The 465,020-nt window shown below is 38.9% G+C and overlaps 3 protein-coding genes across 4 annotated transcripts; 1 reads left to right on the forward strand and 2 right to left on the reverse strand.

Moving 5' to 3' along the window:
• Nucleotides 1-117,033: 117,033 nt before the first annotated feature.
• Nucleotides 117,034-122,064, reverse strand: mycn (MYCN proto-oncogene, bHLH transcription factor). Its single transcript, XM_056269323.1, has 3 exons — nucleotides 121,944-122,064; nucleotides 120,635-121,288; nucleotides 117,034-118,759 (listed from the first exon to the last, which is right to left on the reverse strand). Exons 2-3 carry the CDS (start codon nucleotides 121,281-121,283, stop codon nucleotides 118,044-118,046), a joined length of 1,365 nt encoding a protein of 454 aa, XP_056125298.1. The 5' UTR covers nucleotides 121,284-121,288; nucleotides 121,944-122,064; the 3' UTR covers nucleotides 117,034-118,043.
• Nucleotides 122,065-188,105: 66,041 nt separating this feature from the next.
• ddx1 (DEAD (Asp-Glu-Ala-Asp) box helicase 1) lies at nucleotides 188,106-195,072 on the reverse strand. The gene is made up of 26 exons (XM_056269322.1): nucleotides 195,000-195,072; nucleotides 194,863-194,914; nucleotides 194,665-194,728; nucleotides 194,479-194,508; nucleotides 194,237-194,333; nucleotides 193,904-193,951; nucleotides 193,691-193,774; nucleotides 193,525-193,608; nucleotides 193,354-193,430; nucleotides 193,209-193,281; nucleotides 192,474-192,550; nucleotides 192,237-192,351; nucleotides 192,007-192,145; nucleotides 191,851-191,911; nucleotides 191,291-191,389; nucleotides 191,059-191,148; nucleotides 190,780-190,968; nucleotides 190,645-190,696; nucleotides 190,371-190,517; nucleotides 190,197-190,288; nucleotides 190,032-190,104; nucleotides 188,851-188,923; nucleotides 188,724-188,766; nucleotides 188,531-188,626; nucleotides 188,334-188,454; nucleotides 188,106-188,244 (listed from the first exon to the last, which is right to left on the reverse strand). Exons 1-26 carry the CDS (start codon nucleotides 195,013-195,015, stop codon nucleotides 188,114-188,116), a joined length of 2,223 nt encoding a protein of 740 aa, XP_056125297.1. The 5' UTR covers nucleotides 195,016-195,072; the 3' UTR covers nucleotides 188,106-188,113.
• A 199-nt stretch (nucleotides 195,073-195,271) lies between these two features.
• nbas (NBAS subunit of NRZ tethering complex) lies at nucleotides 195,272-451,574 on the forward strand. Of its 2 annotated transcripts, none has more exons than XM_056269320.1 (52): nucleotides 195,272-195,425; nucleotides 195,806-195,857; nucleotides 196,773-196,809; nucleotides 197,287-197,364; nucleotides 198,973-199,020; nucleotides 199,743-199,786; nucleotides 203,670-203,803; nucleotides 204,523-204,656; nucleotides 211,705-211,803; nucleotides 212,250-212,388; nucleotides 218,898-218,963; nucleotides 219,110-219,238; nucleotides 220,102-220,165; nucleotides 220,571-220,764; nucleotides 222,641-222,901; nucleotides 225,573-225,698; nucleotides 225,893-226,044; nucleotides 226,118-226,255; nucleotides 230,832-230,910; nucleotides 232,491-232,595; nucleotides 232,940-233,076; nucleotides 238,123-238,209; nucleotides 238,290-238,443; nucleotides 241,170-241,355; nucleotides 242,504-242,677; nucleotides 244,168-244,301; nucleotides 247,664-247,726; nucleotides 254,864-254,986; nucleotides 255,073-255,175; nucleotides 257,765-257,994; nucleotides 264,222-264,334; nucleotides 268,676-268,789; nucleotides 272,838-272,951; nucleotides 275,035-275,192; nucleotides 275,779-275,850; nucleotides 281,562-281,735; nucleotides 282,232-282,345; nucleotides 287,766-287,889; nucleotides 297,277-297,353; nucleotides 353,377-353,514; nucleotides 369,698-369,930; nucleotides 370,965-371,075; nucleotides 376,130-376,383; nucleotides 379,516-379,850; nucleotides 381,673-381,882; nucleotides 386,314-386,516; nucleotides 391,996-392,085; nucleotides 394,151-394,346; nucleotides 425,544-425,683; nucleotides 434,462-434,606; nucleotides 434,730-434,858; nucleotides 450,675-451,574. In XM_056269320.1, the coding sequence occupies exons 1-52, from the start codon at nucleotides 195,333-195,335 to the stop codon at nucleotides 450,939-450,941; spliced, it is 7,074 nt and encodes a 2,357-aa protein (XP_056125295.1). In that variant the 5' UTR covers nucleotides 195,272-195,332; the 3' UTR covers nucleotides 450,942-451,574. The 2 variants fall into 2 exon arrangements, with proteins under 2 accessions (XP_056125295.1, XP_056125296.1); XM_056269321.1 differs by having other exon boundaries at nucleotides 281,565-281,735.
• Nucleotides 451,575-465,020: the final 13,446 nt, after the last annotated feature.

Below are 465,020 nucleotides of genomic sequence, written 5' to 3' on the forward strand. Positions count from 1 at the left end.
GTAATCTGCTCTTGTTAAGAAGTCTGAGTTAGTCAATTGTGTTGTTAAACAAATTCCATTCTTGGATTTAGTGCATACTTTAAAAATTGGACAATATACCTAAAATTAATTGCTCTTTATGACACATTTAGCTACACTACCATGCACAAGTTAGGGGGTCTGTATTTTTAGATTTAAAAAAAATGAGAGAAAATTATTAGGCCTACTTTAATTCACAAACTATGTATTAAATCTTAAAAGTAACAGTAAAGACAGTAGTACAAAATATTTATATTTCAAATAACTGCTGTTATTTTAAACTTTCTACTAATCAAGGAATCCTGTTTTTTTTTTATCATGGTTTCCACAAAGATTTTAAGCAGCACGACTGTTTTCAACATTGATAATAATAAGAAATGTATCTTGACAGCATATTAGAATCATGTGACTGAAGTTGGGATGTAATGGCTGCTGAAAATTCAGCTTTGACGTCACATGAATAAATTACATTAAAAAAACTGTTGTTTTAAATTGTAACAGTATTTTGTACTATTAGTGTTTTAATTGATAAAATCATTGTTACTAGTAACTAAAGAAATTGAGTTACTGTTAATCTGCCTCAACCTACAATGAAGTTCTTTTTTTTTCACTTATAAAACTTTATGGTAACTAAATAGAGTGAAATATTTGACAAGAAATCTGCGCTTCAAAAACGATATGTGCACTTGCATTGTTCAAACTAAATTTGAAGTAGGCCTAAATCAATAGCATTTTTTGAATGAAGCTGCTCACTGCAGAACAAATGGGTGGAGCTTACGTATAGCTCCTCCTCGCTAGACGTCCAGCTGAAGGAGGAGCGTATGTAATTTGGGTTTAATGGGTCTAGTTAGAATTTCCAACCACACCCCCTACTCACATCTCGGACTCTACCCCTACACCCCATTAGACGTCCAGAGGGGAGGAGCTGAAGGTGACTGCAAGTACCACTTGCATTTTTTACCGTCTATGCTTGCATTGCCTTTCTTCAAGTCACGTGCACTACCTCTAATCCACCTGTAGATGGCGTGCGAAGTCCACATCACCTCTTCCCCAATAGAGGCTTTTGTGACAGATTGTATAATCGTTTAGGGGCAGCAAAGTCTGCCGAACAGGAAATCCTCAGCGTCTCTCGTCGAGGTTGTCAAAACAGCCGCACAATGTGCACTTTCATGTGCACAACTGGACCCTGTCGCCCCTACCAACAATCGCTTGTGTTCGCTGCACAAAGTGGCCTCTGTGTCGGCCGGGCCGCCTCCTTATGGCCCGGCGGCCGCTGTGGAGGTGATCGGGGGGCATGTTCAGCATAGCGTGTCTGTTTGTGTGATTAATCACCGTGTAAAACTGCGGCGTATCCGTTTCGGTGGGAGCTAGGAGCCACGGGCGCCTCTCCGTTTATGCGTCACTGTGTCTAACGGTGCCCGGTAGCTGAGAGCAGAGGGCAAAAGTTTGAGCATATGGTTGAGATTAAGGCGCTAAAGAAACTGGCTGATTCACATGATTGGGATTTGTTTTATTTTGAGTTTGGCTGATTACTGAATAAACGTCTTAAAATTGATTGATCTTTGGGAGTACTCACTAAAGCCTTTTGTTCAGTGTAGCATGATCATAAACATCTATTCCAAATCCAAAGTATTGGTTGCTTCCTATAGACTATGTGTTTACATCTGTTCAGTTTGGTTTTAGGCTATTTGCATGCTGTCATCATGAAACTTTGATTTCTCTTTTAACATACTGGAAATCATGCTGCTTGGAATAACATTGCCATACCATTTCTGCAGTAGCAGGCTATGTAGTGTAACTAGCCTTGGCTATGCACATTTTCTGTATGTACAAAACATGCAAATGGCCTTCAAAATGTGCAGTATTTTACTTTTAGAATCTGTGGATTCCTCTCTCCTATTGTGGGATAGCAAAGTGTCCACTGGTGGCCCACTTCAGAATCTCAGTACACAGTTGGGTATTGTTTGCCTATACTGTTTCACAAATACTTTATATTCTTCATAAAATATACTTTTTTGGCATACTGCTTACTGATTTTTTGTTTCCAGTTTTGCTAATAACGAAGTTAGCAGTTTTGAGCTTTAGGTTCCATTGTTCCAAAGGCAATGGGTATTGGTTGAATGCCTGATATAAGGTCTGAGGTTGACACAAGCTCAAGATATTATTTATTTTATTCTACAGCATAAATTCAGGATTTTTAATCCCATTTAGGATTTTTAAAAAAGCTTTTACGTGTCTTGCTCACAATGGATTAAATTGGACTGAATACAGAGGCTGTCCGGGACATTAAATAAATGTCATCAAATAGGATTACTCATACTCAATTTTACAGCCTCGGTTGTGTTTATACTCCTGCTCTAGCAAACTATTCTAACTCAAACTTTTCAACTTGTAGATTTGAAATCAAAAGTTTTTGGAACTTCTTTTGAAAAAGTTATTACTTTGCATGTGAATGAGTGTAATTTCATCCGGATGTTCAACATTCGTCAAGTTGTCACTGTCATGTTACCTATACTAGCGCCAGTTGCGTCGCCATTCACAAATCCTCTCCCGTGGCCTCATTATTAGTGTAGTGTCCATTGGAAGTGCACTTTAGAATCTCATCAGAAGAAGTAGGTCATCTGGAAAGTTTTCGCCTAATGTTTTATGAATTCGCATACTTATTTTTACATACGGTTTTTCGCCTATACAGTAGGGAAGTATGCAATAACCTACATCATCCATACAGCACTCTAACCAGTGTGATGAATGATATGGAAGGTCTCTTTCTTGACGTATTAATTGATCACTACACATATTTGATTTACCAAAAAAATAATTGGATTATAAAAAGAAAGATATTACTAAAATATTGATTTCAAAGAAGATAACTGAATAAAACATGGTGAGGTCTACTGTCTACCCTACACTGTAAAAAAAAAAAGTTTTTTCACAGAAATATACTGTATTATTTTACAGATATTTTCTGTTTTTTTAACATTACGTGTAAATGTCATTAAAAAACAGAAAAAAACTTTTATTAAAAACATTAACCATAAAATAAAAGTAATAATCTGTAAATTCATATAAGGAGAAATTATAGTTTTTTTACAGGATTATTCTTTTGTTTAATTGGCTTGAATGTTAAATTACATTAAATTATATGTAAAAAGACAAAAAAAATCGCTTATTTAAAATTAAGACAACTATGTGTTTTTTTACTGTGAAACCGTAAATTTAAGGTAAATACATGTAAAAAAAACAATCGTAAAAAAACGGTAAAAAGTCTGGCAGCAAAGTTGCCAAACACTTACCGTCAAATTACAGTAAAAAAACCTTAAGTTATTCTACGGAATAATTCTGTTTTTTAAAATACAGATATTTACTGTAAACATTTTCTGTATTTTTACAGTTCCACTGCTGTAGAATGAAAAGAAAATCTCATTAAAAAAATGTCTATAGAACATTAAACAAATGAATAAATCTGCATATAAACTGGAAATTATTGCAGGAATACCTTACAATTATACAATTAAAGAAGTCTTCTGTTTTTACACAGTATTCTTTGGTAAATTCATAACATTATCAATTACATCCACAAGAACTCCCATCAAAGTACAGATTTTTAGATGTAAAACACGTACTTTTCACATTAATGTATAGGTTTACTTTGAATAAACTTACTTTTATAGTAATTACTATCCAATATATCTACATACTTTTAATTCAAGGAGTTCACTTTATATAAACATTGTTTTATAGTAAATAAAAGCAACTATCCGATATATCTACATTACTTTACCATTAATGTATAGGGTTAGGGTTAGGTTAGCACCTCACACCTATCAAATACAGGGTAAATGTAAAACTTCCAAGTCCCCTGCCACCAATGCAGATATTTTTCAGAAGCAAAGATAAACTTTGCTGGCCACATCAGCTTAAGATTCAACAAGTGCAGATACAAGAGTGATAAATAAAAAATATATACATACAATTAAAATAAAAAAACAGCTATGTAGGCTATACCTTTCATGCAGATATGCTGTAAATAAAAATTGAACATAATAATTACTGTGTGTTATACTACAGAAACAGATCTAAAAATATTGCCTTGAAAGATGGATGAATACAGTAGGAGATATTGTTGCACAGTGTAACTAAATATACAGTTATTGTACATGAAATAATTGCTGTTCTTCAGAATCAGGCCATTTTGAAGATATTTCTGTCACATGGAAAATTTCGTTTGCTCTGTGAATCTGAGCGCAGCTTTTTGCATTGTGTTCAATGAATGATTTCATGAGTGATGTTTTCTTCAGTGAATGGTAGCCAAGATTGAACCCTAGCCTCAGCCTCATGATCCGCCCACAGTCTTCTCTGGCTTGCATAAAGACTTAACGAACTCTGATTAGACAGAAAACTAATTTGAACAAGCTTTATTAAATTCACATAATTGGTCTCTGTGGACTAAACAGTGTGGTCTACGTAGTATAACAGGACAATCTACCATGTTAAATTTACCCTATATAATGTTACATAAATGGACTAGTGGGTGTTTTCATTCTCAATCAATAAACGCATTTGAGCAGGCATGAAGAGGGAATGGCTTTACCATGTGGAAACACACACACACACACACATGCACACACACATACACATTTGTAGTTCTTGTTATAGAGGGTAAATAACCTACAGCTGTGGATCTGTGCTGTTCTTGGCAGCGCCATTGGATTTTTAATGTTAAAATATCACTATTAAACTTTTACAGACTTTACTATTAATATATTTAAATTGGGGGTCTTTACAACTTCCTCATCTGGATGGTGTACACCGCTCAGCTGTTGGCCGTCAGCTGTGCAACTGTGTAAAGGGTCACGACTGTTGCCGTCTCTCTCTAAGAGTTGCCTGGGCGAGAGATAAAAGAAGCATGTCAGTCTCTGCTGATGTTCAGCATCTTTCTTTCTCTCTCCGCTGTCAATAGCCTGGGGGTCTCGGTTAGCCTGGGCATGAGATAAGAGAAGTGTATCAAACTGTACAGCTGTTTAGCACTGTAATACTTTGTTTCATGCTCTCTCTCTCTCTCTCTCTCTCTCTCTCTCTCTCTCTCTCTCTCTCTCTCTCTCTCTCTCTCTCTCTCTCTCTCTCTCTCTCTCTCTCTCTCTCTCTCTCTCTCTCTCTCTCTCTCTCTCTCTCTCTCTCTCTCTCTCTCTCTCTCTCTCTCTCTCTCTCTCTCTCTCTCCCACCACTTTAAACTGTTTCAGAGTTGAAAGTGGGTGGATTATCTGGTGACAAGTCCCAGACCAGCGCTCTCTTGTCTCATTAGCACATGTGGCGTGCCATCACATGGTATCTTTGAAATGCTTCTACATCAGAGGCCACTGTCAAACCGGCATGTTAAAGTCCTTCAACTGAGGTGTCAGAGCCCACGTGTTTGATTTATACTCACAGATGTGCACAAATTGCCACACGGCACGCTCCTTCTTTTAACCTAGCCCTGGGCATGGATGATTTTTTTTTATTAAATTTAATTAATTGCATAAAATAAATGTTTTTTTAAGACTGGTATGTAATGTCATCAACATCTGTTAAAGATCTATAAAATGTGTTTTTGCAGGCTGCTGTGTGTGAAGCACGGATCTATTCTCTCTCTCTCCCTCTGTTAATTTTAAGAGCTCCTTTGAGTGCATCATAAAAACAACAGCATGAAAGACCAGTGTTGCTCTCAGTCCTCTCATATCTGTCTCATAACCCTTAACACACACGCACACACACACACACACACACACACACACACACACACACACACACACACACACACACACACACACACACACACACACACACACACACACACACACACACACACACACACACACACACACACACACACACACACACACACACACACACACACACACACACACACACACACACACACACACACACACACAATGATGCTTAAAACAGGCTCTTAACATTGCTCAGGTCTTCCACCATCATTGATTGCATTGGGAATTTTTTTATGCAATTTATTAAATTATTTTTGGCATGCACTTTTTATTGCATGCTGTAAAATTGTATGCTGTCATATATATATATATATATGACAGGAATTTAGGTCATTCTGCATTTTTGCTGAATTTAGCATTTTTCAATTTGTCATTCACAAAAATTGCCAATGCTCTTTTCTTCATACAGTTTTTCTCAATTGCTAAAACACAATTTCTGAATCCTTGCTCCTTTTTCTGAAAACATTAAACACAAAACCTCATCTTCAAGCACTATTTACAAAACCTCTGACTCTTCTTGCAAAATGAAACTTTCGCCTCAAAACAGTTTTACTTGTGTTCAAAATCAAACACTGCTCTCAAATCATAGACAAAGTGATCAAAATGATATACACTATCAAGCAGTCAGTAAACAATACACCAAAAAATAGAAAACACATTGTTCAAAACATACAGTTCTCGAAAGATATCTACGGACGGCTATTCTGTTTGTAGACTTACCCGTGACACATTACTGTACCATCAAAATTTCAGGGAGAAGTACATTTTTAATCTTAAAACAAATTTCATATTTGTCCGTCATTGTCTTTTGATGAATGAAAACATCATAGTAGCGCAAAATTGATCAGAAATTACTACTCTGCTTTGCTCTTTGCAATTTTATTTGTTCTTCCTCCTCCTTGTACCCCTATTTTTACAGTACAGTGCCCTGCATCTCACAAACTTCTCCTTTGTCAGTTCTATTGTTTGATACTGTAATTCTTGTTCTTTGTTGATATGAACCTGCAAGTGCAACCAGTAAAATACTATATTGAGCATTCAGTACTGTAACAAATGGTACTGTTACAGTAACGATGTTCGGGACCATAATGTGTTCATTGTACAGTATACAGCCTACAATGCACTGTACTACAGTATACAATACTAAAAGGGACAAAAATCAAAGGAGTAAACGTGATCAGTGTGCTTCTTCTTGTCTTTGGGCATCATTTGAAACAGGTTAAATCAATTTTGAGTGGTTGTGTTCAATCAATGACATTTGTTCTCTATTTGTAGTTGATCATTGCCACTTGTGTTTACCAGTATGGATGACGTGTGCATTACAGTGCAGAATATGTTTTGAGAATGAGAATGTGTTTAGCGTTTTGCTGAAAAGTCTAAGTAAGATCTGCAAATTGTGTTTTGCCATGTGAAATAGTTTAAGGTATTGACAACAGACTGCACAATTAGCTAAATGAGTTCAGGCAACTGAGAACTTTGTTCAGCCAATGGGTTTTAGTGTTTTAGCAATTGAGAAAAACTGTAATAACAAATAATTTCTTTCACATTCAATGTTATCTTGAAATGAGTTTTTACAGAAAAAGTCAAAATAAACAAATAACATATAGACTCCTCAATAGTATTACAAAAGGAAAATTCTTTTCCATTTCCATAAACTTTTATGTATCTTTATTTGAAATGGAAAATGTGTAGGGCAACAGCCAGGCCTTTCAGCATTTTCCTATTTATAGAATTCCAATAAAATTTCCTTGGAATAAATTTCTTTTTTGTCTAATATCTTTTTGTCTGCATCTTTGTTGAAATATTTAGAGACCGTTGCTAAATTTGGAACATAAAAGATATGAGAAAAATAGTAAGAGTAGTAGGCTATGTTAGTATGCGGTTCCACAAAGTCATCGCTTCTTTGTTTGAAGACAGTGTGATTTTTTTTTTCTGTTAAAAATTGTTTAATCATTGACTTTCTTTCTTCTTTGGAAAGTAAAATATGATATTAAGAATTTTGTTTTGCCCATAAAATGAAAGTCAATGGGGTCCAGTGTTGTTTTGGACCCTATATTTACTTTGATTATATGGACAAAAACAGGCTTTAAATGGTCTTCTTTTGTGTTCCACAGAGGAAAGAAAGTTTGAAACGGCATAAGAGTGAGTGATGACAGAGTTTTTTGGGTGTAGGCTACTATCCTTTTAAAATGGACTATGGTACAATGCAGACTTTTCTCTCTCATCTGCATATGGGTTACATGACTTCTTTAAAAGTTCGGAAACACGGTTAATATGTGTCGATTTATGTGTTGAGGGAGAGAACAGAGTCATCTCTGTTAAAGTACATCAGGGGCATTGAGATCTCTCTCCTGCTGTCCATAAAGCCTACCGCTCAGATTGTAAAATGGCCTTTCACGAGATGACACAGGAAGCACTCCCTAGCTGAGGCACAGCCGTTCCCCACCGACCACAAATCACTGCGCACCATTCAGCTCCTCTGACAAACCCTCTCTGGGTCAGAACTGGTACAGTAACAGCTGGTTTTGAATTTAAAGGTGCAGTAATATATTCACAGATTTTATGGCTGGTTGAAGATCAGTGATTTGTTGAAATGTAATTGTCTACTGTCTCCGCCGGTGGTCACGGGCTAACAGGTCAGTGCTGGTCTCAGAGGAAGAGCACTGCTAACAATCAAATCCATTGTGCAGGTCTGCTTCAGTTCATGTGTCTCACTCTGTTAGAACTTTACGCTAATCAAAAACATGTTTAATCGCAGTCCCTTCTATGACCCGAGGCATAGGGCCACAGCATGAAAGACCTTTTCTTGTGCCTTTTACCTTCCTCTGTTGAAGTGACAGTTGCAGCAAAAATTGGGAAGTTGGGATTGTTTCTAAGTGGACATCTTTTGACTTTTTGAATTTATATAAGAGGCTGTTGTTGAGAGGACATTATACTGGTTCTATATTTGATCTACATACCTCTGCCATTTTAAAGTAATTTCTCTTTTGCTTAGCAAATGCATTTAGAATTTTCTGGAATCGACTTGATTCCGATCCCAGGTTTTTAGAATCAACAGAATTGATTACACTCTAGTTTTCTTGATTCTAAAAGTCACAAATGGATCAAAATGGAAAACTGTTTTTTTTTATGGAATACTGCAATATTTATTATTTATCTGTGCACATCATCAACATTTTTTTTTCGTATTAGTGATTGATTCATAGACTCACATAAAAAGACAACCACTTTTCGCCACCTACTGGTGCAATGCGAACCAGCTGTGCGAATCTTTTTAGTGAAACAAAAGATTCGATTCAATGGGATGAATCAAAATAATGGTTGTTATGGACACAGTTCCCGTTCAGCTTCAGTCAGTTCACTCGGTACAACAGTGGACACAGTATTCAACTCCCTCGTTTCCTGTGTCGTCGTGAATCGGTATATAATGAATTCAGACACTGGCAATGGACTTTGAAGAATCAATTTAACTGCGACACGGCCCGACTATGTTACCTGCCACGCATTACAACCATAGCCTTTTCATCAACAGTATTGCTGTAACGTTACGCGTCAGAATTGATATCGTTTGGTATAATTCGTTTTTATTTATTATCACTCTTCGTTGACATCATGGAATATGCATTTTCTACAAGACTGAAAGAACATAACGCCACCGGTGAGTTACCGACGCTCAACCAACGGTTCTTTTGGCTATGGGACCTGTTTTAGAAAAATAGAAAATTCTCTGGCCAGTGCACTGACTGACTAGTGAGCTAAGTTATTCAGTTCCCTTTTTGTGTCACACATGTCAGGCCCTTCAGAAGAGTTGATTCCCTTGAGTGGAACCGACTCTAAAGTTAAATACACAAAGTTTTCAACAAGCAGTCTCGTTTTATTGTGTGAGAAGTCGATGTTTGTTCTTTTCGGTCGACTTTGCCCATTTTTATATGGCTTGTGGTTGTTAACAGATTCGTGACAAAGGGCACAAGGGTCAGCGCAGCACTATAACATACCTACATGGCAGATAATTTCTGGGTAGAGAGAATATGAACATTTTGAGTCATGTCTCTCTGTCTGCACTTACTAAATCTAATACCAGCTGATTTTGTCAGTTTTCAGATGATGCTGCACAAAGCTTGTGCACAACATTGACAAAATGGATTTCGATGGCTGTTTGTTTGTGTTTGGAAGTTCATTTCTATATTTCTAGATATTTCATTTATGTCCTCGGTAGGCTACAGTGTGAAAATATCATTTGCACTGTCAAACCAAGTGTTCATAAAATCTGTCCAACATCAGTCCCATGCTGTGGCCATAAATCACCCCTTATAGTGCACTATTTCAGGGCAGCCATTTGAGGTGGTGTCAGAAACTGTAGTGGACATTAAGGAGTGCACTCATTTAATCCCACAATGCACTGCAAGAATGATTGTACAACCGATGTATACTCAGAGGGTAGCGAATACGCATTGTGCACTTTTGAGGGTCGGGGCGAATTAATTCCTGCGTCTCAACCTTTACAGTCTATGGTCTCAACAGTAAATGTCATTCACAGTGAATCCTAAAGGTTTTAATTGATTTTTAATTGTTAATTAAGGTTTATACAAACTATTTTCTATAATGTATTATACGATAAATCGTTTCATTAGTCCCGGAACTTGCCAGTTACCTAAGTGTCAAATGATTATTAAATAGAAAGCATGGCCTATCTCAAAAGTGTCAACCCTTCCAGTGTATTAAGTGTCCAGATTTGCTCACTTGTTTTTATCCATTCCTTTTAGTGGACTAGGCTATATAGTGGTCTAATGTAGGGATTAGTAAATGAGGGTATAGGGACCAATTTCAGATACCGCCCTAGTCTTTGTTTTCAGTTGACTATTTCTGCACTGGTTACTGTAAACTGCACTGTAATAAATAATGCAGCTTACTGTTCTTTAACTATTCTGGAAGGAATATCCCGAAAGCATCCTAAGCCTATGTAGAAACCATTGGCTCTAATTTGCTTAGAAATGTCTTATAATACTTTTGGGAAACGCAGTCTGTGATGTATGCTGTAACTGTAGTCACACAATGTCTTTAAGTTGTTGGCCTATGTTTAATTCAGTGAGTGAAGTTATCTCAAAAAGTATTCTTTTTTATTTTATATTTATTATGTTTAAAAAGTCTTAACTTTTAGTATTCTAATCAAATTTACCTTATTTTTCAGTGTGGCAGTTAGCTATTTCTTATGCATTTTTGAGAATCACGACTTCTTAGCCGCTGTAGGTAAAGGTAAATTACTAAAATAACAACAAATTGCAGGACACAGTAAAACTATTTGCACAACAAACCAGTGTGATTATGATTACAATAAGTCAGAAATATCAGTTGAGATTGCTTCTGGGTCATTTATCACAGTGAAAATGAGCCGTTAAGCGCATTGCATTTTGGAATACAGCATTCCAATTTTTTGTACATTTTTTTCCAAATGTAGAATGTTTGGGTGTTCCATGATACAAAAAAGCAGGAAATACGCCATTTTAACTGATGAAGCGTTGATCGATCTGATCAATACATCAGTGATGAGTGATGAGCTGTTTTCTCATAAGCGCCACTGACTGTTGTCATCTGATGCACAGTCCACTGACTGGATTAACCCAAACTCCATGGCCTTTCCTGAAGGTGAGAGGTCACTGGTATTATTGTACCTCTCTGCATTATTTTGGAACAGGAATGTCAGTGACCACAAAAGACTGCTTTGGCCAAATGATCAATGAAGTCCAAACGCAATCCGTTAAGGTCAGGGTTGAAATCCAAAAAATGAAGTTGTGGTGGATCCAGGTCAGAGGTGATCGTGAGGCCACATGCTGTCTGTTCAGTCATGTGTGACGTTTTGAGTCATGTTTCGGTCTGTTTAGTCACATTACAAAGAGATATGCTGGCTTGTGTCACACACGGAAAATAAAAACCCAGACAAGGTGATACAAGAGAAATGACCCTGTCACATAAAATTGTAAAAATTTTTTGCAATAATGTCTTGGCTGACTGTACATTGTGCATTATATTTAACTCAACTGCCATTTTGACTATTGTGAAATTCTTCTCATTTACTGTCTGATGCTCTGTCGATCCAATCACGAATGACTTCCGTTCTTCTGTAGAACACAAAAGAAAATATTTTGGAAAATGCCTTCATAAAACAGTCAATAGGATCCAATCTCAATGTTGTTTGTGACCCATTGACTTTCACTGTATGGACAAGACTTTTGGGGAAGACAAAATATCTTCTTTTGTGTTCCACAGAATGAGATAAAGGATGAGCAAATGATGACATTTTAATTTTCGGGTGAACTATCCCTTCAAAAGAGGGCATTTTAGGATTAGTGAAGTGTTTGAATGTGTGTATGTGTGAGTTTTCAGTGACAGAACTGTAGCAGGTGGTCATCAGTCAGGTCGGACAGATGTCCTCTGGCTTGTGGAGGTCAGAGAGAACAGACTGAGCCCCGACCTCCGGTGTGCTGAGAAGGCGAAATTCTAGCGCAGTCTCTATCCTCATTGATCGGCCACACTTGAGCACGCATTAGGTTGCATCCACACACAACAGCATGCTCTAATGAAATCAATCTGCTGTGGATATGCCTCGCTCGGGTACCAGAGACAGAAGGAGGATTTAGAAACCTGTTACTGCACCATCAACATCTATCCGTTGGGCTTTTCAGTTATATACTGAGCGTAAATAAATGTGTATGTGAATGTGATTTATGAGGAAGAGAGTTCACATCCTAAAGGGAAAAAGCATTAAGAGTAGAGCGGGAGCGCATGGTAATGTTCAGAATAGCATACTACCTTACTACTCATACTATCCCCCTCGCCCTCAAGAATGTAGTATATATTATGCATACTAGCATGCAGATATTTTCTTTATATGTAATGTCCAGAATGACCTTCTACATTAACAAAGTGCACTGCATGAGATCTTGACCTTCCATTTTAAGTGATGAAAGAACAGAAAAATGTTAACTATGGTTTTCTTTAACTACTACTAGTACTACTCAGGGCCGGTTCTAGATATTTGGAGGCCCTAGGCAATATTCATGTTGGAGGCCCCCCACCCCCAATAAAAAACTCTTGAAACAAATATGATTCCTAACCTTTTAATTTATACAACATTTAATTTTAAATGTTTTTACTTACACAGTACATAAGTTTGGACACATTACTATTTTTTATGTTTTTGAAAGAAGTCTCTTATGCTCATCAAGCCTGGATTTATTTGATAAAAAATACAGAAAAATAATATACAGTGAAATATTATTAAAATTTAAAATAATGGTTTTCCTATTTTACTATACTTTAAAATATATTTCTGTGATGCAAAGCTGAATTTAGTGTCATGTGATCCTTCAGAAAACTTGATAATATTCTGATTTATTATCAAATGTTAGAAATGGTGCTTAATATTTATTTTATAACCTGTGATACTTCTTTTCAGGATTTTTTTTATTTAAAAGTTGTTTTAAAAAAGTCTTCACTATCACTTTTTATATATTTAATACATCTTTGCTGAATATTCCTGTTTTTTTTTTTTTTTTTTTTTTTTATCAAATAAATGCAGGCTTGTAGAGCATAATAAAAAACTTATTTCAAAAACATTAAAAATAGTAATTGGTCCAGACTTTTTACCAGTAGGCTACTGTATGTACATATTAATCAAACTTCATCTAAGGTACTCTCTTTTTTGTTTAATGAAGATGTTATTGTTATTGTTATTTTGCTGTTTTATTCAATTTATTCACAGTTCCAGAATACCACTTCAGTGATATATTCTTTTATCATTCATCTTTTATCTATCATTTTATCATTTTTCATAGCTGGTATGGGCAGGAACCGGTTTTCCCCTCCCATTTAATCAATATTGACTGCAGATATTGTCATATTATTAATATAAGTATAATATGATATTATGGATTGCATTGCTAGCTTAAATATGCTATACACAAATCAAGTGGAAGAGAAAGACACGATCGCTACTGATTAGAAAAAAAATTCAAAACTGATATTATTGGCGTAAGTAGGCTGATGTCAGACAGGGTATAATCTAATCATCAGCAGAATTTAGAAGATAGACCCATGAGATCCTTTATTTGAAACATTTAAAAATGTTGTAGTGTGTTGGCTTTTTAACTTTGAATACAAACGTCTTGTCTTTTACTTTTGTAGCGTTTTTAGTCAGCTCCCGACGCGATGTTATTTATACGCGCAAATTCAAAGCGTCGCGTCTGGGCACGTTAATGACGCTCGCGCTCTTTTAAACTCGTAATAAAGCGGTGAATGATTTTTCCAGAAAGGACGCTGATCTACGGTACAAGTTTATATTTAGAATAGATTGCAATCACTCCAAAATAGATGACGACAACGCACACACCTGCATTACGAGCTGTGCTTCTTTGCGTGCCTATTTAGGCTTTTGCTTCGCAGCACCTGATGGGCTGGCGTTAATGTGACGTAATGTAACAGTCTATGGTTAAGATAAACATCGTCACTATTTTTAGGTAATTAATAAATATTGAAATAAATTGTAGATAGGACATTTGTAAAAAAAAAAAAATTCTTTTATTTTTGTCCCTCTGTCTGGGCCCCATCCCGCCAATCGGGCCCTAGGCACGTGCCTAGTTTGCCTTTGCGTTAATCCGGCTCTGGTACTACTACTACAATTGAAATAAAATATTTTTAACCAGCTTTGTATTGTTACAATGACGACAATAATTGTAACCGAACAATATGTATACTCTTTCTACCATGTTAACTGCACACAGATTTCCCAGTTTATTTGTCAGCTTAAAGGTGCTCTAAGCGATGTTGGGTGACGTCACTTCTTGTTGACGTTTGAAGTATTGTAGGACCCCACCCCCAAATCCTTCTTGTCGGTTGGCTGGACCACTGTTTGTTATGTTTCGTGGTGTGGGTTGGCCCAGTTTGTTTTTGTTGCTGTTTGTGGAGCCTGGGGTGTCTACAGAGACCGCGTTTTTTTTACAGAGTGTTCAGGGGACAGACAGCAAGCGGACTGTGAGGAGATGTTTGCTGTACGTGACAAAAAATGTTTTAGCCTAAAAAACGTGTGACATCGCTTAGAGCACCTTATAAGTCCTTTTAACAAATCTGACTTTTGTTACAACTCCAGTTCGTACTTCAGAGTTTTTGTATTCACGCCCATGGACAGTTGGGTTGAGCCCAGAGCATTATGGGTGTTGAAGTGTCCCTACTTTTTTGGCAAAAGTCCTTTTTCTCTGTCAGGAGTTTCTACTGCATAGAAGCCACGTTTTATTAAAAGCCCTTCTTTTCAGCTGTGAATTACCCCTTTTACCCTTAAGATCTGCCACATGGGTTACTGTTGCTAAACTTTACAGAATATATCATAGAAATAAACTGGAAATTTCTATGAAAAGTGTTTTTAGAATGAATTGTAAAATGTCAATAATTTTTATCTAAAGAAATTGTTAAATCATGATTTGTTTCATAAGCAGATGTCACACATGCTTAGTGAATGAGACCCGATGTGTTTTAAACTCTTTGATTGTTGCATACTGTTTCTCAAACATTTATGAGAACATTAGTGTTTTGTTCTGACAATATCCCATGTCTATTTTACCCCGTAGCACAGCTCAGTGACACACAATCTCCGCTCTAGACAAAGTAATAAATATCTCATCTGTGAGATAAAGGGAGAGTGTATGAGATGATTACCCTCAGATGTGCCATATGTGTGAGTTTACCCACAGTACACGCAGAGCCGAGAGGATGGAGGGAGTGGAACCTCCCCACACTTGTTCTTTTCATCCCTTTATTCTTGCAGGAAGAGGCACATGTATATTTTTGGGGGGGGGCTGTGAGTGGTGTGTTTTCTCTCAGTAGGGATAATGCTAGTCATTAATCATCGTGTCTCGTGCTGAAACGGCCTCCCGCTTGAAATGTCACTGGGATCCGCTGTGCCCAGCGCCCGCTACCGTTCATCCGCTCCGTTAACCGTTCCTGGGAGCCTCCCGCTGTTTCACACACCTGGAGTTGAGCCAGCCGACCAGGATATTTTTAATTCCGCTTCCCCTTTACCTCAATGCTCAGGAATGCTCTCCCACCTACGTGGCGTCTGCTCGCCATTACTTTTATTTGAAATTCAGATCTATATTTGCTCATCAGAAACACATGCTACGGCGGGTAAAATGCACACAAGAGCGCTCACAATGAGGAACATCTTGGAGCCCATAACTTAAGCTCTCTGTTAAATTGCCCCGAACCATGTGAATATGTGTATCTGTGTTACAGGAACACAGGAAATACCATCCTGTTATCCAGGTTTTTGATTTATATGTCTATACACAACCTCTTGTATATCGCGCTATGAAGATACGTTTAGAACAGAACCAAAGAGACTGAGAACCAGGACAGTTTAATTCAAGCTTACACTTTCATTTACAGTGAGTTACATACACTCTTGTGTGACTTTGAAGTGGATCCTTTATGTTGGAATGATGATGTGTGGCATCTGTGCACTTCATGCTCACCGGGGTCATGTTATTGTTGTAGTGGGAAGTTCTTCACATTATAAAAATGCCCCAGGGAAGCAAAATTTTGAGGAACTGAAACATGCTTTCGAGGTAACGCGTAATTTACACACCAAACTTCCCCTGGGGCAGATGCTTCGCTGACTGGCTGAAGGAGCAAATTGTGGACATAATGGCCGCAGGCTTGCTGCCTTTTCCCCCTTTTTGTTTAAAACCGGAATTTGAATCGCATAAATAGGACAAATCTGCTCGTTTTTTTTTCTCCTGGACCCCATCTTGGGAAGTTTGGGGGAAGTTTCTGTGATCAAAAGCACTGAAAAACGGTTCCAGGGCAGGATATTTTCTCGCCGTGTTCTCAGGTTTAGACTGAGAAAGAAGGAAAAAAAGGTTTACCTTTTTTCTGTGAACTTTTGAGGGGAGACCCCAAAGGTTTTTTTTTTTTTTTTTTTTTTTTCTGGTAACGCTACATTCCACTGCAGTCATGACAGTTGGGGTGGTCTCATGTATGTTTGCATGTCTTCATGCTTGTCTCTCCCTCACAGACCCAATGAAACATCTTCAATGAAAAGTTCAACCCTCATGTTTTGTTGAGATTAACTTTACTGTGAGTCTTTGGGGTTCCAGACATTTTGTAAAATGTCAAATCAAAACATAAATGATAATCATAGCCGAACTGATGATTAAAGGTCCCCTGACATGGGGTTATTTTAATATTTTATAAAGTTTCCTGAGTTGCCCTTATAATGTTGGTATGTTTTTTAGATCAAAAATAGTTATAATTTAGAAATAAAAGGCATTTTTCCTAGCCTGATTTTAGCCTCTGATTTGAACGCTCTGTTTGAAGGGGCGTGTCTGCTGTGGGATTCAGTGTAACCGGCCACTGCTGTGATTGGCTGACATGCTTGCATATGAAATAGCTACATATTACAAGGTGAAACTCTCTCGAATACTTTTACTACAGCTATTATACGTTTTTACTATTTCGGCTATCGAGATTAACGAATCGTGAGAAGTTTTTAAAGTATTTAGACCTATTCCCATCACATAAAATGTTGCCGTGATTAGCATTGAGCAAGCAGATGACAGTCTGTTGATGGCGGGAATGAAGATCTTATCATTGCAACGCAGTTTCTGCTCTCTCTCTAATGCTTTCACCAATTCAAACACGATGATGTACATACAGTAAGAGCTTCGTTGTGCAGTGTAACGTGCGTCATTGATTTCATAACGAGTTGTCCAGATAAACTCACGCTGTGTGGAAAGATTGTTCTCTGATCGCTTTCTATATATAATTTGTTCACAATTTAAATAAGATTATTTTTATCCTACTAAAAGAAACGATGTGATGTTGAAATTTTAGTCACTGGCTTGACTTACTGATGCATAAACAGTATTGAACGATTTTGAGAGAAAGATTACCTGTCTGAACTTGAACAATTAGGCTACAGATCAGAAATTGTTGCTTGGTAACGTTAGCTCGATCGATTTATTTTCAGACGTTCATCGAGGCCAGCTCTGTATTGGCCCAAGTTGAGGAAACAGTCGTCGGTGAAATGTTTGGACCATACAAAAATTTGTGAAGTTGTGTCGGCGCATTTCCAGAGAAAATAAAATTAACCCATTGTTTCTTCAGAGGCTCGGATGAAGGAACTAAAAAATACTTTTGTGTTCATTTGTACATCCGAACACTGATCAACTGCCATGCTTCGCTCGTTTGCAAGCCATGATATCTCTCGAGGAAAAACTCAAATCGCGCTCGCGCGTTCGTACTTCCTAGCTCGTTTTCTCATGGGCGAGCCAAATTCTCTGGCCGGGCAAAGCAGAGAAAGGGGAGGTAACCTTTCCTCCGTATGACGTCATAAGGAGGAGATTCAAGATCAGCCCGTCTGAGCTTTCATTTTCTCAAAGCCACAGAAAGATAGCCAAAAGCTCGGTTTACACCGATTGAAATTTCTAGCCACTGGTGGACCATATACAGGCTAGGGGAACTCATATTAATGTTAAAAAGCCAAACTGTTAAATTAACTTTCAAAAGAACAGCCTTCGTTTTAAATAGAAATCTTTTTGTAACAATGTAAAAGTCTTTCCTGTCACTTTTAATCAGTTTGATGTGCCCATACTAAATAGAAAGTATTAACATTTGTTTTACTTACAACAACAACTTTAAACAGTAGAGTAAATTACTGAAACCAGACTTCTGACATGGATTGACCCAATAGTAATTTCAAAATGTAAGTATTTTTTCCACCCTCTTAATAATTTTTATGTTCATCTGAATTAAGTAGCTTTAACCGGCATTTAGCGATGTTTTATGTCAGGGGTATCGGAGACCCCAAAAATCATTTTAGATATATCATAGCTTGATGCATGTTTTTAAATTTTATTTACAGTCAGTCCTTTTGGAAAAGTCATGAAGTATCAACCTGATTCAACATTTTCTGAGATGTTTAAAGGGCACTGGTGTCTCTGAGACCTCAAACAGAACTTGAAGGTGGCATTTCTATCCATTTTAAGTATGATCAATAATATGTAACTCTGAAACGCTTCTTGATTTCTTTGGTGCACCACCAATCGATCATCAAGAATATAAGTCGGCCCTTGATTGGCTGACAGCTCTCTTGCACTAATTAGGATTGCTTTAACAGAGTGCCCACTCCTCCCCCTGTTTTACATATGTACTCTTTATTTAAATTGGCCCTGTCATATGCAGATAAGCGGCCGCATTGTTGTGCGTGGGTCGGCGAGTTTCACACTCATGTTGAAGCAGATGAGGCTTCCTTTCCTCTGACTGCACAAAAACAAAACATGTTAAGCAAAGGGAGGAGGAAGCTGCCAATTAGAATCTACAGGCCTGTGGAGCTTTGGCTGCTGATTGGCTAATTGGGTGTCTGAACAGAAAGCTCTCTCGCAGTGACGCAGATCTCATGCCTCAAACATTAGTCTCACACTTTCGAGGTGTCTTTTGTGGCTTGATTTATGGATTGTTGTTTGTTTCTCTTTATCCAAATTTTTTCTCTCTTGCACAGAAATACTTGGATCATGTCCTGTGATGTCAGTGAGGTGATCTTATGCCTGGCAAATAGCCTACTTTCAGAACTATATTAGTTCTCTTTCTGTTTTTGTAAATCAGATGATCTTCAGAAGCATTTTTAATACTTTTTGACAAAATAATAGCTTAATAATTAGAGAACAACAATTAAAAAAAGAATTTTCATTATGAATATTTTAATAAAAACAACAGTTAAACAATTATTACTATTTTGTTTTGATATATAAATGGAAATATAGATTTTTTTATCATCCGGCTAGGCTGTGACTTTTTTCTCTTTTAGATTTTATCACATTTTAATATTAATTTGTTATTATTTTACAGGGGTAGTAATAACAGTGACTGGAATTATGGTGGGAACTATGGTAGGGAAATCCATGGTAAATGTTATATAACATGTTTGCATCAAATTTTATCAGAATATGTGAGCTCTACTTTGTAATTAGTCACCTTCTACATACATATTCTTTTATGTAATCAAATAATAGTAACTCTCCTGTAAAATGTGGATTATTGCAGGTGGAATATGATTATGGGATTGACGGAACACTAGGAGTATCTGCGGCAAAAAAAGTTAGGCTACATTATTATTAGATCAGGTCAGTGATACTGGTAGATTATATAAGATTTATGATGTCATCACTGAGAGGGAGTAAGGATGATCTGTCAATAGTTAACAGTGACAGTGGCTTCTCTCCGTCAGCATGCACTCACTCACCCCGATATAATACAAATGCACACTATTTTTATTCTGATGCATTATGTATGTCATCGTCTGTGACGTTCTGGTGAATGGTAAAAGTATTTGCTCATATAGCTGTGAGTGTTAGAAGCCTTTTTCAAGACTGTTGCTTTTTCAAATGAACGTTATAAGTGAATCAAACTCGCAGTGTTTACAGAGCCGTGCGCTTTAGCTGCGCATAAAAAATAATCGCAGCCTTTGCGATTTCATAATCGCGATAAGCCAAATCGGTTTAAGTGCGATTACATGTAAATTGCAATTAATCGTGCAGCCCCTAGTGCGTATGAAGAGATTCATGATCATTCTGATTCCTGAATAAATCATTTAGACCGTTTTTGTGAACTGGATCAAGTGATTCATTGAAAAGATTGTAAATCACCTCTTCTCTTGGACACAGTTGCCATTGTATGACTTCAGAAGACTTTGAATATAGTTCACCAATTTTATGATACTTTTATGGTTCTTCTTTGACATCGTAGAGCTTGACAGCCTCATTCTCATTTACTGGCATTATAAAAAGGATGACCAAATATTCTTCACATTTTTTTTGTGTCACTATGTTTGAAATACTATGAGCTTGAATTATTCCATTCAAACCTGAGCCATGGCTTATCCAATTCAGGCCAGTGGAAAGTATAAAAGTGTGAGGGGGGAAAAGAAGGAAGGACCAAAAGAAAACACCATTGAAGGAAAAATGAAAAGAAAGAGAAAAGATTAAAAAAGAGGGTAAAAATGGTGGAAAAATGCCGCTCTAAAGGATTTTGCTTGAGTTGTGTGCTTTATATTGAGATCTGATGGCTTTTGACAATAGTGAGCCCCCTTCTCCCCCTATCCAGATGCCTCTACCCCTGAGGGGGATCTCGGGGGCCCATGGCGCTCCGCTCCTGGGAACTACCGTGGGTGATTGGCCCCCCGCCTCACCCACCTATACGATGCTCGCCTGAACAGAGCGCCGTGTGTAGGACAGAGCGAGCGGGCCGACCTCAGGGCCTCCTAATAAGCAACAGCAGCCATGGAGCCGGACTGCTGAAGAGATCTAACAACAATGATTGTGTAATGATATGGAAATGACAGCAAAACTTGAGCTCGGCTACCGGCAGTGCCGTGATGGGAGACTTGTCCAAACTCATTAGGGTTTCTGTATGTGTCTCTATTCTTTTTTTGCGGGCATGCCCACTTCTGATCGGACTGTTTTTCTTTTAACACGTGTGCATGCAGTGGTTCAAACCCGGTGGGCTCCATGCTTGTGATGTGCGATTGGACGGTGAAACCACCCGAGCTCGGGCCCCTTATCATGTACAGCACACAAATTACGCAAAGCAGCATCCATCTGCCGCACAAATACAGCTCCAACTCGAACCGGCGCTCTGCCATTGTTCTGGCCGTTCGCCGCCCCACCCGGGGCAATTCATGTGCCCCGCTACTCTGCTCACCCGTCACTGGCTATTCACTTAAACCTGAAACATTTCCATGGGCACAAAGGCTTCAAACATGGCAGTGACAAAGGAAAGGATTTTTGCGTTTCTATTCTTTTCCTCCTCTGTCTTTCTCCTTTCTTCAAGACATTGTGTTGTTTAATTGGTTGTGCTTGGTAATTTTGTCTCTTGTCTTCTCCCATACTGAGTGATTGTGTGGGGACGGACGTTTGCTTTGACTGGATCGGACAGGAGTGGGCTTCCCTCCCGTATGCTGTGAGCCGTCTACCTTTGTTAGGTACGCGGAGTTCGGTTCGGGCTCCGTGTGTGGTAAGGTTAGGGAATCCTGCACGGATGTCGTGGGAATGCTAAGGAAACATCCCTCCTCATGCCGCTGAATGACTGTGATGACCCCTCCGTGACGTGCTCAATGAATTCATATCTCCGTTCTTGCTGGTGATTAATGATTCTTGGCGCTTTCGTGCCGGATCCATTGAAAAGCCCAGCAGTGAGCCTGTACAGTATATTTTCTTTGTTGCAGTGACTGTGTGTGTCCTAACATGCTTTTTTTGTGAATTCCATACTGTAGTGCTGGCTGAAAGAGTGTCAAGGTTAATGAAGAGAGTGGAAAAGCAGGAGAGGGCGAAAGAGAATAAGGGAAAATGAATTTGGCTTTGTCTGTACACAAGAGAAGGTGTGTGTATGTGTGCTTAAATGCATGCGTGTACATTTAGAGAGAGAGAGAGAGAGAGAGAGCAAAAAAAAAGAGGGTTCAGCGAGTTTATTACCTGGAGTCAGACAGCTCATCTCAGCCAATCCTGCAGCGTCTCTTTATTGTACAGCATGTGGTTGTGTAATACACTTTTCAGCCAGAGCTGGGATTCTTTGTTCACTGCACCTAGGATCCTGCAGGCTTTGTTCTACACATTCAGTATATGTCCTAGAACCTATAAAACACATAATTAAAGTAATATATTTCTTTGAAAAAAATCATAATATATTTCATTTTATTAATATATATATATATATCGTTTTATAATACTGCACGATTTGTGTGTGTTTGAATATCAAGTTGTGTGCTGCCTGGCCATTTAAATGTGTTTTTGTTTTGTTTTGTTTTTTAATCTTGTTATCTTGTGTTAAAGATTAGATAAACCGGAGAGATCAAAGTAGAGAGAAAATAGGAGAGAAAATAGTGACCCCCCTCGTATGCTAATAACTATTTGTTATGGTCTGCGTCAGCTTGACAACTAGATTCTTAAATGTACAAATTTATTTTTATTCAATAAAATGATTAATATATATAAAATTAAGGTATAGGGTATAATTAATAATAATAATAATATTTTTTAAATAATTGTTTCTGGAATATATGTACTTATAAAACAATTACTGTGACAATTACTGTGAATTAATGTTTTTTCTTTTTTACACAATAAATTAAATAAAAATTTGTGACATTTTAAAATGTACATTTATATATAATTTTGGGTGGGATAGTCTTTGTTTCATAGAGCCATTGTCTGTAACTTTAGCAGACTGCATGAGTGCTAGGAAAATCAATATTTATTTATATAGCATGAGCTGAATGTGCAAGTGTGAGAGCATATGAAGCATTCCAGACAGTACGTGTTTCATGTGTCCTTGGTAAGCCCTGCAGTACCATGTCTCCCCTGTCCTCTCCCCCACCCCCTCATCTGCCTCTCGCTTGCATAATGGCAGGAGCGAGCGTGTGTGCGAGGCTGGATGTATAGTGAAAAGGGATGATCTCATGTACGCTTCGTTGCTGAAAAGCAGCCAGGATTTCATCATCCCTCTCCTCTCTTTCTTTCTCTTCACCCCTATAGGATCTGTAATGCCACAGTCTGCCTCACTGGGGTGCCATAGACCTATGATCAAACCAGGGTACCCCACACACACATACACACGCGATACACACACTCTTGCTTTCTTGCAACCCACTAAGCCTTAAGCTCTGGTGCATACGGTGTGATTCCCCCCACAATTGACACATTTTGGTATCATAAAATATTTATTTGATTGTAGGGCAAAATTGTACATCACTTAGTTTGGAATGCTCACCGATAACTGATTAAATGGATGATTTGCAATAAATATTAGCCTTCAAACTGGTTTTGACGGCATCAGCTGTTGTGTGAATGAATCTATAATGCCTGTCTAATGAAGAACTAATAAACGTCTTCATGTTCCTTTCCTTTCATGTAATGACTACTTTTACCAAAGATCTCACCATGCTAAAATGTTACAGTCTGAATAAACAAGCAACAATCTTATAGGACAGAAACAATTCAGGCAAACACAGAGACCAAGGCACTGAGAGTAAGAGGGGGGGACCGCAGATATGATGACGGACAGCTAGAGACTGCAGAGAAGGGATGTGAGAAAGAGAGAGACGGAGAGAGAGGTGTGGTTAGGTGGACTGCATTGTTAGAAGCAGAATAAATCAGTCTGGTCAGTGTCTGCAGGGCTTTATCAGTGTAAATCTGCGCATAGCCATAGATGTGTGTCTATTTATGCTTTGCTTCAAGGTCATACTGCTCCCACAGCTTAAAGGTTCAATTATGTAACCCAGATATTAATGCCTTCAGTGTATCTCTCCCTTCATTTCTGGATTGTTGGGATACCATGATTGACAGTCATCTATGAGACAGTGTTGTTATCATTAATGGAACCTAGAACTATATAAAAAAAAAAATTTTTGTTAAAGGGGTCATATAATGGTACATGCACTTTTTCAAGTTGGTTGTACTGAAATGTGTGTTGGCAGTGCCTGTACACAACCATCATATAATGATAAAAATCCATCCAGTGTTTTTGTTTTAATCTCCTTATATGTTTTTCCCTGCCTCAAATCGAGCCGTTCGACCGTGTGACGTCACATGCTCGCACGCCCCTCCCGCGATTGTTGATTGACAGCAGCGTTTCAACACAGACCCGCCCTCGCTCGTGAGCCAGCTGTCAATCATAGTCTGTGCGGACCGGCGCGGTCATTGTTGATATGCTGGAGCACTGTCTATGAGCAGAATGGCGTCTAAGGGATTGTGGTGTTCTGTTCTTGGGTGCAATAAGGAACACAGCAGTCATTTTAATGTTCCCAAATCCGAACCGCTGAAGACGCAGTGGCTGAGTTTTGTTTTCGAAGGGAATATTCCCCACGAGCAACGTCGATGCTCTCATGTTTGCGCGAATCATTTCTCACCAGACTGCTTTATAATCCAGGGTCAGTATAAAGCTGGTTTTGCTAAGAAGCTTCCTGAATAAAGGATCGGTACCAGCTATTCGTGTTCCTGCTGAACCTCTAGAACAACTGAAGTGAGTGTAACGTTTTATTATCCTTTATATTAATATTTATATCTTTGCAAATCGCTTGCACGCTTCACGATGAATGAGTCTAAGGTTTACACTCAGGGTACATTACGGCATGTTTTCTATGTACGACGTTCTCAATATAATTCATAATCCCACGTTTATAATGAACAACTCGTTATGGTTATTGTGTTACAAACTTGTATGCACAGAACAGAGAGGCGGAGTGAGCAAAGCTCATGATCATTTAAAGTCATATGCACTGAAACGGCGTGCTGAAAACAGAGCTGTTTTTGACCAGGTAAAATAACTGTTTTCTTACAATACTAATGAGAATTTTTAATTAAAGTATATTACAAACTTTTAATTTAGACCCTAAAGAATCATATTAGCTTGTACAAAAATGGCATTATATGACCCCTTTAAAGCTGCAGTCCGTAGCTTTTTTTTGGTTAAAAATGATCCAAAATACACATTTGAGAAAATACATAACCAGCCAGTGTTCAAAACTATCTGCTTGCCTTAGCTCGATTCAAAGCGGTAAGCTTGTAATAATGTTTTTAATTCCAGTGGTACTGGTGGATTTCCGCGGGAGATTCGAGCATGTCTTTGCGTCATTACGTCACATCTGTACACATAAAGAAGGAGTCTCGGCTAGTAGGCTATATTGCGTGTGAGGATGTTGGAGGTGGAGATTTATAGCCTTTTCTCACAGCACTTGATAATTAAACTTATCAATTTGATGGCGGATCCAGAAAGGTTCAAACGACAATCACCAGTGACAACAGATTCACCCGCTGTAAAATGCAAAAGACTTCGTTCAGACTTCGGAGTGGCTACAGAAAAAAGGGACTGCAACCGGACCCATGCGAAAACAAGGTTACATATCGGAAGGACAATACATGTAGTCAGGCAATGCTGGTTTTGCGTGATATAAGCGATTTTTAGATTTAATCAGCGCGATTTACTGGAATGTCAGAACCAGAACAAAAGTGGATGTTACTTACTAGTTCAGATGACATTTTCCGGTGAAAATTCTTATGTTGGTCATATTTCCAAAAAGAATAATCTGTGATTCTGAATGCCAGTATCCACACCGGCGCTGTGATTGACAGCTGCACATTCTCCTCAAACATTGTGTTCATCCGCACTGTGCCGTGTCGAAGTACAACTCACGTTAAGTTGATAATTCCGCGATTAACTGCAATTGCAGATTTCTAACAGAGATGGCGACAAAGAGGAAAAACTGCAGACTGTAGCTTTAATTGAAATAATATATAGGGAACGTTGATGTTGTTTGAGCAGGTATCTACTAAGTATAATATTCCAAGAAAACACTTCTTTAAATATTTACAGATAAGGAGTTTTGTTCTCTATGCAGAACCAATCATTAAACTTGCCATCACTCTCTTCTTTGGAGGAATTAATTACCAAGAAATGCAATAATAAAGGATTAATATCAGTTTTTTACAACTGGCTTGCATCAGGGTCTACTGAATCATCAACCCCAAACTTGAATTATGGAAGTTGGGATTGAGAGAGGATATATCTGAGGATGAATGGAGACAAGTCTGTAAAAAACTGTCAGAAACAGTCAGGTAACGTTAGCTTAAAACTACTTCAATATAACTGGTTGATGCAGACTTACATAACTCCTGTCAAACTAAATAGGTTTAATAAAAATATCCCTGATACATGCTTTAAATGCAGAGAAGCTCAGGGATCATTTGTGCATTGTGTTTGGGAATGGAGTTTTATTAGAGACTTTTGGGTGGAAGTGATTAATATTACAAAGATAATTTTGTCCTTGAATATTCCTCTGGATGCAAAAATGATTTTGCTACACTTATATCCAACGAACTTTAAACAATCACCAGCAGCGTAAATTTATAGATTTTGCTATATTACAAGCTAAAAGAATGATAGCTCTTAGCTGGAAAAGGTCTGATCCACCAGTTATTGGAGCTTGGATTAACTCCATGGCACAGTGTATGGCCTTGGAAAAAATAACATACTTTATTAAAAACAAAATGGATGTATATGAAGAAATATGGAAGCCGTTTAATTACTACATTAACAACAATACTATTGGTCATTTATTACAGGAGGTGTAACTATGTATTAGTGTTCTTTTTTTTTTCCTTTTTTTTATTTTATTAATATGGTGTCTTGCTGGAAAATGTAACTTTTATGTGTGAAGATCAGTAATGTACACTTGGTTTCTGGGTACCTTGCAATATCTGTTTTGTATTTAGAATGACGCTTGTCTGATACCTTTTGTGTATTTCTGTATGGGAGAAGAGAGTGATGTGTTTTCTTGTTGGGGTGGGAAATAACTGATATTTGAAAAAGTGTTTCTCTGTTAACTGTCTTTTATAATCAAAAAATAATAAACACATTGTTAAAAAAATAAAAAAATAAAATATAGGATGAATTGAAAAAATGAAAGAGTTTTGAAATGTTGCTTTGGAAATTAACAGAAATAAGTTTGTTGATGTTCTAAAATTTATTAACAACTAAAACTGAAATTAAATAAAAATAATTTAGAAATGTAAAAAAAAAAAAAAAAAAAAAAAAATTACAAGCACATAACACTATCAAATTAAAGGGAAAACTGAAAATAGATAGATAGAATGGAAGTCAATAGAATGAAATGCATAGTGTTTGCCCTTTAAATCTGTTGCAATGAGGGAGTTAGTTGGTTCTGAAGGTGTGTGTCCTTGTGTGACAAACATGTGGTGTTTCCGCACAGATCTGAGGCCTTTTCTCCTCTTGACCTGGGTGTGCAACATTTTGACCTGTCAAAGTGTCTGGCAGGGGTGGCCCATAAACCAGCGGGGTGTCCGAGAAACCCTCATGTCTCTGCACACTTCAAGCCTTTATTAGAAAAACAGGAAAGAAACGAGGGATCAAGAGAGGAAAAGGGGAACCTTCGCTCTTTAGGAGGCCACAGATCCATTTTCAAGAATAAACGTCACACGCCTCAAAACCTAGTAAAGAAATCACAAAGGCTCTTAGTTGAACCCAGTGCTCTGCAATTACCTCCACACGTTCTCTCCGGCTCTCTCACACACACACCTGGTTCAGTGAGTGCAAACCTGGCTAATCTGTCTGCCAAACACTCCCCCACCTCTTCCTCTACACCCAGCAAACATCTCATCATCTCGACTGAAGTGTCATTGTGAAATCCCTGAAGTCATTAACAAATAATTAATTAGCAGCCCCCTGAGGGAATGGATTAAGACCTCTGCAACGATGTTTTGTTGCACTCTTGGGGAACTGGAAGAAGAGCTTTACAAATCAGGTTCATGATTCAAGTCATCACCTCACACATCAACCTGATTCAAGCTGAAATCTCATGCTATGATTTATTTGAGCTCCTTTAACTGTGTGTGTATATATATATATATAACACACAATAACACACAATAACAAACACACACGACCATGAGATGTGGTTCATTTTATTTAGTGTGTATTTAATGATGCGTTATTTTATCAACAGTCCATATTGAATATATATATATATACATATACACACAGTGTGTGTATATATATATATATATATATAGCTCAATGCTTGGGTTTCTGAGGGTTGAAGGACATAAATGTGTCTGTTGAGAAATATCTGTGGGTTAATATTTAAACAAATCCCTAATTAGACACATTATTGAAATGAGGCAGAAAAGCAGCAGTAAAGGATCATTAAAGTTTACAAGAGGACTTTTAAACGTCGTAAACGCACAGACACGCCAACAGGCTTTGCTTTAGGTTCACCCTTGACCTTAAGAAAACTCACGTTGATGAAGCCATCTCTCTGTCTCCGTCTCTCTCTCACAGACTGCTGAAGAAACTGCCCTCATCTGTCCCGTCTCGTACAAATGACCTTGTCCTGCTCGACCTTGACCCTTCCCACTCGTCTTGCCAGTGTGAGTGACATCATCACATGGTTGGATTACAAAGTTTCAGCAGCTGTCGCTCTTAAATCCTTTTTACCTCCTGTCATCCCTCTCTTCCTCTTCTTTCTTCCTTCTCTCTTCCTTTTGTTGGATTTTGATGGTGGAGATGGGGATGGATGAAGGACGGCCTCCCTAACTCGCCTATAAATCTTTTCTGTTGGGATGAGTTTGAAACACACACACACACACACACACACACTCTTGTACATCTATCTTTATGAGGACATTCATTGACACAATGCAATCTCTAGCCGCTTACCCTAACCTTACTCATCACAACTAAGTGCTTAACCCGAACCCTTACCCTAAACCTACCTTTAACCTAACTATAACCTTATCCCTAAAATCAAGTCTTGACCCTCAAACAGGCCTTTAAAGGGGTCTCAGAAAGTGAGGACCGGCCAAAATGTCCTCACTTTACTCTCTTTGTCCTCACTCCAATGGTCTAAAATTCAAACTGGTCCTCACAAAGATAGTCGTACAAGTACACACACACACACACACACACACACACACACACACACACACACACACACACACACACACACACACACACACACACACACACACACACACACACACACACACACACACACACACACACACACACACACTCTCTTTCTCCATTCAGATACAGGTGTGTGTGTGTCCTGTGGTGTGTCAGTCTCTCAGCTGTGATTACAATAAGGACTGACCCTGGTGTCGAGGTGATAGTAGTGCTCTAATGAACACTAATGAATCAGATGGCTGACAGTGTGAGCACCAGGAATCTTTTGTGTTCATGTCACCTCAGTCTTGATGAAGAGGTGTGTGTGTGTGTAGCCTAAAGCTATTCGGCCAAATCAATCTATCAGAAGATAAAAGAATTAACAGCACACAGGAGTCCAGGAATAGATGGAGATTTAGACGATAATTTGCTTGGCTACGCTAAACCTATGCTAATTCTCGGCACAGTAATTGCTCTGATGAATCAGTTGGGTTTTGTCTTTCATCTCTTTGTATGTGGCTCTGTTCTGCAATAGTTTTCTTTTGAGTATTGTGGTATCCCTTTGTTCAGCCTCAACATTCAGCATATGTCTCCATTAGTAATAGCACAGATTTTTACCTTATCGAAAGCAGCTTCTCAAATTAGCTACAGAAACAATGCCTTTTTTTGCACTTTCTTATGTACAATATGCAAAAACTGAGTTAACTAAGGATTATTTTCATGTTATGGCTAATAACTGATAAAAAGACAGACATTAAGATTCTATTCTATTTTGTCTACATAATTTTGTCTAAATAACATTGAAAATTAAAATAAATTGTTAAATTCTTCAGTGAATTTAGGAAACGCAACATAATTACAGAATGAACAATTGGATATTAATTTTGGAATCTGCTAAAGATTACATCTAACTGTGTTTTTAAAGATTAAGATTAAGTTAAATGATGGCAAAGGTAAAATATATATATGCTAAAACGGGAAATGAGGATGCACAATTAAATATATTGAGTGATGTATGTTCAGTGTCAACTGATAACAACTGTAATATGATATGATGGAACTGAATATGGTATGATAATTTGATAACTGTAATATGGACCAATAACTGATATGGTACCAATAAATTAATATAATAAATTACAAATAAAAGTTTAAAAACTAAAATCAGTCATCATAAATGCTACAGTGAATTTAAGCAACACAATTATAATGAGAAGAGGGTATTATTTCAAATTTAAATATGAAAATGGGGGAAATTAACAATGCACCTTTTGAACATCGTCCGATAGTGATAAAACAAATCTGTAATATATATGCCGAAAAAAACAATATAGTACCAATATATGCTGCATAAAATCATACCAATTGTGAAAAGACTTTTCAGCAATGAAAGTTATCAAATTTGTCATCTGTGATATTTACTTTAGTCACTGTATTTATAGCCATTTATTTATGCTATTGCAAGAATAGAAAAAGGGCTTGACTTCAGTTATTCATTCATACAGACAGTAATCGAGCTGCGATTGTCAGCTGTTGTATGAACAGAAAACAAATTGAGTGATTATAGTAAATGTTGTCAAACACGAGCTGAGCAGATGTACTTAGTTATGCTCTGAACGCAGCTATTTCAGAGGGAAATGGAGAAGTGTGTGTTTAAATAAAACCCTCATTTGAGTTGTGTAGAGATGTTCAAGGTTCGTGAAGCATATGAGGCCCGGAGGTTGACCTCGTTATGGTAAATGGATTCATTATTGCTAATGATGAGAGTGGCTTCATTTGCATCTTTGAACAGTTTCGACAGAGGAGCTGGTTAGTTCCTCTGGGTTCTTAAGGGAACACTTTGGTAATTGTTGCATCGTCAGATTCGGCATACAATAATCTGATCTGATTATTGTATCTATACGGGACAGATTTTGGGCATATGTGCTTTATTATTATGTAACCAGTAGCACAATGTTGTGTGATTAATTTCTCTATGTATGGCTTGTAGTTTAAGTCCAGCACACACACACACTAATTATGTCAGTGCACACCCACACACTCCCCTCACAGTATGACTTTCACATCTGATGCGTGCACCGTGACTCAACAGAGAAACAAAGAAATTAATAAACAAAGCATAAAGTAAATAACACTCATACTCTCATTGTGTGTTTGTGTAATTGTTTATTTAATGAGGTCAGAGTTATGTCAATGTTACTTTTGGATGGAAGGAAATTCGAACCACCAACATACATTTTCTTTAATACATTTACTTATTTATTTTTTGCAGTAAACCCCACAAAAATTGTAGAAAATTAGGGATGCAGTTTATCGGTACCAAGTTTATTTGTTGTGCACAAAACATCAGTGTATAAATATTACAAACATATTATATATTTTTTTACTATCACCTTTGAGGTTTAATTAATGTATCAATGAAAATATTAATTTCTTAAAAAAACTTAATTCCCACATTTTACATTTAGATTGCCATCATCTAATGCTCGCCTAAAGTTAATCTTTAATATAATAGAATCATATAATATCCATTTTTCACACTCCAGATTATAATGTTAGTGTTTTATTTTTTATTTACGACAAAATATAATATAATTCTAATATCTGCATTTAAAGGTTATTGGCCATAACATAAACATAAACACATAGTGATCAACTTATCAGTATTGATCCGAATTTTAATATCGGGGCATCCATACTTGCATTTGTGCGGTTGTGATGACTTTTGGCATGGCTGTGATTGCGCTCTTGTTTAAATAGATGCTGTTGCGGTGTGTGGTCTGTTGGCACTTGAGGTGGCAAACGCACTGGAGGCAAGTTGTATTTTAAGAGTTCTGTCAGAGTCACCTTGTACTTTAAGTGCCCCTCTGTGCTTTATACAGCAGCTGTTCCTTATAGATCTGCCTCCTTGCTACACACACACACACATCAACGAAACTGATCTGCCACCCTGGGCAATCAGCCAACACCATCCCCCCCAGTACCACCTCAGAAAACACACACGCACACACACTCACACACACTCAGACATCACAGCCCAAACCAACAGAACATTCCTCTGGGCCAATGTTTAGCTTTAATCCCATAATAAGACCCTCAGCTGTCCAGGAAAAGAAAGAGGACTTTCCGCTGTTGAAGTCAGACACTTCAGTCTTCTCCTCTCTTACGCTCTTCCTTTTCATTCTACCTTTGTTCTCCTCTCTTTGTTTTAATTTGGAGCATTTGGCTCTCTCGAGTTGGCTATTGTCCTCTTTTGGTTGAAGTCTCTTTCTTTCTTTGTTTCTTGTTCTTTCCTTTACTTCTCGTTTGCAGTGACTTATAGATAATCATGAATTTGTTCAAGACCACACACAGACATGGATGATAATATAAGCAAAGGCAGTCTTGCATCCTACATTAGCATTTAACATATAACCCTGGTCCCTAGCTCTCTGAATAGTCTTTATGCTGCTTACACTGAAGATGCAGCGTATACTGGGCGGCACAGCTCTATAAGCCTAGTGGTATTCTGTGTGCGGTTTCGTCATTGGGTCACTGTTTCATGACCTTTTTAAACTACGGGCACTAATACACCAGCATGACTGAAGAGCTGAACTAACAGTGCCATGTTATATGTGTAATCTTTAATATGATTACAATCTGCAAAGCTTAATGACTAAATTAGTAGCTCTAACTGTTGTGACAGTTTTGGAGAAATGTAGCTAAATAACACATTCAAAAAAAGAATGTGGTGGTGGCACATTGGTACAGTGATGGTCTCCGATTACTTTTACTTGCTTGCAGATTTCTTACTTTTGCATGACTTTTTCTTACCTGGGCTAGGCTTGCATGCTTGTTTTTTTAAATAATTATAATAATGAAAAAAACAAAAGTAATATTTTTGGCAAATGTAATAAATGTGAAAAAGCCTTGGGCTGAAGGAAATGCAAATTCACACCTGTACAATAGAGGGCGAAGCTCAAACAAGATTATCAGTTGTGCTGTCACTCTGGATTGTAGAAGAATAGGATGCAGTAGAAGAAAGATCAAAACTCTTATTTCAGCAATAAAAACAAAGGCTAAGCAAAACACTATTGGCTATTTTGAAAAAGGGGAAGGCCTTTTCTATGTCCCGGCCCGTCTTCCTGTTTCAGTGGAAATTACGTCAAAACATTGAAAAATGCTGCGCATTTCAAATTTGCCATCACAGGAATAAATGACAATATATTAAAATAGAAATTATTTAAAATTGTAATAATATTTCACAATATTACTGTTTTTACTGTATTTTTAATCAAATAAATGCCTTATTGGTGAGCATATACTTGCATTAAAAAAAATCTCACCAACCCCAAACTTAGTAGTGTCTAACTATAAAACTATAGTTGATTGTATTTACATTTAAGGGTAAAGTACACTTTTGTTATCTCATCTATGTCATTATAGTGTTTGTAGTGCAGCGTATGAATGAGCAGTAGTGCAGTTGTGGGTCTGAATGAGTACACATGACATGAGTGAGAGAGCGAAGAGAGAGCTGCTGTTAATAAACCTCACTGTCAAGACCTCCTCTGCCTGAAGATATGATTCCATCAATAGCGAGATCACATCTGGAGATTAACCACAACACACCTGTGCAGTTAACATATAGCTCTTAGCAGAAGAGAGACAGTTAATTGTTATACCCTAATGTGTGTACTTTAAAACGGTTGGCCATTGTGTTGTGTCTATTTGTCCAGGTGGTGATGGAGGGATTTAACAGGTTAGAGAATAATACAACACCAGATGGACCAGTCTACTGTCTGTAACCTAGATTCTACTTTACTAATCCACAGTCGCACACAGTCTCCGACACTCTCCGGAGGAATGTTAAACCGAAACATCGGAAATGTATAAAGTGCGACTGGACATTTTCCAGTGTCACTGCGTGCTGTTATCTCTTTGATTAAAATCATTGCATTAGCGCAGGGGTGGTTGGAGATTAAAGGAGTTTGGTCATGTTTAGAACATAGTGGAAATCCTATCGTGAGAGCTTTGGGTTGGTAACATGGCAAGTGTGAAAGCAGGTTATAGCTTGTGCTATGCCTTGCCCATGAAAGGAGTTGATGGGTTTGGTGAGGAATCGGCCTTTCAGAAATCAGTTAATTGGAAATCCCCTAGTTACACAGTGCAAATATTCCTCTAGAAGAGAGAGAGAGAGGGAGAGAGAGAGATTCAATTTGCAGGTCAAAACATTGCTGATTTCAAGTGTCGTGTTTAGCAATTAATTAAAGCTGAAATGTGGGATTTCTTCTCCTGGCGCTAAACAGAATTAGGCCTACAATATTAATGACTTTTCAAACAGGTTTCTCGAACACTCCACTTATCTTACATTGGCCGACCAAACAGGTAGCCCTGCCTAACACATGATAACACATGCCATTTGTTGGAATGTTTAAGTGTTATTTTAGCATTATTTATAAATATCATCATCATCTAATCAAACTTTATTACAGACTCTAGGTCCAAATTTAAAACAGACAATACATTAAATAAACAAAACACACACACACACACTCACACACAAAAGATACAAGTCAATGTGTTACAAAAAATACAATGATACCAGTGTCTCCACACTCATTTTTTTTTGTATTTTTGTTATGTGCTTTTGTGAAATTTATTAGATTTGTTTAATTTAAAAAATACAATTTAGGTTCAATTTATTTATATTTATATTTCAGATTAAGATTTAGTTTTCATTTATTTCCTGCTATTATTATTTTTGCTTCAACTTGTCTTAGTTAGGTGCCAAGGCAACATTTCTAAGTTTCAATTAGTTTAAGTTTTTCATCTTATCTATATATTTTATCTTTATTTTAATTAATTAATAAAAATGTAATAAAGATAATAACCCTATTAACTCGTATTGTTCTCTCCTTTTTTGTATTTAACTTTTGCTCTAGTTTGTGTACTAATCTAGCTAATACTTAAACTTGGTGATCTGTATTACAAATATTATTGGCTCTTTTGACAAATTGATTTGTTATTCATTTGTAAGTCGCTTTGGATAAAAAGTAAATACATGTAAGTATAAATGTTGTGGAAATCAGCCGAATGACTTCATTATAGTTGCTGATTACATAACCGGGATGTAGGAGAGTATTTAACAGTTTATTTAAAAACAAAGTTATACCAGCACACAGGAAATAAACAAGCAATAATTTCTCCTCTATTTGGCGAACTGTTGTCTGTCATGCGTTAATGGTTTGCTTCCCACCAAACTTAACTGACCGTGTTAATGGATTACTAGGCATTGAGAATAAGACGGAGTCAGTCAGACAGGCTTTGGGGGTCTAGAAGGTCAACCAGGACACCTCCGTCTATCGTACCGTGTGAGACCAAAAGGTCGTAACCTTGTCTCTTTCCCTTTGAACGTTAAAATATTCTCCATATTGAATCTGATGGCTTGAGAATGCAAGTTACCAGTATATGCAAAAGTAGTTGTCAAAATTCACTGCTAAAATTGCATGTTTTCTCCTTGTTATTCTTAGATGAGTATATGTAGGGGTTGTCCTCTACAGTAAGGCTGTGCGATTTATTCAATCAAATTCATTATTTTTTAAATCAATTTTGGCATCCAGTGATATGATAACAACATAATCGAGTTAAAAATATTGTATTGTCCTTTTGTCTGTAATTCAATTTTTTTCATCTTATTGTCCTCAATAATTGTTTGAGTTTTTTTTTTTTAACTTGCATTAGTTAACCTAGTATTACATTTTGCTGAACCAATAATCACATGAAATAATATGATTTGGCATTTTAATCGAGCAGCTGTAGGTGTGTTAGTTTATAAACGCTCTTATTCCAGTGAATCAGCCTGTAATTGTCTCTTTATTAGATACTCTGATGTGAACCAGAGAGTGAAAGAAAGGGTTTTGTGATGGGGAAACCCGTGCTGGGTAAATCAATAAGTGTAAGAGAGGCCCTGTGGTTGGAGAAGACCCTGGAGCAGAGCTATTAGAACATCTTCAAAGAACACAGCTAATAAGAGCTTAGGAAAAGATAACCAAGGCGACACCCAGACCGCTCTATTTCTGTAATCTAACACCCTCAACTCCACACAGCGATTCATGTATCTGTGTTTGGAGGTCACACAGCCTGCCATCTATTGCCACACACTGTAGTAGAAATTCCTACGCTTTATCAGTCTCTGTTTACTTCTTATCGTTAAAGTAAACACACACACACATCGATTTTTCTGATGCAGTCGAGGTGAAAAGGGGTTGAAGCTTCTCTTGTCTTTGTTTTGCAATGTGTCTGATTTTGACATTTGAAGGTCGAAGGTCACTCAGCCCCTCCTGTGCTCCGTGTCACACTGATTCTGAGAGCGCATGCACGCATACATGCCTGTCGCAACACACTTTGGTAGCTGTCACTTTCTCACGCAGTAGGACACACTTACTCATTCACACAAAAAACAAGAACATTTGCATTGAAGGATTTGTTAGGATTGTAATGATAAAATTACAAGTGATTTCCAATGTAGGACTGGGTATCAATAAACTGATGTGATAACCAATTCATCAGGGTGTATTTCTCTCGGAAATTGTCTCGGTTAATGCTGTAATTTATGCAGAGTAGTGTTTTACATTGATTCAAATCTGTAAATGGCTTTTTAGACTATTCGTTTAAAGAATTGGTTCATTTAAAGTCATTTGTTTGACTTGTTGAATCGAAATAAATTGTATATTTTCACTAATAGAACCTGCTCATAAGAGCATATTAGGTTCTATTTGTTTTCTGAAACTGTGTTTTGGGGACTACAATGGCCATGCTGTTTATTTTTGATTTACTAATAGAACCAGCTCAAAAGATAAATTTGTTTAGGAAATAACCTACTTTGGTCATGCTGTATATTGGCCGCGCTGTATGTTTTTGATTCACTTAAAAGAGTTGACTCATTTGAGCTATTTGTTTTTTTTTTCAGAAAAGTTTTAAAGTCGGCATGAAATCAAATTTGACAAATCTTCTTTTTATGTGTAATATTGTAGTGTTTATTATAAATGATTGATCTGTGCACTTCATTATTTTTTTTAAATTCATGTACCGTTATAATCTTTAATCAAATACATTACCCTTCCCTCCCCCCTCGAAACGACCACTCTTCTCTTTCGGTCACGTGCAATGGCGAAAGGCTGCGGCCAGAGCCGATGAGGGTGCGGCTATCGGTGCAACGCCTCTCAGAGAAGATCAAGATACATTCAAATCTGCCTCCATTTTATTTGCAACGCCCAACCTCCAACGATCCAATCAATTCCCGAAGGACGAAATCAAGCCCTACATTTTTTTCTAATTTCAGAAGCCGTTTCACTCGGATATACGTCACAACAAGGAAAAAATGACAATCTCAACTTCCGTTTCATGCCGACTTTAAAGTCCCTGTTAAGGCAATTCTAAAAAAAATTCTAAACCCATTATAAATGTTAGAAATGTATTGCTAAAACATATTACAAAGACTGTGAACTGTGAATTACTGAATTGTGGAGTTAGACCGTTAAACAGTTTTTCAGCATTGCTATTTTCCGGATTTTTTGGGCGGGGCTAAAACGGGGCTCGATGACGCACTGGAGCCCCTGAGCTCCTGGACACGCCCCTACTTGATGACGCACTGAGGCCACTCAATCGCGACTAATGCCGAGTTCAGCCTGCACGATTTTAGCCCCGATTTTGGCTCGCCGACAGGTTTTGAAAAATCGCCGACAAATGCCCGAAATCACAGGCAAATCGGTGCTCGTTCACGCGAGTGACAATCACGCAGTGTGAATGAGCAAAGACGCGATCTGAGAGAATTGCCGACGAGTCGCCGACGCCCGTGAGATATTTGGCATGCTAAATATCTGGACCTGTCGGCGATTCACAATCCTGCTGTGTGAATGTGTTCTGACTGAAAACTACATCGGCGATGACCGACAGCCAATGAGAGAGCAAGATACAGGGAGGAGGAGGAGGAGTTATAGACCAGAATATCAGTATTTTAATAGATAGGCCTATATTTACAATTATATCAAACAGAAACAAAGCACAAACATTTGCATGACCAGCAGCAACAGCAGGACATTTGCAAAATGATTTATTTACCCCCAACTCTCTTTGCAAAACACAGTCCTTGCTCCCCTCGTCTTCCCAACCATTTCCTGCATAAACAGTTTATTTTATTTTTTCATTTTCGCTACAAATCAGTGCACAGACAATTTGTAGGCTATCATTTTTAATAACAAATTCAGTGTCGCGCGAGAACTCCGGTCTCACGCACGCGTGATCTTCCGTTATTTCCTATCACTTCTCGCATTTGTTTGGTTGTGAAACGTAGTTTGCGGACCAGGCAGAAGTTGTCGGCGATTCTTTCTTTTGTAAAGTCATGCAGTGTGAAACCTCCTGTCGCCGATCCATCGTGCAGTGTGAACAGATCGTGTCTTTATTTAAATTTCCTAAAAACGATCACATCAAGAAGAGGTGGATTAATTTTGTGAAGAGCCAACCTTGATGGAGAGCTGAGGATCACCGCCAACACCCGCCTCTGTAGCGATCATTTTACACGGATAGTTTTAAAAACTTTCGTCTGAGACAACTGGGATTCACTGATAATCCGCTGTTACTGGTGAATGGGGCCGAACCGACTATCTCCCGCCTCGGCCTTCATCCTCCCGGTCCCGAAAGCAGTATCACCTAATATCAGCGTCGGCAGCTTTCCCGCGAGTGGGCGTGGTTTCAGCGCAGCCAGCGGACACGCCCCCAGCGTTTGAGAGCAGAGAATACTGCTCATTTTTTCAAGATTTTGATAGCTTATTTTATGTACTTGCCGGCTTTTTTTATCATTCAAATTTGTCTGGGTGGCTAATAACACATTTTTCTGTGGTGTGACAAACTCAGAACACATACTTAATTTTTACTTTACAGACACTTTAAAAGGATTAGTACTACACCTATTATGTTTTCACTAAAAAGAACCGGTTTATAAGTGTCTATAATTGTGATTTTAAGAATCAGTATTGGGATTGCCAAATTAATTATGTGATAAATCAGAAAATCGATTTACTTTATTTATTCACAGTCCTAACTGTTAAAGGTGTAGTATGTAATATTGGTTGAAATGGGTACTGCAGTCCAAATTCAAAATATTGGAGAGAGTTGTTTGCTCCACACTCTCCTCCTGAGACTGGATACTCAGGCGGGTTGCCAGATTGAGGACACACTACAGGAATGAGTGCAGTTGATGTGTTGATTTCTGCGTGTTTTAATATGCCTCTGGTCATAGAGCTTTTTAGATGGATGCCAAGGCTTTTTAGGTCAGGTAGAATCTGTGACCTCTTTGACCCAGTTTGTTTGTTGGCTTCAATGGCTGCAAGGTGCAGTGTTTTCTGCCAACTGGCTACTCGAGGTGTCGAAATACTATTGGTAAATTGGCAGTGGGTGGGATCACACGGACCAAAACAAAAACAGACGTTCCGATTAACATTCAGTAGAATAACTGACTGTAGAATTGTTTTTCAGTGAATCAAGAATGTGAATTAGCAAGATAACTGCGAACATAAGGTATTTTTTTTATAATTTTCTAGTCAAAAAATTACATAAAGCACATTTAAGATCATTACAGAAATGGTAAAGTGTTGGAAAAATAAGAAAAAGATGTATGTTTTATGTTTCTATTCTTCTTCTTTTGCAAAATATGTGCTAGAGACTTGAAAGACATGCATTAGTAGATCACCAGAATGCCCAGTAGCAGAGACCCAGTTAAAACTGGGACATACATCCAACATGTAATCTCTATGGGAAAGCTCACATGTATCAAAAATGGTCAGCGGTGGCTATATTTAGGACTGTGTGGTAAGTAGGTCTCACAGTCTTATCTCACTTTTTCTCTCCCTCTGTTTTTCTTTTTCACAGTCGGGAGGGTCAGTCGGTGCACATGGTTTCTGTGGTAATCATTAGGTGAATAAACGTCAGGGAACATGGCCTGCCATCAGAGGTTCCAGTGGATTGTGTGAAGGCCTGCAGGTGTGATCGCTCAAATTGCCCCAGGACTGGTCAGGTGATTCCACACATAATTAAACTGCTGTAATGTAGCCGATTCCAAATTTGAAGCAATTTCAGTTTTTAGTCATTTTCATAACTATAATATAACTCCATTATGTTGCTATAATTGCAGAAATCTATTTTCCTCAGTAGATTAAAGACTGAATGTGGGAGAAAAGGGAAGAATCAATGGCCCTACCTTGCTGATGTACTGCTGAAAGTAATTTTGTTGTTTTATTGGGTTAAGATGAGCAATCATATGAACTTTTTAGACATTTTCTATGCAGATTTTTGACACTTAGTGATAGCTAACAGTTTAATATTAAAAAAAAAGTCCTTTCTGTTGAGTTCTGCAGATTCCAGCTGGGCCTGGAAGTCCGACAGGTTCTAATTCCTCTGAATTTCACAAAGGACATTTAATTGTGTATGACAGTGTTGGGCTCATATACTGGGTATTTGTTATAGTTATAGTTTTTTAATATGACTAAAATATCCTTTAAGTTTAGTCAGTATTTCGTCATGTCATTTTCATTCATTTCAGTAAATTTTACTTTGACTAAAATGCAATCTACAGTGGAGAAAATAATTATTTGATCCCCTGATGGCAAGAAATGAAGGGTCTATCATTTTTTTTATGGTAGGTTTATTTTAACGTATAGAGACAGAATATCAACCAAAAAATCCAGCAAAAACACATCATATAAAGGTTATAAATTGATTAGCATTTGATCAAGTAAAATAAGTATTTGATCCCCTACCAACCAGCAAGCATTCTGCCTCCCACAGATTGGTTATGTGCTCATGTGTAACACAGATTAGTCCTGTCACTTTAGGAGAGTACTCCTAATGCCGGTTCATTATGTGTATAAAAGACACCTGTCCACAGAATCTGTATCTTCCATTCCAACCTCTCCACCACCATGGGCAAGACCAAAGAGCTGTCAAAGGACATCAGGGACAAGATTGTAGACCTGCACAAGGCTGGAATGGGCTACAAGACCATCAGCAAGAAGCTTGGTGAGAAGGAGACAACTGTTGGTGCCATTATTCGGAAATGTAAGAAATACAAAATGATCATCAATCACCCTCGGTCTGTACCTCCATGCAAGATCTCGGATGATCATGAGAAAGGTGAGGGATCAGCCCAGAAATACACGGGTGGAGCTTGTTAATGATCTCAAGGCAATTGGGACGACAGTCACCAAGTAAACCATTGGTTACGCACTACGCTGCAATGGATTGAAATCCCCTGCTCAAGAAGGCACATGTACAGAGGCCCGTCTGAAGTTTGCCAGTGAACATTTAAATGATTCCGAGAAGGCTTGGGAGAATGTGCTGTGGTCGGATTAGACCAAAATTGAGCTCTTAGGCATCAACTCAAATCGTCGTGTTTGGAGGAAGAGAAATGCTGACTATGACCCCAAAAACACCATCCCTAGGCTACAGTCAAGCACAGAGGTGGAAACATTATGCTCTGGGGCTGTTTCTCTGCTAAGGGTACAGGACGACTTCACCGTATTGAGGGGCAGATGGACCCAAATAATGATTTTCTCCACTGTAAATGTTGACCAAAATAACATTTTAGTTGAAGAGAAAGTGCAACATTTTTATATATATATCAAACACGATATGTGAAACCATGTCATTGTTGTAAAGAACTTGTATAATTCATATACAATTATTAATTAAATTAATAATTAATATAAATTATAATGACGTCACTATTCTAACAGTGCTGTGAATTCCTTAGGCTTTAGTTATTCATGTCTGTATTTAAGTGCTTTATTATGGGAAGTGCATATTCATAACGTGACATACTGTATGCATTGTATCTGACTAATCTCATAGTGTATGTATTGTGAGCAAAAGGTTTCAGTTTACCGGTGTTCACTGTTCAGCTCGCGAGGTTCAATGCCCAACATTATTGTTAGATTATTTGAAACAATAATATTAATTGTTAGTGCTTTAATATTTTGCAATGATATTTTTTAAAGGGTGTTAGTTTTGTATGGTTTAATTAAAATTAATTAATTATTGTCATGATGCACTTTTCCCGTTTTGTCTTCATTATCATTGTTGCCTAAAATAAAAATAAAAAAACCCCACTTAATTAACAAACATTTTTATCAGTAATCTTTGTTGATAAATTTAACGCTGCATCTACGAATCACAGCTTACTTTGTTCAGCAGCTAGGCAAAAATGGTAATGAGAACAGTTGGGTTCTGTACATTGAAAGTGGCAGGCATGTTTGCAAATGTGTCGTCGTCTCTTGAGTAAAGAGATGCCCAGGCTGGAGAGCAGAAATAGGATGTTAAAAAGAGGAAAATAATGAGAAACAATTTAGGGACTGATAAAGAGCACTGGGTATTCCTAGATGCAGACAGAGATAGCAGCTAAACATATCAACTGAACATCCATCTACCTGAACCTGCCTAATAACAGTAACACTGGCAGAAATGATTGAAGTGTTTTCACAATGATTGACACAGTGTAGTTAGATAATTCCTCTGGGGTGTGCAGATCAAAGCTGAAAGGATAAAAGCAAGGCAGTTTCCTTTAGTCATGTCAGTAATGTGAATGAGTTCCTCTAGGGGAAATTCAGTAAAAGCTAGATGCTAAAATCTTTTGGTGTAAGATTTATATGAGCGTTGAGCACAGATGTTAAGTTACCTGAAGCAATTTACACTCACTGATGCTGGTGAACGAACGCGTGTCAGTCACTGAGGCATTTCTTTGAAAAGTGGTATTACTGAAAAGTCAAAATAACGCAAAACCAAAGTGATGTTTTAGAGCTAATGGACTAGTCTAATGGGGAGAGAAGTGAAAAAGAAACCCCTTTTGAACAAGTTTATATAGTTTAATATCTCTCATTGTTAATATACACAGTCAAAATGAGCAGATGGTTAAGAATCAAGAACAAGAAATGAGATCAATACAAGACAATATGAACGATGTTGAAAAATAGAAGGTTCATGTCCGATTTGTGAAAGTCTCTTATGCTCACCAGTTTGTAGTGAAAAAACTTTAGAGACAAAATTGCTCATCTTTTGCTGCTAATTATGTATTATATTTGTATTATATGAATTATAATTACTTTTAATTAATAGAATATATTCATACAATTATTATATCATTGACAAGTAATATTAAACTTTGCTTTTAAATGAATAGAAATATAATACATGCATTCATATATAATGCTTTAAAAAAATGTGTATTCATTTGAGCTCTTTGTGAACCTATAATTATTAAGCCTATTTCTTTGATTCACATCATGCATTGATATATTTTCAGCTGCCTTTCTAAACTTTCGCTGCTGCAGCAGTGTTTATTCCTGCCTTGTAAATGCTTTTAGTTTCATGATTATTTTCCAAATGATCTCTTAATCTTCAGAAGAGAAGTGAATTGCTGACGCTCCATGTTCTGTGTGATTGGCTGTTTGCCGCATGTGTCACACTTTCAGGTGCTCACACTTTAATCACAACCTCTGGATTAAACCTGATTTGACCGAGAATGTTTATACCAAGCTTTGTGAGGCCGCTGAACCTGATCTAATTCTAAACCAGTTTGGATTTATCTGGATTTGTCAACTCAAAACCTACTTGCTTTTTCAGCTAGCTTCATGCAACAGGCCACTGGACTGCTTTTATTTAATCAAAAATACAGTAAAAACACTAATATTGTGAAATATTATTACAGTTCAAAATTATCTCAAGACTTTAACATATTTTAAAATGTATTATTAGTCAAAGCTGATTTATCAGCATCAGTACTCCAGTCTTTCAATGTCACATGATCCTTCAGACATCATTCTAATGTGCTGATTTGGTTCTCAAGACATATTTCTTATTATTATGCATATTGAAAACATTTGTACTGCTTAAAGTTATTTTTAATAATTTCCATAAAAATATTAAGTAGACAATTCAAAAGAACAGCACTTAGCACTAATATTAAATTCAATTGCGATCTTAAAATTATAAGTGTTTTTAATGTCACTTCTGATTAATTTATTGCATCCTTGCTGAAGTATTAATTTTTTTTAAAAAAAAAACTTTTAAATTATAGTGTAGAACAGGGTAGAATTTGATCCCATCTTCTTTCCCTAATAAATCATTAGCTAGAATCCTTATAAAAGGAGTATTGGCTTGGGAAGAGCATTTATTCATTTTTTTTTTTTTTTTTAAGAGCATTTATTCTTGATCACACCCCTCCTATGCTCTTTAAAATATGCATAATCTTTTACCGAAACTTGGTCCTTTTCCCACCTCCACCCACAGTGTTTAAGGGTTATTCACAATAAAGCTCAAGTGCAGACAGACAGGAGATGATCTTGCATGAGGCAGGAATGAGGATGTATAAGTTGTCCTAGCAGGGATGGAAAAAAAAGGCTGATGCCACGAGATGTCTATTGTTTAGCTGTTTCTTTTTCTCTAATTGCGGACTTTACAGGGATTTTGGCAGAATTCCATGGGAAATATTATTGCGTAACATTTAACCACTTTGTATCTGCACGTCAAAGAAAGACTGAAAGAACATTTGTAGATAGAAAGAATAGTATTGCGTAAATTAGATGTGCTCTGTAACTGACACTTTTACAGACTTCTCATCTCACTTTAGTATGTATTTGTATTTACATGCATTTGGTATCTTGCCAGTTGTTTTCTAATAGTAATTCTCTGGTAGTGACGTCAGTTTTGTTCACACCAGTTTGTAGAGAATATGTTATTGCTCTCAGATTTGAAGAAATGGAAGTTTGGGGTGTTTTTTTTTTATGTTTTTTTTTAAGTCTCATGATTGCCAAGGCTGTATTTATTTGATCAAAAGTACAGTAAAAACTGTAATATTGTGAAAAATCATTTTGTTAAAAGTTAATACTATTTTAATTTTAATTTCAAAATCTAATTTATTTGTGTGATCACAAAGCTGAATTTTCAGCATCATTACTCCAGTCTCCAGCCACAGGATCCCTCAGAAAGCATTCTAATATGCTGAACAGCTGCTTAATGTTTTTGTGGAAACAGTGATGCATGTTAAGACTCTTTGAAAAACAGAGTTTAAAAGAACAGCATTTATTTGAATTAGAAATCTTTAGTAGCATTATTTTAGTCTTTACTGTCATTTTTGATCCATTTAATGCATAATCCATCCTTGCTAAATAAAAGTATTAATTGCTATCACCCCAAAAAGTACTCCTTTTGAACGGTAATGTACATGTGTGTTTAGATTGTGCCTTGCATTGCTTAGCCTGCAGTTGCCCTGTCCTGGAAAGGAAGTTCTGCCTTTTGGTTAAATGACCCAGTCTCCTTTTTGGTTGATATATCATATTTTAATTAACCTAGAAAGCTTTTTGAATCGTTTGAAAGGTTGTCTTTCCCCGTTCGCTGTATGCCTATAATGCACGTAGAAAATAACTGCCTGGGGATGTTTCCAAGGTGGCCGTAAAGTGAAATGACTTGCATAAGAGAACTGTGTGCCATTTGACTTCATAATTGATTGACAGCACTTCAACCACCTTTCCCTGGGGCAGACAGTGGTGATCTTGTGCTTGCATGCTTTCACTAATTTTTCAGTGTCTGTTAACAAACTGGTTTATTTCAAAATAAGAACAATTGATCAAATCTTGTCTCCATCAAAGAATAGATCCAAAATGAACACAATTTTCCCATTCGGTTGGCAAAATTACAAGTAGCCAAAACAGAAGCAGTCCCACTCAATATCTTTGCACCAAAAAAAGCCTAATGAGCTGGTCAGGGTGACCCTTGTTCAACATCTGGTGTTGTAATTGGATGCCCAGAACTGACCCCTCCATCCTTTGATTAAAATGGGCCTTGATTTTACGGGCCAAGCTAACGGAATCCAGACCCCCAGCACTACGGCTCCCATCGTCGTGGGAATGGCAGGTTCCCTTAACGACATGCGGATTGGCCGCTATCAAGGGGGTCAGCGTGGGTAATAATAACCCAGCAAGCCCCAAACTACATTTTTGTCCAATTAGAGTGCAGCGCACTTCAAAAGGCCATACCTTCAGCACAGCAAGATGCACATGAGAGAGTAAGAATGGGATAGACAGGAGGGGGAAAAAAAGAAAGAAAACAAGAGAAGCCGCTTTTTTGAGGGTTAAGGACTCAGGAGGAGGGTCTATAGGGTCTTTATAATGGAGCCATGGCCTGAGTATGTGTGAGGCTGGGTTATTGTCAGAGCTCATATAGAGACTAATGGGGTTTTGAGGGTCGGAATTTGTAGTTGGTAATAACTGAGGTCAGGAAAGGTCTGTCTGTAGAAGTGAATGGGACAATGGGGAGTAGAATATGTTTTGTTTAAACACAAAGAATATGTTCCACAACTTCCATGATTTGTCATATCTGTTTTGTAGATGGACGAGCAAGGAAGGGGAAATGTTGAAGCCAAGTTGCCTGCATTGGTCAACTTTATGAATGGAAGAATTGGCTCTCTTTTAATGGGCTATATGCACGCATAACTTCCGCGTTTGACACAAGGATGCTCGTGCGCTTCCGGTTGGGGAGATTTAAAGTGGAGGAAAACCGAGGAAAACGGGATTATGGCAGAGTCTTCAAAATTTACTGTCCTCTCGTCTTTGAAACGAAACTTTAATACGTTTAGATGTAATTTTATATATAGTTATGTTTATTTAATATAATAAACACAGAAGCATAAACAAAATGAGGAGTGTCTGTTTTGTCTGTTTTTGTGACTAACGTTTCTTTAGTATAGCAATAGAGTATAAAAACCAATATAAATTCTCGGTATAGCATTGGACTCTACGATCGGCGGAAGTAATCCAGCATCCTTAGACCTTCACCGGAAATACCGCCGTGCATAGAGCCCATTCATGTGTGAAATTTGAATTTAATTGGCCACACCCCACAGGAAGATTAACTGTAAAGACAGGAAGATCAATTTACTTGATTGCGATTAAAGAAATCTATCCATCCGTCCATCAGCGATACACTTTGGGTTTAAGGGGTTAAAATTCACAAATTTATTCTGAAGTTGATTGGCTTTTTTTACTTCAATTCTGAATAGTGCACAATCCTGCAGTGATGCAAGTTTTTTTTTTAAATTTATTATTTTATTTTATTTTTTTTATACATGTTGGCTGATTAATTTAGGTTCAGGGTTTTACATCAAAATCACGTCCGCCGTATTCTTTAATCATCAGCATTTTCTGTAATATGCTGTCACACTCTCATTCACTCACCTGGAATCATCAGTGTGTCTTCTGGAAATGAAGGCAATCCTTGGGCCCTCACTCCTGCAGCCACTTCGGCAGATTACTAAAGGATTTCAGTCTGTTTACTATGCAGAGGATCATCCCATTAGTGCCTAATCTGAAGTTTTAAAGTGTTTAAAAATTTCACCTTTATTATGAAGTCATTTTTAATGAATATGAGCCACAACTATATGCTTATTTGACCAACAAATGTCTGTATTTTCAATTGCAGATGTGTTTAAGTCCAGGAACCACTGTCTGTGGTGATGCTGTGTTAACTGTGCTCTTGCAAAGCTCAGAGTTAAACTAGCTTTGAGGTATAGTTATCACAGATCTGGGGTCAGTTTGGGGTGCTCTGCTATATGCATTGAGGATTTAAGATGACGGGAGTTCATCTCCTGAAGTCTGCATGTTGGTAATACGCCCTCAAGCTTAACTGTGCCCTGTAGGTCACACACACACACACATACTGCAGATGCGCTCAGGGCCGTCCATGCTTCAGCGTATCAGCCCCCTGGTGTTCTCACTGACCCAATGACAGCACACATAGTCTTTTTCTTAATCCTCTGATAGGTCACCTATAGCCAATCCCCCCCCACCGGGGTGCTTTGACACCAGTCCATCCATCCGTCTGTCCGTCTCTTCATCCATCCACTATAATTTCCGTAACTACCGTTGTGACCCTGCCTTGTACCTTGATTACGTATTGCTTGATTAAACATGGATTTGGATTTAAATCCACCTCTACCCGAATTGTGTGCCATTTAGAATTGAGTTGAGAATGCTTTTTAAATTCCTGAATATGAATTGAGGTAGCAAACAAGTTGCAGAATTTCAATATGAATTTTCATTTCCAGAAGAATATTTCAAAGAAATTCATACGACTGCATTAATTTTTAACTAGAAAAGGAAGGGTTGTCAATACAAACTTGGCTTGCTGAAACCTTGTCTGAAAATGTAAAGAAGTATAATATATTTGTGATTAATTTAATTATACTTCTTATATTTAACAAATTTATGGATAATTTTGTAAACTCGCACTTGATTGGCCTAAAGTCCGGCGTCCGACCAGCACGGAAGGTCTTTACGTGTTACTGTCTTTTCTCGTGGCAAAGTATTTTGATTAAATGCAATACATTTTTTTCATATGTATTTTCTCGACTCCATAAATAAAAAGGTTTTAATGATATCCGTGCATCATTAAATGTGAGCGAATGTTTGACTTATTCCTTTTAACTCTAATGAAAATAATGTCGAAGTCAGTTAGAATAATCAAATGTAACAATTTATTATGTCAGGTAAATGTATCATGCGAATTTCATAATCAATGCAAAGATAATCAATACAAAACATCAAATGCTCTGGAATAAAGAGAAGAGATACGAACCCGACATTTAAGAAATACATGAAGCTGAGAGACTCGGCCGCTCTCAGCCTCACGGGCTCATCTGAAGTATAGAAGGCCCCGAACCCATTTCTTTATATAGATAGAAACTTCTTTCACATGGAAACATGTGCTAACAATGGATTTTTGCATTCAGAGGTTACACCTTTTGGGGGTAGGAGACCATTTGTCTAGAGACCACATTCCTTTTGTGTGTCAGTTATCTCTAAACTCTTAAAATTCTTATTACCTTTTGTTTTAGTTATTTGGAAATGAGACATTTGTACCAGTCGCACTGAGACATTTCAAATGATACCAAACATGTATAAAACTCGATGATAATCATTCACATTAAACCATTTAGATTCTTGGGTGAGTTTTTGGTGATCTTCGCATGGGGGAGAAGGAGTGGGGGATGAGGGAAAGAAATGTAGGTTAGGTGAGACTTTTGTCTCAAATGGTGAGTTCAAATGGTATTTTCCAGAGTGGTCGTTCCTCAACCAGTTCTTCCAGTTTTTCTAGTCTTACAATTTCAACTTAGTTGATTTTAGCTCAGAGTAGAAAAGGAGCAGATTCTTCAATTCAGAATTTTTCTTGTATGAAAAAAAAAAAAGAATTCTGAATTCACTTTTTTCCACTTTTTTATTTTATTTCTTTTTTATTTTATGGTTTTTAAAAATGTAAAAATAGTTTGTGGCACAATTCAATTCTAATAAAATAAATGCAAGTAATGAACATGCGAACCACTCAAATTAGTCGTCCAGGCTAAGGGTGAGAAAATCTGTGTTTTTGTTCTTTACATAAGCTTATATAGTAGTTCAAGTAATCGTACAGTTCACGATGAAAAGGCATAAATGACACAACTAGCCTTACCACATTCCACTAATGTTAGAAGTGTTGAAACACATACTAAATGCATGTGTTCATCGATAAAATCACATATTTGTTGCTCCCACACAAACCTGCATGTTATGTATGCACAAGAGGAGTCTGAAATCGACAGTCCACACCAGTTCATTATGGGAGTAATTATCAGGTCATTTTCCTCCAAATTTTCAGCAAATAGCTGAGATTTCAAAGGATGAGCCAACCATAATGCCTCTCTATGCGTTGCCATAGAGACAGATCATTTTTAGAGCTTGACCTGTGATCCTCACCTTTCACCCCCACTCAACCAGACCCCATAATACCTTCCTGTCTCCATTAGGGCAGTGCTGGGGTCACAGGCGTTAGAGGTCAAAGAGGAAAGTTCATCCTGCCACTCAGGTCACATCACTAAATAGGTGCATTGTGATATTTTTAAGTCAACTTTTGAAATGGGGGAAAAGAGGATAGAGCATGTTTTTGGGTGTGAGAAAGTGTGAGTTTGTACAAACAGTAAAATTTAGGGCATTTGACAATAGTTACAATTAATTGACCATCCAATCCACTGCAATTGAAGATTTAAAGCTTCCCTTCACAGACGACTGAGAAGAGAAGAGTGTGTTGAGGTTTAGTGAGACTGAGGTTCAGCCTGTGAAAGAGGGCTGAGGGCCGACAGCATTTATGTGTGAATTCTCATTAGTCATTTACCTTGTCAGTGCAATGGAGGTGGCCTGACAGACAGGAGATTAAACTGGTGTGAATATACCTACATCCGTACAGGTGAACTCTATATAGTACCTGCATTAACACATTCTTTAACAGCGTTCTATGACACACGCACACACACACACACACACTTACTTAGCTGTTTATATGGGGACATACCATTGACTTCCATTGTTTTTTTTTCATACTATGGAAGTTAATGGGGCCTATCAACTGTTTGGTTACAGACATTCTTCAAAATATCTTCTTTTGTGTTCAGCAGAAGAAAGAAATTCATACAGGTTTGGAACAACTTGGGTGAGTAAATGCTGACTTTTCAATTTTGGGTGAACTACCTCTTTAATCACCCCAGTCTGCAGGACTTGTCGATCAACAGTCAATACCACCAACATTTTCTCCCACCTCCGTCTCTGTTGTCTTGCAGATTTGGCCACTATACTGAGAGTAAGTTGCAATTATTTTGCTAGTCCTGAAACAGGAAATGTTACATTAACCTGTTAACTGCTGACACCCTTCTGTTGTATTATATTTACATCCCTCTGGGCTTTTAATTAAAAAGTGTGCTCATTCGGATGAAAACTTATGGATTATTGTATGTTTACTTCAAATATCTTTAGAGAGGAGTATTTTTTTCCTATTTTACCCAAAATAGGGCGATGTGAGCATTATGGAACACTAAACTCTCACATGAAATTTATGTTTCCTTCATACTCATAGTTGGAAGGTGCCCTTCCGCAGAAAGTTCACAAGTGAGACTCTGGAGTAATAAAACTTATGATGCCTAATATGGTCAAAGACATCCAGCTATCACTGTAGCTGGATAAAATGCAGATCGAGACATTTTGACTGATTAAACATGAAGAGAATTAACACTCCATTGCAACAGTATATGGTTTATCGGTGTTCTTCAAGTTCTTCAAGTTTATCGGTATTTTCATAAGGATAATGTATTTATAATGCAATGCCAATCGATAACCTTTATCACTGTATAGAATACTATAAAATAATATAATTTCTGCCTCATTCTGTGATAAGAAGCCAAATCAGTTCACAGAAGGAATTTATTTCAAACTGGCTGCCATGAATTGTTTCTTATGCAAAAAAAAAAACTTAAACGAAGCAAAGATGAATATGACAGATTTTTTTATATTTGTATTTATATTTGTATTTAGAGTTGTTTTTAGATTTATAGTAATGAGGACATCTCCAGATGTCCAGATTTTACTTTGAAAGTTGACTTTTCAGGTTTGACTCAATGTATGGGTGTAACCACCGACCTTATATTGCATACAAATAAAAAACAAATTAATACATACTATTTCTAAAAACTCTACAAGAAACACACAGCAAATCATATTTCCAGTTTGGCCTAAAAAATTACATCATGACGGAACAGCTCTAACTAGCAATAAAACTAGAGCTCATCTCTTTTCATCAGCGAAACTGTTTACAATGCCAAGTGCATGACACTGTCAACAAAGTCATGTTGAGCTTTGTCGCCAACATAGAAAACATTCATATCTCCATTTCCATCCCTTTCATTGTGTGATGTTTACCAGGTTTATTAAAATCCCCAAATTCAAATATTGGTCAAGAAAATGTCAGAATTCGGTTGTCACTCTGGTGGAACTGTGTGTAAATGTAATTTAAAACAGGACCGTATTCTGCCGCTGTGCAGATGTAACCAGTGTGGAATAAGCTTTTTGTGAACTTTCATGGATTTGTTGCTCTTCAGACAGAATGGGGGCTGTATTTCATTATCTCACACACAGCTACAGGGTATGTATGGTTCTTACTCCATATAAAGGTAATATTTATCTTACTGTGGCCTTAACAGTCTCCTAACCACCCACAGACTGTATCCACATCCATGCAATGAGGGCACTTAAGGACTGGCTGTGTGTGTGTGTGTGTTATACCCCTATATCTGCTATACACCAACTCATTTTATCTTAGACCTCAGTGTGTATTTCCCCATCATCTGTAATGCTGTGTTTCATCCTGTTCCTGCCCCTCACCGAAACACTTCAGAGATAAAAGCTCTTGCTCTTTCTGTGTATTATAAAAATGATTATTTAAAACTTGCCCACAGTGCTGTCTGCCTCCATAAAGATTCCTGTGTGATGACATGGCAGAACAGACTTGTAATACAGCCATCAGAGAGGGTGATTGATTGACCTGCGCTCACCCCAAACCAAACTCTTACATGCTGGATCTGTAGCGACTTGCCAGGGCTGAAAGAGGTATTAGGGTGTGTGTGAGAACCAGAGGAGGGAGATAAACAGAGTAGGAGGAAAGAGACTTTGAAGAGAGCGAAAAAATACCTGCAGCCAGGTGTAAAGTGGAACCTCTGTCTCTTTTTGTCTCTCTCTTTACTCATTTCTCATTTGGAGCTGGACTCAGGATTGTGCAGTCTTTCTTAACATAGCCATACACCCACCCCCTCTCTCCTGGGCTCTACTGCCTGGTGTGATTTATGTGTTCTGCATACAATAGCAGTGAGGCTAGAAATGGAGACAGAGCAAATTTAATTTACTGTTAGACCAGTTCACTGTGACAGTTTGCCCAAAACACTATAGGTGGAAAATCCTCTATCCTTCACCTAGTTATCCAAGGAAGGAAGGAAGGAAGGAAGGAAGGAAGGAAGGAAGGAAGGAAGGAAGGAAGGAAGGAAGGAAGGAAGGAAGGAAGGAAGGAAGGAAGGAAGGAAGGAAGGAAGGAAGGAAGGAAGGAAGGAAGGAAGGAAGGAAGGAAGGAAGGAAGGAAGGAAGGAAGGAAGGAAGGAAGGAAGGAAGGAAGGAAGGAAGGAAGGAAGGAAGGAAGGAAGGAAGGAAGGAAGGAAGGAAGGAAGGAAGGAAGGAAGGAAGGAAGGAAGGAAGGAAGGAAGGAAGGATTTGTGTCTTGTTCTTGTCTGTCATGTAATTCCCTGATTGTCATGTGATCCTGCCATGTGTCTTGTCATTTTTTAATCCTCTGATCATTGTTCACAGGTGTTCCTTGTCTTGTAATTAGTCTGTGTATTTAAGCCCTCATGTTTGCCCTGTCTTTGTCTGGTATCGATTGTTTGTTACAGGTTCTTGTTTCGAGTTTTGAATTCCATGCCTTGTCATGTTTTTGTTTTATGTTTAATCTTGTCTTGTTCATTAAAGCTGCATTTGGGTTCGCTTCAACTTGCCTCCAGGATTTAATCGTAATATCAGGTTTCTCGACAAGAAAGACTTCCGCATAGGATACACCTGTGCATCCTCACTCATAGCTCCTCTGGAAGCTTCCTCACTCCTCGTTCCCCTCCTCCTCGCGGTGCCATTAGACAATTGAGATGTCCTTCAAAGATTGGTCACTTGGAAGTTAGACAGGTAATTAGTTATACAAATAGTATGCAGGACGGAAATAGACAGAGGAAGTTAGAGACAGGTAGAAAGCAGAAAGAGAAGAAGGTAAACAGACAAACAGAAAGGAGGGAAATAAGGAAGGACGTTATAGGAAGGAATAAAGACAGACAAAAAGAATTGAAGAAGGTATGAAGACAGACAGAGGATTGAAGAGAGGATGTTAAACAAACCGGTAGAAAGGAAGGAAGTTAAACAGGAAGGAAGGCAAACAGTAAGAAGTCAGAAAAAAAGAAAGGAAGCTGGAAGTCAGACGGGAATGAAGTTATACAGGTAGTATACAGGAAATAAGATAGACTGAGAGGAAGTAAGTTAGACAGGTTGAATACAGAGAGGCAGACAGACAAAAAGAGGAAGGAAAACAGACAAACAGAAAGGAAGGAAATTAGAGAGGAAAGAAGACAGACAAACAGAATGGCAGAAGGAATGTAGACAAACTTACAGAGAGGAAGGAAGTTAGACATAGAAAGGAAATGAGATGGAAAGGAAAGAAGAAAGTCAGTCAAACAAACAAACAAACAAACAGACAACATGGAATATAGACTGACAGACAAAGGGAAAAAAATGAGTGGTAGACAGACACCAAGACATCAAAGAAAGAGAAGGCATGCAGAGAAACAGACAGGAAAGAAGAAAAATGTATTTTCTGGCATAAAGTATTTCATTTGCACAGGATTTTCTGTTTGGTTTTTAGTCTGGTTTGTTGAGCACTTGTGAGTGTTTATGAGAGTGTTTATGTCAGTGTTTATGCATATGTGTTTATGAGAGTCTATATTTGTGTGATTGATGATCTCGAGAGCTTCTTCTCCTGCTTGTAAATAGTTACTGATTGAATGAAAACCAGAAAAGAGCTAAACTTAAATCATTCTTCAAATGTCATACTGTCATACAACCAGACTCTGTTTCGACACTGATCTCTGTGTAAGGCCTCACGCAGTGACCCTGTGTTCACAAATTCACAATTAAAGAATTGGCTCCCTTTCGGTTCATAAAAGTGCATTTGAATAAAACTGGCCTCCGCACACAGCCCAGTCTCATCCCAAGACGTCATATGACTGACGCTTTTGACCATATGTCAACATCCAACGTTTTAGGGTACCCTTTAATGTCAGTTAGATGACGATCCTAGGGCGTCATCTAACTATGGAACGCGATCGGGGCCAATAGTCTTTTTACGAAACGCGTGAAATTTGGCCGCATCAACACGCACTGTTTGTTCGCGTTAACGCGGCAGAAAACACAGTAGCCAATGAAATTGCTGTATTTGAGACTATATTTGCATATGTGACGCGCTGGTACGTATGTCTCTCGTTGGTATTATATATATGTATACAAACATCAGAAGTCATGTTTATTAATGAAGGATATCGTAATAGTATACTGGTCTGCACGTATGCAAACATCAGACGTTGTAATTGTTCACGAGGGATAATGCATGGTATAGTGTGTGATGTCAGCCTTGTCATGATTTGTCATGGCCTTTTCAGTCTTTTTTAGGTTCATCTAGCGGCAATAATCATTAAATGCCATTTTATGTTATTTTCCCCCACAAAAGGAGACACTGCGTGATCTATTATATGTTTTAACTGGCCATTGCATGCATGTAACTGTTTTTTTGTATTTAAGTGAAATAATATGAAAAATATGTTTATTTACTATTAAAATGATTGATTAAATCCAGGAACTTAGGTAAATAAACTGCATTAATGTAATGATATCTATATTTTAAACATAATCAACTGATATAAGAGTTCTGGGGGAAAACGGGAAGTGTTTAAAGGTTAAATATTAACCCTCTACAGCACAGCCCTTAGCCCATGTTCAGTAAATTTTTCTTTAAATGATTGCAACCAATTAGAATGTTTGAAAAAGTCCAATAAGGTTTGGGAGTCACTATCAAGCACCATTTGAAGGTGGGACGTTCTTTTCTGACACATGGTCACAGGAGCATATGATGTGAGAAGAAAGCAAGATTATTTGCTTTAGTAATCTTATTTAAATTGACACGAACTGAAATTAATGTTGCATTTAAATGGCAGTGTTTCCCAAATTAAACACAAGAGCTGTTAGTTTTGAATGATGTGTGTAATGTGTTTAGAGTTTTGCAAAAAGTTTGAATGATTTCACCGAGTGAGCCTCAAATTCCACTTTTAGTGTCTTAGCAATTTGAAAAAACTGTAAAACAAACTGTGACAGAGGTAGCCTATGGAATGAACCAAGAAAATCTTAAAGTTCCCTGTAACTGAGAAGCATGAATGGAAGCAACAAAAAAGACTGCAATAAAAAAAAAAAACAAGAGACAATTATTTTAATGCAAGCAAATATATATATATATATATATATATATATATATATATATACACTCACCGGCCACTTTATTAGGTACACCTGTCCAACTGCTCGTTAACACTTAATTTCTAAGCAGCCAATCACATGGCGGCAACTCAGTGCATTTAGGCATGTAGACATGGTCAAGACAATCTCCTGCAGTTCAAACCGAGCATCAGTATGGGGAAGAAAGTTGATTTGAGTGACTTTGAACGTGGCATGATTGTTGGTGCCAGAAGGGCTGGTCTGAGTATTTCAGAAACTGCTAATCTACTGGGATTTTCACGCACAACCATCTCTAGGGTTTACAGAGAATGGTCCGAAAAAGAAAAAACATCCAGTGAGCGGCAGTTCTGTGGGCGGAAATGCCTTGTTGATGCCAGAGGTCAGAGGAGAATGGCCAGACTGGTTCGAGCTGATAGAAGGGCAACAGTGACTGAAATAACCACTCGTTACAACCGAGGTATGCAGCAAAGCATTTGTGAAGCCACAACACGCACAACCTTGAGGCGGATGGGCTACAACAGCAGAAGACTCCACCGGGTACCACTCATCTCCACTACAAATAGGAAAAAGAGGCTACAATTTGCAAGAGCTCACCAAAATTGAACAGTTGAAGACTGGAAAAATGTTGCCTGGTCTGATGAGTCTCGATTTCTGTTGAGACATTCAGATGTTAGAGTCAGAATTTGGCGTAAACAGAATGAGAACATGGAACCATCATGCCTTGTTACCACTGTGCAGGCTGGTGGTGGTGGTGGTGGTGGTGTGGGGGATGTTTTCCTGGCACACTTTAGGCCCCTTAGTGCCAATTGGGCATCGTTTAAATGCCACGGCCTACCTGAGCATTGTTTCTGACCATGTCCATCCCTTTATGGCCACCATGTACCCATCCTCTGATGGCTACTTCCACCATGTCACAAAGCTCTAATCATTTCAAATTGGTTTCTTGAACATGACAATGAGTTCACTGTACTAAAATGGCCTCCACCGTCACCAGATCTCAACCCAATAGAGCATCTTTGGGATGTGGTGGAACGGGAGATTCGCATCATGGATGTGCAGCCGACAAATCTGCGGCAACTGTGTGATGCCATCATGTCAATATGGACCAAACTCCCTGAGGAATGCTTCCAGCACCTTGTTGAATCTATGCCACGAAGAATTGAGGCAGTTCTGAAGGCAAAAGGGGGTCCAACCCGTTACTAGCATGGGGTACCTAATAAAGTGGCCGGTGAGTGTATATATATATATATATATATATAGGCCTATTGCACACATCAGCTTTGAAATAAAAGAAAATAAATCTGGAAATCTGTTTGTTAGTAATGTACTTAAAAAAAAAAAAAACATGGGTTCTTCGGGTCAAAAATGACCCGAAGCGTTTAAATAAAAAAATGTTAAAAATCGTAGCTTCATCGGAATGGTCCAAAACTTGGTGACTTTTTTGGTACTTGGTATATGAACACCCAAAAAAATTGGGGACAGGATTTGAAAAGTCTAAGTGGTCGTAAAAAAAATAGTCACACTCAGGGTCTTCGGGTCAAAAATGACCCGCATAGGAAATGAATGGGAAATTGGCAAAAATATGAAATATTTTTTTTGTGCATACAATCTACCAAAAAGCCAGGATGCAGAAAAAAAGCACACAACAGTGAAGGGGTGAATCTCTTAAAACAATGGGTGACAAAATACTTTCCATTTGTTCTCTTTATAATGCAATGTCCAGGTTTGAATGTATTATAAAGTAAAACTGCCACTTCAAATTACCATTTAAACCAACCAAAAAAAAAAAATTTTTTTTTTTAAAAATTTAAAAAAATGACAAAAATAGTCTTTGAGAATCTGTTATTATATATTCAAATCAACAACCTGAAAAAAATGAAACAATATGTGAAAAAATCACTAGAGTGTTTCTACCATAGGTTTCTACAGAGAGCTGTAAATCCACTCGTGGTAAAAATGTGCTATTGCGTGATAAAAATGCTCAGTGTGTCCACCAGATGGCTCCGATCTCATTTCAAAAATTGCTTTCATGAGGCCTAGACTTGACTCTAAAATGAAATACAGCTTTAATAAAAATTTTTTTTTTATTATATATATATATATATAAATTTTCTATTATATTCAATGGGAAAAATATGGGTCTTAATTATTGCATAAATATTAATTATAAATCATAAAATTATCTCAAAACACCAAAAAAGAAAAGAAAAAATATTATTGAACAAAAATATATATTATTGATTTTACTCAAATAAAATGTATCTTAATGCCGCCCTCCGGGTCATTTTTGACCCGAAGGTCCTGAGTGTGAGTCTAAAATGAAGAACCCCAGAGGCTTAAGTAGATTAAGGCCTACTCCTGTCTTAATATAAACCCTGTCTGGGAAACCGCCCCTAAAGGTTTAACAAAGTTATTCTTGCCACTATAACTTATGGCTTCCTAAAGACAAGTTTATGGGTAAATAAAATATCAATAATAAAAATATAATGAATATCAAAACATTTTTGATATAGCATTCTATTATAGCACTCATCAGCCTGCAGCAGCCAAGATTATGTTCAATACAGACAGAACAGCAGAAACAAACTATACAACCAAACACCAAATTACAAAACATTATTATGTGAAAGTGAATACATTTATGCATGTACGTGTGAGAGTGTGTGTGTAGTTACAAATATGTGCTGTGTAAGTTAGCCTATAATACTTTTGGAGATTATAACTTAAAACAAAAACAAATAATAACCCAAATAGATAAATTATAATAATTGTATTATATGGATAATTAGCACTTAATATACATTGTAACATTACTTTACTCTAGCACAGTAGTCAGTAAAGCAATGCTACAATAAACTAAAGGATTAATATGCAGGTACATCTAAATGTAAGTCTGCTTTTTAAAAATACACTTCAATACGTACAGAATGTGCGCGTTAAGAAACACGTTCAAATTGGTCGTCTCCACATGGTAAAACTGTGCGTCTTTACACGCACTAAAGTAACACGACGAAAACTGACGCCTTAACACGACCAGAATGAGCATGTCTACGCGTTCAAAAGAAACACGTACAAAATTGCCGCGTTAACGCGGACAAACAGTGCGTGTTGCCGCGGTCAAATTTCACGCGTTTCGTTTAAAGACTATTGGCCCCGATCGCGTTCCATATCTAATGGCGCTTTTCCACTGCATAGTACGGTACGGTTCGGTTCGGTATGGCACGCTTTGGCGCTTTTCCACTGCATGGTACGGTACGGTTCGGTTCGGTACGGCTCACTTGTGGTGCTTTTCCACTGCATGGTCCGGTACGGTACGGCTCGCTTTAAATGGTACCTGGTCTGTTGAGGTTCCAAGCGTACCGTACCGGTACTAAAATGTGACGTAAAAACACTGCAGATCACTGATTGGTCAGACAGAATCGTCACTACCAGCGTCATTGGACACTAAACCCGCTAGATAATAACCAGTAGACAACAGCCAACGCGGTAGCATCTGTTTTTTAAACTTTAAAAAGAAATGGCTGAATCGTGGTCAGTGGACGAGGTGCAGACGTTCCTCTCGTTGGTTGCCGAGGAGCGGATCCAGCGAGAGCTGGATGGGGCAAAACGGAATGAAAAAGTGTTCCAAGAAGTAGCTCAGCTCTTAGCCGCACACGGCTATCACCGGACCTACAACAGTGTAGGGACAAAATAACGATCAGTCCCACCCACTTTGAAGAGGTACTAACTGCGGTGGAAAAGCAACCGAGCTAAAGCGAACCGAACCGTGCCGTATCGAGTCGAGTCGTACCACGCAGTGGAAAAGCGAAGCGAGTCGAACCGTACCGAGCCGAACCGAGCCGTACCAGCAGTGGAAAAGCGCCATAACTGACGCTTTACCAGAGAAAGTACCTTTAGCGTCAGTTAGATGACGCGGGTAGGTTTAAGGTTAGGATTAGATAGCGTCATCTAACTGACGTTAAAGGGTACCCTAAAACGTCGGATGTTGACGTATGGTCAAAAGCGTCAGTCATATGACGTCTTGGGATGAGACTGTGTTACCGCACACAGTGAGTTGAATTGAAATTTGAATGGTGAAAGAGACATTGCAAAAATGTAATAGTCACACAACAAATCCTGTTGTTAGTTGAATTAGTTTAACATGACCAACTATTCAAAAATGAGCAAACACATATAACTTCTCACAGTTCCCATTAAAGCTCATTCATGTTTCTGGCTCTGAATTGAAGACCTTAGGTTTACCTCTTAGAGCATTCTGTAAAAAGATGTTTTCTTCTATCATGGTCAATAATATGTAAGTTTATTTGATATACAAAATATATTGCTGTAGGCTACTTTCAGAACTCCAGCTGCCTGTACTTGAAACAACATTTCTGCCATCTCTGTTTTGTAGAGCATGATTTGCTCACAATAGGAGTCAATACACAAAGAGCTCAGTGAATGAATGAGTGCTGAGAGCACTGAATCACAAATCAGATTTCCTCTGTGGATATTGAGTAATAGTGCTGGCCATGTGCAGTTCTGTGACTGAGTCAGACGAAAGCTTTGTTCACACTGGCAGCCCAAATCTAATTTCTGGTCCAGATTCAATTCTAATCTAATCATTTATAGTTTGAACAGCAGAAAAACACATTAAATTTGATTCTTACAGAGCTTGCAGGGCAATTCTATATTGATTCCACCAATTAATTTAGCTTAAATCATTTAGTTTTCAACTTTTAGACTTAGATGTGCCTATTTTCTGTCTTTATATACTTGCATAAATTACACTGCCCTTCAAATGTTCGGTCTTTATTGGTAATGGGATTTATAATGTTTTTGAGTCTCTTATGTTCACCAAGGCTGCATTTGGTGATCAGTTGTAACAACTGGATTTTAAAATCTGAATCATCTGCAGTTTGATCATAAATGCCTAAATGAGCGGACGGACCTAGAAACAAAGTGAGCGAGTTACAGTAAGACTTAAAATAACTACTTTTCACAGCCAACCACAGCACGCAACACTTGTGAAAATAACCCACTGCATAAAATCACACTCATTTGCAAGTTTCACTGATTATGTAAGCAAAAATCAGCAATTACTCCACTTCTCTAAATGCTTGTTCTCTGCGTGGCTCCTAGTTATTTCCAACAATGAATGTGAGCTCTTTCATTGTATTTGTGTATTATTCAATTGAGTCTGATGTATTGACACCCTGACTGCTGGCCTCTTTGGCTGCCTGGACATGTTGAATGGGTCTGCTGGACACTGTATGCATTTATAATGGGGCTCTAGATGTGTGGACAAAGGCACTCTCTCTGTCTCCATTGCCAATTACAACATTACAGTAATAATGATAGCGGCTGTAAGCGTGGTAACACAATTGGGGAGAGAGCAGTTATAGGTTCTTGATTAGATTTAAATGGTCAGAACTCCATTTAAGATGGTGGAGGGAATTCACTAAAGTAAAAATTGCACCCGCTGATGTTGCTATTTATTAGTATGCGCTGCCATTGTTGTTTTAGTACCCAGTTCACTAATGAACTGACTCTTTAAAATGCAGAAAGTGCACTATCGTTTGGAGTCAGTAAAAATGAAAGAAATTAATTCTTTAGTTCATCAAGGATGCATTAAATTGATCAGAAGTAACAGTAAAGACTTTTATATTGTCACAAAAGATTTCTATTTCAAATAAATGCCGTTTAGAACTTTCTATTTGACCTTTCATCAAAGAAACCCCCCCCAAAAAAGTAATGGCTCCTGAAAATTCAGCTTTGCCAGCACAGGAATAGATTACATTTTAAAATGTATTAAAATGGAAAACGGTTGAATTTAAATTGCAATAATATTTCACAATATCACTGTTTTTGCTGTATTGATCAAATAAATGCAGCCTTGGTGAGCATAAGAGACCTCTTTTAAAAAAAAATCTGGCTATATATATGCCTGATTATATTGCTCTTTTTTTAACATTTGATCATTTATTTGAGGATTTACTGCCTCCATGATGGATTAAAAATGTACATGAAGCTGCCACCCAATGCTTTCCAGAAGGTAATAATTTTGTGAATATGTAATTATACTTACATTTTTTTGCACTGAAAAGAATGACAGTGCATTCAGCACCTGGTTAAACTAGATTGCATTTTTAAACACGGAAAACACAAAAATGCTGCAGTTATTCATTGTTTTGAATAACTGTTTCGGATCAATGATTGTGAGTTTCTGTTTGTGTGTGTAAGTGACATTCAGTGTGGGTCACTAGGGAAAGGAGATGTATGGAAAATATCCCAACACAGTGTTTTTTTTTTTTTTTTTTTTTTCACTCCGCTCCGCAGTGAGCGAGAGAGCATGAGCTGACTATAGCAAAAGGGCAGAAACACACATGCAGGCTCAATTCTGCTGACACTTCGGCTTCTGGGATGTTAGTTGCTCTGACAAAAAAACCTGTCCTGAGTAAACTACATCTCTAGACACACACATATACACGCACTGAATGACCTCTAAATGCTTGCTAGAAGGATGGATCTATAAATCTCAGTTCACACTTTCTTTCCACATTTTATTCTTTAATCGCAGCTTTGGAATGATGTTGAGAGAGAGTCTGTTGCAGCGTTGCTCCCTCACCCAGCTTCATTTAAGCTTCCTTGATTAAAGGCCTCCAATTTTCCATTTAAAATATTTCAGGATCTTGTAAATTTGCGTGATGGAAAAGCAAGCCAGCTTTAGGGCACTTCAGTGTGTTGTGTGTGCGTGTTGGTACGAGTGTGTGTGTGTGTGGTGTCTCTCTCAGACCAGAGGTAAGGGAACTCTATTTAACTGTAGTTTTATATATAAATCAGTAATAATCAAAAAAGCATAATAGAGGCACTTTAATAAACAAAAAGGGTCCAAATGCTTTTTGTGTAAAAAATAATTTCATACATACCAATTTTTTTTTTTTTTTTTTTTTTTTTACTTGGAAAGTTTGCTGGTGCCGTTTAAAGCAACGGCATTCAGCCATTTTTTATTGTCTAAATACTTTTTGATGCCACTTTTACATGTTTTAATCTGTATTATTTCTCATCTAGGCAGAAAGGTTTCAGAATTGTTCTCAGCTTGTTGGGCTGATATAAAAGTTGTTTCCTGCCCCCTTAGTGTTTTTGGTCGTTGTTTATGACTGATGATTCAAATGAAGTGGTGAAAAGTCACTGCTTGTTTTGCATGCTTTAGGGCCTCTAAAGCAGGGGTCACTGGGGTCAGTCTCAATGTCAGCATGTCAGAAGGGTGTGTCGTTCAAATACTTCCCCTCCTTGAGAGAAAGAGCCCATAATCTTGTGTGCGATTAGCCTCTCCTCTATTTAGACAGACACACGCACACATAAGCTAACCTGTATGTTTTGACAGATACGTCCTGATATCGATCAAGGAGCATGTCTGACCCGTAGCTCTTTGCTATTCACAGAGGAAGTACAGCCTAATCTCTTTCTGCCTTGAGCAAAAGTTGCTCTGAACCGCACACAAACAAACACATTTCTATAGTGTCTCCTCCAGACAGCATTCATTTTGAATGAACAGAGACAGACTTTAGGCCTGGCTGCCAGTTCGTATTGTTCATGGCCAACTGTCGTGTGGCATCTGGTAAGAGAGGATCTGGCACAGCGATGAACCACCATCATCGCTGATCAAATGAACTGAACAGAATCAGCCCATCTGCAGTCCCTGTCTCTGATAAAACTCAATAATGAAATCAATTATCGGGACTCTATGTGGGATTCAGTTTAGTTATGGAGACAGTGACATGTAGAGAGAAACAAAAGGAGAGACTGAGAGAAAGCTGGATGCTGTCACATCACAGTTGACATCACAGTCTGATATCTCTCTCTCACACACACACACACAAATTCATAGACTCTGATTCAACACTCTCAGATTCAAGTATATACTTATGAATGGAACATTTCTTTCTATTTTTATTAATTGAAAGTTTGTTTTCCTCTGGCAAACTTGTGCAGCTTATCCAGATTTTCGCACTAAAAGTGAAAATATTATGGCCATGATCAGATGATCAATATTCCATGGTATTTAATCTCTAAAAAATGCTGGGTTGTTTACCCAACCGTTGGGTTTAAAAATGTAGTTAAAAAAATTAAACCAACAGTTGGGTTTTTCCATATTTGGAGATTGATGCATGTTTTCACATGTAACAGCTTGAAGTCATACCTTTAAATGAAGAATTGCCCATCTATATAATAAAATAACCGGAAAACTTTTATTTTTGTGTTTTATTTAGTCATGATGGCTGTCACACACACTGACTGATTGGTCACAATGACAGTTACAGACTGATCTCTTTTATTCAAAGACTAATTATGTTATTCCTCATTCACTCCTCTTTGTTTTTACATTAAATCCAAAATTGAGTTACTGTTCTCATTTATTCTTTCATGTGAATCCTTCACCTTTCTCTAGACGGGTTTACAAAGTGTGTGTGTGTGTGTGGTGGGAGGTTCACTGCGTTGTTCTCTGGCAGGGGAGGTTTTGAGGACTCCTGTGGTCTGAAAGAAAGAAGCTTATGCCCCTCTGATCTGTCAGGCAGAAAGACAGACACGGGGAAAGATAGAGAAATGGTATGGGAGAAAGAGAGGAAGATAAAAAGACAGAGAGCGAGGGGCAGAGTCAGACGAGTGGGAGGCTGAGGGAGAGAGGGAGTCATTTGGAGGTTGGGGGAGGGGTGATGAGAGAGATACAGTGTGAATGACAGTGAGAAAACGAGACGGGAAGAAAGAGATGAGAGGATGAGAGCGTTCTTAAGACACACTGACAGTGGAAGAGACGAGAGGAGGGAGAACAGCGGGAGAAGGGGATCAGGAGGGAGGAGAGCCGGCGCAGGGGGGAGGCACCACCCCGCGGATTGAGACGTATCCCACATTGCCCCTCTCTCTGGTGGCGCACGGGCCATGGTGTGCGGTGGTGTGAAGTTGACGTGGCGCTGGCCCTGGCACAAAGGAGCGGAGGAGGAGGGCGCCAGGCGCTGTGTGGCAGGGTTGCCCAGATACGGCCACTCAGGGTTGGCATGTTGTTTTTGTGTCTGTGATGCGCTTCCAGCCTGACACACACATGGCACGCTCGCATTTACATCCCCACTTTTTTTTTTTGCCATTTTTCCCCATCACTTTATGAAACGGTTTGCAGTAGGGATTGTATCAAATAACTGTTGTGTATGTATATATATAACTGTAATAATAACTGTTGATGTATGTGATACTGAGGAAACATGACCTGTGGTCAAGCATTTTGTCTGCGTGTTTTGTAATTAGGCAATTAACAATTCAGATTCTGGTTCAGATTCCTCTTAATGATTCGGTTCCTTGTGATTCCATTAAGGATTCTATAAATAACATAATATTTGATTAAAAAATATTAGAGAGAAGAATGCAATTCCAAATGAGGAGTTCATTTTGATTATACATTACGATTCAAAAGTTTGGGGTCAGTACTTTTTTTTTTTTTTTTTTTTTTTTTTAAAGATAACAATACTTTTATTCAGCAAGGACATTAATTTGATCAAAAGTGAAAGTTTATAATTTATAATGTTACAAAAGATTTCAACAAATAAGTTATTTTGAACTTTAATCAAAGAATCCCAAAAAGAATGTATCATGGTTTCCACCAAAAATATTAAAGGGTTAGTTCACCCAAAAATGAAAATTCTGTCAGTAATTACTCACCCTCATGTTGTTCCAACCCCGTAAGACTTTCGTTCATCTTCGGAACACAAATTAAGATATTTTTGATTAAATCTGAGAGCTGGATCACTCCTCCATAGGCTTCTTAAGGGATCGAAACTGACCGGCCCAAAAGTTATGAAAGACATCGTTAAAATAGTCCGAGTGACTACAGTGGCTCAGCCTTAAGTTTATCAAGCGACGAGAATACTTTTTGTGCGCAAAAAACAAACAAAAATAACAACTTTATTCAACTAATCATTTCCTTCTCTGTTCGGCCGTGATATTTCACGTAGTGTAACTATGCAAAGCTTCTAGGTTTTACGTCACACATCACACACATGACCAGCGTTGGCCAATAGTGAGCCTACGTGTGACGTGCAACCTAGAAGCTTTGCGCAATATCACTACGTGAAATATCACGGCCCACAGCGAAGGAAATGATTAGTTGAATAAAGTCGTTATTTTTGTTTGTTTTTTTGCGCACAAAAAGTATTCTCGTCGCTTGATAAACTTAAGATTGAGCCACTGTAGTCACTCGGACTATTTTAACGATGTCTTTCATAACTTTTGGGCCGGTCAGTTTCGATCCCTTAAGAAGCCTATGGAGGAGTGATCCAGCTCTCAGATTTAATAAAAAATATCTTAATTTGTGTTCCGAAGATGAACGAAAGTCTTGGAACAACATGAGGGTGAGTAATTACTGACAGAATTTTCATTTTTGGGTGAACTAACCCTTTAATATTAAGCACACTTGTTTTCAGTATTGATAATAATAAGAAATGTTTTTCTTCAGCATCAAATCAGCGTATTAGAATGATTTCTGAAGGATCATGTGACACTGAAGACTGATGCTGAAAATTCAGCTTTGCATCACAGGAAAAAGTAACATTTTGAAATAGGCTACTGTATATTAAGGCAAGGCACCCTAGGTGAATGGGGTAAAACAAAAACTAATAGAGATCACCATGATTCCCCAATTAATTGATTACATTAAGAATTCCGGAATTTTTCTATTACAAGTTTTCTAAATTGTTATATTTAAATACGCAAATGAGGCATTATCTAATTAAATATGCACTAATTTGCATACATGTCCAGAACAGAATTCTTAAGCCAGGTTTGTCATGTTAGAGTAAAATGTTTTTACAGAGAGGATTTTGGAGCCAAAATATATAACCTACTGCGTAAGGATTATATGTTCAGAATGAATAATCATATGTCCAACCAGTCAGTAACTACACAAGCTTTAAGTAGCCTATAACATAACAAAGGTTGTAAGTTTTGGGTTTGTGTGATTCACTCAAAATCTCATAAGAGAATTCTGTTCAGGAATCGGTTCGACTATAACGGTCATGCTGCAGGCTTTTGATTCACTAAAAAAAATCTTAAAAGTGATTTGTGAATCGGTTGGACTATACTGGTAACGTTATATGTTTTTGATTCTGTTGAAAGAACCGACTCATAAGAGTCATCCATTCAAGAATCGTTTGGACCACTTTGCTAATGTTATGTTTTTGATTCACTAAAAAGAACCGATTTATGAGTCATCCATTCGAGAATCTGTTGGATCACACTGGTCATGTTATGTTTTTGATTCACTATAAGGACTACTCATAAGAATCATCTGTTCAAGAATTAGTACTACATTGAGTCATTTCGTGTTTTTGATCCATTGAAAAGAACGGACTCATGAGAATCATCTGTTCAAGAATAGTTTCGTCTCTACACTGAGGCGTTGTTCATTTTTGATTCACTGAAAATAACTGATTCATAAGAGTCATCTCTTCAAGACTATACTGGTTACGTAATATGTTTTTGATTCGTTACAAAGAATTGACTTATAAAAATCATCTGTTCAATAATCGATTGGACTACACTGATCCTGCTAAATGTCTTTAATTCAATAAAAAGAACTGACTCATAACGGTTCTAGATTCCCAGTTTCATGTTGAAAATAAAACATCAAATCTTGTTCACATTTTTGTGATGTCACAACCAGCGCATTAATTTCCCACCACATTTTTTTGTGTTTTCAGCATGCGCTATGTGTTAGTTCTCCACGTGTGTTTTGTATTATAGTCTCGTCAGATGGGTTTGCTTATGCGGTCAGAATGATTAGTCTTCTGCGAGTGCGTTTGAGGCTGAAAATCTCATCTGTCGCTCACCAATGAGAAAGTCATTCTTGCCACAACCCCTTTCCTTTCCCAACATCTCTCTCTCTCTCTCTATTAACTGTTGCCCAGTGTAATCAGTGCATTGGTGCTGTCTGTTGACCTGATGTGTAATGATTACAATCCAAAGCTTGGGGAGATAAAAGGCAGTGCGGGGAGAAAAAAAATCAGACCTCCATCAAATTCAGTCCCATTTCCTGATGCCACAGACAGAGGGGTCTGAAACGGCTGGCTGATTGGCGACGGCGCTTTGAACGGCACTGTGTGAAGGAGGTTCCTCTTACTCCCGGTAACTTGATATGTTCTGGGCTTCAGACTGACACACGCCGGATCAAAAGAGACCAGGGAGAAAGCACAAACTCACTCGCGTAAACACACACATGCAAACTCATCCTCAGACTAGAGAGCACAAAACTCTTCAATTCAGATTAACACATAGTTCTTGTTTCTGTCAGTCTCTAGAAAGTCATGTTCATTTATAGCTCAATGAGAGACGGAGAGAGTTTTCTTGTTGATTTTCTGATTTGTATGCCTATGTAGCACAGATACTGTGAGATTTTAAAGGGTTAAGTTCATCCAAAAATATCAATTCTGTCATCAGTTACTCGCCCTCATGTTGTTCCAATCCCATAAGATTTTCGTTCATCTTCTAAATACAAATGAAGATATTTTTAATGAAATCTGAGAGATTTTTGTCCTCCATTGAAAGTCTATTCACCCAAAACTCTGACACATCAAAACGTTCTTAAAGAGATTAGGAATAAACGTAGTTCAACGTGACTCAGTTTACACCTCATATTAAGATCGTCTAATTTCATTTCAGACGGATGTAAATCTGGCCTAAAATGCTTTGTGACCCACACGTGACCTCATCACATTTGTAGTGTACACACTAATGCGTCCTGATAAACAGATAAGCAAATGCGTCCCAGACAACAGCAAGGGACCACCTACTTACCTGTCAATCAACATTCGCACTAAAACAGTTGTTTTAAACTTTGCCGGTCACATACATCTTTATAACATTTGGAAAAGCCTGACATCTGCAAATGGTAATAGTAATAGCAATGGTAATAAAATCTACAAAGATTGTGTGGCTAGTAGATCAGCTCAGCCATTTTGTCCAATTGTCAACTGTCCTTGTGTTTTTATTCATGCAAACCTTCAGTAAATCACAACCTTTGTGTGGATTTGAAATGTGACAACTTTCAGCCTGACTTTCAGCCAGTTTTTCTCTCAGCATGTTGATCGATGGGGTATTAAACCATTAACATTTAAAATCTAATTCAAATCAACCTAAATCACAATAATCAGCACCTCCTTCGCATCATTATCCTCGTCGTCTGCTTCCGTGTGTGTTCTTAGGGAGAGGGCGAGATGTCCCATCTCATCAGGAGAGTTGCCAAAGGACAGACACAGACAGACAGACAGACAGACAGACAGACAGGAGGTACATGAGCATTCATCCAAAAATAAAAGGATGAATAAATAATTAGGAGATGAAAGGCACAGTGGAGGGAGGCGTCATCTTCTTTTAAAGCATGCAGAGTCATTGACTCATCCAATTACCACATTACCACATTATCCACTCTCTCCATCCTGACTGCATCCCATCCAGAAGCCGTCTGTGTGTGTGTGTGTGTGTGTGTGTGTGTGTGTGTGTGTGTGTGTGTGTGTGTGTGTGTGTGTGTGTGTGCGTTTATGTACTTATGTATCTAAAGTTTGAGGAAAGATTTGTCCACGGAAGTTGTAAAAAACTCATTTTCAAGGACATTTGGAGACATGTTCACATTGTAAAAAAATTCCACCTAACTTAACTTAAATTCAGTTGCTGCCTTAAATGTTTAAGTATAATCAAATTGGTTGTAATTTCAACTTGAATTATATTAATTTTTATTTATTTCAATATGATTAACTGACTTAAAAGGGTACTGCAAAACTGCATTCCCCCCCCCCCCCCCCCCCCCGAAGCTGCTTATAATGTTAGTATGAGTTACATAAATTTTTTTTCGAAATTCGACCCTAATTTTAGCCCTCTGATTTGAACTCTCTATTGGCAGGGACGCGTGTCTGCTGTGAGGCTTCAGTGTAAACACCACTGCTATGATTAGCTAAAATCTTTGAAATAAGTATTACATGTGGAACTCTCTCGAAAACCTTGACTATATCTTTCCTATTACAGCTGTCAAGATTACCTTATCTGGACAAGTGTTGATTATAGCATTATATTTAGATCTACTCCTGTGGCATGAAAGGTTGCAGTGATGAGCATTGTTGCTGATGATAGACATGTCTGTTGAGCGCATGAATGCGTGATCTCGTTATTGCAACTCGATTTCTGCACTCTCACGAGTGCTTTCATCATAACTAACAGTGCAAACATGTTGTAAATAAGAGATTCATTGTGCACTGTAGACAACGTCATTGATTATAACGGGAGTTTTGTCAAAAGTCACTAATGAACTTGTGCTGTGTGATTGACAGTTCCAGTGATTTTAAAGCGGGGGTTCTTTGATCGCTTTCTGTAATTTAATCAAAATTTTAATTACAGATTTTTTTCATGCTACTAAGAGAAACAATGTGAAGTTGACCGTTTAGTCCATAGGTCGGCAACCCGCGGCTCTAGAGCCGCATGCGGCTCTTAAGTGCCGCCCTAGTGGCTCCCTGGAGCTTTTTCAAAAATTTGAAAATGGAAAAACTATTTTTTGTTTTAATATCATTTCTGTAGGAGGAAAAACATGACAAACATTCTTAAAGTTTTTCAACGTTGTAAAAATGTGTATAATAAATATTTAATTTCAACATTTCTGTCAACGAAGAATTTACGTCATAGACTGTGACACACGTGTCTGTCAGATCGGCGTGATGCCAGACCGGTGGCTGACTGACAAACAAACAAACAAACCGGCGGGTGTGTCATGGGCCATGGATCCCAAGGGGAAAAAGAGAAAGATAGCTGAGCACTCCCAACGCAATAGAGTGCGGCGTGGGACTAGATTTGATAGCCGAGTGCGAGCGCGGGCGCGTGCGGTAATGCACTCACTCTACTAAAACAAAATAAAAACGATTTACAGGCCAGAATTTCTATTCATAACATGTTTGCAGCGTTGAGCGATATAGCCAATCACAGACATATGTGTTGATTTCTTGAACGCAATGGCCAATCAGAAGCATTTAAGATAGACTCCCCTCACCGCTCAAAACTGACTTTTTTGTTCAGTGAGATGTGTGAGATCGCGATGAACTGTCAGCTTTTTAGGAATTATTAAGAGAGCGCACTTTGCGCGCATGCAGTCATGCCAAACCATGCACGCAGTAAACTGCTTGCTTTTATGTTAAATTAACAGGGGTTTGTGTTTTAATGCTTTAATAACAAATAATTTGTCAGGAGGATGTACGGTGGCAACACGTAGGCTAACTTGAAAGTATTTGGAGGTACAGAAAAAAGTCTATTTGCGGGCGGGAGAAAGAAAGTTGAGAACGTCAGTTGTAACGACCCACGCATTAAAAAATGGTCGGGTTAAAATCGGGCTCGGGCTTATAATTACGTTTAATGTGTCGGGCCGGGCCGGGCTTGATATTTTGGGCCCGATCTAAGCTCTAATTTGTAGCCTACTTATCATTTTGATACTAGGGGGCTAATAAAGCTAATATAACACTTACAGCATGTGTTGCCTTCATTATAAGGCTTATATAAAGCTTTTAATTTTTTGCGGCTCCAGACAGATTTTTTTTTTTTTTTTTGGGTCCAATATGGCTCTTTCAACATTTTGGGTTGCCGACCCCTGGTTTAGTCAATGGCTTGGAATACTGACGCATAAACGGCAATAAAACTATTTTGAGACAAAGAATGTCCGACTGCACCATTTCATATCAGAAATCACTGATCACAGATCAGGCGTTAGAATTAATAGTTACTTACATGTTGAGGCATTACTGTCGTCGGGTCCATATCTTACGGTAAAAGTCTGTTTGCAAAGCCTGCACTGAAATTGCGACTGATTTACCAAAGAATACACAGTAAAATGTACCGAACAAACAAATAATGCTCCTCTGAAACATTCCCATAGTTGAAAATCAATAACCACTTTCACCAATTTAGGTGGTTTGGCAACCCAGCGCTGTGTCAAAATTGGACAAACTCAGCATTGGGTTGTTTTTACCCAGCCTATTGGGTGAAATTTTTGACCCAACATGATGTTTTTTTTTTTTTTTGTAACTCAACTATTGATTTAAAAATTACTATTTTGCTGACTTAAAATTAACCCAAAATACGTTGAAAATTAAAATCACACACATAATTACTAGAGTAACAACACAGGCAAGAGTTTAAACAACGTGTATGTGTATGAGTAAAAAAGGGCAGAAAAGAATTGCAACTCAACAATTATACAGCTTATACAGTTAAACGAAATTGCTTTTTAAAAGTTAAATATATAACAACTTACATGTGAAAACAAATTTGACCATATTTCACATATTTTCACATGCCAACGAACAGAATAAAAGCACTGTCCAAAACTCGCTGCAGCCAGTTTTCAAAGTTCTCTCTCCTCTCCACTTCGTTTATTTTTCGTTTATTCTTCGTTTATAGCGCAGCAGTGTGTTGCCGAAATCTGAGCCGGCGATGGGCCGCTGTTCGGCAGGGCAGCTGCGGACCTCAGACAGTTGCTCTGCGTTTCCCATAACCAAAACATATTGTGACCGGCTCCTTATAACCTGCACATAAACAAACAAAACAGTACTTCTGAGAACATATTTAATATCCAAATTAATAATATTCAGTATTATTACGAATTCAAATAAATTAATTCAAGGAAAAACTATTGCTTCAACTGTCAGTGAGGTTTACCCAGCCACTAACCCAACGGCTGGGTAACACAAAAACTTTCCAACTATGTGTTGTGGTGAGACCTGTGCACAGGGTGGCATAGGAGTCTTGTGCTCATTAAGCTGACTTTCGCTGCAACACATTCTCATCCCAAGGCGTCATCTAACTCAGGGGTTTTCAAACTTTTTGTGTGTGTGGACCACTATTTGTAATTAAGAATTTTCGCGGACCACCTCATAATACACATAATAAAATATGTCTACACAGTCCTACCTGAATTAATCCACACCTCTAAATAGGCTAACTAGCACTAAAACTATAACTGGTCATCACATCAGTACAACAAGCTTGTTAAAGATAGTTTACTGCACACAACGGCTGCCTTTGGCGATTTTAGGGGATTATTAACGTAAGTCCTCAAAAAGTAGGCTTGAGTTTGTCCACTTAACAGCACATCCGCAAAACATTTCAGAAACACGAGATCAAGAAACTAACATTAACTGGAAATTAAAATAATAACAGGCCTTAAGGCCAATTTATACTTCTGCGTCGAGTGTACGCCGTAGTGTACGGCGTAGGCTACGCACGTAGGCGACGCCGTCATGAGTATTTATACTTCTGCGTTTAGGTCTGCGTTGCTCTGCAGTACAGCGCCGAAACGCTAGTTGGCGGCGGAGGGTTTTAATGTTCCACTGTGTTTAGATTCCTCGCGGCAAGAAGAAGAAGATTCGTCGCGGCTGTTTTGAGTTTAGGTTACTACAAGCAATGGCGACTGAAAGAGAGCAGATCATGTTGGAGTTGGAGCTTATCGAGGTGGAAAAGGTAAATTTTTTGTTTTTTTTAACAGTTTCGCTGTACTTAGAATTTAAAAATGGCGGGCGGTGCAGAAGAACACGCCGGAAATGCATAGGAGGAAACGCGATGCTACCAAGCCGACCAATCACAGATCTTGCGGTCCGCGTCGTCGCGACGTGTAGTTACATTTTTGAGGAGGTGCGCGTCAGGTTACGGCGAAGGGTACGGCGTATGGTATGCGTCTGTGCGTATGCTACGCCGTACCTACTGCGCGCACCCGACGCAGAAGTATAAATTGGCCTTTATTCATTCCATTTATAAACATTTCGTTTCATATAGGCCTAAACTGCCTATAAAGGCTATGGCATGTGATGTGATAATGAGAACATATTTGCCTCTGCCCTATACACATTTAATGAAAACAAAGTAGGCCTAACGTTAGTCCAGGTTAAAAATAAAAGAAAGTTGGCAAAAGGAAAAGCCATTGGAGTCTATTTGCCAGCCCAATATGAACGTAATATCCTCCTTTGTCACCCTCCACATCTTTTACTTCCTCTTTGTATTCTAATATAGGCCTATATTAAAAACAAACAACTAAATAAATGCTCACCTAACCTGTTGCTATTTATTCACCGATCCATGTTGTGGTTCTGACGACACTGAGCTTGAACGTCACGGCCGAGCGCCACTAGCCTATTTTAGTAATCACACAATAACTTGACAATTTAATTTACATTTTATATAAATATAGGCCTACATATTCTTTTTACTTTTTTTATGGGAATTTCCTGGTAAAATGAAGGTAAAAAAATATTATTTTATATTTTATTTTGCCTTTTCACGGACCACCTGCAGTACCCTTACGGACCACTAGTGGTCCGCGGACCACAGTTTGGGAATCGCTGATCTAACTGACACTTTTGACCATGCGTCAACATGACACTTCCGTTATGGGTAGGTTTAGGTCTAGGGTAGGGTTAGGGTTAAACCACTAGGAGGCGCGTCTCATATTGACGCTTAAGGGGTACCATGTGCGTCGGCATGTTGACACATGGTCAAAAGCGTCAGTTAGATGACGCCTTGGGATGAGAACGGGCTGTTCCCTGCCATAGGTAAGCCTCGGTCTCCTTTTCATGTTTGGCGTCTTCAATGTTTGTTTGTGTCAACCTGCTCCTACAGTCTTTTAATGTTTTTTAAGATTATTGCTTGAAGATTGAAATAAAGCTTTTGTACTTTTGGTATTCACGTCTCAGGCCCTCCTTTCGAAAACCACGATCCTGTGTGTTTTTTATAGGTGGTTAAATTCATGAGTATTTATATTTCCCTGGTAAACAGGGTGGCGTAGTCAGCTATATCGTAGAGGTTCATAACCCAACAAAATGACCCAACAGTTTCAACCCAACGTTTTTTTCGAGTTTAAAGTTATTTTATAGTCCAGTGATCCTGCATCTCATCTCACTGACGGCCCAGTTGGCGGGGCTAAAAATGCTATGATGTAGAAGTAGGTGTTGATTTTCTTTAGGAGAGGTGGTCTTTCTTCACACTATTATGTCATAATGTGACAAAATCTGAAACGAGTCGTTTTCTGAGCTTTTTTTGTTTTTGTTTTTAAGGCTGTTTTTGGACTAACAAGGAAGTTTTGAGTTCTAAAACTTACAGGATGTTTTCATAGTACAATGATCTTATACATTTCAAAAGATCAATTCAATTCATTTCAGATTCAATTCATGACCCCTTTAAAAAAATAGTCGAATCCTGTAAAAGTTGAAATTGCTTAAATGATTTTGATTTGCAGAAAAACATAAGTTGCCATGACTTACTTATCACATCATTATTTACAGTGCAATTGGAAAATATTTCAATAATAATTAATAATTATCATTATTATTAGAATGTTTTTTCAATTTAGGAAATCTCCAAATGTCCTTGGAAATAAGATATTTTTTAATAAACATACAGAAAACGTATCTTTAAAAAATTTAATTCAGAAAAAAATGTAGGGTTAGAGTTAGGTTATAGAAATTTGCATTAATAAAAACAAAAGAAGTCAAGGGAAAGTTCTGTTTGTCTATTTAACAAATATTTCAATTTATCACAGAAAGCACCATCATTTTTTCTCTCCCTGTTTTTGATCTAGTATATTGAATTAATCTGCTTTAAAGCTGGTCTCAGCTCAGTGTTACTCGATTTTCTTTGTCTGACCTTTTACAAGTAACTAAAATAGCCATGTTTACATACAGGATAAAGGCATCATTCTCCATTCTCCATTCACTGTGCGTGTATGTGTGTGTGCGTCCAAGCTACGTGTGAGTTTTAGACTCCCAAGCAGATTGTCTAGTTATGTAATGCTAGATTTGCATGTGAAGGGAAGGAACCCGTTTTTCATGCTGCACTGGATGTGAAGTGAAGCCCCCTTTTCTCTCCTACTCTTCTTTTTCAACCGGAACGAGGGACCGCTCCATCTCTGATGGAGGGATGCTGAGAGAGTGACAGGAGGAGAAAACATGAAAGGCTTTAAGTGTGAATTCATTAATAATGTGCACCAGTGTACAATGCATACTTTAAAAAAAAAACCTCTCAGAATATGCAATCGGGACAGGTTATTCTATAGGGACATGAAGCTAGGGATTTAACACGTAAATGCTTGGCACATTTCCCATAATTCTCACAGTGACATGCGAGAGTTATTATTTCTGGTATAATTTTATGAATCAATGAAACATCATTTTTATATAATTATATCATTTTTAATAAATAGTTAAATTATTTAAAAAATCTTAGGATTAGTCAGTCATAGAGAGGTTTGTGTGTCTTTCTAAGTTTAAATGTAAATTCTAGATATTTGCCATTTTATAATTACTATTTTTTTTTTATTAATTTGTTTATGGGGAAAAAACTAACAAATTTTTTTTTTTTGGAAAATTCCATAACAAATATACAAATAAGCAATTAACTCGCTATTTAACATAACAATCATGTATAATGCATTCGACATTTTCTCCTTGTCCTCTTTTCTTGTACTTGACTCAATAGCAAAGACAATGACAGATTCTGTCCTGTTTGAGCAACATCATTCATTTATTGAACTCCGCTTTGTGTCTCTCTGCCTCATAACGACAGTCACTTACAGATGCATTCCGATGCACATTCTTGAATTTCTTTTGCAGGTTGACTAGCTTTGCTGGGGGCAAGATGAGGGGGAGTTTAGATAACCCAACCCCGCATCACCCCCACACCCCACGGGGGTCACACAATGCATGTCACGCATATCATTAATCCTGGGGGTTGTTTCCCCCCAGGGGGCGCCCACTGACCCACGCATAAAGGATAAAAGTGTTCTGCTATGGGATGGGGCGTTTTTAACAGTACGGCCCAGGAGCCTACAACATCCTCTACAATGAACAAAACCACATACAGTGTTAGTGTAGGCTTGTAAGTTTCAAATGTGGAAGATTGTCGCAATTTCTGTGTGTTGATGGTTTTTGAATGTGCAGAGAAGAAGAGAGTTAAGGAAGAGAGGAGTTTTGTTTTGCTTTCCTTGTTTTGGTTTTTATGAAGAGGGTGAAAGATCAGGTTCTTTTCTAAGGTACCTGAAATGATGCATAAAAGACGTCGTATAGTCAAATTTGCTCGGTACTTTTTTGTCTTAGCTCCTATAAGCTTTATTTTTTATATACGTTATATATTTTACCGTTCAAAAAGTTTGGGGTATGTAAGATTTTCTATGTTTTGAAGGCTGCATTTGTGTGATCAAAACTACAATTTATATGAACTATTTTCTATTTTAATATATTTTAAAGTTTCATTTATTCCTGTGATGGCAAGCTGAATTTTTGTGCAGGATTCTTTGATGAATAGATGAGCATTTATTTTAAATCGAAAATCTTTTGCAACATTATCATTTTTGATCAATTTCATGCATCCGTGTTGAATAAATATATTCATTTTCTTCAAAAAAAAAAATCTTACTGACTCCAAATCTTTGGAATGGTAGAGTAGTACGTATAAAATGTTTTAAAATCCTATTAGATAGGCCTATTTTTTTTTTTTTACATATAATATGAGGTTCATATAAAAAGAAGCTTGTGTATTTTTCTTTTTTATTATTAAAAAAAATATTCTTAACTGTGTTTGTAGGTATTTCACATGGTGTTTTTTTAATTATGCAATATTTTTAGTATTTTTTATTTATTTTTACTATAAGCTGTCAAAATAATGAAAATAATTGTATGATATGCTGATGAATCAGTCTAATGAGATGCATCATAATATCATGTTGCGATCACCATTAGTATTAACTTTAACTGCACACTTAATGCTCTGCACATTTCAGAAATCTTTCTTAATTGTTTAATTAGCAGCTGTTTCTCGCAGGGTATTTAAAAAAAACCTCTTGCTGTTATTAAAGACTTAGTATGGTGTAGACCATTGTGTCAAGTACCTCCCATCATGCATTGTATATGTGATGTGAAGTGTATGAGATGAACACACACAGTCCTCCATCCTCTCCGTGTTCTTCCTACATTCCTTCTCTCCATCTCTCTCTCCTTACGGTGAGACCAGTCTAATCCTATTCAGTGAGGCCACTCTTTTCCTCTCCTCTTCTCATTATCCTCTTTTCTCCTCAACATTCCCCTTTTCCTCTCTGAATCCATTTCTCCAATTCTCCATTTCCCCAACAGACATTTACAAACCCTTGGGTCCCACCCTCACCATTCCTCTCTCTACCTCTCTCCTCTTTATTCTCTCTCTCTCCTCTTTATTCTCTCTCTCTCTCTCTCTCTCTCTCTCTCTCTCTCTCTCTCTCTCTCTCTCTCTCTCTCTCTCTCTCTCTCTCTCTCTCTCTCTCTCTCTCTCTCTCTCTCTCTCTCTCTCTCTCTCTCTCTCTCTCTCTCTCTCTCTCTCTCTGTTTCCGACTGGGCTTTGCTATTTAATCTTCTTGAAGCGTTCAAGATGTCACTTGCCCCTGAAGCCAGAGGGACAAAGGCCTAAATCCAGCCCTCTCTCAATGGGCCACGCCCCTCAGCTGCCGGTGTGCACTTTGAAGAAGAACGGGGTGGGGTGGGTTGGGGTGATTTCGAAGTCCCACAAAAACTCCCATGGTCCCCAATTCCTGCATTGGTGGCCCTTTTCTTTTACTTGATGTGTTGAGGGCTTTGTGAATCTCATGTGCACCTCAACCAAAGTAGGCCCCCTCCACACACACACACACACACACACACACACACACACACACACACACACACACACACACACACACACACACACACACACACACACACACACACACACACACACACACACACACACACACTCAAATGTAGGCACTGAGGTTAGGTTGCATGTAAGGTGAGGCCCATGTGTGCTAATTGAAGTAGGCAGAGTGTTTGTCCTCAGTTTAATTATGCTGTAGTTTATATTTTATGGGAAAAATATACAGTTCATGTTCTATGATCTAATCTGTATCCAGTGCTATCCAATTAATACGAAGTTATTGTTATTCTTTGTTGTTTTATATTCCTTATTTGTCTCTCTACAACATTCATGTTGTTAAATTACATTTAATTTAATTCAATTCAATTTAAAGTCTTTTTTTTTCTACCATCCATCCATCTATCCATCCATCCAAACCCCATCTTCTGTAGGGTTGTGGATTTATTTTTATTTGATTGTTAGTTGTGGTTTTACATGACCGTTTTTCCTTCTACAATTTAAATTATTTGTCTTGAATTTAATTAAAATTATATTTAATTCCATTCAGTTCAACTCAGTTTGACTTAAGAAGGTTCTTTTTCTTGTGTTTCCACAAAATGCTTTTCAGTGTTGTAAACATATAGGATACATCAGAAATATAAGACTACAACTATAAATTAAATGAAATCAAATCTACAACTGTATTTTTCCGATCTACATTACAGTGCTTTGATCATTCTGATCCATTCATTTCCTATATAACAGCAACACATCCTCTTTTTTTCACTTTGTTGAAGTTGAGCTCTACTTTTCAGGGTTTTTTTTATTTTTTTTTACGCCTCATTCTGAATAGCATTCCAAAATTTCCCTGAATAAGGGTAAAAAAGACCATCACTTCCAGGGTCTGCAACTGAGGATTGTGTTTCGACCACTGCTGGAAAAAGGATCTCACTTCAAAAGGATTACAAACCACAGTGGTATCAAGTCTCCCTAATGCGGTTATCCCACACATTCACTCTCTGTGCTCTAGGCTGATATCGTCTGGCCCACTGTCTTGGTATTTCCCTTTTAAATGCAGTGCTGGTTTTGCTTCAAGACATTGGATAGACCTGTTAGATAAGACCTGTTACCATTTGAAAGTATCAATGAACATCAGCATCAGATTGAGAAATTATAACTACCGGTAGTAGGAGGATGCACATGAGAATATTAAGTTTAAGGTTAATATGCCTAATTGATTAAATTGTATGAAAATTTAAAATTGCTTTTATTCATTTATTTTACGCAGTATACATTTTCATCTTAACATCTTTATCTGCCATGATATGGATGCGGTTGTATCCGCATGTTTTTGCGTGCATGTCTATAAACACACTTTTACACACAGTTTTATGCACCATATTGTACATGCTGTCTTAACAGATCGCTCGTGTGCTCTAACATATGACATTAGTATGTGTTCAATTGTGAGAACAAGCTGGTCCTCGCTCATAACAAAGGCTGTAAAAGTGTCCAAGAGGAAAATATATGACCGTCCTTCTGTTTTCCTGTGCAGGGGGAGAATAAGACTGGACCTCACTGATATTTCACCCCCACCTGCCAATGTGGGAGCTTTTTATGAGTGAACGACTCCGTCTCCACATTCACTATCTCTCATAACCTGCAGGACAAACAAAGAGCCAAGCATTTCCTTTAGTGCTTGCTTCAGTGAAGGTGTGTGTTCACTCCTAAGGCAATTTCTCCAGGTAGGCAGTTGCTCCTCCAAATTGCTGAATGTGAAAGCATTGAAATGTGACACTATTTTTTTTAACAGAATAGCATTCTAGTGCCTCCCTTGAGCTTGAGCGTGTTACTATGTTATGACTAATGCAGCAATAGAAGGTTACTTTTATAATCATTAATAGTAATATTATTTTTATATAGACTACGATCTTAAAGGGTTCTGTCAGGCCCTTCAAATATAGGACCTTTTAGGGGTTCCCATCATGGGATCATTGTATGGATTTACTGTAGTTTTTATTTGATTTTTTTTTGTTATGTTTTTGGCCTTTTTGTGCCTTTTCTTGGATAGGACAGTATGATTTTGACAGGAAAGCATGGGGTAAAGAGAGAGGGGAACAGGATCGGCCAAGGACCTCGAGCTGGGAAACGAACTCGGGTCGCCAGGATCAACTAAATGCTGTTTTTTTTAAAGTATGTGAAATTCGGCAGCTCCATTGTTGCAGTAAACTTTCTTGAATGAATCATTTATAGATGCACGCCTGTCTGTTATTGTAAGGACAGCGACTTTACATTTTCACGCACCTAAACATGTCGTGGAACAAAACAAACTGTGATTGGTTACGTTATGTCAGTCGAACGTCCTCTTGGGCGGTCTTTGACCAATGAAAGCTGCGATAGAGTCCAGACCTTCGGTCTGAAGGTCAGTCTACGCGAGACTAGGCAAAATAAGAGAAAATATTTTAGAATATCCAAGTTAAACTCTTTTGAAACAGTCCACAATGAGCAGGTGAATTGGTAAAAGGTGAGGGTATTGTGATTGGTTTTAAAAGGAGCTTCTCTGTCTTTGGCAAGCTCACCACTTTGTGCCAAATTTCATGAGAGAATTGTCAAACAATTTAAAAAAAATCACATTTCTCAATGCAAGATTGCAAAGAATTTGTCTTTCACCATCTACCATAATATTGTGTAAAGATTCAGGGAATCCAGAGAAGTCTCTGTCTGTACTTGACCTTTGAGCCCTCAGACGGCACTGCATGAGAAACCATCATGCTACTGTGTTAAATACAGCCACATGTGCTCAAGAGCACTTTGGAAAACCATTTTCACTTAGTGTGTCACAGTCTGATGCTGAATCAAGAAATGCAACTCAAACCTCTGTTTCACAAGGAGAAAGCTATACATCTGTTCAATGCAGAGATGCTGCTGAGTTCTCTGGGCCCGAGCTCATCTCAGATGGTCTAGAAGACAGTGGAAATGTGCGCTGTGTTCAGATGAGTCCATGTTTCAGATTGTTTTTGGACAAACCGGACCTTAAGTTCTCTGTCCCAAAGATGAAAGGGACAATTAAGACTTTCATCAGCGACAGGTGCAAAAGCAAACATCTGTCAAATGTGGGTGCATCAGTGCAAACGGCATGGGTGTCTTGCATATGTGTGAAGGTACCATTGAGATGGAGGCGTATATGGGATTGTAAAGAGACATAAACTGCCATCAATATGACATCTTTCCAAGACAATGCCAGGCCTCATTCTGCACGTGCTACAACAGAGTGGTTTCTAGACACTCTATAGAGTGGATGTGCCTGACTGCCTGCCTGCAGTCCAGATCCGTCTCTTATTGAAAATGTATGGCCCATCATGAAAAGCAGAATCATACAACGACGACACTGACTGTTGAGCAGCTGTCTTGTATCAGGCGAGATTAGGCAAAAATTCCACTTGCAAAACTGCAACAATTAGTATCCTCAATTCCCAAATGATTAAAAAGAGTAATTAAAAGAAAAGGTGATGTGACACAGTGGTAAACATGTCTCTGTCCCAACTGTTTTTGGAGTGTGTTGCAGCCATCAAATTCAATTTACAAAAGCTCAAAGAATACTTTGGAAATATTTTCTTTGTATATATTATCAGTTAAAAAAGGTTCAAGAGAATGAACAAATCACAGATTCTTGATTTTATTGCATTTTACAAAATGTCCCAACTTTTCTGGAAATGGGATTGTATTTTAAATGCTATTGCATATTTTACAGTATATTATTAATATATTATTATATAATATTGATAAATTATTAAATATGAATATAATTGTTTCTGTATTTGATCACATAAATGCAGCCTTGGTAAGAATGAGAGACTAATTAGATTCCAGTGGAAGGAATTTAGACTTACATAATAATAATATTTGTTTTCATATGAACAAAGCCTAAGATCATATAGTCAATATAAATATCAAATATAAAAAATAATGATGACATATTGGTATGTGATATGAAATATAATAGGCCCATTTGCAACAGTATATTGCATTGAGGCCTTTTTATTTATTTATTTATTTATTTTGACACAATATAACCATGAAATACAGATTTTTATATGACACTGCATTAATGGATAATATGTTTATACAAATATAGTGGTATTGGTTGCTTTTTTATAAGGCAAATGGTCTATATACAAGAACTTTACCTCCTCTTTTCAAAAGTCGGTCATCCATCCATGTAGACAATGCCTTAAGTGTACAATAAAAGCATGTTATGTGGTCTCAGTGTGCATTAAACCGTGCACATCCTTTTAGTGATGCGGTCCGTAAGATGTTGGGATCAAATTACAGGTATATCAAACAAACGGACTGTGCGTTTAATGTAATCAGCCTCACCAATTGTTCTTTTGTATAAGCATTCAAATATCTTTTTTCACTGAAATGCAAGACTGCAGTGAATGTCATTTCCAGGTGCTGTTTGGGAGAGTTCTGTGTATTTGGACTTGTGCCCTGTTTAAGCACAGCTAAAGGAAACAACAGAGACACTGGAACAAAAGTCCATCTGCAGATGCTTCCTCTTAAATGATGTAACTGGAGGATGTTTCTGGATTTGCTCTCTGGATAAGCTATGATGCCCGTTGGATTTGTCTCACCAGCTTTGCTACTGTAAAAATGCTCTTTACAAGATGTTCATCCATGTGCATGTAGTATTTTTACATTTTCTGGTAGGAAGCAGATGGGTCCGTATGAGCGTGAACCTGTTGACACTTTTTTTCTATGTGTGGTATTTGCAGATCAGAATTGATTGAAGCTTAAATAGAAATTGATTTATAAATAGATTTATATGGCTATAGAGCAGTGGTTCTCAACCTTTTTGACCACATTTATTTATAAAGTTATTTTATTTGCACATTTTATTTATATAGCACTTTACAGTACAAAACAGATTGTTTCAAAGCAGCTTCACTTTAATAAACAGGAAAATAACTGATAGTGTTGTAAAAGGAATCAGTATAAAACAAATCCAATTTCAGCAGTAAAGATGCTCTACAGAAGACAATAGTGTCATTATTAAATTGTGTCATAAATTGAATTCAGTGTTGTTTCAGTTCAGTGCAATAACCGTGTCAGTGTTACAAAGTTCAACCGTTATGAACAACAATATTCAAAGACCCTATGACTTTTTCCAGTTGCTTGTGATTTACTGCGCACGTATTAAGGATAAAGAGTTTCAAAAATATTTAATACTCTATATTCCTACCCATTAAAATACTCTCGAGTTTGGCATAACAAGATGTCTTGTCTTGTCCAGATATAGAAATCCAGGTTTTTTTTTATACAGTTGTTTTGCCAGGGAATTAAATAAGAAATGTTTAGTTGTTTTGGCATATTAATGCTTGTTTTGTCTTATTTTAAATAATTTAAAGTCATCTTGTGGGCCCCTGGTTGAGAACCACAACCACTGCTGTAGAGTAATGTTTATATACGGTATATTGATGCATTTGATGGATGAATTCTGATTTAATGGTGTTTTGGCTTTGTACACTAAAACCCTGAAGAACAGCACATGTGCTGCCCAAAAAATGTTCACACACATCACAAGTCTGACTACCATGCAAATCCACACCTCTCTTTTAATTTATCATCCCATGAGTGAAGCCATACACTCTTACAGCAACACATATGAATTCATTTCCATGCGTCTATACTTATGTCAGTGGAGCGCTTTCATTAGTCTCTTGCATTCGTTTCAGATGTTCTCGCTGGGCACTGGGCATAACCGGGGTATTTGAAGGCCCATCTAAACCTGTTATGTATACGAAATCAGTGTTAAATGCTAGCGACCTAATCTCTAATATTTGCATGAGGCGAGGGTGATAATTGCAGGCTGAAAGCACAATAACGGGACAGTGCACTCTGCGTTTCCCATATCAATCACCACGAGTGGGGGAGAGCCAAGCGGGGCGGCTAGTTAGCGCTGGTCGATTGTTTGCGGGCCCTGACCGCGGTGCTTTTCGGGCAGGCCTGGCGGGGGGTTGGCCGGTCCCTCGCAGACCTGAGCGCAGCCCCCGTGTTCATCCGTCCATTCGGATCTGTCACCCCAGGGCTAACACAGCCAATGGCTACCCTTTGTCCCTCTCCGCATTCTTCGGGTCCATTGTGTGGGCCAATACCGGTTAGGCTCATCCTTACAATTCCTTTTGTCAGGAGGACCCACAGCACAGAGTCCAGAGAGGGCGAGAGAACAAGCTATCAGATGGGGAGAGAGAGATACAGGGGGAAAAAGTTGCTATGTGGGAGAATGAAAGGACAGAAGAAAGAAAGGGATGTGATGGGCTGTTTTTTGATGCTCTTTTTCAAAGACTTGGAGTGGCCGCCATTCACAGTGTCAAGTGTCAATGTCTGATCATGTGGGGAGTCATGAAAGCCGTTCACTTAACTTTGTGGCACCAAACTGAGTTGAATATATTAAACTCTAAACACAACACCTGAACATGTATTAATCAAAAAACCAGTAGAGGTGTATCAGAGTGTTAACGGGATAGTTCACCCAAAAAGTCCTTTACTGACCTTCATGTCGTTCCAAACCTGTGTAACTTTTGTACTTCTGTGGCATGTAGAAGAAGATTCGTTGGAGAACTGTTGGGTTAAAATATTCCAAAATATCTCCCTTTTGTGTTCAACACAGAAGAAAAAAAGTGAAACAGGGTCGAGTAAATGAGGACAGAATGTCCCATTGTGATTTAACTGATCTCTCCCTTTCGCGCTCTCATATGTAGCAAAAAAAAGTGATTCAATTTAGTGAATTGGTCCGTCATAAAACGATTCATGATTCGCAATTTAAAATGGTTAATTTAGTTAAATGCTGCTGTTTATTGCTCAACTGAGTAACCTATGGTTAAAATATGGTTTACTATTTTGTTGTTGTTGTATTTAGTGTAAATGTACCTTAGATATGACATTCATTCCAAACCCCTAATTTTGTATCTGTCTTTTAAATGTTTTCTTCTTTTATTTTATCCATTGCTTAATTCTTTATCATTTATTTAGGCTATGTATCTACTTACTTGACTTAACTGGACTAGAAAATTTACATTTGAAAATATTGCCTTTTAAATAATTTTTTGTTATTAGTGTAGTTTGTAGTGTAGCTAACCTACAAAAGCTTGATTGTTATTAAAAGTCCCCCTTTAGTCAATCATTTTATCCACAATTGTATTATCAACAGCAATCGCTTTTCTCAAGAGCTAATTACCCTCCTCCATCCCCTCTCGTCCAGTCAGGATTTGGCATTCTGATTCCCCTTTGAATCAGACTAAATTCTCGTACTATGTTGTACATTACAATTTTGAAGAAATGATATCTGCAATATATTAATGTTGGTTCTGTTGGTTGCTGCTCTCCCTGCTCTTATCCATGCTAGGCTAGTTCTTGCCCACAACAAAACCATCCTGCTAATCCAAACTGTATGCTAATGGTCAATCGTATTTGACGATAGTGGTCCTGACAGAAAAGCGGTTCTATGAATAGGCAAATTAACCCCGCCTCCACTCACTCACACCAGCTCAGAGATCCACTCGTTGTTGATCACATGTTTACGTGATTGGTTACAAGGTAGAATGTGACGTCAGAAACACCTGCGATTTCAAACCGCGTTTTTGAGACTGTCTTTGGTTCACTGCAAGGAGAAAGGGGGACTTTTACCACAAGGGGACTTTTAACTAGGCCTACCTAAAATGAGTAGGTTAAAGCTGGTGAACTACAGTTAAAGAGTAGCTTCAACACTGATTATCATACTGTATTCTGCTCTTTTTCCTTACTGAATCTCTATAAATATCTGTAAATATCAACGTGTCCATGTGTGTGGTATTAAAGCACGGAAAACCTAAGTTCTGTGACCCAGCGGGAGGGTGTCTGGAATTTCAGCGTCAGCTGAATCAGTGGCAAGCATAACAAGATACGGCCCTCTCTTACTCAAAGCAAAACAGTCTGTTGGCTTCTACATTATTCCCAGCCAATTCCCATGTTGAATGATATGATGGCTTTTGAAGAATGTTATCTGCTGTTATTTCGTAATGTTTGGTCAATGCTCTGCACATTCCAATGACATCATTACTGACTCTGAGTATGCAGAAATCCCAGAGGAGGGATAAGTCGTGTTGAATCTGTAGGGTCACTAATCAAATCAATATGCAAACAGAGTGCACACAAACATAAGCAAAGAGTAAATCTATGGCAAGAGTTAATCTTACTTTTGTGCTCAGTGTAAATAGCACTTTCCCTTTCCCGTTAGTTCCCACAGCTCTCTGTCATAGTGTGCGTGTGCATTTTTTGTCACTATTTATCGCATCATGTCCCACTGACACGTTTAATTCATGCCTATTTCCTCGACACACTGCATAAAAACACATATGTGATTTATTGATTGATTAGTAATTGGTTGATTGATTGGTTTGCTACACGGTTGACCAGCCCAAGAATGCTCAAGGGTTCATAGCCTCTTGCTGGGCCCTTCAGCACTGTGTGTGTGTTCAGTAAGGGGTCTTCGCTCATTGCATATGAATGAGTCGGGCCTCACGGGATCTGATGCTTACAGGCTAATCCTCAGTGGTGCTGGAGATACTTAAGGCCACTTTATGACTCTTAAAACACATTGTTATCATCCTGAAGAGATTTATGACGTCTCACTGCTGCATTCCACTTCACTTCACTGTTGTAGAAGGTAAAACCCAGTGAGGACAATGGGACTGATTGAAGAGTATGAATGAGGTTATCTCATGGTGTGGCTTGATAAGTAATGAGAATCAGCAAGGGTTCTATGTGATTGCAGATTTTCACTTACTCTAATTTCATTAGATAAGAAATTGTGATTTTAAACCTGGGTAAAAATAGTCTTTCTGATTAATTACAAACTTCATTTGAATGATCTTTATTCTTAATATAGTTTTTTTGCAGCCACTGCTGAATTTACAGCACTATGTCAAGCCATAGAGTCATAACCAGTGTAGTCTGATTCACAAACAACTGACTCTTATGAACCAGTTTTTTTTTTAGTGAATCAAAAATATACAATACAACCAGTGTGTTCTGATTCATGAACTAATTACTATTTTGGGTCAGCCCTTTTAATGAATGATTCAAAAGGACTTCAGGAGTTAATGTTTGAATCAGTCTGATGAATCCCTCTTTAAATTCCTGTTTGAATTTGAGATACAAATTGGACCTTGTAACTGAAATGCACCCAAATGAATCTGAATGAAATCAAATTGCAAGTGAACTGAAATGAGAGTTTATGAATCGGAAAAGAGATCTCTTGAGAAAATGTGCAATGATACCCAGTTAAAGTGCTCAGAGAAATCATTCTTTTTGAGTTGGTGAAAGACCGGCCCAGATAGGATTTTTGTTGTACCGGTATATTCTTCTATGATTTTGGGAAAAGATCTGTGAAATTCTGCAGGAGCTGTGTGGATGTGGATTCTGTGTGGGCCTGTTGAAAGGTCACAGCTCCCACCACAGAGGTCAAAGGTGAAATGACACATACAATAGCAAATGGTGTTCTGGAAAGGAACAGGGCAATTGGGTTGTCTTGACGACAACCGATGAAATGTAAAGAGAGAAAGTACATTTTTTTGAAAATGTCAGGGGCAGGAAGTTAGTGAGTACTTGATCAGTTAGGACCGTTTATGAACATGCATTTAGTCTTTGAACTTAGACTTAAGTTATATAAGCTCAAACTGTATCTCTTATGTGTGAAAGCCGCCGTCTTTGACGTCTCCCTGAAAAGAGCAGAAGACCGTGAACTCAACACAAAGCTTACGATGACAGTAAAAGTTAAATGGACTCCAAAAGTTTCCAACCAGATCCATCTGGATCTGGGCTCACATAATTACACCAAGTGCACCCTATCTTCCAGGAAATAATGACATGTAGGACTGCACACATCTCGCCTGTCACCTCTTGACCCTGACATATCCTCGCCCCCCGTCGTGTCGAAGAGAACGCAGTTAAAACATTTGAAAAACGTTTAACCCGCACACCCCGGCCTCTGTTAACTGCGCTACTGCTGCTTTTCATTTACGGCCTCCCCCGTCATCCATCTCCCTCGCTCCCGTTAACCACAGGAAGTCACTCACTTCCTCATTATAGCACATCAAACACTAGCAGAGACCATAAACTCGCCCCGTCGCTGCACCAACACATGCCTCCAATTCTGCCGCTGCGCCCCGGCCGCAACCGTTTCAAAAAAGCCGCTGATTTAAACAAGAGCACTTTGTCTCAGTAAATCTCAAGTTATAGACACAAGCTTCATCCAATTCTTGTTTCATAGGCTCTTTTCCAGCTTTTTGTGCCTGAACCGCATCGCACGGTCATCAACAGGTACGTGTCAACAAAGTGAGGGAGTGATTCAGGGTTAGTGAGCGGAAGTGTGGTTTTATGGCTCGACTCTGTGTGAACCGCGATGACTGTGTGTGAGTCTGGGATTAGTTACTGTGTATGATCCACACTCAAGCCGTTCAGAGGTGCTGCTACAGATCAACGTAATAAACCATGTCATTGATCTCAAGTGGTTTTAATCATGAGCCACAAATCATTTTTCCCTTTAGACAGCCTTAATGTTTTCACAAATGTGCTACGACTCGAACAATAAGGCTGTGAAATTGAAGCATTTGCTGAAAAGTGTTTCGGTTGGGTCTTTTGGAGAGATTCAGTTCACGGTGGGATTCAAGATCAGAGAAGACGGCCTTTCAGAGGCATGTAATTAGAGTTAAACCAAACTGAATCATGTATCCAAAGCTCCAGCGCGAGAACCCTTTGAATGGGTTTCCAAATAAAAGGCCGCGTGCACATTTACATTTATTCATTTAGCAGTGGCTTTTATCCACAGCAAAGAGAGGAACAACATGCATGTACATTTGGATTCAAGACATGCATCTGATGTCTCTGCGAATGCACTGTTTAATTTTGTTATTTATAGAAACTGTCCACCATAAGAGGATGAATTAATCTCCATACTCTAATCAAAGAGACAAAGAGAGTGAAGATTTAGATTTACACAACAGCCGTTTTGGCTACATTGTAACTCTCATTTCTTTGACTATTATGGGATTGAACTGCTGGCCTTTTGAGTTCGGATGCAAATGTAGCCGAGTCGTTGCTAAAGTGAGCGCCCTACAATAAGCACTATGTGACCTGTGACTGTTGTGTGATTGAGATGAATTAACGGGGCATTTTGGGAAGAAGTTGAACAGTAACTTAGGCCAATTAAATGCACGTTAGGCAAATGAATAGCTTTGTATTCATAGAGACAATCTTTGGCATCAAAGAGTACCTATGGCTATTGAACGCCTCAAAAGACCAACAGAAACACTCCTCAGTTCACTCTAGAATAATGTGAGCAGATGTTGTTTTCTGATCAACACAAACATATGCATAGTGTACTCCCATACAGACTCATATAGGTTAGGTGCTACACATTTTTTTGTCCTACTAAAAAATACATTAAAATACAGTAACAATCGAATGCACCTCCTCAATGGGCATGTTTTTAATTTATTAATTCAAATTCATTTTGTTTATCAAAAATCAGAATGAAGGAAGAAAAAAAAAACCCTAGAGGAGTAAAATATAGGAATACATTGTTTTGCACATAAAACACTATTTACATAAATATAAATCTTCATATTCTTTGTATGTTCATTGTACCTCATGGTATACGTATATCGCCATGCCGTGAGCCAGGGATAAAATGTTGTGTGCTTAGACATATAAATTTATATGAATTATATTATATTATATTAATTATTAATGTATAATTTATCATGTTTGTAATATTTGCTTTTGACCATGATAAGTATATTTCAAAATGTATTGAAAATAGTGTTTTGGATTCACTTGTACATTCACATCTAATCTAGGAAATGTGTGATTACTTTCTGCTTACGCCACATGGCATTTCAATTTAAAAGTGAACTTCACACGTTCTGCACCAGACTTTAAACGATTACTCGTTTTCTTTTACAGGTTTGCTCTTATATGTCATTGTACCAACATTACAACAAAAAAAAATCCATAGGGCGTGTGAATGAATGAGTGAATGGAAAGGTGGATGAATGAGTGACTGCATGAATGAAAGGATTGGACATATAGAGGGAGGGAGAGATGAAGAGGAGGTATTTAGAAAGTTATATTGAATCAGGAAATTCCTAGAACTCTCCAGGAGGGAGGGGAAGGGGGCGTGGAGAGTTAAGCTGGACCCCCGTTCCTCTCCTGCCCCCCTGGTCAGGCTTAGAAGAGGACTCATTCTGTAGCCTTAGTCAGCATGCTCATAGGGGGCTCTCACAATGGAGCTATTCTGCAGACAAAGAGTAGAGTTAATGCTGCAATTCCACCACGCTAGGCTGCTGGGGGCTCCTCTCAGGGCCGGCGGTAGCGCTGGCTTGTGTTAGCCATGGCTAAAGGTAATTTTCCCCTCAAGCGTGGGTCAGAGGTTAAGGTAGATGACAGATCAGAAATTTGGGGTAGAGTAGCAACGAGGAGTAATATATATATATATATATATATATATATATATATATATATATATATATATATATATACACAGTATACACACACACACTCATCACCCACTTTATTAGGTACCTGTTCAATTGCTCAATGCAAATATGTAATCAGCCAATCACATGGCAGCAACTCATTTAGACGTAGTCAAAACAATCTGCTGAAATTCAAACTGAGCATTAGAATGGGGGAAGAAAGGTGATTTCAGTGACTTTGAATGTGGGCTTAAATAGCTCACCCTTTTACAGCAGATTTGGTTCTCAAACAACTGACTGTCATGACCGTAATATGATTTTCATTTACAATAATAAGTTCTAAAATTCTGCTTTAGTAACTTACTTTTCACGGCATCAGTCGCATGTGCACTTGTGTTGCGAGGACCTCCGTTCTTGGCTCATTTTGAGTCAGATTCAGTGAATTATTAACTAAAGACTCGCCCTTACTGGATCATTTGAATCAGTGAGTTGTTGTCTCGAAAGCAGATGTAATCTTATCAGTCCATTTCACGAATGAATCGTCGAGTGCAATTTGCAAAACGATTTAACAGAAAAAAATCAGGTCGTTCATGAATCAGACACCACTATCAAGTCTTGGAGGCGGTAAGGATTTCTTTAATTAGAAATAACAAGAAGTTAACCAAAATAAAAATACACTGATAAAGTAAAGATAGGCTTTGAAAAGTAACAAAGTAATACCCTTCCCCTTTTTGACAATCAACTGTAGCTCACATTCACATCTGCCTCCATCAGTCAACAAATGATGTTTTATAAACAAAGTTCGGGAGGAGCACGTTCAAATAATCATTCCAATCAACTGGTCATCAAACAATTACCATGTCTACCCTATCAGCACGAGAAGGAGCATATACATATTCACTCTGTCAACTCGCCTAACATTCCTTGACAGTTTTAGCATCTGGTCCCGCCCATTTGTTACAATGTCTGAGATCGAACTCTTCCCGTCCGACGACGACTCCTTCGTCGCCCAGGCTCCATCACAGCTTCCTACCGCTGCAACGAGCTCCCACGCTCAACAGGACACCGCATCTGAACTTCCAGCATCACCGCGCGGCCGCCGGTCTAGCCGAGCCGCTTCCCGTACTCCGAGGCGCCGGGGCTTGCCCTCACCTCCACCATCAAGACCTCCTCCACCATCTCCAGCTTCCTCCTACACCTCAGCACAACCCAATATTCCTGCAATTGAGAAGTGGACAGTGCTGGGGTTGAGACAAGCGCTAATCAGCGCTGATGTTCATTTTTCTAGGAGAATGAACAAAGCACAACTATACAACCTGTACGTTTCACTCCAGGCAGCTTTCCCTTCTCCAAAATCCACTCCACCTTCAAAATCCGCAAAAAAGGCAAGTAATTACAAGGCTCCAAACTCACGTTCCCAGAAATCACCTTCTCCCGCTCTTGCAGGGCCCAGTTTTCCGCGAGCGCCAGGCCGCAGCAGGCCTCCAGCTAGCCCCAGATTCCGCCGCCGTCAGGCCCCTCTCTTCTCTCCGCTCCGCTGAGCTACAGACCGCAGTCTTTTCCAGCACCGCACCTCAAGTAACAATGCCAGTTTCAAGCGAAACGGGCCGCTCTTTCAGCGTGAGTATGCCAACGGCACAAGCCCAACTACCACATACTTTTCCTGTCACCTTTTCCAACCCTTTCCCCTGTCCATGGCCTGCAGCCCCACCACCAGACTCTAGCGCGAGGCTGCTTCAGCTAGAGGCGCAGGCCCAGGCACCTTTTCTACCTCCCCAGCTCCCCTCCTTTCCCACTTTTCCAGTTCTTCCTCAAGCTTTAGGGGCCGACCCAAGTGTGAGGTTGCCTCCACAAACGGCCTCGGCCCCAGGGGGTTTTCTTCCTAACACCTTTCCCCAAAATCGGTCTCCTTTCACGCTGTTCTCCGCAACGCCGATGCCCATCCCGCCGAACGCTACAGCTATGGAACCGCCCCCTGTTGCCAGCAACATCAGAGCACAGATCCTCACAGGTGCGGACATCGATTTATCTTCCCTTCTTTCTTTACTCCCCCCCCTCTGTCTCAAATCGCCAAATCGACTGCGGCGATTTTGCAGTCACCCTCAAAAACCCAGTTAATAATTCATCCCGCATTCTGTCGTTTTCTGAATTTGCAATTGCTTTCAGCCGGTATAGCGAAATAATTTGTGCCGCACTTCCCCACAGGAGACGAGAGCTAAACGACTATCTCGCGATAATCGCAGAGCTCGCGTTATCATACGGAGGAACCCATTTTTATACTTACCACAAATTGTTCTCCGCAAAGTGCGCCGTCCGCGTAGCTCAGTGGAACCAGTGCCCTTACTGGGGCGCCCTAGACACAGAGCTACACAATAGAGTGTTCCTAGGCTGCCGTAACATTTCCTGCGCTGTTTGCAGATCCGTTTCGCACTCCACCACAGCGTGTCCCTTGATTAACCCTGCAAATCCTCCCCGCCCAGATTCACCAGCTGGGAAATCAACCAGTTATGTCCCGCGGCCAGCAAACATTAATTTCAACGACTCAGCCACAGATTCTAAAAGAAGAAAAACCTCCTTCCCATCCAACAACCAAGTCTGCAATAACTTAAATTCAGGACGTTGCTCACGGCAACGCTGCCGTTATTTACACATCTGCAGCTATTGCGGTGGCGCGCACGCTCGCACTATATGCCCTGTAAAAAGGTCCGTAAATAAAGATTCCAAAAATTACTTGCCGACTCCTGTGAATTTTTCTTGTCTGTCTTCTGAATTAGCTCACCACCCTAACACTAACTTTACTGACTATTTACTGTCTGGTCTCGAACACGGCTTCAAACCCGACGTTGAAAGCCTTCCCACTCAAAGTATCATATGTGACAATCTCCAGTCTGCTCTCGCTGAACCTGAAACAGTCGACATCCTGATTAAAAAAGAAATCGAATCAGGCTTCATGATTGGTCCGTTTAACATTTCTCCTTTCGAATGTTTCCGCGTCAGCCCCATTGGAGTGGCCACAAGAAAATTTTCAGGCAAAAAACGTTTAATAATCGATCTCTCAGCCCCGCATAATTCTCCGTTTCCAAGCATAAACAGCCTTATCTCGCTTGAACAATTTTCTCTTCATTACCACACCATTGACCAAGCCATAACCTTGATTAAAGACGCAGGCTACGGCGCTTGGCTCGCTAAAGTCGACATCACTTCTGCTTTTAAAGTGATGCCCATTCATCCAGATTCATGGCATTTGTTCGGCGTACGCTGGCAAGAGAAATTTTACTTTGCCGTCCGTTTAACTTTCGGCTGCAAAAGCAGCCCCAAGATTTTCGACATGCTATCAGAAGCCATTTGCTGGATTCTTTCCAATAACTACTCGATACCCTACTTAATCCACCTGCTAGATGATTTCCTAATTATCTCACCACCCGACACCATCCCAGCCGCGCATCTTCTCACAGTCCAAAAAGTCTTCGCTGAGCTCGGGATTCCAATCGCCCAAGAAAAAACCATGGGCCCAGCCACATCCATCAAATTTCTGGGCATTAATTTGGACACAGTCAATTTCCAGGCCTCACTGCCCAAGGAAAAAATCGACAGGATTATTCTGGTCGCATCCACCCTCCTAGAAAATCCAAATTGCTCTAAACGAGAGCTACTATCTCTGCTCGGCCACTTAAACTTTGCGATGCGCATCATCCCGCAAGGCCGCCCTTTCATCTCACATCTTCTCTTCCTCGCATCATCAATCCACGCGCTAGAGGACCAAATTTCCCTAACTACGTCATGTTGCAACGAGCTCAGTTTATGGATAACCTTCCTTAAACAATGGAACGGCCTGTCTTTTTTCTATAACAATCTGATTTCTCTCCCCGTGGATATCCAACTGTTCACTGATGCTGCTCCCTCTGTCGGTTTCGGGGGATTATACCAAGGCCGTTGGTTTGCTTCTACATGGCCCGCCGCAATCACAATCATCCTCAGCGCTGTTCGAATTGTATCCTTTAGTAGTAGCAGCCTTCCTGTGGGGTAAAGAATGGTCAACTAACAGCATCATGGTACACTGCGATAATGAAGCAACCGTGCACTGCATCAACAAAGGCCGCTCAAATTCCCCCGCACTAATGCCTCTCCTAAGACGCCTCATTTGGATCGCAGCTTGCGATCAATTCATCTTAACTGCAAAACATGTTCCCGGGTCCAGAAATCAAATAGCTGACTCTCTCTCTCGTTTTGCTTTCCAGAAATTCAGGCTGCTGGCACCAGATGCGGACCCTTTTCCAACCCCAGTACCTCACTATTCAGAGCTGATATTCCCATAAACCACCCACTGAAACCACTTCTCGATGCCTCTCTTAATTCCATCCTTCAAGCCGTTTCACCCAGCACCCTCCAATCCTACTTAACCGCATGGAAGTGTTTTAAGTCTTTTCACTCAACATACAACCTGCCTTTTCCCAACTTTTCTCTGCTTACCATCACTTCATTCATATCCTATCTCAACAGCATCAAGAACCTCAAAGCCTGCTCTATCAAGGGTTATCTAAGCGGAATCCAATTCTTCCACAAACTCCTTTTTGGTTCACCTTCCTCAGACATAACAAATTCTCAGACATCAATGCTCATCAAAGGCATCCAAAAAACCCAACCCACCCGCCCTGATGCCAGACAACCAATAACTTTAGACATACTCGCTAAATGCATCTTCACCCTCCGCCGAGGCTATCACTCCACCAACACAGCCCGTACACTGGACGCAATGTTCATATTGGCTCCATATCAAAGAAGCTCAACGAACCCTCATCAGTTAAAATTTCTCCAGTATCAACTTTCTCATACAACCAACCTTACAGGCCCACCACTCCCGCAGGAGCCCCGTCCCCCATCCCAACTCACTCCACGGCCACAGCAGTGCCTTCTCCGCTCCCGCAGGAGCCACCATATCCTGCTCCCGCAGGAGCTCAGCCCTCCTTCCAACTTTCCTTTCGGATAGCCAGAAAGCAATTTCAAAGCAAGTTCGGTTCCAATACAGCAGCAGCATCATCTCTTCCTTTCCAGCAGAAGCTCGTTCTCAATCCAACTGGCCCACCGGTTAGAAAGAACTACAACACAATCTTCTCCGCTCCCGCAGGAGCCCAGTCTTTAATCCAACTTTCCTACTGGACAGTCGAGTCCAGAAAGCAAGTTCGGCCCACCTCAGCAGCAGTATCATCTCTTCCACTCCCGCAGGAGTTCCATTTTCTTCTTCCAACTCGCTCCATTCCCATGGAATCATTATCTCTTCCGCTCCAGCAAGTGCCCAACTCTCCCCTCAACTCACCATGGGATACCTGGAAAGCAAGTCGAAAGCAAGTTTGTCCACTGTCGCAGCAGTGTCTTCTACTCCGCTCCCGCAGGAGCTCCATTACTCCGTCCAAACTTGCTCTAATGCCGCAGCAGCGTCATCCACTCCGCTCCCGCAGGAGCTCAAGTCTATGTCCAAAATTGTTTTGGATTCTCAAGCAAGATTGAAAGCAAGTCTGGTCCACTGCCGCAGCAGTGTCATCTACTCCGCTCCCGCAGGAGCTCCATTACTCCATCCAAACTTGCTCCATTGCCGCAGCAGCGTCATCCACTCCGCTCCCGCAGGAGCTCAAGTCTATGTCCAAAATAGTTTTGGATTCTCAAGCAAGATTGAAAGCAAGTCTGGTCCACTGCCGCAGCAGTGTCATCTACTCCGCTCCCGCAGGAGCTCCATTACTCCGTCCAAACTTGCTCCACTGCCGCAGCAGTGTCATCTACTCCGCTCCCGCAGGAGCTCCATTACTCCGTCCAAACTTGCTCCACTGCCGCAGTAGTGTCATCTACTCAGCTCCCGCAGGAGCCCCATTACTCCTTCCGAACTTGCTCCATCGCCGCAGCAGTGTCATCTCCTCCGCTTCCGCAGTAGACCTTCCCCAGCCTACTACCTGAGAAGCACACCTATCCAACCTCAAAGACAACCAACTCCCGTCCTATGGTAGAAGAAGCCTTCCAGCGACTAACCCCTTCCCACGGCTGATGTTTTAAGCTTTGCACTCCGCAAGTTTTGGGGGGTCATCAACATCATTTTGGCAGCTGTCCGGCATGTTATTTTGCAGCTTTTGGGGGAGTGCTCTGGGTTCGGGCCGAATACCTAACTCGGAGCCCTCTCCTCGGACAGCACGCCAAATACGCATTTATTCTATCTGACTTATTTGTAAGTGTGAACTCGTGAAATGATGTTTTATAAACAAAGTTCGGGAGGAGCACGTTCAAATAATCATTCCAATCAACTGGTCATCAAACAATTGCCATGTCTACCCTATCAGCACGAGAAGGAGCATATAAATATTCACTCTGTCAACTCAGCTAACATTCCTTGACAGTTTCAGCATCCCTCCACCACCCCGACTCCTCACTCTTGGCTTATCTTATTTATTTATTTCACAGCCAGGAATACGGGGGGAGTGCTCTGGGTTCGGGCCGAATACCTAACTCGGAGCCCTCTCCTGGGACAGCACGCCAAATACGCATTTATTCTATCTGACTTATTTGTAAGTGTGAACTCGTGAACTGTTGAACATATAGGCTGACCACATTTTTTGCTTTTCGAAACTATGTTTCACTCGGATGTATATGAAAATATGGCAGAAAATATCTGTTGCTATTTCAGTTACATGTTTCAGTTACATGACTTTAATGTAGAGACAAGTACATAACTGAAAGTGGACCGACATAGCAAAATTAGCTCAACCAATGGCTAGAGTTTGGGGTGGGACAACCTGTGTGATGATGGTATTCGGGGTTCATATTTGAGAAACCTGTTTGGAAACAATTCAAGGTTCATTTTGTGTTGCAAGTGGTGCAGAAAAACTTGGGCTTTAAAGCTGCAGTCTGCAGTTTTTCCTCTTTGTCGCCATCTCTGTGCGAAATCTGCAATTGCAGTTATTCGCGGAATTATCAACTTTACGTGAATTGTACCTCGGCACGGCACAGCGCGGATGAATCCAATGTTTTGAGGAGAATGTGCAGCTGTCAGTCACCGCGCCGGTGTGGATACTGTCATTCAGAATCACAGATTATTCTTTTTGGTAGTATGACCAACATAATAATTTTCACTGTAAAATGTCATCTGAACAAGTAAGTAACATCCACTTTTGTTCTGACCTACTAAGGGAAAAAAAGCATTGCAGTAAATCGCGCTGACTAAATCTGACGATCGATTATCATATCACGTCAAATCGTGCAAATTATACTTTGTTCTCAAATTGTTAATGTTAACAACATCAGCATTGCGTGACTACATTTAATGCCCTTCAGATATTATCCTTGTTTTCGCATGGGTTGGTTGCAGTCTCTTTTTCCAAACTCTCAGTCCAAAGTCTTTTGCATTTTACAACGGGTGAATCTCCAGCTGTCACTGGTGACTGTCGTTTGAACCTTTCTGGATCCGCCATCAAATTGATAAGTTTAATTATATCAAGTGCTGTGAGAAAAGACTATAAATCTCCACCTCCAGCATCCTCACACACAATATAGCCTACTAGCCGAGACTCCTTCTTTATGTGTACAGATGTGACGTAATGACGCAAAGGCATGCTCGAATCTCCCGCGGAAATCCACCAGTACCACTGGAATTAAAAACATTATTACAAGCTTACCGCTTTAAATCGAGCTAAGGCAAACCGATAGTTTTGAACACTGGCTGGTTATGTATTTTCTCAAAAATTTATTTTGGATAATTTTTAACCCAAAAAAGTTACAGACTTGAGCTTTAAGTGGTTAAAAGACATAACACATTGAACCTTGGCAGATCAAGTTTGCAACATTTTCCATCATAATTCCCTTTAATCTCTCTATTGTGCCTTCAAATCAAGAGGCCAAATATAGAATTAAAGTGGGTTGTTTGCTAAATTTATGTGTGTGCATGAGCATGCTTTTTATTTGTGGGTGTCACATACTTTTGTTAAATGATCTGAGCTTTTAATGTAAAGCACACCTAACCCTGACACCTAACCCTGCTCATGTCATTCCAAACTTTTTTTATTATCAGTGCAACACAAAAGTAATTTGAACATTTCTTTTGTTAAAAATGTGAATAATGTACTTGTTTTTTGTGCAATTGTAATGAATGAATTAAGCTTTCATGATTCAAAAAGCACAAAAACACTATAAAGTATCAAAGTGGTCCATGCGACTTTTGCGCTACAAGTTATCTGAAGCCCTACAGTAGGTTATTTTTGACAAACAGAAATCAGACCAATTGGTGAATGAATCATTCAAACCAGTTATGTGAACTGGTTCAAATGATTCTCTGAAATGATCAGAATCAAAATAATTATTCAGTCATGAATGTTTGAATCACTTCATTCTTGTGAATGTGCCAAGAAAAGTTAAGGCGTATGTCAGATTTGTCCAGTTTTCATGTAATGGCTTTAGAAGATTTGCAATATAATGCTTGAGTCATGTGTACTAACCATCATGCTCTTTTAGTCATTTTGGATCTTGACATACCCTTATAGTGAAAAGAGTGACCAGGATATTCACGTATTTGTTTTCCATAGACTAAAGAAAGTCTGAGGTTTGGAACAACACAAATGATGACTAGTAATGAGTGATAATTAATTTTAGTTTGAACTGTCCCTTTAAGTGTGTTATAACAGCAATGCTTGCTGTTGTTGTCTTTTTGAGAGCACTGAGGGCACTTATTACTGATGGGTGGAGTGGGGGGAAGTACATTTAAGGCCGTGCAACTCTAGACGGGATCTAAGGTCTTTGTCGGACATAAAGCATGTGGTCTTCTTTCTCCAAAGCGTGGCCTATAATGCCTGTCGTGGTCGTTAAGTGATTGTATTACTCCCAGCAGGTGAAGGGCGAATCTCCTCATAACCTTCCTTTATTTTTCCTTCCCTTTTGTCGTTTACAAGCCATTGTTTGGGACGATGGCAAGAAAAAAAAACTTTCTGCTGTTCTTTTGAAGGGTAAGCTGTTGTGCCTCATTGTTAAGGAGGGACTTTGATGTTCTAAGTTTTAAATGGTGAGTCAGGGAGAGTGTTGGACTTCGATATGACAGACTTGAGGTGAGGTGTCCCGTTTCTGAGGGGAGTTTTCGTAAAGGTGTTTTTAAAGGGGATTGGATTTCTTTTTGCTTTCACCTGCTCTGAAGTCCTTGTAAGTTCAGTGACATCTGCTCCGAAGTCTTCTTGCATGAACTGGGGCCTAGTGCAGTTTGTAGCCTATATTTAAAACGTGCTTTATTCATCAACTCATCGATTTCAGTCTAAATACCCAATTGTATCGCTATAAACCTTTATGGCACATACGTATAATATATGGCCCTGTTTACACTTGGTTTTAAGATCCATCTCAGGTGATCCAAACATACAGTAATTAGTCAGCCCAGACAGATCGCCATTTAGACCCGAAAGTGAAATGAGTCTCAAATGTATTTTCTGTGATCACCAGGGGAGAGTCTTTGATTTCATTACTACATTACTGTCAGTTTTTTACTGTATGTTGATAAAATACAAAACAGTAAAAACAAAGCACAAACAGTCTACACACTGTTGCTTTCAAAAATACTTCTTTATGTTAATGTGCCAACGAACTGTATGATGCTGGAAGTAAACTTTGAGGATGTGCTTTTTTTTAATCATTGCATGTTGACGTCAGGAAAAGAGGCCAAAATTACTTGAGACAATATTCTTCTGCAATGACTCTTTCACTGTTTGAGGGAAGAATAATTTTCACTATTGTAGATTTTGAGGAGGGAGTAGGTGTCATTGTTTACAAACATTACTTTTTCTCCTGTAAAATATAGATGAATGAATGCAGAGTTTAAGTATTAACTCTAAAAAAAATTTAGTAACAGTAGTAACCGTTCTATTTAGAACCATATTGTCCGGAAGAACCGTTTTATGCTAAAGTGGTTCTTTGTGTAGAGTTTAGGGTTCTTAATTCCCGCCTTTTTGTGTTTCATATCTGTAACGGTCAAAACCTTATTACTGGTTTTCTGGAGCTCCACCATCTATACACAGACTGTCAACACACTCTCAACATGTAAATGATTTATTTCTTAAAATGTTTATGCATTTTAACATTCAAATTGTAACTGGTTTCTTATCAATCTTGTCTTTTTCTCTTTTTAGTTTAACAGAACATTAAGTGTAGTGTTACCTGTTCAGTATAGGCCTATATACATCTCTAAAAGAGATATTGAATTTATGATCCAAATTGTTAGATTTTTTTTGTTTATTACTTGGGTTTATGCATAAACATACCCAGTCACACACACACAAACCATTTTTTTTTATCCCATGACTTTATATCACTTTTCCTTTTAACATTTTAGAGGGCTCACATACTGTCCTATTTTTTTGTGCTATTTTTGGCCTTTGGCAAATGGACAGAGTTTTAAGTAGTTTTGTCATGTGATTTGGTCATTCTGATTAGTTTCTGTTTTTCATTTTTTTTATCCTTAATTACAAGGTTTAGTAATTTTAGTATGTCAACTTAAACTTTTAGAATTTTAGAACTTTTTGTTTATTTTAGCTTTATTTCAATTACAGAAAATGATTTTCAATAATTTTTAGTTTCAGTTAGCAATACCCTAGTCTGAATTAGTTTTGAATTAGGCAAAAAACACTTTCCAATGAAATGACATTTTTTGCCTTCTGCCTTTCAGAGTGCTCATCCAAGTGCACACTCAACAGTTTTAATGGCACCACGTGTTACCTTACAACTTCACAAGCCTACAATTATAGGTTTTACAATTAGCTGTGAATGTGCTGTTAAACACCTAATCAACACTCATTTGGGGGAAGGGAGATAAAAGGAGAATAAATACATGAAATGTGAATATTTGATCGTAACATTCATGTTAAAGGGGCTATGTGTAGGCTTTTACTTAAAAAAATCTTTAAGATAGAGTCTTCATTTGTACATTTATGAGCCAACAATAATGTAATAGAAAGAATGACACCTTGACTGTCCACCACGGTTGCCTCTATCAGCCTGTAGGCTCAATTGTGTGTGGAGGAGTCGGGTCCGAATTGGCATGAAAATTCCATAGAGTGTAAAAAAAATGGACAAAGCGTCTGTGACGTCACCCATAGACTTTCTGAAGAACGGTTTTGAGGCCGTTTATGGGGGGTATGGGCGGCGCCATCTTTTGAAAATCTTGGGAAATCCTAACCCCGCCCACCTTCTGGCCAATCCATATATGGGTAAAAGGGCGGGCTTTGTGTGAGACTGAGCCGGCCGGTGGACGTGCCTCTTCACCCAAGCAGCCTCAGCTATCTGTAACGTTACAAGATGGACTGGCAGACTAGGCTACTTTTTACAGTCTATGGCTACTACATTCACTGCAAAGCTGCTGAAGAACACTCCAATGTGGGACATATCAGTCTATTCTTATGTTACATTTATTCATTTGGTAGACGCATTTACAGTGTTTCAAACTTCAGTTATAACCGGTTATAACCATAGCCATAGGCGTAATTTGCGGGTGGGACGGGTGGGACATGTCCCCACCAATTTTTGCCAGGGTCAATATCGAGGGCTTGGAACCAGAGGGGCGTAAGTGGCATTTTGGGCGAAAATGAGTTCTATATATCAAATTAAAGGTCTTGATGAGCTCTATCTAGTTGTGCCAAAAAGACCTATCTGAGATCAAACTGTATTGAATAAAGCAACAAAACAATACAGACCTAACACAAAAGTGTGAGTAATGTTTGGAGCCAGAAGGGCGTAAGTCCACTTACGCCCTTCTGGCTCTGAAAAATACATGTAGGACCCATATTTTTGTTCAGAGCCAGAAGGGCGTAAGTGTAGTTGGTGCCCTAAAACTGCATTCAAAATGGCTGACACAACTGCAGACATGGAACTGTCTGAGGCAGAAACGATTTTGATGAATATTATGAAACAAACTGATGAATCCTACACTCACCTAAAGGATTATTAGGAACACCTGTTCAATTTCTCATTAATGCAATTATCTAATCAACCAATTACATGGCAGTTGCTTCAATGCATTTAGGGGTGTGGTCCTGGTCAAGACAATCTCCTGAACTCCAAACTGAATGTCAGAATGGGAAAGAAAGGTGATTTAAGCAATTTTGAGCGTGGCATGGTTGTTGGTGCCAGACGGGCCGGTCTGAGTATTTCACAATCTGCTCAGTAACTGGGATTTTCACGCACAACCATTTCTAGGGTTTACAAAGAATGGTGTGAAAAGGGAAAAAGCATCCAGTATGCGGCAGTCCTGTGGGCGAAAATGCCTTGTTGATGCTAGAGGTCAGAGGAGAATGGGCCGACTGATTCAAGCTGATAGAAGAGCAACTTTGACTGAAATAACCACTTGTTACAACCGAGGTATGCAGCAAAGCATTTGTGAAGCCACAACACGCACAACCTTGAGGCGGATGGGCTAGCAGAAGACCCCACCGGGTACCACTCATCTCCACTACAAATAGGAAAAAGAGGCTACAATTTGCAAGAGCTCACCAAAATTGGACAGTTGAAGACTGGAAAAATGTTGCCTGGTCTGATGAGTCTCGATTTCTGTTGAGACATTCAGATTGTAGAGTCAGAATTTGGCGTAAACAGAATGAGAACATGGATCCATCATGCCTTGTTACCACTGTGCAGGCTGGTGGTGGTGGTGTAATGGTGTGGGGGATGTTTTCTTGGCACACTTTAGGCCCCTTAGTGCCAATTGGGCATCGTTTAAATGTCACGGCCTACCTGAGCATTGTTTCTGACCATGTCCATCCCTTTATGGCCACCATGTACCCATCCTCTGATGGCTACTTCCAGCAGGATAATGCACCATGTCACAAAGCTCGAATCATTTCAAATTAGTTTCTTGAACATGACAATGAGTTCACTGTACTAAAATGGCCCCCACAGTCACCAGATCTCCAATAGAGCATCTTTGGGATGTGGTGGAACGGGAGCTTCGTGCCCTGGATGTGCATCCCACAAATCTCCATCAACTGCAAGATGCTATCCTATCAATATGGGCCAACATTTCTAAAGAATGCTTTCAGCACCATGTTGAATCAATGCCACGTAGAATTAAGGCAGTTCTGAAGGCGAAAGGGGGTCAAATACAGTATTAGGATGGTGTTCCTAATAATCCTTTAGGTGAGTGTATATTGAAGAAGTTGAAGATGAGTCAGAGTTGTTTGAATGCATTTTCTCACAAGAGTGATGACAGTAAGACATAATCATGCCTTGAGAGCCTTACCTTGTTAGCCTAGCCTAGCATGGCTAACGTTAATCCCATTGGTTTGGTCTGATCTGGCTAACTGTGCCTGTGTTCTGACAGAGAATATTCTTTTGAACTTTCTCATAATCTACTTTACCCTAGCCTTGAACTAATAGATTCAGGGCACTCATGTAGGATATTATATTAATAAATATTAATGTGTTAATCATTAAAGGACACAGCCACATGAGGTGAGGAAGAGAGATCAACTTGAGGGACACATGGAGACAGATGGAGGAAGTGAGTTCTGACTTGCATAGAAAATCAGTTAGAACATTACCTTATCTAATCCTTACCCCGAATTATTAGTATCAGGGCATTCATGTAGGATATTAATACATTTTAATTATATAATTTAGGGACACAGCATGAGATGAGGGAGAGAGATGAGGGACACATGTAGACAGCAGAAGATGGGGAAAGAGAGACAGGCAGGGACACAGATCATGCAATTGATGAGGGACACATGGAGACAGAAGAAGATCGAGGGACTGAGACAGTAGACATTGAGCCTGTTTAGGAGGGAGGAAGAGGATGCCAACACACCACAAAAAGGAAGAAAAAGACAGAGAGATGTTGAAAATTGGAAAAGAAACCAACGTAAAAGGTTAAGAAATTCTGGCCAAGGCTACATTAATTCACATGGCATTCATGTTCCAGGAAGGAAGGTGAGGGAAAAGAACTAAAAAGCAAAAAGAACACGAGAGAACTGTCAATTGAATAGAGTATTGAAAAAAAAAGAATTGTAATGAAATCAATTGAACAACTCATGAATTGCCAATCAGAAGTGTGTTTAGCAAGTTCAGTGACTTTAATTACAGTCTGTAGTGTTCAGCAGATGCCCAGAATGGAAAGGTGAAAAAAAATATATAAAAAAATAATAATGAATGAGTTAAATGAAAAATAATTACTTGTTCAAGTGTGATTCAAGTGTTAATTATTCAATCAATTCCCCTTTTGATCAATTATTTTCTGCATTGTTTAGCAGATACGCCCAATATGTCCATAGAAGACTTGGAAATGTTTGGTGCCAAAAAGGCGTATCTGACGTTTTTGACATATTTTTTTATTTTAAAATGTTTTAGAACATGTTCATTGTGTTAATATGCCATACATTTTTTACTTAAATACTCATTCATGTAAGTATGCCTGTGGTTGCAATGTTTGTGGTTTAAGGTTAATGATACAGGTGATTGAAGTGTGGTCAAAATTTTGTTTTGTCTCTCCTGTAAAGTTGGTCAAAAGCCACTTACGCCCCTCTGGCTCCAAGCCCTCGATATTGTCCCCACCAATTTTGAACTCGGACGCGCGGTTAAATCCGTTGCGGAGACTCTCTATTCGTTCCGGTGAAATCACAAAGTAAAATGCACACAAACGTGTCCCTGCTTTGATATATAACCACTGATAAACATAATCGGTTTTAATGAGAGAGAAAAAAACAAAAAACTATACGAGTGCGGATTAGAACCCAGAACCTCTGACACGCTTGGCAAAAGTTCTGTCACTGGACCATTAAAATGCATGCATGTCATGGTCGGATTTATGTATTTCTTCACGTGAAAATTCTCACCAACAACGATATATTAGATCTCATTAAACGACAAATTAAACACAATGTACTATTTAAATCGATTGCTAGACATCGGTATGTTATTGTACATAGGTACATCTGATTTATGATTTAGCATTGTATTAGCCCCCCAAAACCCCACCTGTCCCTACCTCGGACGCTAACTTATCTGAGGCGATTTAATGCTAACTGTTGCAGTGCCACTGCCCACAAACATTGATGCTAAATAGTGCTAACTACGTGAAATAGTAGCGGAATGTCACTTACCGGAAAAAATGGAGCGAAGTACTCCTACAGTGTCGGTTAGTGCAGTTTATAGCAGAGCAACCCATTTTATGTACGAGATTTCAATACAAATGTTCCGAAAGGATACAGAGGTGGTATGATGTGTTGTGTCAGATCATGGCCGAGACGTCAAATTTCAGGAATTCCACTCGGCGCAGCCCGTTATCAGCTGTCAATCAAGCTGTCAATCAAAGTTTACCACGCCCTTATTTGTCATACATTTTATATCTAAATACGATCTAAACTAACGAGTTAGAAAAAAATTCACCCCACTCACAGTTGTCAGGCACTCGGAACCTATTGAAAAATACAATAAAAGTCCATGGGACCAACCTGTAAAAGCATGAGTTTATGCTGTGAAAACAGACATTTTAACATGGGGTCTATGGACATTTGCTCCCTTTTGGGACCTCCCTCTAGCGGATTTTCGATGTATTGCAGTTTTTTGCACTTCCGGGTAGGCTTCATTTTTCAGATTAGAATGTTGCCGCTTGGAAAATTCACAAAATGTGTCGTCATGCGCGTTCTCGTCTACTTGGGCTTACATCCGTACGGCAGCCATTAGTAAGCAGCGGCAATCGCTGGCAGTAGTGTTTCAAATGGACTCTGTGCACGGAAAGAAGCGACCAGCCTCCAGCACAATCCAGACACTCACGGAAACTCCTCGTAAGTAAAAAAAAAAAAAAAAAAAAGCCTTATTTAGTGCGGCCAACGAGCGTGCGAGCGTGCGCACCAAGAACGAGCATGAGACTGGCTGCAGTTTCTCTAACGGCCACTGGTGTCAGTAACGGTAAGAAATTTCAGAACTTCCGCAATGCTCCTTTAAGAAAAAAGAAAGAAAGAATAATTAAGGCATTAAGCAGATGATTTTCCCCCAGAATGACTCACAAAAGTAAGAATCATTCATCATCTATTATAATTACAGTATATCAGCAGCTACATAGGTTTGAGATATGGCTCATTTCACTCAAGTACACATACCGAATCTCACTCAAAGCAACCAAGCAGCACTGCCTGAATGTCTTCATTCTGCATAAATTCAGAGTAATTATTTGCATGACTGCGATTCCAACACAATTAACCTTGAGCGTCATATAAGAGGAGTTGCTGACTGCTGGGAAATATGCTAATTTAATCCAAAAAGGTCGCTGTGATTTGATTGTAACTCCTGATTTATATTTTCAACAATGCTGTTTTAACATTCAACAGCTGTTAAGCTGGGAAAATGGGATGTGCGCTTCAAATTAAGTATGCTAATTCATTAATCTGATTTAACAAAAATCATTAGAAAGGAAAGAAAGGTTAATTAGTTGAATTAGTATATGTTATCAGCTGGGTCTTATATTGCCCTCCTTGGCCTGGACTTCAGTCTCAAATGAATGATTACCAACCTAGCCTGGAGTCCACCGTAAAAGAATAGAATTCATCTTTGATGCTGTGTGAACGGGGTCAGGAAGAGAAACAGATCCCTTAAAATAAGGCACTTGAACTAATCTGGATTTGTTTGAGGTTCTCTTAATTGGGCGAATGTGTTCGTGTCATGTGTGCGCTGAGGGTACCAGGCGTCTGTGATTAGATTGTGCTGTGATCCATCAGAAGGACTGACAGGCTGGTAATGGCCTATATTCTCCTCTCAACCCCTGCAAAACAGCAGCTTGGCGTCGTTTGCCATAACCCAATATCTTGATGTAGAAATTGTTTTTATTTTTTTTCATATGGAACTGGACGCAATTGAATCATCAATTTGCTGGTCTGTGTATGATCCGCTTATTTATTTGTTTTTTACTTTTTGTTAACTTTTACATGCAAAGACAAAATTAGCTAACATTTTATTTCACATTTCAAAAATTAACCTCTGTGATGTGTTTGACCCCAGAACCCTACCTAAAAAAAACAACAACAATACAACTCATTTTCTTATTTAAAGCTGCATTCCGTAACTTTTTGGGGTTAAAAATGATCCAAAATACATTTTTGAGAAAATACATAACCAGCCAGTGTTCAAAACTATCTGCTTGCCTTAGCTCGATTCAAAGCGGTAAGCTTGTAATAAATTAATGTTTTTAATTCCAGTGGTACTGGTGGATTTCCGCGGGAGATTCGAGCATGCCTTTGCGTCATTACGTCACATCCGTACACATAAAGAAGGAGTCTCGGCTAGTAGGCTATATTGCGTGTGAGCATGTTGGAGGTGGAGATTTATAGCCTTTTCTCGCAGCACTTGATATAATTAAACTTATCAATTTGATGGCGGATCCAGAAAAGGTTCAAACGACAATCACCAGTGACAGCTGGAGACTCACCCGTTGTAAAATGCAAAAGACTTCGTTCAGACTTCGGAGTGGCTACAGAAAAAAGAGACTGCAACCGACCCATGCGAAAACAAGGATAAATATCTGAAGGGCATTAAAGGGGTCATATACTGCCATTTTTGTACAAGCTAATATGATTCTTTAGGGTCTAAATTAAAAGTTTGTAATATACTTTAATTAAAAATTCTCATTAGTATTGTAAGAAAACAGTTATTTTACCTGGTCAAAAACAGCTCTGTTTTCAGCACGCCGTTTCAGTGCATATGACTTTAAATGATCATGAGCTTTGCTCACCCCGCCTCTCTGTTCTGTGCATACAAGTTTGTAAAACAATAACCATACCGCGTTGTTTATTATAAACGTGGGATTATGAATTATATTGAGAACTTTGTACATAGAAAACATGCCGTAATGTACCCTGAGTGTAAACCTTAGACTCATTCATCGTGAAGCGTGCAAGCGATTTGCAAAGATATAAATATTAATATAAAGGTTAATAAAACGTCACACTCACTTCAGTTCTTCTGGCGGTTCAGCAGGAACACGAATAGTTGGTACCGATCCTTTATTCAGGAGCAGCTTCTTAGCAAAACCAGCTTTATACTGACCCTCGTTTATAAAGCAGTCTGGTGAGAAATGATTCGCGCAAACATGAAAGCATTGACGTTGCTCGTGGGGAATATTCCCTTCGAAAACAAAACTCAGCCACTGCGTCTTCAGCGGTTCGGATTTAGGAACATTAAAATGACTGTGTTCGTTATTGCACCCAAGAACAGAACACCACAATCCCTTAGACGCCATTCTGCTCATAGACAGTGCTCCAGCATATCAACAATGACCGCGCCGGTCCGTGCAGACTATGATTGACAGCTGGCTCACGAGCGAGGGCGGGTCTGTGTTGAAACGTTGCTGTCAATCAACAATCGCAGGAGGGGCGTGCGAGCGTGTGACGTCACACGGTCGAACGGCTCGATTTGAGGCAGGGGAAAACATATAAGGAGATTAAAACAAAAACACTGGATGGATTTTTATCATTATATGATGGCTGTGTACAGACACTGCCAACACACATTTCAGTACAATCAACTTGAAAATGTGCATGTACCATTATATGACCCCTTTAAATGTAGTCACGCAATGCTGATGTTGTTAACATTAACAATTTGAGAACAAAGTATAATTTGCACAGTTTGACATGATATGATAATCGATCGTTATATTTAGTCAGTGCGATTTACTGCAATGCTTTTTTGACAGTATGACAGTATCCACACCGGCACGGTGACTGACAGCTGCACACTCTCCTCAAAACATTGGATTCATCCGCGCTGTGCCGTGCCGAGGCACAACCCACGTAAAGTCATCATTCCGCGAATAACTGCAATTGCAGATTTCGAACAGAGATGGCGACAAAGAGGAAAAACTACGGACTGCAGCTTTATTTCATTTATTTGATTTGTATAATGTGTGTTTTGTATTAATTGATTAAAAAAAATAGATATTATTTTTTATTATGTATTCGGTCCGCTGGTTTTTCATTAGTTCAGAAGAACATATTAAAATAATTTAAATGGAAAATTATTGGTAATTTTATTATTATTTACACATATAGCACTGGGGTCTCTGGGACCCTAAACATAAATAAAATCTAGTCAATCAGGACAGAATAATTGACTGACAAAACAGTTGCGAAAAAGGAGGGTTTTCAGAAAATCTGTTTACAACTATGTACAGGTACTAATCAATACAGTGAAGTAACTTACGAAGCACTAAATCACTGCCCTTGAGTGTGTTCCACAACACACACACACACACACACACACACACACACACACACACACACACACACACACACACACACACACACACACACACATACACACTAAACTAATGGCACTCAGTCGCCTCACTGAGGTTCATTAAGCTGATTTCCTTTGAGGGCTGTCCTACATTTGTCTGAGAAGCTCCAACTTCTTCTCTGTGATCAAACAGACAGATAACTGTCAGAGCCGGAGAGATCAGGACATTTGAACAATAGCGCCCGCCCCCTACCAGCCCTGAATTGTTACGCTTGCTTTCCTAACCTCTGCCCTTCTCTTCAGGCTTGTGTAATGCTGAAAGGCCTGTGCCATCTCTAGTCCGCTATATCATCCTGCTTCAGAGTGTTCATAAGTGTGTCACACACTAGGTTAAAGGTGCTATTCTGTTAGGTCACGGAGATCAAGCCTAGTTGATGGGACTTTAATTAGCATGAAATGGGCATTTCATCTTTAGTTCTAACAAGTCAGACCTCTCAAGAGTCTCCTGCTCCCTTTTTAAAAATGTAAAGATGTTTGCTTGAAAATGGGGTTTTTATGTGGAAAAAAAATATATATATTTTTTTTTTGTTGAAATGGTATCTTTCATTTTGTGGCTCATAATCTGTCTCATTTAGCATGTGCTGCTGAATTAACTTATTTGTCCTGGTGGTTTATTTAAGCTAGTCAAGGACCCGGCTATGTGTAATTTGCCGTGATGTTCTCCGAAATGGCAAGCTTAGTTTATACAGTGACAAAAAAATAATAAATCAGGCCAAGCACATTTGTACACAAACTTTTGTGTAAGAATGATGGTTTTGACACACAAAGCACACACATATAGTGTAGCGCTCATTACTCTCAGGGCAAAAGGTAAGAGTTTTTTTACAGGGTAGTTTGAGTTATGACCCTAAAATCCCCTGGCAACATCTGGAGTACATATTATGGACCAACCAGTACCGGACACGATCACAGTTTAGATGGTGTAATGAGGTCATCATTTCAACAGAACTGCTAAATTAGTCCGTCAAAATGTTACGAAAACAAGGTCAACACTTAATATACTACGGCTGCACAATTAATGGAATGATAATCGCTATTGCAATTATGGCTACGCCGATTACATAATATACAATAAACTTTGGAATAATTAAGATTATTTTAATGTTTTTGAAAGAAGTCTCATGCTGATGAATTTGATGGAAAATACAATAAAAACAGTAATATTGTGAAATATCATTACAATTTAAAATATTTGTTTCCTGTTTTAATATCTTTTTAAATGTAATTTATTCCTGTGATGGCAAAGCTGAATTTTCAGCATCGTTACTGAATCAATTACATTTCAGCATCAATTACATCATTACATTACTTCAGTCTTCAGTGTCACATGATCATTCGAAAAATCACAATATGCTGATTAGGTGCTCAAGAAACATTTATTATTATTATCAAAGTTGAAAACAGTTCTTGCTGATTAATATTTTCTATAAACCGTGATACATTCAAAAGTTAGGGATAAGTACGATTTTTAGAAAGATATTAATACTTTTATTCAGAAAGGACACATTAACAGAAAGGACACAGTAAATACATTTGTAATTTTACAAAATATTTCTATTATAAATGCCTTTCTTTTGAACTTTCTAATCATCAAAGAAAATTCCACAAATATATTAAGCACTTAACATTGATAATTATTAGAACCATTATTAATAATTGAGCACCAGTTATAATTGGTAATAACTGAGCACCAAATCGCAAAGTAATCAACATTAATAATCATCATGGTGCAGCTCTGACAGGAACAGAATAAAACATTGTTTTAGTTGAAATCAACCACATTTGGAGGGTGTGCTGCTTCTATTTATGTGTGTGTGTGTGTGTGTGTGTGTGTTTTTTCTATCCCAGTGGGGACTTTAACCTTAATGCAGACAGACTCATGGGGACTCGTGTCACCGTGAGGACCTAAAGTGAGGTCCCCATGAGTAAACAAGCTTATAAATCAGTTATAAGTTGTTGTTTTTTGAAAATGTAAAAATGCATAAAGTTTTCTGTGACGGGTGGGTTTAGGGGTAGGGTTAGTGTAAGGGGAATATACAGTTTGTACAGTATAAAAACCATTACATCTATGGAGAGTCACAAAGATAGTAAATCAGACGTGTGTGTGTGTGTGTGTGTTCCTGTGGGTTTGTGGTGTGATGCTAAGGTCAGACTCATTGTGTCATGGATGAAAGGCTGTGTTTGCACACGTGCTGGAGGTTAAAATGAAAATGAGTTAAAAGCAACAAAGAAAACATAATGGATGATTTTCTGAGGGAGTGATAGGGGAAGAGAGTGTGAGGAAAGGTGCGTGACATTTACAGGGCACTGCCATCTGTATGGTAATTGCTACACACTGGTAAAGTTTGATCACACATGAATTGTTTTTCTCTCTCACTACTACACTACACATATGACCACATTCTGCACCTGACCCAGAACAGATGGCACCCCATCCCTCTCCTCTTGCCCCCCTGGAGACAGTGCCAATCCAGTGAGGGGCATTTAAAGCTGGCATCCTTTTGTTTGGGTGGGATTTCTGCATGTTATAAGGATTAGAACATTTCTGACGGTGCTGGTTGATAAGAATCAGAGCATGTTGTTGTGACTTTGGCTTTTGTTTTAAACCCTGTCTTTAGTCTGTCTCCAGTTTTCCATATGTTGTCCATCCTGTTACTCCACAACGAGCGCTGGTCCCTGCACATATAGTTGATTGACAGGCTGACACTGAAATATGCCACGACACAGTTAATCTGTTGAATACAGCTGCCGTGTGAACATTCCAGAGGACACTATTCTACCAGAGGATCTATTTATCATCAAGTTAAGTGTGTGTCTGTGTGTATGTACATGTGTGTGTATGGTGTGGGTATTTTTTATAGAAATGAATAGGCCTACTTTAATTCAACAAGGATTAAATTGACAGTAAAGACTTTTCATTGTTACAAAAAATATATATTTCAAGTAAATGCTGTTCATTTGAACTTCCTATTCATCAAAATTCAGAAAAAAAAATTGTATCATAGTATCCACTAAAATAATCGAATGAGCGTAATCGGTTTCAACTGTGGTAATAATCAAAAATCTTTCTTATTTATTGAATATATTCGAATAATTTCTTATGGATCATGTGACACTAAATACTGGAGTAATGGCTGCTGAAAATTCAGCTTTTGACATTTTGTTATATTTTTTATTTGTTTTAATTTGTTGTATTTATTTGGCAAATTATGGAAGATATAGTAAGGTATCCAGAATTTGATCTGCAGGAAAAAAAAAAAAAGAAGAGAGAAAGCACATTAAAATAAATGAATATACAGACACAAGAGTGTGATGCAATGCTGTCTAATGTTGTGCTGAGAAAATACAAATAAACTGAACCAAAAAAGCTTGTGTGTCTGGTACGTGACATTCTGTCTGAAAGGAAAGGAAAAAGTCAAATCATAAACATTAATATATGAAATGTCAGATGTATTTACACATTAGAGCTCATTAATGTTATGTTTATCAATTATATTTATTGCGTTTTATAGTATTTTCATTTTCCTATTTTATGAGCATTTTATGGCCGATGGGTTTTGATGGTGTTTCAAAATCTGTGCTTTGAACTCAAACAAACCCTTCCGCTGACTGAACTTCATAACCCCTTCTGAGACTGATTCAAACTTCAACACACATATTTAACCATACCATAAACAATCATACAGTCATATAATATGGAGCCGTCGTCTCCAAGTTTATTATAGTTCAACATGGTGTCTGAGGCCAGTACATATCAATCAGAGAGGAATAACTTATGTTTGAGGAAGAAAAAAATAGAACATACACGTGACATAAAGGGTGAATATCGGTATGTTTTCAATTAAGCATTCAACATTTCTTCATTTCTTCTTCATAGTGTAGTGCAGTGGCTTTCAAACGTGGTTTTAGATGCCACGGACCCACAAATATGATCATCCCCATCCTAAAGGCAGCTACCGTATTTTTTGTATATGTATAAAGACATTAATGCTGTGCAAACTTCATATTATAAACATGTGTAAAATATTATTTGGAAAGTATTCATTTTCATTTTTTTTTTAAAATACCACAGTACTTTACTGTTAGATATATTATTTATTTATTTAAATTTTGCTTATTGATTTTATTGTTTTTAATGTATACATCAGATTGATTTTAGATCAGAATTTTTTATTTTAATCATTTATTTATTTAAATCAAATGTATATATTATTTATTTATCTCAAAATGTACCGAATATAATGTAAAAAATGTCTTTTTTTATTTTATTTTAATCAAATTAAGTTAGTTACATAGTTTTTTATTAGTTATATATGTAGTGTAGATATTAAAATCTTTAAAATATTTATTGTGTGAAGACCTTTTTTTTTTTTATGAGTTAAAGGGATAGTTCACCAAAGAATTAAAATTCTGTCATCATTTACTCACCCTCAATTTGGTCCAAACCTGTATACATTTCTTTGTTCTGCTGAACACAAAAGAAAGTATTTTGAAGAATGTCTGTAACCAATTTTGGGGCACTATTGACTTTTTGAATTTTCATTTTTGGGTGAACTATTCCTATTAACTTTAGCTGCATATCTAATAACAATAATAAAAAATTTTTTTTACAAAAAACATAAATTCCAAATGATCAGATTTTTACCCTATAGCCTATCTGTGCAAAATATCAGGTTTGAAAATCTAAATAAGATAAAACCAGTGCTTTGTACAGTGACCAAGTCTATCAGTTTACACATGGCGGTGTGTTATTGTCTTAGCTCGAGGCTTTGTTTTTGTTTTTTTCCATAACCAGGCAGGATAAGCCATGGGCCAGATGGCACAGTGGGGTCCCATGGTTACCTCATCCTGGGGACCAAACATCGCAGACACGCACATACAGCACAGACTGTTAACCAAACAGTCTAGACGGTCCAGTTTATAATCGATGGTCTCTTATTATCTGTGTATCCCGCCAAACCTTCTTTCTCCTGTAGCCTGTACTGCAGGGGCAGAATTATAATTCAATCTGTTTATGCTGGGCCAGAGAAAAACGTTGATTGTGACACATTGGTGGGCGGGGCTTTTGTCAGCTTCCAGGCCATGTGACTGAAGTTAGTAAACACAAACCAGTTTCTCAGTCCAGCAGGATATTAGACGCACAGGTCACGATGCCCTCCTCACAAAAGACACCCCAACGCACTCTTCGCACGTACACACATGCACAAATAGAAAAAAACACACTCGCACTTGAAGTCTGCCACGCTGCAGCTGCTCCAGTTTCCATGGTAACGTGCAGAACAATGAGGTAAGAAGCTGCGGGGGCCAGTCTGAGTGTGCGCAGCGCACGCTTTCATATCCACTCGCGTCGAGAGTGTGTGCCAGCGTTTGTTTTTGTGTATGAGTGCCTGAAAGTGCATGTGGATGTGCCCTGCCGATTTCAAAATCAACTGAGAGAGAGAGAGAATTACGAGGGAGATACTCGTTCTCCTTTGTGAGAGAGGGCTTGGTCAACCAGATCTCTCTTTATAGCGAGGCAGATGGAGGGAGAAAGGCTTGACGAATGAAAAACAGGAAATGTTGAATAGAAAAGAGGGGAAAAGGCCCCAAAACATGCAGAAAATACGAGGTTTGTACAGAAAATCAATTATAGATATTAGATTTGATTCAAATTTCGTCAATTTAAGTTTACAGTACCAGTCCACACTGGTTTACTGTGGGGACTCTCTGTAGATGTAATGGTTTTTAAACTGTATATTCCCCTAACACAAACCCTACCCCTAAACCTACCCATCACAGAAAACTTTCTGCATTTTTATATAAAAAAAAAAAAAAAAAAACGAATTCTGTATGATCTATAAGCATGTTTCCTCATGAGAACCTCAATTTAGGTCCCCACGGTGACGCAAGTCCCCATGAGTCTGTGTATTCAGGTTGAAGTCCCCACTGGGATTGAAAACATGTACACACACACACACACACGTATTATATATATATATTCACACACACACACGCAGAACGTGATCCTAGAGAAAAACTACACTTGGACAGCTCCTTTTTTATGCTTTAAATGAGTGACATGGGTATTTTTATTTGACAATATGATTTAACTGTGGGTTTTTGCTTTCAAAATCATAATCCCCTTGAAAGTCATAACTTAGCGAGTTTTTTCAGGGCTGTTTGAAATATGGATGTTGCCGCCCACAGAGGGGCTTCAAGCATGTCTGAAATGCAGTTCAGCGTATAGTTTCTTAATACCTGACAGGACTCAAACCACACTAGCGGCGGTACAGAAGCACTCATCCTTTGACAACAAGCTCTTTTGTTTTCAAAATGTCTATTTATTTGTCAAAATGAGGTATTTCAAAGTGCTGTGAGTCGCAGCACTCAATGTACATTATAGAAAAGGAGAAAAAACACTTTTTTCCCAATGACCCAGTTCTATGAACCCAATACTTACAAATATATAAACAAAGAAAGAGAAAGACAGTAAAGTATAGAAGCCTTATAAATGGAGATAGAAAGAATTTTCTGTACAAAAGAAATTAAGGTAGAAAAAACATAGGATAAAAACAGGATAAAGTGATATCTACTCAGAACTCATTTTCATACGAAAATATAAGTATCAAATTTAGTATGTATCAGAAGCACACTAAAGCATAAATGTAGGAATTAGTAAAACATGTCATAACAGAGAGATTATAAGACAAAAGAATCCAAAAACGAAACAATGTGTCCTTATATTACAAAAATCCTCAAAAATGGAGGTCTTACAGTACTTGTTAAAGGTATATAAACTTCCAGTCTAGTTATTGGCAGCTTTTGACATCTTTATAAAAAAAACCAAAAGACAATAATCGTATACAAAAACAAGGCAGACTGAGTGTATGTTCTTTTAAAATCTAATCTATTTACAAAAGTGTCTGACATCAAGGTGCGCAGAGGTACATCCATGAGATCTAGCACCAGTGAGGTGTGAGAGATTATAGCCATTCGAAGTGTCTCGTGTCATTTGCTTAGTGTCCATTTTGCAGGAAGACCGTGAACGCAAAGTTCATCGACCCAATCGCGTATTGAAGACTGTGTTCATAAGGGTCTTGTCATTGAAGGGAAGTTGGGTTTACCGGTAAGCACCTTCCCTCATCGTTGTAGCGTGATTGGGGTGACAAAGTAAACCTGAAACATTCTTGACGTCAAAAAATGTGCAAAAAAGTGTCAGCAGTGAGTGTCCCTAGAATTCATTTTGAGCCGTAAGCCTTAGTGCTTTGTCGTTCGTCATTTGACGCCGACCATTAGCCGTAAGGCATTCAGCCAATGAGCGTTAAGGGTTAGCGAGTCCTGGCCTGCTCGAGCCTGCGGAGGAGCTGTTGTCGTCGGGCCTGCAATCTGTCTTTCTCCTGCTGGAGTCGGAGCTCCTGAGCCTCAAGGGAACTGACGTACTCGGTGGCCTTCTTCAGGATGACCACCTTCGCCGCCTTGTCGTTGCGGGCCAGCTCAGGCACATGGTCGCGCAGAGTGAGGAAGCTAGAGCGCAGGTCGTTGCGCCGCTGGCGCTCCAAGATGTTGTGGTTGCGCCGCCGTTCGCTGTCCTCCGAGTCGGAACATCGCGGGCTGCTGGAATCGCTCTTCCTCATGCGCTGTCCTGGTACACTGTTAGTAGGGGAGTTCGGGGAATAGCTCTGGTTCTTGCCAGTGCGTAGAGTTATAGTGCTGTTGTCGCTTCGGAGTTTCTTGCTCGGGGGAGCGCTGGGCACGTCTTGCTGGTCGGAGTAAGGGGATGGGGCTGCGTAGTTATGCTGTTGCTGGTGGATAGAGGCTGTCGCCGTCCTCTTCAGAATGAGCTCCTGTGGAGCTTTGCTCACCCCTGAGCCCAACCGCCCTCCTGTGGACGCCTGAGAGTTTGAGACGGCAGACAGGCCAGTGCCGTTTATCTTGCTGGTGATGGACCGCCTTTTCTCTACCGTGACGACGTCGATCTCCTCCTCTTCTTCGTCATCTTCGTCGTCTTCATCATCGTCATCATCGTCGTCATCTTCATCATCATCTAGAGGAAGAGAAGGAGATTTAGGTTAGCAGGTTTGTTGTGCAACCATTCCTCTGGAGGTACACAGGTATGAACAAGCGCTCTTAACGGAAACATGCCTGTGTTTTCTCTGGGTGTGTGCACAAGTTAATGTCTTTGTGTGGGCAGATGAGACAATTGCTCAATGCAATCATCTGAACACGCTCTGTCAAACACAGAGGAGCTGGTTTCTCCCCAGACTGGACCACCTTGGATTTGACTTTCTGCTTTAACACACACCCTCTATTTACGGCGTCTAATAATGGGGTTTGCAAGTACATGGGCATTTCGTCATATTTTCTTACAAAAAGCTGTTTTGCTGTCAAGTTAGACATTTCGCTTGTTGCCTTTTGGTGACACATTTTAAGTTACTGTAAGCTTAGATGGCAAAACGTCCTCAGTGTGACGCCCGAGAGCTATGTTTATGAGATAATGGACGTGATTATCAGCTAAGCCACACATGAAGACTGTTTGGCATTTACAGGAGCCCACAGCCTCTCACTTCAAAAGCTCCCTACAGGAAACCGTCTGCCAGCGTTAAGGAGAGACCAAACCAGGCAATTTAGTCTCCAACAGAACGCAGACAGTCAGTACGTTCCCCTTTTCCACTGCTTTGCCGCGAAAAGGGATAACAGCACAGGCGGGAAAAGCTAGCATTGTAATCGTGTGGTCCAATTATTCGCGGGTTTGCCGAGTAACACTGATCTGATGGTGTCTTAAGCCGCTGCCCTGGAGAAGAGCCAAGCAGACAGCTGGAGGAAAGACTCTGCTTGTTCAAAGCCGTCACCCTGTAAAGAGAGATGACCCATCATCTCTTTTTTTCCCTCCTCGTCTTTTTTTTCTTGTGATTATCATTCACTGCACCTCCCTGGAAGATTCTCTGCCTGCCAAGCTTAGCCCAATGGGTAGGAAGGGGGGTTTGTCTTTCTCGTAGATGCACACGCATGCCTCCTTTATAACATGCTGGTGCCCAGTGCCAGCTCTTATTCTCTCACCCACGTGTGATTGTCGTTTGGGATTTGCATTTGAAACAAGTCCTCATTTAGAAGGGAAGCGACTTATTGCGGGGCACTGAATTTAGGGGCTTGGCTTTTATGAAATCTGCCCTCGCTCACACACCCCAAACATCTGAGCATGTGGTTTTATATCATTAAGAGCTCTCAATCTGAAAAATAAATAAATAAATAAATATAAAAATGCTGCTTATTAAAATAACGTTTATGTTTCAAAACAATTTTGCATGTCATAAGAAACCAAATCCAATGACCTAATAAATTCCCATGGATTAATGGAGGGCAGATAAGGACATGTTTTCCTATTTAATATGGCTCAGTGACGCTATTCTCTGCATTAAATCTTTAACCAATAGCTATTCAGCCAAATGGCTCGACATCATGGACAACATCAAATATTACCGCCATCTACTGGGTATGCAGATCGAGTAGCCTATTACATAAACTCCCCATCACCGCCCACTACTAGGCTACTACTACTATTGAGTTGAGTGTGTGTGTGTGTGTGTGTGTGTGTGTGTGTGTGTGTGTGTGTGTGTGTGTGTGTGTGTGTGTGTGTGTGTGTGTGTGTGTGTGTGTGTGTGTGTGTGCGTGTGCGCGCGCTTGTGTGTGGAATACACTCTGGAATGTCACACACTAATCCGACGCAGGGTCTGTCATATGATCTTCAACAATTACCTCAATCACCACTTACAAACTAGGCCAAACTATAGACTGCCAAACTTTTTAGCAGCATCACCACCATCATAATTTGCTGCTTCTGCTCATGTCATGATCATGATTATTAATAACGGTTTTTAATACTATCTATCTTTACATTAACAGCATGTAAGGAGACGCTTACCAGAGTCGCTTGGGGTCTCCTCGGCACTGACTGGAGGCAGTTGTTGGCTCTTCAGCTGTGTCACACTTTGGCTGCTGCTGCTGCTCCCGTTTCTTTTGTTGACTGGATAAGGGAAAACCACTGTAGGGTCCACACACTCCGGTATAGAGTGGCTCATTTCAGGCGGCTTGACTGTCGTGTCTTTACCGGCTTCAGTACCGGTAGTAGCAGAGACGGCTTTCCCGAGTTTCTCATTCACCACCCGCTCCAATTTCTCGCGTGCCGAGAAGCCGCTCCACATGCAGTCCTGAATGATGATGGAATTGTCCGTAGTATCCAAAACTGAGCCGAAGAGGTCTCCGTCAGGCGCCCCCCAAATGTCGTCTTCCGGTAAGAGCAGAAGCTCGGAAGCCCAGTCCAACGGGTCCGTTAATCCAAAGCCCATTAGCGAGCAATCCTCAGCCACCGCGCCCAGCTCCCCCGGATCCCCTGGAAGCGCTGCCCGGCTCGGGGACAGAGGAGGAGTGGGCAGCAGCTCGAATTTCTTCCAGATGTCCTCTCCAGGCGGTGCAGCGTCTGGTCTGCAGAAGTAGAAGTCATCCTCGTCCGGGTAGAAACACGGCTGCAAGGAGTCAAACTCCAAATCAGAGTTCATTGTTTTAGCTGGCATTCTCCCTGTGAAAGACACAAACCGATGTGTTAGAATCACCACAGCTTTTAAAATAATTTGCCTTTGTCCCAACTTAGACACTGGGAGGTAAAACGGGAAAATGGCTAACACAAACATCTTTTTATTAAAGACTCTCATTCTGCTGTCTTTTAGGTGTCATATCACCGTCCTCATGTGTGGACATTTTCATTAGCTCATTTAAAGTTTGAACTGTAATTGCTCCATGAAGCACAAACTCTTAATATAAGAGCACATGAAGATTTGTGATCATTATTATTATTATTGTTATTATTATTAGGCTATCATCACCATCATCATTATTAAATAATGAAAATAATTAATAATAATAATAATGTTAGAATTCTAAAACAGCCTTTGTCCTAACGAAGACATTTGGGGGTAACGTGCAAAAAAAGTCACTATATTTACTGTAATAGTTCTTTACAGTAGACGCGAAGGCAAATATGTCTTTGAAGTGTCCTCTCTGCATAATTGTTTATTGTGATAGCTTTCATTAACTCGCTAAACTTTGGACTGTTATTGTTGCACGAGACACAAACTCCTTCAACAACAAGTCGTGCAAAAAGGTAAATAGCTCAGAAATCAAATTTCGCGTAAATGAAACCAGCTAGTTGACACTAAAAGACCTGGGCGCCTTACCTCTGAGTGTGTCTTGTCCCTTCTTTATCGCAGTCACTGTGCCTCCCGTTTGGAGTCGCACATCTACCGCGGCCACAGAAGACTGTTCTGTCGCTTCTGTATTTCGGACTGTGAAGTATTCTCGCTGCTGGCGTTTAGGAGATGTATTGGTTCCTCCCCCGGTGGGCGGAGCTCTGGGCGAGGTATTTGCGTTTTGTGGGACATTTGCGGTATGATTTTCTTTCGAAGGGGCATTGTTTTGGTCTGCCTAAGGTGTTTAATTTGCCGATAATCAGGGAATAGCGCACTCAGAAATAAAAGTCATCATCATGTTCAAAATACGTAGCCTATGACTTCTTTAATGCAACGCAGAAGCAGATGTTGGACATAGGCTAATTGGCAGATCTCAGTCACCGTCCACTTTCATTGTGTGGGAAAAGGCAATGAAAGTAAACGGCGACAGAGACTGTCAGTCGGTCAGTCCCCAATATTCTTCCAAACATTGTGTTTTCGTACGCGTTAAGAACGACATGGTGGGTAAATGGTGGCAGCATTTTTATATTCGGATGAATTTTCCAAGCATGGAGCAGATTTATATTTTAACGTAGCCTACATTTATTTGACTGAAATAAATGTGATTGAATGGGTTTTATTTTTGCTCTACCGTGTAATCTGTCTTTATTCAGAATATAAATTGTGCACTATATAAGCATTCAAACATGATGAAGTGTTGTGAATGAATCCGAGCGAGTCAGCAGCATCTCTTCTCATTGTTCAGATCAGTGAGGTAACGGCCGATCCGCATAACATCACCAGTGTGAGTGTCGACTCGCGTCTGCCGCCATGTGGGACGGTCAAGGTATGTTTTGTGTCGCTGCTCACCCACGAAAATTCTTATCAGCCCTCAACATGAAAGCTTTATAGTAGATTGTGATAATTGAATTTTATAGCGCTGGATGTACGATTGGCTGGGCATGATGGGGACTGTTGGAGGAATATGTTAGCCTATGTAGCCTAATTGTTCGTTCGTTTGAACCCATGGCGTTTTTATCTATCACACTCTTTAAAGGGGGAGTTGAGAAGAAAAACTGAGCTCCAATTGATATTCAAATTATATGCATTTCCTTATATCTCGTCCCTCCTTTAGCTATAGCAGGTTGACCCAAAGTAAGCTAGCCTACTAATAGGGGAGATACAGCTAGTTGTCACACTTTTTGAATCAATTGAGGGTTTGTCTCATATAGGGTTTATTTTTTAATATAATTTTTTATTGACCTGATATGTATTTTAAAAAAAAAAATCATATCAAAATACACAATAAATGCGCTAAAATGCAGGCTAATTGTCACAAATTTAAAACAGTCATGCTGGAATTACAAAACAGCCTTTGTCCTAACAAGGGCATTTGTAGTTAACATACAAAAAATATATCGGGCTGGGCGATAAATCGATTTTATCGATTACCTCGAATGTGTAGTTTACGTCGACTTGAGAATGAAAATCGGTTTTCTCTTTAACATCCGCCGACGCTCCCCTCTGGGCTCCCGTGGTTCCGAACTGACTCAGGGTTTGCCATAGAGATACACAAACAACATGTCAAATAGGCTAAACAAGACTGCGGCAGCACAAGCACACCCGCCAAAAACATTTACAAACTGGATCCGCAGGGCTGTCAACTATCAGAATTCACCGTCACCTTTTACACGCTCTCACGCAACACTATCCATTTTCTCACGCAGAGAAAAATCGCGAAGCAAAGAGGACACTGACACCGACAGAAAGACAGGTTACTATTGATATTAAACAAATGCTCAGCTCTCAGATTCTGTCAATTTAATTACGAAATTCAAACAATAAACACCATTTTGGCGCCTGTAAATGTGACGTGACAGATCGCTGACAGATCTCAGTTCAAGCCGCACGTGAACCGATCATATGTTACTCTTTACCACTACTAGTTAAAGCTGCAGTCCACAGTTTTCCCTCTTTGTCGCCATCTCTGTTCGAAATCTGCAATTGCAGTCATTCGCGGAATTATCAACTTTACTTGAGTTGTACTTCGACACCCTCGACACGGCACAGTGCGGATGAACACAATGTTTGAGGAGAATGTGCAGCTGTCAATCACCGTGCCGGTGTCGATACTGGCATTCAGAATCACAGATTATTCTTTTTGGAAGTATGACCAACATAATAATTTTCACCGGAAGTAAGTAACATCAGAGACAATTTATATAGAGACATGCCACTTCCTCAATCCTCAATACAACTATATAGGGAAAACCCGTAACGCCAAAGATGGCGGTTGTATGCACATGCCCCGCCCCTCCCGCTGGAAAGCCAATCGTCTGCTTTTAACAGTCAAGCCGGGAAACATCTAAGCCTATTGTCTGATTCCACTGACGCATGCGCACAGTTGAGGTTTGCGACAGCGGAGACGAGAACCCTTGCGCATGCGTAGTAAACGTATAACCTGTGGGGAAAAAGGCGTTTTAAACCTTATTTTGGGGCAAAGTCATCAATCTTTTTCATTGATTTTTATAATATTTTATGCTGTTTCTATACAAGCAGTTTTTATGTCCCGGTGACCAGTGAAAGTGCAGTTCTGACTCTCTGCCCATTCATTTAGATAGGAGCCTGGTCTTGTTAGTCCGAAATAGCTGCCCGGAGGCGTTGCCAAGATGGCGGCCGAGTGAAATGACTTGCCTAAAAGGACTTTGGTAACATCCACTTTTCTTCTGGTTCTGACATTGCAGTAAATCGCGCTGATTAAATCTAAAAATCGCCTATCATATCATGCAAAACCGTGCAAATTATACTTTGTTCTCAAATTGTTAGTTAACGTCAGCATTGCGTGACTACATGTAATGTCCTTCCGATATGTATCCTTGTTTTCGCATGGGTCCGGTTGCAGTCTCTTTTTTTCTGTAGCCACTCCGAAGTCCGAACAAAGTCTTTTGCATTTTACAGCGGGTGAATCTGTTGTCACTGGTGATTGTCGTTTCAACCTTTCTGGATCCGCCATCAAATTAATAAGTTTAATTATATCAAGTGCTGCGAGAAAAGGCTATAAATATCCACCTCCAGCATCCTCACGCCCATTTCACACATACTCCGTTTGCAGTGCCTATAGTGCTTTTACATATGCTGCGTTTGCAGTGCGTATAGCCTAACTGATCTGCCGCGGCTGTACCACACAAACACATACTCACTATTTTTATTTCAAATCCAGAAGTTATGCAGCAACTTTTATTAAAAAAAAAGTTTTGTCAGCATTGCGATTCACTTTCTATACACAAACTTGAATGGACGTATGCACATTTAAACACAATTTAAACAACGTAGGCCTATAATTCCATGCATTACTTCTATATGGCCCGATACCGATACTGGCATCGGGGATCGGGCCGATACTGTCCTCATATACTCGTACTCGTACTCATAAAAATTGGCCGATACCACGCACCGATACCACGTACATTTTGCAAAACGAAACTGGCCGCCGCGAGTGCTTTGTCGAGGTGAACTGAGGCATAGGAAAGTATAATGTCGGCGGTTTGGGCTCATTTCAAGATAAGGGATGATGACAACAGCAAGGCAGACTGTAAGTTATGTTAAGGTGTCGAGAGGAGGGAAAGAAAGTAGGCTACATCGTTTAACACCAGCAATCTAATTAAACATCTGAAGACGCATCATAGATTTGATGGCAGAGCGCGCGCGCGGGCGGTAATGCACTCACTCTGTGTGTGCGGGAGAATAAAACGATTCGCGGGACTCCCGCAAACTAGAAATATCTATGAATAAAACATAAAAACTAATAGATTTTTATTCATCTCTTGCAGAAAAGCAACAAGAACAACTACAACAAAATAGAAACGATTTACAGGCCAGAGTTTCTATTCATAACATGGTTACAGCGTTGAGCGATGTAGCCAATCACAGACATATGTGTTGATTTCTGGAACGCAATGGTGAATCAGAAGCATTTAAGATAGACTCCCCTCACCGCTCAAAACGGACTTTTTTGTTCAGTGCTGAATTCTGTATGCTGGCAAATCCTCTAATTATAACGAAATTGTGGATATTATGAAAGATTCATTGTGCAGTCAGCTTCATTGATAATACCGAGATGTGTGAGATCGCGAGGAACTGTCAGCTTTTAGGATTTATTAAGGGAGCGCACTTTGCGCGCATTCAGTCATGCCAAACCATGCACGCAGTAGCCTGCTTGCTTTTATGTTAAATTAACAGTGGTTTGTGTGTTAATAATACATTTATTATTTTACTAATTTTTCTTTATTTTTAGACTTGTTAAAACAAGCAGAGAAGAAAATAAAAACAGACTTCTAACCTGTGTTCTAAAATAGTCGTCTTCTTTTCTGGGAGCCTATTACTTTTGCGGTAGAAATATCGGTATCGGTACTCGGTATCGGCAAGTACACAAATCTAAATACTCGTACTCGTATCGGTTTGAAAAAAAATGGTATCGGGCCATCCCTACTTCTATATATACTAAGTTGCTCACGCAAGTGGTCAAATATTTAACCATGTACTTATATTAAAATCGCAAACATTTCAATTAAAACTTAAAATTGACAAAAACAGCTGACTCTCATGCCTTTTCTTTTGCATTTAAATTTTAATACAATAAATCTTGCATGTCACAAAGAACTTGTTTTTCCACGTCCACGAATGAGGCGAGTAAAAAGATGACTGTGAAAAAAAGTAGTATTCAATTAAATACATTTATGGTGAGATTACTACATTTTATTGAATTAAATACATTTATGGTGAAACTACTACATTTTCAGGTCAATCTGTGTTCATTTTGACCACGAACCGTGCGCTGTCACTTTAATTCAGTGTTTGCAGCACAGCAGAAATAGACTCGGTGCGTAAACGATCTCTGCACTGCTGTATACACCGCAACTGGAACGCATCCGCGTGCAGTGTGAAAGCTCTAACCTGTTAACATGGGTACGGAAAAAAATACGCACCGCATACGCACTGCAAACGGAGTATGTGTGAAATGGGCATCACACGCAATATAGCCTACTAGCCGAGACTCCTTCTTTATGTGTACAGATGTGACGTAATGACGCAAAGACATGCTCGAATCTCCCGCGGAAATCCACCAGTACCACTGGAATTAAAAACATTATTACAAGCTTACCGCTTTGAATTGAGCTAAGGCAAGCAGATAGTTTTGAACACTGGCTGGTTATGTATTTTCTCAAATATATATTTTGGATAATTTTTAACCCAAAAAAAGCTACGGACTGCAGCTTTAATAGTAAATAAACACAAATGATCAATAGGTAACTTCAAAGCAGTTAAACTTACCGAAATATACAATTTATCTAAGGAAAGCCATTTAATGACCATAGCACGTTAGTTGGACTTAAAAAATTGCTATAGAGAGGAGTATTTAGCTAAATATGATAATTATATTACATATTTATTATATTTTTACCTATAGCCTATCATTAAAATATAATAACGTTGTTATAAAAAACACATTATATTTAATTTGAGATGTTATTTTTAACCTTTAATAATACCAGCTGATAGGGCTCCGTATGTTTACAGCATTAGTTGAGATATCTATTTTTGGAGAAAAATTAACATAACACATTGTATTTCTGTGTTTTTTTTCTTTGTACAGCACAGTGGTCAACTTTTGTTGTGTTTATTTGTGTATTTATAAATAAATTAAAGTAAGAATGAAATGAATACTGTACCTAATATTTATCCAAAGGAATGGATATTGAATCAAGATCAGAATCAAATCACAAGAATTGAATTGAAATTGTGAAATTTGTGTCAAGCAATAATAAAATCAGTAGCATACCAGTCATTGTACCATGTAAACATTGTGTTGTCACTAAACTTAATAAAATCCCAATCCACCCATTTTATGTTATGTTATGTTACATTTTCACTGTTTACAAAGGCAGCACCTGCCATCTTGTCTATTTGGCTTGTTGTTTCTGATTGCACTTTTACCCCAAGGAGGAAATCCAGATCAACACCCAGAAGGGAAAATCAAAACAAAATAAAGTTAAAACTTGTTTTGAACAATTTCTTTGTCATCTGCAGATTGATTTTAAGTAGGGAAAAAAAAAATAGATTTAAATCCATATTTAAGGCCATATCGCCCAGCTCTATATATATATATATATATATATATATATATATATATTAGGGCTGTCAAATGATTAATCGTGATTAATCACATCCAAAATAAAAGTTTTTTTTTACATAATATATGTGTGTGCACTGTGTAAAATTATTTTATATATATAAATACACACACATGCTTGTATATATTTAAGAAATATTTTCATGTATATACTGTATATAGATTTATATATAATTTATATTATATATAAATATAAATATGTTATATATAAATAATATTTTTTTCTTAAATATACATGCATGTGTGTGTATTTATATATATACAAAATAATTATACACAGTGCACCCACATATATTATGTTAAAAAAACTTTTATTTTGGATGTGATTAATCGTGATTAATCATTTGACAGCCCTAATATATGTATATATATATATATATATATATATATACAGTACAGTGTATATATATATATATATATATATATACATACTATATATATGTATATATATATATAATTTTGTTGTAATATATATATATATAAGTTTGTTGTAATATATTGCTATGTTGTAGACTCTTAAAGACACTGAGTCGTATATGTCTTTGTCTTTAAGTGCAATCTCTACATCGTTTATTGTGATAGCATTCATTAACTCAAGAAGACTCGTTAAAAATCAAGTGAATGTTTCTCCTAATGGGTTTATTTCGGAGCTTTACCTTGAAGACTTTGTAACTCCACAAAAATATTAACATTTTCATCAACTTGACATTTGTAAAAACAAATAGTCCTAAGAATATTGGTTAAAATCATCCATATATAGTTCAATATACATTTACTCAAAGCTATTCAAATATAATAATGTTGGAATTGGAGGACAGAATTCACTAAATTGATCCCAGACGTCTCTGAACTAGATGTTTAAAACCACGCTATAAAACTCCTGGAAAAAGGCATTTGTGAAATTAAGCTTGACTCAAAGTCTTTTAGTTTTTGAGATATAACCTTTGTGATCACTTCCCCATGTGACATAGCCATGGCTTCCTTTCCTATACTTGAAGACTTGTGCACCGTTTGCTTCTCTTGTGAAAACAGTTTGCTGTGGGAACTCGGCGAGAGAAAGACAGAGACCATAAGAGAGGGTTTGGGATTTGAAGCGCTCCTCCAGAGCCCAATCTCAATGACCTCAGCTCAGGAAGAGCTTCCTGTGTGAAAGTGAGGGGGAGTGAGAAGCTGAATACTTTTGTCGCAAAGTGAATGTTTGGTACTGTCAGTCAGCGTTCAATATGTCTTTGTTGCCTCAATCAGATTTGCATTTTTTCATATTATAAATTTGCAAGTAAAAACATCAAGGTGATTCACGGATTCGTTTTCAAACATTGGATTTCAGCGTTAAGTCGTTAGTGATAATGTCGTTGGCTCTATATTTATTATTCCATTCCAAATTAGCAGTTTAATATCTGCCCATTAAAACGTGTGAAATTGCCAATGTTACATATTTGCCAAGATGCCTGATGTCTGTGTGTGCATTCATCCAGCTCAGTCTCATGTTGTCCTGTCTTACTGAAGCAGTGGGTGGAGTAGAGTATGGATGGTTAAGCAATTGGGCCAGTTTGGATAAAACATTCATATTTAGAGAAAATACAAAAGCAAAGCGTAAAGCCTCAATGACAACACGGCCGGAGACAATGAGCGCACGCAGGCCAGGACATCAATAGTGCACACGATCGGAAGTCAGGCCCGGGCGCCTGCTCCTCAGCTCTGGTATGCAGAGTGTGCACAAAATGTGCTAGTTTATGGCCTCAAAGGTGTCAGAAGGACATTTTGAGTTTTGTGTGCTTTGGACAAGTTAATGCTCTTTAAATACACACACTAATGGGTATACCTTTTCTCTATATTGCAAAGCAAACTGCAATGATTTTCTTTTAATACAATTATTTTTCTCTTTACATCTCCCACCTTTGTGTAGATTATTGTTTTCTCTCAATGAACACATGCACTCGGAACTTCTGTAGACTTTGCTCTAGAGCCCGTCCTTTAATCAGCAGACTTGTCAATCACAGCAGATTCCACAGTGGCATAATTCCTTAACAAATGACAGACAAATTCAACTTTGTTTCTCTTTGGCGGAATTCAATTAGTAACCTCCAACCTTCCACCCTCTTACCCCACACAGTTAAAGTGCCTTCGCTAAACCCTTTAAAGTGATGGTTTAGCCCGAAATGGAAATTCTGTCATCATTTACTCACCCTCTTGTTGTTCTAAACATGTATGACATTCTGCTGTGGAGCACAAAAGGTGAATTTTTATTCTTGGACATTGTTTTCAACATAATGAAAGTGAACTGAGGCTGTCAAGCTACTCTTTGAAGCTGTACAATAGTTTGATGAATCTACAGAGATTATCCTCTTGTGTTCAGATGAAGACAGTCTTTCAGATTTGAGGAAATTGACCATTTTCATTATTGAAGGAAAACATCATACCTGCAAGGATGAGTATTGGGTGGGGTGAGGTCAAAGAGGATTTCTTTTTTTTTTTTTTGGACATCAGAGCTACTTTGATAGACCTGTAATGAAGGTATTGGTGAATGGCGATAAAAGTGGGAGATATCATCTTTTGGGCATGCTTCCCTCCCTCTGTCATCATATATCTTTTCATTCTTTACCATTAGCTGTTTGGCAGAGGTGTGCTTATGAGTCAGTTGGATGCAAGTGCAAGTTTGAGCAAATGCTAAAGGAATTTAGTCGATCAGATAGCATCCAAGATACTTGAAATGTTTCCTGTGTCATGAACTTTCTAACTATTTGACTAGACGATCTGTCTGTCTGTCTGTCTGTCTGTCTATCTGTCTGTCTATCATTCTATCATTGAATCTATCATTCTATTATCTGTCTGTCCATTCTATTTATTGATAATCTAATCAAGTATCTGTTTAACCTTCAAGCTTTTATTTTCAACTGTCAAACAAGGCTTTGTGAACCCAACTTAAAGTTTTGGTAATGCTTCCTTTTACAGTCCTGTTACCCATGTACTTATTGTAGTAATTATAATTACTGGGTAATAACTAGTACTAACCCTGAACCTACCCCTAAACCTACCCCTAACCCATGTACTTACCTTATATTAGCCAGTACTTTCTAGGTAAGTACACTGTAAGTACACGTAAGTACTGTACTGTAAAAGGAAGCGTTACCAAAGTTTTTATTGACAAACTTTCTCATTTAAAGGTGGGGTATGTGATTTACAAAATGGCCGGCAGATTTTGAAAATACACAACTCAAAAGGTCCTACCTTCTTTTCCTCCAACGCTGGCCCTGACTCGCTCGAGGGGGATGGGGGGAGGGGGGTATGGTACGACTGTTTGATTGACGCACTTACTGTCCAATGATTCTAGGTGGTCTTGGAAATGATTGGCTGGAGTTTTTCGAGTCCTGCCCGTTCCACAGATGATTAAATTGCTTAATTTTAATTTCAGTGCTTCTAACTCAGTGGCTGTAAGTGGGTTAGGAATAGGATTTCAAGTGATTTTGAAAAAATTGTCAAAAAAGAAAATCACATACCCCACCTTTAAATTTTTTTTTCCTCTCGAATACTATGGTATGGTATGGTAATTTATTTATATAGCACAATTAAATACAATTTACATTGTCCAATGTGCTTTACAATTATTAATAAAAATCATAAAAACAAACAACAATACAACAACAGTACAAGTATAAATTTAAATATAGTACTTTAGGATAAGTGCTTCACCCATTTAAAATGATGATAAGATAGAATGGAATAATGCTTTAGCATGTGTTAAATGCCTCATCCAACAAAAATGTTTTTAACTTGGATTTAAAGACAAATAACGAAGAGGCCACTCTAATTGAAATGGGCAAGTCATTCCATAATCTGGGGCCAACTACAGAGAAAGCACGGTCCCCCCTAGACTTAAGTTTTGACTTAGGGATAGATAATAGTCTCTGATTTGATGACCGTAGTGATCTAGTCGGATGATGCTTAGTTAGTAGAGCAGATAAGTAGGGTGGAGCCAGACTATTTAGAGATTTGTACACAAAAAGTAAAAGTTTAAACTCCACTCTATAACGCACTGGCAGCCAGTTTGTACTAATTGCAATCGTGACATTGCTGAATGGCTAGTCCCAACATAAAGAGAGTTGCAATAATCCAGTCTAGAAAAGATAAGTGCATGAATTACTTTTTCAATTTTTTTAAAAGAGAGAAATGTCTTTACTTTTGATAGTAGCCTTAATTGAAAAAAGCAGGATTTCACTACTGAATTTATTTGCCTCTCAAATTTCAAAGATTCATCAAATACTACACCCAGATTTCTCACCCACGGCTTCACACAGGCAGACTTGTACACAAGTCTTTCACACAAGTTACATTAGGAATGGTGGAGGACTCTGAGGGTCTAATTAAAATAATTTCCGTTTTGCTCTCATTAAAATTCAGAAAGTTTGAAGACAACCAGATCTTTACTTCGGTCAAACAGGCCATAAGAGTTTCCAGACTATCTGACGAGCGTTTTAAGGGCAGATAAATTTGAGAGATAAACGGCGAGCATGATTAATAGATTTAGGTGCATCAAATGCAAAAGGAATAGAAAAAAATGGACTTATGATCAGAAAAGCCATTTTCACACACCTCAAGATTACAGAGTGAAAAACCATGAGATAACACTAAGTCAAGTGTATGACCATGATGATGAGTTGGGAGCATTGACTTGAAGAGCCAAATCGAAGGCATTTAATAAATTAGAGAATCCCTAAGCTAACGAGTCATCAGCACAACAAATATGAACATTAAAATCTCCTAGTATTAAAACTTTGTCAAATTTCGGAATGAACTCTCCAAGCAAGTCCTCAAAATCAGTTAAAAACTCCTAGTTGTATTTAGGAGGGCGATACAATACTGCAATCAAAAGAGGCTTGTGCAGTTCCAGCGTAAACAGCTGTAGTTCAAAGCTGTTGTACTCATTCAGCGCAATAGTTCGGCAAGAGAAAAAGTCCTTGTAGATGGAGGCCAATCCTCCACCTCGACCAGTCAAACGGGGAGAGTTGAAAAATACGCAATTTGACGGTAACAGTTCAGAGACAGGACTTAAATCCCCAGCAGAGAGCCACATTTCAGTTATAAAATCCAGATCCAGAGAAGAAAAGAAATCGTTAAAGGGATACTCCAACCTAAAATGAAAATTCGGTCATCATTTACTCACCCTCAAGTTGTTGCAAACCTGTATGACTTTCTTTCTTCTGCTGAACACAAAGGAAGATATTTTGACGAACGATTGGAACTTTGGCACCATTGACTTCCATAGTATTTTTTTTTTTCTTTCTACTATGGAAGTCAATGGTGCCAAACAACTGTTTGGTTCCAATCATTCTTCAAAATATCTTCCTTTGTGTTCAGCAGAAGAAAGAAACTCATACAGGTTTGCAACAACTTGAGGGTGAGTAAATAATGAGTATCCCTTTAATAATGAAAGTCTTATTTACCACAGATCTGGCGTTAACCAAGGCCATTTTAGCTGTGTTCGGTGGATACCTCAGGTTGCTTCGCCCTAGGTAGCGTGCGAAGATGGTCTGTGCACACAGACCATCTGAGGTCTGAGGAGAACAGAAACCAGGGTGCGGAACCGCCGCAGTCGGAATCAAGGCTATAATCCCATTGTGTAAGCCTACTGTCTCCAAAGAGCGCCATCGGATGAAGCAGTTCTTGTCAGAGAACCCCGCAAGGTGCCCCAGTGGAGGCTGAGACTCACGATGGAGTGCCAGGAAGAGCTTTAACAGGAACAGCTAGACCACCCCGTCTTCCGCGCTGTCTCCTGCGCTTTTTCGCCGGTAGGGAGCACGGCCAGCGGTGCAAATAGTCAGGAATAGACAGCAGTAAGGGAGGGGGAGCGTAATATGAGCCAGTTTTAGCTTGATTAAGCAGTTTGTTTGAAACGTCTTCCAAGTTTAAAAGAGATAGCCGGTCATAAGGTAATACTGGTGAAGCTGACTGAGTCAACTGAAGAGCAGAGCAAAACAAGACAAACAAACTAGACTGCACAGCAAGCGAAAGACGGCAAGCCACATACAACGGCGCCATCTTTTTTTGGCGCCATCACTATAAGTGATTCATAATAGAATGGCCTTATTTTCAAATCACAAATCTGACTGTATCTCTCTTGATGTCTAATGTCTATATACTTGTAGGGGTGTGTGTCTTTTTAGAGTGTTTATGTTACTACATTTGGTGTGTGCTTTTGTTTGATTTCCCCTCTGGTTGAAGTGGACAGAGATAAAAGATAGAGCTAAAGAATACATCAGCCCTTCTTAGTTTAGGGAAATAGCTGACTGAAATAGTAACCAGAATCTTCACTTTACATCTCGGCTGTACTTTCCTGTCTTTACCACAACATCAGCTGGAGAACTCTATCTTTTGCTGCCCTAAAAGGCCAAACACAGGGTCTTTCTTTCTTTCTTTCTTTCTTTCTTTCTTTCTTTCTTTCTTTCTTTCTTTCTTTCTTTCTTTCTTTCTTTCTTTCTTTCTTTCTTTCTTTCTTTCTTTCTTTCTTTCTTTCTTTCTTTCTTTCTCACTCACTCACTCACTCCTGGTTTCATTGCAGCCTTTTTTCTCACCACTGCTCAGATTCTTCAAGCCATTGTCCAAACAACAATTGAAGACAGGCTTGCAACAAGCATGTAACCTAAATGACCCAGTGGCACCAGGCTGTTATGCTCCCGTCGGTATTTCCACAGGTCACGCTGCCTTACATTTGAGACTGCAGGTAGAGCTGACGAGTGTGTGATTGGCCGTGTAAAATCTCATTGGTTTGTTTGCACTGTGCTTGGTTTTTCACACTGTATCACACAGTTTGAGAATGATTTATTACCGCAGAGGCCTGTTTGAACAGACATTTTCATCCCAGATGAGACTTTGATGAACCCCCAGCTAGTTTATTTGAGCGGAGCAGAAATATTTGTGGAGGAGGTGCAAGACCACCACTTCCACTTTCATTCCGTTTGAGTTTGAGATACCCTCAGTTTACGTCTCTTTAGAGATTGGAATATTCCAGTTTAACTATAAATTCAATGGCATTCAGCATTGAATTTAGCATTCAGCATTGATGGAGTGTTCTATCTGTATTGTTTTCAAAAATGGAATAAAATACAACATATAAAACTATTAAGGATATTTTTGAATTGCATCCATTCTAAAAAGAGACTTTACAGTAAACCATTAACAAAGATTTGCCAGTTCTTGCTGTGAGATGCTTCCTCCACCTGCATGCTCTCGGACACATCTGGGGGGACATGTTTACAACTGGTTTGGCACTGAAAGGACGATAAGCTGTCCATCCTGTCTCCTAGGAGTGTAGGCGTCTTGCATTACAGACATTGCAGTTTATTGCTCTGGCCACGTCTGCAATCCTCATGCCTCCCTGCAGCAGGACTATGCCATGTATAGTCATGTGATCAGGTACGCATCTTTCTCCTTGGCCCGGTTGCACCAGCACTGCGCAAATTACAACTTAGCATAGTTTTGAGATAAAGAGGATCTAAGTTACAACTTTCGCACTACTAAATATTTTTTGTGTTGCACCGTTAAACTTAGTTGAAGCGTAACTCTATGTATAAACTAAATATTTACTGAAGCCTCCGATCAGGGAGTAACGATTGGAATAAAATAGCAGACTGACTGAAATGGAAGCGTAGCGTAAGTTCCGCCAGGAAGACTCAATTGTTACGTCATGTATTACCTTCTCATCTATCCAATCACTTTCTAATACGTGAAGTATAAAAGATCCTTACTTCCACTCGTCTGAGTTCGCAGATGCTGACGCTTTCACTTAGCAAATACGTAAATGTCTCATGTAAATTCAGCAGCAGAAAAGTATCTTTTCATATAAAGTTAAGCATGCTCCACTTTTAGATTGTAGAGTTCCGTTCCCACGATGATAATCGATGGAACTCTACTATCTATGGAAATTGACACATCCATGTCTATCGCTGTTTGCTAACTCTTTTCTTCTTCTATTTTTAGGAACCACATAACATACGGCTGGTGGGTATACTTTTCTTTCATGTTCTTTGGGGGTGGGCTTCGTCCAGTGGAGTTATTCTTCCACCCATTCTTGGGGGTCGGCTGCGCCCCTGCCTTCATCTTCAGGCAGGATATGCAGAATCCGTACCCTCGGATCACGAGTTATGGACGGGGCCTACGCCAAAGAACTTTATTGCATATATGGCTTGCTGGGCTGTTAATAAAATGCATTATTGTACAGTATCTTATCTCCCGAGTCTTTCTGGTAGAAATGGAAGCGTAGCGTAAGTTCCGCCAGGAAGACTCAATTGTTACGTCATGTATTACCTTCTCATCTATCCAATCACTTTCTAATACGTGAAGTATAAAAGATCCTTACTTCTACTCGTCTGAGTTCGCAGATGCTGACGCTTTCACTTTCCACCATCCTCCCCACCTCCACCAAGACGGTCTTCGCTCCATCCTTTCCACCACCACCAGGTCGGTCCCTTCCAAAACCCCAAGGGGGGGTCGGCTGCGCCCCTGCCTTCATCTTCAGGCAGGATATGCAGAATCCGTACCCTCGGATCGCGAGTTATGGACGGGGCCTACGCCAAAGAACTTTATTGCATATATGGCTTGCTGGGCTGTTAATAAAATGCATTATTGTACAGTATCTTATCTCCCGAGTCTTTCTGGTAGAACTGCATCAATAAGCTCTTATGTTACCTGACAGACTTTAAGTCTTTAAAATATCAGTATGTATTTATTGATATTTATTAATTTTGTTTCAAATACAGTTTCTGAATGTTATTTACAAAAGTCTTATTATGTTATATAGACTTGTTTTTACCTTTAGTAACGTGAGGCAAAAGAAGTTAGAATGAAGGATAAACTGAAATTCACGGCATTTCAACAGCTTCTGCCATATTGAATCTGTCATATATTATGCGACTACGCATTACTTTACGGAGATCTTACGACCTACTAGTTATGATCTGCCTTAAGAACAAAATGGTGCTACCAAATAAAGTACAGAGTTAGTTACAAACTAGCCAGTAGTTACTAAGCCTCTAGTGTGGGCTTTATGTTGTATTTTAAGAAAGAACTTACAAACGGCTGGTGCAACCCTACCCTGTTGTTTTTCAGAGTCAGTAGAAAGGTCTCTTTAGTTCCCTAAGTTGTTGGAACTTTGCTCTTAATTGTCTACTCCCTGTAAACTGTGTCTTAAGGACTATTCTAGAGGTGCATGTGGAATAGTTGTTAAGGTTTAGCTTGAAATAGTTTTTAAATCCTTTGTTTAAATCCTTTCCAATAAAGATCTGTAAAGCTTATTTGGATTTTACAAAAAAACAAACTAAAAAAAAAATGAATCCAGAAATGTATATATGCACTATATATAATTTTTATTTCACTGTTTTCTATGATATTTTATCAGTGCTTCAAAGAAAACATCAGACGTACACATAGCCAGTTTTGTTCATGTGAACATCCTCATAAATCAGCCGCGTAAAAGAAACACAAATAATCCAGCATTTTTGTTTGTCACATCAATGCTGTTTCTGGTGCTTTGCTGGGTTTGAATTCAAGCTCTCACTTGCCACATGGGTACTTTTCAAGAACTAATGGGAAATGCTCAGATGTAAATCATTTGTTTACCCATTCTTACACTGAAATGTTTTGTGGATGCTTGGAGGTCGATGTCGAAAGCCTCTGTAGTGTTTATCTTTGTCTGTCTTCTGAACAATCTTATCCATTTCTTTCACATTGTGAGAGTGGATCCACAAAACCAAGGCCCTTGAGTAAACCTGTCAGTCATTTTAGAAACTTGTTTGTCCAGCCGCTCTGACAGTTTGAGTTATAGGTCTGGCGAAATATGTTCATTTTAAGAGGCCCTGATAGACCACAGCGGAAAGCTTTAAAGGCGGCGTGTAAACGGTGTGTGTGTGTAAATTTGGCCTTGGACAGGCAGGTTAATGACCCTATTGTTGCAGTCAAAAAACCATGAAGCACAATCCACTGACTCGCCATGAATCTCCTGTCAATGCTGGTTAACTTATATTTGAGTCTTCTATTTCAATTAAACCAGATTTAAAAAAGCGAAATACTTAAGATTTAGGTATAACTGTTTTTGCTGTACTTTTATCTGCATACCACCATAAAATTTGAATTAAATACCATTAACCAATATCATTAAAACTATAAACATACAGTAATTCTGCACAGAAAGAGTAATTGTATAAGAGTTCCCAAAAATGAAAACTATAATTATTTACTCACTTTCATGTTTTTCCAAACCCACATGACTTTCTTTCTTCACAAAATGTGAATTTTTGAAACCTATCCTGCCCACTCTTTTTAGCTCACAAAAAGGGAACATTATCATTGGTATTTCTGGTGCTTTTGGATCTTATTTACCTTAAAAAGGCTCCAGGCTCCATTACGTTGCATGAAAAAAAAGAGTGTCCAGTATTCAACTATTCAACTATTCTTATTTTGAGTTCAGTGGAATAAAGGAAAGTCATAGGGGATTGGAAGGACATGAGGGTGGGTAAATGATGACAGATTTGTTCCTTTACTTTTTCCTTTATTAACTAATAGTTGGACGGACAATGCTAACAGTTACAAATGTTTGTTTTCCAATAGATAAGACGTGTCTAGATATGAGAGGAGCCCCCCACTTATGAGTAAGTACTTCGCTTTGATGATATGGTTTAAAAGACATGGCTTCATGTCCTACGGATAAGAGGAGAAGATAAGACCTTTGGAAATAGTCACTGTGTTTACGTGCGCCATTTAAGGATGCAATAGTCCAGTTTTTCTGTTTTCATAGACTCAAACAGGCTATCTCCTGCTGCGACACACTTGAACCCAATGGCTTGTTCCTAGAGGTCATGGAGGAGCAGCCCCTCTCTCTCTCTCTCTTTCTGTCCGTCCTCCCACTGGTTCTCTCTTTATCTGAGTGTGTTTGTTTTGATCAGTGGGGGTCATTAGGAAACTAAACATTTGCCCAATCACAAAGGCAGGGATGGTTAATATGTTTCAACGCCTCCATTAGTGTGTGTCATTGTGCACGCAGAGGGTCCCTCTTCTTGTACATCTCACGCCGACATACATCTCAGCACCTCAAACTGAGAAATGGAGAGAGAAGAGGAAAAAGAGGCGAACTGCAACACTTCCTGCCAACGTGCCCAATCTTGCCTGCATCAGATCTTATTCGCTTATGGGAAGTGGGAGCGGAAAAAAAGAGAGAGAAGAGGGGGGAAAAAACGTTGAGGGGGCGAGAGATAAGACACAGTGAGAGCTGCAGATTGTCCACATAGAGGAAAGTGTTACGGGTTTGGGCTGGGTAGAGTGTGAATGGGATGTAAGGGCAGGCATAAACAGGAAGATTGTGTGTGTGTGTGGCGGGTTATCTGGCTTTTGAGAACTCCACTCCTGTCTGGACTGACTGCCACCTTCCTGCCACCTCTGATCTCCTCTAAAAGCTTACATATCCGGCCATCATTTTAGCTCTTATAGGACTTGTGTGAGTGTGTCTGTGAGAAATAGAGGGAGAATAACTTGGAACAGTTTGTAAAGTATTTAAAAACTTAAAATAATAATAATAATTAACAACCTAAACACACACAAACAAAAACAGAGTTGAAAGTGAAAATTACCTTATTAAACATAATCATAATACATAATAATCTTCAGAAATTACCTTAAATAATTTTTTTAATTCTCCAATCTCTTCAAAGACCTCCAAATCAGTATCCAATTTGTAATAAGAACTAGCTTGCAGAGACAAGACATGAAAGAGAAACCGAGCGCATGAGGGCTGGGCTGGTCGCCTGTTTTTTCTTGTTAATCAATTTGAAACAATTATACTAAAGCCTGAAACAACGTGTTGCAAGCTTGTATTGATGTGGCCGAAACAAAACCTCAGTACTCAATGGGCCGATAGAGTTACCGTCTGTGCTATTAAACATGTGTTATTATCCTTGACAGTCTAACTAACTTGCTAAGCAAGATTCTCTTCAAACTGCTGCTTTGCCTTGATTTTACATTCATGCACTAGGCTGACACTTTTATCTAAAGTGACCTCCATTGAATTCAAGATATACGTTTCATCAGTTTGTTGCTAATATGTAGCTATAGCTCCCCTTGTGATAACAAAAATGCGAAGCATTCTTAAGGCCTCGATGTGGTGTGTTATAAATTGCAGTCTGACGTATTTTGAGATGAATGAAAATGTGTTAAGTTCATATCGAGAGCTCTGACTTTAGATTGCAGACGTTGTTGAGATCTCCTCTGAAGAAGATGTGAGAATACAATGGACTAAGTAGGTTTAAGGTTACAAGGTTACCATAAAAGTCTCCATTTGCTCTTCAAAGATTCGCTGAACACAATAGAGGCTGAAGAAATGAGCCGGTTTTGTGTAAGTTAAAGATTAAACACTTGCTTGTTTGTCTCTCATTCATTCGAGCACATAAGATGTGAAAGAACAAGACTGACTAGATGTGCTGGGCATGCTGCTGTTTGAGTGTGATTATCAGTCATGACTCAGGCTGAATGGTGAACATTGCACCATGCCAAATACTGAATTGGAGTAGTCATGTCATTTGTCTTGAAGTCTGATGTTTATTACTTAATTTCCCAGCTGTATGAGCCCCAGGGGAAAATATTTTTGCTCTGAGATTGTTCTCTATCTTAGCTCATAGTATGCAAGGTTTAAGTATCAGTTTTCTCTCAGATGTTTCTCCTTGGGAAACATTAAATTGTAGCAAATGTGACAATTGTTGACACACTAATGTTCAAAAGTTTGGAGTCGGTTATATGTTTACATGTTTTTGAAAGAAGTCTCTTATGCTCACTATTTGATCAATAGTACAGTAAAAAAAAAAAAAAAAAGTTTCTAAATGATATTACAATTTAAAATAAGTATTTTTTTTTATTTTAAAGGTAGGGTAGGCAATTTTTGGAGTGGCTAGCAATAACAAGTTAGCTTTGAAAGCATAAGATCCCACCCTTTCTTCAGAGCGCCTAAAAGGCACTTCTTCTTCAAAACACATGAACACACAGAGAAGAGTTTGCTAGGCAAGACAAGATATAGCGTTAAAATACCTCATGTCTCAAAACACATAACTTTACAATAATAATGAACATAAACAACTTGAAGAGCACTGACCTGTACCACCTGACTTATGCAGATTCATTTTGGCATTGGTAGTGTTGGCATTGAAACTCATAAATTCTAATCACGAACAGCTCTAAGTATAACATAATGTGTTTCCATCTTTCCCAAAGTACAGTAGTTATGGCGTGAAGGCAGCATAAGCTCGTGTTTTGGTTCAGGAGGAACTGTAAAAGGTGGCTGCTGTTTCGGTTGCGGTGCTCGTGACTGACGTCTGTCTAACTCTGTGTAGCATTAAACGTGCTGATGATGTGTGATGTCTGCGCGGGCAGGGTGTGCGGTAGGGTCGGGTACCCTTCACATTTAACCGGTACCTGTACCTGAAATTCGATGCCGATACCCAATGGTACCTTTTTTCGGTACTTCACCTCAGTAACTGTAACGAAACTAAGTCGTTTGTATAAGTATTATTGACATTATGCCAGAGCTGCCTTGATCGCTGTCTGCCATTGTCTGTGATGAATATTAATAAAAACAACCATTTTAGTAATAAAAAAAAATATATTTCTATGAAATGTTTTGTTTTCCACAAATTCTGTGTTGTGTAATCTAGTAATCAAATGAAGAAATAAAGCATTAATTTAATTTATCTTTTATATGAAACTAAACTTTTGTGTCAAACAACATGCGGCACAACTCAGCTTTACAACAGAAGAAAAAGTGTGATTATTTCTTAAAAAATTTTTTTGGGATAATTTATTATTATTAGTGTTAATATTATTATTAAATTGAGATATTTAAATTCGAGCCTACTGTACAACAGTAATATATTATCAAGTTAAACTGAACTTTTATTTTGACGGGTTGTGGTGAAGACATTTGAGTTACCGTGTGTTAATGATATAACAATAGTTTTTCTTAAATGAAACTGTAAAATGCTGATGAACTTCAGTGACTCTCAGAGTGGCTCTTGAAATGCATTCATGTTCTCATATAGTGAGACTGCAGAGGCTGAAAAACACAGCGAGCGTCACGCTGGTTCAGTGTGTGTGTGTGTGTGTGTGTGTGGTAAACAAAACCGCGCATCCGCACCACTCATTCACACAGGGATTTAATAGCCTTACTCTCGCGCACAGATGCGCTCTCACTTCTCAGGTACCGAAATTTGGCACCGATTGATTTGATGTGAATCGGTACTCGGGTACCGACGTAATTTGGTTCGGTACCCAACCCTAATGTGCAGTTGTATGGAGCCTACATATATTGACAGTCATTCGGCCCGAATGCAATGATTGGACGACATTTTATAGTCCTGAGACTTCCACAGATTAAGATCACTTAACCTAGTGATTGCTATCAGGATGTGAAGAGTGAAGAGACTTTTAACCAGCATAACAAAAAATGTTTTTTGAACAAATCGCCTAGTCTTTATTCTATTTTAAAGTCCCCATGAATTCAAAATTGACCATACTTACTTTGTTTGCCTAAATTGATCGTTTTGTGGTGAACAATTCATCCATGCAAGTCAATCCACACACAAAAAAAGGTTGGCTTCGTAATCTTTATCTGAAATTTTATCTGAAATTTCCCCTCCCCTCTGCATTGGAGGACCTTCCCTGATGATGTAGGTTTGACGGTTTGGGTGTCTGCTTAAAGAGATAGTTCACCCAAAAATGAAAATTAAGTCATTAATTACTCACCCTCATGCTGTACCAACCCCGTAAGACCTTCGTTCATCTTCGGAACACAAATGAAGATATTTTTGATTAAATTTGAGAGCTGGATCACTCCTCCATAGGCTTCTTAAGGGATAGAAACTTGACGGCCCAGAAAGTCATCGTCTCAGGCCCACAAGGAAGAAAAGGAATAGTTGAATAAAGTCGTTATTTTTTGGGGGGTTTTCCCGCACAAAAAGTATTCTTGTCGCTTGATAAACTTATTGTTGAGCCACTGTAGTCACATGGAATATTTAAACATTTTCTTCAATGACTTTCTGGGCCGTCAAGTTTCAATCCCTTTAAGCCTATGGAGGAGTGATCCAGCTCTCAAATTTAATCAAAAATATCTTCATTTGTGTTCCGAAGATGAACGAAGGTCTTATGGGGTTGGTACAGCATGGGGGTGAGTAATTAATGACTTAATTTTCATTTTTGGTATCCCTTTAACATCAGTAACCACGCCCCTCCAACTGACAGTAGACAGGCTGAATGAAAACACCTACTTTTCTAGATCCAATCAGGTGCTAGTTGGAAAAAAAGCCACGCCCAATATTTTGCCTCATTTAGTATTCCGTTTCTCTCAGAAATAAATACGTCACAACACTGGAGAAAAGTCGTTTGCAACTTCCGGTTCACAGGGACTTTAAAGTGTAATTTATTCCTGTGATGGCAAAGCTAAATCTTTAGCAACCATTACTCCAGTCTTATTTTATTATCAATGTTTTTGTGTTTTTTTCTTTCTTATGGGAAATGATTTACTGTTTTCCCCCCCTGAAATTTTATTTGACATTTGATCAAATGTAATTTTCTATATATAGCTATATTAAAATGTATCATATGAAATCATTACCTGAATATGAATTCTCAGTGAATCAGAATCACTTTATTGTGTAATTGGTGCAAAATAATTGCCTTAACACAGTCATAAAAACAAATCACATAAAACATGCATAGTCATGACTTAAGTGTGTGTGTGCGTGTGTGTGTGTGTGTGTTTGTGTCTCAATGAAGTGCAGTTGTTGTCATCATGTTCTTCTCTTCCAAAACGACAACCCACTGTTGTCACGACAAGGTCTCTGATGTATTGGGTGAAATGAGGGTATTGACAGGAATGTGTCCAAGACGTTCTCCTCTCAGCACACACACGAACTGACTGGCCATTAGAGATGAAGATCAGACCGTGTCCTCTTCTACATGGCAAAGGAAGCCCTTTGTTCTCCTGACCTGACTGGATGGCGCATGGCCTTGGTTAAGTTCTGGATTGTATACTGAATTAAAATATCCATATTGTTTAAATGCAACCAATTGTAATTGTTTCACACACAAAAATGAGGTCAGCGCTTGATTATTAAGAGCTGCATTGGCAGGGATGGGCAGTGATGCACAAGCTGGTTTTCTGAAGATTTGAATGTTTTTCTATCTCTAAGAAGAAAAACTACATAATTGGAGTGAGAAAAGGTGTGTGTGTGTGTGTGTGTTGGTGTGAAAAAAACCCCAGCACGCTCTCCAGCGCTTAGTCCACTGGGTTCACCTGTTGTGAGGAAACCTGCCAGACATGACAAGCTGCTCCATCTGTCTGGACAGGCTGAGCTCCCAGACTCAGGGGAGATAGATGATGACAGATATGAGGAACTGCCGATGACCTGTGTCAACAGCTTAAACTGACCCTCCCACACACACACACACACACACACACACACACACACACACACACTCCAGCAAAGACTCCAGCATATTACGCTATCCAAAAATAAACAAAACATGTCAGGATAATTCTAAATATTAAAGCTGCAGTACGTATTTTTCCTTAAAACATTTTAGACTAAAATAATTTGTTTACTTTTTAAACAATTTTTAACATCAGGTGAAGACTTCAGTCAAATCAGTGGCTTTAAAAAATAGATTTTATACAAAATGTATTTTCTACATTATCATGAGGGGCATGGGTGCAACCAGTCACATGACCAGTCGAATACTACTTGCTTTTCGCACAATCGATTTCCAAAAGCGTTTTCTTTTGCATCATCTGCAACTTACATCCCCACTTAGGTATCCATATAAAGCCCAAGACCACTTTTGTGTTAAACAGCGAAAAGTAAAAAATTACTTAAAATGGTTATAGTTTAATGCTATTAGAAGCCATTTTTGCTCATTTGTAAAATGAGTTTTGTTTGTCTAAAAAGATAAAGATATTGTAATAATCATTACTATTAGTCAGTTCATTCAAAAAGGAAAATTCTGTTATCATTTACTCATCCTCTTGCTGTTCCAAATCTGTATGATTTTCTTTCCTCTGTTGAACAGAAAAGATATTTTTAAGAATGCTGGTAACCATGCAGTTGCTGGTAGCCACTGACTTTATGATAGTGCAGAAAAAAAATCCCTTTAACTACCCCTTTAAGGTGTGGTCACATTCACCAGTTCTCTCTGAAATTACACAGGCGAAATCAAGTCATTTGAATAGGAATCTGTGCAATCGGGAGTCTCACATGAGGGAGAAAAGTGAATTCACAGTGTTGACCAACAGAAAGTTGCTTGGTTTGAAAGCGGCTTATCTGCGAGCTGTGCCTCCGAAATATATTACCGAATATTACTGAAATTTCACCAATGTGACCCAATCTTTACAAGTAATAACATGACTTTACCAAGTAAATAACTGAAAGAGAGAAAAAAAAAGAAAACCAACCCGTTTTACATTAAACACACAAAGACTGTTCCAATCAAAACCACAGTCCAAACAGACAGGCCAATGTACACATACTGGACACAAATATTAGCCTGACTCATGTGTCAGCCTCGGCTCTCTTCTTAACTCTGAGCTTTGTGTGCAGGGGGACAGCGGTAGCACTGAGCCGGTGACCTTCGACCTCTCCGGGGTCATCGATCGCCCCTCCAGAGCCTTCATCTTGATTCTGCCCCCCCCCCCCCCCCCCCACTTCATAACCATGTGATCCTAAAATCAATTAAATCTGACATTCCTCTGGACTGAAGTCATTTCCTGATTGCTCCTATTCATCTTTCACTGTGTAGCCATTCAACGAGTCTGACTCTCTCTCTCAGATGACAAGTATTGGCTTTCTCTCGTCTGGTCACACGGAGTGTGTGAGGAATGTTTGTGAGCTTCAAACAGCCTCCTGTTGGATTCACAGCCCATTCTGTGCATTCCTGTCTCGCTGCCAGCTTTACCCAGCCAACTTTCCACCCTCGCATAAGCTGGTATCAGAGAGAGGAAAGGGGGTGGAGAGGCAGACAGGCAGAGAGAGAGAGAGAGAGAGAGAGAGAGAGAGAGAGAGAGAGAGAGAGAGAGAGAGAGCTTCCGTCTGACAGTGAGGTCTGGTTGACTCTCATAATGAGTGTGTCTGACCTTTATTACATTAATGCAAAGCTTGATGTTTTGGCTTCTTTCGGTGCTATTATTGAATTAAGGGAACATCCTGGGTTCAGTAAGCTCGATTGTGGAATTTTAAGTAAGTGCCTCACTATAACTTTTTTTTAAAAATTTTAATAAAATGAGGGACAGTCAAATTTACTTTTTTTGTCAAACATGGAACATCCATTAACTCATCAAATTTGGTCTGAAATGCAAGTTTCTCGATATAAACTTGACTAACTTAACAACTAAGCATGTCTGTACAGCCTCATGCCTTTAAACCCTAAACATTGATTCATGAATCATTCTCTTAGTGAGGTGATGTAGTGTGTGTGAGTATAGGAAGCTTGAGGAAGTGTGTTGTATTACTGAATGCAGGGGCAGTCGGCTGTGTGTGTGCAGAAGAGCAGGAACAGGAAGACGGATCGCCAGTGGCCAGTGTGACTTCCTGTGGAGGCCAGGGCCAGAGAGTAGACCCATGGGAGATGGTCATAATCACGGCAATCAGCATGATTAAACCTCTTTAAACCACCCAGAGAGAGGGAGAAAAAGAGAAACAGAAGGAAAGTTCACAAGAGACAGAATTAAGAGGGGTTTCCTTTGAAGCCATACCATAACAGTTATTTAGATATTTGAAGCGGATTTTTAGCCTCAGCAGCTGCACTGGAGTGATGCTGAATCTGCAGGGATTACCAGGGGAAAGTCCTCTGTGTACAAAAAACACTTTGCATGTTCACGTTCATTATTGTGTACAGCATCATGCACAATATTTATAAATATTATATTCATTTAAACACAAATATATCAATATTTAAAGCTACACTATAGGGAATTTTGGCCTCTCTATTGCCATCTGTGTGAAACACAAATTGCAAGTTGCCATATTGAATCAGGGTAAGGCAAGAACACATTTTGAAAATTGTATAATTGTTGGTCTACCTTTATGTTCACGTATCAGATGGATATCTCTGGCCGTTGTGTCTAATCTAGCTGTTTCAGCATCTTGTGCCATGAGCAACACACTTTTATTACATATTGCCAAGTTTAAAGTAGATATAGACAGTTAAAAGATCAAGGTAAAACAATTGTTATTGCCTGCAAGAACACTATAGCTGCTTTTCCACCGTCAGGCCGAATGGTTCTTAGAATGGTACACTGTAAAAAATAATCCTGTAAAAAAAACGGTAAACTACTGGAAGCTGTGGTTGCCAGCATCATATCGTAACTATACAGCGTGTTACTGTTTTTGTGTTAGAGCATATAGCTGTTAAATTAACGTTTTATACTGTAGCTGACAATACGGTTTTTAGCTGTTAATTTCAAAAACAGTAACACACCGTATTTTTACGGTATGATGCTGGCAACCACAGCTGCCAGTAATTTACCGTTTTTTTACAGGATTATTTTTTACAGTGATATTGGCTCCAGTTATATTTCCACTTGGTTTGGTTTGGCGCGGCACGATTACAAACCATTCTAGGCCCGGAATTCTCAGCACTGTTGGCTAACCATGCTGGTAGAATGCATGTATTGATGTCGCCGCTCAGGATTGGTCACCTGTCTGTTGCCTGGCTGCCAGTTTCTCTGTAGCTGACCAAGCACACTATTTGAACGAAGTTAACACAAGTTATTAATACAATTAAAAGAAATATCTGATCACGGAATAGAATGGTCAAGCAATGAGAACAGTTGGTACGTCATCGGGGTGTGGCATGAGCCGTATGGATTACGGATGTGGATTACGGATTATGGATGGATGTGCTTTTTTTGGCTTCAAAATCTAGGGCCCAGTTCACTCCCATTATAAAGCTTGAAAGAGCATGATATCTTTTTAATATATTGATATTTTTAAAACTGTGTTTGGCTGAAAGAAGAAAGTCATATACGCTTGAAGATAAGTCAATTATGGGATCAATTTATTTTTTGGCTGAACTAACCCTTTAATATGTTTAATTGACAGTGTAATAATAGTAGATTTCTGTTTATTTCATTTTTTATTTGTATTAATTTGACCATGTATTCAGCATTTCATACAATCAGGACGCCATGTGAAACCCATGTGGTTAAGTGATTTTAACATTGTCCTCTTCATGTTGCACCCCAGAGCACTCATAAACCATGGTAAAATGATAAATCTTTGTAATATATGGCCTCTTGTGTATTGTTTTATTTTATCATCATAAATGTATTTCCTGTCCCTTTTGATCAAATTAAAGCTGCCTTATTGAATAAAAGTATTTAAAAAACGTACTGACCTCAGTCTTTTTGAGCGGTAGCGTATAGACTAACTCCACAGCAAGTCCAACTCCACAGCAATAAATGCCCTCTTTTCATGTCCCAGTGCTGTGGCTTTTCCTGTGTCATGTACAGTGCTGTATGTGTGGCTCATTCCTCACTGTAACAGTATGTATATGTTGAAAGAGGCCTGGATCACGGTGCTATTGGGGTAAATGAGGGTTTTCTGTCTGTCGGCATGAGGGCTGAAGGAAAGAGAGGACTAATAGAGCTGCAAAGTGTTTTAATTAGTGAGCACAGAAAAAGCAGCATTGCAGGGGTCTCACTGGCAGGATGAGAGACTATGCTTGCGAGTTATACAGCTATCATGCACAAACACACCCATACACACTCTACAATTAATGTGCACACACAATGACACCTCTTGATGGGTATGTAATCATTTAGACACAAAAATATGCACACACAAACAGGACCGTTCATTCAAACCTTGTAAATTATGTCATCACATTGTGCCGGCACATTATGATTAATGTTTGTGACTGGATGTGTGTCTCCCCAGGACAGGAAGTGTGTGTTTGTTCCATGCAACTGCTGCTTCCTGTGCTAGAGGTGTTTTCCACCGTTTCAATCAGTTTGGCCATGGAGCCGTTCCGACCGGATCTGAACGGACACCGGAAAAAGGGCAAAAATGAGGCCACATGCAGTACGCACACTTGTGTTTTTCCTGGATCTTTAAAAAAACTGTGTAAACTGTGTATCTCACTTCTGAAATATGCATCCCTAATTTGATCTCTGATAAGCAGGATGCAGTGTGCTGATGTTCCTGTCATGTGCATAAAGGTTCTTGCAGCCTTCGGGGCGAATATGGATTCATATGAGACTCATGTGACTTTGACTGGTGTCTGCGTATAACCGCATCTAACGAGTCTCTTTCTTTCAGTCACTCTGTCTTTCCCCCTCCATCTTTCTTCACAATGAACAGAAAAGACACAATAATGATAGCACTTAGAATTCCTTGGAATTGACAAAGGAGGATGTGTGTACGTTTCTCCGTATTTACATCCACTGACTCTTAATATTCTTATTTACTCTGCAATATGTTATAATATTCCAGCCCGTTCTCATCCATTGGCGTCATACATGTGACGCTTGTACATTTCGTTGAAATCTTACGCACATGGCATCCTTTAGCATCAATATGAGACGCAGATCCCAAGGCGTCATACAGGTGACGCGCGTGTAAATCCAACGCACATGGCATCGTTTAGCGTGAATATGAGACGCATATCCCAAGGCGTCATAACCGTAACCCGACCCCAGACCTAAACCTACCCATAACAGTGCGTGTTATATTGACGCTAAAGGATGCCATGTGCGTAAGATTTCGACGAAATGTCATATGGCGTCACCTATATGACGCCAAAGGATGAGAATGCGTTGAATATTCTGTGTTTTGAAGACAAACGATAAAACTCTCTTTTATATAGAGCTCTCTTTTATATAAAAAACTATTTTTAATATCGCAAGATTGATCTTTTCCTGCCCCACTTTCTCCTGAAACTACAGTCACACAGCAAAAGAAGTCATATTTGACCTGCTTTTGCACACAAAATATATGTTGCACACAATAACATACAGTGTGACCATGAGTCCGATTCACAGACAAGTGACTCATCTAAACAGGTTATTGTTAGTGAATCAAAACATAGAGAGTATATTTTGATTCACTGACTACTAGCTATGTTTCCATCCAAAGTACTTTTATGTGCATTTTGGGATATCTCATAAAAGTTAAATTCGCAACTTTGAATGGAAACATAGCTAATGACTCTTTTAAACATGCAGGTTCTATTTAGTGAATAAAAAACATAGTGCAACCAGTGCAGTCCCGTTCAAGAATAAAATGATGAGCTGGTTCTTCATTCAGAATCATTCAAATGAACACGTAGAAAGATGAATGTTTGAATCAGTCTCATGAATCCTTCATTGAATGAACTCATTGAATCCATCACAGCGGTTTCATAATTAACATCATTATGCATGCCCAATTGAATTGTAATCTGTTTTAAATCAAGAGCTTGTTAATCAGAATCAAATTGATTTGATCAATTTTCCAATTGATATAAACCCCAGATGTCACAAAAAATAAGCTTATTTAATTTATTTTAGTTTGCTTTTTTGCTTAAGTATATAAACCCACATACAACGTTTTTGCATAATTTAATTTAAGCAGGAATTTTCTCCTTCCTAATACTGAAAAATGTTGTCATTTCCTTTGGCACTCAGTTTAATTGAATAATAGAAGTTGTGAGTCTCTGTAGCTGATGACGGAGGAGAGGACGGAAATGTGAAACACACACACACAAATAAGCATTCTTATGTGCGCACAAATTCCACACACACACACACACACACACACACACACACACACACACACACACACACACACACACACACACACACACACACACACACACACACACACACACACACACACACACACACACAGCTTTGTTTTTGTGATATATGAGGACATTCCATAGGCGTAATGACTTTTATACTGGACAAACTGTATATTCTATCCCCCTACACTGCCCCTATCCCTAAACCTACCCATCACAGGAGACATGCTGCATTTTTACATTTAAAAAAAAACATTGTTTTTTATGTTTTTTAATCTATTTGAAATATGAGGACTCATGCAATGTCCTCATATATCACGTGTAAGTTGTAATACCAGTGTAATATGCATGTCATTATACACATTTGTGTCCTCATTTATCACAAAAACAAACACACACACACACACACACACACACACACACACACACACACACACACACACACACACACACACACACAAACAAGCATTCTTATTTGCGCACACACATTCCACTTCATCTCAAATTAACATCATGCGACATTAGATATCCAAAACACACTGATAATTAGGCTTCTAATTCAATTAGTCAAGATGAAGTTTGTATATATGTATGTGCATATATAGCCTATATATATATATATGTGTGCATTTGAAAATATGAGTGGGGAATGTTTTGTATATATGTTGAATATGTTTACCGGTATATAACTTATTTCAATTATAATGATTTGTTTAGTCATTTTTGTTCTTTTAGTTTTTTGGCATGATATTTTTTGTGTGATATGCATTTTATGTCAGAGTATTGTCACTTTGGTTGTAGAGATGTGGATGTCATAAACACAATGAAGTAGTAGGAACAAAACACTGTCTTTAATAAATCCAAAATGAACAATCAGTAGATCACAGAAGATAACAGGTATAAATATCCAAATGCAACCACATTATAGACCATAGACCAACATGGTTTATTTTTTCAGTGTACCAGACCAGGGAACAGAATGAAACTCAGGGCTTAAACACAAGGAACAAACAAAGGGAACTAAATGAACACAGGTGAACAGAATCTAATAATCAGTGATTAACCACAGGAAGAAACTAGAGCGTGAATTAGTAACCAAGAGAACTACAGGCAAATGGGAACAGAGGAAACAGAGGCTACATCCGAAAACGGATAAATGCTGCCTTCGAAGGACACAATGTTTTGTGTAAATGTACGTTTTTGACCAACGTTTTCCACTTTTGGTAATTTCTAGTGAGAAATTACTATTGTAGTAATTAAATATTCCCATAGTTGTCACCAAAGCTCGCTCTTTGCTGTAGATCATGAAACCGTTACGCTGCCTCAGAAGTCTGTCTGAAGTGAGTTTCGTGAGTGGCTTCGTACGCAAGCGCTGACTGCAAAGTAATTGCCTGATAGGGCAGCGAGGCAACAACAAGTCAGCTGCCTAAGTTTTCGATGCAGCTAGACAGAAAACGAAACTTACAAGTATGTGGGGGGAGGAGGACATATAATCACTCCAATGCGGATTTTCCCATTTTTGCTCTCTATTTGCTATCATCATTTCACTGGCAAGTTATTTCAATATATATATATATTTTTTAAATATTACAGATGCTTGGGCACAATAGTAAAAAATAAATAAATAAATAATACCTTCATGCTTTATTGACATTAAAATTAGTCCATTAAATTAGTTGTGTTTGCATGCAGCGCTACTTGAGAAAAAGAATACTGCTCAGGCAAAATCGATCTGTTTTCCCTCTGTACTGCTCACATACTCTGGTATATGTCAGTGTGAGACTGTGTATTTGTAATGTCAAGCCTGGTTGTATTTCTTTTGTGAGTAGTTTTGGCAGTGGCACAGAGGATCTGTCTCGTGATGTTGGTGTTGTGGGGGGTCAGAGGTCAGAGACCTGAACAACCAGTCAGTGAAGGCGCTTTGGTTGCGCCACCCGGATCGTTCCGACCGGCAAACATAAGGCGGAAACATACAGATGGTCCGTGTTAGTGTGAGAAGAGTGCCTTAAACCAATCAGAGCTTTCTCATGGGAAACGGAACCGCTCCGAACACAGCGCAATATAGTAGCACCCTCTCCTCAACCTTCTCCAGATCTCCTATGTTAATACAGGGGTCAAAGGTCAGGGGTTGACCCTCTGAACAATGCTTTGGATTGTTGATATGAGCACTTAGAGATGATCACGGGTAATTGAGGTGTGGACATGGTTTTGATGTGTTATTTACAACTTGACGCTGCCTTGGGTTCGGTTTCAGTCAGTCCAGTTTGTGAATTCCAGAAACCTGTTGAATCTGTCCTAAACGTTGGTTGAGGAAGATGGTGTTTTAAATGGATAATTGTGTAGACACACAATGCAGTCATTATGTGGAATGTGTCCTTCTCAGCTATTCTAATCATTTCACAGTTGTTTATATGGGCTATCTTTGTTTATTGCTGTTATCTGAAGTGTTTGTGTGTGTATGTGGTGTTGAGAGCTTTGGCCCCTCCTTCTCCAGGGTTGATTGATGAGTTTGAACTGGTGTGTCTCATGAGGGGGAGGAGGCAGCGCAGCTTTGATTTCCGTCCTGTTGGTCTGGGATACGTCCTGCTTTCTGTCCTCCTTTTTCTCGCTTTCTCTTTCTCGGTCCGTCGCTGCTGGTCTCGTCCTCTGTGCATCCACTGGTTAACAAGACTGAATGGCATATCTAAAGGGATACTTCACCCAAGAGTTCTGTCATTATAAACCTGTACGAATTTCTTTCTTCTGTGCAACATTCCATTTCCCTTCATTTTACAATAAAGGACACTTCGAAAAGGACACAAAAATCTATTAAAGTTCTCTGTGCGCTATATTTCAAATAATCTGAAGATATAGAATAGCATTTGGGTGAGAAAAAAAAAGAAATTTAAGTCATTATTTATCAAAAATGATGGCTTCCAACCCTAGTTCTCTTTCACACATTCATGCGAGTCAGTGAGAGAAATAGCAATATCTGATTTGTGAACGAATCGTGTTTTATTTTATTTGATTAAAATATAAGACAGATCTTTTCAGTAAATCTAAAGGTAGCTACAATATGGATTATCAACGGATGTTGGATCTTTTTCATTTATCGATATCAGTCGATGGGATATTTAATTGTTCATTTCCACTATTTTTACATTTAGATTTGACCTTTGCCATCATCTTATGCTTTCTTAATAACTTAAGTCAATCTTTAAAAACATTAAGAATTTAATAACACTGATACGTTTAATCTTTTTTTCATCTGAACTGAATATAAATTTAATTTATTTAAAAGAATTAAATTTAGACTTGGAAATTGTATACATTTTTAATATTTGTTATTTTCTGGTTATATGGCATAACATAAAATTTGGCTTATGGGCTATCATATGGCTTCAGAAGACTCTTGAATATAGTAATACAGACTACTTTTATGACACTTTTACATTGCTTTTGTGTCCTTTTAAAACTGAAAAGTATGGGAAAAGTCAGCCAATTGCATTTTACAAAATGTATTGTGTTTCGAAGAATAAAGGTAGTCAGCTGGGTTTGAAACAACCATTTCGATTTTTGGATGAGCTGTCCCTTTAAGGTTTGAATAATGTCTCTCTTTCATTGTCCACTTCTGCACTAACTCATGTTCTTGTCCCAGGGCTCCTCAGAAAGCAGTTCCTTAAAGGATCTGAGAAGTCTAGTTCATCATCATTGAGACTCATTTGGGCAGACTAATGATGCACTTCCCTTGTTTATGTGTGCTGGTGTTTTGGTCCCATGGCTGGGAATTTCTGGCCGATCCTGAGGATTTCTGAGGGTGCCGTTCATGTTTTTTTGGGGTTTTTTGCAGACGACCTGTAAAATCCTTGTTAAGACTAGATGCGTCTTCAGCCGAAAGAGGTGTTCTGCATAAGACATGGAATTTCTTTCAAGCTTTGTCCAATTTATGTGTAGTCAAGCTCTTCATTACCAGCAGATGTGTGTGTGTGTGTGTGATGGACTAATTCTTTTAGTTGAAAAAGACCAGACTCCCAGCCTGTTCTCAGGGATCACATATGCACTCACACATGTTGAGAGGTGAACACACACATTGAATGGGGTCCACAGAAAAAGACAGATTTGATTCATAATTTTTTTTTCCAGGTTTGATACAAGCTGCTTTATTGATTTTCACAAAAATATATTTTGCTTTGACCCTCATACAATAAAAAAATAATGCATTTACTGTGCAGGTCTAAGGGGAAAGGCATTGCAGCAGAATAAACGTTAAAATGCACATGATTTCAAAAGTATAGCCACAAAAAAGTAAATTATCGATTGCGTACTCACCTTGTCACAGTTATATCCAATGTGAACATGTAAAAACTGATAAACTCATCGAAATCTTCCAAGTATACTAAAAAGGGACAGTAATGTCCTCTATTTTCAAGGAGCAAATTAGATCCACTTCATTATGTCTGTAGAAGAAGAGAAGTCCCACCACTAATATTATTATTCATTTTTACATTGATCATGGTAATTATTTGTACATTTTTGTTATTTTGTAAACGAGTTTCACATTTGTGCTTTTAACACTCTACAATGCCTTGCCGTATAGACTTCCATTCCAAGTGCATTAATGTAAATTCAATTTTGTGAAAATTGCCTGAGGGATGAATCAAAACTATTTGCTGTTGTAATGGACGGTATCTACATATTGAGACCTTATGAAATGGCTTGATGAGTGCCGTTTACAGTTGACACACCATAAGTTTGGTTCAAGTCATGTCAGAATGATTGCATTTACAAATTCAATGCACTTGAAAGTGCTAATTTCTTGTAGGAATCTGGATTTTCTTCAAGCTTTGACTTTCTGAATTGGGCATTTTTCATTTTTAACATCATAGTGGAAGCAAATTAAGTTGTAATTATGAATTTTGATGGTTCAATTTAATTTATGCATTTTGTGTACCTTTGATGAAGAATAGTGATAAAGCTTGGCAGAAAACAATACTCATTTATCTGGTCAATGAGGAGACTTCATGTGGACCACATTTCCCATCATTTCATCCCTGATGTTCCTCCTTTGCACTTTTTGTAACATTAAAACACTTTTCTGACTTTGCTGGCGAATAAAAAAAAGTAAGGAGCCCCTAAGGGGACATGGTGATGGAACAAATATGAGATGGAAGGAGAAGTTCTTTTGCATTCACCCCTAGAAACTTTGCATTTGCTTGAAATATATACATTCCCTTCCATCCTCATATTATTTCCTTCCTAAGTTTTGTGAGCGAACGCAAAAGCATTATTAATTTTTCCCCCATCATCATGTCTCTTTAGGGGCTCCGTAAAAAGTCGATTTTATTTAGACCAAAATCACTTCATTATATCATAATTATGATTTCCAAACTCTTTGGAACTTCCCAAGAGGACTTTTCACATGATTTGATACTTGCTAGTCAGTTGGAGTTGCTGTTAGTGGGAGGGACATTCTCATTCCACAATCTGGTTGGACAAAAAACTGTGTAGTGCAACATGAGTCATAAATATAAATATTTTTTTTCCCAGAAGACAACGTTTGCTTAAAGATAGATTGATAGAAAATAGATTTCCTTTGTCCTTAACGTTAACTACAACAGCTGAATCACGTTTCCATTGAACTGAACTTGCTGTGCATTATCAGGGGAAATCACAACATCTGTTGGGAAGGACGACTGACCTCTCTCCTGTCCGTGAAGCAGGAGATGCATTCCTTTTGTTTACACGCATCCATTTTTCAAGCACTTTGCTCCCTGCGTTTTTCCATCCATCAGAATTAAACGCTCACCGCGGCTGCCGTTCCCTGAGCGCGTCAGTGTCACGATAATAAATCAATGCGTGAGTGTGTGCTCATGGCGGGATCTTCCGGTGCGCACATATTCCAGAGACAGATGAGTTGTTAATAGAAGTGTGTGTGTGGCTGAACATTACCTGTGTTACACAGCATATCCTGTATCCTTTACACCTCCTGACAGCCGACCAAGCAGGGGTCGTGACCTCTGCGCTTATCTTCAGCTTTGATCTACTCCTTATTCATTCACAGTGTTTCCCTCTGAGGACACTTCTCTCTCTTTCTCTCTTGCTCTCCCTCAGTGGTTCACCAGGCAATGTCAACAACACCCAGGAGCCGTAGGGTAAAGGGTCGTGGGTCGGGACCCCCGAGAACCTTCCAGTGTTGTCATGTCAAGGCAATGCAGGAGTGACCGGTGAAACTGCTGACAGTGTTGCATGAATGTTGTTTGAAATCTGACAACAATTAAAGCGTCCTTAACAAGCCATCTGATTTCCCATGAGTCTCACATCAATACAACGTTCCCTTCATTAGCACACATTTATTCATTTATTCAATTATGCATTCACCTATTGACTCATTTTGGCCCAAATGCCTCAGCCTGTCCGTGTGTGTGTGCGTGAATAAATATGTGCCCATTCATGCATGTATAAGTGTATTTGTGTGCGCGTGTGTGAATGTGGTGTCAGCAGTTTGGAATATAGTAGAAAGATAAAGTGTTAACAGCTTATGCATCAATTCCCGTAACAACTGGTCACCAATAAGAGAACATGAAGCTTGTGATGGAGGATGATTGTCTGGACACACGACTGCTTTTAACTTTTAACTTTATTTTGGTTTATATTGACATCACAATTACCACCATTAATCATGCATTTATTGAAAAAATTTCAACAGTGAATTTCCTTGAACTGTAAAGTCGGCATGAAACAGAAGTTCCCATAGTCTTTTCTTCCCTATTGTGACGTATATTAGAGTGAAACGGCTTCTGGAATGACCAAAGATTTGGGGTGGGACTTGATTTTGTCCATGGGAATAGATTGGATCGTAAGAAGTTGGGCGTTGCTAACGAAATAGAGGCAGATCGGAATGCCAGTTTGCAGTCAGTTGTGGAGGATATTTAGTCCCACCCTCCGCCGAGACATACGTCATGAAGAGAGCTGATGCTGTTTCCAGAGGGAAGGGAGGTTAATTTGGCTGGGCATTGACACAAATTTCACAAATTCGATTCAATTTCGATTCTCAAGCTTGCGATTCGATACAATTCGATTCAGTATCGATTAATTGGGGCCTATCAGGTACAGTACATGGCACATTTTTATTACATTATAATAATACATTTGTAATAACATACATATTTGTACTCATTTTTTAAATACATTTCATACATTTTCATACATTTAAATGGTAGCTGTCATAAAAAAAAAACATGCCATATTTATTCAAACACACATTAAAGGCACACTATGTAAGATTTTTGGATCAAAATATCCAAAGACCACTAGAACAATGTTATATATTTTGTTCATTTGTGTACATCCCAAATGTTTCTAAGAATGTTTAAATCCAGAGAAATAAGCAGTTTTAACCAGGACACGGATCGTGTCCGTGCTTTGCATATCAATGACATCATACTTGTTACTCTCGATTTTTGGATTTATTTTGTAGAAACCATGGAAACACCAAAGAAGCTTTAAAATATTATGTGTTTTATTAGACAGGTGAGCAACTGTTTGGATGCATTCATCGACAGAAAACGAATCATTGTTATACAGCTCAACACAGTTAGACTTTTTGTTTAAATCTCGTTTTTCTTGATTCTCGAGTACCATATTTACCATGCCTAATATCGATCTAGCTCACTGCAGTGTGCAAGAAGTGTCTTATATAGAAGCCGCCGAGCAAACGCACAGAGTAGCATTCTAACAACTTTCATCACACTCAAATGTATCTAATATGATAAAACAGCGCTGTGTTACCCCACATACGTATGACCGGAAGATGCGGAAGCGTAATAAAAGCTCCACTGCTCTCGAGTTGTGTGTCGTGCTTGTCTCTCATTAGCAAACGCTCCAGCGGCCTCGTTCCGCTCCAACGGCTTTCGTAACGTTAATAAATCTTTAATAAATTACCGGTCATCCATGAATATGATTTCTGCCCGAGTCCCGTCCTATTCTCCACCAGCTGTAGAGGTGAAGACAACAAATGTTGATTCTGCAAAATCAAGGCATCATCAAGCTACGCCTTTGTTTTGAATAAACGACCTCTAGTGGTGAAAAATTACATAGTGTGCCTTTAAATATTGAAGAACAGGCTAAGTAAAAATACAATGAATATGTAATATAGTGCATATATTTAGCAAAATTGTCCTCTCTAAGTTAATTTTTCTGTTCAAGTTTTTGGACATTGAATGGCTTTTCTGAAGTAAATGTTCTGAGGTAAATGTGACATGTTGACAAGCTGTTCTATTGACGTCTTTGAGCGGTCATATGTGACATGGTATGGTTTGGGTAAAAGTTGTACTGTATTTTTTAACATACCTTCTGATGTTCATTCGTGTTTTTTTGTGCTGTAGCTTGTGGTAAAGCAAATGACATGGTCTGTTCACGTGCGTTCCGTGCTCTTGCTTCGCTAGAAACTGAGGTGCAACAGCGATCTGTCACGCTACATTGAATAGCACCAAAACGGTATTTATTGTTTTGATTTTGTAATAAAATTGACAGAATTTGAAAGCTGCGACTTTGTTTTTATACCAGAAGTAACAAAGCACAAAGCCTATTGCGATGGGAGGTGCGCTATACATTGCTATGTTCATTCATCAACTGAAAACAGACTAAAAAGATAGATTCTTATAATAAAAAACACATTTAAATAAGTAATATAACAATAACAAGTTAAAATAAATTTGATCAAAATAATTAAGATCAGCTATGTTGCATTACACATGCCACAGTGCACTACAAAAAATGTATAGAATTGAGTTCATATAATTAATTTATTTATTCTTTTTTATATTTTTTTATATATATAATGAGTAGTTCAGTGAAATACTAAACATTTATTCAATATGTAGAAACATTTTTTTGGATAAAGCATATAAAATATTTATTACATTTATTTTACATTTATTACATATTTATTACATTGTTAATGTATTGTAATGTTTTAATCTTTTGGCTGCCAGCTCAGATAAACTACTATATACCACATCTCAAAAACAGGCCACTTGATGGACATCAATGTATTTAGCAATTATATATCACAAATTACTTTTATAATTAATTTTTAGTTTTCCTTAAAGGGGTCATATAATGGTACATGCACTTTTACAAGTTGATTGTACTGAAATGTGTGTTGGCAGTGCCTGTACACAACCATCATATAATGATAAAATTCCATCCAGTGGTTTTTTTTTATCTCCTTATATGTTTTTCCCTGCCTCAAATCGAGCCGTCTGATCGTGTGACGTCACACGGTCGGACGCCCCTCCCACGACTGTTGATTGACAGCAGCGTTTCAACACAGACCCGCCCTGAAGGAGCTGTCATCATAGTCCGCTATTGTTGATACACTGGAGCAGAATGGCGTCTAAGCGATTGTGGTGTTCTGTTCTTGGGTGCAATAACGAACACAGTCATTTTGATGTTCCTAAATCCGAACCGCTGAAGACGCAGTGGCTGAGTTTTGTTTTCGAAGTGAATATTCCCCACGAGCAACGTCAATGCTTTCATGTTTGCGCAAATCATTTCTCACCAGACTGCTTATAAACGAGGTTCAGTATGAGCTGGTTTTGCTAACAAGCTGCTCCTCAATAAAGGATCGGTACCAACTATTCGTGTTCCTGCTGAACCTCCAGAAGAAGTGAGTGTAAAGTTTTATTAACCTTTATATTAATCTTTACAAATCACTTGCACGCTTCACGATGAATGCAGCTTAGGTTTACACTCAGGGTACATTACGGCATGTTTTCTATGTACGACTGACAAACTGATACGGTTGGACAGATGTGTCCTCAGAGACTCCCGCTGCCATTCTTTCTCCAAAATATACCCTCAACTGTTGTCAAGGTAACACTTTTGTGTTGTGTCAAAACGCCGCACAGAACAGAGGGGCGGTGAGCAGAGCTCATTATCATTTAAAGGCATATGCACTGAAACGGCATGCTGAAAACAGAGCTGTTTCTGACCAGGTACAATACTAATGAGAATTTTTAATTAAAGTATATTACAAACTTTTCATTTAGACCCTAAAGAATCATATTAACTTGTATAAAAATGGCATTATATGACCCCTTTAAAAGGAACTGAAAATCATTTAATCCAAGCAAAAGTGCAATCCCTTGAATTGCAGGAATGGCTGGATTCATTTTAAAACAAATGGCTGTTTTTTTTTTTTTTTTTTTAAATATAGCACATTTAGTTTGCTGTCAAAATTGCATTCATTGAATTAATTTGAACTGATCCAACTGGTTGTATTTACTCAATTCCTTTTTAAAGGGCACAAACTAAACTTAAAAAAACAGTCCAAAACCAATCTTCCATGTCGCATGAATGAGGTAATAGTGTTTTTGAGATGTTTATCCCCGTGAAATTTCCAGCTGAAGTCATCCTCTGTACATGCCGTGCGGTTGCTGGCTCTTGTTTACGAAGCACTATACGTGATATTTTACATTTTCCGACAACCAGCCGCATCTTCTTGTCAAGTGTTCAGACACCGTGTAAAGTACTGAATTGATTCTATTAGAAGGAGGCTCAGAGTCAGAGAGTTAGTGGTTTATGGAGAGTTGATGATGTTCCTTGTTCCGTGTTCCTGATGAAAGCTTTCATTACACGAGCCAAGCATTGCTGTTTAATCAGATCCTTTTTACTTGAACTTGTGGTGGTGATTGTATCAAATAGATGTGCACTAAAAGCAAATTTTATATGTTGTAAATGTCACTGTGTACATATACAGAGTATATTTTCACAGCAAACACACTCATTTGTCTTAGACGGGACAATCTGTATCCCATGGCTGTACTTACTCTTTAAACAGCTTTCACCAGCCTCTCTGTTTGTCTCTTCCCACTAACTTCTGTTCCATTCTGTCAGCAGCCTGGATCATGTAATGGTGAATAAGTACAAGGCTGATAACAGTCCTGTCTGTCTGTAAGAGCCGAATTAGAAAAGAGCTCATTTGCTCAAGCTTCTAATTATCCTGTCGCACCAAACCGCACAGAGGCGAGAGTTGAGTTTGAGAAGGTCTTTTCAAGCAGGGCCAGCGGTGTCATGATGACTCACTCCTGTTGAGTAACATGTATTCCTGTGTACAGTATGTGTGTATCTGTGTATTTTTTTCTTTTGATGTAAACTATGCGGTTTTTCATGAGGGAAACGTCACTGTCGCAACTTTTATCCTACACCAGCAAAACGTGATAATTATGACATTCTCGCCTCGTCTCTGTAAAATTAGGATTTTATCATCTGTTTGTCACGTATATGCTGGTGTTCAGAAGATACATGATGCAGATAATTAATCGAGATCATTTTAATAAATACAGAGAATATTTACTAACCCCACTTAACTCAAAGACGCGAACTGGCAATGGGCTGAACAGAACAGGGAGTATGTATATACACACAAGGGCTGAATCCGAAATCGCTATTAGCGATTATCCTATCCCTATTCCCTATTAGTCCAATAATACAGTTCACGTGAAGGAGTGAATGTAAACAAGGGAGCGAATTTGGACGGTCATTGAGTGTACATTGGCTGTACACTCGTTATTGCGGTGCAATGTGGGATTGAATGAGTGCACTTAATAACATCCACTGGTTTCAGACACCACCTTGAATAATCCCCTATGAGGGTATAGAGGGCGATTTCTGATTCAGCCAGAGTTTACAAGATATTATACTAATATTAAAAAAGTTTCATAAAAGTAATCTGTCATGTGTTTTCAACAGAGAAAAATAATGTATTTTTTTACTACTATTATTGTATTTTTATTACTTTCTTGATCTAAATGTATTATTGTTATTAATAAAAAAAGAATTCTATGAATGTTTCTGCAAACTCCAGTTCAAGACTCCAGACAAATTGTATGGTTGTTATAATAATAATAATAGTGTAATAATAATGTATAAATTAATTAATTAAAGAAACAATAATATATATATAAAAATAAAATATAAAAAAACAATAATAACTTTTACTGAACTTTACATTGTAGTCTTTATAATGTTGCTAACTATTTTCTTCACACAGTATACAGTAAATTGGTCTTATGTGTATAGCTGAATTTATATTTTAGAAAAGGGGCACACGTATTATCATATTTGGGGGTTCTTACTCATTGGCATCAAAAAATTTCTGTTCTATATGAATGAAGAAATGCTGAAGTCTTTTGCAGCCATGAAATATGGTGCATTTATAGAATCATCTACTTTTACAGTCGAAAGCAGCATCAGAATGATGATTGAATGATGTTTTAATATGGTGCAAGTGTGACATTTGATGGTGCAAAGTTGTTAGAATGACGTTTACTTCTGAATTTGTGTTGCAATATCCGAAACAGTTGGCTGCTAGATAAAAATGGATTATTACTGTAAGTATAGTCTCCTGATGAAGGATATCCACAGCAGCTGTAATGTTAAGAAATTTCAAATGTAAATATTATGGCAACATACAGAAGACAGGTTTCGCACTGCTACACTTATTGAAGAGCTTCTGTAGTGATATTGATGATGGGATGCCATGTTAAACTACTGATTGATTACTAACAGAAGATCTATGGCACACACAAACTCCTGATCAATTCACTAATCGAATGTTAGTGAGCACATCTGCCCATTTATTGATCTTAGCATGTGACTGCAAAAGCAGCTACTGGTGCGTTTAAAATCAAACAGACACCATGCCATTATTGATATGCATGTCTAACACACACACACACACACACACACACACACACACACACACACACACACACACACACACACACACACACACACACACACACACACACACACACACACACACACACACACACACACACACACACACACAATTATTACAATTTGTAATAGCTATTTCCTGTTTGAATATTTTAAATATAGTTTTAAAATGTAATTTATTCCTGTGATGGCAAAGCTGAATTTTCAGCATCATTACTCCAGTCTTCAGTGTCACATGATCCTTCAGAAATCATTATAATTTGCTGATTTGGTGCTTAAGAAACATTTCCTAATATTATCAATGTTGAAAACTGTTCTGCTGCTTAGTATTTGTTTTGGAAACCATAATATTCAGATGAATAGAAAATTCTAAAGAACAGCATTTATTTTAAATTATTTTGTAACAATGTACAAATCTTTACTTTCACTTTTTATCAATTTAAAGCGTCCTTGCTGAATAATGCATTTTTTAAAAGCCTTACTGACCCCAAACTTTTTATAATTTTAAAAAATGATTTTTGTGTTTTTTAAAGTATCAGAATCCAAAAACTTAGTTTATTTCCAAACTAAGTTTAGTTTTAAATTACATTTTAGGTCCCAGTTTTCCAGTGTGGTCTGGGACATTTGGACCCTACCGTATAATAAATATCCAACAATTCCTGCAAAGCACAGCCACATGTCAACACTGCACTTCTCTAACCACGACCTTCACTGCAGTGACATGAAAGGCATTTGTTGGCCATTCCGATCTTGAACTCTCTCTCTCAAACACACACAGACTTGTATTTTGGTTTCCCACACAGAGTGAAGCTCTTGGGGAATGCAATGGCAAAATATAATACGACAATTCAATTCCGAACACAAGAGCTTTCAGCATTCAGATGCGCTATCACTCACAATCTGCGTTACTAATGCAGTCTCGTATGCAGCTGTATCCTCCACACTTACTCTGCATCTGCCGATCAGAATGCTTGTTACAGATGCTCACACAAACAAACAATCTACAAATGCTGGTTTGTCTATATTATTGTTTCCAATCGGAGTTCCTCGTCTGTTTTCTTTCTTCCGCCCGTAACCTGTGACTCATCACATCATCCGAAAGGATGAAGTGCCCACAGGCACAGGAAACGGCTCGCGGGTCACAGGAGGTCAGTTGGGGTCAGGCAACGCTGATAGAAGGTTGATGGCAGGTTATTAACGCTCTAATGATGACTAAATCTGGCTTGTCTCCATGATTGTCTTGCAGTTGCACGTAACGTGTATTTTAGCACGGTAGAGTAGTACAACTTTACACATTTGCTCTATCACAAGGTATATCTTACATGCAAAGGCTGTTGTGAAATAATTATAATAAATGTAAATGATTATTGCAATTATATATTTTTTATATATAATGTATTTCAATACTGTTATTTTTATTGTATAAAATAAATATTAAAATTATTTTAAAAAAAATATATATTTTATAGCCTATATATAGGCTATAAATATACACTCACCTAAAGGATTATTAGGAACACCATACTAAAACTGTGTTTGACCCCCTTTCGCCTTCAGAAGTGCCTTAATTCTACGTGGCATTGATTCAACAAGGTGCTGAAAGCATTCTTTAGAAATGTTGGCCCATATTGATAGGATAGCATCTTGCAGTTGATGGAGATTTGTGGGATGCACATCCAGGGCACGAAGCTCCCGTTCCACCACATCCCAAAGATGCTCTATTGGGTTGAGATCTGGTGACTGTGGGGGCCATTTTAGTACAGTGAACTCATTGTCATGTTCAAGAAACCAATTTGAAATGATTCGAGCTTTGTGACATGGTGCATCCTGCTGGAAGTAGCCATCAGAGGATGGTGGCCATAAAGGGATGGACATGGTCAGAAACAATGCTCAGGTAGGCCGTGGCATTTAAACGATGCCCAATTGGCACTAAGGGGCCTAAAGTGTGCCAAGAAAACATCCCCCACACCATTACACCACCACCACCAGCCTGCACAGTGGTAACAAGGCATGATGGATCCATGTTCTCATTCTGTTTACGCCAAATTCTGACTCTACCATCTGAATGTCTCAACAGAAATCGAGACTCATCAGACCAGGCAACATTTTTCCAGTCTTCAACTGTCCAATTTTGGTGAGCTCTTGCAAATTGTAGCCTCTTTTTCTTATTTGTAGTGGAGATGAGTGGTACCCGGTGGGGTCTTCTGCTGTTATAGCCCATTCGCCTCAAGGTTGTGTGTGTTGTGGCTTCACAAATGCTTTGCTGCATACCTCGGTTGTAACGAGTGGTTATTTCAGTCAAAGTTGCTCTTCTATCAGTTTGAATCAGTCGGCCCATTCTCCTCTGACCTCTAGCATCAACAAGGCATTTTCGCCCACAGGACTGCCGCATACTGGATGTTTTTCCCTTTTCACATCATTCTTTGTAAACCCTAGAAATGTTTGTGCGTGAAAATCCCAGTAACTGAGCAGATTGTGAAATACTCAGACCGGCCCGTCTGGCACCAACAACCATGCCACGCTCAAAATTGCTTAAATCACCTTTCTTTCCCATTCTGACATTCAGTTTGGAGTTCAGGAGATTGTCTTGACCAGGACCACACCCCTAAATGCATTGAAGCAACTGCCATTTGATCGGTTGATTAGATAATTGCATTAATGAGAAATTGAACAGGTGCTCCTAATGATCCTTTAGGTGAGTGTATATATATATATACAGTACTGTGTATTTTTTTATATATATTTATTTTATATATTATATAATATACATATATAGTGGGCCATTTACAGGAAAAGAAAATGAAAATTTAATCTTGGAGATTTTTTTAAGCTTAACAGCCCTCATTTGCTTTTAATATATTAAAAAGAGTGGGCAGAAGAAGAAAAAAAACTTCACATTCTGTGTTCTACAGAAGGAAACATGCAGGTTTTGAACTACTGTGAATAAATTATGACAACATTTCTATTTTTGGTCAAACTATTCCTTGAAAGACTCAAAAATGAACTGTGAACCAGGTAAACAGAAAGAAGGAATTAGATGACAAAATGTCCCAGTTTTCCTGCAGTGAAATCTGTATTCTCACTAAACATACTCATTGGCCGTCTTGAAATGAGTCTCAGCAACAACTGAAGCAATTATACATAACTGTCCGTTCATAGCACAGTACACCGATCTGTTGTAAAGCAGAGGAAACCACTCTCGGCTCTACCACTGTTACCGTCTCCCAGCTTACACCTGCAAATAATTTTACTCCAACTTGTTTATTTAACTCTTTTTTGAGGGCTACCAGTGTTTCCTCTGCGTTTGAGTCGCACCGAACACAATTCTCCCTGGAGGGAACTCGCAGCAATTAATGTGAACCACAAACAAAAAGCAAACAAATTAGACCAGGACACACACACTTCAACATTTTAGGGGAAAAAAAAGGTGCATTTGCTTTAGTATAATGGAAGAACGATTTGGCATAAAGGAAATGTGCAGTTATTCATTGTTTGATGTTTGAGCATTTCCTCCGCTGACAATCTGGTCTTTGTTACAATTTACCAATTCATCACAAATAGACTTCAAGAAATCAAGTCAATTAGTCTGCAACTGGAAAAACAGTTGTGTATGCAGGGATCTATTTGGTCTCCTGGATAAGTTTACCCTCTGGAGTTGATTAATTCTCTGCTAGAATGGACGCATGCACACAGGCCTTCATTTTACCTCAGTGTTTCAATGCACCCACAGCTAAAATGATTAAAATCGCTAATTTCAGATAAAAGACCTCATTAGTGTGGGCAAAACTATGGAGAGGCTCGCACAATTATTGGCGCTCTGCCCTGGTCTAACCTAACCTGTTTTTAGTGTGCAGTAATGGGGCCATCCTATTAAACAAATGAGACAAACTTAGGCTTTTCACAGCATATCATTATGTAATGTGATTTACGTTCAAGCTCAAGTCCATCTGGGAACAGAAATACTACAGGGAAATTAAACGGCATACAACATGATCTGACGTGTGTGTGTGTGTGTGTGTGTGTGTGTGTGTGTGTGTGTGTGTGTGTGTGTGTGTGTGTGTGTGTGTGTGTGCGTACGGCACAATACAGCCCATTTTGGAGGCGCTTATAAGGCTTGCTAATTTGACTCAGATGCGAATCGGTTGTTTTGAACAGTTTATTTTAATGAATCGATTTAATAAACTGGCACATTATGCCATTGTTAAAACGTTCAGTAAAGTCACATGTTGGCACATGTTGAATATTAATAAGGCCATTAATGCATCGCTGTTCAGTTTGTTGAACTTAAAAGTTTGTTTAAAAAAAAGTAAAAAAAAAGCTTTAAAATATCTTAGTTATAATTAGGTCCTTGAAAACCTATAATACACATTTATATTTACATCACAAAAATGTACTGAAAAATATTTACGTATATTTAAATATTATGTGTAAAACGTACATTGTATATGTTTTATTCGAAAGCCATTTATTAAAAACAGTTTGTTGAAGACAATTTTTTCTGCTATTTGGCTGAATTCTGAATTATGACTTATAACATTTCCGGTATTCTACTGAAAAATGACTGAAAAGTTTTGTACATTTTAATAAAAACCCAGCCATATATTAAAACCAGTATGTTGAAAAGTTTTTGTAACTTTTCTGCTATTTGGCTAATAAAGTAACTTCCTTTCCACTCATTTTTATCGGTTAGCTCATCGGTTCTCCAAGGTTCCCATTAGTGATTTGTTAACTCTGCCTATTTTGAGTCGAACATGTCCAAAAACGATTGTTTTCTGTTCAGTGAGTCAGCTGGAACCACTCACTCTCTCTGATTCAATTGGTTCAGTCCGGATTCATTTGAAAAGATCTGTCTCAGAAGAACCATTTAATGGTGGATCAGACGACACACAGTACATATGCTTGCAGGATCACAATAGATGGGATGATGATGGGAAATCATTTCTTCATTCTGCTGCTGGAAACTGTCCGTCTCGCAGACCAACAGACACCTCTGATCACTTCACGCAGTGTAACATAAGAATCGTATACTTTACCTTTACTTCCCAAGCACACACACTTGCACAAAGACAGCCCCCTCTTTTGGAATTTTGATTAGTAGAATTCCTTTGGGATGTGGGATTGAGGACAGGAATGGGATCAAGGAGACAAGAGATGAGCGACCACCGACCCTATTTTCCCCCAAATCCTGCCTCTCAGAAAAGCCTCGGAATACACAGAGGAAATGAGGCGGAGCGCCACCTCTCACCTCCAGGGTTTTGATGTGGCGAGCTGTTTGGATACTGTGGGCATTTATTTATTTTATAACTGATCCTGGTTTAGCTCCAGCTGGAGGGAATAAAGCAGATGGAATGTTTTAGAGTGTAAACAGACTTGAGCGCTCTGACACGAAGACTTACACCGGAGGGCAACGTCTACCTCGACATGTCCCGACTGTTAGAACGGGGTGATCTGTGGTGAAAGGGGTCAGTGTGGGAAGTGACCTTGCTTCTTTTCAAGCCCAAATAATGAGAGGTGAACTTTGTCAGGGCGATCAACGGCGGTTTATCAAAAGATCAAACGATCTGATCATATAGAATCAAGAAGTTGAGAATTTGGTGTGTAGTTTATGGTTGCGATGGACGTTAAATTGTGGGTGTGCTGTGTTTGTACAGCAGGAGTTGATACCTGGAGGGGAGCCGTTTTCACATCGCTCACAGTCCTCTGCGCTGTTTATTTATCTAGACAGTGTGTTCTAAACACTGAGAATTTATGAGCGCCTCAACTGTGGGCTTGTGTATCTGTTTAGTTTGGAGTTGTTAGGCTTGTTCTGACAAGAAAAGGCCTCAAAAGTCCGATTTTTGGTGTATCCAAATATCCACATTTAATGCATTTTCCTTTGATTTCTTTTATTTCCATATGATTTCGCATTAAATGTGATTTTAAAACGACAACATTTCAGATTTGATATCTCACAATGTGGCTTTATTTATTATTTAATTATATCAAAAAGAGAAAGAATGAAAGTTTTTTCCCACCTGAGAGTAAAAAAAAGGTAAAACAAGGTTCTGACTTTATATCTCACAATTACAACTTTATTTCTTAAATACATTATTAGTGTGACTTCTGATATTTTAAACTTTTACCTTACGATTTAATTTTTTACTGTGAAAAAAAAAGTTGCTTCGAGAAAAGGTTCTTATTGGCCTTAATCAGGGTAGCGCCATATTTAAGTTTTGACAGGAATGAAAATGAGGCTGTGAGGGGTAGAACAATATATAGATGTGCGTTAAACTCATCGGTTAATTCATATTTAACAACATACACTGATCAGCGGATGAAACATCTTTCCAAAAGTAGTCAAGTTTTTTTTCAGTAGACAACTTTATAAAACAGTTTTAAAAGTTGTGAGTTTCAAAATGTACATAATCTAGAACCTTTATACAGTGCGTGCCATTGTAAAGACTGTAAGTCTATCCCTCACAGCCTCGTTTTAATCCGTGTTCAATTCAATATGGCGTCTAACCTGACAATATCCAATATCGTAAAATCATGCTTGTTGGTCTAAAAACACTATGATTCACTAATCTTTCTGAACAAATGAATCAGATTTTTATAAATAATCGAATGTTTATTAGAAAATTACTATGTTGACAGAAAGGGATTTGACAACCAAATTGGATCAGTGTACAGTCTGAACAATGCTTTAAACTTAAAGTTACAATTAGAGGCTTGTACAAGGAATTATCTTATGCTGAACTAATCAGAATACTTTCCCATCCAAAAGCCACATACGATTCTGGGTTGAGAATTGCACTGCAGAACAAAAATGCATGTATGTGTAAGAAACAAAAGAGTCACTGACAATTTTCCACTTCCTAAAACTCATTAAAAAATCAGTAAAATGGCCAGACTCCCATAAGGTGTGAGAGAGCAGGAAAACCAGCATCCTACCTCCGTATGTGTGTGTGGGTGTGTTTCGTTTTTATTATATAATTTTACAGCTTTGCTACTTGTTTTTTCCTTTTTACATCATCGGTAGAAGTGAGTGAACTGAGTGATACAGTACGCACAGGACATGAAAACGAGGTGATAAAGCGAGACTGTGGTTGTGTTTGTGTATTCTTATGTGTCTGTGTGTGTGTGTGTATGAGAGAGAGAGGATGTTAGTTTAAAGCTGATATTCCCACTGAGATTCCTTTACCTTAATAACAATGAGAGGAGTTTCTGGTGTTTCCTTTGAGCTTTTATTGAGCATGAAAACATACACAACACATACACACATACATAGTGCGACAGGAACCAACTAGAACAGAGAGCCACGTGCTGAAAGACAACATCCAGAGAGAGCGGATACTCTCTTAGAGGCTAATTTTGGCCATACGCTGCCACACACACACACACACACACACACACGCACACACACACACACACACACACACTCCAATTAAGCAACACAAATAAATTCAAAAATGAAAAAGTAATTGCACCAAGGCTGCTTTTATTGGATCAAAATACAGTACTGTACAGTACAGTTAAAACATTGATATTGTGAAATTTTATTACAATTTACAATACAAATTTTCTATTAGAATATGTTTTAAAATGTAATTTATTCCTGTGATGGCAAAGCTGAATTTTCAGCAGCAATTACTCACAGTGTCACATGATCCTTCAGAAATTATTCTGATCTGCTTAAAGTGAATTTCCCCCTGTAGTCAATAATTGTATCCCTTAAAATTAATCTTTGATCACCAAAATTTCATATTTAAAAGTTTTTTCCTTGAAAAACATTTTGTTATAATAGCTTGAATGCAACTCTACACCTTTGCCTACGTGGTGCTGTGAATATGCAAATTAGCCCCGCCTCCACTCACTCACACTAGCTCAGAAATCCACCCGTTGACGATCACACGTTGACGTGATTGGTTACAAGGTAGTTTGTGAGGTCAGAAACATCAGCGATTTCAAACGTGTTTTTGGTTCACTGGAGTTTTAAGAAGAAAATACTCAGCAATGGTGTTGACTTGTGAAGTTGCACATGGTTTGTATTAATGCACATTTAAAACACATGAACAACATTGAAAACTTGATTTTCACCGCAGGGGGACTTTAAGAAACATTGTTATTATTATTATGTAACATTTCTGCTGCTTAATATTCTTGTGGAAACCATGATACATAAAGTTTCTTTGATGAATAGGACATAGAACAGCATTTATTTGAAATGTAAAAGTCTTTACAGGAGTTTATAAAAAAAATGTGCAGCTTCATTTCTTGGGATTGTGACATAATTCACTCTCTGTTTATGATAATGGTCTTATTCAATATAAACCTTTTTCTCCTGTCATTTGAGATTTTGATCGTTTTGCTTCTGAATCTATCACTACAATTCAAAAGTTTCAAACACGTAAATTCAGAAGATCCTTCTTGGACTCTAAACAAAAGTATTTTCGGCCAACATTATGCAACTTACAATGATGAGAAGTCAGAAAAAATATATATAATGATCAGGACTAACTCAAGCATTTCCTTGGATGGAGGACGGACATTTTGAAAACGGCAGATCCCTGTCAAATGTTTGGACATTATAGTAGTATAAAGCCTTATTGTGAACTCACTTTCCCATTGTGAGTCTGTGTGAATGTTACCTGTATGGAAAACCCCTTCAAAACTGAGCCTTTGTGTGTGTGTGTGTGTGTGTGATATTTTTTTTGTTCCATCACGGCCTGCTCTTGCAATCATACATACATACATGCTCAGGCGGAACTAAAGGTCTGGCTCCACTCGACACATGAGTAGAGTACACCATCATCCATCTAGAATTATATTAGCACACATGTGGGGAAAACTGCCATTCGTACGAACACTTTTCAGTTTAAGAGATAAATTGATATCATAGTCCCAAGGGAAACACTTCTTTTATGTGAGTGCATGTGTGTGCTGGAATGCTGTCTCTGTCCTCTCAACGCAAACATCATTAGCCCTAAACACATGACCCCTGATTCATCACTATGTCGTTGGTTTTGGAGGTAGATGATCAGGGTGTTGTCTGCCCAGAGGAAAATTGTATTGCTAGATGTTTACCCTAAAGTTTGGAGCAATAAATGTAGAAACAAATAGCTGATGTATTGATTTGCAGACAGATTGATTTGCACAAGGCTCCATATTGCACTAAAATGGTTGTAAATGCAACAACAATTTTTAATCTAGATGCGTTGGAAGGATTAGTGCATGTTCATAATATGGTTTTGTCTTTTTGGAGTGTGCGCCATTGTTTCCTGCATAAATAACGAACTGTGTGAATCGTGATGTCTGATTTAGGAAGAAATTACTCTTATGATCCGTTTCTTTAAGTCAGTTAAAAAGATTCGCTCGTAAGTTAGATGTATGAATGCTCAGTCAGTGATTTTGCATTTAAAAGACGTCGAGTAGTCATCCAAACTCAGCCCTGACGTCTAGGCTAAAACAAGGCAAAATTTGGTCTGTCAGTGAAAATGTAATAGACGTCTAACCATAGCCCAAAAAATAAACTAGTCACCTAGAACATGAACATGTCAAAGAAATGAAATCAAACACCTTGTAATCACTGTTGACTTTGACATGATGGAATATCATACAAGTTATTTTGGCAATAACGACATGTAACCAAATTCAAGGTTATTTTGGCTAGAAGTTGGTTACTCACACACAGCCTGCTATATCGGGTCAACTGTTAACTGAGACGGTGAAATGACAGCTATTGCTTGCTGGGTGAGTTCACAAGTGACTCCTTTACTGAACCATGAGTCATTTTATCGATAATGGCAATTCTAAATGAACCGGGAACCATTACTGTGATGTGAACATTTGCAAAAGATTGTGAGACTAAATCTGTTTAATGACTGATTGCTCATATGGCATTGAGTAATTAAATATATATATATATATACAGTATATATGCTAAAATGTCCCTTAAGCCCTGCGTTGCACAGGAAGTTTGGTCTAATTTAATAGATTTTGATTAATTGTTTAAGATTATTCTGACTTTTGATTGCAGAATTGGTATCTTAGCAAACCTGAGCACCATTTGAAACAATTTATTGAGGTCTTTTGCTATTTGCTATGTATTTACGTTCCTTTAAATCCCATTGCTGTCTAGAGACACAAATGGGATATTAAAGAGTCTCACTTGTGATTTTTCTGTGTGTGTATGCCTGCTGTGCTGCATGAAATGTCAGGTTTTTCATTCATCACACTTGTGTGTGTGTGTGATGATGATGCGGATGTTGTCTACACAGATAACCTCACATCTATTTATCAGAGAGAGCAGACTGAAGATGTTCATCTGATTGTCTTCATGGTTCAGAGAGTCTGTGTTTCCACTCTTCTCTAAATCAACACGTTCTCACAGAACTTATGGGTCTGAACTTCTTAGGCCGGTTTCACACATTCAGCGTGACTACACAACAGCAAAGAACGTGACACTAATTTTTTTAGTCATTTTAGTCAAGAATATGTTGTCGTCTTTACAGATCTACAGCTCTATGCAGACAATGAAGTGATTTCTGGGTTATACTTTCCTTAAAGGGATACTTCACCTCTGGAAAGATGAATGTGTATTTAAAATGGGTCATTTATGTAGAAGAAATGTGAAATTATTTTTGAATTTTGAGCTTTCTAGACTGAGAAAAGCCAGAAAATGTATTTTTGGCTTATGTGGATGAAAGACAACTACTCCCAGAATGCAGTTTCTTCACTGCCCTAGGAGGCCATGCCTACCGGTAACAGAGCGCAGTAGTTAAACAACAAGTCTAGGCTACTTGTGAGTCTCCGTGATGAGTCTGCCCGAAAATGTGTTTCGAGATCGCCCAAAATTTCCGGGATTCGGCTTTTGCGTTCTAGTCGCCATTCATCATGTTTACTGTGGCGAGCAGGACGAGTGAGGGCCGCGGGAGAACTGCGAGAGGCTGGTGGCGTGATTACCGATGAGCGACACCTGTGAGACGCACCGGTCTCGTATCTCTCACGGAGGAGCGGGAATTTTCTTAGCAATGTTAAAACGCACATCAACCGATCACTTGTTTAGCGTTCATGTAAACACTACATTCAGATTCACCAATCGGAATGAATTCAGTTAGATTGAAACAAAAGGTGTGCATGTAAACAATGAATGGCAACTGCAGAAAGCAAAAGCTGAATCCCGGACATCGACGGCCGGACATGTCCGGGAAAAAGAGGATGGTAACCCCTACTACTCAGCTTTCTCCACAGAACAAGAGCCTGCTAGCTTAGCTTCCAAAAAAAGATGGCTGACACTATGTGTACATTCTGTGAGTGAGATCCCACCCTCTATGGGCAGGTTGAAAAAATGTGGAACAGCTCCTTCTACTGGCTGTAGTCTTTAGCCTCTGGCCAAAAAATCCTCTGATGACGCAAAATGACGATTTTTGCGTCATCGGAGGATTTTTTCCAGACAAAAAATACATAAATCTCTCGTCTCAGGGGGATATAAGGGTGGAAGGCATGGTAATTCGAAAATACTACAGGTTTTCTACTAATACAAAGCTTAATGCTAAATCCTGAAGTATCCCTTTAAGTACCAGCCATAAAACAGTCATTGGGACTATGCCATTGAGAATTATTACATATTTTATCATCATGAAATCTAATTTACATAAGGACATGGACCATAATTACATCCAAATGCTAATTAATCTACACATGAAACCAAACCCCAAAGTGTAGCTATACACTCACCTAAAGGATTATTAGGAGCACCTGTTCAATTTCTCATTAATGCAATTATGTAATCAACCAATCACATGGCAGTTGCTTCAATGCATTTAGGGGTGTGGTCCTGGTCAAGACAATCTCCTGAACTCCAAACTGAATGTCAGAATGAAAGGTGATTTAAGCTATTTTGAGTGTGGCATGGTTGTTGGTGCCAGACGGGCCGGTCTGAGTATTTCACAATCTGCTCAGTTACTGGGATTTTCACGCACAACCATTTCTAGGGTTTACAAAGAATGGTGTGAAAAGGGAAAAACATCCAGTATGCGGCAGTCCTGTGGGCAAAAATGCCTTGTTGATGTTAGAGGTCAGAGGAGAATGGGCCGACTGATTCAAACTGATAGAAGAGCAACTTTGACTGAAATAACCACTCGTTACAACCGAGGTATGCAGCAAAGCATTTGTGAAGCCACAACACGCACAACCTTGAGGCGAATGGGCTACAACAGCAGAAGACTCCACGGGTACCACTCATCTCCACTACAAATAGGAAAAAGAGGCTACAATTTGCAAGAGCTCACCAAAATTGGACAGTTGAAGACTGGAAAAATGTTGCCTGGTCTGATGAGTCTCTATTTCTGTTGAGACATTCAGATGCTAGAGTCAGAATTTGGCGTAAACAGAATGAGAACATGGATCCATCATGCCTTGTTACCACTGTGCAGGCTGGTGGTGGTGGTGTAATGGTGTGGGGGATGTTTTCTTGGCACACTTTAGGCCCCTTAGTGCCAATTGGGCATCGTTTAAATGCCACGGCCTACCTGAGCATTGTTTCTGACCATGTCCGTCCCTTTATGGCCACCATGTACCCATCCTCTGATGGCTACTTCCACCAGGATAATGCACCATGTCACAAAGCTTGAATCATTTCAAATTGGTTTATTGAACATGACAATGAGTTCACTGTACTAAAATGGCCCCCACAGTCACCAGATCTCAACCCAATAGAGCATCTTTGGGATGTGGTGGAACGGGAGCTTCGTGCCCTGGATGTGCATCCCACAAATCTCCATCAACTGCAAGATGCTATCCTATCAATATGGGCCAACATTTCTAAAGAATGCTTTCAGCACCTTGTTGAATCAATGCCACGTAGAATTAAGGCAGTTCTGAAGGCGAAAGGGGGTCAAACACAGTATTAGTATGGTGTTCCTAATAATCCTTTAGGTGAGTGTAAATGGCCTAAATAATCAGAATTCAGTCCATTTCCCTCATTATGAAGTGCTTTTAACGGTCTTTCACTAGGATGTTTACGCACATTTTTTTTTTTTTACCGTGATTCTAACTGCCATTTTTGTTTTGATGGCATATCTAAAAAGAAAGCTGGCATATATGTCAGAAGAGCTTTTTTTTAGGCAAACATTTAGTAAATATTCAGTCTTGACCAGTTCTTAAGTATTGAGAGCTAAACGTAGACGTAGATATAAAACGAATGTAAACATATGCATCATGGTACAGCGCATGCACGCAAGGTATTTTTGAATCCTATTGAGAAATTCAAGTTGGATTTAAGTGTTTGTTGATTGGATTATTACAGGTCTACGTCAACCATTTCAATCTGATCGAAATTTCCTTCAGTTCAAGTTCAATTAGATAGATTTATTTACCTGAAGGATAATTGTGATTATAAATGGATTATTTGGGTTCATGTAAACAGCTATATTGTGTTAAACTTTTTTAAAACAATGGGTGAGTAGATCAGCCTATATTGCTAAATATTGTGTTTTTTCGAGCATTTTAAGTTTGTTTTGTGCTTAAAATTTCTTAATCAGATATGGATGTCAAAATGAATATGCACCGCTCACAGATGCAGGATGTGTGAAACAAGTCTTAGTCATGTAGTTTTCCGAGAACACGCTCTGAGATACACAAGTGGCAGTCACAAAGACACACACACAAACAGCTGTCTGCCTCGCACCCCTGGTGATACATAATCTGGGGTGGCTTTGAGGAACAGCGACATTTTCACGGATGTTAAAATGACATTCCAGTAATTTCCATGGATCATAAAGACCTACAGCTATAGCAGCATGAGACATGAACCACCATATGATCTAAGGCACAGATGTGAGGACACACACACACACACACACACACACACACACACACACAGACAGACAGAGCAGTCAGTAAGAATAGGAGGGGGGCAGATGAAAGAGAGAGAATTAGAGAACGAGAGGGTTGTGACAGCAACACATGCCTATATTTGCTGGAAAGAGGGAGGGAAACAGCTGAGAGGGTTTTTAGATGCAAGTGTTTTTTGGCACAGCTTGTCCACTTAGTTTTGGTCTCTTTCTCTCCCTCTCTCCCCCTCTCTTCCTTTCGTTCTGTCTTTCCTTTCCGCCAACAGCCTTGTTAAATGCGATGATGAAAACATTTCCACATGTGCTACCAGTTTGACCTGCTCTCTCCCGCTCAAAAAAAGAGAGCGTTGTTTCTCAACCAAACACACATTCACTGTTTGATGTAACATATTCTGACTGATGTAGCCATATTGCTGGATTATTAATGGCTAATGATTCAAATAATTTGGATCAGGACTGTAGAACTGACAAAGCCAGGAAACAGAATCAATCTGTCAGCACAGTCTAAAACTGGTCTCAAAGTGTGTTAAAAACGTTCATTGTGTAAAAAGACAGAGTGTCTGTAAAGGAAAGGCAATCAATCATTTTGATCTGATGGATTTGGAAAGATTACCTTTAGGGAGACTCAGGAGCAGACACACATACATGTTTACTTAGTTATCTAAATGGGAACATATCATGGCGTCTTTTGTGTGTGTGTGTGTGTGTGTGTGTGTGTGTGCGTGCGTGCGTGCGTGCAAATAAATTTGATCTCAAACTTTTATATAGGATGCATTAAATTGAATATATGTTTACAATTAGTTTAAATATTTTTATTATGAGTTTTGTAAATTGTATTACTCTTGAGTTTATTCTTCTACTTCTATTTCAAACAAATATGTTATGTCCGTGTGACTCAGAAGTGCATTCTTATTGTATGATGCCCAAATGAACCTAAACGTATTCCAGAGCAATTAGGTAATTTCTCTTTCTGTCATTACAGCTGAGAAGGATCTGAACCAATCAGCATTTAGAACACTGCCCTTAGATTGACCCTCAACACAATGATCGTCTTTCTGTCATCCGGTCCATTTTCCTGTCTCTTTTTTTTTTCATGTACCCACATACCTTCTCTTTCTCTCTTTCACTCTCTTGTTAGACAGTATGAGAAAAGAGTCACCACAAGTTGTCTTTCACTAATACTCTGAGGTCTGCATCAGAAGCTTACGTGTGAAAGCATTTAGTCCGAAGACTGTCTGAATTGTTACTCAACACACAGTCTGTTGTACCGTGGACAGAGACAAATGAGAGAAAGCAGTATAAACAGGCTTTATCTCTTTCTCTTTCTGCTCCATTATTCAAGCGCTGATAGACTGGATCAATACATGGAATGCCTTTGAACACTGAGCCACAGGTTTGTTTGTTGTGTGATTGTGTGTGTGTGTGTGTGTGTGTGTGTGTGTGTGTCTGTAGTGGGAGGATCTTCTGTGATGGTGTTTGCTGTTTGATAATGCTGTGTTGGAGTTATTTTGCTGTGCAATACTCCAGAACACATGAAACATGGGATGCCAGAAGTCCAACATCATCCTTCAAGTGTTTGGTTTCTTCAGTCATTTGACAGGTTGCTCTCCTGAGAACATATGCTAGACTGCACAATGTACTGTTTGGTCGGAGGGGAGGAATGGTTTTGTGCAGAAAACCCCTTTCCTTCCTTCAAAAAAAAAAAAAGCAGTCTCGCTCTTTCTCCCACACAGACACGTTCTCTTTGTTTCTCTCTGCATGAATGAGGTCTGTACTGGCGGGATCAGCTAATCCTGCTGGAATGCACAAGGAATGTGAAAGATGAGTCAGGGATTGAGAGAGAGAGATTGAGAAAGAGGGATTATGTGGGTAGCATATCAGGAATTATCTAATGGTCCTTCCTATCAGACTAACATGTACGCAGAAAATTGAAGTAGTGGTGTCAGAGTACATTTGTACAGTTAGTCATTGTCATATTCATTATTCATTCATAATCATTTCACTCTGAATGAAATAGCACACAGTTTTAGTTGTGGACATGGTTACATAATTAATCTCATATATATCACAAGTTTAATGTCAGTAAGATAAAAAAAAAAAAAATACAGTAAAACTGCACATTTTAGTGTGGCCTTTTATTGTGGCCAGCCTAAGGCACACCTGTGCAATAATCCTGCTGTCTAATCAGCATCTTGATATACCTCACCTGTGAGGTGGATGGATTATCTCGGCAAAGGAGAAGTGCTCACTAACACAGATTTAGACACATTTGTGAACAATATTTGAGAGAAATAGGCCTTTTGTGTACATAGAAAAAGTCTTAGATCTTTGAGTTCAGCTCATGAAAAATGGGGGCAAAAACAAAAGCGTTTATAATTTTGTTCAGTGTATATATATCTGTATGCAAATAGTATAAATGTAAATATTATTTTGTCATGTAAATTTGACAATTGAAATTGGGAGCAAGTGACTGATGAACTGAACAAATTATCAAACAAACTTTTCAGGACCACTAAAGACTAGCATGTCTTCACACAGTCACAGTGGTCCACTATGTCAGTCAACGGTACATCTAATGTTGTCTGCAACTTTCGTTGGCCCGAGTCTGTCTCCACTCCTAGGTGGTTTGTTTCATACTTTTTCCTCTTGAAAGCTGCGTGGATGTGAGACATGTTTTATCAGGATTCTTTCACTCTGACGGTTGGCACATTGCATAAAGGTTTAGCTCTTGTAAACCTGCGTGTCTGTACTTGTCTTCAGATGCTGTTTTTTTTTTTTTTTTTTTTTTTAATCAGGACAAACCAGATAATGTGTGTGAATTACTGTAACTGACTAGCTAGGTTTTTTTTTGTTTTTTTTTGACGTTTGAGTTTTTGTGTCTGGATTTGTGTCTGAATGCTCATAGGGAAAAAGCAAATTACTGTTCTGACCGATGTCACCCTGAAAGCAGAGACAAGGACAGAGGCAAAAAAAGTAATAAAGCAGAAAATCCACCAGTGTCAAGTTAGGGGCTTTGGTGAGCTGCTTTGACATCAATTAAGTCCCACACACGCACACACACACACACGCACACACAGACACACACACAGACACACACAAGCACGCACACAAGCCTCATGTCAGATGACCATCACGGATCATATAAACGACACATCTCTGTAGGGGGCGACTTCTGTCATTTTAGGCTATCTACCGCACACATAAATCAATGGACTTGGTGTAAATTCAAGCATGTGGAAGTGTTTCATTGTGTGTATGTGTGTGCTTGCTTGTATAGGAAATCATGTGTGTGATCATTTGCTGAAACACTCTAGTGACCGATGGGGCAGTAATAGCTCTGTAGATCTGACAGAGAGAGAGAGTTCATGTTTCTGTTAATGTTTGTTAATACAGGGAACAGTGTTGACTATTCGTCAATAATTTAAATCTGATACCAAAGTTAGTGTATCAAAAACAATCAAATAATGGAATTGATGGGACATATACACTAATCAATAGCTATAAAGCAACACATGTAACGTGTTGCCAGTTTTAGTTTAGTTTTCACTGTGCTCTGTTCCTGTTTTGCCTGCCTTAGTTCCCTAGTTAGTTGTTAATTCAACCCGATCACACAGTCCCGTTCTGTTTTACCTTGCTTACACTCCCCTTGTATTTAAGCCCTGAGTTTTCGAAGTTCTGGGTCCGGTATTGTGTTTATTGTGGTTGAGAATTAGGGTACGTTTACACGGCAACATTTTCCTTCGCTTTTTTCTGCGTACAGATGACAATTTTGTCAAAACAATCCCCCGTTGACACGGATCCGCGAAAATGACTAAAACGCTGTATGATAATGCCAGGCCAGTATTGAAACCGTTACTGTTTCTTCACTTTTTTTTAAAGAAACACTACTCACCTTGTCACCTAAAGACTGAACATGTAATATGCAACTGTGCATTACGTCACCATTTTCACAAATATGCGTTTTTGTTGTTTGCATGGACACGATAGCTGTAACGTTTTCATAAACTTGCACTTTGAAACCTGTTTTTAAAAGCTTGCATTTTCAGGCCCCCAAAACGCTGTTTTCACGTAAATGAACAGCCAAAAAGTAAAGCATTCTGTGTAGAGTTTAGAGAAAAGAAATTGTAAAAAAAAAAATTTAATATAAGATTTTTATTTATTTATGGGAAGAGTCATTTTAATAACCCAAATTATTGAGTATTTTATCCATTGAATTTAATCATTAAATAACTATAAAGCAAAACTTAGGTCCATTTTGGCTAGTGTATTAATTCATTTTTCATAATTAATTTAATTTATTCATTCTTTTATGCTGTTTTTTATATAGCCTATATATATAATATTTCTTTTTAAATTTGTTGAATCTTTTGATATTTCAATTTATATTATTATTTAATTAAAATTATGCTATTTCTATTAATCAATTTAGTCAATCAAGTTTTTGTTTAATTATATTTTGATATTTATTTAATGTTTGATATTTCTATTTATTTAAAACAAGTTTTTTTTTGCTATTTTTGCTAATCTTCTTAATTGAATTATGGGCAATACAAATGTATCAATAACTAAAGCAAAACTTGGGTCCCATACTTGCTCAGCCTTTTCATTAATTTACGCTAATTTATTTTGAATGTATATTTTTGCTCATTTTTCAGTCTAGACTCTGCAGTTCTTCTTTCACTTGAATTCATTCTCTCTTTCTCTCTCTCCTCATCCAGTTACCACTAGTAAACCGTAGTGCACTCAAGTATCATCTAACCCCAGTGGGCGTCAGGGGATGTTTTGGTCAGGCTAACGGCTAGCTGCAGTGAGTGAGATATAGGGGCTCCTGCCGTTAATGAGCATGGGACGGGGGCCGTTCACTGCAGACACAGCTGCTATGATTTAGGCGCCAGTCATCTCTCCATCCCACTACTGACAGATGAGGCAGTGGAGCAATATGTTCTGGGTGAAATCAGAGACAAGGTATTAAGTTGTCTAGGTGTGTATGTGTGTGTGTGTGTGGGTGGGTTGTGCAACCTGCCTTAACACTTTTCGTTTCACTTGCTGTGCATCGCATTATATAGAGTGAATGCAAGGATCCTATAGCAGTGTTTAAATAGATAGTTCACAGTTCTGTTATTTGCTCACTTTCATGTCATTCCAAAATCTTTTGATTGTTTTTCTTTTGTACATCACAAACAGTATTTTAGGTTGGATGTTCATGCTGCTATTTTCCATTCAATATTAGTGAATAAATAAAGATTTAATTTATTTATCTATTTATTTTTGTTTATTTATTTTAAATTAAAAAAAAAAAAAAAAAAAAAAAAAATATTATTACACATTTTTTAAGCATTTCCACCGGTATGGTAAATGGTAAATTTACCATCCAATGGTAAATTTTCTTTACAAAGCAAGGCTTAAAAAAAGGAATGGACCCTTTCTTTCCAGAAAAAAAACAACCAAACATGTAGTGACTAAAGGCCTGTTTCACTAATTCTGCCTTTCAGCATTTCAAATTTGACATCAGGCTCAGTATGAGTAGTTAGCTATAAAAAAAAGTTTTTTTGTTTTTTTTTTGCTTTCCAGAGCTCAACAATAATAATAATAAAAAAAGTAGTTTTAGTAGTTTTAGATTTCTACTTGCCCAGTCAATTTTCTCTGACCCAACACAAAATATTGTAAATGTATTTTTTATATTATAATTAAAATAAAGTAGCCTAATGATTTTAAAGTTTAAAAGGTTTTTTTATTTATTGTAAACAAATTTTACATACAAATATTATTACAATTAAAATTTTAATATATCATTTGTTGTAATATTTATTGTAAAATTATTTAAAAAATATTAATTATTAAACTCTTTACATTTTCTTTACAAAGCAAGGCACAAAAATGAACATGCATCTAAAAATGTGTTTTATTGCACTGGGTATATGAACAGGCCTTAAAAGCTCAATCAGGAAACTTATTTTTTGCAATCATAAGGCAGTAAGCAACTGATCAAGTAGAGGGAAACAAGAGGCAGCGCCATTGCTTCAATGGAGACAGAGGACACAAAAAGAAGTGAATGAGGGATTGAATGAGAGGTCAGAGAAAGAGTGAGTTCAGTATTGACAGAGGGTCAGAAAGAGAAGGAATCCTCAGGCTGATGGATGAGAGTCAGCCTTTGAGAAGAGACAGAGCAACAGAGACACACGAGCACAGCAATAGACAACAGTGCAGAAAAAGACAGATGCTTAGACGGATGAGTGTGAGTCCTCTCTGCCGGACGCTCACAGTGCTCTGAGCGGGTCGTCCAGGAAGGGTTCGGGTGAGGAGTCAAAGTTCACACCGGGTGTAGGGTCATCCTCAGCGACACAGAGTGATGAGTCAAAGGAATGTTCTTAAAGCACTAAATCAACTTTTTCACAAGCTCTCTGAAACTTTGTCAGCCTAGACAGGTTGTGTGGGCTGTTGATCTGTCTTCTGGTGTGATGATCGTATCTATCTATCTATCTATCTATCTATCTATCTATCTATCTATCTATCTATCTATCTATCTATCTATCTATCTATCTATCTATCTATCTATCTATCTATCTATCTATCTATCTATCTATCTATCTATCTATCTATCTATCTATCTATCTATCTATCTATCTATCTATCTATCTATCTATCTATCTATCTATCTATCTATCTATCTATCTATCTATCTATCTATCTATCTATCTATCTATCTATCTATCTATCTATCTATCTATCTATCTATCTATCTATCTATCTATCTATCTATCTATCTATCTATCTATCTATCTATCTATCTATCTATCTATCTATCTATCTATCTATCTATCTATCTATCTATCTATCTATCTATCTATCTATCTATCTATCTATCTATCTATCGTTCTATCTATCTATCGTTCTATCTATCTATCTATCTATCTATCTATCGTTCTATCTATCTATCGTTCTATCTATCGTATCGTATTGTCAGATGGGTTCAGGCTTTGGGCTGCTGTTTTTCCAGAGATCCCTGAGGGATCTGGAGTTTTTAAAGACTTACAGTAACTGAAATCCATTTACTCCTCCTCGCTCTCTCCTCCTTTCCCTTCCCTTCGTTCTCTCATCTCCCTGGAGTACGCTTTGTGCTGTCTGGCAGCAGATCAAAGCACATTTGTGAATGTCACCCATGGGTATGAAAAAAAGAGTGAAAGAGAGAGGGAGAGATCGAGAGAAATGAGATAAACCATTCATTAGTGACAAACTAAACTCTGACTGTTCCGTTTAATGTGGGCACAGTTCAAGACATCGCCATTTATGAGTATTCACACCCCTTTCTCCTCCTTCCTCCTCTCTCTGTCATCAATTGATTACATGCTTTATGTTATAATTAATATATAATTAGTTGTTGTGATGCAAAGCTGAATTTTCAGCATCATTACTCCAGTCTTCAGTCACATGATCCTTCAGAAATCATTCTAATATGCTGATTTTGTTCTCAAGAAAAAAATATTTTTATTATTAATGTTGAAAACAATTGTGCTGTTTTTTTTAATAATACATTTTTTTCAGGATTCTTTGATGAATAGAAAGTTCAAAAGAACTGTATTTATTTTTGTAACATTATAAATGTCTTTACTGTCACTTTTGTTAAATTTATTGTGTCCTTGTGACATAAAAGTAATAATTAAAAAAAAAAGAAACTGACCCCAAACTTTTTGATTGTGCTCTTAGTATGTGGTATATGTGTGTGTGTGTGTGTATATGTGAAAAGTGTCTTTAGCAGTGACTCATGCTGTCAGATTGATTCAGTGCACCTTTCCTTTAGCCTCAGGGGTGAGTCTGAGAGTTCATACACACATACTGGAGTATAACACATTACAACTGTTAACGCTCATAGTCAATCATGATTACAGTAGCTAAATCATAACAATTCCCATTAGATTATAGCACTTCCGGTGTCCTTTATCTGCTCCCGTCTCTATACTGTGTGGAAATCTGCTCTTACTGACTGAGAAACATTTGCATCTTCAAGGCATGTTGTAACTCAAGTAGGTAATTTTTCCTCAGGTCTTTGGTTCAGCGTAACCAAAACATCACTCACACATGTACCACAGTGTGTTTGATACAGCAAGTATGAGGGAGGAGGAGAACTGTGGGAGAACCTTTTACTTGTTGGACAACGTTCTGGCACAATTTTGAATATATATATATTTTTTTTTACACCAGATATGCTGTAAAATAAACTCAGTCAAGACACTAGCTCTCACTCTGAACATCTTTGATGTCTGTTACCTGCCACAGGGGCATTTCTCATTACCAGGTGCAGAGGAAATGCCCTATGGGCTGTGTGGGCGGGACTTCCTGTCTTGTTTTTTAACTGTAATCCGTCGCTCCAACATAAATCCCTCACAACAGTCAAAACTGGTTAAAGAAAGTTGGAGACTTTACAGTTAACAGCTTCCTGGAATGTGACTGAACTTATGTAGCTGTTTAACTCAACATTTTCAACCGGGCCTGAAACTGAACGCCTGCTGTCAATCACAAATTTCCACAAGCCCCGCCCCTTGTGTGCTCATGAAATATCTACACTGTGTCCAAAATGGCATACTGTATTTAGTTTTAAACTTAGTTTGTGACTGTTGGAAAAACTACAATCTATATAGAATGAATGTGTGTACTATGAATGAAATTCGGACGTACTACATCCACTATGACGTCAATTGCATCTCCTCACTGCCATTCACAAATCCTCTTTTGGCCTCATGGGACAGAAAGGTGTCTATTGACTGCACACTTTAGAATCTCACAGGAAGTAGAAGGTCATCCGGGTACTTTTAGCCCACTCTTTTATGAATACTGTTCATGAATATTATGAGTTCGGCTCACATACTGTTTATCGCCTATGGAGGTAGGCATAGTTGGACGCAGCTTTCAACTAATTTGAACTTTAGAATGGCAGGCCAGTTGCTCCCTTTAACACATTTAAATCAATTCCACAGATATTTATCACAAAAAAGACAAGATTCCATCTGGACATGCTTTTAATCTTGCTGTGGGCCCCTGGTTACATTTTTACATTGTCTAATCTTTGTTCTTTCTGCACCTTTTTACCATTTATGTGAAGAAAATGGCCTTCAGACATGAGACAAATGCAATATTATCTGTCTGAAATGTGTCATTAGTTTGTCGAGAAGCATGTTGAATGGGTTAAGTGTGAGACTGCAGGGTTTAGGAAGTGAGCAAAAGGCAGACAAACGTATAGTGTCACCGTTTCACCATTGGAAATAAGACTGGCTCTGGCAGCTGGAAACCATTTGCTCCCAAAGATGCTTGGGAGTGGAAACATACACACACACTCATATATATATATATACAGAGCTACTGCAGTTACATAACATGAAAAGAGAAGTAAAAAAAAAAAAAAAAAAAAAAAGATAAATAGAAACTTTTAAACATCTTACTTTTGATACGTTGGTTCTGGTTTAGGACAGAAGTTGAATATTATGGCCAGGAACTTGATCAGAGTGTTTATGTACTGACAGGCTCTGTGATGTCCCATCTGTTGTATGAATCCATAAGTAACCGTATTATGTAATAGAATTTAGGGTAGGAATGTAAGTTGAGGTGTGTGTGTGGTCTGGTGTGGATTAGTTTAAAATGCAGGGTTGTTTACGAGCACTGCTGTTAGTTTGGGTATAATTACAGAGATGTCCTCCTGTGTGTGTGATTTTGAGTTTAAACAGGAGACTGCAATAACACGTGCGCGCTGGATTACTGCGAGTACAGTGATGCAATTTTAGATTATTAATGACTTTTAACTTTATTGCCCTCTTTTGGACTTTTCTCTACTATAAATAGAAGTAGTGCGTATGACATGAACCGTACAATGGACGTCTCAGCAGTTCTAAGAGAGTGGACGTCTCTCCATTAGGACAAGCCCGCCATCTAGTGTTAGTATTAGGCACTGGAGCATAGTGAGTATGGTTGACTGAAATTGTTGCATTATTAGGCAAAAAACCCTATAGATTACATAATCATATACATTTAATATAAACAAACTTTTTTCAGCATTTTAAAATATTGTTTGAAAAAATCTTTAATTTTCATGTGCTTGTTATTTGGCGTACGTTATTTAACGTACGCTTATTGTGATTAGTAGCCTATAGTATAATCAAATATATTAAAATATAAATAATAAAAGATTATTTAGCTCTAATTATATGAAAATAATATTAAAAATATTACATTTTTGGATAGTTTTAGTAAAAAATACAATTTTCCATCAACTGCCTCTTTGCATTTGATTAAATTTAAATTTCACCTGAGTTTTCTCAAATACTGAAAAGATGAGCTCTGCTTATATGTTCTAAACACAATAACTGAAGAAAACAGAAGCATTATGCTCTTTTCATTTATTTCAGGTTGACCACTTGCATAATTAACAATGCTTTGGAAAAACAAAACCAATTTTTACATTTCTTCAATATTTAAAATATTAAAGAAAATCGATAATCATTTGATCAAAAAAAGTCAATAATAGCACAAGCAAATTTGAAATTTGCATTCAAACCACATGAACCAGAAATTAAATACATTACGTAAACTTAGTGATGAACATTCTTGTCTTCTAGCGTCTTCATTTGCGATTATTTGAGTGTGTTCTAGAATGCTTTAAAGAGCTGGTTGGGCAGATAGCTGAGTTGAAGGAAGGAAGTTTGTGCCTCTCTCTCCAGGTTGGCCAGTTCCTGTACGGTCGGCGCCAATATATCCACATGGCCCTTATAGAGACCACCTGGGGTGTGGGGGTGGGAATAGATATGGAGATAAGTTATAGAAATACAACGTGAATGGCCTACAAACATGACATCTGAAAACACTCACCCCCCGTAGCCCTGCGCTGCCCGTACGTCACTTTGCCGTCAAATTCATCAACAGGTACTTTGATGTCAGGTTCACACTGAGTAATGGTACATTTCAGATGCTCCTCGATTTCTGACAACAACTAAAACAGAAGCACAATTAGAATAAGGATAAAATAAGCTAGAATATTGTTAATGTCATGTAAATGCAGTTCTCACCTCTTTCTCGTTGTACCAAATAGTGCATCCTCCGCTCTCTTTGAGTCTGGTGTTGTAGCAGCCTTTCCCTCTGCTGGCACAAACGTGGTACCACACCTGTGTGCACCACCCCCACACACAAACACACAATTAACAACACAAAATCAAAATACATTTATACTTTTACACCAGTTCTCCTGTACTTCCCACTTACTTTCTCTTTCTCCATTGCAACCAGGGATATAGCCAAACCCATCCTGTAGAGACATCACAAATATTCACACAAACACTGACAGATTGCAATCTACACGTAATGATACAAAACAAACGCTGGCCGTCACCTGTCCGCTCTGCCAACTCTTCCAATGCGATGAACATAGTTCTGCTTCTCATCCGGCAGAGTCACGTTTATCACTGCAGAACAGAACACAATATTGCAATTTTCCGTTTTTTAATTCATTTCAGATAGGCTTGATTGAATTTTTAACTTTTTTTATCTATTAATAAATGACACGTTGCTGGATTTGTTAAACAGCACCCAACAACACCATTTTGCACCTCTGTGCATTTAACAGAAAACAACTGTTCATGGGTTATGCATTTATTATTTGCATAAATTAAGTAAGAGTCAATCATAGCATTTTAACCTTGACAGTTAAACAATTGCAATCATTTTGCAAATCAAATTGGCATGAATATTAATAGTATATTCATCCATTTATAAATTAATGATGATTTATTTAATAATAAAACCAAAATAAATAATACAATTTTTTTTAATTAAATACTAGGGGTGTAACAATATATCGTGTCACAATATATCGCAATACAAAAATGCAACAATATGTATCGTGGATAGTGACAATATGTATTGTGTTTAGTTCACCCAAAATTAAAATGACTATGCGAGGAAAAAATTCAAGTTTACAGAGTTTCTAAGTACTACATTAAACTATAATGTTGAATATAATGTATAATAATGCAATGGGGGAATATTTGTGGATCCTGATAATGCCAAACGTCTTATGTTGCCAGTAAAACGTGGCCTACATTATTTTAAATATATCTAGTCAGAGTGAAAGCATGTTCGTCTAAAATAATTCTGTATTTTCAGCTTCAGAATCATCAATATTTTTGATTCTAGTGTCTCTATTGTCCTGTGCATTAGGTTTCCAGCACCAAGTCCAAGCCTATTCATTTACACCCACAATGTAATATCAAATTTAGCATTTTAATCTTTAACCATATGTCTTGGAGTATCGCAAAAATATCGTATCGTGAGTTCAGGATCGTGATATGTATCGAATCGTGACATGAGAGTATCGTTACACCCCTATTAAATACAGTAAATAAACATTCAATTAATAATATTAAAAATATATATATTACTAATAGTTATTATTGTGGCAAAAAACAATGATAATAAAAAATCAATCTGTATACTAGTTATAGGAAACGTAAAAAGAGAACATGATCAGTATCAGTCGTCTGAAATGAGAGAAATGCTGGCCCTCCTTCTTACCATAAGGAACACCACGGATATCGATTCCTCTAGCTGCCACATCTGTGCAAATCAGAAACTTCACTTCCTGTTTCTAAAGTGAGGATGATAAAAGAATACTTTTATAAGAACTGACTATAATTAATTAAGTTATTCAATGGCACGATTTATTCATTTTTTCTTTACCTTGAATCGCTCCAAGTTATATTTGCGCTCATTTGGTTTCCGGTCACCATGAAGACAGACACAAGATAACTGGTGTCCTTTCTTGTCTGGACCTGTAGTAAAAGCCAAATGTTTACATCCAGATGTGATGGCATATAATGGCTGTTCAATAATGATGCTAAAAGCCTGTCTTACCTCCTCCCTGCTTGATGAAGTGCTCCTCCATATTGTCGCAGTCGATCTTTGTCCTGCAGAAGATGATGGCCTGATCCATCTTATGCTCCTTAATGGCTCTGATCGCATACTCTCCCTTCAGAATCTTAATGGCCTCTGACCACATCTCTGATAAAGCCATATCAAATGATTCACTGCAAGACCTTTATATCAGACCAAGTCAAGGTCCTTTTGAAATGTTCACAATTGACAATACAAGCATGGAACCCTTCATAAATTTCTGGATGATTCGTACCTGCGGTGTTGGCTCCAGGTCGTGTGTCATCCTTGGCATGAACTTCATCCGTCTGGGAAGACAACCTCACTGATTTAGACTTTTTGTACATTTAGGCAAAGGCATAATGAAGTGTGATGTTTGCTAGACATGTACCCTGATGTGGCTCTTTCCCAGTTTCTCCCAAAGCCTGTCATTTTTTGGGTTGACTGGCACCACCACGTGATGGACCGTTTCTGGTACCGAATCTTCTCCCTTCAGATCCACCCATGTGGGGAAATGCATGATCTTCTCTGAGAGCTTCTTTACATCGAATGAGTGCAGCGTGGCAGAGCAAACAATCACCTACAAAACACACGTGGTTCATTTATGAAGAACTGTAGCTGACAAGTCTAATGCATATTCATGGAAAACAGACATCAGAGCTTTGATCACCTGTAGTCTCTTGCCGTCTGAGGTCACCTGAGGGATCTGGTTGTAGACCCTCATGATAAAGTCTGTGTAGCCAGCTGAGAGAAGTCCATCCTGAACAATTTTAGGTGCATTTTTTCAAATAAACTTTACAGTTATTTACAGTGAAATCAAAAGCATGAATGCTGTCAACAGAACTCCTATTCCTTTAATGCTAAACTGTACAGAATTGCATAAGCTTAAGTGTTCAACATACACACTCATCCAGCACCAGGAAGCGGACTTGGGATAGATCCAGCTTTCCTGTGGATATGAGATCATCCAGTCTTCCTGGGGTCCCAACCACAATGTCAACCTAAAAGGACAATCAAGTGATAAAGTATTCATACAGAAAGATACATGTAAACTTTGTTTAATGTTGTAAATGGTTCTAAAGTGTATTATAGTCTAATGTTTTGAATTCTATATTATAGTCTAAGACAGGGGTCTTCAACCTTTTTCAGTCCAAGACCACCACGACTCCAGTCTTTAGTGTCACATGATCTTTCAGATATCATTCTAATAAGCTGATTTGGTGTTCAAGAAACATTCCTTATTATCAATGTTGAAAACAGTTGTGCTACTTTTAACTTTCTTTTTTTGTGTGAAAACTGTGATTTTTACAGGATTCATTGATGAATAGAAAGTTCAAAGGTACAGCGTTTATTTGAAATAGAAATATGTCTTTACTGTCACTTTTGATCCATGTAATGCATCCTAAATTCTTACTAACCCCAAGCTTTTGGACAGTACTGTATACTTAGTTTGGACACTTACCCCGCTTTCTAAAACGGAGAGCTGTTCTTTAGCAGCCACTCCACCAATTATCAGAAGTTCCCTGCAATAACATCATGATGTTCAGTTAACGCCAAACCATCACCAGACACTACAATAATCAAAGTCACTGCAGCTCCTATGTCAATCTCAGCTCACCTTAGTTTGGGATTGTCAACATGTTTCTTGAACTGGTTGACATTATTGAGGGTTTGTTCAGCCAGCTCTTTAGACGGCTCAATGATGAGAGCTTTGGGGGCGTTAGAACTGGATTTGACCTGACTCACTTTAGCACTCCCTGAGGACAAGAACACATGGCAGGAAGAATGCAAGAAAACATTAATACAAGCCCTGCAGGCAGTAAGAAATGACTGTGATTTGAAGCTCACCTGTCTGGCTGGATTTAACCACATGACCATCTGAAGCCTGGTTTAGGGCCACATATCCATCTTTAGGTTGGTTTTTTAAAGGTTCATCGCCAAAGTTGAATTTCAGTTCAGCATTCTGTGTTTGATTGACACAAATACACATTTTAAGAATAGCTGGTGTGCAAGAGAAACATTACGTAGCAACGAGAGGGTTTTTATTATATGTAAAGAGTAGCTAGTTGTGTATATGCCAGATACCTTCAGCACACAGGAAGCAAAGAAGGGCTGGTTTTTCAGCTGCTGAGGAATCTCAAAAGCCAAACCCAGATCATTACCTGGGAAAGCCAATCAGGAATTACAGTGGCATTTGCATTAAAGGCTGCATAGTACACTGGTACTAAAGAAATATTGTGATACAAAACATTTATAGATGTACACTAGTTTCAAAATTTGGGGTCAGTAAGATTTTAATGTTTTTGAAGGAAGTCACATATGCTCACCACCAAGGCTTGTTACAATTTAAAATAACTGTTCCATTAAAAAAAAAGAAGGAAAAAAAATCATGTTCTTGTAATGGCAAAGCTGAATTTATCATTTTATCATTACTCCAGTCTTCAGCCTCACATGATCCTTCAGCAATCATTCTAATATGCCGATTTGATGCTCAAGAAACATTTCTCATTATTACCAATGTTGAAAACAGTTGTGCTGCTTAATAAAATTTTTTTTCAGGATTCTTTGATTAATAGAAGTTCAAAAGAACAGCATTTATTTGAAATAGAAATCTTTATAAATATCTTATGTCACTTTTAATCAATTTATTCCGTCCTTGCTAAATAAAAGCATTAAAAAAAAAAACATCTTACTGACCCAGTTCAGAAGTGTGACCTGAATGACATTCAACATGCCATATATATGACAACATGCTCAATTATATGAAATGTTATTCATTTATTTAATACAAATATCTCAAAGGGATAAAACAAAACTAACCATTTTTAGAGAATGACACATGGCCTTTATCCACATCTATGTAGCATCCGATGGTGTCGTGCATAGTGAATTCCTGGAAAAGACATAAATCATGTCAAACCTCTAAAACTGGAGTATCAAATCAAAGGCCCTGATTATGCCTTACCTCTCCATAACTGTCAAACTGCTTATTGTGAGATTTCTTTCCAGTTCCCCCGAAGCCAAATCCATATTTATCCGTTCCTAAGAGAGGGGTTAAAAACAGAATAACAAACATTATTATAACTGAAGTTACGTTATAACCAGATCAATGTAATGAGGTCATACTGAAACATACCCAAGTCCAGTGATGCCTGGGCAGAAGACCAGCCCACCCTACACAGCCCTTGATCGTGACAGGTCACTTCATAATAATACCTCCCTGGAGAAAAAGGAGTTAAGAATGAATCTTACAGGATTCCCTTAGTTTTTAGACAGAAAACTCAAAAAGGATGATCTCTTACCTTTTGTGACTCCTTTGGTTGAACGACAGCCATGCCATTCTTTGAACTCTCTGCTCTGACAGCACAGGCCATCAGCACCAATAGCTGAAGAAAAAAAAAAGGTAATATAATAATTTTGTTGCAACAAAGATATTAAAATAAGATTGCAGAATAACAATGAAGAGTACAGGATCAATCCAGGCTAGGCCTTTTACATAAGTGTTAAACACTTACCAAATGCTGGACTTCTGTCATAGGGGTTCATCTGCCATTTATTGAAAACTGGGGTGGACAACAAATCCAGGAACAACAATCAATGAATTGAAAATAATAATCAAATATATGAGAGCAAATGTCAGGAAAGTAGTTTCTGGAATGAAATTCGCTAGCCGACTCAAAAAAAAAAATACTTCAGACATTGAAGGTAAAGTTAATCATGTTTAATTGTCTTCTGTTGAACAAATTTCTTAAAAAAAAAAAAAAAAAATCTTATTGATGGTATGTCAATGTAAAATATGAGCGGCTATGTATATATATTAGTTGAAGGATGATATTATAGTTTAATACCTGCTCCTCCTGCCTTCACAGCACTGCGTCCCTTCTTCCCCTCCAGCTGGTCTTTAAGGGTCTCATAGACTATTTGGATGACTGGAATACTGAAGGCCTACAAGACCACATTCATTTTGTGTTCACATTTCACTGATCCTATACATTGTATATATAATATATTTAATAAAATATCATATACAGTATATTTTTCATAACTAAGTGCACAGTCACCAGATTTATGAGAAAGGTTTCACACTTACTCCAGTTTTTCCACTCCCAGTCTCAGCAGCCTGTGAGCATAAACACACAGGTGAGTATAGAGGTGGTGATCCTCTCCCTCTCTCTCACACACACACACACACACACACACACACACACACACACACACACACACACACACACACACACACACACACACACACCACTGGTTATGATGGTGATCTCACCATAAGCACGTCTCCTCCACCCAGAATCAACGGGATGGATTCGGCCTGAATGTCTGTTGGCAACCTGAAAGAGAAGATCAAATCAATACCTACTTTAATTATGCATGAATAACTAACTTATGAGGCGTGTAAGAACTATGACAGTTTTCGAAGTGTGGTCAAAAATATTGAAAACCCTTGAACTGGGAGACAACTCACAGCCAGTCCATTTCTTCCACCGCCTGTGCAATTTCAGGCATTACTCCCATTTCTGTAAGTTAAAACAAGCAGATACAATTTCACAAACAGTTTAACCACAATCAATTTATTAATAAATGTTGACAGGTAAATCTCACCGCCATAAGCTGCCATGGTGTCAAACTCCTGCGACTGCGAGTCTCTCACCGGATGTAACGTGTGCTGCTGGTTTCCTTTGACAGGGTGCTAGTAGGAAAAACCGGTCCGTGCGGATTGCGCTTCCTCGCTTCAGTTCCGCTGATCTTGTTTTTTATGACAGAACATATATAAAGTAAATGTAAAATTAATAACATTAATATTTTAATTACATATACGTTGAGAAAACAACTTATAGATAATCAGACGCAAAATTGAAAAGATCATCGGCCCTTTTATATGTACCTCGCAGGCCGCCGTAGTGTGACGTGGGTGCCATCCAGTTCATTGAAAACATGGCAGGTGATAATATTCTGGAAGACGAAGAGGAGAATATATTATATGATTTACTTGTTAACACAGAATGGCCATCCGAAACAGACACGCAGGTTTGTCGAAATATTCCAACTCTCTTTGAATAAATGACTTTCTTACCCGATATTTAAATATGTACATGTTTTATATCAGATCAGTTCTGCGCAAGTTGTTTTGAGCCACGTAACCAAGTTCCATCATCCAGGGTTTATTTTCTGTAAATATTTTTATTATGTAATAAATATCTTCATGATGATTTACAGCTCCTCATATATACATGTATTTGTATATTGTCACGTATAATCTCCAGCTGCTTGTTTTGGTAGTAGGTGCAAGTTGATATGCTTAAATTGTCCATTTAACAGGCTAGTGCCAGCTGATACAAACAGTCCTGTAGATACATGATACTGTGAGTGTAAAATCATGCTGTTTGTGTTTGATTTATTTCCCCCAGCTACGTGGATTGAAGGAACACAACTCTTCACTGGTTGCAAAGGCAGTAACAGGTATGAATAGCAAGGATAGGATGCACAACATGTTAGCAAGATGTAGTAATATATATATATATATATATATATATATATATATATATATATATATATATATATATATATATATATATATATATATATATATAAATCCGGAGGGGTTGCATAATTATAGTCACTAATATTGAACATGTCTTAGGTTAGTTAGTTAGGTAAAGATTGTAAAGACTGCAATCAATGCCAATGTTGTCTAGGTCGGCAGCTCACATGCTTGAGACAGCCATCATTCCAAAGTAGCTTTACAGAGAACAGTGTTGCAACGTGAATGTGTTTATTTTCCAGACATCTTTACTCAATATCAAATAAACTTCTTTGGAATAATACAATACCTGATCCTAATCACATACATTTTGTAGTCCAAATCAAGTTGCTTATAAATCTATTTGTGAAGTCAGATTATTTCCAGTTTAATCATGAGAAATATTAAGAATGTATAATTATTATTTTTATTAAAAACAATTTAGATGATTTTTTCCTCTTATTTTTTATTGTTATTTTTGTGTTATTTATATCATAATTTGTATTAATTAATTTCGAATGAGCTTATGTATATTTTCAGTTTTAGTATTTTTTTCCATTTAATATATATTTTTTATATTTCTATATAGCATTTGCATTTTTTAGTACTTTCACTTAATTCAGTTAGTTGCCAGGGCAATATTTGTTCAAAGTTCACATTTTTACATTTTTTCATCTAATATTCAAAATTTTACCTTTATTTTAATTAATTTATGTTAATTTAGGTAACAATAACAACACTTTTTATATTTCTTAAAGTCTGTATAAGCTGGTTTGCATTACTCCTACAATTACATAAAATGGCAGTCATATTATTTGAATGATAGTTAAAAATCTAAATATTGTGTCTTCCAGGACCCTTTAGGTTCATTCTGCACTACCTTTGGTACAGGTGAGATATCCTCTCCTCTTGTTGTGTTAACAGTGAAGCATAATGTATTTAGAATTGATAATAGATCAAGCTCATCAAGGCTGCATTTGATTAAAAATACAGTATTATTACAATATTTAAAAATATCTGTTCTCTGTTTTAATATTTTTTAAAATGTAAATTAGTCCTGTTATGGTAAAACTTGATTTTCAACATCATTACTCCAGGCTTCAGTGTCACATGATCCTTCAGAAACCATATTCTAATATGCTGATTTTGGGCTCAAGAAGCATTTCTTATTATTATCAATGTTGAAAACAGTTGTGCTGCTTAATATTTTTGTGGTAGACATGATACATTTGTTTTCAGGATTCCTTAACCAGAAAGAGCAGCATTTATTTGTAAATGGGTAAATGTATTTGCTGTCACTTTTGATCAATTTAATGTGCCTTGTCAGTAAAGTCTCTGTACTGTACTGTACTGTTCTCTGTATTTCAGCCCCTCCAGTTCAACTCTGCCACCTGGGCTGGTTCGCCTCGCAACCAAACAAGTGAACTGGCAATTGGTGCTGGCAAGGTAATACCATAAAAGCTTTACAGAGAGTTTGGGTCAGTCTATTCCAGGCATGTTTTGGCAGGTTCATCTACAGTGTGAAAAGCTCTTTTGCACTTCATGCTTCAGCATGTGCTGCATATTGATCATCCTCACCTCATTGACTCAGCCTTACTGAAGTGAATAAGATACTGTGCCCCTAATTTAGACTATTTTGGGTCTACAGTTGTTTTAGGTTCATTATAACTGCAACAACAGTGTTTTCCTTTAAAATGGGAACTCGCACTGCGTCCTCCAGTGGACATTTTGGAGAACGCCTTCAGCGTGACCTCTAGAGGATGCAGTGTCTCGTTCCCCTTCTCAGGGAACCATGGTTGCATGAGGAACCTGAGACGTTCCCTTTCGAATGGGAACGAGACACTGGCTAATTTTACATGCACAACTTTTGTTTCAATCGGACTGAATTTATTCTGTATGATGAATCTGAATGTAGTGTTTACATGAATACTGAACATGTGATTGGGTTGATGTGCACGTTTATATGTCACAAGCTTAAAATCGGAATAGATTTTTTGACATTCGCACACTGCACGAATACAGCGTTTCCCCGCTGTTTGCACATACTAACTATTCTCTTACATTGTTTTAAACAGCAGACTTAATATTTATCCATTTCTGGTCATAATTCTGTGTAAATGAGCATATGAACCGTTGTGCTGTGCTGTTTAGAGCCTATTTATCACGCAGTGAAAATGCCCCTTCCCGCGCCCAAAACCAGTCGTCTGTGGATGTGAGACCGAAACAAGGACTGGTGGGAAGTTGTTCTGATCCACTTCACAGACGCTGAGTGAAAGGAGAATTTTAGGATGACGGGACACTCATTTATATGACACTTTACGTCATTGCACATGTGCAGTCCTTTCAGTTTCGGTTTTCAATCCGATCAAGTGTTTACATGTTCTCTCGACCGGATTACAAAAGGAACAAACCACTCCTTTCAATCCGATCGAAATTTAATTCGGACCATGCTCAATCGGATTGATTTAGGTGTTTACGTGAAGGCTTTTCAGTCCTGTTGAGCCGCCAATCTGATTACTAACGGATTATTTGTTTGCATGTTGTCATTAGAAGGGGAACGTCTCAGGTTACTCATGTAACCATGGTACCCTGAGAAGGGGAACTCTCACTGCGTCCTCTAGAGAACGTTTTGGGGAACGCCTCCAGCATGACCTCTAGAGGATGCAGTGTCTCGTTCCCCTTCTCAGGGTACCATGGTTACATGCGCAACCTGAAACGTTTCGTGGGTTTTCAGGAAATCATTATTTTGTGTGCTTTGGTTCTTGTGAGATATCCAATTTGAATTAAACATCTGTTTGTGGATGCAAGCCACGTAATCTCAATCAAACTCATTTTTTTTCCACACTGTTCTTGTTCCTGCCAGTTATCTGGTTATGCAAAACAGTGCAACATAAGCAGAGATGGCAAGCTTTAATTAGCTATTGATTTCCAGATGGAAGAGAATGTTCTCTGTGTTAGAAATGTTTATTTTTGGCCCCGTGTTTGCTTACACAATCATTCTGTCTTCTTTTCCCCCATTTCGTTTATATATTTATTTATTTTTCTTCTGTGCAGTAATGGGAAGCTCCTGGCTGTGGTTCAGGACCAATGCGTGGAAATTAGGTAATTCTGCACATCGATTGGAAATGTTTGCCCTTTCTATAATTGGTTAATTTTTCACCCTCTTGTCTCGGGTGCTGTTCAACTGAGCAAAGCTATTTCTGAGATTGATGATTTGGCACAGATGATGTATTTTTAAATATATGTGTGTTTTCATGTACAATTCAGTTTCAGTAGGTGTGATTTATTACGCCAGCACCAGCTAATCAGCTCACACAGAATTGAAAGTGTCACGCTTCGTGGTTTAAGAAATTCGGAGCCTGATGTTCTGAAAACAACCCCTAAATATCAAATTTCTTAATCTAAAAAAACCTATAGTTTCTCCCCATTCTACTACATTTACTTACTGAGGCTGATGTGAATTCAAAACACTCATGTATTCACACCAAGACGATAACTATATTAGCATCCACACTAGCGGGTGATGTTGTTCTGTTTATTCTAAGCTTGCGCTGCAGTTTTGTTGCTTTAAATGCTTGAGTTCTTTAAAGTAGAGTTGATTCTGATTGGCTGGCAATGTTTTCATTATTCATCAGCTGGAAAAAAATCTTTCTGAAGGTGATTCCAATGATATTGTTTCTCTGTGCCCTTTATCATTATATTTCTGTTGTTAGTTTATATTTAGAACGTTTTTTAGAACAATATCTTTATTGTTATCGTCATAGTTAAACTCCTTGGGCCTTATTTATCGACGTGCTTCTAATGTGCTTCATGCTCTCTTTCAGGTCAGCTAGAGATGACTTTGGATCCATCATAGGAAAATGCCAAGGTACAGTAGATGTTTTTGTTTAGTTATGTCAGGGTATTTTGTCAAATTTTCAACAAAAAAAATTGCATATAACATGTTTCTATGAATTTTGATTTTTGCAAAACGTCATTTTAGTTAAAAAAAAAACTTCACAACATTAACTTAACCGTTATAAACCTTATCAGCCTGGCTCATGAATATTAATTAGGTGATGTATATTGTGTATTATTCATTCATGATGTTGGTGTTACCGTATTTTGCAATATTATTTGTTTGTTAAATCAAGACCTCCGCTTGGTCTTAAAGTCATTTTTTTATGTATTCTTGATATTTACGATGGCTGTTTCAGAGAATGGAATCTGCCACTTTGAGTTTCCAGTCTTTGGTTAAATGGACTGTTTTACTTGTTATTCTATCCTCTGCTCTATATTTCTTTGGCTTTACATTTATATTGAATATTTTATGAGCAATATCATTCAGAGAATACTTAGGCCTGCAGACATGCAAGTCTGCTTTCAGTACACTTTCATTCGTACTGTCCTAGTTCATTTCAGTTCATTTCATGGAAGATTTGCATTCAGCCAGTACGTTCTATAAAGGTAGAATTTCCAGTAGTGTGAAGTATATGAAATGGATGTGTTTGAATAATTGGCATAGTCTTTTGTGCTCTATATTCACGCTGCTTTCTTTCATTCTTCCTATCTCGTCTGGTGGGGGAGAATGTGATGTTTTATAGATAAATGTGTGTTCTGTGCTGTAATCCTGATGGGAATGCAAAGGCAATTTAAATGTACAAATTAGCATTAGCATGCATTAAATATCCAACATTGGCCGATAGAAAATATTGTAAAAAATGTGAAATATCAGTTATCTGCAAATGTCATCGTACCAGTGTATCGTGCATCCCTAACAAAAATCTTTGTAGTGCAGGATGAGTCATCAGTATTTTTGGTCAGAGAAGCGAAAAATAGACAAGTAGACGCTGTGAATCTGTGATATGATATGACTATAACGATAACTTTATTAGCGGTCACACCAACGGATTATATCATTCTATTTATAATAAGTGTGCGCTGCAGTTTTGTTGTCCGCCACTTTAAACGCTCAAGCTCTTAAAGCAGAATGAATTGAAAGGTAATCTAAATGTAAATATAGAGAAAATTAACATGTATTAAATATTGTAAAAATGTGAAATATCAGTTATCAGCAAGTATTGTCATACCAGCATACCTAACAACATAAACATTTTTGTAGTGATTTTTGTAGTGACATTTTCATAGCTGCCAACTTTTGAGTTTAGCTTGGAGTGAGACTTTTCCAACGGGGGCTCAACAGGTAGATATATAGATAAACTCATCTTCCAGGCATTTGACCGACCAGGTTGACACTTCAACGTCAGAAATGGGGGGTGTGGCGTGTGAGCGTGTGAAACCAATCAAATGCATGTGTCTCACGGCCAATGCGTGAGATCCAGTAAAGAAAGCATTTGAATTTGCCACTGAAGTAATAACATCGCTGCGAGTTCTACTGAGAAACATTCACATTTCTCTGTTATTAACGGACCAAACAGCGCTGACGTGGAAACCAGGAAGAAACATTGTGCCATGAATGAACTATCCAGTGTCCACAGATCAGCAACATTCACCATGGATTTACTGTAGTAACACTACTAACTGTAGCCATGGAAGTTTGGCAGGAATAGTAGGCTATAATGCTTTCAAGTAACATTACGTCGGTTTTATTTTGACATTATGAATACAATTGCTGCCCTCAAATGTTAATCTGAACTAAAATAAACCTTTGTTTATAACTACTACAATATTACATTTCATTTTGTCCAAGGAGCTGTTTTGTTTTATATGCTCCTAAGAAAAGTCAAGTATAGCTCCATCATTGCTCAAAGTAAAAAATCATACTTTATGATGAATATTCGAGAGCAAGTTGACTGTGTCTGCAACTGTACGCATGTATGAATATCTATATATGAAATAGACTTCAGCAGATGATTTGGCATAACTAACACAATACAACAAGATGATGCCGTCAGGCTAACATGACATTATATTACTGTATTTTTACTATGGTAATTTTTACCGTGAGTGATGACACGTCACACGCTGACCGTTGCAAGATGGCGGCGAGCCTGGTGCGCCGTCGTGTCTGGAGTGGTCGAATGTGGTATCTACGTATATATATCTATTGACATGACTACCAAATGGTAATTCTGTGATGTTTTCTGTAATTGATAAGTGAACAGCCAGCACAGACCAATACAGATCAGCATTCAGCCCAAACTGAAAGTCATGTGTTGGTTACTATGAATGGCTGCTCTGTTTTTCATCCAAACGCAATTTCCCTCAGGTTGGTTTCTTGTTGTGAGAGCACAAAGTGACTCAGCGCTTCAATCTCAGGGATACAGTTTTTTATAGTGAGTATGCGCTCAATGGGCTTTCCTGACTTTGCATTATTTGCTTCTAAAAAGCAGTTTGTCCCCCCTCCACCCCTTTTTTTTTTTATTTAAATGAGAATTACAGTGTGCGAATCTGCCCAGATAGCATACAGAACACTCATCCCACAAATTCAGGCAATATTGGGCCGGCGTTCATCTTAGATTAATTAGCTTTTAACAGCTGAGAGGTGATTTATGGACCCTGCTTAAGCGTTTCCCCCACCGATATTTATCTTGCTAAGTGCCATCGTTCATTGTGAATTATTGAATCTCTCCCTACCGATATTTCTGTGCATTTCTACCTGAATGCTTGCGTTTCCCGTTTACCTCAGGGGTCGGAATCGGATTGATGATACTGTTGCTATGGCAACCACTGGCTTTGATGTGTGAGGAGTCGTGTGCATCTGATCTCAGCGGTGCGGCTCGGACCAAAGCCAAAATGTTTTTAATCAAAAGTCTGCTTCATTAACCCCCTCTTGTCTGATGAACGGTGTCTGGATGGTTTCAAGCGTGCATTTTGAAGCTCTCTGTATGTAGGCTGTTGGGATGAAACGGTTGCTAGGCCCTGAAGCTGTTGTATCATGCGGCTGGTGTTTAAGTGCTACTTTAGTGTTTAAGTATACAGATTTTATCACGCTGGGCTTTTGAACTTTAATCGAAAAGCCTTGGGCTCATCCTGCACTGAATCGGTGCTGTTTGACTGCGGTCAATGGTTTGATTTCACCACTGTTGACCGTGGAGGTTTCTAAAATTATGTCTTGGCCTCACAGACCGATGTTAAATTGACTTTTCTTTAAAAATTAACCCATCTGCAAAGAGATTATGCTGAACCTTTGCATAATAGATTAATAACTTTAAACTTTTACATTAAATATTCAACCCCCCCCCCTAAATTGAGTGTATTTAAAATTACCATAAGAAAATCCACATTAAAAGAATGAAATTATTGTCTGAGGGCAGAATTATTTTTTTAAAGAAAAAAAACTTTTATTCAGCTAAGATGCATTAAATTGATCAAAAGTGATCGTAAAGACATTTAAATTTGGTTCAAAAGATTTTTATAAAAAAATGCTGAACTTTTGAATTTTCTAGTGAGAATTAAATTGTCAACAAATATTTTAAGCAACTGTTTTCAACAATGATAATGATAATAATTATACAAATTTTTGAGCAGCGAAGTAGCATATTAGAATGATTTCTGAAGGATCATGTGACACTGAAGACTGGAGTAATGATGCAGCTTTGCCATCACAGGAATAAATTGTATTTTAAAATATATTAAAAATGGTTATTTCAATAATGTAATGTAATAATATTTTACAATTACTGTTTCTTTTTTTTTGGATCAAATGAATGCTTACTGTCCCCAAACTTTTGAATGGTCATGTATATTTAAAGTCTTTCTCCAAATACATTTAGTACTACAGTATATTTCTGTTGTCCTTCCTGCTTCAGTACCCAAGGATCCAAACGCTCACTGGCGCAGGGTAGCGTGGAGTCATGATTGTGCTCTGCTGGCATACGCTGACAGCACCGGTACGGTCCGAGTTTTTGACCTGATGGGTAGCGAACTCTTCGTTATACCACCGGTATGTCACACGTTCTGCATTTATCACCTTCTGTCATACTCTCTGTCTGTCCTTTCCTCAGTCAGTCATTCTCTCTCACACACTATAACTTGTCATTGATTCCACTTTTTGTGCACAGTAAGAGCACTCTTTTCTTTTTTCAGTATAAGTGATAGCTGTAATGACTGGCTCCTAATGACTGAATTTCAGGCTTGTGTGCTTTGCCCTCTGGCTCTCTGCACTGCTGGGCTCTTCTCTCATTCTCTCGCTCTTTTTCTCTCTCGATCCGTAGACCAGGCAGGCCTGACCCTCTCGGGAGGGGGCTTTTCCCACTCTGCTGCCCAAGCAAGGAACACATTTTCTGCTTCCCTTCAGCTCTAAGCCCCCTGATGCCCTTGGAGGACATTTGAGGAGTTTCTCTATCAGAAAGAGAGCTCTCTTGCCCCTTTACCAATTTTCAATCCCCCCTCTGTGTTTCTTTTGATTGCACTGCTAGAGAGGTCTCAGTTAGTATATTGCTGGCCCTTTCTCTCTCTGTCTGGCTCTCATCCTCCCCCGCATTACTCTACACTCTTCCATCTCTCTGTCAGAAACTATTAGTTTAGTCTCACAAGATGCCCTCTCTCTATCAAAGAGTCTCTGAGTGTAATGAACTGTATGACTCCATATATTTTTGTCACTTTCAAACTCTGCTTCCATCTCTATCTTTTTGATGTCTTTCTTTTTGTCTGTCTCCCTAGGCCATGAGCTTCCCGGGAGATTTTAGCTATGCAGCAGCCGGTCTGATGTTCTTGGAATACACCGCCAGTGCCCAGTGGTCAGCGGAGCTGCTGGTCATCACCTACAGCGGTCAGCTCAAGAGTTATCTGGTCAGGTATGCGGAGAGCAAGGTTGCCATTTTATGCTAAGACAAAACTATTGATTGAAAAATATTTTGTAGAGTGAAATAATGCAAAGCAAACAATAATATCCTTTATTTTATAAAGCGCCTTTAAAAGCAGCTTCTCAAAGCGCTGTACACACAATAGACAATTGTTAAAAGCAAACACATCAACAGGTAAATGCAAGTTTAAAAAAGTATGTCTTAAGTTGACCTTTAAAAGTGGCGTAAGTCTGGGCTTCCCTAAGTTCAAGAGGCAGAGAATTCCAAAGGAAAGGTGCATAGAAGGAAAAAGCCCTGTCACCCATAGATTTTAAGCGAGTTTTAGGAACCACCAGCATGCTCGATTGTGAGGAGCGCAATCTGCGATTCGGAGTGTAGGGGAGCAACAGTTCAGATAGATAATTTGGAGCCAGGCCGTGCAAGGACTTATATGTAAGCATCATAATCTTAAAATCGACTCGGAACCTAACTGGGAGCCAATGCAAGGATTCCAAAACCGGAGTGATATGGTTGCATATTCTGGACCCAGTTAAGATCCTAGCAGCAGAATTTTGTACACGTTGAAGCTTGTGTAGTGTAGATTTAGAAACTCCGGCTAAAAGAGCGTTACAATAGTCAATCCGAGAGACGACGAAGGAATTTATCAGCTTTTCAGCTACAGGAAAAGTTAACATAGGCCGCAATCTAGCGATGTTTCTAAGATGGAAAAAAGATGTTTTAACAGTACCCTGAATGAAAGAATCAAATGAAAGATTAGCATCAAAAATAACTCCAAGGTTCCTCATTTTACTCTGGATACCCAAAACAGAGCCATCAAGATTAAAAGACAGAGAACCAACTTTGGAGGTTTGATGACGAGAACCAATGAGCATAACTTCAGTTTTATCACTGTTCAAACACAGGAAATTATTACTCATCCAGGTTTTTATTTCAGTAATACAACCAGAAAGAAAATCAATGTTGGAGCGCTCATCTGGTTTTGAGTGTATATAAATTTGCGTATCGTCGGCATAGAAATGATAATGGAGGCCGAGCGATCTCAAGAGATAGCCAAGTGGTGATAGATAGATGTTAAAGAGTAAAGGGCCCAGAACTGACCCCTGGGGAACACCAGTGAGAACAGGGCTAATCTCAGACCTATGGTCACCCATTGAGATGAACTGGGAACGGTCAGCAAAGTAGGACCGAAACCACTTCAAAGCTGTCCCCGACACACCAGACACTCTCTCAAGACGTGTAAGCATTAGACTGTGATCAACAGTGTCAAAAGCGGCTCTTAAATCTAAAAGAATGAGAATAGATGTTGCACCAGAGTCAGAAGCCATCAACAGATCATTGGTGACTTTAACCAGAGCCGTCTTAGTACTATGAAATTTACGGAATCCTGACTGAAGTGGTTCAAAGAGGTTATTACTTGTGAGATGTTTACACAAATGAGAGGCAACAATACGCTCAAGTATTTTTTGCCAGAAACGGAAGGTTTGAAATAGGACGATAATTATTAAAATCATCCAGGGCAACATTCTCTTTTTTTGGTCCTGGAGTTACCGCAGCAATCTTTAATGCTGCTGGAACAACCCCAGTCTGCAAAGAGTCATTCATAATACTGAGAACAACCGGAGACAGGACCCCAAAGCAAGATTTAAATAAGCATGTGGGAACAGGATCAAGCAAGCAAGTGGAAGCTTTAATGCTTGATACCTCCCTTGTAAACAAAAACTAAAAAAAAAAATATATATATATATATATATATATTAAACACAACATTATGTAAATCAATTATAATTTAATGTAAATTATATATGAAAATAGTAGTTAAATATAGGGCTGTAACAATACATGTCATACGTGTCACAATATATCACAATGCTAAAATGTAAGAATATGCATCGTGGATAGTGACTGTATTGTGCATGGTTCACCCAAAATTAAAATTTCTGTGTGAGAAAAAACATTAAGTTTACAGAGTTTTAGTCTCAGTACTACATTAAAGGTTCTCTAAGCGATGTCGGGTGACGTCACTTCTTGTTGACGTTTAAAGTATTGTCAAACAAAACTGAGGCTAGCTAGACCCTCCCTCCTCCTCATCCGCGCACTAACCCCCCAAACCCCGCCCCCAAGTCCTTCTTGTTGGTGATTGGCTGGAACTGTTTGTCATGTTTCGTGGAGCGGGTTAGCCCAGTTTGTTTTTGTTGCTGTTTGTGGAGCCTGAGCTGTCTACAGAGATCGCGTTTCTTTACAGTGTGTTCAGGGGACAGGCAGCCAGCGGTTAGTGAGGAGATGTTTGCTGTATGTGACAAAAAATGTTTTGGCCTAAAAAACGCGTGACATCGCTTAGAGCACCTTTAAACTACTATATATAATATTGAATATAATAATACAATGGGGGAATTTTTGTCTTATGTTACCAGTAAAAAGTGGCCTACATTATTTTAAATATATCTAGGCACTAGTAGGCAGTGACAGAATGCAAGCAGATTCGTATAAAAGAATTCTGTATTTTAAGCCTCAGAATCAAATATTTTGGTGTAACCATTGTCCTGTGCATTGGGTTACCAGCACCACGTCCAAGCCTATTCATTTACACCCACAATGTAATACCAAATTTAGCATTTTAATCAACAGTCCATTTTTTTGTTAACCATATGTCTTGGAGTTCAGTATCGTGACATGTATCGAATCGTGGCATGAGAGTATCATTACACCCCTATTAAATAAAGGGAAATATGAAAATCAAAATCTATATTAATGTTGGTGGAGAGTAAACTGTTCATGCAAATATAGAGCCTTCATAACATAGAAAATGATATCATACATAAAATAGCCAAGAAAGTCAGAAAAGTGGATTAAAGGTCCATTGTTTTTAATGGGTTTTTGCTGAGAAAGCACAAGCCTAACCCTTAGACAACAGTCTCATGCAGAAAAAAAATTTGCCAAGGCTAGAATCTGATTTGCTGGGTTTATGCAGTTTTGTTTATCCTGGTATTTAAATTGTAAAGTTACAATGGGTGACTTTGTGCCAATTGTCAAGAATTTTGGAGGATAATGGAGGATAAGCAAGCACTAATCCTCAATGTGTTTAAAGAGTGTTATGGGATGTTAGATAGTAAGAATATTTGTGTTGTAATACATGGATCAAACATTGAAAGATTTTGGAACAAGACCACCAGAGAAGATTCTGATGATTCAGATGCTTGCAGATTCTCTCTAACCTAATTCTCTTTGACTCTTCCAGGGCCAGATATTCTGCAACTAAACCCAAAAGTCTGCGTCTTGTTTATCTCTGTAGTACTGAGGGGAAGGCTTAGCTTTGAGTATTAATAAAATTGCCTGCAGTTTCCAGTTTGTAATTCTTTGTTTAATCAGTCGGCTCAAGTTTTTAAAGTTTCCATCGATGAAAAATCTCCTTTATTCTCCTCAAAAATTTGGCTGTATGCTTTGAAGCTCTTTCCCGTTCCCTCCCTCATGTTGTTAAATGGAAGTGTTTGAAAACTTCTTCAAAGTAAAGCAATTGCAAAGTAATTTAGAAATGTTGGACTAAATGGTTCTTTTAAGCTTCTTGAAAAACTAAATTTGCTCTAAGAAACCACAAAACTCACTCAAATTACTTGAAATTGTATTTGCCCTTCACTCTCTGCCCTTCACTCCAATAATTTTGGCAAGTGACTATTTAGATTTGATTTGATTTTTTTATTTAGTTATTTAGTTTTGTTGAAGGATTAACATGAAATGGTAAAAGCATGTAAAACATTCCTTGTTTGTTTTGACCAGTGAAAATGTTGGCAGAACAAGGAAGAATCAGAACAATTAGCCTGACCGGGCAATCAAAAACCCACCAATGTAACCCCTCCGGTTCTACTCGCACCACTCCGAGCGGGATTCAAACTAGCATTTCCGGAATGGGAGGCGGGCGCGTTAACAAGGGGACCCCAGCCTCTAGGGTCTGTCACTACTGCGTCTCTTGAGGCCAGGGCAGTGAGGTTTTACTCGAAAAGCTCTTACTAGCTGGCCTACATTACACTCATCCCCCTAAACCTAATTCTCAACCGGGTCACTGCACCAATGTAACCCCTCCGGTTCTACTTGCACCACTACGAGCGGGATTCGAACCAGTGTTTCAGGCATGTGAGACGGGCGCGCTAACAAGGACGCTAAAGACAAAGATAGAGATGGAAGCAGAGTTTGAAAGTGACAAAAATATATGGAGTCATACAGTTCATTACACTCAGAGACTCTTTGATAGAGAGAGGGCATCTTGTGAGTGTCCATCACTAGTAGGGCTGGGTATCGAGTTTGATACTTTTTAGGCACGGACCAAATTGCCTCGATACCATTGAGTATAAAAAAAATCTCTTGTCATTTGGTACCAAATTTCGATACCTAGGGGGTTAATCTCGTCGACGTCAGTGAGCCAATAAGCACGCAGCATGATTGGCTGGAGCGAGGCATCAAGGAAAAACACTAGTTTACGTCGGTTACGCCCAGAGTCCTGACTTAAACGTAAGGCTGCAGTGTGTAAGCGTCCCAACCCCAATAGCTGTAAAAGATGTGGAAAAGATCAAAACAAATGTGTGGCTACATTTCACCAGGCTCGCTGCCAACAGCGCGCGATGCAATATTTGCTACAAGATAATTGCTGCCAAGACCAGCAACACGACAAATCTGATGAAGCACTTGACAGTGTACAGAATAAACTTAAGAGCTGAAAGTTGCTCCGTCTCCGACTGCAAGAAGAACTGGAGCGCGTCACAAATGAACCGAGACACTGCGAATAGGCTACTTTCCTCACAGACATGAGAAATGGGTAGGGGTGTGACGAGACGCTTATCTCACGAGACGAGACTAGACACGAGATTGGGTTCACGAGAACGAGACGAGACGAGATTTTTGCACAATTTTTCAGAAATCCTCAATGACAAAATTCATGGCTGGAAAAATAGTATGCAGGTGCATTTTTCAATGTTTTAACTAATAATCTTCTAATGCATGTCATTTCAGGTCTACTTTATGAGTATGAATTATCAAATGCATTGAAAGAAAACAATATTCAAGCACTGTAAAAGGTTTTTATTGACTGGCTTTTCTCCTGTATAATTTCACATTAGTCTCTTCAGACCTTACTGTACATTTAAGAGCTTTCAGAACTTCTGATTGAGGCTGTGTGTGACCTCCTAACTGAACTCCTTTTAACACACATTTAACAGAGAAATAAAAACCGTATAAATAACAAAAATAAATAACTGTTTTCTCTTAGTCTTATTAAGTGCAAACAATAAGTGCGAGTGCAACCATAATCAAAGTTAGCACACAGACTCTTTATAATTGTTGTGAAATTGCGGTTTTATTTTGCACCGGCAGTTATAGGGTTAATGCGGTGAGTTCGGAAAAGGCCGAGAGAAACGAGGCTGTTTGTCTCTACAGTTGTTCTTGCGTTCCGATTATAAGTTCAGAAACGGAGCCTCCCTTGTCTGTTGTCCTTTGTACGTTACAGTGCTCTCTCAATATTCGCAGTGCCAACAGAGACCAGAGCCGCAAATAAACAGTCCAGAGATGGGTATTGGGAGACGGATTATTTTATGTATGCAGCCTAATTTGTGCGCAATGCACATCAGGGAGCTTGTGTTTTACTTTCACTTACAAATTCGTGACCGCGCGTATAGGGAGCAGCGGTGCTGAGCGCGCATTCTAAATGATAAGACATTTACCAGACGTTTAGTCTGTTGCGCAACGAATCCTCCGCCATCGTCACGCGATCAGTGAACTGTGATTCGTGCTGCACTGATTGCAACGGCAACTCGTGCTGGATGAGCAGAGCAGACTTTTGCATTAGTTTATAATGGTTTTTATTTTTTTATAAAAACAACAAAACGATAGTTTAGGCGAATGTGAGTGTAGCGGTGGAATATTAATGGGGATATCGCGAGACAGCTTTTTCACTCGACGAGAAATCTCGTCATATTTAGTCTCGCGAGATCTCGTGGCACGAGATCTCGTCACACCCCTAGAAATGGGCATTTAGAAAACTTGAAATGTCTACTTTTAAATTAACCAATTCGAATCAAAAACAAATGCTTTATGCAATCCAAATGAAAGGTGCATTTCTCTCTATAGGCCCGGGTGCGTTCACTATATTGTGGAGATGACGAGTCAGCAACGTCAACTTCATCTTTGCAGCCAACACTGACTCAAATGTCTCCTTGCAATTTTTTCCGGACACATTCATAATCATTAGGCTACTTTTGCCAGTGCTTTGCGGCAAGCTTTATGCGTTCGCTTGAGCGTGAGGCATATATAGAGAGCCCAAGTCCCTCCAAAAAAATATGTATGGTAGTCAATGGCGAGAGAAAACTTATCTTTTTATTCCGTCTGAACTGTGCCCTGAATTAGACATATGATGTTTGTCAATTTAAAAGATAATTCTGAAAGTCAAGAAAGTCGCAGTTTGTCATAAAACAGAAGAGTAACATTTAGTTTTATGTGAAAATTGCTCAATGAACTACATCTCCCGGGAAGTGAAACAACGAGCAAGATCCGTTGCTCGTATGTGTGCAGTCTGGTACAAAACACTCAGCCATGACGGCGTAACGTTACGATTATAACGTAAGACTATAGAAAAAATGACAGACGTTAGCTTCTGTAAAGTTAGCTTCATTCATTGAGAGAAAAGGTATGACGTCAGTCACATGTGCGCCTTTTGGGTTTGTAGTCTTTGTAATTACGTATTTTCACAGTTTTATACCTCAACAGTTTTACATCAAACTGCGACTTTCTTGACTTTAAAATTAAAAGTATCAGAAAATTGAAATTGGTATCAGAAAAAGCATCGTTCAGGACCCAGTATTGGATACCCAGCCCTAGCACCTCTTGAGGCCAGGGGAGTGAGGTTTTACTCACACAGCTCTTACTTTTACATTAGACTTGCATCTAATTGATTATTCTCTTGAACGATGTCTTGAAACCACAGGGTTTTATTAATATGGCATGGTAAAGACTATTATAATGTTGATGCATTGATTTCTTGTTCCTGTTTTACTCTCAGTGTTGGAACCAATCAGGGATTTCAAGAGAATCACACCTTCAGTTTCTCTGGCCACTATTCCAATGGCATTACCACTGCAATATATCATCCTGGCCACAGGTGAGACCCCCATCTCAAAGCTGCTTTTGTTGTGTGTGACTGTCACAGGGGTGTTTTGTTTTCTCTAAGAGTGAACACAAAATCAGCTGGCATATCTCAACCTTTGGATCACACTTGTGAATGGTATTATTCCCACTATACATGTTTGAAATGAAATTCACTTTGGCTTGTGTTTTAGGCAGTGCTTATTGTTTTTTTTAAAGAAAAAAATAGTGAGGACATTAGCTGCCACATGGGGGCAGTCTTTATATGTTGTTTAGAGAGGTGTGTGTGTGCATTTATTTGTATGTGCTGCTGTTCACGTGTCTAGATCAGATTAGATCCCGTTCCTGTTTCATCAGCCCCTCATGGACCACTTTGGCCTCATAAGAGAATTGAGGTGCTCTGTGCGTAATGTGTGTGCTTTCCTCTGACTAATGCTGCTGATGTGTTTGTCTGTTTGTCAGGTTGCTGTTGGTGGGAGGGTGTGAGTCTGGTGACATTGGTGTGTCCAGGGCGAGCCGTTGCGGGATCACAGCATGGAGGGTGTTGTCAGGGTCGCCTCACTATAAACAGGTCACCAGTTATGAGGATGACATTACTGCGGTGAGTAGGCCTGTCACGATTATGAAATTTGGCTGACAATTACTTGTCTAATAAATAATTGCGGTTATGCTGATTAATTGCCAGTTGGCTTTGGCGATTAATTGTCTGTTTGGGGCTTTGACGATTATGCCGATTAATTGTCTGTTTTAGGGCTTGGTCATACATTTTTTTTGTGTGCTTCATTCATTAAATAATTGTGATGAATTGAATCCTTTGTAAGTTATCATTTTGCAGTGTAAGATTACAGTTAACACCTTTAAATATTACGTAAATGTATTCAATAGATATGACAATTTTTTTTTTATTAAACTTAGTGAGTGTATAAATCAGCAGCGAAAAGTATTTCTTGAAAAAAATCTGCACAGTAATTTTATAAAATCTAAACATGTTAATAAAAACAAATTACAATTAGTACTCTTATAAAATGAATTCAGGTATTCATACATTAGCTAATATACAATTATGATGCTTATTTTAAATGTATTTTGCAGTTTTTTAATGGGGCAACAAGATGTGATAGATACGACAAAAAATATAGGCTTTTAATAATCTTTCAGTGCGCAAAACCATGATAATATGAAACGCTTCAAAACAGTGCGGTACAAAGCGTGTATGCGCACCGCGGGTGCAGAATGATGTGCTTAAAGCAACATGGAGTGTGCAGCGCAGCACAAGTGCACATTTAAAAGTTCATGGCACAAAGCAAAGAAATGTCGAGCGCAGAAATCCTAGTGTATATCTGTTCAACAGTTTATTGATCATTTGTTTCTTCACAGTTTTAAATTCCAGTTATTGTGCGTTTGATGCCAATTCATAGTCCTTGTGATGTGTGTGATCTAGTCATTTAAAAACAGCAATAAACTCCAGCAAAATAAAGTAATTTTATGCAAATCCACAGCCCTTTATCTACAGATCAAGCATTATAATGTGAATACTCTGAGAGTTTTACCGTGCATTCTGCGGTTGCGGTAACCTGTTTGAATACTGAATGGAGCATGATTGACAGCCGCAGAGGAGGGAAGACGAGTTTCCGTGAACTTTAATTTAATGATGTAAATCGACTTCTGTCCCTCACATTAAGCTATGGAATGGCTTCAAATGACTTTGAATATATTGCTAGAAAAACTTAATTAGTACTTGTCTATTTCTTTTGGTCCTAGACCATGTATAGGGTGGCCATTTCCATAACACCAAAAAGGAGGACACTTTGTGGCATTTAGTGAGGCAAGAATAATTGCATAGGACTCTGGTGTCGCAACTACAATACAATTTTGTCCATCATATCGATGGTATCATGATACAGTGATTCTGAAATAGCCTATAGAACTCTATTCATTGCCAGACAATTTGATCTACGATTGTTTTATGGATACTTGTTTACACTTTGTACAGCACTTTGGCCAACAGCTGTTGTTTTTAAATGTGCTCTATAAATAAATTTGACTGACTGACTAACTGACTATGATATATTTTAATGTAGACCTATGTGTAACAGAAGAGGCAAAAAAATGTTTGTTCACAGTATTTGTATTTATTCAAGACGTGATGTCTGTTTCAAAAACTGACCCCTGAGATGAACCTGTCTTGCAAAGTGCACAGTGCCTGAAAACAACATTTCTGGAAATAAAATAATTTACATAAATAAACAAATAATGAATGCGAAAAATAAATAAATACACATTTCAAAGAAGTTCATCCTGTGCAGCAGCTCAGTCGACAACAGCCCTTGATATAAATTCGTGCTCTTTTGTAGCCTGGTTAAAACCAGACCATTCTCAGTTGTAACTGAGTTATGGTCTGGCAAAGCGTCATCATAGTCAAATCATTTCCAGAGGGGCGTCACCAACGGACGTCGCGGATAGACCGAAAAACCAATCAGAGCGATGAAGGAGATGACGTATGCAGAGCGGCAGAAACATCTCCGAGTGTTGTTCTTTGCTCGGTTTTTAACAAAAAGGAAACGTTCAAATCACTTAAAACAGACGCGATAGCTGATTCGAACGAGTGATGTTCGACGACGGCATCCATCTTTGTAATGTAGGCTACAAAATCTGCTTCAAAATCCCAGCGCTGTCGTCATCGTGTAAAGCCCGCCCCAACATTTCTGATTGGTGCCTCGATTTCGACGGATTGGAAATGGGCTTGTCATGAGCTCTTTGCCAGACTAACTTTCAGAGCAAATCTAAATTTGCCGGAAGTTGTCTGGGTTTTCCCAGGCTAGCTCTTTTGTCCATTCCGGATTAAATGAGGTCTGACGTTTCAGCATGTTAACGTTATGATATGACGTAGCCCGCACGTGGAGGCTTGTTTACGTTTTTAACCAATGATATATCAGATATTTATTTGACACAGCTTTCAGCCAATAGGCCTATCGTTTGTTTGACCAGAGACGCTATGCTGCTGCGTCCCAATAAAGATTCTAGAGTGGATTTTTTTTTAGGCCGATTCTGCGCAACTCCAAAAAGGAGGACAAATGAGTGTCCGGCTTGAGGCTGCGCCGGACAGGGGACTTAAAGTCCGGACTGTTTAAAATCCGGACTGTCCGGCCAAGGCCTATGAAAGAGCGCAATAATCGCGGTTGTCTGAAACAATCGCGGTTAAGGTTAGATCAAATAATCACGATTAGACGGTTATTTAATTATCGCGATAGGCCAAGCGATGAGTCTTTCCATACTCGTGTCAGGATTAGGATCAGCATCCATGACATGAACTCTTTCACAAAATTTTCTTTTGGGGGCCTCTCAGGTCTCTGATCATTGGCCTTTATCTTCTATAGTTTTCCACTGGAGAAAAAAAAAAATGAGTGGAATTTTACCTGAGTTTCTGAAGAAAATCACTGTCTTGATGTTTCGATGTTGGTTGGTTGACAAGTGCTGGTATGGAGTTAGTAAGGTGTTTTGAGTGGTTGTTAGCATGTAGCAATGCGGTGGTTTGGACTGTTATTGGGTTTTCTTAGGTTACTAATAGAGGAGTAGTTTTTTTGTATTGTTGCTAAAGTTTTGCTTAGGATGTTGCACTATGGTTCCTTGGGTCTTTCTATGGTGTTTTGAGTGGTTGCTTAGGTGTTTGTGGTCTAGCATGTAGCAGTGTGGTTGCTTGGGTATTAATTAGGTTTTATGGGTTGTTTCTAGGGTGTTGTTGTGGTGTTCTGGATGGTTGATACTTGCTATTAAGGTATTGCTTCCAGTTGTTTGATCATTTTTAAAGCTATTAGCACATCTTTCCTCAGCAAATCCCTAACTCCAAGTATTTTCAATGGTTGCTTTTGTATTGAATTTTATAAGAAGGTTACTAACTCTTTAGTAGTCCTTGCATTTGTATGGACTGTTCTACCCCTTAAGAAACAGACATATATCAATGAGTAAAGATGCTTCTTCACTAACTGTTATACATAATCTCACATCTCTGTGTTTTACAAACCTGAAACTACAGGCTCATTTCTGGTTTTCTAAGGTTGTAAAGGTTTTATGTAGTGAGCTCTGGAAGCTACATTGTAGAGTTAGAAGAGCTTTAATGCTGAGGCTTCATACATGTCCAGTGGTATGACTTCATGCACATATGATGAGAAACTTCTAGAATGTTCTGATTGAATCGGTGGAACCTTATTGATATTCTTCATATTTATTTAATATTCTTCATATTTATTTAGGTCTTTGGCTCTTGGCTTGATATAGTGTTATTGAACGTGTGGAAGATCATCATGGTGGGGTATTCAGTTTGAAAACTCACCATGATTTCTCACACACCTTAAACATGTTGCTGAAAGGTCTGTGAAAGACCAAAAAGCATCTTACGAAAAAGCAACACTTTAGATTTTAAAGGGATAGTTCACCCAAGAATGAAAATTCTGTCAATTTTCTCACCCTCATGTCGTTCAAACCCATAAGACTTGGTTAATCTTTGAATCACAAATTAAGTTATTTTTAATAAAAACCTGAGAGGTGACCCTCCATAGGAAATCCAGGTAACCAAAATGTAGAAGATCCCAAAAAAGTCACATAGGCGTTTAAAATAAATCAATATGAATCAAGTCTTGTGAAGAGACACGATTGCTTTATATGATGAAAAGAAGCTCAGACGTTTGTGTGATGCACAAGAACCAGTGAGGTTTGCTCTAGTATGTGACGCACACAAAAGCTTCCATGTTAACCATATGTTACGATCTGTGTGTTTATATATGAATAAAAGCCTAAATGAAATATGTCCACCATATAAGTGATCATATTTATTTGGTTTCTAGCTGGTCCAAGTTGGTGATTAGATCGTTTGGCCCACTAGCATGTTCCAGAAACCAGTTTGGTCAACTTAAGATAGTATGACCAAATGGTAGATGGATTGTTACTGGTCCTAGGCACGGATTAACGCACGGGCCTATTGGACACTGGCAGGGCCGGATTAACCATACGGGGAACTGGGCAATTGCCCAGGGGCCCAAGACCTCTAAAGGGCCCTGGGCAGCAAGGGCACGAGCAAAATACTGTATCTGGTAATCTCCCGCTTTATATTAAACAAACTGTCAACACGGGCTTTTGCGCTGCACAGAGAGACGCTGCGCTGCCTATGACTTTGAACGTGAGTTGAGAGCGTACATTTGCACTACGTGCTTGTCTTTTTAGCAAAAAGATACCCTTCACTAAATATCTACAGTGGCGTAGGTCGAGGGCGTGAGGTGCTTGAAAGCAGCTTTTGACGCCTTCGACCTGAGTTCGAATCCGCCTTTTGCCGAACTCTCTCTTCTCCCTTTTCCCAACACCGAAACCGTGATATGGCTTTGTCCCTTTATAAAACAGCACAAGACTGTAATTAAGTAGCCTATATAGCCATTCTGTTTGTGCTGCGTGATTTAAAGAAAAGTGCGCACTTTGCTCACACAATCAGCATGGTGATCTGGTGTTTTCTCCAAAATAAAAGCTCAAGGGTTTATTTCTTGCAAGTGAAGAAATTAGGACAAAAGTATTGTAATTTTCCTATACAATAGTGTAAGTAAAATATACTTTTGAAATATTCATTTTCATTTATACAGTACATTTATAGGCTATATGGATTTTACGTAATAGGAATAATTATATAAATCATTATTACATTATTATAATAATCGTTTGGCATCCTAAAACAAACTGAGACTCTATATCATAACTAAAAAGATGTTTGATCCCTCTTTAATGTCCAGGTACAAGTCAATGCTTTTCCTTTGTTCAATGTGCACAGTTCATGGGTTGAAGCCGGTTAAAGCTCTTCATTTTTAGCTCTCAAAGTGCACCAGATTGATGCATTTAACCTTAAAATGTACAAAATTTTCTTGCAGGGGAGCATGCCCAACATAGTTTTACAAAATCATATGGGAAAGAACAATAATTTATGAACTTTACTCCAAAAACAAATTTTCTTTTAAATCAGCATAACTGTTAATGCCAAATTAAAATTGGACAAACTATACATTAGGCCTGCCTAAGGGGGGCCTACGAGACATTGTGCCCAGGGGCCTCTGAATTCTTAATCCGGCACTGGGCCAGCAGGGGGCCCTGTCAAATTTACAATTTTTTCAAATATTTATTTTTTCAGTAAAATTATGTTGAATATTGTGAAATAATGTGAATTTTCTTTCTTTTTTTTTGCAGTTGCAAAGTATTAACTGGTAAATAAATCAAATAAATCATTTTAATGTTTTGCTGCGCTGTTAAGAGGGACATCTAAAGAGGCGAGTGAAAATCATTATAAAGGGCGGTACCCACCATTGAGGTCCCTGAGGTCCAGACTCATCCAGACCTCTGTAATTTTTCTGTGTAGGCTATATAATGAAGGTTGTGAAATAATTGCCTAATATTAACTCTAATGTGGTGCGGGTGGCAATGATTCGCACATCGCGTTCGCGAGTCGCGACGATAACCGACCTTCTCATCTGAGCAGCTTCAGAACTCAAACACTGAGTGACCAGATAACCAATCACATCACAGTTGGCGAGCTTTATGTTCACAGAAGCGCAAGCGCTTGTCGAGCGCGAATCGCGCTGGATTTAACTTAACGGGCATACAGTGCGAGATAAGAGGCAAGACAGCTGTTTTAAGATAGAATTTTTAACCGACCGACAGAAATAATCAGTTTGCAAAGACTATGTCCATCAAAGCTCAGTTTTGGGAAGGGAAGATATACAAGAGAAACAGACTAAGAGAAGAAAGAGAGAAGGAGAGGGAGATGAGAGAGGAAGAGCAGGTAGGCTACTGTGCCCAGAATTAATTCATACGAATTGGGCAAAAATAACTAAATATATTGTCGCAAAATGTGGTGAAGGGGGCCTTTGAGACATCCGTGCCCAGGGCACATCATCGCCATAATCCGTCCCTGACTGGTCCAAGTTGGTCTACCATCTTGGATCAGTTATAAACCAGTTACCAGTTTAACCTGGATTTTTCTGGAAATTTTACTAATGTAACAAACAAATATTAGTATGTAAATGCATCCATGATATTCATGAAGGAAGTTATTAATCATCATTTCCTTTTCTTATTTAGTCTCAGAGGCGAGGATTCTTCAGGGTGCCCAGCTTTCGACTTTTCTCCAGGCGTAACAGTGAACAGGTGACTCACATTGGTTTTTGTGTTGCCCTGTCTCTCTGGGCCATTATGACAGCAAATAAAATAAAATGCCAAAGCTCAATTTCATTCTGCTAAAAACTCTCTGAATAAACAGTGCAATGCCTAATTGAACGTGTATGTTTACTCAGGATGGCGTGTTCAGAATGAGTCTGTCTCCTGATAGCACAGTGCTGGCTGTGATCCACTTCTCTGGCAGTCTCAGTCTCTGGAATATTCCATCATTCAAACTGAGAGGCAGCTGGAAACAAGAGGAACAAGTAATAAAATCACTGTGTGCACGACTTTTTAGAGACTTAAAGCTGAAGTGTATACAATTCTGTGCCACTATTCTAATCAATGGGATTACGAAAAGGGTTTTAAACAGGTTTCTCAAACACTTCGCTTGCCTACCATTGGTTAGGCAATCAAATAGTCACACCCCTAAACGCACACCACTGTCTGCAATTTTCATTTCATGCTGACTTTAAAGGTGTGCTACTTTAGCAATTTGTTACGCAGACACCTAGTGGTGTGCATGCAAAAGTGTACTTTTTCTATTGGAATTTTCAGTGTGAACACTACTCGCACTATTTAAATTACAAAACGTAATGGAATAATGCAAAAATATGCAAATTGGGACACACTTAGAGATAAATGTAGTTTTTAGCCAGTTATGTGATTCCAAGATGGCCGCCGGCGCCCCCATGAGGTGACCCTCATGTAGAATAAAACCACTTTTGATTACTGATATGACTGGAGTCTTCATTTCATGAGTGTACATCTTTTTAAAAATTATTTCTTTCTGTTTTTTAACATTTCATTGTGTAAAACTTGGGCAAAATGCTTGGAGAGAAGAAATTATGGAGAAATTATACATTTCAGCTTTAATATCGCTTTCCAGGGCACAGCTGGAAATGAACACACCTTTTAACAATATGTCATAAAAAGATTTGTTTGTTCTTGTCTATGCATGCTTGTGCATCTTTTTTTCTCTTTGTTCAAAACTTCTGATGTCATGCAGCTACATTCCTCTGATTTACCCACCACTTTGTGTTCAGAATGCGTTCTGTCACTTTAGAAACAAAACCTCTCCCAGCTATCCCCTTTTACCCTCTCTCACTTGCTCTTTTTTTTCCTTTAGCCGGGATTTGACGAGATCAACCCGGAATGGAAGACTTCGCTGGAGAAGAGAAAGAAGATAAAAGGTAGCTGGACCCTCAACTATGGATGTGTATCTACTCCTACACTTACCTAGCACTATTAATTATGTAGTGAGTCCAGACAGAGGGGGTGGGAGGGAGAAGAATGCTTTAATAAAACCCTGCATCTTGTGTCTTTGTGGAGAGGTGTTAAATTCAGACAGTGACATTTTGATTGTGGGTTTAGATCACACGTTTTCATAAAGCTTGTCTTTCTGCTTGTCCTCGGTTTGTGCTTTCTTTTCTGTTTCCTCTTTGGAAATGATGTTTCTAAATCATCTATCACATTTAGCGGTGGAATGGTGACTTTTAAATGAATGAATGTCTGTGAAATGTTTTATTTATGATATTCAGATTTGTTTTCCTGTGGTGGTGTTCTCAACACCTGTCTCTCTATGTCTCTCTCCTCAGATAAAGAGCAATATCAGTCTCTGTTAGATGTGAGCTGGTGGAGTGAGACTGCTTTGATTTTAGCCCGCTGTTCTGGAGCCCTCACTGTGTCTTCTGTGCGGACACTCAAAAACCTTCTCGGGAAGTCCTGCGAGTGGTTTGAACCCTCACCGCGAGTCACCTCAGCCCATGATGGGGGATTCCTCAGTTTGGAGGTGTGTGTTTCTACATGTATCAGTTTTAACCAGTGTCAAATATTGAATATTCCTGATATATTTGTGATGATTTTGATGGTGGTATAAAATTAAGAAACATTAATCTTTTGTTTTTGCTTTTTCACAGAACACACATTTTTTTGTGTTTTTTTGACACTTTTTGTGTTTTTTAGTTTGTGATTGTGAAGCACTTTGGGCAACGTGAGTTGTATTAAACTGTGCTATATAAATAAATAAATAAACAAACATACAAACAAACACATAACCAAAAAAAAAAGCTATGAATGCATTACTCTTAATATCATTAATATTTTTATTTGTTTCCCAAAGACTACTGTATTTTGTGATCCTTCCTTGTCTTGTGATTTTAAATCCACGTCACTCTGGCAAAGTTTAATTGATTTCAGAAAAAAATTATTATTACTCTCCATTATGAATGAACTCAACTTGAAATATTGACAATTTTCATATATTAGTATGTTTAATATTTCATATGATTTAGTAAATTTATATATGTATTTAAATATTGTTGTTTTATTGGTACATAAAATAAGTATCATTCTCCTATTAATATCCTGTAATTTAAAAAAACTGTGAAAATGATTGTGCATTGTTAATTTTAGCTAGTTTTGGATTGTCATCCTGCTTAAATCCTCTCCGTAATAATACAATATTTAATAATTTTAACATGAATGGATTACATTTGACCAAAAGTGACAGTAAAGAACATTACATTCTTTGTTAAATTTTTATTTTATTTTAAATAAATGCTGTTATTTTGAACTTTCTATTCATCAAAGAAACCTGCTCCAGATCAGCAAGTTTCTGAAGGATTATGTGACACTATGCCATAACAGCAATAAATCACATTTTAAAATGTATTTGGAAAGAGATAAAAGTTATTTTAAGTTGTTTTGTTTTGATCAATTAAATGCAGTCTTGATGTGCATAAGAAACCACTTTCATAAACATTTTAAAAACTCTTCCTGACTCAAACTTTTGAACTATAATATACTATAATATACTATAATATAATATAATTAGGGCTGTCAAAATTAACAAATTAATTAATAAAAAATTCAATGCAAATAACGCTGCATCCTTTCTTTCAATAGTTTTACAATATACAAACATATTAAAAACTTTAATGTTCTGTGAGATTAATCGAGATCTTTTTTTTTTAAATCGATTGAGACCACATAATATAATCTAATATCATTCATCAGTCCTTGTGACAACATGCTTCTCCATCCAGAATGCAGTCTTTCATTCGTAGCCGCTTATGGCAGAGTAATTACTTTTGTAAAGGAAGTCGTGTTACTCAGACACTCTCTCTCTATCTTCGGGCCATCATCATAAAAGTGCTTTACCGCTCCTCATCCTCTGATAAGAAAAAAAACCCTCATCTCTTCCGTCTCCACCTCATTGTTTTTTGACGCTTTCCACTGATGTAAAGCTCTCACAGCTAGAGAGATGTGAACCTGGAGGCGAGTACAGAGGGATGGGAAAAGGAGAGTGAGAACATTAGAGAGATGTCGGGTTTTATTCTGGCTATATGTTCGGTTGACGGTTTCCTCACTCCATAGGGAAATGCAGCACCCAGCTGCGGTGTCGACTGTGTGAAGTTTGTTTGATAGATTTTGCAGTGAGTGAGAAAGAGAGAGAGAAACAAACAGGTAGTGCCAGGAAAATGTGTTTGTGTCCTGAAGAAACAGGGTTTGTTAGACTTCCAAGTCAATAATCAAAATCTTCTCATTTAGTTTTTTCTAAAATAATCGAAGGATTTTTCCGGAAACTTTCTTTAACGTTTTGTTGTCCTTGAGTCAACCAACCAAATCTTTTTAATCTCTTTCTTTTGATCCCTTTGTCCTCTCAGTGTGAGGTAAAGCTGGCCCATAAGCGTTCTCGTCTGGAGAGCAGCATGACGGGTGAAGAGGACGATGGAGAGGATGACTCCGACTCGGATGAAGAGACCTCGGCGAAGGCACGTTATTTTGGATATGTGAAGCAGGGCTTGTACTACGTGACTGAGATGGAACGTTTCGCCCCTCCCAGAAAACGGCCGCGCACCGTCATCAAGAACTACCGCCTGGTCAGCCTGAGGTCCACCACGCCAGAGGAGCTCTACCAGAGGAAGGTGGGTTACTATAACAACCTGACGGAGTGGAACCGCCCACTTGTCCAAACTTAAAATGTAAGGGATAGTCATTATAATGACAGAATGACTGTAGAATTGCTTATCATAAAGAACTCTCCAAATAAATAAACATCTGGACATTAACTATTGATTGTGAATTAAAATTATTTTATAATCTTATACCTGTGTGTCATCTAGGGCTGTCGAAATTGCTCAAAAATGACGTTCGAATATTCCCTCTAAAAAAACCACATATATTCGAACATCTGGTTGCGCATTTTGTCAATGACGCGCATTACGTCAATAACAAGACAAATGAATACAAAGAGACATAACTACTTGTATAGGTAGTTTAAGTTTAAATATATTTGACAACGTATTACCTACACAAAAACAAGTAAATCAACTAATGGCCAAGACCGCAGACCTCACTCTCGATCACTCACTCGCACTCGCAGGCACTCTTTCTCTCTCTCACCCTCATGCTCTCTGTGCATAACGGTTTAAATGAGCAACAACAATAAACAAATGTAGAGTGCTGATCAAGAGTTTTGTGCAAGCAATTTAAGGTCGCGACTCGCGATTCTTGTCCCAAATATAGCAGGCTTCATTCAGTGATTGAAACAAATACTATTAACATTAATTGAAGTTTTCCAGTATATAAAACCGACATTGAACGCTCCGAGCGAGCTGTGCTGTGGTAAACATGGAACTTTTCCTTGACATGAAACGGTAAATAATCAAACCAGTGGAAGCGTGCAGTGCATGAAACTGCTGTATCTAACCTACCTTATTCATGCAATATCTATTTAGTCAGTACAGTAAGCCTACACTTTAGTAATGTTCCCTCAGGCAGCGCGCCCACTCGCAGCAGACAGCCGCGCCTCTGCCACCGCGGGCGTGTTTTTCCACATCCGAATATTAATTTTCACCTTCGAAATTCAGATTTTTAAAACTATTCGAATATATATTAGAATTTAGAATATTCGTTGACAGCCCTAGTGTCATCTTAAAGCTTCCGCTATGAAAAAAAAACATCCAAAATGTATGAAACAAGATGAGCACTGCAACAATATTAGTGCAGTCTTGTTTTGGGTTCAAGGCTGTGTACTTATCGGCTTTAATTATAGACTGTAAAAAAATATGGACGTAGTGTCCGTGACGTCACCCGTAGGTTTCTGGAGAGCATTTTTGAAGCCCAAAGTGAGCTGAGCCGGCTGTTGCCATCTTGGCAGCGTGTCACTGCGGGTCACTCCCGGATAAACGAAAATGGGCAAAGAGGCGGGTTTAGCTGAGGTGACGTGACGGCTAACAGACAAAGTAATGACAGCGGCGGCAATCCACCTGTCACTCAAGTGGCCATACCCTTAATTATGCAGAACTTTAAGGCTTAATAGAATTTAAATGGATGAGTTCTAGAAATATTCACCCCCCTCACAGTTGTCATAAAGGGCAAAATTAGCTATATAGACAAAAAACACTTTTTGTACCAGGCTGTAAACTTATTTTTTATATTATTTTGTATATGGGATTGACTCCCTTTTGAAGCCTGTCTCTAGCGGTCAGTCTATGCTTTGCAGTTTAAGTCACTTCCGTGTTGGATTCATGAGAGAGACAGGAAGGTTGCCACTTGACTTTAATAAGGTAAAGAACTGAAATCACATGAAGTATTGGGAATGACATAATCAAATTAAAAGCGACACATAAATGTAAAACTATAAAGGAGCAGGAACTGTTAATCAGTTAAACATGATTATTTAAAAATGAAGTTGAAATAATGTGGATTGACAGCTTCAACAAAATCATACATTATTGATTTAACAACCTTGTAGCTCACAGTGGGTCTGTCTTTAAAAGTATATACTGCCAGTTATTGTTAAAAATCAATTATCCTTTGGAAAATGAATAGGATTTTTTACTTCTGGAACCCAAATCAAATGAATGAATTCTCACAATTACTTATGGGATTGTGATATTTTTACTAAGGATGTCCCGAGTTGATCTCAAGCAACGGTATCATATTTAATATCGGCAAATACTTAATATTCAATGACTCGGATCGTATCGGGGGCACAAAAAACTTGATGGGGACAGATCTAATTTGTACAGTCCTCTGAGAAATATTAATGAATCAAAATTCAGTTTTAGAATATTTAGGAATAATGCATTTTAAGTATCTTGCTCAGTTTCTATCTCAGTCTCAAGTATGTTTTTTTTGCCATTTAAAATAGCTTTTGAAGTTAATAAATATAAGGGTTTTCACAAGAATAACAATTCACGTTACATGACTGAGTGGTCTAGGAAGATTACGTAGACCCTGAAGATTACCTAGCAACATCAGCACAAGCTCATTAATATTTATGAGCACAGCATTTTACATATAGTGACATCACAACGCTCCCATCTTCAGCCTCTTCCTCTTTAAAACTCAGTCCTTGCTTACACTCAGAAGAATGAACTGTGGAATAAAAGCGAGAGAAAGATGAATGTGAATTAGGTGTAATAAAATATCCCAACCTGAAAGTAACAACAGCATTTTGTGAGATACCTCAGATCCTTATAGATTTACTTTGTTGCTGTAATATTAACAGGCAATAACAGTTTTGTGAGTCTTAGACGGACCATTAATAAGACGTAGAGGTTGATCTGGTGGGTGTGTTTGTGTTCACAGATTGATAATGAGGAGTATGGAGAGGCTCTCTCTCTGGCTCAAGCATATGGTCTGGATTCGGATCTCGTCTATCAGAGACAGTGGAGAAAATCTACCGTCAGCATTGCTTCCATTCAGGACTACTTGGTAGGAGACATTCTGTTACCACAACATTTGCAACATTGGAACAACCCATGAAACACTTGTTTTCCACTGAGAATGACACAAAAAACAAAGCACTGTGGTTGTTGAAAATAAAAAAAATGGACTAAACTGAAAATTTCTGACTAAAATTGGTGTTTAGTATAAGTAGGTCTTAAGTACCCCCCCCCCCCCCCCAGAGTAAGATAAAGAAAAGATCATGGGTGCTGCATGAGTGTGTGGAGAGGGTTCCAGAGAATGTGGATGCAGCCAAAGAGCTGCTGAAGTACGGCCTGAAAGGAACTGACCTTGAAGCATTGATCGCCATCGGGGATGGGGAAGACCGGGGCAGGTGTGTGATTCACTCACACAGATTTGCATATCTCCTCTTTGGCTGTTTGTTAACCAGGCTGTATCTTGCGTAGATTTATCTTGCCAGGTGATTTGGACGTGGACGATGCTTCATATGAAGACTTCCTGTCCATGGAGGAAGAGATGGACCAAAGAAAAGAGAGGGAAGCCAAGAAAAGACAGGAGCTTCTCAAGAAAGTGGAATTTAGCAAGTAGGCACACACACACAAACTTTGTTTCGCTATCTTTGTGGGGATTCTCCATAGGTGTAATGATTTGTATACTGTATATTCTATCCCCTTACACTAACCCTACCCCTAAACCATCATTTTTACATTTTCAAAAAAATATAATTTAGTATGTTTATTAACCCATTTTCCTCACAGTGTAGGTGACCTCAGGTTTTACTATCCTTGTAATGTAATCTAAACCAGACGCACACAGCCACACACACACAATCATTGTAAGTTGGGTAGATGTTAGTCATATGCTGAACTACATAATTTTAGAATTATCTAGTCGGTTGCTTAAACAGTTGTTTAGAGGAAGCCCTTTTTTAAATAGGCTGTTTAAATGCGTACATGTATAACATTTATTTTTCCAACTTTTAGGAGTACAGAGCTTTCTGATGCCTTTTAGCCCAAAAATGATAATCCCCTTGAGAGGGAATGAAATATGAAGGCAGCTAATCATTTTCATGAATAAATATCCACTTATACTATTTAAGGGACATATTTTATGGAGATTAAATAATTAAGCAAATCATTTTATTTTAATTTGTCACTGTATTAAAGCAAAGAAAATTATTAAAATATTTTCTTGGAAAAAATACCTTTTTTTTGGTATTAAAAACTATTGTGTTAAACATAAATAACTTAACTTGATATTTTTGACATTGCAAAAATACATTTTGTTAAATCTTTTTTTTTGTCCTCGCAAATTTTCCATAGACCCTTGTGGCGCCCTGGGGATCCTTGCACCCTAGTTTGAAAACTAGCACTCACTAGCATATAGAGATGGTACTAAAAGCCACAAAACTCATATTTTGATTTCATGGCATCTTTAAAAGTTGGACTATTTTTAATTTGACTTAATAACTTTTTAAAACTGAATTATCCTGAATAGTTTTACCGTGCAATCTGCCCAAGAGCTAAAGCACAGCATGCTCTCAGCACGCTAATTAAAGCACCACCGCTAAAATGTAATGATAAAAAGAAAGAAAGGAAAAAAAAACATACAGATAAACTAGTCGACCTCACTAATGCGCTAGTTGGTTGTTTGATGTGACCCACCCCTAGTAGATGTTCTCATAAAGCTCATGAGGAAGTTAAATTCAGTGGAAGAGATCTTAGAGACAACACAGATGGGAAGGGAGAGAAAGAGTGGGAGACCGATAAAGAGAAGCGAGAGGAAGAGGTGTAGGATAAAATTAAAGCCGTTTATAGATTTATTTCTAATCTGCATAAGGTAATTTATGCCTCTGTTGTGCTTTGCCCAGGAGGCCCTAATGAAAGAGCCCTCGGTTGAACACAAATTATGAACGCTCACACACTCGATAGGGTGGAGGGAGGAAGATATAAACAAAAAAAAATCATAGATTGGCTAACATTTGCTGTAAACACTGCACTAATCAAAACACACTTGTTTACACACAGAAAAAAATGGCTAATTTTTCATAGCGTAACTCAGTTAAACGCGCGCACACACACACTCTCTTCATGCATATCACACAGAACTGTATCTAATTTGCACTTAATTACTGTACGCTTCCGCCAGCGGTTTGACACCAGAGTGTGTGTTTGTGTGTTTACTCCTTAGGCTGTTTGTTTTTATGCAGTCAGCTTATTTAATGTGTGTGTAAATATGGCTGTTTTTGAGTGTCTGTCTGTCTGTATGATGCATGATGTCCTTTTCACTCCATCGAGGGAGAAAGAGCGATTGACCAAAGAGAAAACCAATGAAAAAAGGAGAAATGGTGGCGAGACAGATAGAAAAAGAGAAACAAAGGCATTTAGCGAGCGAAAGAGAAGATAAAAGCGATAAAGAAAGAAGATAAAGAGTGACAGAGAGAGAACATAGACAGGCACATCAACATTGAGAAAGAGAGAGTGACTCTAATAGGGTGTACTTCAATTTCTCCTGACATTCAGCTGTGGTAATGCAACAGCAAAAAAAGACAATCATCATTCTGTTAATATCTTTTTAACTACGCCACCATTATAGCAATGGGGTGGTATCGATCAGACCGCTGGGTTTAGTTGAAGAGGTGTGTGTGTGTGTGTGTTTGTTAGAAAGTTCAATGCTTTTCTTTCACCATCACAGCTACATATTTTGATAGTGATTCCCCTTAACAATGTCTGCCTGTCAATCAGGCTTCAGTCTTGCAGCGATATTCTCTCAGTTGAAGATGACACTGCCTGCAGTTAATTCAGCTGCAGCACAGACTGCTTTCAAATCTACAATAGTTTTCAAGATCATTTCAGCCTTATGTGTGCTGCCTTTTTAAAATCTTGTTTATAAAATGTCAAATAAAAAGGGAATTTTCTGAGACCATTAGTGACAATGCTTTTGTTTTGTTGTAAATTATATTATCAGCGTAACAATTTGAGTTATAGTTTTTATTGAGACTTACTGAAGAAAATGTTATCTTTTAAACTGCATATCGAAAAAGCACTGTACATTATTTTACTGAAACTATGGTCAAATTAAACCGTTATGTTTGCGTAAAGTTAATCTCTTTCAGATTTTGCTTAAAGGACAACTCTGGCGCAAAATGAACCTTTGGTCTAATAACACATTGGTACCTAGTCAACCGTTCTCTGAGATTTGTTTTCATGATAATCGAATGTAAAGAGTTTTATCTCTAAAAACTGTTTAGTGTATAACGCTAGTAATGGGGGCATAGAGTAATGAAAAATAAAAATCGCTAGTTAATACCACTAACAAGGCTCAAAATAGCCCCACACTAACACGGTAGCATAATGAGGGTCCCTACATGCAAACCGAAGCATTGAGAACTTTGTAAGTGTACAGACAGTTTAATAAGAAGATATTTTGTAAAGACAGTCCACTTCGCGCATACAGGCAGGAGCCATCTTTAAATACCGTAAAATTAAGTGATACTAATGAACAATTCATTCATGTGAAAATTTTTCGTAATTTGTTTGCTCATAAAATGTCATTGACCGTTCAGTTTTCATGGTAATATTTACCGTTTAGCTGTGATTGGTTGTTTCTTTCTTACAATTTGCATGCTGAATTATGATTGGTCTTTTGATTGATCCATCTTTATTGTTGATTAGCCTCTCTCTCACCATTTCTCCTACTTTATTTGGGCTTACACTTTTTCTAGCTATCATTTGACCTTAGTTAAATTAGCATTCAAATGTCTGAAGTCAATATAAATATATATATATATATATACATACAGTATATATTTAATAAAAAAACTTAAATATCTTATAGTATTTAAAGTCTTAGATTTTGTCTTAAATTTGCGGCTAGAAAGACTTGAGCCTCAAACTCTCAAGTTAAGTAGGCTTTGAGGCAAAAATGCAGTGTTGCTTGAAAGGAAATGACGCATCGCATCAGTGCCACCTTAGAATTTTGACGTCAATTAGCATGTGTCTTGTTAATTGCTCTATTGATGTGGTGTTTCAAACTGTTTCTGTGATTAAGCTCCACTATTTAATTACTTTTTAATCTTTGTTTTGTGGGAAAATTGATCTGAATTTAACTATTAAGTATTAAGTAAGTATTAAGGCATTAAACTGCTGTATATTTAGTAAGTAATTTCAAACCAGTGCACCTTTTTTCATAACTACATTTTATCCTGTGACAAATCAATAGCCAATCCCTTTTCTCCTCTCTAAAACAGTCTCCTATGCAATCATGACATTTTTTACAAGTCCTTAAATGGTTTTAATAGTATTTTTTTCCTTCGAGTTTGTTGTCAACAGTCGGTTATGTTACGTTTTGACTCTTTAAAGATGAGCGACCTTCAGCACACTAGTTGTTAAGTGAACTGACAGCAGAGTACCAATGCTGCGTGCTTTTAAAATGCTTCCTCTACAGTCAAGCCATGCATAAACCCTTGACACGGCATTGAATTCTGCTTTAGTTTCATTACAATCAGTATGTCTGAAATAGAATTGCTCTAGCTTGTGGAGGCTAGAAAAAGAAGTGCTCTAAGGTTTCACAGGCGAGTGTGTTTATGCCTAGGCTATTCTTTCAATCTTCTTTTATCATGTTTGCATTGCGATAACATCCTGCAGTTCAATATTCTCCCCCAGTCCGATGATCTGTGCGTGTGTGCGGGTCTCATTCGCATACAACGGGATGCTCAGGTTTCCGCAGTAATGCAGGGAGAATGAGATGAGATTGTAATTGCCTTCTGTGGATTTTCACACTGACTGATACACGCGCGCGCTCGCATGGGCATCCAGGCAATCAGGCAGCGGTCGCCTCACATTAGCCTGTCTTTGATGACCTAATCTGGGTCTATAATGGCTCACTACCCTTTCAGCACTGTTTCGTCCACTTTTTTCCTTCAATCTCAAATTGTCCCATTCATCCGTATTTCCTTGTAATGCCGTTCATTATATCTGTAAGCCTCTACATACATGTCTGTCAAACCCTCCTCCACCCCTCCCCCAGAGTGTGTGAAGCTTTTTCAATCCACCGTTTTCATGGATATTAGTGGCGGCTCTCTGAAGTGGATGTATGCTGATAAGCTCCAGATAAGACTGTGTTTGCATGTTTAATCCTGTTGATGTCATGTTCTTTCAGACTGACTCTAGAGCAGAAGGAGCTCTGCAGAAGTAGACTGAAGCTTCTCTGCTATCTGGACCGCTTGGCCACTTATGAGGTAACACTCTCCAAACTTGGACTTTTGTATTAAATAAAGCTTTAAACTTCCATAATTTGGCTTTAAAAGGGATGAATTTGGGTTTAAAAGGGACATATCATGGAAAAAAGTATTTCCCTTGCTCAATGTAGAAACCTTTTAGAATGCAAAGCTTCCTCCCCAAGTCCAAACAGACCAAAACTAAGCTGCAAAAAATCATAATTTTATTTACATCACCTTAACCTGCGTAATTTAGATATTAACCATCTTATACTACCCTAATTTGCTTATCAGTACCCATACTCCAAAATGAACACTTATCGCTCTGATAGTTTATCAAGGATGCTTTTTTCCCCCTTCAAAACTCTGTGGCAACACACACTACAAAAAGACTTCAAGGAGTTTTTAATTAGTCTTTTTGGACTAATTAAAAAATCTGTAGAACAAGATAAATTGATTTGAGAAGCACTGCATAAAATAGACTTGGTTTCAGAGATTGTATTCCGGATATAGTTGTACTTTTTCACACTTTTTTTTTTTTTTTGTACTTAAAATTACAAATATTAGATATTTTAACTGGGGGGAAAAACTTGATGATCATTTTATTTTTGCGTTGCATGTGAGCTGTTACTCACATTAAGCCACCAATACAAGGGTTTCAATGTTTTATGAGAGATTTGACATTATGTAATGGCTATACTAATAATAATGTAGTAATATGTATACATATATAGTATACATGCATATTATACTATGTGACACTATCCACAAGGGGAAAAAATGGATATATATTTATGTTCAATACATTTTTCCCAATTCACACACTTTTGGCAGATAGTTATTTTTTTTTACCCTGTCAACATCTATTTAGTATTGCAGCTGTCATTCTAATCCCCTTGGTGTGATTTATGCTGGTATGTGGAGGCTAGCCAATTATAACCAAGGTAATTTCCATATGGAAGTCTTAAAGGCACAGTAACAAAAACAGCCTGCTTAATTCTAAGGATCAAAGGGTGTCATTTCAAACTAGGCTGACTTTCACGTTTTTATTGCAGAAAATGTTGATCAATTATGAATTGATAATAAAATGATGCAAACCACCTTCTGAAATATTCTGAAACCACAAATCCACAACAAATGTTGTGACTTTGATTTAGATAGTCAGTCATTTAAATAATCTAAATAATTTCCGCTCATCGTTTTATGAATAATATGATCGATGTGTGTGCTCATATTGTAATGCTTTGTTGCAATCTAAAAGTCATCAGTAGGAGTGGGTCTACTGTTTCATCCTACCGCATAGTTAATGTCCTGCTCGTACTGTGATGGATGGCCTTTGTCAGGGTCTTCATGTGTAATTGATTTCTTTGGGAATAGTTCTGAATGTAACCAGACCTCTGAGACATTAAACACACACGTGCACACACATACACGCAGCGGCCCTGTCAACTTAAAGGCTGTAATTGTAAATGTCAAAGTGATAAATGTCAGTAGTGTGGACTGGGAGGATTTACCTCAGACATACACACGTGAGACCCTCTCCTGAACTCTCATGTTTGTTTTGCTTTCTTTCGCTCTGTCTCTTCTTTTATTTTCTGCAGGAGATTCTGGGTGGACCTCATGCGGCAGAGCAGCGATTTGATGCTGAGTTTTTCAAGAAGTTCCGCAATCAGAATATTGTTCTGTCAGCAAGAACGTACGCAAGGGTAAATCTCTCTTCCTTTGTTCTCCGCCCATGACGTGAGTGTGAGTATGAGCGTCCCACAGCGTGAGTTATAGTCACCATTTCACTGTTTTGTGGATAAGTGTGTGCGCCCTCAGTAGCGTGTGGCGTAAAATATGGATTCCCCTCATATTCTGTGAGTATTTTAAAGTGTAATGTTTGAAATATGGTCACCTGCCCAATGCAAAGGCTTCTGTGTCTTTGTAAAGTTGGATAAATTGCTGCAGAGCATAAAGCTGTCCGTAGTTAGTTCCGTCTCATAAATCGTCTATTAATTAATTATCTCTATCAATCGTGTTCCTCTCATCTCGTCTCTTTCTCTCCCAGGAGAGTAACGTGCAGGCATTGGACATTCTCTTCACTTACCACGGCTCAGAGATGCTCCAGCACCGGCTCGCAATTCTCTGCAATTTCCCAGAAACCACCTCTCCTCACGAGTACTCCGACCTTCTGCCTAAGGCGGGGTAAGAATGACTTATTAGAGGATACCGATCTTCCGTGAACAGGATAAACAAAACCCACATAAATCTTTTTGAAAGAGCCTAACGGGAAAAGGTCATTTTTAGATGACGGGTCTACTAAAAGAGGTTATTAGGTACTGTCTGCTGTATGACCGAATGAGGTGCTAGTTTAAAGCAGGTTGGTTATGTAAATGAGACATTTTGCAGTGAACTTTATCCATATGTGCTTTAGTCTTTGAGACTTTAAGATTATGAAATAATTGTAGGCTGTAGTTACCTGCAGACTCTGGGCTAAAAATAAGTGCTGCTCACCTCCCTGAAGGAATATGTACACTAGTACTTTTCAAAAGTTTAGGGTTGTTAATATTTTTTAAAAATGTTTTTAAAAGAAGTTATGCTCACCAGAGCTACATTTATTTGATCAAAAACAAAAAAAACAAAACCGTAATATTGCAGTTGCTAGGCGTCTTACAGACTACCTCCTAGATAATTATTTATTGACGCTTCAGTTGAAAGGAGGAATCCTGAAGGTACCAGGGTGTATAGAGCACACAGGTGTGGTCACCAGCTGATCAGGGAGGTCCGGGAGAGCAAAGGGGGCCCTGGTGGAGCTGTGGTTGGACTTTGCAAACGCCTATGGATCACTACCCCACAAGCTGGTAGAAGTGGCTCTGAACCGGTACCATACCCCAGACAAGTTCATGAACCTTATCTTGGACTATTACAATGGTTTTAGCCTAAAATTCTCCTCTAGGTCCTCTACTTCGGAGTGGCATGAGCTCAGGAAAGGAATTATCACTGGATGCACCATTTCAGTGATCCTTTTCGCACTTGCCATGAGCATGTTAGTGAAGTCTGCAGAAGTCTGCCCCTCTTAAAGTCTAGCGTCCGACAACCACCGATTAGGGCTTTCATGGATGACCTAATAGTGACAATATTTTGTTACGGTATTTTCTATTATAACTGTAAAGCTGCTTTGAAACAATCCATACTGTAAAAAGCGCTTTATAAATGAAGGTGACAATAGCATCTGTCCCAGGGAGTAGATGGATCCTGAATAGCTCATGACCTGGGTGTACAGGAAAAATACAGATCTCTGGTGTTGAAGAAAGGAATGGTCACTGACAAATTCTGCTTCACACTTGGCAACACTCAGATACCATCCATCATGAAAAAAACTAGATGGTAGCCTGGGTTCGATTTTAGCCACCTTAGTTCACAAAGTCCCGATCTCCACAATGGAGGGCTTTGAGAGGAGGATCAATAGGTTCTTACAGAAGTGGCTGGGACTACCTTGAAGCCTGAGCAGCATCGCCTTATACAGGTGAAACAACAAGCTGAAACTCCCCATCAGCAGCCAAGGAGGAAGGACAGGAGATCTCAGCTCCAAGATGAGGTACAAGAATCGCTTGAGAAAGTGCGAGCCAGCAGGATGTTTGGGATGTGGCAGCAGGGAGACTGGACAAGGTGGTAACAAGTAGTACAACGTAATATCACCTTGGCTGAGCTCTGGAAATCCAAGCACCACCGAGTAAAATTCTTAATCCAGGCTGTCAAGGATGTAGTATCAAGTCCGTCCAACTTGTTTTGCTGGGGGAAGGCAGAGTCACCAACTTGCCCTCTGTGCCTGAAACGAGGGACACCGGAACACATCCTCAGCAGGTGTTCAAAAGCACTGAGCGAGGGGCGCTATCGTTGGCGTCTTGATAAATTCTTGAAAGCCATTGCAGCCACCATCTCCAGGGGGATCATCCACTGCAAGTGGCTACGCTCAGCAGAGAAGACCATCACTTTTGTCAAAGTTGGGGAGAAGGTATCGCCAGCAGTTAGGATCACCTCATCTGGCCTACTAACAACAGCACAGGACTGGGAGCTGAAAGTCGACCTGGGGAAGCAACTTAAATTTCCAGAAACTGTTGCCATAACATTGCTTAGGCCAGATATGGTGCTGATCTTAGAATCCTAGCAGATTATCCTTACTTGCAGTTCCCTGGGAGGACCGTATAGAGGAGGCCAATGAAAGTTAGAGAACCAAGTACATCGAGCTAGTTCAAGCGTGCTGACGTAATGGCTAGCAAGTAAGGTGCGAGCCCACTGAGGTAGTAGCCCAGTTGCTCTGCAGGGCCTATAATTTGCTGGACACCAAGGGGGCCAGTTGACAAAGGGGCATTAAGTCGGCCACGGAAGCAGAGGAATTTGCTTTAAGATTGCTCTGGGTCAGGAGAGGAGAGCTGTGGGTGGGGTAGTGCTACCTGGAAACAAGTCGGGACTTGATCAACCCCGGCTGGGTCGCCTGGGTGAGGGTGTCTGATTGTTGGAAGACCCAAAAGACCCGATGACCCCAGGAAACATCACTGATGATTTGTCCAGGTGCATCTCATGGTGATGTATGCTAAAAGTAGAGAAATTACAAAAATTTTTAAAATGACTGTTTTCCAATTTAGTATATTTTAAAATGCAATTTATTAATGTGATATCAAAGCTGAATATTCAGCTGCCATTACTCCAGTCTTCAGTGTCACATGATCCTTTAGAAATCATTTTAATATGCCGATTTAATGTTCATGAAAAATTTCTCTTATTTTGTAGAAACCGTGATGTTTTTTTTTTTTTTTTCAGGATTCTTTGCTGAATAGAAAGTTAAAAAACAGCATTTATATGAAATAAAAATCGCTTGTAACGTTGTTTTTCCTGGGGGGTTTTTCAATTAAATTTAATGAATCCTTGCTGAATCAAAGTATTGGTTTCTTTTGAAAAACTTACTGACCCCAAACTTTTGAATGGTAGTGTGTATGACTTTATAAGGATTGTCAAAATTAATGCGTCAAATCATGTGATTAAATGTTTAATGTGGCTAATTTTTAGTTCTAATTTTAATGACATTAACATACCTTAATGTCTGTATTCTAAAATATTTTTTTTAACAAACTTACCGACGCACACAAACATACACAAGTCTCCCGTTAATCAGTAAATTATTATAAAATTATGAAAGACCCTCTTTAGTCAAGTTCTTAATACTTCAAACTTAGATGGGACATTTAATAATTTTAATTTGATTATTATTAAAGTGCAAACTAGTGAAATATGTGGTGGAAAGTTGAATTATGATGTATTATTGCAGATTTAAATCTGGTTCCTTGCATTTCCAATACATTTGATAAGATTCACAGCTGTAATTTTTCCTGATGAGTTTTCAGCTCCTTTAGAAAGAAAAAAATGTCTAGCCATATGTATCATGAAGAGAGGAGGAGATAAAAGTCAGGGACTACATCTGCAGGACCTAGATGTCTGAGCTTACTCCGAAAGACCTTGGATATTTGAGTCTAGAACAATGTGTAACAGCCATTATTTTTAAGAGCAGAGACGTCTTGAGCTCAGAAGTCTTAAATGTCAAACATCAAATATCTCAAGACAGCCACTGAGATTTAATCACTGACCTCTCTGTTACCAGCAACAACCTGAGTGACCAGCAAGTTCATCCTTAAACTTATGCTGCTGCTTCACTGCTTTCACTGCCAATTGTTCTTTCCTTGAAATGGGGAAAAGTGGGTTTGTGTAGAAACTTAGTTTAGCTTGATGTGTATTTAAGGAGCAATTAATCACGAGTGGCAGACAGCTGTATGAAACATCTGTAGTATTACATGAATGATTTGTCATTTATCAATTACTTTCAACTGTCTCTTGACAGCAGTCTCAAAATAGACTCCAGTTTACCTTTAATTTCCATTTCAACTCATAGTTGAGGAAGAAGAAATGAGATTTTGCAGATTTGAAGGTGTTAATATGGTGAATGCTTTTGTGGTGTCGGGTAAAACATCCTTAGGGATTTTGTGCAGATCTTTTTCACCGATGACACTCTGAAAGTGCACAGTCTCTCTTGATGCCTTCAGAACTCAGGCATGAAAGACTGATGTAATTGCTCGCTCTAAATTTATACATGTAAAGTATCAAAACAGAGGAAACAGGCAATAGCTTTACACCTACGCATAAACTGATCTGAGGACTCGGTGAGAGCCTGTGCTACTCTGCTAGATTACAATATGTACAAAACTATATTTTTGTTAGGTAGGTGGTTACATGCTTTGGTGTGTGCGCGCGTGTTTGTATGAGAGTATGCTGATTTGGTGGACAGGTTTGTGTGTGTTTAGAGAGAGAGAGAGACACACTGAGTAAGGGTATTAATGTTCCAGTAATGGGGGTGACAGAATAGATTTAGTGTATTGGATTCGGTCGCCCTCCTTCCACCCATTCTCTCTTATGGAGGTCAGTCGCCTCTGCAGTGAACATCCATCACGGCTCAGCAGCTGGAGGCCGGTTTCCGAGTCTCCCCGGCCTGTGAGCGCTAACAGCACTGCTGCAGGACCCTCGCTGTACCAGTGGTCTCTCGCCATCTGCTGTCTCTGCTGGAAAGAAACCCTGCCAAATCAAGTTTTCTTTTAGATTTTTTTTTTTACTTACTGTTGTAGTAGGTTTAGAGTTGTGCATATGTAGCGATAGAATGATATAGTAGCCAGGTTGATAAATGTGCAATGGAGACCGAGCAATGTAACAATATTTCTGTAATTTTCTTAGAAATCTAGAAAATAAAATATTCTAATCTATTTATTTATTTGATTTTTTTCACACATTTGGTCATCCTCTAATGTTAATTCAGATCCTCTAATTCTTCAGAATTGGCATTTGTTATTTAAAATAATAATTCAAACCTATTTGCTTTTGTGCACGCTTTACCAGCCCATTTCAGTCAATTTTAGTTAGTGGCTTGTTTCGGTCTATTGAAGTTTCAGTTGTACTTCAAAATACACCCAAAATTGTGGTTATTTTGTTTGTTAGGTTCTTTGTTAGTTTGTAGGTTGGTCTGATAGTGGCTTGCTATTTCATTTGTCTTCGAAAGGCCACCAATAAGTGTGGTTAGTTTCTGTGTCCACTGTCCAGAAGTTTCCATTTTGACTAAGAATTTTTCATTTTTATTCTTTACTATTGATTGTATAAATCTTGCTTAGTTACTGATAATCTTTTGTTCTTTCATTCTTTCTTTCTTCCTAGTGTGGATAAGAAGGGTAATTTGGCTTTGATTCCTTGGGAGGAGAGCCGGCACAGAGAGCTGGACTGGTGTGAAGTACCTGAGTGCGGGTAAGATCACATTTGTGCTTGTGATGTGGTTTTTGAAATCTTTGTTTATCACTGATGACTATGTGTGTTCTTTTCTTTAGAGGAGTGGTGGAGCCCAGCCCAGTGGATGACTGTCACTTCTTATATGAAGAACAGCCAGAACTGGAGAGGTTTCGTAGTTCCAAACCCTCCATCACGCTGCTGACTGAGTGGTATCTGACCAGGGCACAGGACATAGAGAGCAATTCCCACCAGGTACACAAGTGCACACACTGACAGAAGCTGACACTCAAACACGTATCAAAGCACATGGTTTTCTTTTGCACTTTCGCTTGGGTGACAACTTACCCGGCTGAAAAACAAACAACTTACTCAAATACACATACAGATGCACATCTGACTCGGACAAGATTTGCTTCCTTCTAGAGTGACAGTTCCTGCTGTCCCAGAGGGGTGTTAGTGTGCTGAGATCAAATGATAACACTGTATCTGTCTACTGTGGGCTCCTAATGGAGAGACATCTGAACCATTATCAGCTTCTGAATCTTTCTTTCTTTCTTTCTTTCTTTCTTTCTTTCTTTCTTTCTTTCTTTCTTTCTTTCTTTCTTTCTTTCTTTCTTTCTTTCTTTCTTTCTTTCTTTCTTTCTTTCTTTCTTTCTTTCTTTCTTTCTTTCTTTCTCTGTCTGTCTCTGTCTGTCTCTGTCTGTCTGTCTGTCTGTCTGTCTGTCTGTCTTTCTTTCTTTCTTTCTTTCTTTCTTTCTTTCTTTCTTTCTTTCTTTCTTTCTTTCTTTCTTTCTTTCTTTCTGTCTGTCTGTCTGTCTGTCTGTCTGTCTGTCTGTCTGTCTGTCTTTCTTTCTTTCTTTCTTTCTTTCTTTCTTTCTTTCTTTCTTTCTGTCTGTCTGTCTGTCTGTCTGTCTGTCTGTCTGTCTGTCTGTCTGTCTGTCTGTCTGTCTGTCTGTCTTTCTTTCTTTCTTTCTGTCTTTCTGTCTGTCTGTCTGTCTGTCTGTCTGTCTGTCTGTCTGTCTGTCTTTCTTTCTTTCTTTCTTTCTTTCTTTCTTTCTTTCTTTCTTTCTTTCTTTCTTTCTTTCTTTCTTTCTTTCTTTCTTTCTTTCTGTCTGTCTGTCTGTCTGTCTGTCTGTCTGTCTGTCTGTCTGTCTGTCTGTCTGTCTGTCTGTCTGTATGTCTTTCTTTCTTTCTTTCTTTCTTTCTTTCTTTCTTTCTTTCTTTCTTTCTTTCTTTCTTTCTTTCTTTCTTTCTTTCTTTCTTTCTTTCTTTCTTTCTTTCTTTCTGTCTGTCTGTCTGTCTGTCTGTCTGTCTGTCTGTCTGTCTGTCTGTCTGTCTGTCTGTCTGTCTGTCTGTCTGTCTGTCTGTCTGTCTGTCTGTCTGTCTGTCTGTTTTTTCTACAATGGCTTTTTATTTTATTACAAGTTTTTACTGAACTACAGTGGGGTCCGATTTCTTATTTCATTTTTTTTCTTGTTTAATAATTATATATTCAGCTTAAGAATTGACTAAAACATTTAATTAAATAAATCATTCCAAAACACGAGTATTTTTTTTTCACTTGTTTTAATGATAGCTTGTCCTTGTTGTGTATTCATATTAAGCACTTTCTAGAGTAAAATGTGCATATTGCACAGAAGTCATCTATTTAGAAATATTTTATATTATTATCTAAATTTCTCGTGAATGTGAAAGCAACTCTTGACTCGTGTGCGCACTTGTTCAGGAAGTAAAGTAACCTGCACATTCATTTTAGCCAATGACGACGTCATTAGTTCAACTAAACAAATGTAAGGTATGACTATGGTTATGATTTATCTTGGATACACGCAAGAAGTCTGTATCCAAATTTCTGGTCTCGGTTTTCGGCCCTGCATCTCCAGAATAGTCTCAAACTTTTTGTCCCCACTGTATGACCATTATGACAACTATCACTCAACTGTAGGCAGAGCCTGTTTCAAGTAGTGCTGCAGAGCAGGAGATGCATCACTCTGTCAGGACAGAGGTTAAAGCAAGGAGAGAGGGCTGTTCTGAAAGAGCTTGACATGTGAAGTGAGGGAAAAAAGACGCCTGGGCTCAGATTGAAAGTACATCCAGTGTAATAAAAGAGTGTGAGATTGTTCATCCGAGGGCTGCCTGGAAGAACGGCCAAAAACGACGGAGAAATATTTGTGCATGTGGAGGTCAATACTTATGATTAACCAAAGCCAGGTGTGCGTAAACAAGCGTGTGCTGTTTGCAATCATTTGTTTGTAAGGCAAATACACATACTAGTTTTGTACCTGATTTAGTGTTTTGTGTTAAGCAGCACTCCTTGTAATGAGTGTTGTGCTGAAGGCAGCATTGCTCCCGAGGTGGTTGGCTCTTGTTAACTCCAATGTCAAGGGTTTCAGTTCCTACCAGGTGGGAAAACAGCAGCAATCATTTCCTCTATGCAGGCATCCACTATTGATTGGCTCCATGCTCTGCCTGTCAACTGGTAGAGGAATGCCAATCGTCAGCTCATGATGTGAACTGTATTGATGGGCTGCTGAGGCGGGTGGGATTTCATCGACTGGTCCTACTTTTTACGAATCTGTTAGGGGATTTTTACTTATTGCATGTCTTTTTTTTTTTGTATCTCTGTTGATTTGATCTGGCAGTTTTAATAGAGTTACACACACTCTTTTAACAGTTGTTTTAACATATACAGTATGTATATATCTATGTATATACAGTGTGTATATATATATATATATATATATATATATATATATATATATATGTGTGTGTGTATGTTTGTGTGTATATATATACATGCATACATACATGCATACATACAGTACATACTGTACATGCATACATGCATACAAACAGCTAGCATCATCATTGTTCAGTTGTGAATGTGTGTTGGGCGGCGCTTCTGTCTTTCTGTTCCTCAATAGCTGGATTGTTATGTATCTAATAGATTGCTTATGCTTTTTGATTGGTCCACACAGGTTGATTGTTCCCTGTCTCTGGTGCGTCTGGGAAAAGAGCAGAACATTCCTGGGCTGGAGGTCCTGTGCGACGATCTGGTTACCATGGAGACACTGGTGTACGAGACATCATGTGACTTGAGTCTCACACTAAAGGAGCTGCAGCAGCTTAGGGACATTGACAAGCTCCGCCTCCTCATGAAAAATGTATGTTGTGAGGCTGTGCTCTCTTTGTTGGCTGTCTACAGTCTCCTTCAACACTTGTATTATTATGTTAACAGTTACGATTTTTATGTTGCGGGTCAAATTGACCCTATTTGGATTCAATACAATTAATGAAAAATCAGGTAAAAACAGTGAACCTTTAATATTAATACTTCTCACATATTACAACAAAAATAAACATGAGAAAAAAAATATTTTTAAAACTGTATTTAAAAAAAAAAAATTACTTAAAGATTATTATAATATAATATTGAATAAAAACCTTTTTTTTGGGGGGGTCTGCGCAGCTGCGGTTAACCATGAAATTATGGGTCAAACTGACCTGCGATTGTCAGAACAAAAAGCATCAGAATTTGTGTACATGCATTCCACAACACCTCAGAGTGTCAACTTTGCAGGCATGTTCATGACCCTGAACGAGAAATTTAAATATGCTAGGTTAACCAGTATTTTCGACAACTCAAATAATACAAACCACCTTTGTTTCCCTAAGCAGGCATACATGCTTACTGTTTATTTGGTCAGCTCTATACATTAAGCAGCACTAGTGTAAATGATAGATCTGTGAGTGTGTGCAGATTTGTGTTTTCAGGGTGGTCTCTTTACGACTGCAGTAAGCACATCCAGCGGCTTGTTTGGATTTAATGCTTTCATTAAAAATGATTTAATACTCATTTGCTCGTTTAAGGGGATACACTGTGAGTGGGTGAATGGCCATCTTAGCGTCTGTTTATTAGTGATACTTTTAATGTTTTCTGAGGGAACACTCAATTCAATGAGAAATGGACATTCTGTCATCTTTTACTCACCCTCATGTCGTTCCAGAACCCTTTGACTTTCTTTCTTCTGTGGAACATAAAAGGAGATAAAAGCCGCTTTAAAATGATCTGAATGATTTGTTCATGCAAAAGAATGTCCTTTTTGAAGCTTTTTTGAGGCTCCGGTCTTAATTATTGCAATGGAAAAAAACAGTACATTCTTCAGAATGACTCCTTTTGGGTTTAGTTTAAAGGAAATCATACAGGTTTGGAATGACACAAGCTGTTCCTTTAAATCTACTTTAATGTGTTTCTACTAGTATTGGGAGTGAACAAGACACTGTTGTACATCATGATTTCTTTCTGTTTTAGTCCAGCGAGGATCGATACGTGAGGAATTTATTCCAGTGGATGGTCCCGTTTCTGCACCGCTGTGAGGGACGGCGGGTGGGCTCTGCTTCCAGTCTGCTCAAAGAGTTCCTGGTCACCCTCGCCAAAGAGAATCTCGCACTCCCACTTAAAATCTTCCAGCACTCAAAGCCAGATGTAAGCCAAACACATGTACTTGACAATCCAAACAAGGAGATATGGTACACTTTAAAAAAATGTTTTTATAGCTATTAAGCTAATTACAGAATACTAATGATTACCCCTAATCAACATCCCCTTCAACGTCCCCTTTTTTCAATTGTAAAAAAAACCTTTAATAATTATGAATTTAATGTAATTAATATGTATTATATTTATTATAAATTGAATGTAATTAATATGTATTATATTTATTATAAATTAATAAGTCGATTACCCCAGTTTCAATTCAAAGAATATATTGTATGCATAGAAATGGTTTAGAAATTATAAATAATAATAACATTTATGTTTATTATAGATTGATTGTAAATGCTATTATTATTTATCATTTCTATTATTTCATCTATTTATAACTTATTATAAATTAATGATGATTTATTTAATAATAAAACCAAAATAAATAAGAAATCTTTTTTTTTTAAATTAAATACAGTAAATAAACATTAAATTATTAATATTAAAAAATATATATTACTAATAGTTATTATTGTGGCAAAAATCAATGATAATTAAAAATCATTCTGTATACTAGTTAATAATTATTAAAACTGCTTTGTATCCCTAATAGACTTATAGACATTTTGGACACTTTTAGGAGCTATGAAGACAGTATCAGAAATATGCACCACACAAATATAGAAAAACAAATACACACATTGTCACACTATTGTGTACTCATCTGATTTACTATTGAAAGTCAGTAGTGTGGCTCTGCTTCCTCCATGATAAATTGCTTGTGCTTTTCCTCATTTATAAGTCTCTTTAGATTAAAGTGGCTGATAAATGAATAAATGCATGTAATTTAATGTCACACACAGAGATACACTCATAAAAGAGGGATGCAGTGAAATGATTAGAGGAAAAGCCATTCCAATTCTGAGTCCAAAGCAACAAAAGACCTTCAGACACACACGTACATGCTGTCACACACGGCCATGATACAAATTTATGGCCTGTTTACACATCTGAGGCATCAATTTCCCTCACAGGAAATTAATAAAAGCGGTTCGAGAGAAATCAGGTGTATGAGATTGTACATGTGTGTTTCTTTTTATGTTTGTGTGCGTCTATGAATCAGCCTTGCTCATTCAATGTTGTGTGAAATGAAATCCAATCTAATCCACACTAACATGATTTTTAGTGTGCTTGTGTGTGCATCTGTGCGTGAGTTACTGTTGTCTGAGAGGAGACGGGATGAAATGGCTCTATATTAACACATACAGTATGAAGGTCATTTATACAAGGTTATGTTCTGTTATATAGGCTTACAAGTCGTTAGTTGTCTCTAAGACTCCCTATATAGCATTTCTGAGTGTCATAAAGACATTAAAATATGCCAATGATGCTCAGAATTGCTGTCTATGTAGGTTCTTTACTAGGTTTAATAATAAATAATTTACACTTAACAATGATTATGATGACAGTGTGTGTTTATTTACCTGCAGTGTCATCCCAAAATCCTTGGAGATTCAGATCTGCTTATGTCCGTGGCACTGGAGTGTATCTACAACTGTGAGAGAGATGACCAGCTTGCACTCTGCTATGATATACTGGAATGTCTACCACAGAGAGGATATGGGTGAGCAAACCTCCATCACACAACTTGGAATAATATACACTAAATGTCAAAAGTATGGGTTCATAAATATATATTTGCATGAAATTGATCCTTTTTTTCAGCAAGTATGGCTTAAATTGATCAAATTATAAATGCCTGTATTGTCATTGGTACAAAAGATTTCCATTTCGAATATATGCTGTTCTTTTTAACGTTCTATTCCTCTCAACCATTATCAACTAATAATAATAAGAAATGTTTCTTGAGCACCAAATCAGCAGGAGAATGATAGTGGCTAAAAATTCAGCTTTGCCAATAAATTATGTTTTAATATGTATTAAAATGCGTGTTGTTAATCGATTAACAAAAAAATAATAAACTAATTCATTGCAAATGTTTTCTGCAATGAATCGCGATTAATTGTGATTAATAAAACCTAACATTAAAGTTTTTAAATATATTTTTATATTGTAATAAATTTCACATTTAATCTCCAAATTAACGTAGAAACAACATAAAGACAGTAGATTATGTTTTTAATATTTGTTTAATGTCATCTTTTTATGAAATAAGGCATCACCCATACCAATGCTGATGTCTCTATGAAATAGATTTCTTCCCCTCAATATTAGCCCTTAATTATAGGCATTCAGCATTACAGTATAATTGAAAGCTATCATTTTTTTAAATTCATTTATTTACATCATTTATTAGGCTTTAAATAATATAACAACTTTTAATTTAACTGAACTTAAAACAATCTTCACAAAAATCCATTATAATAAATGCCACATTTAGTTGTGCCCTTCAATATATCAGGGCTCAATTTTTTCTTTTGGCCCAGTACATTTAAGACTTCATTTAACTGTGCTTGCGAGGATATTCAACCAAACGGCTTTTTTGCATAATTTTGTGTGTTTTTGTCCATTCAAGCACTGTCTGAAGCGGCTTTCTGTGTGCACGAGTGTGTGTGTGTGACAGACAAGAGATTCACAGACGCGCTCGCAAGTGGTAACGCACTTGCCTTCTCTTTTGTGTCTTATCACCCGTTAATTGTTTAAAAGCATTTGCTTGAATAGAGCGTGATCATATATTATAACTCTAGACAAATGGGGAAAAAACCCGATGCTGTATTAATTGCGTTAAATATATATATATATAACGCGTTAAATTGAAAAAATACATCGCATACGTTAACGCGACAATTTTGACAGCAGTAATTGTTTTAGACTGTAATTTTGATTAAATAAATACAGCCTTGGTGACCATAAGAATCTTCTTTCAAAAACATAAAAAAAATCTTAATGACTCCAACCTTTTAAATGGTAGTGTATTTTTTGTCTTATATTCATTTTTAGTTTATTTTTAATTACATTTCTTCTTATTATTATTATCATTATCATTATTGTTTATATATATATATATATATATATATATATATATAAAACACCGCTTGATTTAGGCCTCGAGGTCTGAGGCTATTGGTCCCGCCTGGCATGTTGTTATCTCTGGCACGAACTGGCCCGACAGTGGAAAAGCGGCTAGTGTTATTATATAAGCGGCAGTTGCTTGAATGGTGGGTTCATTATTATTCTTAATGAAAAACGCAACAAAACAGGACAATGACAAACTCGCTTAAATAGGTGCTTTTACGTTTAGCTTTGAAACCAAATCTTCCGCCATCATCTTGTCGAGTGTGAGACGAAATAGGCGAAGTGGGGTGAAACTCCTTCTGCTGATCTGTGCTGCGACTCTAGTTCTAATTGAGCAGACACGTTCAGTTTTTAATTCTAGTGTCTGTTCTCTTATAGTAATAAAAATCATTTAGTTCAGTTAAAGTTCAAAACTGCGGTGCCACGGTGGGCAAGTGATGTAACCGGTGTTGCGGCTGAACACCATGTAACAGCGAATATCGCAGCAAGCCTAGTGCATTGTATCAAATGATTAATTAAACTAAAGTAGTTAAAGACACTTCATATAAAGTGGGTCCAAAGCTGGCCATTGAAATCAACCACTTGCGGCCGGGCCCCTTAACTTCAAAACTTGTTCTGGCAGTGCTTTCACACAAACCCTGTCAAAACCACACACACACAATTAGCATGTGTGCACAGTTGTCAGTAAGCCCCTGATTAGCTCATTATTAGCACAGCATGTGTCTTTCTGCCTTCAAAGTGTGAACCCTTAAAACCTCTCAGCGTTCCTTATTATATTCCTGCTGTCTTTAGACTCTTGGAGAGTGAGAGGCCTGTCACTCGACTGCATACATTGATATTAAATATAAATGTCTGCAGTCTTTGGAATGCAGATGAAGTGTTAGCTTATGTGCAAAGGGTTGATGGTTTTTTTTAGCACTCAGTTCTCTCGTGGGGCAACATAAAAACACATTTACACCAAAAATAATGTGATATGCGAAATTTGACATCAGTTATATCCTGAGGGTTCGGCATTGTTATGCTAAAAACAATTTTGATGCATTCTACAAATGCCATCTTCCTTTTTCTCATTCTCACTTTCACTCCGTCTGTTGTTGGAAAATCTCACTGTACCTTTGCAAAGACCCTAATGTGTTTTTACACTCCCATTGTTGTCCAGGGATCAATACTTTAGGGCTATTCCAGAGCCCTTCTTATTATGTTTCGCTGCTTCTGGAGAAAAGAGTGTGTTTTTGTGAATGCTTTTCAGGTGTGGGATTGGGATATGAATTGGATTACTTGGAATAAAACTAAAATACAAAAATCTTTTTAGTGAAACTTGGTAAGTGCCTTGGAAAATAGAGAAATTGTGCAATCAGTTTTGTCAGCAACAAGTTTTTTGAGCTTCAGACATCATCTCCACGGCAACCGGACTGTCAAGCAGAATTGCACATGATTTCTGCTCAGGTTCAGATAAGGGGCACAGCTTAAAAAAAACACAACTTGTAAACACAAACCTGAAAAATGGCAGTTGCTTGGCTGCTAAAATATCTGCGATCAGTTAACGAAATATGTTTAAATAAGCTTAAATGGGGCTTGCAAACATTTTTATTTAGTCAGGATACACTGCTACTTTTGAATGGCTGTCAGTGAAGAAAGATGGTTTTTGGGTCCAGATGGTGTTGTACAACATTTACCAGCAGGCACTAAATGGACCATGCTATTGTCGTGTGTGTTGACCTTGTCTTGGGATCAAATACAAAAAAGTATTGAGAATTCATAGAGGCATCTATAACCAATGAGCTTAATTACAAATAACAAATAACCAGCGTTACTGACATACCGACGCACTGGCATGGTGACATTATCGCATAATGGAAGGTTTCAAATCTTGAAAGTGACTTGTTTAATGCAGTCTGTGTGTGTGTAGACAGTGAATCTTTGATCTTGTTTTCTTTTCTCTCTTCTCAGACCTGAGACAGACACTACAAAGGCCTTGCATGACCAGGTGGACACTCTTGAGAAACACTTGAGGTAAGAAGAGACAGAATGAGTCAAGTCAAATTTATTGGTCTAGCACTTTTCACAATACACATGGTTTCAAAGCAGCTTTACAGAAAGTCATACTGTTAGGTCTGTAACGCCTTAATGTTTAACATGGCATTATGTGTTATACCACAGTGTCTCAGGCTCATGGCTGAACATTCAATGTAATCTAAGTCTCAGTGCAATGGATTTAGCATCTATAGTTTTCACTGGATGATCAAGTTATGAAATTATTATTAAACATTATGAGGAATCAATTTTTTTATACACTACAGTTAAAAATGTGGGGGTCAGTCAGATTTTTAAAAAATGTTTCAATGTTCACCAAAGCTGCATTTATTTGATGAATAATACAGATAAAACGGTAATAGTGTGGAATAGTATTGCAAAAATAAAGTATTCTATTTTATTACAGGGCTCTAGGCTGTAACTAAATGGTCGCTTTTTGTGACTTTTTATTTTTTCTGTTTGTGCGACTGAATTTTGTTTTTAATTTGTTAATTATTTGCTAGTTTAATATAGCTTTGAAAATATAAAGCCCTGTTTGGACGGTAATTATTTCTCATTGGGTCGTAAGGTATTTTCAACATTTACAGGGGTTAGTTGTTGAAACCAACTAACCCGTGTAAAAATTTACCCGTGTAAAAATCCCCGGCCGAATTACCCACTGTTTTTTGACAAACACCAAGGTCGTGTGGTGATTTAATTGCCGTCCGAATCCACATCTCTGAGTTTACAAGAAGAGATCACTTAAATTCACTGTTTAAATCCTTTTTGATCACTGCCGAGCACCGTACGTACCATAACCTCAGCGAACAAAAAGGAGAAAGAGAAAAAAGCAATTTTCTCTAGCATAATCTTCCTATTATTAAATTAAATACGAATTTATTCGTATTATTCCAAGCATATGACATTTTATTTTCAGCAGACAATCATGCGACTGACCAATTGAGTGGGTCGTGGTGTTACAAAACTCACTCCTCCACCATCAATAAATCGCCATCTGAATGCATGAGTTTTATCACTGAGGTGCCATGCAAATTTATTTTTTACAGACATCCACATGAGAAACACTGTCCAAATAGGGCTAAAGACTGTATTGCATAGCTTACATTATTATTTCAATAATGGTGGATGTGAATTTCAAGTTGTGTGCAGACAAAAAGGCGAGACATTCCATTTGACCTAAGTTGATTTAATGATTTTCATTATGGCATTGGATTCATCACTCAATTGTGAGCACAGTAGCTTATCAATAACGTAACCAGTCTGTTTCAATACATTGAGACAGATTGGCTACATTACCTTGTATTCCAGAGTACGCTATATTTATTATTTATGTGTTTGAATGAGACTGCAAAATTTGCATATTAACTCACGGAAATACATTGTAATTCTTTCTAGATGGGATTATTGTGATGTATGTGTGTTTTCTGGTAGGGTACTTCTACACATCTGCAAAGGCCCAGTCAAGGGACTTATGAGGGTCTTAAAGGGATACTTTACCCCCCCAAAAAATGATGTCATTAATTCCTCAACCTCATGTCATTTCAAAGCCATAAGACTTTTGTTCATCTTTGGAACACAAATGAAGATCTTATTGATGGAATCTGAGAGCTTTCTCTCCATTGACAGCTACGCAACTACCACTTTGACGCTTAAAAAAGTTCATAAAGAGATCGTAAAACTAATCCATTTGAATTGAGAGTTTTAGTCTAAAAACGATCGCTTCATATGATGAACAGATTGAATTTAGGCTTTTTTTTCCCACATAGAAACATTCATCAACTCACACAACAGTTGTGGTAACCGGAAGTTCAAGCATGTTCGTTTGACGTGCGAGAACCAATGGGGTTATTTCTCGTGTGTTACGCGGCACATTTGAGCTTCCGCAAGAACCAATGAGGTTTGTTCTGGCGCTTCAAGCAGATTCGGTTGAGCGTCTGTTTATGTTCAACGGTCAATGTTTAAATGATGTTAATCTAAATACAGCATTGTGTATGTTTCTCACGGCCCTTCAGCAATCAAAGGTAATGGAAAAGAAAGGAACATTTGTGTCTAGCTGGTACTGGATTGTTTTGATTTGATCAGAGGTGGTACTTAACCAGAAAAGTTTGAGACCCGCTGGTGTAGTCAGTATTCGGTGTGTAATGGTGTTAGCTTCAGCACGATGTCAAGAGACTTTCTCTTCAACTGAGAATAGCTGTCATCGTGGGAAGAAAGGATGGGAAATTGGAAATTTTGTCTCTGCTCACGTCCTTCATGACATCTCCCTCATGAAGCGCATGAGAGAACAGAGGCATTTTACGCATTCATGCATATACGGTCAAAAACCTGCTGATGTGTACACTCATTTACTCATTTACCCATTTACCATTCACTTCATAGACAATGTCAGTTAGTTTGCTATATTAGAAAAGATGGAGCATAAATGAGTTTTTCCGAACACAGCTTGAGACCATATTGCACACTTTGTGTGACGTTACATACGTAACGCTTCCTGAATGACAATTGAAATTCAGTCTGGGTGTTCAGACAAAGACACATTAAAAAGATTTATAAAGATTCGACTTAATTTTTATGTATTTTTTGTGCAGACTACAACCCCCCCACCAAAAAAAACGAACCTTGCCCGTCTGAACAAAGCATCTGTGTGTGTGTGTTGTATGCTGCACATTGTTTGCATGTATTTCTGTTTTTTTTTTTTTCTCCTTGTGCCTGTTTGCGTGTGTGTCAATCTCAACTCAGGTGACGTGATCAGCCTGTAATGGCTCCGTAGAGACACATTCCTTTGGATCTATTAGAATTCTGTCGGAGGAAAGGATGATGAAAGTCTCTCTCACAGATATTTATGACTGGCCTGGGAGGGCGCAGTCACTACAGCCTTAATTTCACCCTTTTCCCCTTGTTTGCTCTCTATTTTATCACTCGTTTTTTCGTCTCTCAAGATTTACCCTTTCCCCTCTCTGTATCTGAATTGTTTCTTTGCCAATGTTTTCTTTTATCTCCGTGCTCTCTGCTCCCTGTTTTAATGTTAAAATGGCAAATCAAACCAGGATTTTCTGTTCACAACGACTAGACATTACAAAAAATTGGCTTTAGAAGGCAATATATTGATTGTTTTATTCACATGTCATTGGACATGCACTTGAGCATTTACTGTGTCCTGCAGTACACAGTTTGCCACTTTAAATCTTGCATGAATTACAAAATACATGTCTTTAATTAATTATAGTGAATGAACACATTAACCCTCTGGTACTCTTTGTGTGTCGGTCAAAAATTACAGATTTTTTTATTATTATTTCAATGAAATGATTGTTTTTTATTAAATATTTTGTATGTTTAGGGGATTTTATGGTACTAAATTATATTTACGCTGTATTTATAATCCATTTATTCACTTTTTGAGCATAGACCTGAAAATAAATTTCCAATTTAAACTGATTAAACATTAGATTATTGCTGAAGTGAAAAAAGTTTCAAAAAGTGAACTTAAAAAAGTTTGGGTTAGGGTTTGTTATGAGAAATGCACAAAAATACTATTTTCAATTTTCATATGAAATATATATTTTCAAAAACATGTTTTACTCTAAAACTGCAAGAAAATCAAAGCCCTAAACCTAAACAAGTTGTGTTCCAAATTTGAGGTTGATATCTCAAAAAATGAGCTTTCAGTAAGATTTTGTTTGGCCGCAGTACCAAAAGTTTTCACTAGATGAAATTCGTCTCCCATTCATTTCAAAAATGACTGGAAGCTCTTTTGTGTGTGTGTGTGTGTTCACATAGTGTGCCAAAACAATTCCAATAAAGTAAAAAATAATTAAAGAAAAAAAAAAACGTAAAATTTTTCAGTCAAAAATGACAGAAGACCACCAATCTAAACATAATGGAATTTATTATTAATATATTGTAGTATATCATATGATAATATATTAAAGAGGCCATATTATGCACTTTTGGTGTCTACTAGAATAGGTTTTCATGCTTGAATGTTCAAAAATGTCATTTTTCACAGTTTACATTATTGCTCCACCTCTCTTCCAGTCTGTTAGTAACGTTCCTTTTAATTCCCGACTCTATGAAGCCCCTTCTTAAAAGCACAATGCGCTCTGATTGGTCGGCTGGACCAGTGTGTTGTGGTCAACCGCACAGAACGTGTCAACTGTATCGAACGCATTTCGGAAATGTCACGCCTCTTACCGTAAGCACAAGTTTCAACCAAGCGTGCCACACAAGCCCTGAAAAGTGAAGCCAAAACGTCTCGATCACCCCCCGGTGGCCGGTCCCAGTATAGGTCATAAACCCCGCCTCCCCATGTTATTCAACGGCACGTGAGACCAACTAAACAATTAAATTACACTTCAAATATCGTTTTTCCAAAGATGGTTTCTGTCATTCACTGTAGTTTTTATCACGCTGATGTAATTTCAAGTGTTTGTTTTTAAAATAAGTTTGTTTTTAGTTAGTTATTTGATGCGGTGGTGTGACGTCATGATTGACAGCTGTGATTGACAGGTTCTCTGAGCGAAGTAGTCACTGAAGCACCAACAGACTTTTTTTCGGGATCTTCGGATGACTGAGGAGATTGGAGCTTTAAATTTAATATCTAAATTTCTATAACTAATTTAAAAAAAGTGCAGGAGCGTGTGCTTATGATTGATTCAGCGAGAGTGAGGGCGGGGCCTTGATTTCGCGGCTTTACTTCCTGCTCACCACTGCGCATAGGTGCGTTCCATTTGACAGGGTCCCTACGCAGTGTTCACTGCTCCCTACTCCCTGAACACGGTAGATCAGTTGAAGTGGACTTCGCTGACAATAATCACTCATTTGGAATGCCCTGCAACGTAATCAAAGAAAGGCAAAAACAGGGTCGCGCAGATTATGGTATAACTTAATTAAATTTTGTAATTTACTTTCCTTTCTAATTTAAAATATTATAGGCCTATAGATACATTCATCACCCCAACCGTTCATAAATACTCTAGTTTGTATAATAATAACAATCTTTATGAATACTCAATGCATCCGTTAACTCAGAGCCGTTAGAAATGTAAATTTAACATCTCTTCCAACGGCTCTGCTCTATGGTTAGTTCCGACTGGTGACGCGGTGCACAATGACAGTTGGTTGATTTTCGCTTTCCACTTCCTGTGAAGTGATCTATCGATGTTCCCTTATTCTTTTTTTACAGTCTATGGTTTCAACACAGTACTAACGCAACTCAACCAGGCCTCGCCCCCTTGTTTTGCATATGTCTTGCGCAGGAATTATTTAAATGAGGGATATGATGTGTACATTCCTTGAATAACCCTCAAAACTACAATCGGGGTGTTTCAGGGAGTTCAGAAACAGAATATGCTTTGAATTACAGAAAAATGTGGTTAATTAAAGGTTCTCTAAGCGATCCTGGGTGACGTCACTTCTTGTTGACGTTCGAACTATTGTCAAACAAAACGGAGGCTAGCTAGACCCCCAAACCACACCCCCAAACCCTTCTTGTCGGTCATTGGCTGGAACAGTTTATGTTTCGTGGAGCGGGTCGCCGCAGTTTGTTTTTGTTGCTGTTTTTGGAGCCTGGACTGTCTACAGAGATCGCGTTTCTTTACAGTGTGTTCAGGGGACAGGCAGCCAGCGGTTAGTGAGGAGATGTTTGCTGTATGTGACAAAAAATTTTTGGCCTAAAAAACGCGTGACATCGCTTAGAGCACCTTTAAATAAAAATAATCAAAATAAAATTGAAAAGTAAAACAGTTTTCTTGTTCAAGCAGCTATTTTTGGAGCAGGTCATGATCATTGGAGAAGACTTAAAGAGCTAAAGACAGATGGAGAGAGGAGAGAGAGGGAAGTGCAAAAATTGAACAAAAAATAAATAAATCTGGCCCCAGCAGATTGTAGAGAGAAAGAAAGGGACACGAGGGAAGAAGTGTGAGACGGGAAGAAAGGAAGGAAACAGAAAACATCTGTGCAGAGGTTCATTCAGACACCTCTTTCTGTTCTTGGCTTCTCTGAGCAGCTGTTAGCATAGCTGTGATTAAGCATGGCTTCTGGTGTAGTTTGCCATGATGGTCCTCAACTGGTGGGTTAAAAAATAAATAAAAAAAATGGGTGCATATTGGATATCAAAACCGTCTCAACTTTTAAGGTAGAGAAAATCTTTTGGTATGTATGTCAAAGGTTATGCATCCAATTAAACTGATATTTTGCTGCAAAATCTGTCATCTGTCACTTGGTGGTATCCAGTCCAGTTATGTAGATGCTATTATTCTTACAAAAAAAAATGAAAGGAGTGAGTGATGGGAGGCGGGTTTGTGTGTCAACTCACTGTCGTAGCGACGAGAGAGCGAGAAAGCGCAGCTGGTATCGTGTATCTATTCTGCGGAAAATGAGCATTGGAAGCGTTTCAGATATTTCCGTATCCATATGTATCGAAAAATCTAAATTTTTGCGACACTTAGTTTATTATTTTTATGACTTTTTAAAAAACTACAATTGAAAAATTTATATATTATATATAATATTCAACCCGTCAAAGTGGCTAGTAGGAATCCACTGCTGAAATCCACCCGCATTTGGCGGGTATTAATGTAAAGCACTGACTTTGAAATATCAAATAAAATATAAGACAGTTATTTTTAATTGTAAAAAATATTTCATAATATTACTGTTTTAACTGTATTTTTGATCAAATAAATGCAGACTTGGTGACCATAGGAGACTTCTTACAAAAACATGAAATAATCTTACTGACCCCAAACTCATGAATGATAGTGTGAAGAGTGAGGGCTTGCACACACAAGGATTTTTTTTTTTTTGATAATGAAGCTTTCAGTGCACACATATAAATACAACAAGAAGAAGACATGATAATAAAAATAAAGAATAAAAAAATTAAAAAAAACTATAAGGACAAGTCAAGTCAGAATAAACATATTTACAGATTATCAACCTATTTACAGTTGTGGATATGAAAAAATAGGAGTGAATTTGTAAAATATTGCACTAAAAGTGGAGCCATATTCGTATAGCATTGGGTTATAGGGCTTCACAAGTTCACACACTAGTCTGTTTTTAGAATTTAAGCACTTTTAATTTAGTCACGCTTTTTTCGGTCACTCTCTCCAGCGTTGCTGAGGTGTTAGAGAAACAAGGTCTCCAAAAGCCCATCTCATTCGTGAGGAACAGTCAGAGCAGCAAAGAGGAAGCTCACCAGCTGATGGTCCGACTCACTCGACACACAGGACGCAAGTACGACACACTCACACACACACAACCACCTTAACATTTCCCCGAGCGCTCATGTGCACCTGTCTCACTGTCTGTTGTTTGCTTAGAAACCCTCCTGTGAGTGAGACAGTGTGGAGAAGTTTACTTCAGGATCTCCTGGACATGCAGCAGAATGTTTATACCTGTCTAGAGCCAGAAACTTGCCATCAGGTAAACTTCCCATCCATATAATATAATATGATATATGTGTTATTATATTATATAATTTATGCTTAAATTATATTGTATTTTATTTATTAATCTTACTGTTGAGCTATTTTGTTTTACTGTTCTATACATTATGATCCTTACTGCAGCATTTGAGATATTTTTGAGTTCCTGCGATCTTTCCACTCTACTTTTCACAGTTTCCTTCTACCTCCAACATTAGCTATCCTTTCGTTCCCGTCTTTTGTTGCTCGCCCTGGTTTTCATCTGTAAGTGTATGACTGTATATCCGTATGTGTGTGAAAGTGTCTCACACACTAAGCATTATTCTGATGCTGACGGTGGGCTTTGTCTGTTTGCTCTATAATTTAGCGGCATTCTCTTACGAGGCTGCGTTCCGTCACTATCGATTTCTTCATCACAATCAAGAGCAGAACCTGCTGTCAGGAGTTCATCCTCAATTCTGCTGCTCACCCCCCTCGACTAGAAAGAAAAAAAGATTATTAAAAAAAACCCACCAACAACAAAAGAGAATTATCCTTCGACCTGTTCTCTTTTTGAATTGCTCCTACCCAGTTCCTGTCAGTACGGGCTCCTGCACTGTATTTTTCTCCAAGCTGCTGAAAGACGGTCCCAGACGAGCAGTAAATTGAAAGTTCGGAGAGCAAAATGAAAGAACTTGAATGTAGTTTTATGGAATTGGCATTCTCACCATTTCCCTTCTGCGTCTGGGTCCATTTGACGGAGTGCAGCAGAGTTGCTTTGAAATCGCCTCAATAGCTAAACAGCTAATGAACTTACACAAACCTCAGCAACCAGCTCTAAACTGTCTCACTTCTGTGGGTGTGCATTAGGAATGGCTCATTGGCTCGCAGACCGAGCAGGGGCGGATATTTCATTTTGTGCGGTGTTGGGAGTTAACCGTGTTATGTTTATAGGTGCAATGTGCTCTGCAGATATTGGATTCTGTAATGCAGACAGATTAAAGCACTTGCAGATTATATTTCTAAAGACCATATGAAACTCCAAGGGCCACGGTGTATGACATTCTGCTTTCGCAACACACACACTTTTTGAGGTCTTAATATTTTTCCCCAGTAATGCTACTTTATTTAGCTGATTTCAATTTGATTGTTCACTAAATGAACTACAATCCCTTGAAACATTGCAAATTACTTAATTATGATAGAAAGATATGAAACTATAAATGCAGTTGTTATTTTTCTACGTTTATTACAAAATATTTCGATATTTACAAATTCAAAAGTTCATAAGTTTGTAGTCGGTGTGTTGTGGTTGTTAAAAGAAGTATTTTATGCTCACCCAGGCTGTATTTATTTAATCAAACAATTGGGTAAAATATTGTGAAATGTTATTTCAATTTAAAATAACTGTTTTCTATTTTAATATATTCTAAAATGTAATGTTTTCCTGTGATGCAAAGCTGAATTTTCAGCATCATTACTCCAGTCTTCAGTGTCACATGATCATTCAGAAATCATTTTAATATGCTGATTTGGTGCTTAAGAAACATTTCTTATTATTATCAGCGTTGAAAATAGTTCTGCTGCTTAATATTTCCGTGGAAACTGTGATACATTTTTGCAGGACATTTTTGATGAAATAGAAAGTTCAAAAGAACAGCTGTTATTTGACCCCAAAGTAGTTTTTTTTTATATATATATTTTTATATATAACTTTTTAATAGTTTTTTTTTTTTTTTTTTTGAGATTCTCTGAGTTTCACTGCAGGGTTGTGGTTAGTGTAATTATTAACTAGGAATTGCACAGTTAAACACGATTTAAAAAAAAAGTTGAGATAATGTGGATGGATGACTTACCAGAAGTGTATCCAAGTTCTTAACAGATTCGTAGCTCACAGTATGTATGTCATTATAGTTCAATGTTGATTTAAATGATGTGTTATTGATTGTCACCAATATAGAGTGCAACTGTTTGCCTCCTGAAGTAAAAATCCTATTAATTTTCTTCATTGGGGAATTGGTGGTCAATATAAATGATTAAAAAACAGTTCCCCTAGCCTAGACAATAAACTGTATTTTTATTTTAAGAATCCGCCAGTTGCACCCTATAACAGTGACATTCAATAAACAATATTCAAGAATAAAGATGCTCTTAACATCACCACACAACAAATAATGTTTAGTGGATTTTGTGGGAAGAACAGAATGAGTAATGAGAGAATTAGTTATATCTATTATTTATTAATTTGTTATTTTTTGGATTATATGTTTTAATGAGGGAACTTTGAACAGTGTTTTAGTTTGAACACCACACAAATAGGCCTAACCACACAAAATGCTGATTTCTTACTCTGCCTACATGTATCTGAAGGCATTGAAATGACACAAACACCACAGCTGTTGCACTTAGATGCTCATGAGATTGTGTTGTCATTGAAAGAGAGCAGTTTCTGATATTTCTCCTGTAGTGATTGTCTCTCGCCGGCAGTTGACTACAGACAGGTGATTAATTGCCACCTGAACGCCTACTTCCCCTGGGTCCCTGCTACATGGCACTGATCTCTTTCTCTCTCTTTCTCTGTCTAACTCTGTCTCTCTTGTACATGCAGGTGTTTGTGGAGAGTTTGTTATGTTCGGGACGAGAGGAAAATGTCCATCTGGCGGGTCAGCTGATGCACTGCAGCGCCGTGTCAGAGGACACTCCGGTCAGTGTTTCGTTCCGTGGTAAAGCTCACGCCCGTGTGTCTTATAGCCGCAGCGTGGAGCTGGTTCTGGCTGCCGCCCGTGAATACTTCAACTCTTCTGCAACCCTCAGTGACCCCTGCATGAACCTGGCAAGGTATGACGTCCCATGATTTGATCTGATTTATTTTGTGCTACTTCAGTCTATTTGAACCAGCACAAAATAAAGCTCAGCATCTTTATAACTAAGATTTTGATATTCCAGTGGTTTACAGAGCATGAAGTCAGGGGAGAGTGGAAGACTTTCCTAGTTTTCAAGCCTCATTCACTTTACGCATTGAAACCTTCAATTTTTGTGAATAATGATTCAAAGTTTGGTCTAATTTTAAATTTAAAAATACAAATTCTATTCATATATAAAAACTATTCATTTAATATTTCTCATGTAAAGCAGAGCAACTCATTTTTTTATATATAGTTATTATTATTAATAATTGTATATAATATTAATAAAGGTATTATTGTATTGTAGAAAAATAACTCATTTTAATGAAACAAAAATGGATCTTACAATATCGCAAAATAAATTAATAAAGTTACACATTTATTTATTATTTTTTATCTTTTTTTTGTTGTTGTTGACAAATTACTCAGAAATAGCAGAATAGTATAGGCCTAGTTATTTGTTTGGTCTTTAATCATAAAAAATACATAAAGCTGAAAGAAAATGCTTTAAAAAATGACATCAACCAACCCGCCCCCCCAAAAACAATTTTTTATTTTATTTTATCTGAAATATGTACTCCTATCAAAAAATATGAGCTGACAGGGATGGAGGGGGTTAAATCAAACTCTAGTTTGGACCAAGCTATCAAACCATGAGTGAAAATAGCCTGAAACTACCAGTCTCTTCAAACTCCGCTGCAGTTTTGTGAGGAGGTTATGATGAAAGAGGAAGAAACCCCACAGGAATCAAACCTTCCAACATCATTCTGGTCTCCTGCCTCTCTTATGAGTCCAGCCCTTCACAACGGCTATTATTGGTGTAATTAGCTGCCATAATGAGAGATCGACTCCATCAGAGGCAGACAGTCGGTCGCTCACTTCCGCCCTGCAGCTCTAGGTTAATGTGTCTCCAGTCTCTCTGTCTGTCTGTCTATTTTTGTTGTCTTGGGCTGGAGCGCTAAGGGTGACAGACTGCGGCCCCTGAGCGATGGGCCGTGTTGCAAAGTGGGTCAGTAATTAGGCCGTCATCTGTTCATGGGCTGGACGGGCCGCCACTCCATATGCATTCACACGCGTCTCACATCACTGTCGTTCTCTCACACTCAGATGCCACTGACAGACGGGAAACTTAGATGGACAGTAATTATGAGCTTAATGTTTAAATTCTAGGACTTTCGCCTCCACTGAGAAAGATTGAAAACAAAATGGAAGGAGAATGTGAATGTGTCAGTGAGGGACTGGAAAGTGACTGATTGACTGACTGATTTCCCTATTTCTTGAAAGAAACAGTAGTCTTCCTGTTTTGGAGTCAGTAGTTCAGAAAGAATTTCAGTGCTTTGCTAAGTCCTTGCTAAGACTATTCAAAGTGAAAGTTCACCCTAAAAAGGAACATTCGGTCATCATTTACTCACCCTGATTTCGTTCCAAACCAATAGCACTTTCAGTCGTCGTCTTCATCTTAGAAACACAAATGAAGATATTTTTATGAAACCTGAGAGATTTCCATCCCTCCATTGAAAGTCCATTCCACAACTGATGCTTTAAAAAGACATCGCAAAAGAATTCCATATAAATTGTGCAGTTAAATCCAGGTCTTCTGAAGAGACATGGTCGCTTTATATGATGAACAGATTTAATTTAGCCTTTTATTTCGATATAAACATTGATCCAACGCATATACATGGAGCACATCAAATATGGTCATCCGTACTTGCTTGACGCACAAGAACAAACCCCATTGGTTCTTATGCATCAAGTAAGCATTTTTTCATTATTACTTTTCCAAGCAAAATTATTTTTGCCTTGTTAAAAATGGTAATTTCTGTTGGATCTCGATAGAAATAATAGAACGTAGGGAGGTTTATGTTTCCTCCTCATATTTGTACATTTTTTACATTTGCAAAACCATTAATACTACTTTTAAATTAGGTGTGAATTTTTTTTTTTTTTTTTTTTTTTTTTTTTTTTTTTTTACAAATGAGTGATAACCTAAAATACAGTCATGGAAATATAAAATCTCCACCTTTCTGGGTTATTAGCTATGCTGAATATCTCCTCTTTCAATTCCAAAGAGATGTTTTTCATATGGCAATGCGAAGTGATGTGTCTTGGCCTTGAAAACAGGATTCCCGTGTGTAATCCTGAGAGAGCAAGTACTTAAGCCGTCGTCACATACAGACACTTCCTGGCAAACAAAACCAAGAAAAACACTTGTAATTTTTAGCTTACTGAGGCTAATCAGAGGCCTTCATTACAAAGACTTTTTTAGCCCCAGGATGCAGGGGGCTGTGCAGAGAGTGTTTAGAGCGGACGTTTCATGTTGAATGGGTTTTACAGGGATTTTGAAGATAGCTGGTGCTGTTGGTACATTTTAATAGTAAAGCAGTTGTCTTGGAAACCACTTGAAACCGTTTGGGCTGCTCTAACAGGTTTGGAAGAGTGTTTTTAAAGGGTTCAGTGGAAAGAAAGTAGAGCGATGTGGTAAAGGCACATGAGGGTTTTCATCTCTCCGTGCTTCAGAAATCTGGTGGGATTGTAATGTGGTGAAATGATGATGATTTTTCTAGTTCCTCAAGCCTTCGGTTGACTCCTGGTCTACCAGCTGTAATGATGATCCGGACCATCATACCTTCTAATCACCTTCAGTGTAACGGCTGCTCTAAGCCTAAAGTATAGGCTACTTTTTGCGCTTACGATACAGTTGAACAAAGTATCGTAGTACACCTTTCAAAGTATACTTCATGTGATAGGTGGTCGACACATGCGCTCTAGAAAGTTTCATCTTTGTCCAGTCTGCACTATTTTTCTCCTGAAGTTATGACTGATAAAAATGTCTTTGTATACATTTAAACTATTGTTGTTGTTGCAGTCGCCGGTATTTTGTTGTTGTTGTGCCATCTTTTTAGTTTAGTTTTCTACTGTGAAACAACGGCCCTGGCCAGTGTTCCTACCTGATCAGTAGAAAACAAATTCAGTGTGCATGTGCGACCTGCTTATATAAAATATGCTCGATTGCACAAATCAGGCGGCGAACGTACAGTACGTGCATACTGTTCTGGTGATGACATTTTCGTCACGTGCACTGTACGCGGACCCTCGCGTACACGTAAAACCGCATACTTTGGGCTTTAGCTGCATGTGTGTTCTTGCATTTGTTACAGGTGACATCATATTACATGTATTTCTAAAGTGGCCCTGAAAATTATTTCCACTCTTTAAACCACACATACAAATTTGTAAATGTCATGGTGTTAAATAACAAAATATCAAACCCATGGCATTTATTTTAAAATGTTGCAAAAGAACACTTTTCCAGCTAAATGTGTCACAAAAAGGGAGTTTGTTAGGCTTTAAATGATTAAACAATAGGTGTCCTGTGCTGTTCAAAATTAAGATAAAGTATTTGTAAACTTTCTGGTGGTCAAATGTTAGTTGTTTGGCTGCACGATTTGGGAGGAAATGTTTTTTGTTGTTTTTTTAATTGAAAAAAATTAAAAGATTTTTCTGATTTAAAAAGCTCTGGGTTTGCTGTGCTTGTTTGTAGGATGCATAATTTAGCCAAAAAATCTGTCATTATATATCAATATGACTATAATTATATTATCAAAATAAGACATATCCTTAATGAAATATTTCACTATAGAATAAAAAAAGAAAGAATAATGTAGTACTAGTAATAATAACAATAATAATAATTTTATTTTACAGTACAACTGTAAAGTTACAATACTAATATTTATGGTTTTCCTAATTTCCTAACCATTAAGCTTTTATTTTGAAGGAAACCCATAGGGAGACCTTAAATCTTCTCTTTTGTTGAAACCAGTTTATATGTGCTTTCTCTTACATCCTTGGGAATGTGATGCACACTACGCAAGGAGAGTTGATTTCAGATATCCACTTAAATTATCTTAGAGTCTAGTTTGTAAAAATAAAAAAATAAAAAAAAATGCCATATTCAATGCGCTGTAGGGCTGGATGATTACCGGTAATCGAAAAGTAATCGAAACCGAAATTCAGAGCCTATAACCGACGTCATTTTACCATGTCGGTTATTTCGTTTTTTTAATCCTATTCATATTTCCGCCCACTGTGTGTTAATGTACTTTCCCCTTTAAACATATTACCGCGTGTGTGTAGTCACGTGACTCCGCCCCCTCCAGTCTGCGAGCCGCTTGTACCAAAGAAACACGCAGTGTCCGTCTTTTGGACACATTTTGGCTTCAATAAAGACGACACAGTCAAGTCAAATGCAAACACTGCAGAAAAACTGTTATAGCGACCAAAAGTTAATACCAGCAATCTGTTGTACCGAATATGAACAGTGCATGGCTCAAAAAAAAGAGAGAGACTGACAAACGCCCAGTGCCTCCACAAAGCAGGTGTAACGTTAACACAAACATTTACAAATGCTACACAATATGAAAAGGATTCAAGAAGATGGAAAGAAATAGTATATTTTACTTTTAAGATGGCAATATTTACAATAATTTATTTTGTTTACAAAAAGAACTATTTTTAAATGTTCTTTATTTTCTACATTTTTAGGAAACTTTCTTTTTACTTTAAAACTTAAATGACTTTTTTATAAGACGTTTTTATTTCAAGCATTGTATGCTTTGTTTGATTCAGTTGTTTGAAATATTTAATAAATAAGCATTAATAGCTATCTGTGTGTTTCCTTATTTTAGAATCACACAAAGATAGGATTATGCACTCTTTCATTAGAAAAAATAACAATAATTAAATAAATAATTTACAGTATAAGCCTTGCAGGTGACATGAGAGAAAAAAAAAAAAAGTTCAATAATCGTAATCGAGGTAACTTGTTCGATTAATCGCGATTTATGATTTTAGCCAAAATCGTCCAGCCCTACCACTAGGTATATATTTCGTATTGCAATACAAAGATATTAATTGTATCTTTGACCTCCAAATGTTTGAATGTCCAAATGTAAATTTTGTCCAGGGGAAATTGTTTGATTAATAATTAATAAATTTCATTTAGCAGACACGTTCAAATAAAGCTTCGGTAACACTTTTTTCTTTACAGTGTCATTGTTACATATGTTACATGTAGCTACTATAAATTATGCATAATTACATGCAACCCTAAACCAAACCAAATCCTAACCCTATAGTAAGTACATGATGTAGTTACTTAATATTACTCAGTACTTATAATTACAGTGTAACAAAGACACCTTAAAATAAAGTATAACCAAAGCTTCTTACATTTATACTTATTACAGACACGGTACACTCAAGGTCGCTGGTGATAGTTTTACACTACAACCTTGTGGTTGCCTACCCCAGATCACTAAGCCACACCACTATGATTAATATGCTGTGTACTGTATTCATAGGAAATTGCTGCGCAAGCTCCTTAAACTATTTGAAGGGTTGTATTTTTTTTTTCTATTGGCCTGTAGTTGTACGACCCACAGTAAATCTTATGCAAAGCGGAGCTGGAAACAGTCTTCTGGGTCCGATTGCGGTGTCACTGAAAATAACTACCATGTAAAACTCACAGATTGTTGAGGAAACTACTCGAAAAATACTGCTGCATTTGTTCATGTTGAGTTTTTTTTCTCCTCAAGCTCTTAAATTGAATTATTATTTCTGCTCTGCTTTCTCTGTTGCTATTGGCTTGGCTCAGAAGTGCACTGCTAACTTCCCTTGGTCCAGCTGTCTCGGCCAAACTATATTCTGAAAATGACAGCAGAGCTGGCCTGGGATCTGTGCTTTTATTTGTTTTTTTGTTTGTCCCTGTTGTCCCATGAAGCACATTTATAGCAGCACAGATGTGAAGCAGACGCGGGCCACTGCAAGCCTCTGATAACAGTATGAAAGCGACTTGATGTCAGAGTCTCAGTCTGTAATTAAGAAATAAGAAGAATCAAAACTCATTTGAAGGAATGGCTTCTTTTTTCCGATTCGCTTTAAAGGAACAGTTCAATAAAAAAAAGAAGAAAATTCTGCCATTTACTCACCATCATGTTGTTCCAGACCAATATGAGTTTCTTTCTTCTGTGGGACACAAAAGGAGTTTTTTTGTTGTTGTACATTTTCAGAAAAGTGGGTGGGAGTTTTGGGTGAACTATCCCTTAAGAATTATATTTTTAATTATATTTTGTGTAATTGGTGTGTATCCAACAGGTCGTGTCTTCTGTTGATCACGGATTGTCCTTCTCTCATCCAAGAGGAATTGGATCTTATCAGCGCCCTCTCTCGTCTGGAGCAGTTTGGCGTGAAAGTTCTTCCCTTACAAGGTAATGCAGCACTAACCTATTACTACTGTTCGAAAATATGTTCTCCTTCCATTTCCTTCAGGAGATTGGTGCTCAAGCTGACTAAATCATCAAATCGACCATTGGAAAATATGCCCCTGATGTTCCTGTTTGTATTTATTGCTCTGTTTGCTTTTTCTGTTTGATGGGAGGAAAAAATCTCATAAAACCGACAAAAATAAATGGTCGAAATATAGCAGAAAATATCTATTTTTCAAACTAGTGATGATATTTGAAATGCACTAAAGTTTAAAGCTTTCTGGCCAGTAAGATATATTTTTTTTTAAAGAAATTAATTTTGTTTTGCAAGGATGCATTAATTGATCAAAAGGGACAGTAAATACATATATAATGTTACAAAAGTTTCTTCCAAATCAGCATATTAGAATCTGAAGGATCATGTGACGCTGAAGACTGAAGTAATTCAGCTTTGCCGTCACAGGAATAAATAGTTGGAAAATGGAAATGGAAAATAGTCCTTTTAAATTGTAATATTATTTCACTCTCTGACTGTTTTTACAGATTTTTTTTTATCAAATAAATGCAGCCTTTGTGAGCATAAAAGACTTCTTTTAAAAGACTTCTTTTTTTACTGATCCCAAAGGTTTGAACAGTAGTGTATGTATGTCTTATTATTTATGTATTTGCACTAAAATGGCTTAAAAAAAAGAGAGTAATTTTTCCCAATCATTTTGACCAAACAGCCATTGTTGTCATGCCGATTCAAAATCTTTATTGCCTTCATGTTTTTTTACACTATTTTTCATTAGATTAGCATTGGGGAGAGTGATATTTAATCATTTTAGTTTATGCACTAATACAACAATTCATAGCAATTAACAGCAATTTATAAAAAACGGATAGTTCCGGTCCTGGATTTCTAATTTGGTTGAGCCGTGTTCGGAGCTGTTGCAAATTATTCTATTATTCTAACTTGCACCTGCGACCGCATTACATAAGTTTTACTGCGGCACTTAAAATAAATATTTTTATGGACTAACCGTTTTATAAAAGCAATAAACCCCGTTAAGCCATGGTTTACAGTGCATCTAGAGCAGTTCTGTTCTAAATTCAGTCAAGAATGCCACTTGGGTCAACATTTTTGAGCGATGAAGCATACAGGTTTGTTATATTACCCAGCACTAGTCAAAACCTCACCTTTTTCCCGTCATTCTTCCGAATCGTTCATGCTATAAAAACTGAAAAGATGTGTGTTAAAGATCTGTCCCAGTCGGAAATGACTTTTATATTGTTGGTCTATATACACGAAATAAACATATTTGGCCGTTGCACCGTCACCTTTGGTAGCAGCCTTGAAAAACGTCATCTTATCCATTCGTTTGGGCTCCGTCTAGCTGTTTTTTACACAAGAACATGTCCTGTATGGACGCCCCTTAATTCGTCAAGACCCGCGTTCTTGTGATATAACTGACACACTCATCTGTCATCAAGAGCTTTTCTTCATTCATTTTCAGTTTTCTTCCAGATACTCTGTAGAGGTTACATAAGAGAAATCTGGTAAAAACCAATGTTAATGTTCTGGAGATCTAAAGCAGACAATCATCTAATGTTAATCTGTTGTGTCTAGTGAAGCACATTTGTGAGATGGTAGAGACAAATTCAAAGTATCATTGATAATACAACACAAGTGAAATGTGAAGTAAAAGTACTCGTATTTCTAAAAAGGGGAAGGCCTCTTTAGCCCCATGTGTGCTTCTCCCAGTGTCCTTTTGAAGAAGCGAAACTCTTTTATCTAGTCGAGGCAAGGCTAGGAGCAGCTCAAATCTCCTTCCTAAACTTATAAAGGAAGTTCTTTCACCCTTCCTGACCCGAGTGACCCCGCGGCTGTCTGTGTGCGCCAGTCTTTTTTCCTAGCAGGAGAAGTTATACATTCAACAGGGAGCTGTAGCCTGCCTCAAAGCTTGACTTTAATTTATCTGCTTTTTTTCCCCATCTTCTCCATTCATTTAAATTTTTGCTTTTCTACTTTACAAGTAAAAGATAAAGAAGCAAAAGCTGAACTGTAATCAATTAGGCTCACGTTTAAGCAAACAAAAAAAAACCTTATTGCTGCACACTCAGGCCCCGTCCACACGACTGCGTTTTTGTTTAAAAACGGAGACCTTTTGCTACGTTTGCACCTCCCGTCCACACTAAAACGGCAAAAACGGAGACCCAAAACGGAGAAGTTTAGAAACGCTGCCGATCCGTTTTTCGTTTTGAATCTCCGGAGGGCGTTTTAGTGTAGACGGGTCAAGACGGAGGACTTTAGAAACGATGACGAAGTAGAGGCTCACGCTCGGCTCTATGATTGGGTGTCATCATCAGTCATGGCGTATATCTTTGCTAGCAGCTGTTGTACAAGTAAATTCTGCATTTTACAACGCTATAACTGCCTACATGCGCCGGAGTCAAGCTTTTATTCGAGCGATCTGTGACGATTCCCGTGTGCAGCGGCGGCGTTGACCGTACATGGAGCGTCGGTTTGGGGTTAACCCAGAGCATGGTGGGATCATTTTATCAATGAAGTTGTGTTTACACCGGCACGCGCATGCCCAGTGTTGGTGAATGGTCACGTGATCCGCGTTTTCAGTCGTTTTAATGTGGACGGAGATCAATTCTAATACGCAGCTAAAACGCTGGTGTGGACGGAGATCGTATTCGTTTTAATTATCCGTTTCTAAACTAAAACGCAGTAGTGTGGATGGGGCCTCAGATGCGCGGCTGTTTTCGGAAGCAGGTTAATGGGTTTGGCAGGTGCTGCTGATGGCTGGCTGGTCCCCAGTGGTGTCTCCTCTAAAGATGGAGCTGTCTGCCCCCCACAGGCCTGTAACTCGTGGCCCGGCTCGGCCCCCTGCCTGCGGCAGACCAGCGTGACCTCCAGCACTGTCCACTTCCAGCTCAATATTTTAAACTGTGCTCAGTCAGACAGCAGAGACCTGCTTTGTGTCCATCCAATTACCACACATCACAACTACTTGCTTGTTATGACAGGAAGTGTGGAGAGTGCGTGCGGTGAATTCCGTGTTGTTTGTTGTTGTTGTTTTTCTAAACCTTTTTATAGTTAAGATCTTTGCTGTGTTCTAAATAAATACTAGCTGATGTATACTGCACAGTACATACTGTATTCTGTTTGGGTTTTTTTAATAGTGTGTGAATAGTGTGTGTGTGTGTAGCAGTGTGAATGAAAGGCCATGGAAATGGAAAGTCAATTCAAGTGAGTTGCATTATGGTATGGGGAGAGTGGGGTAAGCTGTGCCACTTTTTAACTACTTTGTCCTCTGAGCAGGGAGAAATTAGATTTTTAGGTGTCTGCCATCAACTGAAATTAGGTGAAATGATCCATTTCTCAAAAAACAAAAAAGTGGTCCAGAGATACAACTTGCCCCACATTAAGGATTTACATTTCAAGTAAAAATATGAATATAAATGAGAACAACAAAGAAAACTGTATCATAGCCATTTACAAGATTTAATTTGTTGCATGTTGTCCACTTTTTCATAAACCTGTTAGAAAAACTATTTTATTCAATATTTAAAATGGAATATTTAAAGAGAATATTTTAATATACATGTTAGTATTTTTAGAACATTTTTAATTTGCAATCAATCTTTCAACATTTTTGGATATGATAAAATAATAATATTTCCTGCATTTGTACAGTAGGCAAAGCTTACTTTCACTATTATTTGAGCCATAACTTAGCATAAAGTGTCTGGCACACTTTACCGCACAAATCATTTTGTGGGGAAAAATGGTTTCATTTAATAATTAATGGCTGATCTTTAAAGTACATGGTTTGCATTTTTTTAAACATTAAACGGCATATCACTTTTTCATGTGTGTTCCTTCACAGGCAGCTGTATGGAATGGGCTCTGTCTAAATATATGCTCATGTGACAAATAATGCACAGTTTGTCTGATATTCTACAGAGATTACAAAGGACATTCTCTTAGTGTAGAGAAATCTAGTAAAACCAATGCTAACGTTAAATCTGATGATTTAAAGTGAAGAATCTCCAACTATCAATGTGTTTTTGTGTAAATTTATGGTCATGTGGCAAATTTTAACCAATGTTACCGTGAAAATCTGATGATTTAAAGTGAAGAATCTTCAACTATCTATGTGTTTTGCTGTGTAAATGTATGGTCATGTGGCAGATTATGCCAGATTAGTGGGCTTGTATGAAACAGTGATTGTATACTGCACATTTCGGCTATTCTAGCCGGTACAATACTGCATAGGCTACTGGATTTCTGCTAGGTCTTAACTTTTGGTCTTTGTTTTGTCCCGCTCTCTCATTTCCTCTTTCTCTCTGCAGTGCGTCTGCGGACAGATCGTCTATCATTGATAAAGGAGTGCATCTCTCAGTGCCCTACTGCGTACAGACAGTCCACTCTCCTGCTCAGCCTGGCCAGACTGCTGCGCGTTGCAGGTAAAACCCAATGAAAACTTCCCTCAGCATCAGGCTAACGGTCCATTTATGTATGTCCGTTGCAGAAAAACGCTTGAACTGAAGTATTTCTAGCTACGAAGATTCATCAACGCTGTCACAGACAGCCTGCCACAGCAGTTACGATAAAAATTACCCACATCAGTTCTTGGCATCACTTCAGCCAAGGCTTTCTTTTAGTTCTTAGTCAATGCAATCCCTGAAAGTTATAAATATTTTGATGTCATTCCAACATGACATGACAGTCGTACACTTCAGTGACCATTTCTTATAGATTAATCAGCGTTAATCTGTAAGCTTTAGAGAGTGCGTTTAATCTGTATCTGCTGAATCAGCAGTGTCCTGACTACAGGTGAATAAATAGATGAATACGCATGAGTGAGGGATTGAATGAATAAGTAGGCATTTCTTTGAAGTATTCTTTGCTCAGGGGTTGGAGATGAATATTGCAATGGACAGCCCAAAACGATGCACATCAGAGATGTGACTTCATGAATCAACAATCAGTTAGTTCCATGAATCAGCATGAATTCAAGTGAAGTGATTGTATAAGATTGGTCTTGTTAGCTTTCTCTCTCTCTCTCTTTTATTCTTTATGAAGTAAATCCATTGTGCATTTTTGTAAGGGTGATGTGTAGATTGAAAATATATCCAATTTATATTTGTACACGGCCCCATGTTTTCAGCGCGCTGTGTTGTCCGCTGCAGATAATTGATCTGTGCTGTTTTGTCTCACATTTGGACTGTTTGGCTTTCTGTTTCATACACAGGAAATGGCAGTGCGAAATCAAAGACAGTGGGGTGATTTTACTGTTGTACCAGTACGACCTAGCAAAATTGAGTCACACTGACAGGATAAATGGGTGCAAAATGCAACCCTGGTATAAATCAGCCATTTTCACAAATAGGGTACAAAATAGGTCCTGGAGCTTTTAAAAAGTTCAACAGTCATTTAATTTATTTTTCAACAAATAGTCAGTGATAGTAGTCACTCCTTTACCTCAGTTAAAGGAGCTGGTTAACCTTCAAAAATATTGATCAACAACCCTGGCTAATATCATATTTAGTTTTTTTTTTAGCTATTAATTTTATGAGGTTCCTCTTCTTTTTTTTTTTTTTTTTTTTAGCCTTATATATATATATATATATATATATATATATAATCCTAGCAATAAACATAGCAACAGAGTAACATTTTTAATGAACCCTAAACAATCATTGCACATGCACCTCTCGAACAGTCCTTTAGACACTAACAGTTTACAGGCAGTAGACAATTAAGATCACAGTTCCAATAACTTGGGAAACTAAAGAGACCTTTCTACTGACTCTGAAAAACACCAGGAGAAAGATACCCAGGGTCCCTGATCATTACCCTGGTTAACATGCCATAGTCCTGCTGCAGGGAGGCATGAGGATTGCAGAGGTGGCCAGAGCAAAAAACTGCAATGTCTATACGTAATGTAAGATACCTATGACAGTCCTACAGGGAGACAGGAAGGACTGCTTATCCTTTCAGTGCCAAACCATGTGTAAACATATGTCCACTGTAACCATTGCAAATGCCTTGGTGGAAGAGTTGAGTGACATCTCACAGCAAGAACGGGCAAATCTGGCTCAGTCCACGAGGATAAGATTTTAATGTACTTAAAGCAGATGGTGGCCACACCAGACACTGAACGTTACTTTCGATATTTAGAAATATATATATATAATAGTTTGGGTAACCTATATGAATGGCAGAGTTTAAATTTTAAGCAGTGTTTAATTGAGGTAATAGATAAATATTACATATTACAATAGGTTAACAATCAAATCAACAGATTATGTCAATATTACCACATTGTTGCACGATTTAATTGTTGAATAACTCCGAGGTGATATAGCCCAAAATCAGCAGTTTAATAGGTTATACATGCAGTGTATTTGATGTCTAATCCTTGCTACTTTTAATTATATCGCGATAGCTTTGTTTTATGCTAGCCTTAAAAAATTTCATCAAAAACCATGGAATTGGCACCTTTTAAAAATAAAAGAAGTCAAGGGACACCGCCCCCATTTGTGGGAAGTGTCGTTAGTTAAAGGGGTGGTTGATTATGATTTCACTTTTCTAACTTTAGTTGTGTAATGTTGCTGTAATGTAATGTAGTTGTGTAATGTTGCTTTTTAAAGGAGGTGTATGTAAGAAATGTATTTCAATTAATCATACAATGGCCCTGAAATGTCACTAGACATTAAGAAATCATGTACATTTCAAATACTTATATCACTGACAACAGTAGTCCGGCCAGGATATTGTCATTTAAAAAGTGCAGTTGCAGCCCTCAACTGATGTTGATGTTGTCATGTTGTGTTTTGGTCTGATGCGCCGCCCTCCACCTATCAACCAATCATGAAGTCAGTAGTGTTGCAGCATCCGGGTTGCCAGCTCTGCTCTAGTTACCGCAGCTGCAGCTCGTCACGTTCCTGCTGGATCCTGCAGCCTATCTGGCAACCTCGAGTCAAGGAGGAGGGGGAGGGGATACACCACTCTACAGTAATTTGAAAGTGATTGCAGTACCAGTTTTGGCCACAATCTTACATACAGCTCCTTTAAGGACTACAACAAACGGCTGGAACTAAACAACATTCCTCCTGGTTTAGTGACATCACCAACCCTAGAATTTACATAAACCCCGCACCCGGAACACGATTTATAGATTATCAAGACAGAATATGCTAATCAATGACTAGAAGATAACTACACATTCAAGCTACATAAATTCATCAACTAACCATTCAGAAATGTCCTGTTGCTTCTACATGTTGTCACTTCTTCTTGAATATATCCATCATTGCCTGACTCCAGTTTAAACATAAAAGGCTAAAGATTTTTGACATTTTCAGTGCATGTCTGTGTGAGGTAAAAGGACAAGCTCCGCCCTCTGTGCTGGGAGCAGCAGCTCATTTGCATTTAAAGGAACAGACACAAAACGGTGTGTTTTTGCTCACCCTCAAAAAGTGACAATTTTAACAAGCTATATAAAAATAGCTGTGGGGTATTTTGAGCTAAAACTTCACATACACACTCTGGGGACATCAAAGACTTATTTTACATCTTGTGAAACGGGCATTATACCACCCCTTTAAACGTTCACCCCAAACTTATTTTGTGAGTGTCAGTTGTCTTCTCCTAGGTTCAGTGTGTGTGTTAGTTGCAGGGGGTAATTGAGGTGAATCCAAAGCTCTGACTCTTCTGAGCATGCCAGACAGATCAGTATGCAGGACGTCAGAAGCTCTTCTTGCCATATATAGTGGAATTGATTAGCTCTCTATGAAGTGACTGGGTGTTTGATGTATTCACCTTGGCTTACCCTCGACTAATGCCCGTAGGGCTGTTTTGTTTGTGCGCGTGTGTCAGCACACCTGCGCCTGTACCTTTGCTGGCATAAGAGAAAGGTGCAATGAGGATAAACAGGCAGCAATAAATGCTCCTGATATATCAAGACTTCAGTGTCACATTTAAATCAGTTTGGATATGACTGAAATATGGCACTTCCCGTAGTATCGACCCTTTCGATTTTACTGGCGAATAATCATATCCATGCAATCGCAGGCGCTCACACACATGCACACACTCACTTTCCTGCCTCCGCTCGTATTATTGCCTGTCTGGGCTTTGATGCTCGACACACACTTTAATGAAAAAGACAACCCCTATCACTGTTTTCATCAGGCTTCTTGGTCTTCTTTATTTTCTTATTTTGGACTGAGATCAGGGCTGTGTAAGAGGGCATTTTCTGAGATGTGATTGTGATATTTGTACAACATCCAGGAATTTCTAAGAAAAACCTCTGAAAGGAAATTAATTTATTGAACTTCAGACTGAACACTTGAGTAGTATCTTTTATGGAAAGCTTGAAACTTTGAAGTGAGTGATTAATTCATCTAAACTAAAATAAAATGTGCTGCTGCTGATGCTAATAACAGCCAGATGATGTAGCGTTTAACATGTAATGTTCCAGAATCTCATGGTTGTGTGATGATTTAGGTGATGATGAGGCCAGGAGGAAGGGTCAGGTGCTCACGCTGTTGGCAGAACAGGCTCTGCACTGTCAGGATTTCAAGGCCTCCTACATCCACTGCCAGGATCTGATGGCTGCAGGTAAGCCGGCACAGCTTGACTCGAAATCTCACTTCACTTTCTACTTTGTTTTCATCCAAATCAGAAATGCACTGCAGATTTTCAGGGATCAGACTTTTTTCTTTAAAATCTTCAAGCTTAAGAGTTTTAAAAGAAAATTCCTCTCAAATCATGCGAGGATGAAATTGTACAGTAATATTTTTTTCCGTTACATTTTTTACATGGCATTTAGGCCTAATCGACCTACTTCACCTCCCGTTTGCCATAGTTCTTGCATAATAACTGTAATACTTTTCTGGTCAGATAAAAAATATTTTATTACCTTGAAAAGTCATTATCCATATGATATCATGATCTATTTTTATGTGTAAATGATATTTGTTGATGTTTACCCTGATAGATTTATATCTGATTGTATGGATTCACATTTCCACCAAAATAGCTTATTATTAAAATGAAATATATTTAGTGTTAATATTGAAATAGAGTCTGCAAGGTTCTCACATTATTAAAGAATCTGGCAATAAAAGTTTAAAAGTATGGTCTGCAGATTTAGAAAAGTCACTGGAATTGACGAAAGCTTAAAAAAACATGAAAAAAAATAATAATGGAAAATATTTGGTTTGGCTAGAAGTTGCTCTTCAAAATGACTTCAAGTACCCCTGTGGTGAAAATCAAGTTTTTAATGTTGTTTGTAGGTCTGTGTGGTGTTTTTAATATGATGCTTTAAGACAAACCATGTACAAATTCACAAGTCAACACCATTGCCGAGTATTTTCTCGAGTGATCGTCAACGATTGGATCTCTGAGCTGGTGTGAGTGAGTGGAGGCGGGGCTTCTTCGCATATTCATAGAACCGTGTATACTAAATGAGGCAACGTTCAAGCTATTTTAAAGCATGAAAAAAAAATTCCAAGGAAAAAATGTTTAAATGTCATTTTAGTGATCAAAGATGAGTTTTAAGGGATAAAATTATTGACTACAGGGGGAATTTAAATTATTATCCACGAACCTTGAAAAAGACATGGAGATTCATTTTTCATAGATATTTCATCCAAGGGTGTTGTACTGCATCAGAATCTGCTTGCAGGATTTTGATGTTTCATAAGTGAGGTTTTGAGTAGCAAAATGTTTTGAGTGTGATCAGCAGGACCATCGTTATCATTCTAGGCAGATTCATCTCTTGTCAGAGCTCAAAGGTGTTTTATGTGTATGTGTATGTGTGAGGCTGTTCAGTCAATGTGCCATCAGATATTGGAAAGAGACTGGTGTTGCGTGTGTGTGTATGCTTCAGGCTGGGGTAGATTAATGCAGGCTTGAGAACAGAAGATGTGCTAATCTCTGATTGCTATCGGCAGCAGTCTCACAGCCTCGCTAACATCAGTGTGGAAAATGGGTTAGCTTCTCTCCAGCTTCACTGTGTAATTATTCAGTCACATGGAGAATGAGGAAGAGTGCTAAAGATTTAAAAGATTTGCTGAATACATGAGGCAATAAGAGCCATGGATGGAAAAACAAGAATATAACTGCAACAGATTCTTGAAACTATGCTAACTCGAAGCGTAGAGCCACAATTGCTAAGACTAAAGCAGGGGATTGTGGGTTTTGTTGTTTTTTTGTTGCTAGGCAGATGTTGTAAGAAAGTATCTGAAAGTATATGTCTGTCTGTCTATTTCTACCGTACATGTCTGTCTACATCTACTGTATCTATCCATCTATCATCTAATCATCTATCAATCTATTCTTTTTAAACTTTCAATTAAGGTTTTGTCAAGCCGACATTTATTGACCAACTTTAATTTTCTAGTTGCAAATTACTCGTTTATCAGCTATGTTTATTCCGTTTTCATTCTTCTGACTTAAATTCAAATTCAAATAGCAATTAAATATGTAATAATTGAATCAGAATTTAAAAGGCAGTCTTGAATAGCGTTCAACCCTGGAAAACAGTGGTTTTTAAGTCACATAAAGAGAGCAATTTTTTTTTTTTTTTTTTGTATGTGTCTCTTTTGAAACTCTCTCTATGGCAGTTAACATCCCCTGTACAGTATATGACTGTGCTGTGCATACATTTCTTGTTTTATTTTTTACTCTGTCACTCTAGGCTATAGTGATGGTTGGGATGTGTGTGCCGAGCTGGGGCAGTGTGAGACGTACTCACAGCTCTCTGCCCGTCAGGAGCTGATGGCATTCTCCCTCACACACTGTCCTCCCAGCAGTATCCAGAACCTGTTAGCGGCTTCCAGTTCCCTTCAGACCCAGGTGCATTTTTGTCCACTGAAACTGTTTTTATATATGTATGGAGAGAAAGAGATGCTTGCTAAAACATTCCAGTAATTAATTTCTGATACTTCAAGGAGAAACCTGACTCCTGACCTCCACTGCAGTCAAACATTTGCCAAGTTTCCTGCTTTTTACTTCCATAGTTTTTGTATATATGCATATGTTGTGTTGGACGCACTAGACATGGGCAGAATCTAGACTTAAAATGGAGCTTTTAAGTTTTAGAAATCGCCCCTGGCACACATACTATTAACCCTCCTAGCGCTCTTTCCAGCTCATGCTGCCTCTATCTCTCTCTGTGTTGACTGCTTTGGTGTCAGGCTGCTTCCAGGAAAGACCTAAAGTAGATTTATGTATACCAAGATAGACGCCACATTGAAACACTCAAAAGAAAATGTATTGAGGAATGGAATAGTAATTTAAATAAGTTTTACTGCGGTGTCAAGTATAAATACTGGCAGAACGATTAAACATTTAAGAGCAAAGAAAATTGAAGCGAAAAAAGGTATTATGCTGAAGGGCATGAATGAAAAAGTCAATGCTTTGCTCTCCTCTTTTGTCTTAGGTTCTGTACCAGGCTGTAAATTACAAGATTGATCCCTCTCAAGCCCGGAGAACAGGCAGCGAGCTGTCAGAGGTAAAGAACAATGCTTCTGTATACATCACGTCAGAGGTCTTTATTTAGTGTGACGCTTTGAAGAGCAAATATTTTTTGAGTGATAAATCTTTGCTAATTGTGCTCCTTGAGTATTGTGCATTTACCTTTTATACAACAATTTTGTGTTACTCTTTCTGAGAAGCCTGTATGTGAATAGTTGGTGCCTTGGTGTGTCCATAGACGTTTCTTTATCAACATTAACATTTTAGGTTAAAATTTATTTTAGAAAAAAACACATTAATACATTTATTTTCACCATTTTAAATGCCTTTTCCCTTTACTAGTTAAATGTAACTGGTCCTATCTTGTGGCAAATTAATTTTAAAACATATATAATTAGAGATTATGATTATGAGATATGATTGATCGGCTGGTGACCGGAATCGGCCGATTTTCACGTGATCGGCCATGATCGGCGACTGGCCGGTCAGTCTGACATAATCCAATTTTATGCCGGTCAAATGCACTCGGGCGCCGCATGATTAGCATCGCGCAACATCAGCAACACACGTGCGCGCGCACATGTAGGAAACCTCATGAATTACGGCCGTTTCACACCGCAAGCGGGAGCAGCGCGTTTTTTGGGGGGGGTTTTTGTTCGGCGTGCATGTTAATCAATGAGTGCATTCACACCGGGAGCCGGAGCAGCGCGTGAGCGTCGAGCAGGAGCGGCGCGTGAGCAGCAGTGAAGCGCGGGTTTCAGCGCCGAGTCTATTTTTGCTGCGCTCAATTTAAGTGAAAACACACTTTTGATGGACAAAATAAATATGATTTCATCCGAAAAGGGCCCAAAATGCACAGAATTTGCATGTCTGGTGTGTTTTAAGAACTGAAGTAGGCTAGGCTATGTCAGAAAAGAAAATGAAGACTCAAAAATATTTATAGAAAATTTACCCATTTAAACTTCGTTTTTATTATTTCCCAATCGTTTCCCTGCACATGCTCCACTTGTCCTGTTTAGCCTGGCTGGACGTGTCAGATGAGAGAAGAACTGTTTGAGAAATATAACTTGCCATTAATGTACAAGTGATTGCAATAGGCGTGTGTGTGTGGATGTGAAAAGGAAATGGTTCTTCCATAACACTGCACTTTAGATGTGTGTGAATTTCCCACACCAGGAGTAATTTATATAGTTCATTTTTATAGCGATTATCTGTTCAAAAAATGTTCTATGCAAAATGTTCTATTAAAGAGAAGATAGAAAATAAATATTTGTGTGTGCTGTAAAGTGGTTTGAAAAAATGAAATCGGCTAAAATCGGTATCGGCAGGTCAAACTCAAGGAAAAATTGGAAATCAGGATCGGCCTGGAAAATTTTAATCGGTGCATCTCTATATATAATAAAACATTAAAGGGTTCAGGGCATGAGAAATCAAATTTCAAATTTGCCTTGATCTTTTGACGTATAAGAGGTCTATGTACCATTTAAATTTCCTGCAAGTTTCATAGCTTAAAATGTCCTCCTCATTATAAACGGTGTCGAAAACAAGTAGATGGTTTCTTTTACAAGTGTCCCAGATCACATCGGAGGATTATGTGTTGGTTCAGAGCATTTTATTTTGTAAAAGTGGCACAGTGGCAAAAAAAAAGAAAAAATGTTGAAAGATGAAGCATCCAACTATATTGGATCTGAGCTGGCAGCAGCTGCATCACAACTCGTAAGTAAATAATTTCATAATGCTTCGTCTGTAAATTACGGTTTTATAGGTGTAATGTTTTTCAAAACACTTACTCGCGTGCAATAGCGAGTGGGTGTTGATACTTTTTTCTACGCAATGACATTAGCCAATAATAACAGTGGCTGTTTACTGACATGCCCTCAAAGGAGCCGTTCTTTAAAACGGATCATTTCAGACAGAGGGTCAGAAAGAAGGTTGAAAATAAATGTTTTTCCACATGCATATTTGTTTTTTCATGCATTATTATTATTATTATTATTATTATTATTATATTGAAGCACAAATTATTATATTTTGAAGATTAAGAAGCTACCTTTTTTCTCTTTTGGAATGATCAACAATAAATTGTTCCCAGTAAGTCCATGAACCTTAAATTAGAAAGTAAAAAGTGTCAATTTGAACTTCTTGCTGACTGTAAGCTTTCATCCTCACATGTTTTAACATGAGCACCCATGCTTCATTCATGGCTATAAAATGGTAAATCTTCCCCTGGATTATTACATTATAGTGGGCTTTAAAGCACAGCCTCTGACTGAACTATGTGTTTAATGCCTCAGTGACAGAGTGACTCTCTGCGTTTTTCATATGGTGTAAATTATGGCTTCAGAGCCCAGCTACTTTACTCATAGCAAGCACTGTTTTCACCTTACCATGAGAAAAGAAACTGCATGTTTAAAGTTTCATGTGCTCAAAAATACATTTGTGTAAATGTGTGTGTTGTTTATCGGTTAAATGTGCATTTAAAACTGAATGAAGTATTGATGAGGTCAAATGCGTGGTTCAGCTTTGTACACACGATCTAGAAGGGCAGTGTGCGCTAGTGTTCATTTCCTGTGTTTCTGACATTTTTGAAAAGTTCACCTAGCATCCCGGTAACATGTAAACACCTGCATTCGCTTTGTTTTGTCATGTTGCTACAGAGAGCTGGCAGTGCTTTGCTCCGTTGATGGCGGAGAGCGTTCTTGCTCAGGAGTCAATTTACGTCCCTGTGCCTATACCTTCATTTATAATGCATGTTGACTTTAGTGCAATGAGATGACTATAGTAGTGCTTTTGTTTGTTTTATAGGCTTAAAGGGATATCTCTGTTCCTGCTGGGATTTCCTCTAGTTTCTTTGTGTCTATTTTCCCTGCTGGGTAACACTTGCCTTAGCATATTTTCCACCTAATTACAACATGATAACATTTACAGTCCTGAATGCCCATGTTGATTTGATATGTTTAAAAGTCCACTTCTGACACAAATCGTTATAGTTAAATGTATGTCAAATCTCTTGATTAGTAGACCTGTTGACTGGTTATATAAAAACAAAATTAATTAAATGTCAAGAAATCCACTTTGGGACTGTCCAAGCCCTGAAATCAACCAAACGTCAATATGAAATCAAAATTGGCACCATTTACTTTCTTAATGCATGGCCCTGGTCTTATTGAGCAAATAAAATATAAAATTTTAATTAAACTAAAAAAATATTTTAAAATGTATTTAAAAGAAATAACAATAGTATACTTACTAGGACTAGATGTTAGAATCCCTTTATATTCAGCAAGCGCTGTTGTTGATGTCAAGTCACCTTTATTTATATACAGTATGGCTTTTAACAATACAGATTGTATCAAAGCAGCTTCACAGTGATAACATGAAAATAATATAACAAAATTAGTTTCTAGAAGAAAATTGCGTCATCGTCCACCTTAAGTAAGGCAGTTCAATAATATTGTTGAATATTAAATGTCCCCAACTAAGCAAGCCAAAAGCCAAGGCAACAGTGGCAAGGAACCAAACCTCCATCAGTGACAGAATGGAGAAAAAAACCTTGGGAGAACCCAGACTCAGTCGGGGGCCAGTTCTCCTCTGGCCAACGAGCGAACAGTGTATGATTATGATCCAGGCCTCATTACAGGTCAGAAGTCAGATTGGATCAGAACATTCAGAATATTAATCCAGTTCCATCTGGTTGGAAGTCGGAGTCATCACGCCGGTATGGAGACGAGTTTGTTGAGGATCAGTGCCGATGGCTATCGTGTCGATGAGGCCTTCACAGGGCTGATGAGGCTGGCACTTCAGTGATGCGTTATGGATGGGTCCAGGTGCAGGTCCACCATCTGATCTGGATATGGCTGGGATCCGGCTGACTTCAGTAAACAGGAAAGGGACTGGTTGACACTTCAGGACTGCGTTGTCATCGTGTCCAGGCGTAGGTCCTGCATCAGATGTGGATATGGCCTGGATCCGGCGGACTGCGGTAGACCTCGGATAAACAGAGAGACTAATATTACCGTAGACGCCATCCTTCTTATGATGTAACAAGTACATCAGGATTTGTGGGGAGTGTTCCCGGTTCCAGCTGATCTAAACTATGCAGCCTAAATTTAATTTTAGAAGTCTATAATGTGTTATGTGTATGCTAGGCCAAAGATATGTGTTTTTAGTCTAGATTTGAACTGACAGAGTGTATCTGCTTCCTGGACAATGTTAGGAAGATTGTTCCAAAGTTTTGGTGCTAAATAGAAAAAGGATCTACCGCCAGCCTCTTGGGTGGGCTTGGATTGGGGGGTGACCGCCTGGTGCCTCCAATACAACACATCATTAGTTGTGCACCCCGGCCTCATTGGGTGTTTCGGCCTTTTATCACAATACACCCTCACCCGAGGCTGGCCCACCACAGGCTGATCAGACCTGGGTGTGTGTCGCACCGGGGGCTCCATGAGGTCACTTGGCAGCCCATACAGTCTCCTTCTGCTTCAGCCACAGCCAGTGACTGCTTCTTTCGGCAGCAGTTGCAAGGTCTTTGATGGTCTTCCGCTGAGCCTGTCCTCTGATTCCAACCTCCTCTAGTAGCCTTGTGGTGAAACTAGCTACAAAGCCCCTGCAGCCCACTTCCACTGGACGCACGTTTACCTTCCAGCCCCTGTCTTCTGCTTCGGCAGTCAAATCTGCGTTTCGCAACCTTTTCCTTTCAAATGCCTCATCGATGGCTTCCTCCGACGGGACAGTCAGTTCCACTATACAGACACGTCGACAGGATTTGGACCAAAGGACCAGGTCTGGGCGCAGGTTGGTCGCTGCAATTTCGAGTGGGAAGATGAGCCTCTGACTCAAGTCTACCCGCATTTCCCAGTCCTGGGCTGTGTTCAGTGGGCATGAGTCTGGAGGCGATCGATTGGTCTACCGTTTCTCCCCTTCCCGGACGAAAGATGTTGGTTGCCGCAAGGTAGTCTGGGTTTCCAGGGCCATGCATTGACGGTTACCCTCTTACTCTCCAGTGTAGCAGCCAGGCACTTCAGCACTTGGTTGTGGTGCCAGGTGTATCTGCTTTGCGTAAGGCTGGTCTTGCAGCCCACCAGGATGTGTTTCAGGGTTGCTGGGGCAAGACACTAGATGCAGGCTGGATCCTCTCCAAACCAGAGATGCAGGTTGGTTGGAGAGGGCAGGACATCATATGTGGCTCTGATGGAAAAGTTCAGCATATTGGACTCCACAGCTCGCTGGACACAGGACTCCAAGTGATCTTCCTCCTCTCCACACCTTCCCACCTCATCCAGCGGCTTTGCTTGGCTTGAGGACACCGCTCTAATAAAAATTAATATTTATTAATATAATAAATTATACTTTTATATTTACTCAATATTCACTTAATTTTAATTTAAAATATACTGTATAAAACCATGTATTTACTAATATATGACATTGATATGAACTTGTTCTTTTACAGTTTTAGCATTTTATCATATATTGTCATGTATTAAAATACTCCAGGTACATATTCTTTTGGTTATATTGTGCAATAACTCAAAGCATCATGGTCCTGATTTGTCAAGTTAATTCCCTTTTATTTGTCAAGCATTTAAACTTTTTGTTTTCCACAGCAGCTTTAGAGAAAATATAACTAGTAAGAAAGCCAAAGGTGCCTGTAGAAAGAAAAAGAAAATCTACAATATGTTTATTAATTTCTGTAGCTATAACCACTGTAATTTGATCATTATGGCTCATGTCTAACCTTCCCTCCAGCAGGCTGGAGCTGTTGTTCCTGGATCAACTTACCCCACAGACCTGCTGCACAGAACCACAGCCCGCACCATAGAGGTCCTGACCAACACCACCATGACCACCAGAGCCGTGCTGACCACTGTCAGCGACTCCCATTGGTGGAGGGAGTCCCTCAGCTTACTTCGCCCACTGCACGTAAGTTGCATTTAAATTCAGGCTGAAAGGTTTTGTTCGCCACTCTCAGAAGTGTAACCTCGCTCCATTATGCATCACTCCTCTTCAAAACATAACCGCCAGGAACAGTTTGGACAAAGCTCAACAGTGAGACTCGCCTGCACATTTTTTGGCAGATTTTGTTATGCCATTAAAATCTGGCATGATTGAATGAACCTCTCCCCGGCCGACGTCTGTGTGTCTCTTTGTGAAGCGGTTTGTTTTTTGAGTTCCTGTTACTGGTTCCCCAAGCCCGAGTCCTTCCTGTGAAATGGTTGATGACAAGCAGAAGCTTGTGCATTCCTAATGGCCTTCCATAGTGACTCTCAAACACCACCCCCCCCCGGCTTGGCAGAAGGATCTGGCGCCATACGAACGTTTATGAGCATGGCTGAAACATTAATGGTTCCTGCATGCGTATCTGTGAATGTTTTAGGAATATTCTATGAATGTTTAATGAACATTTATCTCCTCTCAGGGACAAGCCGCGGATAGAAGCCGTACCGGTGCGGCCAATCGGAACACAGATCTGGAGAGGCAGGGATGCAGTCCTTTCTACGAGGAGCTGTTCGATGATCCATACATCAATACGGTACATTTTACTATATCTCCTTCCTTCTGGTTTGCATCTGTCTGTGTTTTTCTCCTACAGCTTTATTTTCTCTCTCACTCTCTATCATTCCCATGTCTTGCCAAAGTCACTGCTGTGATAAAGGAAAATGTAAATATGAAGTTTAGTTCTGACTGTGTATGAGGTTAACCCTCTGGGGACCAAGGTGTTTTTGGGGTCCTTGAGATGTTTTGACATGCCCTGACATTTGTGCTTTTTTCTGTTGCTTATAAACATATTAATGGCACAGGTGAAATTACACTCTATTTAGCACAAACAGGGCTACCATAATATGTGAGCAACATGTATGTACATGTTTGTATTTTTGAGAGAATATTGTTTATGCATGGTTATTGAAAAAACTAATAATTAAAGTTTCTGAAATAAAGCCACAAAACGCATACTAAATATGTGTCCACAAGACTTTTGACTAATGGAAGTTGTGGCCTAGAGTTTTTGCTTCAAAATGATCTGAAAATCATCCTGTCTAATCATTCACATAACACAATAGATTCTTTTAAATTGTGAAAAACATTTTTTGTTAGCCAAGGCAATATGCGAATGGGCGTGAACGGCCCAACCCCATTGTGAATAATTAGGTGGTTGAGAAGACAAAGACGACCTGCATATTAATGAGCCTTTCATTCAGGTGTGTCACACAAGAAAGAATGCAAGGACAATATACACACACACACACACACACACACACACACACACACACACACACATACATACATACACACATATACATACATATATATATATATATATATATATATATATATATAAAATCAAAATATAAATGAAAGTCAAAAGCACATTTTTAGTCATACCTGGAAACAAATCCTGTTCAAATAGGTTATATGGGCCATTCTACAGAATTGGTTCAAAGTTAGAGTTGGAAACATCTTGAAAAGAAAATTGTCTTTTTCCATAAATGTCTTAGTAGGCCAATACATTTTATCATACATATTTCAAAGTTAAGGATTCATTATTTTGATATAGCTTGCATTGGAACAAACACTATTATTAGTTGATTAGTTTATTGACAAAACATACTATATATTTAACATATGAGCAGAAACTGCTAACAAAAGCTTATTTGATGTCTATTTTAGAGTTAAAACTTTATAATCTATCCAAAACTAGTCACACACACACACACACACACACACACACAGAAACATGATTCAAATTTAAACAGTAGGCTATTTTTGCATTTACAGACACTAACGTTATTATATATCGCGATTAGGCAAGGCAAGGCAAGGCAAGTTTATTTATATAGCACATTTCATACACAAGGGCAATTCAAAGTGCTTTACATAGAAGAAATGAAAATAATCAGAACAAGTAAGAATAATTCAAACAGTTTAGAATAAAAAATCAAATAAAGTAGTACTGGTCCACCCCTATCTGAGATGGAAGAGATTGAGCCGGTTTACGGTGCAACTGGACCTCTAGCCCAGGGACGTACTCTGCTGGGGTGGTGCTACACCAGTAATGCCCAGCGGGGCCCCCACAGAGCACGCTTCGTGTGCGCTGTCTGCTGCCGTTACCCTTAACGACGCTCTCAGCGACTTCTTATACAGCAGTATAACTTACTCCTTCACTCGCCTCATCGGAGTAAAGACTCTCCCGCTCTCCTTCAAAATCTTTTCCAGAGATAATAAAAATAAATAAATTAGAAATTAGAAAACAAACAAAGACAAAACCAGTACAGTAAAAACAGTAGGACGGACAGTGGCACAGTGCTCATTCAGTAAATGCATAGCTAAACAGATGTGTTTTGAGTCTGGATTTGAAAGTGACTACTGTAGGAGCACATCTGATCTCCTCTGGAAGCTGGTTCCAGCTGCGGCTGGCATCATAGCTAAAAGCAGACTCTCCATGCTTAGAGTGAACCCTTGGTATTTCTAGCTGATGTGATCCTAATGATCTGAGTGATCTGTTAGGTTTATATTCAGTGAGCATATCTGCAATATATTGAGGTCCTAGCCCATTGAATGATTTATATACCAGTAATAATACTTTAAAATCAATCCTAAATGTAACTGGGAGCCAGTGTAAAGACCTGAGGACTGGTGTGATATGTTCATGTTTTCTGGTTCTGCTCAGAATCCTGGCAGCTGCGTTCTGTATGAGCTGCAACTGTCTTATGGTCTTTTTAGGAAGGCCAGTGAGGAGTCCATTACAATAATCCACCCTGCTGGTGATAAAAGCATGCACAAGTTTCTCTAAGTCTTGATTGGAAACAAAGCATCTAATTCTTGCAATATTTTTCAGATGATAGTATGCTGATTTAGTTATTGCTTTGACATGACTACTGAAACTAAGGTCTGACTCTAGAGACACACCAAGATTCCTGACTTGATTTTTAGTTGTTAGACCCCTAGCGTCAAGGTATGCATTCACCTTGAGAACTTCATCTTTGTTTCCAAACGCAATGACTTCAGTTTTGTCTTTGTTTAACTGAAGAAAGTTTTGGCACATCCAACCGTTGACTTTATCAATGCATTGGCACAGGGAGTCAATGGGGCTGTAGTCGTTAGGCGATAGGGCTAAGTAGAGCTGTGTGTCGTCTGCATAGCGACGAACAAAGCACAAGAATAAAAACACTTACAGCTCAGCTCGCTCCTCGAAGTGAAAATAAACCAGCACTTGTTCTGAGGTAGGTAAATGTCCCAGGATTATTCCTCACAGCCGCGCAAGACGTCAGTACATTAATCTGACTAAATATAGTGTGTTTACCTAGTTTATGTGGGAGTTTACACGTCTCAATGTGTTGCTTCAGATCATTAGCGTTTGAATAGCGCGCGCTCTCCGTGGGCGTGTCACATTAGCGGAATAATGAGATGCGAGAACGATAATGAGAACGGCTGACACCTCTCTCTTTTTATATAGATTACATAAACAGAGAATATTTATTTTAATTTTAAATTAGATAATTTAAAAGTACAAACTTAAATGATCATTAACATATATTTCTCATGTCTGGGTGAATAGTATTCGCGGAGTTTTGTTTAAGTTTAGAGACGTGCTCCAGAAAAAAAGTTCACGGACACGGAGAAGCAGAACGCACACCATGTTTATTTTCTTTATTTTACAAAAGCACAATATTTTATTTCGATTGTAGGTGGGCACATAAAAAAGTAGACATTTAACAGTTTATTTTTTAATATGTCTTAACTCTGTATGACCAGAAATGATGGATTAGTTTAAGTCTATTTTTCTGCTATGTAAAAAAAATCTGCCAAAACGCACCGGTGCGTTTGCCGTCCCCAGAGGGTTAAGGATATTTTGTCATTTAATTACACTCATGTTGACCTTCCTCAGTGGGACACAAAAGCAGAAATTGAATAATGTACAGATCACTCTTTTCCATGCATTTACAGTGAATCTGAAGCTTTCAAACTTCTAAAATGAAACGTATATCATGTATCAGTGGTCCATATGACTTGTGTGCTATATTTCTGAAAGCACACTTTAATATCTTTATGTGACAAACATACCAAAATTATAGAGCTTGTGAGCTTTTCCACTTCTCTCAAGAACATAAAAGGGATGTCAAGAGTTTCAGTAAATAACTTTGGTCTGTTCTTAACACAAAGTTGTCATGATATGACCTCAGAAGACGAATTTTTTAATTCGAAGAAGAAAAATTGTGCACACCACCTTTGCACCTCTGACTCAGCGCGTTTGGGCATGATCCGTCCTAAGTATCAAATTACATTCATAATCGGCCTAACAGTCGTTAAGTGTGTCCCTGGCTTTAGTCTCTTTCTTCTTACAGAATAAAAAAAGGATTTATTAATGATAAATCAAATAATACATCATTTTAAACAATTTTATCTCCATCAAAAATAACATAATCTTATAGTATAATAAATAACAATCAAACAAACCCCATCTAGTAGGTCATTGAAATCTCTTTGGGAGGAGTATTAGTTCACTTTAAAAAAAATTTTTGCTGATAATTTACTCACCCCCATGTCATCCAAGATGTCAATGTCTTTCTTTCTTCAGTCGAAAAGAAATTAAGGTTTTTGATGAAAACATTCCAGTATTTTTCTCCATATAATGGACTTCAAAAATAAATAAAAAAGTTTAAATTTTATAAGCACAAATGCTAGGAACAGAGCAAGTCGAGCATTTGTGCTTATGAAACTTAAACTTTTTTATTTATTTTTTAAATGACCCATCGTTTCGCTAGATAAGACCCTTATTGATCGTCTGGTATCGTTTAAAGCCCTTTGAAGCTGCACTGAAACTGTCATTTGGACCTTGAACCGTTTGGGGCCCATTGAAGTCCATTATATGGAGAAAAATCCTGGAATGTTTTCATCAAAAACCTTAATTTCTTTTCGACTGAAGAAAGAAAAACATGGACATCTTGGATGACATGGGGTGAGTAAATTATCAGCAAAAGTTTTTTTTTAAAGTGAGCTAATCCTTTAAGGCCTAACTACTATGTTAGGAGATGAAACCTGGGACACGATCTTAAAAAGGATACATTCCTCTTCAGTTAGCTCTAGGCATAGGCTTATTCAATTTAAGGTAGTGCATCGTATTTAATGGTCTAGGGTGCAACTCTGCCAGATATTTCCTGAATTAGACCCCACCTGCCCACTCTGTGTTGTGGAGCCAGCCTCTCTGTTTCATTCTTTTTGGTCCTGTCCTCCTAATTTATTAAGGTTTTTGGGTGGAATTTTTAGTTGTTTCTCAGACATTTTTAACACAGTAATAGACCCCAACCCATTGACAGCTTTATTTGGGGGTTTTCCGGAAAATGTTAAACTGACCGCTTTAGAGATGGATAATATTGCACTATGCACACTGTTGGCTAGACGAATTATACTAATTAATTGGAAGCTGCCATCTCCTCCACTTTTTGCAGTCAAACTTGAAAAGATTAACTTTGGAGTTCGAATGAAACCCGATCTTTTCTTAACATCTTGGAGCCCATTTTTAGATTAATTTAAGGAGACAAGCTCTGGATAAAACTTGATTTTATTTCTTCTTTTTTTCTTGTTTATTTAGGTGTTTATATTTATATGCACTCATTATTATGATTATATGTATGTGAGCATTTATTATGCTTGTTTATTTTTATTTTTAAAGGGTCGCGTGACACTGTACTGGAGTAATGATGCTGAAAATTCAGCTTTGAAAATTACATTTTAAAATGTATTCATTTTTGATCAAATAAATGCAGCCTTACTGCATTTACTTTACTGCATTTACATCCAGAATACTTTTTTTTTCAGAAACATTGAAATATGTTACCTACCGCTTTAACTTTTGAATGGTAGTGTTTTTTGGGGACTGATTTGCAAAACAATTTCAAAATAAGCAAGCAAAAACAAAAGTGTAATATCCCCTCTCCTCAATTTCTATTTCAGTCTGAGGATGTGTATTCCTCGTATGTCTACACTCCTCAAGAAGACTTTGCAGAAGTTTTACTGCGGACAGGCAAACTGGCTGAAACCAACAGCGAGGGACAGAATCTCTTTCCTGCAACCGAAGGTATTGCTCCTTTTATAAACAAACATTTACATCTAAAATCAACTCTCATCACGGTGACTAGTGACCTCACCCGTCCCAGTTAAGCATCCGCCATCAGTCGTCTCTCATCACCCTCTTGTTAGTCGCAGTGTCCTTGCAAGGAATGCTGTAATCTTTGGCCCCCGGGGCAGCTTCTCAGGTAGCAGACGCTCCCTCCGCCTGGCCTGGCCTCGCCTCTCACTGATGTATCACCACTCGCCGGCTACATGTCTGGAAGAATAGCGTCATATTGATTAATTAATGTGTACTCACCGCAAGCAGACAGCAGTAAATAATGCGCACCCTCCCGATACAAGAGAGATAGCGGCTAGTCAAAATATCAAGGCCTTTTGCTTCAAGATGGATGAGGCGAATGAGAAAATCAATGCAGAGTGATGGGACGGGTGCAGGATCTTTGGTGGAAGAATGCAAATAGCGAATCTCCCTTTACCTCTTCCTTTCTTATCCTCTCTTTTAATTCCTCCTGTGTCACTGTCGTTCAGTTGCGCACCACGGGCATAAAGTCACCTTCGTGTGGGAGAACGTGAGATGAAAGGAAAGTGCTTGCGTCAGGCTGATAATGCTAAATTAATGACCTGCACGCTAAAACGTATGCTGAATACTCTTCCTATAAAACAGTCATGGTTCTTGCTCTTGTTTAGATATTGCGCGCATGTCCTCTCTAATCTCTGTTCTTATGTGTGAAATGCTTAATGGTTATGAATTAGGGATGCTTTCCGCTGCTGATATGGTCAGCATTTTTTTTTTTTCATTTGGGCATCACACTTCTGACTATGCAACAGTATTATTTTTCATTCCATTTATACTTGTATGTATGCATGTATGACACAACACATTCTTAGAGCATGATTTTCACGTTCCATGCGTTCACACTGCCACCAGCGAGAGCGTCAAAGTGGCCGGAAGTCATTAATTTTCAATGTGAGCTGATGGAGAGCGGCGATGAGAGTTGAAGTGAAGTCAACTTTATGGTAATGAGCTATGACGCGGTTCGGCGGCAACCAATCGGTATGTAGAAGTCCTCCGCTTGAGAGGAGTCCAGAGAACGCAGTCCTGTAAACTTTGGTTCCGACCACATTAGTTCCCAAGCAAAATGGAATGTGAATTTGATAAGAAGGCGTGCAACACTATTTATAGGCATCATTTTGTTGCTTGAACGCTTGTATTTCAGTGGGAATGCAAATTAGACTAGCACTTAACCATAAACACAAAAGCCACACCACACAAATTGCTTTTAATTGGATTATTTAGTTAGCAAACATGTCACTATAATTGTTAAGTTCTTTCCATCGATCAATTTCTTACTTTCACATTTAAAATATTTCATGAGGTTAACTTATACCCTACTTGTGGTCAATCTGCACAAATAACGATCAACATGCTTGTTTGCTTTGCGGCCCCTTTAAATAAATGTTGCCGCTCTCGCCGGCGCTGGTGTGAATGCACACCACCACTTGCTTAACCAATAGACTTGTCATATATCATTGAAAAAGTCTCAACTAACCGAATACAACAAGCATGTTTGTTTCAGTTAGAGACCAAACTATACCAAGTATTTGTATGAAAAAACGCTGCCGACACACATGTAAACAGTATACACATGATGCTTTTGCGCCACGTTTTTGTTCGCAAAACATTAGTAAACCATATTTTAGAGCAGGTGGTCTGGAACGAGTCCAAACACACCATAAGAAAATGCGTAGATCACGGAGTGACATGACATCTGGGATCGAACACTGTTTTACAGCTGGAGTGCGCTTGGATTGGTTTGATTACTCAGATTGACAGGTGTTGATTTATCATGAGCCATAGAATAGGAACACACAGCGAAAACTGCGCCGGAAGATCATCACTTATCAACCAGGATATTATTACTTGTTTATTCTATGTGCTTTTATTGTGGCGTTTACCCATGTAAGTAATTCTTTTGTTCTGTAAAATAACTTGTTTGGAGGGTTTTTTTGGACTGTGGTTAATTATATTTAGAAATAAACGGCTAGCCTGCTTAAATAAATAAATGTATTTATTAAAAAGAAATTACACACACACACACACATATATTAAGGCTGAGCAATTTTATCGATTCTGCGATATAAATCGTTATTTTTTTCCCCAAGAAAGTATAGATTTTTAAGCCGCGAGTATCGATACATAAGTCCCATTCAAATCCCCGTAATAACTTAGCTCGTCAAGGGGCCGTTCACATATCGTGTCTTTTGCGCACTCAGGTTCGTTATTTCAAATGTAGGCGGGCGGCAAGCGCACTCATAATTGAAGCGACGCACTCAGTTTTCCTAGGGCTGTTCGATTCCGGATTTTTTGGAATCGATTCCTGTTTCTGGAATCGATTCCAAGAATCGATTCCTCACTGTTTTTTTTTGTTTGTTTTTTTTATACCAACACCGTGTCTAACATTGCATGAAAACGGGTCTGGGGTGAAATAGGTTAGAAGGATATTACTAGGGGGGTCCGGGGACATGCTCCCCCGGAAGAAAATTTTAAATATTCCATATTTTAAAGCATCAATCTGATGCATTTTGAGATGCATTTTTTGCAAACCTGGGGAGAGAAACTTAACTTCAGCCATGGGTCAAAAATATGATGGCCTCCGTAGCGTTAGCTAATAATGTTCCACCGGAGCTTTAGCTAGCTGGCTAACGTGGCGTTCTCTCCTGCTGTGTTCAACAACTCGTCAACTTTACCAGCGCAGTTATAAAAAAAAATCAAGTAGAATTTCTATAACTCTAGTGTTGAACTGATAATCACTCTTTTGTGTGTTAAACACAATCTAATTAATACAGACAACTTCATTATAGCTAAAGAAAAACAACAAATCAAAATATATATATATATATATATATATATATGATCAACCTATGACAAAAATTATATTATACTAGATTAGTGGACACCTCAGTAAAATTTAGTCTAGAAAAACAATAAATGTATAAAATCTGAACATTTAGTGAAAAAAAAACAGGCCGCGGTTTGTGTTAAAAAAAATCTTAAAGGAGGAGTCGATTCCCATTAATGAAAGGTTGGAATCGACTCTCAATTCCTAACGCCTCGGAATCGAGGAATCGATTCCCAGCCCTAATTTTTCCCAGGCGCAGCGAGATGAAAACACCTCAACTTTTCAGAATGCCGCCGCAAGCGCACCGCAGTTTATGTGACAAGAACCAACCATCAGCTTCACCCTTTCCGTAACAACATTGAAAGCTCGGTCAAATGAAGGATGGGGGTGCAACCAAAACACTACGGGTGTTTTTCTCTTCTCCGTAAATAAATCTTGTAACTTAGCAGAGCTACAGCAAGCGTTTTTCGGTGGTGGAAATCTATTAGCTACTAAAACTTCTTTCTCATTTTGGAGAGCGCAGTGCATGGTTGCTTAGCAACGACAGACGCAACGGGAAAATCGGACCGAATTTTACTATTAAAAATAAAAGATTTATCTTTTTTGACTCATTCTTTTTATAAAAATAGGCTGAAATATGTGAGGTTTATCTTTTCATAAAACCTTTTTTCTCAACTTTATTTGCACTTTTTAACTCTGCATTGTTAATTGCAATACTGCACTTTATTTACTTTTCAAAGGCTTTTAAAGGGGTCATATAATGCCATTTTTGTACAAGCTAATATGATTATTTAGGGTCTAAATTAAAAGTTTGTAATATACTTTAATTAAAAATTCTCATTAGTATTGTAAGAAAACACTTATTTTACCTGGTCAAAAACAGCTCTGTTTTCAGCACGCCGTTTCAGTGCATATGCCTTTAAATGATCATGAGCTTTGCTGACTCCGCCCCTCTGTTCTGTGCATACACGTTTATAACACAATAACACAAAACCATAACGCGTTGTTCAGTATAAACGTGGAATTATGAATTATATTGAGAACGTCATACATAGAAAACATGCCGTACCCTGACTGAGTGTAAACCTTAGACGCATTCATTGTGAAGTGTGCAGCTAGCGATTTGCAAAGATTAATATATTAATATAAAGTTTAATAAAACGTTTCACTCACTTCCGTTCTTCTGGAGGTTCAGCAGGAACACGAATATCTGGTACCGATCCTTTTTAGCAAAGCTTCTTAGCAAAACCAGCTTTATACTGACCCTCGTTTATAAAGCAGTCTGGTGTGAGAAATGATTCGCGCAAATATGAGAGCAGTGACGTTGCTCGTGGGGAATATTCCCTTCGAAAACAAAACTCAGCCACTGCGTCTTCAGCGGTTCGGATTCAGGAACATTAAAAATGACTGTGTTCGTTATTACACCCAAGAACAGAACACCACAATCGCTTAGACGCCATTCTGCTCATAGACGGTGCTCAGCATATCAACAATGACCGCGCCGGTCCGGTCCGCGCCGCGCCGCGCAGACTATGATTGACAGCTACCTCATGTGCGAGGGCGGGTCTGTGTTGAAACGCTCCCGTCAATCAACAGTCGTGGGAGGGGCGTCCGTTTTATTGACGTCACAAAAACGACGGCTTGATTTGAGACAGGGGAAAACATATAAGGAGATTAAAACAAAACCACTGGATGGATTTTTATCATTATATGATGTTTGTGTACAGGCACTGCCAACACACATTTCAGTACAATCAACTTGTAAAAGTGCATGTACCATTATATGACCCCTTTAAGCTACAGTTTGCACTGTTTCAATATGGAACTAATTTTCTCAACAAATCTTTGATTCATTTTGTCCAGCATTTGCAAGCTGTAGAGACTCTGTCCAGTCAGAGACATATATTGTGTAATTGATGTTTTTAGTTTTCAGTTCAATTAATTCAATCCAAGTAAATGGAACACTCACAAGATGTCACCAAAATCACTCTGTCCCCTTTAAATCTTTCAGAAAATGATGTAAGTGTATCCAATTATATCGAATCGAATCGTATCGTTGGCTGAATATCGTGATATATATCGTATCGTGAGCTGAATATCGTGTATCGTATCGTGAGATTAGTGTATCGCTACAGCCCTAATATACATATATATATATATAACCATTATCGATCGTTGATTAATCATTAGCATCCCTTGTGTGTGTGTGTATATATGTATAGATGCTAATGATTAATGAATATACATATATGTATATTCATTTATATATGCAAGCTTTTTTTTTCCGTAAATATATATATATCCTGTCACACGTGCAGATTGGAAGGTTCTTTTTTCAAATATGCACAAAAGTGCATTTTGTGCATATTTAAAGTGTGTCTATCTTTTTGGTTTCTCTCGCGTTCTTTTACAATCACACACATACACACTCTAGAATAGAGCAGAGCACAAGTTTTTAAGTATAATGACAGCCTCCTTCTCTGATCAGCTTCCTTGTGTCGCTATGTGAAGCCACACCTCTAGTTTTCGATGTTAAAGGGACTTTGAGGAAGGATGTGTTAGAAGAATCTGTCAAACAGCTGAAAACATTTACTGTTAGGAACGCTAACATCTTTGTTATTTCAGCACACACAAGACTCCCTCTGCTCCCGCTGTTTTTGATAACATTGTCTTGCCAAGATTATTTGACGTGCAAAATGCATTTTGATTCCATCACAGGCTCAGAATAGCAGAATAAAACCTAACACTGTCTGCAGTTCTGTAAAAAATGGGAACTGATGGGCTGCTGAAAAAATTACTCGCGTCACCCACTGATTGTATTTGAGAGTCTGGTGCCTGCATATGTCTGCACAGCAGTCTGCCTTTGTTTCTAACAGTAGCTTTGCGCATTCTGTTAATGCGAGTTACTGCAGACTTAAAGCTACAATATGTCATTTTTTTTCGCCGCTCGGGGTCGCTAACCTCTTACAATAACAAAGGCGTAGGTTGATGATGCAAAATTCCAGCGGAATTATGGAACTTGTCGTCAAGCTGATGGATCTAATAATGTTTATGGATGAGTGAATATATAGTTGTTTTTAACATGACTGTGGGATAAAGTAGGGACCGATTGCTAAATGAGAGACAAATATCTGCTCCACACGCGAGTCCCGCGGATATAAAGGAATAAGGACATTTGATTCTATCGAACTACCCGCAAATGCTGTATGTGCGGTGCGGTACGCTGTTGTCTATGTCTGTCGCCATGGTTACTATGACAGTACGAGCAGAAACCAGGGATAACGCGGATATTACGTCATTGACAGGCGACAAGTAAACAGGGAGTCCGGGACGGATTTAAAATTGGAATTTCTCTGAAATAAAAAAATCGTTGGGATATTGTAAGTACACAACTGCAGGAAATATATCGCACTCTGCAAGTGATTTTATTACAAAATTCGTACATATTGTACCTTTAATGAATGTTTACAATCGTCCCACAGGGTGTTTGTGGTCAGATCCTAATTGATCAAATTTAGCCACAATGCCTGTAAGGTTTAGTTCTCTGTTAAATGAGGTGAAGCTTACCACCTCAAGGTCGTTATCACAGACACTTCACAGATGGTCATAGAAAATAATCATGTAGTTTGTTGAAGTGTCTTATAGATCCATTGCTGACGCTTACCTTCTCTATAACTTATTTTCTTTAATTTGTTACATTAATCTTTGTTAACGACACGTTAGTTCAAAATACAACTGTTAGTTCATGTTAGCTCAGATCTATGAAATAATACAGGTACAAATTTTGATTTTAATAATGTATTAGTAAATGTTGACTTTAACATTTTAACTAAGATTAATAAATGCTTTAGAAGTACAGTACTGTGCAAAAGTCTTAGGCACGTTAATATTTTCACCAAAAAAACAATGCTTTTAAGCCAGTTATTTATATATTTTGCTGTAGTGTGTCAGTAGGAAATATCAGTTTACATTTCAAAATATTCTTTGCCATTAATTGTAATAATCCAGTGAGATTTTTGTATGCACAAGGAGTCTGACAACAGCCGTTATGATCTGATCTCACCATCATGACACCAGTCTGTCTCTGATTACATGAAGAATCCAAAAAAAAACTGAGACAAACTAAATCTGTATATATATATTCTAGGGGTGTGACGAGACGCTTATCTCACGAGACGAGACTAGACACGAGATTGGGTTCACGAGAACGAGACGAGACGAGATTTTTGCACAATTTTTCAGAAATCCTCAATGACAAAATTCATGGCTGGAAAAATAGTATGCAGGTGCATTTTTCAATGTTTTAACTAATAATCTTCTAATGCATGTCATTTCAGGTCTACTTTATGAGTATGAATTATCAAATGCATTGAAAGAAAACAATATTCAAGCACTGTAAAAGGTTTTTATTGACTGGCTTTTCTCCTGTATAATTTCACATTAGTCTCTTCAGACCTTACTGTACATTTAAGAGCTTTCAGAACTTCTGATTGAGGCTGTGTGTGACCTCCTAACTGAACTCCTTTTAACACACATTTAACAGAGAAATAAAAACCGTATAAACAACAAAAATAAATAACTGTTTTCTCTTAGTCTTATTAAGTGCAAACAATAAGTGCGAGTGCAACCATAATCAAAGTTAGCACACAGACTCTTTATAATTGTTGTGAAATTGCGGTTTTATTTTGCACCGGCAGTTATAGGGTTAATGCGGTGAGTTCGGAAAAGGCCGAGAGAAACGAGGCTGTTTGTCTCTACAGTTGTTCTTGCGTTCCGATTATAAGTTCAGAAACGGAGCCTCCCTTGTCTGTTGTCCTTTGTACGTTACAGTGCTCTCTCAATATTCGCAGTGCCAACAGAGACCAGAGCCGCAAATAAACAGTCCAGAGATGGGTATTGGGAGACGGATTATTTTATGTATGCAGCCTAATTTGTGCGCAATGCACATCAGGGAGCTTGTGTTTTACTTTCACTTACAAATTCGTGACCGCGCGTATAGGGAGCAGCGGTGCTGAGCGCGCATTCTAAATGATAAGACATTTACCAGACGTTTAGTCTGTTGCGCAACGAATCCTTCGCCATCGTCACGCGATCAGTGAACTGTGATTCGTGCTGCACTGATTGCAACGGCAACTCGCGCTGGATGAGCAGAGCAGACTTTTGCATTAGTTTATAATGGTTTTTATTTTTTTATAAAAACAACAAAACGATAGTTTAGGCGAATGTGAGTGTAGCGGTGGAATATTAATGGGGATATCGCGAGACAGCTTTTTCACTCGACGAGAAATCTCGTCATATTTAGTCTCGCGAGATCTCGTGGCACGAGATCTCGTCACACCCCTAATATATTCATATTATTATCATATTACTATTTATCTAATCATTGCAACATTGTGTCCTTACCAAATTGTCCACACTGAATGAGAAAATGTTTACCATCACAGCCCATCGGGGCATATTTGATGTTAACCTTTTGAGCGGTATGGTCCAATATATGGGATTTTTATTTCTGTACCCCTGAGAGTATGGTCCCAAATATGGGATTTAGAACAGTGATGTGACATAACTGCCCGATTCAAACTGTGCGTTCGCGCGTTGACTGGCGCTGAGATAGAGATAGACGTGCTCAGCACTTGTCATGTATAACAACTGTGCAGTGTTTTTAACCACATAATGTTTATTTTAGGTTTCAGACATTTAAATACACATAAGCACTAGAAAAACAATACATTTGTAGTTTGTAAAATACACACTGATGTCTATGGAAGCATCAAAAACAATCTATTCAAATATAATTTGCCGACGTGTGTTATTAATATCAGACATAGTGGCAGAACCTATAAAGTTTACTCTATTCTTCTCACAGTTCACTGGACACTTTCTTACATGTATTTCGGGAGAAACTGATGAATTCACATGCTGTATATCCGACTGACAGTACTCTCTGAACTGCAGCGCAAACAAATATGGTGGCGCCCATCTCATGTTATAGATCAAGATTATTTATAAAGGTTTTTAAACGACAAAACGCACTCACTTACACGTATGTGAGAATCGGAATATCTGATAGTTGATGACATGGTAAGCACGTTTGTATATACTGCTATGAGTGCCAGTATTTCGGACCAATGAGATTCCACAGTGGATGTGTCTGTTCAGTGCAATGTCTCACAAATAGAAACCAAACAAACAACTAATTGTCCTATTGCTCCTTACTTGTGTCTGGATAGCCAAGGACAGCCTCTCATATCTTATTCCTTTTTTAAATTATATTTTGGTCCTGCACCTGAATCTGCGTGTCAGTCTCAGTATTACTCTTACAGTCACATTTCAGTTTTATGCACTGCCAATGAGATTTTCATCTCATTTTCATCCCCCTCTCTCTTCCTTCTGTCACGTCATGTTACAGTACAGCAAGGAGGTGCTTCTCTGCAGGAATAACTCTGAAATATTCTTCCTTATTTTTTCTCTCCATCTCCTGTGTCATTTCATAGTGCTCCTTCAGCTGGCCAGTGATGCTTTTCCCAAAGATATGACACTCGCTCTGGCCTATTTACTGGCTCTACCTCAGGTGAGTTTGACTGCTCTATTTGCAGATCTTTCTCTCTCTCTCTTTCTCTCATTCTGAGTGACTGTGTGTGTGCATCAGATTATGGTTTTTCATAACTATTTCTTTCACTATATTCAAAATTGTGTGGTATTGAAAGATAAAGCCTTTTAAAAGTCTATGTAAATCTAATATCAAGTCTAATGCTTACCGTATTAGCCTCTGTCCTGACTCCTGTTACATCACGGGCCTCCATTTGAAAGTATTATTGCATTTTTCTGATTTAGATTGGTAATCGGTTCATGCTCTAATAAAATCATCTAAAAAAAAAAAATCTTTATGGGCTTAAAATTGATAGCATGTCCCCAGTGATTCCTCTGTTCATTATCAGGTGAAGTTGGGTTGAAATTGATGTGGTGTTAGTGTGGCCATTGTCCTCTACTGCTTTAGCCTCGATGGTCCTCATGGGTCGAGTTCCTGAGACATTCAGTCACTCATCCTGCTTATTGTGGACATTACTGCAAGTGTCAAGCGTCCCATTGTCCCACTTCTTTTTGTCTCTTTATCTCTAAGGTTTTTTTTAAGACAGGGATCAACAACAACAAAAATCTGTTTACATTTTTGTGGTCTGAACTGAAAACGAATCGGTTACCTAACGTAACCTCGGTTCTCTCTAGAAGAGGGAACGAGTATTGCGTAAGCTAGCTTACGCTGTGGGAAAGATTCATCTTTGCTGAGATATTGAAGCCAAAAAATTATTTCATAATTTGTATCCATTGACAACGCAGTTCCTCTGCGGCAGACCTAGAGCAGGCTAGCTAGCAGCTCATTGGTTCGCTCAGAGAGAACTGCTTAAGCCTATGGGAGAGCGGGGCTGAACCCGCTTCCAATGAGAGGCGCCCGCGCGCTCATTGCGTCATGGCCCGCCAGAATGGGCGTGGCTATGGTGTATATAACACTCTCTCCCAGGCTTATATGTTGATTTATTTCAGCGTGAAGCGAAACGCTAGTAGCGCAAGCACGGCCGGGAACGCAATACTCGTTCCCTCTTCTAGAGAGAACCGAGGTTACGTTAGGTAACCGATTCGTTCTCTTACGAGAGGTTCTCTCGTATTGCGTAAGCTAGCTTACGCTGCGGGAACACCTGGTCAACGCCGTGCGCGCTATGAATCCACTCATGAATCCCAGGGTGATACCGGGGGATTTTTAACGTGGAGTGAATGTATTATGAGGCCGGCAGAGCGGGCACATGAAGTGTATACATAAGCATGTATGATGAAGTGTATAAGCATTTAAGGAGAGCACAAGGGGCGAACCGGTTGTGTGAGGGACTCCCAGTAATGCAGCTTCTTAGGGAGCTGGTCGTTAGACAGCTAGTAATTTTGCCTGCAAGGCGGGAACTTCCAAGTTGTAAAATCTGACAAAAGTGGACGGGGAGGCCCATCCCGCGGCCACACAAATGTCATGAATGGAAATTCCACAGGACCATGCCCACGATGAGGCCATGCCTCTAGTGGAGTGCGCCCTGATGCCCAGAGGGCAGGGCAGGCATTTAGATGCGTAAGCAGAGGCGATAGCGTCTACTATCCATCTAGACAGTGTCTGTTTAGAGGCGGCCAGACCTTTGGTGCGCCCCCCAAACGACACGAAAAGCTGCTCAGCGCGTCTGAACGCGGCAGCGCGCGTAGTGTACAATCTCAGAGCCCGCACCAGGCAGAGGAGATTGGCGTCGCGCTCACTATCGGATGAAGGCAGAGCCGATAGGGAAATAATCTGAGCCCTGAACGGGGTACCAATCGCCTTCGGGACATAGCCATGTCTAGGTTTGAGAATGACAACAGAGTCATTCGGTCCAAACTCGAGACACGCGGCGCTGGATGAGAGCGCGTGAAGATCCCCCACGCGCTTTACTGAGGACAGAGCCGTCAGAAAAACGGTTTTGAGCGAGAGGTATTTTAGGTCCACAGACTCAAGCGGTTCGAACGGGGGTGCTTTCATAGCTTCGAGAACTATAGAAAGATCCCAGATAGGAACCGAGGGGTGGCGCGGAGGGTTCATCCTCTTAGCTCCCCTGAGGAAGCGGATGACTAACTCGTCTTTGCCCAGGGACTGAGCGCGTCGGGGTTCAGAGAACGCCGCGACGGCTGCCACGTAAACCTTGAGAGTGGAGGGGGACCTGCCCTTGTCCAGCATCTCTTGAAGGAAAACAAGCAAAGACGGCACCTCGCATGACCGTGGGTCCAGATGTTTGTCGGTGCACCATTTTGAGAACACAGACCATTTAGACGCATAGAGCCTTCTCGTGGAAGGTGCTCTAGCCTGTATGATAGTGTTTCTTACTCCTTCTGGCAAATCGACGAATAGTCGTTGATCACCCATGCATGTAGCGCCCAGCGCCGTGGATGGGGGTGCCAGATCGTGCCGCGAGCTTGAGAGAGGAGATCTGCTCTGATTGGGATGGGCCATGGGGCTGTCTGTGACAGCTGAGTGAGCTCCGGAACCCAATTCTGACTCTCCCAACGCGGGGCTATGAGGAGCACCGAGTGGCGTGTGTCCCTGATCCTCTGAATTACCTGTGGTAGCAGAGCGATCGGAGGGAATGCATAGAGCGGGCGGCGAGGCCATTCCTGGGCTAGCGCGTCCTCGCTCTTTGAGAAAAATATTGGGCAGTGAGCGTTCTCTTCTGACGCGAAGAGGTCCACCTCTGCTCTGCCGAATAGCCGCCACAGTATTTGGACCGTTTGTGTATTCAGGGACCATTCTCCTGAGGAGATGAGGTTCCTGGACAGTATGTCTGGACCGTCGTTCAGATGGCCCGGCACATGCGTCGCTCTGAGCGAGAGCAGGCGGCTCTGAGACCAAACTAAAATGCGGTGTGTCAGTAGGAAGAGATTCCTGGACCTGACACCGCCCTGACGGTTGAGATAGGAGACCACAGCCATGTTGTCCGAACGGATCAGGACGTGGTGTCCCCGAATGAGCGGGAGGAAGCGTGAAAGCGCGTTCTCGACCGCAAGCATTTCCAGACAGTTTATGTGTAAGGGGCTTTCCTGTGTCGACCAATGGCCGAAGGCCGGTGAGCCCTCGCAGACTGCACCCCAACCCGTGTTGGATGCATCTGTCGAGATGACTTTTCGGCGGGAAAAGGTCCCCATCGTGACGCCCTGTCGAAACCATTCTGCTACTGTCCATGGCTGCAGCGCCGTGAGACATGTCTGCGTAACTCTGATCAGCTGGCGGCCCGTGTTCTACGCGCGGTGGGGTACACGGCTGTTTAACCAAAGCTGAAGCGGACGCATGTGCAGAAGGCCCACCTGAAGCACAGCGGAGGCTGAGGCCATGTAACCCAGCATCCTCTGAAAAGTTTTCAGAGGTGAGCGGGTGCCCATCTGAAACGAGGCGGCCAGTCGCTGTACACTGCGCGCGCGCTGTGTAGACAGGCGAGCCGTCATCGTGACCGAGTTCAAATCTATTCCTAGAAAGGAAATCGATTGACTGGGTTGAAGGGAGCTCTTTGTCCAGTTGACAGAGAGGCCCAGCGTTTTCAGATGGTCGAGGAGAACTGCGCGGTGCGACAGAAGCTCCGTCTGTGATTGGGCCAAAATCAGCCAGTCGTCCAGATAATTCAATATGCGCAGCCCCTGGCTCCGCAGGGGGGGCGAGCGCCGTATCCATGCACTTCGTAAATGTGCGGGGCGCCAGGGATAAGCCGAACGGGAGAACGGCGTATTGATAAACATGACCCTCGAAGGCGAAACGTAAGAATGGCCTGTGACGGGGATTTATCTGGATCTGAAAATAGGCGTCTTTCAGGTCTAGAGAGATGAACCAGTCCCCCTGGCGCACCTACGCGAGGAGTTTCCTGGTAGTGAGCATCTTGAACGGTCTCTTCATGAGCACTTTGTTCAAAGACCTGAGATCTAAAATCGGTCTGAGGCCGCCGTCTTTCTTGGGAACCAGAAAATACGGCCCTAAAACCCCGACTCGGTCATAGATGGTGGGACTCTCTCTATGGCGCCCTTTTGCAACAGCGTCGCAATTTCTGAGCGGAGCGTGCCGGCGGCCAGCGGGCTGACAGTAGATTCGAGCCGCGCGCGCGCACGAGGCGGGCGGCGGCGAAACTGTAGCAGATAGCCGTTCTTTATAATGCTTAGTACCCACGGGGAAATGCCTGGAATGGCTTCCCACGCTTTGGAGCATGCGGCTAGTGGCCGAATGGCTATATCGCCCTGATTGCTGCACATAGCGGGCTGGACACAGTGTGTGGGCGCGCTTTGAATGTGTGTGGCAACGGGATTTGCACTCAGAGAGGAGTCTATGGGCCGTGAAACAGAGCGAGCAGAGAGGGGACACGCGCACGAGCTTGTGGGCGTGTTTATGTTCTCTGATATTAGAGCGGGCTGTGCCCGTTTCATGTGATGGGGCTCTGATAGAGACACGGGATATGTTATGCTTGTGTGTATGGGTGAGCACATGATTGTGGGCACATTTTCTACACAACTGGCAAATTTTCTCTTTTTGAGATTTCTCTGGGTAGCCGTAAAAACGGCTTTTTGTCGCTCGCAAGCGGGCTGGGACACCGGCTTGTTTGTGGCGGTCAACACTACAGCAGTCGGCGAAATAACGGGGACTGGCAGAGGGCGAAGCTTTGACGGCGGTCCGGCCGCAGCGGGAGAGCACCGTCGTTTTCTTGACTTTGCTAGGCAGACTTCTGATGATCAGGCTTCAGCGTGATCTTAGGTCGCGGGCCTCGTGGGGGCGGCGGTCTGCGGCGGCTGTCAGAGCGAGAGCGAGGGCGGCCGCCCTGTCTGCGCTGGGCTGTTTGAGTCTGCGGAGGGGGGCGCTGTGGTGGAGCTCTGGCAGGAGGCTCGCGAGAGCGGCCCGCGGAAGAGCTAGCGCGGCGGGGCAGAAACAAATTCATCGCCTGAGTAGCTTTCTGGACCTCAGAAAAGCGATCGACGATTCCCGTGACAGCAGATCCAAAAAGGCCCGTCGGGGAGAGGGGCGCGTTAAGAAACGCGGCGCGCTCAGAATCTCCCATGTCGGCGAGCGTGAGCCATAAGTGTCTCTCGGCAACACAAAGGCTGGCCATGCATCTCCCCAGAGCTTGTGCGGCGGCTTTAGTGGCGCGAAGGGCGAGGTCCGTAGCACTTCTCAGATCCGTGACAGCGGGGGAGGGGTTTCACAGAAGTCGCATCCTCCATCCGCGAGGGCGAGTTCTGCGTGCTCGAGTCCCAGGCAGAGAGCGCAGATGACATGGCGGTCTCCGTCCTCGAGACGAGCGCGGCAAGAGCCGCAGGAAAAACGAGACATCTTTAAAAAGACGCTCGGCTCTTTTAGATATAAATAGAGAAAAGAGAAGGATACAGTCGTCGGATGGCGCTAGCTTGCAGGGCGGCTGAAGGTGGCGAAGACGGCCGGCTTCTTCAGGGTCCGGGAGCTCGCTAGAGTGATGCCTTCTCGACGGCGACGGCTTTTCTCAGGACAGCAGAAGCGTGCAGCTTGCTGAAGATGAAATGAATCAACATATAAGCCTGGGAGAGACTGTTATATACACCATAGCCACGCCCATTCTGGCGGGCCATGACGCAATGAGCGCGCGGGCGCCTCTCATTGGAAGCGGGTTCAGCCCCGCTCTCCCATAGGCTTAAGCAGTTCTCTCTGAGCGAACCAATGAGCTGCTAGCTAGCCTGCTCTAGGTCTGCCGCAGAGGAACTGCGTTGTCAATGGATACAAATTATGAAATAATTTTTTGGCTTCAATATCTCAGCAAAGATGAATCTTTCCCGCAGCGTAAGCTAGCTTACGCAATACGAGAGAACCTCTCGTAAGAGAACAAAAAACATGTAAAAACAATTCTTGTAGTTTGAAGTTCAATTTAGAATGAGAATTTTCTTATTTTATTTATTTCGTGACGCATCATGTTTGTAACTTCATGCCAGTGTCTTTTCAATTTAGAGTAGTTTTTTTTTCAAGTTTTCATTTTAGTGGCATTTTCATGTTTATTGAAGTTCATGTATAAAGTTTTATAATATACTTTTCAGAACAAAAATTAATCTGAGGCCATTTTTAATTTAAATTAATTTTAGAGTCATTAATGCTTTTAGTCTCAGTTTTTCCTTATTTTATTTATCTTTTTTGTTAATAATAATTTCATGGCAAACAAAGTACACCGTATTGTCTCAAAGTGTCTAAACTCACTTGTTTTCGCTCACTCTTTCCACATATAAATGCCAATTCATACTATAATATACATATAAATGCCAAATCAGCGGTTTGGACACAGTACTGTATATGCAAAAAGTCTTAAAGGTAGGGTAGGCAATTTTTGGAGCGGCTAGCAATAGCAAGCTAGCTTTGAAAGCATAATATCCCACCCTCCCTTCACAGCTCTCCAAAACGTCACGAGATGAGAGAAGGCGTACCTCTTGTCTCAAAGCACATAACGTTACAATAATAATGAACATAAACAACTTAAAGAGCACTGACCTGTATCACCTGACTGCTGCAGTTTTATTTCTGCATTGATGGTGTTGCCATTGAAACTCATAAATTCGAGTCACGAACAGCTCAGAATATAACTCACAGCCCTTGACTGAATGACTTTTGCAACTTTACTAAAGATTCATCTATATTTAATTTATACAGCGAAGACTATGCAGTGCTATTTTACATTTTGATTACTTTATTCAAATTTCTGTACCTGAAAACTACTGTTAGACCTACTTGAAAACCACTGTTGTATTTTTGTTCTGTTGTATTTATTTGTGCTATTCGTAATTAAGTTGGCTTGTGAGAGCCAACTTACTGATGTTGTATTTAAACTTATTATTATTATTAAGTTGGCTTGTGAGAGCCAACTTACTGATGTTGTATTTAAACTTATTATTATTAGTGGTGCTTGCCTATGGCAAAGCAACACTAGTGTTATTGTCCATACTTATTATTAGTGGTGCTTGCCTATGGCGAAGCAACACTATTGTTATCTCACATACTTATTAGTGGTGCTTGCCTATGGCAAAGCAACACTAGTGTTATTGTGCATACTTATTATTCTTATTCTTCTTATTATTCTTCTGGCCACTTTTTGACGCGCTACTCCTCCCGCAGTTTTTGTCACAGACCCATGAATGAGGTGTCAAAACGTGCGGCCTGTTCGGGAATGGTGTGCTATGACTTTTATAAGCGATCGGGGGTACGATGTTCGCCCCAGGGGCGAAAAACCGGCCGAAAAATCCCATAGACTTAACATTGCGTCAAACTTTGACGAGTCGTAGCTCGGAACGAGGATGTCGCAGAAATGTGTAATTTACCACATTTGAAGAGGCTGACAGGCTCTGTAAGAACATACCACACAATGGGGTAAAAGTTATACCCCTGGGGGGCAGGAGGGGCCCAAAGTTGCCCCATTGACTTACTATGGTGTAGGACGGCCCATGAAATGCATGTGTTTTTCCTACTATGGTAAATTGCATAGGGATTTTGTATTGAACATAGCTCTGGATCACTGTGTCATAGAGACAAGGGGGCAGGCTCATTTTACTCAGACAGCCAATCAGTCTCTCAGGATCATTGTGAAGCTATCAAGCCACGCCCTAGCAACCATTTAGAGCACCTTAGCAACAACTCCCATAGACTTCCATTGAAAGAGATCGAAGGGATATCTCTGGACTGAATTGTCATAGAAACATGAGGGTGGTCTCGTTTGACTCGGGGCAGCAAACAGCCAATCCTGAATCACCTCAACACTTCCTAGCCACGCCCTAGCAACCATTGTCAAGCACCTTAGCAACCAAAATCCAAACAGGGATATCGTCCATTCTGAATGTCACAGAGGCATGGGAGTTGGTTTATATCGTTTAGACTGACAAGCAGCCTTTGGAGTTTCATGATTGGCAGCTGCCAAGCCACTCCCTAGCAACCAAACAGAGTACCCTAGCAACCATTTTGCAACAGCTATATCTCAGCATCAGAACATCGTATAGAGATGGGAGTTGGTTTATATCATTCACACTGACAATCAGACTTTGGAGTTTCATGATTGGCAGCTGCCAAGCCACTCCCTAGCAACCAAACAGAGTACCCTAGTAACCATACAAACACATGAATGAGCCATATCTCAGCACTAGAACATCGTACAGACATGGTTCTTGGCTTGTATGCAATCATGTACAACACCCTTGCCACCGAGCGGCGAGTTTTGCCACTGCAAGCACCACTTCACATTTTCTTCTGGAAATGTACATTCTAGTTAGTGGTGCTTGCCTATGGCGAAGCAACACTATTGTTATCTCACATACTTATTATTAGTGGTGCTTGCCTATGGCAAAGCAACACTAGTGTTATTGTGCATACTTATTATTCTTATTCTTATTATTCTTCTGGCCACTTTTTGACGCGCTACTCCTCCCGCAGTTTTTGTCACAGACCCATGAATGAGGTGTCAAAACGTGCGGCCTGTTCGGGAATGGTGTGCTATGACTTTTATAAGGGATCGGGGGTACGATGTTCGCCCCAGGGGCGAAAAACCGGCCGAAAAATCCCATAGACTTAACATTGCGTCAAACTTTGACGAGTCGTAGCTCGGAACGAGGATGTCGCAGAAACGTGTAATTTACCACATTTGAAGAGGCTGACAGGCTCTGTAAGAATATACCACACAATGGGGTAAAAGTTGCACCCCTGTGGGGCAGGAGCTGCCCAAAGTTGCCCCATTGACTTACTATGGTGTAGGACGGCGCATGAAATGGGCCGTCCTACACCATAGAAACCGCTTTTATATTGAACATAACTCTGGATCACAGTGTCGTAGAGACAAGGGGGCGGGCTCATTTTACTCAGACGGCCAATCAGTCTTTCAGGATCATTGTGAAGCTATCAAGCCACGCCCTAGCAACCATTTAGAGCTCCTTAGCAACAAGTTCCATAGACTTCCATTGAAAGAGATCAAAGGGATATCTCAGGATATAAGTGTCATAGAAACATGAGGGTGGGCTTGTTTGACTCGGGCCAGCAAACAGCCAATCCTGAATCACCTCAACACTTACTGGCCACGCCCTAGCAACCATTGTCGAGCACCTTAGCAACCAAAATCCAAAAAGGGATATCTTCCATTCTGAATGTCACAAAGGCGTGGGAGTTGGTTTATATCATTTATACTGACAAGCAGCCTTTGGAGTTTCATGATTGGCAGCTGCCAAGCCACTCCCTAGCAACCAAACAGAGTACCCTAGCAACCATTTTGCAAGACCTATATCTCTGCATCAAAACATCGTATAGAGATGGGGGTTGGTTTATACATTCACATTGACTTTGGAGCTTCATGATTGGCAGCTGCCAAGCCACTCCCTAGCAACCAAACAGAGTACCCTAGCAACCATTTTGCAAGACCAATATCTCTGCATCAGAACATCGTATAGAGATGGGGGTTGGGTCTTTTGACTCATGCTGGCACACAGGACTTTCAACATGCTAAACATGCTAGCTGTGAATAGCTACATGCTAATATTGATTAGCTAAGTGCTAAATCATGCCATGAACATTATAAAAACTCTATAGTAACCAAATGTGAACACTACCAACCACCTAGTAACACCATAGCAACCATCCAGAATACCATAGCAACCACCTAAAACACCCTAGCAACCACCCAAAACACCCTAGCAACCGCCTAGCAACACCATAGCAACCACCCAGAATACCCTAGCAACCACCTAGCAACACCCTAGCAACCACCCAGAATACCCTAGCAACCACCTAGCAACACCCTAGCAACCACTCAGAACACCCTAGCAACCACCCAGAACACCCTAGCAACCGCCTAGCAACCACCCAAAACACCTTAGCAACCACCCAGAATACCCTAGCAACCGCATAGCAACAACATAGCAACCACCCAGAACCGCCTAGCAACACCCTAGCAACCACCCAGAACACCCTAGCAACCGCCTAGCAACACCCTAGCAACCAACCAGAACACCCTAACAACCCCCTAGCAACACCCTAGCAACCACCCAGAACACCCTAGCAACCGCCTAGCAACCACCCAGAATACCCTAGCAACCGCATAGCAACACCATAGCAACCACCCAGAACACCCTAGCAACCGCCTAGCAACCACCCATAATACCCTAGCAACCACCTAGTAACACCTTAGCAACCATGCTAGTAACATGCTAAACATGCTAGCATGATGCTAATCATGCTAGCATGTTGGTAGCATGATGCTAACAACATGCTAATCATGCTAGCATGATGCTAACAACATGCTAATCATGCTAGCATGATGCTAGCAACATGCTAATCATGCTAGCATCATGCTAGCAACATGCTAGCAACATGCTAATCATGCTAGCATCATGCTAATCATGCTAGCATCATGCTAGCATCATGCTAGCATCATGCTAGCAACATGCTAATCATGCTAGCAACATGCTAATAATGCTAGCATAATGCTAACAACATGCTAATCATGCTAGCATGATACTAGCAACATCCTAATCATGCTAGCAGCTTGGTAAAAACTAGCTAACCGCACCCTAGCAACCGAGCGGCGAGTTTTGCCACTGCAAGCACCACTTCACATTTTCTTCTGGAAATGTACATTCTAGTTAGTGGTGCTTGCCTATGGCAAAGCAACACTAGTGTTATTGTCCATACTTATTATTCTTATTCTTATTCTTCTTATTATTCTTCTGGCCACTTTTTGACGCGCTACTCCTCCCGCAGTTTTTGTCACAGACCCACGAATGAGGCGTCAAAACGTGCGGCCTGTTCGGGAATGGTGTGCTATGACTTTTATAAGGGATCGGGGGTACGATGTTCGCCCCAGGGGCGAAAAACCGGCCGAAAAATCCCATAGACTTAACATTGCGTCAAACTTTGACGAGTCGTAGCTCGGAACGAGGATGTCGCAGAAACGTGTAATTTACCACATTTGAAGAGGCTGACAGGCTCTGTAAGAACATACCACACAATGGGGTAAAAGTTGCACCCCTGGGGCGCAGGAGCTGCCCAAAGTTGCCCCATTGACTTACTATGGTGTAGGACGGCCCATGAAATGGGCCGTCCTACACCATAGAAACCGCTTTTATATTGAACATAGCTCTGGATCACAGTGTCATAGAGACAAGGGGGCGGGCTCATTTTATTCAGACAACCAATCAGTCTCTCAGGATCATTGTGAAGCTATCAAGCCACGCCCTAGCAACCATTTAGAGCACCTTAGCAACAAGTTCCATAGACTTCCATTGAAAGAGATGGAAGGGATATCTCCGGATAGAAGTGTCATAGAAACACGAGGGTGGTCTCGTTTGACTCGGGGTAGCAAACAGCCAATCATGAATCACCTCAACACTTCCTAGCCACGCCCTAGCAACCATTGTCGAGCACCTTAGCAACCAAAATCCAAAGAGGGATATCTTCCATTCTGAATGTCACAGAGGCATGGGAGTTGGTTTATATCATTCATACTGACAAGCAGCCTTTGGAGTTTCATGATTGGCAGCTGCCAAGCCACTCCCTAGCAACCAAACATAGTACCCTAGCAACCATTTTGTAACAGCTATATCTCAGCATCAGAACATTGTATCGCGATGGGGGTTGGTTTATATCATTCATACTGACAAGCAGCCTTTGGAGTTTCATGATTGGCAGCTGCCAAGCCACTCCCTAGCAACCAAACAGAGTACCCTAGCAACCATTTTGTAACAGCTATATCTCAGCATCAGAACATTGTATCGCGATGGGGGTTGGGTCTTTTGACTCATGTTAACACACAGGACTTTCAACATGCTAAACATGCTAGCTGTGAATAGCTACATGCTAATATCGATTAGTTAATTGCTAAATGATGCTAGCAACATGCTAATCTTGCTAGTATCTGGCTACAAACATGCTAGCAAACATGCTAATCATGCTAGCATGATGCTAGCAACATGCTAATCATGCTAGCATGATGCTAGCAACATGCTAATCATGCTAGCATGATGCTAGCAACATGCTAATCATGCTAGCATGATGCTAGCAACATGCTAATCATGCTAACATGATGCTAGCAACATGCTAATCATGCTAACATGATGCTAGCAACATGCTAATCATGCTAGCATCTAACTACAAACATGCTAGCAAACATGCTAATCATGCTAGCATGATGCTAGCAACATGCTAATCATGCTAGCATGATGCTAGCAACATGCTAATCATGCTAGCATGATGTTAGAAACATGCTAATCATGCTAGCATGATGCTAGCAACATGCTAATCATGCTAGCATCTAGCTACAAACATGCTAGCAAACATGCTTATCATGCTAGCATGATGCTAGCAACATGCTAATCATGCTAGCATGATGCTAGCAACATGCTAATCATGCTAGCATGATGCTAGAAACATGCTAATCATGCTAGCATGATGCTAGCAACATGCTAATCATGCTAGCATGATGCTAGCAACATGCTAATCATGCTAGCATGATGCTAGCAACATGCTAATCATGCTAGCATGATGCTAGCAACATGCTAATCATGCTAAAATGATGCTAGCAACATGCTAATCATGCTAGCATCTAACTACAAACATGCTAGCAAACATGCTAATCATGCTAGCATGATGCTAGCAACATGCTAATCATGCTAGCATGATGCTAGCAACATGCTAATCATGCTAGCATGATGCTTGAAACATGCTAATCATGCTAGCATGATGCTAGAAACATGCTAATCATGCTAGCATTATGCTAGCAACATGCCAATCATGCTAGCATGATGCTAGAAACATGCTAATCATGCTAGCATGATGCTAGCAACATGCTAATCATGCTGGCATAATGCTAGCAACATGCTAATCATGCTAGCATGATGCTAGCAACATGCTAATCATGCTAGCATGATGCTAGCAACATGCTAATCATGCTAGCATCTAGCTACAAACATGCTAGCAACCTGCTAATCATGTTAGCATCATGCTAATGACACGGTAGCATGATGCTAGCAACCTGCTAATCATGTTAGCATCATGCTAAAGACACGGTAGCATGATGCTAGCAACATGCTAATCATGCTATCATTATGCTTATTTTGTTAGCATCTTACTAAAAACTAGCTATACACACCCTAGCAACCGAGCGGCGAGTTTTGCCACTGCAAGCACCACTTCACATTTTCTTCTGGAAATGTACATTCTAGTTAGTGGTGCTTGCCTATGGCAAAGCAACACTATTGTTATCTCACATACTTATTATTCTTCTTCTTCTTCTTATTATTATTATTCTTCTGGCCACTTTTTGACGCGCTACTCCTCCCGCAGTTTTTGTCACAGACCCATGAATGAGGTGTCAAAACGTGCGGCCTGTTCGGGAATGGTGTGCTATGACTTTTCTAAGAGATCGGGGGTACGATGGTCGCCCCAGGGGCGAAAAACGGCCCAAAAAAATCCCATAGACTTAACATTGCGAAAAACTTTGACGAGCCGTAGCTCGGAACGAGGATGTCGCAGAAACGTGAAATTTGCCACATTTGAAGAGGCTGACAGGCTCTGTAAGAACATACCACACAATGGGGTAAAAGTTGCACCCCTGAGGGGCAGGAGGGGCCCAAAGTTGCCCCATTGACTTACTATGGTGTAGGACGGCCCATGAAATGGGCCGTCCTACACCATAGAAACCGCTTTTGTATTGAACATAACTCTGGATCACAGTGTCATAGAGACAAGAGGGCGGGCTCATTTTACTCAGACAACCAATCAGTCTCTCAGGATCATTGTGAAGCTATCAAGCCACGCCCTAGCAACCATTTAGAGCACCTTAGCAACAACTCCCATAGACTTCCATTGAAAGAGATCGAAGGGATATCTCTGGACTGAATTGTCATAGAAATATGAGGGTGGGCTCGTTTGACTCGGGGCAGCAAACAGCCAATCCTGAATCACCTCAACACTTACTGGCCACGCCCTAGCAACCATTGTCGAGCACCTTAGCAACAAAAATCCAAAGAGGAATATCGTCCATTCTGAATGTCACAGAGGCATGGGAGTTGGTTTATATCATTCATACTGACAAGCAGCCTTTGGAGTTTCATGATTGGCAGCTGCCAAGCCACTCCCTAGCAACCAAACAGAGTACCCTAGCAACCATTTTGCAAGACCTACATCTCTATATCAGAACATCGTATAGAGATGGGGGGTGGTTTATATCATTCATACTGACAAGCAGCCTTTGGAGTTTCATCATTGGCAGCTGCCAAGCCACTCCCTAGCAACCAAACAGAGTACCCTAGCAACCATTTTGCAAGACCTACATCTCTGCATCAGAACATCGTATAGAGATGGGGGTTGGTTTATATCATTCATACTGACAAGCAGCCTTTGGAGTTTCATCATTGGCAGCTGCCAAGCCACTCCCTAGCAACCAAACAGAGTACCCTAGCAACCAATTTGCAAGACCTACATCTCTGCATCAGAACATCGTATAGAGATGGGGGTTGGGTCTTTTGACTCATGCTAGCACACAGGACTTTCAACATGCTAAACATGCTAGCTGTGAATAGCTACATGCTAATATTGATTAGCTAAGTGCTAAATCATGCCATGAACATTATAAAAACTCTATAGTAACCAAATGTGAACACTACCAACCACCTAGTAACACCATAGCAACCATCCAGAATACCATAGCAACCACCTTAAACACCCTAGCAACCACCCAAAACACCCTAGCAACCGCCTAGCAACACCATAGCAACCACCCAGAATACCCTAGCAACACCATAGCAACCACTCAGAACACCCTAGCAACCGCCTAGCAACACCCTAGCAACCACCCAGAACACCCTAGCAACTGCCTAGCAACACCCTAGCAACCACCCAGAATACCCTAGCAACCGCCTAGCAACACCCTAGCAACCACTCAGAACACCCTAGCAACCGCCTAGCAACACCCTAGCAACCACCCAGAACACCCTAGCAACCGCCTAGCAACACCCTAGCAACCACTCAGAACACCCTAGCAACCGCCTAGCAACACCCTAGCAACCACCCAGAACACCCTAGCAACCGCCTAGCAACACCATAGCAACCAGCCAAAAACCCTAGCAACCGCCTAGCAACGCCCTAGCAACCACCCATAATACCCTAGCAACCACCTAGTAACACCTTAGCAACCATGCTAGCATCATGCTAGCAACATGCTAAACATGCTAGCATCATGCTAGCAATATGCTAATCATGCTAGCAACATGCTATAAACATGTTAATCATGCTAGCATCATGCTAGCAACATGCTAACAAAATGCTAATCATGCTAACATCATGCTAGTAAACATGCTAATCATGCTAGCATAATGCTAACAACATGCTAATCATGCTAGTATGTTGGTAGCATGATGCTAACAACATGCTTATCATGCTAGCATGATGCTAACAACATGCTAATCATGCTAGCATCATGCTAGCAACATGCTAATCATGCTAGCAACATGCTAGCAAAATGCTAATCATGCTAGCATCATGCTAGCAACATGCTAATCATCATGCTAGCAACATGCTAATCATGCTAGCATCATGCTAGAAACATGCTAATCATGCTAGCATCATGCTAGCAACATGCTAGCAAAATGCTAATCATGCTAACATCATGCTAGCAACATGCTAATCATGTTAGCAACATGCTAATAATGCTAGCATAATGCTAACAACATGCTAATCATGCTAGCATGATAATAGCAACATGCTAATCATGCTATCATCTTGGTAAAAACTAGCTAACCGCACGCTAGCAACCGAGCGGCTAGTTTTGCCACTGCAAGCACCACTTCACATTTTCTTCTGGAAATGTACATTCTAGTGTTGTGATTACTATTCACCTAGACAAAACTTCGGCACGCTACTCCTCCTGCATGTTTTCTCGTAGACCCATGAATGAGGTGTCAAATCGACCGGTTCATTGAGGAGAGGTGTGCTATGTCTTTTCTAAGCGATCGGTTGTACGATGTTCGTTTGGCGGGCGAAAAAATTTCCGAAAAAAGTCCCATAGACTTAACATTGGCACAAAATTTGTGAGATCATATCTTTTGACCAGAAGGTCATAGAGACTTGGGATTGGGCTCTTTTGACTCGGCCTATCAAGCAGCCAATAAGTAGTGACATAACAACTTCATATTCCCGCCCTAGCAACCACTTAGGGCAGCCTAGCAACCATAAAACAACATATTTAAGCCATATCTCAGCTCCAGAAAATAGTAGAAACATGGAGTTTGCCTTTTTTGACTCAGACTGTCAACTAGTCTTTAAATATCATCTCATAAACTTTATAAGCACACCATAGCAACCATATAAGGTACCCTAGTAACCATACAAACACATGAATAAGCCATATCTCAGCACCAGAACATCGTACAGACATGGTTGTTGGCTCGTATGCATTAATGTACCACACTCTAGCAACCGAGCGGCGAGTTTTGCCACTGCAAGCACCACTTCACATTTTCTTCTGGAAATGTACATTCTAGTATTGTGATTACTATTCACCTAGACAAAACTTCGGCACGCTACTCCTCCCGCATTTTTTGTCGTAGACCCATGAATGAGGTGTCAAATCGACCGGCTCATTGAGGAGAGGTGTGCTATGACTTTTCTAAGTGATCGGTTGTACGATGTTCGTTCAGCGGGCGATAAATTGGACGAAAAAATTCCCATAGACTTAACATTGGCACAACATTTGTGAGATCATATCTTTTGACTAGAAGGTCATAGAGACTTGGGGTTGGGCTCTTTTGACTCGGCCAATCGAGCAGCCAATAAGTAGGGCCATAACAACTTCATGGCCACGCCCTAGCAACCACTTATGCCACCATAGCAACCATAAAACAACATTTACAAGCTATATTTCAGCTCCAGAAAATCGTAGAGACGTGGAGTTCGGCTTTTTTGACTCAGACTGTCAACTAGTCTTTAAATATCATCTCATAAACTGTATAAGCACACCATAGCAACCATATAGAGTACCCTAGTAACCACCTGAACACATGAATAAGCCATATCTCAGCACCAGAACATCTTACAGACATGGTTGTTGTCTTATATGCAATAATGTGCCACACTCTAGCAACCGAGCGGCGAGTTTTGCCACTGCAAGCACCACTTCACATTTTCTTCTGGAAATGTACATTCTAGTATTGTGACTACTATTCACCGAGACAAAATTTCGGCACGCTACTCCTCCCGCACCTTTTGTCGTAGACCCATGAGTGAGGTGTCAAATCGACCGGTTCATTGAGGAGAGGTGTGCTATGTCTTTTCTAAGCGATCGGTTGTACGATGTTCGTCCGGCGGGCGATAAATCGGCCGAAAAATGTCCCATAGACTTAACATTGGCACAAAATTTGTTATATCATATCTTTTCACCAGAAGGTCATAGAGACTTGGGGTTGGGCTCTTTTGACTCAGCCTATCAAGCAGCCAATAAGTAGTGACATAATAACTTCATTTTCGCGCCCTAACAACCACTTAGGGCAGCCTAGCAACCATAAAACAACATATTCAAGCCATATCTCAGCTCCAGAAAATAGAAGAAACATGGAGTTTGCCTTTTTTGACTCAGACTGTCAACTAGTCTTTAAATATCATCTTATTATCTGTATAAGCACACCATAGCAACCATATAGGGTACCCTAGTAACCATACAAACACATGTATAAGCCATATCTCAGCTCCACAATATCGTACAGACTTGGTTGTTGGCTCGTATGCAATCATGTACAACAATCTAGCAACCGAGCGGCGAGTTTTGCCACTGCAAGCACCACTTCACATTTTCTTCTGGAAATGTACATTCTAGTTCTTATTCTTCTTATTCTTATTCTTATTCTTATTCTTCTGGCCACTTTTTGACGCGCTACTCCTCCCGCAGTTTTTGTCACAGACCCACGAATGAGGTGTCAAAACGTGCGGCCTGATCGGGAATGGTGTGCTATGACTTTTATAAGGGATCGGGGGTACGATGTTCGCCCCAGGGGCGAAAAACCGGCCGAAAAATCCCATAGACTTAACATTGCGTCAAACTTTGACGAGTCGTAGCTCGGAACGAGGATGTCGCAGAAACGTGTAATTTACCACATTTGAAGAGGCTGACAGGCTCTGTAAGAACATACCACACAATGGGGTAAAAGTTGCACCCGTGGGGGGCAGGAGGGGCCCAAAGTTGCCCCATTGACTTACTATGGTGTAGGACGGCCCATGAAATGGGCCGTCCTACACCATAGAAACCGCTTTTATATTGAACATAACTCTGGATCACAGTGTCGTAGAGACAAAGGGGCGGGCTCATTTTACTCAGACGGCCAATCAGTCTCTCAGGATCATTGTGAAGCTATCTAGCCACGCCCTAGCAACCATTTAGAGCTCCTTAGCAACAAGTTCCATAGACTTCCATTGAAAGAGATCGAAGGGATATCTCTGGACTGAATTGTCATAGAAACATGAGGGTGGTCTCGTTTGACTCGGGGCAGCAAACAGCCAATCATGAATCACCTCAACACTTCCTAGCCACGCCCTAGCAACCATTGTCGAGCACCTTAGCAACCAAAATCCAAAGAGGAATATCGTCCATTCTGAATGTCACAGAGGCATGGGAGTTGGTTTATATCATTCATACTGACAAGCAGCCTTTGGAGTTTCATGATTGGCAGCTGCCAAGCCACTCCCTAGCAACCAAACAGAGTACCCTAGCAACCATTTTGCAAGACCTACATCTCTGCATCAGAACATCGTATAGAGATGGGGGTTGGCTATTTTGACTCATGCTAGCAAACAGGACTTGCTACATGCTACACATGCTAGCAGTGAATAGCTACATGCTAATATTGATTAGCTAAGTGCTAAATCATGCCAATAAAATGCTACAAACTCAACAGTAACCATCTTTGACAACTACCAACCACCTAGTAACACCATAGCAACCACACAGATTACCCTAGCAACCACCCAGAACACCCTAGCAACTGCCTAGCAACGCCCTAGCAACCACCCAGAACACCCTAGCAACCGCCTAGCAACCACCCAGGATACCCTAGCAACTGCCTAGCAACACCCTAGCAACCACCCAGAACACCCTAGCAACGCCCTAGCAACCACCCAAATTACCCTAGCAACCGCCTAGCAACCACCCAGGATACCCTAGCAACTGCCTAGCAACGCCCTAGCAACCACCCAGAACACCCTAGCAACCGCCTAGCAACCACCCAGAACACCCTAGCAACCAACCAGAATACCTTAGCAACAACCTAGCAACACCCTAGCAACCACCCTGAACACCCTAGGAATGCCCTAGCAACCACACAAATTACCCTAGCAACCGCTTAGCAACCACCCAGGATACCCTAGCAACTGCCTAGCAACGCCCTAGCAACCACCCAGAACACCCTAGCAACCGCCTAGCAACACCCTAGCAACCACCTAGTAATACCTTAGCAACCATGCTAGCAACATGCTAAACATGCTAGCATCATGCTAGCAACATGCTAATCATGCTAGCATAATGCTAGCAACATGCTAATCATGCTAGCATGATGCTAGAAACATGCTAATCATGCTAGCAACTAGCTACAAACATGCTAGCAACAGGCTAATCACGCTAGCAACATGCTAATCATGCTAGCATCATGCTAGCAACATGCTAGCAACATGCTAGCAACATGCTAAACATGCTAGCATCATGCTAGCAACATGCTAAACATGCTAGCATGATGCTAGCAATATGCTAATCATGCTAGCATGATGCTAGCAATATGCTAATCATGCTAGCATGATGCAAATAATGCTAGCATCTAACTAAAACATGTTTGCAACATTCTTATTTTTGCTAGCATCATGCTAGCAACATGCTAGCATAATGGGAGAATCTAACTAAAACATGCTAGTAACATGCTTATAATGCTAGCATGATGCTAGCAACATGCTAATCATGCTAGCATGATGCTAGCAACATGCTAATCATGCTAATCATGCTAGCATCTTGGTAAAAACTAGCTAACCGCACGCTAGCAACCGAGCGACGAATTTTGCCACTGCAAGCACCACTTCACATTTTCTTCTGGAAATGTACATTCTAGTGTTGTGATTACTATTCATCTAGACAAAACTTCGGCACGCTACTCCTCCCGCACTTTTTCTCGTAGACCCATGAATGAGGTATCAAATCGACCGGTTCAATGAGGAGAGGTGTGCTATGTCTTTTCTAAGCGATCGGTTGTACGATGATCGTCCGGCGGGCGATAAATTTGACGAAAAAAGTCCCATAGACTTAACATTGGCACAACATTTGTGAGATCATATCTTTTGAACAGAAGGTCATAGAGACTTGGGGTTGGGCTCTTTTGACTCGGCCTATCAAGCAGCCAATAAGTAGTGACATAATAACTTCATATTCGTGCCCTAGCAACCACTTAGGGCAGCCTAGCAACCATAAAACAACATTTTCAAGCTATATCTCAGCTCCAGAAAATAGTAGAAACATGGAGTTTGGCTTTTTTGACTCGGCCTATCAAGCAGCTAATAAGTAGTGACATAATAACTTTATATTCGCGCCCTAGCAACCACTTAGGGCAGCCTAGCAACCATAAAACAACATATTCAAGCCATATCTCAGCTCCAGAAAATGGTAAAAACGTGCAGTTCAGCTTTTTTGACTCAGACGGTCAACTAGTCTTTAAATATCATCTCATAAACTGTATAAGCACACCATAGCAACCATTTAGGGTACCCTAGTAACCATACAAACACATGAATAAGCCAAATCTCAGCACTAGAACATCGTACAGACATGCTTGTTGGCTCGTATGCAATCATGTACCACACCCTAGCAACCGAGCGGCGAGTTTTGCCACTGCAAGCACCACTTCACATTTTCTTCTGGAAATGTACATTCTAGTTAGTGGTGCTTGCCTATGGCAAAGCAACACTAGTGTTATTGTGCATACTTATTATTCTTATTCTTATTCTTCTTATTATTCTTCTGGCCACTTTTTGACGCGCTACTCCTCCCGCAGTTTTTGTCACAGACCCATGAATGAGGCGTCAAAACGTGCGGCCTGTTCGGGAATGGTGTGCTATGACTTTTATAAGGGATCGGGGGTACGATGTTCGCCCCAGGGGCGAAAAACCGGCCGAAAAATCCCATAGACTTAACATTGCGTCAAACTTTGACGAGTCGTAGCTCGGAACGAGGATGTCGCAGAAACGTGTAATTTACCACATTTGAAGAGGCTGACAGGCTCTGTAAGAATATACCACACAATGGGGTAAAAGTTGCACCCCTGGGGCGCAGGAGCTGCCCAAAGTTGCCCCATTGACTTACTATGGTGTAGGACGGCCCATGAAATGGGCCGTCCTACACCATAGAAACCGCTTTTATATTGAACATAGCTCTGGATCACAGTGTCATAGAGACAAGGGGGCGGGCTCATTTTATTCAGACAACCAATCAGTCTCTCAGTATCATTGTCAAGCTATCAAGCCACGCCCTAGCAACCATTTAGAGCACCTTAGCAACAAGTTCCATAGACTTCCATTGAAAGAGATGGAAGGGATATCTCAGGATAGAAGTGTCATAGAAACACGAGGGTGGTCTCGTTTGACTCGGGGTAGCAAACAGCCAATCATGAATCACCTCAACACTTCCTAGCCGCGCCCTAGCCACCATTGTCGAGCACCTTAGCAACCAAAATCCAAAGAGGGATATCTTCCATTCTGAATGTCACAGAGGCATGGGAGTTGGTTTATATCATTCATACTGACAAGCAGCCTTTGGAGTTTCATGATTGGCAGCTGCCAAGCCACTCCCTAGCAACCAAACATAGTACCCTAGCAACCATTTTGTAACAGCTATATCTCAGCATCAGAACATTGTATCGCGATGGGGGTTGGTTTATATCATTCATACTGACAAGCAGCCTTTGGAGTTTCATGATTGGCAGCTGCCAAGCCACTCCCTAGCAACCAAACAGAGTACCCTAGCAACCATTTTGTAACAGCTATATCTCAGCATCAGAACATTGTATCGCGATGGGGGTTGGGTCTTTTGACTCATGTTAACACACAGGACTTTCAACATGCTAAACATGCTAGCTGTGAATAGCTACATGCTAATATCGATTAGTTAAGTGCTAAATGATGCTAGCAACATGCTAATCATGCTAGCATGATGCTAGCAACATGCTAATCATGCTAGCATGATGCTAGCAACATGCTAATCATGCTAGCATGATGCTAGCAACATGCTAATCATGCTAGCATGATGCTAGCAACATGCTAATCATGCTAACATGATGCTAGCAACATGCTAATCATGCTAGCATCTAACTACAAACATGCCAGCAAACATGCTAATCATGCTAGCATGATGCTAGCAACATGCTAATCATGCTAGCATGATGCTAGCAACATGCTAATCATGCTAGCATGATGCTAGCAACATGCTAATCATGCTAGCATGATGTTAGAAACATGCTAATCATGCTAGCATGATGCTAGCAACATGCTAATCATGCTAGCATGATGCTAGCAACATGCTAATCATGCTAGCATCTAGCTACAAACATGCTAGCAAACATGCTTATCATGCTAGCATGATGCTAGCAACATGCTAATCATGCTAGCATGATGCTAGCAACATGCTAATCATGCTAGCATGATGCTAGAAACATGCTAATCATGCTAGCATGATGCTAGAAACATGCTAATCATGCTAGCATGATGCTAGCAACATGCTAATCATGCTAGCATGATGCTAGAAACATGCTAATCATGCTAGCATGATGCTAGAAACATGCTAATCATGCTAGCATGATGCTAGCAACATGCTAATCATGCTAGCATGATGCTAGCAACATGCTAATCATGCTAGCATGATGCTAGCAACATGCTAATCATGCTAAAATGATGCTAGCAACATGCTAATCATGCTAGCATCTAACTACAAACATGCTAGCAAACATGCTAATCATGCTAGCATGATGCTAGCAACATGCTAATCATGCTAGCATGATGCTAGCAACATGCTAATCATGCTAGCATGATGCTAGCAACATGCTAATCATGCTAGCATGATGTTAGAAACATGCTAATCATGCTAGCATGATGCTAGAAACATGCTAATCATGCTAGCATTATGCTAGCAACATGCCAATCATGCTAGCATGATGCTAGCAACATGCTAATCATGCTAGCATGATGCTAGAAACATATTAATCATGCTAGCATGATGCTAGCAACATGCTAATCATGCTAGCATAATGCTAGCAACATTCTAATCATGCTAGCATGATGCTAGCAACATGCTAATCATGCTAGCATAATGCTAGCAACATGCTAATCATGCTAGCATGATGCTAGCAAAATGCTAATCATGCTAGCATGATGCTAGCAACATGCTAATCATGCTAGCATCTAGCTACAAACATGCTAGCAACCTGCTAATCATGTTAGCATCATGCTAAAGACACGGTAGCATGATGCTAGCAACATGCTAATCATGCTATCATTATGCTTATTTTGTTAGCATCTTACTAAAAACTAGCTATACACACCCTAGCAACCGAGCGGCGAGTTTTGCCACTGCAAGCACCACTTCACATTTTCTTCTGGAAATGTACATTCTAGTTAGTGGTGCTTGCCTATGGCGAAGCAACACTATTGTTATCTCACATACTTATTATTCTTCTTCTTCTTCTTCTTCTTATTATTATTCTTCTGGCCACTTTTTGACGCGCTACTCCTCCCGCAGTTTTTGTCACAGACCCATGAATGAGGTGTCAAAACGTGCGGCCTGTTCGGGAATGGTGTGCTATGACTTTTCTAAGAGATCGGGGGTACGATGGTCGCCCCAGGGGCGAAAAACGCCCCAAAAAAATCCCATAGACTTAACATTGCAAAAAACTTTGACGAGCCGTAGCTCGGAACGAGGATGTCGCAGAAACGTGAAATTTGCCACATTTGAAGAGGCTGACAGGCTCTGTAAGAACATACCACACAATGGGGTAAAAGTTGCACCCCTGAGGGGCAGGAGGGGCCCAAAGTTGCCCCATTGACTTACTATGGTGTAGGACGGCCCATGAAATGGGCCGTCCTACACCATAGAAACCGCTTTTGTATTGAACATAACTCTGGATCACAGTGTCATAGAGACAAGAGGGCGGGCTCATTTTACTCAGACAACCAATCAGTCTCTCAGGATCATTGTGAAGCTATTAAGCCACGCCCTAGCAACCATTTAGAGCACCTTAGCAACAACTCCCATAGACTTCCATTGAAAGAGATCGAAGGGATATCTCTGGACTCAATTGTCATAGAAACATGAGGGTGGTCTCGTTTGACTCGGGGCAGCAAACAGCCAATCATGAGTCACCTCAACACTTCCTAGCCACGCCCTAGCAACCATTGTCGAGCACCTTAGCAACCAAAATCCAAAGAGGAATATCGTCCATTCTGAATGTCACAGAGGCATGGGAGTTGGTTTATATCATTCATACTGACAAGCAGCCTTTGGAGTTTCATGATTGGCAGCTGCCAAGCCACTCCCTAGCAACCAAACAGAGTACCCTAGCAACCATTTTGCAAGACCTACATCTCTGCATCAGAACATCGTATAGAGATGGGGGTTGGTTTATACATTCACATTGACTTTGGAGCTTCATGATTGGCAGCTGCCAAGCCACTCCCTAGCAACCAAACAGTGTACCCTAGCAACCGTTTTGCAAGACCGATATCTCTGCATCAGAACATCGTATAGAGATGGGGGTTGGGTCTTTTGACTCATGCTAGCAAACAGGACTTGCTACATGCTACACATGCTAGCAGTGAATAGCTACATGCTAATATTGATTAGCTAAGTGCTAAATCATGCCAATAAAATGCTACAAACTCAACAGTAACCATCTTTGACAACTACCAACCACCTAGTAACACCATAGCAACCACACAGATTACCCTAGCAACTGCCTAGCAACGCCCTAGCAACCACCCAGAACACCCTAGCAACCGCCTAGCAACCACCCAGAACACCCTAGCAACTGCCTAGCAACGCCCTAGCAACCACCCAGAACACCCTAGCAACCGCCTAGCAACCACCCAGGATACCCTAGCAACTGCCTAGCAACACCCTAGCAACCACCCAGAACACCCTAGCAACTGCCTAGCAACGCCCTAGCAACCACCCAAATTACCCTAGCAACCGCCTAGCAACCACCCAGGATACCCTAGCAACTGCCTAGCAACCACCCAGAACACCCTAGCAACCGCCTAGCAACCACCCAGAACACCCTAGCAACCATCCAGAATACCTTAGCAACAACCTAGCAACACCCTAGCAACCACCCTGAACACCCTAGGAATGCCCTAGCAACCACACAAATTACCCTAGCAACCGCTTAGCAACCACCCAGGATACCCTAGCAACTGCCTAGCAACGCCCTAGCAACCACCCAGAACACCCTAGCAACCACCTAGCAACACCCTAGCAACCACCTAGTAATACCTTAGCAACCATGCTAGCAACATGCTAAACATGCTAGCATCATGCTAGCATAATGCTAGCAACATGCTATTCATGCTAGCATGATGCTAGAAACATGCTAATCATGCTAGCAACTAGCTACAAACATGCTAGCAACAGGCTAATCATGCTAGCATCATGCTAGCAACATGCTAATCATGCTAGTAACATGGTAGCAACATGCTAATCATGCTACAAATATGCTAGAAACATGCTAATCATGCTAGCATCATGCTAGCATCATGCTAGCAACATGCTAATCATGCTAGCATCATGCTAGCAACATGCTAATCATGCTACCATCATGCTAGCATCATGCTAATCATGCTAGCAACATGCTAGCAATATGCTAGCAACATGCTAATCATGCTAGCATCATGCTAGCAACATGCTAATCATGCTAGCATCATGCTAGCAACATGCTAGCAACATGCTAAACATGCTAGCATCATGCTAGCAACATGCTAATCATGCTAGCATCATGCTAGCAACATGCTAGCAACATGCTAAACATGCTAGCATCATGCTAGCAAGATGCTAGCAACATGCTAGCAACATGCTAAACATGCTAGCATCATGCTAGCAACATGCTAAACATGCTAGCATGATGCTAGCAATATGTTAATCATGCTAGCATGATGCTAGCAATATGCTAATCATGCTAGTATTGTGATTACTATTCACCTAGACAAAACTTCGGCACGCTACTCCTCCCGCATTTTTAGTCGTAGACCCATGAATGAGGTGTCAAATCGACCTGCTCATTGAGGAGAGGTGTGCTATGACTTTTCTAAGTGATCGGTTGTACGATGTTCGTTCAGCGGGCAATAAATCCGACGAAAAAATTCCCATAGACTTAACATTGGCACAAAATTTGTGAGATCATATCTTTTCACTAGAAGGTCACAGAGACTTGGGGTTGGGCTCTTTTGACTCGGCCTATCAAGCAGCCAATAAGTAGGGACATAACAACTTCATGGCCACGCCCTAGCAACCACTTATGCCACCCTAGCAACCATAAAACAACATTTACAAGCTATATTTCAGCTCCAGAAAATCGTAGAGACGTGGAGTTTGGCTTTTTTGACTCAGACTGTCAACTAGTCTTTAAATATCATCTCATAAACTGTATAACCACACCATAGCAACCATATAGAGTACCCTAGTAACCACCTGAACACATGAATAAGTCATATCTCAGCAACAGAGTATCGTACAGACATGGTTCTTTGCTCGTATGCAATCAATTACCAACCCCTAGCAACCGAGCGGCGAGTTTTGCCACTGCAAGCACCACTTCACATTTTCTTCTGGAAATGTACATTCTAGTATTGTAATTACTATTCACCTAGACAAAACTTCGGCACGCTACTCCTCCCGCAGCTTTTGTCGTAGACCCATGAATGAGGTGTCAAATCGACCGGTTCATTGAGGAGAGGTGTGCTATGTCTTTTCTAAGCGATCGGTTGTACGATGTTCGTTCAGCGGGCGATAAATTGGACGAAAAAATTCCCATTGACTTAACATTGGCACAAAATTTGTGAGATCATATCTTTTGACCAGAAGGTCATAGAGACTTGGGGTTGGGCTCTTTTGACTCGGCCTATCAAGCAGCCAATAAGTAGTGACATAATAACTTCATATTCGCGCCCTAGCAACCACTTAGGGCAGCCTAGCAACCATAAAACAACATATTCAAGCCATTATCTCAGCTCTAGAAAATAGTAGAAACATAGAGTTTGCCTTTTTTGACTCAGACTGTCAACTAGTCTTTAAATATCATCTCATAAACTGTATAAGCACACCATAGCAACCATATAAGGAACCCTAGTAACCATACAAACACATGAATAAGCCATATCTCAGCACCAGAACATCGTACAGACATGGTTGTTGGCTCGTATGCAATAATGTACCACACTCTAGCAACCGGGCGGCGAGTTTTGCCACTGCAAGCACCACTTCACATTTTCTTCTGGAAATGTACTTTCTAGTATTGTGATTACTATTCACCTAGACAAAACTTCGGCACGCTACTCCTCCCGCACCTTTTGTCGTACACACATGAATGAGGTGTCAAATCGACCGGTTCATTGAGGAGAGGTGTGCTATGTCTTTTCTAAGCGATCGGTTGTACGATGATCGTCCGGCGGGCGATAAATTGGCCGAAAAAAGTCCCATAGACTTAACATTGGCACAAAATTTGTGAGATCATATCTTTTGACCAGAAGGTCATAGGGACTTGGGATTGGGCTCTTTTGACTCGGCCTATCAAGCAGCCAATAAGTAGTGACATAATAACTTCATAGCCATGCCCTAGCAACCACTTAGGGCACCCTAGCAACCAAGAAAACAACATTTACAAGCCATATCTCAACTACAGAAAATAGAAGAAACATGGAGTTCGGCTTTTTTTACTCAGACTGTCAACTAGTCTTTGAAATATCATCTCATAAACTGTATAAGCACACCATAGCAACCATATGGAGTACCTTAGTAACCATACAAACACATGAATAAGCCATATCTCAGCTCCACAATATCGTACAGACATCGTTGTTGGCTCGTATGCAATCATGTACAACACCCTAGCAACTGAGCGGCGAGTTTTGCCACTGCAAGCACCACTTCACATTTTCTTCTGGAAATGTACATTCTAGTTATTCTTCTTCTTCTTCTTCTTCTTATTATTATTCTTCTGGCCACTTTTTGACGCGCTACTCCTCCCGCAGTTTTTGTCACAGACCCATGAATGAGGTGTCAAAACGTGCGGCCTGTTCGGGAATGGTGTGCTATGACTTTTCTAAGAGATCGGGGGTACGATGTTCGCCCCAGGGGCGAAAAACGGCCCAAAAAAATCCCATAGACTTAACATTGCGAAAAACTTTGACGAGCCGTAGCTCGGAACGAGGATGTCGCAGAAACGTGAAATTTGCCACATTTGAAGAGGCTGACAGGCTCTGTAAGAACATACCACACAATGGGGTAAAAGTTGCACCCCTGAGGGGCAGGAGGGGCCCAAAGTTGCCCCATTGACTTACTATGGTGTAGGACGGCCCATGAAATGGGCCGTCCTACACCATAGAAACCGCTTTTGTATTGAACATAACTCTGGATCACAGTGTCATAGAGACAAGAGGGCGGGCTCATTTTACTCAGACAACCAATCAGTCTCTCAGGATCATTGTGAAGCTATCAAGCCACGCCCTAGCAACCATTTAGAGCACCTTAGCAACAACTCCCATAGACTTCCATTGAAAGAGATCGAAGGGATATCTCTGGACTGAATTGTCATAGAAACATGAGGGTGGTCTCGTTTGACTCGGGGCAGCAAACAGCCAATCATGAATCACCTCAACACTTCCTAGCCACGCCCTAGCAACCATTGTCAAGCACCTTAGCAACCAAAATCCAAAGAGGAATATCGTCCATTCTGAATGTCACAGAGGCATGGGAGTTGGTTTATATCATTCATACTGACAAGCAGCCTTTGGAGTTTCATGATTGGCAGCTGCCAAGCCACTCCCTAGCAACCAATCAGAGTACCCTAGCAACCATTTTGCAAGACCAATATCTCTGCATCAGAACATCGTATAGAGATGGGGGTTGGTTTATACATTCACATTGACTTTGGAGCTTCATGATTGGCAGCTGCCAAGCCACTCCCTAGCAACCAAACAGAGTACCCTAGCAACCGTTTTGCAAGACCTATATCTCTGTATCAGAACATCGTATAGAGATGGGGGTTGGCTCTTTTGACTCATGCTAGCAAACGGGACTTGCTACATCCTACACATGCTAGCAGTGAATAGCTACATGCTAATATTGATTAGCTAAGTGCTAAATCATGCCAATAAAATGCTACAAACTCAAAAGTAACCATCTTTGACAACTACCAACCACCTAGTATCACCATAACAACCACCCAGATTACCCTAACAACACCCTAGCAACTGCCTAGCAACGCCCTAGCAACCACCCAGAACACCCTAGCAACCGCCTAGCAACCACCCAGGAAACCCTAGCAACCACCTAGCAACGCCCTAGCAACCACCCAGATTACCCTAGCAACCGCCTAGCAACGCCCTAGCAACCGCCTAGCAACCACCCAGAATACCATAGCAACTGACTTGCGACACCCTAGCAACCACCTAGAACACCCTAGCAACCGCCTAGCAACCACCCAGAACACCATAGCAACCACCCACAATACCCTAGCAACCAACCAGAACACCCTAGCAACCGCCTAGCAACGCCCTAGCAACCACCCAAAACACCCTCGCAACCGCCTAGCAACCAATCAAAACACCCTAGCAACCACCCAGAATACCCTAGCAACCGCCTAGCAACACCATAGCAACCACCCAGAACACCCTAGCAACCGCCTATCAACGCCCTAGCAACCACCCATAATACCTTAGCAACCGCCTAGTAACACCTTAGCAACCATGGTAGCATCATGCTAACAACCTGCAAAACATGCTAGCATGATGCTAACAATATGCTAATCATGCTAGCATCTAGCTAAAACATGTTTGAAACATGCTTATTTTTGCTAGCATCATGCTAGCAACATGCTAATCATGCTAGCATGTTGGTAGCATAATGCTAATCATAATAGCATGATGCTAGCAACATGCTAATCATGCTAGCATCATGCTAGTAACATGCTAATCATGCTAGCATCATGCTAATTATGCTAGCATTATGCTAGCATCATGCTAGCAACATGCTAATCATGCTAGCAACATGCTAGCAATATGCTAGCAACATGCTAATCATGCTAGCATCATGCTAGCAACATGCTAATCATGCTAGCATGATGCTAGCAACATGCTAATCATGCTAGCATCATGCTAGTAACATGCTAATCATGCTAGCATCATGCTAATCATGCTAGCATTATTTGCATCATGCTAGCAACATGCTAATCATGCTAGCAACATGTTAGCAATATGCTAGCAAAATGCTAATCATGCTAGCATCATGCTAGCATCATGCTACACAAGCTAGCATCATGCTAGCAACATGCTAGCATGATGCTAGCAATATGCTAATCATGCTAGCATGATGCTAGCAATATGCTAATCATGCTAGCATGATGCAAATAATGCTAGCATCTAGCTAAAACATGTTTGCAACATACTTATTTTTGCTAATATCATACTAGCAACATGCTAGCATAATGGGAGAATCTAACTAAAACATGCTAGTAACATGCTTATAATGCTAGCATGATGCTAGCAACATGCTAATCATGCTAGCATGATGCTAGCAACATGCTAATAATGCTAGCATCTTGGTAAAAACTAGCTAACCGCACGCTAGCAACCGAGCGGCGAGTTTTGCCACTGCAAGCACTATTTGTATTTAAACTTATTATTATTAGTGGTGCTTGCCTATGGCAAAGCAACACTAGTGTTATTGTCCATACTTATTATTAGTGGTGCTTGCCTATGGCGAAGCAACACTATTGTTATCTCACATACTTATTATTCTTCTTCTTCTTCTTCTTCTTATTATTATTCTTCTGGCCACTTTTTGACGCGCTACTCCTCCCGCATTTTTTGTCGTAGACCCATGAATGAGGTGTCAAATCGACCGGCTCATTGAGGAGAGGTGTGCTATGACTTTTCTAAGTGATCGGTTGTACGATGTTCGTTCAGCAGCCGATAAATCGGACGAAAAAATTCCCATAGACTTAACATTGTCACAAAATTTGTGAGATAATATCTTTTGACCAGAATGTCATAGAGACTTGGGGTTGGCCTCTTTTGACTCGGCCTATCAAGAAGCCAATAAGTAGTGATATAATAACTTCATAGCCGTGCCCTAGCAACCACTTAGGGCACCCTAACAACCATAAAACTACATTTCCAAGCCATATTTCAGCTCCAGAAAATAGTAGAAACATGGAGTTTGCCTTTTTTGACTCAGACTGTCAACTAGTCTTTAAATATCATCTTATAAACTGTATAAGCACACCATAGCAACCATATAGAGTACCCTAGTAACCACCTGAACACATGAATAAGCTATATCTCAGCACCAGAACATCGTACAGACGTGGTTCTTTGCTCGTATGCAATCATTTACCACACTCTAGCAACCGAGCGGCGAGTTTTGCCACTGCAAGCACCACTTCACATTTTCTTCTGGAAATGTACATTCTAGTTCTTCTTATTATTCTTCTGGCCACTTTTTGACGCGCTACTCCTCCCGCAGTTTTTGTCACAGACCCACGAATGAGGCGTCAAAACGTGCGGCCTGTTCGGGAATGGTGTGCTATGACTTTTCTAAGGGATCGGGGGTACGATGTTCGCCCCAGGGGCGAAAAACCGGCCGAAAAATCCCATAGACTTAACATTGCGTCAAACTTTGACGAGTCGTAGCTCGGAACGAGGATGTCGCAGAAACGTGTAATTTACCACATTTGAAGAGGCTGACAGGCTCTGTAAGAACATACCACACAATGGGGTAAAAGTTGCACCCCTGGGGGGCAAGAGGGGCCCAAAGTTTCCCCATTGACTTACTATGGTGTAGGACGGCCCATGAAATGGGCCGTCCTACACCATAGAAACCGCTTTTATATTGAACATAGCTCTGGATCACAGTGTCATAGAGACAAGGGGGCGGGCTCATTTTATTCAGACAACCAATCAGTCTCTCAGGATCATTGTGAAGCTATCAAGCCACGCCCTAGCAACCATTTAGAGCACCTTAGCAACAAGTTCCATAGACTTCCATTGAAAGAGATGGAAGGGATATCTCAGGATAGAAGTGTCATAGAAACACGAGGGTGGTCTCGTTTGACTCGGGGTAGCAAACAGCCAATCATGAATCACCTCAACACTTCCTAGCCACGCCCTAGCAACCATTGTCGAGCACCTTAGCAACCAAAATCCAAAGAGGGATATCTTCCATTCTGAATGTCACAGAGGCATGGGAGTTGGTTTATATCATTCATACTGACAAGCAGCCTTTGGAGTTTCATGATTGGCAGCTGCCAAGCAACTCCCTAGCAACCAAACATAGTACCCTAGCAACCATTTTGTAACAGCTATATCTCAGCATCAGAACATTGTATCGCGATGGGGGTTGGTTTATATCATTCATACTGACAAGCAGCCTTTGGAGTTTCATGATTGGCAGCTGCCAAGCCACTCCCTAGCAACCAAACAGAGTACCCTAGCAACCATTTTGTAACAGCTATATCTCAGCATCAGAACATTGTATCGCGATGGGGGTTGGGTCTTTTGACTCATGTTAACACACAGGACTTTCAACATGCTAAACATGCTAGCTGTGAATAGCTACATGCTAATATCGATTAGTTAAGTGCTAAATGATGCTAGCAACATGCTAATCTTGCTAGTATCTGGCTACAAACATGCTAGCAAACATGGTAATCATGCTAGCATGATGCTAGCAACATGCTAATCATGCTAGCATGATGCTAGCAACATGCTAATCATGCTAGCATGATGCTAGCAACATGCTAATCATGCTAGCATGATGCTAGCAACATGCTAATCATGCTAGCATGATGTTAGAAACATGCTAATCATGCTAGCATGATGCTAGCAACATGCTAATCATGCTAGCATGATGCTAACAACATGCTAATCATGCTAGCATCTAGCTACAAACATGCTAGCAAACATGCTTATCATGCTAGCATGATGCTAGCAACATGCTAATCATGCTAGCATGATGCTAGCAACATGCTAATCATGCTAGCATGATGCTAGCAACATGCTAATCATGCTAACATGATGCTAGCAACATGCTAATCATGCTAGCATCTAACTACAAACATGCTAGCAAACATGCTAATCATGCTAGCATGATGCTAGCAACATGCTAATCATGCTAGCATGATGCTAGCAACATGCTAATCATGCTAGCATGATGCTAGCAACATGCTAATCATGCTAGCATGATGTTAGAAACATGCTAATCATGCTAGCATGATGCTAGCAACATGCTAATCATGCTAGCATGATGCTAGCAACATGCTAATCATGCTAGCATCTAGCTACAAACATGCTAGCAAACATGCTTATCATGCTAGCATGATGCTAGCAACATGCTAATCATGCTAGCATGATGCTAGAAACATGCTAATCATGCTAGCATGATGCTAGCAACATGGTAATCATGCTAGCATGATGCTAGCAACATGCTAATCATGCTAGCATGATGCTAGCAACATGCTAATCATGCTAGCATGATGCTAGCAACATGCTAATCATGCTAGCATGATGCTAGCAACATGCTAATCATGCTAAAATGATGCTAGCAACATGCTAATCATGCTAGCATCTAACTACAAACATGCTAGCAAACATGCTAATCATGCTAGCATGATGCTAGCAACATGCTAATCATGCTAGCATGATGCTAGAAACATGCTAATCATGCTAGCATGATGCTAGCAACATGCTAATCATGCTAGCATAATGCTAGCAACATGCTAATCATGCTAGCATGATGCTAGCAACATGCTAATCATGCTAGCATGATGCTAGCAACATGCTAATAATGCTAGCATCTAGCTACAAACATGCTAGCAACCTGCTAATCATGTTAGCATCATGCTAAAGACACGGTAGCATGATGCTAGCAACATGCTAATCATGCTATCATTATGCTTATTTTGTTAGCATCTTACTAAAAACTAGCTATACACACCCTAGCAACCGAGCGGCGAGTTTTGCCACTGCAAGCACCACTTCACATTTTCTTCTGGAAATGTACATTCTAGTTATTAGTGGTGCTTGCCTATGGCGAAGCAACACTATTGTTATCTCACATACTTATTAGTGGTGCTTGCCTATGGCGAAGCAACACTATTGTTATCTCACATACTTATTATTCTTCTTATTATTATTATTCTTCTGGCCACTTTTTGACGCGCTACTCCTCCCGCAGTTTTTGTCACAGACCCATGAATGAGGTGTCAAAACGTGCGGCCTGTTCGGGAATGGTGTGCTATGACTTTTCTAAGAGATCGGGGGTACGATGGTCGCCCCAGGGGCGAAAAACGGCCCAAAAAAATCCCATAGACTTAACATTGCGAAAAACTTTGACGAGTCGTAGCTCGGAACGAGGATGTCGCAGAAATGTGTAATTTACCACATTTGAAGAGGCTGACAGGCTCTGTAAGAACATACCACACAATATGGTAAAAGTTGCACCCCTGGGGTGCAGGAGCTGCCCAAAGTTTCCCCATTGACTTACTATGGTGTAGGACGGCCCATGAAATGGGCCGTCCTACACCATAGAAACCGCTTTTATATTGAACATAACTCTGGATCACAGTGTCATAGAGACAAGGGGGCGGGCTCATTTTACTCAGACAACCAATCAGTCTCTCAGGATCATTGTGAAGCTATCAAGCCACGCCCTAGCAACCATTTAGAGCACCTTAGCAACAACTCCCATAGACTTCCATTGAAAGAGATCGAAGGGATATCTCTGGACTGAATTGTCATAGAAACATGAGGGTGGTCTCGTTTGACTCGGGCCAGCAAACAGCCAATCATGAATCACCTCAACACTTGCTAGCCACGCCCTAGCAACCATTGTCGAGCACCTTAGCAACCAAAATCCAAAGAGGAATATCGTCCATTCTGAATGTCACAGAGGCATGGGAGTTGGTTTATATCTTTCATAGTGACAAGCAGCCTTTGGAGTTTCATGATTGGCAGCTGCCAAGCCACTCCCTAGCAACCAAACAGAGTACCCTAGCAACCATTTTGCAAAACCAATATCTCTGCATCAGAACATCGTATAGAGATGGGGGTTGGTTTATACATTCACATTGACTTTGGAGCTTCATGATTGGCAGCTGCCAAGCCACTCCCTAGCAACCAAACAGAGTACCCTAGCAACCGTTTTGCAAGACCAATATCTCTGCATCAGAACATCGTATAGAGATGGGGGTTGGCTCTTTTGACTCATGCTAGCAAACAGGACTTGCTACATGCTACACATGCTAGCAGTGAATAGCTACATGCTAATATTGATTAGCTAAGTGCTAAATCATGCCAATAAAATGCTACAAACTCAACAGTAACCATCTTTGACCACTACCAACCACCTAGTAACACCATAGCAACCACCCAAATTACCCTAGCAACACCCTAGCAACCACCCAGAACACCCTAGCAACTGCCTAGCAACGCCCTAGCAACCACCCAGAACACCCTAGCAACCGCCTAGCAACCACCCAGGATACCCTAGCAACCACCTAGCAACGCCCTAGCAACAACCCAGATTACCCTAGCAACCGCCTAGCAACGCCCTAGCAACCGCCTAGCAACCACCCAGAACACCCTAGCAACTGCCTAGCAACCACCCAGAACACCCTAGCAACCGCCTAGCAACCGTCCAGGATACCCTAGCAACTGCCTAGCAACACCCTAGCAACCACTCAGAACACCCTAGCAACCACCTAGCAACACCCTAGCAACCACTCAGAACACCCTAGCAACCACCTAGCAACACCCTAGCAACCACCCAGAACACCCTAGCAACCACCTAGCAACACCCTAGCAACCACCCAGAATACCCTAGCAACCACCTAGCAACACCCTAGCAACCACTCAGAACACCCTAGCAACCACCCAGAACACCCTAGCAACACCCTAGCAACCACCCAGAACACCCTAGCAACCACCTAGCAACCACTCAGAACACCCTAGCAACCACCTAGCAACACCCTAGCAACCACCCAAAACACCCTAACAACCACCTAGCAACCCCCTAGCAACCACCCAGAACACCCTAGCAACCGCCTAGCAACACCCTAGCAACCGCCTAGCAACACCCTAGCAACCACCTAGCAACACCCTAGCAACCACCCAGAACACCCTAGCAACACCTAGCAACACCCTAGCAACACCCTAGCAACCACCCAGAACACCCTAGCAACCGCCTAGCAACCACCCAAAACACCCTAGCAACCACCCAGAATTCCCTAGCAACCACATAGCAACACCATAGCAACCACCCAGAAGACCCTAGCAACTGCCTAGCAACACCATAGCAACCACCCAGAACACCCTAGCAACCACCCTGAACACCCTAGCAACTGCCTAGCAACGCCCTAGCAACCACCCAGCACACCCTAGTAACCATACAAACACATGAATAAGCCATATCTCAGCTCCACAATATCGTACAGACATGATTGTTGGCTCGTATGCAATAATGTAGCACACCCTAGCAACCGAGCGGCGAGTTTTGCCACTGCAAGCACCACTTCACATTTTCTTCTGGAAATGTACCTTCTAGTTATTCTTATTCTTCTTATTCTTATTCTTCTGGCCACTTTTTGACGCGCTACTCCTCCCGCAGTTTTTGTCACAGACCCATGAATGAGGTGTCAAAACGTGCGGCCTGTTCGGGAATGGTGTGCTATGACTTTTCTAAGGGATCGGGGGTACGATGTTCGCCCCAGGGGCGAAAAACCGGCCGAAAAATCCCATAGACTTAACATTGCGTCAAACTTTGACGAGTCGTAGCTCGGAACGAGGATGTCGCAGAAACGTGTAATTTACCACATTTGAAGAGGCTGACAGGCTCTGTAAGAACATACCACACAATGGGGTAAAAGTTGCACCCCTGGGGGGCAAGAGGGGCCCAAAGTTTCCCCATTGACTTACTATGGTGTAGGACGGCCCATGAAATGGGCCGTCCTACACCATAGAAACCGCTTTTATATTGAACATAGCTCTGGATCACAGTGTCATAGAGACAAGGGGGCGGGCTCATTTTATTCAGACAACCAATCAGTCTCTCAGGATCATTGTGAAGCTATCAAGCCACGCCCTAGCAACCATTTAGAGCACCTTAGCAACAAGTTCCATAGACTTCCATTGAAAGAGATGGAAGGGATATCTCAGGATAGAAGTGTCATAGAAACACGAGGGTGGTCTCGTTTGACTCGGGGTAGCAAACAGCCAATCATGAATCACCTCAACACTTCCTAGCCACGCCCTAGCAACCATTGTCGAGCACCTTAGCAACCAAAATCCAAAGAGGGATATCTTCCATTCTGAATGTCACAGAGGCATGGGAGTTGGTTTATATCATTCATACTGACAAGCAGCCTTTGGAGTTTCATGATTGGCAGCTGCCAAGCAACTCCCTAGCAACCAAACATAGTACCCTAGCAACCATTTTGTAACAGCTATATCTCAGCATCAGAACATTGTATCGCGATGGGGGTTGGTTTATATCATTCATACTGACAAGCAGCCTTTGGAGTTTCATGATTGGCAGCTGCCAAGCCACTCCCTAGCAACCAAACAGAGTACCCTAGCAACCATTTTGTAACAGCTATATCTCAGCATCAGAACATTGTATCGCGATGGGGGTTGGGTCTTTTGACTCATGTTAACACACAGGACTTTCAACATGCTAAACATGCTAGCTGTGAATAGCTACATGCTAATATCGATTAGTTAAGTGCTAAATGATGCTAGCAACATGCTAATCTTGCTAGTATCTGGCTACAAACATGCTAGCAAACATGGTAATCATGCTAGCATGATGCTAGCAACATGCTAATCATGCTAGCATGATGCTAGCAACATGCTAATCATGCTAGCATGATGCTAGCAACATGCTAATCATGCTAGCATGATGCTAGCAACATGCTAATCATGCTAGCATGATGTTAGAAACATGCTAATCATGCTAGCATGATGCTAGCAACATGCTAATCATGCTAGCATGATGCTAACAACATGCTAATCATGCTAGCATCTAGCTACAAACATGCTAGCAAACATGCTTATCATGCTAGCATGATGCTAGCAACATGCTAATCATGCTAGCATGATGCTAGCAACATGCTAATCATGCTAGCATGATGCTAGCAACATGCTAATCATGCTAACATGATGCTAGCAACATGCTAATCATGCTAGCATCTAACTACAAACATGCTAGCAAACATGCTAATCATGCTAGCATGATGCTAGCAACATGCTAATCATGCTAGCATGATGCTAGCAACATGCTAATCATGCTAGCATGATGCTAGCAACATGCTAATCATGCTAGCATGATGTTAGAAACATGCTAATCATGCTAGCATGATGCTAGCAACATGCTAATCATGCTAGCATGATGCTAGCAACATGCTAATCATGCTAGCATCTAGCTACAAACATGCTAGCAAACATGCTTATCATGCTAGCATGATGCTAGCAACATGCTAATCATGCTAGCATGATGCTAGCAACATGCTAATCATGCTAGCATGATGCTAGAAACATGCTAATCATGCTAGCATGATGCTAGCAACATGGTAATCATGCTAGCATGATGCTAGCAACATGCTAATCATGCTAGCATGATGCTAGCAACATGCTAATCATGCTAGCATGATGCTAGCAACATGCTAATCATGCTAGCATGATGCTAGCAACATGCTAATCATGCTAAAATGATGCTAGCAACATGCTAATCATGCTAGCATCTAACTACAAACATGCTAGCAAACATGCTAATCATGCTAGCATGATGCTAGCAACATGCTAATCATGCTAGCATGATGCTAGAAACATGCTAATCATGCTAGCATGATGCTAGCAACATGCTAATCATGCTAGCATAATGCTAGCAACATGCTAATCATGCTAGCATGATGCTAGCAACATGCTAATCATGCTAGCATGATGCTAGCAACATGCTAATAATGCTAGCATCTAGCTACAAACATGCTAGCAACCTGCTAATCATGTTAGCATCATGCTAAAGACACGGTAGCATGATGCTAGCAACATGCTAATCATGCTATCATTATGCTTATTTTGTTAGCATCTTACTAAAAACTAGCTATACACACCCTAGCAACCGAGCGGCGAGTTTTGCCACTGCAAGCACCACTTCACATTTTCTTCTGGAAATGTACATTCTAGTTATTAGTGGTGCTTGCCTATGGCGAAGCAACACTATTGTTATCTCACATACTTATTAGTGGTGCTTGCCTATGGCGAAGCAACACTATTGTTATCTCACATACTTATTATTCTTCTTATTATTATTATTCTTCTGGCCACTTTTTGACGCGCTACTCCTCCCGCAGTTTTTGTCACAGACCCATGAATGAGGTGTCAAAACGTGCGGCCTGTTCGGGAATGGTGTGCTATGACTTTTCTAAGAGATCGGGGGTACGATGGTCGCCCCAGGGGCGAAAAACGGCCCAAAAAAATCCCATAGACTTAACATTGCGAAAAACTTTGACGAGTCGTAGCTCGGAACGAGGATGTCGCAGAAATGTGTAATTTACCACATTTGAAGAGGCTGACAGGCTCTGTAAGAACATACCACACAATATGGTAAAAGTTGCACCCCTGGGGTGCAGGAGCTGCCCAAAGTTTCCCCATTGACTTACTATGGTGTAGGACGGCCCATGAAATGGGCCGTCCTACACCATAGAAACCGCTTTTATATTGAACATAACTCTGGATCACAGTGTCATAGAGACAAGGGGGCGGGCTCATTTTACTCAGACAACCAATCAGTCTCTCAGGATCATTGTGAAGCTATCAAGCCACGCCCTAGCAACCATTTAGAGCACCTTAGCAACAACTCCCATAGACTTCCATTGAAAGAGATCGAAGGGATATCTCTGGACTGAATTGTCATAGAAACATGAGGGTGGTCTCGTTTGACTCGGGCCAGCAAACAGCCAATCATGAATCACCTCAACACTTGCTAGCCACGCCCTAGCAACCATTGTCGAGCACCTTAGCAACCAAAATCCAAAGAGGAATATCGTCCATTCTGAATGTCACAGAGGCATGGGAGTTGGTTTATATCTTTCATAGTGACAAGCAGCCTTTGGAGTTTCATGATTGGCAGCTGCCAAGCCACTCCCTAGCAACCAAACAGAGTACCCTAGCAACCATTTTGCAAAACCAATATCTCTGCATCAGAACATCGTATAGAGATGGGGGTTGGTTTATACATTCACATTGACTTTGGAGCTTCATGATTGGCAGCTGCCAAGCCACTCCCTAGCAACCAAACAGAGTACCCTAGCAACCGTTTTGCAAGACCAATATCTCTGCATCAGAACATCGTATAGAGATGGGGGTTGGCTCTTTTGACTCATGCTAGCAAACAGGACTTGCTACATGCTACACATGCTAGCAGTGAATAGCTACATGCTAATATTGATTAGCTAAGTGCTAAATCATGCCAATAAAATGCTACAAACTCAACAGTAACCATCTTTGACCACTACCAACCACCTAGTAACACCATAGCAACCACCCAAATTACCCTAGCAACACCCTAGCAACCACCCAGAACACCCTAGCAACTGCCTAGCAACGCCCTAGCAACCACCCAGAACACCCTAGCAACCGCCTAGCAACCACCCAGGATACCCTAGCAACCACCTAGCAACGCCCTAGCAACAACCCAGATTACCCTAGCAACCGCCTAGCAACGCCCTAGCAACCGCCTAGCAACCACCCAGAACACCCTAGCAACTGCCTAGCAACCACCCAGAACACCCTAGCAACCGCCTAGCAACCGTCCAGGATACCCTAGCAACTGCCTAGCAACACCCTAGCAACCACTCAGAACACCCTAGCAACCACCTAGCAACACCCTAGCAACCACTCAGAACACCCTAGCAACCACCTAGCAACACCCTAGCAACCACCCAGAACACCCTAGCAACCACCTAGCAACACCCTAGCAACCACCCAGAATACCCTAGCAACCACCTAGCAACACCCTAGCAACCACTCAGAACACCCTAGCAACCACCCAGAACACCCTAGCAACACCCTAGCAACCACCCAGAACACCCTAGCAACCACCTAGCAACCACTCAGAACACCCTAGCAACCACCTAGCAACACCCTAGCAACCACCCAAAACACCCTAACAACCACCTAGCAACCCCCTAGCAACCACCCAGAACACCCTAGCAACCGCCTAGCAACACCCTAGCAACCGCCTAGCAACACCCTAGCAACCACCTAGCAACACCCTAGCAACCACCCAGAACACCCTAGCAACACCTAGCAACACCCTAGCAACACCCTAGCAACCACCCAGAACACCCTAGCAACCGCCTAGCAACCACCCAAAACACCCTAGCAACCACCCAGAATTCCCTAGCAACCACATAGCAACACCATAGCAACCACCCAGAAGACCCTAGCAACTGCCTAGCAACACCATAGCAACCACCCAGAACACCCTAGCAACCACCCTGAACACCCTAGCAACTGCCTAGCAACGCCCTAGCAACCACCCAGCACACCCTAGTAACCATACAAACACATGAATAAGCCATATCTCAGCTCCACAATATCGTACAGACATGATTGTTGGCTCGTATGCAATAATGTAGCACACCCTAGCAACCGAGCGGCGAGTTTTGCCACTGCAAGCACCACTTCACATTTTCTTCTGGAAATGTACCTTCTAGTTATTCTTATTCTTCTTATTCTTATTCTTCTGGCCACTTTTTGACGCGCTACTCCTCCCGCAGTTTTTGTCACAGACCCATGAATGAGGTGTCAAAACGTGCGGCCTGTTCGGGAATGGTGTGCTATGACTTTTCTAAGGGATCGGGGGTACGATGTTCGCCCCAGGGGCGAAAAACCGGCCGAAAAATCCCATAGACTTAACATTGCGTCAAACTTTGACGAGTCGTAGCTCGGAACGAGGATGTCGCAGAAACGTGTAATTTACCACATTTGAAGAGGCTGACAGGCTCTGTAAGAACATACCACACAATGGGGTAAAAGTTGCACCCCTGGGGGGCAAGAGGGGCCCAAAGTTTCCCCATTGACTTACTATGGTGTAGGACGGCCCATGAAATGGGCCGTCCTACACCATAGAAACCGCTTTTATATTGAACATAGCTCTGGATCACAGTGTCATAGAGACAAGGGGGCGGGCTCATTTTATTCAGACAACCAATCAGTCTCTCAGGATCATTGTGAAGCTATCAAGCCACGCCCTAGCAACCATTTAGAGCACCTTAGCAACAAGTTCCATAGACTTCCATTGAAAGAGATGGAAGGGATATCTCAGGATAGAAGTGTCATAGAAACACGAGGGTGGTCTCGTTTGACTCGGGGTAGCAAACAGCCAATCATGAATCACCTCAACACTTCCTAGCCACGCCCTAGCAACCATTGTCGAGCACCTTAGCAACCAAAATCCAAAGAGGGATATCTTCCATTCTGAATGTCACAGAGGCATGGGAGTTGGTTTATATCATTCATACTGACAAGCAGCCTTTGGAGTTTCATGATTGGCAGCTGCCAAGCAACTCCCTAGCAACCAAACATAGTACCCTAGCAACCATTTTGTAACAGCTATATCTCAGCATCAGAACATTGTATCGCGATGGGGGTTGGTTTATATCATTCATACTGACAAGCAGCCTTTGGAGTTTCATGATTGGCAGCTGCCAAGCCACTCCCTAGCAACCAAACAGAGTACCCTAGCAACCATTTTGTAACAGCTATATCTCAGCATCAGAACATTGTATCGCGATGGGGGTTGGGTCTTTTGACTCATGTTAACACACAGGACTTTCAACATGCTAAACATGCTAGCTGTGAATAGCTACATGCTAATATCGATTAGTTAAGTGCTAAATGATGCTAGCAACATGCTAATCTTGCTAGTATCTGGCTACAAACATGCTAGCAAACATGGTAATCATGCTAGCATGATGCTAGCAACATGCTAATCATGCTAGCATGATGCTAGCAACATGCTAATCATGCTAGCATGATGCTAGCAACATGCTAATCATGCTAGCATGATGCTAGCAACATGCTAATCATGCTAGCATGATGTTAGAAACATGCTAATCATGCTAGCATGATGCTAGCAACATGCTAATCATGCTAGCATGATGCTAACAACATGCTAATCATGCTAGCATCTAGCTACAAACATGCTAGCAAACATGCTTATCATGCTAGCATGATGCTAGCAACATGCTAATCATGCTAGCATGATGCTAGCAACATGCTAATCATGCTAGCATGATGCTAGCAACATGCTAATCATGCTAACATGATGCTAGCAACATGCTAATCATGCTAGCATCTAACTACAAACATGCTAGCAAACATGCTAATCATGCTAGCATGATGCTAGCAACATGCTAATCATGCTAGCATGATGCTAGCAACATGCTAATCATGCTAGCATGATGCTAGCAACATGCTAATCATGCTAGCATGATGTTAGAAACATGCTAATCATGCTAGCATGATGCTAGCAACATGCTAATCATGCTAGCATGATGCTAGCAACATGCTAATCATGCTAGCATCTAGCTACAAACATGCTAGCAAACATGCTTATCATGCTAGCATGATGCTAGCAACATGCTAATCATGCTAGCATGATGCTAGCAACATGCTAATCATGCTAGCATGATGCTAGAAACATGCTAATCATGCTAGCATGATGCTAGCAACATGGTAATCATGCTAGCATGATGCTAGCAACATGCTAATCATGCTAGCATGATGCTAGCAACATGCTAATCATGCTAGCATGATGCTAGCAACATGCTAATCATGCTAGCATGATGCTAGCAACATGCTAATCATGCTAAAATGATGCTAGCAACATGCTAATCATGCTAGCATCTAACTACAAACATGCTAGCAAACATGCTAATCATGCTAGCATGATGCTAGCAACATGCTAATCATGCTAGCATGATGCTAGAAACATGCTAATCATGCTAGCATGATGCTAGCAACATGCTAATCATGCTAGCATAATGCTAGCAACATGCTAATCATGCTAGCATGATGCTAGCAACATGCTAATCATGCTAGCATGATGCTAGCAACATGCTAATAATGCTAGCATCTAGCTACAAACATGCTAGCAACCTGCTAATCATGTTAGCATCATGCTAAAGACACGGTAGCATGATGCTAGCAACATGCTAATCATGCTATCATTATGCTTATTTTGTTAGCATCTTACTAAAAACTAGCTATACACACCCTAGCAACCGAGCGGCGAGTTTTGCCACTGCAAGCACCACTTCACATTTTCTTCTGGAAATGTACATTCTAGTTATTAGTGGTGCTTGCCTATGGCGAAGCAACACTATTGTTATCTCACATACTTATTAGTGGTGCTTGCCTATGGCGAAGCAACACTATTGTTATCTCACATACTTATTATTCTTCTTATTATTATTATTCTTCTGGCCACTTTTTGACGCGCTACTCCTCCCGCAGTTTTTGTCACAGACCCATGAATGAGGTGTCAAAACGTGCGGCCTGTTCGGGAATGGTGTGCTATGACTTTTCTAAGAGATCGGGGGTACGATGGTCGCCCCAGGGGCGAAAAACGGCCCAAAAAAATCCCATAGACTTAACATTGCGAAAAACTTTGACGAGTCGTAGCTCGGAACGAGGATGTCGCAGAAATGTGTAATTTACCACATTTGAAGAGGCTGACAGGCTCTGTAAGAACATACCACACAATATGGTAAAAGTTGCACCCCTGGGGTGCAGGAGCTGCCCAAAGTTTCCCCATTGACTTACTATGGTGTAGGACGGCCCATGAAATGGGCCGTCCTACACCATAGAAACCGCTTTTATATTGAACATAACTCTGGATCACAGTGTCATAGAGACAAGGGGGCGGGCTCATTTTACTCAGACAACCAATCAGTCTCTCAGGATCATTGTGAAGCTATCAAGCCACGCCCTAGCAACCATTTAGAGCACCTTAGCAACAACTCCCATAGACTTCCATTGAAAGAGATCGAAGGGATATCTCTGGACTGAATTGTCATAGAAACATGAGGGTGGTCTCGTTTGACTCGGGCCAGCAAACAGCCAATCATGAATCACCTCAACACTTGCTAGCCACGCCCTAGCAACCATTGTCGAGCACCTTAGCAACCAAAATCCAAAGAGGAATATCGTCCATTCTGAATGTCACAGAGGCATGGGAGTTGGTTTATATCTTTCATAGTGACAAGCAGCCTTTGGAGTTTCATGATTGGCAGCTGCCAAGCCACTCCCTAGCAACCAAACAGAGTACCCTAGCAACCATTTTGCAAAACCAATATCTCTGCATCAGAACATCGTATAGAGATGGGGGTTGGTTTATACATTCACATTGACTTTGGAGCTTCATGATTGGCAGCTGCCAAGCCACTCCCTAGCAACCAAACAGAGTACCCTAGCAACCGTTTTGCAAGACCAATATCTCTGCATCAGAACATCGTATAGAGATGGGGGTTGGCTCTTTTGACTCATGCTAGCAAACAGGACTTGCTACATGCTACACATGCTAGCAGTGAATAGCTACATGCTAATATTGATTAGCTAAGTGCTAAATCATGCCAATAAAATGCTACAAACTCAACAGTAACCATCTTTGACCACTACCAACCACCTAGTAACACCATAGCAACCACCCAAATTACCCTAGCAACACCCTAGCAACCACCCAGAACACCCTAGCAACTGCCTAGCAACGCCCTAGCAACCACCCAGAACACCCTAGCAACCGCCTAGCAACCACCCAGGATACCCTAGCAACCACCTAGCAACGCCCTAGCAACAACCCAGATTACCCTAGCAACCGCCTAGCAACGCCCTAGCAACCGCCTAGCAACCACCCAGAACACCCTAGCAACTGCCTAGCAACCACCCAGAACACCCTAGCAACCGCCTAGCAACCGTCCAGGATACCCTAGCAACTGCCTAGCAACACCCTAGCAACCACTCAGAACACCCTAGCAACCACCTAGCAACACCCTAGCAACCACTCAGAACACCCTAGCAACCACCTAGCAACACCCTAGCAACCACCCAGAACACCCTAGCAACCACCTAGCAACACCCTAGCAACCACCCAGAATACCCTAGCAACCACCTAGCAACACCCTAGCAACCACTCAGAACACCCTAGCAACCACCCAGAACACCCTAGCAACACCCTAGCAACCACCCAGAACACCCTAGCAACCACCTAGCAACCACTCAGAACACCCTAGCAACCACCTAGCAACACCCTAGCAACCACCCAAAACACCCTAACAACCACCTAGCAACCCCCTAGCAACCACCCAGAACACCCTAGCAACCGCCTAGCAACACCCTAGCAACCGCCTAGCAACACCCTAGCAACCACCTAGCAACACCCTAGCAACCACCCAGAACACCCTAGCAACACCTAGCAACACCCTAGCAACACCCTAGCAACCACCCAGAACACCCTAGCAACCGCCTAGCAACCACCCAAAACACCCTAGCAACCACCCAGAATTCCCTAGCAACCACATAGCAACACCATAGCAACCACCCAGAAGACCCTAGCAACTGCCTAGCAACACCATAGCAACCACCCAGAACACCCTAGCAACCACCCTGAACACCCTAGCAACTGCCTAGCAACGCCCTAGCAACCACCCAGCACACCCTAGTAACCATACAAACACATGAATAAGCCATATCTCAGCTCCACAATATCGTACAGACATGATTGTTGGCTCGTATGCAATAATGTAGCACACCCTAGCAACCGAGCGGCGAGTTTTGCCACTGCAAGCACCACTTCACATTTTCTTCTGGAAATGTACCTTCTAGTATTGTGATTACTATTCACCTAGACAAAACTTCGGCACGCTACTCCTCCCGCACGTTTTCTCGTAGACCCATGAATGAGGTGTCAAATCGACCGGTTCATTGAGGAGAGGTGTGCTATGTCTTTTCTAAGCAATCGGTTTTACGATGATCGTCCGGCGGGCGATAAATTGGACGAAAAAAGTCCCATAGACTTAACATTGGCACAAAATTTGTGAGATCTTATCTTTTGACCAGAAGGTCATAGAGACTTGGGATTGGGCTCTTTTGACTCGGCCTATCAAGAAGCCAATAAGTAGTGATATAATAACTTCATGGCTACGCCCTAGCAACCACTTAGGGCACCCTAGCAACCATCAAACTACATTTCCAAGCCATATTTCAGCTCCAGAAAATAGTAGAAACATGGAGTTTGGCTTTTTTGACTTAGACTGTCAACTATTTTTTGAATATCATCTCATAAACTGTATAAGCACACCATAGCAACCATATAGGGTACCCTAGTAACCATACAAACACATGAATAAGCCATATCTCAGCTCCACAATATCGTACAGACATGGTTGTTGGCTCGTATGCAATAATGTACCACACCCTAGCAACCGAGCGGCGAGTTTTGCCACTGCAAGCACCACTTCACATTTTCTTCTGGAAATGTACATTCTAGTTATTATTATTATTCTTCTTACTCAAAATTTACAACTGCTACTCCTCCTAGAGCTTTAACTCCACATACTCCAAACTCGGCACGGACACTCAAACTGTTCTGACTCGGTATGCTATATCTTTTCTAACTGATCGGACTTACGGTTTTCCTAAAAATGACGATCAAAGTCGGAAAAAACTCCCATTGACTTTACATTGCGGAATCTTCAGATTTTCAAACTCCCCAACTGTCAAAAATTCAAATGTAAATCCCTTGAAACCCTAGACTGAATCAAACTGCCATTCTATACACTATATGAGCCAATGAGACTCATTCAAACTCATAAACTCATCTATCTATGACACTTATCCATCTATCTATCTACTTTAAACTAAATTAAACTTCAAACTAAATTAAACTTTAAACTTCAAACTAATTTAAACTTCAAACTTATTTAAACTTTAAACTTCAAACTTATTTAAACTTTAAACTTCAAACTAATTTAAACTTTAAACTCATAAACTCGTACACTTATAAACTCATACACTTATAAACTCATGAATTCATACACTTATGAACTCAAACTCATAAATTAATAAACTCTGAACTCTTACTCATTTAAACTTATAAACTCTAAACTCATAAATTCATACACTTATAAACTCATGAACTTATAAATGCATTAATTCATACACGTATGAACTCTCATGAATTCATACACTTATGAACTTTTAAACTCATAAATAGTTCACCATAGCAAACACCCAGAACACTCTAGCAACTGCATAGCAACCACCCAGAACACCCTAGAAACCAACTGAAATACCTTAGAACACCCTAGCAACACCATAGCAACCACCCACAATACCTTAGAACACCCTAGCAACCACATAATATACCTTAGAACACCCTAGCAACCATACAGAACACCCTAGCAACCACCCAAAATACCTTAGAACACCCTAGCAACCACCCAAAATGCCTTATAACACCCTAGCAACACCCTAGCAACCACCCAAAATAACTTAGAACACCCTAGCAACCACCCAAAATACCTTAAAACACCCTAGCAACACCATAGCAACCACCCAAAATACCTTAGAACACCCTAGGAACACCCTAGCAACCACCAAAAATACCTTAGAACACCCTAGCAACACCCTAGCAACCACCCAAAATAACTTAGAACACCCTAGCAACCACCCAAAATGCCTTATAACACCCTAGCAACACCCTAGCAACCACCCAAAATACCTTAGAACACCCTAGCAACCACCCAAAATAACTTAGAACACCCTAGCAACACCATAGCAACCACCCAAAATACCTTAGAACACCCTAGCAACACCCTAGCAACCACCAAAAATACCTTAGAACACCCTAGAAACACCCTAGCAACCACCCAAAATACCTCAGAACATCCTAGCAACACCCTAGCAACCACCAAAAATACCTTAGAACACCATAGCAACACCATAGCAACCACCCAGAACACCCTAGCAACCACCCAAAATACCTTAGAACACCCTAGCAACCACCCAGAACACCCAAGCAACCACCAAAAATACCTTAGAACACCCTAGCAACCACCCAAAATACCTTAGAACACCCTAGCAACACCATAGCAACCACCCAAAATACCTTAGAACACCCTAAGAACACCCTAGCAACCACCCAAAATGCCTTAAAACACCCTAGCAACACCATAGCAACCACCTAAAATACCCTAGAACACCCTAGCAACCACCCATAACACCCTAGCAACCACTCAAAATACCTTAGAAACCACCTAGCAACCACCCACAACACCTTAGCAACCCACTAGAAACACCCTAGCAACATTTAATTACTTGAAACTATACTTTGAACTTTAAACTATTTAAAACTTTAAACTACTTTAAACTACTTTAAACTAATTTAAACTTCAAACTACTTTAAAATTCAAACTTGTTTAAACTTTAAAATGCTTTAACTTTCAAACTAATTTAAACTTCAAACTACTTTAAAATTCAAACTAATTTAAACTTTAAATTAATTTAAACTACTTTAAACTTTAAACTAAGTTAAACTATAAACTACTTTAAACTAATTTAAACTTTAAACTAATGTAAACTTCAAACTACTTTATACTTCTTCAAACTTTGCGGTCCAAACTTTCACAAGCCAACTTAAAGTTTGTCTCGACGAACTTTTTCTAGTTATTAAGTTGGCTTGGAGAGCCAACTTACTGAAATGCTATTTAAACTTATTATTATTATTATTATTATTCTTTTTCTGAGACTAAAATTTACAACTCTATCTCCTCCTAGAGCTTTAACTCCACATACTCCAAACTCGGCACGGACACTCAAACTGTTCTGACTCGGTGTGCTATATCTTTTCTAACTGATCGGACTTACGGTTTTCCTAAAAACTACGATCAAACTCGGAAAAAACTCCCATTGACTTTACATTGCGGAATCTTCAGATTTTCAAACTCCCCAACTGTCAAAAATTCAAATGTAAATCCCTTGAAACCCTAGACTGAATCAAACTGCCATTCTATATACTATATGAGCCAATGAGACTCATTCAAACTAATAAACTCATCTATCTATGACACTTATCCATCTATCTATCTATCTACTTTAAATTAAACTTCAAACTAAATTAAACTTTAAACTTCAAACTAATTTAAACTTCAAACTTATTTAAACTTTAAACTTCAAACTTATTTAAACTTTAAACTTCAAACTTATTTAAACTTTAAACTTCAAACTAATTTAAACTTTAAACTCATAAACTCGTACACTTATAAACTCATACACTTATAAACTCATGAATTCATACACTTATGAACTCAAACTCATAAATTAATAAACTCTGAACTCTTACTCATTTAAACTTATAAACTCTAAACTCATAAATTCATACACTTATAAACTCATGAACTTATAAATGCATTAATTCATACACGTATGAACTCTCATGAATTCATACACTTATGAACTTTTAAACTCATAAATAGTTCACCATAGCAAACACCCAGAACACTCTAGCAACTGCATAGCAACCACCCAGAACACCCTAGAAACCAACTGAAATACCTTAGAACACCCTAGCAACACCATAGCAACCACCCACAATACCTTAGAACACCCTAGCAACCACATAATATACCTTAGAACACCCTAGCAACCACCCAGAACACCCTAGCAACCACCCAAAATACCTTAGAACACCCTAGCAACCACCCAAAATGCCTTATAACACCCTAGCAACACCCTAGCAACCACCCAAAATACCTTAGAACACCCTAGCAACACCATAGCAACCACCCAAAAATACCTTAGAACACCCTAGCAACACCATAGCAACCACCAAAAATACCTTAGAACACCCTAGCAACACCCTAGCAACCACCCGAAATACCTCAGAACATCCTAGCAACACCCTAGCAACCACCCAAAATACCTTAGAACACCATAGCAACACCAAAGCAACCACCCAGAACACCCTAGCAACCACCCAAAATACCTTAGAACACCCTAGCAACCACCCAGAACACCCTAGCAACCACCAAAAATACCTTAGAACACCCTAGCAACACCCTAGCAACCACCCAAAATACCTTAGAACACCCTAGCAACCACCCAAAATACCTTAGAACACCCTAGCAACCACCCAAAATACCTTAGAACACCCTAGCAACCACCCAAAATGCCTTATAACACCCTAGCAACACCCTAGCAACCACCCAAAATACCTTAGAACACCCTAGCAACCACCCAAAATAACTTAGAACACCCTAGCAACACCCTAGCAACCACCCAAAATACCTTAGAACACCCTAGCAACCACCCAAAATACCTTAGAACACCCTAAAAACCACCCAAAATAACTTAGAACACCCTAGCAACACCATAGCAACCACCCAAAATACCTTAGAACACCCTAGCAACACCCTAGCAACCACCAAAAATACCTTAGAACACCCTAGCAACACCATAGCAACCACCCAAAATACCTTAGAACACCCTAGCAACCACCCAAAATACCTTAGAAAACCCTAGCAACCACCCAAAATGCCTTATAACACCCTAGCAACCACCCAAAATACCTTAGAACACCCTAACAACCACCCGAAATACCTTAGAACACCCTAGCAACACCCTAGCAACCACCAAAAATACCTTAGAACACCCTAGAACACCCTACCAACATACCTTAGAACACCCTAGCAACACCCTAGCAACCACCCAAAATACCTTAGAACACCCTAGCAACCACCCAAAATACCTCAGAACATCCTAGCAACACCCTAGCAACCACCCAAAATACCTTAGAACACCATAGCAACACTATAGTAACCACCCAGAACACCCTAGCAACCACCCAAAATACCTTAGAGCACCCTAGCAACCACCCAGAACACCCTAGCAACCACCAAAAATACCTTAGAACACCCTAGCAACACCCTAGCAACCACCCAAAATACCTTAGAACACCCTAGCAACACCATAGCAACCACCCAAAATACCTTAGAACACCCTAACAACACCCTAGCAACCACCCAAAATGCCTTAAAACACCCTAGCAACACCATAGCAACCACTTAAAATACCCTAGAACACCCTAGCAACCACCCAGAACACCCTAGCAACCACTCAAAATACCTTAGAAACCACCTAGCAACCACCCACAACACATTAGCAACCCACTAGAAACATCCTAGCAACATTTAATTACTTGAAACTATACTTTAACCTTTAAACTACTTTGAACTTTAAACTATTTAAAACTTTAAACTACTTTAAACTAATTTAAACTAATTTAAACTTCAAACTACTTTAAAATTCAAACTTATTTAAACTTTAAACTACTTTAACTTTCAAACTAATTTAAACTTCAAACTACTTTAAAATTCAAACTAATTTAAACTTTAAATTAATTTAAACTACTTTAAACTTTAAACTAATTTAAACTTTAAACTAATTTAAACTTCAAACTACTTTATACTTCTTCAAACTTTGCGGTCCAAACTTTCACAAGCCAACTTAAAGTTTGTCTCGACGAACTTTTTCTAGTTATTATTATTCTTCTTACTCAAAATTTACAACTGCTACTCCTCCTAGAGCTTTAACTCCACATACTCCAAACTCGGCACGGACACTCAAACTGTTCTGACTCGGTATGCTATATCTTTTCTAACTGATCGGACTTACGGTTTTCCTAAAAATGACGATCAAAGTCGGAAAAAACTCCCATTGACTTTACATTGCGGAATCTTCAGATTTTCAAACTCCCCAACTGTCAAAAATTCAAATGTAAATCCCTTGAAACCCTAGACTGAATCAAACTGCCATTCTATACACTATATGAGCCAATGAGACTCATTCAAACTCATAAACTCATCTATCTATGACACTTATCCATCTATCTATCTACTTTAAACTAAATTAAACTTCAAACTAAATTAAACTTTAAACTTCAAACTAATTTAAACTTCAAACTTATTTAAACTTTAAACTTCAAACTTATTTAAACTTTAAACTTCAAACTAATTTAAACTTTAAACTCATAAACTCGTACACTTATAAACTCATACACTTATAAACTCATGAATTCATACACTTATGAACTCAAACTCATAAATTAATAAACTCTGAACTCTTACTCATTTAAACTTATAAACTCTAAACTCATAAATTCATACACTTATAAACTCATGAACTTATAAATGCATTAATTCATACACGTATGAACTCTCATGAATTCATACACTTATGAACTTTTAAACTCATAAATAGTTCACCATAGCAAACACCCAGAACACTCTAGCAACTGCATAGCAACCACCCAGAACACCCTAGAAACCAACTGAAATACCTTAGAACACCCTAGCAACACCATAGCAACCACCCACAATACCTTAGAACACCCTAGCAACCACATAATATACCTTAGAACACCCTAGCAACCATACAGAACACCCTAGCAACCACCCAAAATACCTTAGAACACCCTAGCAACCACCCAAAATGCCTTATAACACCCTAGCAACACCCTAGCAACCACCCAAAATAACTTAGAACACCCTAGCAACCACCCAAAATACCTTAAAACACCCTAGCAACACCATAGCAACCACCCAAAATACCTTAGAACACCCTAGGAACACCCTAGCAACCACCAAAAATACCTTAGAACACCCTAGCAACACCCTAGCAACCACCCAAAATGCCTTATAACACCCTAGCAACACCCTAGCAACCACCCAAAATACCTTAGAACACCCTAGCAACCACCCAAAATAACTTAGAACACCCTAGCAACACCATAGCAACCACCCAAAATACCTTAGAACACCCTAGCAACACCCTAGCAACCACCAAAAATACCTTAGAACACCCTAGAAACACCCTAGCAACCACCCAAAATACCTCAGAACATCCTAGCAACACCCTAGCAACCACCAAAAATACCTTAGAACACCATAGCAACACCATAGCAACCACCCAGAACACCCTAGCAACCACCCAAAATACCTTAGAACACCCTAGCAACCACCCAGAACACCCAAGCAACCACCAAAAATACCTTAGAACACCCTAGCAACCACCCAAAATACCTTAGAACACCCTAGCAACACCATAGCAACCACCCAAAATACCTTAGAACACCCTAAGAACACCCTAGCAACCACCCAAAATGCCTTAAAACACCCTAGCAACACCATAGCAACCACCTAAAATACCCTAGAACACCATAGCAACCACCCAGAACACCCTAGCAACCACTCAAAATACCTTAGAACACCCTAGCAACACCATAGCAACCACCCAAAATACCTTAAAACACCCTAGCAACACCATAGCAACCACCTAAAATACCCTAGAACACCCTAGCAACCACCCAGAACACCCTAGCAACCACCAAAAATACCTTAGAACACCCTAGCAACCACCCAAAATACCTTAGAACACCCTAGCAACACCATAGCAACCACCCAAAATACCTTAGAACACCCTAAGAACACCCTAGCAACCACCCAAAATGCCTTAAAACACCCTAGCAACACCATAGCAACCACCTAAAATACCCTAGAACACCCTAGCAACCCACTAGAAACACCCTAGCAACATTTAATTACTTGAAACTATACTTTGAACTTTAAACTATTTAAAACTTTAAACTACTTTAAACTACTTTAAACTAATTTAAACTTCAAACTACTTTAAAATTCAAACTTGTTTAAACTTTAAACTACTTTAACTTTCAAACTAATTTAAACTTCAAACTACTTTAAAATTCAAACTAATTTAAACTTTAAATTAATTTAAACTACTTTAAACTTTAAACTAAGTTAAACTATAAACTACTTTAAACTAATTTAAACTTTAAACTAATGTAAACTTCAAACTACTTTATACTTCTTCAAACTTTGCGGTCCAAACTTTCACAAGCCAACTTAAAGTTTGTCTCGACGAACTTTTTCTAGTTGGATTAATTGTTCTTATTTTATTACTGACTGTTTACTTGTCTTTAATAATAATTTACATTAATTAGGCTTGCCATTTTTGCTGTAGTATCAAATTTGTAATAGAGAATTGTGATATTTTACTGGTATCTAAACATTTGAACCACTGACCCAACCAGGCCAGTAGAAAAAGTCCTTTGCATTGAGCCCTGCTGAAGCAGCTCTAAATATGCACTGTGTTATTAAAGTCCCCCTGTAGTCAATCATTTTATCCCTTAAAACTCATCTTTGATCACCAAAATGACATATTTAAAAGTTGTTTCCTTTAAAAAAATGTTCTTCATGTCTTAAAATAGCTTGAATGTAACACCTTTTCCTCATTTAGTATTGGTTCTATGAATATGCAAATTAGCCCCGCCTCCACTCACTCACACCAGCTCAGAGATCCACTCGTTGACGTGATTGGTTACAAAGTACAAAGTAGTAATTTCAAACCGCGTTTTTGAGACTGTCTTTGGTTCACTGGAGTTTTAAGGAGAAAATACTCAGCAATGGTGTTGACATGTATTAATTCAACGAATAAGATTCACAATCTTTTGGTTTCTACCTAATGTATTTAAAAATGTCAAATGCAGTGAAAATAGGTATCGTATCATATCGACCTCGTTCTGGAACAAGTGGTATTGGTGCACCCCTTATTGAAAGCCAAGTTAGGTTAGTGTACAGTGTGAACACACCTCTTTGTGTTTTTTCTGTTTCAGGTGTTGGATGCTAACGCGTGTTTTGAGAAACAGCCCCCATCGGCACTGTCTCTGCAGTTAGCTGCATATTACTACTCTCTTCAGATCTACTCCTGCCTCGCACCCTGCTTTAAAGACAAGTGCAGCCCACTTTACCGGGTAAGCGTGCACATACACTTTTCTCTCTGTCACCCTCCATTCAACAGCCATTATTCTTTATCTGGCACTATAGCAAGTTTCCAAACACTTACACGAGTCAAGAACAGAATTCATTAGCGATACAATAAAAGTTCTCACCTTGAAACGGCCTGATAGAACAGTATCAGCTTTTTCTCTCCCTTTGTTTTGCCCATTTCTCTGTACATTCCACCTCTGCCTGTTTTGCACGTCTTCTATGGTGTCATTCTTTTCCTCTTTTCTTGTAATATTTCAGGTTTATCTGCATTACACATGACAGCACTTTACCGCTTCCCTGCAAATTTTTGCATCTTCTCTCTGCACGCCTCTTTTCTCATTTTTCCTGTTACTCTCTCCCTCCGTTCCATTATCATAATTCCATCTTTCATTTTCACCCTCTGTTGCACCTCAGCATCTCTCCCTCTCATTCTCCTCATAAGTCTCATCTCCTCTCTCTCTCTCTCTCTCTCTCTCTCTCTCTCTCTCTCTCTCTCTCTCTCTCTCTCTCTCTCTCTCTCTCTCTCTCTCTCTCTCTCTGTGTGTTATAATGATGCTCCTCTCAGTTCACTTTGAGAGTTGTTAGTTAACAAGGAAGGAACACTGTCTATGTCTTCTCCCTTTACACCATGTTTTTCCTGACCACAGGACTCACAAAAACACCTCATCATTGCGATGAGCTCTAACAATCCTCATCATGAAGCGTTTATGTGCTAGTTGGCTAACTCTTCATAAAACCTTTAAAGCATCATGAGCAAACATCAAGTCTTCAAGGTTTCTCACAGGAATTGTCAAAGTAAAGTGCATAGTGATGATGGTAATTCGAGTAATGATTGTGTGGCACTTTACACAAATAGGGGTACCAAATTAAGTCTTTCTCTTTTTTTTTCTACAATTATTTTGAACAAAGAAGTGCTTAACCTAAGAAAATGTTGATCGGCAACTGTCAGGATGTCAAACTAAATATTATGTTATTTTATATTCTAGCATTTTTTATGAAGTTTGGAACACTGAACATCTAAATTAGTGCTGTCATTTTTTTTCTGTAATTAATCGCACCTAACATCAAAATCTGTAATATAAATATTTTTTCATCTCCAAATGAATGTAGAAACAACAAAGACCGTATATTTTAAATATGTGTTTAATGGCATTTTTGTACCATGAATGAAGGCCAGTATCACCGATGCCAAATTCTGGGGATAAAATGAGCAATTATAGCCATTCATCATAGTATAACTGAAAGTCATAATTTTAACATAGTAGGCCTAAACTGCAAAATATCACATTGTTTTTATTTATCATTTATTACCAATTACAGACCATTAAACATTCTTGTAAAAACTTTTAATTGAAGTGAACTTAAAACAATATTCACATACATCCGTTTGGTGATGTTTCTGTCTCTGTTAGTACGCTCTCTCGGTTTCATTTTCCCCCATTTGAAAGTTTATTTTGCACATTTGTCATGACGAAAAAGAAGTAATATAATTACTAGTTAAAAGATTTGGTAATAATATTTGTATGTGAGGAACGATCCTCTCGATACAACGTCATTACCGGATTTGCAAGTATTCAAACTTATTTCTGCATGTACACCCACGTGCATGTCTTAGTCACTGAGACAAGCACGTTACTGACAGGATCCAAAACAGGTAGTCAGATGGATTTTGCTAGCGTCATACATGTGGGTCGTGATCATAGGATCATGCGGACCATCCTCAGTCGGCCACTCTCTCTCGCTTCACAGAGCTGGTGAGCGGTGCACAGGTAGCGTTATCTCATATACTATAACAGTAACCAAAGGATGTGGGGAAAAGACATTAGCTAAACTGCTTCAGGAAGTGAAAAAACGGATTCTGCTTTAATTGCATTAATTATTTGTAATGCGTTTTTTACGTGCTTAAAGATGTTTAAATGGGATGATAACGCAACATTGATGTGAGATGCAATTGTCGCTGTATGAAGTGGTAGAAACAACCAAGAGCAACACAGAATTAACAATTAAGTTATTTTTATTGGTGCGGACGGAAAAGGTTACAGCAAAGAAATATTAAAGATAGATAAAATAAAAAAAAACAAGGGTGTCACCAAATTAATGAAATTATCAAAAGCCAAATCCCCATAACTATTAGCCCAACCCCTAAACTATCTACCAAAAGAAAAATGCAGAAACAAATGCAGAAATGTCGACGCCTTAAACTATTCTGATTAGAACAAAACTACAATTAAAGGGATAGTTCACCCAAAAATGAAAATTAAGTCATTAATTACTCACCCTCATGTTGTTCCAACCCCGTAAGACCTTCGTTCATCTTCGGAACACAAATGAAGATATTTTTTATTAAATTTGAGAGCTGGATCACTGCTACATAGACTTCCTAAGGGAGTGAAACTTGACGGCCCAGAAAGTCATTGAAGAAAATGTTTAAATATTCCATGTGACTACAGTGGCTCAACTATAAGTTTATCAAGCGACGAGAATACTTTTTGTGTGGAAAAACAAACAAAAATAACGACTTTATTCGACTATTCCTTTTCTTCCTTGTGGGCCTGAGACGAGAGTTCAAGAGATTTCCAGAAGAGGACGTTCTTCTTCTACTACTTCTTGTTCAGTTCTCGCGCATGCGTCGTGGAAATCTCTTGAACTCTCGTCTCAGGCCCACAAGGAAGAAAAGGAATAGTCGAATAAAGTCGTGATTTTTGTTTTTTTCCGCACAAAAAGTATTCTCGTCGCTTGAAAAACTTATAGTTGAGCCACTGTAGTCACATGGAATAGTTAAACATTTTCTTCAATGACTTTCTGGGCCGTCAAGTTTCACTCCCTTAGGAAGCCTATGTAGCAGTGATCCAGCTCTCAAATTTAATCAAAAATATCTTCATTTGTGTTTCGAAGATGAACGAAAGTCTTACGGGGTTGGAACAACATGAGGGTGAGTAATTAATGACTTAATTTTCATTTTTGGGTGAACTATCCTTTTAATGGCGATCACTCTTTAACTAACACAGAATAAACCTACCTACCCGATGTTAATAATGTTATTCTCAGATCAATCATTCAAATGGCTTACAGATGGCCGTATTTCAACAATCAATAAAGCTACTCACGATCATATCAGCAACATGTAGGTTTTTGAACCAAACAGAAACACTAAATTAAACTAAACCGAGTGGTTTGTTACAACGCATCGCGTCTTTCCTTGTCTATTAGCGTGTAATATCAACATCACCCGGCAACATCACAACAAAAAAACCACATCAAACAAACCATAAACATAGTAAACTGGCTGATCAGCTCGACTAAGGACACGGGTTGTGAGTGAGGTCTGATGCTGATCCCTCACTACTCATTCATGGTGAACAGGGCCTTTTTAAACTGCCGGCACGCCAGTGGATTGGTCGCGCCCATAGACTGTAAAAAAAGATGGACGACGCCCCTTCGCTCTCTTCCATTGGTCAGAAGTGAAGCCGCCAGTATCCCGATATGGCGCTGACATCTTGGAACTTGAGCCTGCGCAGTAGCGATTTCGGGACCAGACATGCGCAGTGGTGAGCAGGAAGTAAAGCCGCGAAATCAAGGCCCCGCCCTAGAATTGTATATATTCAATTTAAAACTGCAATCTCCTCAGTCCTCCGAAGATCCCGAAAAAAAGTCTGTTGGGGCTTCAGTGACTACTTTGCTCAGAGAACCTGTCAATCACAGCTGTCAATCATGACGTCACACCACCGCATCAAATAACTAACTAAAAACAAACTTTTTTAAAAAACAAACACTTTAAATTGCATCAGCTTGATAAAAACTACCGTTAATGACAGAAATCGTCTTTGGAAAAACGATATTTGAAGTGTAATTTAATTGTTTAGTTGGTCTCACGTGCCGTTGAATAACATGGGGAGGCGGGGTCTATGACCTATACTAGGATCGGCCACCGGGGGGTGATCGAGACGTTTTGGCTTCACTTTTCAGGGCTTGTGTGGCACGCTTGGTCGCGCCCCATGGGTCGCGCCGGTCATGACGTCGAGCATCCTGATGTCACAGGTATGATTGACAGCCAGATGATCCAAGGATCGCGACCTAACAAAAGAGTTTACAAACACAGAAGAGAAAGAACAACATACAAAACACACGTGGAACATAATGTCGTTAAACAGCAAAAATGGATCACAGCTATTAACAAATTAATTTTAAATTCGAATTAGTTTTTTTATATCAATTGAATGTAAATTGTATAATGAATTTAATTTAATTTCAGATGTGGGATGTTTGCAACTATGTTTGGATTCATCTGGAAAATCATGAAATCGAAGGGCAACTTCGGGTCTGCTTGTAAAACTAATGTTATAGTCATAAAAAAAGTGAACTTTGACTGTACCCCTAAATTTTTGAGACTTTGACTCCTGAAAGATGTAAGTGTAGAGCCTGCACTGAATTCAGAAGGGAAGCCTAGAAGTGCACACCTTTTACACAAGTTTAATTGGATGGTGATTGTTGCCTGCGAATGTTGACTCAAACTTTAAATACAAATACTGTGTCAAAGCTTCTCGTTTTTTTTTTCATTTACATTATAACATTGTGTATAAAAAGTGGAATAGACTGTAAATATAAATGGTGAATCCATTTCAATATGTACACAAAATAGAAGAGATTTTACGCTCTCATGTTTTCTAAAAAAAGGAGACAAACAAACAAATTGGAAGAGTTGGAAGCATACATTTTAATATTTAAACAAAGTTTCTGTGAGCACTTGTCTTCTGCTGACACAAGATTGGCAGTTTGAAGACATTTTGTTTTAATGAACTAGACCTGAAAGCTAATTCTGTGAACTCAAGTCCTTAAACTTTTTGCTCTTGTGAGCTTGAAACTGTCTGTGTTTGTTTCAGAGTCTTTACACAGCTCGTTTCTGAGAGCTGTCACTTAGTTATCAGCTCTCTGCTTAGCTACAGGCTGAACAGGTTTGAAGACAAAACAGCACAAGAAAACGTTCTTGTAATTATATCGCAGTGGGAAAAACATAAAGCAGCACTGTGGCTCTGTCATAGTTTTACAAAGAGCACAGATACAAAGTCACAGTTTCCAGGAAGATGAAGTGCTTGTAAAGTGGCATTTTTTTATTATTATTTTTATTTAATTAAAAATGAAAATTCTGTCATGTTGTTCCAAACCTGTATGACTTTCTTTTTTACAAAAAAAAAAAAAAAGATTATTGCCAAGAACAATGTGTTCCATGTGTCCGAAGAAAGAAATTCATACCGGTTTGGAACAACATGAGGCTGAGTATATGATTTTAGAACTTGTTCCTTTAAAGTCAAGCTATTTTTCTTTTTTTCTTTCCTTTTCTATTGTCTATTTCAGATAGCCCTGCCTCTAAATGACGCATTAAAAACAGAAACAAACTGTGATTTTTAAATTTACATGTCATTTGGTCCATAATTATTAGGTCCATAATTACACTAATGTTCAAAGGTTTGGGGTCAGTAAGACTCAGTCAGTAAGATGCTCACCAAGGCTGCAATTATTTGATCAAAAATACAGTAAAACAGTAATATTATGAAATTATTCACTGAAAGGTCAGCTGGTATCTTGTATCTATTCAGCGGAAAATGAGTATTGGATGCGTCTCAGATATTTCAGTATCGATATGTTTTGAGAAAATAATTTTTTTTGCTAGTTTGGCTAGTAGAAATGACTGCGTTACACGCCACTGCTGAAACCCTCCTAGAATCAGCAGGGGTTTATTTCGAGCCCTGTATATTTATATAGATTTTATTATTATTATTTTAAAATGTAATGCATTCCTGTGATGGTAAAGCTGAATTTTCAGCAGTCACTGAGTGTTACAGGGCCTGCCAACTTTTTAAGCGACTTTGGTTCCGGAAGTATTTTTTCCATTCATTTCTCCCATAGGGATTTTAAAGTGTTATAAACCATGAACCAAGCCAACCAGCTACGAGTTGAAGCACAAAAGCACAAAAGTATTGAAAATCGGACCAAAAAAAATGCAAAGGTACACGACTGTCTACTTAACGGCTTTAGTGAGGGAAAGAACTACAATCCCATGAAGCATTGCGAACAGCATAATCGAAGTTGAAATAGTGCGGCCTGACCACTTTAACAGAAGCAGATAGCATCGATTAACAACCTCATAGCTCACGGTTGGCCTGCCTTTAAAGGTTTATAAGTTATTGTTGAAGGTTAAATGAATGGAGTTTTTACCCTCTGTTGCACTCTATTACTTCAGTCTTCAGTGTCACACAATCCTTCGGGAATCATTCTAATATGCTGATTTAATGCTCAAAAACATTTATTATTTATTTATTTTATTTATTTATTTATTTATTTGGATCCCCATTAGCTGCCACTAATGTTGCAGCTACTCTTCCTGGGGTCCACATACAAAAACATACATAAAATACATAAAAACATAAATACGTAAAAACATACATAATCCAACCAACATTTAACATACAAGTTACACATAAATCTAAAACCGATACCTACAATACTTATGAAGAGTATCGTGTATACATAATAACGCAAGCTACCACCAAAACAGCATCATAACACACAAAACACAATTATACATTAAACCATTTATCTAAGCTCATCAATGTTTGTGTTATTATTCAAGTATTTTTTTAGTAGGCTTTTAAAGCCGGCCTTACTAGGTGTTTCAACAATATAAATTGGTAAATTATTCCACATTTTAATGGCTCTATACATTACAGATCTGCACACAGCATCAGTCCTGGGTTTTTTCAAAGCTAGACAACCCTTTGTAGAATGTCGAGTACTATGACTATGTTGGTTTCTCACATACTTTATTTTTGAGTACAGACAAGTAGGTTGTTTCTTATAACAGATATTCCTAAAAAAATTCATAAGGTTGCATGACAACCTCTCCTCCACTCTAAGCCAAGAGAGACTGGTATGCATACCGTCCGTACTCACACCCCATGGACAGGCCAGTGCGAGTCTTGCAGCTTTATTTTGAGCTATTTGTAGCTTAAACAGATATTTTTTAGCCACACCTGACCAGACAGGTGAACAGTAATCAAGGTGGGATAAAACCAATGCCTGTGTCACCAGCACTCTAGTGGCAGGGGTAAGAAAAGGGGAACATCTTCTAATCCCAGATATTCCATTACCCATTTTCTTAACAATATTGTCAATATGTTTCTCCCAAGTTAACTGTCCATCCAATGTAACACCAAGCAAATTTACCTCTTCAACTTGTTCAATGTTCGAGTCTGTGAGTGATAGACAGAGCTGATTATCACCCTTACTGACATATCTAGACCTGAACAAGATACTTTTGGTTTTAGTTACATTTAAAAAAAAGTCTGTTTTCACAAATCCAGTTCACTACAAGTTGTAATTCTGATTGAAGTGTGTTTCTTAGTTCGCTTATACTAGCTGATGCAAAATGAACAGTTGTATCATCCGCAAATAAAGTCGCAGAGCACTTATTCAAAACATATGGCAAATCATTAATAAATATAGAGAAGAGTAACGGCCCAAGACAACTCCCCTGTGGCACTCCACACTGTAAAGTTTTAGGGAAGGAAAAACTACCATTAAAAAATACATACTGTTTCCTATTTAATAAATAGCTATTCATCCAATTTATGGCTAATGGACTAAACCCATAAGTAGCAAGCTTACTTAATAATAACCCATGGTCTACAATATCAAATGCAGCGCTAAAGTCAAGTAACACAGTTCCAACCATCATCTTGTTATCAATACAAGTCAACCATTTATCTGTCATGTCTGTCAGAGCTGTGCACGTTGAATGATCAGCCTTATATGCATGCTGACAATGATAATTTAAGTCATTAAATACAAAATAATGTAGTATCTGCTCAAACACAACTTTTTCCAGTAACTTACTTAAAACTGGAAGAATACTGATGGGTCTGCTATTTGCAGCTGAGAAACTTTCCCGTTTATTTTTCTGAAGAGGTAAAACCCTAGCAGATTTCCAAACCTGAGGGAATAACCCCTCCTTTAAACTCAAGTTAAAAATATGACATATTGGCAATGATATAATACTTGAAACAACCTTAATTAACCTCCCATCTAAAGTATCCATCCCAGCTGGTTTATGATTATTTAGGTTGTCAAGTAGCTTTTCCACCCTGTCAACTTCTATAGGTTGGAACTCAAAAGAGCATGATTTATTATTCATGATAGAGTTTATTATTATTTGAGATGATATACAACTCCCACTCGGGGAGCGCATTTCATTCCTTAATTTATCAACTTTGTCTGCAAAATGACTACTAAAATGATTAGCGATGTCCTTTGCTTTTGTCAAGAACGCTCCATTCACTTCAATGAAGGAAGGATTGTAGATCCTGCCCCTACCCATTATTTCATTTAAGGTTTTCCAAAGTTTGTTACCATCATTTTTCCTCTCCTGAATTTTATCTTGATAATACATTTTTTTTCTTTTTCCTATTTAACTTAGTAACCTTATTTCTCATTTCACAATACTTTTGCCACTTTTCAGTACCCTTGGAACCAATTGCAGCTCTTTTCATCTCATCTCTTTTACGCATCCACTCCCTTAATTCTTCATCAATCCATGATGCTTTGTTTGATCTTACTGTGAATTTTCTTAATGGGGCATGCTGATCAGCCACAAAAAGAAACAATTTTGTGAATAACTTGATGGCTTTTTCAACCTTGTTTAAAGCTAGTACTTGATTCCAGTCAACATTCTTAATATCTCTAACAAAATCCCTCTCACAAAATGTTCTATACGACCTCTTATAAAGTACTTTAGGTCCAGCTTTGGGTGTTTGAGTTTTTCTAACAATAGCCACTAAATTATGATCACTGAACCCTACAGGAACAGATACTGCTTTAGAGCACATTTCACAATTATTTGTAAATATGTGATCAATACAGGTTGCGGATGTTTGCCCATCATAACTACAGTATACTCTAGTTGACTTTTTTACCATCTGAGATAGATTACATGTGAGCGCAGTACTGTATAACTTTTTCCTCAGTGGACATGAATTTGACTGCCAATCTATATTAAAATCACCTAGAACAAATGTTTCTTTACCAGTATCCGTTACCTTAAGTAGAACAGAACATAATTCATCTACATTCTGCACATTAGCATTTGGGGGTCTATAGACACAGCCAACTAAAATCGGTTTACAATAAGCAAGATGAACCTCCAACCACAGCGCTTCAATACTAGAAACCATGAAGTCCGATCTAACCTTAGAAGAAATTTGGCTTTGTATATATATTGCAACACCTCCCCCAAAAGTATTCCTGTCATTTCTAAAAATGTTATACCCTGGGATAGCTACCCCCATGTCTGTTATGGATTGATCTAAATGTGTCTCAGAGACAGCAAGTACATTGATATTTTCACTTTTAATTAAAGTAGATATCTCATGAACTTTATTTCTTAAACTCCTAACATTTATATGAGCTATTCTCACACCTTTTTTTGGTAAGTTAATCGCCATGCCGTCACCTAGTTACTACTAACCCATGACATCACACACAGTTAGAAAGATTGTTAAAAACATTGACTGGGGCCTTCTCTACTCTCATTCCCTGTTCTTTGGCCTTACAATTAATCGATTATAGCTAATGATGGCATAGTCCCCTCTTGCTCTAGCCTCTTTCATTGCAGGTAGTAGCTCAGCTCTTCTCTTTCTCACCCGTTCGGAAAAGTCCTCATTGATATAAATTGAGGTATTTTTCAAGTTGGATTTTGCCCTAGCCAGGATTCGCTGTTTATCCTTAAAACGGAGCAGCTTAATTACCACTGGCCTTGGCCTTTCACTTTCCCCTATGAATTTTCCATTCCTGTGAGCTCGTTCAATTTCCACAGGAGACTCCAGCTTGAGTCTTGTTGTGAACAGTTCTTGCACCTTAGACTCAGTTTCAGTCCAGGTTTCATCAGCTTTATCAAGTCTAAGTCCATCAATTACAAGATTATTTCTCCTGCATTGATTCTCAAGGTAATCCACCTGCTCATAGTGTCTATCTACAGCGTGTTCAGATTTCATTTCACTCACCACCTTGGACAAAGTCTTACACTCACTCTGTTGTGCCTTAAGACAGTTATTTACATCGTCAATATCTTTTTGAGAGTAATTCAGACTCACTTTAAGTTCTTGTAACTCACCCAACACTGAGTCCACTCTTTTGTTGGCTGAGTCCAGAATCATCTGAGTGAAACTTCTAAATGCAGTCTCCTGCCTCTTCAACAGATCCTCATAAAAGCTCTTCTGCTGGTCCAGTAATTCCTTAAGAGTGTCCATTGTCACATATTCAGGATCATCATTTAAAGTTGCTTTGTTTGCATTTCTGCCGCGACCAGCCATGATTGCGTTAGAGGCCGAAACCAATTCCTTCAATGTCCTTGATTAACTAAGCAATCCACACTACTGACCGTAAGGTAGTGAGACCACTCCAACACACCCGCTGCTCCGGTAGCTCCGCAAAATCGCTCCCGTCGTGATGCAAAAGCTCCCCAGGCGTGAAGCTCCAAGTGAGACACCCAGGCGCCGCGCCGTCCCCGACACCGAAGAAATGATGTTCTTTGCAGCCGGGTATAAGGAAAGTATCTCCTCCGTCAGTCGCCACAAGTGCTAGCAGGCTAACATCCACGCTCACCCTCGCCAAACGCCGACACCGATTCAACGCTGATTCTCCGGCGCACACGCCAAACAGGTATGATTTCAATGTGATCTGGTGGTTTGTGATGTCCTCATTCTGTTGTTTGCAATAGTATGGCGTATGGCCATATGGCGTATGGCGTTCCGATCGGCTCTTTAATATAACTTTGCAACATGCACTCGTTACAATGAACGTCTCACTCAACAATGTCACGTTCACATGAGCAGCCGCATATTCCGAGTCATCTGAGGAAACACATGTACACAAGTGACGTCAGCTCCTTGTGTATGAAGAAAAAAGGATAATTATTATTATTATTATCAATGTTGAATCCTTTTTTGAATTCTCTTTGATGAACAGAAAGTTCAAAAGAACAACATTTGTATGAAATGGAAATCATCTGTAACATTAAACATTTCTGGACAGGCAGGACAGAAAACCGAAACACTGAAGTAACTGAAGAAACCGTGAACTGTGAGATCCTGTGTTGGCGTTTCGCCCTTGAGCGCAGCAGTTAATCCCAGGGCTGCTCCAGGTTCCTGCCAGGAGTGTACAATAAATAGAACATCCGCTGAAAAAGCACACTCAAATAAGGCATGCCACAAGTCTATATATTTGTTTTCATTTTATGTGCTTTTAGCATTGTTCCGATTGCGCCTCGGCAGGAAAATTAATGACAGACCCTTAAGTTACTTATTTCAGCCTGTTTCTTTCAAGTCTGAACTGCAATTTTGAATGGCCTTCCCTTTTAAAGAGCAATAAAGAAGGTCATGGATGAAAATTATTGTTTGTTGATGCTTTTCAAGGTTACAGTTCGCTGGATTCACGGCCAAACACTGCCCACAGGTGCACTCAGAGTGATTTTGTTTTCCAAGGAAAGCTGGGGTAATAAGTGGCTAGTGTTTAGTGTACACCGTATAGCAATTCGCACATCTGCACGAACACACTCTTCTTAATGGATTGTAATGTTCCTCTGTGTGGCGTTGGTTAAATGCTAGAGAAAAATCCATTACCGCTGATGGAAAGAGAAAGAATATGATGTTCTGTGTGTTTTATTTCCACCTGTTCTCTTTCCAAGTGACATTTCGCGTTGTGTTTGCTAATATTTGTTGAAGGAGACGGTCTTGCGGCAGGCAACAGGCCTCAAATGCCCCCATCATTTGTACCTCTTGTACCTCTTCAAATTCTCATCGTCTTATCCATTTGTCTCTTCATTTGCCTTTTCTCGCTCTCTTTGCCTCTCTACTCATTTCTTTCATGGTAATCCATTTATCCTTCCTTTTCTCTTAATTTAAACCTCCTCATTCTCTTGCACACAACACACAATTTATCTCTCTAGCCCGTCACACATCCATTCCTCTGCTTTCCTTTGCCTTCTCTCTGCTTTTTTCCCAAGCAGATCCCCCTCAGACATCATCACTATCACAGGCAGCACATGTACTTGTGTTGTTATTGAAAGCAAGTAGGTCTGTAGGAGCGTGCAGTCGGGCCTCTGGATGAATTCGGCTCCATCTGAAACGGCGCACTGCCTTTGCATTGCAAATTAAGCCCAACAAGATGTTTCTTTCAAATCTAAGTGCATAATTATGTTCTGTGTGTAGGAATGAGACTGTGATCCTGTTGTACTGTGACGCCCTACTAACACTGAGCAAGTGTTTTCTCCCGCAACCGGTGTTGTTTTCTCTTCCCGATTCTGTCGAAATGGAAAGCCGTGCATGCTTTAAATGGGAGAGGTGCATCCCTGGAAAAGCATGCTTTCTACTTTTATTTGCCTAAGGAAAAGATCTGTGATCTTTTGAATTACTTCAGTTTAGATGGATGTTTGTGTGTAAATTAGTCTTTGATATAGTGTAGTGTAATGTTTGTTCTAGTTTATTTAATTGACTAAAAACTATTTTTTTAAAAAACTGACGAAACTCTGCGTAGTTTGGTTCCGTTAAAATCAATCCAAATTTAAACTTTCAAAAATCGTTGTAAAGGGACATAAATATGAACAGAAGATACATTTTGTGTTTTTAAGATTTGGAAGTTTGGACAAAGCCTATGCTACACTGTACATAGACATTTCATATTAAATGTTATTTAAAATGTCATTTTTTGCAGACATAAATGTCAGAGAGTGTAAAGTTAAAACTCTTTGTTTGACTTTGTTCAGAACAGTGTTCTCCATGTGTGATTTGGCTTTTTTTTATAAATTTTTTTATTACAGGAAAATAACTTCTAATCTATTTTTATATAGTCTTCAGTTTCACATGTGCCTTCAGAAACCATTCTAATATGCTGTTTTTGTGCTCAAGAATAATTTCTTAGCAATGTTGAAAACAGTCGTTCTGCTTAACATTTTTGCAGAAACCGATAAAAAAATGTTCAGGATTCTTTTGATAAATATAAAGTTCAAATGAACAGCATTTATTTGAAATGGAAATCTTTTGGAACATTATAAATGTCTTTTCTGTCACTTTTGATCAATCTAATGCAATCTTGCTGATTTAAAAGTTACTTTATTAAAAGAAAAAAAAAGAAAAATGGCTGACCCCAATCTTTTGAACCGTAATTTGTGTGTATATTTGTAATTAAATCATTTAATCAATTATTTTAGTTAAAAATAGCTACATTTTTTATCCATTTAAATCTTTTTTAATAAAAAATAGATCCAGTTTTAATGGATTTACTACAGATATGATTACAATACCATAATACATGTAGTATATAACATTTAATTACCTAATCTGTCACATAGGATTGTTGCTTACAGTACATCATCAATAAGTTGTGAATTAAAAATTCTTATTTGCATTTCTGAATTATCATCCCATCTGTAGCTATTGCTTAGATTCTAATCTCCCTTGATGATGTTTATTAAATGATTCTGGGGTTAAATCCCTCGCTCGGTCGGGGCTGATTAGCTGAATCGTCCCCTGTAGGGTTTGAATTGCCAAACCTTCGATTACCAGCCCAGATCTATATACAATGCATCCATTCCCTGATGTGGAATAACAGACAGAACTCCAGTAAGATTATAACATGGCAAGACAGCTAAAAGACTACCTTTGGTCTTTGAAATCTACTTACAGAGATATTGTTGCTTGATAAACACATTATTAACGATTGACGCATTTACAGCCGGTGCCGCGTCTGTCGTACACAGCGCGAGCTTGTAATTTAATATTGCAGTCTGAGTACCAGCGAGGATGCAGTGATTAGTTATCAGCTTTTTATTTGATGTTGATGGATGTTCCTTTTAACACACCATGTGCTTTTTTTTGTGTGTGTGTGCATTACCCATCAGTAGGCGAAGCATTAATCCTTTTAAACAAACTCCTTTTTATAATAAAGCCCCATCCAGCCAGATCTTTGGTGGTTGCAGTCGAGATGCTCAGTGTGTGTCGTTCTGTCTTTGAGAAGGGGAATCAAAATGCTGTTTAGCATAATTGTCAGAGTGAGAGCAAGACAGCCAAACCACAGAGTACACAACTGTTCATCATAGCCTGCAGCAAACATATTCAGCCCACCTATGCGCTCATTATATTTAAATAGGTGTTTGTAAGCACATCATTTTTTTCAGCCCAAACCTTTTGAGTGTTTTCAGATGCCGCAGTTATCCTTATTTTGATTTGCGATTCAAAAAATTGTAATCGTAAAGTGTGAATGATCAAGCATTCGATTTTTTAGGCCATTCAGGAAGGCACCAAACCGATCACCTCTGCACTCTCGTACACACACCTGTGGACGTTTAGCATAAATAGATGGCGATGCGGATGCAAAATGCGATACGCCTGTTATTTTACTGCACTGTAGACTACAAACATGCAAATATGCAGTGAACCTCGCACATTAACCCATCCAAAAAGGTCTTTTAACATCATTAGAGGTAATTACGGTCTAAACCCCGCCTGGATTCTCGGGCATGTCTGCCGCAGGGTCGGTTATTATAGTTCACATGCCTGATTACATGCGCACAAAACACAGGGCAGGTGTGAACAACAGGAAGAGTAAAAGATGGATAGGAATTGACGGATAAGCCACAGGCTGAATCTTGCTTGTGGTTGGATTGTCACTCTCTAAAGACACAGTTCGAGAGAGACAGAAAGGGAATAGCTGGATAAAGATATTTCATCATGAAAGAGCTCGTCTCGGAGAGGGGGTTCAAATGCTCGCCATATCCATCCATCATGTCTCTTTTCTGTATCCCACAGATCAGTGGTTCACAACCGGTGACCTAAAAATGAGTTGAAGGTCTGTTCTGGTCACGGACAGCGGGGGGGGGAAACTATTTTAAATGCAGCTAACCATAAAATTGTACCTAGATTCGTGTGTCAGTTGGTAGAAGATGCCAATTGGGTAAATTAAATTATGACCGACTAGGACATGCTATGAGGTTAAACCAGTGGTGTTATTGTTCATTAAAACTAATAAATTAAATATTGAAATAAAAAAAAACATGTATTTTTCTTAATCCATCTGTCTCTCATCCCTCTATTCTGCTCTGGTCTTTATCTACGTTAACACACCTGTCTTGTCGTTGTGCTCCATTTCTTTTAACGTTTTTATTTTCTTGTGCCTTGTTCTTCACCTCTCGCTCTCTTTTTACTGTCTTTTTTTACTTGCCGCATTGTCAGCTCAGAACATGTGCTGTTTGGTCAGAGTTCAATAATACACAATCCCACACACGGTCCCATTATCAGATTCTGTTATCGCACTCACGACATGTCGTTGTAATAATTTCCATATAGATTAGTGTGTAATCATTCTATTTTCTGTTCTTCTGTCAAGGCTCTTAACCTGTTCATTTCTCTTCGTGGCAGGCTGAATTCAAATTCTTACTTAGCATAACAATTGTAATGATGTACCGTAGACCACAGGATTGGAGACAATATACAGGTCTAGAAGTGTGAGACCACATTATAAATCTGATATTCAGAATTTAGTTTAAACCTTGAAATAAAAAAGAAAGTTTATTATATTCAATGGAACTGTTATGCTATCAATGTCATCAAACAGGAGTTTTATTCCAACAGTTATTTGCGGAATGAGTTTATCGTCATCAGACTTTTAACAATTTTCAAAAGTACCTTTGAAAAAAAATTGATTTTAATTTAAGATTATTTATTTTAATTTATTTTATTAATGATTGATAGATTCCACCTTGTTCTTGCAATGAATAGCCTTCAATGCTGCCATGAAATTAAGCCATTTACCATTTCTACTCGTACTTCTAGTAGGTTACTAAATTTGTTAACAGATGTTTTCTTGCGTTGAAACACAATATCCTATTTGGATCATTCTCAAATCGGACTGTAGAACACACTTGAGTACTGCTGTTATTAAAGTGGAAGGGCCACGTTGTGGCGTAAATACAAAAAATTCTTGAATTCCTTTGATTATTCCTATGAATCTAATTGAGAAATATAATTATTCTCCCTACTGTTTTAAAAAAAAATATTTGTGTTTGTAAAGTTGAATGGTTTTCGTTGTAGTTGTTGTAGTCTTATATGTCTTGTTTCTATGTAGGCTGATCCGAGAGGGCTGATACGTCTTGTGACCAAGCATGTGACAGACCATGCTGGATGCAATTGGGATGATGAGGAACTGCAGGCCCTGATCGGCCAGTTGCAACTATACAGTGAAAGATTGACGGACTTTACTCAGGCTCAGGTGCTACAGGGACTCGGCCGTGGAGTCGATGTCCAGAGATTTACCAACGACAACCAGTACAAGAAAGAGACTATTCTAGGCCTGGCTGAGTAAGTATTGTGTGCCCGCGTGTACCACATCAAAAACATATGAATGCTAGTATATAGTGATCTCAAGAAAACAAGACATGAAGTATATGCTATTATATACTATATATATATATTTTTTATTAATTGTATTATTTTATATATATATATATATATATATGGATGGATATAGCTATCAATTTTTTTATTTACTTTTTATATATTACATATTTTTGAATAATGGTAAAGTCATACACTCTCAAATAACAGGGATGGAAATTATGAAGTGACATTTTGCCCAGATTACAATTTAGCACACTCTTGACATTCACAAAGAATGTGTGCGGAGTTGAAAAAGAATGACACATCTCCTACATCTTTTAATCTGTCTGTCCTCTGAATATGACTCTCTAGAAGAGAAGCTCATTTTTCAGGATATATCTTTTGATCCAAACCAGAGCCCTGGCTTTAAGGAGCCTGATAGACAGTTTTATAAGGACTGGAATCACAGGTCTGGGGTGACTAAGGTCTAGCAAGATTTGGCGAAACGTCCAATGATTACTGTAGGGGTTGCAAAATGAAGTTCCAGCAGCTCAGGGCAGATCTGAATTGCAAGAGCAGCCAGAAAAAGAATCAAATCATTCTTTTAGAACAAGACAGATCAGGATTTTTACGGATATGTTACACTTGGCCTTTGATGGGCAGCCATTTTGGCCAAGATTAGAAAGACCAAGACACTGAATTTACCTAATTAGGCTTGAATGTTTTAAAAAATGTTTCATTAAAGATGTAATTGAAATTCTCTTTATATGTGTATATATATATTTCTTTTTTAATTTTTGTTCCTTTTACTTATACTTTTTGTCTTTTATTTACCCTATGTCTGTCTGTCTTTTGTTCTAATGTTCTTTCTATCTATCATTCTGTCATTCTACCTATCATTCTGTCTGTCTGTCTGTTCTGTCTATACCCTTCTGTTGTTCTGTCTAAACTTCTGTTGTTTTGTCTACCCTTCTGTCGTTCTACATGTCATTCTGTCTATCTATCGTTCTATCTAGGACATTGGATGAGAGCGTGTATGGGATCTCTCGTTCTTTGGCTCATCGGTATAGCATTCCTCTCTGGGAAGTACACATGACGCACCTTGAGTTTCTGTTCACTGATAGCGGGTAAGACTCTCACTCACACACACACACACACACACACACACACACACACACACACACACACACACACACACACACACAGCAGGCATTAGCAGCGCTCACACTGAAAACAGATTTACTACACACACAACACTTTTTCCAGAGGAATAAGCCTGCAAAACCTCAGTTAGAAGCAATGTCTGCAGCTTCCACAAGTAACAGTTTTTATTTCCTCGACATGAGGGTCAAAAACCTGCAACCCTGTGCTCTAGAGATGCAAGCATGGATCGCATGGATCGATCGCAGAGACTGGCTTCCAGTCGATCGGTCAGTGTGATTTGCCAGACTTCGTTTAGTAGCGGAGACAAGAAGCTCTTTGTTTTTTGAAATGGCTTTGCAGTCGGTTTTTATTGGGCTTTGAAAATCCACACACAAACAATGTGCCACCCCTCCTGAGCTTCCCTGCATGGTAAATTTGTTGCTGAATCATTGTTCAAAGCCTGGTCTAATCAACTCCTTCTCCATCTCTCACCGGGTTTAATCACCCCGAATATCTCTCTCTCTCTCTCTCTCTCTCTCTCTCTCTCTCTCTCTCTCTCTCTCTCTCTCTCTCTCTCTCTCTCTCTCTCTCTCTCTCTCTCTCTCTCTCTCTCTCTCTCTCTCTCTCTCTCTCTCTCTCTCTCTCTCTCTCTCTCTCTCTCTCTCTCTCTCTCTCTTCCTCCCTCTACATAAACAGGCACTCATTTAACTTTGCTTATTTAGTATAGATTGCTTGGGTGAAACTGATTTACTGTGAATGTGATTTTTGTTTGTTTTTTCTCCATGTTTTCCCTTGTGAGAGTCATTCCATGCTCATTACCATACTCATGGCTTCTGTTGTTGTTGTTTTTTTTTTTGTTTTTTTTTTTATCTCCATGTAGAACATGAAATCTCTTTAAAAAAAAAAATATTAAAAAAATAAATCTCCCCTCTCCATTCAAAGGAATTATCAAAGGAGAATGGCACCAGAGGGAGTTTGAACAACTTTGGCAATTACTCAAAAGTTTTATTGTATTGCCGTTTCTGTTTGCTAATTTGTCAGCAAATGGGCTTTTCTGACTGATGAGGACTTGTAAACATATTTTGCATCGTTTATGCTATTTATTCAGTTTATATGATTTGCATAGGATGTGGTTATATAATGCGTTTTCAAGGGCCAGTTCTTTGGGGAGTTTTTTGTTGTTGTTGTTGTTTTAGTAAGCATCATCCCCAGTTTTGTGCAGATTTATTGATACATACTCTCTTGTTATTTGAAATGGTTACACTATTGTGTAAAATGTGAGCTTTGAAGCACAATTTAATTGGGCTACATGGAAATGATTGCTCATTTTGCCATGATTGCTTTGGTTTTGCATTGGGTTGAAATCACTCAAATTAGCATTGCTTCAGATTTAGCCTTTTTCATTTAATTCAGTTTCATTCCATTCTATTCCATTCTTACTTCAGTTAGTTCAAATAAATAGTTCAGTTCCTCTCTATTTAGCTCCATACAGTAGTTCTGTTTGTATGTGTGTTTGAGCACATCACTGTTTGTTTCATGATATTTTGTGCCAGAAATCTAGAGGTATTTATTTATTTATTTATACATGTTTTTTCTCAGGTTTTCTGTTGTATATTCTGTTTAGGGCCAAATAACATTGCTGTTTACTTTGTATTGTTTTAGTCCAACAAGACTTTCTTTTTGTTGTATTGATCAATTGGCTTAGCCAGATTCTTTTTAGTCAAATCAGTCACATTAGTCATGTTTTTGGACCAGCTTATTTTCAGAGTTCATTTTATGGTTTATAAGGGACTGAAAATGGCAGGTAAGGTCTCTTATTTTTAGATGTTTCCATTGGTTCTTTTTTTTCAATTCAGATTAATACACTGTAGGGTTTTGGCTTTTTTTTTTTCTGCCCAGCATGCTTTGTTAGGTGTATTATATACCCTGAGGATACTCTTTCAAAACTCATGAATGGCTTCAAATGGGTTTTTATTCCAATTTTCAAATTCATGATTCAGTATAAGACCTCACACTGCACTGCCATTATAATGCATTAGCTTCTATAGCTGAATGCATTTCGAGCCAGATTTTAAGTGCTATTTCAAATTGGTCTGACATTTTGTTGGCATCAAATGTCCTTTTTTGCTTTCTTTTTCAGGTTATTCATTAAGCTGAGGTTTTCACAAATTTTCAACCAAATATAGGGTACAACGGGGCAAAAGGCAGTCACAAGTAAACCCCCCGAAGTGTCTTTAGTCTGTTTGTACACTGTATGTAGTTTTGGACATGTTTAATTTTGATTTAGCAAATGTGAAATTGGGATATATAATGAACCAGGTGGTAATATTCTGACCAACAGCATGATTGCAGTGTAATATTTATTTTACAGTACTTCTACAAATATGAAATATGACAACTTTTCAAGCCACATTTCAGACAAAAATTGACCAGTTAGTTTGTTTACTTTTTTTCCTCCATCAAAAATAGTTCCAAAAGAAGCCACAGCATCAATTTTTTACATCAGACAAGTTGATCTGAGTATTACTTGGCAGCATGCATTAGAAAGTATGTGTGCTAAGTGGAGAGAAGGCAATTTTCCCATTCTCATTAAAAGAATTGGGTCATCTATCCAATTCAGGTCCACATCAGGTTTTTCATTTCACTCTTAAAACACACACACACACACACACACACACACACACAACTTTGCTCTGCACTGCTCGCATACTCTAGTCTGGAATGTCCCAGTGCTGCTGGACTCTGTCAGCACCCTTGGAATGCCATATGACCAATCATATTACAGGACTGTAACTAATAACATATCGAAGAGGGTCAGTTATGGTTTTTCAGTCTGCCCTTGAGTGAAGAATTCAGCCTGTGTTTCACACACACACACACACCCTTTATCCGTTCTTGGCATTGTAATTGCAGTAGGAGACAGGATTAATGGCTGCTGTGTTTAGTGAAGTATTGATCCTGTTAAAAGCAGTTATTCTGTGTTAATGAGCAGACTGCAGTCAGAGGCTCCTCTTTCCCACTCTTTATCTCTCCCTGCTGCCTTTCCTTCCTGTAATTTCTGTCTTGTTTTGTCTCTGCTATCTTCTTCTTTTCCTTTGTTCTGGACTGTTGTTGTTTCCAAGCCTGTCTTGCATTCTTTTCTCTGCATTGCTCTTTCTGTGTCTGTTTTTGGCCCCGGGACATCGTGCCTCCAGCCAGTATAGTGACTTCCATTAAACATGTCCATAGGGGTTACGCTCTGTAGACAATGGATAGGTGTTGGGCTCTGTCCAAATGGCCACATGCAGCCTGCAACTCGCTCATTTTGTTGTATTAACATTGAATATGATTAGCTGTAACACAATGTGCACATGCTGAGTGCACACAAATGTTGAGACCGGTGTGTTGTTCTATATACTGTAGGTTGTGTCTTGCACAATGGCATGCAAATAGGGATGCAGCAGGGGCTCGAACTTGTTAATTCTAAAAATCTAAAAGTGTCCTTGTGATAATAAAAAAAATGAAAATAAGAACAGTTATTTTTATTGGAATAAGTATTGGACCAGTCTAGAGGATCTAAACTGGGATCGGCCAACATTGTGAAAGCCAGGTTTTTTGTTAGATAATAGTTAATATACCGTTCATAAGTTTTGGGTAATTATTTTTATTCAGCAAGGAAAGGATGCATTAAATTGATCAAAAGTGATGGTAAACAATTTGTAATGTTACAAAAGATTTCTGTTTAACATAAATGCTGTTCTTTTGAACTTTAAATTCATCAAAGAATCCTGAGAAAATATATTACGGTGTCCACCAAATGTAGAAAATAAGTATTTATAAAGTATTGCCCCTTGATTTTATTTTTATTTTTATTTTTTTGGGTGTATTTTTGCATATTTGTACACTGAATGTCATTTACATCTTCATTGAGAAACGATGCAACAAAAACACGAGATTTTTTTTCCATGTATTTTTTTTTAAAAAAAGTTCCAAAAAGTCAGTAAGTGGTTATTAGCAGCAATTACTGCAACCAAACTTTTCTCACATTTGAGTTGATGCGAGCACTGCTGTACCGTTTTGTAATAGACTTTCTTGTTTCAGACTTTCTTGTTTCTTGCATTGTCCAAAACAATCAAAAACGGACAATAACAATATTTAAAAAATGTGCATACTCAGAAATTCCGAGGCAATTTTAAAGTGGCCTTTTTCTCCTGGTCCCTGTGGAGGTCTACAACCCGCTTATCTAACTTCATCATTTATTCCCTGTCCTGTTTGTGAGTCAGCATGCTTTTTATGTCTTTTCTCTCTCTTACTGTGTACGACTCTTTCTCCAACCCCTTTCCTTCTCACACGTCCACCCTCACGTACAGCATCAGCAGACCTGCTGGATAAATGGACTTGGCAGTCATTGAAGGTTCACATAGTAATTTATTGATAACCCAACTCTATAAAACATTTCCATGCATCAGAATTGCTATGGGATATTTCTCTGGTGCAGTAAAGCTGTTTATCTTTACTGAAAAGCCATTCAATTAGAACGAGGTGGAGGGCCAGTCCACACGCCTGCTTATGAAGTCACCGTGGAGATAAATTATGGAAATCAGGGCAGCGCTAACATAAAACATGACACCCATAGAATCCGAATCTGACATCAGATTTATGGTGGGTCAGTAACTGCTCACCATAGGCTATAATTCACTGCTTGAAAAAAAAAATTTGTTTGGTCCTGGAAGTGGTCAAACCGCAGTGAATAAAGTTTAATGGACTTTGAAGAAGTTCTTTTAGATTAAACAAAATCAATTCTCTCGCACAAGTGGGCCGTCGCAGCATATTAACTCGACCTTAATGTACTTCATTTGGTTCGGGGGACAATTGTGTGGGTGGGTGGGGGTGGGGGGGTGGATGGCTGTGCATTGCCTTAATTGATTCACTACAAGCAATTTGCAAAGGTTGAGTGATCAATGCTTTAACAGACCTTGGTTACAACTACTCATTGTCTTGTTTCTGTCACCTTCCAGTCTTTCATCTCCATCCATCTCTCATTTCTTTCTTTCTTCAGCCTCTCCACCAACAACATAGAGGACCGGATGAGGGCTCTGGGCCTGTTCGAGACTCTAAAGAGTGACCCGGAGTCATTCTACACACACATGACTAAATATGTGTATCCCAGTATAGCCGGAACCGACCAGCTCCGAATCCTCTTCTACTTCACTCTTCTGGAGAACTGCGGCTGCGCTAACTACTTCCCTCAATCCGCTATGAAGCCCGACACGCACACCAAACTGCTGAAGAAGCTCAAAACCGTCGCTGTCGGTGAGTAACAGCCAAAGTCTGAAAAAATGGATCAGAGTTCATCACGTCCAAAACGGTATTCAATCTTAAAGATCAGGTTTGAAAACCAAATCAGTGTTTTGTATAGTGTGAACAAAAACACTGGTTGCAGCAGGCATTGAAATGACTGTAAAAATCGTTTTGCAGAAAGGAGGATTTGATCGATAAATAGCCGACCTGGAAACTCAAATGAAGTGGGAAATCAGCTCCTGCTTGCAAGCATGTCAATCAACACCATAACCAGAAATTTCCCGTGTAATAACACATCTCTCTCCAGCTGAGATGACAGGAAATGGGTCGCTGAGCAATGAGGGTGCCAATGAAAGTAATAGAGGAATGTTAATTAGCCTGCATACAATACATTTTTGTTCTTTTCTGATAAGAGAGATTATTATAATGCACACAAAATATGGAGTGAGGTTTAAATGAGTTCATTAGCTCCGTACCTCTCTCTCTCTTTCCAGCATTGAGGGCAGTGCATGTGATAATGCAAACGTAATAAATATCATTCACTTAAATCTGCATATAAGTTGTGTACTTATGTGTGAGAAAAGGCAAGGAATTTTTTCTTGCTTGCAGTTAGTAATAACATACCATAGAAGGGTTTTTTATTGTATTTTTGATCCAATAAATGTCTTGCAAACACTAAACTTTTGAACAGCACATCTATTATCTATTACAGCAAATCTATTATTCATAGACTTGTACTCAAATATTGTGGTTCTGAGTAACTTTATGCCACTTCTTATATCGTACTGAAAGGAGCTAGAACTAATGATTAATGTATAATTTTTCAACTTGGTAGTCTTGGAGTGAGTGTATTGAAAGGTCAGGAGGGAGTTTGTCAGAGTTTTTGCACCATACTCTCTCCTGTCTCAACTGATACCTTCACACTTAGTAGGCACCGAAAACACACTCTGTCGCATACATGCTCCCCGACACAGTCCTGTAAAGACTGTTCTTAGCATCTGCCACGACCCAAGGGACAGAGATGGCACCTTCTTTTCCACATCTCTGTCTGTTTGAGTGTATATGTGTGTTGAATGCCCTCCTGGCCCCTGTCATGAAATGGGCCCATTCTCAGAGGCAGGTGTTTCAATATTTAATGCCCTGATGAGGCTTTGTGTGTCAGTGTAATGTTGTCTGTCTGACTTGATATATCCTGGAGGCATGCCAAGTCTACAGCTATTCACATTGATTGACATAAATAGAAACCATATCGAAGCTTGAAACTGCAATAAATGTCCCATATTTCAGATTAATAGAGATTGAGATTGATTATTTTCAAATTCCACATTCACTGTTAATAGTGGATTCCATTGTCCTTGTCCCTCTAGTGTAACATGTAACAGGAGAAATGTACAATTTATATATATATACAGGTCCTTCTCAAAAAATTAGCATATTGTGATAAAGTTCATTATTTTCCATAATGTAATGATAAAAATTAAACTTTCATATATTTTAGATTCATTGCACACCAACTGAAATATTTCAGGTCTTTTATTGTTTTAATACTGATGATTTTGGCATACAGCTCATGAAAACCCAAAATTCCTGTCTCAAAAAATTAGCATATCATGAAAAGGGTCTCTAAACGAGCTATTAACCTAATCATCTGAATCAACTAATTAACTCTAAACACCTGCAAAAGATACCTGGGGCTTTTAAAAACTCCCAGCCTGTTTCATTACTCAAAACCGCAATCATGGGTAAGACTGCCGACCTGACTGCTGTCCAGAAGGCCATCATTGACACCCTCAAGCAAGAGGGTAAGACAGAAAGAAATTTCTGAACGAATAGGCTGTTCCCAGAGTGCTGTATCAAGGCACCTCAGTGGGAAGTCTGTGGGAAGGAAAAAGTGTGGCAAAAAACGCTGCACAACGAGAAGAGGTGACCGGACCCTGAGGAAGATTGTGGAGAAGGACCGATTCCAGACCTTGGGGGACCTGCGGAAGCAGTGGACTGAGTCTGGAGTAGAAACATCCAGAGCCACCATGCACAGGCGTGTGCAGGAAATGGGCTACAGGTGCCGCATTCCCCAGGTCAAGCCACTTTTGAACCAGAAACAGCAGCAGAAGCGCCTGACCTGGGGTACAGAGAAGCAGCACTGGACTGTTGCTCAGTTTTGCATGTCATTCGGAAATCAAGGTGCCAGAGTCTGGAGGAAGACTGGGGAGAAGGAAATGACAAAATGCCTGAAGTCCAGTGTCAAGTACCCACAGTCAGTGATGGTCTGGGGTGCCATGTCAGCTGCTGGTGTTGGTGCACTGTGTTTTATCAAGGGCAGGGTCAATGCAGCTAGCTATCAGGAGATTTTGGAGCACTTCATGCTTCCATCTGCCGAAAAGCTTTATGGAGATGAAGATTTCATTTTTCAGCACGACCTGGCACCTGCTCACAGTACCAAAACCACTGGTAAATGGTTTACTGACCATGGTATTACTGTGCTCAATTGGCCTGCCAACTCTCCTGACCTGAACCCCATAGAGAATCTGTGGGATATTGTGAAGAGAAAGTTGAGAGACGCAAGACCCAACACTCTGGATGAGCTTAAGGCCGCTATCGAAGCATCCTGGGCCTCCACAACACCTCAGCAGTGCCACAGGCTGATTGCCTCCATGCCACGCCGCATTGAAGCAGTCATTTCTGCAAAAGGATTCCCGACCAAGTATTGACTATTGAGTGCATAACTGAACATAATTATTTGAAAGTTGACTTTTTTTTGTATTAAAAACACTTCTTTTATTGGTCGGATGAAATATGCTAATTTTTTGAGACAGGAATTTTGGGTTTTCATCAGCTGCATGCCAAAATCATCAGTATTAAAACAATAAAAGACCTGAAATATTTCAGTTGGTGTGCAATGAATCTAAAATATATGAAAGTTTAATTTTTATCATTATATTATGGAAAATAATGAACTTTATCACAATATGCTAATTTTTTTAGAGGGACCTGTATATATGTATTTTTGTGGCTAAGACTTTAAATGAAGTGCCTATACAGATATTGATTTTCAACCTGAGAAATATTCACTACATTAAAAAATGTGACAACTACTCCCTGTGTATATTCTGTATGATGCTGGAATCATAATGTTTTGCTCCTTAGGTCTGGACTATAAGAAGCTGACAGACGAGGATTCAGATCCTTTGAAAGCTCTGGAGCCGATATTGACTAGCCAGAACGTCCTGTCAATCTCCAAACTGGCCACACGAATCCCCCAGAAGGGAGGAGAACCGCTTACCTCTAGCGCTGTACATGCCACCTGGCTTCATAAACTGCTCTGGGAAGGGGATCAGCATGTACTGAAAAAAGCCCCCCAGAGCGATCACGACTTCCTTCATGCCTATGACACCTGTGCCAAATACTTTGACCGACTGCTGCCTGTAGATTTTGTTAAATTCTTGGATTCCATCACCTTTTCCCCTGAAGCAGCCAATAAGGTGAGTCTAATGCAGAAAAGGGGTGGGTCTTAAGAGTTTTCATTTCAAAGTTTGCAATCATCTACTTTCAAAATCCTCTCAAACTGCAACAAAACAATGAAACTTAACAAAAAATAATTGGCTAAGCTTATAGCTTTATTGTTACCATATTTGCAAATCCCGTTGAGTACAAGAATTTACAAATCAATAAATGTTTTTTTTTTAAAGGGTAAAGAACCATTGGCTCTTTTTTAATGCCATTTTAAAGGTATTGAAAGTATGAATATTTGATTCATGTTTAAAATGTTACTTAAATACAACTATTTAAAATAATACATTAATCATTTTGTGTGTGTGTGTACATTTAACTGCATTTTTAAACCATCAATTAAGTATGAAATGTGATTTTTAATATGTTGATTCCCAGTCCTCCATGATAATATAGAGAAGCCTGGATTTTAGGTGGGACAAAATACTTTACTGTACATGAAGAAAAGCCCTGCTGCCCACAGAGCAGATCAAATCAGATACTTTGACCTGTGCAAATGCTCTCATAGATTCCTAGCGAAGCACAGTGGTCATACTGACATGTTTAAAACCTGCTGCAATTAAAAAGAATCATTAAAATCAACACATGAACATGTATATGCCATAACTCTGTGGTGCGTTCACTGACTTCTATGGACATGTTCATGTACAATAAGTGCGTTTTCTATTTATTCTGCCTGCAAGTCGAGCATACACACGTGTATACAAAAAAAGTCACGTACACAGTCGGCCCTGTGGCAAACATCCTAAATGAGCCTCTGTAATCAAAAGGCTAATCGCTAATGCTCGTTGGCCCCTGGGGTGTTCAAATGATGTTATTGCAATGATTGTTATGGTGATATAATGTAATAAGAGTTTGTTGAAAGCAAGTTACAAACTCTCATTCCTATAAACAAACACCCACTCCCACCATTAAGGTAAGAGTGGCATTGATTTGGTACTCAAGAATGCCACAGGGAGAAGCAGCCAATGACATCTGCCATGCCTCTGCTGTAGATTATGTGCGAACCGTGAGTAAATACAGTTTATGTACGTTTGTGTAAGTGATAGCAGATGACTGTGGGAGGGGAGTGTTGGAGGTATAAGATGAACCCAGGCGTGTGGAGTGTTCTCACTGAGATTAAACTAGATGAGAAATGGGATGAGACTGAATTATGCGACATCATTACTATTGTGGATTATAATAGTAGATGTGCTGCAGAATAATGAATGGCCCATTGCTGACTGAGCATTAGTTCAAGCAGAAAAGCTTGAGCACATTTCACCATTTCAGGATGTGAGGAAATTTTGGGTAACTTTCACTCTATGGGGTCACCTGTGGGTGACTACTATTGATAGAGTTGAATTTTGTTCACTATTCTTATGTTTGTTTGTAATGATAGTAGTAATGATGCTGAAAATTCAGCTTTACCATCACAGGAATAAATTGTTAAAATACTTATTTCTTTTTTTTTAAACAGTTATTTCAAATAACATTGTAATAATATTTCCATATTACTATTTTATTGTATTTTCTATCAAATCAATGCAGCCTTCATGTCATGACTTCTTTTAAAAACATAATGACCCCAAACATTTGAATTATGTATATATTATTTGTTGTATATTAATATTATTTTCATATATCCTAATGTATACGAAGATATAAAGGATTTATATTTTAGGAGGGGCTTCTTCGCTAGGGAATCATCATATTTGGTTGATATAGAAAAACATTGTATATTGAGAAAAAAAAGCTTCAGCTTTTTAACATATTTATTCTTGTCTTTTGTGTGTGATTTCTGTATGTGTTTAGCTCTCTGTAGAGGCCAGGCTGGAGATCACCAAGCGTGCACAGAAGGCTCTAAAAGGCATTAGCGACAGGAGTAAGAAAAAGGGTAATGATGACAGAAGTGAAAACTCCGCCTCCAAATTTGACTCCGCCCTCACTCATGTGCAGCAGTCTCTTGCTCATCTAGAGACTCTGAGCCACTCCTTCACTGTGTCACTGAAGACAAGTCAAGAGGTAATCTTCAACACACACATAAAATTCACGAAAATGTACTGTCCTCTTGTCACTTTATCATCCAAGACAGATGCTAACTGTAAACAGAGCCTTAAATGTTATGCAAGAATCCAAGCTACTCGCTCATTTCCTCCTCCTCCACAATTTCTCCCTTTCCTGACCTGTGAACAGTGTCTGTGATTGATTGGCAGGTTTGTAGCTGGTGTCCTGACTGCAGGATAGTAGCAGGCAGTCCATGTCAGCCTGTGGTTTCTTTAATGCGCACATTGAGCCATTTGTATATGGAAATATATGGATTCATTTTTACAGAGCACACTTATCGAGCAGATACTGCCGTATCTCATTACCGGCACACCTTCACCGTGTCGCACAACGTGCTCCCATAGGGATCTGCGCGATCTTGGAAACTGCAGTTTAATTCTCTGTTGGAGTTGCCTTGCTGCCTGCAACCTGCTAGTGTTAGGAGAGTTACTAACTTAAAGTCACAATGTGAAATAAGTATAAGTATAGACAGATTTTTTTTCTTCCTTATTTTAACATGCATACGAGAGTAACAGATTAGAAAAGAAAAAGTGCAGGGCAGAACTTGCTTTTATTCATCGATTATTGATTCGATTTTGAGATGAACGTGAGCTTACAAGTGCAGGTATGAGCAGACTAAATGTTTAGAGAAGTCCTCTATACATCAGCCTGTTGCTTCATTAGATGATTATATTTGTTGCCCTTTTTTTTCCTTTTTTTATTAAAACATCCATTAATGAATAATTTGGAAGACGATAAAAAAAAACAATGTGTTAGCTCAACAAAGAAATTACACTTTTAATAGTTTAAAGGAGTTTAAAGGAACCGTATGTAAGAAATGTATTTCAATTAATCATAAAATGGCCCTGATATATCACTAGACATTAAGAAATCATGTTCATTTCAAATACTTATATCACTGACAACAGTAGTCCGGCCAGGATATTGTCATTTAAAAAGTGAAGTTGCAGCCCTCAACTGATGTTGATGTTGTCATGTTGTGTTTTGGTCTGATGCGCCACCCTCCACCTATCAACCAATCACGAATTCAGTAGTGTTGCGGCATCTGGGTTGCCAGCTCTGCTGTAGTTACCACAGCTGCAGCTACAAACGTGTCGGATAAAAAATGTCTAACGTTACGAATCCAAAAAAACCTCGTTATGATTCCGAAATACTTTGTGACAAAGTCCGAAATAAAACAAGGATTTGTATAGGACATGTAATCTTTCACATCACATATTTTAGCGTTATGGACGTGTACTGCAGGGTAAGTAAAAAAATACAGCTGGTCGCTTTCACTTATAGCGTCAGCTAAATGAATAGCTGTATCTTTGATATCGGTTACACACAGTGACAGAGGCTTGTTCTTGTACTTACGTTAATGACCGATACCTACCATTACAAGTTAGACTAACAGCTACTGTTCTAACAATGTACTGTCACATACGAGTGTAATTCTTTACGATTATATTTGGCTAATCGCCATTAGTACATTTTTGCGATATATAATTACTTCGCAAAACATCTCTCATGAAGCATAAACAGAATTAGAAAAAAAACTTACTGTGTAGGACTCGTCACTTGCCATTGGAAGCTCCTTGTAGCAGCCTACGTTCCTGCTGGATCCTGCAGCCTATCTGGCAACCTCGAGTCGGGGGAGGGGCCACAGTCACACATACGGTTCCTTTAACTTTAAAATTACGTTCCTGAAACATAAAACCTACCGTGTCAGTTATAGATATGGTTCCTCTATGATTTTTAAAAGAAAACATTTAGGTCATTGGACCTAGTATTCCTCAGATTGTGAATAAAAGCTTAGATACAGGTATTTTTCCTAGCATGCTGAAACAGGCCTTTGTGCAACCTGTACTAAAAAAAAACCAATTTAGATCTGAGATTTAGAAATGCAATTTCTAAATCCCAATTTAGAAATGAGAGTTGAGAGACCGGTCTGAAATGAGTCAAGTCAGTTGGATCTAAATTGGGGGTTTTTCCTAGCATGCTGAAACAGGCCTTTGTGCAACCTGTACTAAAAAAAAACCAATTTAGATCCAACTGACTTGACTCATTTCAGACCGGTCTCTCAACTCTCATTTATGTCTATATGTTTAGGAAAAGTGGCGTTTAATCAACTACATGTTTACTTGGAACAGAATTAGATTGGTTAAGTTTACCAGGTTTTAAGAAGCATCATTCCACAGAGACTGCCCTTGTAAAAGTGTTCAATGATTTACTGATGACTGTGGATGCTGGTGATTCAGCAGTGTTAGTTTTATTAGACCTAACTGCAGCTTTTGATACAATAGATCACACGGTACTGCTTTCGCGGCTAGAGGAGTATGTAGGGATACAGGGGAAGGCCCTAAATTGGTTTAAGTCATACCTGACTGCTGGAAGCATGGCAGTAAGATTTGGCTCGTATACATCGAGATCCACATCACTTATATGTGGTGTGCCACAAGGCTCTATTTGCTTTATATGCTCCCGTTGGGAGACATTTTCAAGAAGTATGGGATCGAATTTCATTGCTATGCAGATGACTTGCTAATCTATTTACTGTTAATTAATAAACGGAAATAGCTTGGAACCTCTAATGTCCTGACTGTCTGATCTTAAATCATGGCTGGCTTCTAACTTTTTATATCTCAATGAAAATAATCAGAGGTTATAGTGTTCGGCCCCAGAGGAACCAGGACGCAGCAGAGTTAAATTTCGGCCCACTGTCATTATATGTTAAAGAACGTGTTAAAAACTTGGGTGTTTATATTGATAGCTCCCTGAAGTTGAATCAGTTGAAACAGATAAATCATGTGGTAAAGTAAAAAATGTTTAAATCTGAGAAATCTGGCTAAGATGAAATCATATCTGACGTATAAGAGCCTTGAAATTGCAATCCATGCTCTTATATCATCAAGACTTGATTATTGTAATTCTTTATATAAGGGTATTAGTCAAGCATCTATTCTACGGCTGCAAAAGGTTCAAAACGCTGCAGCGAGATTATTAACGAATATTAAAAAACGTGAGCACATCACTCCGTCCTTGGTCTCTTTACATTGGCTCCCTGTACAATATAGGATTGATTTTAAACTTCTTTTATTGGTTTATAAAACTCTTCATGGCCTTGCACCGACTTATTTCTCAGATCTGTTAATGGCGTATCAGACAGGAAGAACTTTGTGATCATCAACTCAAAATCTGCTGAAAATTCCAAGGACCAAGTTAAGCCAGAAAGGGGATTGTGCATGTGGGGTAGTAGTGCCAAGACTTTGGAATAGCTTACCATTACATGTTAGGGACGCTGACTCTGTACATGTCTTTAAAGTACAACTTAAGACACATTTGTTTGCCATGGCCTTGTCCTCCTTCTATTACGGTACTATTGTACTATTTTGTCTATCTTACTGAGATGATGTAAAGCACATTGGTCAACGTGTTGTTTTAATAGTGCTATACAAATAAAAGTGACAATGACATTGACAAACACAGATTTTTATATTGATATTGTAAAAAGTTCTGTTTATAAACAGCTAGAGCACCAAAAGTTACGGACTCCAGATTAAAAAAAAAAATCTAAAAAATATATATACAATTTCTAATAAAAAATCTATTTCAGTTAAAATCCACAGCTAGTATAACAAATGCTAAATGTAACTTATTTGAATAAACAAATAATATATTGTTTGTTACTGGCATTAGTGCAGTCATTGCTTAATTTATAGTTAAGTTAAAATTAAACTTAACAGCATTAAAAACTAATAGATCGTTCCCTTTATTAAAAAATAAAAAATAACACTTAATTTCAACATTTCACACGATCCTTCAGAAATCATTCTAATATGCTGATTTGGTTCCCCATAATACTTTTTTTCAGGATTTTTTGATGAATAAAGAATTCAAAAGTACAGCATTATAACATTATAAATTGTAATGTTTTTTGTAATGTTTTTGTAACATTATAAATGTCTGTATGGCAACTTCTGATCTATTTAATGCATCCTTGCTGAATAAAATTACTTTTTTAAAACAAACTAACAATGCACTGATCCCAAATTTTAAATGGCAGTGTATGCATAGGATGCTGGGAAGCATAATTATAGCCTTTGTGCCAGAACTGTGCTTATGACACCTGAAAAGGCTCCCCTGGTTTTGAAGGTGTGTGTGTGTGTGTGTGTGTGTGTGTGTGTGTGTGTGTGTGTGTGTGTGTGTGTGTGTGTGTGTGTGTGTGTGTGTGTGTGTGTGTGTGTGTGTGAAGCTTGTTCCTCATGGTTCTCAGTGAACAAACAAATTGTTCTGTTTCATACTTGTCTTCGGGTGTATTTTTCAACTAGATGTCTCAAAAGGAACATAGTAAGGCCAATGTCGCCTGAGCATGAGTGTTTATGTCTTTGTATTCTTCTCTTGTTTTAGGAGAGCTTGCAGAAGTACAGTAGCATTTATGACCTGTCTAGGTCCGAGCAATCTAAGGTTCGCCAACTGGCTGTCACAATGGCCATGGACGGACAGCCCCTCGAAAGAATCGAGCAGCTGCTCGCAGTCGCCGTGGGAACGAGTAACCTATCGCCAAAAAGCATCGTCCAGGACGCAGTGGAGCTGATCATAACTGCTCTCAGGTACAGCGATCTGCACTTCTGCTCATTTCTACGGTGGCCGAGAAAGCTCAACGCGCTGCAACTGAAGAAAACACATGCAAATAGAAGAAAACGCATGCAAATAGAAAAAAACGCATGCAAATAGAAAAAAACGCATGCAAATAGAAAACACCCCCGCAAATTAAGAAAACATCTTCATCAATTTCACAACACACGTGAGCTCCAAATACTCACAACACCACCCAAATACAGAAACGCGCTGCAAAAGCTCACAACACAAATACAGAAACGCGCTGCAAATAACACGGACCACAACGGAAATGTTTCCAGGGGAACCAAATAGGTGACGAACCCGGCTGGGACGTCATGGCATAGATATCCATAAATCTATGCGTGCTGGTGCTTACAGCTTAAAATTCTACTTTATGTATTTATTTATTTTTGCAAAACATACAGATATTTTTATGACATACACCTTGTATACAATATACAAAATGTATTAACAATATGTTATAATACAAATGAGAAAAGAACAATGAGCTGAAAACTAAAATAAATAAATAAAAAAGATAGAGAGGAAGAACATGAAGGAATGATATTTATCTTTCATCAGTTACACTGTACAAATTGTTTCATAAGAAAAGTTTCATAAGAAATGTTTGGTAATGTAGGGTCCAAAGTTTTAAAGTTGAGACACACATACACGCATATTTTAAAAGCTTTTTTGTAAAGTAAACATAAAAATGTATTTGCAACCATTATGTTAACAGCATTATATTTCTGTGGTAAGAACAGCTCTTCAGCTGATGGACGCCGTGCTGCGTTGTCATGGGAACATCCCAAGTGAAAATAATGGGGAATTACGTTGTCTTTCGTTGCTCCTTCATCAAGTGCGTTCCACACGGCTATAATGGCACACTAGAGCTCTGCTCACTCCAAAGGCCCACTTTAAGGGCTCTGCCGTCTGCCCTTCGAAGGGAGTATGGCATAGGGAAGCTCACGTCCCAGCCGGGTTCGTCACTTATTTGGTTCCCCTGGAAACATTTCCGTTGTGGTCCGTGTTATTTGCAGAGCATTTCTGTATTTGGTTGTGTTGTGAACTTTTGCAGTGCGTTTCTGTATTTGGAGCACACGTGTGTTGTGAAACTGATGATGATGGGTTTTTTTTTATTTGCAGGCGTGTTTTTTTTCTATTTGCACACGTTTTTTTCTACTTGTATGTGTTTTTTTCTATTTGCATGTGTTTGCTTCAGTTGCAGCGCGTTGAGCTCTCTCGGCCACCGTACATTTCTCTCCACCGATGTTGTTTTCTTAATATCACCCTCATTTTCTCCCTGTCTGTTTTATACCCTCGCTCGTTTCTCGTAATGCCTTCTCTTTCACTCTTTCTCCTTTCTCCATCTGTGTCTTTATGGCCTATCCCTCAATTAACCTGTGTCAGACTGAATGTGTTTTTGCTTGATTGAGTTAAACACAATGTTGGCCTCTGCCCTGGACTCTCATCTCTCTCTCCTCTAAAGCTCACTTTCGCTCTTTTTCTTACCTTTCATCTCCTGCTTTTTGGAGGTCACCACCTTCCCTGCTGGCTGGTTCTTAATAACACTATCCTTAGTAATACTATCAGTTCAGAGAGTAGGGTAGAGCCAGTGTAGATTTTTGAACCAATCTCTTATTTTTCACCACAACTTATAAAAGGCAGGATATTGTGAACCTATTTGTTTAAGGTTTCAAACCAACATTTAAGATCCCAAAAAGTCTGGAAAGACTGTTACTGTGATTTTAATAATTTGCCTTGGTGGTAGATTATGTCCCATTCAGCAAGTTTCAAGTACTGAATCTTGCAGACATACAGCCAAAAACTTTTCAAAGGATTCCTGTTTAGTTAGAGAACATGTTGTGAAAAAGAAAAAACTTTCATCAGGGATACATATTGGTGAATGGATGAATGACCAAAATGTACACTGATAAGCCAAAACATTATGACCACCTGCTTAATAGTTGGTCCTCTGCGTGCCGCCGTGGAACTTGCTGGTCCAGCACGTCCCACAGATGCTCAATTGAATTTGGGGAATTTGGAAGCGAGGGTAACACCTTGATCTCTTCATCATGTTCCTCAAACCATTTCTGAACAATGTGTGCAATGTGGCAGGGTGCATTATTCTGTTAAAATAGGCCACTTCCACCAGGAAACACCATTGTCATAAAGGGGTGTACCTGGTCTGCAACAATATTTAGGTGGGTGGCACGTGTCAAATTTACATCCACATGAATGGCCGCACCTAGAGTTTCCCAGCAGAACATTTCCCAGAGCATCACACTCCCTCCACCGGCTTGTCGATCCTGGTGCCATCACTTCCCGATGTAAATGGTGGACACGTACACGGCTGTCCACGTGATGTAAAAGAAAACAGGACTAATCGGACCAGATGACCTTCTTGCTCTGGTCCAAGGTCCAGTTCCGATGCACTGTGTGTTTACACATTCCTCCCATAACCGTCATTAAAATGCTGTGTGACTTGTGCCACACTGTTGGCTCGGACCAGACGGGATAGCCTTTGCTGCCCCTCGTGCATCGATGAGCCTTGGCCGCCCAACACCTTGTCAATGGTATGTGGTTTGTCCCTCCTCGGACCACTGTTTTCTCTGAATTCTCAATGCTGCTAATCCCGAGCAACCCACAACCCTTTTCAGGGATAACAATTTTTGTTAACAATTTGGCCCTTGTTAAAGTCGCTCAGATCTTTATTCCTGCCCATTTCTCCTGCATCCCACACATTGGTTACGAGAACTGTGTGTGTGTGTGTGTGTGTGTGTGTGTGTGTGTGTGTGTGTGTGTGTGTGAATTTATATAATCACCCCAACCTATCATGCTTATTTCAAGCATTTTTACTTGTACATTACTTTTGCAATGTAGCTCACTTAAAGTGAATCTTTAAAAACTAATTATCTAGCTATTTAAAAATAATATTTTAATAACACTGTTAAATGTAATTTTTATATGAATATCCTTTTTTAAATATTGTAAATTATAATGTTGTGGTGCCTAAATTCACTTGTAACAGTCAAAACTGTTTTTTTTTAAATATCGTCTAAAAGTTTAATATTGTCAGATATGCCATAAAACAATTATCTTATCAGAATCAAACAGAATTTTATCAACACATCCCTACTTTTTTACTAGTGATTTGTGTCTTGTTTTTATTTTGCATGTGCTGTGAATAGACTTTTACAATTCCAAATACTTTTGAAAGTTTTTTTTTTTTTTTTTAAATCTCTAAGACCATCAAAGAGTGGGAATCGTCATTATGCACCTCCTTATTAGTCAGACATTTCAGCTCAATCTGTAATCAAGCAGGATTAGTGAAGGTCCCTTGAATCAGAGAAAACGATGGTCAGAAAAATTAAGATTGATTACAGTTGCTTTTATTCAGATGCAGCCTCCCCCTCTTCTCTCTCCTGGAGTGATTCATATTCTAGGTAATTGCTTAAAACGAAAGCGTGTTCCTGTCTTCTGCTGCTAATTACTGGTTTGTAGAGGTGGGCAAATGAATCGTTAACAATGAAATGATTTGGGTGCAGGGAATTGTCAGACTATTTTGTAAAGTTTATTTCATCAAACTGTATTCTCTGATGTACTGTACTCAGCTTTCTTGTGCCCTGTTTTTAACAACATGGAAATTCTCTTTGAAAGGACGTGTGAATCTGTGGTCTACCAAGCTGCTCATGATTGATGTTTATATCTGCGGAGTAAAAGATTACGGTTGCGTTTCATGTATAAATAATCCTTTAGCATCACAGTGTTGCTTCATGAAGGACACTGGTGTATTTACTGTGTAGTTGCGTTCAGTGGTGCAGTGAAGTTTAAAGCAAGGTTTTAAGATTTTGCTCCTTGCATCGTAAAATTGATGATGCTAAAATTCTTAAATACTGAAGGGATGCTGAAATATTTAAATGCTTCTTCTAAATCCTGGCTTGCGGTTGATATCTGATTTATTGATGTTTAAATCTTTTTTCAAGATTAAGTGGCTTGTATACACTACAGTTCAAAAGTTTGGGCGTGGTAAGATTTTTAAAATATTTTAGAAGTAAGTATTTTATGCTCACTATGGCTGCATTTATTTGATCAAAAATGCAGTCAAATGTAAGTAATGTCATGAAATATTATTAAAATGTTACATTGCCGTTTTCTATTTTAACATATTTTAAAATGTAATTTGTGATGGTTAAGCTGATGGTCCAGTCTTCATTGTCACATGATCTTTCAGAAATCATTCTAATATGATGATTTGGTGCTCAGAAAATGTTTATTATTATTATAAATGTTTAAAAGAGTTGTTCTGCATAATATATTTGTGGAAACCATGATACATTTTTTCAGGATAGAACAGAATAGAAAGTTCAAAAGATCTGCATTTATTTGAAATTGATTAATTATCAACAAGGGACGGGTGTATTAAATTGTTAAAAAAAACTATACATTTTTTTTTTAGAAAAAATCTTACTGACCCCAAACCTTGAAATATTTTAAGTAATATTGTCATAGAAAAGTCATTGACATTGACAACTTTGTAATCTTTGTATGATTATTATATTAGTATTACAATCAGAATGTAATATATTAGGCGATTAAAAGATAATTCATTCATGTGGGAATTAAAAATAAACCCTTTAAACTTCTCATAACCAGAGTACCAGAGGGATGTCAGAGCAATTCTTTGAATTTAACATTACATGAACATTTTAATGATGCTGTAGCAATAAAACGGGCTGCTCTGCAGATTACAGCAAGGCCAAAGCTAAAAAATGTGTCCCAACTAGCGTTCTGCTGATTAAAGTCTGGAGAAAATAAATCACTTATTGTTTTATAAAGCACATCCACTGAGTGAGATTTAAAACAGTTGTGGGAATACAGCTGAAGTAAATAATATATATTATACAGAGGATGTTGAAAGCAACATGCTGAAAATTGTCATCCCCGCCGAAGCATCGCTCATGTTTTATTGACTTGTGATATCTCTTAACCAAAGAGATATGGTAAGGTCTAACATACAACAGCACTGAAGGGAACCGCAAAACTGAGCTTTTGTTGACATCATGGAGAAGAGGACAGCTCTGAAGAACGGTCTCTGGAGGCCAAAGATTATTTAACGCCAGACTGACAAAGTGTTTTCTGCAGCAGTAGGAATGAAATAAGAGAATGTTGGCATACAAATACAAAGCAATTATTAATAGAAACATAATTAGGTGGTGCAGCCTCATGCATGAAAGCATAACACAAACACCTTTAATGGAGGGAGACAGAAAAGGCCAGAAGAGAAGGGAGGAGCCCTGCAGCTAGAACATCAGCAGAAGAGCATTAAGATTGCTCAGTGTGAAAATTCCTTCCTTCGATACACACACACACACACACACGCACCATTTGCAGCCATAGAGCCACTTAAAAGCCTCAAGACATTGAATCAAAACTCAAGCTGTGTGTGTGTGTGTGTCTGTGTTTCAGTGGTGACAAGGACGCCTTGAAAGATTATGCAGACCCCTTGAAGGTACTGGAAGGAATTGTTGCAGCAGTGCACACTAATGTACAAAGCGGGTAGGTGTATCCTTTGTTGCAATGTTCCTATACCATTTACTATTATTGAAACACAATGTTGTCCATTTGACCTCAGAGGAAGGGATAAGATGTTAGTTAAAGCTGTATAAGGACAATCTTTAGTGTAAATAAATAAATATATATATAGATATATACTGTTTATTGTATAGTTGCTGTGGGTTACAGGGATGTTTCTGCAGTTTAAGGGTTAGTTCACCCAAAAATTATCCCATAATTTACTCACCTTCAAGCCATCCTATGTGTAAATGACTTTCTTTCTTCAGGCAAACACAATGGGAGTTATATTCAAAAATAACCCTGGCTCTTCCAAGCTTTATTATGGGGAACCATAGATTTTGAAGCCCAAAAAAGTGCATCCATCCATCCATCCATCCATCCATCATAAAAATAATCCATACGGCTCCAGGGGGTTAATAAAGGCCTTCTGAAGCAAAGCGATGTGTTTTTGTTAGAAAAATGTCCATATTTAGAACTTTATAAGCTATAATCACTGGCTTCCGGAAACGGGCATACGCGAGTCTAGTTCTGGCAGAAGAGTGACCTCTGACCCGTCACATGATGTATTGTCCGAACACGGAAGCGCAGAGGATAGAGCAAAGCAAAACACCGGTCACGAATTAGAAGTCTAAAACAAGAATTTTTAAAGAGAAATGTCTGAGGATTTCGATATAAGAGAAGATGAGCTTGAGTTTGTTGCTCAGCTCTATTTGTTTGAACCGCGAGAGGCGTCGACTCACCTAAGCTTACGCTACTCCTACATCCTACGTCATGCGTCGGGTCAGAGGTCACTCTTCCGCCGGAACTCTACTTGCGTACGGCTGTTACCGGAAGCCAGTGATTATAGTTTATAAAGTTCTAAATATGGATATTTTTCTTACAGAAAAAAAACATCGCTTTGCTTCAGAAGGCTTTTATTAACCCCCTGGAGCCGTATGGATTATTTTTATGATGGATGGATGGATGCACTTTTTTGGGCTTCAAAATCTATGGTTCCTCATAATAAAGCTTGGAAGATCCAGGATATTTTTTTAATATTACTCCGATTGTGTTTGGCTGAAAGAAGAATGTCATATACACCTAGGATGGCTTGAGGGTGAGTAAATTATGTATAATGTTCATGTTTGGGTGAACTAACCATTTAAATGGGATTGTTTGGCATGCCATGAAGCAGAAGCGGTAATAACATGATACAAGAAACCAATGTTCGGTAAATAATTACACTTATTAATAGTGATCCCAGTAAAGACTTATTTTGACAAATGAAAAGTTCATTAGCCTAATTAACATAATTAAATTGATGTACGATCACATGTGCAGATACCACCTTTTTATTGTTCAAACATGGCTCCTCCTGTCAGATTTTTTGAGCCAATTTTTTGCATTTTTAAAAAATGTGAAACAAAGTACCATTATAAAATATTTAATATTTGAGCACTATTTCTAGGTCAATAATCAAATGCACTTTTGTACAATTTGTAATTACTTGTAAAAACAGTTTGTAATATAATTGTATCTAATTATATTTACATGTACTCTTACTTTGACATTTGAATATACACTATCCATGTTTTTAAAGCAAAGTCTCTATATATTGTGAAAAAATAATAAAATCATTAAAATCATTACTCCAGTCTTCAGGGTCACAGGAGCCATCAGAAATCATTTCATTATGCTTTTTATTAGGTGTTCAATAAACATTTCTTATTAAAATCAGTGTTAAAATCAGCTGTGCTGCTGAATATTTTTAAGATAACCGTGATACATATTTTTCCTTGATTCTTCAATTACTAGAACGTACAAAAGAGCATGATTTATTTGAAATGTAAACGTTTACTATCTATTTTATATACTATCCATTTAATGCATCCTTTCTGAATTAAAGAATACTTTCTTTCAGTCTTACTTGTCCTAGACTTTTTAATTGTAGTGCATACATGATCTGTAATATACTGCATGTGTACATAAAGAAAGCAAAATGCAGATTCTTTTTTTTTTTTCCTGATTTTATGTAGTGTTAAGACTATTTTACGTTCATTTATTTTAGTGGGAATATGGTGACATCAGAGGACATGCTGGCATGGTTACGTCCTTTTTGTGGGGACGATGCTAAACCCGTCCGACCCCGAATTGAGGTCCTGCAGATCCTAGAACATTCATTCAGCCTCAGCGACCAAGACATCCACCTACTGGTGTTCTTCAGGAGCCAAGCCGTTCTGAAAGCCTGCTGGCCAAACAGAAAGGTGAAAAAAAATGCATATACCCACACTGGCACAAAACACGATTTACACTTCACACATAAATATTATTACGTTCCCACATCTGTGACTCAGTATTAGCTTATTTCCTCTGTGAGGCACTGTGAATGTAATCTCATTTTACAGCGCAGCCCTTTGCGAGTTAGCATGTGCTTATAGGAATGGCTTGACTATTCTCATGCATTTAGTAGTAGTGTGTGGGAAGGAGTGAGACGTATTTGGTCCAGGGATTACTGATTGCCTGCTTAGCCATGCTCTTTGGCCTCACCTCGTGTTGCTTTGGGGATGCGAGCATGTCATTCTGCCATTGTATGTGGTGTTTTGTGTCAGGCAGTATGTACCAGAGCAGCTGAGTAAATTCAAGAGTTGAACATATAGAAGAACTATATGAAACTCTTCTGTCCAAGTCTGTCAATGATTTCTCAGGAGAATGACCTTCTAGTTTTTCTGGCTAAACTTTTGGTTTACAAAAGTCAAAGAGATCAGATAAATATAGCTGAACATAATTGAATTATAGTTTTTAATGCAATTTTTAATCCGCCTACAATAGTGGGAGCTTGTTTGTACACTTTCCAAAATTAACATTTTTAAACGATTAACAGATCATTAAAACAGATTTCCTTAGTGTTCAAAAGAAGAAATGAGACTTTATTTGTGTAAAAAAGAAATTTAATCTCTGGATGGATGGATAGACAAATGATTGGTGGTTTATAGAAGTGTATTAATGAAAGAATTAATGACTTTTTTTTCATTAAAATACCTCCATAATAGTTTTTTAGTTTGTTTTCTGACATAAAGGGAAAAGTCACCTCATCTCACTCAACCCACAGCACAAAAATACACATGCGGTTAATCCATTTTCCACCAAATCACATAATCCATTCTTTCACTAAACTTTAATCATGCAAATGAATATTTATATAAGCATACGCTATCAGATGTTTGGTTTCACTTTAAGAGGATTACTCTGCCAATTGTTTAATAGAATAATTAAATGCAACTTTCAGTCTTCAGGGGTTTAAAGGAAAAGAGCCCCTCAAGATTGTCGTTATAGTTCCAGTTTCCAATCAGCCCTTGATTGGTTTTATTCAATGGTAAACAACAGCATATCAAGCTTATGGTTGAAAAGAGCCATTTCTGGCATGTAGTGGTTTACGGATTTGACTAGTTTAGGGCATGTTGAACATTTAGGATGGAGTCTAACCTTTAATTCCACAGATTATCACTTCACTTCTCTTTGAAATTACCTCAATTGTGGCTTCCACTATTGCTTGGCCGTATCCCTACAATGGGTCTCCAGTGTTGGCAATAGCTTTGTTTTCCTCAACAAAATGAATCATTTGTGTCTTTATTGTGATCTGAAAAAGGAAGAGAAATGAGGGGAGTTGTAATGAGAAGTCATGCCCTGAAGGAGGAGGAGTAATTAAAATGAACAGATTGCGGGAAGGGAAAGGGGATTGGCTCCTTTTCACTGAGGCGTGGAGTCCTCGAACGGAGGCCACATACTCCGATGCCTAAATCCTGATTGGGAGCGCTGAGCCGGGCCTGTGCGCCCTGAGCGGTGGGCATCAGGCCACGGAACGCTGCCGACGCGTGTCTGCCTGCCGAGGAGCGGAGACTGCTTTATATCATGAGCCACAGAGTCTGGTTATCAACTGGTTGCCCCAGGTGTACGTGTGTCTTTATTTATGCCGGTACCTGGGTATTTTTGCTTTTCTCTGTTAGTGTGCTCGTTCATGCCCACAGGATTGTGTGCGTGTGTGTCTGTTAATATAACAGTTCTACCCCCTGTATCCCAAACTAATCATCTCCTAACTCGCGCACTGGCCCATCCTGCCCAGCACCATAGCAACCATAACTTCACTGCTGCCAAGCAGGAGCTGCGTTTCAGGTCTCGCATCTGTTTGTTCTGTTGCATGTTTTGCTGAGCTGTATGTTTCTCTGTTGTTGTTTACTTCCGCTGTGTTGCGGTGGTGTTTATCTCCCTGATTTATGAGGTAGTACTGTTGAATTTTATCAAAGCCGAATTGGGGCCGTCGTTTCAAATTCACAAAGAGGAAACGTCAAAGCTCATAGAAAGAGGGAGAAGCGTGTGTGAGCAATGGAAAGCGGTTATTGCACGGTTGTCTGATTAAGGAAATGACTTTGATCACAGACAGAATGAGAGTGGTTGGACTTTTTGTCTCATTCACTTACTGTCAGAGGAATTTGATAACTCTCTCACTTGCTTTCAACGGGTTTAATTGCTGATGGGATTCCCTCTAAAATGACAGAAATCATCGTAGCTGTAAGGAAATTCTGTAAAGCTGTGTGTTTTGTTGCTGCTTTGTTGAGGTTGCACTTTTTTCCCTCTTTTTCACAAATTGTCTTGACAGTCAACTCCCCACCTAAACTCAAAACAGGTCACTCCTATACATAGGATCTTTGGAGTTTATTCCAGTGAGCTGCTAGATCGAGACTCAACTTTGGAAAGATGCAGGTATAGATTTTCTGTATTTATAAATGTGAATAACTTTTTTTTTTTTAAAGCAAAATTTTTATAGTTGTAGGCTAGACCTATATATTAACAAGCCAAAAAAAAAAGTAAGCAACATGATCCAGATGGAAATGTAAACTTGTTGCCCTTAAAACTGCTGCTACTGTTTACGCTGTGCCGAATTAAAGCATATTTTTTAATATACAGTTGTAATCGAAATTATTAAACTTCCATTGCAAGTCAGGTTTACAGACTTTCAGCTGTTTGCAATGAACAAATTAAAAAAAAGTAATTGAAATAGCTCAACACAACAAATGTTTCAAGTGGTTTCCCCAAATTCAACTGAAAATGCAACTTTTAATGACTTCTGCAGTGTCAATATTATTCAACCTCTTCATGGCAAGCGTCTTTAGTACTTAGTAGAACACCCTTTTGCTGTTATGACCTGCTGCAAAATGTGTAACCAGACACCAGCTTCTGGCAGCGTTTCTGAAGAATCTTAGCCCATTCCTCATGAGCAATTATGTTATCATTAACATTAACCAAAATTATTAGATCCTGTAAAAAAAAATTGTGTTGTTAGTTTATGATGCTTAATATATAAACTCATTGAAACTTATAACATTGGAAAGTGCTTAAAGGGTTAGTTCACCCAAAAATGAAAATTATGTCATTAATGACTCACCCTCATGTTGTTCCAAGCCCGTAAGACCTCCGTTCATCTTCGGAACACAGTTTAGTCCGAGAGCTTTCTGTCCCCCCATTGAAAATGTATGTACGGTATACTGTCCTTGTCCAGAAAGGAAATAAAGACATCATCAAAGTAGTCCATGTGACATCAGTGGGTTAGTTAGAATGTTTTGAAGCATCGAAAATACATTTTGGTCCAAAAATAACAAAAACTGCGACTTTATTCAGCATTGTATTCTCTTCCGGTTCTGTTGTCAATCCGCTTCAGTGACGCTACTGACATAAGACGCTGCTGACCTGTTATCTGGTGCGCCCGAGCTTCGTTTACAGTCTGAGGGAGACGCACGCTGTCAACAAAACAATCTTCGCAAACATGTCTAAGGATTTCGACACAGAGGAAGACTTGCATTTTTTTGCCCAGCCATATTTATTTGAACCCGAATACACGGACGCACCAGATAATACATCAGCAGCGTCTTACATCATCAGCGTCACTGCGGACTCATGAACGCGGCTTGACAACAGAACCGGAAGAGAATACAATGCTGAATAAAGTCGTAGTTTTTGTTATTTTTGGACCAAAATGTATTTTCGATGCTTCAAAACATTCTAACTAACCCACTGATGTCACATGGACTACTTTGATGATGTCTTTATTTCCTTTCTGGACAAGGACAGGATGTTAGATGTTAGTGATTTGTGTCTAATAATCTGCTATATGATGCATTGTTTGAAAAACTTGTCCAAACTAACGTAATGTTGCAAATTCTCTTATTGATATATTTGACCTCACCAAAATATTTTCCAAAATATATTTCAAAAGAAATTTGATTGAAATTACCTGCATTATCTCTCTTTCTCTGGCAATTTCTGCCTGTGTTTTGAAAACGATCTCTACCCCTTTTGCATCGCAATGACTTTTGTTCAGATCCTCATCCCGATGGCTTTTGGCCGTGGATATTTGTGTCTTAATTGTAGCCATTCGTCTTAGCCTAACGGCAACAAAATGTCACGGTCCCTGTGAGCGTTTACTGTTCGTTTGGCTGAGGACAGCAGCTTTGTCAGTCTGAATTGAGAATCTTTATTTGGCAGCTATCCGTGTCCCAGACTCCCTTGTTTACTTGGTTTCTGAAGTAGTTATTGATGTAATGAGTGCAAATGAATATTAGTACGTTGGTGTGCGTGTGTGTTTTTGGGATCAGGCATGAGGTGTTTTCGTTGCCATGGTCCTTTTGACTTGATTAACTGGACTCATTTGTCATGTTTAGAAGCTGTCAGTGTTTAGGTTAAACAGAAGGGTGTGTGTATGTGTTTGTGTTTAACCGCAGACCAACTTAATGAGTAGGGTTAATGTGGTCATTAAAACAAGGTCTTCATTTTCCCTGGAGTGCATGCTTTAATATGCCTATACTTAGCAGTGCCATTTGAATTTCTTTATCCAGAGGTGTGTGTGTGTGTGTGTGTGTGTGTGTGTGTGTGTGTGTGTGTGTGTGTGTGTGTGTGTGTGTGTGTGTGTGTGTGTGTGTGTGTGTGTGTGTGTGTGCTTGTTGATTACAGAGGAAGAGCTAAATGCACCACATTGAAGCCTTCTTATTAGTTACTAATCAGTTACTAGTCAGTAAGGTTGCCGAGTTTATTATATAATATTGTTATTATTTATTCTATAGTATATGATTATTATTATATAATGTTTGTGAAAGACGTCTCACCAAGGCTGTATTTATTCAATCAAAAATAGTCAAAACAGTAATATTGTGAAATATTTTTACAATTAAAAAAAATCTATATTTTAAAATGTAATTTATTCCTGTTATGGCAAAGCTCAATTTTCAGCATCATTACTCCAGTCTTCATTACTCACATGATCCTTCAGAAATCATTCAGGCATGAAAACTCCTCACCTTTCGGCGAAATTCGCCGTTTTGAAACCAAAATGGGTCACCTACGTGATTTGTCGCAGATTTGTCACGTGGTTTGTCGTGGTCAACATTTACCCGCTATATCTCTATAAACTTCGCAGCTTTAAAAAAACAAAAAAACAATCATCATTCCTAATGCCGATACCTGACAGCCAATCCGAGTCAGAGTGGGGCAGAATTGTTTTCAAAGTATTTTACACCGCGAGTCTGACAACTGGATTCAATGCTGACGAACAAAGAACGGCACGTCGGAAAGCAAGCCTGAGTAAGTTAGCTTACAATGTTAACTGTCCTGTCAGATACAGACAGTGAATTTGACGAATTTTAGATCAAAAGTGATGGTTAAAAAAATGTTTGGGTATTTTCTATATGTAGCTGCTGTTGTGTTTCTAAATCATTTCTGCATGTCCTCAATGTTATAAAACGAGCGGTATATTGTAATGGGGGGGGGGGGTATATATGTCCTTCTCACCTTTTTTACCCCTGACCCGTTTTCATGCCTGATCATTCTAATATGCTGATTTGGTGCTCAAGAAACATTTATTATTATTATTATTATGTTAAAAAATATTGTGCTATGTAATATTTTGTGCGGAAACCATGATATATATTTTTTCTCTTTTATATCTTTGAATCCTGAATAGAAAGGATTTTTTTTTTCATTAATAGACCCCAAACATTTAAATAATATAATATATTTTTTTACATGAGTCTGTTTTCATCCGATTTTTTTTTTTTTTTATGTGGTTATTTTCACTTTGGATTTTTTATTAATGTAAATGTGTTTGTATCCTGTACCATTTTAGTGTGGTGAGATTTTCTGACTCTACAGAAATATCTCTCTCACACACACACACACACACACACACACACACACACACACACACACACACACACACACACACACACACACACACACACACACAGACTTATCTTAAAAATGTCAGCGTGATGTGACATCAGACCCACTGGCAGTGTGTCAGCTTCGGTCTGTCACAAGCACTCTTTTCTTTCACACGTGTCACTCTCCTCTGTCATTAGCCCCGCCTCCCTGGCACAGCCCGGGGCCACGCTTACATCATCTCCCGCTTCACAGGCTTCAAGTGTCAGTAAGTTTCACTTGCTGCACTTTTGCTGCATTAACTTCCCAAGGTCTTAGTGAGAGTTTCTCCACTTCTGATTCCTTGAAATTCCTCTAGTTTCAACTAATCTTTCTTTTTTTTTATGACATTGTATCAGTCACTTTCAAGAATGTCAGTTCACTCATCAGCCATATTTGCAGTGCCTCCGGGCAGCTATTTTGGGGATGCAAGACCAACTACTATCTACTTGAATAGGTAAATTCTGAAATCTCAACACCTGCTCGTCAAATTTACATTTAAATAACATATTTCAAATCAGCAATAAAACTGAAAAAATTTTGTCCAGACAATGTGTATGTGTAGTCCAAAGAGTGTCTCAAGACACTATCTGTTTCTATGAGAACCGGAGCTTCTATTGGAATCAGCAGTGACGCAATGGCTTTACCAATTGGCGATTGGCTGTGTTATTTAGAAGGCGGGATTTATTCCGATATATTGCGCGCTGCAGTTTCTCCCATTTATAGTAATGCGAGTGAACCTTCGTATTGTTCCGAATATAAGACAATCCTGAATATAAGATGACCCCCCTTTTTCAAGATGTACCTTTGGGAAAAGGGCTTTTTAAAGACCAAATCTTTATTTTAAATTTGAAAATAATTTTCATATTGTATATTTTTCATATTGAAAGTATGGTAAATACTGGTAAAATGTACATTCACATTTAAAAAAAAAAAAAAAAAATTTGGCATAGCTTAAAAATAACCTGTATCTCATCTGAATTATATAACAATAAGAATTAAGCTATCCATCTCATAGTGAAAACCATGTAGCCTACCAAATTATTTTAAAATTAGGTACTGTCACAGTCACCCGGCTGTTAGGCTGTAAGCTTTTCTTAGACTGTTCTTTTTGCACTCGCGATCTTCTAACATTTCTCTCTGACACACCGTATTTATTGACACACTCGTTTTACACATATTTGGCGCCACTTGTTGTGGGTGTATTATTGACATGTAAAATTCTAGACCCCAAGTATAAGAAGAACCCGTTTTTTTTTTTTCAGATGTTTTTCTAAGAAAAAAACATCGGCTACTTCTGCCATATTAAGCTATGGCAAAGAGCATTATGTTAGTATTCAATTCTGAATTTAGCCATATCATTGTGAAAGTGAATTTTAATTTTTCTTTTTTTTCTCAGAAACAAAACTGCTAGAAGGGAAAGTGCTATCATGTGGATAGGTTAGGGTTCAGAGGAGGGTGTTGAAGAAAGTGTGATGGAAGCAATTTCAGTGAGTGGAAAAAGGTTACACAAGAAGCTTTCAGGAGAGGCAAAACCTGATTAGGTAGGTCCTGCAACAACATTGCTGTTACCAGTTGGATCACAAGACCATAGGATATGCTATTTGTCAATTCCACCCTTTTCCAAGCCTGTACTAGTGCGGTCTTTCTCCCAACGGTCTATGCAGCATTGCGTCACCAAAAGTGCACGAGGTTTGAGGACATGTTGGACTGGGAACAATGTTGTTGCAGTGTCTTACCTTACTCTTAATATCATAGAGCACTGGTTGGTTAATAAGAATGTTGTTCCAGGACCAACAAAGGCTTTTGATCCTGGAGCACGTCCTACTTTTGTAAATGACATTAAGCAGGCCTGAGGTCAGGTTTCCAGAGGTTTGAGTTCAGGTGTTCAATGTCTTAAAGGTGACTCAGCTTTGACGTAATGTTCTCAGGAATCGAGAGCACACTGAACCTGGGCTATATATGGAAACGGTTTTACCTGCGGCAGATTTATGCCAGCGCTGAGAAGATACAGTGGGTTTTACGTGCACCTCATCACATACAGACAGCCGTGATCCATCAAATACCTCCGTCCTTGGCCTGGAGCTCCATTAGCATGTGCTCATACTGTATGTGACTGCAAGAGAGAGGCAAGAGTCACAATGGTTAAGTGGGGGGAAGTTACTCCACCAACATTCATAGGGACATTGATCTCCATTTCTGAAATCCTGCTGTTCAATTGATTTTTTTTTTATTTAAACAATAATGATTTCATGGTGGTAGTATGCATATCATGGAAAATCTTAATTTGTATTAGTCTTTTGAAAGAAGATTCAATGTACTATGCCATACTGTTCAAAACGCCCCCAATTCAAGGTTTATGAAAATGCGCTGCAAAATTAATATACAAATAATGACATCAAAACAAGCACATTGAAGGTAGAGAAAGACTAGAGAAATTAGAGCTTTCTGTTGGTCATCGTGTCAAATTTGTATGACAAACTTGAACCTGGTGCAGAATCTGCATTGGGAAATCTTTCACCCTCAAGCAAAATTCCTGATCACACATATTCCAATTTAAATTACACATTTTTGACTGCGAAAATTAGCAGAAAAGCAATGAATGTGAACACATCTGGAGACTGTAATCAATAAACTCTGTCGTCTTTCTCAATCAACCTCTCTTATGAATCAGTTTGTTACAAAACAGCGATTCACAGATTCATATGTAATACTGAATCATTTTAGTGAATTATCGTGTTTAGACTATTCGTTTAAATGAGTCTGAGTCCTTGCACTTATTTATTGAAAAATTTAGTTTTTTAATTGTATTTAAAATTAAATGTAAGATTTAATTAATTATTAGCTTTTCATCAACTCATGAACCCCTTGCAGATCTTTTACAAATCACAGTTTGGGAAAACCTGATTTATGTGCCTGATAAACACTGCTCAAAGAACATGTCAAAATCTTCTAGGAATAGTTACTTTTTTGTACACTTGAAGCTAATGTTTTCAAAAGGGTTGCTCACTGTATTTTAAATTGTAAGTAGATTCTAGTTTGGAGAGCTACAGTTTTAAAATAGCTTGTCATCACTGAACACTACATCATGTGAAAAAGAAAGGCATAAGTACAAGATTTTAGAAATGATCGGTCCTGTCTAAGCTGAGTTTACAACTTCACTCACTGACTCTAGACAAGACTAGACAGATCATTTGGTTTTCTACCTCCTTTGATCAAGGTAGATCTCCATTTTCTCCTATGCTGTAACTGTGAGTGCGTTCCTCTCTGCAAAGTCCTTCATCTGAACGTCTGTTCTTTTAAGACAGGATTAGAATATCAAACTTCTGTGTTGCCCATCCCGCAGTCCCCCAGTGCTGGGATTTGGATCAGCTGTAGATTGAGAGCACAGGGTAATCTCTGACTTCTGGCTCTGCATAAATCAAAGAGCCGACTTAATATTTAATTATGCTCCAGGTACTTCTGCCTGTGTTCTTCATCTCTTTCTCTCTTTTTCTCTGAAGCTAAGAGGAGCACATTCTGCCTTTGTAAGGGACTGCCTGAACAGCTAATCACATACAATCATGCTAACAGCAGTGAGGTCTCCCAGCTTACCAGAGTCAAGTGGTGTTTCATTAAAAAAAGAAATGAACAAAACTCAACATCTCTGGATATGAACAGGTGTGGAGTCTTGTTGGAGCTGTGGTGCAGCTGTTGGCGCATGTGCACTGGGTTTGTTGGAGCTATGGTGCTGATGTAGGTGGTGCAGTTTGTCCATAGCTGTCAACATTTGGTTTTCAAAATCCGGGAGATTTGTTCGGCACGGGGGGGGGGGGGGGGGGTTCTCTTTCACACATTCAGTTTTGAGCGGTGAGGGGAGTCCATCTTAAATGCTTCTGATTGGCCATTGCGTTCAAGAAATCAACACATATGTCTGTGATTGGCTACATCGCTCAACGCTGCAAACATGTTATAAATATAAACTCTGGCCTGTAAATCGTTTTTGTTGTTATTGTTGCTTTTCTGCAACAGATGAATAAAAATGTATTAGTTTTTTGTGTTTTATTCATAAATATTTCTAGTTTGCGGGAGTCCCGCGAATCGTTTTATTCTCACACACACAGAGTGAGTGCATTACCGCCCGCGCTCGCACTCGGCCATCAAATCTAGTCCCGCGCCGCACTCTATTTCGGGTTAAGCTTTCCGCGACTGCGCAACTGGGTTATAGGTTGCCAGGTTGAGATGACAACCGGGTTGAAATTGTATATGGTGTGTGGATTGTGTGAATATAATGCATTTAATACAAGATCTGGCAACTGGTCAACATCGGACAAACATATTGTTCCGATTATTCATAAAGGAGTTTGGGCCATGCAAATTACGGGAGTTTCCCGGGAGAAATAACAAACCGGGAGGGGTCCGGGAGATAGGGCTAAAAAACGGGAGAAACCCGGGAAAAACGGGAGTGTTGACAGGTATGAGTTTGTCCAATGACAGGATACATTGTGCTCTTAACTACTCACATGAGCACATACTGTGTCATTTTTTTTGTTACATATATGTCAATGCTTTAGAACAAGTGCAGTGCCTCTTTCATGCTTTAAGCTTGACTATGAAAATTATATTATTATATTCTATTATACAAGAAAAAAAATAGCACTTCGCCTGGACCCGATGACAATGCAGTGCTGAAGTGTCAACTATCCTCTCCCTATGGAGGATCCCTTTCCCACTCTACAGATAAAGCGTTGTTGAAAATCCGGTTCGCGTACCCCAAAGTGATAAAATAAAACAAAATTCTTGATCTAATGTATAGGCAAGACAAGTAGTTTGTTTAGGCATGGTTTGTAGGGAAATTACAAACCTGCGCACATATATTCAAACGAATATAACTATAGAATCAATTCATAATGCGCATGTGAACGCCATCAGGTCACAGGTTCGCGTTTAAAGTCTGTTTAGAGAGAACGCCGTCGTCTTAGTGGCCCCTAATTTGATAACAAATGATAATTTTGCTGGAAGAGAATCAATCAAAACTAACCTTAGCTGGAAATAACATTATTCAAAAATCGCTATAATGCCAAAACAATCTCTGCTACCGTAAATTGTTCCAAAGCAGCTTTACAGAGATAAACATACAATCTACATTGTTAAAAGCGCTATATAAATGAAGATGACTATAGTATGTTGAAGATTGCACATTTGAAAAAGCTAAACACCGGTAAACTGAACCTTCTTTGTGTGCACATTTATTTGAATTTACATGTTGATAGGGTTCCAGCGCGTCCTGGAAAACCTGGTGTTACGTATTCCCTGGCTTTGTGTTTCATGTGTTTTGTTTATTGGACTTTTAGTTTGCATTTGACCCTGTTTCTGTTCCTGTTTCCTGTCCTGTGTGCCATTTTTGTAGTCCTTTGTAGTTTTTGTAGTTTTTATTTCATTCCCAGGTGTGTCTTGTTTGCCTATTACCTCTCTAGTATTTATACCCCAGTGTTTCTTGTGTTCGTTCGCGAGTCTTGTCCTTTCATGGATGTTTGTTTGGTGCGCTCAATTCTGTTCCCTGGTCTTCTGGTTTCTGTGTTGGTTTTGTTAAGTTTATTTTGTTAATAAACTCACTGCGAATGGATCCTCCTCTCCCTTGTTTTGGAGTTCACCATACATTACACCTGGTAAATTGATGACCAATTTTCCAGTCCTGGAAAACACATGGAAAATGAGAGAAAATGTCAAATGTCCTGGAAAATCTTGTTGTCCTGGAAAATTATTTAAAAAATGTTCGTATTTTCCTCTAGCTGAGAATGAAGAGTGTATCACTCCCTAAAACAATAAATGTTACTAGCAGAAAGTGCTATGTTCAGGGGCATTTGGGTTTTGACATGTGACAGAAGTATTTTAATGATGACGTTTAGTCTCGTGTTGCCCCTTTCAGCAGTAAGCTTGTGATTAACTGCTTAAATGTTTCCAGCGAATGTCAACTGGTAAGCAGCTGCCTAATCTTGTTAGCATTAATTCAGTAACTTGCTAACGAATTATTTTGATACGGTAAAAGCTCAGGGTCTGCACAACAAGTTCATTGCCAAGTCGATACTGAAAATGTATACATTTTGTCTTATTCTCTCTGAACTCTCTGTGAAGAGCATCAAATGTTTCCGTTTACGATGTGTTTTTTCAGCGTTTAGTATTGTAGCCGATTGTTTGTTGAGCGCGTGAGTGCAAAGGCCAATCAGAGGCATTTGAGTTAGTCAGAATCTGCTCAATAGCACTCAAAACGCTAGAGATTTTTCAGCACAAGCTCATTGGCTTAGTTCTTCACGCTCGCGAATCCTTTCATTATAGCCAACACGATGTATATAAGAGATTCATTGTGCAGTGTAGCCAGCTTAATTGATTATAATGGGAGTTTTCACAAGAGTGCAGAACTCGGGGAGCAAGCACTGAACTGAAGTGATTGACAGGTTCAGTGATTATAAAGGGAGCCCTCTTTGTTTGCTGTCTGTATATAACCCACTCACAATTTAAAGAGTTTTTTTTTTTACTGCTCTGAACACACGGCTAGGTTTCAGGAGTGACAAACGTATTTAAATGTGGGATTAAATCCAAAATTGTTTGATTGTCATAGTGATAACCAAAGCAATAAACAGGACCAAAAAGTCTGGAATGTCAAAATTGATGAAAAATCAATGCCATTGAAGTCAAAATATTGACTAAATAAAAAAAGACACTTAAAAGGTGAAAAAAGAATGCTGTGTAAAAACAAACAGGTGTGTCTAGGAAAGGTGAAGAAGTGAACAGCTGTTGAATATTTCCGTAAGTCAGTCTTATGTAGAACATATGTAAAAGAGGTCGTTCGTTCTCTGATTAGGTCAAGCTCTCTTATTCTCTCTTCCTTTCATATAGTCTTATGGGCTTTCCAATGTATAATTTTCTAGCTAACTGGTGCATAGCAAATAAGGGTCAAGAGTCTGATCTGTCTACTCGACAAGAAACAGGGAAAAAAGCAAGCAAGAAAGAAAGAGGATGGAAATGCAGTGCACTGGATGTGATGAAATGGGGGTTTGCTTTTAATTTGGCTCTCTTCGTCTCTCAAGCATGGACTCTGAGACTTAAAATTTCACAGCATTTTTGCTGATGGAAAAATGTAGTAGGCAGTTTAGAACATTGATCTGTCTCTAGACCATTGTGTGTGTGTGTGTGTGAGAGAGAGAGAGAGAAAAATTGTGCATGTGTGTGTACAGTATTTGTTGATTTCAAAGCACTGCAATGATTCTATATTGAGTCTATTGTTTTTGGTGTGTGATCAAGGCACTTTTCACCTCTCTAACACACTGCCGCTGTCTCAATGACCTTTGCTGCCTTCAGGGTGAGCACAATGAGTTTCCGTCAATATGTTCCAGCAGTGCGTGAATGACTGTTTGACTGCTCTTAATAACATTTGAGGATGGTTTTTAACAACATTGCAGAATAGTTTCTCACTCCACTGAGCCGTACCGTGCATTAGTCCTAAATTGGACATAAGCTGAAACCTACAGAAATTGAAGTGAGAACTCTGACACAAGTTTTCAATATTCAGTGTTAAATCACTGCTTTGCTAATCACTCTTGTCTGTCTTTTTTATTATTTGTTGAAAGGAAACTATGAAGCAATGATACATTCATCACCATCCCTGAAGAGCATTTGAATTATTTTAATCTCTGCTTAATTGCCATAATCTGCTTCACTGAGCTGAAATGCAGGCACTGTGAAAGAGAACAAGTGGTGTTTCTCCATTTTCTTTCACAATCATCTTCTGTCAAGTCATGGTAATCAGTTTTTTTTTCTATGTTAAATATAAATGTATAAATTACGAGGTTAGATAAGGTACTATATAAGTTGTGAGGTTTTTGAACAGCGAATGGCAGACATGTTCATCCGTCATTAGAACAGTAGACTGTTATATAAACTACAAAGTTTATTGTAGCTATGTGGGCTCTCAGTTTTTATGTAATATGTAATATGGAGATACGAGGTTTCCGCCCGACGGCGACGATCGACAGACAGTAGATAGCTGGATAGATGTGTGTATGTAAATTTCTAAAGATTGTTTGAGGTTATTTAACATGCTCCAAGTCGACGTGTGTTTTAGTCTGAGTCTGACTCGCATCATTTTCCAGATTTCATTTCCGCCTCTTTTCCCTGGGGTAGTTTGAGTGTCTCAGAACCTGCTAATCTCTGTGGATTTCCATTCACAACTGTCTCTAGAGCTTACAGACAATGGTGTGAAAAACAAAAACATTGGCAGCTCTGTGGTAACTGGAAAACAACCAGCCGTTACGACAGTGCCATCAATAGCAGCATCTCTGAATACATCGGTCCGCAGCAGCAGAGGTAGACCACAGCAGGTTCAGCTCCTTTCACTGGCAACATAGGGCACTCACTAAAGATGGACAGATTCCAAAAAACTTTTCCTGTTCTGACAAATCTCAATTTCTGCTCTGACATAAAGATGGTGCAGTCAGAGTGTAGTGTATGCAACATGAATTCATGGATTCATCCTGTCTTGTTTCAGTGATTTTTGGCTGGTGTTGGTGGGGTAATGGTGTTGGGAATATTTCATTGTTGTTCATTATGCATTTTATAGTTTATCTCCACGATCTTCTAATGTCTACTTCCAAGACTAGCGCACATATTCTGAAATAAATGTGTAGAAATGCATGCTGACATCATGTCAGCATGGACCAGGATCTCTTACACTGTCCTAAACAGGCATGATGTCTGAAAGCCATTTGTCTGTCCATACTGAAAGTGAATTTGTGACGTGGAACAATAACAACCAATCAAACCATAATTAATAGTTATCTGGAAAGAGATTTTGGAGAGTTTCACCTGGCTTGATGGCTCAAAAATAGAAACAACACAGTGTAAGAATGTTTCCGGATCCTTGTTGAATTATTTTTTTATTTTTTTTAACCAAAGATCCAGGTTGTTCTGGGAATAAAAGACTCTCATCACAGCGGTGTCGATTGTCACCCTGCTGTGTTCGTTGGTGACGTAATGACTGTTGGTTTGCTGAAAACCGAATAGTTTTTTACAGAAACACTCAACCTTTTATTGCACCCAAGTGGTACACCTTCTCAGCCCCTCTCCTCTGAATATTCATGAACCCCTCCCATATGTATGCATAATTAATTAAATATGTGGAAGAGACTGAAATCTCAACACAAATGGCTTTTTGTTATTCAAATATTGAAATATTAAATGCCATTATGCATGTTTTCCAGGTGGGAGCATGTCAAGAATACTCTGGAGTGAAGCTAGCATTTCTCTATATCATACATGGGTAAAAGTGTAGTTTCAAATTCTTGTGTTCTAGCAGTGTGATATGGATATTCATGTTTCAAATTATAGCTACAGTGAACGTGGATGTTTTTTTTTTCCCTCCTCCATCAGGTGAGAGACAGACAGATCTTGAGATTTTGTATTATTGGATACAGTCCCTGCTGAGCCTTTACAACAAGACTTTCGGGTTAACGCTTGCAGGTAGATGTGTTGCCGTTGTTTTGTATGTTACAGGATCAATATTTGAGATGGTTTCTGTCTGTGTTGGTAGCGCTTCTACACAGTTATCGTAAAATACAGCATATTAGAATGATTTCTGAAGGATCTTGTGACACTGAAGACTGGAGTAATGGCTGCTGAAAATGCAGCTTTACCTTCAATGAAGTAAATAACATTTTAAAACATTAAAATAGAAAAGAGTTGTTTTAAATTGTAATATTACCCCATATTTCTGTTTTGACAGAATTTTTGTCTTGTCTTTGATTATTGACAAGTGCATAAATATACAAGCCAAGTATATTTGTATCATAATACTTGGTGTGTCTTTTTATCTTACACCTTTAAACCTATGATTATTCAGGTAGGGTAAGGATAGTCAAATCTAGCCTAAACCGTAAATTACTCAGCCGCCCGCAGGTTGAAGTTCTTCAGGAATTACGTAGAACAGTCCCTTGTGGTTGTTCTTTTTTGTAGATGTAAGTAAAGTCTCACAGGTAATAATAAAAATAATAACACTTATTTTATTGGTTACAATACCAAGCTGTTAATGCAAAAAGGTGTCCTTTGTTAGGGTGTCAGGTGTCCTTCACGCTTAATGCAGGCAGCATCTGAGGGGTGCTTTACTCCTCAGTCTTTTTATACTTCTTTTTGGGGAATTCCAATTCCATATCAATCTCTGTGACTCATGTCCAATAGTCGGATGTCCTTATGCCTTCTCCTACGCTATTTGTCGTTTGTCTTACACTCTTCTCCTTCCTAACTGTAGTCTTTTTCATTCTTATCTCCGCTTGTGATTTTAAAACCTTCTCTTCACCCGTGTATCATCTTGTTAAACTTTGTGGCAAGCAAAATAACATTTCTTTGAAACGGGTAAATGGCAATATCAATAATCCAAAACAAATAGCAATTGCAATCTGCATTCCATAGTGTCTTCATTAAAATATATATATATATATATATACAGGGCTTGACATTAACTTTTTTGCTCACTAGCCAATGTGGCTAGTGGTTTTCCAAAGTTACTAGCCACACAGCATTTTTACTAGCCACATTTTTGTTGTTGTGAAATTACCTGATTAAAGTTGACTATGGCGTGCTAAAATTTACTTGAACTAGATTTACAACCCTTTTAAATGTAAAACCACTGTACACACGCAAATCAAGACTAGGTATAACAATACAGGTCATTATCATTAGCTCTGATAAGGTTGTGTGTAAAGCTCCTTTAAAACCATGTATTAAGATGAAGACATAGCTTCTTATTGCATAATAAAAGTGGTGCATGGATGTAGAAGATTAATAAAAAAATATAAAAAACTAAACTGAAAAAACCTTTAGCATTAGAAACACTGTCTGTTTAAATATCAGAATCAGAATTACTTTATTGAGCCCCGATGGGAAATTCGTTGTTACAAGTTGCGTTTTCTGTGTCTTTGCACAGCAGAAACGTGTCTGACTGGTGTCTGCTGGTAACGCACATGGAGGGCTATCTCGGGATTCGGGCGTTGCAGCATAGACGGCAAAATAGGCTATAAGAATATTTCGTTCTGTATTGACAGGTGCAATATTTGATTTTTTTTAAATTATATCTGCATTTGCCAAAACCTATGGACTTTCAAACATAAAAATGCCATTTATTAATATGTGTTCGTGTCAACATGACATATTTTCCTATTCTATTTAGCCTGGAAACGCTTCCAACAGGCTTGCGTGTCGCGTGAGAAATAGGCGTCGGTTTTTTTTCTAGCATGCACGCGTTTTCGGCGCGGCTCGAGACGCGCGTCACGCAGGCAGTGTGCAAGTTCTAACCTGTTAACATGGGAGCCGAAATAAAAACGGACACACCACGCAGCTGAGACGCGCACGCCACGCAGCCAGTGCGCTTCAGATGCCTTTTGAAAAGACTACAATTATTCAACCCGCCAAAGTGGCTAGTTGAAGTGACTGTGTTACCCGCCACGAGCAAAATCCACCCGCATTTGGCGGGTTGGCGGGTGTTAATGTCAAGCCCTGTATATATATATATATATATATATATATATATATATATATATATATATATATATATATATATATATATATATACTGACCTAAAGGATTATTAGGAACACCTGTTCAATTTCTCATTAATGCAATTATCTAATCAACCAATCACATGGCAGTTGCTTCAATGCATTTAGGGGTGTGGTCCTGGTCAAGACAATCTCCTGAACTCCAAACTGAATGTCAGAATGGGAAAGAAAGGTGATTTAAGCAATTTTGAGCGTGGCATGGTTGTTGGTGCCAGACGGGCCGGTGTGAGAATTTCGCAATCTGCTCAGTTACTGGGATTTTCACGCACAAACATTTCTAGGGTTTACAAAGAATGGTGTGAAAAGGGAAAAACATCCAGTATGCGGCAGTCCTGTGGGCAAAAATGCCTTGTTGATGCTAGAGGTCAGAGGAGAATGGGCCGACTGATTCAAGCTGATAGAAGAGCAACTTTGACTGAAATAACCACTCGTTACAACCGAGGTATGCAGCAAAGCATTTGTGAAGCCACAACACGCACAACCTTGAGGCGAATGGGCTACAACAGCAGAAGACCCCACCAGGTACCACTCATCTCCACTACAAATAGGAAAAAGAGGCTACAATTTGTAAGAGCTCACCAAAATTGGACAGTTGAAGACTGGAAAATTGTTGCCTGGTCTGATGAGTCTCGATTTCTGTTGAGACATTCAGATGGTAGAGTCAGAATTTGGCGTAAACAGAATGAGAACATGGATCCATCATGCCTTGTTACCACTGTGCAGGGTGGTGGTGGTGGTGTAATGGTGTGGGGGATGTTTTCTTGGCACACTTTAGGCCCCTTAGTGCCAATTAGGCATCGTTTAAATGCCACGGCCTACCTGAGCATTGTTTCTGACTAGGGGTGGAACGGTACATGTATTCGTATCGAACCGAAACAGTACGGGCGTCACGGTTCGGTGCACGAATTTACACGGAGAATACACGGTATAAAAATAAATAAAACTGTAATGCGGAACTACTGTTAGATACGCGGGTTCTTTAGTGACACATAATCTGTACCATCGGCTTAGCTCTGAACGCGCGTTCACTTCAAACGTTGGCTTTAAACATAAAAAACATACTCCGTCATTTTGTTCATACAGATCATTAAACCTGCAAAGTGTTTACTTATATTTGTGTACACTCGCAATAAAACACAACATTGTGCTTTTGTCACACTGTAAACTCTTGTCAAACTGTAACCTACAACTGTCACCCAACCAAAATCACACACACACACACTGTTTTAAAAGCAAAACATATTTATCCAACTCCATTTCAAAACAGTCTGTTGGTCCCATCTTTTGGACATTCGTCATATTGCATTGGTTTCCATTTCTTGTCCTCAATGCACTAATCTTAAACATTCTACATTGATTGATTAAAAAAAGAAAATCGAATGTGTAATGGACTAATGGTAGTATTATTTTATACAGAAATCAATTATTTATAATTCAGATGAGAATAATGTTACATTGTCAATTAAAACAATTAATTGTCAATTACATTGTCAATAACATTGTCATTGTCAAAGATGAGAAAGCTTCAGGTGGCATTCAATGATGCACTTAGAATTTTGCTTAAGCACCCAAGGTGGTCAAGTGCAAGCCAAATGTTTGTGCTTAATAATGTGCCTACGTTGAATGCTGTTTTAAGAAAATGTATGTATAATTTTATATGTAGATTGAGTGTTTCAAAAAATAGTATTATTAGGGTCTTGAATGACATTGCATTGAGTGATACAAGGTATTTTTCTTGTTTTCAGAAGCATTGGAAAGAAAGCTTGTATGTCTTTTAAATTGTGTTTGGTCTTTTGTTGTTTATATATGTTGTATGTTTATATGGACCCATGGGTCTGAAATAAAGAAATAATAATAATAATGTTAATTAAAATTAAGAAAAACAATTATTGATCTGAAATATAGCAAAATAATTTTAAATTAATTCAGGTACAATTACCAAACATATCGCAAGGTCTTTTTGTCTTTTTATTAATTTAATTAATAAACTACCGTAAAACTTCAAATAATAGCCGAGTCCCAAATAGACGCCTGTCTCTTTTACACGCCGGGTGTGGCTGCAGGTTTGGGTAAATAAAAGCCGGTCTCAAATAGAGGCCGGGTCTGTTTTTTAGTTTCGGTTTGTACTTAATCTTCTAAAACCCGTCAGATCGTCCGCTTTTTGGGCGGCCCCCAAAGCAAATTTTTGTCCCACCAAAGCCTTTTTTGATCGGTGAGTGATGTAGAATAGAATGACTGCTGCGCTTGACAGGGCGCATAACGAGCAGAGAGAGCGCTCCGGCCGCGCGCGCGCACTCTCACGTCTTCAAACAACACGAGCGCTGCCCTGCTCTCTCTCTCCCTCGCGCATATTAATCAAAATCAATGGACACGATAGTAAAAGATCGGAAGACCGCAGTTTCTCGAGGAGCATTTGGAGATTTTTAGAGATTAGAGACTCTAGGCCTACAGTCAATGAACAACATCAACACTAAATTATAAAGGGCGGTCTCATATAGACGCCTGTCTCAAATACAAGCCGGTGCAGTTCGACGATTTGGGAAAATAAAAGCCCGGGCTACTATTTGAAGTTTTACGGTAATTATATAAAACAATTGTCAGTGCACTACAAATAAACTGGTTCTATGCCTTTATTAATAAAAACTTATTTAAAAAATACAATGCCTTCTGCATTTTTGTTTTGCTTTTCCCTCCATTGTACCGAAATCGTACCGAACCGTGATGTCTGAACCGAGGTATGAACCGAACCGTGACTTCTGTGTACCGTTCCACCCCTATTTCTGACCATGTCCATCCCTTTATGGCCACCATGTTGGATGCACTACTTCCAGCTGGATAATGCACCATGTCACAAAGCTCGAATCATTTCAAATTGGTTTCTTGAACATGACAATGAGTTCACTGTACTAAAATGGCCCCCACAGTCACCAGATCTCAACCCAATAGAGCATCTTTGGGATGTGGTGGAACGGGAGCTTCGTGCCCTGGATGTGCATCCCACAAATCTCCATCAACTGCAAGATGCTATCCTATCAATATGGGCCAACATTTCTAAAGAATGCTTTCAGCACCTTGTTGAATCAATGCCACGTAGAATTAAGGCACTTCTGAAGGCGAAAGGGGGTTAAACACAGTATTAGTATGGTGTTCCTAATAATCCTTTAGGTGAGTGTATATATATATTTTGTAAAAGCACTGTATTTGGAGTATGACCAGATCCAGCCCATAGATTACAGCTGCCAGACCTTCTTTATACCAAAACTCATAACAGATTCACAGACATCAGATCCCTTCGGCTTTTACGTGCAGTCATGCTGACACACACTTCTGCACCGACAAACACATCATGCATTGTCTGACATAAGCATGCAGCGCCATGCTAGAGCGCACATCACAGGCCGCTGAAGAGGTACGGAGATTGCGCCCTGGAGTATCATTCTTTGGAAACTCAAGGGCCCTCCAGCCCGGAGCAGTCGTCTTTGTACAGAGCCAAAAGGATTTGGTTTGTGTGGGTGTGTGTCAGCCTTACCTGAAAATCTCCCTCTTATGGATACAGAAGTTCACTTGTTCGTATGCACTGGTTTTGGTGATTGGCTCCTACTGTCTTTTGATTCTTTCCTTCCTCTTTCCTCCCCATTCCTTCCTCTCCTGTCTTTTTAAACTGAACGACCTCTATCACTTCTGTGCAGGGCACAGGGGAAACGGTGGAAGTTAGGCAGTAGGTCAATGAATATTAATAAGACATTTTACACTCCTTCTAAAGGCCAGGCACGACACTTCTTCCCCCCTCTCCCAGTCCTCTTTCTTTCTCTCTCTCCTTCTGCTCCTTTTCTACCCTGTCTTTCATCCCTCCTGTGACATCACTCCATCCTCAGTAAATGAAAGGAATGAGTTGTACTCAACATTGACCTTATAGGCCCCTTGAGGCCACAGAACCAAGATGGGTTTTTTGCCTAATAGCAATGCATAAAATAGCACTTTTCAGTCAGAAACAGCTCTGACACTCTTATCAGCAGACAACCCAAGTATTTATTATTATTATTATTATTATTATTATTATACGATTTCAGCCAACTTTAAAATGTTTAATAATATAATGAATAAATATAAAATTATTTTCTTTTTTTACATGAAAATAGCTCAGGATTTATTTATTTCGTTATAAAAATTTAAATCCAATGAAAATCATACATTATAAATAATGTTAATTATATTAATTATAATTTATAAATAATGAGATCAATATATTTTTAAGTAAACAGTAAAGGTCCTTGCACACTGAGTCCCAAATTCTCGTCGTTAAGTTAAAAAATAAATACGACCTCAAATTGTTTCAATCACGTTTACACACTGTCTCCAAAACTTTCGTCTGTCATGAAAAAAATCAGATCGGGTTTGGATTTTCTACATTTTTTGCCACAGTAGCAAGAATTTTCACATGTGTTTTGACAATTCAGAGCAATACGAAAAAACGCATATTAAAATTTTGAACTCTGTGCAAGGACCTTAATATTCAATATTTATATACTATTAAAAGGAATGTATGTTTTTATTTATTTTTAAATAAACAGTAATATGTAATATATAATAATATTCCTTTCATTATTATTATTATTATTATTATTAATAATAATAATTGTATTATTTAAAAAAAAATATTTGGTTAGCTTTAACAAATAATGCCTAAATTATTTAAAAACTAATTAACTAAATTAGCAAAAATTTTATTTAGTGTACCTCTGTAGTTGTGTTTTGAATGCTGGACCCCAGAATGGGATTCTTCTGTGCTGATGTTCCCTTCAGGATGCATGACTATCTTAACCAGCCTTGCTTTTGAAAACCATATCTGCACTGGTCCAAAAGTTAGATCTGCACCTGACCAGCACAAACCAGAATAAACCATCCTAGCGTGTAAATTCATGCTGGTCTAAAGCCCTATTCGTGCTGGATTAGTATTATCTGGGGACCTCGTGTGATTTAGAAATTACCCTGTCACATCTGAATTTCGTGTGGCGCATTCACACGGGATAACCGAAGCCTGTGATTTTACTCAAATTTACTGACTTATCTCCCGGATATGACGTCAATAGGCTATTGCTTGGAAATTTCTTTTCGTTAGGTCTAGCTGTATGATATATCATGTCATAAACGGAATAAAGTTCCTCACCGCATGCTGCTATACATGTCATTCATCTCCATCTAATCATTCGTTTTGTTTTTGCTCCTCTGATGATTTTCAGCTTTCTCTTTCTGCAAATTGTGTAGTTGTGTATAGCGATATGACCCAGCACCCAAAATACTATCAAAACACTCCAAACCAGCCTCCATTCTTCGCGAAAGATGGATAAAAAGGCGCACATGAAACAAAAACCTTGAAAAAATGATATACGATCCCGCCAAATCACAGAGATGCGATTCGCAAGGGACTAATATTATCACAGGACCTCGGTGTTCGGTGAAATCTGGTAGGTCATTTGCGTGGAAATTTTACTTTACAAATTACAGACATGGCCGATTCGCACGGGATTAAGATCTCAGACGACCTCCGCAATTATTACAAATTACTAGAGGTCACCAGGTAATACTAATCCCGTGCGAATAGGGCTTAAGAGAGGTATTTCTGCAGGTTATTCATAGATGTGATGCAGAACACATTTAGGAGTTAGAAGAACCCTTGAAAGGTGCATTAGTATTTCTCTGTTTTGGGCTGAAAATGTTTCTAGACCTCAAAATGAACTTATATGATGAGTTTGAAGTCATCACATGGTCCTCCCTTCTTCTGATGTTCAGGCCCAACTGAGTCTGTCCTCTTCCTGAATGTTTCACCCTCAGACCATGACCCGGCGGAGTTTGAGTTTTACAGCTCCACCATGAATCCCTTTCTTTTGATAAATAGAAAAACAAGATTTCAATTATGGAGTAATCCCTTTTAAGGGCTCATCTTCTGCCTCTCCTGCATCTCCTCCCTGCTCTGAGCTCAGGATGGCCTTAATTTATTCATTATGCATAAGCTATTTATTATTCATTTTCTGGTATTCTGTGTGCACATACTCTTCAGAGCGGTGTTATGGAGAGGAAATCAGAGAGATGAAATGTCTGTTTTTTATTTGAACCACGTCTGGCTGGTTTGGTCAAGCTCTTTGCATTGTTATGATATCTTTTTCTCTCTTTATTTCTCTGCTGGTTTTTTCCCGATGGCAAAACTTACCGGAGATCACTCTCAGAAATTTGCTGAGCGTTGTAATTGACTTTGGCCAGGTTGGAGGCCAGAGGTGCTATACATCTGTAGTTGTGCCTCAAAAAGACTTATGTAAAAAAACTGACTCTAAAAGACTCTTACTTATATTTTACCAATGTAAGCTGCCTAAATACATAATATGGGTATGCTGATGATTTGCATATGCGGGTTTCTCTGAGATTCTGTATAACAAAGACACTGAAGTGGTTAGTGCACATGGTCCAGACATGTGGAACTGCAGCAGTGAACCAGCAAGAAACTGAATGAGAGAGAACTTAATGGGATAGTTTTCCCAAAAATAGTTGGGTCCAATGTTGTTCTTGTTAGTCTTGTTTTGGACATTGTCTTATAGTGTCAGTAATGTCAACAGTGGCAATGCCGTGTCAAAAATGTTTTTGTGTTCCAAAGAAGAAAGTAAGTTATTCTCTTTTGGAATGACATGAGGGTGAGTAAATGATGAAAGAATCTGTCTATCTATCCATCTACCTATCTATAGTTCTGTCTCTCTGTCTATCTATATCGTTCTATTATTGAATCTCTCTATCGTTCAGTTTACTATCGTTCTACCAATTTATCTGTAGTTCTGTCTATCATTCTGTTTATTGTATTAACTGTCTCTGTCTATTACTCTGTCATTCTATCATCTATTTTTCTCTCTAGCTATTGTTCGACCTATCTGTAGTTCTGTTTGACATTCTGTCTATCGTTTTGTCTGACTGTATGTCTATTGCTCTCTTTATCATTCTATCTATCGTCCTACCTATCGATCTGTTGTTTTGTCTGTCATTCTATCTATCATCTATTGTTGCATCTTTCTGTCTGTCTGTCTGTCATTTCTGTCTATTGTTCTATTTGTCAATCTATATCTATATCTCTATCTATTGTTCTATCTATTTATCAATCAATCTATCTGTCGTTCTCTTTTTCTGTCTGTCTATTTATATCGTTCTACCAATCTACCTGTAGTTATGTCTATCATTCTGTATATTGTATTAACTATATGTATGTCTGTCACTCTGTCATTCTATCATCTATTTTTCTGTATATCTATTGTTCTACCTATCTGTAGTTCTGTCTGTCATTCTGTCTATCATTTTGTCTTTCTATTGCTCTGTTTATCATTATATCTATCATTCTACTTTACCTATCTATCTGTAGTTCTGTCCATCTTTCTGTCTGTCATTCTGTCCATCTATTGTTACATCTATCATTTCAATTCATCATAGTTGTTCAACTCACCGTTGTCTGTATTGTGTATTTTAGCATCACTAGAATGCACTATTGACCAATCAGCACCCAGGATCTGGGAACTGTGAACTGGCAAAGGTTAACGTGGGAGTTCTGTGCAGCTGCCCATCTTCAGCTGTTTTCTCTCTGACTGAGAGATCTGCTCTGAACTCTTCCTTTCAGAAAAACACTTGATGTTAATGCCCGGGAAGTCTTTTTTTTTTCTCGCCCACCTTTTTTCTTCTATTTTCTCTCCTTCCCCTGATGAGTGGCTGTCTGTTGCCTCTCAGATCAATTTGCCTCTCAGCAACATGGGCAGCTTAAACAATTTGTGAATGTGTGTACACGTGCATGTCCGATTCTCTGTTTATGCGTTGATGTGTAGACCTATTCATGAGCCTACATGCACACTTGGACTAGCTATGTCTAAATATAAATGGCAGATTTGGCTTGTTACTGTGTACTTCTTGTGTCTAAATACTACATTGATCAATAGATCCATCTCCTCCTTGGCAAAACTACTTCCTGTCTCCTTCCCAGTGCCGGCTTGACAGATTAGAAGCTTTGTAGTCCTTGAAGTACAAGCGTGCCGTAAAACAAAAGGGACCCACTCTTGTTCTGTCCAGTTAAAGGCGGGTAATTACCAGCCAGCCATCTCTGATGTTTACAGCGACTGTCAATGCTAACTGTCTGCTCTTTTTGCATTTAGATACATGAGGCAAAACAGCTGAAGAAGCCCTTTATATTTCCTTCGATATGTTATTTCTTTCCACTGGCAGCCTTTTACTATTTGGTGCTATTTAACTAAAAGCCTCCTACAGTTCGAGTGGTATGTTTGCGTGTGTGGGTAGGCAACAATTAACGGTCACAGGCTGAGATGGAGCCCAGCCGAGTTTAAAGGAGGAACATGCACCAGCACCACAAATCATTGTATATGAGAATTTACACACTGACAGACACGAGCGTAGATGCACAGAAGCACACACTGAACTAACCCTTAAATGTGCAGTTGTTGTGTGTCTGCGTGTGGCAGGGAGATTTCCTGCAGGTGGGGGAGAGTTGGAGTGGGCGGACGCCTTGAAGTGTGGCGTAGTTTGATGGCATCGCCGCAAACTCATTCAATTTGTCTAAGGATCCCCCTCCGCACGCACACACACAGATTGTCTTTTGGCAGCGTGGGCAGATGCTCTGAAGCAGGGAGAATGGTTGCACCAGCGCTGGATCTCTTCCTCTCCCCTGGGGTCTGTTTTAAAGGATGATGGGATACGGGAGGGCGGAGGATGTCATTTTTATTTTACTCTCATCTTTCCCTCCTGCCCTGGCGCTGATGTGCGTGGACGTAGTTCAGTGAAACAGACCCGCTTCAGTCCACGCTTTGTCCTCTTCTAACCTCCCTGTCTCTCTCGTTCTTTCTCTCAGAAGTGTGTGTGGGTGATTAGAGCGTGGATCTGTCTGGCTTTGCTTTTAGCACAAGCTGTCATTGCTTCTGGTTTAAGCATATATTCTACTAAGTGTGCACTGACTAATGTCTGGGGAATTTTGCATTTGGAAGGTGAAGATGGCCACAGGAACCCTTCGACTTTGTCACTGATTAGCTTTTGAGTTTTTCAACCAGCCATCCACACCTGAGAACGTTGTCAAGGACATCGATGAAGCTTGGCAGAGGATTAGGCATTTGAAGTAACACCTCAGAGAAGTGCAAATTTCTCCATCCTGCTTTCTCCACTGAAATATCATGCTCTACAGAAAGGGTCCAAATACATTTCATTTATTTCCAACTTACTTAAATATTTGAAATTGAAATAAGGGCTTATGCATAAATGCTTGAAATTAATTTTGTACACAAATGTAAGTTGCGAATGGTTTTAACCCACCATTTACACTGAGAACTTTGTCAAGGACATCAACAAAGTTTGGCATAGTATTAGGCATTTACAGCAGCACCTCAGAGAAGTGTAGTTCTCCGCTTATACCCCTGCCTGCTATCTCTACTGCTGTTAGTATGTCATTTGGACGGGAAGCACCGTTAAGGCCAGTTAGAATTGGGGCTGCACAATATATCGTTTTAGCATCGATATTGCAATTGCACATCTTGCGATGCGACTATCATGGATGCGCACATTTCAAGTATAGGGACCGTAGTTGATACGTGATCTGTACAGACCAGGCACCAGGTTCGAAACGCATGTGATTCTCGGAATAATTGCACGGTTTAACCATCAAAGAGTGAAAGATTATCATTTGTACATGTTGTGCTCCAGTCAGTTTAAACATTGAAGCGATTTTAAAGGTTCCCTAGAATTTGAAATTGAATTTATCTTGGCATAGTTAAATAACAAGAGTTCAGTACATGGACATGACATACAGTGAGTCTCAAACACCATTGTTTTCTCCTTCTTAACAGTCGGGATCATTAATATGTACGCCTCCAAAAATTTGCATGCCAGCCCTTGTTCAATGCCAGGCAGAACTGCGCAGCCGAATCATCGGAAGTTCTGCAGGTGAAGAAACAAGCGAGGATCATAGGGAAAATGGCAGATCATGGAAACAAATGTTATGTTCCAGGCTGTGCAGGGGATGTGAGGACTTTTCATACCCTTCCCACAGAAAAGAAATGTCAACAGGCGTGGTTGATGTTTATCTATAATTGGATAACGTTACCGCAACAGTGTAGTTCGAAGTTGTTAGTTTGCTTCGCATTTCACCACGGACTTATTTTCTAACCTGGGACAATGTCAAGCAGGCTTCTCTCAGTGTCTCATACTGAAGAAGGGGGCAATTCCAATTACATTCCCGCAAGCGGTAAACTAGTGATTTTATTAACGATAATTACACTGTTATCTAGATTCAGCGCAAGATCCTAGTACAGTAACAATAGCAAACTCAAAGTTACGAGCATACATAACTAAATAGTATGACAAAGTATTTACGCTGAGGTTAATATTTCTTGCCTGTGTTGTAATATAAATCTACAAAATAATACTGTAGATACATATGTAAATTCCCTTTTGTCAAATAATTTTACTTTCGTCTATTTCATCAACAACACGTCTAACTACGTTAGTTTAGTTGCTCACAGATAATGTTAGCTCACTCGATCCTTCTAGCTAACGTCACATTCTCCACCACATAAGTTGAAGCTATATATTTGACAAGGCATCTAACGTTAGTCCATTTGTTAAAATGTTTTAATTTTTGAAAACTGACGTATGATTATTTTGCACGCTTGTATTTCAGAGTGTGTGAAGTGAAACAGTGAAACAGCCAATCAGAGCAGAACTCCTCATTACTGTTCATGACCCTTCCAAATAAGTTAAAAACAGACCATTTCATTCTAGGGCCAATTTCTAGAGTTAAAAAAGGGACCTGTAAAACCATTTTAACATTTTAAATGCCCTTAAATAAGCCACATACCCTGTAGATATCAGAGACAAAATTCAAATATTATTTTAACACATTCTAGGGCACCTTTAAACCATTCATGTGCAAGAAGATGCAAAAGAGAACTCGATTCGGATCTCGCGCGCTGTTTTCCGTGCGCACACAGAGCCATGCAGACAGAACGCGAACATCCATTCTGTTCTCTTTCTCATCGATTTGTGTTTGAACAGACACATGCACGCAAAATGATGTCAAAGTCCCCATCTCGGTGAGGATCTTCATAAACACATTCGCTTATGGCTTATCTGAATGTAAACAATTGAGAAAGAAAACAGATGTGTATCATTATATTGCATCCATGCATTAGCTCTAAAAATCACTTTTGTAGCTTTTACAAAGATTAATTATTCTAAACTTATACAGTGAAGACTGTGCAGTGTTATTTTGCATTTGATCATTCAATTTATGTACATAAATACTGTTACTTACCTGAAAAGCATAGGCTGAAGCAGTTTATTTCATTTGTATCTTTGTTCTGTTGTATTTATCTATGCTTTTAAATATATTTTTATTTTCTATGCAGAGTCCCTACTAAATCACCCCAATCATTCTAGAATGATTCATTCTTTCCAAATTCATCTAGTGAAACGCAATATATATCGCAGAAAAACAAAATATCACAATGTCAGTTTTTTTCCAATATCGTACAGCTTTAGTTGGTATGTGTTTGTTTTTGTTTTCTAACCAAAACATTTCAATAGGGAACTGAGGAACCTCGGAGGCTCATGAACTGAAGGGCCTCGGTTTGCCAACTCATTTTATCCAATTAGAAGAGAGACTGATAGGTCTCGGGAATACAGGCTCCGTTTAGGTGCTGTCTCAATGGGTATTCTCAGATCATAATAAATGTAGGTCAAACATGATTGGCTGTAATGAGTTTATTAGGCAGGTTATTAATCGTCTGAATGTGTAGGATGGTGGGTGAATGGAATTATGGTGTTGAAAATACTCAGGCCGAAGTGTCAGCTTAATTGATTTTCACATCAGTGAACAACGGTGAAACAGGAGACAGCGAAAGAGTGAAAGGTAGTGTGGGAATTAGAGAGATTCATGCCAATATGATGAAATTGTTGCAATCTGTTCATTCATTCCATACGTGTGGTGTGTGTGTGTGTGTGTGTATATATATATATAGGTATGAGATTCAAAAAAAGTGTTCGTTCAAATAGTCATGATGCTACTGGCCTGTGTATAGACTCATATGGACACATATTGTGTGTTTTATGACCTCCATCACAATGGCAAACCAAATCAGTTGCCATATCCTTTGGTTTTTTTACTCCAACTGATTTTTTTTCCTCCTCAGTCATTTCGATGTGTGTTTTGCCCCCTTGAGTTTTTAGCTATTTTCTGTCATTTCTTGGAGCATGCTGGTACCATGCCATGGAATGGATCTTTGACTTTTTTTTGTTTTCCCCTCAGAAATCAGACATTTTCTCAGCTGTTAAATTGTGCTCCCGTTGCACTGAAGGGAAATTAATTACTTTCTCTCCCCGCCTCCCTCTTTTGGAGGAGAACATAAGAGTCACCACAGGGGACAATTCACTCCTTTTGCCATTGAAGTCTTTCCATTCTATATGTGTGTGAGTGCCAGTCTAGCCATTTCAAGCCCTCTCTCTTTCCCCTTCCATCTCGCTTGCTTTGTCTTTTCATGTTTAGTCCTTCTGCTATCCGTGCGTTCTTTTGCCAGCGCTCTCCATCTGTAAACAGGATGTCTTACCTTTTAGTGCTATAGCCTGAAAGATGTTCTGCCTCTCACAGATTTAGTCTTCGCTTATGATTAGCTGATAAGCCAAATACTTTATCTTCTGCCTTCAGTCTCAAATATTTGCATATTTACTGTATGGTCATACATTTCAAAGTTGCACTTGGTATATAGCTGTTTGCAGTCCTAAAAATCGGGGAGAGAATTAGTGTTTTCAAGTAAAATATCTCTGAAGTATACTTGGGATGCACCGATACCACTTTTTCGAACGAGTCCGATACCAATACGTTCATTTTTGGTACTTGCCGATACCTATACCAGTATTTTCACTGTATTTATAATTTTTAAGTATATTGGGTAGAGAAACCAAAATAATACGATTCTTATTTTAAAATAAACAGTGTTTTGGGGGGGTTTTCAGGGAGTCCAACAGTAGTTTTCAGGTACTGAAATTCGAATAAAGTAATCAAATGTGAAATAACTGCATTAAATATAGATGAATATTTATAAAGTTACAAAACTTATTCAGTCAAGAGCAGTGTATGATTTCTTTGTCAATTGTTTAATTAACATTAAAACGCAGCAGCAGGTTTATTAGGCTGCTGTCCCTTTAAGACCGAATGCACTGATCCAATATGATACTGTCTACGTTAGATATAACCGACTAGATTTGCTAGATACTCGCTAAGACGGGCATTTGTGTGAATTTGTCCATTCTAACGCAAGACGTGAAAGAGAACTCAGTTATTGCGCGCTGTCTGAGACGTGGTTTTCGGGGGGCGCGTGCTTCGGATGCTTGCGTTAATGAAACTTATTGACCTGCAAAAGTCCTATGATAATGTAGGGAACCATTCGTTATACATAAATCATGTAACAGTTCTTTTTTACTTGCATATACGATTTGGTTTTAATCCAAATGACACGTGTGCTGAGTGAACAATCCGCAATCAAGAGCATTCAACTGAAGTGCTCTCTCTCTTACAAAAGACATAACTCTCTCTGCTTCCCTCCCTTTTCTCAGTGTGAGATGAAAGATGTCGAGAATGAAGAAAAGCGAAACTCCTTGTTTCTGGAGCTGTTGGAGTCCAGCAATAAATGGGAGGAGTTTCAACACCTTATTCTCCTCCTACAGGCATGGCCACCAATGACTGACAAGAGCAGGTGAGACTTGCTGATTCTCAATTTTCAATTTACATTTTCACTTATAAAATTGAGGCATAAGCTGGTCATTTTGCAAAATAAACCATAACAGGATGATCAGGACAAGATTAAACCTGATATTATTCTGCAGGAGTTTATTTTAAAATAATAACCAGCTGAAAGTACATTATCCTACTAATTTATGAGTTGAAATATTTTATTATCTGAGAAAGAGACTGCAGAGTGATAAGAAAAGCACGTAAGAGATTGGTTGCCAGGGACAGCTGTCAGATATACAGTTTAGCGGTCATTATACTAAATATCTGACCACAGAATGCCATGATTGACCAATCAGAAACAAGTATTGTAAAGAGACCTGTACACAAAAATCAATTTACCACACTTTTTCCAATCTTTAAATCTTTCATCACATTTTTTTCCCTTCAATATATATATATATATATACAGGTATTTAAAGCAAGCTGTTTTCTCATTAGATGTCTTTGAATTGGTCTGTTTTTAGACCATTAAGTGTGATCGCAAGTTTGATTGAGGTAAATTGTTGTATATTATATAACTGAATGAGTTTTTGAGGTTAGTCGAGGCTGCCAGAATGTGCGCTGATGATCAGAGAACCGTTCCGTATCCGGATCAATAGACAGAAACAGAGAATATAAGCTTGCTGATTATGCATTGTGCCACGCGTTCAAATAGCTTGAGGCTTTTTGTTTTCATGAAGAGTTTTGAATTAACATTCTCAGAGAAGAATACACAGCATTTGTGTGTGTGTTAATGTGTCCGTGTGAGTTTGTGTGTGTTTGTCATTATGCTCTTTGGCATTTAAACAAAATGTGAGTGGTGTAAAGGCCAAATGTAGAAGGGATAAAGGAGAGTTTGACTATACATTAATTTGTTCACGGTTCACAGACATTCACGTGTAACCATGTGTGCCATTTGTGATCACACAGTGTACCGGGTGTGTATCTTCACTTAAAGGAGTAGTTCACTTTTTAAAAAACTTTTGCTGATAATTTACTCACCCCCATGTCATCCAAGATGTCCATGTCTTTCTTTCTTCAGTCAAAAAGAAATTAATGTTTTTGATGAAAACATTCCAGGATTTTTCTCCATATAATGGACTTCAATGGGAGCCAAACGGTTCAAGGTCTAAATGACCGTTTCAGTTCAGCTTCAAAGGGCTTTAAACGATACCAGACGATGAATAAGGTTCTTGTCTAGCGAAACGATCGGTCATTTCAAAAATAAATAAAAAAGTTAAAGTTTTATAGGCACAAATGCTCACCTTACGAACTCTCCTGTTCGAACTCGTTCATCAAAATGAACGAATCTTTTGATGAACGAGTCAATGACTCGAAAAAAGATTCGTTCATTTTGATGAACGAGTTCGAACAGGAGAGTTCGCAAGGCGAGCATTTGTGCCTATAAAACTTTAATTTTTTTATTTATTTTTGAAATGACCGATCGTTTCGCTAGATAAGACCCTTATTCATCGCCTGGTATCGTTTAAAGCCCATTGAAGCTGAACTGAAACGGTCATTTAGACCTTGAACCGTTTGGCTACTATTGAAGTCCATTATATGGAGAAAAATCCTGGAATGTTTTCATCAAAAACATTAATTTCTTTTCGACTGAAGAAAGAAAGACATGGACATCTTGGATGACATGGGGGTGAGTAAATTATCAGCAAAAGTTTTTTAAAAAGTGAACTACTCCTTTAAGATTCGCACATTTGCTGTCTCCTGGACACCTGTGTTGTCGCTCCTTATTCTGTCTTGCTTTAGTAAGTCCCAGAAAAGGCCATCCTAATGGAAATCAATTTAAATCGACACACCACTGAGCTCTGGGTGGCAGCTCTTTCTTAGAGGATACATGATACTGGCCACACCATGATCGTTTTAAAGTATCTCTAATGTTTTAGAGTTTTTCCCCTCTAAGGTTTTCATTTAGCAGAACCTTTGCTTGCAAAGTCTTAAAGGGATAGTTCACCAAAAAGTACAAATCGAGGGCTTGGAACCAGAGGGGCGTAAGTGGCATTTTGGGCGAAAATGAGTTCTATATATCAAATTAAAGGTCTTGATGAGCTCTATCTAGTTGTGCCAAAAAGACCTATCTGAGATCAAACTGTATTGAATAAAGCAACAAAACAATACAGACCTAACACAAAAGTGTGAGTAATGTTTGGAGCCAGAAGGGCGTAAGTCCACTTACGCCCTTCTGGCTCTGAAAAATACATGTAGGACCCACATTTTTGTTCAGAGCCAGAAGGCCGTAAGTGTAGTTGGTGCCCTAAAACTGCATTCAAAATGGCTGACACAACTGCAGACATGGAACTGTCTGAGGCAGAAACGATTTTGATGAATATTATGAAACAAACTGATGAATCCTACACTCACCTAAAGGATTATTAGGAATACCTGTTCAATTTCTCATTAATGCAATTATCTAATCAACCAATTACATGGCAGTTGCTTCAATGCATTTAGGGGTGTGGTCCTGGTCAAGACAATCTCCTGAACTCCAAACTGAATGTCAGAATGGGAAAGAAAGGTGATTTAAGCAATTTTGAGCGTGGCATGGTTGTTGGTGTCAGACGGGCCGGTCTGAGTATTGCACAATCTGCTCAGTTACTGGGATTTTCACGCACAACCATTTCTAGGGTTTACAAAGAATGGTGTGAAAAGGGAAAAACATCCAGTATGCGGCAGTCCTGTGGGCGAAAATGCCTTGTTGATGCTAGAGGTCAGAGGAGAATGGGCCGACTGATTCAAGCTGATAGAAGAGCAACTTTGACTGAAATAACCACTCGTTACAACCGAGGTATGCAGCAAAGCATTTGTGAAGCCACAACACACACAACCTTGAGGCGGATGGGCTACAACAGCAGAAGACCCCACCGGGTACCACTCATCTCCACTACAAATAGGAAAAAGAGGCTACAATTTGCAAGAGCTCACCAAAATTGAACAGTTGAAGACTGGAAAAATGTTGCCTGGTCTGATGAGTCTCGATTTCTGTTGAGACATTCAGATGGTAGAGTCAGAATTTGGCGTAAACAGAATGAGAACATGGATCCATCATGCCTTGTTACCACTGTGCAGGCTGGTGGTGGTGGTGTAATGGTGTGGGGGATGTTTTCTTGGCACACTTTAGGCCCCTTAGTGCCAATTGGGCATCGTTTAAATGCCACGGCCGACCCGAGCATTGTTTCTGACTTTGTCCATCCCTTTATGGCCACCATGTCCCCATCCTCTGATGGCTACTTCCAGCAGGATAATGCACCATGTCACAAAGCTCGAATCATTTCAAATTGGTTTCTTGAACATGACAATGAGTTCACTGTACTAAAATGGCCTCCACAGTCACCAGATCTCAACCCAATAGAGCATCTTTGGGATGTGGTGGAACGGGAGCTTCGTGCCCTGGATGTGCATCCCACAAATCTCCATCAACTGCAAGATGCTATCCTATCAATATGGGCCAACATTTCTAAAGAATGCTTTCAGCACCTTGTTGAATCAATGCCACGTAGAATTAAGGCAGTTCTGAAGGCGAAAGGGGGTCAAACACAGTGTTAGTATGGTGTTCCTAATAATCCTTTAGGTGAGTGTATATTGAAGAAGTTGAAGATGAGTCAGAGTTGTTTGAATGCATTTCCTCACAAGAGTGATGACAGTAAGACATAATCATGCCTTGAGAGCCTTACCTTGTTAGCCTAGCCTAGCATGGCTAACGTTAATCCCATTGGTTTGGTCTGATCTGGCTAACTGTGCCTGTGTTCTGACAGAGAATATTCTTTTGAACTTTTTCATAATCTACTTTACCCTAGCCTTGAACTAATAGATTCAGGGCACTCATGTAGGATATTATATTAATAAATATTAATGTGTTAATCATTAAGGGACACAGCCACATGAGGTGAGGAAGAGAGATCAACTTGAGGGACACATGGAGACAGATGGAGGAAGTGAGTTCTGAATTGCATAGAAAATAAGTTAGAACATTACCTTATCTAATCCTTACCCCGAATTATTAGTATCAGGGCATTCATGTAGGATATTAATAAATATTAATTATATAATTTAGGGACACAGCATGAGATGAGGGAGAGAGATGAGGGACACATGGAGACAGCAGAAGATGGGGAAAGAGAGACAGGCAGGGACACAGATCATGCAATTGATGAGGGAGACAGAAGAAGATCGAGGGACTGAGACAGTAGACATTGAGCCTGTTTAGGAGGGAGGGGTTGAAAGTGGCCAGGAAGAGGATGCCAACACACCAAAAAAAGGAAGAAAAAGACAGAGAGATGTTGAAAATTGGAAAAGAAACCAACGTAAAAGGTTAAGAAATTCTGGCCAAGGCTACATTAATTCACATGGCATTCATGTTCCAGGAAGGAAGGTGAGGGAAAAGAACTAAAAAGCAAAAAGAACACGAGAGAACTGTCAATTGAATAGAGTATTGAAAAAAAAAGAATTGTAATGAAATCAATTGAACAACTCATGAATTGCCCATCAGAAGTGTGTTTAGCAAGTTCAGTGACTTTAATTAGAGTCTGTAGTGTTCAGCAGATGCCCAGAATGGAAAGGTGAAAAAAAAAAAAAAAAATGAATGAGTTAAATGAAAAATAATTACTTGTTCAAGTGTGATTCAAGTGTTAATTATTCAATCAATTCCCCTTTTGATCAATTATTTTCTGCATTGTTCAGCAGATACGCCCATATGTCCATAGAAGACTTGGAAATGTTTGGTGCCAAAAAGGCGTATCTGACGTTTTTGACATATTTTTTTATTTTAAAATGTTTTAGAACATGTTCATTGTGTTAATATGCCATACATTTTTTACTTAAATACTCATTCATGTAAGTATGCCTGTGGTTGCAATGTTTGTGGTTTAAGGTTAATGATACAGGTGATTGAAGTGTGGTCAAAATTTTGTTTTGTCTCTTCTGTAAAGTTTGTCAAAAGCCACTTACGCCCCTCTGGCTCCAAGCCCTCGAAATTATATCATAATTTACTCACTCTCATGTTGTTTCAACCCTGTATGACGTTCTTTATTCTGTGAAATATGAAAGAAGATTCTTTTTTTTAGTTCATACAATGGAAATTAGTGGTCACCAAAACTGTTTAGTTATCAACAATCTTCAAAATATATTTTTTTGCGTTCCGCAGAAGATCATACAGGTTTAGAACGAAACAAGGATGAGCACATAACAGAATTTGTATTTTTTGGTGAACTATCCCTTTAAGACTCTGCAAGCAAAGGTTCTGCTAAATGAAAACTTCTAACATTAATAATTTTTTCATTTAATTATTCTCTTAACAAGAACTCAAATTGAAGTTCTGATTGCATCTATATTCATGTAGTATCCATAGATAAGACAGTAAAAACAATAATTGAAATTTATGTCATTATTCACTCACACTAATATCGTTCCCATATTGAATGCTGTTTTTCCATGAAATATAAAAGAATTTTGTCAAATCATCTAATTTCTTTTTTTTTTCAGTGACCACGAGCTGTTGAGTTCCAAAAAAATGACAAAAAAGTGGTCTATATGACTCATATGATGTGATCCAAATCTTCTGAAGTCATACGATATTTTTGTGTGATTTTAAGTCATTAAAATCAAATATGGTAATGGCAACAGATTGGATGTCACTAATATCAAACATAATTGGCTTTTTGCATTTCTCGTAACCAAAAACCACATCCGCTAGTGCCATGTGAGATTTGAGAGCTTTGGCAGCTCAACTTAAATTTTGTTTTATGGCTTGAGAAGAATGGAATACGCTGCATGAGTTATATAGACCATTTTATGGCACCTTTTATTGTGCTTTTATAGTTAAAATCGTTGTTTTATAGAGAAGATCTATGTGAGGATTCTTCAAAATTCTCCTTTTGTGTTACTCGGGGGAAAATGGCAGCATATGGGTTTAAAAACAAAATGGAAATTTTGCATTTTTTAATGAAATGTTCATTTAAAGGGATAGTTCACTTTGAAATTAATTTTTGGTATGTTTTAGCTTACCTCAAGAGCATCCAAGATGTAGGTGTCTTTGTTTCCGCAGTAGTTTCAATTTTGATATTTTTAGGTCAAACCGTTCCTGTCTGTCAGTCATATAATGCAGGTCTATGGTCACCACCTCAAAGAGCATGCACAGAGAAGTCCAAATTAAACATGATTTAATGACTCGTAAATGTAAGTACACATTGATGGCCTAAAGGCTCGTACACACCGGGACGAATATCTGCGCGCGTTATTCGGCAGCGTTTTTCAACGCGTTTTTTGTGTTCACACCCAAGCAATTTTCGCTGACGATGAGCCGAGTGAACATGCAAATTCATTCCCTGACATTAGATGGCGCCCATTTGCTCTGCAATACCACTCCATAACAGTTCTCTTTTATCAAGATTTTTGTAGTCGCTGTCACGTTTGTCATATAGTTATTAATGTTCCGACACCAACGAGACCAGCAGCTCTACATTCATCTTGCCTTGCATCTTCCTCGTCTTATTTCTTCCCGGCAGTGTAGACGCTACTTGGCGTATATCTTCTTCGCCGTTACGCATGTGTGCTCGGCAAGACCGTTTTGTGTTTGAGCGCCCCCAAGATGTGTTTTACTGTAACTTCAGAAGCTCCAGACACGTGAGCAAAAGCGCCAATCTCATTGGTCGGATAGTTTTTGACGCGGCGCGTCAAACTAAAAAAAACGAACCCGAGGCGTTTTTTAAAAAATGACGCTTTTACGCGTGGCGTTTTTCGTGTCGGTGTGCACACTCACATTGGCGCCCTTTGTTTAGTCACGAGGCGTTAAACGCCGGCGAATATCGCACGCGAAATTTGTCCTGGTGTGAACAGGCCTTAAAGGAACACTCCGACTTTTTGAAACTTTAGCCTATTCACTTTATCCCCCAGAGTTAGATAAGTCCATACATACCTTTTTCATCTCCGTGCGTGCTGTAACTCTATCTGACGCACCCACCGCTAGCCTAGCTTAGCACAAAGACTGGATGTAAATGGTTGCAGCTAGCATACTAATCCAATAAGTGACAAAATAGCGCAAACATTTTCCTATTTACATGTTGTGATTTGTATAGTCACAGAGTGCACAAAAAACAAAGTCACATGAGACAGACATATTTTAACCGTATAAATACTGGGAACTATATTCTCTGAACGCGAAGCACTGCTACTTGGGCGGAGTGATAACCGCAGCACCTGAGACGCTCTCTCTGCTCCTCACCACGGCGCGTCTCAGGTGCTGCGGTTATCACTCCGCCCAAGTAGCAGTGCTTCGCCTTCAGAGAATATAGTCGCCTTCAGAGAATATAGTTCCCAGTATTTATACGGTTAAAATATGTCTGTGTCTCGTGACTTTGTTTTTTGTACACTCTGTGACTATACAAATCACAACATGTAAATAGAAACATGTTTGCGTTATTTTGTCACTTATTTGGATTAGTATGCTAGCTGCAACCATTTACATCCAGTCTTTGTGCTAAGCTAGGCTAGCGGTGGGTGCGTCAAACAGACTTATAGCACGCACGGAGATGAAAAAGGTATGTATGGACTTTTCTAACTCTGGGGGATAAGGTGAATAGGCTAAAGTCCCAAAAAGTCGGAGTGTTCCTTTAAGACACGAAACGAGCGGTTTGTGTGAGAAAACGAACAGTATTTATATCGTTTTTACCTTGTAACCACAGCCACGTCCAAGTGATCTGAGGGTGCTGGCGCTTCGGTAAGCGCCGGAAGTGATCTCTCGCGCGGTTGCGAAAAAAATTCAACGTTGTCTGTTGATATATATCGAAATCGTCTTCCATTGCGATTTCCTGTATATCTAAATACGTTTAGATCTTCACAGTGAAAGGTAACACTTCCGAAATCTCTGTGTAAACAATGAGTGACGTACACGCGCGAGAGATCACTTCCGGCGCTTGCGCAGACCGAAGCACCCGCGACCTCAGATCACTTGGACGTGACTGTGGTTACAAGAGGTAAAAACGATATAAATACTGTTCGTTTTCTCACACAAACCACTCGTTTCGTGTCTTAGGCCATCAATGTGTACTTACATTTACGAGTCATTAAATCGTGTTTAATTTGGACTTCTCTGTGCATGCTCTTTGAGGTGGTGACCATAGACCTGCATTATATGACTGACAGACAAGAACGGTTTGACCTAAAAATATCAAAATTGAAACTACTGCGGAAACAAAGACACCTACATCTTGGATGCCCTTGAGGTAAGCTAAAACATACCAAAAATTAATTTCAAAGTGAACTATCCCTTTAAGGAAGTTTTCATGACCAATCCATGTATCTGTTAACTACTGTAATGGATGTAATTTAGGTTTCCAGGTTCCTCATTGTCACTGTAACTGTGGATTTTGTTATTATCTACAATAACTGTGGAAAGCATTCTGTGTATGGAAGGCCAACTTCAATTATAAGATGAATTAGTGTGTGTGCGATTGATTATGATTATGTGTGTTTATCTCAGTCGGCAGTGGAGTTTGTTAGAAAGCTCCTCTCATCTCTCATAAGAAGTCAGGAGATAAGCATATGCGCTGTTTTATAGCTGCACGCATGTAATATGCCATGATAATTATGATTGGATTTCTTTTTCATTATACAGATCCTTTTCTATTAAAAGTTTCACGGTACCGCATGAACTTTCATGATTCGCTTTCCATGTCATTGCCTGTGTGTGTGTGTGTGTGTGTGTGTGTGGTCTTCTGAACACCTTTAAACACATTTGTTTCTCTCTACACAGGCTTGAGACAGAGCAGAACCCCTGGGTGTGTCTCACGTCCGCCCTGCTTACACACTCCTCCAGCTTTTCCCAAATCAACATCGGGAATGAGGTTCTAACCATGTGCCGCTCTCTTTACCCGACAAAACATAAACTTAGCCCACAGGTAAGACTGTGAGTGTCATCGTCACCAAACATTGACGGCATGTGCTTTTCCTGTCAGTGTTAGTGAGTTTGGCTCTGCTATGTTGAGGTGTGACATTCACACTTCACTTCCATTCTCTTTTAGTGCATTGGGAACATTTGCTCTCTGTTGTTGGATGCCGGTCTAAAGCTGCCTGCTCTGAAGTTGATGACCGAAAGCAAGGATGAGCATCTGCGCAAACTGACCCAGGATCAGATCAAAAACATCACTGATGTAAGTCTCATTCTGACTGTGTTCTCTCTCGTAGGCTCCACAATGTTGTAGATGGCCCAGGAACCACAATGTGGACTTTTTTTGAGAATTCTATAGAATAGCTTCATATATTTTCCTGTTTTCTGGGAATCTAAACCATGGCGTTGTGACTTTCACACTCTTACCAGTTAAAACGGAACCCTGTTTTAATCAACTGAGGCTGTTATAGTTCTTATATTTTGTATTAGCTTTTATTTTTATATATTAGTTTAGTTTAGTTTAAGTTTGTCATTTTATGAATTTAAAATATATATATTACTATGTAACTATTTTTATTTAATTTTTAGTTTGTAATTTTAGTACTTCATCTTAAACTTATTTCAGGTTGTTGCCATAACAACATTTATTTTTTTAGTTTCAATTAACAATAACAACTGTTGTATCGATTATAATGAGAGCGATGTAGCCACATTGTTCACTTGCAGTGTGGTGTAAATCTATTTTAAATAGAATTAATCAATACATTAATCAGATTTAATTATAAAAGGTTTTAGTGAAGTGGACATAGTTGAGAAGTTCACAGATTGGAGAGTCTTTTAAAGTCTGACCAGGCCATTTTAATTCATTGGCCCGTGGTCACCCTGCATTTTCTAAAGGTGACCCCCAGGTTAAATGATTTAACTATTCCTATGTTAATAGCAATAATGAAAAAAGAAGATCATTCATGACCCGTTGCAGGACAAATCTAACGGTCAAGGGTGTATTCTTGTCAGCCAGCCACCGCTGTCACTAGTAATGTGGGTTCAATTAAACTAAACTGACTGTTGACACCAGAAGTGACTGTGAATCAGATAGGAGCGATCAGAGCAAGCTTGCATCTGACCGTAACCTCTATCTCTCACTGACTGCAGGTCAGATAAAAGCCAAGCCCTCACAGCACCATTACTTCGTTTATCCTCTCAGGTCTGCTAGAGGGACAGATAAGCAATGGCTACACATTAAAACCAAACACGTAGACTCTTTCCAAAGACCTTGCGAAAACCTGATTTGATTAATTTGCATTTTGTACATGCTTTTAATCTAAAGCAACTTACTCCACACTAATTTCTGCAATTCCCTGGTATCAGCCAAGGGTTAAATGCTTTGCTCAGCTGAACAATGGTGGGAAGTCTCAGCAATGAATCTGCATACTTTTCTTTTTTGCAGTAATTATAAGGAAAATCTGCTAAATTAAATATGATAAAAGTGCTGGGAGTACTACACTCTTTAACTGAAACCATTATCAAACGAACCATTTTATTCTGGGTGATATTATGAGAAATCAAATTTGACCAAAAATGACATTTATTAGAAGTATGATGCAAAAACAGTCTTTCTGAGCTTAAAAGGATAGCCTTCATTTACACATCAACAAGTGTAAGTATTCAGCAAATTGACCCACCAAGTCACCATGAAACAATGAGGACCATGCCAGGTCAGTTACTATTGCATTTAACCCTTTGGTGCTCTTTGGTTACTTTTGACAGAAGAAAAAAATACATTTTGAATATTTAAAAATTATAACTTTATTGGAATGGTATGAAATTTGTTGACTTTTGTGGCACTGGCTATGCGAACACAAAAATTGTCCAAAAAATAATTAACTAAATGGTCACAATTGTACTCTTTGTGGTCAAAAATTACCTCCCATAGGAAATGAATGGAATTTACAGAAAATATGCGAAATTCTGCCAAAACTTGTGGCTGAGTGCACTTGCATATCTCTCGGAAGGATCTCACTGTTCAGAATGAGTGACGGAAGTTTGTTTTTAACAAGGTCCCTTATCATAGCCTGATCATAGAGCACAGCTTGAACTGCTACGCTACCACCACAGCTCACCGCGATGCTGTTAGGGTTCACCTAAAAATTCATCAGAACCCAAAAACTGACTAGGGAACCGACTGGATAAGCTGAGTCTCAGAAGGATCAATTAGAGCTCACATTCTCACTGACTCTAGATCAGATAAAGCCATGAAACTGAGAGAAGCTCACTTAAAATGAGGGTAATCTCCTTCTCTCGGGGGCCGGGGCAAGGGTGATGTTCTTTCATCTACAATCCTGGCAGAGAGATGGTGAAAAGCCAGAAAGAAAGGAATAGGTGAATTTGGGTATGTTGTTGGCTTTTTTTGGCAACAAGGTGTGTGTGTGTGTTATTGTGCTGGTTAGCAATTATTGTGCAGTTATATTCTTAGGATTTTTTTTTTTATTATTATTTTTTTTTTTTTGCAAATGCAATGAAATTAGCCCTTTTTATGTTTCTTTACAGTGCAGTGGTGCATTATGAAGTAATCGATAGCACTCAAGGTTTCACTTTTTTTTACCATTATTTAAATTTATTTATAAACAATTTAGTATTATTTGACTGCTATAGTATGGACTGCCTTAAAATAATGCACCAGAGTGAAGAATTTGGGACAGATATATATTACTAGTACATAATGTTTTGCGACAATGATATTTTACTATAATATAATATTCAGGTTTTCTGGGTCCCAAAAAACATTAGTATGAATGGAAAGACTAAGATTAAAGTGGGCCTTATAGAAATATTTTAAGCATTTGTAAATATTTAAAATATTACTTTTTGTTTTAAATATTGATAATACTAAAGCAGACTCCCAAGAAAAAATATTTTGAATATTTGTAAATATGAAAAATATGACTTAAAGTATTACTAAGACCAAAGTGGTCCCCCAAAATAAATATTAAAAATATGTATGCAAAGAATTAAAATATTACTTATTTACTTATTTTAAAATATTATTAGGACTAAAGTGTTTTTTATATAAAATATTGTTTATAATACTATTTCTGTGCATTATTAGTTTGCAAATCCTTATATTACATATTTTTTATTATACAATTTTTGTATAATATTTGATGAATGTACCATTAATCACATTTATTTGTATGACAATTAATTAATCAAACTAAATCTCATTTGTATTTCTTTTATCTGTATTTTAACCAGTAAGTGTATCATGTTGTAATCCATCAACGCAATCTGGATTCAGTCGGAGAGAGTTTTCTTCACATGGGCAGTCCCCTCTGAACGCTCAAGACATTGATTTATTTAGTAACCCTTCTGCCATACTCCAACTTCCACACACACACACGTGGACACACACTGTGTCCTCGTTTCCCCTTCCAAACTGTTGCTTATGAAAGCTTGACATTTTGCTGCATTCTCGGAAGATCAGTTCCAGCTGTCGTTATGTTAGATTTGTTTATTATTGTTTTTGCCTGAAATCTTTTACGCTCTCCTCTGGCAAGCTTAAAACCACCGCCGATGTTCAACCACGTTAACTTCGCTGAATAAAATCTTAATTCTTCTCAACCCTTTCCTGCTTGTGTTGCGTGCGTGTTTGAGCGAGGACCTCCAGCCAGTGATGTCATTACACAGGAACGAGTGGCAGCATGTGTCATCTTCACAAAAGTAATCAAGTATCATTCATCTTTGACTCCTCCAGCTCAGTCTTCTCCAGGCGTCTTTGGGCACACCTCACCACCGGTTATTCCTTTTTCCTCACCAATTATTTCTGAATAGACTCATCAGTGCCATTCAATTGGCTTTCTGTACCGAGAGCAATTACATACCGCCCGCTCTGTCTTTGTTTGTATTGGACGATCTGATGTGCATTGTTCCCGCTCATAATAAGCTTGTGTTTTATAATGGACTTATTGCTCCAGAATATAAATCATGTTGAGTAAGCATGGCTTTTATTATTCTCTGTGATGAGGTTGTTTTTTATGGAGATTATTTTGTTTAATTAAGAACAACAGTCAAAAATAAGAGGGAAATTATGAAGTGATTATGTAGGTTATTGTGTTGTTTTATTATATATTTTTTCTTCAATAATTGAGTGGTCCGTTATTAATTTTGCTAGTCATGTGCTGCATGTATCTATTTGTTTATGTGACAACAATGTCAGTCATGTTATTGAAATATCTTGTAAAGCATTCGCACAGGCAACGCTGTTTAACTGACAAAACAAAAGCTTCAAATATAGCTGCAAGTAATAATTAAGGGGCACAAAGCACAAAAAAGGCATAAGTTCTGCAAGCATGGCTGGGAGCATTAGACCAACTGCAACAATAAATAATTAAACATTTTTAGAACGTTTTAGCCAAAATGGGTGGAAATCATAAATAGAATCACTTGAAATATGATTTCATTGCTTATGACCTTTGACCAATAGGTTGCGCTGTTGCCAGATTGATGTCATGAGGTCAGTGTGAGGTGGCAATGACACATTCAAGGTTTGATCTCAATATGCCAAAGTGTTGCAGAGATATAGCCTCAGAATCAGCTTGGCATCATGCCATCAATTTCATTGATGCGTTACTCGAGAACGGTTTGTACTATCAACAATCTTTTAATACATTTTTGGGTTTTGCCAACATAGTCGGAATATGATCTGAGCCGATTTTGGTGAAAAAAATGATAATAATTGGACTAGCGGTTTCGAAGGAGTTTAAAAAAAAACAGGTTTTCAAAGAAATTCAATATGTATGACAGTAATTTCGACCAAGTATGGCATAATTGGTATGAATGGCTATTAGCCTTTTTTTAAATTTCATTATAATCTCTGACCACAAAGTGGCCCTGAGTACCTTCAGGGCATGGTGCTGATGACACATACCGAGTTTCGTGACGATACACGCTAATGCGTTCGTACAATGAAGCATTTTATGACAAAATTCTAAATGTCCAATGGCCAAAAATGGTTGACATGAGAAAATTTGATATCATTTGACTCAGTATGCTGCAATTAATAAGTTTTAACTCCGATAATACATTTTTCATATCTGAGTGCCTGAGTTTTAGCTCATGCTTGTGACGACATGTACCAAGATGTGTCTCAATATGCTAAAGCGTTGTGGAGATATAGCCTTGCATCCATCTTGACATGCTCTTTTTCAAATCCGTTCCGGCATATTTTGAAAACGGTTGGGTTTATCAAAAAGCTTTTAATAACTATTTGCCAGCACGGTCTGCAGATGATCTGAGCCAATTTTGGTGATAATAGGACTTATCGTCTAGGACGAGTTCGAAAAAGTAGGAAAACATTTTCATGATGAAAAATGATGGTTTAAAAGTTATTATGTTAAACGTAAGTGCAACCTTGGACAGTTGGCGCCGCTAGAAAGAATGAGTAAGAGACTCCAAATTTGCTGTGGTTAATGTTCTCGATCTGTGTGCCAAACTGCATCATTTTCCCGCAAGTGGTTTTACGTCCATAGACTCGAACGGAAGAAGCAGAAAAAAAGGAATAAGAAGCAGAAGAATACTAACATGTATAATCTGTTTCTATGCACCTTCTGTGCTGGCCTCAAAGCGAATTGTTGTGAGAATGCGTGTGGATTAGCATGGCTCCAGCGTCAACAGTGCGGATGTCAGAACTGGTCAGACTGTGAAGGTTTGACCCTAGAGCTGTAAGGAGTCCACTATTAAGACAATCACTCCTTCATTTTCTTCTCTGCAGGAGTTGGCTCGCTCCATTGTGTGGATAGACCTGGTCTTTTCAAGAAATCACAGTTCAGGAAATGTGAATGAATGGGCTGTAATGTGAAGTAAGAGGACATGAAAGAAAGGGACAGTAGTCGACAGTACTGCCAAATGACTTTGGTATAGGCAATATTTTTAAAGTGGTCATTCTTTTCCTCTTTCAATCTCCGGGCATGCCAACATTCAGCAAAATCTCCCAGCAGCTATTTCGCTAGAAAATTGTAGGCGCTTCAACACTTGCACCTTTATATTTCTTTAGTTTTCAGTCCATTACCCCTACTTTAGAACAATTTCTGACTTAAAAAACGATGTTTTTGTCATTATTGATTTAGGCAAATTCTGTCAACTCAGCACAGGTATAAGCAGGGCTGGTTCTAGACATTTGGAGGCCCTAGGCAATATTCATGTTGGAGGCCCCGCACCCCCAATAAAAACTCTTGAAACAAATATGATTCCTAACCTTTTAATTTATACAACATTTAATTTTAAATGTTGTATATTTTATTTGTACTTACACAGTACATAAGTTTGGACACAATACTATTTTTTAATGTTTTTGAAAGAAGTCTCTTATGCTCATCAAGCCTGGATTTATTTGATCAAAAATACAGAAAAATATATAGTGAAATATTATTACAATTTAAAATAATGATTTTACTATACTTTAAAATATATTTCTGTGATGCAAAGCTGAATTTAGTGTCACGTGATCCCTCAGAAAACTTTATAATATTCTGATTTATTATCAAATGTTAGCAATGGTGCTTAATTATTTTATAACCTGTGATACTTTTTTTCGGGATTCTTCACTATCACTTTTTATATATTTAACACATCCTTGCTGAATATTCTTTTTTTTTTTTTTATCAAATAAATGCAGGCTTGTAGAGCAGAATAAGAAACTTCTTTCAAAAACATTCAAAATAGTAATTGGTCCAGACTTTTTAAAAGTAGGCTACTGTATGTAAGCCTACATATTAATCAAACTTTATCTAAGGTAATCTCTTTTTTATTTAATGAAGATGTTATTGTTATTTTGCTGTTATATTCAATTTATTCACAGTTCCAGAATACTACTTCAGGAGATGAACATAGCCTAAGTGCTTGTATCATTTTTTTCATAGCTGCGGTATGGGCAGGGTTTTTCCCTCCCATTTAATCAGTATTGACTGCAGATATTGTCATATTATTAATATAAGTAATATGATATTATGCATTGCATTGTTAGCTTAAATATGCTATACACAAATCAAGTGGAAGAGGAAGACACGGTCGCTACTGATTAGAAAAAAAAATTCTAAACTGATATTATTGGCGATATTATTGGCGTAACTAAGTAGACTATGATGTCAGGGTATAATCTAATCATCAGCAGAATTTAGAAGATAGACCCGAGATCCTTTATTTTAAACATTTAAAAATGTTGTAGTGTGTTGGCTTTTTAACTTTGAATACAAACGTCTTGACTTTTACTTTTGTAGCGTTTTTAGTCAGCTCCCGACGCGATGTTATTCATTGTAGGCCAACGCGCAAATTCAAAGCGTCGCGTCTGGGCACGTTAATGACGCTCGCGCTCTTTTAAACTCGTAATAAAGCGGTGAATGATTTTTCCAGAAATTACGCTGATCTACAGTACAAGTTTATATTTAGAATACATTGCAATCACTCCAAAATAGATGACGACAACTCACACACCTGCATTACGAGCTGTGCTTCTTTGCGTGCCTATTTAGGCTCTGGCTTTTGCTTCGCAGCACCTGATGGATGCGTCCATTACACAAACTTTCAGAAGCCGGCACCCGCTTTGAAACGGAAACATTAATTGGTTTAACTGCAGATGAGTGACAATTGGCGCCTTTATATATATATATATATATATATATATATATATATATATATATATATATATATATATACAGTCATGGGCTGGCGTTAATGTGACGTAATGTAACAGTCTATGGTTAAGATAAACATCGTCACTATTTTTAGTTAATTAATAAATATTGAAATAAATTGTAGATAGGACATTTGTACATTTTTTTTTTTTTTTTTTTTTTTCTGGGCCCCATCCCGCCAATCACGTGCCTAGTTTGCCTTTGCGTTAATCCGGCTCTGGGTATAAGGGTAGCCTATTATTGTGATATCTTGTATCTATCTATTCACAGGTTGCCTGGACCATACATTGTTCTGTCATTTACAGGATTTTACCATATTTGACAGATAAAATATAAAGAATCCATTTAAAAATGAAGATTTATCTTTTAAGGTATATACACAACCGTTCGAAAATTTGGGGTCAGAAAGATTATTTTTTAAAAGAAATTATTTTTATTCAGCAAGGTGATAAATTACTGCACAAAAAGTGACAGTAAAGACTTATATTATTATGAAAGATTTCTATTTCAAATAAATGCTGTTCTTTTCAACTTTCTATTCATCAAAGAATATAAAAAAGATATCATGGTTTCATCAAAGAATTAGAAAAAAACGCATTACGGTTTCTACAAATATACAAAGCAGCACAACTGTTTTCAACTGTGATAATAAAAGTTGAGCACTAGATCAGCATATCAGAATGATTTGTGAAGGATCATGTGACACTGAAGTATTGAGAAATGATGCTGAAAAATCAGGAATAAATTATTTTAAAATGTAATGAAAAAAAATTATGATTGTAATAATATTTCACAATATTACAGTTTTTACTGTATTTTTGATCAAATAAATGCAGCCTTGGAAAGCATATAAGACTTTCAAAAACATTCCAAAATGTTACAGACCCCAACATTTTGAATGGTAGTATATTTACTTCAGCAACATTACCATTGTAAAGAGATTTTAATATGAATTAGAAGTAAATAAGAAAGAATAAATTGGAATTTGTTTAAATTTAGTTAATGCATTAGGTATCATTAACAATAAACAATACCTTTTTCATTATATTCATGAAACAGTTGTTCATTGTTAATTCATGTTTGTTCATAATACATCAACAGATGCTAATACATTGTATTAGTGTATGTAGAAATAAACATTCTGGATTAATAAATGCTGTAAAATGATTGATCCTTGGTAATTCACAGAGAGCAAAATAAAAATAAGTCCAAGAAGCTGCAACTCAGTGCATGGTAGCACTAAAAAAGGCTTGTGCTACATATGTTCATGTTAGATTAATGTCCAATTAAAATATCATGTGATATAATAATAAAAAGTTTGGTCCTTCAAAGTGAGAGATTATTTGTGGCGCAACTCCTCAGTCAATTAAACTGCAGGTGAACTCCAAATAAACTTGATTGTTATCTCTGTCAGATGGTCTCCTCATAAATAGGCGATTTTAGGACAAATATTATTTATATATTTTAGTCTGTGATCCACACTCTGTGAGTGTGAATCTCTTTTCTACCTCCCCTCAGTTTTACCTTTTCTGATTTACATCTTATTAGATTGTTGCTGAACTCCAATATGTGGGTAATAGTGTGTGGTTATATATTTCTCCTCCACCTCCTCCTCTGTAAAAATAAAACTGCTTGGTGTATTCAGGAGGGCCGCTCTGAGACCGGAACTGCAGAGATCCAGCGGTGTTTTGGACCCGCTCCTCGTCCCACTCTGTCCTGATGCAAACCAGCTTTATGATTTAAATGATAAAAGAAAAGCCAAGCATGCATCATTTATGAGATGGCAAACACCCTCCGTTATTCAAATTAAAACTGCACTGCAACTGAGAACCAGCACAAAAAGAAGAAAATAACATCCATTTTCAACAAGCTCTTCCCTCATTCCATGTGTGCATTAGCAGATATTAGTGAACATTATGTGGATTTGTAAATAGACTGCTAATGTGCTTTTTTTATTTGTGTGTGAACCAAATGTCCAAACAAGACTGAAATCACTTACCAGCAGTCCCCACAACAAATGCCTTAAAGGGGTAGTTCACCCAAAAATGAAAATTATGTCATTAATGACTCACCCTCATGTCGTTCCAAGCCCGTAAGACCTCCGTTCATCTTCGGAACACAGTTTAAGATATTTTAGATTTAGTCCGAGAGCTTTCTGTCCCTCCATTGAAAATGTACAGAATATACAGAACCGGAAGACAATACAATGCTGAATTAAGTCGAAGTTTTTGTTGTTTTTGGACCAAAATGTATTTTCGATGCTTCAAAACATTCTAACTAACCCACTGATGTCACATGGACTACTTTGATGATGTCTTCATTTCCTTTCTGGACAAGGACAGTATACCGTACGTACATTTTCAATGGAGGGACAGAAAGCTCTCTGACTAAATCTAAAATATCTTAAACTGTGTTCTGAAGATGAACGGAGGTCTTACGGGCTTGGGACGACATGAGGGTGAGTCATTAATGACATAATTTTCATTTTTGGGTGAACTAACCCTTTAATAAACAAATAAAATAAATAAATAAATATATAAATATCAAATAAATAATGTCTTAATGAAAAGAGGGTAGGGTTAGTGAATAGAAAATATCATTTGATCAATAGTATGATAGAAAAACAAACATGTTTGTGTTCGTTTATGGTTTTATTCGGTTCATCTCGCTCAGATACAGTGCCACTAACACACATGCAACCAGACTTACACACACACACACACTTGGATGTAAACGACAGACACCCCTAGAGAGCACAGGCATTTTATTCTGGATCGATAGGTTTACCTTTATCTGGGATTTTATACGATTATGGTCTGAAATATTTATGGCAGTGTGTGTGTGCGCATGTGTTTCTGACTTCCAGTGTGATCAAAGTCGCTTCATTAACCTCACCGCTGGCGCCTTTAAAGAACATTTCCCCATAACAAAAATCAAACCATTTTATTTTCATTTGTTGGCAGCAATTGATGTTTGACCACTGATTGTTGTGCAGCAATATATTCATCCTCAATCAAATATTGTTTGTTCAGCTTGACAAGTTCACTTTTGGCATTTTCAAAGGCAGAGGTAAATTTACTTGCTCGCTCTTCTTTCCTAGTGATTTCAGTTCCTAGTAATGATAATGTTGCTCCAAACCTGTTTGACTTTCTTTCTTCTGCAGAAAATATATAGAAAGAGATATTTTGAAGAATTTAAAAACAGTGTGTCCAAACAGCATTGGATCTCATTGACTTTGTTGCAACAAATAAATCACTAGGTTTTTATTTTTTAAATTTTTTTTTTATATAAGTCTTCTTTTCTCCTCTATCTTGATATGTGTTCTGAAAAAGAGAAAAGGCCTTACAGGTTTGGAATGACTTGAGGGTGAGTAAATAATATAAATAATTTTCACTATTGCGTGAACTATCCCTAGTATTAATTATTTACAGTTTACACTATATTATTATTATTGTTATTATTAATTTTTTAAATAGTGTTATTATTCTCTTTATTATTCTTTTCAATAAAATTGTTAGATAAAAATATATTCTAAAATAAAATAAATAAAATATTATTAATAAAACGATGATGATTATATCGTTATTACATTTTTCTTCATTCTTCAATGAAATTCTATTAAATAAAATACACACTATTATTGTTAATAATAATAATTAAAATAGTATGAGTATTATTCGGTTATTTGTCATTCTTCAGTAAAAATGTAAGATAAAATATATTCTAAAATAAATAATTATTATTAAGAAGATGATGATAGTTATTCAGTTATTCTTCATTCTTTAATGAATTTCTATTAGATATAATAATAATAATTAATATTTTATTTATTAATATAGCACAAAGAGAAGGGTCTCCTGAGGAAATCCGCACTGTTGCAGTTTATGGCAGTGACAAGATGGCATTTGTTCAGGTGGACCTCATCCTCATGCAGGGGGGCGACTGAAGAAAATGAAGAAAAAATGTAGTGTTTACTATATAATGCTGTATTGTTTCCAGCTGTAGTGGTTCAATAAGCACTGCTCATGAAGTATGTATTAATAATGCAACACCAAATATTTGAAGAATTGCCATGAAAGAAGGTGGAGATACATGTCTGGTCTCACACCTGTAGCTGAATATGGTAAACGTTTTGATGCCATCTGTATCTGTCATGCCGTCTCCTCGTTCTGTTCATTTGTCTCTCTCTGTGCTTGTCTGTCCTGAGGAGAGGAATTTCACAGATCTGCTGTCTTTTTCATTCTCACTCGCTGCTATGCCAAAAACTCCTGACTGGCCTGTATTCTGTCATCCATCCGTTCATCCTACATGCATTGATCCATCCATCCCGTATATAACTTCCTTCTTTCTTTCCTTACTTCCTCCTTTAATTAATTTATTCCTTTGTCACTTCATTCCTTCCTCCTAAAGTAGAAAACTGCAGATCAAATATATACTTGTCAAAACAACAGAGATCATTAATTATCTTTGTTTTTGAATTTGGTAAACAATGGAAAATATTGGTCAACATTGGAAAATTACTCATTAGTGGTCTGTGTGTTCGTACATAAGTGTTTTATCTTGTGTGTTTCAGGTTGTATCTCTCCTCACATTCAATTTTAAAACGATAAGTGTTTTTTCTCCAAAATAAGGCACATCAACTTTGTTTGTATAGCACATTTACAGCACTCCGGTAATTGAGTTAAAATTCGTTTAGGCTTGTTGTTTATAATAAATGTTGCTTATAAAGAATGCTTTTATATTTGCAATTTTCATTCTTGTTCTGTGTATGATTAAATTTAAATGAATTTGTGTAGTGAGGGCAACTAAAATACATGTAGTGCTTAGAATATTTGTAAACGTTTTGTTTTATTTACCGGTATTTTACAACTTATCTGTTTTTTTTATCTCAATGGAATTTTGACATATCTTGAAAATACGGTATATGAGACTTTAAATACGGAGAGAGAGTCTCTCTCTCTCTCTCTCTCTCTCTCTCATTTTTCACCTTGCAATGATCAGAAATGGAGTTCCAATCAAGGAGAACGAGGGATTGCTCTAGTCTATCTGTTGGAAGGAGGTGATGAGTAGAATATCTTAACAGCACATTACTGCTCTCTCATATTCACATCTTCATTCCTTTCGAATGATGAAAAATTCTAATGATTTTTCACAAGCCACATCATTTTTATCATAGCTGTGCCAGCTCTCTCTCTCTTTCTCTCTCTCCCCCGTCATGCTGTTTTTCTTTCTCTCTTTGTTTCTCTCCCTCTTTATGAAGTGGTTTCTACAGCTGGCCGATCTTTCTTCACAGTTCAGCGCTCGACATTTTAGCTCCGACTCTCTCCACGCTCTTCTTTTTTTTTTCCTTCATCCTCTTATTTTCCTCCCTCCCTCCTTCTTTCATCCTCTCTCAATTTCTCCAACACACTCTTTCTCTCTGTTTTTCACTCTCTCCCTCTCTCACACTCACTGCACTTGCTGTTCTTCGACCTTTTAGCTCCGTCTGTGCTGTCTCTGACGGCTCTACACAGACATCATGGCTGGAAAGAAGAAATAAGAGTGAAAAGCTGCATGAGGCTTTGAGGGGGTGGAGGAGAATTTCACCCTCACATACACAACAAAAAGGGGTCAAAATAAGACTAAATATGTCAAAAATGATAAATTGACATACTCTAGCTGATTATGCATTAGAAGGTTCTTTTCATTGCTGTGGTCTCAACATGTTGCACTCTGGGTAAAATGCACCTTTGAGTCTGAATAAAGTGAGCCATATGAGTTGTCTTGCAGCTCTATTGCTTGTTGTTTAAGGCTGTGTGTTTTGGATGATAAACCAGTGCAGATCCTTTGTGCGGCAGAAGTCTTACGGACTGTTCCGAGAAGCTTGCTTGCCAACGTTAACCATGTCTGTGTAATTCACTCTCTCCAGATGATGCTCATTTCAAACTCATTTACTTGTGCTAATAAAAGGACCAGTAATAATAGCTCAAGTATGGCCCTCAAAGCGGTTTTACTTTCGGATATATAGTCTCTATTAAAATGATATTCAAAATATTACTATATCCATTCTGAATAGTTTTTCCGAAAATTGTGTTCATGAGGGAGTCACACATCTTTCTAATGCTGTACAATATAGGTAATGGATATGAATAATCAGTCATTGTCAAAAATTAAAGCAACCGCAAAGCCAGTAAATAAATAAAGAGACCTGAAACATTGATTTGATTTGAAATTATTTTATTATGAGTGAAGAGAGACCACAAGAGGGTCAAGACTATAACCATGGAAATTGTGTTTTCATAGTGTTGGTGTTGTCTTGGAATTGGGAGCATTTGGACCCTGACTCTGAGTCACTGCTCTGGGTCTTCACTTAGACTCGAATCGACTGGACTCGGCTACAACAATGGAGTGATACGAGGACAGTTGTAGATCATTTTGAACAGGGTCAATCACCCATGCCTCATGAATCATCCATCACACACACATGAATGATTAAAAGCAGCTTTTAAATATCTGACCAGTGTAATGCGCTTCATGTATCCCATAGTTAATAATGAAAGTGGACTGGTTTCTCACAGAAACACACACAGATGATAACCAGGTGTGAATGGATCAAATATATTGTGTGTAATTGTAGTGTCCATATCCCTCCAACAGCTCTGATTACCTACCTTCTCTCTTTCTCTCTCGGTTACTCTACTCTTCCCTTTCATTTATAGACCTAAATGACAGCATTAGAAGGTATCCAACATTTTTATGACATAATACATCCGTCTGTGTATGTATGTGCATGTATGTCAACCTGAACTCTTTCCATAGGCATTAGAAATCTTTGTGTGAGGTCAGAACAGTACATATAAACTGCATTTGAGTATTTTATATCCACTATTAACGTCACGTCACATTTAATATGAGGACGCATGCACACACGCAGTCAAAGGGCATCATATCTCTTGGCTTGCGCTTGCCTTTAATCAAATTTAGCACATAATTGATTTTCCAGTGTGCTGACTCTTACAGTACCGCTCCTCTGTGTTCTCCACCTCTAAAGCCGGCAGTTGAATAATTTATGCTGAAAAGACGAGAGAGGTGCTCCTGGTCCCTCTGAGCAGGCTGGGGGTCGCAGAAGGGGTGGGACATCTCTCTCTGAGCTCATTTATATCGCATGTGACCTCCTTCAGACATGCAAGTGCAACATGGCCACTAGATAACACAGATAAAGAGAATATACAGCAGTGTTCCCAGGCGGAAGGCAAGGCGCGAGTCTATGAGCTCTAATCTGAGGTGGAAAGATTTAGTCCGTTTATTAGTCAAACAACTTTACTACAGGGTTATTGGTTTGATAAGGTGATTTTTTTTTTTTACCGTGTTTTTTGTAATATTGTCTCAGATGTGTACATAATAGAGCAGGGTTAATTCATTAATTAATAATGAATATTTGTATATACATTGGAATATAATGATGCTTTTAGAACTCAAACTGTAAAGAGTTTTACAGTTTAATTGGACATTGCGAGCTTCGTACTGCTCACATTCGATTTTATTACAAAAAGAATTTAATGCTCCTATTTCTACAATTACCCACATTTGAATCATCAATACATTGTGGTTACATGGTTGACATTTTAAGATTTCCTAGAATAGTTTGATATAAATTAGTAAAATATCTAGTAACAGGGTTGACGCAGTCAATTAGATTGTGTGATATTTTTGAAAAATACAGAAAAACTAGTGATATTGTGAAATATTATTATAGCTTAAAATAACTGTTCTCTACTTCAGTATATTTTAAATTGTAATTTAGTCCTGTGATGCAAAGCTGAATTTTCAGCATCACTACTCCTGTCTTCAGTGTCACATGATCCTTCAGAAATCATTCTAACATGCAGATTTAGTGGAATCCAAACTGATATTTCTGTGGAAACCGTAATGCATTTTTTTATGATTCTTTGATGAATGGCTAAAGTTCAAAAGAACTGCATTTTTTGTAACAATGTAAGTCTTTACTGACACTTTTAAGTGGTAGTGTGTTTATATATATATATATATATATATATATATAATGCATAATTTGAAATGTATGTATTTTCCAATTCAGCAAGAGGAAGTTTTAAAAACGTGTGAAAACAAATTAACAGTAATAAAGTAACAGGACTTTTGTTGTGTTGGGAAAATGTCCATATTAACACTTGGTAAAAGTAAAGAATATATATATAACAATTGTTTATATGGTGGAAAATACAATATTTTGTGTGCTGTTTGTGTGAAGTGGGGGGTTTGCTCGCACACAGATTGTTTGTCGCACTAAATTGTTTATTGAAATTGATTTTTTCCCTCCCTCTTTTGGCTTGTTTCTCTCTCTGCTCTTTCTATCTCTTTCTCTTATATTTCTGTCTGTCTCTCTATCTCTGTAGGTGACTGAGGAGGTGTGTGACTCTGAGCTCCTGTCTTTGCTGTTGAATGCTGGGATGTTGATCAGTTGTGTGGACACAGCTCTGTATTCTTCACTGGTCTCTCACATGCTGGCTCAGGGAGTTTGGGATGTGGAGAAGGCCGCTCGTGACCTCCACCAGGCCGGACACAGTGCTCAGGCCGGGTCCTTGCTCCTGTCCTACCGAGGATCACACCCAGGACAGTTGACCTTCAATAGCGCCCTCGCTGTCATTAAAAAATGGCTTTGAGGAGTACGTGTGGGTACAGACTGACACGGAGGGGGTCTTGTGTGTCCGTCTGTGTTTTGGAGACAAATCAGTCAACAAATGAAAGTAGTCAATCTCAGCTGAATAAAATGGAATATTAAAGGGACATTGGCACCAAATCCAGATCACAAATATCAGTTATAATTAGCCTATTCAGACATTGTTGGTTTAGGATTTCTTCCCGTTGGCAAAAGACTCAAATCACCTTCCCATTTCTCTCTCGCTGTCGGTTTCTCTCTCCTGAGTGAAGCTCGGTGACACGGGTGTAATTACATTACTTTGGCTGTTTGGTCACGCTAGCCTGCGCTAATAATCATTACAGGCCGGAGTCTGAATTGAAAACGTCGCATGTGTGCTGACAGAGTGTTTTGCACGAGTATGTATGTGCGGCTTCGCGGTTGATAGTTTCCTCACACAACTTTTTGCTCTTTTCTTTTGTAGGGTTATTAATTATTTTTGAAGAAAACAGATTAGGCCTTCAGGCACACTCTCGCCGTGTGATTGTTTTAACGCGCACACACGAACGTACTGCAACATGTGTTGGAAAATATGTGGATTTTAAGCAAATGTATCAGCAGTGCTCAATAAAAAATAATTTTGCTTTATCTCACAAAACCTGTTTTTTTATATAACAAGTTTGGTTTACTGCACATTTTGGGCAATGAAGTATTAGGCCCAACAGTAAAAACAGATTCTTAAGATAAATGTGAATAGGTAATATGTGAGCACCCATCCATGAGTTTAATACAAATAGTGCAGCATCTGTTTTTAATATATTATTGTACTTGGCTGCAATATCTCACCTGATACTCTGAGCGTGCAAATGTGCTATAATTGAAGAAAGAAAAAAAGTCTGTTTTCAGAACACCACTATTATTATTAGTGGTGCTTGCAAAATCAAGTGTAACTGATACTGTTTATCATGATAATTTGACCAAACTCCTAACCCTAATAAAGTATTAAACTCTGGTACCCGACTTGACCCGCACCGTTTGTCCAACAAACATGAATTGAACCTCAAATTGTGCCAGTCATGTGAAACACAAACACCAAATACAGATACAGACTTACTCAAGAGAAAACATTAGTTGTGTGTTGTTGTTTTTGCTAAATGCATTCTGCTAATTTTGGTGTCTGCTAAGTGAATTAATATCAGAGTAAATACTCTTCATCAGACCTGAATCTGTGCGGCTTGTTAAAAAGAGATTACTTTAACTGTTATTTTTACATGCTTAACCCCACTTTTTTAGCAACATCCTGGCAACCTCCATAGCCAAAGACTATTCTAAGACGGTATTACTATGAATGGGAGAAACTGCAATAACCCAATATGCTTGGAATAAGTCCCGCCTTTTAAATAAGAGTGAATCAGGTATGATGTCACTTTGTAGGCCAACCTACAGTTAGCATCACACTGGTTCCCTCAAGAAAAAAAACAGTAGTATTTTTCCATAAACTTTCCAAAAACAAGCTCTGGAATCAACAAAAGTTTATGATACTTGCACGTTTTGTCCATCAAGATAATTATCACAGATGAACACAACTTTTATTAATTTTGAAGCCTAAATGCAGTCGCCCGAAGAAAAAGCTACCGGTAGGCTATAAATGAACTACACCACGGTCGCTCGACTTCAACGTCACCATCACTAAGCTTCCGACAGCTCTTTCAGTTTTTATCTAAAAACATTTTCCCAGAACGTTTGAGCTCGAATCGTTTATAAGAGCACAATTATAAGCATAATGAGGCATAATAAGCAAATATAAGCTGCCTCTGTAGTCCCATTAAGCCAATTCTTAGCAACCACCTTTTTCAAGACACGTAACAGCTTTGCTGTTAAAAAAATCACGAGTTGAGTAATATTGAAGTATTTTATGTCGTAGAATAAAACGTGAAAGTGTCTTGAACTTCACCACCGACCTAAATTCAGCCATTTAACCAAAAACCCATGTACTTCGGGACGATGGAACCGGAAGTGCTAAAATGCTAACTCATTTCCAAGTTTTGGCCTACAAAGTGATGTCATACCTGGACCACTCTATTGGTAAAGTCATACAGTCACTGTTAGAAGCTTCTGCGATAGGAACGCAGTGTCTTGAGATGCGCACTTAGGACTGCACATGCGCATTGACTCGACAAACCTGAAATGGGTTGTTTTTTTGTTACTTGAGCATTTATGGGACAGTATTTTGTTGCTGATATGAAATATGTTATTTAAAAGTGAGTTTGGCTTGTGGTTTTTGAGATTGCGCTATTTCCCCATTTAATTAGATAGGAGCTGATCTTGCCCGAAATGGCTGTCTCGAGGCATTGCAAATATGGCTGCCGAGTTAACTAACTTTCTTTGAAAGCGCATTTGCTTTTACACAGGCCAGCACTACTCAAATTTTCTTCAGAAAGCATTGTCTAAATTGACATTGATTCAGTGTAGAAATCTGGTTCTACACCGAATCCAAAGGGCTGCTGCTGCTGCTGCTGCTGTCCTGTCTGAGCTCAGCTTTATTTACAGGCTGTAAATTGGAATCTCATCCCCCAAGAGAGACTTTGTCAAGGGAGAAAGATACATAACGCATGTTAGCAAATATATTGCAGCATAAACACCCGCAAAGTCATTATCTCTCCTTATCATGACTCATAATTGTAACTGATGTTGTTTCTGCCACTGTTTGAGTTATAGCACAGATTAATTGCCTGGACCAAATGATGGCATGAGACAGCGTTGGCTGAATGAATTCAGAGGTTTAAGTGGGAAACAATTAGCAATGGGTATCTTTTAAACCCAAAGAACATTGTCTACATACCTACAACTGTTTTATACAGCAAGCATTCAGTGTTTCTCAGACATCTAGGTCTAGGACATTGCGTTAATTGTAAGTAGCTATAAAAAAAGTCTAATATCGCTCCACTACTACAGTAGAGCGTATCCGAGAAACTGCCAAGACTGCAAAATACACACCTAAATCCTGTTTGAGGAGTTTAGTACAGTATTTGCAAACCTAATCCTGAATAATCCCCGTTTCTCTGAACTTCTGAACCCTGCTCCACTGTGGATCCACGCAGAATAAAACTGTTGCCCTGTGGACCTTATTACACATCAGCAAATAAAACCAGAGGAGGGGAACGGAAGCTGTGTGATTGTGTTTTTGCGAATAGGTTTCTACACCATCATTTTCCACAGTGTGTGAGCGTGAGAGTGTGCTCTGTTGGAGATAATAATTACACCATAGCTTACAGGTAGACGGCACCTCATCATTAGGTGGCTGTCAACAATCTAGACGGCGAGAGGCAGCATTCATTAATTTGGCACACTTACGCCGCGCATAATGATAATAACAGCCTATGAGACGATGAGGCTGACATCCATGTTTTGCATAAATATGACATTGCTTGTGACTTACAGTCCCAACTGAGCTGATTGAATAATGGGCTGCAATTGAAAGCATTAGCTCACTGGAAACAACCACTATTTGTTTGTGAACCTCATTAGGGTTAGCGAAGAGAATTATAACCACAACTGCCAGTTTTTTAACTTAGCCACATATTTCAGGAGGGTTTTTTTCTTGCAGTTAAAGACTACCTGCCACGATTTGTGAAGTGTGATGTATCTGTTGAAGCAATCCAGAAAGGTAAGCGGGTTTTAATCCTTTTAACTGACAGTCAGGTGTAATGTGGCTCAATCGATATTAGCGTGCCTGTGGAAGTATTAGAAGATACAGAAGGAATTAAGGATTGCTAATGTGTCCGCCTTTTTTGGACTAAGTTGCACAAAATGTACATGGCATGCTGCCGATAACCGCAGCAAACTATTTTGACTTCTCCCTCAGTTTTTTAAGAAACACGCTTAAAGGTGCAGTAAGCGATTTCTGAATAACGCTGTTGAAAGTGATTCGGACTGAGCACCACAACAGAAAGAGAAAAGGTAGGAATATTATGATCAGGCAAGAGCTTTAGGACATGCATTAATATTAGAAAAGCTTTCCAGCGCTGGAGAGACCTAAGCGGGAAGGCCTGAAAATGGATGCCAATGTTGCGTTGTTTCTGCTCCATACCTGAGTAACATTGGTTATGAGTGTCGTGTCTGGAGCTGCTGTGCTGCTGGCGACTAACAATGAACTCTTGCTTGTATTTACTCATGTACTTTACGTTAATTTTTTTTCTTCCTTGTCATTCGTTCATCATCTTCACTTTATTTTTCGCAAAGCTATATTTTGCTTTGCTTCTGCTATGATAAAGAGATATCCACTCTTGCGTTGCGTGTTCGTTCATTTTGGGGGTGGAGCAATGAAGGGATGGGTGTGTTTGTTTAAGTTGATTTCAAGTATCAAGAGTGTTCAGTGATGATTCTAAGAAAGCGCTTGCTGCACCTTTGGATAATAAGGTTTATTATCTATTATTAATAGTGTAGCGATGCATAAAAGTACCACTTATTAAAAAGGGTTACTTCCAAACTAAGCAGCTTATATTGGTAAAAGCGGCAAATTATGTTCAAAGTTCATTGAGATGACCCACATTTCACCCACAGAGTTTCACCATCCAAAGGTAATACTGTGTCTACACTACAACAGCTTGAGGCCGTATAAACTGGACACGTCAAAGCGTAGTGTACTTTACAAAGCCATCCTTTGTCAATATCGCAAGAACAGTTTACTGTCAGTAGTGACACGTTTCACCATATCCACTGTAGACATTGTCACAGACTATCCACCTTATTTTTCATTGCGGAAGTAAGCTATTTCACGTGAATGTGCAAGATTTCTGATGCATTAGCCACTATAGGTAGCTTGGGAAAACCCAGACAACTTCCGGCAAATTTAGATTTGCTCTGAAAGTTAGTCTGGCAAAGAGCTCATTCAAGCCCATTTCCAATCCATCGAAATCGAGGCACCAATCAGAAACGTTGGGGCGGGCTTTACACGATGACGACAGCGCTGGGATTCTGAAGCAGATTTTGTAGCCTACATTACAAAGATGGATGCCGCCGTCGAACATCACTCGTTCGAATCAGCTGTCGCGTCTGTTTTAAGCGATTTGAACGTTTCCTTTTTGTTAAAAACCGAGCAAAGAACAACACTCGGAGATGTTTCTGCCGCTCTGCATACGTCATCTCCTTCATCGCTCTGATTGGTTTTAGGTCTATCCACGACGTCCGTTGGTGACGCTCCTCTGGAAATGATTTGTCTATGACGCTTTGCCAGACCATAACTCAGTTACAACTGAGAAATGGTCTGGTTTTAACCAGGCTACACTATAGGAAAAATAGTAAACGGAAAACTATTTGCCAGTGTGTTTATGATTACAATAATAAAATAATGTAAAAAATACCAGTTTGCAATATCAACTAGCATAACAGGCTGTCTTTGTACAGCTATAAATAACTGAAGTAGCTAACACAAGAAGCCTTGCAGATTTAAGTCAAACATTGTGTAACCCATGGAAACTCCACCCACAGCAACTGCGTCTCTATCACCAAAAAAATACATTTTAATATAGAAGATAAAAACTTTCACATGTCTGCTTTTAAAGTACTTCCCTGAAGTCTTACAATTTACAAACTGAGGGATGAAATAATTGCCTGTGCTAATCGACAGCACGTCAAAGATTCTGTAGATAGTTTAACTTGTTTTGAACCCGGAACAATCCTTTAACTTCAGATGAGTTCTACTTTTGATCTTTAAATGTGTCAGATTCTCCACTTTTCAGGTACATTCTTCCGCATTTTATTATTCCAGCTTGAAACGAGAATGTTCATGCAAGCTTAACCTGTGGAGTATAGGCTATTGCACAGAGTGGGCTTTGACTAGAAGATTAGCTTATCTTTAGAATTGCCTCATCTCCATTCCATCTACCCAAGAATTATTTTACAATTGCTTTCTTAGTCAAATTATTCACTCAGAGTCAGAACCCAGCGTCAGGATTCAGAGGGAACACAAAATGGTTTAATTGTCATGTCAGAGGTGAGCCAGGGGAATAAATGGAGGTTTTCAGCTTGAGTCAGAGTCGGATGAGAAGAACTAGAGAGGAGCTAAGAATGCTACTAATATAACGGGCCTGTAGTTATCATTGTCATTGAACTCCTCTCTACGGGGCGGCTGTGCATTTAACAAGGGAAACAAAAGTGAGAGAGGAAATAAACAGAAAGGGACATGGACTGGAAAAAAGAGTTGTGACTGAATAGCATTCATTTGATAGCTTTGTTTGACTATTGACGAAAACGCCATTACATTTAATCAATATTTTGTCATGTGATAGCCAGGGCCTATTCATTTCTGTCCATTTAATCCGACTGATTCGTGTATGGGGTTCCAAGTATCACAGCCGTTATAATTAATTAGCCTATTCTTGGTGAAATATTCTATTGATAAAATTTAATGTAAGCCTATGTGACTGCTTTTATATAATAGTTTTTAAAACAATATTTTAAAATTAAGTAACTTGTATTTTAAACACACTACTCTTATTTTAGTTTCCGCTAACGAAAAAAGACAAAAAAAAGATGCCAACCTTTGCGCGCGTTTCCAAGCACGTTGTTGAACAAATCATTTGAGCGAATGATTTAGTCTTAGTGACTCAGTTGTTGGTAAATGAATCAACATTTTTGAAAGAGTCAGTGATTCAAAGACTCATAAAAACTACCTATGTAACCTGCAGAAAGGGTCACTGAAAACAAATGCACTGGAACAGCTGTATAAAACTGAGAAGAAAATGTTTGTTAAACAACAGACCAAATCATTGAATGCATACATTTATATAAAAAAATAAAAAAATGTTGGTAATTTCATTGACATCATTAGGCTACTGTGACTGAAACAAGTAAATTCCTCGAAAAGCTGTTAGTTTACACAGATGCCCTCGTGCTCTCTGTGGGGGTAGCTACGTCTTTTTCTGCAAGGGTTTGTTTAAATTCCTTTCTACACACATTTGCTGTCAGACTGTTGACCCCCTCCAGAGACAAAGAAAGAGAATGAAAGGATGAGAGACGTCGTTGCACGAGAGTACAGGAGAAGAGAGATGAGAGAGACCAAGATAAGGGTGAGAGAGTGAGAAAGGGCTCATGGGATGAGAGGGAAACCACTTGACAAGACATGAAACAGTGGAGATTAGAGAGGCTGAGAGAGAGCACAGCAGGTCTTCAGAAGCTAATACACATATACACACATTTCACAGAAATTTACACAAGCACTATAACAAGATACCTTAGATTCAGTATAGTCTATTCACGGAGATTATTCCCTTTTAGCAGAGATTCTAATAAGTTATGTAGCTGTTTTGACGATACTGCAACCTTGGCAGGAAAGTATGTTTCAAGAAATGCATCCTCTAGGCTTCAAGCGCTTCATCATTGTTTACCGTGATCGCAAATGTGGCATACAGAATATTTAAATATTTATCAATCAGTATGACTCACGGGAATAGTATGGACCAGCAGATGGACTGTGATGGAAAATAATCAATTTATTTGAGTCAGGTGTAAAAATAAATCATACTCTCTTCCAGTTCTGTTTTTGCTATTGAGAGAGACTATTGTGTCCATTCTGACTCTGCTGGAGATTCAAGTGCAGGGTGGGAAAAAAGTATGTGTACCCTTGAATTTAATGACATTGGCAGCACACGTGTTTCTTGTCATTGCAGATCATATCTACACAATAGTCAGTAGGAATTCTGCACTATTCCTCCGATCACTTCAGCATCGTTCTTGAGTTGTCTGCCGTGGATCACTTTCTTGAGGTCATGCTAAAGCATCAATCAGGTTGGGGTCAGAACAGATTTTCTTCTGTTAAAGCAGTTCTGTTGTTGATTTACTTCTGTTCTGTGGGTCATTATGCCAACAAACAATGCTTGCCTTCAATTCTCAGACATGCCATGATTAAAGGGGTAGTTCACCCAAAAATGAAAATGATGTCATTAATGACTCACCCTCATGTCGTTCCAAGTCCGTAAGACCTCCGGAACACAGTTTCGGAACACAGTTTAAGATATTTTAGATTTAGTCCGAGAGCTTTCTGTCCCTCCATTGAAAATGTATGTACTGGCCCGCCCACATTACTCACTGGCCCGCCCAGGCAAGTTTGATAAAAATACATTTTTAGTTTATTTTTATTATTCAAATGTATTTATACCTGATTTATTGTTGACTGCTGTGTGTGTTTACTTTGTTTTCCGAATAAAATTTAACTGGTGAAGCAAGTTGTAGAAAGCCTCTCTCCGGAACGTTATTGGTTGCTATGGTTGCTGGGGGTTCCGACAGGAAAACTCTCAGCTGCGTCGGCGCCACAATAATGGCTAAACAACTTTCTTTAATGTGCTATTTGAAAAAAAAAGCAAGAGTTGAGGAAGAAGACACGCCACTGCCTTCATCTTCCGAGTCCACCCAGCCCAGTTCTTCCGACTCATTACCCCAGGAGAAGGCTAGTCAGGTGCTGGCGCCGGCCGCTTCTTGCTCCCTCTCTCCCCGTCAGCCTGACGCGGGTTTATCCGCCGATCTAACTGTGATATTATTATTTTAGCTTACTTTTTTTTTGGGTGAACTGTATTTGCACTGCTGAATAGCCTGAATAAAATAGACAGGTTATTGTCTATACTGGTTTGTCCAGCCTTTATTGAGCTCTGTTGGTTGAACATGATGATTTGCCGAATATAAAGGTGTAACTGTTTTTTCAGTTTGTCTATTAATGTTAATTAGCTATTATTGAAGTCATTTTTTTCTAGGAAAAGCTATAGGCCCAGTCACATTTTCACTGGCCCACCCAAAATACAATTTCTGCCTACGCCACTGATGTACGGTATACTGTCCTTGTCCAAAAAGGAAATAAAGACATCATCAAAGTAGTCCATGTGACATCAGTGGGTTAGTTAGAATGTTTTGAAGCATCGAAAATACATTTTGGTCCAAAAATAACAAAAACTACGACTTTATTCAGCATTGTATTCTCTTCCGGTTCTGTTGTCAATCCGCTTCAGTGACGCTACTGACATAAGACGCTGCTGACGTGTTATCTGGTGCGCCCGAGCTTCGTTTACAGTCTGAGGGAGACGCACGCTGTCAACAAAACAATCTTCGCAAACATGTCTAAGGATTTCGACACAGAGGAAGACTTGCATTTTTTTGCCCAGCCATATTTATTTGAACCCAAACACCTCAACTTTACACTTTTCTGTCTATGCATAGAATATTTTGCCGGTAGCAATGTGGAACAGATGCTCCTTTGCAAAATTCAATCTTCTATCTACCTGTCTATCTGTCTGTCTGTCCGTCCATCCCTGTCATTCATTGTATCATTCAGTCTATCTGTATTTGTATTACATGTAGTGAAAAGCTGAGCTAAAATGTGCTTTAAGTTGTATACAGAGATAGGCTATATGGGGATGTATAGAATATATGGGTCTTATTCACACCAGTGGCCCAAGAGGGCCTGTTATGTCAGTAAGCCTGTGACCTGTTTTCAGCCCAGCGCTGCATGTGTATTTCTTCATGAGAGGGACTTTTTTTTCTCATAGTACTCTCCTAGCTGTCCAGGTACTTACAGCCACAGCTGAATCTCTGATCAGTTGCCATGGCTACACTATTTTTTCCCCTACAAGTACTGGTTTGAGAGATGTGTGAAGTGATTCCCAGTGCTGCCATTAGAGTGACCAGTGGTATATAAATGCGTGAGCATGAGTGTATGCATTATGGTTTGTCTATGGCAGGCAACACAGGTGTCATCTTGTTACCTTGTTATTGCAGCTCGACTATCTCCCTGATGACCCAGAGACTGTGAGGAACACTGAGATGTCCAAATCCACTTGTTTGAATTTAAGGAAGCGTCTGTTATCACACGAGCTGCACCATATGCCCTTTAATGGTACAAGATATAAATTAGACTAACACCATGTGACCAATAGAAAGAAAGCACAAAGAAAGAGATGATTTGTAAGAGAAAATGAGAAGAGATGTGCCATAAACCGGATCCAGATTTAGCACCTCTTCGAACAAGTGCTTCTCAAAAATTTGTTCCTGGAAAATTTAGGATGCCTTATTCATTTTTCTATTGTTGTTAAAGGGATAGTTCACCCAAAAATGAAAATTCTGTCATCATTTACTCACCCTCATGTTGTTCCAAACCTGTATGAGTTTCTTTTCTTCTGTTGAACACACACACACAAAAAAAGATATTTTGAAGAATGTCGGTAAGCAAACAGTTGTGGGGCACAATTGACTTCCATAGTATTTTATTTCCTACAATGGAAGTCAGTGTGGACCAAAAACTGTTTAGTTACCCAATTTCCTCAAAATATCTTCCTTTGTGCTCAACAGAGGAAAGAAATTCATTAAGGTTTGGAACAACATGAGGGTGAGTAAATAATGACAGAATTGTATTTTTTTTTGGCCGAACTATCCATTTAAAGTTGTTAATATTATTATTTGTAACCTGCCGTTGTTGTTGTTCTTACTATTATGATTGTTATCATAGTAGAATTCTTCTAGCTCAAACAGTAGAGCACGGTGAAGAAACGCCAAGGACAGTTGATCGTAATCAGGATTGGTCGATTCCCATGAAATGCATGAACTGATAAAATGTTTAAATGCTATGCAAATCATGTATTAAAGCATCTGCCAACAGCACATGTGTAAATGTATTTATATAATAAAAGTACAAAAACATAATCTTAGCTGAAAGCACATACAATATATATTTAGGCAGTTCAGAGTGATTGCTGCTGGAGTTTGGGTTCCTGTATGTCTGTAAGCTAAGTTTTGAAAGAGACATGAGTGTGGAAGGGTAATTAAAGTAGCTGTGAGAGAGAGAGGAAGAGACATGAAAGAGTGTGATGGGGATCTCTGAATGTGTAAGTGAGTGACCCTGGGGTGAGCTCGTTCAGTTACAGCACTTTCTGCCATATACCGTCACTCCCAAGGATTTGTGGGTAGATGAATATAGCGTCAGAAAATGGTAATAGGTGGTAGACTGGAAGGAATGAGATTCCCTTGTTCATAGCATCACAACTGAGCACATTTACATTTTGCAATTATATTTATTAATTTTCCCGTATGCTTTTATCCAAGGAACAATACAAACACAGGCAATTAATCAAAAGTTTAATCGAAAGCGAAAGTGTAATCACGTCTTCTGTCATCGTCTGATGTGGCTGTACTAATGAAACCGCTACGGCGCATTATCAAGTGTGCTGAAAAAGTAATTGGCTGCAAGCTTCCGTCCCTTTCTGAGATCCTTTCGTCTAAGGCAGTGAACCAGGATACAAAGACTATTGAATATCCCTTCCACCCTGAACATGACCAACATACACTTTGCATACTCGATATTGCTCTTCTATTCTACATTGTGATGTACACTCACCTAAAGGATTATTAGGAACACCATACTAATACTGTGTTTGACCCCCTTTCGCCTTCAGAACTGCCTTAATTCTACATGGCATTGATTCAACAAGGTGCTGGAAAGCATTCTTTAGAAATGTTGGCCCATATTGATAGGATAGCATCTTGCAGTTGATGGAGATTTGTGGGATGCACATCCAGGGCACGAAGCTCCCGTTCCACCACATCCCAAAGATGCTCTATTGGGTTGAGATCTGGTGACTGTGGGGGCCATTTTAGTACAGTGAACTCATTGTCATGTTCAAGAAACCAATTTGAAATGATTCGAGCTTTGTGACATGGTGCATTATCCTGCTGGAAGTAGCCATCAGAGGATGGGTACATGGTGGCCATAAAGGGATGGACATGGTCAGAAACAATGCTCAGGTAGGCCGTGGCATTTAAACGATGCCCAATTGGCACTAAGGGGCCTAAAGTGTGCCAAGAAAACATCCCCCACACCATTACAACCACCACCACCAGCCTGCACAGTGGTAACAAGGCATGATGGATCCATGTTCTCATTCTGTTTACGCCAAATTCTGACTCTACCATCTGAATGTCTCAACAGAAATCGAGACTCATCAGACAGGCAACATTTTTCCAGTCTTCAACTGTCCAATTTTGGTGAGCTCTTGCAAATTGTAGCTCTTTGTTCCTATTTGTAGTGGAGATGAGTGGTACCCCGGTGGGGTCTTCTGCTGTTGTAGCCCATCCGCCTCAAGGTTGTGCGTGTTGTGGCTTCACAAATGCTTTGCTGCATACCTCGGTTGTAACGAGTGGTTATTTCAGTCAAAGTTGCTCTTTTATCAGTTTGAATCAGTCGGCCCATTTTCCTCTGACCTCTAACATCAACAAGGCATTTTCGCCCACAGGACTGCCGCATACTGGATGTTTTTTCCCTTTTCCACACCATTCTTTGTAAACCCTAGAAATGGTTGTGCATGAAAATCCCAGTAACTGAGCAAATAGTGAAATACTCAGGACCGGCCCGTCTGGCACCAACAACCATGTTACGCTCAAAATTGCTTAAATCACCTTTCTTTCCCATTCTGACATTCAGTTTGGAGTTCAGGGTAGGGTTGCACCAGCCGTTCATAACTTCTTTCTTAAATTGTAACGTAAAGTCCACACTAGAGGCTTAGTAACTACTAGGCTAGTTTGTAACTTACTCTGTACTTTATTCCAATGCACCATTTGTTCGTAAGGTAGAACTTAGCTAGGTCGTAAACTTTCCGTGAAGTAATGCGTAGTCGCATAATATGACGTTTAGCCTCGATGAACCAATAGCAGCCTTCAAATACGTGAGCAGAAGTTGTGTTGAAATGCCGTGAATTTCAGTTTATCCATCATTCTAACTTCTTTTGCCTCACGTTACCAACGATAAAAATAAGTTTCCATTGAATACGATACTTGATCATGAATAACAGTGTTTTTATATATAAATAACATTCAGAAACTGTAATTGAAATAAAATTAATAGGATCAATAAATAAATATTGATACAAAAAACAAGAAATTACGTTTATTGATTATGACTGATATTTGACATGCACAACATGGACCGATGCACACAGCGGCGCTGTTTAGGACGAGTTTGTGTTAAAGAGCTGCTAACAAAGTAATCTTTTCACATAATGTTCTCTCTCTTAAAATGTAAGCGAGTGTAAATGTCAGCATTATCATATATGTCTAAAGAATTGAAGTCTGTCAGGTAAAAGAAGAGCTTATTGATGCAGTTCAGTCTGTCTGATATTTTATTCCAACCGTTACTCCTGATCGGAGGCTGCCGTAAATATTTAGTTGGAACGTAGAGTTACGTCAAAGTACTTTTAGGCAAGTCATGCCACTCGGCCGCCATCCTTGGCAACGCCTCCGGGCAGCTATTTCGGACTAACAAGACCAGGCTCCTATCTAAATGAATGGGCAGAGAGTCAGAACTGCAGTTTCACTGGTCACCCGGGACATAAAAACTGCATGTATAGAAACAGCAGTAAATTATGATAAAAATCGCTGAAAAAGTTTGATGACTTTGCCCCAAAATAAGGTTTAAAAGGCCTTTTTCCCCACAGGTTATACTTTTACTACGCATGCGCAAGGGTTCTCTCCCTCTGTCGTGCGCGCGCTACACAGTTTGAAGCCACAGTATGTGCGAGCTCTTGCTCGCTCGCTCTAGGATTCCGGGAGATTTGAACTAATTTGCGGGCATCAGGGAGCCGCTATCAATCTGCGGGAGACTTCTGATGTCTGATATTACACAACTCACATACACTGCATATCAAATCTGCCACCTTTTCAAACAGTAACGTATTTTGCGCTGTCGCAAACCTCAACTGTGTGCATGCGTCAGTGGAACCAGACGATAGGCTTAAATGTTTCCCGGCTTGACTGTTAAAAGCAGACGATTGGCTTTCCAGCGGGAGGGGCGGGACATGTGCATACAACCGCCATCTTTGGCGTTACGGGTTTTTCCCTATATAGTTGTATTAAGGATTGATGAAGTGGCATGTCTCTATATAAATAGTCTCTGGTTACGTTTAAACTAAGTTTAATGGTGCAACGAAAAAATATTTAGTAGTGCGTAAGTTGTAACTTAGTGCCCATTTACGTCAAAACTAGGCTAAGTTGTAACTTACGCACAGCTGGTGCAACCGGCCCCAGGAGATTGTCTTGACCAGGACCACACCCCTAAATGCATTGAAGCAAC

Source organism: Rhinichthys klamathensis, unplaced genomic scaffold (genome assembly GCF_029890125.1).
Source record: "Rhinichthys klamathensis goyatoka isolate OS25496 unplaced genomic scaffold, OSU_Roscu_1.1 h1tg000281l_1, whole genome shotgun sequence".
NCBI classification, from domain to species: Eukaryota; Metazoa; Chordata; class Actinopteri; order Cypriniformes; family Leuciscidae; genus Rhinichthys; species Rhinichthys klamathensis.

Excerpts from the sequence above, each read along its gene's own strand:
- nbas (XM_056269320.1), top strand. The coding sequence starts at position 195,333 with ATGGCAGGTGATAATATTCTGGAAGACGAAGAGGAGAATATATTATAT. Across the intron at positions 233,077-238,122 it reads GACCTTCTGCCTAAGGCGGG|TGTGGATAAGAAGGGTAATT; the intron begins GTAAGAATGACT and ends CTTTCTTCCTAG. Across the intron at positions 247,727-254,863 it reads ACTCTTGAGAAACACTTGAG|CGTTGCTGAGGTGTTAGAGA; the intron begins GTAAGAAGAGAC and ends CACTCTCTCCAG.
- mycn (XM_056269323.1), bottom strand. The coding sequence starts at position 121,283 with ATGCCAGCTAAAACAATGAACTCTGATTTGGAGTTTGACTCCTTGCAG. Across the intron at positions 118,760-120,634 it reads GGAGACCCCAAGCGACTCTG|ATGATGATGAAGATGACGAC; the intron begins GTAAGCGTCTCC and ends CTCTTCCTCTAG.
- ddx1 (XM_056269322.1), bottom strand. Across the intron at positions 192,352-192,473 it reads TTGCTTCCTGTGTGCTGAAG|AATGCTGAACTGAAATTCAA; the intron begins GTATCTGGCATA and ends AATCAAACACAG. Across the intron at positions 191,912-192,006 it reads GTTGACAATCCCAAACTAAG|GGAACTTCTGATAATTGGTG; the intron begins GTGAGCTGAGAT and ends ATGTTATTGCAG.